Source organism: Schistocerca cancellata, chromosome 1, assembly GCF_023864275.1.
Source record: "Schistocerca cancellata isolate TAMUIC-IGC-003103 chromosome 1, iqSchCanc2.1, whole genome shotgun sequence".
Lineage (NCBI taxonomy): Eukaryota > Metazoa > Arthropoda > Insecta > Orthoptera > Acrididae > Schistocerca > Schistocerca cancellata.
Window position 1 is genome coordinate 824,384,378 of NC_064626.1, and position 560,689 is coordinate 824,945,066.

Here is a 560,689-nt window from a genome sequence, read left to right on the forward strand (position 1 = left end):
CGAGGACATTTTCCGCCGATGTTCAATGTATATTGTAGAACGCAAACTACGAGGAGTTCAGACACGGAAGGCACCAGTAATGTTCTGTCAAGTCACCTACTCCCGCCGAAACTTCGCGCCATCACAGACTGCAGCCCCAGGCACGCTAGCTGCTAGCGTTTGAGGCGTCACGGCTGTTCCACATCGTAACTATTGGCTTCCTGTTTTCATCCGCCTATTCCCGAAATGGATTCTTCTGAGAGAACATGATTAGTCAGACAGAGAGTGGACTCAACTACCGCTCTCGCACACTTATTTTTTGCAGACTGCAGATAGTGCTGGAATTGATATGCTGGAATCAAAATTTAGCAGACTGACGCGGGTTCAGAATGAGTTTGAACCATCTCAAAGGCAGCTGGAAATCCGCTGATCACAGAAAGGACAGGGAGGAATTCGAGGATTCCTGGAACTTCATCGAATCCACTATCAAGGGTTTAATGAAGAGACTCCTACGAAATCAATCCAACAATCAGGGTCAGTACTTTGAAACTAACTGCTATTAAAATGCTAAATCTCGATGGGGTCTGTAATGTCACAATTTAATATGAACAATTTTAGTGGTGAAATGACTGTTTGACAGTGTGCAATGTATGTAGGAATCAAAGACGCGGTATCCTTGCAGACAGATATGAACAATACTATCACTTCTGATTTATATATAATTTTTGTTGTTATCTGGAATGTTTATTATCCTGACTTTTGTTGTTCTGACTATTGTTCTCGTTAAGATTATCATGAAATTACTACAGCTCTATAGATATATTGTATTGTATCAGAAGAACTAAAAGAGCTCATTCTAAACTGATTAATAGTCGAGACTTGAAATTAATTATTCTTGTACAATTATATTCTCATAAATATCTAGAGAGTTCCAGGTATCTACGTTGACGTGGATTTGGACAATCACAGAGCGATTCCTTACAGACTCAAGAACTCGCAGTTAAATGGCGTGAACAGCGCTTTACCAACATTTCGTCACAGTACAAACCAAAATCTCGCCCAAATAATATCCCAACACAACATAAAACACCACAACAAGTAAAATACAATAACAGGACTACCTTAAGTGGTTGTCCTACAGAGATGCCTTCTTGAGTGTCATTACGAATAATGATTCAGTTGATGACGTCCAAAAATTTCATTACCTAAATTTTTCTTTGCGAGGTAAAGTGAAGAACCTAATGAAACATATACCTGCCACATCAGAAAAGTTCTCCGTTGTTTCGGGGACGTATTATGCAGAGGTACAACAATCCAAAAATAATTGCCGCCAGAGATGAAAAGGCTTTATTGGCCTCATCCACAGTTGGCCATGCCACAGCGACGGATTACAGGCAGTCAATTAACCATTTGAAGGCCTCAGAGGCTCTAAACCTAACGTCCCAATTCATGCAGCGATCTTTTCGGAAGCAATTCTGGCTGGTTTGCGACCCATAACTCGTCATGATTTGGCGATAGAAATGTCTGGGTTCACATTCAACACATTAAATTAACTTATGAATTTTTTGGAAACAAAATGTCAAGCTCTCGAATTGGTTCAATTCAGGGACATCACTTCAGAACAGATCCAGTACTATAAGTCAAATGAAACATGTGAGGAAGGCACACCTGGCTTAGGCTGATAAAAAAGAAAATTGTAAATCTTGTAACCAACATCATTTTGTCACCAAATGCAAAGGATTTCAAGCAATAGATATCAACGATCGACAGGCATTTGTCACGAGAACAAGCTGTTGTTTTTGTGCATCTGCGCTGATGACATCGCTGGTAAGTACAAGGCTCCATCTTGGATCTGTAATGGAATGCACAATACATAGCTCAACAAGTCAGCCGATTCAATGTGTAGCCAGATTGATGACTCGAGAAGCTGGTCCTTGTTCCATCAGGTTACTAATGGGAGACCGCATTGTAAAGTATTGTTGACAACAACTGTGGTCAGTGTTAAAGACAGCACGAGCAGACAGTAATCTTGCATGGCGCTCTGAAACAGTGCGAGCCAACGGCATGGCCGAGAAACTGAAATTGCAACTGAGAAACCAATCATTTCCAGTGAGTAGCATAAACAATAGCTGTGTCACGAACTTGTAACGTCGATATGTCTTCCATGATTAATGATTCTCACATTATTACCACTTGCGCTGTTGTGAACAGTGTCAACAGTGAGTTTCTATCTAGTTACATAGACACAACAGGTTAGAACATACCGTTTGGTTTGCCTCCATCTGATCCCGACTTCTAACCTGTTAGAATAGATACGGTTCTGGGAGCAGATGTTTTCTTCGATATCTTGGCAAGGGAAACCTAGAGAAGCCAAACCATCCCGAACTGATTAACACAAATTTTGATTGGGTTTGGCCAAGTAGGAGTCCTCCAACTCCACGCGAGGCTGAGTGCAAGCAAATCAAATCGTGTGAGGCACACATTCAGCAAAATACAGCTCTTGATGGAAATCGGATATTTTTAGGCTTGTTTGGTGAATCGCGACAAGCCTCTCGATGAATGGACTTTCGGAGATTTAATGGAGGTACCCTCCTTCTGCCTGTCCTGAACCATCTTCTATCCTTGAGATTCCTGCCAATAATCTGTACAAATAGTAACTTGTACAACCAACAACCAGCTCATCAATCCTTTTGGTTCACTGAGTATCTACATCAGTTGTAGCAATGTATTAAATGGACACTCGAAGCACCATGGCAGCCCCAGATCGGCTATCATATCCTTGTCAAGGAGGATAACTTGCCTCCCTTTGTGTGGAGGCTGGTATGCTCCCTCTTATTTGTCACACAATGAAAGCTCATCGCTAAACTTCTGTTTACAGCAACAAAATTTTAATTCATATGCTTATTAAAAAATGTGCACTATATACTTCATCTTGCACGGATGCTGGAAGTTTTTTAAAGCAGGTTTTCGAATGTTTTCTTTCGACAGCACTGTAACTAAGATGACATAAGTCCTTGTCTCCATTACATTAAGGGTAGATGTGGCAACATTGCACTGATGATGTCACCACCCCCACTCGTCCCCCATTCCCATCTCATCCCCCTCTACCTCTCCCCCACTACCCCTCTGCCAATAACTAATCCCCCCCACTTTCCCCCTCCCCTCCTCCACTTCCCTCTTCACCCCCATTTCACCCCTCATCTCCCCCACTTCCCCCTAACCTCCTCCATTTTTGCATTCACCTCCTCCACTTCCCCCTCACCTCACCCATTTAAAACCTCGCCTTCCCCACTTTGTGCATCATTTCCTCTACTTCCCCTTCCCCACTTGTGAATTGGGGAGAAAAAGCCTCAGTCTGTGTTAAGCTGTTGGAGAAGAAGAATGTAGGATACTGTCTTGGGAATTGTGTTCATTTATTTATATGTCTATTATCTTGTTGGAAGAATTTCCTTAATTATGGTGAGGAAGCTGAACTGACAATTATACTACAGCCTTGCTGCTTGAAATTCAAATAAACACAACTGCTTAAAGTTGATAGGATGATGGAAAAACGTTCTTGTGGAAAAAAATCGTTCACACAAAGAAAAATGCCCAAAAATCTATAACTGAAACAAAACCATTATCTCGCCTACACATAGAAAACACTTGTATCGTGAAAAACTTCAAACTACATTTAAAAAATAGACGAAAAACGTCGATGAAAAAAGCTCCTATTCCAATAACGCACTGCTTGCTACACGTATAAGAACTTCTGTACACGTATAAAATCTCTCACATCAATGAAATGGTAACACAACAAAACTGCATAACATGAGAAAAAACGTCGATGAAAATTGTCTTAATTAAGCAGTGCTAAAAACGATAATGAAACAAAACCATAAACTGGTCTTCATGTACGAAACACCATGTTGTGAAAAAAAGCTCCTCACTCATAAATTGTCGTACCATGAAAAACAACAGTAAATAACTTCGATAAGATTCCTCTAATGCAATGCACGAAACAGCTGCCATCTGTGAATCCAAACAAATCATGCATCACCACTACAAGTGTCCCCATGCACCTACCACCACCATATCTGTCATTCAACTGATGGTGCTGTGACGGCTGATACACCGCCTTTGGTGGGCTGCTGCAGCTAGTACCTGAACTAGCGCCAGGCTATTGCACAGGTCCACTGCAACCCGTAATGCAGTACCAGATGGAGCCTTTGTCTCGCTACCTGCTTGAACAGCCTACATTATCCCGGTTCGAGCGAGTGAACATGTGCATGCACGCACATGGGTATGTGTGTGTGTGTGTGTGGAAAGGGGGGAGGGGGGCGTATGATGTGTAACGACCTGTATGGACTCGACTCTGTCTGTTCTCCATGTTGTAAACAAGAGTTTCTCTCAGAACGATTGGGTGACCTTAACAATACACAACTCACCAGGGTGCTCCTGAATATGTTTTAGAGTATACCAGGAAAACTGTAGCTTTGTCCAAAATAGAACAAAATATTTCGCTGTCAAAATCGATAGCGGCTCCTTCCAGGAATGGTATGTTTCCCCTTGCAAAGGAGTCTGGACCAGCCCAGGAGAGGAAGCAGGCAGTTACTGGATACAGTGCAATTTATCTCGTTGTCAGAGGCGACAGCAATCTACAGGCTCCTTGTAAGGGGCTTTGCTCACAACGGTTTCCAGACCACCCTATAGAAGTTGGCAGGTCTCTGTGTGCCAGAAAAACTGGACCCATAGCTTTGTTCTTAACAGAAAAGAATATTTCACTGTCAAAGGCGATACTGACTCCTTCCAGGAAGGGCGATGTTCTGCCTCTCACAAAGGAGTCTGAACCACCCCAGGAGAAGAAGTAGGTAGTTACTTCGTCTATAGTAACGTTGTCTAAAACATGGCAAATTAACCTCGACAGTGATCTACCGTCTCCATCTAAGAAGGAGAACAGCAGTAGAACCTGGCAGGTGTCTGCCTGTCAAAGACAAGAGGAATACATACATATAGGCAGGAAAAAGGCTCTCGGCCTAACATGTTGAGATAGGTAGACTGGCGGACTTGCTCCAGCTTGTTGGGCAGAGTACCTGCAATCCTATTGGTTGTCACCAAAATAGGGTTCGAGTTCGATTCCCGCTGGGGTCAGGGATTTTCTCTGCTCGTGATGACTGGGTGTTGTGTGATGTCCTTAGGTTAGTTAGGTTTAAGTAGTTCTAAGTTCTAGGGGACTGATGACCTGAGATGTTAAGTCCCATAGTGCTCAGAGCCATTTGAAACATTTTGAACCAAAATAGGGGCAGGAGGTTGAGGTTATATAAACCCTACTCCCTCCACAGTCATCTTCATTCTGCCTTAGTCTGCAGCTGTGATTGTCTGCCTCTCCTTGATCGCCATGAAGTATTCCTCATCCTCCGGCAATGCCTGTAGCAATCGCCTGTGTTGGATGAAGAAAAATTGCCGTGTAAGTGCATAAATCGTCTTCGGATTTCGTTAAAACCGTGTATCTGTGTGTCTGTGTACAAGTTCCTCAACAGCTATACACTTGTAGATCGGGAGGAGGCTATTCATCCTACACTTCAGTGGTAGTTTTCTGTCCTGTACCTTCTTGTGACGAATGTATATGTGCGTACAAATTCCTCAGCAGCTGTTTCATTTGTAGATTGCTAGGAGGCTACTCTTCCTGTACTTAAGTGATAGCTTTCTGTCCTATTCCTTCATACCATGTATCTGTGTACAAACAAGTTCCTCAGCAGCTATGCACTTGTAGATCGGAAGGAGGCAACGCTACCTACACTTCAGTGGTAGTTTGCTGCCCTGTCCCTTCATACCGCATATCTGTGTGTGTGTGCGTGTGTGTTTGAGAGAGAAAGAGAGCTCTGATTTTGTAGTATATTTTCGTAGTTTATCTTCAGATTTCGTAGTATATTTGTATTACAAAAAATTACAGCATTCATTAATCAAATTCAGAAGGATTTAATTTCGGAGCTGGAGGCTGAAAAAGGGTCGGTTGATGGGGGAATGAGTCCCCCTAGACCATTGAACAACTTCCAGCTGCGATTCCACCAGCACATCAACCGTGTAACTATTTACTTTAGTGTTCAGATTTCGTAGTACATATTTACATTAGAAGTTTATGGGTTTTTTTTTCTTGGTACAGCACATGATCTTGCTGAGACTGATCGTATGAATGTTGTAGAGATGCCTCTATCCGCAGTCTTCCTCACAACAGGGTGGTTGAAATGACACTAGAGCGGGGTATTGCGAAACCCACTCCCCTCTGTCCCAGAGCTCATGCCAGACCTTAACTACAATGCGATTGAGGACGTTTTTGATGAGCGAATCTCATTCTCCCGAATTGAGAACGTAACAGGTAGGCACAAAGACGCTTTAGGGTTTCTGAAAGCATGCCTTCCCCTGCAGGAGAGAGAGCTCACTCACCCTGATCTGAAACGCAAGTATTTTGAATGTCCAAGCAGCAGAGGTTATAATAGCCCACATACGTCTGCTTTCAGTCAGTAACACTGGGTATTCGAAAAGCTCCCATGAATGGAAAGTTAATGGTGAAAATACACCAGCATTCAGAACTTTGAAAGCTTCAAATGCTGCTCATCTGATACAGTGATGTGTGATATTTTCCATATTATTTTGTTGATGGTGATCTCGTTCTCCTCTTAAGCTCCTTGAATGTACGAGCTATTATCTGTTACACTCTGTACCAGAATAAGTTCCTGTTTAGCACTAATAACAATTCGTCGCATGAGTTCAAAGTATCCCATAAGTAGTTTTGGACGTACAAATGCAGTGAATCTCCTGTACTCTTCCACTTCCTACCCACTGACTCGTCTATGGACAGCCCAGCATTTTTTAAATAGTTCAGATCTGCGGGAGAAGCAGAGACACATGTTTTAAGAGTTGATGTTACGCCTACATTGCTTGTGTGGTCAATCTCGCCCTCTTAAGTCCATGTTGTATCTCATTAAACAGAAACGCTAAAGCATTATGTATAAGGTTTGATGACACTGCAGCAGTACCATCCCTCTTTGTAAATGTCCATCAAGATACATAGGAAACTCTTGCATGGGATGGGTAAAAGCGTCTTGGTGTTGGATGATAATTCTAATTTCACCATTTTTGTTAAATTTGGTTGAAGCATAAGGTTTATGTGAGAAGTGTTTCTGACGTATAATAGGATCATCACATTCTACCGAGTTAGTCATATCGAACGATGTCATTGCAAGATTTCGGACCTACTGATTTAAGAAACTCGAAGTTCGCACATTGTAGCACCTTGCTGTCCTGTTGTGAAGTGTTGCACTGTGAGTTGTGTGCGGTAGTTTTATACCTTAATCCAATCCTGTCTTCGTTAAAGATACATTGACGCTGGGCAGCTGGAGGCTACTGTGAGTCCTGACAGGTTGAAGGTCACCACTGATTCTAGTCCCGACTGGTTGATAGTCGCTGCCGACGCTGACAAGTCTCTGTATGTTCGAGGTCATGCCTGTCCTGCTTTAGATGTAGTCGTACAATAATTTCCTCTCCATGATTGATTATTCTGGTCCACTATATGCAGCTGCAGATAGTCAAATGTCTGGACTGTTACTGGGAGATATATAGCGTTGATACAGGTTTCAGTAATCTTATACCGAGTTCCAATTGATGGAAAGAATCTGTAAATTGTATGAATCAATCTATTGTTGAGATAAGAGTTTCTTGTAATGTTGTACTCGTCGTGAATTGTACTGACAGGAAGTATATCCACTGGCTGGTCATATCTGTAAAATTTATTATAGCCCTTCTTCAAAACTTGTCCCTTTGAAACCCCAGTAGTCGTTCTATTGAACCTTTCTGGTTAAATACAATCGTTGCATTCGCTGTCTTTATTTCAGATTTAAGTATATTGATGTTTACATATAACACAACCCCTTTTACAGACCGTTTTTAAAGATCGTTTAAATCGTCAATATCGTATGCACCAGGTTCATTTACACAATTTCTTTTCTACCATTAATTTCAAGATGAAGTTTATTGTTAGCCTCTGTGATATTCGGAATGCTGTTGTATATCTCCAGTCCAAACAGCGTAATACAACAATTTCCATCAATCAATGGGAAGTAATTTGCGCGTAATACTGACGATTGTTCTGTTAAAGTAAGGGTATACAAAATTGCATCTAAACCTCAACTGATAAGTTAATGTTTAATGCGCCTCCTTAAAAATGCTTCTTCATAAATGTTAGGAGGCACATGATGCGCAGATACCCACACAGGTGAGTATTACGTCTTTGTAGCGATGAAAATTGCGTAACACACGTCTTCTTTCGGTGAAGTAGCGTTGTAACTCTTCTGGTGTCTGCAGGTCTCCAAATGAGTCGAAATAGTAGACATTATTTATATTTTTCTTAACATACGACACCCAGTGGGTTCTTCGTCTCCTAGAAACATCTAAATTCACAATTCCATACTCTCTGGATTTACACATAGTCTTCGGTAATGTTTCCCGCATAAACACACGGCGGAACCTTGGAATGTTGAATTTTTTCTAACAGACTTGAGCAGTTCCGTATTTCTAAGCAGTCTGCCAGGTAGGATAGCTAATGGGCTCTTTTTCAGTTATGAAGAGACCTAGGCCTTTCTTGTGTGGTTTCAGGTATAGTCCTTTTCCGATGGCTGCTACTTCCATCACGCGGTTATGTCTCCTTGCCTCTTGTAACTACTCCTGGGAGTTCTGTGCGTTCTTGACTGTTCTGGCAATAGCTGCAGCACCACGAGCCAGTGAACCCATTGCTGAGAGATCTGCAAGGGAGGGAATGAGGAAGGGGATAATTGCGTCTGATATCTTTTGTATCAGCAGAACCCTGGATGCTTTAACCTGCCTTTTATGCTTCAATGTGCTTTTAACTGCGTACATCGCGTCTGGCTACAGTTTTCTAAACAGCCCTGCCTCAGCTTCTTCTTCATTGTCTTCTTCTTCAGTGCACGATGTGCGGCGTTCATAACCTGCTTGATATTCATACCCAAACCCAACTTAATTTTACCATGCATGATTTTATCAACTACAAATGCTGCAATGCACTACCCTATACCAATATCCTTTCTCACACATATTGCCTTGGCTTTATCAGCTAAAATTAGATCTGCAGCGTGAGGTCCTCGGAGATCTTTATGTTTTGCATATGCAATGCTATGTTCGAAACACACCTCGTCGAGCAGGTTAATCCCCTCTCTTTAGTAGACCTGTCGCACCTTTTAAGTGTTCTGCCAGTGAATCGCATTCTTTGATTTGCGTTACCCACAACATTATCTATGTGATCGTTCAAGTTTAGGTTATCTGTAATTGTAATCCCTAAGTATTTAGTTGAATTTACAGCCTTCAGGTTTGTGTAACTTACCGCATAATCGAAATTAAGCTGATTTCTTTTAGTACTCATGTTAATAGCTTCAAGCTTTTCTTTATTCAGCGTCAATTGCCACTTTTCGCACCATACAGATACCGTATCTAAATCATTTTGCAATTCGTTTTGGTCATCTGATGACTTTACAGCCGATAAATGACAGTACCCGCTACAAGAAATCTAAGAGGGCTACTCAGATTGTCTCCTACGTCGTTAATATAGGTCAGGAACAACACAGGGTCTATAACACTTCCTTGGGGAACGCCGGGTATTACTTCTGTTTTATTTGATGACTTTCCGTCTATTACTACGAACTGTGACCTTTCTGACAGGAAATCACGAATCCAGTGGCACAACTGAGGCAATATTCCAAAGGCAGGCAGTTTGATTAGAAGACGCTTGTGAGGAACGGTGTCGCGAGCCTCCTGGAAACCTAAAAACATGGAATCAATTTGACATCCCCTGTCGATAGCACTCATTACTTCACGAGTATAAAGTGCTAGTTGTGTTTCACGAGAACGTTATTTTCTGAATCCGTACTGACTACGTGTTGTAAAAAAGGAAAAATGTTTTCAACGTTCAATGTAGTATTCCTTGGTATTTTCATGAAGTATGTTTTGTGTATATAGAATCTCCTTGAAGTTCGTTTTTTTTTCAGTTAGGTGCCAAATCTGTATCCTAAAGAAATATACCGTTTTAAATTAAACTATTTTGTTCATACTTAACAATTTGCAACAGGTTATGGGCCGAGGCTACGTGAAACTGAACAAAATACAGTTTTTTTAAAAGTTTGATTCAATTCAGTGTGTGCTGGTAGAAGCTATCTGTTGTTGAATCGAGCTGTACGGTAATAATATGGCTACAAACGAAGACTATAAAATGATTATCGATAAACTCGAAGGGCCTGAAGATTGGGCAAAACGGAAATGGCATATCTCTATGGTACTCCGTTCATATGAACTGGAATCGGTACGCACGAACCCACGGTGCTGCCTCGGGAACCAACAAGTGAACAGAAGGCAGCGTACGCAAAATGGCAAAAGAATGACGCGAAAGCGGCAAGTTTGATAGCATGTGCGCTAAGCAAACCAGTAGCTGAACTTGCATTGACGTGCAGAAACGCTGAAGAAATATGGGCCAAACTACATGCGAGATTTGAACGTAGTAGCACGCAACGCTTGAACATGTTAATTGAAAAATTCTCCCGTGTCAAACGTGACGAAGCAGAAGACATTAGCTCACTTGTTGCTAAGCTACAGACATTGTTTGTAGATTTAAATGATGAATTAACGAAACATAAAGAGAATATGTTATCTGAAAGAATATTAAATGGTCGAATTTTATCTATGCTGGGAAAGGAATATGATAATTTTAAAGATCTCTGGGATACAATACCGGCTGAAAACCAGAATTTGAACTTACTTATTGAGAAACTTTGTGCTATTGAACTGCGTGAACAAAGTACAACGGATATAACTGCATTGGTTGCTTATAACTCACGAAAAAAGATGTCAAAAGAGCGAGCAAAACAAAAATTTCAGTGTAACAAAAGTAAAGAACAAGGACACTGGACAGCGGAGTGTCCACAGAACCCTCGTGTCTGCAATAACGAGCGGCAAGAAGAGAAGGTGAGTGAAAACGCTGTGTTTACTTCTCGTGCCATGGGTGCGTCTACTGTAAATTATATTGACGTAAATAAATGGTATTGTGATAGTGGTGCTACGAAGCACATCACCCCGAATAAACAATACTTCGTCTTGTACAGCGAATTTGAGTTCCTGAAGTGGTTACATTAGGAAGACAAGGTACTAACATGCATGCACTTGGTAAAGGCACAGTTTACATCAAAATAAGACGAAACAATGAATGGTACAGGGCCAGGTTGGAAAATGTTTTGTATGTGCCCGATGCAAGCGCACATTTGTTCTCTTCCAGAGCAGCTGCAGGTAACGGCTACAGTATAACATTTGATTATAAAAGTGTTGTGATTTTAAAAAAAATCAGCGGCGACATCGTCATGGCAGGCTATGTGGAAGATGGTCTGTACGTGTTGAATATGCGTGTTGTCAGTCCAGAAAACAGTGATCAAGTAAATATAGCGACATCTGAAACACTACAAATGTACCATGAAAGATTCGGTCATCAAAATAAGCAACATACTAAGAACATTTTGAAGAAACTTAACATCAGTGTAGAAGGTTGTAATGATGAATTTTGTGACGGTTGCGCATTAGGAAAGATGCATAGGATATGGGAGGTGGGGGAATTACACGCATGTAGGTAATCAAAAATGGCTCTGAGCGCTATGGGACTTAACTTCTAAGGTCATCAGTCCCCTAGAACTTAGAACTACTTAAACCTAACTAACCTAAGGACATCACACATATGCATGCCCGAGGCAGGATTCGAACCTGCGATCGTAGCGGTAGCGCGGTTCCAGACTGCAGCGCCTAGAACCGCTCGGCAACCTTGGCCGGCGTAGGTAATCCCACGCAGGCCGATTTACGCAGTTTGAATGGCGCAAGCTGTTCCCAGTTGGTGCTTCACCCTGCCGGCAGGTGTAACAACATTGTTGGAGCAGTGAACTATTGTTTATTTTCGGCGTGTCTCATGTAATTTTGGTCAGCTGTATTTTGCAAGGTAAGTGCTACTATAAGTTGCTTTGATGTGATTCTTGCGTTCAACTACTAATCCTAGATGAAACCTTTAATTTAATTGTAGATTTGTCCCGCTATTTGAATTAGATTCCGAGTTATGCTTAGGTTAGTGACCGAACTTACTGTGGGGTAATGCCACGCAGCTGTTGAAGTGCGTGGTGTTCCCCCTTGCAGGTTATATTTTCAGTACTAATGAGGGTTTTTTTTTAAATTTCAGGTGGGTAGATATTATGAAAGAAAAACCCAGAAAGCAAAATGGACGCAAGAGGAACTTTGTAAGGCCTTTGAAGCCATTAAATCTGGTAGAAAAATAAGAGAAGTATCAAGAGCTTTCAGGATTCATGAAGCGACTCTGCGAATGAGAATGAACGTTAAAAATACCGAGGGTCCAAAACTTGGAAGAAACCCAACCTTTTTGACAGAACAGGAAAGTGAGATTAGGGATCATGTTATTGCAATAACCAAGCTGTTCTATGGCATTACATGCATCCAGCTGCGAAAGATTGCATTTGAGTATGCAGAGGCTAACAACATTGCAAACAATTTTGTTAAGTCATCTAGGTTAGCTGGAGAGGATTGGCTAGCTCTATTTTTAAAAAAGACACCCAAGTATTAGCATGAGAAAACCTGAAGCAACTAGCATTAACAGAATACAGGCATTTAATGAAGAAGAGGTTAACGCATATTTTAAAAACTTAGAACATGTCTTTGAAAAATATAAATTTAAAGAGGGGTGAGTGTTCAACGTCGATGAAATGGGCATAAATACTGTACAAAAGCCCGAGAGAATTTTGGCTCCTAAAGGTGTTAAACTAATAGGTGGGGCCACGTCTTGGGAAAAGGGGAAAAACATGACTGTGATATGTTGTTTCAGTGCTGCTGGTACCTATATCCCCCCCTATGTTTATCCTCCCCAGGAAGAGGATGTCAAATCTATTAAGTAAAGGTGGACCAGTTGGAGCAATATATGGTTGTTCGGTCAATGGCTGGTCCAATGAGTCATTATTTTTCGAATGGATCCAACATATTCAGAATAATATAAAATTAACTATTGATGACCCTGTGCTGCTGATTTTAGATAATCACAGCAGCCAGATTTCACTTGATATTTTTGAATTTTGTAAAAAACATTCTATTGTCATGTTAACCATACCTCCACACACTTCTCACAAGCTTCAACCACTAGATAATACTTTCTTTTCTTCTTTGAAAAAAGTGAATGTGACATGTATATGAAGTCACAGGTGAATCACAAAATTACATCATATGAGTTAGCAGAACTTTTTAATGAGGCATTTTTAAGGTCGCTACTATGGACAAAGGGCAGTCAGGGTTTAAGGCATGTGGGATTTGCCCTTTCAATCCAAATAAATTTCAGCATGACAACTTACAACAATGTGAGATCTTCACAGATGTTGTCCTTGAAGATGAGGAGGTTCCAAATGCAACAAATTGAAATGAAGTGGTTGCGTCTACAAACGAGCCACATAACCACAAAAGGAGTCAAGAACAGATTCCTGGATCTTCAGCAGAAGATATTCCACTTCTAGTAGGCCTAGAGACGTCACAACAACATCAACTAAAAGTGTGTGTGTCAAGCACGTTCGTGTATTTGACATATCTCTTGTTCCAAAACAAAAACAAGTTCTTCCTAAGACGAAACAAGCCAAGGGAAAGCCTAAGGGAAAGTCAGTGATCCTTACAGAAACTCCAGAGAAGAATAAATTGCTAATGGAGTTATCAATAAAGAAACAAAAAGAAGCCATGAAAAATAAAGCTGAAGGACACAAGAAAAGAAATCTTAAGGATAAATCAGATAAGTGCAGAAATCTGCAACTTAAAAAAGTCTCGAAGAAGAATCAGACATTATATAAGAAGAAACTCCACCAAGTAGCAGCGAGGATGACCTAAATCTGGACTTGCAGAACATTTGTGATGACGATGAAATGGATGATATTGATCCATTGGCGATTTCAGAAGATGTCTGTTCAGTTTGTGGAGAGTTTGGGAAAGATGGAGAACTATGCTACCGATGTATTTCTTGTAGCAGATGGAGTCATGAAGAAAGTAGTGGCTGGAACACTCCAAAAGGTTACAAGTGCGATCTTTGCTGTATGAGAAAATGAACTCTTTTCACACCAATAAAAACGTAAAAAACGAAAATTATAAGAGACGTTTAAGAATTACATTATTTCGTTCTTAAATATACTGTTTACTATTTGTAGTAACTAATAAGCAAATAAAAATAGCAAGTATTGTACATTTTTATGGTTTGTTGTTACTTTGCGTGTCATTACCCCCAGGAGTGGAGAATACCACGCATTTGCACTTTTTTTTATTTTAATGTTCAAAATTAAGGTACTGTTTATAACTATTTACAGACGATTGGAATATGTGGAGAAATGTCCATTGTATGGTATGTACTTATTTTCGTAGGTTTTAATGACGTAACGAATGGTTCACATCGATTTTTCCTTAGGTGCGTGTATTTCCCCCACTCTCCCTACCATTCAAACAACAAACAAACCGCTCCACAATTACTGGCGAATTAATTCACGCAGATGTCAATGGACCAATGAGTACAGAGTCGTTTGGAGGTGCTCGATATTATGTATGTTTTAAAGACGATTTCAGTAAATTTCGTCGAATTTTCTTTCTTAAGCACAAACATGAAGTATACAATATGCTTAAGCAGTTTTTAAATGAAGCACAAACCAGAGGACATGTTGTTAAACAATTTCGATGTGATGGAGGCAAGGAATTTAACAACAACATGATTAAGAAATTACTCATGGATAAAGGAATAGAATTACTGACTTCTCCACCGTATACTCCTGAACAAAACGGTGTGGCCGAACGTGAAAACAGAACAACTGTTGAAGCTGCACTTTCGATGCCAAACACAAAAGTTACCAAGAGGACTGTGGGCAGAAGCATGCAATACAGCAGTCTATATTTTAAATCGTACTGGAAGGTCTTCGGTCCCAGACAAATTTCCATATGAGCTGTGGTACAGCCGATCAGTGGGAAAACTTGATCATCTCAGAATTTTTGGCACAGGTTGCTACGTTCATATAAGCAAACAATTCCGTTCAAAATTTGATGACAAGGCTGTTTTTGGACAACTCGTTGGGTATGTCAATGACAAAGATGGATTTAGGGTCTAGGTTCCTTCCAAAAGGGAAGTTGTCATGAGTCATGAAATAAAATTTAAACAAGAGATAGTGTGTAGCTCCCACAGTGATCACATTACCTTAGACATTCCTCGGCAGTCTGCTTCTGGAGGAAGTCAAAGTGAAGAAAACTTTAACGGACTTGAATCTGGAGGAAGTCAGGAATCAGATGGCAATAACAAAAAATCAGCAGAATTCCTGAAAGCCAAAGCATCAGAATCTTCTAACGTAGATGAACTGGAGAGCAGAAGACTACGAAGGAAACCAGCCTGGATAGAAAGTGGTGAGTTCTTGATGTTTTCAAAACTTACTGCTGGCGAACAAAAAGATCCAAACTGTTTTTCTTATGTATGACAGTCGAATGAGAAAGAAAATTGGATGCGAGCTATCAATGAAGAACTAGAATCACTAAAGAGAAACAATACTTGGGTGTTAGCTGAACGTCCTATGAATGCCAAAGTATTACAAAATCGCCGGCCGTAGTGGCCGAGCGGTTCTAGGCGCCACAGTCTGGGGCCGCGCGACCGCTACGGTCGCAGGTTCGAATCGTGCCTCGGGCATGGATGTGTGTGATGTCCTTAGGTTAGTTAGGTTTACGTAGTACTAAGTTCTAGGGGACTGATGATCTCAGAAGTTAAGTCCCGTAGTGCTCAGAGCCATTTGAACCATTATAAAATCGTTGTGTTCTCCATCGAAAAGTTTCAGCTGATGGAAACACTCGCGTCAAAGCCCGGTTAGTTGCTAAAGGATACATTCAGCAAGCAGGAATAGATTATGAAGATACTTTTAGTCCTGTTGCACGTTATGACACCATTAGAGTTTTGCTAGCGGTAGCTGCTTCAAAAAAACTGGTGTTGAAACAATTTGATGTGAATATGGCATTTTTGAATGGAATACTTCAAGATAAAGTAAGTATACGTGGAACAACCAGAAGGCTTTGAAGATAGTACGCATCGAGTGTGTCTCCTGAAACGGAGTCTCTATGGACTAAAACAAGCACCACGCTGCTGGAACAAACGGTTTATGGGAGTTATGGAGAAAGCAGGTTTTGGGAACAGTGCTGCAGATCCTTGTTTGTTTTTTCGCAAATGCAATGAAAAAAGACTTCATGTAGCTATTTACGTTGATGACGGCCTAATTGTTGGCAGTGACGAAGAAGAATAACAGCATTTCTGAACACTTTACAATGTGAATTTGATATAACATTGGGGACCCTTGACAGTTTTCTTGACATAAAAATAAAACAAAATGAGACTGGAGCAATTATGATAAGTCAAGAAAAGTGCACGAAAGAAATACTGGAAAGATTTCGAATGACAGAATCTAACATGAATTCAACTCCCATTGGATATGAAGAAAATGATCAGAATGAAACAGAAGCAATTTCGTCCTCCGTTCCCTATAGCAAGGCAATTGGATGTCTTATGTATCTCTCAATAGCAACTCGTCCAGACATAAGTTTTGCAGTCAGTAAAGCTGCTCGAGCTATGACAAAACCAACTGCTTCAGACTGGAACCGATTTAAACGCATATTTCGGTACCTGAAAGGTACATTAAATTATGGCATTAGCTATGATAGAGAAGAAAATCTGAGAATTTACAGTGATGCTGATTCTGCTGGAGACAAACAGACAAGACGTTCAACAATTGGTATTGTGGCAAAGTACCATGGAGGGGCAATATCATGGACAACTCAGTTGCAGAAGGTAGTGCCTACATCTACAACTGAAGCAGTAATCATTTCAGCAAGTGAAGGAGCCAAAGAATTAATTTGGTTAAGCGTTTACTAAGTGACTTGGTTGAAATGCCGGAACAACCTCCAACACTTTATATTGACAATGCCAGTGCATTAAAATTGGAAAAAAACTCTGAATATAATCGTCTGTCAAAACACTTAGAGCTCCGACACTTCTATGTTCGTGAAAGATCTCTGAATGGTGAAATTTTAGTAGAACGTATAGATGGAGAAAAACAGTTAGCTGCTCTGCTGAAAAAGCCACTTGAGCGAGTTGATTTAATTTGCTGCGTGCAGAGATTGGTGTGAAGGAAGTCAAACAGTAACTCTTTTGTTTTCATATGAATGTTTTATTTATCCTTTTGGAGGAAGTGTTGTAAAAAAGGAAATATGTTTTTAACGTTCAATGTAGTATTCCTTGGTATTTTCATGAAGTATATATTGTGTATATAGGATCTCCTTGAAGTTCGTTTTTTTTTTTGTTTTATTTAAGTGCCAAATCTGTATCCTAAAGAAATATACGGTTTTAAATGAAACTGTTTTGTTCAAACTTAATAATTTGCAACACTACGTGACAATAAATCGTTTTCTTCGATGTTTGAACACATAATATGTTCCAAAACCCTACTGTAAATCGACGTTAGTGATATGGGCCTGTAATTCAGCGGATTACTCCTATTTCCCTTTTAGGTTATGGACCGGGGGCCTTGCCTTTATGAAGTGATTTGAGCTGCTTTGCTACATCGTCGAGGGTATCTACTTCTATGTTTCTGTTCTTGGCGGTAATTCTTGATTGGAATTTAGGAATATTTACTTCGTCTTCTGTGGTGAAGGAGTTTCGGAAAACCGTGTTTAATAACTGCTTTTGTGGCACTGTCGTCAGTGACTTCACCGTTGCTATCGCGCAGTGAAGGTATTGATTGCGTCTTGCCACTGGTGTGCTTTATGTATGACCAGAATCTCTTTGGGTTTTCCACCAGATTTCTAGACAGAGTTTCGTCGTGGAAATTATTATATGACCGAGCGAGGTGGCGCAGTGGTTAGCACACTGAACTCGCATTCGGGAGGACTACGGTTCAATCCCGCGTCCGGCCATCCCGATTTAGATTTTCCGTGATTTCCCTAAATCGCTCCAGGCAAATGCCGGAATGGTTCCTTTGAAAGGGCACGGCCGTCTTCCTTCCCCGTTCTTCCTTAATCTGATGAGACCCATGACCTCGCAATTTGGTCTCTTCCCCCAGAACAACCCAACCCCCAAATTATTATAAGCATCTCATATTGAAGAACGCACCAGCATTCGAACTTCAGCAAAACGTTGCCAGTTTTGAGAATTCTGCGTTCTTTTAAATTTGGCATGTTTTTTCCGTTGCTTCTGCAACAACCATCTGACCCGTTTTGTGTACCATGGGGGATCGGTGCCATTACTTCTTAATTTGTGTGTGTCGATACTATCTCTTTGAAACATTCCACATTTTTCTACGCTTACATGATCAGAACGGAAGGAGTGGACACTGTCTATTAAAAAGGCATTAAGAGAATTTTATCAGCTTTTTTTTTTAAATAGATGTACTTTGCGTTTCTTTTTTTATGGTTGAGGGTGTTATGGTATTCAGCCTGGCAGCAACTGCCTTGTGGTCGCTAATCCCTGTAAACGCCTGATACTCCCTATTTGTCCAGGATTATTTGTTGCTAAGAGGTCAAGTATGCTTTCGCAGCCATTTAAGCTTCGAGTGGGCTCATGTACTAATTGTTCAGAACAATTTCCTGACAACGCATTGAGTACAATTTCGGATGACGTTTTATGCCTCCCACCGGCTTTAAATGTATAACTTTTCCAACATATCCTTGCCAGGTAAAAATATTTTTTTGGAGTCTAATGGTTGGCACTATCTTACATTTCACTTGATTTTGTAATAGACGAATATTTTCGTAAATATAATCACTTTGTGTAAATGTAATGTCTGTTGCATCAAAAACGACTGTGGTGAACATTCTTGCTATTTGTGGCTCATACCCCACAGGGTCCTATTATATTAACTATGTTATAAATCAATACGAACGACAGAATTTGCTCACATCCGATATCACATTCAGAAGGTGTCATTTGCTGGCCGTTTGGCATAACTACCAGCTGTGACGAGTATCTTAAGAAAAATGATGCACTTGAATCACCGCAGCTGATGTTGATAAGAAAATCGAAACTGTCAGGTGTGCAAGACAGCAGATCTGAGGTCGTTTTGCCATGATATTGTTGTGAAAGTTGAGCGTTCTTTCCTCCAAACTAAAGTTTGATGAAATGAATTAAACTGGGGAGCGAGCCATAACACAAAGGTTGAAAAATATTTGGTATAACTCGAAGCAAGGTGCCGTACGCTTGGCACTAACATGCTCAGAAAACAGCAAGACCATCTTCCAATACAAAGCCTACAAATATTCTTCAACCACACACATTTCCATCCCGTGGACATAATGCAAATTAAATTAGGTTTTGCATTGCAATACCTCTTCACATATTATTTTATTTCAGTTATTTTATTCGATGTTGCTATTAATTGATTTTAACGGGATTTATTTTGAACGTAAGAAGATCACATCTACAAACCAACGTGAAGTGCGCGGCAGAAGATGTGCTCCATAGTGCCGGTTATTAGGGTTACTTTCCCTTCCACTCACGCAAGGAGCGCTGGAAGAATGACTGAATGCCTCTGTGTGTGATGTAATTATTCTAATCTTTTCCCCACGACTCCCAAGTGAGCGAAACGTAGGGGTTGCAGAATATTCCCAGAGTCATCATTTAAAGCTGCTTCCAGAAACTCTGTTAGTATACTTTCTCGGGATAGCCCCCCCCCCCCCCCCCCCCCCAGTATCCTAGCAATCGGCCGAAGTCTGCTATCTGCTTAACCCATGGCTGAGGCTATGTGATCACTCCATTTCATATCCCTGCAAAGTGTTATTCCCAGCTGCAGTAAAACTTTATTAAATCGGAATGTTTATAACGCAGAAATCTGCCCAAACCGTACAAGTATTTCAGACTCGACGCATGCAATACACTTTTATATGCTAATATTTTGTTTAAGGCGGAACGTGCTTAACGCGGAAATGGGATGCAAATTTTAAGACTTAATTGATAATTCACTGTATAATGCGGAAAAAGAGTTTATACAGTACTACTGTTAAGTGACACAAAACCAAGAAAAGGAGTTCGGCTCAGCTAAGCGCTGCAGATGTGGACATCAAACCGCACCGTTCGGTGCAACAACGAGCAAGTTGATCGCAGTGTTGGTACATCAAAGGAATTGGTTAGTCCATGAGCGCTCTGTTTGTTGGTGTTTCTCTTTTTCCATTGTTAATGGCGCGTGTGATTGCACACTGGAACATCGTAGCGCACCTACGAACACTGCTGCTATCTGCGCAGTGAATGAGGTGAGTTTAAACAATTTTTTTACACACTAGAGTCCGCGCAGGGTTCCGTGGCCTATGCATATTGACCAGTTTTCGTCCAAAGCTCTGGGCAAATTCATTCGTGTGTTCGGAAGGGGAGTCCGGCACTGTTTGCCACCTTTTAACCTGTCGACGATGACAGAACCGAGGCGCTGGCCCTGTAGTCTTTCTCACATTATTTTACAGAAACTATTTGGTAAAAAAAACTTCATTTTTGCTTTACTTGTACCTTTATATGTCAGGTTCATTATGATGTGCCCATCACTTCGTTAATAGTCACAGTTATTGTGATATTTATATGGATGTAAGACACTGCGGGAAATTCTAAAAAGTTTGCAATGAAAAATAGGTGTCGCAATGATTTTGCGTGTGGTGCATATTACATAACATATTGCTAAAAATGAAATTTATCTAACGTACTGAATTTTTCTTTAGACTTGGGTGGAAATCTGTATCTGTCACCAACCTCGAGAAAACTGATCTGAGGCAGCACACTCTTTTGCGATCTCCCCGCGCCAGCAATAAAACCTGGTTGAAGTATTCACAACATTCCTCATATTTCATAAACGGTTTGAGATATCGAAATAAGATTTTGGCAAATGATAGCATGCAGAAAGGAGAGTGTTTTGCATTTTGCAGTATGGTTATTAGGCAAAACTTCATTATCCACCGTATTATTCCACTAATTACAAATTTTCTAGAAAAAAACCTTCCAAATTCCCCCGAGAATATCTTAAGAACAGATCGTAAAAATTTCGACGATATGCCATGAATGTAAATTACATAAGAGGTGCCGGCCGCTGTGGCCTAGCGGTTCTAGCCCTTTCAGATGCCCACCCAAACTTGAAATGAAAATTTGGAAATAAATGCATTTTTGTAACTAAAAAAGATATAGAATCGTGGACCAATGGCTTAGAAAATTTTATTTTTTAATTTTGATACAAATTTTGAACCCACACAGTTGTGTGGGTCGGGATTATCTTACATATTTATGTCATTTCTTGCAGTGATATTCACGAAAGCAATTACTGTCTTTTGACAAACACAAATAAATATTACACTTCAGACATCTTGTTCTCGTCCTCTTCTTGCAATCTTTTTACCTGCAGCAACGAGCTGAAGGCAAATCATCAAGAGTTGGCCAGTGATGATATCCGTCTAGCCGCTTCTCATCACATAGTGTGTTTGCTGGTTTGTACATTTTATTTGGCGACTCTTCATCGGATTCACTTTCATGTTCCTGTCCTGAAGAAGAATAAATTAGCGCTTCCCCAATCACTTGTCGGAATCCAAGAAGATCTAAAGTGTTTTTCTTTTGTACTTTATTGGCTTCGCATTTAACTTTGTATTGTAACCAGGAATTGACGCAAGCCAAATCAAGTAAATGAATCAAAACTTAAAGTCCACTTTTTGTCTTCAAGAAAGTCTTGCAGGTCTCCATCATTTGATCGTAGAGGTCCATTCCTCCCATACACAGGTTATACTTCACTACGACTGGCACTAAGATGTAATTCTTTTCTGGTTTACTCCATCTCTCAACATTGCTTACAGGTTCACATCCTATACAAGTAGAGGCCAGGGTCAAGCTTTTGTATCTTTCCACTGGACAATGACTATTTTATCATCGTCCCTGCAGAATTCTTCCATATCTCCTCTATTCAGTCTTTTTTCTTCTGTCAGGTGAACTGGTTTCACTCTGTTTTTCATTATGGTTCCTATTCCTTCCAGCCCTAGGTCAAGTAACTGTTGCAATAATGGCAAAGCTGTAAAATATCTGTCAAAATATAGTCTTGCACCTTGAGGTAATGTTTGAGCAAGGTGAAGTATTACAGATGGCGCAAGACCAAGTCCAACATCTGGCAGAGGAGTTGATTTACCTTGATAAAAATCAAAATCAAGTACTGAACCTTTCGTTGTTGCCAAAACAAAGTTTTTAATTCCCAAAGGGAACATACTGAGACAATGTGCAGTGTCCAGTAAAAGGTGCCATTTGCTCATCAATAGAATAATCATTTTCGGAGGGGCGTGGAAGCCTCAAACAAGCACTGCGTACAACATTAACGGCAGGTTGTACTTTCCACAATCTATTAGTTTCTGATTCACGTGGAATGTTAGTGTCCACAACATGCAGTGCTGTTCTGAGAGTGAAGAACCTGTCTCTAGGCATACAATCTGCAATAGTTGGCATACACAATGACTTCTGCCAGTACATATGTGTACGAGGATATCTAATGCATCCCATAAGTACATGCTTTGCCATAGAGATTTTTTATCTCTTGAGGATTTATATGAAGTAACTTCCCTTTCTTCGAACAGTAGTAATTGTTAGTGCAGTCAGATATTAACTGAAAAAAATCTTCTGGGTAGTACTCGCTGAAACAGCTCATTGGAGTTTTAATTTCCTGTCCTACCTCACTCTCTGAGTGCGCAAAAATTTTGGAGATGAATGATCTTTTTCTCCAAGTGGACAAACGACGATGTGTTTCCACTGGTTTTTTTAGAATTCTTTCTACTGTGTTGACTGGGAAAATTGTCCTAAACTTCTGGAGCAACTGGTAGTATTGTTGCAGAAGCATTGTAACAATTTTCCTCCTCGTCAGAAGATTCAGAGCTTTCTCCAAGTCTAGGCTTGATTGTTGGAAGAGTCCAAGTTGTATCTAACAATTCGTCATCACTACTGAAGACTTCCACTTCAGAGTCATCTAATATGGCTAGAATTTCCTCGACAGTAAGCCATAAACGAAACAAACAGACGAACTGTGAAAATAATGGGTAAATACAATAGTAAAATGACTTATCTATTCCGTAATCTGTTCCAAATAGTAACCACAAACATCGACCGAAAATGACCATACGCCGGTAAAATAGTCCCAACACGCACAATTGTGCATGTGGATGTTACAGTCATTGTAGCTATGAAAGTATTCAAATAATTGTGGCGGACATATTTTTATTTACTTCTGTACACCTATCGGAATCTCAAACACGTTTTTCCAAATGTCAAAACGCAAGAAATAAAGCGCAATAAACATTTACCTCGACAGACCCGCCATCTTGAAAATTACCAAAGATTAAGACACAATATCTCGCGTCTGTAACGAGATATCGATATAAATCGAGTTGTATATGAAACAGCGATTCCTGCACACTCGTGTGCACACTGCATAGCGGATTAATATGATGCTGCAACGCAAATAAACCGCACCCACACAATTGTGCGTATCGGGTCTGAAAGAGCTAGGTGCATCAGTCCGGAATCGCGCTGCTGCTACGGCCGCAGGTTCGAATCCTGCCTCGGGCATGGATGTGTGTCATGTCCTTAGGTTAGTTAGGTTTATGTAGTTCTAAGTCTAGGGGACTGCTGACCTTAGATGTTAAGTCCCATAGTGCTTAGAGCCATTTGAACCTGTTTCTGAACGTAAAGGTCATCCACTCAATCGGTATTTTTCATTCGAAAAAATTTTGGTTTTTTGAGGTTTTCTCAGGAACTGACTCCTAAGACACCAAAGGTCCACCATAGACCACACCCAATGCAAAAGTATCAATCAATTCGCTCAATTGGAGTGGGCTGGAGTAAGTTTGTAATGTTTCAATTTTGATCCTATACTGTAGAATAGATATAGTACGTCCATTCTTTCGATATGAATACAATAAGACGGATTTGCTTTATCGCTGTTTTGCCCGTAGAGTTCATATCCTCAGTTCCATCAGTACAGTACGCCAAAATTTACTTTTCTTGAAGCTGTGTATCATTTTGGTCATAAATAATGCGTAGCAGCAAGTATGAAATTTTAAAACGTTGTGTTGGGTCTAGTCTGAGATCACCTAGTTCCATTGACGATTAGTCCGTTCTGGACAATATATCGACGACAATCTCTCCAGCAATATGGTCTGAAATCGATTGCTTTCATCAATTCCGTCGCACTTGAGCTACACTAGACTCTTGCTAAAACAGCCATTCCTCGCACACATTGGTGCCAGATTAGCGGAAGTGCCAGATTGTTGAGAGTGTCTAAAATTTTGTATTAACACTTCAGGATTGTACTTCATAAATCAAAAGATACATTCATTTTTACAGAAAACTAGTTCTTGAGTGTGTACATGCATATTAGTATCACTCACATTCGTTATGAAACATGTCCCAAAGTTTTAGTTGTCACCATGATGATAGGCGACGGTAGTAAGCTTTATCACACAACGGCCTTACAAGCACTTCATAGGTCCTGCCATGTTTCTGATTGTTGCATAATGTACTCCAGGAAGAAGTCTCCAACTTCAGCACCAGCCTCATGTTCTCTCCTCCTATGTCCTCTTCTTCATCAGTTTCGTCGTAAGTTTCCTGTGAGCTTATGATTACCTCTTTTCTGTTGAAGTTTGGTCTTAAATAGTTGTTCGTCCAACACTGTTGCCAGCAATTACGGTTTTCTGCGAACCTCAGTTCAGTTTACATCTAATTTCGAGTTTCTGCTTGAGGTGTAGCATAAGGTGTTTCTCTTTAGAAGCCATGATAATGATCCGTAAGGAAAGCCACAATTTCAAAGTGTACAGGAATGTTGAACATTATAATTAACTAACAAAATCGTTGCAGACGAAATTTCATTATTTTAAGCTTCATTTCAGGTTGAACGACTAGAGGTTGGATGTGTGGATTACTGAGAGGCCGGACTACTGAGGGCCGTACTAGCGAGAGTTTAGTGTATGTACTAAGAAATTTAAAATGCCACAGTGTCGGGAGGATCTGCTGAGAAAAAAGCAATGCCATGTTCAGCAGGAGTGGTTGATAATTGGCATATGTCGACTAATAATCGTAAAATAAGAGAGAAAGAGAATGTTACACCGACGAATTGTTCGGAGATAAATTATCCCTGCTTAACTATAAACCCCCCCATGAACCATGGACCTTGCCGCTGGTGGGGAGGCTTGCGTGCCTCAGCGATACAGATGGCCGTACCGTAGGTGCAACCACAACGGAGGGGTATCTGTTGAGAGGCCAGACAAACGTGTGGTTGCCTGAAGAGGGGCAGTGGCCTTTTCAGTAGTTGCAGGGGCAACAGTCTGGATGATTGACTGATCTGGCCTTGTAACACTAACAAAACAGCCTTGCTGTGCTGGTACTGCAAACTGCTGAAACCAAGGGGAAACTACAGCCATAATTTTTCCCGAGGCCATGCAGTTTTACTGTATGATTAAATGATGATAACGTCCTCTTGGGTAAAATATTCCAGAGGTAAAATAGTCCCCCATTTGGATCTCCAGGCATGCATTACTCAAGAGACCGTCGTTATCAGGAGAAAGAAAACTGGTGTTCTATGGATCGGAGCGTGGAATGTCAGATCCCTTAATCGGGCAGGCAGATTATAAAATTTAAAAAGGGAAATTGATAGGTTAAAGTTGGATATAGTGGGAATTAGTGAAGTTCAGTGGCAGGAGGAACAAGACTTTTGGTCAGGTGAATACAGGGTTATAAATACAAAATCAAATAGGGCTAATGCAGGAGTAGGTTTAATAATTAATAAAAAAAATAGGAGTGCAGGTAAGCTACTACAAACAGCATAGTGAACGCATGATTGTGGCCAAGCTAGACACGAACCCCGCACCTACTACAGTAGTACAAGTTTATATGCCAACCAGCTCTGCAGATGATGAAGAGATTGATGAAATGTATGATGAGATAAAAGAAATTATTTAGGTAGTGAATGGAGACGAAAATTTAATAGTCATGGATGACTGGAATTCGATAGTAGGAAAAGAGAGAGAAGGAAACATAGTAGGTGAATATGGATTGGGGGTAAGAAATGAAAGAGGAAGCCGCCTGGTAGAATTTTGCACAGAGCATAACTTAATCATAGCTAACACTTGGTTCAAGAATCATAAAAGAAGGTTGTATACATGGAAGAAGCCTGGAGATACTAGAAGGTATCAGATAGATTATAGATTATATAATGGTAAGACAGTTCCCCCCCCCCCCCCCCAAGTAGCTGAGTGGCCAGTGTGACAGAATATCAATCCTAAGGGTCCGGGTTCGATTCCCAGCTGGGTCGGAGATTTTCTCCGCTCACGGACTGGGTGTTGTATTGTCCTAATCATCAACATTTCATCCCTGTCAACGCGCAAGTCGCCGAAGTGGCATCAAATCGAAAGACTTGCACCAGGCGAACAGTCTGCCCGGCGGGAGGCCCTAGTCACTTGACATTTTTTTTATTTATGGTAAGACAGAGATTTAGGAACCAGATTTTAAATTGTAAGACATTTCCAGGAGCAGATGTGGACTCTGACCACAATCTGTTGGTTATGAACTGTAGATTAAAACCGAAGAAACTTAAGGAGATGGGACCTGGATTAACTGACTAAACCAGAGGTTGTACAGACTTTCACGGAGAGCATAAGGGAACAATTGACAGGAATGGGGAAAGAAATACAGTAAAGGAAGAATGGGTAGCTTTGAGGGATGAAGTAGTGAAGGCAGAAGAGGATCAAGTAGGTAAAAAGACAAGGGCTAGTAGAAACCCTTGGGTAACAGAAGAAATATTGAATTTAATTGATGAAAGGAGAAAATATAAATATGCAGTAAATGAAGCAGGCAAAAAGGAATACAAATGTCTCAAAAATGAGATCGACAGAAAGTGCAAAATGGCTAAGCAGGAATGGCTAGAGGACAAATGTAAGGATGTAGAGGCTTATCTCACTAGGAGTTAGATACTGCCTACAGGAAAATTAAAGAGACCTCTGGAGAAAAGAGAACCACTTGTATGAATATCAAGAGCTCAGATGGAAACCCAGTTCTAAGCAAAGAAGGGAAAGCAGAAAGGTGAAAGGAGTATAAAGAGGGTTTATACAAGGGCGATGTACTTGAGGACAATATTATGGAAATGGAAGAGGATGTATATGAAGATGACATGGGATATATGATACTGCGTGAAGTGTTTGATGCAGCACTGAAAGACCTAAGTTGAAACAAGGCTCTGGGAGTAGACAACATTCCATTAGAACTATTGACAGCCTTGGTAGAGCCAGTCCTGACGAAACTCTACCATCTGGTGAGCAAGATGTATGAGACAGGAGAAATACCATCAGACTTCAAGAAGAATATAATAACTCCAATCCCAAAGAAAGCAGGTGTTGACAGATGTGAAAATTACCGACTATAAGTTTAATAAGTCACAGCTGCAAAATACTAATGCGAATTCTTTACTGACGAATGTAAAAACTGGTAGAAGCCAACCTCGGGGAAGATCAGTTTGGATTTCGTAGAAATATTGGAACATGTGAAGCAATACTGACCTTACGACTTATCTTAGAAGAAAGATTAAGGAAAGGCAAACCTACATTCCTAGCATTTGTAGACTTAGAGAAAGCTTTCGACAATGTTGGCTGGAATACTCTCTTTCAAATTCTAAAGGTGGCAGGGGTAAAATACAGGGAGTGAAAGGCTATTTACAATTTGTACAGAAACCAGATGGCAGGGCATGAAAGGGAAGCAGTGGTTGGGAAGGGAGTGAGACAGGGTTGTAGCCTCTCCCCAATGTTATTCAATCTGTATATTGAGCAAGCAGTAAAGGAAACAAAAGAAAAATTTGGAGTAGGTATTAAAATCCATGGAAAAGAAATAAAAACTTTGAGGTTCGCTGATGACATTGTAATTCTGTCAGAGACAGCAAAGGACTTGGAAGAGCAGTTGAACAGAGTGGACAGTGTCTTGAAAGGAGGATATGAGATGAACATCAACAAAAGCAAAAACGAAGATAATGGAATGTAGTCGAATTAAGTGGGTGATGCTGAGGGAATTAGATTAGAAAATAAGAAACTTAAAGTAGTAAAGGAGTTTTGCTATTTGGGGAGCAAAGTAACTGATGATGGTCAGAGTAGAGAGGATATAAAATGTAGTCTGGAAATGGCAAGGAAAGCGTTTCTGAAAAAGAGAAATTTGTTAACATTGAGTATAGATTTAAGTGTCAGGAAGTCGTTTCTGAAAGTTTTGTATGGAGTGTAGCCATGTATCGAAGTGAAACATGGACGATAAATAGTTTAGACAAGAAGAGAATAGAAGCTTTCGAAATGTGGTGCTACAGAAAAATGCTGAAGATTAGGTGGGTAGAACACATACACTAATGAGGAGGTACTGAATAGAATTTGGGAGAATAGGAATTTGTGGCGCAACTTGACAAGAAGAAGGGATCGGTTGGTACGACATGTTCTGAGGCATCAAGGGATCACCAATTTAGTATTGGAGGGCAGCGTGGAGAGTAAAAATCGTAGAGGGAGACCAAGAGATGAATACACTAAGCAGATTCAGAAGGATGTAGGTTGCAGTAGGTACTGGAAGATGAAGAAGCTTGCACAGGATGGAGTAGCATGGAGAGCTGCATCAAACCAGCCTCAGGACTGAAGACCACAACAACAACAACCCATAAAAGCATATTGAAACTGTCTACAGTTCTTTGTTGTCCTTCGAAAGAAAAATTATGAAGAGGATCTTTGGGCCTGTCAAGAAGGAGAGTATAATATCCTTTGGCCCATGCTAGCTGTAGGAAGTGAGCTGATTGGACGAATGCGATCAGCGCCAGGCACCCGCTCCATGGGGATATCAGTGTTTGCTAGGTTCTGTGGCACGAGTTGTTAAACCTAATTTGCATTTCATCGTTTCCTACCTTACTCTTTGGGAGTGGGCGGTGAACTACAGAGCTTATGGGCTTGGTCTGACCCTTTTACATACATGCATATGTGCATTTAACGCTAAAATAAAGCGGAAATAAAAATTATTCTCACACTGTATCTGAGACCGTGATGTCAATGATCTTACCATGAGACAAGACATTCGGGAGCCGTACACTATTGACTGCTCAGTGCAAAGATGTTAAGTCTATGTTTCAGTGCTTTAAAAAGATTATCAGTGCCACTTAGGAACTGTCTGATTTTCATAAATTATAGAAACCAGAAGAGCTTCTCAGACTCTGTTGCCTACTTTCTGTGATTTTTCATTTGAAGTTAACCATGCTCAAATATATTTACAGTTTCTTGGCTTCAGCTTTAGGATGTACATTACTACAATGATAGATCTAAAGCTCGTTTTGAAAGACAAAAGAAATTATTTTCAAAGGATACATGTAATGAGATGGGCATTTCTGTGGAAAAAACTGAACTATCAGAAAGAAGAAAATGGCCCCTGATTGCAAGGCTGTAGACGAGATGGATTTGAGGTGCTCAAGGTCAGAGCATATCGACTAATCAACATGTTTCTACAAAAAATCGATAATATTCCAAACCATGGAAAATAATTTGCTGATTTAGTGCCCAGAACTCTCGTTAAAGCCTCAGAAACTAAACTTGCTATAACTATAAAAGGTTTAGTTGATGGTTATGATGAGATTCATGAACATGTTGTCTCTACAAAACTTCCACGCCTAAGAAGACTCCTGAAAGCTGCCAAATTCCAAAATAAGAGTATCTTTTTTGGACAGCTTTAAGATTCTTACAATTCATAGTTCAGTATGAATTTTCCGAATCTGTTCCCAACCTCATTTGGGCATTAAGATTTTTCTTACCTTTCTGTGTTTCAGTAGCGTCATGTAAAAGGGGTTTTTCAAAACTCAACCTAATTACAAATTATATTAGGTCTGCTGCGAGTCAAGCATGATAGATACATCTAAAGCTCGTTTTGAAAGATGAGAGAAATTATTTTCAAAGGATACATGTGATGAGATGGGCATTTCTGTGGAAAAAACTGAACTATCAGAAAGAAGAAAATGACCCTTGATTGCTTCGGCAATTTTGTCAGTGGAAAATAGTTTAGCTAAAGGTACCAATTTTGCTGTACTGTAATTTGCAAATCTGCAGCACAGAAAGTTAGAAGGAAGAGATAGCTGTATGTTAAGGTAACCTACAGCCAAAGTTACGTATTGGGCCCCTCCTGATATCTTGGTTTTGATGACAGACTGCTCTGTAGCACTGCCTGTGAGGTCTAGGTTAGGCTGGAAGCTGACAATTTGGTTGTGATAGTAGAAAATCTGGTTACAGTAATCAGCTGACCAGTACCAAAGCCCAGTGTTTACACACATGTCATATTAAAAAAATGGAAGTAACATTGACCATCAACTATCACTAACAAGATTTTTGGTTATTTGTGCTGTTTCAGTAACAGTTTATGAAACAGTGTTATTTACCTACAAAATACTTGTTTCTACTCAAAAAACTGTTAAGAAATAGCTATCATTATGCTTTGCTTACTTAACCACTTGCGTCAAGAAATTGCTACACCTAAAAAATAAAATAAAAAAGTGTTTTTGAGGGATTGGTGGGCGTGGAGGAGATGACAACTTAAAATCCCACACGAGATGCCAAATTACTTATAGTCAAGGTGGCATAAGAAGAATCCTGTCATCTCATAACACTGTTGCCAGCTTCCAACTGCAAATGAAGAATGGCTGCAGGCAAAAACAGTAGCCATCTACAGAGCCGTGACAAAGAGGCATTGCCATAGAGACATTTACAAAATCGTGTTACATTCTTGGTTGAGGTATGCCTGTGAAGCTACAATGCCCAGCCTTCTGGAACTGATTCAACTACAACTACACCAGTGCCTGCTGGTAGAAAAGAAGGTGGGGAGTATTGTGAATTTGTGTTATCGGTATATAAGCAGTAACAGCAGAATGGTTGGTCAGGAGAGCTCAGTGACTTCAAACAGTGATTAGTCATTGGATGTTATCTGGTTAATAAGTCCACCATGGGTATTTCAACCCTCCTGAAGCTGCCCAAGACAGCTGCTGGTGATGTGATTGAGGAATGGAAATGTGAAGGAACATTCAAAGCTAAACCAAGGCCAAGCACACCTCATATACTGATGGACAGAGACTGTTAAGCAATGCAGAGGGTGGCTGTGCAAAATAGTGTGAAATCAGTGGAAAGAATCACTCATGAATTCCAAAGTACTTGTAGTTGACCTAACACAATGTCTGTGCATAGGGAGATGAAGACAGAGAGGTACATTGACTGAGGAGCTCACATATTTCAGGAGTCGATGCTAAGCTTCTCTTGAGGTAATGCAGAGAGCAATGCCACTGGACAGCAGATAACTAGAAATGAGGGTTTGCAGTGATGAATCACACTATAACCGGTAGCAATATGGTGTAAGAGTATGGGCCTGGCAAACACCTGCATAACATTACCTGCCATCATGTGTAATGCCATAAGTGAAATACAGAGGAGGTGAAATATACACTCCTGGAAATTGAAATAAGAACACCGTGAATTCATTGTCCCAGGAAGGGGAAACTTTATTGACACATTCCTGGGGTCAGATACATCACATGATCACACTGACAGAACCACAGGCACATAGACACAGGCAACAGAGCATGCACAATGTCGGCACTAGTACAGTGTATATCCACCTTTCGCAGCAATGCAGGCTGCTATTCTCCCATGGAGACGATAGTAGAGATGCTGGATGTAGTCCTGTGGAATGGCTTGCCATGCCATTTCCACCTGGCGCCTCAGTTGGACCAGCGTTCGTGCTGGACGTGCAGACCGCGTGAGACGTCGCTTCATCCAGTCCCAAACATGCTCAATGGGGGACAGATCCGGAGATCTTGCTGACCAGGGTAGTTGACTTACACCTTCTAGAGCACGTTGGGTGGCACGGGATACATGCGGACGTGCATTGTCCTGTTGGAACAGCAAGTTCCCTTGCCGGTCTAGGAATGGTAGAACGATGGGTTCGATGACGGTTTGGATGTACCGTGCACTATTCAGTGTCCCCTCGATGATCACCAGTGGTGTACGGCCAGTGTAGGAGATCGCTCCCCACACCATGATGCCGGGTGTTGGCCCTGTGTGCCTTGGTCGTATGCAGTCCTGATTGTGGCGCTCACCTGCACGGCGCCAAACACACATACGACCATCATTGGCACCAAGGCAGAAGCGACTCTCATCGCTGAAGACGAGACGTCTCCATTTGTCCCTCCATTCACGCCTGTCGCGACACCACTGGAGGCGGGCTGCACGATATTGGGGCGTGAGCGGAAGACGGCCTAACGGTGTGCGGGACCGTAGCCCAGCTTCATGGAGACGGTTGCGAATGGTCCTCGCCGATACCCCAGGAGCAACAGTGTCCCGAATTTGCTGGGAAGTGGCGGTGCGGTCCCCTACGGCACTGCGTAGGATCCTACGGTCTTGGCGTGCATCCGTGCGTCGCTGCGGTCCGGTCCCAGGTCGACGGGCACGTGCACCTTCCGCCGACCACTGGCGACAACATCGATGTACTGTGGAGATCTCATGCCCCACGTGTTGAGCAATTCGGCGGTACGTCCACCCGGCCTCCCGCATGCCCACTATACGCCCTCGATCAAAGTCCGTCAACTGCACATACGGTTCACGTCCACGCTGTCGCGGCATGCTACCAGTGTTAAAGACTGCGATGGAGCTCCGTATGCCATGGCAAACTGGCTGACACTGATGGCGGCGGTGCACAAATGCTGCGCAGCTAGCGCCATTCTACGGCCAACACCGCGGTTCCTGGTGTGTCCGCTGTGCCGTGCGTGTGATCATTGCTTGTACAGCCCTCTCGCAGTGTCCGGAGCAAGTATGGTGGGTCTGACACACCGGTGTCAATGTGTTCTTTTTTCCATTTCCAGGAGTGTAGGAAGGCAAATTTTTTTTTTAGGTAAGTTGTGGTCCCCTTATAGTGCTTAAGAAAACAGCAAATGCAGAAGGTTATGAAAGTGTTCTACAGCATTGTGTACTGTGTTTAGTATAAGAACTGTTTATAAATGATTATTATTTGTATGAGCATGACAATGCACCCTGTCCTAAAGCAGCATCTGTAAGGCAATCATTTGTGGACAATAACATTCCTGAAGTAGACTGGTCTGGCCATAGTTACAACTAGAATGCAGCAGAATGCTACTGGGCTGAGTTAGAACATTGACTTTGCTCCAGATACCAGCGTCCAACATCACTACCTTCTCTGGTTTCAGTTCTTGAGGATTAATGGGTTGCCATTCCTCCAAAGAAATTCAGACACCTATATGAAAGAGTTCCCAGTAGAGTTCAAACTATCATATAGGTGAAGGGTGGACACACCCCACAATAATATCCACTAGTAGGTGTCCACATAGTTTTGATCATATACCGGTCATGTACGTCTGGTGTCACACTGTTGCTACCCAGATTATGCGAATAAAAACAGGCAACAGCAATCTTTTTTCCCAACTGATGACACATAGCAGGAATGGGAAAAATGTATTGTTTAACAGATTACAAAATACATACTCACATCAAAATATATAATTACAAAACAGATTTACAATACACTCTTGTATTCAGCTAGCATGATTCATCATAGAAGTCACTGTAATAGTCTTCTTCAAATAATCTGAATTAATATCCCTGTTAGTATAAAATTGTACAGTTTTTTCTGGAACAACCATAAGAAAGCCATTTTCTGAGAAATGCCCAAAGACATTTGGGACTTCTAACCACACAAACAGAGATATGCTGTCAGTAGAGATTTTCACTTCAAAAGTATAGTTAAAATTGTTCTGCTGTTGGATAGGACCGTGCACCTCAGTCACCTGCAGACATAGAAACATAGCTGTAGATTCTGTGTGGTGTGAGAGAGAGCAGCATAGATTCTATAGCAATATTCAACAATAAGCACATGAGAAAGTAGTAGTACAAAAATGTTTCTACAAAAGGCAGGAAGCATACTATAGATACAAGCAGCTGAGACAAGAGTCAACCCATATAATTTATTTAGATGACAATATTCTACTTTTTGGCAGAGTATAGTTTGCAATGAGCATTTGTAACAAGTTAAGGACTGCCACTTAATCTGCAATCTCTTGTCTTTAGCGGGCAGTGTGCAACCAGTTCTTGTATCTGGACACACTTCAGAGACTGACTCAAAAGTTTCAGTTTATGACTTGCTGACTCAGCTGCAGATGTTCAGTTAATAACTGGCCAGTCTAAAACAATGCACAACATAATTAATGCAAGGAAAGTTCCCTCCATTTACACTTTATGGTCTGCCACAGTTGGAGACCCTCCACAATGACCTACATTTAGTCTTTAGGGTTGTATCCTGTAAGATATGTGACCTGAATTAGGTTAACACAAACTGAAAAACATTATCGATTAACTAATATATTAGAGACAGACTACAATCACATATTGGCAGAGGTTATGGCAGATATTGGCTATGTACTTATTAAGAAAGCACCTCTTCATCTCAGGTAATTTAGTATACAACAGTGTACCTACATCTGTAAGACCCTAAAGGGAGTTCAACCCTATTCCTTTTCCACATAGTTTTTCGAAGCATATGAGATGTAATGAAAACAATCCATTTCTGTTGCAGACTGAGTACAGTGAGTGAACCACATGTTAAAAGTTTGAAAATGACTTGCATTTTTTGGGAGAGAAGCTAGATTAATTAGTGTGCTAACAGTTAAACTGCAATAAGTATTATTTGTTTGATAGAGAGAAGTTGTGGTAGAAATTTAAAAAAATACCATATTTACTATTACTATTATTATTATTATTGTGCTTTCTCAGATGATCAGGAACACAGAAGGAATAACTAAACAGTATTTTTATGGTTCAGTATGACAAGGCTATGTTGCCACAGTGCACAGATAATTTAAATAAAAACCATCACTATGTGAGCTTAAATTATTGTCGTCTCATTTTTGTGGAGTACTAAAAGCTAATAGAAAGAAGAACATAACATGCTTAAAGGGGATATGCACAGAAGCTAGGGTATCTACAGGCTATCCATTTCTTATCATTTTGATTTGAATGAGGCACCAAAATAATGTGGCTTTTGGAGGTGATCCTATAAGAACAGGTAACACCAATGAAGATATTTTGTAAATGTATTGTCAAGCAGTTCAAGATTATGTGTAAGCATTAAAGTCTCAAAGAAAACAATGCAAAAATGTAAACTGTCAAAGGACCAGTACTCATACAAAAGAGAATAGCAATCCTTAGACCATAGGTAGTTATTGCCTGTGTTCATCTCTATCTCTACCATCCTGACCTTTGAAACCAACATCAGACTCATGTGGCAGGTGGACTATGGGCAAGTCAATGTCATTTCATGCTGTGGATAGTGGAGCCATTGATTTCATTGTTTATAGCTGAAATCAGGCACTGCTTTTAATAACTGAGCTACCTACTGTATTAGTATTGCATATGTGACACTAGTATAAGTAATGTTATTTCGGTGAAATTTTCAGTTTTAATGTAACGGTTATTGTTTTACATTAAGTCAGATAAAACCACAGGAAACACTTTTTAACATCATATCTGCATTTTTTCTACACATACTTTTTACAAGTTTCAGACTTGCATGTCTCTTTGGTGAATTCCTCTCTTTTTGCTTCTGTTCACCATCTGCTTTACTATTCACAAAAGACTGGAAGATAATGTATTATTTTAGGAGCAAGCATTTCATTATTAGATGAAACCTCAAAACGGAGATGGCCCTAGTCTACACATCGGTGGGGTGTGAACGCTACCATGACATCACAAGCTGAGGTTTAAGTTCAGCTTACCAGCTAATATTTCGTAACTGTTACTAAATGCAGTAAGTTACTAAGACATTATTATGACAAGAAGCAAAACACTGGAAATGATTACCGAGAAAATTCTTGAAATGAATCAGATAATAATAACAACATTTTCTTGCTATGCATACATTATAAATACAAATTAACAAAGTTTTGCTACTAGCAACTACAAATATACAGTATTCTTTTCAGTCTGCTATCAAAGTCTTGGTTTGGCTTTCTTCTAACACCAGAGGCCATAGCGTACAATAATTCAAGCAAAAAATGTTTAAAGAATTTAAAAAATCTTTTGCCATACAAACGTTTCCTTTTCAGGATAAGGATCAAAATATTCCTTCCTTCATACTTCAGTAGAAAAACTGTATTGAAGATTATGTAAAAAATATTTATGTAGTTTGTCATATGGAAAAAAGAAAATTAAGTCAATGTTTAATAAGTTTCTGCATGTGTTTGTATGGGACCAATATATAATATACATAGATCATACACATCTTCTTCATAACAATGTCATTTCTCTGCTTCAGCCTCTAATTTAATACCTTAATTTCAAGAAAATAAGTTAGTGAAAGTTTGGTTTTTTAAAAGAACTTGCTTTCCAAACAATATATACTTTGTTTTATTATAATCTACTACATAATAAAATGCTGCAAAAGACATCATCAATGTAATGAAAAGTCTTGGCTGAAAACACTAAAATAAAGTTGGCATTTGGTCCACTAGCTGCCTGCAAATGCTAACACCCATCAGCTGATCAAGAGGTTTTTTTCATAAAATGATATCATGTACTGTTTAACTCTTCAATAGTCTAAGAACTTACTGTTAGCAACACGTCACAGGGCAATAACAGAATAAATCACTGTTAAATGTAATGAGAACCGTTGACAGTTTAGAGAAGCACTGTTAAATGTAATAACAACCGTTGACAGTTTAGAGTTTGTACTTGTTATATTGCCAATCACTGCCAAGAAAGGGCAAGGTAACAGACATTGTATTCTTGGTGATACAGTGTGCATATGCACCACAGGGACATAACGATGGGGCAAATACATAAACTGAAATTCTCTATCTCTATTGCGACCATGCTGCCACTGCCACCCCCCCCCCCCTCCCCCGCCCCCCACACACACACACACACATACACTACACCATTTTTGAACACCGTCCTTCAACCTAAGTCAAAAAGTAAAATAGATGATAAAAACATAAACAAACAGTATATTTCATTTTTAATACCATAGTTAAGTGAAATATGATCCTAACAATATTTTCTTTGGTTTATCACTACATGATACAGATATTCATCACATCATCATTGCACATAACAAATACCAAACACTAACAAATATATTTTAACTAAATACAAAATCAAATTGTTTCTTACAAGAATCCATATTTAAATAGGAAGATAACCTTCTTACATTTGAAATAAAGACATTAAAAGCATAATATCAACACAGAGCAAAATTTTTAAAAAAATGAAATAATATCTAATGCAATATCGCAAGACAAAGCATGAACAAATAGATAACTTCAAAGAAATACTTAAGTATGAATATCCATGATTAGATAAAAAGCTTTGTTCACCTGAATTTGTGGAAAATTGGCATTACGCTTTATCTGCATGGAAAAAAAAGAAGATACTGAATTCGTTCATAACTTTGATAGTTTGTACTGATTCTTTCACAAACTCAGTGTTACTGCAATCTTGTAAATGACTGCATGAGTGCAGATTTCATTTGTTGTACAGCTGTTTATTGTTTCCAGTGCATACAGTGGTAGAAATACTGAAACATTTGATGGCATCTGTTGCTTCTGCCCATGATGATGTCAAAACGGAAGACCTAAGCAACTCATTTAAAGCCAATACACCAATGATGCAATCACAATGAACACATAACAATATCAGTTTCCTCATAAAAAATATAACTGAAATAATCTAAAACCCAATATGTAACTAAGAAGACAGTTACAGGAGTTTTGGGGGTTCTGAGTGGAACAATCCAGAGGCACATTCTTCTCTGTGAGAGACAGTCTTAGGCTGGGGCAATGCCACTGGGCTGCAGGACAAGGGGCACCATGGAGTCCAAAAGAGAGAAATGGAAAAACCAAAATATGATATCATCGATATCTATGCCTGTATTATGTTGGTGGTGGACATGTGTCTTCCAGAATGAGTTAATTTGTGGACTCTACCAGAGATAATGATATGTAAATCATTTACTTTGTTTACTCATGATGAAGATAAATCTGCATTAGAAGTCAAACATCAAATAGTCGAAGCTATATAACAAAAGGGAGTAGAGCTGAGCAGATGTTATGGTGAAGATGATGATAAAGCATTTCTCATTAGTGTTGAAAAAAATTGTGTTCAAAAATTAATCTAGAAAACAAACTCTCATGCATCTTCTTCCACTGTTGCTAGTCACAATTTAAAGTCAGTCTTTAAAGACACAGTTCAGACTCATTAAGAATATGTTTTCAACAGTTGACAATTTCTACCAATTTTAGACCACAGCATGGTAGGATTTAAATATTTGCTTGGTAAGTGCCTTCAAGGTAATGCTTAAGCCACTAAGGCCTATGTGTTAGTCTGCGTGGTACAATGCCATCTATGTAATATCAGGAAGATTCATTGGCATTCTTGAAGTTCTCATAAATGCAATTTTTCCATGTAGGAAATGCAATGAATGAAGTGTAGCACTAGTCGTGGCCAATAAGAAATCTGAATCCTATAGCTATGTTAAATCACTTAAGCACCAAGTTATTTAAATATGAGATTATGAATGTTGCAGCTGCAAGTAACCTCTAAGGAGCAATACAACTGTTGATGACATGTACCACCCTTAACCATGATCTTAAAATTGAAGCACCGAAGTTGACAATGATATTCATTGATGATGATGCTCCTCTCTTTCCACCTCAGATGATGAGATAAGAACTACTATTAAACTATACAGTCTGATGTACAAAACATATCAGTGATGTTATTAGGAAAATATATGGTAGATGGTTGGTATCCAGATATCCTGATACATACAAAGCAGTCCTAATGTATCTAGTAATAGTAGTAGTAGTAGTAGTAGGAGGAGGAGGAGGAAGAAGTTGCCTGCTACTGATGGAAAAACTCACCATTCTTTTTCCAAGCTTTAAATGATTAAAAAAACCTGTTTCCATTCTACAGAGAGTCAGGAATGCATATCTGTTTTGGCTATACTATTAACAAAAATGAAAGACCATGAAATATTGCTTTTCCTGAACTAAAGAGACAATTTTGCTGTTATGATAACAAGAAAAACTGATTTAAGTCACATGAAATTTTAAGTAAGCATATTTCATTATCAATTTATATTTTAAAATGGATATTCATACAATACTCATACTTCTCTCTAATTAAATTTTAATTTAAATTTTGTCTTACAAGAACCAGTATTACTTCACTCTTTTATTGTACTAAAATTTTTTGCAATTAATTAATTTTGGTGTTTATTTGTGTAAATACAGATCAGATTTTCATTTAAAAAAATTGTGGGTCCTTTCACAGTCCCTGCCAGGAGCTCTCCAAAAACCTACACAATAGTTGGCACCTACTGATTAGAATGTCTTTCCCCACACTACCACAATCTGACTACTGGGGCTTCCATTCAGAATTCCCTTCAGTGTACAAAAGCAAAAGTACTCCACTTTTTGTGCATGAACCAGTGCTTCCAATGAGGACCTGAGCATGGCATGATCACTATCAAGGACAAATTTGGCAAGACAATCTTGTACATCACTTAGTAAAAGATAGTGTACAGCTGCCACAGCTTTCTGAGCAGGATGTCACGTCCATGCAGTTTATGGCTCGCATGCCACATCCTCTTCAGCATTTCTGAGTCACTCAGGAAAGCCCACCTTCCAGTTATAGAGGCCATTAATTTCACGTGCAGCAACACACATAAGCACTCTGTTCACTGTATTGCTTCATCCAGTACCAAGCATCTGCTTGGAGCATCCCACTTAGTTCCCATATGGTTCTAAAACTTCCTTCACACATGACAGCATCCAGTCACTGTATCACTCTTATTTTTTTCACTGTTTCCCACAGTCTCTAAAAGTAATCAACTTTTAGTGTTAATGTTGAATTTTTTAATGCGTGTTAATATTAGTGAAGATTTCCACCTATGAATTTGTGTGTTTGTGTCTGTGCCAAAACTGATCAAACAAGCTCTGATCCTTTTTCTCCAAATGCTTTTGTTGAAATAATGAGTAGTAGTTTGTATTACCTAATAAATATGTTGTGTTCCAAAAAAATTGTCTCAACACCTTTTCGTTGCTTCACTGGAACATGCATTCCATATCATTTCACGTCTTCTCCTAGCATTTCCCTTAAGTTTCCTCCCTCAATAGCAGTAATGTGCATTGTGCAGTGATAAACTCTGCACAGCATTTCCACACTGGTGACCAGACTTCACCCTCCTTAAATCATTCCCATTCCTTGGATGTTCCACGCAAAGCACCTTCCCCAGTAGGCTAGTGTGTCTTTATGTTGCATCACAAGCTCTGCACAGTGTTTAGTCACTGTTTCAGCCCCAGGGCTGCACACTCATGAGTATCAAGTATAATTTTTTTCTCTCTCTCCCTCTCAGTCAGATGTATCCTGCACTCATGCCCGAGATGCAGCTTATGTCAGGAAGTGGTCCCAATGAGCAGACTCCTGAAATGTCATCGATGAAGAGTATTTCACCTGGTCACATACCTGCACCTAGTCCATTCGACCTTCTGGCACAGGCGGCCAGTTTAAATCAGTTCATTGTTTGCACAACTCATGAGCACCGCTGCACCTCAAGCACAGGTCTCATTACCAACCCATTAGTCGAGTAGAGCTTCTGTCCACCTCTCAGCACTTGAAACCCATGGCTCATGCTTATGGTTGTCCTTCACTGGCTACAGAATTATGGGTGACACCATTGATAAACTTGAACCTAGTGTCACAATGGAGGATCGCGACATCATCACCAACCCTCCGCAATCCAGCAGCTACTGTAAATTAAAAGGGCACCTAATAACAGGATTGGTGTTGGTTGAAATGCTGCACTCCCGCACACTATTTTCTGCAGAAGAGTGTTCTGAAATGAGGCCCACCCAGCTCCTGCAATATCTCCATGCCTTAGCCGAACCCCATATCTTCCTGGTGAAGCTTTTATTCCACAATTTTAATTCTCATTTCCCTGCTGTAATGTGTATGGCACTCCCCACACAGGTCCATACCGACATCAAAGCAGAATGGGTGTTTGAGTCCCTTGACCCCGACCAGCCACATCCACTGCCCAGTCTCCTTACCCTTTCTGCCCCCCCCCCAAAAAAAAAAATCAGCCACAGCCGCTGTCTGGTCCTCTTAATCCTTTCCCCCTGCCCTGGCTCCCTTCTGCCACTGTGGATACAAGTGCCCCAGCCACATGGCGAGTCCAAGCAACTTAACTACCACCTCTGCTTGTTCGCACCCAACCAGTTCAGCACCCCTGTCCCCTACAACACACCCACATGGGCCAATGTTTATTAATGTGCCCCTTCCCTCCCCCCCCCCCTCCCACAGCAACTGATAGCATGCACACCCTCATAAGCACATTACCCTCTATCCGTCTGCTGGGGGACCCCCATGATACCATGTGTCAGTGCTGCTATCATGAGTGCTTCGCCAGTGGTGCTGCCAAATGCAGGCCATCACGCACTTGGCAATAGGCACACCCAGTTGTTCAGCAATTTCCTCACACCTGTTCTCACTTGACCACCATATCCCGAACTCACTCATTTCCTACCTCACTGACACTGGCATGGACCTGTCCATCTTTCTGCACAGACTCCTGCCCTTGTCTGGCCCCAATCTCCCTTCCTCCTCACTTGTCATGTTGGACCTTCACCATGGCTGATGTCACTAAGCCAACTCTCAGTGCAGATTTTATCTTCAATTTCAATCTTTTCCCTGACCTGTGCAGCATCGCCTGGTCAACGTTGCATTTGGTCACTCCACACCATTCACTTCCCATCCCACCATATACATAGCCATCATACTCCAGTCATTTTGCTTACCTCCTTTTCCAATTTCTGCTCTCCACCCAATCATCTGGCACCCTCCATGAGATGTACCATGACACAGTGCACCATATCTTGATTACTTCAGGTCTACCAGTTCATTGCTGCATCAATTCTCTTCTGCCAGACAAGCACAAGTTTTCAGGGGTGTGAGACCTCCATTGCTACCAGAATCCTCTGCCCATCCAAAAACGCTTGGTCCTCCACACTTCGTTTAGTACCTAAGAAGGGCAGGACATGGCGCGCCTGGAGTGATTATTGGCAGCTCAATGCGAGAAACATTCCCACATGTTAAACTGTCCCACTCTTACACAGCTATAGTGAAAACGTTTCTGGCTACACAATTTTTAGTAAGATAGGTTGCACTAAGACTTTTACGCAGATGATGCTCACAGAGGAAGAAGTTGATAATATGGCCATCATTACAATTTTCAGCCTCTTTAAAAGCCCCTTCACAACCTTTGGTCTCTGTAACAACATGTAAACTTGCCAACATTCCCTAGATGGGTCCTCTGTGGCACATGGGCTGTTTTGTGTACCTGAATGACACTCCAGGAATATTGCTGAACACTGTGAGCAACTCTGGGAGATTTCTGCCCACCTGAAAAGAGTAGGGGTCATTCTAAACCTACAAGAATGCATTTTCTGGGTAGCTGAGATTAAATTCTTAGGGCACACCATTTCCACATCTAGCTAGCAAACCTCTGCCTGATGAAGTCTGCATGATCTCCAAATTTTCACATCCCAAAATGCATAAGGAGCTTCACGGATTCCTGGACATGGATAATTTTTTTCATCACATCCCTAAAAATGTGATCTCTGTTCAGGTACCTATCACTGCCACAATTCAAGGCGACTGAATGAAGGGTAACAAACTGATGCCATGGAGCCTGCCTATGTTGGCTAGTTTCAAGAGCACAAAACGCTGTCCTTCTGCCACACCCTCCCTTCTCCAACTTCCCCACTACCATGGCTGATGCGAGTCAATCTGTGAACAATGCAGTCTATCAACAGCACATCAGGAATACTTGGTAACCACTTGCTTCTTTTTGGTTACACTATGAGAACCCAGCACAAATGAGCCATGTATGATCAGGATTTACTCGCTGTCTACGAGGCAGTGAGGTACTTTTATCCTCCCATTGAGGGATGCCCTTTCATCATTTTCAGTGACCATAATCCACTTACAACAGAGTTCTACCAGAAAGATAGCATCCAAAAGTTTGCCCCAGCAGTTCTGCCAGCAGGAGTATGTATCTCAGTTTTCTACCGATATATGCCATTTAGCCAGCACTGATAACATTGTCACTGGCTACCTCAGCTGCTGCTGTACTCTCAGCACTATATTAAATTATGAGGCCCTTACTAAAGTGAAGTCCACTGACCCCAAATAGCTCAGTTATGTCAGGACCTGAATTCCGACCTCATCCACAGCTCCACCAGATCCCTGACACACAGCTCCACCAGATTCCTGCAGGATTTTTGTGATACTCTTTCTGACCCTGCACACACCAACAACTACAAAGACCCATATACCCTAATACTCCAAAAACCATGTCTACCCCTATCTTGCCCCTCCCCCCTTCCACAAACTAGTTTTCTATTGCCTGCACAGCTTATCACACCCCTTCATCCATTGCCCTTGTACAGGATCGTTTCTTCTGCCCATCATCCAACAGGACTGTCACACTTGGGTTCATGCCTGTATCCTGTGCCAGCACACTAAATTGGGCCATCATGTTTACATGCCTGTTGCCTTATTTCCCCCTGTCAGGCACCAGTTCTCCCATGTTCACGTTGATATTGTTGGCCGCCTGCCATCCTCAGATGATTTCCTCTGCTTCTCACAGTGACAGTCCAGGTAAGACACTGGCTGGAAAACATCTCCATCCTGGACATTTTGGCTGAAGTGGTTGCTGCGGCACTCATCAGTGCCTGCATTTCATATTATGGCTGCCCTTGCCCCGCACATAACATCAGACTGCAGGCACCAATTCACTTCCTGTTTATACAGAACCCTGTCTCAGACTTGTGGCACCCTCAATCATTTTACAACTAACTACAATGCTGCAGCCAGTGGCATGCATAAAAATCTGCCCGTACCTGCTATGATGTAAAATGGTTTTCCATCCTACCACTGGTCCTGTTAGGCTTGCAAATGCCCCACAAGGCCGAACTGGAGGCACTTGCCACCACCTAGTATGAAGGCAGTCCTTAGCCCTTCCAGGCAACTTTATTGAGCCACAGCAGCTTCAAGAGCACTGGCTACACTGGCTATAACCAGTGCCTCCATTGTACCATTTCAATCACAGGATAATAACAACACAGGCAGAGAAGTACGCTGTAGGGATTTGCAGTGGAGCATAATAATCATACATAACAAAGAGTTCCAGATGGATGAGTCTGTGACCCATCAGGAACAAGAACAAGAAGAATATACACTCCTGGAAATTGAAATAAGAACACCGTGAATTCATTGTCCCAGGAAGGGGAAACTTTATTGACACATTCCTGGGGTCAGATACATCACATGATCACACTGACAGAACCACAGGCACATAGACACAGGCAACAGAGCATGCACAATGTCGGCACTAGTACAGTGTATATCCACCTTTCGCAGCAATGCAGGCTGCTATTCTGCCATGGAGACGATCGTAGAGATGCTGGATGTAGTGCTGTGGAATGGCTTGCCATGCCATTTCCACCTGGCACCTCAGTTGGACCAGCGTTCGTGCTGGACGTGCAGACTGCGTAAGACGACGCTTCATCCAGTCCCAAACATGCTCAATGGGGGACAGATCTGGAGATCTTGCTGGCCAGGGTAGTTGACTTACACCTTCTAGAGCACGTTGGGTGGCACGGGATACATGCGGACGTGCATTGTCCTGTTGGAACAGCAAGTTCCCTTGCCAGTCTAGGAATGGTAGAACGATGGGTTCGATGACGGTTTGGATGTACCGTGCACTATTCAGTGTCCCCTCGACGATCACCAGTGGTGTACGGCCAGTGTAGGAGATCGTTCCCCACACCATGATGCCGGGTGTTGGCCCTGTGTGCCTCGGTCGTATGCAGTCCTGATTGTGGCACTCACCTGCACGGCGCCAAACACGCATACGACCATCATTGGCACCAAGGCAGAAGTGACTCTCATCGCTGAAGACGACACGTCTCCATTCGTCCCTCCATTCATGCCTGTCGCGACACCACTGGAGGCGGGCTGCACGATGTTGGGGCGTGAGCGGAAGACGGCCTAACGGTGTGCGGGACCGTAGCCCAGCTTCATGGAGACGGTTGCGAATGGTCCTCGCCGATACCCCAGGAGCAACAGTGTCCCTAATTTGCTGGGAAGTGGCGGTGCGGTCCCCTACGGCACTGCATAGGATCCTACGGTCTTGGCGTGCATCCGTGCGTCGCTGCGGTCTGGTCCCAGGTCGATGGGCATGTGCACCTTCTGCCGACCACTGGCGACAACATCGATGTACTGTGGAGACCTCACGCCCCACATGTTGAGCAATTCGGCGGTACGTCCACCCGGCCTCCCGCATGCCCACTATACGCCCTCGCTCAAAGTCCGTCAACTGCACATACGGTTCACGTCCACGCTGTCGCGGCATGCTACCAGTGTTAAAGACTGCAATGGAGCTCCGTATGCCACGGCAAACTGGCTGACACTGACGGTGGCGGTGCACAAATGCTGCACAGCTAGCGCCATTCGATGGCCAACACCGCGGTTCCTGGTGTGTCCGCTGTGCCGTGCGTGTGATCATTGCTTGTACAGCCCTCTCGCAGTGTCCGGAGCAAGTATGGTGGGTCTGACACACCGGTGTCAGTGTGTTCTTTTTTCCATTTCCAGGAGTGTAGGATAATTTGAAGTGGTAAGGATAAGGGGGGTAACTAATCCAGGAAAAATAAGTGATGGTGAACTTTGGAATATGATAAAAATGGTAGGGGTTGTATGTGTTAGGATGTGATGTATCTTTCCTTTTATCCACATACATTTTACAGTATTTTAAAGATATAAACTTCATGATCATTACTGTCTTTTATATACTTCATAGGTTTCAATTACTCTTGTAAGAATGATTTCGGTTTCTTGATAGTGGACTCATACGCACTTATGGCAACACTTGCTTTATGAGTCTATAGCTTATTACAAAACAGAAATTAATTTCAAACTAAAAACACACATTTCTGAATATATTGTGCTGGCTTAATAATATGTAGTGCCCTGCTCCCTATGCCTCTCCAGTAACTAAGCTAACTGCAGTAGTTACAGTAACTGAGTAAAGTTTGGTACAATGTTGGCTCAAATACCAGTACAGTTTTTTGATAATTTCTTATCAAGGTTTTTCCTAAGTAACATTAGGAGAATGCCATGCAGCCTGTGATATATCAACAAAGCTGTGATTGAATGCCACCATCAAACTCTGACCTCTTGTTCTGCTGCTAATAATACTGCACACCCATAATACCCACAAACATTTCTTCTTTCTGTCTTTAACTAACCTACAGTAGAGCTTGGCCACATATTTACATACATACATAGTTCATACTTGCACACACATATTGTAGAAGTCATGGATAAACAAGTGGTCTATGAAAATAAAGGATCTGAACTTAAAACTGTAAATCACAAAACAACTATGTCACTTCATATTGCATGCTGGTAGCAAATTAATACCTTCTAATTAGGGACAGTTATTGTTCATTTCATGGCACCATATACTTTTATGTTGTTGGCATGGAATGACATGTCCTCATTACACTTACCAAAATATTTGGAACTTGCAATCCAACAGCCTCTTTAAATGATGATGGAAAGACAAAATTATCTGGACTAATCTTGTTCTCACTTTCATCAGACAATGTTAGGTACAAAAAACACATTTTTCTTGAAAGTGAAGTGGCACATCCAGCATTTTCAAGGAAGGTATCCAAATCTTGTTCAAAGACACTGTCTGAATGTTGACCCTTCTGTAAAGAGGAAATAGCACTTAAAATAAATATGTAAAAGATAAGCCATAGTATCTTAACTTATCACAATACTTACTGTAAATACAGAATCATAAAATGTAAAGCAAGTTACCAAAGTAGTTTTTATTAGTTTCTGTTGTGAACAGTAAAGTAATATTCTGTTACATATGTTTCCTGTGTACTTTATACTAAAAGAAGTTGTAATATTAATAATAACATAAACCCATGTTCAAAATAAGTGTTTTGTTAAGAAAACACACAATATTATAAATACTTCTACATTTTGTGACATGGATGCAGTAGCTCCAACTGACCACAAATGTTTGATGACATATTAACATCTGTAAGTCCTTACATAGAATATTTTTGCAACTCAATAACACAGATTTTGTATACTCTTACTGGAGAGCTCATGAAGTCTAATACTCCAATGATGGAACTATGACATTATTTTATACAAGAGCTTTAGAGTTTCTTGCTTTTTATCCAACTCTTTACAATACTATATAGTTTCTTCTTTCTGTTACTTAATTTACAGGGTGTTTCAGATATGATGGTCAATAATTCACACATGGAAAGTACAGGCCAATAGTAGCTAAAAAGCTCCAATAAAAATGTGTCCGCAAACCAACCATTGCTGAGTTACCACATTAATTTGAGTTGGGAGCCAACTGTAAACTCCCCTGGTGCGATATTTATGCTGAAAGCTCAATGTGTGGGATCAACTATCTGTTTGTGCAAGTGCCCAGTGCAATTCCACTGGCACATGATTGGTCAGCAGCCGGAATCTGATAGCGGTCCAGCAGCTACAAAGGTGCACAACAGACAGCATCCCGACACTTCGCCTGAAGATGATGAATACGCAGTCCACTGAAACAATGTGACTAGAAGACGACACCACTTGGCTGATAACCCGTGAAGATTTCACAGTTGTTTGTCAATGCTTGCATTGAGGTCGATGGCCGTCAGGTTCAGCACATTTTGTAAGATATAGTACAAATGGTACATTCATTGTGTCAGCGATGGTATCTGCAGTTAACTAACGTAAGTAAAAAAGTACACAGTAACGTGATTTTATTCCTGTTGTCTCCTTAAGAGGACTTTTCCAATCCCAGGTTCCCTACCTCAAACTGTTCAGTGGAGCATCCTCTATATCCTGTTAAATTTTTGCACACTCTTATGGAAACACACTGCATAATAATTTTTGGCACCAAATACATTAGAATCATCAGAGCCATGTTGTAGACTGTAGTAGTCTTTTGTGTGCTGCACAGTTTGTGTGTTTTGTTAATGATGCTTGCATTTATGTTAATACTGCTCTCATCTGAACACGTGACAGTAATACAAGCTTACATCGCCAAATTGTCCAAGAGAGAGGCATCATAAACAAACTTTTTGTAAAAATTAATATTTACTAATGACTAACATTTTTATTTACTTTAGGAGAATGAAAATCAGCTGAGAAGCTAAGGAATACAGCTTTCTATTTAACCTGCAAACTCTTACTACAGATTACATTTCAACATTATTCTGTCTGACTTTTAATCTTGAATACCTCATTATTTTATTTTTATGGATCCTTCATGTGAGTGTATCACTACGATGTAGAATGTGTCAGAGTATTACAGTAATAACCATATGTAAATGGCCATGAAGCTTACAATTTAAATCATATGATACATAAGGTTCAAGTATTCAAATAACAACACAGATGGTTCTCAGACAAATTATAATGCTTACATTCTAATTCATATGAAAAGCATTCTGTCAGCAATTGCTATACCAGTGCTATTTAGTCATTTTTATAGGGATTCTCAAACACATTTGACTAATTATTACGCACTGTCAAAAAATTCCTGTAAAGAATAGAAAGAACTGTTCAAAAGATAAAGTTTTAGCTGTTTTTTTTATTTAATCTTATCCCCAATTATTTGTTCAAGAACATTAACCTATTGCCACCTATATTAGTCATAGTAAAGGCTTTGTTAGGATGAGAATGGACTTTTAAATAAGTGATCACTGCCGGATTAATCAAGAAACAGAAATGCATTCAATATTAGTCATAGTAAAAGCTTTATTACCATACGAATGGACTTTTAAAATAAGTGATCATTGCAGGACTAATGAGCTGATTTGAAGCACATCTGTACAAGATAAGTGTATCAGCATTATATGTTATTCCAAATGTTCCCTCTCTTTCTTTGCTTCATATTGTGAAGGTATTTGGTGACACAATGTGGGATAAGAATTTTTTGGTAGAGAAAATAGTGCAATATACTATAACAATTTCTTATGTCAGCTGCACAATGGGAAGTCCAGGTTGGAACATCAACAATATTATGAAAAGGATAGCTTGCTACTTACCATAAAGATGACATGTTGAGTAGCAGGCAGAGCAGCATAACAAAAACTGATACACTGGGAGATTTTGGCCAAAGCCTTCTTCAAAAAGAAAACACACACACCCACATTCAGACAAGCACACATCTCCTGCACACATGTATTTTGGCTGAGAGTGGTGCACAATGAGGGTGAGGGAATGTGAATTGGGAAGAGGTGACAGGACAGGGGATGGAAACTGTTGGATGGAGACTATGGAGACAGTAGGTTACAATAGGTTGAGAATGGGATAGCTCTGGAAGGGGAGACTGTATTGTAAGGATAACTCCCATCTGTGCAATGGGGATAGGGTAAACCTGAGTCTGGGCTGGAATAGGAAATTCTGGGTGGGTGGATTGGACAAGTCTTGCATTTATGTCTTACTCAAGGATATGATCCATGTGAGGTTGGGAGTGGTATAGGGATGTATGGGATGTTGTGGAGGTTGGTTGGGTGATGGAACACCAGTTTAGGAGGGATAGGAAAGATCTTGGGTAGGATGTCACTCATGTCAGGGCTTGATGATAGATTGTCAAAGCCCTGACAAAGGCTGTGGTTCAGTCGTTCCAGTCCAAGGTGGTATCTGGTGACAAAGGGAGATGCTCATTTGTACCTGGTTCTTAGGGATGGTTGGAGGAATGGGGGTGATGGGAGGATTGGAGGTGTGTGGGTATATGGCATGGGAAATCTGTTTATGGACTAGGTCTGAGGGAGAGTGCTGATCTGTGAAGGCCTTGGTTAGACCATCAGCATACTGTGCAAGGAATTCTTGTCACTGCAGATAAGCCACCCCAGGTAACCAGGCTGTATTGGACCAAGTTCCTGGTGTGGAAGGAATGGCAGCTGTCAAAATGTAGGTACTGTTGGTGGTCAGTTGGTGTTATGTCTACCATAAACCAAACAACCACCAACAATACCTGCATTTCAACAGCTGCCATCCCTTCCACACCAAAAAATCCCTCCCATACAGTCTAGACACCCGGGGACAGCATATCTGTAGTGACAATAACTCCATCGCCCATTATGCTGATGGTATCAGCAAGGTCCTCACAAAAAGGCATTATCCCCCAGAACTGGTCAGTCCGCAAAAACAGTTTTCCCATGCCATATCCCCAAATACATCCAGTCCTTCCAACACCTCCAAGAACTGGGAGTACCCCCTCCATCACTCAATGCCACCCTGAACTGGAATAAATGAACCACATCCTTAGTCTAGGCTTTGACTATCTATCATCATACATGGAAATGAGGGACATCTTACCCAAGCTCCTTCCCACCCCTCCTAAAATGGTATTCCATTGCTCTCCCAAACTCCACAATATCCTAGTCCAACCCCATGCCATTCCTAGCCCAAGCCCTTTGCCACAAGGATCTTGTCCCTGTGGAAGATCCAGGTGCAAGACCTGCCCAATCCACCCACTGAGTACTCCCAGTTCCAGTCTTCTCATAGGTTATTTTAGATCTAGGCCAGCTCATCTGTGAAAGAAATGATGTCATACACCAGCTCTGATGCAGTCTCTATACAGCTGTTTGTATTGTTATGACTACCAAACAGCTGTCCATCAGGATGAAGGGCCACTACAGAACTGTGACCAAGAGCAAGGATGATGACCCTGCAGTACAACCTGCAGCTAAAAATAACATAGTTGGTTTTAGAAGCTGCTTCAAAATCTGTCCCATCTGGATCCTCCACCCCACCACCAACTTTTCTGAACTGCGCACATGGTAGTTATGCCTACAACACATTCTTCACTCTCCAAATTATCCCCCAGCCTCAACCTATAGTACCCTACTGCCTGACACCTTTCCCTGCTCCTCTACTTTTCTGGCTACCTTGCCCCCCCCCCCCCCCCCAAGCCTCCTGACTATGTACCTGGCAGCCTCATTGTAATGCTATCTAGTACCTACACCCCCCCACCAGGCAGTGCTCTTTTCTCTCCCTCCATCCATATCATGCTATACCTCCCCCTTCCCTGCCCCACTCTGGACTGCCACTTTTGTTCAATGCAAGAGTTGCAGTCTGAGTGCAGCAACCAGAGATAGTGGTCATGTGCGCATGAGGTGTGAGATAAGATGATGTGACTTACCAAACGAAAGCGCTGGCAGGTCAATAGACACACAAACAAACACAAACATACACACAAAATTAAAGCTTTCGCAACCAACGGTTGCTTCATCAGGAAAGAGGGAAGGAGAGGGAAAGACGAAAGGATGTGGTTTTTAAGGGAGAGGGTAAGGAGTCATTCCAATCCCGGGAGCGGAAAGACTTACCTTAGGGGGAAAAAAGGACAGGTATACACTCGCACACACACCCATATCCAACCGCACATAGACAGACACAAGCAGACAAATGTCTGTTTGGTATATATACCAAACAGACATTTGTCTGCTTGTGTCTGTGTATGTGCGGTTGGATATGGGTGTGTGTGCGAGTGTATACCTGTCCTTTTGGTATATATACCAAACAGACATTTGTCTGCTTGTGTCTGTGTATGTGCGGTTGGATATGGGTGTGTGTGCGAGTGTATACCTGTCCTTTTGGTATATATACCAAACAGACATTTGTCTGCTTGTGTCTGTGTATGTGCGGTTGGATATGGGTGTGTGTGCGAGTGTATACCAGTCCTTTTTTCCCCCTAAGGTAAGTCTTTCTGCTCCCGGGATTGGAATGACTCCTTACCCTCTCCCTTAAAACCCACATCCTTTCGTCTTTCCCTCTCCTTCCCTCTTTCCTGATGAAGCAACCGTTGGTTGTGAAACCTCGAATTTTGTTTGTGTGTTTGTGTTTGTGTGTCTATCAACATGCCAATGCTTTTGTTATGTGGATATATATATATATATATATATATATATATAAAAACAAAGATGATGAGACTTACCAAACAAAAGCGCTGGCAGGTCAATAGACACACAAACAAACACAAACATACACACAAAATTCAAGCTTTTGCAACAAACAGTTGCTTCGTCAGGAAAGAGGGAAGGAGAGGGAAAGACGAAAGGATTATTTATTTATGTATAAATGTTTTTTGGTGCTGTATTAATTTGGGTTTGGGTATATGTCATATTTGTACGAATTTACAATTCTCTAGAAAACAAACACATCAGAGAAAGTGAGTGGTTATTATATGTATAATCATAAGTAAATATAGAAAGATCAAAAAAGACAATTAATGCCTATATTAGTTGAAAAATAAGACATTTACATACCACAGAACAGTTTGTTGAAACAGTGCTCAAAGGTGTGAAATTACTCCATCGATATGTATGTATACTTAGGAATGCAGTGTCAATGTCTTCCAGTTTATCTGAAGTGACACTTACAGAAACTGCTCCAGAACTTGTCACATATGCTGACACTAAGATATCAGAGAAAAAATCCCTTGCATAGTAGTGTAACATTTTCCATTTGTCTAAGAAATCTGTTAAACATTTAATACGATAGATCAGCACAATTTCAGTATTTTCATGAATGTAAAAAAATCAAGCAATGTCTATTGACCAATAAACTACAATTACAAGTAGACAGCATTTGCCTCACCAATGGATGACCAAGATGGTGCTTCCCATACATCATTTAACTGCCAGTATAGAGCTCCCATTGTGTATCCTTCCCCAGACTCCTTTAAAGAGCTGCGCCATCTTCTGTAATGTTCTGTTTGTACTTTTGTTGACATTGCTTGATTTATCTGTAAAGATAACCCATTATACAAGTCATTATCATGAAATACTGCTTGTAATTCAATAAGAAACTACATCTCATTAATAAGGAAACAAACCTGGCTAAAGTAAATATAAGTGTGAAAGTTTTCTTCAGTGCTGTAATTAACAGGTAATGGGAGGTGTTTATTCATCTCTATTACCATCTCTTGGTAGCCTCCTAAGTGATGCTGGCGGTTCTGCATTAAATCACTATCCACACTCCAATCTGTTGGTTCAGACACTGACATTATTGTGTAAAATGATGGGAGTGACTGGAAACCATATTCAGATGCAAACCGTGGAACTGGGTAGATGTTTGGATCCCATCCATCCAGCATGTAATTATAATAGTGCACTGAAACAAATAATTGTGGTTAGCTATCACTGAAAAAGTAAGAATCTTTTGAAAAATTGTTGTCTTAAAAAGCTTAATATTTCAGAATTTAGAAATACTGCAGTACAAATGGGAATATATCCTTGACTACATTTTCGAATTAAAATGTCATGATTATTTTCCAGTCTACCCTAATCACAGGAGGACAACTTCCAGTGATTTGTAGTTTCTTTAAATACATAATCAAGAGCCAGTTACTGTATGAGCCCATGATGCCTGATGCTGAGAGACAAGCAATCTTGAGAGCACTGGAAGAGATGAAAGAAGTTCAAGTAACAATATACCTCATTTATTTCAACTATATGAGTGCACTTCAATCCAACCAGTGCGTGTACCCAGCTGAGACAGCAGCCCAGAACTCCTTTCCTTACCTTCAGCAGTTAGGATGAGATGTAATATTCTGATGAGTACCTGAACATGCGTGAAATTGGAACACTGGACAGGAGCATGCTGCAGCCAGGGGAGCTTGCAACAACCTGCTGTGGTACACTGTTCCCATACATGTACTACTCAGGGCCACATGTCTTTAGATGAAAAAGTGTTGTAAATGAGACACAATAAGTTTCAACCGATGGATCTTACTACCATCAGTACCACAACTCCTCCCAGCCACTAAGAAACCATGAAATCTTGTTAACATGCCTCTGCATTGGACAATGGTCCCTAGAATGTGAATCCTTCTCCAGTGGATGATCCTAAAGTGTGCTACGCTTGTTGCAAGTAACTACTTGTACACCAAATTTTGAGAGAGTTCAATCATAGGTTATGAACTGTAGTTTAAAACTGAAGTAATTACAAAAAGGCAGAAAATTAAGGAGATAGGACCTGACTAAGTAGAAAGAAGCAGAGTAAGCGCAGATTCAGAGGGATCATTAAGCAAAGATTGACTAAAATGGGGAAAAGAATACAATAGAAAACAAATGGGTAGGTCTGAGAGATGAAATAGTGAAGTGAGCAGAGGATCAAATAGGTAAAATGTGGAAATCTTTGGATATCACAGGAGATATTGATGAAATGAGAAAATATAAAGCAGGCAAAAGAGAATAATACGTTTAAAACATGAGATTAACAGGAAGTCAATCTAAGAAGGAAAAGCTAGAGGACAAATGTAAGATTATATAAGCATATACAACTAAGAGAAACATAGATACGACTTACAGGAAAATTAAAGAGTCCTTGGAGAAAAAAATAGAAGCAGCTGTATGAATATTAAGAGCTCAGATGGGAAACTAGAATAAGTAAAGAAGTGAAAGTTGAAAAGTGGAAGGAGTATATACAGGGGCTATACAAGGGAAATGGACCTGAAGGCAATATTATGAAAAGAGAAGAGGACACAGACATGCTTGGAGTCCATGACTCATCACAGCCATTGTGGGACAATCAGAAATTGCAACAATAAGACATGCTTGTTGCAACTTTAACCTTGGTTCTAAACTATATATTTTAAAAGTTATAAAGTTTTTAACCATAATAGTTCATAAAACTTAATAACAGATGAACCAATTGCACAATATGCACTTATGATACACCATATGTATGCATACTAATGCTAACAATATTAGTAATAGCAACAACACGTTAAGTTTACAATTAAGTGCATATGGACTTTAGTGTGTGTGATATATATATATATTTCTTTGTCTTTAAATATGTCTGCTTGTGTCTGTATTTGTGTGGATGGATATGTGTGTGTGTGCGTGTGTATACCCATCCCTTTTTCCCCCTAAGGTAAGTCTTTCCGCTCCCGGGACTGGAATGACTCCTTACCCTCTCCCTTAAAACCCACATCCTTTCGTCTTTCCCTCTCCTTCCCTCTTTCCTGATGAGGCAACAGTTTGTTGCGAAAGCTTGAATTTTGTGTGTATGTTTGTGTTCGTTTGTGTGTCTGTCGACCTGCCAGCACTTTCATTTGGTAAGTCACATCATATATATATATATATATATATAATAGAGGGAAACATTCCACGTGGGAAAAATATATTTAAAAAGAAAGATGATGAGACTTACCGAACAAAAGCGCTGGCAGGTCGATAGACACACAAACAAACACAAACATACACACAAAATTCTAGCTTTCGCAACCAACGGTTGCCTCGTCAGGAAAGAGGGAAGGAGAAGGAAAGACAAAAGGATATGGGTTTTAAGTTTGTCTTTCCTTCTCCTTCCCTCTTTCCTGACGAGGCAACCGTTGGTTGCGAAAGCTAGAATTTTGTGTGTATGTTTGTCTTTGTTTGTGTGTCTATCGACCTGCCAGTGCTTTTGTTCAACATATATATATATATATATATATATGAATATAATAGAGGGAAACATTCCACGTGGGAAAAATATAATTAAAAAGAAAGATGATGAGACTTACCAAACAAAAGCGCTGGCAGGTCGATAGACACACAAACAAACACAAACATACACACAAAAATCTAGCTTTCGCAACCAACGGTTGCCTCGTCAGGAAAGAGGGAAGGAGAAGGAAAGACAAAAGGATTGGGTTTTAAGGGAGAGGGTAAGGAGTCATTCCAATCCCGGGAGCGGAAAGACTTACCTTAGGGGGAAAAAAGGACAGGCACACACCCGCGCGCACACACACACACATCCATCCATCCATACAAGACACAAGCAGACACTTGTAAAGGCAAAGAGTTTGCCTTTACAAACGTCCGCCCGCGTCCCGCATGGACGGATGGACATGCGTGTGTGCGCGCGCGAGTGTACACCCGTCCCTTCCTCCCCCCAAGGCAAGTCCTTCCGCTCCCGGGACCGGAACGACTCCCCACCCCCTCCCCCAAAACCCAATCCCTCCGTCCTTCCCTCTCCCTCCCTCCCCCCCGACGAGGCAACCGTTGGTCGCGAAAGCCAGACTCCGCGTGCATGTTTGTGTCCGCCTGCGCGTCCATCGACCCGCCAGCGCCTCCGCCTGGTAAGTCTCATCATCCTTCCCTCCAAATATATATATATATATATATATATATATATATATATATATATATATAATTAAAAAGAAAGATGATGAGACCCACCAAACAAAAGCGCTGGCAGGCCGACAGACACACAAACAAACACAAACACACACACAAAAATCCAGCTTTCGCAACCAACGGCCGCCCCGCCAGGAAAGAGGGAAGGAGAAGGAAAGACAAAAGGATATGGGTTTCAAGGGAGAGGGCAAGGAGCCACTCCAATCCCGGGAGCGGAAAGACCCACCCTAAGGGGAAAAAAGGACAGGTATACACTCGCACACACACACATATCCATCCATACATACAAGACACAAGCAGACATTTGTAAAGGCGAAGAGTTTGGGCAGAGATGTCAGTCGGGACGGAAGTACAGAGGCAAAGATGATGTTGAAAGACAGGTGAGGTATGAGAGGCGGCAGATTGAAATTAGAAATTAGCGGAGATTGAGGCCTGGCGGATAGCGAGATGAGAGGATATGCTGAAGGGCAAGTTCCCATCTCCGGAGTTCAGACAGGTTGGTGTTAGTGGGAAGTATCCAGATAACCCGGACGGTGTAACACTGTGCCAAGATGTGCTGGCCGTGCACCAAGGCATGTTTAGCCACAGGGTGATCCTCATTGCCAACAAACACTGTCTGCCTGTGTCCATTCATGCGAATGGACAGTTTGTTGCTGGTCATTCCCACATAGAACGCTTCACAGTGTAGGCAGGTCAGTTGGTAAATCACGTGGGTGCTTTCACACGTGGCTCTGCCTTTGATCGTGTACACCTTCCGGGTTACAGGACTGGAATAGGTGGTGGTGGGAGGGTGCATGGGACAGGTTTTACACCGGGGGCGGTTACAGGGGTAGGAGCCAGAGGGTAGGGAAGGTGGTTTGGGGATTTCATAGGGATGAACTAAGAGGTTACGAAGGTTAGGTGGACGGCGGAAAGACACTCTTGGTGGAGTGGGGAGGATTTCATGAAGGATGGATCTCATTTCAGGGCAGGATTTGAGGAAGTCGTATCCCTGCTGGAGAGTCACATTCAGAATCTGATCCAGTCCCGGAAAGTACCCTGTCACAAGTGGGGCACTTCTGGGGTTCTTCTGTGGAAGGTTCCGGGTTTGAGGAGATGAGGAAGTGGCTCTGGTTATTTGCTTCTGTACCAGGTCGGGAGGGTAGTTACGGGATGCAAAAGCTGTTTTCAGGTTGTTGGTGTAATGATTCAAGGATTCCGGACTGGAGCAGATTCGTTTGCCACGAAGACCTAGGCTGTAGGGAAGGGACCGTTTGATGTGGAATGGGTGGCAGCTGTCATAATGGAGGTACTGTTGCTTGTTGGTGGGTTTGATGTGGACGGACGTGTGAAGCTGGCCATTGGACAGGTGGAGGTCAACGTCAAGGAAAGTGGCATGGGATTTAGAGTAGGACCAGGTGAATCTGATGGAACCAAAGGAGTTGAGGTTGGAGAGGAAATTCTGGAGTTCTTCTTCACTGTGAGTCCAGATCATGAAGATGTCATCAATAAATCTGTACCAAACTTTGGGTTGGCAGGCCTGGGTAACCAAGAAGGCTTCCTCTAAGCGACCCATGAATAGGTTGGCGTACGAGGGGGCCATCCTGGTACCCATGGCTGTTCCCTTTAATTGTTGGTATGTCTGGCCTTCAAAAGTGAAGAAGTTGTGGGTCAGGATGAAGCTGGCTAAGGTAATGAGGAAAGAGGTTTTAGGTAGGGCGGCAGGTGATCGGCGTGAAAGGAAGTGCTCCATCGCAGCGAGGCCCTGGACATGTGGAATATTTGTGTATAAGGAAGTGGCATCAATGGTTACAAGGATGGTTTCCGGGGGTAACAGACTGGGTAGGGATTCCAGGCGTTCGAGAAAGTGGTTGGTGTCTTTGATGAAGGATGGGAGACTGCATGTAATGGGTTGAAGGTGTTGATCTACGTAGGCAGAGATGCGTTCTGTGGGGGCTTGGTAACCAGCTACAATGGGACGGCCGGGATGATTGGGTTTGTGAATTTTGGGAAGAAGGTAGAAGGTAGGGGTGCGGGGTGTTGGTGGGGTCAGGAGGTTGATGGAGTCAGGTGAAAGGTTTTGTAGGGGGCCTAAGGTTCTGAGGATTCCTTGAAGCTCCGCCTGGACATCAGGAATGGGATTACCATGGCAAACTTTGTAAGTAGTGTTGTCTGAAAGCTGACGCAGTCCCTCAGCCACGTACTCCCGACGATCAAGTACCACAGTCGTGGAACCCTTGTCCGCCGGAAGAATGACGATGGATTGGTCAGCCTTCAGATCACGGATAGCCTGGGCTTCAGCAGTGGTGATGTTGGGAGTAGGATTAAGGTTTTTTAAGAAGGATTGAGAGGCAAGGCTGGAAGTCAGAAATTCCTGGAAGGTTAGGAGAGGGTGATTTTGAGGAAGAGGAGGTGGGTCTCGCTGTGACGGAGGACGGAACTGTTCCAGGCATGGTTCAATTTGGATAGTATCTTGGGGAGTTGGATCATTAGGAGTAGGATTAGGATCATTTTTCTTCGTGGCAAAGTGATATTTCCAGCAGAGAGTACGGGTGTAGGACAGTAAATCTTTGACAAGGGCTGTTTGGTTAAATCTGGGAGTGGGGCTGAAGGTGAGGCCTTTGGATAGGACAGAGGTTTCGGACTGGGAGAGAGGTTTGGAGGAGAGGTTAACTACTGAATTGGGGTGTTGTGGTTCCAGATTGTGTTGATTGGAATTTTGAGGTTTTGGAGGGAGTGGAGCTGGAAGTGGGAGATTGAGTAGATGGGAGAGACTGGGTTTGTGTGCAATGAGAGGAGGTTGAGGTTTGCTGGAATGGTTGTGAAGGGTGAGTGAGTTGCCTTTCCGGAGGTGGGAAACCAGGAGATTGGATAGTTTTTTAAGGTGGAGGGTGGCATGCTGTTCTAATTTGCGGTTGGCCTGTAGGAGGATGCTCTGAACAACCGGTGTGGATGTGGGAGAGGAAAGATTGAGGACTTTTATTAGGGACAGGAGTTGATGGGTGTGTTGATTGGCTGAGTGGATGTGTAGGTGAAGGATTAGGTGGGTGAGGGCAATGGATTGTTCGGTTTGGAACTGGTATAGGGACTGATGGAAAGAAGGGTTGCAGCCAGAGATGGGAACTTTAAGTGTGAGGCCTTTGGGGGTGATGCCAAATGTCAGACAAGCCTGAGAAAATAAAATATGGGAGTGTAATCTGGCTAGGGCGAAGGCATGTTTGCGGAGGGAATGTAAATAAAACTTAATGGGGTCGTTGTGGAGGTGTTGTGAGGGTGACATGGTACTAGAAGGTGGAAAGTGGAAACGAGGCTGAAAAAAAAAAAAAAAAAAAAAAAAAAAAAAAAAAAAAAAAAAAAAAAATATGGGGAGAGATAAAGGTAAAACTAGAAATCATATGGAGATCTGGTGTGAAAAAAGGCGAAAAAGCGTTGGTTAGAGCTGGGCTATGTTGATCCTATGGTGAACTTGTGTAGGTAGATAATGATGTGCATAAAGGTTAGGTGGTTGTGTTGCCGCCAAAACACGTTAAAGGGTGGAGAAATGCGGGAAAATTTCGAAAAAACTACGTGAGGATGTATTAAAAGGGTGGTTTGGTGGTGGCAAATTATGGAAATGAAGCTAACAATTGTCTGATGAAGAAATAATGACGTTAAAACCTGTGGGAAGCGGCTAAAAATGATCGATGATGTGAGAAAAACGGAAATAAAGCAAAAGATATTAAAACTGGCCGAAAAGGTTGTTTAATAGCTGAAAGGAACTGTTTGTGAACTGGAAACGGCGGATTTTATAGCAGCGGTAGTGTTGAAAGCGGAAAAAAAAATTTTTGGTTATGGTTTGGAAGTGGGTTACGTATTATTACGTATAATTGAGTATATATCGGCGGGATAAAATTGTATACTGGATTACGGCAAAAAAGGAGAAGGTGAATAGAAAGTAAAACTGCTGGCAAAAACAGAAGGAGGAAATAAGATGACAGAAAAGACTACGAAATGTAACAGTGACAATAACAATAACAATAACAAACGTGATTGTTGGGTTCAAATTAATGATATGAATATAATAGAGGGAAACATTCCACGTGGGAAAAATATAATTAAAAAGAAAGATGATGAGACCCACCAAACAAAAGCGCTGGCAGGTCGACAGACACACAAACAAACACAAACATACACACAAAAATCTAGCTTTCGCAACCAACGGTTGCCTCGTCAGGAAAGAGGGAAGGAGAAGGAAAGACAAAAGGATTGGGTTTTAAGGGAGAGGGTAAGGAGTCATTCCAATCCCGGGAGCGGAAAGACTTACCTTAGGGGGAAAAAAGGACAGGCACACACCCGCGCGCACACACACACACATCCATCCATCCATACAAGACACAAGCAGACACTTGTAAAGGCAAAGAGTTTGCCTTTACAAACGTCCGCCCGCGTCCCGCATGGACGGATGGACATGCGTGTGTGCGCGCGCGAGTGTACACCCGTCCCTTCCTCCCCCCAAGGCAAGTCCTTCCGCTCCCGGGACCGGAACGACTCCCCACCCCCTCCCCCAAAAAACCCAATCCCTCCGTCCTTCCCTCTCCCTCCCTCCCCCCCGACGAGGCAACCGTTGGTCGCGAAAGCCAGACTCCGCGTGCATGTTTGTGTCCGCCTGCGCGTCCATCGACCCGCCAGCGCCTCCGCCTGGTAAGTCTCATCATCCTTCCCTCCAATATATATATATATATATATATATATATATATATATATATATATATAATTAAAAAGAAAGATGATGAGACCCACCAAACAAAAGCGCTGGCAGGCCGACAGACACACAAACAAACACAAACACACACACAAAAATCCAGCTTTCGCAACCAACGGCCGCCCCGCCAGGAAAGAGGGAAGGAGAAGGAAAGACAAAAGGATATGGGTTTCAAGGGAGAGGGCAAGGAGCCACTCCAATCCCGGGAGCGGAAAGACCCACCCTAAGGGGAAAAAAGGACAGGTATACACTCGCACACACACACATATCCATCCATACATACAAGACACAAGCAGACATTTGTAAAGGCGAAGAGTTTGGGCAGAGATGTCAGTCGGGACGGAAGTACAGAGGCAAAGATGATGTTGAAAGACAGGTGAGGTATGAGAGGCGGCAGATTGAAATTAGAAATTAGCGGAGATTGAGGCCTGGCGGATAGCGAGATGAGAGGATATGCTGAAGGGCAAGTTCCCATCTCCGGAGTTCAGACAGGTTGGTGTTAGTGGGAAGTATCCAGATAACCCGGACGGTGTAACACTGTGCCAAGATGTGCTGGCCGTGCACCAAGGCATGTTTAGCCACAGGGTGATCCTCATTGCCAACAAACACTGTCTGCCTGTGTCCATTCATGCGAATGGACAGTTTGTTGCTGGTCATTCCCACATAGAACGCTTCACAGTGTAGGCAGGTCAGTTGGTAAATCACGTGGGTGCTTTCACACGTGGCTCTGCCTTTGATCGTGTACACCTTCCGGGTTACAGGACTGGAATAGGTGGTGGTGGGAGGGTGCATGGGACAGGTTTTACACCGGGGGCGGTTACAGGGGTAGGAGCCAGAGGGTAGGGAAGGTGGTTTGGGGATTTCATAGGGATGAACTAAGAGGTTACGAAGGTTAGGTGGACGGCGGAAAGACACTCTTGGTGGAGTGGGGAGGATTTCATGAAGGATGGATCTCATTTCAGGGCAGGATTTGAGGAAGTCGTATCCCTGCTGGAGAGTCACATTCAGAATCTGATCCAGTCCCGGAAAGTACCCTGTCACAAGTGGGGCACTTCTGGGGTTCTTCTGTGGAAGGTTCCGGGTTTGAGGAGATGAGGAAGTGGCTCTGGTTATTTGCTTCTGTACCAGGTCGGGAGGGTAGTTACGGGATGCAAAAGCTGTTTTCAGGTTGTTGGTGTAATGATTCAAGGATTCCGGACTGGAGCAGATTCGTTTGCCACGAAGACCTAGGCTGTAGGGAAGGGACCGTTTGATGTGGAATGGGTGGCAGCTGTCATAATGGAGGTACTGTTGCTTGTTGGTGGGTTTGATGTGGACGGACGTGTGAAGCTGGCCATTGGACAGGTGGAGGTCAACGTCAAGGAAAGTGGCATGGGATTTAGAGTAGGACCAGGTGAATCTGATGGAACCAAAGGAGTTGAGGTTGGAGAGGAAATTCTGGAGTTCTTCTTCACTGTGAGTCCAGATCATGAAGATGTCATCAATAAATCTGTACCAAACTTTGGGTTGGCAGGCCTGGGTAACCAAGAAGGCTTCCTCTAAGCGACCCATGAATAGGTTGGCGTACGAGGGGGCCATCCTGGTACCCATGGCTGTTCCCTTTAATTGTTGGTATGTCTGGCCTTCAAAAGTGAAGAAGTTGTGGGTCAGGATGAAGCTGGCTAAGGTAATGAGGAAAGAGGTTTTAGGTAGGGCGGCAGGTGATCGGCGTGAAAGGAAGTGCTCCATCGCAGCGAGGCCCTGGACATGTGGAATATTTGTGTATAAGGAAGTGGCATCAATGGTTACAAGGATGGTTTCCGGGGGTAACAGACTGGGTAGGGATTCCAGGCGTTCGAGAAAGTGGTTGGTGTCTTTGATGAAGGATGGGAGACTGCATGTAATGGGTTGAAGGTGTTGATCTACGTAGGCAGAGATGCGTTCTGTGGGGGCTTGGTAACCAGCTACAATGGGACGGCCGGGATGATTGGGTTTGTGAATTTTGGGAAGAAGGTAGAAGGTAGGGGTGCGGGGTGTTGGTGGGGTCAGGAGGTTGATGGAGTCAGGTGAAAGGTTTTGTAGGGGGCCTAAGGTTCTGAGGATTCCTTGAAGCTCCGCCTGGACATCAGGAATGGGATTACCATGGCAAACTTTGTAAGTAGTGTTGTCTGAAAGCTGACGCAGTCCCTCAGCCACGTACTCCCGACGATCAAGTACCACAGTCGTGGAACCCTTGTCCGCTGGAAGAATGACGATGGATTGGTCAGCCTTCAGATCACGGATAGCCTGGGCTTCAGCAGTGGTGATGTTGGGAGTAGGATTAAGGTTTTTTAAGAAGGATTGAGAGGCAAGGCTGGAAGTCAGAAATTCCTGGAAGGTTAGGAGAGGGTGATTTTGAGGAAGAGGAGGTGGGTCTCGCTGTGACGGAGGACGGAACTGTTCCAGGCATGGTTCAATTTGGATAGTATCTTGGGGAGTTGGATCATTAGGAGTAGGATTAGGATCATTTTTCTTCGTGGCAAAGTGATATTTCCAGCAGAGAGTACGGGTGTAGGACAGTAAATCTTTGACAAGGGCTGTTTGGTTAAATCTGGGAGTGGGGCTGAAGGTGAGGCCTTTGGATAGGACAGAGGTTTCGGACTGGGAGAGAGGTTTGGAGGAGAGGTTAACTACTGAATTGGGGTGTTGTGGTTCCAGATTGTGTTGATTGGAATTTTGAGGTTTTGGAGGGAGTGGAGCTGGAAGTGGGAGATTGAGTAGATGGGAGAGACTGGGTTTGTGTGCAATGAGAGGAGGTTGAGGTTTGCTGGAATGGTTGTGAAGGGTGAGTGAGTTGCCTTTCCGGAGGTGGGAAACCAGGAGATTGGATAGTTTTTTAAGGTGGAGGGTGGCATGCTGTTCTAATTTGCGGTTGGCCTGTAGGAGGATGCTCTGAACAACCGGTGTGGATGTGGGAGAGGAAAGATTGAGGACTTTTATTAGGGACAGGAGTTGATGGGTGTGTTGATTGGCTGAGTGGATGTGTAGGTGAAGGATTAGGTGGGTGAGGGCAATGGATTGTTCGGTTTGGAACTGGTATAGGGACTGATGGAAAGAAGGGTTGCAGCCAGAGATGGGAACTTTAAGTGTGAGGCCTTTGGGGGTGATGCCAAATGTCAGACAAGCCTGAGAAAATAAAATATGGGAGTGTAATCTGGCTAGGGCGAAGGCATGTTTGCGGAGGGAATGTAAATAAAACTTAATGGGGTCGTTGTGGAGGTGTTGTGAGGGTGACATGGTACTAGAAGGTGGAAAGTGGAAACGAGGCTGAAAAAAAAAAAAAAAAAAAAAAAAAAAAAAAAAAAAAAAAAAAAATATGGGGAGAGATAAAGGTAAAACTAGAAATCATATGGAGATCTGGTGTGAAAAAAGGCGAAAAAGCGTTGGTTAGAGCTGGGCTATGTTGATCCTATGGTGAACTTGTGTAGGTAGATAATGATGTGCATAAAGGTTAGGTGGTTGTGTTGCCGCCAAAACACGTTAAAGGGTGGAGAAATGCGGGAAAATTTCGAAAAAACTACGTGAGGATGTATTAAAAGGGTGGTTTGGTGGTGGCAAATTATGGAAATGAAGCTAACAATTGTCTGATGAAGAAATAATGACGTTAAAACCTGTGGGAAGCGGCTAAAAATGATCGATGATGTGAGAAAAACGGAAATAAAGCAAAAGATATTAAAACTGGCCGAAAAGGTTGTTTAATAGCTGAAAGGAACTGTTTGTGAACTGGAAACGGCGGATTTTATAGCAGCGGTAGTGTTGAAAGCGGAAAAAAAAATTTTTGGTTATGGTTTGGAAGTGGGTTACGTATTATTACGTATAATTGAGTATATATCGGCGGGATAAAATTGTATACTGGATTACGGCAAAAAAGGAGAAGGTGAATAGAAAGTAAAACTGCTGGCAAAAACAGAAGGAGGAAATAAGATGACAGAAAAGACTACGAAATGTAACAGTGACAATAACAATAACAATAACAAACGTGATTGTTGGGTTCAAATTAATGATATGAATATAATAGAGGGAAACATTCCACGTGGGAAAAATATAATTAAAAAGAAAGATGATGAGACCCACCAAACAAAAGCGCTGGCAGGTCGACAGACACACAAACAAACACAAACATACACACAAAAATCTAGCCCTCGCAACCAACGGCCGCCCCGTCAGGAAAGAGGGAAGGAGAAGGAAAGACAAAAGGATTGGGTTTCAAGGGAGAGGGCAAGGAGCCATTCCAATCCCGGGAGCGGAAAGACTCACCTTAGGGGGAAAAAAGGACAGGCACACACCCGCGCGCACACACACACACATCCATCCATCCATACAAGACACAAGCAGACACTTGTAAAGGCAAAGAGTTTGCCTTTACAAACGTCCGCCCGCGTCCCGCATGGACGGACGGACATGCGTGTGTGCGCGCGCGAGTGCACACCCGTCCCTTCCCCCCCCCAAGGCAAGTCCCCCCGCTCCCGGGACCGGAACGACTCCCCACCCCCTCCCCCAAAACCCAATCCCCCCGTCCTTCCCTCTCCCTCCCTCCCCCCCGACGAGGCAACCGTTGGCCGCGAAAGCCAGACTCCGCGTGCATGCTTGTGTCCGCCTGCGCGTCCATCGACCCGCCAGCGCCCCCGCCCGGCAAGTCTCATCATCCTTCCCTCCAAATATATATATATATATATATATATTTTCAGCCTCGTTTCCACTTTCCACCTTCTAGTACCATGTCACCCTCACAACACCTCCACAACGACCCCATTAAGTTTTATTTACATTCCCTCCGCAAACATGCCTTCGCCCTAGCCAGATTACACTCCCATATTTTATTTTCTCAGGCTTGTCTGACATTTGGCATCACCCCCAAAGGCCTCACACTTAAAGTTCCCATCTCTGGCTGCAACCCTTCTTTCCATCAGTCCCTATACCAGTTCCAAACCGAACAATCCATTGCCCTCACCCACCTAATCCTTCACCTACACATCCACTCAGCCAATCAACACACCCATCAACTCCTGTCCCTAATAAAAGTCCTCAATCTTTCCTCTCCCACATCCACACCGGTTGTTCAGAGCATCCTCCTACAGGCCAACCGCAAATTAGAACAGCATGCCACCCTCCACCTTAAAAAACTATCCAATCTCCTGGTTTCCCACCTCCGGAAAGGCAACTCACTCACCCTTCACAACCATTCCAGCAAACCTCAACCTCCTCTCATTGCACACAAACCCAGTCTCTCCCATCTACTCAATCTCCCACTTCCAGCTCCACTCCCTCCAAAACCTCAAAATTCCAATCAACACAATCTGGAACCACAACACCCCAATTCAGTAGTTAACCTCTCCTCCAAACCTCTCTCCCAGTCCGAAACCTCTGTCCTATCCAAAGGCCTCACCTTCAGCCCCACTCCCAGATTTAACCAAACAGCCCTTGTCAAAGATTTACTGTCCTACACCCGTACTCTCTGCTGGAAATATCACTTTGCCACGAAGAAAAATGATCCTAATCCTACTCCTAATGATCCAACTCCCCAAGATACTATCCAAATTGAACCATGCCTGGAACAGTTCCGTCCTCCGTCACAGCGAGACCCACCTCCTCTTCCTCAAAATCACCCTCTCCTAACCTTCCAGGAATTTCTGACTTCCAGCCTTGCCTCTCAATCCTTCTTAAAAAACCTTAATCCTACTCCCAACATCACCACTGCTGAAGCCCAGGCTATCCGTGATCTGAAGGCTGACCAATCCATCGTCATTCTTCCGGCGGACAAGGGTTCCACGACTGTGGTACTTGATCGTCGGGAGTACGTGGCTGAGGGACTGCGTCAGCTTTCAGACAACACTACTTACAAAGTTTGCCATGGTAATCCCATTCCTGATGTCCAGGCGGAGCTTCAAGGAATCCTCAGAACCTTAGGCCCCCTACAAAACCTTTCACCTGACTCCATCAACCTCCTGACCCCACCAACACCCCGCACCCCTACCTTCTACCTTCTTCCCAAAATTCACAAACCCAATCATCCCGGCCGTCCCATTGTAGCTGGTTACCAAGCCCCCACAGAACGCATCTCTGCCTACGTAGATCAACACCTTCAACCCATTACATGCAGTCTCCCATCCTTCATCAAAGACACCAACCACTTTCTCGAACGCCTGGAATCCCTACCCAGTCTGTTACCCCCGGAAACCATCCTTGTAACCATTGATGCCACTTCCTTATACACAAATATTCCACATGTCCAGGGCCTCGCTGCGATGGAGCACTTCCTTTCACGCCGATCACCTGCCGCCCTACCTAAAACCTCTTTCCTCATTACCTTAGCCAGCTTCATCCTGACCCACAACTTCTTCACTTTTGAAGGCCAGACATACCAACAATTAAAGGGAACAGCCATGGGTACCAGGATGGCCCCCTCGTACGCCAACCTATTCATGGGTCGCTTAGAGGAAGCCTTCTTGGTTACCCAGGCCTGCCAACCCAAAGTTTGGTACAGATTTATTGATGACATCTTCATGATCTGGACTCACAGTGAAGAAGAACTCCAGAATTTCCTCTCCAACCTCAACTCCTTTGGTTCCATCAGATTCACCTGGTCCTACTCTAAATCCCATGCCACTTTCCTTGACGTTGACCTCCACCTGTCCAATGGCCAGCTTCACACGTCCGTCCACATCAAACCCACCAACAAGCAACAGTACCTCCATTATGACAGCTGCCACCCATTCCACATCAAACGGTCCCTTCCCTACAGCCTAGGTCTTCGTGGCAAACGAATCTGCTCCAGTCCGGAATCCTTGAATCATTACACCAACAACCTGAAAACAGCTTTTGCATCCCGTAACTACCCTCCCGACCTGGTACAGAAGCAAATAACCAGAGCCACTTCCTCATCTCCTCAAACCCGGAACCTTCCACAGAAGAACCCCAGAAGTGCCCCACTTGTGACAGGGTACTTTCCGGGACTGGATCAGATTCTGAATGTGACTCTCCAGCAGGGATACGACTTCCTCAAATCCTGCCCTGAAATGAGATCCATCCTTCATGAAATCCTCCCCACTCCACCAAGAGTGTCTTTCCGCCGTCCACCTAACCTTCGTAACCTCTTAGTTCATCCCTATGAAATCCCCAAACCACCTTCCCTACCCTCTGGCTCCTACCCCTGTAACCGCCCCCGGTGTAAAACCTGTCCCATGCACCCTCCCACCACCACCTATTCCAGTCCTGTAACCCGGAAGGTGTACACGATCAAAGGCAGAGCCACGTGTGAAAGCACCCACGTGATTTACCAACTGACCTGCCTACACTGTGAAGCGTTCTATGTGGGAATGACCAGCAACAAACTGTCCATTCGCATGAATGGACACAGGCAGACAGTGTTTGTTGGCAATGAGGATCACCCTGTGGCTAAACATGCCTTGGTGCACGGCCAGCACATCTTGGCACAGTGTTACACCGTCCGGGTTATCTGGATACTTCCCACTAACACCAACCTGTCTGAACTCCGGAGATGGGAACTTGCCCTTCAGCATATCCTCTCATCTCGCTATCCGCCAGGCCTCAATCTCCGCTAATTTCTAATTTCAATCTGCCGCCTCTCATACCTCACCTGTCTTTCAACATCATCTTTGCCTCTGTACTTCCGTCCCGACTGACATCTCTGCCCAAACTCTTCGCCTTTACAAATGTCTGCTTGTGTCTTGTATGTATGGATGGATATGTGTGTGTGTGCGAGTGTATACCTGTCCTTTTTTCCCCTTAGGGTGGGTCTTTCCGCTCCCGGGATTGGAGTGGCTCCTTGCCCTCTCCCTTGAAACCCATATCCTTTTGTCTTTCCTTCTCCTTCCCTCTTTCCTGGCGGGGCGGCCGTTGGTTGCGAAAGCTGGATTTTTGTGTGTGTGTTTGTGTTTGTTTGTGTGTCTGTCGGCCTGCCAGCGCTTTTGTTTGGTGGGTCTCATCATCTTTCTTTTTAATTATATATATATATATATATATATATATATATATTTGGAGGGAAGGATGATGAGACTTACCAGGCGGAGGCGCTGGCGGGTCGATGGACGCGCAGGCGGACACAAACATGCACGCGGAGTCTGGCTTTCGCGACCAACGGTTGCCTCGTCGGGGGGGAGGGAGGGAGAGGGAAGGACGGAGGGATTGGGTTTTTTGGGGGAGGGGGTGGGGAGTCGTTCCGGTCCCGGGAGCGGAAGGACTTGCCTTGGGGGGAGGAAGGGACGGGTGTACACTCGCGCGCGCACACACGCATGTCCATCCGTCCATGCGGGACGCGGGCGGACGTTTGTAAAGGCAAACTCTTTGCCTTTACAAGTGTCTGCTTGTGTCTTGTATGGATGGATGGATGTGTGTGTGTGTGCGCGCGGGTGTGTGCCTGTCCTTTTTTCCCCCTAAGGTAAGTCTTTCCGCTCCCGGGATTGGAATGACTCCTTACCCTCTCCCTTAAAACCCAATCCTTTTGTCTTTCCTTCTCCTTCCCTCTTTCCTGACGAGGCAACCGTTGGTTGCGAAAGCTAGATTTTTGTGTGTATGTTTGTGTTTGTTTGTGTGTCTATCGACCTGCCAGCGCTTTTGTTTGGTAAGTCTCATCATCTTTCTTTTTAATTATATATATATATATATATATATATATATATATATATATATATATATATGGTTATAATAGAAGGAAACACTCCACGAAGGAAAAATATACCTAAAAACAAAGATGATATGTGTGGATGGATATGTGTGTGTGCGAGTGTATACCCGTCCTTTTTTCCCCATAAGGTAAGTCTTTCCACTCCCGAGACTGGAATGACTCCTTACCCTCTCCCTTAAAACCCACATCCTTTCGTCTTTCCCTCTCCTTCCCTCTTTCCTGGTGAGGCAACAGTTTGTTGCGAAAGCTTGAATTTTGTGTGTATGTTTGTGTTCTTTTGTGTGTCTGTCGACCTGCCAGCACTTTCATTTGGTAAGTCACATCATCTTTGTTTTTAGGTATATTTTTCCTTCATGGAATGTTTCCTTCTATTATAACCATATATATATATATATATATATATATATATATATATATATATATATATATATATATAAACCTTCAACCCATTACATGCAGTCTCCCATCCTTCATCAAAGACACCAACCACTTTCTCGAACGCCTGGAATCCTTACCCAATCTGTTACCCCCGGAAACTATTCTTGTAACCATTGATGCCACTTCCTTATACACAAATATTCCACACGTCCAGGGCCTCGCTGCGATGGAGCACTTCCTTTCACACCAATCACCTGCCACCCTACCTAAAACCTCTTTCCTCATTACCTTAGCCAGCTTCATCCTGACCCACAACTTCTTCACTTTCGAAGGCCAGACATACCAACAATTAAAGGGAACAGCCATGGGTACCAGGATGGCCCCCTCGTACACCAACCTATTCATGGGTTGCTTAGAGGAAGCCTTCTTGGTTACCCAGGCCTGCCAACCCAAAGTTTAGTACAGATATATTGATGACATCTTCATGATCTGGACTCACAGTGAAGAAGAACTCCAGAATTTCCTCTCCAACCTCAATTCCTTTGGTTCCATCAGATTCACCTTGTCCTACTCCAGATCCCATGCCACTTTCCTTGACATTGACCTCCATCTGTCCAATGGCCAGCTTCACATGTCCGTCCACATCAAACCTACCAACAAGCAACAGTACCTCCATTATGACAGCTGCCACCCATTCCACATCAAACGGTCCCTTCCCTACAGCCTAGGTCTTCATGGCAAACGAATCTGCTCCAGCCCTGAACCATTACACCAACAACCTGAAAACAATTTTCGCATCCTGCAACTACCCTCCCGACCTGGTACAGAAGCAAATTACCAGAGCCACTTCCTCATCCCCTCAAACCCAGAACCTCCAACAGAAGAACCACAAAAGTGCCCCACTTGTGACAGGATACTTTCCGGGACTGGATCAGACTCTGAATGTGGCTCTCCAGCAGGGATACGACTTCCTCAAATCCTGTCCTGAAATGAGATCCATCCTTCATGAAATCCTCCCCACTCCAGCAAGAGTGTCTTTCCACTGTCCACCTAACCTTCGTAACCTCTTAGTTCATCCCTATGAAATCCCCAAACCACCTTCCCTACCCTCTGGCTCCTACCCTTGTAACCACCCCCCGTGTAAAAACTGTCCCATGCACCCTCCCACCACCACCTACTCCAGTCCTGTAACCCGGAAGGTGTACACGATCAAAGGCAGAGCCACGTGTGAAAGCACCCACGTGATTTACCAACTGACCTGCCTACACTGTGAAGCTTTCTATGTGGGAATGACCAGCAACAAACTGTCCATTCACATGAATGGACACAGGCAGACAGTGTTTGTTGGTAATGAGGATCACCCTGTGGCTAAACATGCCTTGGTGCACGGCCAGCACATCTTGGCACAGTGTTACACCATCCGGGTTATCTGGATACTTCCCACTAACACCAACCTGTCAGAACTCCGCCGCTCATACCTCAAGGATATCCATACGAGTTTTGGATTTAGGACTCTAATTTATTAGTTGGAGTTCATTAATTTATGATAATCTATAATAATTTTTATAAATTTTAACAATCCATCCTGGATTTGCATTGTTTTGTTATAAATTTTAAATAGGTATCAACCAAGTGGTTGCAGCAACATTGGTGGCAATGGAGCCGGTTAGTCCACATAACGTGAAGAAGTTCTGCAGTTCTGGCAAAATAAAATTTTAAAATTAACTGATAAATTTAAGAACATAGGCAGTCATAAATTTTGCCTAGAACAGCATATGGAAGCATGTGCAACAGAAGTAGAATTTCATAAAAAATCCATCATATTAAGTATATATTGAGCACCTGCAGGTAACTTTAATCTGTTCATAAACCACCTTGAAGCTGTAATGGCCCATTTAACAACCAAAAACAAAGAAACAGTGGTTGCTGGTGACTTAAATGTAGATTTCCTGAAAGACTCTCCCAATAAGAACTTATATGAGTTAATTCCCACTGTAAAGTTCCCAAATAAGGTAGCCAATTGCTCACAGATATTGGTAATATCTTTATAGAAAAGTTCACTGAACAAAATTATATTACTCCATAGAGGAATTTTTAGATATAAATTTAAAAAAAATATTAATAAAAAAAATAAAAAATAAAAATAAAAAAACACAAAAAATGAAAAAGTTGTTATATTAACTTAAGTATGTTGTTAAATTAACTTAATTATGTCTTGTATTGGAAAATTTGACTCGTTCCACATCATTACGAAATATCGTATTCATGATCCATGGAATTAGTATTAATCTAATCTAATCTAATCTAATCTAATCTCTAATCTAATCTTACAAAACCAATAGTCAATAGCCTCTCAGACCATGACATGCAGGTTTCTTCTGTTAAATGTTAATACTGAACAGGATAAAAAGCTGTTAAATCTGAACTCAAGAGGGTAGCAATAAGCCAAAAATTGATTATTTTAGGACACTCCTCAAAGACATTCACTGGAGTGATGTTTACAGTGCTCGTGGTATGAATGAAAAATATAACACTTTTACTAATAAAGAGCTTACCTTATTTGAACACTGTTTTCCCCAAAATTAACCACGGTTAGAGCAAAGTCTACAAAGAACCCAATAATTACTCAAGGAATAGAGGTATCTTGTAAAACAAAAATAAAAATGTATCTGTCAATCTGATACAGTTCTGATGTTGATGCTATAGCACATTACAAGAAATACTGCAAAAATATTAAAGACTGTAACATGGACTTCAAAGCATATATATTACAAGGAAAAGATAATCATATCAGATAGCAAAATAAAGACAATATGGGGTATAGTGAAGGAGGAAACCAGTAGAACCAGACAAGAAGAGGGGCAAACAGCATTAAGAGTTAATGGTACATTGGTGACAGATGGGTGTAGTGTTGCAGAACTTTTTAACAAACATTTTATAACTGTTACTGAAAAGATGGGGTTGTGAGGTTCTGTAGATGCTGCAATGGGAAACCTCAGACCAGACATTTCAAGTAACTTCCATAATATGAATTTGACCCTCACTACCCTAGCAGAAGTAATGTCCATCATAACATCTTTCAATTCAAAAACATCTAGTGGGCATGATAAAATATCAACAAAGTTAATTAAAGAATGTGATTTGAGTTATGTAACATATTAAGCTATCTGTGTAACCAGTTGTTTATCAGTAGAATATTTCCTGAATGGTTGCATTATGCTGGAGTTAAGCCACTGATTAGGAAGGGATATAAAGAAATAGTGCCAAATTTCCATCCAATTTCACTTTTGCTAGCATTCTCAAAAATCTTAGAAAAGGTAATGTAGAATCGGCTTTATAACCATCTTGTCACAAATAACATACTGTCAAAGTCACAGTTCGGATTACTGCTTTACCTACAATTGAGAGTATATTATCATTCCATTCATATCCCCACAGGTAAACCCACGTATCTGTATGAAATGGCTGATTCAAATTGTGATTCAATGAAATGGTAGTGATAATTATATTTCATACACCCACCGATTGTTACATGCAGGTATCTGTATGAGTATGCTGATTCCATTTGTGACTTAGTGGTATAGAAGTCATACAAGGACATGATTTTAAACTTTTTAATATTTTACACAAATTGGCAATGTGTGCACCACTTTAATATACAGTATTATCAAAATCTGACTGAATATCTGTGCAGATTTTTTCAAATAGTACTTCACTATAGACAAACGCATTGTCTGCAAAAAGTTTGAGGTTACTATATTGTCTGTGAGGCCATTGATATACAGCATGAACAGTAACAGTCCCAACACACATCTGTCGGTGACTTCTGAAGTTACTTCTACATGTGTCAGTTACTCTGCATTCATGATAACATTCTATGTCCTCTGTACTAAGAAATCCTCACTTTGGACACAAATTCTGCTTTATTCATTTATTTATTTATTTATTCCATGTGATCTGATGGTACACAGTGTGTTGCAGATGTCGGAAAATATCATTTAACATTGTTAACATGTATTAACGTAAGCCTATAGTATCCTAATGTATTATATTGCTCAATGTTTTCAATTTAACACAAACAGCAAGATTATTGTTCTAAGTATTCATTTACAGAGTAAAAACAGTGACACAACAAATATGACTTCACGGCTTTGCTAAATTTTATGTTGTCTTCGATGGACTTAATACTAGTGGGAAGATTGTTGAACAGCTGGAGGCCCATGTGGAAAACTCCCTTCTTACACAGTTGAGTCTTTGTACGTATAACATGCAGTTTTGCATTTTTCCTGGTGTTGTGTTCATGTATTTCACTATTTTTTACGACTCTGGGGTCAGTTGGCACTATGTGTTTTCTGAAGAATTTTAGAGTCTCCAGAATGTAGAGGCAAGGCAGTGTAAGAATTTCCAACTTTCTGAAGATGGGTTTGCAGGAGTCTCTGGGTTTGCTCCCAGTAATAATCCTCATTGCTCTCTTCTGGATTCTGAATTTGCTCAGAGCAGTTGGAGCATTTCCCCAGAATATTACACCATATTTTAGGTGGGCTTGTATATAAGCGTAGTATGCACTGGTTAATGTTTTCAGGCTTGCCTGATTCTCCAATGAATGTATTTTCTATAATAACCATATATGTGGCACAGAGTCGAAAGCTTTTCTGTAGTTCAAAAATATTGTATCTGCTTTGATTTATGTTAAATGTAACAAGAGGGTATTACTTGATCTGCTATAATTCTAATCTTTTAAAGAACTAATTGCTATTCTTGTCTGTGAACTATTCCTCTTATAGGTGAAACACATTTACCGTGGTTACACTAAATTACGTGAAACTCTGCCAGAACAGTCTATAAAGGCCCAACAGTACTGACTGGCTGCTGTATCATTCTTAGCCCGTAGACATCACTGGAGGTGGATATGGAGGAGCATGTGGCCAGCACACTGCTGTCCCAGCCATATGTCAGTTTACAAGGCTGGTGGCACTACTTTTCAATCAAGTAGCTCCTCAGTTTTCCTCACAAGGGCTGAGTGCACCTTGCTTGCCAGCAGAGCTTGGTAGACTGGATGATCACCCATCCAAATGCTAGCCCAGTACGACAGCTCTTAACTTCGGTGATCTGATGGGAACCGGTGTTACCACAGTGGCAAGGCCATTGACACCATGGTTAAACAATATTGCAAAATTATAATTTGTCCAGTATTTTATGCAATCTTATTATGCCCATTATTATTTACAATCTGCTGATTCTAATGTTATATTTAGTTTTCCTTAAAACCTTGTTAATTAAGAGAAATTGAGAACTGAAGTTGTTCAAACAACATGTAATCATAAAAACTGTATGAGCTAATAACTGTTTATTCAGGAAAAAAAGAGAATACTCATTAGAAAGCCCTAACTTTGCACTTTCCTATGACTGGTATACTTTCTTTGAGAAATTTATTAACTTATAAGTTATTCATAATTAAAATTTTGACACACCCAAAAATACTTTCACCATCTGAGCCTTTAAGATTGGTTATTTCCCAGATTTGACATTATACTTTTGTGGTCCTAATTTTTTTTTTTAATTGTTTGGTACACTTGGGTAAGCAAACAAGTCACTAATTAAGAAATTGCATAAATTAGAGAAATTACAAACCTGAGTATCTTACATGAAAACCACTAGTTCACTGCATAGGTACACAGTGTATCATGAAATAGTACAACAAACTTTAATATTTTTCTAATCATCTAATATACTGTTAAACAAGATTATTGCTGGGCTAAATAAGTTGACACTGCTGGTAAGTCTGGCCCTTATATTATTATAAACTAAAATGTAATTACTAATTTCACAACATATTTATATGCTGTCTTTGTTACCCCCTCCATACAAAGAACCTCAGTTCGTGTGTAGAATTCAGTTGAGCAACATATTGATGTCGCTCCTCTTATTAAGAACATGCAGTTTCTGTCTGATTGAGAGCCTGCAACCGAAAATCATCATGATAACATTTATGTGTAAAGCATCCCTGGCTAGAATCCACTTGATTAACATATAGTTGTCAAAGTCTACATCTGTATGTATATTTGCACTCAGTTTGGAACCTGCCAATGTCTCTGTGTTACTTATCTCGAAAGTGTGGAATTAGTTATGAACACTTGGATATCTCTGTGTAAGAATCTTTCACTTTGTTGTGTCTTTTTGTGCCTGTGATTACTTGTCTAACCACTAGCTCACAAATAACTATGAGTAAATACCAGGAGGGCTGTAATTATCACATGGCAGCAAAACTTGGTAGATATTGTAATACATTAATGCAGAATCTGTTTATGCTGGAAACTAACTAAACAGCAACACCCAATAGTGGACAGACATGTAAGAGATGGCTTATAGCATTGCATCTAATGATGTAACCAAAAAAGATATCTGACATCCTCTTCTTCACCACATTCCCATGGTGGGGATTCAACCAGACATTATGATGTAGATGCTTCATGTAACAGTTGTGGTTAAATGTGAGATGCCTTATAGCATTTGTGGCTCTCCTGGAGCATTGATTTTTCTTGTGCCAGAAGGTGTGAATCAGTATCAGCCTTCCTTTGGCATTATCTTTGCCTTTGTATTTGGAAGTCTCTTACCATTCTGCATTCCACTTCTCCCTGATTAGTAAATCAACAGTGTTTGAAAGACTTGTAGCTGCTAATTCCATGTGTCTCCTCACTAGGTCACAGATAAATGCTTTCACTAGCTTGTCTAATATTTTATTGTCAGGTATGCCACATACACTTTTACCCAGTATGCTTCCTATTTATGATCTGTAAAATCAGATTCATGATGTCATATGCAATTGGATAGGTGGATCTTCTGCTATGCAGATATCTCAATAGTTCCAGTGCTGACCTAGAATCAGAAAGGATAATAAACTCGGAACCCAACTGCTTCTTGGGGTACTGAAGCACTTGAAGAACAGCCAAAAACATGGCTGTCATATTTATGAGTTACTTATGGAGCTTGCATCTCATTCCAATATGAAAATTGCCAGCACAGTAAGCACAATCACATCCATCTTTATCCTTTGAAGTGTCAGTGTAAATGAATCTTGCATCATTATGTTTGGAGAGGTACTCCATCAAAATGCAATTATTTGAATAGCCACAACCAAAGTTCAGATCAAAAACAACTTGTGGTTCGATTACACTGGTCTGGTTATCTGCTTCAAAGCAAATAATTGTTCTGCAGACAAGCTTTGTTTGAGAAATGGAGTATCCATGTATGCAGCAACAAGAGGACAACAACTTCCATTCATACAGTATTTGGATGTATAGCACAGTCCTGTAATGTATAGATGTCTTATAATATCTGGCCTTGTGTGGACTGCAACTGTTCGAGTAAAAATTTTATACTCAGATATTCATGATGTAGATGCAGGGAAGGCTCATTTGCTTCAAGTAAAAGAACATTACTCCATGCAGACTGCATTGCCCGCAGGCACACTCTAAGTGCTTTGTAATGACATTTATATCTAATCATCTTAGATATGTGTCTGACCCAAAATAAAGGCAAGCATAACCCATGTACAGATGTACCAAAGCATTACACAGTGTTTGTCCAATGTCTGCATCTGCTCACCAGCTCACACCCAAGAGAGTTTGCAGCAGCGCACTTTTTGCAGTTGCACCAGCTTCTGTAATATGGGTCTTCCATTGAAGTTTGTGGTCGATATGGAGTCCATGGTATTTGACTACTGTCTTGACTGATAGTTTGTAAGGCCCAAACTTCAGTGTCCCTATAAGAGGACCCCTGCTTCTGGCGAAGAGCAGAACAAAAGACTTGCTAGGCAATACATCAAAACCATTCTTCACCATATATGTGTGTAGACTACACATAGCTTAATCCATCTTCTGCAGGTCACTGGCTTAGTGATCTTATAGGTGACTTTCATGGTGTCATGTAAGAGAAGTGTGAGTTTGATTTTGTGTGATTCATGTTTTTGGATTCCATGCTGCTTGATATAGAAGAAGTCATTCTGTTAGAGGTAAATGGTTATATTTTGAGACCAAAACATATTCTAAAATTCTACAACAGATAGATGTCAAAGACACTGGATGGTAGTTTTATAGATAATTTCTGCTACCCTTCTTGTAGATGCATTGTGTCCTGTGCTCTTCCAACCACTGGGAACAGTTTTTTGTTAAAAGGATCTACAATATATTATGGTTGGGATAGCTCAGCCACATATTCTGTACACAGGATATCCCAAGAGAAATGGGCAATAATCAGGGATATAACAAGATCACTCAGTTGAAGCAAAATACTTCACTTGGACACATTCCCTATTTTTAATGATTTCCAAGATAGAAAATGCTTAATTTACAATTGTTTTTGGTTAGTGACGTTCACATATGTGTCTTACCTTCCCAACCTATTTGACATTTTATTCTACCCCAACCTACCTCATTGCTTTCAGTCTCTTTGCTCGGAATGTCTTCCTGCCATTAAACTTGCCCATTGAATTTGCATTTGTCCATGGTGTGTTGTGATTGAGGCAGTGTGACAGACTGAAAGTGTATCAGAGAGAAGTGTAGAAGCATCAGTTAACTGTATTTGTAGATGAGCTGGCTAAAATGCCACACATCTACACTAATGAATACTATGCAGATATAGTGTATGTTTAAAGCACCTGCAATGGTTGTGTTCCTACTGCTGTTGATGAATACTGTCAGCACATTCTGATACATCAAATTCCTGATCATACAGAGTTCACCAGGGTTCTCAGCACATTTTTCAATTGATACTTTGTTTAATGCAACTTGTTATGTTTACTACCTGCTGTATGTGTTAAACCAGACAATGTACTGAATCATGTAGAAAATAAATAACAATGTACATTATCTTTGAACCCATTCAGAATACGGCATATGTCAATATGCAGTTTTTTGCTCCAAATGAGCATCCCCATGATATCCCCGAATAATGACCATTCCTCCTGGGACAGCCAGTAGAATCCAACAGGGATCCATCCATTTTAGCAATTTAATTGACACCAACATTTGTATCACTCATCTTTTCAATGATGTGAGAATTTAACTGTGTAAAGGAGCTTCTGAAAATGGGAGTTCAAAATTTCTGCTTTGACTTTGCTACTCTCAATTTTATTTCCTGTGTCATCCATGTGTGTCTGGACACTAAATTTGATATCACTAAAAGCCTTTACACATAACCAGAATTTCCTTGTTTTTTGTGAGAGATCTTTTGATCAGATTCTGCCTATGATAGTCACTGAAGCCTCAAGCATCCCCCTTTTGACACCTAAATGCATTTCATTTAGCATTGCTCTAATTAGCACCCTATGCTATGTTTTACACCTAAAGAGCAATAGTTGCTGCTCCTTTAAAAGTTTCCTTACAGACACCATATAGCATGGAGGGTTCCTCCCATCATACAGTGTCCTACCAGGTACTAGTAACTGTCATTTCCATATGCTGTTTCTACACATTCAAAATCTATGCATCTGTATTGAAATGCACTGTAAGAAGTGTACTTGTCACCACTTTTCTGGTGTATTCAGCAGACAAAACTAGAGAACATGGTGAAGAAAGCAGAGCTGCAGATGTCCACAAGTACTGAAGCAATAATAGATTTGCACAAATTCATTTTGAAAAGACAGAACTGCAGAGAACAGGAAACTGACACAAGTAAGCAGCTTCTTCTTCCAAAATATTGAACGAACTGAGAACTGATCATAGTTAAACATGGCATCCAAGGAATTTTAAGGTAAAACAAGAATCCAAGACCAAATTCCATAGTGTAAACAAAGCGAACCAGATTGTTTACAGATACTGAAACATTTCTCACTGAAAGGTTCATACACAACAATGAAGTGTTTGTTGGAGGAAACCTCAAATGTCGTCCATCATAAGAATAAGTCTGATGTAAACATTACACCATGTATTCTTCTGCATTTGCTTGAATCTCATTGGATTCTATTTCACATGAAGCAGATGTCAAGTTGTGTCCAGTACAGTCAAGCACGATCATGAGGATACATTTTACGCCATGTATGCATAGACTGAGTGATAATGCAGGACAACAGTATTACCCATGCATTTAACTTGGACAGCACTGGCCAGTCAGTTAGTCCAACTCAACTAACTTGCATTGATGTGAGCAGTTGTAGTTAAAGTGTGAAAAGAGACAAGCAGAGAAATAATATAGCTTCAAATGTCATTTAACTTTCAAAGAGACTGCAATAATACTCAACAAAACTCCAGCACAATCGCACACTTCTTAGGTGACCAGATGGAAAACATAAAATGCTCTCATTCTCACCTAACATAGTATTATAATTACAAACAAGAGTGTTGAAAATTTCTAACTTGAACACAGGTTAATTTTTCTGTGCGAGCTGTGTGATGCAAAAACCACACTGTAGGGATTTCACTGTACTGTTGAATACTGAAACTGCTGAAGGTATTAATTACCGTCAGTCATCTGGAAATCTCTTAGCTCCTTCCTTATCCAAATCCAAGAAATACATTTCAGACCTGCAACTGTCATTTGCTGTGTTGATAATGAGTCAGTTAACAACAGAATCCACAAAGCTACCCAGTTGCTGCATTTTCTCCTCTTCTTGTATGATGTGCCATTCTATATCCTACCAGCATTTGGCAGTGACATGAGAAAAAGCTGAGTGAATTAGTTCCAGTACACCTGGCAGCTTAACAGTCTTGTTATTTCTTGTGATGGATCCCTTGACTTGGCTTCAGATCAGATCTGTTAACTCCATATTGTAATGGTACAGTAGCAAACGTAAAAATGCAGCATTTTTGTATGGTGTGCTCGGTGCCATGAAAATGATCGTTTTTTTATGTTTCTATATTTATCACTCTGGTTCATGTGAGACTACATCTGTGGTATAAGCTACTGGACACAGTCCAAATAAAGAGTATTTGGTTATTCATTGTTGTCCTAAAAATTAAACTGTTATTTTTTTAATGTATGCAATCATTATTAACAATATTTTATAAAATATTGATAATTAAGTATTTATATCTGAAATGAAAACAGGAGTTTTATATGCAATATGTAATTAGAAACAGTAGATATGCATTATTCATAAAAATGATAATGAATTTTACAATTACGAGATGTAGGTATTTCAAATTGAATTAAAAAAAAAGGATGACTAAAGTGAGACTTGAACCAGCCATGCCTGACTGCACCAGACTATCAGTCTTCTATGCTACCAATTCATCTGTGTATACTACCGAGTTGTTGCATGAGTGTGTGTGTGTGTATGTGTGTATGTGTGTGTGTGTGTGTGTGTGTGTGTGTGTGTGTGCGTGTCTGTGTGTTGTTGACAAAGGCCTTAATGGCCAAAAGCTTTAATTGTGAGGGTCTCTTTGTTGTGCCTATCTGCGACTCAGCATCTTCCCTGCATGGTGACTATCAACTTTTCTTCTCATAATATTGTTACATTCCAACCTGGATTTTCCACTGTTTGATGCTACTGATTCCGCAATACATCCAGCATGTATTTGTATCTCAACTGTATCAAATACAGTCCCTCGGAAAGCTTTTCTGTTAATTTATGAAAAACATTAGGAACAATCTATTTCTTGGCACTTTTACTGTTAAAACAGTTAAAACACAGTTAGTTCCACAGGGGTGTTTCACTATAGAGCAGGAAGCAGCTGCAGCCATTTTCATACTGGGTATTAATAGTGCGACAGTCAGAGCACAACAGTACAGAGACTGTGACTGTAAACAATTTTTAAAATAAAAATGTCATAGCTAATGTGTGATTAAGGAAAATCTTGATGGCTGTTAATAGATTTGAATGTCTCAATGTTTCATTTAACATAACTTAGTAATAAAATAACAAATACGTATGAGGGGCATTTGAAAAGTCCATGCAAAGTCCAAGAGATGGCACCACTGGCACGTATCAAGGTCATGTTTTGTTAGTAGCATCTTTGGAAAGAATGCACGCCATGTTTCAGCCATATTGGTCTGTTTCTTTGTGTTTGGCATTCGTGTGAATCAAGGAAGTCAAATGATTGTCAAAAAATGGATGAAGAAGAATTTTGTGTGGTGGTTAAACATTAGTTTATGAAAAGCAAAATGCCTCAGAAGTCTAAAGAGAAGCTTGATAAACATTACGATGACTCTGCACCTTCAATTAGAACAGTTTATAAGTGGTTTCAAAATTTTCAGAGTGGCCATGTGGGCACAAGTGATGCTGAACATTCTGGACACCCTGTGGAGGTTATGACTCCAGAAGTCATTGATAAAATCCATGATATGATTATGGACAACAGAAGAGATTTCTAGTGCTGTGGGCATCTCGAATTAATGGCTACATAATATTTCAATTAATGGCTACATAATATTTCGCAAAAACATTTGGACATGAGAAAGCTATCGCCAAGCTGGGTTCTGCAATTGCTCACGCTTGACCAAAAACAGCATCATGTGAAGTGTTGCAAGGATTGTTTGCAGCTGTTCAGGAAAAATCCACAGGACTTTAAGCATTGTTTTGTCACTGTGGATGAAACGTGGATACATTACTATACTCCTGAGACCAAACAACAATCTAAACAATGGGTTACCAATGGAGAATCTGCACCAAAAAAGGCGAAGACCATTCCTTTGGCCAGAAAGATTATGGCGACTGTCTTTTGGGATTCGCAAGGGACAATCCTCATCAACTATATGGAAAAGGGTAAAACTATTACAAGTGCATATTATTCATCAGTATTGGATTGTTTGAAAACAGAGCTGCAAGAAAAGCGCAAGTAACAAATTCATTCTGGGGCAGAAAAATAAAACAAGGGCAGTATGGTCTATAGCTATGTCTGAATTAGGTGTCCAAAATCACAAACAAGACATTTCAGAAATCAAACTTAAAGAAAAATTTGTTCTAAGTCCAGCACATATATCTGAGTGGTTCAATGAGTACTTCATAAATGTAGCAAAATCTGATTTAGACACAGCAAATTATGAGCAGAAAGTAAATAAAAGCGAATACCAGTGAATGTCTTAAAAAATTCAACACAGCCTCAGCAAAATTTGTTGAAAATGTCATACTCTCTGTAAAAGACAAAAACTCTGCTGGGATGGGAGACCCACCAAAATAATTAAAAAATGTAGAACATAATAGTGCATCCTCTCTCTCTCATAATAAATAAATCCTTTGAAGAAGGTTGCTTTCCTGTTGTCTTGAAATATGTGGAAGTAAAACCAGTGTCTAAAAGTGGTTCAAAAGATGATATGGGAAATTATCGCCTCATCTCTATACTCCCTGTCATATCAAAAATATATGAAAAAATTGTTGCTTTACAGATACAAAGCTTCATCACACGGAATGAAATCATTTCACATAACTAATTTGGCTTCCAACAAGGCAAAGAAAAAATTACTTCATGACTAGATAGGAAAGCTAATGTCGCAGGAATATTCTGTGATCTTAGAAAAACATTTGACTCTGTAAACCGTGCCCTGATGCTTTTCAAACTCAGCAGGTAAGGAATATTGCTTTGAAATGGTTTGAATCATATCTCTTGCAGAGGAAACAAAGGGTAGTAATCACATCAAATGGCGCAGATAACTTCTCAGAATGGAAAACTGTGTCACAAGGTGTTCTTAAAGACTCAATCCTTGGACCCATTTTATTCCTGTTCTCTGTAAATGACTTGCCTCTCAATATAAATACTCATTTAACTTTGTTTGCAGATGATACTTCTGCCCTAATTGAAAATGAAAATTCTAACAATATACCACAGAGTGTCATGAATATATAAAGTAATTTGGTAATATGGTTTAGTCTAAATGGCTTAAGGCTAAACATTTCAAAAACCCATATGATGAGTTTTAAAATGAAACATTCAAAAACTGAAGAAGTCTGTGTTACTCACAACAACCAAAAAATCAGAGAACTTGATTCAGTCAGGTTCCTGGTAATAAACTTAGACAGAACTTTGAATTGGAATTCTCATATAGAATATCTAGCAAATAAATTGAACAGCCTTGCATTTGCAATGGAAATTTTAGCCTGTGCCACTGATATGGCCACCAGGAAAATAGCATATTATAGCTACTTTGAATCTGTTATTTGATATGGCATAATTTTTTGGGAAACTCAAGAAATGTTACACGAATATTAAAGTTGCAAAAAAAGAATCATTCACAACATATGCTCAGCACAGCCGAGGGCATCATATTAACCATTATTATAGACCTAAAAATATTAACTGTTCCCTGTTTATACATCTTTGGGGTGGTTCTTTTCCTACACAGCAAAGCTGACCTATTCAAAAAAAATCATTTTGAACACTCATATGACACAAGGCATAAAGAAAACTTTATGCTCGCCTCTCACTGCTTAAAACTGTGTGCTCAGACTCCTCAGTATATAGCCATGAAAATTCACAACACAATAAAAGGGTGTGACAAAGAATATGAAGATAAATATTTTAAAAAGCAAGTTACATGATTTTCTAATTGAAGGATGCTACTACTCTGTGGAAGATTTCATGAAGGACGAAGTTATACTTTGAGCTGGATCCCTAAAATAGAATAAAAATTTATGATAGTTATAGTAGATGTAAATACTGTAAGTCTGACAAATTTCAAGTAAGTAAACTCTCCACAAAGTATTATTGTAAGTGTGACAAAATTTTAAATAAGCAAACTGTAACCTTGACTTGTCTCCTGTATATCAGACATGTGTTTTGAAATTGTGTACGTTATGAGATGAATAAATCATATTTCACACATTTCAAACTAAAGCTGAGTTTTGGTTGATATTTTATTGACATACAATGTTTGGTGCCCTCTGAAAATCAATAAAGATGGCATCAATCTGGATGCAACTGTCTACTTTCTTGTGGGTCTTATAGACAATAGACTGAATTGAGCTTAACAAAACTGCTGTTTACAGAAACCATGTTTATTCCTTTAGAGCAGATTTCCAATCTCTGAAAATGTCATAATGCTTAGAATAAAATATGTTCCTCGATTTTAGAACAGATTATGTCCACAATAGAGATGTGTGACTATGCAAATATGTTCAATGGTTCTTCTTGGTAACAGGAATGCTAAGCATCTTCTGCCACTCAATCCACACACTTCATTGTTGCAACAACCTAAGAGCTACTGCTAGAGGGCTAGCAAGTTCTTTCTCATAATCTATAATGACTCAAACAAGCATCCCATCAAGTCCAACCTGTGTTAAGTAATTTCAGTTGGTCTTCTATAGTGCAATCACTTATTTCAAGTTCTGACATTTCAAAATTTGTGCGGCAATTGAATGAAGAAACCAAAATACAGTCTTCCTTAGCAAAACAAGTTTGGAAGATAGAATTCAGTATTTCAGCCTTTTCAGAGTTACCTCTCCATTTTTAGTTCCAGTATGATCACTGAATGTCTCACTAGATAGCTTTGATTCATTTAGTGACTTGACATAAGAGCTTAATTTCTTAAGATCAACAGGTAGAATTTTACTTGCAAATCAATGATTAATGGTATATACTGCATAGCTGTCCTTATGCTCATGAGGAGAGCAGCAAAAGTACTGGGTCATCAACAGACACACAAAGAATAGAATGAAAAATTTTTTAGTTCTCAGAAGAAATCCTTTGATGGGCAAGAGTGACCTTCCCTTACTAGTTATCCTTACGTTCATTTTGTCTTTGTACAACATTTGTTAGTCAATAAAGCTTTTTTTTTATTTAAATCTGTAGTAAAGGTCACTTTGATTTTGTAAAAACTTCCTAATATTAATACTGATCTGTGACAGGTCTTTCCAATTTTTCATAGACTTGTGCAACCCATACATGACCACAAAGTATTGTAGAATGCTCTCGAATTTTGTCTGTTGATGCTCCACATTTTATCTCAAAGATTAAAGTTTGATATTGACTGCTCAGGTAATTTGCAACTTTGCTTCTTGTCACCCTTCCTAAATGGAATTATTGGCATGCCATTAATATATTTGTCTTAAAATCTGTAGTAAATGGTGCTGTAACACCTTTATGCCTATTGATGCCCTCCTCCACAGTAATTACATATAGAAGTTTGGGTTTGTTTATTACCAAGAAATATAGTACTGTCATGAGTCGTTTATCTAACTGCTCAAGGTAATATTCAGATAAGGCATGTATTCCAATATCACAAGAATTACTGTCCACGCCTATCCTGTTCTGAAAGCTTAAAGCTGATTTAGCAGTAACACAGACAGAATTAGAAAGGTTGGGAGATGCAGCTGACAGCAGTAAGGTTAGCAGCAGTATATATGACTGGATTGTGGTCAAACCTGCCAGATTAGGCAAGAAGTTCAACAGTTGCCGCAGTCTGCTAATTTTTGTCTAGATTTCTTCCAACAGCTTTACTCCTATGGAGATCATGGACAGAAGTGTGCATACACTCCAAAGAATTCAGGAACACAATGAGAAGACAGGAGAAGTAGTTCAAGCTGAGGTTAGTTGTATTTAATGTTTTGAAAAGATTACAAAGTCCTTCTGCTAGAGAGTAGTCATAGGAGTGAAATTTCTGAGCAAGTAAAGAACTCCCTGGGTAGTGAGTACTAGGTAAGTGGCATTTTTAAGCAAAGCTCAGGGCTCAGTGATGACCCTATGATTTAGACTCTCTGGGTAAATAATTTGGAAAAGAATATCATGTAATGGTTATTGCTGGTGCTGGGAACAGTATGTACTGTAACACCAACTATGCCATTGAGGATGACGTCATGCACAATGCTCCTCAGACAAATGTGAAGATTGTGTCACTGGATGAAGAGTTTTGTTGGAAATGTAAAGCTTCAAGAATCAACTCAGTAAGCTTTCACCCAATCAACTGCATCAATTCTTGTAGTTGTGCATTTCTGATTTATCGCCCCTCATTTCATCACACCACAAACACCATTGCCTACAGCTGCATGTACCTGGTGACAGGTAATTTGCATGACTAATTTCCATTCAGTGTCATTAAAACACTGTCTGTCCAAAATTTGTGAATTTCAAATATTTACCCTCAGTCTATTTTAGGGTAAATGTTTCTGAAAAACAGAGCTGCTTAACAATTATAAACACAGTTGCAATGTGTCGTAATTTGTGCAGGCGCAAATGACGTTGGCAGAGATAAAGGTAAAATACTTATCACAGTTCTCAACAGTGTGCTGCCCTAATTAAACAAAACAAATGTAAAGGTGGTAAATCAACCCCATAGGTATGACTTACTGCCCTGGTCATGTGTAAACAAACTGATAGAAAGAGTGAACATTGAGATAAATGAACTGTGCAAAAAATATCCTTATGTGAATCTAATAGATGTCAGTACATTAAACAGAGACATGCATACCAGTCACAGCCTACATTTGAATTACTATTGGAAACAGTTCTTGGCTGAAGAAATCTGCCGTCTTGTAAACAAGAGTGACAAGAAGCACAAAAAGATTGCAGGTCAGAGTACCTTGGAGAAATGGATCACTAGGGAAGACTCATCTCGCCCAACTAGAAGAAATATCAGGCAGCCTCCTCATCCGAATGATTTTTTACTGCCTAAGCAATAAAGTAGAAGAACTAAATATTTTATTAATGCATGAACCAGAGGATATTTCCGTAATGTGTCTTTCAGAACACTGGCCTGACGACAACTTAATTAAATCTGTCTGCCTACACAATTTCACTCTGGCTGAGTACTATTGTAGACCTAGTGGTCACAATGGAGGTGTAGCCATATATGTAAAAGATAATATAGAATTTACTAAAATAGATAATGTCACCTCCCTAAGTTGTGAAAAATACTTTTAGATGACAATGATAAAAATTCCAAAATTAGGTTTGATAATAGCTACAGTGTACCGCTCTCCAACGGGAAAGTTTGAGGTACTTTTAGAAAAAATGGAAATTTTCTTAAATAAGCTGCATAAAACAAGGTGTGATGTTGTAGTACGTGGTGACTTTAACATAGATTTTCTTAGTAAATGTAAACAGAAAACCACCCTTGGCAATCTCATTAAAACACATAACCTTACAGCCACAGTTAAAGTTGCAACGAGAATAACATCAACCAGTCAGACAGGTTTAGATCAAATCCTGATTGATAAAGAGAAATTGGAGTGGTCAGTAAAAGTGTTTAACACAGGATACAGTGACCACAAAGCTCAAATACTTACCACCACAAAGGAAGGAATACCGGTTAAGAATAACTAAATAAAGGTCAAGAGAAGGATCTACAGGCAGAAAAGCATTGACCACTTTAACTCACTATTGCATACTGAAGACTGATCTGATGTCTATGAAAAGCAAAATCTAAATTCGAAATTCAATATTTTTCTAGAAAAAATGGTAAAGCATTTTGATACAGCCTTCCCTCATAAAGTGGTATATATAAGAGAGAAGACAAGAGGAAAGGGCTGGATTACTAAGGGAATCACAACTTATTGCCAGATAAAAAGGGAGCTCCACATAATGTGCAAAGAAAATAATGCCACGGAGGAAATGCATACTCACTACAAAACATACACTAAAATCTTACAAAAGGTCACTAAACAGGCAAAAAGAATGTACAATGATTACCACATAAATAATTCTACAAATAAAGTGAAAGCTATGTGGGACATCATTAAAAGAGAAACTGACAAAAATAAGAGAACTGAGGAGAACATTGTCTTGATACACAGTAATAAAAAGATTTTACAGATTACAGAAACAGCAAACATATTCAACAAATACTTCACTGAGATAGCTGAAAATTTAATAAAAACTAATTTCAGTTCAACTCAGCACCAAGTGGTAAACAAGTGCAACAGTAATAAATTTTCAATGTTTGTGGACCATGTAAGCAGGGAGGAGACATTGAAGGCTGTCAGAGAACTAAAGACAACATACTAAGCAGGAATTGATGGTATACTGAATAGAATCCTAAAACTCTGTATCCAAAATATAATTTACCCCCTTACTCACTTATGCAACTGTTCCCTAGAGTCAGGCATCTTTCCAGATCAACTAAAAAACATCAAAAGTCATCCATATTTTCAAAGCTGGTGAGAAAGATGAAGTAATAAACTATTGTCCCATTACATTAACATCCTGTTTCTCAAAAGCACGAATAATCACAGAATATGTATCAGCAGAAAACCCAATCACTTACGGGGTACTGCAAGGCTCGGTACTGGGACCCCTACTTTTCTTGTTATATATCAATGATTTGGATATACATATTGATTCCCACAAAGTAATACTGTTTGCTGATGACACAACAATACTGGTAAAAGCAGCAAAAAATGAAGATATACAAGAAGAAGTAAACACAGTTACAAAACATCTAAGTAATTGGACATCAGAAAATCAGTTGATAATAAACTACAACAAAACAGTAGCCTTAAATTTCCATAACCACCAAAACACCACATTGATATATCCAGAAATAAAAATCAATCAACACCCTATTGCAAATGATAGGCTACAAAATTTCTCGGCATCTGGATACAAAGAGACTTAAAATGGGATGAACACATAGAACAAATTAATGCCAAGCTGAGCACGGGCTGTTATCTTCTTAGGGTTCTCAAACAATGCATAAATGAACAGGCACTATTGTGTGCCTATTATGCGTACTTCAATGCCCATCTCAAGTATGGACTCATATTCTGGGGAAATTCCCCAGCAGCTCAAGGGACTTTCATAATACAAAAAAGAGCCATTATGATTATGGCAGGGAGTGGTGCTCGACAGTCCTGCAAACCAATATTTAAAGCACTGAATATAATACCTCTCCGTGTATGTTTATTGTTGACACACTAATGTGCGTAAAAAAGTATATGATTGGAAATGATGATAATACTTTAAAAAACAAAGATATACATGATTATAATACTCGAATAAAATATAACTTGCATGTACCCCCAGCCAGTACCAGTTTGTATCAGAAAGGTACATGCTACCTGGGTATTAAACTCTATAATAGACTATCAAATAGCATAAAATGCTTACAAAATATTAGTGCTTTTGAAAGATCTGTCAGAGAATATCTACAGTACCACTGTTTCTACTCAGTAAAGGAATACTTGGACCAGAATAACTGTTAAGAACTAAAGCTACTGTAATTTGTAACATTGTATCATTGTAAGAACTACAACTATTGAAATTGGTAGCATGTTGAAAAATGATTATTTAAATATGTATCATTTTGAACTTAGTAATAAGTCCAATATCATCCTGTACACTGTACTACATATGATCAAAGGACTCAATAAATAAATAAAATAAATAAATGGGTAAAGAAAAAATTGTATACCTTGTACAATACAGAAAAAATTGTATACCTTGTACAATACACAGGTTAACAATCGTAATACATCAGGAGCTTTCCATAAAAACAAAAGAAGCTTATCCAATAGGAGAAGTCAGCTTCTCTTATCAATATAGGCACTCGTCTGCAGGCCAAAAGTGGCCCATTTGGACCATCTGACCGCTGTGTCATCCTCAGCTGAGGATGTGGATAGGAGGGGCGTGTGGTCACCACACCGCTCTCCCAGCCATTATGATGGTTTTCTTTGACCGGAGCCACTACTATTCAGTAAAGTAGATCCTCAATTGGCATCACGAGGCTGAGTGCACCCTGAAAAATGGCAACAGTTCATGGCAGCCTGGATGGTCACCCATCCAAGTGCCGGCTATGCCCTACAGTGCTTAACTCTGGCGATCTGACAGGAACTAGTGTAACCACTGTGGCAAGGTAGTTGCCTCTTATTGATACAGAACATTGAAAAATCTAAAGATACTTCTACAAAAAATGCTACACATAATGTATCATCAGGAAGTCACAGAACTTCAACAAACACAGACAGATGTATCACATTACTATAGGTGCTATCAGTGCTTATTTTGTGATGGGACACACTGATACACTGTACTAGTACCTCTAATGTGAGCTTGTTTTTTTTAATAATGTTTAAAACTGGATAAAGATACAGCAAGAGACATAATATGTAGTGGTAACTGAAAATCATTACTATTTAATTTTCCCTGTTCTCTGAATTTACGAGTGTGATGGTAGGTTGTAACTGCTGTGGTTTTCTCATTTAAAGTCATTAAATCTCTAAATCAGAACTGAAAGGAAAAGTGAGTTTTTGTAGTTTTATCACACAAGATTGATATATGGGAGAAAATGAGTCAAATTTCATTCTTTTGTACTGTCATACAATTTCCAATATTTTGTCATTGCCATTCAAGTAAATATAATTCAAAAAATGGGTGACTAATTCATATCTTATGACCTGGACATTGACTAAATCAATATTAGACAAACATACAGATGCATAAGTGAAGTGCATGGTAAATGTTAACACCAGAAGATGAATTGTAATACCTAAGATAAGAAGTCAGTGAACTGAATCTAATAACTGCACTACTTTTGGTACAAAGAAACTTAGAGACAGTAGTTTATTATTGTTGAATCATGCCATGACTCTGCAAACATACCATCACCAAAAAGAGAACTCCCAGGATTTTTAGCTATGTAACCTTCAGCTTCTGATTGTAGCCCATTTGTTGGGCTGGATATTATGAATGGCCTCTCAGAATCCAGTAATTTTGCTGTTTGTCGCACAGTATCCACATACAACTGGACATATTCTGTTTGGTACAGTGTGAAATTTGAATAGGTTCCATACCTGGAACAAAATTTCCGTGGAAATAGCCACTTGTAATATTGAAATAACAATACATGAAATGTTTGTTGTTCTACAAGGTGTGACAGTGATCCTGAAGGTATACAAATTTATTTATTTATTTTCATTAAATGATCACAAAATATTGTTCCTACTCTATCAATGTCTAGTTATTTAAAGTAAGTACTTTATGATCACAGAATGAGAATTAATAAAGGAATTCATAATTTCTATTGTACTGTTACTTTGTTTAGCAGAACACTTACTCAACATCAGACTCACAACTTACAAAGTTTATTGAATGAAGTTACTGTGTTTCAATCTGAAATATCTACAAGGGTGGTTTGAAAATTCTCAGAACGGAATAGAAAAAAGTACTTACAGCAGTGAAACTTTTTTTATTTTTAAATGTAGTCTCCTTGTAGATTAATGACCTTGGTCCAATGATGTTTCAGTGTCTTAGTTTGAAGTGAACCTTCGTCCATCAAGAAACATTTCCAGTTTTGGGAAGAGCTGGAAGTCTGACAGAACCATATTATGTGAATAAGGTGGGTGTGGCAACAATTCAATAGTTCATGTAATTCTGCTATGGTGACAGCACATGTTGAGGGTGTGAATTGTCTTGATGGAAGATGACTTTCTTCCTTGCTAAACCTGGCCTTTTTCATGTATCTTTTGTTGCATTTTGTGCAGGAGGTTAGCACAGTATTCTCCAGTAATTGTTTGCCCAGTGGGGAGATAATCTATAAACAGAATCCCCTTTGCATCCCAGAACACTGATGACTGATGCCAAGATCTTTCCCACCAAAGGAACTGTCTTTGCTTTCTTTGGTGGCAGACACTCAGCATGTTTCCACTGCTTTGAGTGTTGTTTTGTCTCTGGGGTATAGTAGCGTGCCAAAGTTTCATCTGTGGTCAAAAACCGGTGCAAAAAATCTTGTTCATTTCTACTAAAAAAAGTCAAACATTGTACCGATATGTCCATTCTTATGCGTTTTTGATCCAGCATCAAGAGCCGCAGCACCCATCTTGCAGATATTTTTTTCATTTCTAATTCTTCAGTTAAAATGTGATATACCCTTTCAGATGATATCTGGCAAGCATGAGCAATTTCACACACTTTCAATCAGCTATCCTCCATGACCATTTTGTGCACTTTTGCACTGATTTTTGGAGGAGTGACACATCTTGGCCTACCACTGCACAGATCATCGTCTAAGCTCTCCCAACCAAATTTAAATTCATTTGTCCACTTAGAAACAGTTGAATATGAAGGAGCAGAGCCGCTCAGTGTATTCTGGTAATCAGGATGAATGTCCTTTGCTTTTGTACCTTTCTTTACACAGTACTTGATCACTGCTCGAATCTCGTTTTTTTTCCACCTTCGCAAATCACTACACTGGAACAACAACAGAACCATGTCACTGCCACAGCTCTCTTCCAAGAGCACTGACATGGCACGTGTTTACAGGCAATGATCCAATGAATATCATGTGAACAACTTGTTGTGCTAGTGCTGACCTCTTGTGGTGATTCCGAGAACTTTTCAAACCACCCTCGTAGGCTAAAAAGTCAAATATGCTTTTTATAATTTTAAAATACAGCTGAACATAAGTTTGAAAATACTTAGAAGGTAACATTAGTTTCATTTAAAGAAAATTACAGACAGCTTCCATAACTTAGAGCCTCACATTTCTTTTGCAAAATGAGCTGTATCAAAGCATCTTACAGCTCCAAGATATATGTTTAATCATTAAATGTGACTAAATACATGTAAATCAATATGGTCATTTTGTGAATTGTACTGCATACTGCAGTAAAAGCCTCAGGAAGAATAAACTGTGACATTAGGGAGAGGCTTGTATCTTGAGCCAACACGTATCTTGAGCCAGACTTATATAGTGTTTACTCTCTAACATCAGTCTTTCTCACACCACAGTTTGCCCACTATGATAGGGCTGTAGCCAGCCGCTGTTGCTGAAGCTAGGAGCAATTACACCAGTTTCTTACACTGTTTACATACAAGTTTATATACAATATATATACAATATATATATACCAGTTTATATACAAGTAAGTTCTTAATTCAAAGTTATTCCAACTCTATATGCACAAATAAAATTAAAGTTAATAATCGTATCTTGAGCCCATTGGTGATATTGGTAATAGAGATTAATAATATAGAAATGCTACATATGCTTAAAAATAAAAGTAATTAGTTGCTTTTAAATGTTTATTAACATAAGTTTTAGGACAAATGTGTTAACCTGAAAAATTTCATTTGTGTGTGTTTATTTGGGTGTTCGAGTTATTAGCCCTGTGTTTAACATAAAGTCCATTCACAATACACTGAGCTGACAACAGTCATGGGATACCTCCTAATATTGTGCTGGGCCTCTTTTTGCCTGGTGTAGTGCAGCAACTCGACGTGGCATGGACTCAACAAGTTGTCGGAAGTCCCTTACAGAAATAATAACCATGCTGCCTCTATAGCCATCCATAATTACAAAGGTGTTGCTAGTGCAGGATTTTGGTCACTAACTGACATCACAGTTATGTCCCATAAATGTTCATTATGGTTCGTGTCAGGTGATCTGGATAGCCAAATCATTTGTTTGAAATGTCCAAAATGTTCTTCAAACCAATCATGAAAACTGTGGTTCAGTCACATGGCACAATGTCATCCATAAAAGTTTCATCATTATTTGGGAACATAAAATCCATGAGTGGCTGGAAATGGTCTACAAATAGCCAAACATAACCAGGGTCCAATCCATTCCATGTAAACACAGCCCACACCATTATGGAGCTTGCACAGTGCAATGTTGAGAACTTGGGTCCATGCCTTATTGGTTCTGCACCACACTCAAACCCTCCCATCAGCTCTTACCAACTGAAATCAGGATGCATCTGATCAGACCATTGTTTTCCAGTCATCTAGGGTCCAACTAATACAGCCTCAAGTCCAGGGGAGGCACTGCAAGTAATATCATAGAATTATCATCGGTCATCTACAGCTATAGCTCATTAATTCCAAATTTTTTCACAGTGTCCTAATGGATATATTTGTCATGTGTCCCACATCAATTTCTGTAGTTATTTCATGTAGTGTTGCTTGTGCGTTAGCACTGACAACTCTACGTGAATGTCTCTGCAATCAATAGTTAAGTGAGGGCCATCAGCCACAGCTTTGTTTGTGGTTTGTGATGAAAGGTAACGTCTGAAATCAATTATTATCAGCACACTCTTTACACTGTGTATCTCAGAATAATGAATTCCCTAACAATTTCTAAAACTGAATGTCCCAAGCATCTGTCTCCAACTACCACGCTGTGTTCAGAGTGTGTTAATGCCCATCATGCAGCCATAATCACGTTGGAAACCTTTTCACATGAATCACCTGGGTACAAATGACAGCCCCACCAATGCACTGCCCTTTTACACCTTGTGTACATGATGCTACTTTGATCTGTATATGTACATATCACTATCTCATGACCTTTGTCACCTCACTGTATGCAATTTGTCACTTACTTTAAACTGTGGCTCACGGTACAAGACCAGATTGTACCTTGAACTGAATATAATATTTTGAAACATTATCTTTACATTACAGTCTTTTAATAAATTGTTTATGTACTGTGATTCATTTGATGGGAAATAAGACAAGTACTGAAATGGTAGAATAAGCACATTGGAAACCCAACTATTGTGTCTGCTATGATGATCCATAAAACATGTCCAAAGTACATATTCTTCTCCTATATTATAAATTCTGATACTTAGGAAATAGATGAAAAGAAGTATCAAGTTGTTATGGGAACTAGAGCATCTCAGAGAATTTGGTACCAAAATGTTCTTTATATGTGCATATTCATCTTCACTTTGCAAGGACCTGGGATGTCATTTACAAAATAAGCGAGAAGAGGTCTGGATTGCAAGGGGGAAAAAAGAATCATCTACCACCAGAACAGTACATCTACTCACAGAAGTACTTCAGTTGTGAGCAAACACAGGAATTGGAAGTTCTGCCTTCCACTTCAAAATGGTTTGCGGGGTGTGGATGTAGGCACAAATTGGTGGCTCATCCAACATGTTCACCGTATTTGATACCCTCTGAGACCCACCTAGTTCAGCATATAAAGAAATTTGAGGTTGGAAAATGATAAGGGTGCAGTAGTCATCATGGATGAAAATCTTTCATGTAATATGGAATCATACTTCAGAGATGGAATCAACTCACTGGAATAATTTTGCTGACCTGAAATAGGATTACAGAAAGGAGACAGTTTATCTAAAAAAACATTATGTCAGTGTCACTTGTAGAACATTTCACACTACCATTATATTAATGAATGACTGGTAATCAGTAGCTTGAAGTTGGAAGTTAAGTACTCAAAAGACATAACACAATATAAAGAAATGAGAATTAATGGTAAGGGAGGGTTATGTGAATCAAAATAATAATAAGCTTACAGATAGACCCATTACAAGTGAACTGATTAGCTGCATTTTCACATATATGTGACTTAAAAAGTCCAGTGCTGCTATTTGTTAACAGTACATGGAAGTTAGCACATCTCAACGATTATCTTCTGTTGTGTTTGTCATTATATGAATCATCAGTTCAGGTCGATAAAGCTGTGAAGCTGCATGTTGTGTAAAAGGAAAGACAGGGTGGCTGTCAAGGGAATGAAGCTTGTGCAGAGGCTGTATTCAGTAGAAACAAAGTTAGAAGTTTTGGATCACAGTGGACTTTGTGAATCCACTGTAAGAACTATTCGTGACAATACAGAATCAGTTCAAAAACTGATTAATTTTCAACTAACTTAAGTGTGGCTAGAGTGACCAGACCTTCATTGGAAGCAATGGAAAAATTGCTTAGCCATTGGATTGAGCACCACAACCAACAGTTCATGCCTCTCTCTGGAGCTCCCATTCAGGCTAAAGCCAAGATGTTGTATGCAGATTAAACAAAAGAAGAAGATGGTTTCTCAGCCAGCTCAGGTAGGTCTGATCACTTCAAGCATCATTCTGGCCTCCACAACATTAAAATGACAGGAGAGGCAGCTGTGACAGATGAAACTGGAGCTAAGGAATTCAGAGTGATATTCAAAGAAATTGTAACAGAAAAAGACTATACTGTGAAACAATGGATTTCTATTGAAGAAAAATAGCACCAGGATTTAAGGCTTCTGAAGACTGAGACATAGAAAAATATGATTTGAGTGATGAACTTACTATCAAGATTTCCGGGTGACAGTTTAAGATTAAGGTGGTGACTGATGTTATTAGATACACTTAGACTGACATCACTCAGAAATGTATGGCGGGTGTATAGAGGAAACTCTGCACCAATGCCATGCCAGTGCTAGAAGATGAAGTGATCACTGATATGCACATTGTAACAAGATAAATTGTGGGGCATGGTAGACTGGATTTACTGATGTCGATGAAGAGAATATGTGTGCCAGCCTAAATTCTCGTTCTGAGGATATGAGAAATGAAGATTTAATAGTTTTCAATGAGATCAGTAATAAAGAAGAAACAGAAGTCAAGGAAATTCAGCTTGTTATAAAGCTGATAATAAAGAAAATGGCCAAGTCCTTCAGAATGATCAACGCTGTGATGACAACTTTTTAGGAATGTGATCCTGAAGAAGTAAGGAGGGTAACAGTGATGAGAGAAGTTGAGCATACTCTTAAATATTACAAAGAGTTGTATAATCTACTGTTAAAGAAGACTACACAGTTAACAGTCAAACATTTTGCAAAACATTGTACCACACCAAATGAGTGTCAAAATGTCAAGTGGCTAGTGAGTACAATGCAGTTACAAAGGATCTGCTCGTAATGAAATCCATCGCAGAAACTAAACTGACTGTAACACCATCAAATTTTTCTCATGTGGATGATCCAGAGGGTATTTAGCTTGTAGACTCAGTGAACATGATTTAGTGTATTATTGTTTGTTTTATTGTTAAATTTTTAAGTTTATAAACTTTGCATTAAAATGCATTTTAGAAATATGACGATAATGGCTATAATTGGTAAAAATAATAAGAAACTCTGCTATTTTAAACTAAATATACCTCATATTGTACATACAAAATGACTCTCATTTTATGTTAATTTGACATGAGCTGTCATTTCATGGAATGTAACTGTTGTGTATAAGAAGAAATGATGAAACTAAAAATATTGAAAAGAGAATATATTCTGCTTAAGGGTTAGATAAAATAATGATGTGACATGTAAACTAGAAAAGTTGAAGTAGTGCTAGAGATGAGAAAAATTGAGTTAGTAATGACTTGAATAAACTAAGACTGAATAGGCAGTTGACAAAGACTATGTGCACGATAAAGAATAAGTCATACATCAACAAATGCATATGGAAGGGTCCCAATGAGAGCCTGCGTCACCTCTCAAGCACCAGTCTGAAAATACTTGAACAGCTGCATGAAATGGAGACAAAGTTTAGTGGATGTAATGATGGAGGCAGATGAACTAGCGTGGATAGCACAACAGAATAGTGTGGAAACAGGATGCATGCAATGCTTAGTATGGGCAGACCCACTGACAGCTGTTCAGCTCTGGGCGGCAGTAAGCTGGGCAGGCCAGTGCTTACACCGAGCTCACCCACCACAGACCTAGCCTTGCACATAGTGCTGATTGTTTTTGCTGAGTGCTCAGTTGTTAGCCGTCCATGCCAGGCTGCATGCTGAATTTATTCCCAGCACAGCTCTATGTGATTTTGGACTCTCTGCTTTCTGTAGTTTGATTCACACAATAAGTTTCATTTTCTCTCAGAGGGTTCTGTTCCCTGGTTATTATTGAGCCACTGTTGGTCTTTGAAGTATCTTCACTGACAGTGTAATGTAGCAGTGTTGTCACACATGTGCAGAAACTAAAGTGGCTCTGAAGGACGTTCTTACATGTATGAAACCACTAATTTTTGTTTCCTTTTCCCTAGTGTTAATTTTGGGCCACCATGGACCCAGAATTTCTGCAATGCTGGCAGGAACTGTTGCCACTACTGAAGGAATACCAGCAGTAAGCAATCCAGAATCCAACTTCTTAGATGGAATCAACTCACTAGAGGTGCCGATGAAACAGAATGTGGATTTGCTCAGCATTCTTGCCCTGCCAGCAGGGGGATAAGTGCCAGTTGTGCAGTTGTGCCTGCCCCTCTGCCCCTGATGCTACATGCCACTTTTGACAATTCTGCAGAAAGGGGGGAGAATTACCTGTGCCAATTCTTGCTGCACTGCTAGGTGAGGTACACTGCTAGATGAGGTACATCATCAATCCAGCTGATAAGGCCACCTTGTTGTTGTCCAGCAGTGCAGGGTTACACACAGCTGTCAAAAATTTTAAGCTTTCACTGGGTCCAAGAAATACTTCTTTGATGAGCTTTGTCAGTTGTTGACACAGTATTTTTGATACCAAACCCATGTGGCGGAGGCATGGTTGCAGTTTAACCAGTACCGCAAGTGCCGTGGGCACTCTTGTGTGACCTGTGTCACTGATTTGCAGTGCCTCTAAAGCAGTTGTCATATTGAGTGCTCCAATTGTGCTACCTCTTACGCAGACTCTCAAGTTTGGGATATCATTGTTCATTTAGCACCTGATCCCAAGGTTATGACCAGGGCATGGCCTTGTCTGACTTTTCCTTCACTGATGCTGTCCAGATTGTGGAATCATAACAGCTGATAGTGGCAGCAAGGGACATCCTTTATGATAATTGGCAAGTTGCTCAATAAATTGTGTGTGGTAAACAGACCCAGAGCCTTGCTGGTTACTCCAGGCAGCTATGCTTCTTACCAAGTTGCCATGTGTTGATGCTGTAGACAATTCCAGTGCCATGGCATCACAGTGATGCACATCTTGTTCCTTAGATGGGGTTCACATTGCATTGATTGTAATGTCAGAGTTGCCACCTGCAGTGATTTTTGGGTCCTTGGAACCATTTTTCTTCCACTTTCTGGGCAAGCAAGTAGACCTGCCCGGGCTGTCACTTGTTTCATGTTCAACAAGACTGGGTGCACATGGAGACCAAGTGTGGAGTATGCCATAGGATGAGCCATCTAGCAACTGTCTGCGACAGGCAGCTAGCCGCGAGTTTGTCATCAGATGTTCCTGTGTTTTCACCAGACTCTTAGGATATCCCTGGTGCCCTACACATGTAACCCCAGCGTATTTTGGACCCTCTTGCTTGCCACAGAGGAGCAATGCTGTTGAGTGGTCATTGCCCAGCATCGCATCCTAGCATACTCCAGTTGCTGCATGCATCGCACTGGGGTATGACTCCTATGTAGGTGTTGGTGCAATGTCACGTCTACTGACCAGTGATCAGTCATGATATTGGTGTGCACATCGGGGGGCTGTGCCTAGAACCAAGTTGCACTGCTGCACGAGTTCTCTCCTTGGACAGTCTCAGATCACACTTGGGACAGGGTGCACATTGATTTCACTGGTCCGTTTTTGGGCAGAACGTGGTTGTTGATGGTCAATTCATTGTCTACTTTCCTGTATATGGCCAAGATGTCCTTCACATCATCAATGGCCATTGTTCATAGAGTGTCAGTTATTTTTGCCATTGAGGGATCCCACAGGACCCTCATGTACAATAATGATAGGCAATTTGTATCGTGGAAATTTGACTTGGCAAATATTGCAGTGGAGGCAGATTTGGTGTGAGTTGCATAATGGAATAGGGTGTAATGGGTGGTGCATGTCATGCTTAGTATGAGTAAACATGCTGACAAATGTGATTACCTGCTGGCGGCAGTATACCAAGCAGGCCAGTGCTTACACTCAAATCAGTGACTACAGACCTCGCCTTGTGCATCATGTCAAGCGTTGTCACTGAGTGCCCAGTCTTTAGTCATCCTGCACCACCTAAGTGCTGAATTTATTCCCATGCACATCCCTACATTGTTTCAGACTCTCTGCCTCCTGCAGACCGACTTGCATGGTGAGTTTCATTTTCTCTTTTGGGTTCTGTTCCGCAGTGTCATCACCATTTGCCCATGAAGTACCTGAGCTGACACTGTAGTATGGTGGTATTGTTATGCTTGTGTAGATACTAAACAGAGCTTCTTGGGCTGAACAGAACTAAAATTGTATCATACATGCAGGCAGGAAACTGTGTCTTCATTGGCATGGTGTATGGTGGCACAGTAACAAGGAGATTCCTATATAAATATACATAAAATTTAATCACATGTTTGATAGCCAGTAACTGAACTTTTTTCTGGGAATAATTTTCATGTATCTGAAAGAAAGCCTCAAAAACAAAAGTGTAAAGGTCTTCCATGCCATTTGGAATCATTACACAAAGACAGTCCCAACCCTATGTTGTGAAATCACTGGCCTGAATTAGAATGAAAGTATCACCATTTATTAAGACAAAATCTCTTTCAAGTTGCAAGGTGACTATACACTGTTTTTCTGAACTGTTTCTAATCTATGTTTGACTACACATTATTTCATTCCACATTCCATAGATTTTATTCACAATCAATGTTACAATGTTGAATGTGTCAACTGAACAAACAATTACAGACACAAATAGAAATAACTTCAACCTACATTTGAAAACACTTCTGTTGTGTGTCAGTTTATGTCCTTGGACAGATTGTCAAAATGTTGTGTATAACTATAAATCTAACTAATGTCTGTGCTAAATAAAGTGTATCAATTTTCTTTCTTATATCATATTTGTAAAGAGCATTACTCTCAAACAGCAATGAGCTGCTGGCAGCAAATTTCATCAGTGAATAAATGTACTGCGAGGCCATAGTTAACATTCCCAATTTCTTGAACAGATATTTGTATTGTGTTTCAAACCCCACATACAATTCTAATTATTTTCTTTTGTACAACAAAGACTTTTGCCTGAGCAAGGAGTTGGCACCAGAACATTATAATGTAGGACATCAGTGAATGAAAACATGCAAAATGTTAATTCATTTATTTTCCATGCCCTCAAAATTGGCAATTAATCTTATGGCAAAAGCAGCTGTATCTACATTGTTTAATAGGTCTGTCATGTGGTTTTTCCAGTTTAAGTTTTCACCATTATACACACCCAAGAACTTAACTGTCTACTCTTTATTTTTGTTTGTACACTTAATTAAGAGGAGATAGGGTATTTTTGAGAATGAGAAACAGGATGATCTACGACAAGATTATTAAAAGAATAGATTGCTACTCACCATATAGTGGAGATATTGAGTCACAGACAGGTACACCAAAAAAAACTGCTAAACAAGTAAGCTTTTGGTCAAAAGGCTTTCTTCTGAATTTAGACAACACACTTCCACGCATTCATGCAAATGCAACTCACACAAATGTGTGGGTATGTGTGTGTTGCATGACCGAAAGCTTACTTGTCTAGCAGTCTTTTCGTTGTGTTGTTTCCAACCTGAATGTCTCCACTACATGGTGAGTAGCAATCATTCATTTTCAAAATATTGTCATTATTCCATCCTAGATTTCTGCAGTATGATCTATGTTTTTTCAAAGTTTAAAGTCAGCGTGATGGTTGGAAACCATTTAATAACTTTAACAAAATGGCCATTTAGTATTTTCTTGATTGATACATCTTCTTTTGGCTTGACAATATCGCTAGAATCACATGCAAAAATGACTAATACTGTACTTTGATTCAAATGAAATGGTAAATCATTAATATAGAGCGTGGACAGTAATTTACCTATGAATGAACCTTGAGGAATGCTCATTGTTATTTTTCAGTAATGTGCTGTCCCATCTTACGTTCAACAGGCAAGTGTAACTTTCTGTATTCTGTTTCTTAACCCTTTTGTGGCCTGTGGGGGATATACTTCCCACTAAATGTATTTCTTTACAGCATTTAAGAGAATACATGTTACCACTTCTGTATACTCCTGGCATCTAGTGGCAGTCTGCTGTACCAGCACCAGCAGTTTGTGTTTGTTGTCAAGTATAGCCTTCAGGACTATGGGAAGCATATATCCCTCCAAACAAGGCAGTTTTAATTGTTCTTGGGAAATATGGTTATCATCAAAGTTGTTCCTGGAAGGGGCTTGGAAAGTCTACTTCCCACGGAATTAATCTGTCATTTGTGGTCCTTGGGAAGTATACTTACCATCAACATATGGGTACCCCAAAGCTTTTGGGAATATATCTTACCACCTCTGTCTATTCCTGACATCTTGTGGTAGTACATTCACCAGGTGTATGAAAACTGCTATAACAATCCATTTCTGTTTGTCGTGGGATCACTACAGTTGCTTCTGCAATATACGTTATTGTGACCTGTATCAGCTCATACCTTATTGCATGTTGAAGATTCTGAGATTGTTTTCATATTGTGGTAAGTAAAGTTTAATATTGATTTTTAAAATAAAGGTAAAGAAAACATAAAATAAAAACAGAAAACACTGTTGATTATTTTTTTACATGTAATGGAAACACATAACAGTTCACAAAAGGAAAGAGGGAAAGCCATTTATCACCATAGCTTTAATACCTCAAAAAGGTGCCATGGTGATATTGTCGCAGAAGATGCTGGGTAGTGCAGTTGCTGTAGTGTAGTGGTTATGATACTACATTGTTGCATGGAGCGTTGTGAGTTCAAAACTCACCTGAACTAAAAAAAATTTTAATTTTTATATTCGGTCTGAGTACATTCTAGAGGTATCCACAAAAGGCAAGAATCATTGTACCAGAATGTTCTGTAGCTGTATATATATGGTATGTGTTATGGCCAGAGGCAGTTCGCTCCACACTCTTGACTCTTGTATGTGCAAGTGCTGAATACACCTTCATTAAGTGAAGTTAGTGTTCATCATTCATCTATTTATACCTTCCTCTACATGACATTATTCTGGTGGAGGTGCTGGGTATTGGAACTTGTGATACCGCACATTATTGATGACACAGTGGCTCCCATCAAGCTACGACAGAGCCGCCGTTTACGTGGCGAGAAACCCAAGTTCGAGCCATATTCAACAGATCGCAATCTATCGGAGACAGAAGAAGAAGAGGACGTTATGATGACAGCAACTGTGTACCACCACATGAGACATCTTTCTGGGTGCTCTGGTGACTAAAGGTATATGAGCATATAGCCAAATTTAAGAAATGGGATGACACCATGTGTTTTGCTAACATATTTTTCTACTTGGAGGGCACTGCCAAGCAATGGTATGAGAATAATGAGGAGAAGTTTAGAAGCTGGGAAGTATTCCAGGCAGAACTGAGCAAGTATTTCGGCGACACATAATGACAGAAGTGCAAGGCTGAAGATAAATTAAAGTGCAGGGCACAGCATCCAAGAGAAACCACAGCATCCTAATTTCAAGACACCTTGGAGCTGTGTAAACTAGTGGATCCTCAAATGAAGGAGGAAGATAAGGTTGCACATCTCATGAAAGGGTTTGCTGAGGATATGTATCAAGCCCTACTCCTGAAGGAGGTTTCGACAGCAGACAACTTCATAAAATGGTGCCAGTATATAGAGACAATGCATCAAAAAAGAATTACACGCAAGAAATTTGAGCAGCTTCCAAACAGTGTATCGATGTTTGTGATGGAGGAAGAACTGATGTCACAAGAGTTCTTCGTCAGAAGGCACTTGGATTGAACAGCGAGCAAAATACTGAGACACTTCAAGAGATCATAAGGGAGGAAGTGAAACAGACATTGAACCCAATCTCTCGTCCTTCATTTCCCTATAAAATGGTAAAAAAGTCGAGACCCAGGCGAATTTATGTTCCTACAATGCCGCATGAGGAACCTGTTTGGGCACCAAGGAAGACTGATGTCTGGAAGGATCCAGGATAACCAACCAGTATGTTTCCACTGCGGATGACCAGGACATGTGGTGTGCTTTTGTTGAGAAAGGTGGTGGATATTTGATGACACTCGCGCCAGAAGACAGCAGGCTGATCTTAGCCAACGCCAACTGCGGGACAACAAAGATGAACAAGAAGATGTGGGTGCAGGATGACGTAGGTCACCACCACCTCAAGCTAGCTGCTGGAGAGGACACTCCCCAACACTCCGATCAAGGTCTCAATTGCCGTTTAGAAGCTCCAGCCAATCACCTAGCCACCGCAACCTGGAAAACTAAAGGGTGCAACCTTCCTTGGAGGTGAGGCTGCCAAAGACAAAAATCCTCCGCTATTGAACACTACAAAAATAATAGGAAATTATGTTGATATCCTCATGAATGGCTGACCAGCCCAAGCTCTTGTGGACTCTGGAGCATCATATTTAGTCATTTCGGAGAAGTACCGTCGCCAGTTGTGGAAAACCGAATTCATCGACAACAAAACATCTTTGCTGAAGGTGGCTAATGGGAAATATGTAAAAACTACAGGAAGATGTGCCATTGGTGTGAGTATAACTGGCCATACACAACCCTTAGTATTCATCATCTTACGAGAGTGTAGTCATGACGTCATTCTCGGATGGGACGTTTTGCAAGCTTCTCAAACAATTATAGGTTGTGGTCGCTTGAAGATTATGCTAGATGAGATGAGATACTGTGGACAGGAAGACGCACATTCCTGGTTCAGTTCAAATTTAACTCTTTGGTGGGCAGATTTTTTGTAACAACTCAGAGGAGATAATTTTTTTGCTGTCCTATTAGGATTGTGATCAACTGATTATTTTTTGGTAACTTTGTTTTTGTGATTTAGGACCAAAAATGATGGTGGTGCATATTTTGTCACGTAGAGGAGACTATGTGTGCTGGATGAAGTGATCATTCCTGCAGTCAGTGCTAAAAAGGTAGCTGTCATTTGTCATGCCATGCATCAGCCCATGGATCTTGTAATGGAATGTAAGAGAAGCATACCACTGAAGAATAACTTGGTCATCCCAGCCTCTGTCATCTCATTTAAGAATGGATTTAGTGAATTGTGGATAGTTAACTGTCACCGAGAACCGCAGATCCTTCCAAGATGCATGTGCATAGCAAATGCTGAGCTGTTAATTGAAGAACAGCTGAGCGTCATAGAAACCTTCGATGCTGAATCTGTTGGCGAAATTAGTGCTACCACTATGAGACAAGATCTTCTAGCTTGACTATCACTAGATCTCACTAAGGAACAACAGAAGAAGCTACTTGCCATTCTTCAAGAGTTCTCTGAATGCTTCAATCCACAGGTGAAGAACAAATTAGACAAATCAATGGTGAAGCACCAGATTAACACTAGAGACCATCAATCAATAAGCCAGAGAGCATACCATGTGTCAGCAATGGAACATCGAATAATTCATGACGAGGTAGAGAAAATGATGAAGAATGACATCATTCAGCCTTCACAGAGGCCATGGTCATCACCAGTGGTTCTCGTCAGGAAGAAGAATGGCAGTTGGCGCTTTTGTGCTGATTACAGGAAGCTTAATAAGATAACTAAAAGGGACGTTTACCCCTCCCATGAATTGACGATACACTAGATTGTCTGAAGGGGGCTAAGTTTTTCTCAACCACAAACATGTACTCAGGATACTGGCAAATCAAAGTAGATGAGGCAGATTGTGAGAAAACTGCATTCATCATCGCTGAGGGCCTGTATTGGTTTAAGGTAATGCCATTTGGTTTGTGTAATGCACCAGCAACTTTTGAACAAATTATGGATAATCTTCTAAGTCACGTGAAGTGGATGATGTGTCTTTGTTATTTAGATGACATTATAGTGTTCTCAGAGGCATTTGATGAACACATAAAAAGACTGAGAGCCATACTTAAGTGTCTCCAAAAACCTGGACTGAAACTAAATCCAAGAAAGTGTCTCTTTGGAGCAAAAGAAATCAAAATACTTGGGCACCTTGTGTCAAACAAAGGTGTGCAGCCAGACCCAGAAAAGAAGAGCTATAAAAGAATTTCCTATTCCTAAAAGTATTAGAGATGTGAGAAGCTTCCTCGGATTGTGTTCTTATTGCCGTCATTTTATCAAAGACTTTTGTATCAAAGCCAAGCCACTCCAAGAGTTGTTAAAATCTGGTGCTAAATTTATCTGGGATGGTGCTCAACAAGATTCTTTCAATGTGCTGTAAAAAGCTCTGACGACTGACCCTGTACTTGGTCTGTATGATGAGAGAGCACCTACAGAACTACACCCAGATGCCAGTGGGTATGGGATCGATGCTGTTCTGGTGCAGATTTTGGATGGAAAAGAGAAGGTTATAGCCTATGCTTCTAGGACACTTACAAAAGCCAAGAGAAACTATTCAACTACAGAAAGAGAATGTCTTGCTGTGATCTGGGTCATGTGCAAATTTTGACAGTATCTCTATGGAAGGCCATGCACATTTGTTACAGACCATCATTCACTTTGTTGGTTGACAGGTCTTAAGGGTCCAACAGGATGACTCGCCAGGTGGGTGCTAAATCTTGAAGAGTATGACATTACCATAGCGTAAAAAAAATGGAAGAAAACACCAAGATGCCGACTGTCTCCAAGAAACCCTGTGCAAGACCATCAAGACTTTGATGAAAATATTGACTGTCTTGCTGCACTCCAGGATCTCAGGATCTCTCTGCTGAGCAGAAGGATACCAAGATATCTCAAATATGCTTGCCTTAAATCAGTCAGAGGATGTGAAAGGATAATTTAAGGTCGTTAATGGATTATTTTGCAAGAAAAACTTTGATCCACCTGGAAAGAGGGGGCTACACATCCACTTAGATATCCTACAGAAATTCCATGGCATACCTGAGGCGCCGGACATGTAGGATTTATTAAGACACATGATAGGATTCACAGGAGATTTTTCTGGTCAGGTTTATTTAGGAGTGTGCATCACTATTTGTCACACTGTCAAGAGTGGCAGAGGAGAAAGGCATTTCCTCAGAAACCACCTGGCCGACTCATACCAATTCCACCAGCAGAAACACCTTTCCAGCCTATTGGGATTGACCTCCTCAGACGATTTCCAATGTCTGCTAGTGGCAGTAGATGGATTATTGTTTGCACTGATTATCTGATGTGCTATGCCATTAGAAAAGCCGTGAAAACAGCCGAAGCATTCAACGTAGCCAAATCCATTGTAGAAGACATTGTATTAAAACACGGTGCCCCAAGGTCATTAATTATGGATCAAGGGAAAATTTTTCAATGGAATCTTGTGACAGAGATAAACCGTCGGTGAAACATTACTTATCACATGATGACTGCCTACCATCCGCAAACTAATGGGCTTACTGAACACCTTAATAAGACCTTGGCCAACATGCTATCAATGTTCGTCAATGTTGAGTATCAATGTTGAGCATAGCAACTGGGATGAGGTGCTACCTTTCGTTGACGTTTGCCTACAACACCACCAGGCAAGACACCGCAGGATTTACACCATTTTTCCTGGTGCAAGGGCGTGAGGTGACGACAGTGATGGGCACTGTGTTTCCCTTACAGCCTGATGACGTGGATGATGACTACATCGGCCAGGTGTTAACCAGAGCTGAGGAAGCTCAGCAGTTAGCTCAACTCTGCACGCTGCAGGCTCAAGAAAATGATCACTGAAGGTATAACACAAGCCACTGCCCTGTTGTCTGCCAGCCTGGTGACCTTGTGTGAATCTTCACTGCTGTTCAGAAGGTTGGTCTTTCTGAGAAGCTCCTCAGGAGTGACTTTGGACCTTGTAAGATTATAAGACAGTTGTCTGATGTTACTTGTGAAAGTGAAGATTTTGACCCTGACACAAGACAATGAAAGATCTGAGATACAGTCCACGTCCTTCGAATGAAGCCCAATAAGGATCCTACAACCCAGGATAAATTCGAAGCTCCAACAACAGGTAACAATTGGAAAGGTAATGAAGGGCGTAGTGGCAAGGGAAGTTCTAAGAAGATCAATGCCAGGGCGAACATCAGTCAACGGGAGTCAGAGCATGCAGGACCGATGACTCGTTCCCAGACTAGGAGGACGCAACACTGAGACGCTGTTCTCTTAACGAGGGAGCAATGTCGCAGAAGATGCCGAGTAGAGCAGTTGCTGTAGTGTAGTGGCTATGATACTTGATTGTTGCATGGAGGGCCATTTCTGTACTCGGTTTGAGTACATCCTAGAAGTATCCACAAATGGCAAGAATCATCATACTGGAATGTTCTGTACCTGTATATATACTGTATGTGTTCTGGCCGGAGGCAGTTCACTCCACACTCTTGTATGTGCAAGTGCGGAATAAACCTTCATTAAGTGAAGTTAGTGTTCATCATTCATCTACTTACACCTTCCTCTATGTGACAATATATGCACCACCATCGTTTTTGGTCCTAAATCACAAAAACAAAGTTACCAAAAAATAAATATAGTCAGTTGATCATAATCCTAACAGGACAGCAAAAAAATTATCTCCTCTGAGTTGTTACAAAAAATGTGCCCACCAAAGAGTTAAATTGGAACTGAACCAGGAATGTGCTGTACTTACTTTCCTTAGTAGAAATTTTTCCTTTCCAAAGCAACTGGTTACAAATAATTTCAGAATGAAAACAGTCTTGGTTGTGAAGTTATTACATATCTATAACACATTTCACTGTTTTGGGGCTTTTCTTTTCCACTGTGGCAGGGCACTAAAGCTACTGGTTTCAAATAATTTCATAATAAAAACAGTGTTTGTTGTGAAGTTATTAAATGTAAATAACACATTCACTGGTTTGGAGATCATCAGATTGTCTATAAAAACATGAAACCAATCCATTAGAAACAAACAGAAGATGTACAGTCCTATCTTGTACGATGACACAGGCAAAATGAACTGCTGTGGTGAAGTGAGCTGATGCACTCAAGGTAGCATGCAATAGTCATTGTCAAGGTAACACACATTTTTCTGCCACCTTCTTCTACCTACTAGAAAATATACTGGTGGTTTTCTTTTCTTTTGCCTAGGTTTATTTTACATTTTATATGTTTTTATGACAGATGTATTACATATGTAGTTACTTTTGCATCCACTTTCCATTTTATATGCGATGGATGGGCTACATATCCAACTGCTTTTATGTATCCCTTTAGTTCATTTTACCTGCATAGCAATACAAGACAGGACTGTGCCCCTTCCTCCACTTGTTTCTAATTGACTGGTTTCTTGTTTTTATAGATAATCTGATGATGCCCCAAAAGAATGAAACACATTCCAGTAGAATGCCAATTTTACATTCTCTGATTTTTAATTTTTTACAATTCTACACCATACATTCGTAGCCCCTGTGAGAAACCCATAAGATCAATGCTAATAGTTCTCCAATTTTACATTTCTTCCTAAGTAAGGTTTACTTCGATTCTAAGTTCTTACTTGATGTCTCACTTGACTTCATCCCATTTTATTCCTATTGATATCTGATGTGACTGAACAAGTTATAAGTGGCACAAAAGACTGATGGTTTGCACCATGGGTGGTGGTGGAGTTAAGGGAACATTTTAAGCCACTGTGGAGAGGGGAAACAAGAGAGAGAGAAAATGCTGATGTAATCCATGATCAGTGTTGCCAACACAATTTGCCACATTTAGCTTCACTGCACAATTATGATACAACTACTGCTAGGTTGCAGCGGTAATGGAAAAACAAGACAGCTGACGCAAAGTGATCTGGACTGAGCGAATACATGATGAAGGGGAGTAGCCACCACCTATTCTTGTGCCACTTATAATTCAGTCTCATCTCTTTGCATGTATTTCTGGTGTACTGTATTCAGCAAAAATAGAACAAGGTTTTTGCGATAGCACATTTTAAAAACTTTTATGTTCAAATCTGACTCGCTACAATTGCAACAACTACATACACTACCAGCGATACAGGGCATGAAGCAAAATTGTAGCACTTGGAGCTTTCTTTCAATTTATATTTTACGCAGTGTACAAAAATTCACTGACCCGACTTCTAATAAGCTTGTAACATCAATTGAAGAACATCATATTTTCACATCTCTGTTTCTCTCATCAAGCCTAAATAACAATTAATGGTGAAGAACATATGAAGAGTAGCTCGTAAAAAATGCATTAAACTGTAACAGCAATGGTGACAAAGTTTCTCATTACCGAAAGCAGATGTCCACACTTATGCTTATAGTTTAACCACTTAGCTGCTATGATGTTTTTGGTTTAATACAACATATTCATCAATTTTTGCTTTTTTTCTGGATGATCATGAAAGCTGATCTCTCAAAAACATATGTTTTAAACATATAATTCATGGTGATACCAAAATATCTTGATTTCCTTGTACCCAGATACCAATTTCAATTCTTTGATTAGTTTTTACTTTCTGTTACACATCTGTGATTTTTTAAGAACTGATGAAATTCATTACCACAAATTGTTGTATAAACATTCTATTGTACATTTAATTTACTCCACTTAGGGGTGAGGATTTCAATTTTTAATCATATATGCCAATTACATGTGTTTATGTTCATATTTTGGGAGGTTTTAACATTTTCCTCTTCAGTTTCCTCTATTTTGCATTTTTTATGTCTGGGCCAAATGAAAACATAAAATAGGGGTTTCACTGTATTGATAACGTCACAGCCAAGATTGTTTTATTAAGACATATTTTATGATTTATAGCTTTTACTATGCAGTTGATGACAGTATAAATAGGTGCTTCAGGGGAGCAGCCCTTTTCAAATCTAAACAATGAGTGACTAAGTATTCCATTATTGCAACATAGGTGAAACTATGAAGTCTGTTACCTTTTCAAAACTTTTGGAAAACAATGTAGGCCCTAAGGAGTTATACTGTCTGGCAGCACTTCTGTTGAGTCACCTTTCTTATAGACAGGCCTAACAATAGCATATTTTAAACTGTCTAGCAAAATACCTTTATTTTAATTCTGATGCTCTTGGACAATCACATATATATTAACAATCACAAACAAAAAATTATAAATCCTTCGACAACACAAGAGATATTGAATTTAACTGATGCAAGGAGAACATTTACAAATGCTGCAAATGAAGCAGATGAAAGGGAATACAAATGTCTAAAAAATGAAACCAACAGAAAGTGCAAAATTGCTAATCAGGAATGGCTAGAGGACAAATGTAAGGATTTAGAAGCATTTTCACTACGGGAAAGATAGGTACCACCTATAGGAAAATTAAAGAGGTCTTTGGGAAAAAGAGAAGCCATTGCATCAATATCAAGAGCTCAGATGATAAACGAGTCCTAAGCAAAGAAGGCAAAGCTGAGAGGTGGAGGGAGTATATAGCGTCTACGCAAGGGAGGTGAACTTCAAAGCAATATTATAGACAGGGAGTGGATGTAGATGTAGATGAGTTGGGAGATACAAAACTGCAAAAAGAATTTGACAAAACTCTGAAAAATCTAAGTCAAAACAAGGCAAAAGGCAAAAGTTACCAAACGATCAGTTTAATAAAATGTGGTTGCAAGATATTTTACAGAAGAATGGAAAAACAGATAGAAGCAGATTTGGGGAAGATGTGTTTGGTTTCCAGAGAAATGTAGAAACATGCAAGGCAGTACTGACCCTATGACTTACCTTAGAAAATATGTCAAGAAAAGGCAAACCTACACTAACAGCATTTGTAGACTTAAAAAAAAGCTTTTGACAATGTAGACAGGAATGCACTCTTTGAAGTCCTGAAGGTGCAGTGGTAAAATACAGGGAGCAAAATGCTATTTACAACCATAGGGCAGTAATAAGAGTCGAGGGGCATGAAAGAAAAGCAGTGGCTGAGAAGGGAGTGAGACAGGATTGTAGCCTATCCCAATGTGATACAATCTGTACACTGAACAAGCAGTAAAGGAAACCAAAGAAAAATTTGGAGTAGAAATTAAAGATCAGGGAAAAGAAATAAAAGCTTAGAGGTTTGCTGATGACATTGCAATTCTGTCAGAGACAGCAAAGGACTTGCAAGAACTGTTGAACGAAATGGATAGTGCTTTGAAAGGAAAATATAAAACGAATGTCAACGAAAGCAAAACAAGATTAATGGAACATAGTTGAAATAAAGTAGATGACGCCAAGGGAATCATATCAGGAAATGAGACACTTAAAGTAGTAGATGAATTTTGCTATTTGGGTAGCAAAATAACTGACGCAGAGAGGATATAAAATGTAGACTGCAAATGGCAAGAAATGAATTTCTGAAGAAGAGAAACCTGTTAACATTGAAAATAGATTTAAGATATTTGTCTAGAGTGTGGCCATGTATGGAAGTGAAACATGGATGATAAACAGTTTAGATAGAAAGAGAATAGAAGGTTTTGAAACATGGTGCTACAGAAGAATGCTGAAGATTAGATGGGTCTATCATGTAACTAATGAGGAAATACTGAATAGAATTGGGGGAGATGAGAAATTTGTGTTATAACTTGAGCAAAAGAAGGGGTTGGTTGAATCTGAGACATCAAGGGATCAACAATTTAGTATTGGAGGGAAGTGTGGGGCGTAAAAATCATAGAGGGAGACCAAGAATTGAATATGCATATCTGGAAATATGTAGGTTTCAGCAGTAATTTGGAGATGAAGAGGCTTGCACAGGATAGAGTAGCAATGAGAGCTGCATCAAACCAGTCTTTGGATTGGAGACCACAACAACAACAACCCTTAATTAATGATTGAGTACACTTTTACTTCTGAAACATCATGATTATTTTCCTTATTCCGGATGAGCATATGTGAAAAATGTTCAAATTACTAAGTTTTCTCTCTACTGATTCTACAGCATACTGTTCTTCTTTCTCTTTTGAGCTTCTTGAATCAAGTTTTTCACTTACCATTAAAAATGTATTCCTAAAACTTACTTTACTGTCTGATATGGCAATTTCTCACAAGATCTGCCTAAAAAATATATTCCTGTATTTTTATAACTTTTCTTAAAATGTTATATTACACTTTATATTATGAAACTGCTTACTTTTTCCAGCCCTTTAGTAAATTTACAATTTTAGTTCTGATGATAACCTGATAGCTGTACTGATCCAAGGTTTCTTTGAAGGCTTTCTCACGTTTCATTCATTACTTTGAAAAATTGGTTTTAAATTTCATTACCAATCAAAATTTTCAAGAAATATGTGTAACTTACAGTTTATGTTAGGCTCATTGTAAACATCAAACCACTCACAGCTTTCTCTAAAATTTTACATTTTTTGTCTTTAATCATGCTCACTGCCTTCTTTGATTGTAGATTTGAATGTAGCGAAGTTTTATAATCTAACTGCATCATTTTCTGGGAAATCACTCACTACTGGACAAGGATGTTGAATGAAGATATAACGTATCACAATATTACTGTCTTGAGCTGCTCAAGTAGGAAAATTTATGACTGATACTAAATTACAAGCAGCTAATAGCATCTCTTGATCAATTTTCTTGTCAAGTTCCTTTGAGGACAGACAGTAGAGTGATGATTCAAACTTCCAGTTACCCAGTTAGGGGCCTGTATACTGTAACAACTTCAACTATTATACTGTCCAATATTAACTCACAAGCACATGCTTCAGTAGGCAGATATACTCTGCCACAAAAAAATAAATAAATAAAAAATAAAATAATAAAAAAAAAATAAAAAAGGGAGAGAGAGAGAAGTTGTTGTACCCCCACCTGTGGCAAGCTAGCCTGCAAACATTGCATTGTAACTGGTCCTCAATATACTATATACTGGCATTGGGATGGAGTTGACATCTGAGCTGGTTCCACACATATTCTATTGAGAACAGAGATGGGAATCTTATTGGCCATAGAAGTACTTCAACATCATGCAGATAGTTCATAGAATCAAAAAGAAATATGTGGACCAGCACTGTCCTGTTGGAAAACTGGCACCACCATAACTCTGCCTGAGCAGTGATACATGTTGACACAAGATGACCATGACATACTGTTGTGTAATCAGAGTTCTCTTAATAACTACCATCCATGACCTGAAGTCATACCTGATGGTTCCCCACACCATAATGCCAGGAGTAACATCGCTTTGGCTCTCCAATGACACAAAAGAATGGGGTCTCTAGTTAGATTGCCACCATAGTGGTGTGGTGCAAAAACCAAGATTCATAGCTGAACACAAAGCGAAATCATTCATCAGCAGTCCATGCTTCCTACATAGCATCACTTCAAATTCACCTCTTTGTGTGGTGGTGTTAACAACAACGTACATATGGGATGGTAATTTCCCAATCCAGCTACTGTTAGTCTCTGACCAATGGTGTTGGATGACACATGGAAACCTGACAATGAATATGTCTGCCCTCTCTCATTCCCATGCAGTCCACAATGGGCCACTGTCATATCCATATGCCTCACAAATCTGGATATTTTATTTTATTTATCCATCTGTAGACAAAAAATATTGTATGGATGTTGTCCAAATGGAGCCGTATATTTATGCGAAACCACAAATGTTGCGATGAACTTTGAGGAGTTTAGAGAGTGTCTTGATGAACAAATCGAGGGTAGGAACCAGTGTGCCAAAAAGTCATCCAATGACGCTACAGATAATCAAAGATACAGGTGATGGTGCCAGCCACTAGGTCACCCCTTTGGCAGCAAACATGTTTGTGTACTGACAGACTGTGGGCGGTACATCTTGCTGTGTTGTTTGTTATTAGTGATCATGACTGATTGCCACAACTGCTAGTGGAGAAGATGGAGCTAGCAGCTGTGTAGAAAGGCCTTGTTTCCTGTGAATGTGATGGTCTGCTGCCTCGGTAGATTAAAGTTTCAGGCATAGGTTTCCATCCACACTTTTTCTCCTGGAACCCTCTAAAATCCCCAATGCTTTTTAGTATACAGGAAAAAAATAAACTACAGAGGGAAACCAGTGTCCTAAACCATCATTCATCAAGGCAACAGAACATCGCATTCATGGGAGATGCGGCCTGTCTACGCACCAGTTAACTCGATCTTCTCCAATGGCAATTGTGGCAATCAGCTGTGAGCACCGAATAACAAACAACACAGTGAGACATTCCACCTACATTGCAATGATGTACAAATTCACATTTGCTGCCAAACGGGTGGCCCAGTGGCAGGGCCCGGCACCTGTAACTTTGATGCTCTGTAGCATCATTGGATACTTCCAGACACAGGTTCTTATCCTTGATTTGTTCCTCAAGAGACCCACTACAGCTCCTCAAAGTTTGGTGCAACATTTCTGGCACACTTTGTATACATAAAATAATACCACATCATACAACTTTATATACATGTTTGCTAATGCTATTTTAAATTCAAGGTCTATTTTTCACAGGGATTTACTTTTGTCCTCTCTAAAAAGCCAGTTCTCATACAATAACTCAGTAAAGATTTTACGCCATACAACAGCTGTCCAATACATAGGCGAATATAATGAAACTTTTAGGAGTGTATTTTCAGTTTTTCCTTAATATAAACATCACCAGAATATGTTATTGGTCTGCATAGTCACTTGCTGCGTAAAAACATTGGCTGAATAATTTTTTTAAAAAATTCGACTATAAATTTACCCACATCATCTAACTTTCTGATGCTGACTGGCAGTTGTTGTAAAAGTGAGTACCAATGTGACTTGCATGCCTTGGTGTGTTTGTTCTTTTGGTGCACTGAGTATGTAGTACTATGCTATTTTGGGTATTGTAGTTATGATAGTTGGCATTTGCCCCAAAATCTGCTGTGAGTCCTGACATACATAACACATTTGTGTACATAGGGTGCCCTAGTCCCTTGTAGTTTATATTACATTTTCTACATTTTTGAGTATGCTGTTATGGTCTTCACATATCTTCCCTGTTTCAGTCTTCACAATACCTCATAGCTTTTGATTTGTTTTCAGACTGTGTAATTAAGCTGTCCTTATTCAAATATTGGACAATTTGACCAGCCAGCCAAATAGAGACACACAATCAGGTCCCTTTCAATTGCTGTCAGGAGCTTGTAACATTCTCTTACGTAAGTATTTGGCATCTCCATTTACTTCATAGTAATCTCTCAACATCTGATGCTGTTCATGCCCCTTATACACCCTATTATACCTGGTAAAAACACTAAACATGCACAACATTAATGAACTCCATTCGCTGTTCTACCTGTCACAGAGAATTGTAACTCTCAAAGCGAGAGCAGTCTGAAAAGTTCTCTGCCTGATAGTGGAAATGACACTAATACTTTCAAAGAAGTTTTATTTTTCAACATAATCTCCTCTGATATCAAAACTTTTCACCCAGCAGTGTTCCAATGTCATCATCCCCTCCATGTACGGTTCCTCTGGAAATATTGCAAAGTACCCATCTACAGCTGCAATCGGTTCTTAATTGGATGAAAAGCCCTCACCAGTCTTGAGAACAGATGGAAGTCCAAGGGAGTCAAATATGGGGAATAGGGTCAACATTCCAGCACTTTATAGTACAAATGTCTCAATTTCCCCACTGCCAAGACAGTTTTGTGGACACGAGCACTGTCCTAATGGAAGATGATTTCTTTTTCTTCTTTAAGCCTGGTCTGTTTCCAAAAATGCTTGCATCCAATTTTGTTAGAAGCTGAGAGTAGTACTCTGCAGTTATGGTTGTACCTTTTTCAAGATAGTCAATCAAAAAATCCATTCACATCCCAAAATATTGATGGCAAATCTTTCCCGCTATGGTACCACCTTTGTCTTCTTTGGAGCCGAAGAACTGGCTTCCATCCACCATATAGACTAAGTGCTTGGACTGTGTACTGGTGAATACATGTTTCATCCACTATCATGTATTGATGTACAACGTCACTTCTGTTTGTCTTGAAATGCACCAAGGACTTTTCAGATAGTGTTGTGCATATGCTTTTGTGATTCAGAGTGAGCACACACAGCACCCCTATTGTATAAATCTTCATCATGTTGAGTTCCTGATGCAACCACATTCCTTTGATATCACTAGATCATTAGCAAATTTCATGCACCTTTATATGTCGATCTTCCAAAATCATATCATGCACTTTGTCGATAACTTCTGGTGTGCTTACACTTTTTGGATGTTCTTCATGGTGATCAACTTGGACACTTTCACAGCCATGTTTAAACTTGGCTGCTCATTTCTTCATATTGGAAACTGAAGGTGAAGAGCCACCATATGCATTTACAAGTCACAAATGAATTTTGGTTTGTGTGAAATTCTCTTTTGCAAAAGATTTAATCGCTGCACGATAATCTATTTTTTACCATTTTCAACACCAGGCACACCATAACTGCTTCAAATGACTATGTGCAGTCAACTGCTGCCTGGAATGAGTTGCAATTTTATGTGGTGTCTACTAACATGTGTATCAACATAAGGGGAAAAAAATCATGCGGTGGTGCTGCTGTCTCTGGGCAACACCAAGAACTCTTCAGAGAGATGTCGTAAATATCTGCTGATGGTGTGAACACGTATGAAGTTATATTGAGATCTGACCATGTCTTCTGGGACCTTCATTTGTTTGTCAGGCAGTGTATACATAATTTACTTGTCACCATATTTTTTTAAATTTATATTCTTTTTTATGGATGTAACAACTTGTTTTTCATCCATATTATGTCTACATGAATATGCAGCTAATTTATAGTCACCCACTTTAAGATTTTCTTTCAGAGTGTTTATTTGGTGCTCAGTCAGACAAGAAACATCAATTTATTCCCAACTATAAATATTTTCCAATCAAACTAACAACTCACTTATTTTATTTTTTACGTGTCTGTTTCTACAATATCCTAGGCAACGAAGCTGACTTCCTCCTTTCTTAGGTGTTGAATTAGAAGTCTGTCGATTTAAATATCTGTGATACTGTCTGTCTGAATTCAGCCTAAAGTAAATATTTCACCTGACTGTAATAACTACAGGGACTTGCCTTTGTGTGCTGTTGGACCCTCCTGTGCTAGGACAGCAAAAAGCAGCACATATTGTCAAGAAGGTAGCAAAAATTAAAAACAGAACACAACTTCAAGCAATATGGGCCACAGGAATTGCGACACTGAAGGTCACGGCTACTTGTTATCTACCATCCTGATACTGCTCCAAGTGCTGCATTAACTGCTCCACAGTGATCTGCCCCTTCCACACAGCTATCTGACTTACTGCATGAACTAGGCTTGATTCCCAGGTATTGTTCAAAAGGGAAGGTTTCACTTAGGCAGCAATACTAAAACTCTAAGGGCTCATCTAGCTAATATAGCTACATATGTGTTATATTTAACAGAGTATCTCCTAGCATCGTAGCTAGTAAATGACTAGTTTGGCCCATAATATCACACCTAATTCTGTTTATCAAGAAGCCACTGCTTCCTAGTTCTAAGTGTCCAGCGAGCTTCCCTTGCTCATAGCAAATTGCTTGTACTACTATGTTGTCGTACACTGAATGCATACAATATAGCCCTGCTCACTGGAAGTATGGTTTTGGTTCCATCACCTCTTTACAGCATGAACAAGCCTCTGCCTTCCTCCTGAACAATTGCATGGCTCTAGTATTTCCTCCCACTTGAATCTCATGAGTAGAACATATAGTAACCTTCCTCTTCTGGCATTGCTGCAACTCTCCTTCAGTCACTGCCACATACCATTCCCCATCTTCCACTGTTAGTAACACCACATCCCCTTTAATTTGTGTAAACTTCCCCACTGTTTCTAGCCTCACTGGGTAGGTGTGCACTGTGTAACACTTGAACAATGTGTGCTTGTTCACAACCAATACTTTCACCAATATGTACAACTGTGCATTATCAGTTCAAACTAACAGCAAACTGAAGACAGGGCTCTGTTGTCTCCCCTCCCCTTAGAAGCAGGCTGTCTCTCACCAGCAACCTTCATATAATAACTACACACAATTCCTACCCAAACCTACACATATAACCAGACCCATAATTATCTAACAACCTATAATGCACACAAACAAAATAACCAAAATTGGAAGAATCATAACAAAACACAATACATATTAACTACTGCCTCAATCTTAATGCATACAGTGTATGAGGTATATGGATCTCGTCCTCCTGTTATTCATTCTTCTTCTTTCTGACTTTCCTCCTCTGTTCCACTAACGTCCTGTAGGGATTGCTGTTGGTGTACCTGTGAATGGTTGTAGTTGTCTGACATGTACAGTTTTTGACCTTGTTGGCAATTGTAGCTTTACATTCACAGGTGATGTGGTTTCAATCATGTGATACACGCCATGTGACCATGTTATGAACATTTTTGTCTTTCCTTTTGGAGTTTACAGACTTGACAATGTTACCAAATGGTCTACTTTGTACCAAGGTAAAAACCCCTTATGTTTTACTATCTCCTCTTGCCTTTCCAATGCCTGTGTGTTTTTGCTGAACCTTCTTCCAAACAGCTCTCACTGTTCTCACAAATTCCCAGACTGACTCTCAGTTCCTGCTCCATTTCTGCTTAAGCATATCACATGGTGATTGCATCTTCTTCCCATATACCACCTTGAATGGTGAAAATTTGTGCTAGATATGTATTTTTTAATTATATGTACTCACCACAATAGATAGATATGTGTCCCAATCTATCTGCTGGGAGTTTATGAAATACCCAGCATCCTCCCAATCATCCAATGAGCTCGATCCATCCTTCTATTGACTGAGGAAGAAGTGGACTGGTCCTTAATATCATCACTTTTAACAACTGACAGAATTCCTTCACCAGGTCTGGTGTTAAGTTCATGCCTTGATCAGATATTACTGTTTCTGGCACCCCAAACTTCAATACTCATCTATTCACCAATACTTGCATTACTGTGACTACCTGCTCATCCAGCATCAGCACAATCTTGATATGAGAAAAATTATCTATGAAGGTTAACACAAAACCGTTTATTGCTGTTATTCAGCTGAATGGTCCTAATACATCCACCCCACATAAAACTAAAAGGTTCCATTTCTTCTGGCAACCTACATTTACATCTACTTCTAGAAGAATATTCTGCAAATCATATGGAAGTGCCTGGCAGAGGGTTCATCAAACCACCTTTACAATTCTCTATTACAGTGCATGGATAGAACTAACACCTATATTGTTTTTCCCTATGTAGGTCAGCTTCAACAAAATATTTTCGCATTCAGAGGAGAAAGTTGGTGATTGGAACTTTGTGAGAAGATTCCTCTGCAGCAAAAAACACCTTTTTTTTAATGATGTCCATCTCAAAACCTGTATCATTTCAGTGACACTCTCTCCCCTATTTCATAATAATACAAAACGTGCTGTCCTGCTTTGAACTATTTCGATGTACTCCATCAACCTATCTGGGAAGGATTCCACATCCCACAACAGTATTCAAAAAGAGGACAGACAAGCATAGCGTAGGCAGTTTCCTTAGTAGATGTATTACATTTTTAAGTGTTCTGCCAATAAAAGGCAGTTTTTGGTTAGCCTTCCCCACATCATTTTCTATGTGTTCCTTCCAATTTAAGTTGTTCGTAACTGTAATTGTAATTCCTAGGCATTTAGTTGAATTTAAGGCCTTTAGATTTGACTGATTTATCATGCAACCAAAGTTTAACAGATTCCTTTTAGCACTCATGTGGATAACCTCACACTTTCCATTATTTAGAGCCAACTGCCAATTTTTACACCATACATATATCTTTTCTAAATCATTTTTCAATTTGTTTTGATTATCTGATGACTTTACTAGTCGATAAATGACAGCATCATCTGTAAACAAGCTAAGACAGTTGCTCAGATTGTCTCCCAAATTGTTTACATTTATGAGGAACAGCAAAGGGCCTATAACACTACCTTGGGGAAAGCCAGAAGTCACTTCTGTTTCACTCAATGATTTTCCATCAGTTACTAATAACTGTGATCTCTGACAGGAAATCATGAATCCAGTCACATAACTGAGATGATATTTCATAAGCATGCAATTTCACTACAAGCTGCTTGTGTGGTACAGTGTCAAAAGCCTTCCGGAAATCCAGAAATATGGGATCAATTTCAAATTCCTTGTCAATAGTACTGAACACTTCATACGAGTAATGAGCTAGTTGTGTTTCGCACGACTGATGTTTTCTAAATTTGTGTTGCCCTTGTCTCAATAGACCGTTTTCTTCAAGGTAATTCATAATGTTCAAACACAATATACATTCCAAAATCCTGCTGCATATTGACATTAATGATAGGGGCCTGTAATTTAGTGGATTACTCCTACTACCTTGCTTGAATATTGATGTGACCTGTGCACTTTTCCAGTCTTTGGGTACAGATCTTTCGTCAAACAAACAGTTGTAAATGATTGTTATGTATGGAGCTATTGCATCAGTATACTCTGAAAGGAACCTAATTGGTATACAGTCTGGACCAGAAGACTTGCTTTTATTAAGTGATTTAAGTTGCTTCACTACTCTGAGGATATTTACTTCTATGTTACTCATGTTGGCAGCTGTTCTTGATTTGAATTCTGGAATATTTACCTTGTCTTCTTTTCTGAAGGCATTTCAAAAGACTGTGTTTAGCACCTCTGCTTTGGCACCACTGTCTTTGATAGTATCTCCATTGCTATCATGCAGAGAAGGCACTGATTATGTCTTGCCACTAGCATACTTCACATACGACCAGAATCTCTTTTGATTTTCTGCCAGATTTTGAGACAAAGTTTGAGCTATTATAAGCATCTCACATTGAAGTCTGCAGCAAATTTCAAGCTTCTGTAAAAGATTGCCAATCTTGGAGATTTTGTGTCTGTTTAAATTTGGCATTTTTTTTTTCAGTGTTTCTGGAACAGTGTTCTGACCTGTTTTGTGTACCAAGGAGGATCATCTCCACTGTTTGTTAATTTATTTAGTATAAATCTCTCAATTGCTGCTGACACTATTTCTTTGAATTCAAGCCATGTCTGGTCTACACTTATACGAGGTCTGTCTAAAAAGTATCTGACCTTTAATTTTTCTGTGGAAAATAGAGACGATAGCACAGTGTCACTGTACACAGTAAAGGAAGAGACATTTATGCATATGCGTGAATTTTGTTCCCACCTTCCTGCACGTCAGTCACTACCTGTCAGTCACTGAGTGAAGTGTTACACAATGTGTTCGTCAGATTACCGATTCTCTCAAGTTGACTGAATGTGTTGAGCAAAGATACTGCATCAAATTTTGTCAAAAGCTTGGTGATTCTCAAAGCAAACCAATTCATAAGATTCAGCAGTTGTTTGGAGAAGATGCAATGTGTGTAACGCAAATTAAGGAGTGGTTCAACCAATTCAAAAATGGCCGCACATCAGCGGAGAGTGACCAGAGTGCTGGCAGGTCCTAAACTGCTCGGAGTGCAGCTGTTGTTGAATAGCGTGTCATGTCTATACGCCAGAAGGTCAAACAGTGACAAAGGAGTACTACCAAGATGTTCTCCGGCAACTCCATAATGCAGTTCAGTGCAAAAGACCAGACATGTGGATGGCGAAAAACTGACAACTGCATCATGATAATACCCCTGCACATTCATCCCACTTGATCCAAAATTTCTTGACCAAACATGGAATTACAGCCATTTGCCAACCTCTCTACTCTCCAGACATGGCTCCTTGTGGCTTCTGGTTGTTGGGAAAGGAACCTGTTTTGAGAGTAGAGAAGAGATAATATGGAACACGATGACAGAGCTGAACACCATTCCAAAAGAAGACTTCCAGAGGTGTTCCAGCAGTAGAAGGAACAGTGGGATAAGTGAGTGCAAGCACAAGGGGCCTACTTTGAAGGGGATTAGGGTCCCAACCCCATCAGGTATTCTAAATATTTTTTCTGGCCAAAGGTCAGATACTTTTTAGACAGGCCTCGTATTGTTAATTTGGAAGGAGTGGAGACTATCTACTTCAATTTCACAACAAGATAAACTACTTCTAATAGCAACAAACATGCCACCACCAACCGTGTTTATATACTTTCAGAACACAGTTAGGTTCTTCGCAAAAATTTCAGATGAGCTTATCTCTGGCTCTATGCAAAAACACCTGTTTCTGACTCAAATCTGCACACTGTACACAATTCCTGAAAAGCTGATTGATCTCATTTTTTGATCCTCTCCACCAGTTCTCCATTATCCTCCAGTATGTTGTTCTGCATCCTCCATGGCCAGATAAAATTTGATCATGCATTTCCCTCAGTACTTCTTCTCTCAGCGTTGCTGGTACATACACTCAGTCCTAATTTTGTCTTCCTACACAATAATCTGTCATTGACCAATTCAAAGCAGCATGATCTGACACTATTTTAAACTTCTTTCTGTAATGGTAATACCAAAATTATATTACTCTGTACACCTCTTTCTCCATCGTAGAATAATTTCCCTACACTCTTGATGTAAAAGGAATCAGATGTTCCCCTTCATAGACCCCCTGGCTCAAAACACAGATGAGATCATGGTTTGACACATCATAATATAAATTCCTTACAAAAATCTGGGAAAACCAATACTAGGCTCGGTGTTAGTACCCCCTTTAATTTGACAAACCCTCTCTGACACATTCTAGTCTACATGAACTAGATACCTATTTTTAATAACTGTGTAGGTGGCCATGTTATATCCACAACTTCTCTCACAAATTTCCTATAATAATTCCCAAGGCCCAGAAAAGACTGTAACTCCTTGCATGGTCCTCATACTGGAAAATATCACACCACCTGTATCAATCTTGGATCAGTCCTTACACCATGTTTACTAACTATGTGATCCAAACAATTTAATTCTTGCAACACATAGTGACATTTTTCCATACCCAGTGCTAGACATACAGCTTGTAACCACTTGAACACCTCCTTCAGTCATTTTCTATGTTCCTACACATACCTTGAAAAAACAAATATGTTATCCAGATACACTAGACACTCTTAAGGATTCAGCCCTTACAATGGAATGTCATTGGTGTATATTTAAACCAAATGGATTTCTTCTATTCTAATAATCCCAAGGTGCTGAAAACAGAGTCTTGGCTCCATCCTCTGGCACTACTTCTAACTGATGGTACGAACTCTTCAAGTCTACTGTTGAGGAGTATTGGCACTGCCCAAGGTTATCAATCATCTCCTTGAGGTGGGAATCAGGTAGGCATCTGTCATAGCCTTACTATTCAAATAATGTTAATGGCAACTGAACTGATATTTCTTCCAACTGTCCACAGACTTCTTTAGCACAAGTACAATGGCACTTCATTCCTTGTCAGAATTCAGTGTTGTGTCATGGGTGTTGCAGACAACAGCCCTCTCGAAAAAAAATTCTAACCCAAACTCTTCCCTTCTACTGCTTCATCTTTTGAGAAAATGCAGTCTTAGCAACATCCTGTGCCCTCTTGTAGTCTACACCTTTTGTGTAGCAATCCTCCACTGGAATTTCTAACATCACCACCAATGTTCCCTTTAACAACTTAACCTCCTCGGCACTAAAATTATCCACATTGACAGGTACTACCTTACCTCTGTCCTTCTCCTGTACACATATGATTTTTCCCTGTACCAAACAACACACTGCATACAATTTATGGCTATCTTCCTGTGGATCCACTGAACACAACGTACCTACAGTTAAGTCAGACTCTACAGTCACTCACAGTGAATTCCCCATGCTGCTCAACACACAGCCATATGACTAAAGCCTTAATATCATAGTGGTTTAACTGGACTGCTTTGTACCACAGACACTCCTCGCAACACATTAACACTGATGACAGCTTCCCCCATCTGGAATGTCTTCTCACTAAGCTACACTACACATTGTCAAAGGTCAATTATGGCATGATGCTGACACAGAACGTCTAACCCTAGGATCCTGCTGTAATCCTCACTTACATGAGAGACTATTTCCACACACTGCCTAAACTTCATTGCCTCCTACAGAAAATTCATCATTATCAAACCTAGTGATCATGTATCACTATCTCTTTCCCCACACAATTTATAACATGGTTGTTACCACTGCCTCTTACCCACTAACTCTCTCGAAGTTACCGACACATGGAGCCATGTCCAACAAAAACTTACACTCTTTGCCACATGTTACACCTATTATGGCACATTCCACCTCTGAATTCTTTTTACAGCATTTACGTTTACTTGTAAGGTCTTTCAGGGATTCGGGGTTCCCTTTTAAATTTAATGGGTGCTTATTATGATCCACACCACCTCTACCATTATTCCTATAATACTGTCGCTCATATGTACCACCCCTACTATTATTCCCACAAAACTGCTTATAGTTCATACCTCCCCTTTTATTACATGGCTGGTGGCACTGTCTGTGTATGTTCCATACCTCCACAGTTAAAAGATCTTGTATTTGCTGTGAATACTCTTTGATTATCTCTTATCCCTCTCACAACATCGATCTCATCAAATTCCAGTGCCAAACTAACTGCTGCATGAAGATCTCTTGGTACACCAGTGTGCACCATCTCTCATGACAAACCCTTCAGAAAAGCATTGAGTACTCAGCTTCCTGCAGTAACACCTTATTTACCTCCTGACTAACACAAGGTCTGTTCAAAAAATTCCAGAACATTCATAATTTTGTGCCAATAGTGTGTTGGAACAAAATTCCGCTGGCGTTCCTGCACATTCCTGTGTTTAATTTGTAGCTGCTAGAGGTTTCATTGTTGTATGTCTGTTAGTTATTGAGTTATTGTTCAGTGCTGTATTGAGTAGAATCTTGTGCCACACAGTTTGTGAATCTCAAGATGGCATAGTTAGAGGTGGAATGCGTCTGCATTAAATTTTGCATGAAACTCAAGAAACCTTTACAGAGATACACCAAATGATGCACATAGCCTACGGTGATGAGTGCTTTAGCCATACTTGTTGTTAGGAATGGTTTAAAACTGGCCAGATGGAAGTTAAAGATGACCCTCTTTCAGGATGTCCTTCGATGTCTATCATTAGAATGAGATGTTCCTTAAGAGAATCAGGCTGGTGATGAGACATAGGCCTACAGACGTGATGTTGTGACCAAGGTTCAATCTTCACAATGGGTTGGGAAAGGTTCTCCACGACCAAAAAAGCTTGGCAGGTCAGGTCAAATGTCAAAGCCATGCTGGTAGTTTTCTTTGACTTTGAAGGATTAGTTCATCATGAATTTGTGCCACAGGAACAAATTGTTAATCAATGTTACTATCAGGACATGTTGTGATGCCTGCGATAAAATGTGAGATGGAAACTGCCTGAAATGTGGTGAGACCATTCAGGGCTCTAGCATCACAATAATGCATCCACACATTCATCACTCTTGGTGTGTGACTATTGGACAAAAAACGACATCACTGTGCTGCCTCATCCTCTGTACTCACCAGACCTGGCACCTGCAGAATTATTTTTTTATTTCCAAAGTTCAAAACCCCATTGAAAGGATGAAGATTGCTGTGATAGATGAGCTAACAGAAAATTTGCAGACAGTGCTCTGCATGATCCAGAAAGAGGCAAACCAAGATTTCTTCCAGAAGAGGAAACAACATTGGGAGTGATGTATTAATTTTGAAGGAAACCATGCACAATTAGTCAAAGGTAAGTGTAGAAAAAATTTTTGGACAGAGTTCCAGAATTTTTTTAAACAGACTTTGTATGTACATTAAGCTTTCTAATTCTGTCCAAAAAATCCTCCATATTGTTCACAGAAAAACAGCATGCTATTTTGCTTGCTGTATCTCTCTACCAATTCCTGCTTGAGTTGCTCAAAAGTTTCTGCATTGTCCAGAGCCTCCATGCAATAAACAAGACTTCACTTCTCCTGATAGGTGTGACCTTGTTATCTATAACTAATGATTATTCAACCAATCCCTATGTCTGCAGATAAAAGGAGATCCTCAGATGGCATGCTGGGAAAGGGAGAAACAGGGTTTACAACAGCTGGATGTAGCCCTAGAGTCTGTGATTTCAACAAACCTAATTCTTCATTCTTCTCAGCTAATTTATTATTTACAAACTTAATTCTGCCCTCAACTGCATTAAAAGATTAATTAAGGATTGCCTAGCCTCCCCTACAGTGACTTCTTGGGTCTGACTTTGCTGCTGCATCTTTATTACTGATATTCACTACTCATAAGTAAGAACTCAAAAATAATACAAACAACATACTAATCAGTTGTTAACAGTACCATGCACACTTCATCTGTTTAATCATGAGCCACCTGGACTCCCTACACTATGCGATCATATGACCAAAATGGTGACACTTGAAACAAACAACTGACCACAGACTTGGTACAAGGTGCAAAACGCGCAAGTAAATTTCACTGCAAGCTTCACACAGCATCTAGCCATCCTAGAATTACATTTAAACTGAGAGATATCCAGCAGTATTGCTGGCCCCATAAAAGTAACTATATAGTTGTCACAACCCTTAACTTTTGACCCCATGAGCACCACCACAAAAAAATAAGTCTCACTCATGTCACAATGAAGATTTCATAGGATGCAGTTCAGACAACGTGCCGCAGGAGGTGGTACACCGTCTGCCATTCACTGTGATGATGTCTGCTCTCCTGACATCCCTGACATCGCTGATGAGTCACAATGGTGCTCAGTAGGGTGAGTGGTGGAGGTGACAGGCTGGTGGGTCCTAGTAGATACACTGATGACTAAGAAACAATACTCTATAAGCTCCTGATCCACATAACATCATTAGAAACGTGAGGCAGACACAGCCCACTTCAGTGACCCAGGCTGGCAAAGGCTCACAGGTAGCGACTTGTGTCCTGGCAAGTAGGAACAGTGACAGTGTCCTGCAATGCTGATGTCAGGCAGAGTGATGGCCAATGACCTGGCAGTGTGATCCGTGTGTTGCACTGCAAAGGCATTCCACAGTGGTGGATGCCTATGCCTAGGTGATCCAGGCCCAGTGATGCCCACTGTGGAGGTGGAGGAAGGCTGCTATGCATATGACAAACCTGCTGCCCTCTGGCAGTAGTCAGTTGGTGGTTGGCGCAGATGACTGTGGCACCAAGTCCTGCAAGGAGGGCGGGTGGCATGGACCTGTCATCATGGTGGTGCTGCTGGACTCAAAATGCCTTGGCCTTGAAATTTTCTATTTTTATGGCTCCAGTGAACATTTGTTACACTAAAGGCCTGCATCTAGTCACATAGCTCATAACAAGTCATCTCCTGATGTGGCAAAACAATCCTGCCCACTCCGACTACACTCCTGGAAATGGAAAAAAGAACACATTGACACCGGTGTGTCAGACCCACCATACTTGCTCCGGACACTGCGAGAGGGCTGTACAAGCAATGATCACACGCACGGCACAGCGGACACACCAGGAACCACGGTGTTGGCCGTCGAATGGCGCTAGCTGCGCAGCATTTGTGCACCGCCGCCGTCAGTGTCGGCCAGTTTGCCGTGGCATACGGAGCTCCATCGCAGTCTTTAACACTGGTAGCATGCCGCGACAGCGTGGACGTGAACCGTATGTGCAGTTGACGGACTTTGAGCGAGGGCGTATAGTGGGCATGCGGGAGGCCGGGTGGACGTACCGCTGAATTGCTCAACACGTGGGGCGTGAGGTCTCCACAGTACATCGATGTTGTCGCCAGTGGTCGGCGGAAGGTGCACGTGCCCATCGACCTGGGACCAGACTGCAGCGACGCACGGATGCACGCCAAGACTGTAGGATCCTACGCAGTGCCGTAGGGGACCGCACCGCCACTTCCCAGCAAATTAGGGACACTGTTGCTCCTGGGGTATTGGTGAGGACCATTCGCAACCGTCTCCATGAAGCTGGGCTACGGTCCCGCACACCGTTAGGCCGTCTTCCGCTCACGCCCCAACATCGTGCAGCCCGCCTCCAGTGATGTCGCGACAGGCATGAATGGAGGGACGAATGGAGACGTGTCGTCTTCAGCGATGAGAGTCGCTTCTGCCTTGGTGCCAATGATGGTCGTATGCGTGTTTGGCGCCATGCAGGTGAGCGCCACAATCAGGACCGCATACGACTGAGGCACACAGGGCCAACACCCGGCATCATGGTGTGGGGAGCGATCTCCTACACTGGCCGTACACCACTGGTGATCGTCGAGGGGACACTGAATAGTGCACGGTACATCCAAACCATCATCGAACCCATCGTTCTACCATTCCTAGACCGGCAAGGAAACTTGCTGTTCCAACAGGACAATGCCCGTCCGCATGTATCCCGTGCCACCCAACGTGCTCTAGAAGGTGTAAGTCAACTACCCTGGCCAGCAAGATCTCCGGATCTGTCCCCCATTGAGCATGTTTGGGACTGGATGAAGCATCGTCTCACGCAGTCTGCACGTCCAGCACAAACGCTGGTCCAACTGAGGTGCCAGGTGGAAATGGCATGGCAAGCCTTTCCACAGGACTACATCCAGCATCTCTACGATCGTCTCCATGGGAGAATAGCAGCCTGCATTGCTGCGAAAGGTGGATATACACTGTACTAGTGCCGACATTGTGCATGCTCTGTTGCCTGTGTCTATGTGCCTGTGGTTCTGTCAGTGTGATCATGTGATGTATCTGACCCCAGGAATGTGTCAATAAAGTTTCCCCTTCCTGGGACAATGAATTCACGGTGTTCTTATTTCAATTTCCAGGAGTGTATTACCACTGTGTGGTGCAGTTTACTGCTAAATGTGGCTAGTTGGTTTCATAATCCTTTTGTGTGAACATGTTGCTATGACCCATATCATTCCACACTATGCTTACTGCCCAGCAGTAGTTTGGCACAATGCTACACCACCATTCCTTACAAATTATTCCAAGTTCTACTATAACTAGATAGTGACACCACAGGTGGAAATGAAAAATGTCATTTCTGTATAGCTGTTTCTTCTTATTCTTTCTAGAATATCAGAGTTTTTCAACTTTGTTATATTTATATAAGAAGTCTTTTACTAACCAATTATCTCGAAGAGCCCCTTCATTTTCATTGTTGGCAGACCATATGGCAATACTTGGATGATGACTCAGACGCTTCACTTGATATTCAACCTCTTTTCTGACATTTGTTAGAAATTCTTCACTTGCAGGATACATGCTGCATGCAAACATGAAGTCTTGCCAGATCAATATTCCTAGCTCATCAGCAACCTGCCAAAAGGAAACACTGACATTTTATGGTTCCTTTTGTAAGCAACCATACTTAAAAAACAAAACCTTAATGTACCAAAGTTTTGGCTAATTCATCTTCTCTAAAATTTAGTAGTAATGGTGCTCAGAAAAAAAGATGAAATTATAAATAGCTAAAAATATCAACAGTATATTACACATTAGGAACAATTGTTGTACATTTTCCAAAGAGTCTGAGGGTAACGAACATTTTTCACCCAAAATATTAAACTAAAAGTTCCTTCCAAAAACTTTGATAAGTGCTGTGTAGTGAAACACAATTTCTTAAGTTATTGCATGCCTTTAGTGCCATGCCATAGCACAAATCTGCTGCCATGATATGTGCTGTAGTTTCATTTGAAAACATGGTGCACTCTTCAAATAGGTGTCTTGCCATAAGTGGCAAACACTGAAGTGTCATCTAATTGCAGAAGGTATTATGTATCAGGGAGAAGTTCCCAATCTAGGAATGAGTTAAGAGCATTTCGCCACATCTTTGTGACTGGAAGTAAATGTGCCTTGGCTTGGTAGTAGCAATTACAGACTGCAGCCAAACAGCCCCTCACTTCAAGGCACTCCTCCTAACAGTGATGCAAGACTACAAACATACCCAGTGAAGAGCAGTTGCCCTCTCCCCCTCATTCTCCTAGATAAAGAAAAGCTATGATACTAGTATCCTGTTCATCACACAGACAAATGTATCAATTCAATATTAAACAATGGAAAGTTCAGATTGGTACATCAATAATATTATGAAAAGGTTAGATTGCTTTTCACCACAAAGGTGAGATGCTTAGTTGTATACAGGCACAAGAAAAAGACTGTTATGCACTGAGCTTTCAGTGAAAGCCTTTGTCAGAAAAGAAGTAAAACACATATCAACACAAGAAGTCACACTTCACAGGCACACATGACCATGATCTCCAGCCACATGATCAGAAAGCATTTCTCATGCTGAACAAAAGCAGCAATTCAGAGTGGTATGGGGAATGGAGTGGGATACCAGGGTGTAGTGTCAGCAGCCTTTGGAGGAGGGAGGGGCTTTGAGTGGGAAATGAGAGGGGTAAATTAGAGGAAAGACCAGCGAATGTGTTGCCAGGGAGTGACACGTAATGAAGGTGAGGGGCTTGCTTGAGTTGGGAGTAGATGATAGAACAAAGAGGGTGGAAACTGTTGGTTGGGAGCTGTGGGGACAGTACATTACTATAGGCTGAGGCTGGGACAATTTTGGGAGTGGAAAACGTATTGTAAGGATAACTCCCATCAGCACAGTTCAAAAAATTTTGTGGCAGAGGGGAGTATCTAGATGATATGGGTTGTGAAGCAGCCATTGAAATCAAGCATGCTTTGTTCGGATGCTAGTTGTGCCACAGGATAGTCCTCTTTATGTCTTGGTCACAGCTTGGCAGTGGCCATTGACCCTAGGACAGCTGATTGGTAGTCTTAACAATATAAAAAGTTGTGCAATGATTGCAGCAGAGCCAGTATATGACACGGCTCCTGTAACAGGTGACTGGCCTCTGACATAGGATAAGCCTGTGACAGGAGTGCAATAGGAGTTACTTGGTGGGTGGATTAGACAGGCCTTGCATCTGAGTCTAGCACAGGGATATGATCCGGAATGGCAGAACACCACATTAGGAGGAGTCGGAAGGAACTTGGGTAGGCTATCCCTCATATCAGGGCATGATGAGATAATCAAAGTCATGACAGAGGATGTGATTCAGTTGTTCCAGTCCAGGATGGTATTGAGTGGCAAAGGTGTGCTCCTTTGTAGCTGGTTCTTAGGGATGGTGGGAGGACAGGGAATTTTTGGGGAATGGCATGGGCAATCCGTTTTCTACTAGGTCTGGGGGATGTTGCCTATCTGTGAAGGCCTTTGTGAAGTTCTCAGCATAGAGGGCAAGGGAGTTCTTGTCACTGCAGGTATGCCATCTCCAGGTAGGCTGTATGGAATGGATGTTTTGGTGTGAAAGGGTGGCAGTTGTTGGTATCCAGGTACTGTTGGTGGTTGATTGGTTTAATATGGACAGAGGTGTGGATGGAGTGGAGGAGATCCATGTCCAGAAAGGTGCCATGCTGTGTTCAGGATAACCAGGTGAAGTGGATGGGGGAGAAGGTGTTGGGGTTGTGAAGGAATGAGTATAAGGTCTCTTGGCCCTGAGTCCAGATAATGAAGATATCATCAGTGAACATGAACCAGACCAGGAGTTTGGGAGGCTATGAAGGTTTCCTCTATTTGGCCCACAAACAGGTTTGTGTAGGAGGGTCTGTGCATATACCCATCACAGCGCCACAGGTTTGTTTATATACCTTCCCCTCAAAAGAGTAGTTGTGCATTGGGGTAAAGCTGTTAAGATGTATGAGAAGAAGGCAATGGGTCTGGGAGTCTGAAGGACTTTGGAAGAAGTAGTGTTCAATAGCAGCAATGATCACGGGTGTGAGGGATGTTGGTGTATAGGGCAGTGGCATCAACAGCAATGAGTAGGGATACAGGAGGTAAAGGTTTGGGAATAACGAAGAGTTGATGAAGGAGGTGGTAAGTTTCTTTGATGTTGGAAGCTAGATTTTGGCCAGTTGGTTTGAAGTGTAGGTCAATGAGGGCCAAAATTCTTTCAGTGAGGGTACAACAACAAGCTGGAATGAGGGTTCTAGGATTGTAGAGTTTATGGATTTTGGGGAGCATGTAGAAGGTGAGTGTGCAGTGTGTCATAGATGTGAGGAGATAAATGTATTTAGGGTAGAGGGAATGGAAAATGCTGGGTGTAGGGTGTGGGGACAGTATGTTTCCATAGGTTGAAGTCAGGATAATTACAGGAGTGGAGAATATGTTGTAAGGATAACTCCCATATGTGTTGTTCAGTAGAGCAGGTGGTTTAGGGGAAGATCCAAACGGCCTGGGTAGAAAGAAGCCATCAAAATCAGGCAAGTTACATTTAGCAACATGTTGTGCCACAGGATGGTCCACTTTACTCTTGGCCACATATTGGCGGTACCATTCATCCTGGCAATCAGAATCACCTCTGCAGATACTGCTACTATGCAATACCTACAACATACATCACAGCTGTAAAACTGAATTGCTTGTTCTCCAGCACCTGGAAGTGCATTCCACACATCACCTTCATAAGTTATACAACCTACTGACGTCCTGGTACCAGCTTGTGGCACCACGATCACAACCCCTATCCTACCCACAGTGTTCCTCCTCATTTACCATTTGTAGCACCCAGACACTGTCTAGCTGATCCACTTGCCACATCCCAAAAAACTATGTACGAACACTCCGCTAAATATAGAGGTAATACAGACCTGGAATTCTTTTCTTAACCTTTCCACCAAAATCCTCAACTCATATAAGTTTCAGCCCTATAGAGACACTTTACCTTCAACCCTACACTCAAATTTAAAAATGTTAGACTTGTCAAAGACCTGGTCTCCTTCTCCTGATCCCTGCAATGGAAGAGTGATGCCTAGGACTGGAAAAACAGAACCACATCTTCATCTGAGCTTTGATAATCTATTGTCATATCCTGATATGAGTGACATCTTGGTGTAGATCTTTCCCACCCCTTCGTAAACTGGTGTTCTTGCACTACCCAACCCATAAAACATCCTAGTCCATCACTATACCACTCCCAATCCCACATCTTACCACAAGGCTCATATCCTTGTGGACCCAAGCACAAGACCTACCCAATCCACCCATCCAGCAGTTCCTATTCCAGTTTTGTCAAGTCTTATCCTGCCCCACCAGAGGCTGGGCTACCTGTGAAAGCACGAGTGTCATATAACAGCTCTGCTGCACGAGTGTCATATAACAGCTCTGCTGAAATCATTGCACTGCTTGTTATATTGGTATGACTACCAACCAGTTGCCCAACAGGATGAATGGATACTATTGAACTGTGGCCAAGAGCAAAGTGGACCACCCTGTGGCACAACAAACAGCTGAACACAACATGCTCAGTTTCAATGGCTGCTTTACAATCTGGACCATTTGGGTCCTCCCTTCTGTCACAAGCTTTTCTGAACTGTGCAGGTGGGGTTATCCTCACAACAAATTCTCCATTCCTGAAATTTTCCAGCCTGAACCTATAGTAATGCACTGCCCCACACCCTCCACCCATAAATTTCTGCCCCCTTTGTCCATCACCTTCTACTAATTAAGTTTCTTCACTGATCTTTCCCCTTCTCCGCTCCTCTTCTTTTATGCTCTTCCCTCCCTCCTTGATCCCCCATAGCCTCCCAATGCTGCATCTGGCACCCTTGTCCTGCTGTCATCTAATCCCTGAATGCTCCATTACACAGCACTCTTCTCCTCCTCATCATTCCCTCCACCAGTCTCTGCTATCCCTCCCTCTCTCCATCCCCCTTACCCCCTCCCCCTTCCCCCACTCTGTATTTCTGCTTTTGCTCAATGCAGGAGTTGTTTTCTGGCTGCACTGGCAAGTTGAAGTGGTCATATGTGCATGATGTGTGCCTGCTTCTGTTTATGTGTGTGTTTTATTTCAAGAAGATGGCTGTGACCAAAAGATCAATGCATAATAGTCTTTTGGTTGCCGCTTTCTGCAAGTCATCATCTTTATGGTCAGCCGCAATATATATTTTTCAGTCAATACTAATTAAAAGAAAGCCAGCTTATGTAATCAATATTGTCTGTTCTCTACTTCATAGTGATTTACTTCTGGATTTCTTACCTCACAAATACGAAGATTAATCATTAACAGTGATTTATGATGTAACCAATAAAAGTACAAACTTTACAAACTTTTTCCTCCTCTGAAAGATCCTCAGCAGTAAGCTCAAATGTAATGTTTTGTATTTGATATTATTGCAATGAAACATTTGGTCAGAAATCAACAAAATCCCATCAGTAAATGGAGAAGGGTTATATCTTTAGGCAGCGCAGTAGAGATTGTTCATGGAAGTATGACCTGACTTGTGTTACTCCTCAATGTTGACACTTCCTCAAAATATTTGGAAAAGTAATTTTTCTCTTAAATTGTTCCAAGTATGTTGCTGACATTTCAATCAAAATATAATATTCACAAACAAATTTAAATTGATATTCTCATAATTCTAGTGAGGCACAACACACCAACATTCATTATTTGATGTAATGATAGGTGGAGCTCAAAGCTAGAGGTCAATCATTATGAAATGAATATTTGTAACTAGTGAAGCTGGTGCCACTTGTCGTGAATAAAAATTTCAGTTTTGACTGCAACTCTTTGTGAATAAAATATTTCAGTTTCGACTGCAACTCTTCTTAAAACTGAAAATGCCAGGTGTTTATGGACAGTGAAAGCTGCCACTTGTATTGTTCCTTCAATTGTTGATCTTTTTCCTCATGTTACTAGCCAATGTTTAAAACTGTTAAAATGGTAATACAGAAAATATATGTATGTTTCCTGCTTGACAGTAAGATAATATGTACAAATCCCATACAAGCTAGATTCTCTCAGTTAGATACATTGTAGGTAACAGGTACATGTTATAAAGTGCTAGTATTAGTGTGCTTGGTGATTAATAAACAGAATTTCAATACTTTTGAGTTTTATTTTGAAGAAATTGTGTTTTGTTCCCTGTATCACTCTCTCTTCTTCAAAACTAATATTATTGTCCGATCATTGCTCAGATCCTGAGTATGTTGTTGTTGTTGTGGTCTTCAGTCCTGAGACTGGTTTGATGCAGCTCTCCATGCTACTCTATCCTGTGCAAGCTTCTTCATCTCCCAGTATCTACTGCAACCTACATCCTTCTGAATCTGCTTAGTGTATTCATCTCTTGGTCTCCCTCTACGATTTTTACCCTCCACACTGCCCTCCAAAGCTAAATTTGTGATCCCTTGATGCCTCAAAACATGTCCTACCAACCGATTCCTTCTTCTAGTCAAGTTGTGCCACAAACTTCTCTTCTCCCCAGTCCTATTCAATACCTCCTCATTAGTTACGTGATCTACCCACCTTATCTTCAGCATTCTTCTGTAGCACCACATTTCGAAAGCTTCTATTCTCTTCTTGTCCAAACTAGTTATCGTCCATGTTTCACTTCCATACATGGCTACACTCCATACAAATACTTTCAGAAACGACTTCCTGACACTTAAATCTATACTCGATGTTAACAAAGTCCTCTTCTTGAGAAACGCTTTCCTTGCCATTGCCAGTCTACATTTTATATCCTCTCTACTTCGACCATCTTCGGTTATTTTACTCCCTAAATAGCAAAACTCCTTTACTACTTTAAGTGTCTCATTTCCTAATCTAATTCCCTCAGCATCACCCGACTTAATTTGACTACATTCCATTATCCTCCTTTTGCTTTTGTTGATGTTCATCTTATATCCTCCTTTCAAGACACTGTCCATTCCGTTCAACTGCTCTTCCAAGTCCTTTGCTGTCTCTGACAGAATTACAATGTCATCGGCGAACCTCAAAATTTTTACTTCTTCTCCATGAATTTTAATACCTATTCCGAATTTTTCTTTTGTTTCCTTTACTGCTTGCTCAATATACAGATTGAATAACATCGGGGAGAGGTTACAACCCTGTCTTACTCCTTTCCCAACCACTGCTTCCCTTTCATGCCCCTCGACTCTTATAACTGCCATCTGGTTTCTGTACAAACTGTAAATAGCCTTTCGCTCCCTGTATTTTACCCCTGCCACCTTCAGAATTTGAAAGAGAGTATTCCAGTTAACATTGTCAAAAGCTTTCTCTAAGTCTACAAATGCTAGAAATGTAGGTTTGCCTTTTCTTAATCTTTCTTCTAAGATAAGTCGTAAGGTCAGTATTGCCTCACGTGTTCCAACATTTCTACGGAATCCAAACTGATCTTCCCCGAGGTCGGCTTCTACCAGTTTTTCCATTCGTCTGTAAAGAATTCACGTTAGTATTTTGCAGCTGTGACTTATTAAACTGATAGTTCGGTAATTTTCACATCTGTCAACACCTGCTTTCTTTGGGATTGGAATTATTATATTCTTCTTGAAGTCTGAGGGTATTTCGCCTGTCTCATACATCGTGCTCACCAGATGGTAGAGTTTTGTCATGACTGGCTCTCCCGAGGCCATCAGTAGTTCAAATGGAATGTTGTCTACTCCCGGGGCCTTGTTTTGACTCAGGTCTTTCAGTGCTCTGTCAAACTCTTCACGCAGTATCTTATCTCCCATTTCGTCTTCATCTACATTCTCTTCCATTTCCATAATATTGTCCTCAAGTACATCGCCCTTGTATAAACCCTCTATATACTCCTTCCACCTTTCTGCATTCCCTTCTTTGCTTAGAACTGGGTTGCCATCTGAGCTCTTGATATTCATACATGTGGTTCTCTTCTCTCCAAAGGTCTCTTTAATTTTCCTGTAGGCAGTATCTATCTTACCCCTAGTGAGACAAGCCTCTACATCCTTACATTTGTCCTCTAGCCATCCCTGCTTAGCTATCTTGCACTTCCTGTCGATATCATTTTTGAGACGTTTGTATTCCTTTTTGCCTGCTTCATTTACTGCATTTTTATATTTTCTCCTTTCATCAATTAAATTCAATATTTCTTCTGTTACCCAAGGATTTCTATTAGCCCTCGTCTTTTTACCTACTTGATCCTCTGCTGCCTTCACTACTTCATCCCTCAAAGCTACCCATTCTTCTTCTACTGTATTTCTTTCCCCCATTCCTGTCAATTGTTCCCTTATGCTCTCCCTGAAACTCTGTACAACCTCTGGTTCTTTCAGTTTATCCAGGTCCCATCTCCTTAAATTCCCACCTTTTTGCAGTTTCTTCAGTTTCAATCTGCAGTTCATAACCAATAGATTGTGGTCAGAATCCACATCTGCCCCAGGAAATGTCTTACAATTTAAAACCTGGTTCCTAAATCTCTGTCTTACCATTATATAATCTATCTGATACCTTTTAGTATCTCCAGGATTCTTCCAGGTATACAACCTTCTTTTATGATTCTTGAACCAAGTGTTGGCTATGATTAAGTTATGCTCTGCGCAAAATTCTACAAGGCGGCTTCCTCTTTCATTCCTTCCCCCCAATCCATATTCACCTACTATGTTTCCTTCTCTCCCTTTTCCTACTGACGAATTCCAGTCACCCATGACTATTAAATTTTCGTCTCCCTTCACTACCTGAATAATTTCTTTTATCTCGTCATACATTTCATCTATTTCTTCGTCATCTGCAGAGGTAGTTGGCATATAAACTTGTACTACTGTAGTAGGCATGGGCTTTGTGTCTATCTTGGCCACAATAATGCGTTCGCTATGCTGTTTGTAGTAGCTAACCCGCACTCCTATTTTTTTATTCATTATTAAACCTACTCCTGCATTACCCCTATTTGATTTTGTATTTATAACCCTGTAATCACCTGACCAAAAGTCTTGTTCCTCCTGCCACCGAACTTCGCTAATTCCCACTATATCTAACTTTAACCTATCCATTTCCCTTTTTAAATTTTCTAACCTACCTGCCCGATTAAGGGATCTGACATTCCACGCTCCGATCCGTAGAACGCCAGTTTTCTTTCTCCTGATAATGACGTCCTCCTGAGTAGTCCCCGCCTGGAGATCCGAATGGGGGACTATTTTACCTCCGGAATATTTTACCCAAGAGGACGCCATCATCACTTAATCATACAGTAGAGCTGCATGTCCTCGGGAAAAATTACGGCTGTAGTTTCCCCTTGCTTTCAGCCGTTCGCAGTACCAGCACAGCAAGGCCGTTTTGGTTAATGTTACAAGGCCAGATCAGTCAATCATCCAGACTGTTGCCCCTGCAACTACTGAAAAGGCTGCTGCCCCTCTTCAGGAACCACATGTTTGTCTGGCCTCTCAACAGATACCCCTCTGTTGTGGTTGCACCTACGGTACGGCCATCTGTATCGCTGAGGCACGCAAGCCTCCCCACCAACGGCAAGGTCCATGGTTCATGGGGGGAGGCTGAGTATGTTCTTCCACAATAATAGAACCCCTGTATGTAGAAAAAAAGAGGGGGGATGGTGTTTACCCAGCACTTCCAAAAGTATTGTTTCTCAGTTGGTTAATCCACCAATACAGTGCCACAAATTCCTACAAGTCTCAGTACTCAGTAGGATGTCATCTCTTTCCCTAACTTTGTAAGCAAAAATTGGAGTCATTTCTTTGCAGGATACACATATGGAATGGCTTGAAGAGCACCCAAGGAATTGGAGTAGATGTCCCATCTACACCAGTGTTCTCCAAATTGTATATATCTCTACATCATACATACTCCTCAGTAAGTAGGTCTTGAGGATAATATCAAGATAAACCAATAAGCAGCCAAGGCTGCTCCTAGAAATTACTCCAGATAATCTGAAACACCTTCTTACAATGTAGTAGCTGTAGCTCTTTAATATCCATGGTGGCAAAGGTTTGCTTTGCACCTTTCTCAAAATGCTTTGCAGCTCATATGCCTGTTGCTGAAATTCATTAGCATGACTGGGATGATCAACCAGCTGAAACTTTGAAGACTTTATATCAGAAAAAGACTCTTGTGCCACAAAGACTCATTACTGGATGGACAGTGTGAAATAAACCAGCCATTTTTGTTTTGTTTTACATTTCTGTTTTGAAAGTTCTGCAATTCCTATGGTATCTAATAAGTGACTTCGTGTAATATATTAAATCTCATAAAATTTGTGATTCCATTTGTGTACTGGTAGGTCAAGCTTGTCCAATATATGTTCACAATATTTTGCATTTACAAATGAAGCCATAATGAAGAAAATATGGGCTACCATTGTTATCTTTCAGTATTTTATATAATATGATGTATATCCTATGTAAAAGTCTTTTTTTATTATTATTGTATATGCCAGTGTCACAGCATAAAATAAGCGAGGTTTTGTGGATAGTTACTAATAAAATTGTTAAACTTTTAATTGTTAATTTAATAAATTTGCACTTTAGCTTTGTTGACTTGATTGTTAAGAAACATATACATAGTAGGAGCACAAGGCTCAAGGGGGTCAGTTGGACACAGTTTTGAGATGCAACCACTGTATTGTACATATGTGCAATAATCTAATGGTTGTAATACAGTATTGTGACTATGTAGCCTGTTACGTGGAGTGGGCTCCCACTAAGAAGAAGTGGTGCAGTTTGTCATAAATAAACCAATTTAAAACGATTTGGTACCTGGATTATTTCATGGAATTTGCACAACTTGATCCAGTTAGCAGATGAACTGGACCAAGGCAATGACTATTTCAACAGCAACAATAGCAGCGGCCGCAGGAAGCAGATTAGTCCAAGTTACACTGAACTAAGATACATATAAGAAATCAACTGAACTATATATGTGTCACTGCAGAACTAATTACTAAAGTGTAATGTTTTGAAAACTGTTCTAGCAGTAAACATTTACATTTGTCTCAAAGTAAGTCTTTGAGTGGTTGAGGCCAATGTGATCAGTAAGAAACACCCCCATGATTACAGGTGTCTTGAATGTCTATGGAACACAAGAATAATTTTTGAGGTTTTTATGGTTAAATCAAATAATCTCTTTTCAATGTTAAAAATATTGCCCCAGCAAAATTTCACTGCCTCCCCATGTAACGTAACAAAGAAGTTTCATTACAAGTGAAAGCACATAGAGGCTATCTGTAGAGCAGGCATTTGACAGAAACTCTCATGGTGGACAGTTCCAATGTCAATTACATTTACAGGTGTTGCTAATACATATAACTGATGCCCATTATAAACATCCAAATATATGCTGCTAGACTGCTTAATGATGTTCATTCCCTTCATGGACAGTACTGAACCAGAAGGATGTAACCTCCTGAACAGTGAAGGTCACATGTAATCCATACTCTGGAGAGACATAAAAACTTCCCCAAAATAGTCATGAAGGATATCAGACCATTGCTCACATTTATAGTCCTCTTTTCATCAAGTAATGTAAAGTCCATGTCTACTACTGAAGAGCATGTTTCTGTGCATATACTAAAAAAATATACTTCCTTAAAATGTGGCATAATGAAGCAGTTTTGTTATAAGGTCATATTGTGGAAAGTACTCCAGCCTTAGTAAAGAGTTACAAAATCCACTGCCAACCAAAAAGAAGTGAGGTACCTAGGAGATATGGCCAAATGCCAATAGAACTTTTTACATATGCACACCATCAGCAGGTATGCAAATGATTTGAGGTACAATCTCTGTGATACAGTATCGCCAGAAGCTGTCAGGATTTGAAAGGACCTCACTGTGGGTCTGCATTTGGGCAGCTGATTGAATAGTGCAATACACAGTTTCGTGGGGCAGTTTGATGTGACAGTGGCTCAGTGTTGGACTGTATGGTGGTGAGCACAGGCATACTTTGTGACATGACAGCCTGTATTTGACTGTGGGTGTTGGTTTTGGCCATGAGCAGCATTCAGTTTGCACACATTCCACGATGCAGACTCTGTGCAAGCACGCCTCTGGCCAAGGTTGGGTGGCATACAGCAGCTCTCAGTGTCATGTAATTCAGTGGTGGGGACAGCACACATTGGCTTCTGTCAGATTCAAATGAGTGGATTTTAAGTCAGTTCTGCCACCAGCACACCCAAAGGGTTATTTTAAATTGTTTGTATTTGCACACCTAAAGCAGAAACCGTAACTGATATAGCAAATGACAATATGTCAAATCAAACAGGAGATCGACACAATTTTGCCAGTATGCAGATATGATTTGTAATTAATATATGTGAGAATATACAGCATAAAGATGATTTTATTACTGAAATGCAGCAAATCTCTAATAACTTTTATAATACTTATGGTACGATAGAGATCAAACACTCAAATTGTAGCTCTTAGTAATGCACATTGACTGAACTACTCACATGTGTCACATCATAATTAATTAAGCTTGAACTTTAATTAAAAATTCTGCAAATAATTTATTACAAGACACATACACAGTCAGCAAGGCAGTATACATTGGCGCACATTCTTACACACCACATCCAACATTTAATTTATAAGATTTTATATTTTATTGTGTTTTTGATCAATTGTTTATAAAGTTGCATAGTTTCATGCATGACTTAAATACTATTACACTTATCATTATTGTGATTAATTCAATGACAAGAGAGATTATAAACTGATTTTTAGCACTGCAATAAAACTTTTCATTTGTTTAACTTTAAATTTTGTGCAAACTAATTAAGTGTAATGTATCACTCTTGTTTAAAATTTTAGCATGCAGCTAGTGATGCATTCAGAATTTTGATATCATTAACTTATAAAAAGTTTTGAAGCAGGCTGCTGAAAGTTCAAAATCATTAAGTGACACAGATGCAGGGTGTTTGTATGGAGGGGAGCTCCATGGCATTAAAAGGGTGGCGCCCATCTTGCAGCCATGGTTTGGTACGAGTTTGAAGAGGCAAGACCTGAGAGGTGATTTACTCATGCACATTTCCAGTGATAGGAATTTTTTGCATCAATAGTCGTGACTCTTAGGAATATATCACATGGGTTTCTTGAGGTCTTGGAATTTTTCTGTAGTTGTCAAGACTCTGATTTTTTTCCTGCCAGAAGTTCAGCAGGAATTGTATTTTTGTGAGTGAAGTTGATTAGGACTCTGAATTTGGACACTCCATCTGGACTGTAACTCATTTTGCCAGTGTGGGACTTTGAATATTTTCTGCTACTAAACAACACTTAGGTTTAGTGCATCGTGTGTTGATTAGACTTCTATTAAGTTGTGTTAGTGTAGAGTTTAGCTTAATTTTAGCTGTGAACACTGTCTTACTTGTATTTCATTTAATTTTTTTTTATTTATTATGTTATATAGCTAGTTTACTAACCATTATACGTGGGGGGTGAGCTATTCTCAAATCACTTAATTCATAGTCATTTCCACCAGCCTGTGAAATAATGTGTGAATTTTAAAGGCAATTAACTTGCAATGTTTGAACTATAGACCATCATAGTTGAGGTACATTATTTAATGTCAGTTGCATCTATGTTCAATCTAGTAATTATTTGTCTGATTAATACATCAGAGTCAAAGTTATTAGTTTATTTTGTATAAGAGCACATAATAACTAGGCAAGACCTTACGTTATTCTTGGAATTAGATAGTGAGAGGTGTTAATGTCATTCTGATAATGGAGGATCACAGAACTGTGCACCAAGCACATCATAACCCTCTCACATCTGCACCAACCATCTGAGAACAATTAACAGTCTCCCTGCAACATCCTGTGTAATCCCACACCATTGGTCAGAGACAGCAGCAGTTGGTTTAAGAAATTACCACCCCACACTTAGGCTGCCGTTAGCACTACAACATAACACAAACTGCTGCATCTGGATTGGTACCATGACTGGGATGACTGAATGGCACCACTATGAGTTTAGTGATGAACTGCAGTTTTGCACTACCCTGGATGACTATCACCAGTAAGTATGACAGTGACCTGGGTAGAGGTTCCATACTTCCAGTGTTTTGAGGAAGCACAATGGTGTTGCTCCTAGTGCCATAGCATGGCAAGCCGTTGGATATGACTTCAGATCATGTTCGATAGTTGTAATGTAACTGGCAAGTGACCTCATTTTTGTCAGTAGTTGGTGTACTTGGCACACACAAATACTCAGAGTAAACATTACACTCGGACAATCAGATTGCCCGAAACACAAAAATACTTCACAAATCATATAAATTTTGATTTTCTATGGTATGATTAAATCATTTATAGAACATTAATTCACTTAGGTGCAAATATACTAAAATATATATTTCGGAATGTGAAATGTTGTATTCACTTTAAGGTTGAGGGAAACTTTTGCAGTGATTGAAATCTATCATTAACACTATTTAATTAAATATTACATTTTAATTTAAACAATTTCTGCAGACTAAATGTCATGAAATACTACTGACTTATAAACTGCACCTTTTGATGTAAACAGTTGATATGTAGTTGTAGCATCTTTGAGTTGTGATGCTACATTAGCATCCCTTGCCACTTTGTATCTGAGTTGATTTTCAGCATGTGTTAATGTTGGCCAGTAATCTGGACTCTGTTTTGTTCTGTTGTAAGAAGTAGCATGTTCTGGTATTACTTGTGAATCATGATCAGAAATAAACATATGTGGGATATCTACAGCTTTTAATTCAAATATAATATGCACCACAGATAGGAAACATTTTTATCCTACTGTAACCAAAAGCAAGGAATTATATCTCTTAAACTATTGAGCCTACTTGCAGAAGAAGAAACTACATTGAATTATGACACAAGAGTTAACGATCTTAACAGACTGGAAAGATAGGGCATGGGAGATTTGTTTTTGTGCAAAGTTGGGAGGATAATTATGGTCTCTGAAGGCTTCAGTGAGACCCTCAGTATATTTCGTGAGGGACCACTCATCACTGCAGATGCGATGGCTGTGGTTGGCTAGGCTGTATGGAAAGGACTTCTTGGTATGGAATGGGTGGCAGCTGTCGAAGTGGGGGTGTTGCTGGTGGCTAGTAGGTTTGATATGGATTGAGGTACTGATGTAGCCATTTTTGGGGTGAAGGTCAACATCTAGGAAGGTGGCTTGTTGGGTTAAGTAGGACCGGATGAAGCAAATGGGGGAGAAGTTGTTGAGGTTCTGGAGGAATGTGGATAGGGTGTCCTCACCCTCAGTCCAGATCGCAAAGATGTCACCAATGAATCTGAACCAGGTGAGGGTTTAGGATCCTGGGTGTTTAGGAAGGGTTCCTCTAGATGGCCTATGAATAGGTTGGCAAAGGATGGTGCCATTTTGGTGCTCATAGCCGTACTTTGGACTTGTTTGTAGGTATTGCCTTCAAAGGAGAAGTAATTGGGGGTAGGATAGACACACATCAAAGAAAATTTTGCATCACCCCGGTTCCCAGAACTCCTGAAGATAGATGTTGACTGTGGATATTGTATCACAGACACAGTCCCTTTGACTGTTCAGAGATGTCACTAAACCTGCCCAACCATGCATGAGCAGCGCCTATTAGACAGAGGTTGTCTGACAGATGATCAGTTCCAGTCATTCCACCACGAAGGAGGTACATGGCTCGTGCTGTCTGTAGTTCAACCATTCCTAGATGATCAACACAGCGGTTTGATCATGTCTGCATTGTTACTTTGTGCCAGGAAGGGCTCTCAATAAGCGAAGTATCCAGGTGTCTTGGAGTGAACCAAAGCGATGTTGTTCAGACATGGAGGAGATACAGAGAGACAGGAACTGTCGATGACGTGCCTCGCTCAGGCTGCCCAAGGTCTACTACTGCAGTGGATGAGTGCTACCTACGAATTATAGCTCAGAGGAACCCTCACAGCAACGCCACCATGTTGAATAATGCTTTTTGTGCAGCCTCAGGACGTCATGTTATGACTCAAACTGTGCGCAATAGGCTGCATGATGCGCAAATTCACTACTGACGTCCTTGGCAAGGTCCATCTTTGCAAAAATGACACCATGCAGAGCAGTACAGATGGGCCCAGCAACATGCCAAACCGACCGCTCAGGACTGGCATCTTGTTCTCTTCACCAATGAGTGTTGCATATGCCTTCAACCAGACAATCGTTGGAGACATGTTTGGAAGCAACCCGGTCAGGCTGAACACCTTAGATACACTGTCCAGTGAGTGCAGCAAGGTTCCCTGTTGTTTTGGGCTGGCATTATGTGGGGCCGACGTATGACACTGGTGGTCATGGAAGGCGCCGTAATGGCTGTACGATATGTGAATGCCATCCTTCCAGCACAACCATATCGACAGCATATTGGTGAGGCATTCGTCTTCATGGATGACAATTTGCACCCCCCATCGTGCACATCTTGTGAATGACTTCCTTCAGGATCACAGAATCACTCGACTAGAGTGGCCAGCATGTTCTCCAGACATAAACCCTATCAAACATGCCTGGAATAGATTGAAAAGGGCTCGTTATGGATGACATGACCCACCAACCACTCTGAGGGATCTACGCCAAATCGCCATTGAGGAGTGGGACAATTTGGACCAACAGTGCCTTGATGAACTTAACAAATACAGGCATGCGTCAATGCAAGAGGATGTGCCACTGGGTATTAGAGGTACCAGTGTGTACAGCAATCTGGACCACCACCTCTGAAGGTCTCGCTGTATGGTGGTACAACATGCAATGTGTGATTTTCATTAGCATTAAAAAAGGCAGAAATGATGTTTATGGTGATCTCTTTTCCAATTTTCTGCATAGGTTCCGGAACTCTTGGGAACCTTTTTTGATGTGTGTAGTTGGTCATGGCAACCAGGAAGGAGGTCGCTGGTTTGGAATCTGCCCAGTGTTGGGAGAGGTAGTGTTCAATAGTGGTAAGGCCATGGGCATTAGGGATGTTAGTTTCATAATATCGTTACAATTATCTATCATGTAATATTATTGCAACAAATTATTATAATATGTATTTGTAAATGACTCCTGGTGATCTTTGTTCACACCATCAACAGGTGAATCAGGACTGTACAAAAAAAAAAAAAACCAGAGGGGGAAATGTTAATTATTAAAGGGAAAATGAAGTGGTATCATAGCACAGTAAAATACAGAGGTTGAATACTGTCGGTAACTCAAAAAGCGGGACAGGATAAAAAGTAAGTCTCTCAAGGCTAACGGGTTATCAGTTTGGAATCATATCATACTTAATTGAATAACCAGCATCTAGGCACAAGTTCTCATTAACTGCATGGTGAGTTTTTCATATAACAGTTTACATGAGTACAGTAGGTTCTATACCAACATAAAGTCAACCGTCACATTTTGTATCACTCACTCAGTAATTTGCAGAGCAGATACACCAGCTTGTTAATGTACGCAGAGGTGCCTCATTTCCAAGAACAGTCTATTACCATTTACTGCAGGAAATACTTTGGGGAAAATGTGCCCTGCAGGACATGCCTCATCACACAGAGTATGAGTGCTGCAAGGAGTAGAAGAGTTAATTATAAGTGGGAAAGCCAATGATTTGGTCTTCTCCAATGAAACTTTGTTTAGTATTGTTGCAAATAAAAGGTAGAACAAAGTTTGGCACAACCTGACTTAAGAATTCCCTGCATTGCAGGCAGAACATTTGTAAAATTTTCACTGTTAAGACTTCCAATCACCTTATTTAAAGTATGAGGATTGCATACTAGAATACTGAGGATGTTTCACAGCCTTATTTTCTGCAATTTCTGCATGACATTCTCAATGTTATTTACCATAATAATGCATATTCTAATATAATACATTATACAAAGGAAAGCTCTGTGTGGTGTGGACATTGTTTCTTTTCTTGAATGATCCTCATACTTATCACAACTTGTACCAACTTTGAATTTGGATTTCTATCATGGAGCACTAGTCCACATACTTGTTTTCCACATGTGATAGCACAAGAAATATGAATATATGTACTCAGTACCAAATATGGGACCTATATGAAGAGGGCCATCTTGCAACACTAAACATATCACAAAGAAACAGCATCATACCCTACACTTAATTAGTATTTTGTGCACTCTGTTCCTCACATTGTAATAAGGCTACTGTGATCTCAGATTGTAGTGAGTCTACTGGGTACTGTGACATTACAGTCATAATTTACATTTCCCCATTTCTATTATATGTATCTTTCATCTGGTTCATAATGAATATATCCTTCAAGGAGCAATTTCCATGCCCTGTAGTGTAAATGCTTCCCTTAATTTTGTGAATGAAAGAGAATGTTTTAAATCTTTTTATGTCACATTTGCTGGTTAGTTTTCAAGTGAATTTGAACTCACAGAGAAATTAACAAAGTTCATCAAAAGCCTGATTTATTTGACTGCTTATATTACTTTCTTGGACAACAGCAACAGAGAACACTATCTTTACTGTTTATACGTAGAGGTACTACATACTTTAAATCCTAAAGTTCATTTCATATTTTTTCATTGTTTCCCATACTTCAGACCTTTCATCAAGTCTCTCAAATTTCTTTAAAAACTTTATGAATACACTAGTGAATTTCTTTTGTCAATGATCTTGACACACCATGAAGATAGTATTATATGGAGTATCCTTCTATCAAGTAATATCATTGCAGCAAATTACTATAAAATGTATTTGTGAGTGACTGTTGGTGATCTCTGTAGTTTGTGTGGTATATAGTTATGGCTTTTCTTATTACAACCAAATAAAAATGACTTTACAATAATACAATGTGTATTTTGCAGAAGCTAACCTATGATGCATTCTTCAGGAATATAAACTGAATTAAATTGTGTATAGATCTGAGAATTAATGTCTGTTTGACTACAAGTGAAATTATTTAAAAAGGAAAAATACAACATGTTGAGTGACATCAACACAATGATAATTTAATGCTACCATTTTGCTCACCTGTAATTGTTTATTGATCTGATGAAATTACAATTTCCATGAGACATAAGAGTCACAAATTATCTTTGATAATGATAGAAATTGAAGAAATTAGTAAAAATTTGTGTCACAGACTGAATATGAACCCAGGCCTTCTGCTCAGTAGGCAGATGTGTTAACAATTACACAACTGTAGCAGTATGGTTACACAGCCACATGGTCTACCTTAAGTAGTAGGGTATTAGAATCTGCATTCAGCATGGCAACAGAGCAGACATGCTAGCATTTTTCATGTGTGGAGTGAGAGCTCACCTTTCTGACAGCCACTGCTTATGTGCTGGCTTAGCGTCTATGATACATAGCAAACCATTACCATAAATCTTCACTCCAAGTTACTTTCTGCTATGACTATGCCTGACCTAAAGCACTTGAGGTTGAACATTTTCTGTGAGATGAAGTCAAAATCCCGGCAACCAACATTATAGGAGTACACTTGCCAATCTTGAATAGCATGGTCTTATGTTAAAACTATTAACAATGCAACATGTGGATTTATCTTATACAAGACCAAACAGTGCTCCACTTCTCTCATGCTGATGGCAATATCGGGACAGTGACCACTGATCACACAGACTTAGGCATGAGTATGACACATTTTCGAATTGCAATTCAAACTTCCACCAGAGGAAGCTGTTGCGGCACAGTACATGGCCATTCTGTGAAGGATAGGACACAGTTTTGGGAATATGCTCTAAATAGTATGCAACAGGTCACCATGGATCTCTGAAACCATGTCCTGTTCTATCAACAGATTGGCATATGCAGTCCAATAATTAAGTATGACGGTCAGACTTGCACCCATTCCAGGTGTGGCAAATAAGGCCACCTTAGATCTAAATCCCTACAACAGTGCATTAAGCAACTTCCAGTGACCAGAAAACCATCTGCACTGCAAACAATGGTACTACTGGTGACCTATGCCACTGTTGTCACTTCTGATGCCTCATGATGACACACATAGGCCACAATTGAGCCGCATCATAGCCCAATGGAGGGCCCCTTGGATGGCCCACCACCTCATCTGGCTGTTGACTACCCTCCGACGGTATCAACATTGCTGCCCACTGACCCAACCCATGACAATAAGATTGAGATCAACCCACTCATCATCCATTTTGTGGCCTTCTTGTCAGATTGACATGACTCCTTGCCGTTGTTGGACATGAAAGGTCGCACAAGGAAACAAGGTTCTCTGAAATGTCACAAGAGAAGGCACTGAGCCATCTCCTGCCAACAAGAGACATTGTAGGCCAAAGATGAAGCCACCACCTACTGGAACAATGCTCACAAAATTACCACCGCCGAAGGATACAATGTGAGCACAGTGACATCCACTGATGTGGTTATACTCAACCCCTACAGCACCGTAATGGTGCCAAAGCATTAAATGGACATAGCGCATCTGGAACTAGACCAAGAACCACTACTTCATCTTTTGAGGACAAAATGGATGATACACTGATGCTCTCCTCTGCAGCATGACACAAAGAGGTAAGTATAGATGTCTCTGTCATATAAAGAAGTTTTATTGTTGATTCAAGTTAGACAGTGTTATCCTAGTTACTCATTGGGAAAGTTAGGAAAGACACTGTGATAGACAACAAGTTTTGATGGGAACGGGTAATTTGCATGTTGATTTGTTTAAATGGAAGAGTGAGAAACTTTAATATGACTACAAGTATATTCTGAAGTTGTGTAATAATACAATACTAGGTGGTCTTAAAAAGTTCCATATGAGACAATACTATTTTCAGCACAATTAAGGTCAGTCTTTTAATCAAGTCTTTTCAATACAATATTGCTACACAAAAACTGAAACATGTACTTCATCAAAAAACATGAAAACTAGGTAAAATGAAAGTTTATGCATAAATACATTTTTAATCAAGAAAAAATACTTACATCATAAAATGTATCAGATTCATATAAGCCTCCACCCCAGACACGTAGCATGTTCATGTTTGCTTCCTTTGCTGAGTTAAGCAAGTATTTGATCTTTGTCTCATTGTAGCTCATTTCAGATAGAATGTTGGATGGGATCCAGTTTGATCCTTTTGCAAATATTGGTACACCATTTATAAGAAAATAAAAAGTCAACCCTGTGGCAATATAACATAATAATTATTGAGTCTGCCAGCGAGCCCATGTCAAGCTGTCAAATAAAACAACACTTTAAAACATCAAAATTGTAATTTATGGGCACAGTTCTACATGTGTGTGTGAATGGATAAAAGGCTAAGCAACTGCTTGTGATAAGCACGAGATCTGGACTTGAGTCCTAGTCCTGCAAAAATTTTCATTTCTCATGACATATTCATAAAAACACACAAGAATGGATTTTAGCAACTAATGTACGTTAAAAATTAAGATCTGAGAGTCTTCTATTATACATAACTAGACACATATACAATTTTTTAGCCATAAGAAAACTGTATCTTGTGATACATTATAAATGCAACATGTAAAATATAACTAGGCAGGAAACAGCTTTAACAACAGAAATAAATCTAAAAATTAAGAAAAAAAATCATGGTCCAAAAACTCTACATTATTGTACCTGACGTGTTCACCTTGATGATTGGTTCTTGGATAATCATGACACTCCTGAAGCCAATTTTCTTTGTTACTTGACTTTGTATTTTGTGGTTTCCATATGTAACTATTAACTCGTACAGTGGCTGTTGACCATATCCAGCTGGCCACCAGGTTTCAACATAATCCTGCAAATAATAGTTGAAAATTAAAATAAAATTAAGATAATGAAGCATAGGTGTTAATTTTGTCTCTATGTATTAAACAGGTCCATAACATTTATCAGAAAACAGTAAATTTTTATACTATGCTTTAGTAACTCGCATCAAAAGAAATTGTCTTGGGAGATATTAGCACATCTGCTTCTTTCCAAAGCCCAAAGACTTTTCAAAGAAGCTGTATGTAACACAGTAACACACATGGTGTTACAAAAAGGTATGGCCAGACTTTCAGGAAACATTCCTCACACACAAATAAAGAAAAGATGTTATGTGGATATGTGTCCGGAAACACTTAATTTCCATGTTAGAGCTCATTTAAGTTTCGTCAGTATGTACTGTACTTCCTCGATTCACCACCAGTTGGCCCAATTGAAGGAAGGTAATGTTGACTTTGGTGCTTCTGTTGACATGCGACTCATTGCTCTACAGTACTAGCATCAAGCACATCAGTACGTAGCATCAACAGGTTAGTGTTCATCACGAACGTGGTTTTGCAGTCAGTGCAATGTTTACAAGTGCGGAGTTGGCAGATGCCCATTTGATGTATGGATTAGCACGGGGCAATAGCCATGGTGCGGTATGTTTGTATCGAGACAGATTTCCAGAACAAAGGTGACCAGACAGGAAGACGTTCGAAGCAATTGATCGGCGTCTTAGGGAGCACGGAACATTCCAGCCTATGACTTGTGACTGGGGAAGACCTAGAACGACGAGGACACCTGCAATGGACGAGGCAATTCTTCGTGCAGTTGATGATAACCCTAATGTCAGCGTCAGAGAAGTTGCTGCTATACAAGGTAACGTTGACCACGTCACTGTATGGAGAGTGCTACAGGAGAACCAGTTGTTTCCGTACCATGTGCAGCGTGTGCAGGCACTATCAGAAGCTGATTGGCCTCCACGGGTACACTTCTGTGAATGGTTCATCCAACAATGTGTCAATCCTCATTTCAGTGCAAATGTTCTCTTTACAGATGAGGCTTCATTCCAACGTGATCAAATTGTAAATTTTCACAATCAACATGTGTGGGCTGACGAGAATCTGCACGCAATTGTGCAATCACATCGTCCACACAGATTTTCTGTGAACGTTTGGGCAGGCATTGTTGGTGATGGCTTGACTGGGCCCCATGTTCTTCCACCTACACTCAATGGAGCACGTTATCATGATTTCATATGGGATACTCTACCTGTGCTGCTACAACATGTGCCTTTACAAGTACGACACAACATGTGGTTCATGCATGATGGAGCTCCTGCACATTTCAGTCAAAGTGTTCCTACGCTTCTCAACAACAGATTCGGTGACCGATGGATTGGTAGAGGTGGACCAATTCCATGGCCTCCACGCTCTCTTGTCCTCAACCCTCTTGACTTTCATTTATGGGGGCATTTGAAAGCTCTTGTCTACGCAACCCTGGTACCAAATGTAGAGACTCTTCATGCTCGTATTGTGGATGGCTGTGATACAATACACCATTCTCCAGGGCTGCATCAGCGCATCAGGGATTCCATGCGACGGAGGGTGGATGCATGTATCCTCGCTAACGGAGGACATTTTGAACATTTCCTGTAACAAAGTGTTTGAAGTCATGCTGGTACATTCTGTTGCTGTGTGTTTCCATTCCATGATTAATGTGATTTGAAGAGAAGTAATAAAATGAGCTCTAACATGGAAAGTAAGTGTTTCCGGACACATGTCCACATAACATATTTTCTTTCTTTGTGTGTGAGGAATGTTTGCTGAAAGTTTGGCCATACCATTTTGTAACAGCCTGTATAATAACTAAGTAGATAAAAATTCAGTAATATGCAAGTTCAGTAAATCTCCTTTAATTGATTCAACTGTGCTTTCTTGGGAAAAACTGCATACTAAACAAAACACTTTTCTACCTCCTTTTACAAAATTTTATTAATTTTATATGACCTAACATTTGGGCTGTAATTCCAATTCCAATACACAAATGATTTTAAAGATGCAATCCAGCAAAGCTAAACATGTCAGCTTCTTCATCCTTCAGTTCTCATTGTACATTATAAAAGTTATCTCTTCTGACTATTTTGACACAGTTGCATTTGTACTGTACAACCAGATGAAATTCATTAAGACAGTATTTACCTAACTAATAAACATACATTGGAGTAGAGCTTTGTGGACAGGAATGGGTATTTCTGTGATTACCTGTTTACGAATGAAGACACCATGTTTCACCTCCTTTAGAAGTTGCATTGTCTAAAAGGGGTGAATAACCAAAATGTGTCTGCTCACTCAATAATTAATGTCAGATAAACACAGCTGTTTTCTTTTTTATTTATAATATTTATAATTTAGTGCATCTTCGCCCCTTTGTCAACTGCTCTTAGGGCTTCTACATTTATTACATATTTGTCGTTCTGGTTTTTGCAGTGTTCAGCATTGGATGAATCTGTCTTCTTTAGTCTCCAGTTTCTATTGTGTACTATTCATGATGGCAGTTGTTTATCTTTTGAACTGAACAAACTTCTTCCTAATGTCTCTGACACATACAAGAATGTGAAGCAACCCTTTGCCTTTAAAATGTTCTTATCCTTTTAGAAATTTTAGTTATGGAAGGTAACTACACAATTTCTTTTTTGGTGTATCTATTTTATTCACTGGGTATGGTAGAGATCTGGCTTGCTTCTTCAGTTTTTATTGGGGATGCAGTGACTATGTTCAGCTGCTCTTCTGGACAACATTCTGTAAACACAATAACTGCAACTCAATATATATACAACCTTTCACAGAAATGCTTGAGAATATGCTGTATACATCAAAAGAGACTAATTCTGAATTTTTTGAAATTCATATCTGTTAACTTGTTTACCAAAGTGATATTAATGCTGTATTTCCCTTCGAAGTTCAGTTTTTTCTTCATGATGTCACTGATCCTTTTGGCAATATTGTGCATTGGTGTCTGTATTGAAGATACCATTGATTGGATTGGTACTTCTGGTTTGTAGAGTTTGGATTAGCCATATAGCCAAGGAAATCTACAATTCATTTGAGGAATCTTCTTACAAACATGTTTAGAAAAGATATTGGAGCACTTATTTATTAACTGCTTAGCTTGCATCATATTGCAGACAAGGAACTTAAAACTAAGACTGAAAGCAGTAATGATTGTGACTAAAGGAAATGAAGGAGGAGCTATAGTACAGTTAAATAAAGCAGATTATATAAACAAAGTGGAAGAATTTTTCCAGTCAGCAAAGCTACAAAAAGTGCAGAAAGATCCAACAGCTTAATACAATGATCATGCTAAGCAGTTAGTAAATTAGTATTCCAATGCTTTTTTAGAATATGTTGTAAGAGTATTTTCAAATGAATTCTAGAGCTCAACAGCACTATGGCTTATCCAGACTTCATAAGAGGAAGTGCCAATCTGACCACTGGTATCAGCAATACAGTCACCAGTGCTCAAGATGCCATGAGTATTAGCAACACAATGAAGAAAAAAGTGAACTGCAAAGGGAAATATTGCATTAAGAACAGTTAAAATTTAGTAAACAAGTTAACAGAGATGAAGATTTCAGAAAATGCAAAATACATAGCTAAATAAATATATAAATAGCTTGTTCTCAAGCTTGCCTTTGAAAACTGTGTAGCTATTTTGTCACAGTTATTGTATTTACATAAAATTAAACCAGAAGAACAGATGAGAATAGTCAATATAACAGAATTTTATTTAAACTGAAATTATTTCTGCTTTTATAACAAATAAATTTAGACAAAATAGCCTATGGAGGAAAGTGACCTGACGCTATATTTGAGTTAAAATGAACAGTCAGCATCACAATAATATTTGTTTATTACCCGTGTTGTGTAAAAGCCATCTTCAGAATTTTTGGCCACTATGGCTGGTGTGGGTGGCTCTTCGGTTTTCTTGTGATACCATGATACAAGCATGAGAAAACTAAAGAGCTGCCAGTACCAGCCACAGGGGGCCAAAAATTCTGGAGATTGCTTTTACATAAGTCAAGACTGGTTAATAAACAAATATTATTGATATCGTGACTATTCATTTTGACTTAAATATTACAAATGAGCAAATGGTCTGGCAATGGGATTACTTTTAGCCCCCTTACTTGCAGATAAGTTCATGGAAAAGTGGTAGACCATGTTTTTTTTAAAAAAAAGAAAGAAAAAGAAAGTGAACCACTGGCAAAACATATACTGTACTGGAAAATCCAGATGCAGTCAGAGACAGTGGCCATATGTGTGAGAGTTACATTTGTGTGAGTGTGAGTGAGCGAGTGTGTGTGTGTGTGTGTGTGTGTGTGTGTGTGTGTGTGTATTGTCTAATTCACATACGAAAGCTTTTTGGTTGAAAGTTTATTTGTTTAGCAGTCTCTTGTTTTGCCTGTCTGAGACTCAACATTTACGCTATATGGTGAGTACTAATCTATCCTCTCATAATATTGCCATAGACTATACTGATACAGATACGTTGATGATATTCTTTGTGTGTGGAAGGGTTTCAACAGACAACTCCAGAGTTTCTTGGATAATATGAACCAAGGGCATACTAACATAAATGTCAGTGTGCAATTAGTGGGTTCCACTTTTAATTTCCTTGACATCAACTTACAGTTACACCCAATGGATAACAAACATGCAGCATTCCATCACATGATCGACCATCTCTTTTCTATTCCCATGCCACTGGCTGGAAGACTATGAACAGGAATAATGAAAACAATAGCCGCACCTAATGAATTTAAATCCAACATTATTTATGACATCGCAAACAAAAGAGATAGACCAAAAAAGAAATGGTGCGGTTGCCTTTCATAGCTAAAATTTCTAATAGGATAAACAGCTTCTTAAAGCCAAAGGGTTTATCTGTATTTTTCTATGTCTCACAGACATTGGGTAGAAGTTTATTCAGTGCAAAGGATAAACAGCGTGCCATCATTAATAGTTGAGTTTATAACATCATCTACCAAGAGTGTCAGTCCCACTCAATATGACAGGCTGGGTGGTCAATCCATGCTGGGCTCAAAATACACCACAGAAATTAGAGAAAAGAGGATGGATGCATTGTTTACTGAGCATTGCTTAAATGGCAAAATGGCTCAAATGGCTCTGAGCACTATGGGACTTAACTACTGAGGTCATCAGTCCCCTAGAACTTAGAACTACTTAAACCTAACTAACCTAAGGACATCACACACATCCATGCCTGAGGCAGGATTCGAACCTGCGACCGTAGCGGTCACGCGGTTCCAAACTGACGTGCTTAGAACCGCACGGCCACACCGGCCGGCATTGCTTAAATTAGAACCACAAATATCTAATAGATATAGAAGTCCTACACATAGTGTGGAAAGTGGGAAAAACTCATTCCATTAGAAATATTAGAAATTAAGAAACAATGGTATGTATATATTCCCCACATTTATTGTTGAATGACAAAACTCAGTTCAATTATTCACCCCTTTTAGATAATGTTACAACTTCCACATATGAGGGGAAGCTTGATACTTTTGTTCATAAATAGGTAGTCATAGAAACACATGACTACTCCAATGTATGTCTATTCATAGTTAGAGTAAATACTGTCCTACAGAATGTCATCACATTGTAGAATACAAATGTAACTATGTCAAAATAGTAATAAGTGGTAACTTTTGTAGTTTAAGTTGAGAACTGAAAGTTTAGGAAGGTTTCCATCTTTGAAATCGGTTGTGTACTGGAAACCGGGTTTACAGCCTGAAATTTGGTTAATATAAAAATAATAAAGTTTTGTGAAACAATGCATAGAAGTGTTTTGTATACTAAATGCAATGTGTAACTCTCTTTCCCTCTTAAGCAGTGAAATGGAAGAAAGCCTGATTGAAAAAATATAGACAAGATAATTGATCTTGAAGACATGGTCAACAAAGATAATGTCAGAATCTGAATTGTAAAGGTAATATCTCTTTATCTAAATTACATCAAAGACAGCTATGTGCAACTATTCTTCCTTTCTTTAGTCTTCTGTTAGATTTTACATTTAATCATTTAACTAAGTATACAGTTCATGCTCATATATTGTAGTTAAAGTTGAACTAAAATTTTCAGTACTGCTTGGTCTTGTTTTTAATTATTTGTCCAGCTGATCTTGATAACAAAGCACTGGATTTAACAGATACTTGGGACTTTAATAAAATCATTATACTGGGTGTAAAACGTACTACAACAAACTGGACATCTGCTTATCATTGTTAGTATTTTTCTGACAATGTTACCATATTTTATTAATGTCCATGAGTATACACTATTTCTCTCAGAGTATATGTAAGCAGAAAGATGATGTATCATCTGTCATGCAGAATATATAAGCTCACAGAACACATAAAACTACAATTCACCTAGATCATATAAGAAAGCCCTCCAACAGACAAATGCACACACAGACACACATATAAGTCAACAGCTTTTCAAAATTGGCAAGCAACACATCACAAGACATGTCTCTGAAGCAGTTATTTATTTTCATCAAAGTTATTTGAGTATGCTCTTTCTTTAATAAAAGGAATAAAATATTACCTTAGGGATGGATAAAGATGCTATGTAACAGTTGTTTATCTGTGTATCCTTTTCCATTTCTACAGATGATATGTTGACAGATTCAACATGTGCCCTGAGAGGGAAAGGCAGTGTCTGAAACTTTCCACCCATGAATGCCTTTACTTGAACAAGCCACTGATCTCTAGCATCAAATATTATTGCTGTTACATCCTCAATGTAAGGCTCAGAATATATTATTACTTCCACACTTTTCCTGTGAAGCAATGATTAGTTTTAATACTAGCAAATCAATTTTTCTGTTCACCAGAAAAGAATTATTTACAATGTGCAGTTTAACAGCTGAAGTGAAGCAGGCCTACTGCAGTCATGAAATCAGAAAAGTCGATACTACATAAGTCATAAACCAGTTTAGTCAAGAAGATAATGTAATTATTGCTAGTATTCCTGAACAGAATAGTTGATCAGAGGTTGACAACATTACATCCATCATAATGAGGTTTTATAAATTACAATAGACTGCAACTTACCAAACAGAGGAGGCACTGAGGACTAAAACGGACATGTTCAAAAGTAGTTGGATATTATGAAGTTATTGGATGAAATCTTTAATCAGAAGTAAACACACACACACACACATACACACACATTCATGTACAACTCACAGGCACATGGCTACTATCATCTCTGAGCTCTGAGGCTCAACTGCAGTGAGTGGTGATCTCGACTAGTTTGCTTAGTGGGGGTACAGAATATACATGAGGCAGGGACAGAAATAACAGGGTAAGGATCGGTATAGTTACTGTAGTGCTGCCTGCCTGTCGAAGTGGACACTGACACGATGGTTGATTGCCAGGTGGAGAATTGGGAGGTTGTGTTGGAGGAAAGGGGAGGGTGAGAAGGAGAGAGGAGAAATCCAGTGAAGAGGAAAGGGCTATGGGCTATGCAGATTCACTGGGGGGAGGGGGGGACAGAATAGTAGGTACTGGGGGGAGGGGGGGGACAGAATAATAGGAGTGTGTGGTTTGGGCTTTTCTGAATTGCAGATGTGGAAACTCTTCCCTGCAAAACATTCATTGTACCATTAACACCCCTGGCTTCAACTTCTGGTAGTCAATGTCCTCCACCTGCCTGTATCCCCAATTACAGCCTGCAGATGTTCTGATGTTGCTCACAGCAGCCCACATTCTGTCCATGCACACTCCCATAGGCAACACTGCAGCATCTTTCCCCATCCCTACCCTATGATCCTCCCCCCCCCCCCTCCCCCCCCCCCAACTGATGAGTAGGACTCTATCCTAATTCATATTGCTAATAACAAAACTTTAATATAAAATTTAAAACAGTTGTTAAACTGATATAATAGAACAACAACGAGGGTAAAAACAAAATAAACATATTAACATACCTAAGTCCACACTGTCAACAGTTTACAGTATAGTGGGGAAGTCATCCAAACAGTAACATTACACTGTTGTTGTTGTTGTTGTCTTCAGTCCTGAGACTGGTTTGATGCAGCTCTCCATGCTACTCTATCCTGTGCAAGCTTCTTCATCTCCAAGTACTTACTGCAACCTACATCCTTCTGAATCTGCTTAGTTTATTCATCTCTTGGTCTCCCTCTACAATTTTTACTCTCCACGCTGCCCTCCAATGCTAAATTTGTGATCCATTGATGCCTCAGAATATGTCCTACCAACCGGTCCCTTCTTCTTGTCAAGTTGTGCTACAAACTCATCTTCTCCCCAATTCTATTCAATACCTCCTCATTAGTTATGTGATCTACCCATCTAATCTTCAGCATTCTTCTGTAGCACCACATTTCGAAAGCTTCTATTCTCTTCTTGTCCAAACTATTTACCGTCCATGTTTCACTTCCATACATGGCTACACTCCATACAAATACTTTCAGAAACGCCTTCCTGACACTTAAGTCTATACTCAATGTTAACAAATTTCTCTTCTTCAGAAACGCTTTCCTTGCCATTGCCAGTCTACATTTTATATCCTCTCTACTTCAACCATCATCAGTTATTTTGCTCCCAAAATAGCAAAACTCCTTTACTACTTTAAGTGTCTCATTTCCTAATCTAATTCCCTCAGTATCACCCGACTCAATTCGACTACATTCCATTATCCTCATTTTGCTTTTGTTGATGTTCATCTTATATCCTCCTTTCAAGACACTGTCCATTCCATTCAACTGCTCTTCCAAGTCCTTTGCTGTCTCTGACAGAATTACAATGTCATTGGCGAACCTCAAAGTTTTTATTTCTTCTCCATGGACTTTAATACCTACTCCAAATTTTTCTTTTGTTTCCTTTACTGCTTGCTCAATATACAGATTGAATAACATCGGGGAGAGGCTACAACCCTGTCTCACTCCCTTCCCAACCGCTGCTTCCCTTTCATGCCCCTCGACTCTTATAACTGCCATCTGGTTTCTGTACAACTTGTAAATAGCCTTTTGCTCCCTGTATTTTACCCCTGCCACCTTTAGAATTTGAAAGAATGTATTCCAGTCAACATTGTCAAAAGCTTTCTCTAAGTCTACAAATGCTAGAAATGTAGGCTTGCCTTTCCTTAATCTATTTTCTAAGATAAGTGGTAGGGTCAGTATTGCAATTACAATAGCTGGCTGAATTTGGTTTTGTGACTGATGGGAAGATAATGTGTAGCATAAAATAAATGAAGGCACTGTCACAATATTTAACGAAAATTTATCATTAAAAAAACAAAAAAACCATTGCAGAGGTTTGCAAACAAAAACTGCAGAAAGGAAAACGCTGGGATCAAATATCAAATTGACAGGAAGGCATTATGTTATATATTTCAAAGAGCTATTCACAATCAAGAACTAAGGCTGCACTGTAATCTGCTGCTTTCTCAGTTCAAAAGAGAACACACAAGTGATGAGAAGCAAAGATTAGTAGAGATTCATGTGCCTGTGATAAGATACATGCGTGAAGCATACATCAACTACCAACGTCACACCTTAGCAAAAGATCTGGCAGAGAACCTAAGAAAATTCTGGTCCTATGCAAAATTGCTAAGCGGGTCTAAGGCTTCCATTCAGGCCCTAGTTGACCAGTCTGGTGTGGCAGTTGAAGATAGCAAAAATAAAGCTGAAGTTTTAAAATGTCACATTCAAGAAATCGTTCACAGAGGAGAATCATACAAACATACCGTAATTTGACCATCAGATTTACTCCAGTATGGATGACATAGTAATAAGCATCCTGCCATAGAGAAACAACTGAAAGATTTGAAACGAAATAAATCACCATGTCCAGATGGAATCCCAATTCAGTACAAAGAGTGCTCTATGGCATTAGTCCCTGACCTAGCCTGCATTTATAATGAATCTCTCGCCCTGAGCAAAGTTCTAAGTGACTGTAAAATAGCACTGGTGACTCCAGTACATAAGAAGGGCAGAACAATGGATACATAAGAAGGGCAGAACAATGGACCTGCAAAATTACAGACCAATATTGCCAACTTCAGTTTGCTGCAGAATCCTTGAACATCTTCTCAGTTCAAATATAATAAACTTTCTTGAAACTGAGAAGCTTATGTCTATGAATCAGCATGGTTTTAGAAAGGATCACTGATGTGAAACTCAACTTGCCCTTTTCTCACATGATATACTGCAAACTATGGATGAAGAGCAACAGGCAGATGCGCTGTATTTCTAGATTTCTGGAAGGCAGTTGACACCACGCCCCATTTCAGCTGTTAATGGAGGTACAAACATAGGGAATAAGTTCACAGATAGGTGAGCGATTTGAAGATTTCTTACGCAATAGAACCCAATTGTTGCCCACAATGGCAAGGGTTCATCAGAGACAAGGGTATCATCAGGAGTGCTCCAAGAAAGTGTGACAGGACTACTATTGTTCTGTATATACATAATTGATTTGACAGACGGGGTGGGCAGCAATCTGCATTTGTTTGCTGATGACACTGTGGTGTGTGGTATGGTGTCAAAGTTGATTGACAGTAGGAAGATACAAGATGACTGAGACAACATTTCTACTTTTTGTTATGAATGGCAGCTAGCTCTAAATGTGGAAAAATGTAAGTTGATGCAGATGGAAAGGAAGAACAAACCTGTAATGTTTATATACAGTATTACTGGGGTCCAGTTTTACAAATCAAGTTGTTTAAATATCTAGGTGTAATGCTGTAAAGAGATATGAAATGGAACAAGCATGCAAAAACTGTGGTACGGAAAGTGAATGGTTGACTTCAGTTTATTGTGAGAATTTTAGGAAACAGTAGTTCACCTGTAAAGGAGACTGCATACAGGACCCTGGTGTGACCCATTTTTGAGTACTGCTCAAATGTTTGGGATCCATACCACGTCGGATTGAAGGAAGACAGTGAAGCATTTCAAAGGAGAGATGGTATATTTGTTACCAGTATGTTTAAACACCACGAAGTGTAATGGAGATGCTTCGATAACTCAAATGGGAATTCCTGGAGTCAAGGCAATGTTCATTTTGAGAAATACTACTGAGAAAATTTACAGAAACAGCATTTGAAGCTGACTGCTGATCAATTCTACTACTGCCAACATACACTGCATTTAAGGACCAACGTACACTGTGCCTAAGGACAGTGAAGATAAGATATGACGATGGAGGCATGTAGATGGTCATTTGTCTCTCACTCTATTTGCAAGTGGAACAGGAAAAGAAACAGCAGTGGTACAAGGTACCGTCCGCCATGCTCCATACGGTGGTTTGTGGAGTATGTATGTAGATGTAGATGTAGATTATAAAATTCCTCTATGTGTCATACTGACAGCAAACAGCAAGCACTCTGCACCAGAATAAAGAAACACCATGAATTAAGCAAACACTATCAGAAACATGATTAAACAAACAAAAAAAGAAAACAGTATGTATAATAAAATTCAGTTCCCTGGACACTGCAGTTAAAGTCTACGGAATTCACTAAATTCTCTTTTACAGTGTCAGAAAGCAAAGTGACTAAAAATGAACAATTAAATATAGTTGAATTTGTGGTATCATTAATTGATACTACCCCACAGGCAACAGAATTGCAAGTTTCTGTTAGACGCTGCTAACGGTCATGTGGAATCTGACAGGCCCAATGGTGCATGCTCACTGAACCACATTTACAGTGGCTCTGGACTACAAGCACTCTCTGCTGCTGCAATACTGGATGACCAGTGGCAGCCACTCACCCCCATTCGCACTTGGAGCCTTTTCACTATGTGATGCTACGCAGACACCTCCTAGTCGTGGCTCAGACACCATCATTCATAACGTAGTGCAGGGAGCTTCTTCCTTGTTGACACTGGGAGCTGTACTCTTTAATTCTTGCCCCATTATTTGTATAGAGTCTTCATACGTTAAGAGAAATACAAGTTAAGTAAATATTCTGTTTGTTGTATTAACTTGTTCGTTAATCATTTCTGCTCCTGTCCAGCTTTCCTACGACAAAACTTGCTGCATCAATCTGTAGCCCACTTCTCCTTATCACAGTGTATGAAATCATACACAAGATACCTGGTGACAAGCCATTGCATTTATGTAAGGTATTCTTCCAGTTAATTTATACCTGTTCTGTTATCTTTTTGAATGGTTTCTGACATTCTTGCTTGTCTTTTGGGTACCCAGTGTTTGCCTTGCTTGTACTCTTTATGTTCTAGGTTCTGCAGGTGCTGCTTATGCTCCCCTTTTTGCTGTCTCTGTGGTATTTTTGCTTTTTGCTGTTTGTATTTGTGAATCGCTTAATAAATCATAGCTATTATGCTGCAATTGACTGCTGAGTCACCTGCAGTTGATCTAATTCAGTTTATTCAATTTCTGAGGCAACAAATGGCCCAACTGCTTGAAGTAATGAATCATTTCATAATGGTGCAGATGGTTTCACACAAGAAGCCGACCCAACAACAGTGCCACAACTGGTGCCACTTGCATATGTGTCGCCACTTCTTAAGTTTGATGAGGCAAAGGAAGACTGGACAGAGTGCCTTGCACAATTCAACATGCACATCACATCACACCCTGTAGAAAGTACTGACTAACCTTCTTACTTCTTGGCCACAGCGAGAGTGACCATTTATTAGCTGTGCGCAAAGTAGTTTCCCATATCCTGCCCTGAATTAGTACAACACAAAGGCCTATTCCAGGTGCTTGCAAAGTATTATGAGGACAGGGTGCAAGTAACGGCTGTGCATTACAAATTCCTTAAGTTGTGTAAGCAACAAGGACAGACATACCTTCAGTTGGTGACTGATTTTCAAGGCCTTACTAGACAGTGTAGATTCAAATGTGACTGTGTCAAATATTATAGTGATGCCATCATGCACAGTGTAGCTGAGCCTCAAATTCAGGAACAGATTCTTTAACACTCATATCTTTCCTTGCAACAGGTTTTGCAGATTCTAGACTATCAGGCTTCCTTCAAAAGACAGTTTTGGTAAAACAACAGAGTAATAGCCACCCAGGAATGGCTCCCAACTCATCTACAGTGCTACATGAGGGCAATAAACCTTTTGTGTCTTTTACTTTTGTTGGGAAATCAGTCTGCAACTTGATACTGGAGCTTCAGTGACTTGGCTCAACCATAGCACTTACAAACTGCTTGGCAATGCTAAGTTGTGCACATCACACCATCAGCTGACAGTGTTTAGTGGCCAAGACATTCCTGTCTTGGGCACTTGTAGTCTTCCTGCAACTTTCAAGAATCTGTTGAAGGCAGTGACATTTACAGTGCTTTCCTGCTGAGACAGTGCTAATATTTTTGGTCTAGACACTTTTGATTTGTTTGGGTTAAGCATTCAGGACAATGTACTTCCTGCTTCTTCCTTTGATCCTCAGGCAGTGCTGCTGTGCTATGTGCAGAATTTCAGGATTTGTTTTCAGAGGATATGGCAAAGCTAACAACTTCGTGGCCCATGTCACAATGAAGGACAATGCTCACCCAGTTTTTCTTAGAGCTCATCCTATTCCTCAAGCTCTTCGAGAACAGGTGGCTAAGGCCCTTACTGCTTTGCATGACAATGGGATCATAGCACCCATTACTGTCAGCCAGTGGGTGTCCCCTCTTGTTATAATAAAGAAGCCATCTGGCAAACTCCAGTTGTGCACCAATTTTAAGAAAACTGTGATTCCATAACAGTCATTGACAGTTATTCCTTGCCACACACAGAAGGGTTGATGGACAAATTCGGTGCTGATTGTTACTTTTCGTGGTCTTGTGGTAGCGTTCTCGTTTCTCGCGCACGGGGTCCCTGGTTCAATTCCCGGCGGGGTCACGGATTTTCTCGGCCTCAAGATGACTGGGTGTTGTGTGTCCTTCATCATCATTTCATCATCATTGACTCTCAAGTCACCAAAGTGGCGTCAGCTAAAAAGGACTTGCGCTTTCGGTGGCCGAACACCCCGCATGGGGTCTCCTGGCCAACAGGGCCGTACGATCATTTCATTTCACTGGAATATACATTGACTCAAAGTCGTTGATGCTTTGAGCAAATTCCCCTTTGTTGTTCCAATGCATTCTGCTACGGCTCATTCCACAGTCCAGGTGCTGTCATCAATCTTTTGCATTGAGGGATTTCCAGAAATGATTGTGACTGACAACAGATCTCAATTTGTTGCTGCCAAGTTTGAACAGTTCTGCATCACCTCCAGCATCAACCACATCATGAGTGCGACATTCCACCTGCAGTTTAACAGTGAAGCTGAATGCTTTGTATGAACATTTAAGCAACAGATGCCTCCCACACAGAGGATCATGCTTTGTTGCTATTCTTCTCTTCCTACTGCTCTCAGCCATGTGACGGACCGTCACTGATGGAGCTGTTACATAAGCTGATGCCACTGCATCTTGCTTCAGTTGCTGCACCCACCACAGTGGGCAGTGTTCCCTCTGCTCAGACAGGCAAAGTATCAAACTAATGAATAGGTCTTTTACAAATTGTATGACACACAGAGGTGCTGGGAGCAAAGTGCCATTGTATGCCTTCTTGGATGAACTCTTTTTACAGCAGGGACCAAGAGAATTGCTGAGACGCCACCGAATCAAATTCATCCATGTGAATTGCATGATCCTATTGCAGGCTTTGTGCATCAAGATTTAGTGCCTGCCTAGACTCAGTGGCCCTTGCTGCAACTGGCTCTTGTGGGTCCTGCGCCATCAGTGCCAGTCCCGGAGCCAACGGAAGCCGATGCGCTTTCACAGTCATCGCCGTCTCAATAGCTACCATTGTCTTGGAATTGGCCCCTCTTCTGGCTGCTGTTCTACATGCCACCTAGGGTCCCTCTGCAGTCATCAAGATGCTTCCATCTTTGTTTGCTGCTCTGCATTTGGATATGGGTGTGCACCTTCTACCTGGTTTCTCAGTTGGAGTTTCCAGGCAGGCTCAGGACAGGAGCTTGGCAGCTACCTTAGTTTCGGTTCTCATTTCCTCATTGTCACCTGCATCCAGCCATCTCCCCATCACTAATCCCCACTACACAACAACAGTGAAGAGGTTTGAGTGGGAGGGATGTGGTATCATGTATCAATATCACCATATGGGCATCAGACAGTTGGTAATGTAATTGCAAGTTTCCAACCAAACACTGATAGCAATCACGTGGGATCTGGTGGGCCCAATGGTACATGCCTACTGAGCTACACCTGCAACAGCTCTTGAATGTATGCACACCCTACTGCCACAATATAGGATGGCCAGTGGCAGCCACTCATCCCCTCTCATGCTTGGAGACTCTTCGCTATATGATTCTGTGCAGATGCTTCCTAGTCACAGCTCTGACACTATCATTCATGCTGTAGTGCCAGAAGCCTCTTTCTTGTTGACACCGAGGGCTGGACTCTAGTTCTTGCTGCATTATTTGTAATGAGTCTTTGTATGCTTAGAGAAATATAAGTTTAATAAATCCCCTGTTTGTTGTTTAACTTGTTCACTGATCATTTCTGCTCCTGTCCAGCTTTCCTATGATGACAGTTGCTGCATCACTCCACAGCCCACCTCTCCTTAATACTGTGTAGGAAGTTTTACACAACAGAATTCATCTTGATCAGATAGATATTGTAGGTGTTGAAAAGGGACAACATTTCAATTAAACCACCACTAAAGAGATTACAAAATGATTAACAAAGTACACCAAGTATCAAAATTTACTAGCTTTAAGTGATTGCCTTTTCAATGTCTTGTAGTCAATGAATAAAGGTGTATTTCCTAAAACAATAACTTATGCAATAATGACACCTACAAGAGTGTAAATTACAAAATAATGGGCGTTCAATAAGTAATGAAACACATTTTTTTCTTGTCCAATTTTGGTTGAAAGAATGCAGAATTTGTCATGGGACATCATGGAATATTCCAACTTCGGCCCACATAGCTTCATGAAGTTCCGACAGGTGACGACACAATACATAACTTCCAAAATGTTGTCTGTAATGGATGTGCATTCCAAGCACATAGCCGTCATCGAGTTTCTTCTGGCAAAAAGCCAGAGCATCACAGATATTCATATGTGCTTTCAGAATGTCCACAAAGACCTTACAGTGAACAAAGGTATGGTGAGTCATTGGGCAAAGCATCTATCATCATTGCAACAAGGTTGTGTAAATGGGTCTGATCTCCTGCATGCTGGAAGGCTGCACACAGCTGTGGCTCCTACAATGTTGGAACATGCAGTCACTCTCATTTGAGGTGACAGATAGGAATCACCTCACTGCACAACTGGACATTTCTGTTGGTAGTCCTGACACATTTGTCCACCAGTTGGGGTACTCAAAACTGTGTTTCCACTGGGTTCCTTGCTGCCTCACAGAACATAAAGAGCAATGAAAGACCATCATTGTGGAATTTTGTGCACATTACAAAGTTGATCAAGACAATTTTTTGTTAAAAATCATCAAAGGTGACAAAAAAATACAAAAAGACAAATGAATTTCTTCTCCATGAGAATGAAAGACCTCACACAAGCCTGCGCATCCGTTAGTAGCTCATCTTCAGGCTGCTACCTTGGGTTTTAGTGGTGGCAGAGAACCTGGAGCATCACATGGGACACCTCAGGAGTTGCTTGTTTTGCTCTTGGGCTATGCTGCCAAGACAGCTCATAGCATACCCAACATGGTGAATCCACCCTCAATGCACAGTGAGTGGAGGATGATAATGCACTCACATTGCTTGAGGCTGAGGGCCAATGTGAAAACTGAGAAAATTCTGGTCCTATGCAAAACTGCTAAGAGGGTCTAAGGTTTCCATTCAGCCCCTTGTTGACCAGCCTTGTGTGGCAGTTGAAGATAGAAAACAAAACACAAAGTTTTAAATTTCACATTCAAGAAATTGTTCACACAGGAGAATCGTACAAATATACTGTCATTTGACCATCAGACAGATTCCCTTAATAGAAGACATAGTAAGAACATCCCTGTCATAGAGAAACAATTGAAAGATGTGAGAGAAAATTAATCACCATGCCTGGATGGAAACCCAATTCAGTTTTACAAAGAGTACTCTGTGGCATTGGCACCTCACTAAGCCTGCATTTATCATGATCTCTCACTCTGAGCAAAGTGCCAAGCAACTAGAAAAAAGCACTGGTGACTCCAGTATATAAGAAGGCTAGAACAATGGACTCACAAAATTACAGACCAATAACCATAACTTTGCTTTTCTGCAGAATCCTTGAACATATTCTCAGTTTGAATATAATAAATTTTTCTGAGACTGAGAAGCTTATGACCATGAATCAGCATGGTTTTAGAAAGCATTGCTTGTGCAAAACTCAGCTTTCCTATAACATTGCTTTTTTTTATACATGTATATATGAAAGGTGTACAACTTTGATTCCGCCATTTTTTCTCCAGCACTTGAAGCTTTAATGAAACAAATTGGTTACACATATGTCATTCAAAGTATTTTCCATCGCTGGCCACTACTTTCTCCCATCTTTCGGGCACTGTATGAATCCCGCGTTGAAAAAATTATTCATCTTTTGAAGCAATCCACGAATCAATCGAACTTGTGACTTCATGAGATCGGAAGTGTTGGTCAGCCAGGCCATGCACCATTGATCTAAACAGGTGATAGTCAGAAGGAGAAATGTCTGCAGAATACAGCAGGTGGTGTAGGACTTCCCATTTTAAAGTTTCCGAGTACATTTTGACCTCTTTTGCAACTTAAGGTCGAGCACTGTCGTGTTGCAAAATCACTTTATCGTACCTCTTGCTGTATTGCAGGCGTTTGTCTTTTAATGCTCTGCTCAAACACATTAACTGCATTTGATAATGAGCACCTGTGATTGTTTCACTTGGTTTTAACACCTCATTGTACATGATGCCGAGCTGGTCCCACCAAATGCAGAGCAAGATCTTGGAGCCATGAATATTTGGTCTGGCCGTTGACGTGGAAGCATGGCCGGGATATCCCCACAATTTTTTGCATTTAGGGTTATCATAATGAACCCATTTTTCATCACCGGTCACAATGTGATGCAGAAATCCCTTCTGTTTTTGCCTCTGAAGCAACTGTTCACAAACACACAAACGCTGTTCAATATCACTTGGTTTCAGCTCACATGGGACCAAGTTCCTTCTTTCTGAATCTTGCCCATAGCCTTGAGATGTTTTGAAATGACTTGCTGTGTCACTCAAACTAATCATGCCAATTCTTCTTGAGTTTGATGCAAGTCTTCACTCAGCAATGTCTCCAATTCTGCATCTTCAGAAACATTCTCCCTTCCACCACTATGCCGGTCTACAAAGTTAAAATCACTGTTCTTGAAATGTTGAAACCACACACAACACATTCTTTCTCTAATAGCATCCTTACCATATGTACTTGAGAGCATTCAATGAGACTCAGCCACTGTTTTCTTCATACTGAAACAAAACAGTAACACCTCTCGAAAACGATGAGAATTAGGCTCGTAAACTGACATTTTCAATCAAGAACAACTTCATGATGCAGACACAAATCGACTAATGTTTGAATGAGGTTATGTTGACTGAGGTCCAAGCTAACTGCCTGACATCTGTGATCTGTTTCTTTCGACCGCTACTTACTGTTGTTGCCACCTATTGGCAAATGGCGGGAGCAAAGTTGTACACATTGTAGAAGTAGCCAATACCAGGATTAATGCAGAATCTGGTACAGGTGAACATTCTCGGCTGCTTAACTGAATGAACATTATATGACTTTGTATATGATGTGTTATGTTTGGGGCTAAAATATGTAAAAAGAAATTAATTTGTTAGCACTCTATACATACAGTTAAAATTGTTCTTTTTTTAAAAATATTTGCAATTAAGGAATTTCTGGCACATTTAAAATTCATATTATTAATTGTACAATCTAACACTAATCATTAAATTTATTTCTGGATTCATTTACAAAATAATGATATTTTATAGTTAAGATTCTTATTTGGTAAAGAAAGTTTGTAAACTCTTTTACTTTGCAAACTCTTTGGAACATTGTGAGTACCGCAGAACATTAGGAGTAGTAGGCATGCCTCTGATGAAAATGCACGTGTATTTCTAACTTTGTCAACAACAATGTGAATTAGTATTCTGAAATGGAGATTGTGAAGTCATTATGATTTAGAAGAATGGGATAAAATAAAATTATAGCAACAGATAATTCTTCATCAGTTATGTAATCATCAAAAACCCACAACATTAAATCAAAATTTCAGCAAGAAGAATGTACCCCTAGACACAATAAGTGGAGCCAACAACAACAAGAGGAGAAAATGAAGATAAGTAAAAAGTTTTTCTTATACCTACGGAAGCTTTCAAAACTTTTATAGACAGAGAATTTTAATATTGATGTGTGGGAGGGATTCAGGCAGATTCCATATTTCTAAATTTCCAGAAGCCATTTGACAAGGTGCTCAAGGTGCTCCATTACAGGCTGTTAATGAAGGTATGAGCACATGGAATAAGTTCACAGATATGTGAGTGGCTTGATGACTTCTTAAGTAATAGAACCTAGTATGTTATCCTCAATAGCAGGTGTTCGTCAGAGACAAGGGTATCATTAGGAGTACCTCAGGGAAGTGTGACAGGACTGCTGTTGTTCTCTATAGACATAAATGATTTGCTGGATGGGCTGGGCAGCAAACTGCAGTTGTTTGCTGATGATGCTGTGGTGTTTGGTAGACATTGAAGTTTAGTGACTGTAGGAAGATACAAGGGGGCTTAGACAAAATTTCTACTTGGTGTGATGAATGGCACCTAGCTCTGAATGTAGGAAAATCTAAGTTCATGCAGATGAGTAGGAAGAACAAGCCTATAATGTTCAGATACAGAATTAGCAGTGTACTGCTTGACACAGTCTTGTCATTTAAATATCTGGGCATAATGTTGTAAAGCAATATGAAATGAAATGAGCGTGTTAGGACTGTGGTAGCGAAGGTAAATGGTCAGCTCCAGCTTATTGGGAGAGTTTTGCGAAAGTGTGGTTGATCTGTAAAGAAGACCACATATAGGATGTTGGTATGCTCTATTCCTGAATACTGTTCGAGTGTTTGGGATCTGTACCAAGTCAGATTGAAGGAGCAATTCACAGGTGAGCTGTTAGATTTGTTACTAGTAGGTTCAATCAAGATTTAAGGGTTACAGAGATGCTTCAGAAACTCAAATGGGAATTCCTGGAGGGATGACATTGTTCTTTTTGAAGAACACTACTGAGAAAGTTTAGAGAATCGGCATTTGAAGCTGACTGCCGAATGACTCTACTGCTGCCAACATACATTGCACGTAAGGACCACAAAGATAAGATATGATAAATTAGGGCTGATATGGAGGCATATAGACAGTTATTTTTCCCTCACTCTATTTGAGAGTGGAACGGGAAAGGAAATGACCAGTAGTCGTACAGGGTACTCTCCGCCAAGCACCATAAGGTGGTTTGCGGAGTATTTGTGTAGACGTAGATGTGGAAAACTTCATTGGACTGTTCTTCTGCATCCACCCTACAGCCTAAATATTGCGCCTTCCAACTCCCATCTGTCTGCCCCAATGAAGGGTGCACTCCAAAGGATGCAGTACATGAATACTGCGAAGGTTATTGATGCAGCAAGACAATGGCTCCTACATCGACCAGTAGATTTGCACCACATAGCCATACATGCTGCCCCAGAAAGGTGGCATCAGGCCATTGCACTGAATTGAGATTATGTTAAAAAATAAGATTTTGTATCCAAAAGAATGGGGAATAATGTGGTGCATTAGACTTCTGAATAAAACCAACTTGCTTACATTACTTATTATATGTCCCTTGTACATACTCATTTTACACCATACAGTCTATTTAAAAATGTTTTGAAAATGTGGTTTACAACCAATAATTGGCAGTCAGATCAACAGACAGCCCATAAAGATCTCATAATGGATGTATATAAAATAAGGCATCTCTCGTGCACAATATTAGATCTACTTCAGTTCTTGCCACATGCAAATGATAACCTACAACATGATGTAATAACAGTCTGAACTACACTAACACTTGTGGAAATGAAAATAAACTCAAGTTGGCTCAAAAATCAGTGTGATAATCTTCAGTGTGGTTCATAGTATGAGAGCTCAGAATCATCAACTGATTGAGAAAGTAATAAATCCACTCTGGCTCTCACTCTCAAATAAACCTAAATTGTGAGCAATTACTAAAAGTGGGTAGAAACAAATACTGGTATTAGCAACATACATACCGGGAATACAGAAATATTTATTAATCAGTCAGAAACACCACTTAATATTGTATTTTCTCAAAGAGACACTATAATTGCATATGGGAGACTTCAGTACAAATCTTATGAACGAATGTAGACTGAAAGAACAGTTTTTAAACTTCTTATTAAACCTCAATGTACACTGATGGGAAAAAAACTGCAGCACCAAGGAGGAGTTAAGCGACACAAAAGTTGGAAGATGTGTTTCTATGTCTGAAAGATTATGTCTATCAAAAGTCCATGCCAGTTGCAAAAGAGTGATGCTACTAGTACCACTATGAGGATAGAAATCAGGGTTGCTTTAAATACATGCAGTAACAGTCATGGGCATTAGTTATCTTTGAGATTGGATGTGGTGACTTGATGTTAGTCAAGAATAACAAGACACCATTATCAACACCTCACCAAGTTTGAACAAGTTCATGTAATAGGGCTACAAGAAGCTAGACGTTCCTTCTGCAATATTGCAGAAAGACTTGGAGGAATGTAGCCACTGTATATTACTGCTCACAGCAGTGGTCATGAGAATGTACAGTAGCAAGAACACTGGGCTCCAGACCACAACATGGCACTACCGAGAGCGAAGACCCTAATTTTCGGTGTATGGCTCTGGTACATCATAATGCATCTGCAGCAGCACTTTGATTGGCGGTTGGCACCACTGTGGCATGACAAAGTGTTACCAATCAGTTACTTCAAGGACTGCTCTGAGCCAAACACCCTGTAGCATGCATTTTATTGACACCAAACAAATGCCATTTGTAACTTGAGTGGTGTCAAGTGAGAGTTCACTGGAGGGCAAGTGGAGGTCTGTTGTGTTTCCTGATGAAAGCTGTTTTTGACTCACTGGCAGTGGTGGCTGTATGTTGGTTAGAGGAGGCAAACTGAGAGCCTGCAGCCAACCTGTCTCCGTGCTAGACACACTGGACCTACACCTAGAGTTATGGTCTGCGGTGCCATTTCATATGACATCAGGAGCATTCTCATAGTTATTACACACACCATGACTGCAAATTTGTATGTCAGTCTGGTGATTTGACCCGTTATGCTGCCATTTATGAACAGCATTCCAGAGGCTATTTATCGATAGGTTAATGCTCACTGACATACCTCTGCTTTAACCCAACATGCTCTACAGAGTGTTGACATGTCACCTTGGCATGTTCGATCACCAAATCTGTCTCCAATGAAGCATATATCGGACATCATTGGATGACAACTCCAGCATCATCCACAGAGAGCATTAATCATCCCTGTATTGACCAACCAAATGTAACAGACATGGAACTACATCCCACAGACTGACATCCAGCAGCTGTAAAACACAATGCATGCACATTTGCATACTTGAATTCAATATCCTGTCAGCTACACCTTTTACTAATGCACCAGAATTTCACATTTTTAGAGGCTTATCTCTCACTTACATTGATCTTGCAATAGTAATCACATAAATATGTTACCTAGACAAATGTATTCCCAAAATTTCATCACTCTACATTAATTATTTTTTGGTATTGTGACTTTTTCTGTTAGTTTCTTTCCCCATATATATATAAATCTACAAGAATAACAAGTAGCACAAACAGTTTTATAGATAATGTATTTCCAAATGTATGAACTACAGAAGTAGAAATAAGAAATAGTGATTTAGTTAATATAACAATGAAAATAATCAATTTTTGACAATATAATGTAAGTATATGGATAAGAAAAGCTACTCACCTAAAAGTGAGCTGAATTAATCATATCTTTTTAATGAATAAGAACAGGCATGTTGCCTAGACCATGAAGTGCAGAAGGAGTTTTAAATAGCACGTCATTGTAATAATATCAACAGTTTCAGGATGAGTGATGTTAAGGTGGGCAGAGGTAGAGGTGGTTGTGGGGCAGGGGCTAGCAGAAATTGAGGCTAGCAGTGTTGTGAGGGTGAAGGATGTGTTGAAGGACAATTCTATACTTCTGTAGGTCTAAATCCTCACTAACCCCTTCCCCACACTCATCACCACTCTTGCCCTATGACCTTAACCCTAACATAAGTCATTTTGCATTCACACCCTCCTCTCCGCAGTTTCCCCCTACCTTTTTCTATCTCTTTTGTAAGTGGTCCGTAATCCCAATAGTACCACTGGTAAGGTTGAAATCCAGCTCTCAGTATGGTACATCAAGGCAACCTTCAAGGTCCTGTGCCAACAGTCAAACATGTGATTACTTTCAGGGTGGTAGGCTGTCATGTGGTGGTGCCGGGATCCACACTACTTTGCCAGCTCTAAAAGTAAGGTTGATTCAAATTGGCAGCACTGACATGTGGTCACATGTAGGAGGCAACCTAAACGAGCAATCCAAGTCACCAAAAACACTCACGCCACTGTCTCAGCCAACATAACTGCTTCCATCCATCATGTGAACCAATCTACAGGAGTAAACAAATAACAGTACCCTTTTGAGGGAAGCCCGCCTGGTTAGCCATGCGGTCTAAAGCACTGCTTTCTGAGTGGGAAGGTGTGCCGGTCCCCGGCACGAATCCACCCAGTGGATTAGTGTCAAGGTCTGGTGTGGCAGCCAGACTGTGGATGGTTTTGAAGGCAGTTTTCCATCTACCTCAGTGAATGCAGGCTGGTTCCCCTTAATCCGCCTTAGTTACACTACGTCAGTGATTGCTACGCAAACAGTTTCCATGTACGCATACACCATAATTACTCTACCATGCAAACATTGGGGCTACACTCATCTGGTGTGAGACATTCCCGGGGGGTATGCTGTGGACCGAACCACACAATAACTCTCGGTTCGGTGTGAGGCAGCGGTGGGGTGAATGGACTGCTGTAGCCTGTTGTGGGGTTGTGTATCACTGATGGCTATGGCAGGGACAAAGCCTCTCCATCATTTCTAGGTCCCCAGTTCAATACAATACCATACCCTCCTGAGGGTGGAAACAATCCAACGATGTCTAGGTGTATATGTGCAAATTGCTCTGTAGATGGTGGAAATTCTCCTACTGGTTTGTGCACATGTCACCTGACCTTGCATTTTTGGCAGACCATGCATGTTTTTGCCCACCTATGGCAATCTTTCTTAATGCTTGGGCACACAAAATGGTCCATCAGCAATTTTACAGCACTGTTTGCACTGGGGTGCACCAGTCCATGGATGCTAGCACCTTCAGCAACTTTTAAAAAACAATAGGTCGAGGTTTGTTGCGTGACATGTCAAACAAGATGGTAACCTTCGTCCCTGCCAGCCTCACTTGATGGACATTTAGTCCCAGTAGTGACGTCCTGCTGGTAATCTTGTAGCTGGCGGTCTGTGGCCTGGAAGGCTGCCAAATATTCATAATCGGTTGTCTGCAAGATAGTACTGTTCCTTGACCAGAAATCTGTCACAACATTTTCTGCTCCCTTAATATGATGCAGATCTGTTGTGAACTGTCCAATGAACTCTAGTTGTTTGGCTTCTTGTGAAGAGCAGTCAGCACTAGATTTGTTGAATGCAAACATAATAGATTTGTGGTCCATATAAATAGTGAATGCTCTGGCCTCAATGCAGGGACAATAATACTGTACAGCTTTGTACACTCCCAGAAGTTCTCTGTTGCATGCACTCCATTTGACCTGCACTGCTGTGAGTCTCTATGAAAAGAAACCCAGAGGCTGCCAGAGGTTTTCTGCAAACTGATGGAGGGATCCTCCTACTGCCTGTTGACTTGTGTTGACTACTATAGCCAGTGGTGCATGCAGTGCTGGGTGTGACAAGAGAACCGCTTTCTTCAGATCTGCTTTCACTTGGTGGAATGCCTTTTGCATGTCTGGGGTCCACTTTATGGGCCACATGCCAGTTATGTTTTTTCCCGCCAGTGGCCCTGTCAATGGTGCCTGAACCTCAGCTACCCATGGCAAGTGTTGACGGTATAAATTTACTGTCCCTAAAAGTCTTCTATGTTCTTGGTAATCGGGTGGTTGAAGTTTTTCTTCAATAATGGCTATTTTATCCATCAGGGGGTATATTCCATTTGCTGAACATGTGACCCAAAATGTCACTTGCTCCAGTCAGAAGGTGCATTTCTCCTAATTGATAACTATGCCACATTGCTTAATTCTTTCAAAAATGGACCTGAGGTGCTCTTCATGTAACTCTTTTGTCTCTGAGCATACCAGAATACGTCTGTGCCATGTTCTTACGGCTCAAAGGCATCCAGATGTACTCAAAGAAACTGAAAGGTATTGTGATTGCCATCTTTGGTATATTCGCCTCTGTGAATGGTATCTGATGGTATGCCTTTCTACAGTCAATCATGCTAAAGACTGTAGATCCTGTGAGGACATTAGTTTCTGAGTAATGGCCTGGAGCTGTGTGGGTGTTTCACTTATGATAGTCATCACTAGGTCTCCGAGTACCATCCTCTTTTTTTTTTTACTGACCGTAACAGCAATGCCCATGAGCTATCGGAATTATGTAGCACACCTGCTTTTAACAAACCCTCGAATTCGACCTTTGTTGTTATAAAGCGATCTGGGGCTAACCCTCTTGTTCATTGTGATATTGGCTGACCAGGCATGCACTGTTGTTATGTGCCCTTGTTGGCTGAAGTTCCCTTGTGCTGCCATTTTCGCCCTGTGCCACCTCTTTGTGCATGGAGGCTGTGGTGTGACATGTGTCTTTTCCAAGTGCACCTATCAATACTTCATCATCTCTTTTAATCTTGTAATGCTGATCTTTATCTCAATTCTTGTATTACATAGGAAGTTGGTGCCTAATATGGCCTCTGACAACTCTACTAGCACAAAGTTCTAACAGCAACTCTGTCTAAATCCTAAATCCACCTCCATTTTGTAGGTGCCATAAGTCATTATCATTGACGCATTTACAGTTGTGAGATGCACCTGTGACATTGTGGTGCTAGTCTGATAATCCTGGTATGGCAGTGCACTGACATCTGACCTTGAGTCAGTCAGATAGTAATGACAGAACATATAACCTCTCTGAAGGAGTAGATAACATTGACAAATTACTCACCATCCTGAGTCCCTCATCATGCTCATGTCCCTGATGAATGCATTTCTTTTGGTTCTTGTGGCCTGCCACACCTATTCCTGGCAGCTGTCACTGTTTGGATATGCACATGATCTTGTACATCTTGTTGCCTTGTCACTGTACAGCCAGTGGTACCAACACATCTTCTCCTTACAGCTACCACTGCTAGTCCCATTGTTGTCTTTCCTTTGACCAGGCGAGCTCTTCCTGTACTGTAACAACTGTGACACTTCTCATTGTAACATAGCTGTCTGGCCAGATCCCCCTGCTGGCTCTTCTGTATCGCTGCAGTCTCTTGTTGCTCGCAACCTTCCGCAACCAGGGTCATACATGCTGTATGCATATTGTCCATTGTCATGTACACTTTGCCTGCCATTGTTATCAATGTCTGGACACCATCTTTCACACAGGTAACTAATGCTGCCTTTACTTCACTGGGCATCTGTGCCAGTCAAACGTGCTGCAGTGTCATGTCTGGTAAGTCTTCTTCTCTGACGCTGCTCAGCAGATGTTGCCAATACTTGGAGGAGGTCCTGTCAGCCATCTGTTCATTCTTCACCACCTGTTGTATGTGTTGTTCAAGTGGTTTAGAGTTCTGTCAATCAATAACATCTTTAAAAATGTATACTGCCATTCTGTCATGGGCCAAAATATGACGTCTGCAACTATAGTTGCAGCTTTAGTGTCTAAGGCACTCACAGCCCACCACAGACCTCATGTGTGCATCAGTTATTTCATTTTGCTCAAATGCCAGTTCAAGCATCACAAACCAATGTTCTGTTTTTTTTGGCAGGAACTGCATCATTGATACTTTCATCTGTGGCTTGGTTGCATTGCACATCTGCCCCTAACTGCTGTCTGTGGACTCTTCACTGGACTATTTTGCTCTGCTATTGCTGGTTGCAAACCCCTAATTTGTCTCCGTAGCTTGTCTTGAATGCCTAATAACTGTTCTTGCCTATGTGTTCGTATCATCCTTGGACCTGATGATATCAACCAACTCTGTATTTTCACTTGTATGTTTCCGCTTGTTTGAGGGTCACCAGTTCATAGCACTCCTCAGCATCCATGTAATTAATTTAGACAAGTACTGTTTCAGGAAAGTTAAAGCTTTACTTGCAAAAGGCTGAATCAGTCCCATGCTAGGAGCAAAGTTTTTTAAAAGGAAAGAACACAAATAAAACAAAAATACACAACAGTCTACATTTTCTTTCACGGAATAAACAACAACATGCACAGTGTGCTCAATCTGGCAATGGCGAGTCCCACAAATGTACCAGCACATTTGCAATGGCTTATCTCATGCTTACATTAACCTGTGATCTTGCAGTGTTAATCACTTAAAAATGTTACCTAGAAAAGTGTGTTCTTGAAATTTCAGTACCTAACACTAATTATTTTTTGTTGTTGGAATTTTTCTCTCTCTTTGTAGTTAAAGGAATTTTACACAGGAACACACATCAGTCACTCAGACACTTCCCTGATTCACACCCTATGTTCAAAACTACACACTGAGTTCCACTGAAAAGGATGTCTATTATCCAATCTGATATTGAATTAAATTAGCTGTAGGAGTGTACCTTACTGACATGCTGATGGTATGGAACTTAATTAAAAGCCTTCAAAAGGCATAAAAATATTGCATCAACATTATAGACTTGTACCTCAAGAATAAATAGAACAAGCTGGATTTCCCATTATTAGTGCTTCTTATATGTACAAAGATTTCTACAGAAGAGCTGATTAGGTAATCATTCATGAGCTCAACACATGTTTTAAATATGTAGAAGTGTAGTTTGCCCTCCTGCTTAGGAGAACGTCATATACTTGCATCTCAAAAAATTAATGAATTGTCTCTTTACAATGTGTAGCACCATGACTTACGTAGTAACTGCCTCAAACATATGTCCAAATATAAACAGCTATATCATTTTGAACAGGGCAGAACAGGAAATTCAGTTGCTAGCGAAGTCAGCAATAGATGAGAACAGGGATATGGCCAGCAATGGCAGTGAAGAACACAGGGAGGATGGGAGAAAAATAGAGAGAGAGTTAGAGAGGGAGAGAGACAACTAATATATCATGGAGGTTATGAAGAAAGATTCAAATACAAAATAAATCATTAAATTGATCACAGACAGCTTATGAATACTTTTTAACTAGAAATTGTCATTTAAAGCTGTATGTGACATAGGATTATTGACACACATGGAAAAAATTATGTAGTTTATAATGTAATAGAACAACAAATAAATATTAACAAATTCAATTGTAATGAAGCAAATTATTGGATAATATCTATTCAAAAAGAAGACAAATGTGGGAGACAGCAGGTTACACATCATATGCAGTAGGCCTACACTGAGTTCAGTTTTAGATTATCTTGTGAACTAAAGAATATTACAGCTTTGTAGCAAGACTGCTATCAGTACTTGACAATGAAGTGCTAAAAGTTAAGGACATGACAAGAATAGTCATCAATTCTGCAATTTCTCACATTACTAATAATTACTTCCAATGTACTAAATTACAGTAAGAACATATAATTCTCACCAAATAGCAGCAGAAGGAAAAGCAGGACCCCAGTCCCATGCAAATGATGCCTGCATTTTACGCAAGTGATTAACATGACATTCTCCATGGTAATAGGATGGGACACATTTAGGTGGAACAATATGCTTTGCTGCCTGTTTTTCATAGCTAGAATTTGCTGCTACCACTGCTGATCTGATCTTTACTTCCAGGGTATTGTTACCAGCCTGTAAATAAACACACAAGTTTAAGTCCAGCTTCAAGAAAAGAAAAAAAAGAGAAAACATACACACACATATCCACACCAGACTTATTAGTAACAACTGCCATCTGTTGAATGGATGATACTATAAAGGTGTTCAGTGGAAACAGTGCATTTTTTGGAGTATATGCATGAAATACTTTCTTACTAATACATAGCATTTAGCAATATAGTGACAGTCTATTGTTAATGAAGTATACAGGTTAAGATTCTCACATTAGTCCCAGCAATACCAGTGCATTTTCCATAACATGGTATACCAAGAGGGGAAGGGAAAAATAAAAAAGAACAAATATCATTAATTGTTGTTAACTTTTATTAACCACATACTTTTTAAATAGATACTAACATTTACATAGGGTCCAGAACATGTAAATATCTTTTAGGACAATCTTACCTGTGCCACGTATGGTAGGCGTACTTTATGACTACCAGAAAAATTTCTAAGAAATACAAATTTCATTAATTGTAACTGACTTTTATACAGAACATACTTTTTAAAGATATATAGATGTTTTTTTTTCAAAATTTTAAATTATAAAGCACATGAGTAATTTCAATATTTTCAACATGTGGGTGGAAAGTCACCCCCACCCCCTGCCGCCCTTGGTATTGTGAAGGTTAATGCATACTTTGACTCATTCCACTTCTTTGAATCCCTGAAAGTTCTCCTTCATGATGAGATCTATCAAAAATAATGAATGAATAAATGAATTAATTAACTGTCTTGTTAACAAGCTCAGTTATAAAAACAGAGATGGAATTCTGGAAATAACAAAATTGTTCAGGATGTTACAGTCCTAAACTACTTCAGAATGTCAAGTAATCGTAGTCTACATAGAAACAGACTCATCATGCAAGAAGTCAGAAATGTAAATTATGAGAACTTATTCATAAAGAGGACATTATACAAGATTAAATCCTGAACAAGTTCAATATCATAGAAAATAAATGTTAAACATGCAGAGACAAGAGACACAATTGTTTAACAAAGACACCCATGCTATCAGCATAAGATGTTGTAGTAGAAAGAGAACAAAAGAATGGTAAGTCTCAAATGGAATGAGGCAATTACTAATGGGGAAATATGAGTTTGAAGTAAATGTTAATAGGGCCATAAAAGAAAATGCTGACTTAAACAAAGCTATTCAGAAATGTCTTTGAGGGGATCCAAGAAGATACAATGAAAATCTGGAAACAAAAATAACTGAAAACAACAAATATGGAGAAAGCAAAACACAAAATTATGTTGGGTAGCACCACATTTCAACAGTTAAGATTGCAGATGGCATAGTAAATAAGAAAAGAGAGAGATCTAGGGGTTCTGTACAGGGGAAGAGCCTGTTAACTGTCAGCAATTCAAATGTATGGCAAATACTGGTAAAGATGGGAAAGATCATCTACACACTCAGTGTTTATGCTTGTGAGCTCTCATTCAATATACCAATGAGGCTTTTGCGGTACCCAGTGAGGGTGTAGTCAGATGAAAGTTGTGGCACAAGCTGAAACAAGTGACTCCTGTCACCTGGGTTCTGGTGCCATACTTGTTCCACTCCAGGACTGGCAGAGGAAGTAGGGAAGACTAGCCTTGGACAAAGAGTTACAATGAAATTCACAGTCTGTAGCATTGTTCCCAGAACTGATTGTGGCTGTTTCTGAACCAAGTAGAAAGCTTAAATTAGAGACTTCAAAGGTTCTGGGACAAGCTAGGCTGCAGTTTCCTGAATTTGTACCAAAACACAGAGAACTTTACAGCCCTATAAATGGGTCTGCAGTACACTGCACATCAGTGGCTGCTACCCAAGTGTCTGACTGTGAATAGAGTGCATGTGAGATTTTTTCAGACTGATTGAATCTCCATCCAGTCCAGATAATGATACACACAGAAGACCCTCAAAGAAATGCCCCCCACAAATGAGCTCATTAAAATCCTAGTGATCTACTAGCAAAGCATTTGCAGCAAAGTCCTAGAGTTTGAAGCACTCCTAAAAGTAATGGAGCTCATCTAATACTAGATACAGAAGGCTAGCTAAACCTCAGATAGAAAGCAGTGAAATTTGTGGACTAAATGTAAGTGTATATTGAAATGATAAGTTAACAGGAAATAAGGAGGTGAATTTGTTGCAATAGACAAGAAACTCAGATTCGCAGAGATATGCATGATTACTTGGGTGAGACTCAGTATCAAGGGTGAAAATAAACTTGTAATTACATGCTACTGGTGAAGAGACTAGTATCAAATTTCAACTGAAAACAGGAGAAACGGTCAGCTTGCTAATTCATGTGTTCCTCAATCATACTGCTATATCTGGAGGCGACTTTATTTATCCAACAACAGACCGAGGTAGTTACACATTAGTAAGTTGAGATTATGCAAGACATCCTGCAAAATCTAATTCAGACAATTAGTTCAGAAGCCCACTCATGATGTAAATACATTAAACTTAATGGCAACAAAAAGATATGACCTCTTTGAGGAAGTCCACATTGAAACTGGTATCAGTGCCCATAAGAAAGTTGTAGCAACAGTGACTGTTAAAGTGCATAGAGCAAGTAAAACATGAAGAAATATATACATGTTCTGCAAACTGTATAACAAGGTAGCAGTGTCATACCTCAGAGACAATTTGCTTGTTGGTGAGTTTAAGCTGCACTAGTTGTAATACATTTTCAGGCATAATGACAAACAGGTTGCTAAATAAACTGCTTTAACTAGTAAAAATCAGCAAAACATGCCTTGAAGGCTGATATCAAGTTACCAAGTTTTCCATTGTATCTTCTCTTAAAGTTGTCATTTAACTTTTCATAAACTTTCCTGTAATTAGGACAATACATGTAATTACCTCAATTCAGTTTGGTTTAAACAATTTTTTAAACAGATTTGGCTTTCATTTAAAAGAAAAAAATATGGCCACAAAGTTGAGTAAGCAATTCATATTTGCCTTGCAGTCACATATTGACATTTTTAACTGATCAGTAATTTAATTTTATCCATTGCTGTCAGTGTTTCTTCTGCGACTTTATTACTTTTTAAAAATAAAGAACAACTGCATTTAGTCACATTCATGATGTTATTTCAATGCACGAATCATTTTGTGCCCTGGGGGCTCAATTTCTGGTGCTTTGAAGTCTATATAATTTTTTCCCCAGATTTAGGTTAATTCTGGTCTGTTTTCAGTGGTTTTGAAGCATGGTATTAGTAAACATGTTCATGTACAAGTATACAATTTTCATCTATGGCACATATTGTAAACACTAGTCAAAACTAGTCAAAGAATTTCCAGTTTACAATTCTCTGACTTGTGTTTACAAAGTGTGCCATAGAATGAAAAGTGTATATTTGTACACAAACAAGTTTACTCATACTGTGCTTCGAAACCATGTCTCCACCACTGGGAACAGACATGCTTTAACCAAAATCTGTCAAAGCACCAGAAGATGAGCCCCCAGGCCTTGAAATGCATCATGCAATAAAATTAAATCACAATTGTGACTAGTAATATCAAACAGAAATGCTAAGTCACACAATTAATCCACTTTTTTTTTTTAATCTAGTGTGACTTCTATTCTTTTCAGTCAAGAAAATCACAGTTTCATCAGTTAATTATTTTATCATGGCTTAGCCATGTTCATTCAGTACAAAAAACCAAATCACTGTATTTGCTGTCAGCATCTTCAGGAAACATTTTGAACTGTATATGAGTTAGGACATGAGATTTTTATGAATTTAACCAGTAAAACCACAACTTCCATGACATATTCAAAGCCTCCTTTCTTTGACTACAAAGTCTCCTGGTGCATTATACAGTGAAATTTTATCAAATCATTGACATGTATTCCTAAATGCTTTTTCAATAATCCAAATTAACTCCTAGCACGTAAAGTACTCCACTCATAGCCCTTCTACATAAAACTAGCAGTATCAAAGTAGATCAAAGGCATGTAACGCCCATAATACCTAATGAGATCAAGAGCACAATCAAAGGGATAAAAGTAAAAAATTCTTCTGGGCTAGATAATATTCATAGAAGGATACTTAGGCACTGTCATTAATGTATAAGTGCAGTGCTGTATTATATATTTTTAACAGATCCCTACATCAAGGCATTGTTTCACTGAAATTAAAACATGTACCTGTGAAACCAGTTTTCAAGCAGGGTGAAAACCTGATCCAACTAAATACCACCCAATATCCTTGTTAACAAATTTTACTAAGGTCCTAATGAAACTGGTGGTCAGAAGTATTGCTAATCATCTGCATAACCAAAACATTCTATTTGGTTTCCAGCATGGCCTATCGATAGATGATGCTATTTTCTTCTTCACCAGTCAAATTCTACAACAGTTTAACAGCAAGTTGCCATAAATCAAAATCCTATGTGATTTATCGAATGCTTTTGACTCTGAGAACCATGAAATTCTGCTTAATGAAACAGAATTCTGTGAGTTAAGCAAAATAATGCAGACCTGGATAGCATCTTATTTAACAGACAGGCAGCAGAAAGTAACAATTACAAACAGTAATGGAATCCCAGCTTTATGTAAGTGGAGCACAGTAAACACTGGAGTGCCATCAAGTTCGGTGCTGGATCCCTTCCCGTTTGTTATGTTTACAAAAGACCACCCTCTCTGTTCCACTACAGTAAACAAATTCACCATCTTTGCATATGATATTTCTCTCCTAGTGAATAAAACAGCAGGGAAACCTGGAAGCCTCTGCTAACTGTGTATTTTTTGTTTGTTTATTTACAACATGCTTCATTACACACTACTTGTAATACTACATGGTATTGTGTGTGTGTGGTGTGTGTGTGTGTGTGTGTGTGTGTGTGTGTGTGTGTGTGTTTTATGATGATGATTTTGAGAGAAGGGAGAGGGTGAAACACGGTGCCAGCAGAAAGCCTACTCCTCGCAAATAGCATCAAAGGGGCTGCCAAGCCTAATGTCCCCATCTGACTAACAGATCACCATCAACAGTGTCACATGCCTTTCACTTCATGAGACACTGTGGAGAGGTTTGGTATTTAAATCAGGATGATGGCACAGAAGTCTGGTGATTATGAACTTTCCTTTGTGCCATTACTTCTCCTCTTGCCAGCCAAATACGGGAAGAGAAAATTTTTTTCACAATCAGGATTCAAAGCAACTTACCCCACAGGTCGAGCGCCACCACATAAGTGGTGGTAGGGAACTTGGCAATGGAGATGGGCTAACAGTGTATTTGATGATATCCTTAACTGGTTCATCTGTAACTGACTCTCCCTAAATGACAAAAAACTCATTATGTACAATTTCATGTGACAAAGAAAGAACAAGATGATATAAATATAAAATGTAATGGACAAACAATACACAAAATGGGCTCTGATAAGTTCTTGGGTATGTGCATTGATAGCAAATTTAATTGGTTCTGCCACATCTTAGATCTTCCAAAAAAAGACTTCATTCTACACGTAATTGCATCTTCTACATGTAAGGATCCCATCTGTGCTGCTTACTTTGGATATTTTCATGCACTGTTATCTTATAGAATCATCATTTGGGATAATCAGCCTCTGGCAAAAAACATTTTTACTGCTCAGAAGAGCATCACTAGCTGTTACCCACAGCTGCACTCACAAATTAGTAGTTTTGTTACGATGAGAGACAGTGAGTAAGTAAGCTACTGCATGTGCAGTAACATCAGCTGTCCTCACCTGTCCACCTGTTTGAGCAAGAATAGCTCATGAACTGCATCTCACTCTGTCCCTCTCAAGCCGTCCCAGTGCATGAAGCATTAGCATGTGAAGTGTTGTTGTCAAGTAGTGCATACAGAGGAGCTTGGGCAAGAGCACACATCTACACATTATGCTATTCAAGTAGCTATATGTTATACAATGTGCACATTATACAACAAATAGTTGGAAGTATGGATTAAATACAGTAAAGATTGTATTAGCATTGTATTAATTGCTTTGAATCATATCACATATCAACCAATAAATGTATTTTCACAAATATGATAAAGATCAAATGTCAAAAGTGTAAACATTTTCCCTACTTCATGTAATATTCTTCAGATCAATAAGTATCTTGTACTAAACACTTTCTATAAGTATCTTGTACTATACACTTTCTAAAGTAGCCTGTTCTTCCTCAGCATTCAAGCTACCTTCATACCAAATTTCATCGAGATCAGTTCAGTGGGTCAGTCGTGAAAGCATAACAGCACAATTACTTTCACATTTATGACATTAGTATGGCTAACACCTTCAATTACAAAATAATTTTTCCTTGCTCTGATTTTGATGTGGTGCTCCAAGCTATGCTCAAATTATCTGTGAAAACCTCACGAACATTTGTCTGGTAGTTTTGTAGATTGATGTTTTCAAGCAGAGAAACAGACAGATATCTCAAAGATAAAACTTTAAATAATGATATAGTTTTTCTGTGACTGAGTATTGATGATATAAGCCTGTATGGCGCCTCAAGCTATACTCAAGTCCTGTGAAAACCCCATGAAAATTTGTCTAGTAGTTTTGAAGATTCATGAGCAAACAGAAAGCAGAAGGACAAGCTGGATTCAGTAGAACTTCAAGTCACAATCTTTCTTTCTTTCTTTTTTTTATTTTTTTGATGATCCAATTTTGACAAAATAAAGCCTATACAGAACGTCAAGCCATATTCAGCTTACCTGTGAAAACCCATCAATAATTTGTGCAGTAGTTTTAGAAATTATATCAATCAAAAAAACCAATTTTTGAAAATATAAGTATTGGATACCAGACGGTAGAGTTTTGTCAGGACTGGTTCTCTGTAGTTATAATGGAATAATGTTGTCTACTCCTTGTTTCGACTTAGGTCTTTTGTGCTCTGTCAAACTCTTCATGCAGTATCATATCTCCCATTTCATCTTCATCTACATCTTCTTTCATTTCCATAATATTGTCCTCAAGTACATTGCAATTGTATAGACCCTGTATATACTCCTTCCACCTTTCTGCTTTCCCCTCTTTGCTCAGAACTGGGTTTCCATCTGAGCTCTAGATATTCATACAAGTGGTTCTCTTTTCTCCAAAGGTCTCTTTAATTTTCCTGTAGGCAATATCTATCTTACCCCTAATGATATATGTCTCTACATCCTTACATTTGTCCTCTAGCTATCCCTGCTTAGCCATTTTGCACCTTCTGTCGATCTCATTTTTGAGACGTTTGTATTTCTTTTTTCATGCTTCGCTTACTGCATTTTTGTATTTTCTCCTTTCATCAATTAAATTCAGTATCTCTTCTGTTACCCAAGGATTTCTACTAGCCCTTGTCTTTTTACCTACTTGATCCTCTGCTGCCTTCACTCTTTCATTCCTCAAAGCTAACCATTCTTCTTCTACTGTATTTCTTTCCCCCATCCCTGTCAATTATTCCCTTATGCTCTCCCTGAAACTCTGTACAACCTCTGGTTCTTTCAGTTTATCCAGGTCCCATCTCCTTAAATTCCCACCTTTTTGCAGTTTCTTCAGTTTTAATCTACAGTTCAAAACCAATAGATTGTGGTCAGAGTCCACATCTGCCCCTGGAAATGTCTTACAATTTAAAATCTGGTTCCTAAATCTCTCTATTACCATTATATAATCTATCTGAAACCTTCCAGTATCTCCAGGTTTCTTCCATATATACAACCTTCTTTTATGATTCTTGAACCAAGTGTTAGCTATGATTAAGTTATGCTCTGTGCAAAATTCTACCAGGCAGCTTCCTCTTTCATTTCTTACCCCCAATCCATATTCACCCACTACATTTCCTTCTCTTCCTTTTCCTACTGTCAAATTCCAGTCACCCATGACTATTACATTTTTGTCTCCCTTCACTATCTGAATAATTTCTTTTATGGCATCATATATTTCATCAATCTCTTCATCATCTGCAGAGCTAGTTGGCATATAAACTTGTACTACTGTAGTAGGCATGGGCTTTGTGTCTATTTTGGCCACAATAATGCGTTCACTATGCTGTTTGTAGTAGCTTACCCACACTCCTATTTTTTTTATTCATTATTAAACGTACTCCAGCATTTCCTCTATTTGATTTTGTATTTATAACCCTGTGTTCACCTGACCAGAAGTCTCATTCCTCCTGCCACCGAACTTCACTAATTCCTACTATATCTAATTTTAATCTGTCCATTTCCCTTTTTAAATTTTCTAACCTACCTGCCTGATTAAGGGATCTGACATTCCATACTCCAATCCGTAGAATGCCAGTTTTCTTTCTCCTAATAATGACGTCCTGTTGAGTAGTCCCCACCCGGAGATCCAAATGGGGGACTATTTTACCTCCGGAATATTTTACCCAAGAGGACACCATCATCATTTAACCATACAGTGAAACTGCATGCCCTTGGGAAAAATTGTGGCTGTAGTTTCCCCTTGCTTTCAGCCGTTCGCAGTACCAGCACAGCAAGGCAGTTTTGATTAGTGTTACAAGGCCAGATCAGTCAATCATCCAGACTGTTGCCCCTGCAACTACAGAAAAGGCTGCTGCCCCTCTTCAGGAACCACACATTTTTCTGGCCTCTCAACAGATACCCCTCCATTGTGGTTGCACCTATGGTACGGCTATTTGTATCGCTGAGGCACTCATAGTTATTCAGTTTAAAAAGTTTTGTTGATTCTGAATAAATCTTTTTAGTAGCTATCTTGAAGCAATTTTTGACACAATCTCTGTCCGTGAAGAGAGAGCAACTTTTTGCTAAATTGCAGTACATTTTTACACTTATTTATCTTGCAATTTCTGATACTTTACATGATTTTAACCATCATTTAATGGCATGCCAATTCTTGTTTCAAACACAAAATTTTCTCCTTGCGACAATTCTGACAATACAGAATGTGGACTTTCTGAGTGCTCCATTTTATATTCCTCAGGGACGGCTATGACACTTTTTCAAATTGCATTGTTCTGAACCCTATTATTCAGTGTACAGTTTACAGCCTGCTGATAACAACAGTTGAAGCCATTGGGCTCTAGGATCCTGAGACAATGGCCATGTAAGTGTGAGAGTTGCGCTTGTTTGAATGTGTGTGTGATTTCTACTGTAAAAGAAGGACTTTGCTCAAAAGCTTTAATATTTTGGCAGTCTTTTTCATTGTGCCTGTCTGTGACTCAATGCTTCCTCTATAAGGTGAGTAGCAATCTATCCTTTCCATATTGTTGTTATTCCAACTTTATACATAATTTGCCATGAGATGAGTTCGAGGAAACAACAGTGATGGGGGCCACCCACAGAGCAGTGGTGCACCACAATCAGTTTACAGGTCATTGTCTGTTCATCATTGACACAGAGCAACTGTGGCTTATGTTTAAAAGAACAGATGACCAAGCACTGGACAGATACACACCTCATAGTTCGGTTCATGATGGGCGAGACTCTTCATGGTACACAGTCACTGTAAAGCAACTCTCAAGAAACAGCAACTATTGCATAACAGATATAAAAGGTCTACAGCTATAATGATGCTGAAAGAAACATGTTGCCTGCCAAAAGTGCAATCCACAAAGCATTTAATTGTCCACTAAGCATTTAATTGTCTGCTTTAGGATTAAAATGAGAGTCAGATGCTGTGACCTCTATAGTTGCCATATTGCTAAACTTTTGCTGGTCATGCCTCCCTTGCTCAGATTGTCCCATCTCTTGTGCTGGACCATGCAGCAGTGCTAATCATTCACTGCTGGAGTGCTGATTACTTCTCAAATTTTGTTGTATAATACATGTTGTTAAATATTGCACTAGACTAATTTTGGACCACCCTTTCAATTGCACACATAAAATTCCACTTTAAAAACATTTTGTCTGTAACAAATAACAAATGGACTTCTTCCAGTAATACTGGGCATTGCATGACTCATATTATGAGCTGTATTTGATTGAGCTAATTCCATTCATATATTACAAAAACAAAATTGCAAACATCTCCTGAAACACAAGAGAAAATGTACTTGACAACTGTTAGAAGAGGCATACAGTATATATCAGTACATCACAGTCCTGTTTTGTGCAGAGATTGATAGTCATAAGATATGTGTTGACTATTACTTGAAAAAGACTGTTGTTACAAACCTGTACAACTTCAGTGATTGGAAAAGAGTAACGAAGAAACATGTTTTCTGTAGAGCCAATATGAATTTCATTCAAAAATATATCAGATACAGTGTCTATCCCATGAAACACCAAACTGATATTCTTGTTGGTTGTGCCTTTCACTGTAAAAAATAAAAGAAATAGAACAGCTAGGAAATGAGTATTTTGTTTTGAGGAATACATATGTGAAACAAAAAAAGCATGCACTGTGCAATAGTGTGAAACATACCATAGAATGTTGTTGAATATGTCCAATTGTCATAGGACACCCATCGTAGATTTAAATCATTGAAACGGTAATGGATGTCAGTTGTAATAACTCCAGCTGCCCTGAGGTCTGACAAGATTCCACCAGGTACACGGCCTGGTATCTTAATACCTGTAAAGAGGTAATTTTCATGGTATTAGTACAATACTGTTCATAACAATTTTTTTTTTGCCCTGTTGTGTTGTCCTTTTAACTGAGCTGGATACAAAATTTTTCTTCTTGGTTACTTTTGATTAATTACCACAACTGTCAATATTAGTCAATAAAAATGAAATCTGATGGAGAAATGGAAATAGATGTCACATAGGCTCTAGTACTGATCCTCACAAGCAGCTTCTAATCAAATTGTGGATCTACGGAGCGTCATTTCAATTGTGCAATTGAATTCATATTTCCTGTCAGAGAGGACCCAATCTGTACTAACAGACAGAAAGTCATTGAGTAAAACTAGTGTGATATTTGGTATTCACCAAGTATTATGGGTCCTCTGCTGTTTCTAATCTATATAAATGTTTTAGGAGACAATCTGAACAGCTGTCTTAGATCGTTTAAAGATGATGCTGTCATGTGCCACCTAGTAGAGTATTCAAAAGATCAAAACAATTGCAAAGTCCTATGACATGATGTGGCAGTTGACCCAAGATTATGAAAAGTGTATGTCATGCATATGAGTACTACAAGAAATCCATTACATTTTGGTTACACACAAATCTAAAGGCTTTTAATTCAACTAAATACCTACAAATTGCAATTACAAACAACTTAAACTGGAACAAACACTTAGATAAAGTTGTGGGGAGAGCAAACTAAAGACTGCATTTTATTGGCAGAGCACTTAGATAATACAACAGGTCTACTAAAGAGACAGCCTACACCACATTTGCACATCAGCTACTAGAGTATTATTGTGCAGTATGGGATCCTTACCAGATAGAACAGAGAATATCTAAGAAGTTGAAAGAAGGTCACCGTGTTTTGTATTACTGTGAAATGAGGGAGAGAATGTCACAGATGTGATACACAAGCTAGGGCAGCAATCATTAAAACAAAGGCATTTCTCATTGTGGAGAGATCTTTTCACAAAATTCCAATCTCCAATGTTCTCCTATGTACGCAAAAATGATTTTTTGACACCCACCCACACAAGGAGAAATGACCACTGTAATAAAATAAAAGGAATCAGAGCTTAGACAGAAGGATTTAAGTACTCATTTTTCCAGTGCCCTGTTTGAATGTGAAATGGTAGAAAAATAGGGTGAAAGTGCCACGCATTGAAGTGTGAACTACAGAGTAGTCATGTAGATGTTAATGTAGATATCGCATAAATGGTTCCCAAGGACAAGCTGAAGGCTCTTCAGTTACAGCCTACATGATTTAACAATATAATGACATAAATGGTCTGAACAATTGTGGGGCCTGCCAACTGACTGTAAAAGACAGTCGACAAAGTCTGCATCATTGTAGACTAAATTCACACCATCCTGCATTGTAACATAATCATGTTTCATTTCAATGTGGTCCATAAAACTGATCACTCAACATAAATACTGAAGTGGAAAGTCATCTTGAGATGTGGCAACTGTACGAATGGTACTGGTTTACCATTGGCTCAATGATTCGATCTAAGTTGTGGTCGAGTGCTAAGTCTTTAAACCAAGCATAATCTGGTTCAAAGGAAATATGTCAGTGAAAAAGAAATATCAAATCAGAGCTGGGATGAAGACATTGTTATAGGAAAGTCATATATCTATGACACTCCATCCAGAAAGATACCTCCATAATGAGTGTAGCCTAAGAAGTCAAAAACATACATAAACCCAAAATATAAAACATGATCACAACAGCACTAATGAATAAAATGTTCCATCTTCATCACTGTTATTTACATTAACAATACAATTGTATGCATTTGGCTACATAACAACAAGGGAATCACATTTAGAAGATCATTCACACATAGAACCTTGTCAAGTTTTTGTGTACAAACATGTTCCAAATAGCTTTATCATGACAATGGATGTCACAATTAGTCTGAACAAGATATTTATCATTTGAATTTACAACATCACACAATATACTGCACTGAATTGCAAATGAAAACATCCAAAGTGACTTGTCAATAGGTTTTACATGTGCTGCAGTATCTCTGCAAGAAAAGTTAAATGGAAATGTGTGTGTGTGTGTGTGTGTGTGTGTGTGTGTGTGTGTGTGTGTGTATTTTCTTTTTCTTTTATGTTGTCTTGTTGTCTATCCCAAGATGGGCTCTCATATTTTTTTCCTTTCATCCATTTCTCTAAATTTTGAAAAAGAGGCCGTATGTTTCAAAATGTCCATTCCCATTATCATCTTTTGATTATGACTGTTTTGACTGTGGCTGTCTTGAATGGTTTATAAATAAAGAAGATTAATTGTATGTCACTTTTTATTTACTTCTGACACATTGCAAAAAATGCAGACAAATAATGATAGTTATTATCAAAAGTCGGTCACTATGAACACCAAACATAACATCAAAAAGTAAAATATATTTATAAACTATAAAAACTTACTGTTGTTCTGGTTTCTAACTGTCCATGTACCATCTAGTTGTTGACTGTTTAATGACATGTGCTGAATGTAAGCTGTTGCACTTGACAGGAGAATTGTAACAGTTAAGACTTCCAGTTCCAGTAGCCTCATTATCTTTGATCTGTGGATGAAATAAATTTATGTTATAATTCTATTGTTTTTAGAATACAAACAACACACTTTCAATACTCCACATATTTTAATTGTTTACATAATTTTCATTTACTCTTAACAATATAAATCTGACTTGACTGATCAAAGGTAAGGAATTGTCACCAGTCAGTTTAACACAGTGTTTAATGTATCGCCGGCCGAAGTGGCCATGCTGTTAAAGGCGCTGCAGTCTGGAACCGCAAGACCGCTACTGTCGCAGGTTCGAATCCTGCCTCGGGCATGGATGCTTGGGATGTCCTTAGGTTAGTTAGGTTTAACTAGTTCTAAGTTCTAGGGGACTAATGACCTCAGCAGTTGAGTCCCATAGTGCTCAGAGCCATTTGAACTATTTTTTAATGTCTCTCTTATGAATATATTCTTTAATATATTGCACAAATAAAGTAAATTATTACAATAAAAGACAGCATTACTGGCCAAATATGTAAAACTACTGACAGACACACATAAAAGTAAGAATGATATGAAACTTCCTGGCAGATTAAAACTGTGTGCCGGACCGAGACTCAAACTCGAGACCTTTGCCTTTCGCAGGCAAGTGCTCTACTGACTGAGCTACCCAAGCACAACTCACGCCCCATCCTCACAGCTTTACTTCTGCCAGTACCTCGTCTCCTACCTTCCAAACTTTACAGAAGCTCTCCTGCAAACCTTGCAGAACTAGCACTCCTGAAAGAAAGGATATTGTGGAGACATGGCTTAGCCACAGCCTGGGGGATGTTTCCAGAATGAGATTTTCACTCTGCAGCGGAGTGTGCACTGATATGAAACTTCCTGGCAGATTAAAACTGTGTGTCGGACCGAGACTCGAACTCGGGACCTTTGCCTTTCGCGGGCAAGTGCTCTGCCGACTGAGCTACCCAAGCACGACTCATGCCCCATCCTCACAGGAGTCACGCTTTGGGGCGTGAGTTGCGCTTGGGTAGGTCAGTCGGTAGAGCACTTGCCCACGAAAGGCAAAGGTCCCGAGTTTGAGTCTCGGTTCGGCACACAGTTTTAATCTGCCAGGAAGTTTCATATCAGCACACACTCCGCTGCAGAGTGAAAAATCTCATTCAAGAATGATATGCTTCCTAGCTTTCAGAACTATAGCTCCTTCCTCAGGGAAGACAGTGATAGGTTGGGGAAGATTTAAAAGATTCGAACCTGCGACCATAGCAGCAGCGCGGTTCCGGACTGAAGTGCTTAGAACTGCTCAGCTGCCAGACTAGTGAATTACCCTCCTATGCATAGGCTGCCATTAACATTACAACATAAATGGCTGCTTTTGGAGTGTTGCCATGACCAGAAAGCATGAACTATGTTCGGTAATGAATCGCATTTCTGCACTACTCTGGATGACATTGAGAGTGTCAGCAACCTCCTGGAAGGTCCCATTAATCCATTGTTTTGAAGCGGTATGGCAGTGTTGCTCCAGGTGTCACAGTGTGGCAAACGATCGTGTATGACTTCAGATCATAAGTAGTGTTGATTTAGGGAACTCTGATGGCATAATGGTATGTAATGGACAACCTGTGTCCTGATGTGATGGATTATACCAGAGAGAGATGATCCAGGACTTCACTTGAGAAATTCATAGTCTTGGCAGAGTGAAGTATTGAGGCATTCAAGATCTGTGTGGTTGTTTAGAAGAAATGCCTCAAGCATGGATGTGTGTGATGTCCTTAGGTTAGTTAGGTTTAAGTAGTTCTAATTTTAGGGGACTGATGACCTCAGATGTTAAGTCCCATAGTGCTTAGAGCCATTTGAACCATTTTTTTTAATCTTCCTTGAATCTGATGTAATGGTATCTGTGACATGATGGAGGTCGCTTGTCTGAAACTATTTGTCTGTATATATTACAGCACCTTTTGGTGGTTTTGTGTTGCCATCCTATAAATACAGTGAAGCTCTCCTGCACCGTTAACAGAAAATATAAAATTTAGTCTCAAAACTGATAAAATCATTTATATCAAAAACAGTAATGTTAGAGTCTTGGCCCCTGTCCCTGGAAAAACTTCTGTGAACGCCCATGACCAATGACTGGGTTATGTAATCAAAACATGTAGCTAATTGGCTACTGTATTATTTGGGCTATCAGTGAACAGGTCTTTTGTGTGCTTTGATACTGTGAGAGAAATTTGTGTGAGTAGGAAAGAATCTGTGGTCATCTGTTGTAACAAGAGGTCATATAGTCCAGAGATCTGGATACACTCCAAGACACACACACACACACACACACACACACACACACACACACACACACACACACACACACAAAAAAAAGCACCATGCAGCAATTATCTGAACAGGGCGGAAATCGGCTTGACAGAGTTGTTGGATGTCCTCCTGAGGGACATAGTGCTAACTTCTGTCCAACTCGTGCCTTAGATGGTCAAAATCCTGAGCTGGTTGGATGGCCCTGCCAATAACACTCCGAAGTTCTCAATTGGGAGAGATTTGCCAAAGTAGAAGCTTGGTAAGTAGGAAGACGAGCGGTAGAAACTCTCACAGTGTGCTGGAATGTAGGTCCAGGATGGCTTGCCATGAAATGCAACAAAACGGTGCGCAGAATATTGTCGACGTGCAGCTGTGCTGTAAAGGTGTCGCAGATGACAGCCAAAGGGGTCCCGCTATAACATGAAATGGTACCCAAATCACTCTCCTAGTTGTCAGGCCGTATGGCAGGCGATAGTCAGGTCACCGCTGTCCACGGCGTCTCCAGACACGTCTTTGGCCTGAAATCTCAGACACGTCTTTGGCCTGAAATCTTAGTGACTGGAGTAGCACAGACTTCAGTGACGAGTCCCGCTTCGAACTGAGCCTCTATGACCAGCGAAGATGTATCTGGAGACGTCCTAGACCTTTGTGGTATACCAACATTACGAGAGGTTTTTTTTTTTTTTTTTTGCAGATTTAGTGCGCATTTTCCCAAAACAGCCATTTTTTTCCTTACCACTGTTTACAGGCGAGGTTTTCCATTGTTTCTGGCATACTGTTTCAAACATTACACGACTTGCCTTTAGGAGGAAAAACAAACTCAAATGTTGTTTTTGATGATTTATTGCAGCTTGAGAACAGTAAGGAGACGAAATATTCAGAGACTTTCTGAAAGTAACCCTACAAATTTACCTATATTTCTCATAGAACCCAAAAACATTGAGATTCTGAAACAGACTGTACAGTTTTATGTTGTACATTATTGTACGTGTTGTTTGTGAGCAGGCATAAATTGTATTTTCCACACAAGAAAAATCATGTTAAAACTTGTGGTAGTGATTCATAAGTGCAAAATGTAGGAGTGTTATTTATACGAAATTTTTAATGGCAGGAAAACCATTAACCGAGAGAACATTACGGCGGTACAAAGAGAAAAGAACGCAAATGGCGGGAGAACCTAAAATCTGATAACGGAGAAACAGATTTTACGATAATTATCCTGCCAGTTTGTTTATTTTTACAATGTTGGCCAGGTACTAAGATGCACTGTAGAAACGATTAAGAAATAAGAATGAGCAGATAACGATGTTCTCAAAATTTCTAAATCATGTGCATGGCAGTAGGTTACCAAAGACGATTCCTGCTGAGTAAACAATGTTATCTCAAGCAGACTCGCCAAGGCAATTGCGTCACCTGAAATAAAAATTGCGGTAACCCCATCTTCAGCGCCCCTCCCCTCCCCTTCCTTCTGGACCAACAAGGATCAAGCACCCCTTCCACACCGTCGTCTTTCATTACTTGGACACTTGAATGGTAGGGAACCAATCTGCAGGATTAGATTAGATTAGTTTTTCGTTCCATAGATCCATGCTGAGGAGATCGTCGTGGATGTGGAACACGTCAATATATATATTTTTTAAGCTGAAATAACAATTCTTGAATATATACAATACATCATTCGTTTCTATTAAAAAAATTCGTCAATAGAGTAGATGGAGTAGGCCACTAGTAAGTCTTTCAGGCTCCTTTTAAACTGATCTTTATTTGTAACTAAATTTTTTATGTTTTCTGGCAAATTATTGAAGATGAGTGTTCCTGAGTAGTGAACCCCTTTTTGAACTAAAGTAAGTGCTTTTAAGTCTTTGTGCAGATCATTTTTGTTCCTGGTATTGTATGTATGAACTGAGCTGTTTGATGGAAAAAGAGATATATTATTTAGGACAAATTTCATTAAGCTGTAAATATACTGAGAGGCAGTAGTTAGTATACCCAGTTCTTTGAAGAGGTTTCTGCAGGATGTCTGTGAGTTTACTCCACAAATAATACGTATTACACGCTTTTGGACTCTGAAAACTTTTGTTTGACTTGAAGAGTTACCCCAAAATATTATACCATATTACATTATGGAATGAAAGTAGGCGAAGTACGCAAGCTTTTTCATTTTTATGTCGCCTATGCCAGCTAACACTCTAATTGCAAATACAGATTTGTTAAGCCGTTTCTGCAGTTCTGTGGTGTGCTTCTCCCAACTGAATTTATTATCAAGTTTTAATCCCAGGAATTTAAGACTGTCAACTTCTTCTATCAGCTCTTCTTCAAACTTTATGCATATGCTGGGTGGAAACCTCTTACAGGTTCTGAACTGCATATAGTGAGTCTTTTCAATTTTAAATGTCAGTGAGTTGGCTTTAGACCATTTATTAATATCCATAAAAATATCATTAGTAGGTCTTTCTAGAACGTCACTCGACATACTATTTGCTTCTGGCAGTGTAACTGATGAGAGATCATTAATGTACACAAGAAGAAGCAATGGCCCTAAGAAGGATCGTTGTGGGACACCACATGTAATTTCTTCCAATTCTGATGATGACTGGTGACTTAATTCACTAGTCCCTTGCACTGACACCCTTTGTTTCCTGTTAGCGAGGTATGACTTGAACCATTTTGCAGCACTGCCCATGACACCATAGAATTCTAAATTATTTAAAAGGATGTTGTGGTTCACACAATCAAATGCCTTTGACAAATCCCAGAAAATACTTGTTGTTTGTAATTTGTTATTTAATGAATTAAGTACATTTTCATTGTAGGTGTAAATAGCCTTCTCGATATCAGAACCCTTCAGAAATCCAAACTGTGTTCTTGATAATATGTTTTTTGTGGTCAGATGGTTGAGAAGCTGCCTGTACATTACTTTTTCTAAAATTTTTGAGAATGCTGGCAAAAGTGAAATCGGTCTGTAGTTTGATGGTCTCTCTTTGTCCCCTATCTTGAATAGAGGTTTAACATCTGCATATTTTAGTCAGTCAGGAAATGTCCCAGTTATAATTGACTGGTTACACAAGTAACTTAGAATTGCACTAAACTTACAAGAACATGCCGCAATTAACTTTGTTGATATTTCATTGTAACCTCTAGAATGCTTTGTTTTTAAAAGATTTTATTAGAGAAGTTATTTCTTTTGGTGAAGTGAGTGACATATGCATGTACCTGAAGCAATTTGTAAAGGCTAGGTTCAGATATTCAAGGGCATTATTTACTGATCCTGACAATCTCATTCTATCAGTGACGGATATAAAGTACTTGTTAAATAGATTTGCCACACTATGCCCATCAGCTACTAATGTGTCATCTACTCTTAATGCTATTTGCTCCTGTTCCTTTCTGGTTCTACCAGTCTCCTCTTTCACTATATCCCATATTGTTTTTATTTTGTTCCCTGACATTGCTATCTTCTTCTCGTAGTGCATTTGTTTAGATGTCTGAATTACTTTTTTTAATATTTTACAGTATTCCTTGTATTTAGCTTAATCATCAGCATTGTAGCTATTCTTGGTCGACAGATACATTTTCCTTTATGTCTTATAGGAAAACTTTATTCCTTGTGTAATCCATGGTTTTATTATAGACTTCTGTTTAATTTGAGTAATTTTTAGAGGAAAACAGTTTTCAAACATGGTACTGACATTGTTCATGAATGTGTTATATTTTTCATTCATGTCACGAGCACTATAAACATCTTTCCAGTTCATATTTTTGAGCAGTTTTGTAAAACACTCAATTTTTGATTGATTGACTACTCGCCTGTACTCAGATTTAGCAGTCTTGGTAATCTGCTTAGTATTTACATCTAAAACAAGGAGCTGCATGTCATGATCTGATAGTCCATTTATTACAGGTTTTATGATATGGTTTTGTTCCTTTGATTTGTCTACAAAAATGTTATCAATGGCTGTCCTTGAGGATTTAGTGATCCTAGTTGGAAAGTTTACAGAGTCAGTTACATTGAAAGACAACATTACTAACTGCAATAAATGTTTACTGGAAGATTGCATTAGAAAATATGTATTAAAGTCACCAGCAATCAAAATTTCTTTGTTTCTTCCTGTTAAATAACCCAAAAGAGCTTCTAGATGATTTATGAATAGATTATAATTTCCTGCAGGTTCTCGGTAAATAGTTACTATTACATAGGATCTGTTATGGAACTCTACTTCTGTTGCAAACGCTTCTAGATGCTGCTCTAAACAGAATTTCCTAATGTCAATGTTCTTGAATTTATGGCAGTTTTTAATAAATGTGGCAACTCCTCCTCCATCCATATCTACTTTGCAGAAGTAGGAAGCTAGCTTAAATCCTGAAATGTCTAATATATCTATACCAGTGGTCACTTGATGTTCAGAGAGGCAGATTATGTCAATTTGGTTAAATGAATTCATTTCATCAATACAAATAAGTAGTTCACCAACTTTATTTCTGAGTCCCAGAATGTTCTGGTGTAATAAAGATAACTGATACTGCATACTAATGGGATTATAACTGCTTGGGCAAAGATGAACTGGCAGTTTCTGATTACTTTCTGTTAAACATTGTTTAAATGGAGGCTGTATGCTAAAATCTGACTCCTGTTCATCTGTTTTCTCAAACTGAGTGTGTCTGCCAATCTCTCTTAAAACTCGTTTTCTTTCCCACTTCCCTATCCTATAAAAGGCATCCTTCTGACACCCGTGACCACTGGTATTTTACCACTTGTGACGGTGTCTCCCCTTAATTTTTCTGCAATCAACCCAGACTGTTTTCCCTTCCCTTTCCTATGGAGGTGAAGGTCATGCCTAGTGTAGTCCCACCTATCGATAGCATCACAGGAATCAAACCAATATGGGACCCTATATCCATCCCAAGCAGCCACTCCAACTCCAAGTTCACCCTCCCGACAGAAGAGTTCAAATGAGGCCGATCATGGAGTCTCAACACAGACACCAATCCCACACTCGTATGCTTCGTTGCTGATGCTATCTTCACCAGGTCAGTTTCTATGGAATATTCAGAGTCCCTGTCAATGCTATTTCCCGGACCAACCACTATAACCACGGCATCCTCCTTTATGAAATCCTTGCATAAAGAACCTACATCCTCTTGTTACCTGACCCAGATCTGCACTAGGCTTGAAAAAGTTTGTGACCTGGTACTCTGGACCTAGATTTTCCTGCAGTCGTTGGCCAACACTTCTACCATGGGAGCTACCTAACAACAGAACTTTCTTTCTCTTTACAAATTTCCCTACCTTTTTCAAGTCCTTGAAAGCTTGTTGTGCCTTTTCTACAGCTTCAGCTACATGAGGCTCATCCGATTCGGACTGAGGCAACAGGTCAAAGCTATTTTTCAGATGAGCAGCATAGGAAGAGTATTAGATTGTGTCTATTTGTTAATAACAGATTACATTAAGTGACGTCACTTGAATTCCGTCATTTGACGCACCAGAAGAGACCAGACCAAGGCAGATATGTAAGTACTCTCATTTTTCCACATTTCTCGTATTTTATCAAATTATGCAGCATCTGTCCCACTGTTCCCAACATCTCGTTGAGGTCGTGATCCACTCAGTTATCACTGCTATTGAAGCCCACATCCCAACTCCATCTTTCATCACTGGGACACCTGAGTGGGCAACACCGAAAAGTTTGAAGGTTGTGTCTATTTGTTAATAAGAAACTACATCACCTGAAGTCTGTTTGTTAGTAACAAATTAATATTTCGACATTAGAGGCACCAGCAAACACCACACCCAGACAGATATGTAATTACTATCATTTTTCCATGTTTTCTGCAATTATATACTTTTCTCCCCATTAGTGTGAACTGTTATTTGCCGATATCAAAATCATGTTCAACTGCATCATGATGTTGCATCAATGTCGCATTAGTATCATAATGCTCTCAGCCAACCACAAGTAACAAGATCCCAATTTATGTATCATTGCTGAGGTATCACTCCATCTCTTCCATTTGTGACATCAGTGTTAGCAATTGTTAGCAGAAATGGTAGCGTCATGTCAATGACATCATAGCAGGTTCTGTAAGCACTACTAATTTCTAACCAAAGATATTGTATGTACAAGAATTACCACACTACATTACTAGGTTGTGTGATGTCAAGGTAAAATTCTGATGCTGCCGACCAAAAATACTGTATGGATGTAGCATAGCGCTACAGAATATAGACATAGGGATAGAGCCAACCAGTAACTGAAACCATCTCAGTGAAAACCATGTAGCCTATAGGTTAGAATACCCCTTGGTCTTTGACATATGGGTGCATGGTCGCGCACACCAATACTTGAAATATGATCGCAGATAGAATACTACTCAACCCAGCAATTGCTAAGAAAGTTCTGGCATAACTATTTCGAGCCTGATGGCTGATACTGCCGTTATATCAGTTGTGAGCAAGGGCCTACCCACACGGTAATTACAGCAAACAAATGCCAATATGATTGTGTAAATATCAAAGACTGATACAGATACAACTAAATTACGAGGAACTACTCACCCCACAAATTCCCTAGAGAGAAGAGATTGAACAAAGGCAGCAGTGCAGCACAAATAAAATCTTCCTACAATTATATCAACGAATCACTTAGGTTCATAATACTTATCTCGCTGTTCGATAAAAAATTCCACCTTAGAGACTGAGCATCGTCTGTCGATAAGCATATTCTCCAAACTCCAAAGACTATATAACCTACCACCAATGTAATTCAAATTACACACTACATAGGCACAATGACTGCTGGGAAAAAATGGGTTGTGCATACCTTTTAACAGCAGGATCATTCCTGTTTCTTTATGATTCGTGCTACTTCCAAGACTTCAGGCAGCTGAGATTTGTAGTCAGTGTGTTACTCTAGGCATACCGGTAAAAGAAACGTCTAGTCCTGGAGCCCACAGCCTCAAAGCAAGGGCGTAACCGTGAAAAAATGGTCTACGCAAACTGATAAAGAGGAGAATCACCGTAGCTGCATGGTTTGTATGCATCGTCTGTCGATTAATCGATTCTCCAAAGACCAACTAAGCTACCACCAATGTGACTGAAACTGTGCATACAAACAATGACCACTGGAAAAACAGGCTGCATATGCCAGGTAACAGTGCAGTCACTGTGATATTTATGATGAGATGATATGCGTGTCTATCAATACTATCGACCCAGGGCCACGAGCGGTGACTCCTGCGGAAGACAGAACTGTAACACAAACTGCCAGTGACCTCACCCGCTAGTCCCAGAGAAAGAGCCATCTCATTCGCTCCAAGTAACAGTGGCAAAAATCATCCAAGACAAACATAACTGAAGGGAGTGTGTGTGTTATCGTGTGTGTGTGTGTGTGTGTGTGTGTGTGTGTGTGTGTGTGTGTGTGTGTGTGTAGCAGTAACGATCCAGAATTCATTCCAACAGCTCGCAACAACTGTCGTCAAATGATTTGTGCCACCTTTAAAGACGATCGCACTGCAAACGTTAAGAAACGATATCTGAGCAGTGCCTACACTAGCGATTGGTTCGCCCCCGGTAGCTGAGTGGTCGCCGGCGCAGTAGCTCAGCGTTTTCGGTCAGAGGGTTAGTTGCTCTCTGTAATAAAAAAACTGAGTTAATGGATCAACGACGAACTGAAACGGGTGTCTTGCAACGTCCGCCCTGAGCAGATGCAACGAACTAAAACGAACAAAAAAAAAAAAAAATCGCCGGCAAGGTAACACAGCGTGTTCGGTCAGAGGGTTAGCTGCCCTCTGTAATAAAAAAACTTGAGTTAATGGATCAACAACGAACTGAAACGGCTGTCTTGCGACGTCCGCACCGAACAGATGAAACAAATGAAAACGAACAAAATGAGATTAAAAAAAAAAAAGTGGTCAGAGCGACAGAATGTCAGCCCTAAGGGCCGGGGTTCGATTCCCGGCTGGGTCAGAGATTTTCTCCGCTCAGGGACTGGGTGTTGTGTTGTCCGGGACTAGTGCAGCAGGGGATACAACCCGTCGGCTTTGAACAATGACGTCACAAGTCGCCAGAGAGCATGTATTACAGAGATGAAAGAGCTGAGGAGAATGTTGAGAAACAAAGGAATGCGAGGGAGATAAACATTGATCTTGTCAAAAGCATAAGTGTTTTTTGACTTTAAAAAAAAAAAAAATCTCACGAGATAGAATAAACTGATCCTACTTTATTAAGCAATATCTTGTCAAAAGCCGAGAAGCGATTGTTCTTAATGTTCTAGCTCCCTTCAGTACGTAATAAGTGTTTTTTGACTTTTTTTAAAAAAAAATCTCACGAGATAGAATAAACTGATCCTATTTTATTAAGCAGCTCCCTTCAGTACCTAATAAGTGTTTTTTGGCTTTAAAAAAAAATCTCACGAGATAGAATAAACTGATCCTACTTTATTAAGCAATATCTTGTCAAAAGCCGAGAAGCGATTCTTCTTAGTGTTCTAGCTCCCTTCAGTACGTAATAAGAGATTTTTGGCTTTTTAAAAAAAAAAAATCTCACGAGATAGAATAAAATGATCCTACTTCATTAAGCAATCAGTAAAGAAACCATTTTTTGACTTTAAAAAAAAAATCTCACGAGATAGAATAAACTGATCCTACTTTATTAAGCAGCTCCCTTCAGTACCTAATAAAAATCTCACGAGATAGAATAAACTGATCCTACTTTATTAAGCAATATCTTGTCAAAAGCCGAGAAGCGATTCTTCTTAGTGTTCTAGCTCCCTTCAGTACGTAATAAGAGTCTTTTGGCTTAAAAAAAAAAAAAAAATCTCACGAGATAGAATAAACTGATCCTACTTCATTAAGCAATCAGTAAAATGATGCACCCAATATCAAGCGATCGCTTTTAGATTTACATTCAATTATTTTAATGATAGTGCTTATTATCTATGCCTCGAAGTGAAGACATTACGATCTATGACTAAGGAATGACGTCATTGTTCAAAGCCGACGGGTTGTATCCCCTGCTGCACTAGACCCCAGAACTATTAGGCTCTGATCTTGACTCCGATATTTCGTAGCTGATTTGCGCTTCGTCATTTACAACAGTGACAAATACGGTTATGTTTTCGGAGCTTTAACCATAAATGGAAACCGGGCGATTGGTGGCTTTGTGATAAAATCTTAACGTAAACACTAGACAGATCATGATATTTTTGGGGTCTAGAGCAGCAGGGGATACAACCCGTCGGCTTTGAACAATGACGTCATTCCTTAGTCATAGATCGTAATGTCTTCACTTCGAGGCATAGATAATAGCGATCGCTTGATATTCGGTACATCATTAAACGTGTGATTTAATTAACTTAATTGTTTGTTTTTTATTCGGCCGGTACTTAATATTTTTCGTAATGATATTGAGGTAATGTGGATTGTGTTTTTTGGCTTTTAAAAAAAAAAATCTCACGAGATAGAATAAACTGATCCTACTTTATTAAGCAAACAATAAAAAAACTAAACTAAAACATAACAGCTTTTGCTGTTATGTTTCAATTTAGTTTTTTTACTGATTGCTTAATAAAGTAGGATCAGTTTATTCTATCTCGTGAGATTTTTTTTTTTAAAAAGCCAAAAAACTCTTATTACGTACTGAAGGGAGCTAGAACACTAAGAAGAATCGGTTCTCGGCTTTTGACAAGATATTGCTTAATAAAGTAGGATCAGTTTATTCTATCTCGTGAGATTTTTTTTTTAAAAAAGTCAAAAAACACTTTTGCTTTTGACAAGATCAATGTTTATCTCTCTCGCATTCATTTGTTTCTCAACATTCTCCTCAGCTCTTTCATCTCTGTAATACATGCTCTCTGGCGACTTGTGACGTCATTGTTCAAAGCCGACGGGTTGTATCCCCTGCTGCACTAGTCCCTAGTTCTGGGAGGCAGGGTAGCAGAGCTTACCTGCAGAGCGAGATTTTATCAAGTCGATTGTATTAAGTGAAAAGTAAAAAATGAAAGAACCGTTCTGAGACAAACATGCAACAACTTGTGTCATGTTTGCCGTCGCTATGGTAACCCTTAGAAATGGGTTCTGGCAATGAACATAGTGTTAAAGTACTATTACAGGAAGATTCATACACCATTTCCTCGGAAGAAGAAGAAAGGAGTTATGATCAACCCATGCGTTTTATTAGGCTGCTGACCACACTTCGTAGAGTGAATAAAGTACTATCACAGGCAGATTCATACACCATTTCCTCGGAAGAAGAAGAAAGGAGTTATGATCAACCCATGTGTTTTATTAGGCTGATGACCACACTTCGTAGAGTGAATCTTCTTGTTGCTTGCGGAAGTGCTGCAACAAGTCGCTTATCCATCTCCAAAGACGGGTCAACAGAAACCTTCGATCTTACTCGTCGGCTTTGACCCGTGACGTAAGCGTGTTGTGGTGTGTGACGTCATTACGGCGCGGAGTTTGTTTTGCGATTGTGGCGTGTTTGTAGATGTCTTGTTTTTGTTTGTGGTGCTCTCTGGTGGTGTGTTCATGGTTTTCGTTTGTTTTTAATTTAATGCTCATTGCTGTACGTCGGGTGAGTTTGTTATTGAGTGTATTTGGTTGTGGTTTTTTGTTTAGGAATGGATATGAAAGACCGCCTTAATAGTGTTCGGTTGAGGGCGATGATGGGCGACACAGCGTTAGAACTTATCAAGTTCTTACAACTATTCGGTTTAATCGCCGAAGTTGTTAAGTGTTCTCTTTGCCTTGAGGCGATGAAATTGGTTAAAGTTCCGGCCTCTCGGACCAGCGACGGATACATGTGGTGTTGCCGGAAAGATGGCGTATGGCGTTCTATAAGGCGTGGTACCTGGTTCGAGAAGTCTAGATTGGGCATGCGTGAGATTGTGCTTATTACATATTATTTTTGTTATAGATGCCCACAGAGTTTTTGCGCGTTTGAGACTGGTGTGAGTGAGAGGACTGTTTTAGACTGGTATTCCTTTTGTCGTGAAGTGTGTTCGGAATTTATTAAGTACAGGGGTAAGTTGGGTGGGCATGGGGTGCTTGTGGAGGTGGACGAGTCGCAGTTTGGTAAAAGGAAGTATGGGAGGGGGAAGTCTGTGGCTGGTCTTTGGGTGTGGGGGGCTGTTGTTCACGGGGGTGGGGGTACTGAATGTGTTTTTAGGGTTGTGGAGGGGAGGTCGAAGGCTGAATTAGTGGGGTTAATTGAGGAGTATGTAGAGCCCGGGTCCACAATAGTTTCTGATGCTTTTTCTTCTTATAGGGGGTTGGGTGACAGGGGATTTAATCATTTAGTAGTGAACCACAGTCTAGAATTTAAGAATTATGATACTGGGGCTTGCACTAACACAATTGAGGGGATGTGGGGGGCGGTTAAGTCAGTTCTTGGGAGGGGGAAGAGGCGCTCTTCCAACCTTCAGTCTCATTTAGATGAGTACTGTTGGCGGAAGAGTGTCCCAGAGGCCTATTGCATTTTTCGGGTTTTTTTAAGGGCTGTGGGTAAAATGTATAGGCCGAAAGTGGTTAGTTAGGGTGCATTTGTGTTTGATTGTGGTGGCCAATCTAGTTTCTGGGGCTGGAACTTTTTTGAGGTAAGTTCCGTTTTTTTTGTTTTTGATGTATGTTTTGTGTCAACAGACATATCTGATCTCACGCGTCGGCTTTGACCCGTGACGTTAGGGACCTACACATTGATCTGTAGCGTAGCACTGAATACGAGGTTAGGTTGGGAGTTTTTTTTTTGGCGGGGGGGGGGGGGGGTCAGGGGGGGGCGCAGCCCCCCCCTGCCTGGCCTCAAGTACCACTTGTTTATTATTATCTTTGTTTGCTATCAATGTTAGCAGATTGTTCTTGTGAAACCTTTGTGTCGTTTATGGTCAGGTCAACGGAATTGTTCGATCGTAATTTATGTGATCGCAAGCTGTTGTAGATGTATGTAGGTGTAAGGGAAGTGTTGGTTTTTTAGGTTGGTGTTGGGGGATGTGATCGGTAGGTTCTGTTGAGCTATATAGGTCAATGGAAGTGTTCGATCGTAATTTATGTGATCGGGAGCTGTTGTAGATGTATGTAGGTGTAAGGGAAGTGTTGGTTTTTAAGTTTTGTATTGGGGGATGTGATCGGTAGGTTGTGTTGAGCTACATAGGTCAACGGAAGTGTTCGATCGTAATTTATGTGATCGGGAGCTGGTGTAGATGTATGTAGGTGTAAGGGAAGTGTTGGTTTTTTAGTTTTGTATTGGGGGATGTGATCGGTAGGTTCTGTTGAGCTATATAGGTCAAGGGAAGTGTCCGATTCTGGATAGGAATGTGTTTTTTTGTATTTGGTCAGTTTTGTATTGTTGATTTATTTCGTTGTATTGCGTGGTTTTGTATGGCGGTCGGTGGCTACATTTGTGTATATTTAGTTTGTCCCCACCCAAAAACCCCTAATTTCCCACGCTTGTCCCGTTAGAGTCATTAGGCTTTTTGTGAAACTTGTGTATTTCAGTGTTTATAATACGTATGCGATGTTTTTATATCCGCCATATTGGAATTGTTGTTTATGGTCGTTTCCGCTACATTTGTGACGTCACGGGTCAAAGCCGACGGGTAAGATCGGACGCTTCTGTATTTCCCCAAAGACCGATGATGCTGCACTGCTATACTACTGATAGGATCAAACAACACACAATTACGTGAACTCAAATTGGTCAACGCTTCTTTTCATGGACAAAATACTGAGAACCGACATTCGCAATCTACGTTAAGGCCCCCTTCACATGGAGCCACCGAGGCACAGGCGAGGCACGGCACGCCGCGAATCTCGTTATGGCTCAGCGGCTGCTGTGAGTTGCTCTGATGCTGCCGCTACTGCTATTGCCGCCTGAGTTTCGTCCTGAAGTCAGACGAAGAGGACCCCTTTCTTTTACTTCTCTTACTGACCAAGAAATCCATTAACAGGAAATTCTGGGTGTATCCATTTCTAGAATGTTTGTTTCATACATTGTACAACCTTCAACAGGATGACGGAAAGTTTTTTCTGTGTTTCCGAATGTGGTGTGGGTCCTTCGGCGAACTCTTTTCCATGTCACACAGGGAAAAAGAACCAACATGCGACCTTGAATTCCAGCAGATGAGAAGCCTGCACTCACATTAAGGTAAAACACTTATACTCATATCCACTCAAACATTTATTTTCTTACAGATTACAAATCATCTTATTCAAATTATTCTAAATTTATTTCTGAGGCCGTACTTGAATCTAATGTATTGGATGTCAGTCTGTAACGCTGTTGATATTCTACGTGCATGTCTGTGTGGTGTTAAAAGTGACTGAACTGGTATGAGGAAAGTGTGGGAAATTTCCATGTTGCACATGACGCTGGATGTAGTACCCTTCATGCTGAAAATATGGGACTGACAAGGGAAAACCCCAATGCACCCCCGGCAGATTTAGTGGTAAGAGGGCCCAGTGGACAGCCCGTCAGAAACTGAACACAGATCAAGCATGAAAACACGAAGAAGGTGGACTGGACCGTGAAAAAAAAGCAAAATAGAAACAGTGAACGGTCCAAGAACAACTGCAATATAGAGCAACGGTGTACAGATACGGCGTTGTGGTTAAGTGGTGCAGGCACGGTAGCTCAGCGTGTTCGGTCAGAGGGTTAGCTGCCCTCTGTAACAAAAAACTGAGTCAATGATTCAGCACTGACCGTGAACGGGTGTGCTGGGACATCCGCACCGAACAAATGCAACGAACAAAATCAAACAAAATGAGAAAAAAATGGTTGCGGTGCCTGAGTGCCATGCGGGCGAACCGTGTTCGAAACCTCTCTCGTGCCGTTTTTTTCCGCTGTTCGCTTTATTCAAATTGGTGTCTGTGTCGTGATGTAACGTCCTTTTGCAACAGCGAGGCGTAAGGTAGGGACCTATAATGACAGTTTATTTTGCACAACTACTCTATTAGCAGCCAAAAGAAAGTGGCTTTCGAATGGGAACCACAAACGTTTGATGACAAGGTGACAAGTCAACTGAATCCTCCACCGGAAAACGCGTCTGGCGTGTCAACACGGCATTAGTGGCAGTGCATGTGTCATGTGACAGGAATGTCTTATCGACGCACCTAATTTGTGCGACTGGTAAGTGAGGGAGATAGGCCTACGTGTGCGATACAGATGTTTGTATGAATGTGACCACTCCCAAGGAAATGATGAAAACACATAAGCTGCAACAATTGAACCCATCTGTTTCACAATCATACAGTTTCTCCGTGCTCTGTCAAAATATATTTTTTTAGTGATTTTGAAGTTGCGTTCCGTGTTGGAAGTCTTGACCCTTGAATTCCTTGTAAAATAGTAACATTGTAATATTGTTCACACCAATAACACAGTTCACACCAGTTTATTTGTTGTTTCGATTTCTGTGAGACCACTATGTGGTACCTCGCATGCTCTCAGTATTCACCACATTTATAGTAACGGATTCTTACCATGTGACTAATATTCTATAACCAATGTGTAGTATGACAACTGGCAAGACTACAGAAAGAAAACAAACGCGTCAATGACCGAACGGACAGTTCACAATGTTATGGGAAAAAGTGGTACGAGGGAGTTCTGAACGCGGCTCGCTCGTTTGGTAGCCCAACATGATGACCACTTACCCATGACGCCTTTGCTGTTGCAGCCTGCTTTTTATTGCACTTCTTATTCTTGGACCGTCCACTTTTTCTATTTTGCTTATTTCACAGTTCAGTACACCTTCTTCCTGTTTTCATGCTTGATCTGCGCCATCTTACCACTAAATTTGAGGGGGGTGCGATGGGGAGTTTACCTCGTGAGCAATGTGAGGTGTAAGATATAGAGCTACAAGCTACTGAGAAACTTTGGTTCCTTGTCTTTCTTAAAACATTTAAAGTTTCCGCCTTTGAGTCTAATTTTGCAACTTCGGGAAGTTTTTTAAGTCCAGACACTAAAGATAACATAAACAATGTTTCGTCATCTTTCTGTTCACATGATGTTCTATGGCAGTTTCCATAAACTCATCTGTTTCTGTAGGCTCCTTTGTACGTTTCTTCCTTTTATTATGAGTGGGACCCACATGCTCTTAAGTCCCTTCAATTTGTGACCCGCAATAGCCCCTAGTTGGCGTTCGAATGTGGATCAGCCGCTGTTATATCTGGAGAGGTGTTGAGATGCGGATCCACAATATGCCGCGCATGGGATAGGGTTTGATGGTGGATCTGCCAACGAAGTGGTGTTGGAATGCAGATCCACAATATACCACATCCGAGTTGGCGTTCGAGTGTGGATCTGCCGCGGACTATATATCTGGACCTATGTTCGGAGGCGGATCCACCACACGTCACATCTGCAATAGGGTTCGCGGGTGCACCAACCACGCGTTACGTCCGGACACGTATTCTGTATTCGAAGTTTGTTCCACCATCGGAGGGGAGTGGGTCCTGGGAGCCGTCCGCGAGGTGTGCATATACATAGACATTGAGAATACAGAGCAAACGCTCTCAGAATGTGGAGGTGACTGGATACAGTCGAGTACAGTGCTATATTACACCTCCCGAACAGTGCATTTGGGCTAGGTGTTGGCAGCTGTGCTACATTTACACGCAATTATAGAACACAGAACGAGATGTTATGTCATGAAAGCATGGATAGATCTGACATAAAATCGATAGAATTGCGAAAAATAACAAGGGAATAGGTATAAATTGACAGAATATACATCGAAATGCGGAGAAATTGAGGAAGTACTTGCTTATCTTCTGGTTCATTAGTGCACGTTAGTACACGTTAGTGCACGCTAATACACGCTAGCACACATTTATGTACGTTAATGCATGTGACATTTTGTCTAGAGAAATAAAAAAAACCCAAATACAAATTTAAGTTTGTACATATATTTATTTATTCGGTGGGAATAGATATACATTGACCGTATATACACCGAAATGCAAGGAAATTGAGGAAGTACTTGCGTATCTTCTGGTTCGCGACGAACAATTTGTACATGGGAACAAGTATGTGGCAACAGGAGGAATCCGAGAAAACGTCGACATCGAAAAGTAGGAATCAGGGAGGCAGTCAATTCTTTACCGTCGAGGCAGTATTATACGGTATGTCTATTGAGGCACCAGTGATGCATGCGAGTTGACTACTGTATTTGATGCTTTTCAGGATGACAGAACGATTCAACCTTACACTAACTTGCAACTGTGTTAAGGGATAACAGAGAGTGGACGGTATGATCAATTGAGATATAGCTGTAACGAGGTATGATTTAATGCTTGGCTGATACATTCTCGAGAAGGACAAGTTGCTGCAAGTCAATTTTTTTCCAGTGTTATATCCGGATGCAACAGTCACGTGTCATAGCTTGCGTTCTACTCGTATAAGCCACGTGTTCTGTATGTGGTTTAAAGCACTGTCTATTTGCGATCGTTAATGGTAAACCTGTCGGTCTTCAGATGACTTCCATCTCGTGTGTGATGAAACTTGCACATTCCTTTAAACAAACTTTGACTTTTGCGATCCCCCCTGTCGCATCTTGGGTGTAAAATCGAGACTTCAGCAGCGTCATAGCTAAGTTAGCGATAGGAGCTTGTGAGGCGCTGCAATTCCTATGAACCCATTTCCTCTACAGATGTGCTGTTTACAGAGTTAGTGACAGAATGGCCTGTAATTTTCACGTGTCGGAGGCTGCTGCTATGCGTTTATTTGTTTCCTTGTAGGCGGTATCCCCCACTACTAACGTTAATTTAATATAGGTCTGATACAGGCATAGTACAATTTCTGAACCGTGTTCAAATGTGAACATTGGACACTGTACGTCTCCGGAAAGCTATATTGTGCTCGTATCACGCAGAGCAAATGTTTTACGGAAGTAGTTTTTTCGTTTTACGAATTGATGACAGTTTATCGCAGAGAAACCGGGAAGAAAGATGTATGTCATGCGCTTGAAATATATTTCTTACATTAGAATATTAACAGTGCAACATTCCACACGACTGATAGGTTGGAGACGCAGGCTATCTAACATTATAGCCCGTTTTAAGTGCATAACGCTGTAACCTTAGGAGTGCGTGTGTTTGTGTTCTCTCTTACCGATACCTTCCAGATACCGATCCTAGACTCTAGAACAATACTTTAGAGTTGATAGCTTGCATGATTTACGTAAAAATGCGTCGAACTCCAGCCATCTCGTTTTCCATCACGCATAAAAATCAGTCGTTTATTGTTGTTCTGAACCGTCTGCTATTACATCACGACACTTTGAAATCTGTTACTATACATTGATAATGAGTACTAAGCTCCTCGACAAGGGCGCATCTCGAGAAATCTCATGTGCTTGGATCGGCGAGGACTCAGAAAGATCAATTCATTCAAGAGACATGGAGTGTAGCAGTCTTCTTCTGGATGGTTGCAGATTAATTCGGCAACGGTGCTGCATGGCTGGTTGGTCAGTGATATTGGACGGAGGGTCCTTCACTCTCTAATTTTATCCTAAGACAGCGAGAATGCTCTGTGACTCTAATACACAGAGAGATAGATCGTAAATTAATCACTATGCTCGAGGTATTAGAAATATGTGGAGTGCTATCTGATATACTTTGATGATTTATGTGTTTGAGAATTAACACTGGATGGATGTACTGCACAGTCATCTATGCACATTCACAATGATACTCACAGAGTGGAGAAGGGTTGGTTTAGCTATGATATTGAAATTGGGGCGACATGCTGTCACATCATTGGCCGGTGCTGAAGTTACTGTAAAATTGGTAAAATTGTTCGCGCTGTCAACTGTGATGCTTATTATTATGGTACATCGGTAGTGTCTTTTCCATCCCATCCATGCATTGGCGCGCTGTTGGTTACCACATAATGATTGACTGACAGCACTTGCCTGAGTTGGGGAAAGAGTTTTGTGGATGGGTGACACCTTCTTAGGGCTGCTAACAGCGAAACAGTGCTCGCGTACATGACTGCAATATGAGGAATCAGTCGAAAGGCAACATAGAGTTAACAGCTATTCCGCCAGTGTTAGAAATGAGTCTAAATGTAGAACATGTGAATGACCTTACGATTGTAGTTTGGGGACTCTGCACAAAGCGAGCAAGCTCTTCCGGTTTCCTTATGTTGTAAGTGTCTTTCATTTAAAATCAGATGATGTGTGGCATGCTATGGTATCCGCCATAAGACACAGGAGGCAGTAGCAGCAGCAGTTTGAGCTGTAAATTCGGAGAGGGACTGTGTATACCGTTAGGAATGCTTGGATGGCTGCACACTGCACTATTCTGGGGAATATTGCAAAATTTCTTTCTCCGCGCTGGAGCCCCACTGCAGCATTGCATCATCGCAAGAGCAATGGCGCCTAGGTGACTTCTATATCAGATGAAGTTAGTGGAACTTCTATAGTTCTTAATTTCTCTTTGTTTATGGGTAAAGAATAACGATGATAGCATGTTGGGGGTGATATATTTGAATGGACGCGGATCTGTAGTACTTGTATGTAGTTTGGGAATGCACTACAATGCGCGCATTTCCATCGAATGTTCAAAACATGCTCCTGTCGCACTAACTCAGGTCGCTCTTGTTTCTACACGGGTTGCAGAAGGTGGTGGGTAGGTTTTCTCCAACTTCTTCTCAGTTCCAACTTAAAATGGAGCGAACAAATGCGCGAAGCTGTAAAAATGGGCGCAGCTGCAGGTTGTGTAAGGACTGGCTAAAATCAGTTTATAATTTTACTGTAGCAGGCAGGTTCAAGGAAGGTGAATCGTTGCGAGATATGAGAGTGCCGGAAACATGACTGAGTAGTGGTTTGTAATCATTAAAGGAATTGTCAATAGGATCCAACGCAGGTATGTGCTTAAATGGAAAGAGCTGTTTCCAAATCCCAGACATCATTTCTAGCGGATAGCGTAACACTAGAGATCTGAGAAGCTAGTGTACATTTTCTTATGACCTCAGTCGGCACATCATCTACTACTACTGTTTGTGTTCCTTCTCAATCAGTCATCGCCTATAACTCACTGGGTATATTGCGGAACCTCTGATATGGTCTCGAGACAGAATGCACTGCAAATACTATAGAATTATCGGTTTGAGGGAGTGGCAAATACCGCTTACATATCACATTCCTTTCAAAATGCGGTAATTTTATCACGGGGTTGCATCGTGGTCTGATAATACACATTCCTATGATCACCGTCACGGTATTTGTCCTGAAAAAACCACCTCATTCAGAGGTAATGTCATACCACGATTCGTAAAGCGGGTATTGCTTTTAACATGGATACTTGTGTGCACTTGTAGAACCAAGATCACTTGTGACAGTAACTTGCAGTAGTTGTTGCGATTGGGTTTTTTTAACATCTGGCCGATTAAGTTTCTCTTTCTAAGACACAGTAGTAGCACTGGCAGGAAGAAATCTAAGAGACATCCACACCCATCGCTGATTTTCGGTCAGTATTATTTTGTGTCGTAGGCAATCAGTTATTGACGAAGTATTATACTTAGTAGTAGTGGTGGGTGTGTGATATGTTCGCATTTGAGTATCAGGTTTATAAAGTATGTGTTTGTGGAATGGAAATGACCTAATGCTTAGTATGTGTTGGGCGGCTTTCGTAATCAAGTGGAAATTTGAGAAGATTGTGTATGGAGGTGCGTTTGCGCTGGATCGTTATTCCCTCCCATGTAAATTGTTCAGTTGACTGCCTCTGCGCATTTTGCACCTTTCTTTAGTTGAGAGAAGATCGATCGTGGGGTGTGCATCTAGCATGTGGAAGACACATTTGCCGGTTCTCTAGATATGAGAAACACCTTAGTTGACCTTGTAAGTTATAGGGATGATTTCGAATTTGTTACATCACCAAGACTGGTATTTGTGGGTGGAAATATCATTTTTCGTCTGTTTGTTTTTAGTTACTCAGCTGTCTAGACCACATTCCACCATGGTAAAGTTTCGGGCTTGTATATAAATAATTCCCAGTCCGCATCTTTGGAATTATGTTGCATGAGCGATCGGTAGAATACTGCTGTGTGTGCAAACTATGCGAAAATATATTGGTTATTGTAATCCCATGGTCTGGAGATGGGTGTAGAAAAAAGCAAGCAGGGAAGCAGGTTCAGGACAGAAACAGTAACGTGTTTGTGTCTACGGGGAAATGGGCCAGTCTTTGTACAACAGTTCTGAGAGTGACTTTGATCCACTGATGGCATTCTGATGTAAAAGGGATGATTTTGTATGGTGGAGGATATGAATTGTATGTTTACTACATCGACACGGTATGCAGTGATACATTGCTGAGTTGGAGATCGATTTCACACACTATTATTCAGGCTCCTGGCCCTAGTGGGAGAACAGTGTAATTGAGGACATGTCTTTCCATATTTGACGATATGTATGGCACTTTGCGAGGTTTAGATGTCGATGCAATATGGCGATCAGTGTAAAATAGGTTTTTTGCCGCTGAATGTCACGTCTGTAGAAAGAAAGAAAAGGCAGACGGTGCTTCCCGAGGACTGAGGAGCATCATGACATAGTCGCTGTGAGTGTAGGCATACAATAATTTTTTGGGTGTTGTACAGATATAAAAGATAATTGAACTGTTTGTGTAAAATGTGTATATCTTGCATTGTAAAGTTACTGTTGTTTAAGTTGTGGTATGACTAGAGAGGATGACTGTGTGTCCTATCGTGAGGGACGTAAAAGATTCAGCACATTGATAACAGCGAGAGATTTTTTACGTGGAAAATTATGTGCACTATAGATATTGAGATTCATTCCACAAGCACAGCCGTCAAGAGGAGACATTACCTGTACATCGATTGGTGTCAGACTGTAGCAGCAATCATAATATTTAATTGTAGTTACACTGGTAAATATGTTCCTGGCTTCCGATATCCTTGTGAGTCTCGTATGTATTTGATAATCTGTAAACAACTTTGCAGGTTTAACTGTCTATAGAATTTAGTGATCTGTGAAAAATAATTTTACCGCTGAATGCCCTAGAAAGAAAAGATGGATGATGCTTCGATACCGACGATAAATTCGATAAGAGCCAGTCATAATGCTCGATTCATTCACATCCTTTGTGCTGGGATATAGTAGCCTCTATATAGCGCTGAGAACATTTGCGTATGTTTAGAGCAGGAAGGGTAGTATGTGGAGTGGGTACCATGTTAGGTCCGCGAGGAAGACTGCTTCGACGTTACTCTGTGTTATTTTCGTAAACAGGTTCTGTTAGGACAGGAATTTTCGTGCATACAAGCTGAGACATCAAGAAAGTGAGCGTGGTCGACCCAGTTCTTGTTTTTTACATAATCACGTGACATGAGTATAAGATGAGAACATTGTTAGATGGGTTTGCGAAGGTTTGTAAATACTCTGTCATGAATGGTAAAGACAAGTGCTGTCCGGAGGTGTCTCACATATAAGGGGGCTGGGCCTTGGGGTTCTGTGACGTCAGTATAACAGTGGCTGTATACCTGAAAATAGATGCAACATTCACGTGTGTTCGGCAGTGGCTCATGGCTGCACTCCCGCCAGATCATGTCGGCACCTGTGTCTAGCTGATCACATATTTGGATAGGAATTTCTCAGAAATCAAGTATGAAAGGAATGTTCCCACCTCATGCGTGCGGGCATTTGTGTGTGGTTTGACAGCTGACGACCACGTCACTTCACAGTCCAGTGCAGAGGGTGCGTAGGGGGAGAGGGGGGGGGGGTGCCAAGCGATATTTGGACAGTTTACGAGTACTGAGCGTGTCTACACATCACTGTGCTGCATTATTTAGGAGCAGTTTGCAGGTCTGTACTGAAATTATTTCGGAAAATTAGGAGTTGTTTGCGTGTCTGGAGACTGTGTTTTGTGACCCTGCCGGCTGCCGTGAATGAGCGGTTCCAGATGCTTCAGTCCAGAACCGCACTGCTGCTGCGGTCGCAGGTTCGAATCCTGCCTTGGCCATGGATGTGTGTGATTTCCTTAGGTTAGTTAGGTTTAAGTGGTTCTAAGTCTAGGGGACTGATGACCTCAGATGTTAAGTCCCATAGTGCTTAGAGCCATTTGAACCATTTTTGTGACCCCAAGCACATCAAGGGGAGTGTATTGTGTCAGTGTGATAAATATACTCCATCCCTAAATAAAATGTTCCAAAACAAATAGGGCGCACTCCTTCCTTACTAGCCGGCCAGTATGGCCGAGCGGTTCTAGGCACTTCAGTCTGGAACTACGTGACTGCTACGGTTGCAGGTTCGAATCCTGCCTCGGGCATGGATGTGTGTGATGTCCTTAGGTTAGTTAGGTTTACGTAGTTCTAAGAGGGGACTGATGACCTCAGATGTTAAGTCCCATAGTGCTCAGAGCCATTTGAACCATTTGAACCTTCCTTACTCTCCCCAGCAGCCCAGCACTGTCTGAGTCAATTTCGCGCCATTTTCCCCCTACAGACCACCATCTGGGATTAGGTCACAGGAGGGATGACAGTATCCTCTGGTGGCAGTAATGTGTACTAGGCCAGTTGGAGCCTAGATCTCGTGGTGGTGTCATTGCTTGCAAAATAAAAACTTATGTCCATCATAGGCAGAGTCGTTTTCCCGCCATTTCCCCCCACCGTCATGGATGACATCATGCACTGTGCACATTAGTACACATTAGTGGATGTTAGTACACTTAAGTACACGTTACTGCATGTTAGTAAGGGGACGTGGCGGTTGGTTGAGGATCATGGGGGAGACTTTAACTATTTCCTTCTAAGTCCATGTGGGTGTGGCATTCGCGAAAATTCATTCAAAGTCCACTCTCTGGTGATGTCAATATGTACTAGGCCTCGTGGTGAACACAATGTATGCCACCACCTTGAATAACAGTAGTCGGGTCATCAGATGGCATCATGGATAACAGCGCCCTCTGGTGCCGGTATTGTGTACTAAGTTAGTTGGAGTCTGGAAATCATGGTGAACACACTGGATGGCCGTACTGCATGAAAATGATTAAATAAAGACTTATGTCTAAGTCCTTTCCTCACAAATCCTTAGAAGGAGGTGGCAGTCGGGTGACTGAGGTTATTACAAGTGTCCTTTCTTTCGCGCCATTTTATTAGCTTAGCAGAGATATGCAAATTGACCTTCGTTTAGCACCAAAATTCAAACTTGGTGCCAGTTCATAGGAAAAAGTGGCTGTTGGGTGACCTAGGTTAGTGGAGATAGGCCAAGTGACCTATCTTCCCACGATTCTCTTAGTTTAGTAGAGATAACTGTGGTTTGATGAATTATCCTGTTGGAATTTGAACTTCCCGCCATTTTTCTGGGGGAGGTGGCGTTCAGGTGGCTGAGGTTAGCACAAATGTGCTTTCTTTCGCGCAATTTTCTTATGTTGGTAGCCAAACACAAAGTGACCTTTGTTTACCACAAAAATTCAAACTTGGCACCAGTTCATAAGAGGAAGTGGCGGTCGGGTGACTCAGATTAGTGGAGGTAGGCCAAGTGGCCTATCTTCCCGCGATTTTCTTTGCTTAGTAGAGATAACCGTTGTGTGTTGCATTCTCCTGCTGGAATTTGAACTTCCTGCCATTTTTCTGGGGGAGAGGAGGGGGTTAGGTTAGTGGAGGTAGTACAATTCACCTTCTTCCCGCCAAAATTGAAACTTTCCGCCAAAATCCGCCATCTTGAATAATGTCATGGCTGCCTTCTTGGATGACGCCATGTGCTGTTACCAAGTATACACGCTGCCATCTTGGATGACGTCATCGCCGACATCTTGGATACATATGGCAGCAATGCAGAGTGTCCTCGTATGAATGTTTGCCCAATACTGCTGCTTGCTTCTCACATTTTTTCACAGGCGTCGCAACACATCCCGATAGTACCATAGATTAACAGTTTTTCCCGGTGGCACGGATTCGTGATGAACTAATCTTTCAAAGTCAAAGAAAACTATCAGCATGGCTTTGTCATTTGAACTGAACTGACGAGCTTTTTTTTTTTGGTCTTGGAGAACCTTTCCTGACCCATTGTGAAGAATGATCTCAGCATCATAACCGTAGACCCACGTCTCATAACCAGTTATGATCTCCTAAGAAACATCTCGTTCTGATCTGCGCGATCCGAAAGCTCTTCACAGATTACAAGACGAAGTTCTTTCCGGTCTTGACTCATGAGCCGTGGGACGAACTTGGCGACAACACGATTCATTCAAAGATGCTGCGTCAGGATTTCATGACACGATACAACCGAAATGATACATTCTTCTAACGTCTCTCGGACAGTCATTCTTCGATTGGCATGCACAATTTCATTGACGTTCCTGATATGAGCTCGCCATAGCAAAGCAAGTAAGTGGCACTTGTCATCGCTTTAGGGAGTAACTGAAAAATATTTGTGGAAATTAAGTTATATAGGGATTTAGATTAGTGACAGAAATGAAGATTCTCTGACAGTGTTTATAGGACAATTATCCAGCAAGATCCCAAGCCTGAGGTGCCAAGGTCTGACTTATTGCCTCCCACACTACATCCTGGCTTTTCTGAACAGCAGACATGGTAAGTGAATTCGCTAATGTTTCTAGTAAACCGTATTTTGCGGCGCTGTTAAAAAGTTGTCCATGTAATGCACTAATGTTAACTTAATCAACTGCGATCAACGTCCTCCTCCCACTTGGTCAAAGTATGGTAAGGTTAGTGGCATGACTAAAATTATAAGCGTGTGTGCGGCAGTTTGATTAGCTAATTCGACTGCTATGTAAAAACGAGGCACTTACATAATATCTTGCGTGAAAACGACGGGGTTCAGCTATTAGTTGGTTCAAATGGCTCTGAGCACTATGGGACTTAGATGCTGTGGTCATCAGTCCCCTAGAACTTAGAACTACTTAAGCCTAACTAATCAAAGGACATACATACATCCATGCCCGAGACAGGATTCGAACCTGCGACTCTAGCGCGGTTCCAGACTGTAGCGCCTAGAACCGCTCGGCCACTCCGGCCGGTAGCTATTAGTTGAAGTATTTTTAAACTTTTGATGCATAGAAAATGAAACTGAGGGTTAGCTATGTACACTGAAGCGCTGAAGAAACAGGTATCGGCATGCGTATTCAAATACAGCGGCACTGCGGTCGGCAACACCTGTGTAAGACAACAGGTGTCTGGCGCACTTGTTAGATCGGTTACTGCTGCTACAAAGGCAGGTTATCAGGATTTAAGTGATTCTGAACGTGGTGTTATAGTCGGCGCACGAGCGAAGGGACACAGCATATCCGAGGTAGCCATGAAGTGGGAATTTTCCCGTACGACCATTTACGAGTCTACCCTGAATATCAGGAATCCCCTGATACGTCTATATACGACTCTCACAGATGACACGTACGTAAGCATCCCATCTGATCGCCTGCATCCATTCATATCTATGGTGCATTCTGACGGACTTGGGCAATTCCAGGAGGACAATGCGAAACCCCACACATCCATTGCTACAGATTGGCTCCAGGAACATTCTTATGAGTTTAAACACTTCTGAATGGTCGCCAAACTCTCCGACATGACTATAATTGAGCATATCTGGCATGCCTTGCAACGTGCCATTCCGAAGAGAGCTGCACCCCCTCGTACTCTTACGGATTTATGGACAGCCTTGCAGGATTTATGGTGTCAATTCCACCCAGCACTACTTCAGACATTAGTCGAGTCCATGCCATGTCGTGTTGCGGCACTTTCGCGTGCTCGAGTGGGCCCTACACGACATTAGGAAGGTGGACCAGTTTCTTTGGCTCTTGTAGATCTTGTTTATTTGTCAAAACTTTTCTCTGAGGCAACTTAGGAAACTGCGTGCTCATTTCGAACATTTACTATGACAGAAAACTTCAAAAACAAGTTACACTTCGTGCTTATTTTTGGATGTTTCGATTCTATAGAAGCTTGAATTTTTTTAAAGCCAGGTGTGTCTGTTTAAAATCTAGAGATGTTAAAGAATGTAACAATACAATGAAGGCTTTCACGACCGGATGTTTCAGCTGCTGAGAATTTTTCTGGGTTGTATGGCCGTGGTCCATGGAACTCTTCAATCACACTTTGACGTTTCGTCCAAGGCTACGTTGGACATCTTCGGAGGTGCTCCTGGTTGTGCTGAGTCTTGCCGACTGACGAGTCGAACGTCGAAGAGCGGTCTAAATACCGTGGGCGTTGTCTGGATTTCACGTGACTCACCACAACCAGGAGCACCTCCGAAGATGTCCAACGTAGCCTTGGACGAAACGTCAGGGACTGAAGAGTTCCATAGACCATGGCCACACAACCCGGAAAAATTATCAGCAATGTAACAATAACTTTCTAGCAACGTTGTTGTTGTGGTCTTCAGTCCTGAGACTGGTTCGATGCAGCTCTCCATGCTACTCTATCCTGTGCAAGCTTCTTCATCTCCCAGTACCTACTGCAACCTACATCCTTCTGAATCTGCTTAGTGTATTCATCTCTTGGTCTCCCCTACGATTTTTACCCTCCACGCTGCCCACCAATGCAAAATTTGTGATCCCTCGATGCCTCATGACATGTTCTACCAACCGATCCCTTCTTCTGGTCAAGTTGTGCCACAAACTTCTCTTCTCCCCAATTCTATTCAATACCTCCTCATTAGTTATACGATCTACCCATCTAATCCTCAGCATTCTTCTATAGCACCACATTTCGAAAGCTTCTATTCTCTTCTTGTCCAAACTAGTTATCGTCCATGTTTCACTTCCATACATGGCTACACTCCGTACAAATACTTTCAGAAACGACTTCCTGACACCTAAATCCATACTCGATGTTAACAAATTTCTGTTCCTCAGAAACGCTTTCCTTGCCATTGCCAGTCTACATTTTATATCCTCTCTACTTCGACCATCATCAGTTATTTTGCTCCCCAAATAGCAAAACTCCTTTACTACTTTAAGTGTCTCATTTCCTAATCTGATTCCCTCAGCATCACCCGACTTAATTCGACTACATTCCATTATCCTCGTTTTGGTTTTGTTGATGTTCATATTATATCCTCCTTTCAAGACACTATCCATTCCGTTCAACTGCTCTTCTAAGTCCTTTGCTGTCTCTGACAGAATTACAATGTCATCGGCGAACCTCAAAGTTTTTATTTCTTCTCCATGGATTTTAATACCTATTCCGAATTTTTCTTTTGTTTCCTTCACTGTTTGCTCAATATACAGATTGAATAACATCGGGGAGAGGCTACAACCCTGTCTCACTCCCTTCCCAACCACTACTTCCCTTTCATGTCCCTCGACTCTTATAACTGCCATCTGGTTTCTGTACAAATTGTAAATAGCCTTTCGCTCCCTGTATTTTACCCCTGCCACCTTCAGAATTTGAAAGAGATTATTCCAGTCAACATTGTCAAAAGATTTCTCTAAGTCTACAAATGCTAGAAACGTAGGTTTGCCTTTCCTTAATCTAGCTTCTAAGATAAGTCGTAGGGTCAGTATTGCCTCACGTGTTCCTATATTTCTACGGAAACCAAACTGATCTTCCCCGAGGTCGGCTTCTACCAGTTTTTCCATTCCTCTGTAAAGAATTCGCGTTAGTATTTTGCATCCGTGACTTATTAAACTGATTGTTCGGTAATTTTCACATCTGTCAGCACCTGCTTTCTTTGGGATTGGAATTATTATATTCTTCTTGAAGTCTGAGGATTTTTCGCCTGTTTCATATATCTTGCTCACCAGGTGGTAGAGTTTTGTCAGGACTGGCTCTCCCAAGGCCGTCAGTAGTTCTAATGGAATGTTGTCTACTCCTGAGGCCTTGTTTCGACTCAGGTCTTTCAGTGCTCTGTCAAACTCTTCACGCAGTATCGTATCTCCCATCTCATCTTCATTTACAGCCTCTTCCATTTCCATGATATTGTCCTCAAGTACATCACCCTTGTATAGACCCTCTATACACTCCTTCCACCTTTCTGCTTTCCCTTCTTTCCTTAGAACTGGGTTTACATCTGAGCTCTTGATGTTCATGCAAGTGATTCTCTTTTCTCCAAAGGTCTCTTTAAATTTACTGTAGGCATTATCTATCTTACCCCTAGTGAGATAAGCCTCTACATCCTTACATTTGTCCTCTAGACGTCCCTGCTTAGCCATTTTGCACTCGTGTCGATCTCATTTTTGAGACCTTTGTATTTACTGCATTTTCATTTTTTCTCCTTTCATCAATTAAATTCAATATTTCTTCTGTTACCCAAGCATTTCTACTAGCCCTCGTCTTTTTACCTACTTGATCCTCTGCTGCCTTCACTACGTCATCTCTCAAAGCTACCCACTCTTCTTCTACAGTATTTCTTTCCCCCATTCCTGTCAATTGTTCCCTTATGCTCTCCCTGAAACTCTGTACCACCTCTGGTATAGTCAGTTCATCCAGATCCCATCTCCTTAAATTCCCACCTTTTTGCACTTTCTTCAGTTTTAATGTACAGTTCATAACCAATAGATTGTGGTCAGAGTCCACATCTGCCCCTGGAAATGTCTTACAATTTAAAACCTGGTTCCTAAATCTCTGTCTTACCATTATATAATCTATCTGAAACCTGTCAGTATCTCCAGGCTTCTTCCATGTGCTTTCTAGTACGAGATAGCAATTTTCATTTCATTATTCCAGTAGGGACTAGAACATGCCACAAATGTATCACATAAATGCGCAGCCCACTTGCTGTAGCGCCGTTACCGAGGCGGACGCCGTTCCTTAGCGACGTCATGTGAACCAAATGGCATCGCAGAACGCTTACTGCCCAACCTTATTTTCCTACGGACCTTGATTTCTACTCAAGAGATTCATATGAAGAGGTTTCGGACGTGATTATGGCCACAAGACGGGAATTAACGGACTTTGAACGTGGAATGGTAGCTGGAGCCAGAAACATGGGGCATTCCATTTTGGAAATCGTTAAGGAATTCAACATTCCGAGATTCACAGTGTCAGAAGTGCGCCGAGAATACCAAAATTCATGCATTACGTCTCACCGCGGACAACGCAGTGGCCGACGGTCTTCACTTAACGATCGAGAGCATCGGTGTCAGTGTAGAGATGTCAGTGCTAACAGACAAGCAACACTGCATGAAATAACGGCATAAATTAATGTAGGGCTTAAGACGAAAGTATCTGTTAGTTCAGTGCGGCGAAATCTGACGTTAATGGCCTATAGCAGCAGACGGCCGACGCGAGTGCCAATGCTAACAGCATGAGATCGTGTGCAACGCATCTCCTGGGCTCGTGACCATATCAGTTGGACCCTAGACGACTGCAAAACAATGGCCTCGTCAGACGAGTCTCACATTCGGTTCGTATGGTCTGGTGGTAGGGTTCGAGTGCGGCGCAGATCCTACGAAGCCATGGACCCTACTTGTCAACAAGGCACCATGGAAGCTGGTGGTGACTCCTTAGTGGTGTGCGCTGTGTTTACGAGGAATGGACTGGGGCCTCTGGTCCGAATGAACCGATCATTGACTGTAAATAGTTATGTTCGGCTGCTTGGAGACTAATTGCTGCCGTACATGTATTTCATGTTCTCAAATAACAACGGAAATTTTATGGATAATAATGCGCCACGTCACTGAGCTACTATTTTTCGCAATTGGGTTGAAGGAATACTGCATAATTCGAACGAATGATTTAGCCACCCAGATCGCCCGACATGAATCCCACCGAACATTTATGCGACATAATCGAGAGGTCAGTTCGTGTACAAAATTCTGCACCGGCAAAATTTTCGCAATTACGGGCGGTTGTAGATGCAGTGCGGCTCAATGTTTCTGCAGGGGACTTCCAAAAACTTACTGAGTCCATGCCATTGTGTTGCTACACTACCCCGGGCAAAAGGAGGTCCGAGACGATGTTAGGTGGTACCTTACGACTTTTGTCACTTCAGGGTACAACCACTGAGGCGTTTACACCTGTACGATTTTCTGTGCGCTCTAGGCGCATGCGGCCGTTTCACGAAGAGTCAAGGAGGTGTATGCACCGGGGCAAGTCGCACATGCCTCTGAATTGTGCGCACGTGGCACTGTGCGAAGGCGCGGGTCCCCCATACCAGCAGTGGAGACACGTGCCTCTACTTGTATTGGGGCAAGCACTGCCGCTCGGCGACTAGTCCCAAGGCGCACAGGTGTCAACGCACCTTAATAGTACGAAAAATAAGCAGTACTGAATGAAAGCTTGAGGACGAAGAGTAAAATCGGCACTACCGTTGCAAACAGCGAGAACCTTGAGTCAACACAACTGATTTGTTTCCATGCAAGACAAAGAGGGCATTCCATCGTCATCTGCACAGTTTTTCAGATATTTTTTTAATGCAATACACATTCAAAGATAACTGAGGTAAGAAATACAATTACACTGTAATGAGCCATCAGAGACGAATGGTCTCTTATACCAAAATACTCAAAAAAATATTCTTGAACATCCTGCGAAATTCTGTCGATGCAGCTCGGTTTCGTCCATTAAATATCGGAAGTCAAAATAATATCAAAAGTATTTCATCGTTCATGACGACACTAACATACTTTGCCCCTCCCCCCGCCCCCCCCCTCCACCTCCCCTATCCTCCCCTTTCCCTCTGCTGAGGTCCTTGGTACGCTCTTGGTTACTGTGATGACTATTAACAGGACGTGCGAGAATGAGCTGATGAAGTGCACGCACTTCTATCTTTAATTTTATTGTCTATACATAAGAAGGAAAGGTACACCACTGGTGTAAACACTTCAATTGCTTCCATACTCCGGTTGTCCAAATCTGCGGCACCAGCCACGCGAATGCGACACACTTGTGTTCGAGACCTACAGTGAAATATACTGTATTTAAAGATCTCAAGACTGGCGTTCGTGTACGCCATAGAGTGGGTCAGCCTTTTCAAATGCAACTGCCAGGGAATCTGGATGTTGCCGCAGTTGGAACAGCTTTATCTCGTAGAAAGATGGTTGGCACTGAGCACTATGGGACTTAACTTCTGAGGTCATCAGTCCCCTAGAACTCAGAACTACTTAAACCTAACTAACCTAAGGACATCACACACACCCATGCCCGAGGCAGGATTCGAACCTGCGACCGTAGCGGTCGCGCGGTTCCAGACAGTGGCCCCTAGAACCGCTCGGCCACTCCGGCCAGCGAAAGATGGTTCCCAGTGGCAACTGTCTCACGACGTAATTTTCCTGCTAATCGCGGCACGGTGGTGAACGCTTCCTACCTCTATTCTCCTTCAACTAAACTAATTCTGCTATGTCGACGAGATATTAAATTCCTTTCTACTTTCCCTCCTTTTTAATTGTAATGTACACATCACTGTGTGTTCTATCAAGAACAATGTTCAGTGACCTTGGAATTCATCCGACTGTAACACATACGTACCTTCGGGCTGCCAACTTCGTACGCTAAGAAGGATTGTGGGTTTCCATTGTACAGAACTAAGTAACTGTACCAGAACAATTGGCACAGACGTAAAATTACGCCTCCTCTGGGAAGAAATCCTACTTAAGCTAATCTCAAAAGACCGCAACATCAGCTCAGTTGATTGTTGGTTCACCATCTAGCGTAATAATCAGTGAAATATACTGTATTTAAAGATCTCAAGACTGGCGTTCGTGTACGCCATAGAGTGGGTCAGCCTTTTCAAATTGTTGCAATGTTGCACAACTCCCAGCTTCAAATGTCCCTCTTTCTTTTGTTTAGGAAGCCTAGTATATCTCATGAAATGTGTTACAATCAACTACCTTTGGTCATTCAACGGACAGCGCGACCTGTACGTAGCAGCATGCTCGCGATATCCACCAGGAGTGGGCTCCGGCATGCTCACCAGTAACGTCACAAGATGCAGTTAGACATAAAAGATGTATGTTAAATATTTTTTCGCCGTATTCGTTTCTGTGGTTGCTTTGAATTGGCCTTAAGGGTTCATGACGAAAATAAATCGTCATCAAACGCTGGTATTTTCAGAGGGCTCATTAATTTTAGCGCTGAACTGGATATAGCACTAATAGATCACTACTAAAAGGCAACTGTTTTCAAATGAATCCAAAACAATTCAGTACTATTTTAGTTTTACTAGAAATACAGCTAATTACGTAATGGTAATAGTTTTTCTAGATAGTCGATAAATCGTAGCATGCACTCTGCCACACATATTTTTCTGTCATAGATATATCTGTAACTTTTCGCAGGATCATAAATTGGGTTTAACAAACTGCATTTTGTGACCTTCATACACCACGAATTCTAGGGGTGTTTACATCATAACGAATGACGGGAAGCCAGGCCAGGAAATTTTCTCCCTTGAAATCGTCTCATACAAAAATGCAACATTGAAACTTTGGTGCAACGCACAACTTCAGATACCACTGGCCGCCACTAAAGTAACATGAAGCACTTGCAACTTTTTACACCATAGACGCAAGTGTTAGTATAATATTATGAAACGTGATTTTCTCGTAGTCAGCACAAGTGGCCAACAGTGATCAACAGCAAGCTCAGTGCAACCGTAACGCGTCTTAATTGGCGCACCTTTTAATTAACGAATTTGTATGAACTTCTTATTAATGATCCACGCGCAGGATTGACATTATTCTAAGAACAGCAATTTATACCTCCTGTTTGTCGGATCTGCTGATCCCTGTACACTTAACAACTGCAAGAGTGATTTGTACCTACGGTCAGTCTGACAAAGATGTAGACCACTTGTGACCACTTTATTTCAGTTGGTTACAATACACATTGCTCTTTCTCTTCAACAGAAATCTTCTCACTTTGTACTTATCTCGACTCGACTGAAATCTACGTTGCATTCAGTCTTAATCTCGTACGAACATATCTGCATCCTGTCAGTGCTACAAACCAACGAAACCAGTTGAGTTCTTTTCAGTTACGTGAAACTCAACATACCTGGAGAGCTACGACTTGTGAGCCCTTGTTTCTGATGATCTCATTCTTGGATACCCAGTGAATTTACTGCGAACAGTAGATCCTGTTCTCAGTCATCTGTAATGCACACTGTAGTTTTTGAAGTTCTTACTCCTCCCTTTTTCCTGTTACTTAATACTCTGACTAGGATTGTTTAAAAAGGTTTCCCATTGGCTTTTTCCCTACTTCCGATGATGATTATGCTCATTTTTTCCATTAAAGTCTGCTAGATTAGCTTCAACCTTTCCGTTTAGTTTCTGACAACGGCATCTAATGCCACCTTTCAGTGAAAGACTATAGCCTCACCCCTTCATCAGTCCTACTCGATCTCATTCGTTAGGGGTGAGTGTACAGCCTTCTTGACATGTTTTTCGTGACTTCCTTACATCGCTTACGCGGAATACGGGAATGAGTCCTTTGTAAACGAATAGCTGATTTGCTTCCACATACTTGTCTTGGGCTAACCTATGTTTGTCTCTAATCAAATGGTCGTTCCCAGGAGGTTAAACCCTTGTCTTTCTTCCTTTTTCATTCTACTCATATCCTAGACATCTCGTTTCAGAAATCTGGGCCTTATCTCTTGGTCGTGTTCTAACACTAGGAGGTATACACTACTAGCCATTAAAATTGCTACACCGCGAAGATGACGTGCTAAAGACGCGAAATTTAACCGACAGGAAGAAGATGCTGTGATATGCAAATGATTAGCCTGTCAGAGCATTCACACAAGGTTGGCGCTGGTGGCGACACCTACAACGTGTTGACATGAGGAAAGTTTCCAACCGATTTCTCACACACAAACAGCAGTTGACCGGCGTTGCCCGGTGAAACGTTGTTGTGATGCCTCGTTTAAGGAGGAGAAAGGCGTACCATCACGTTTACGACTTTGATAAAGGTCGGATTGTAGACTATCGCGATTGCGGTTTGCCGCGCGGGATTAGCCGAGCGGTCTTGGGCGCTGCAGTCATGGACTGTGCGGCTGGTCCAGGCGGAGGTTCGAGTCCTCCCTCGGGCATAGGTGTGTGTGTTTGTCCTTAGGATAATTTAGGTTAAGTAGTGTGTAAGCTTAAGGACTTATGACCTTAGCTGTTAAGTCCCATAAGATTTCACACACATTTGAACATTTTTGATTGCGGTTTATCGTATCGCGACATTGCTGCTCGCGTTGGTCGAGATACGATGACTGTTAGCAGAGTATGGAATCGGTGGGTTCAGGAGGGTAATACGGAACGCCGTGCTGGATCCCAACGGCCTCGTATCACTAGCAGTCGAGGTGAGAGGCATCTTATCCGCACGTCTGTAACGGATCGTGCAGCCACGTCCCGATGCCTGAGTCGACAGATGGAGACGTTTGCAAGACAACAACCATCTGCACGAACAGTTCGACGACGTTTGCTGCAGTATGGACTATCAGCTCGGAGGCCATGGCTGCGGTTACCCTTGACGCTGCATCACAGACAGGAGCGCCTGCGATGGTGTACTCAATGACGAACCTGGGTGCACGAATGGCAAAACGTCATTTTATCGGATGAATCCAGGTTCTGTTGACAGCATCATGATGGTCGCACCGTGTTTGGCGACATAGCGGTGAACGCACATTGGAAGCGTGTATTCGTCATCGCCATACTGGCGTATCACCCGGCGTGATGGTATAGGGTGCCATTGGTTACACGTCTGGGTCACCTCTTGTTCGCATTGACGGCACTTTGAACAGTGGATGGTTCAAATGGCTCTGAGCACTATGGGACTTAACATCGGAGGTCATCAGTCCCCTAGAACTTGGAACTACTTAAACCTAACTAACCTAAGGAAATCACACACACCCATGCCCGAGGCAGGATTTGAGCCTGCGACCGTAGCAGTCGCGCGGTTTCCGACTGAAGCGCCTAGACACGCTCAGCCACCACGGCCGGCTTGAACAGTGGAAGTTACATTTCAGATGTGTTACGACCCGTGGCTCTACCCTTCATTCGATCCCTGCGAAACCCTACATTTCAGCAGGATAATGCACGACCGCATGTTGCAGGTCTTGTACGGGCCTTTCTGAATACAGAAAATGTTCGCCTGCTGCCCTGGCCAGCACATTCTCCAGATCTCTTACCAATTGCAACCGTCTGGTCAATGGCGGCCGAGCAACTGGCTCGTCACAATACGCCAGTCACTACTATTGATGAACTGTGGTATCGTGTTGAAGCTGCATGGGCAGCTGTACCTGTACACGCCATCCAAGCTCTGTTTGACTCAATGCCCAGGCGTATCGAGGCCGTTATTACGGCCAGAGGTGGTTGTTCTGGGTACTGATTACTCAGGATCTACGCACCCAAATTGTGTGAAAATGTAATCACATGTCAGTTCTAGTATAATATATTTGTCCCATGAATAACCGTTTATCATCTGTATTTTTCCTCTTGGTGTAGCAATTTTAATGGCCAGTAGTGTATTTTGTTTTTATAACTCCCAAGCTTTGAGAATTCTGCGGACATTACTCCTTGCTGGCGAGTCTCATCAGCCATTTAGCTGATACGCATCAGGCAGCCACCGGCATTCCCGGAGCTGCTACTAACTTTCTGCTCGAATGTGTTAATTCTTTTATACATATACAGCGTATACTCCACCGACAAACTTTCAGAGGTGGTAATATGGACCAAGGCAAAAATGTCTATAGTCCAAATTAAATTACTTGATAGTTGACACTCCGCGAGTTGCAACTGGTTTCTTCCAATCAGAGCGCTCAACGTCACGGCCGAACAGTTTGCCGTTACCATACTGCCACAACAATTAGTTCACTTCCAATTCCTTGTCTGGCTTCATTTCTTGAAATGCTTGGATCCCGAATCCTGGGCCTGGCCCTTTAATTTCGTACTTCATCACACGTAATAACCACACTAAAAACCACATAAACACACAAACACACACACACACACACACACACACACACACACAATGATAACGAAATACGCACGTTTCATACACGGCACTAACCAAACACTACTGGATCCTTCCGCACAAGACATAATTAAACCTCATTTTTACAGTTATTATAATCACAGATCTAGATGTATACTCTGCAAACCACCTTGAGGTGCATGGCAGAGGATACGCCCATTGTACCAGTTATTAGGATTTCTTCCTGTTCCATTCACGTACAGAGAACAGGAAGAGTGAGTGTTTGAATGCCTCTGTGCATGCAGTAATTACTCTAATCCTATCCCCACAATCCCTATACGAGCGATACGTAGCCGGTACTCGAAGAGATTCGCGAGGAGCTGAATCAACTGCATGAAGACGGGCATGGCACCGACCCCCACCTGTACGGGGGTAGACGCGGCAACACAAACGACCGCCTCCCTGGCCGACGCGGCAACGCAAGTTGCTAGGGAGGTGGTCATACAGTTGGGGAAGACCACCGACAACAAGGAGACGGCCCCCTCGGAAGCAGTCGTCACTCCTGTCTCTGCGGAAACGCAGACGACACAGGAAGTGCCGATGGAGACCGAGGGAGAAGAAGAAGACGAGCCGTTCGAGTGCCTCCCCCTCCCCAACAAGAACTGTGTGAGGGAGGTGCTCACCAAGATCGCCAACTCCCTGCGAGACGGTAGCTACCCCCATCATGATCATCCTTACCCTTTCACGGTAGATAACATCCCTCCCCTTCCTCACAAACCTTATGATTTCCACTGGGGGTGCGAACCCTTAAACCAGAAGCTGCGCGAGAGGGAAATCGTCAGACGTGGAGATCTGGAGCTCATAAACAAGCACCCGATCTTCACGGACGAGGACTGGAAATACATGACTGAGGAAGCAGTCAAGTATATCCGGACACAGACGCCGCCAGAGGACCACTCCCGCCTGAAGAAAATAGAATTCGGGCAGCCAGGAAGCAGTAAGAAGAAGAAGAACAAGAAGCCGCCGGAAACAGCCGGCAGATAAGCTGCTGCATCCACAGAAACCAGAGGACAGACCAACACGCGAAGAAAAACCATTCCAAATCGAGAGGACTTCAGGAGGAACATCTCAAAACAGCTTAAACTCCGCTACCTCGGGCCAAGGCAGGTCCGTCATTACAGTGAGTGAGTGAGTGAGTGAGCCTAGCAGCCAGTCGCCGACTCACCTCAGATGTTGCCCGCAGCCGGCAACGAAACGACAGGAAGGAGAAGTTTTATACATAGACCACGGCAATTCAGCCCGGAAGTTTTAATTAATGAGCTTCAATTTCTACCTCGGAGGATTTGGGTTTCTTGTCAACTGCAACAAATACGCTACCTCCATTTCCCGTTTGCGTTAGATGGACTTGCATTAGATAAGCTTCGCACGACATTGCATGAAGCCGAATTTTTTATGGCTGTCAATTAATCGTTCCGACAGAGGCAGAGACACCAAAGTCATAACCAAAGGAGTATTTTGCAGTGTAATGGCATAGTGTACTAGTTAGCATATTAAGCTGACGTATGGAAGGTAGAAGGTTCTAATATCGCTAAACACAGTGAAATCTTTTTATTTTTCTAAATCTAGTCAAGTGTCTGATTGTCATTTTTATTCAATGATTAGTTTAACTTTATTTTTTAAAAATTTCTGATACTTCGCGCATCATCGTATTGACTTTTCTTATTTTTCTTCCAGTCATTCTTTTTTCCTTTGGAATCTACTTTCGTCCCCTATAATCTGCAACCAAGTGACAACCAGGACTGCTCATCGGTTGGTAATGCGGCATTACATGTAGCAAGTTTGTGGATAGTTTCAGGTAACAAATGACAGCGAGAAATAACAGATGTCTATATAAACAAATTATAAAACTGCCATGCCCCTATTGAGTTTGCTCGTAGAGGTTAGCCTTACACTCCGTGAACAAACCAATCGTGATTTTAGTTCTGCCGCAGACTGCCGGTCGCCTTTTTCTGGGATACATTCACCTACCGGTGCCATAGTTATGTTAGGACATGAGTTTAAATTCAGGGCTAAAAAAAACCGTCGTCTGCCGCATTTCAGTCATCGGTCACTCAAAATAAGCTGTCAACAGAACATTTCCCATTTCCGTCCCATCTCGTGCGGCCGTTTCCAACACTGGTCTGCGTTGCACATTACCAGCGTTTGTGAAGTGACCCCACTGTAGCAGCAAGTGACAGACCTCAATTATCAAGCAATTTTAATCGGACTTTAATAAACATGGGCCCTAAACATAGGCGTCCGCAAGGAATCTGCATAAAGATTCTTTATTCACTACGGAATTCTCTCGAATTTATAGCAATGGTTTCCTGCGACTCCACAGAATAGCAGTTTTAACATTGTCGACCACGACGAGAAATATTTTAGCTTTAGCATTCACTATATTTCTTGGGTTTTCTTAATGGTCACTCTGTTCACTGGAATCTATGCCAGTTGCTTGGAGCTGCTGCGGTTCCTTTGATGATCGACAGTCAAGATGTATACTAAGTTTTACATCACTGTGCTGAAGTATGGCCTTCAGTCTTTTCCTGTTGCTTGCTCGTTCTACATTTACCAAACTGCAGAAAGGACTCGGTCTAACATCCTTAGAGCAAGGATCCCATAGCCGATTCCCAAAAAATATGTTCAAATGTGTGTGAAATCTTATGGGACTTAACTGCTAAGGTTATCAGTCCCTAAGCTTACACACTATTTAACCTAAATTATCCTAAGGACAAACACACACACCCATGCCCGAGGGAGGACTCGAACCTCCGCCGGGACCAGCCGCACAGTCCATGACTGCAGCGCCCAAGACCGCTCGGCTAATCACGCGCGGTGCCGATTTCCAACGCAATAAACATGGTAGCAGTATACATGCCAGTCGCCTGTCCCCAGTTTCCGTAAGGACGCCCACTTCACTTCATGCACAACGAAATCATACCAGTAGCTTTTACAGTTTCCACGAGGAAAAAGAAAAGCCATGATTTGACATTTTAGCCGGCCGCGGTGGCCGAGCGGTTCTATGCGCTTCAGTCCGGAACCGTGCGACTGCTACGGTCGCAGGTTCGAATCCTGCCTCGGGCATGGATGTGTGCGATGTCCTTAGGTTAGTTCGGTTTAAGTAGTTCTAAGTTCTAGGGGACTGATGACCTCAGATGTTAAGTCCCGCAGTGCTCAGAGCCATTTGACATTTTGTTCAACTTCAGTTACGCCAACGGTACTAAAGAAAAATGTAAATTTTGAAAGTAATGCAAAAATCCATTAACGTGAACCGTTGTTAAGATCAAAATGGTTCAAATGGCTCTGAGCACTATGGGACTTAACTTCTGAGGTCATTAGTCCCCTAGAACTTAGAACTAGTTAAACCTAACTAACCTAAGGTCATCACACACATCCATGCCCGAGGCAGGATTGGAACCTGCGACCGTAGCTGTCTCGAGGTTCCAGACTGCAGCGCCTAGAACCGCACGGCCACTTCGGCCGGCCGTTGTTAAGTATTATAAGCAAACAGGTTGTTACTGATGGTGTCAGAGAGGAATAAGCGTTTTTCAATGTTTATTTCCTGCTTCTCCCCTTCGAGAAGTACTGATATGACTTTTTTTGTTGGTATCTAGCAGGATATTCTCAGACATAATGGCTTTCTTTCTATTTCTGATTTTTAATTTTCAGTTTCATTCTAACAACATAGGAATGTCAATCAATTATTTTTGTGAAGATTTTCTAGCTTTATGTCATAACTCTTTGTATATCCTCAATTTAATCACTCGAGGGTGTAATATCAGGTCGAATACAACATCCATATTCATGTCAATAACACAAAAGATGTACTTTGCATATGCTACTGAAACATCCTTACCGTTTAGATAACAAAGTAATCTACTTCAAAAATACGAAGTGGACAGCTATCAGTCTTCTGACACACGATTAGTTTCGTGTACGCCTTGGCAAATTTAGTTTTTGGGGCACAACACAATTTCATCCAGTCACTCACACCAAACCGTGCAAGTTTTGAAACCTGCTCCTCCTGAATAAACTTCTGCGGTTCTAAGATGCTTACCTTATGAGCTCTGACCACTCGTCCATCTTCTACACTGTGAAACACATCTTTTCTGCTACAAGCCCTTTGCTTTCCATGTTTTGGGAGGAGGTAGTATGGATCAAAACAAGAAAAAAATGTCCACTGAACATGGGCTCTAAAACGCTTACCTGAATTCCTGCTTGTTCAGTAGAAGCTGTGCGTCTCACGCTAGCGATGATGAACAAGTGCGCATAGCTCTTAAGGTAAGCGTTTTAGAGCCCATGTTTGCTAGACTTATTTTTCTTGTTTCGGTCATTATAACGGTCCATAATTACCACCTCTGAAACTTTGTCGGTGGAGTTCTGATTCACCTTCCATTTCAGTTTCCTTTCTCTTCGCTATTGCAATATAATCGACGAACCTGAATGTCTTCGTTCTCTCTTAAAGTATATATATATATATATATATATATATATATATATATATATATATATATATATATATATATTCGAACAGGAAACTTAAAGTGGAAAAGAGCTTGTAACCAGTAAAACACACGAAGGCAACTTTCTACTTATCAGCCAATGGTATATATCTTGTAACCAATAAAGCACACGAAGGCAACTGGCTTTATATATATATATATATATATATATATATATATATATATATATATATATATATATATTCCATTGGCTGATAATTAGAAAGTTGCCTTCGTGTGCTTTACTGGTTACAAGCTCTTTTCCCCTTTAAGTTTCCTGTTCGAATGTTTACATCGTATTTACTTTCCGATAACCCACCGGGACATTTGAATAGGGACTGGTTTATCTCCGTAATATTCTGGCAGGAAGTTATCGTGAAACAAGCGGACATTGTATCTGAATATACTTCGTTGGTCTAACCACTTGCGCTTGTTTGTGACAGGACGTTGAGCGAGCGCGGATAACACCAGCGTACTTACTTAACGACCGCAGATGTGGCGCATGCGTGCTTGTGATTTATTGTCCCGGCTATCCATCCGTTTTAAGAGATCCGCTAGCTGGTTGTTCATTGTACCAACACGCAAACGGTTTCAAACTTGTTTAAACAGGAAAACTTGTAGGAGAAAGACTGTTAAGTACACTAAAGGATGGTGAACATGAGATAATTCCACAGATGACTTGTTGCATTGAAAATTCGGCCCGATAATGTAAAACTTTCGAATTTCATCTGAGCGTAAATGTGAACTTATAAAAAAGCTGCAGTGTAACAGGCAAACAGACCAGTACACAACGTGGTACTTTCCATCGTCTTCCATATTTTTATTTTTACTTTCATTGGCAGAAATCCAACGGAAATTTCAGCCGGCCGGGTTGGCCAAGCGGTTCTAGGCGCTACAGTCTGGAACCGCGCGACCGCTACGGTCGCAGGTTCGAATACTGCCTCGGGCATGGGTGTGTGTGATGTCCTTAGGTCAGTTAGGGTTAAGTAGTTCTAAGTTCTATGGGACTGATGACCTCAGAATTTAAGTCCTATAATACTCAGAGCCAACGGAAATTTCAGACGATGGATTGACTCTTATCGTTACTTCGGCTCTCTTAGAAATCTTTATCCTGGAAGATATTCGACAACCAAAGCCTGCATGGTGACAACAGACAAAGCGTCTTGTAGGAAGTCAGAGCTTCATTATGCGAACACGAGAAGATTCGTACCTAATTAACATACGCACGGCATTAGCGAACGGTTTACATTTCCAAAGATAGTATGTAAATTTGAATGCTATCCGATCTTGTCCACAAAAGTGCTACCTAAATGGAAATCCATTGGATGCCTGTGAGCACGGCGGCCGCTGAATGCTCAGATTTAAAGAAGGACAGCAGTCAAACGCAAAAATCCGTAACTTATTGCAGATATAGATTTCGACTATACCATAGTCATCATCGGTGCGTTACCAAAAGACTAATACAGGTCAACATTTCAGAACATAAACTTGTGACCAAATGCCATGTAAAGGCTAGCGTCTTTTGCCACAAGTTTATGGCTATTACATGTTGGTACATGGCATTTTTAAGCATGTAAAGTCTAAAATCTTTTGTCACAAGTTTATGCTCTGAAATGTTGCTACCTGTATGACTCTTCTGATAATTCACCGTTGATGACTATGTGATGTTCGAAATGCAGATCTGTAATAAACTAAGAATTTTTAAGACTGACTGCTGTCCTTCATTAAATCTGAAAACTGTTACTCACTAACATGTCTCTGCGAGAACACTGAGTTCTGAATCTCATAGTCATATATATCACCGTCAAAACAAGAAAAAGCTTCAATCTACGCATAATGGACATCACGTTAACGCTAAGGAGCTATCAAACGAGAATTTTTTTTTAAAATGTTGGTAAGCTTTTAGCGTTGGATGTCTCTCAGGTGCAAGAATACTATCAATTTTTCCAACTAGAATCCTGCCTCCAGAATCAATCTTTCACTCTCTCATGGGTTGTGCAATATGCTGAATCTTCCTGCCAAGATTAACACTCATGAGGAGAACACAAGTGCCATAACCCGATTTCCCAGAAACTTCGCTGAGCGACAGAGTAATAGTAAAATTACAACTGGATTTCACAATAGGTGTCAGACATTTATTGCTGGTACATTATATATATACACTCCTGGAAATTGAAATAAGAACACCGTGAATTCATTGTCCCAGGAAGGGGAAACTTTATTGACACATTCCTGGGGTCAGATACATCACATGATCACACTGACAGAACCACAGGCACATAGACACAGGCAACAGAGCATGCACATTGTCGGCACTAGTACAGTGTATATCCACCTTTCGCAGCAATGCAGGCTGCTATTCTCCCATGGAGACGATCGTAGAGATGCTGGATGTAGTCCTGTGGAACGGCTTGCCATGCCATTTCCACCTGGCGCCTCAGTTGGACCAGCGTTCGTGCTGGACGTGCAGACCGCGTGAGACGACGCTTCATCCAGTCCCAAATATGCTCAATGGGGGACAGATCCAGAGATCTTGCTGGCCAGGGTAGTTGACTTACACCTTCTAGAGCACGTTGGGTGGCACGGGATGCATGCGGACGTGCATTGTCCTGTTGGAACAGCAAGTTCCCTTGCCGGTCTAGGAATGGTAGAACGATGGGTTCGATGACGGTTTGGATGTACCGTGCACTATTCAGTGTCCCCTCGACGATCACCAGTGGTGTACGGCCAGTGTAGGAGATCGCTCCCCACACCATGATGCCGGGTGTTGGCCCTGTGTGCCTCGGTCGTATGCAGTCCTGATTGTGGCGCTCACCTGCACGGCGCCAAACACGCATACGACCATCATTGGCACCAAGGCAGAAGCGACTCTCATCGCTGAAGACGACACGTCTCCATTCGTCCCTCCATTCACGCCTGTCGCGACACCACTGGAGGCGGGCTGCACGATGTTGGGGCGTGAGCGGAAGACGGCCTAACGGTGTGCGGGACCGTAGCCCAGCTTCATGGAGACGGTTGCGAATGGTCCTCGCCGATACCCCAGGAGCAACAGTGTCCCTAATTTGCTTGGAAGTGGCGGTGCGGTCCCCTACGGCACTGCGTAGGATCCTACGGTCTTGGCGTGCATCCGTGCGTCGCTGCGGTCCGGTCCCAGGTCGACGGGCACGTGCACCTTCCGCCGACCACTGGCGACAACATCGATGTACTGTGGAGACCTCACGCCCCACGTGTTGAGCAATTCGGCGGTACGTCGACCCGGCCTCCCGCATGCCCACTATACGCCCTCGCTCAAAGTCCGTCAACTGCACATACGGTTCACGTCCACGCTGTCGCGGCATGGTACCAGTGTTAGAGACTGCGATGGAGCTCCGTATGCCACGGCAAACTGGCTGACACTGACGGCGGCGGTGCACAAATGCTGCGCAGCTAGCGCCATTCGACGGCCAACACCGCGGTTCCTGGTGTGTCCGCTGTGCCGTGCGTGTGATCATTGCTTGTACAGCCCTCTCGCAGTGTCCGGAGCAAGTATGGTGGGTCTGACACACCGGTGTCAATGTGTTCTTTTTTCCATTTCCAGGAGTGTATATACCGGGAGATGCTCTTAACTAACTGAGCTCTCCTGTCTGCCGTACAACAGACTTGCTCGCACAGCTAAATAAAGTCTGCAGTATTTTACTTTTTGTCACACCTAATCACATACTTTTGTGCGGTTTTCGAGTACTACACACAAGCGAGCTTTTGGGGAACGGAATTTTACATTCTGAAAAATTATAGTATCTTTGTAGCAAGTGAATTTTCACGTAAAACTAAATTCCAGGCTTTCAACTTGCACCAAAAAATTTCCCTCGATAAGTGCAAAAAGGAAAGTTACATAATTGCCATTCAGTGTAGGGATCTACGGTTTTCTTTATCGCCACTCAGAACACATTCGATTTTAATTTATTGTCCTGAAATTCTTCCTCTCAATGAATCTCCTCTAGCTGAACTGTAATCACTGTCTACTGTAATATCGTCGCCTTTTTCGTCTATTTCTTGATTTGTATGAGGGGCATCTTCCTCCATCTACCGCCGGCCGAGGTGGCCGAGCGGTTCTAGGCGCTACAGTCTGGAACCGCGCGACCGCTACGGTCGCAGGTTCGAATCCTGCCTCGGGTATGGATGTGTGTGATGTCCTTACGTTAGTTAAGTTTAAGTAGTTCTAAGTTCCAAGGGACTGATGACCTCAGAAGTTGAGTCCCATAGTGCTCAGAGCCATTTGAACCATTTGAACCTCCATCTACCGAGTAGCAGTTTCATCAAACTTAGGATCGTTCTATTTATATCAACAAGTTTATGCTGATAAGGTTGTCTCACGGATGGCGTTGCACGTTGCGCATACTTTACCGACGATACAACCCTCTTTTAGACTCTAGATCTACCGTCATCATTCGAGAGAATACCAGACTTCTCAAGTAGCGCCAAGCGGAAGAATTGGGTAGTGCCCATTCGAATAGCGATCTGATAAAGATGATTCTTTCTAAACGTAATCAGCGTTGCCAAGTTGACGGATTTCCCGTCAAATTTGACAGAATTTCATGTTGTGTGACGGGTAAAATTTAGTTTGACTGTTGACGGATTTCTGGCTGCATTTAATTTTGAAAAAAAAAACATATTTTATTTGATAAAACTATTACGAATGCAAATCTTTGTGTACCTGCAAGACAGTGCCATGGATGTATTGCACTAGAACACTCAGTATGTTGCAGAAACGGGCTGCATTTCTGATTTGTTCATTCAAATTAAATACATGTAGGATATAACCGAAAACTGAACTGCAATTAACTCCTTGGATATCCTTCCTATTGAGCAATATGCAACGGCTATTTTTTAGCTAACAGTATCAAACATCTCTGATGACTGGCAAACACAGCAAAGCAAACATAATGCTGCGGCAAAATGGTTCAAATGGCTCTGAGCACTATGGGACTTAACTTCTGAGGTCATCAGTCCCCTAGAACGTAGATCTACTTAAACCTAACTAACCTAAGAGCATCACACGCATCCATGCCCAAGGCAGGATTCGAACTTGCGACCGTAGCGGTCGCGCGGTTCGAGACTGAAGCGCCTAGAACCGCTCGGCCACATCGGCGCGGTTTGGTTGTGGCAAATGGCTATAATTTCATTTGTAAGCAAAGACACAATCGTGAGTAAGTGTCCCATACTCATGAACTGAGAGTAGGGAGCAGAAGTAGGAATCCTGAAACGCCATCCTTGGAAGGATCCGAATGGAGTTGGTTTGCCATTACCCTCCTCCGACCTGTTACGAAGTGTCGAGCGTGTTTTGATACATAGGGGAGGACTGTGGTTAGTGCTGGTACTGTGTGGTATCGTGTTTGTGTTTTTATAGATGAGGAAAGAGAGGTTGAAACTCGGTGCTGGCACATAGTGTAATTCTCTCGAAAGGCATCAAGGAAGCCGCCGAGCTTAACATCCCCATCCGACGGACGAAACACCATCAACAGTGTCACATGCCCTTTCTTCATGAGAGAGTGTGTAGAAGTTTGGAATTTAATCCAGGAGATTGGCACAAAAACTGGCCGGCCAAATACTGGCAGCAGAAGTATCATCCACCACTAGGATTCGAACTGGTATTAAATATACGATACCTACCTCTAGCACTAGCAGCACACAGACAAAAATATGCTTTGCTCTATGAGTTAATGCCGCGAATTCTGGATAGTGAGCGCAATACATTAGAGTAGGATACTTCTCGCGAATTGTAACTTAGCATCTGTCGAGCGGAATTTGCGGGCAGAGGAGAGAGCGGACAAGCTACGCTGTGTTGAGTGGGTTGCGAGGGGAGGAGGGGGGGGGGAGGAGAACAAACTTTACCTCCATGTATTGTAAGCACCCAGTACAGGCAACAGAAACTTGTGTTTTGAGTTTACATGAGCTCCTTATAACCGGCTTTCTTTTCCAAAATGGAGCAGAAGACAGCCCTCGTGATGAGCCAACAAGCGCATCACTCATTTTCGTACAAATCACAATGAGTACAGCGACAGACAGTTCAGATCAGCAACAAGAAGACGACAATGCAGTCAACACCGGCTAATGGTACGCTGCGTTCTTGGCAATGAACATCTGCCAATCACGAGGTCACGAATTCCCCCGGCCGCTGCCGACTGCTACCCATCATAACTGAGGAGCTGTGTACCAGGTTGTAGACTGTAGTGTTGTAGTGGGTTATTGTGTGTTTAACAACTAGCGTCTAGTGCTCTTTTTGTTTGTTTTTACAACTGACTGAACATGTTTGAAAAAGAATGTCAAGCGGTATGTACGACTTTTACAAAAGAGTGGTCAAGTGATAATTAAAGGAATGTTTGTTAGAGGTGCCCGGGCAACCTAGTAGTGCGCCGTGTAAATGTTTCCAATGCAAACTTGAATGTGGGTTTGTAAGATTTATTAAGTGAGAAACGTTTAAAAGCAGCTGAACCTTTTTCATCTTCACGACTGTCAATATTTCCATTTCAGTCTATCAAACATACGTACGAACTTGCAGCTGCCGCAGCTGCTCTTACATTGTTTGTAGTTAATCACTGTGCAACTAGATTCGTTGATCATCTTTCAGTTGATCATCTTTCAGATCCAACTAAGAGATTTTTTGAAAGCGCTGATCATGCATCTCTTTGACGGCTACACAGTAAGAAGAGCAGTACTTTGATCAGGAACATTCTCTTCCAGCACTTTAAATCAGAACTGCAGAACGATGTTGGTAATTGACATTTCAGTGTTCTTATAGATGAATCTACAGACATTTCTGTCACCAAAGTGTTGGCTGTATGCATTGTATATTTTTCAAAACAACAAAGCACAGATATTTCCACTTTTTCAGAAATTGTTGAATAAGAACAGGGGAATACTGAATGTATTGTTACTGCAGTAATGTCGTTACTTTCAGATCATGGTCTAAACATTAAACAAGTGAGAGGAATTGGTACGGATAATGTCTCAGTAATGGTGGGTATTAATAATTCGATTTACCAGAAACTGAAATGTGAGGTCCCTAAACTTGTATTGATCCCCTGTGTTTGCCATTCAGTTCAGTTAGCAGTGTCCTCTGCGGCCCAAATGCTATCACGAAATCTTGTGTTCTTAATTTGTAAAACCCATTCTAGCTTTTCTAAATCTTCTTCGGAGTTGATAAAAGCAATAAATCATGGAGCCGCACCCCTTACAATTATACACGAGGTGGTTATCGATCGAAGTTGCTGTTAATCGCGTTTTAAGTCAGTGGCTTGAACTACAGACACATTTTGAAATATCCAGACATCAGACTAAGTGCTACACATCTACTCTGATGCCCTCAATAAGCTTTACCTTCTGTTTCTTAGACCAACTCTAGAAGAATGTCAAAAGCTCAATAAATAATTCCAATCAAGTACAGCAGACCGTTCAAAGCTACTGCAAGACTTAGTTCTTCTTATTGTAGGTCTTACGAGGCGTATTGTTGTCCCCGATTATAAGGGGGATTTGCTAACGGTAGACGTTAGAAAATTCAAATCCCCTAATATTTATCTTGGCCATGAAGTAAAGGTTTCATTGGTAAATATGATGAAAGAACATAAAATTGACGTAGAAAGTGAAAAAGTTTTTCACAGTCGATGCGAAAATTTTCTGCTTTGCTTAGCAGAGGAGCTCCAGAAGAGCAACTGCTGAAAAATGTCAAGGTTTTGCAAAAAGTGTTCCTAATTGCTGCAGAACAGTGTTCGAGGGTAGTGAAAGAAAGTATAATCCCGTTAGGTCAGGAATTTCAATTACCTGACACAGAAACAACAAAAATTGACTTTGAGTGATCAAAATTAACTACTGTTTGAAAAAAATATCAAAAGCATGGAGAAGAATGAAGCCACGATAATTGAAATAGGAAATATATTAATTGACACCCAGAGGTGTCTGAATGAAAGGAAAACTGCCGATTTTATTCGCATGAAAACCAAGTTGATTTGGAGAAAGTAAAGAATGAGAACCATAACCAAGAAATAATTAATCTGATTTCGAAATTTGAGGAAGAGACAATGGCTTTCTATGCCATAGCATTTGATTACTTAGAGACAGAGGACTATTTCTTTTAATAAATATCAAGTATTTAACAGGATGATGCTATCTGAAACTCCAGATTGGGTGATGACTGAAAATACTATTATATAGACTGACTTTTTCCAGCGTGTACGAAATCTAGGGGTTGATCGATGAAAGGAAACGGAACAAAAAAGGTCTAATGAACCTATGTCCGGAAATGCATGACTTCCATGCTAGAGGCCATTCATTCAGTCATACATTGTTACAGAGACTGCTGTCTAATACACGCTGTACCATACAGCCCCAGTTACAATATGCGTTAAAGTTATTTCCATATGACTCAACGCGTGCGTGTACGCGCTGTTGCATGTTCTTTCTCACATGTTCAGATAGACCAGGCTGCATCCGAGCAGTGTCAGAGGCAGCATGAATATTCTGCCCCAGTGTCTCCATCCATAAACGATGCTTTTGAGGTGGTTCCATAACCAGAAACCGCAGAGTTGAGATCCGGTGAACGAGCGGGCCATGCAACAAGACTTCCTTGTCCGATCCATCAACCAGGGAAGACACAACTGAGATGCGACCGGACGTTAACGGCGAAGTGGGCTGAAGCACCATCATGTAGCAGCCACATAACCCTTCGAATCATCAATGGCACTTCTTCCAGCAGCGGACGCAAAGTCACCCCAGGCGACGTGGAAGGAAGACTGGCCCCAAAATATGGTCGCCATTTATACCGGCTCTCACATTCCAGCTGCACCGATGCTCATGATTCGCTGTCACCATACTATGGGCGTTCTGCACACTATACCATAGATTACTATTATGAAAGTTGAAGATATCACTCTGCATAAAGGTTGCCTTATCCGTGAATCGGGTGCTGATGGCCCCGTAGTTGAGAGCCCCACAAACCAAATATCATCATCCGTGAACAGGATTCATGACACAAATCCCAGAATCGTGGTTGCCTGGTGAAGAAACCAGTGACAAAACTGGTCCCGATGTGAAATGTCTGTCGCTAATAAGCCTTGCACACGCTCTAAGCGATAAGGATAGTAACAATTGTCGTGGAGAATGTTCCACAGAGTCGTCTGACTTACCCTGTACTGGCGGGCCAATTGACGGGTACTGACACTGCGTTCGCCTTCCACAGAGTTAATAACATTTTCCTCCACGTCTGGTGTCCGACATTTCGAGTACGTCCTTTATGATTTCCTGCTTCCTGAAACGAACTTGTCTCAGACAAACGGTGACACACTGTAGCAAACACTGAATGTTGTGCGGTTGTTGCCGGCGCGTATAATGTAGGTCTCCTGATACAACCTTGTTGCTGGCAACCATTGCCATTTGCCTTTCCCTGAGTAAACACCACGTCGGTAAGCTCTCGATTCGAATACGGGACCATTGTCCACAACGCTGTATCACAGCTACTACAAGGTCAGCCAGCAAGAGAAATGAATCGGACACATTACCAATTCGTTCGTTTTAGTAGCAGCTCTGTGTGTCTCCAAGCTCGTGTTGCTTCTGACATACTGCCACCAGCTGATAGAACTTTACGTGGATCCACTTAGTTATGCTGTAGACCTATAGATCTATGGTAGTGTCCAATCGCGACGTTATTATGATCCATAGGAGAAAATAGCTTGCTTTATGAAATAAAGAAAATTTGGAACCGGACTGGAGCTCCACAGGAAAACAATGTAATGATGGTAATTAAAAATCACGCTGTTTTTTTCTTTTTTCTTTTTTAGGCTGGAAAGTGAAACATTCTTCTCTCTAAATTAGATAGCTTGGGAAAGAGACTACGATTTTACCTCATAAATAGATAGCCTGGGAAAGAGACTACGATTTTACGTCACAAATTGATCACTGTCCATTCGAGTTAAGTAAAAGCCAAACTCATCGGTATGACATTGTTCACAGGTTAGTCACTCCGAAAAGAGAGACTTCATTACTGCTGAGAGCGGCTGAGCTCTCAACGGCCCTAAATAAATATTTACAGACATAACAAAGACAAGTAAGATATTACTGCCACTTTATAATTTTGTTCCAGCTTATCGATAATTTGGCCCACAGCATTTAACGTCTCATCTCTATGAGACACAAACTATTGTGCGCAACGTCCGAATTTTGACTTCCTTGTCTATGAGAAGTGACAGCGCTCTTTCAGAGCTCGTAGTATCTACAGTTAATTGATGATAATACGACACTTGTACTGAACTGACAAAATAACGGTGACAATGAAACTGGGAACGCAGCGTGTATTAAACAAGATAACTGCGTCTCAGTAATTTAAATGTACCTCCGTATGTTCGGGCCCTGTGTTAGAATGACTTTCCAGTTTGTGCACCCGTAACAAAACAAACTGAACTGTTTGAATTTAACCGGCCGGAGTGGCAGAGCGGTTCTAGGCGCTACAGTCTGGAACCGCGCGACCTCTACGGTCGCAGGTTCGAATCCTGCCTCGGGCATGGATGTGTGTGGTGTCCTTAGGTTAGTTAGGTTTAAGTAGTTCTAAGTTCTAGGGGACTGATGACCTCAGATGTAAAGTCCTATAGTGCCCAGAGCCATTTGAACCATTTTGTTGGAACTTCTCATCTTCCTCTACTACTACATCTCTGAATGGCTCTAAAAATGTCACGAGGTTTTTTGCAGTGTTGTTGTCGTGACTAGTAAGTTCTTCAGAGACGCCTCTCTCCAGAACTATTTCCATGACTTTGTCATACTGCCTAACTACAGACAGTAGCATTCTAAACAAGCTGTTCCACCTACGCTCCGTGTCGTTTCACGCTTGCCCGTATCGAATTCACATCACCAGTTTTCTTGTCCGCCCCGATAGCTGCGTGGTCAGTGTGACGGATTGCCGTCCTACGCGCCCGGGTTCGATTGGTGACTGGGTCGGGGATTTTCGTCGCTCAGGGACTGGGTGTTGTGTTGTCTTCATCTTCATGTCATCCCCATCCGGAGCGCAGGGCGCCCCATTTACCAGTTTTCTTCATGAAACAGTCAGTATCTTTGGCAGAATAAGTCGTAAAATATACCACTGCAACCCAGTTTATCAAATAACCATCATCGAACGTGTCTTTCAGGACTGTATTCAAAACACCTATTTACGCCTAGGTGAATGACAAATGAAATGTTATTGAAATGTCGCGGATTTACTCTCAACAATTTGAATAATTTTTCCTCAGTGTAGTTGTTGATCTATTCCTCAGATTTTTTTTCTCCTCAGAAAAGATCGTTGTCATCAATATCATATTTCACAGTGCCTAACCTTGATAAACAAAGTGCGCAATAATAGATATGGAACAACTTTCCGATATGTATCGGCCCACATACCCGCTGAAAATCCACATGCACTCACATCTATGGCCTGGATAATGCTGGGCATTATACTCGCCCCTATTTCATTGGTTTGCCTTTCAGTGTTTCGTGATACTCCCGTAGGAAGAGGCAAAATGTTGGAGACGTCTACGTGTCCCAATTATGAACCGACGTTTAAAAGCTTCTGGCAAATCACGAAATCCTACACCTAATATTAATGGAAATGGACGATGACCTCGGGCACACATTTCTCCACAGCTTTTTAACTACCGTAGCTTTCAGTGACATTGTAAATTCGTCAGAACTTACACTTTGTCGTGCTCTGCAGATGTGTGATGGCGGATCCGTAAGGAGAACACTTGCTACAGTACATGTAGTCGACATCCTCTCCGAAACATTGTTACGACCATCGTCGGTAATTGTAGTAGACGCTCAGCAAATTCGAACGTGAGTCGCTCCCAAGAGTTTCGAGAAGTCGAATGTAGTTGCACCCCCAGTTCAATGCCGCTGTATCGACATCTGCCAGGCTTAAGTGGAATTACATGCACCGAGCAATTCGAGCGGGCATAAATGTAAGATGCAAATCTCTGCTGTGATCTGGGGTAGGGTACAGCCAGGTGCCTGACTGCCCGCGCATAGGCTGTTTGCCCACCCCTGCTCGCAGGAAAGGTACTGGACCTGGAACAGCCTACTTTGAAGCATATCAATGGTGCACTGGAAAGACGGAAAAGTAGCCCATCAGCCAGCAGCGCGGGCGAACGACGTCCCAGGTTATTGATTTGTAACATTGTTGGGCCAACACCTGAGTCTATAGAGTATGAACTACAAGTCAAGGATATATGGCACCGTGTACATTTTCTTATCAACAGATCTCCAGCGTTGAACTTTTATATTCGAAAGCTTTCAGCAGTAACTTATAGAAGGTTGGTTTCTGAGAATAAGAAGGTAAGAAGTTTGGATGACAGTCACAGTTAGCTGGCAAAATTCAGACAGTCGCGTTTTATTTAAAACTTATGTATGGAATTAGAAAGAGTACAGACTACAGACTATCCTAAGCTATGCACCATAACAGTATGCTTTGTAAAATATGTTGTAATGATAAAATAGGTCTAATATATCATCGACGGACAAAGACGCTTCGATGGCAGACATCATGAATATGGGAAGTTTAGTGGCTCTGTCACAAGTGTTGGTAAATATGACACGTGACCACCGCCCAAGGAAATCGGCCTCCTGGGGAACTATGAATATGACAATGTAACAGTGCCACAGGGCGGCTGGAAGTCATTTTTCTTAGGGCAGCCACCTCAGGCAGAACACAGGCAACCCCTGTTTTCTCACCGCCACTGCTACTAGATTCTTGAGTTGACATCGCTCCGCTTAGCTGAGATTGCCGACTGTTCCATCTCGCCCTCTGTAGGACCCCCTGAACCTGCTCGCGATATTATCAAGCGGCAGATGACGACCTTCTGGAATTTCATGTGTCAGTTCCTTCTACTTCGTTTATTTAATAGTGAACTTTAATGATTCCCGGATATTAGTATTTGACGGCTAGTAAATACATGTTAATTTATTGGTGTAGATGACGCCAATAAGTTTCTTATAGAGTAAGGGGGCTAAGACACTGTTGATAGATCCATCAGATGGATATATTCAGTAACATTTTCCCACCCTCTGCAGTTTTAGGGAATAGTAGGCTAAGTCCTATCACATTCACTTTCACCCTTACTTCATTTTTAAACTCATCCATATTAACAGTGACACAATTTTGTAAACATCGCTCTTTGCAGTCATCTAAGTCACATTTCTGACATGGAATCCATGTATCAAAGAAAACCAACCATACTGTTACGCAACAAAATGGCACGTAGGATTCCCGAGCTGATCGTAATGCTCCGCAGCATTTATGGAATTCCACATGTGTTCACCGAATATTTGCGGTGAGTTTGGGCTGAAGAAGCCCTTAGGTACCACCCAATTTTAATAAAAGTGTCTTTCGATGAGAACGCAAATGTAAGATTTGATTTACTTGAAATGGTTTTCATTCATCACCTGTGGTATAGACACCAATCGCGCACAACTGCAAAATAGATAATAATTTAAAAAATAACAAGTTTGCAGACCTGGGCTGCAGTATAAAGAAATGAATATAGCATGAGTTGTTTTTATCAGATGTGCTTGACGACACAAGAAATTACTTTTAAATACAATAGTTTATGCATTACAATCACAGTTCTGTTGTGGCGGCACCATTTATCTCACCAAGCTGGCAGGCAGGTTCATGATATCTGACCCAAAGTGTCACTTGCGATTCATGAACAAATAACTATAGTGTTACGTGTTCAATGTGTATCAACACACTTCCGAATTAAATTTTTAAAGTTCCACCATGGACTCATACACTGACGAATTTTAAGTCGCGATGTGAAATGGACTCTTGAAATAATTCAAGTTTGCACTAGGCACCTACTTGCCGACCAGAAAACATGTTAAACTCAAACTTTAGCACCTCTCTCTCTGTCGAATCTAAAACACCAGGTGGAATTACATTCTCATGGAGACATAAGAGTCATCTTCGATAATGACAGAATCTGAAGCAATTAATTAAAATTTTTGCCCCAGCTATGACTTTAATCCAGATTTCCTGCTTACTGAGTAGATGTGCTAGCACAGAGTACCCTAGTCCAATGCCCTCCCTAATACAAACTTCAGTTCACACCTTCTGTCCATTTTCCCTGATGATTTAAGAAGGAGAAAATGGGCTGACAGAGTGAATTGAAGTTTATGTTAGGGAGGGCATTGGACTAGGCTACTCTGTGCAGTTGTAACCACAACGGCCGGCCGGAGTGGCCGAGCGGTTCTAGGCGCTTCAGTCTGGATCCGCGCGACCGCTACGGTCGCAGGTTCGAATCCTGCCTCGGGCATGGATGTATGTGTTGTCCTTAGGTTAGTTAGGTTTAAGTAGTTCTAAGTCTAGGGGTTGGTTCAAATGGCTCTGAGCACTATGGGACTTAATATCTATGGTCATCAGTCCCCTAGAACTTAGAACTACTTAAATCTAACTAACGTAAGAACATCACACAACACGAAGTCATCACGAGGCAGATAAAATCCCTGACCCCGCCGGGAATCGAACCCGGGCGCGGGAAGCGACAACGCTACCGCACGACTACGAGCTGCAGACCTAAGTCTAGGGGACTGATGACCTCAGATGTTTAGTCCCATAGTGCTCAGAGCCATTTAAACCATTTTTAACGACAATGCTACAGTGATGTAGTGGTCAGCAAACCTGCCTACTAAGCAAGAGACCCATGTTCCAAGTCCTGGCTGTGACACAAACAATAATTCATTGCTTCAGCATCTATCGTTGAACGTCAAGTCTCTCCGCGTTCTGCTCCCTCTGAAAGTCCAGCTTACCATGCTTTCCCCCATTACTTGTGTCAGCTGGCTTCCCACTGAGAATCGCTGTCGTCTATTCTCTGCTACGCTGCGCCTTCCTGGCGACGTGTATTGCATTACAGTTTAATGATACAGCTACTGAACCAATAGGCCGACATTAATAAAAGCATTTTCGTAGAAAATCGCGCTCAAACACAGCTGTCTTGCCTTACCCCCCACTCCCCCGCCCTCCACACTGTATGAGTTCTAAAAATGTCGTTGCTTCTTGTATCTTTTAGAGATATAGAAAATAAACCCAAAAATCAAAAGAAAGATTATAATACTGGAAGCACAGATGTTTTAACAGAAACTGATACTGTAAAACACAGACACAAATTTAAAATTATTTTAACGCCATTCTGATATACCACAAATTTGAATGTGGCTTCAATGAAGAAAAATCGAAGTTATTAACATATCCTTGTAGCAAAAACTAATGTGAATGTGAAATCCCAGGCCAACAACTTCAACTTTGTAAACGGCGTCTTCATATATTCCATCGTTGAAAAGACTCGGTTGTCTGTGAGAAAGTGTTGGTTGGTTGGTTGTTTGGGGGAAGAGACCAAACAGGGAGGTTATCGGTCTCATAGGGTTAGGGAAGGATGGGGAAGGAAGTCGGCCATGCCCTTTCAAAGGAACCATCCCGGTATTTGCCTGGAGCGATTTAGGGAAATCACGGAAAACCTAAATCAGGATGGCCGGACGCGGGATTGAACCGTCGTCCTTCCGCATGCGAGTGAGAAAGTGTATCTTGACAAAATATCAGACTGGCACAATGGCTGCAACTATCTCTTAATATTTGGAAATAAAAGTGTACGAACTTCACGAAATGATAGCTTTGACAAGACACTATCACAGTTTGATCGGACGCACAAAACTACAGTTCAATGTCGCTGTCATCTGCATGTTGAAGTATCGCAGAGCATATTCTTAGCGTAAACATTACGTCGTTTCCGGAAGAGAATAAATATCGATTCGGAGAAAAACAGCTTCCTTCATCCATATGCGACATATTGCAAACCATAGAAGCAGATGAACAGGTAGATTCCTTCTTCCCAGATTTCCGAAAGGCGTTCGACACTGAACCACATGGTCGATTACTAACCAAGGCTCGGGCATACGGAACGTCTGCGCTAACATGTGATTAGTTCGAGGCACATTTGACTAATAGAACGTTGTACTTTATACTGCACAGTCTATTTTCCACCGAAAAGATAGTAAAATCGCCCAAGACAGCGTAACGTTTTCAGCAGCACTTCTAGATTGTTCGCTTACGATGCTGTTGTCTACAGGAATGTATCATCGTTGGACGATCGTAAGGAATTGCAGCAAGACTTGGACAATACTGCATGGTGTAATGAATGGCAGCTCTCTTTAAATGTGGATAAGTGTAAGACAATGGCGATAACAACGAGAAAGAACCAGGTAGTATCTGACTCTTAAGATAAGTGGTTAGCATTGACGATGGGTCAATACTTTTCCTCCTCTGATCATTTTCTAGGTGAACTTGTGCTTCGCCTAGAGGGATAGTGAAGTCGACAGGGCCTGCGGTTTTATTATTCTGCAATCGGTGTGGGCAATGTAGGACCTATTTCTTTCTCGGCTTGACTCGTGATATCTGAGAGGTCGGTCGTGCACCGTGGCCTTAAAGCCCGTACATTTAACACAGAGCTGATCCTTAAACCATTTTTAATACACAAAAATATTAGCAAAACAAAATTATAAATAAGTGACAAAGTTATCTTCGATGAAATGCTGCAATGTCTGCAGCAGCCGTTACGTAACAGACTAGAAGCTTGTATTGCCGCTGCCAGTGGTCGTTGGGAACAAAACCTATGACGTTCGGTTGTCTCGTTACTGGTCAGAATCTACATAACAAGGGTGTGCACTTGTGGTGTTCTTTAGTGTGTGCTATTACAGGTATTGTACAGCTTTCAGTGTGAGAACTTTTCAAAATACGATGTGTCATAAGCAACTCGCACAAGAATCCTGCAACAGACACCACTGACATTCTAATTTTCCCTGCTTTTAGTTTGTTAACGTCTATAGACATTCCTTCATTTAAAAAGTGTGTGTTTGCACAAAAAATACACTTTTTAAGTATTATTATGTAATCTGTTGATTGGCAAACAATACAAACCCCTGACGACCAATCAATTCTGTGAAAACCACGCATCAGTAGCACTTTCCAGTTACGCAATATTTGCAATGCAAATACTAGGTGAATCGCCTTATATAATCGTGCGTACAGTTGTTGTTTAAATTGAATGAGTAAATCAGATGGGATAATTAGTATACAGGGTATGAGAGAGACCACTCTAGCTGCTGGATCTGTGAATACGGTAGCGTCAGTAACATTATTTCGCATAGTTTTAATCTACAAACAGGTAGTTTTAGACAATTGAAACTGCATAGTAGTATCTAATTGTAAGCCAATAAGCTATAAATACTAGTTTTCTAAGCCGGCCGAGCGGTTCTAGGCGCTACAGTCTGGAACCGCGCGACCGCTACGGTCGCAGGTTCGAATCCTGCCTCGGGCATGGATGTGTGTGATGTCCTTAGGTTAGTTAGGTTTAAGTAGTTCTAAGTTCTAGGGGACTGATGACCTCAGAAGTTTAGTCCCATAGTGCTCAGAGCCATTTGAACTAGTTTTATAATGCATATACACTCCTGGAAATGGAAAAAAGAACACATTGACACCGGTGTGTCAGACCCACCATACTTGTTCCGGACACTGCGAGAGGGCTGTACAAGCAATGATCACACGCACGGCACAGCGGACACACCAGGAACCACGGTGTTGGCCGTCGAATGCCGCTAGCTGCGCAGCATTTGTGCACCGCCGCCGTCAGTGTCAGCCAGTTTGCCGTGGCATACGGAGCTCCATCGCAGTCTTTAACACTGGTAGCATGCCGCGACAGCGTGGACGTGAACCGTATGTGCAGTTGACGGACTCTGAGCGAGGGCTTATAGTGGGCATGCGGGAGGCCGGGTGGACGTACCGCCGAATTGCTCAACACGTGGGGCGTGAGGTCTCCACAGTACATCGATGTTGTCGCCAGTGGTCGGCGGAAGGTGCACGTGCCCGTCGACCTGGGACCGGACCGCAGCGACGCACGGATGCACGCCAAGACCGTAGGATCCTACGCAGTGCCGTAGGGGACCGCACCGCCACTTCCCAGCAAATTAGGGACACCGTTGCTCCTGGGGTATCGGCGAGGACCATTCGCAACCGTCTCCATGAAGCTGGGCTATGGTCCCGCACACCGTTAGGCCGTCTTCCGCTCACGCCCCAACATCGTGCAGCCCGCCTCCAGTGGTGTCGCGACAGGCGTGAATGGAGGGACGAATGGAGACGTGTCGTCTTCAGCGATGAGAGTCGCTTCTGCCTTGGTGCCAATGATGGTCGTATGCGTGTTTGGCGCCGTGCAGGTGAGCGCCACAATCAGGACTGCATACGACCGAGGCACACAGGGCCAACACCCGGCATCATGGTGTGGGGAGCGATCTCCTACACTGGCCGTACACCACTGGTGATCGTCGAGGGGACACTGAATAGTGCACGGTACATCCAAACCGTAATCGAACCCATCGTTCTACCATTCCTAGACCGGCAAGGGAACTTGCTGTTCCAACAGGACAATGCACGTCCGCATGTATCCCGTGCCACCCAACGTGCTCTAGAAGGTGTACGTCAACTACCCTGGCCAGCAAGATCTCCGGATCTGTCCCCCATTGAGCATATTTGGGACTGGATGAAGCGTCGTCTCACGCGGTCTGCACGTCCAGCACGAACGCTGGTCCAACTGAGGCGCCAGGTGGAAATGGCATGGCAAGCCGTTCCACAGGACTACATCCAGCATCTCTACGATCGTCTCCATGGGAGAATAGCAGCCTGCATTGCTGCGAAAGGTGGATATACACTGTACTAGTGCCGACATTGTGCATGCTCTGTTGCCTGTGTCTATGTGCCTGTGGTTCTGTCAGTGTGATCATGTGATGTATCTAACCCCAGGAATGTGTCAATAAAGTTTCCCCTTCCTGGGACAATGAATTCACGGTGTTCTTATTTCAATTTCCAGGAGTGTATTTTCTGTTAAAACCGACTGTGAGGAAGAAAACAAAACAGCACATTGTTGTGTGTACAATGCTCGTTTAAAATTATATATACAGACAAACAGTATGTAGGAGAAACAATATGACTAACAATTTAAATGCCCTGCTACGGCTTTTAAAACGACTGCGAGAGAGAAAATGTAACCGCCCATTTAGACAACACAGCGTTTCCTTTCTTGCAGTTGGTTTTAAGAGAGTACGCCGCTGTTTAAAAAAATACATGTGCGTCCTAATGTTTTTAGAGTATCGTGTAAAAATTTTACGTAAACCGGGCAGAAACTTTATGCGATTCTTTATATATATTAGTAACGAAGATGAAGATTACTGAGTTAGACAGTAAATATACTATCTATCAAAAACTAATCAGAAATATATAGAAAAAAAGAAGCGAATGGCATGTGCGTGTGTGACAGAAGCCGCTATTAATAAAAATGAACTGAATTTTACTTTCATATTGGGATCTACACTGTGCAACAAAATTACAGTGTAATTGTCTCCAATCCTGATACAGAACTTCGAAATTTGACTCATTGCTTCCTGCATCCTTCCTCTGTAATGTTGAAAAAGAGAGTGACGTCCTGCTATGTCACCCTCGGGCTCGGGGACGGTTCAAACCGCAAGGTGTCGACACGTGTGGAAAAAGGCCACAGCTCAGAAGTTCATGTGAAGTGTAAATGATCTCATAGTGGCAACAAATTTCACTTCAGGACAGCCGGACGCCATCGTGAACGTCTCACGCGATGGGAAGGTCGTCGCACCCCCTCTTACTTACTCTATGTGATCAAAAGTGTCCTGACACCCCCAAAAGCATACGTTTTCCATGCCAGGTGCATTGTGCTGCCACCTACTGCCAGTACTCCATATCAGCAACCTCAGTAGTCATTAGACATCGCGAGAGAGCAGAATGAGGCCCTCCGCGGAACTCACGGACTTCGAACGTGGCCGGGTGATTGGGTGTCACTTGTGTCATACGTCTGTATGCAACATTTCCACACTCCTAAACATCCCTAGATCCACTGTTTCCGACGTGATAGTGAAGTGGAAACGTGAAGGGACACCTACAGCACAAAAGCGTACAGGCCGACCTCGTCTGATGACTGACAGAGACCGCCGACATTTGAAGAGGGTCGTAATGTGTAATAGGCAGACGTCTATCCAGACTATCACACAGGAATTCCAAACAGCATCAGGATCCACTGCAAGTACTATGACAGGCGGGAAGCGAGCGGCTGCTCATAAGCCACACATCACGCCGCTAATGTCGGACGACGCCTCGCTTGGTGTAAGCAGCATAAACATTGGACAATTGAATAGTGGAAAACCGTTGTGTGGAGTGACGAATCACGGTACACGAGGTGGTGGTCCGATGGCAGGGTGTGGGCACATGGCGAATCCCCGGTGAACGTCATCTGCCAGTGTGTGTAGTGTCAACGGTACAATTCGGAGGTGCTGGTGTTATGGTGTGGTCGTGGTTTTCATGGAGGGGCCTCACACCCCTTGTTGTTCTGCGCGTCACTATGACAGCACAGGCCTACACTGATGTTTTAAGCACCTTCTTGCATCCCACTATTGAAGAGCAATTCGGGGATGGCGATTGCATCTTTCAACACGATCGAGTACCTGTTCGTAATGCACGGTTTGTGGTGGAGTGGTTACACAACAATAACATCCCTGTAATGGACTGGCTTGCGCAGAGTCCTGACCTGAATACTATAGAACACCTTTGGGATGTTTTGGAACGCCGACTTCGTGCCACGCCTCACCGACCGACATCGACACCTCTCCTCAGTGCAACACTCCGTGAAGAATGGGCTGCCATTTCCCAAGAAACCTCTCAGCACCTGATTGAACGTATGGCTACGAGATTGGAAGCTGTCATCAAGGCTAATGGTGGACAACCACCATATTGAATTCCAGCATTATCGACGGAGGGCGCCACGAACTTGTAAGTCATTTCCAACCAGGTGTCCGCATATTTTTGATCACATAGTGTACATTTCACCCTTCTTTTAACCTCTCTACGATTGAAACCAAAACAGCGACGCCTAGCGTTGGAATTGCAGGGTTCTCCTGTGGATGGCCGAGGAAAACTTTTCAGGGATTAAATGTGGGTAAGAGGGGGTGTGACGACCTTCCCATCGTGTGACACGTCCAAGGCAGCGTGGGCAGAATTATGGTCAAATTTGGTGCCACTATGTCATCATCAACCCACCTTACATCTCACGTGAACTTCTGACGATGAGCTCTGGCCTTTTTATCGCGTGTGTCGACACCTTGCCGTTTGAAGCGTCGCCAAGCCCAAGAGTGAGGTCGCAGGGCGCCACGCTTTTGCACCATTATGGAGGAATTGTCAGTGTCAACCAGATTCACCAACAGTTGTGTAACTTAAGAAGTTATTTTATTTTATTTTGAAAGCTACGAGTTTCAGCATTTCATTGAGCCATCTTCAGGCCCCTGCATAATAAGAGTCTACGTGCAGTGTATATCAGGATGTACAAAGCACGCTTACAGAAAATGACGGGTAACCATAATGGCGCTTAAATCTTAAAAATGAAAGTAGTGGCGTTAAAACAAATATTTGTGTACATCCAACTTACAGAAAATGACGGGTAACCATAATGGAGTTTAAAGCTTAAATATGAAAGTAGCGGCGTTAAAACAAATATTTGTGTACATCCAACACGATAGACTAAAACATGTGTACATATTTGTTAGTAGCGTTAAACCAAATCTCTGTGTACATCCAGCACAATAGACTGAAACATTTGTACAAATGTGTGTGAATTCCTAAGGGACCAAACTGCTTATGTCATCGATCCCTAGGCTTACACACTACTTAAAATAACGTACGCTAAAGACAATACACGCACCCATGCCCGAGGGAGGACTCGAATCTCCAGCGCAATTCGTGACATGGCGCCTCTCACTGCGCGGCCTCTTCGCGCGGCATGTGTACATATTTGTTAGTCATAAGACTACTTAACACCACAGATTTGCAAGAGAACATGCAAGAAAACATTAAAAAGATCAGAACTAGTGAAATGTCACACAGTAATCTATGAAGTACAACAGTATGCATATTTACAGCCTGCCGCGCGCGGTCTAAGGCGCCTTCTCACGGTCCGTGCGGCTGCCCCCGTCAGAGGTTCCAGTCCTCCCTTGTGTTGCTCATAACGTAAGTTAGATTAAGTAATGTGTAGCCTTAGGGACCGATGACCTCTGCAGTTTGGTCCCGTAAGACCATACCACAAATTTCCAAATTTACAGCCTAGGTAATATCACAGCTGAAGACATAATTATTTGTCACAGTATCAAAAAACAAACTGACGTAAAACCCAATGGCACTCGACGTATTAAGAGAAAAAGAGCATGCAAACAGCACGCTAGGTTATACAGCAAATCGAAATAAAAAGATATCATGTGGCTTTCTTTACATCGGCATTATTTATTTATTTATTTAGCTTATGGCATGTAACTCATCATATAAAAAAAGACATAAAAATCATAAGACACAGAAATAAAGAGTAGTCACAGTGTATAACATATAGTTGTAGATATAAAAGTGTTTAAAATAGTGTATATAACAAACAAAAGTTCACAAACAAACATCCAGATTTGTGACATAGTCTATTGCACTTTCAGTCGCGGTCAGAAACTCATTGGGGTCTCCTGCAAAACGTCTCAGAGGGCAATCTTCTACGATGTGACGAATCGTCTGCCGGTCCGCACCGCAGTCACATCTCGGGGTGGTGATTTTACCCCACCTGTGGAGGCTGTCTGCACATCTGCCGTTATTTGTCCGAATTCGATTCAAGGTCGTCCAAGTTTTCCTTGGCAAATTGAATCCTGGTGGTTGGACATTGATACATGGCATATTCTGCAGGTTTTGGGGCACAGATTCTCTCCACCGCGTTTTCCAGAGGTTGCCGTAATCCGGGTTGAGAGGATGCGTATTTATTGCCTTTTTTAAAGAGGGGTGTCTGGAGCGCAATTTGTTCATCTCCAGGGCAGGAACATCCTTATGGATTGGCAGTTTCTCGTTGTTCAGCACTTTTCCATACTCGCGTAAGAGAGCGTTCTCTCTGCGCAGGTCCGGTGGGGGAATGTTGCTCAGTATAGGTAGCCAGTGTAAAGGCGTTGGCTTTATCGTTCCTGATATCATCCTCATTGTGTAGTTTAGTTGAGCATCGATCAAGCCTTTGTGTTTACTGTTTAGCCATACCGGTGCGGCATATTCTGCTGTTGTGTAGACAAGTCCCAGAGCCGAAGATTTCAGTACAGCCGCGGAAGAGCCCCACGTAGTCCCACATAGCTTCTGTATGATATTATTTCGAGTTTTAAGTTTTGCGGCTGTATTACGTAGGTGTTCCTTGAATGTTAGGGTTCTATCAAAGGTGACGCCTAGATATCTGGGGTAATTATTATGGTTTAGCACCCTGTTTTCGAAATGAACGCTGAGCTTTCTTTTTGCTTTGGCATTGTCGAGGTGAAAGCATGTCACCTCCGTTTTTGTCGCGTTTGGCCGTAATCTCCACCTTCGGAAGTAATCTCCCAGCTTTGTTAGATCCGCAGTTAATGTGTTTTCCGTTGCCTCCATTGATCTGCCTCTTGCAGCTATTGCCCAGTCGTCGGCATATCCGAATTTTTGAGAAGTGGTTTCAGGTAAGTAAGATATGTAGAGGTTAAACATCAATGGCGCCAGAACGGAGCCTTGTGGTAAACCATTGTTGAGCTTCATTTGGTCACTTTTTAAGTCGCCCATTATGACTCTGAAACTTCTATCTGTGAGCATGTTATCAATGAGGTTGGCCAGCTTGTTACATGGTATGACCCGCAGCAACTTAAATATCAGACCTTGTCGCCAAACGGTATCATAAGCGGCTGATAGGTCAATAAAGGCTACTGATGTTTTGAGTTTTTTCTGAAAGCTCGCCTCTATGTGAGTTGCTAGGGAGAGGATCTGGTCGCTGCAACTGCGGTTGGGTCGAGAACCTGCCTGTTCAATCGGTACCACTTCAAGAATTTTTCCGCTTATTCTGTTGTAGATGATACGTTCCAGCAGCTTATAGACACAGTTCAGCAGAGCGATAGGGCGGTAGTTTTGGGGCATGTCGTTAGGTTTGCCTGGCTTAAGTATCGCTATAATCTTTGCTCGTTTAAGCTGGTGTGGGATATTACCCGATTCTAAAATATCTGTTAAGAAGTTTGCGAGCCATGTTCTAGTATATTTTCCACAGTGAAGTAGGAATTCCGGGTGGATGCCATCGAAGCCGGGAGTCTTACCACAATTAAACAAACCAACAAGGGGAGTCCAAGTTCTCGGCCGACAATGTCATACTATTTCCCTGGGATTGTAAGGAAATGCCTTAACGACCTATCTATAGGTGATGAACCAATCTAAATAATAAGACATAGCAAGTTGCGTCGCGTTAAGGAACGTGGGTATGGCAAAAGAAAAGGTAAATGAGTGTGCAAAGACCACCGTATCATCAAAGTTGAAACCCACAAAGTGAGTAAAATAAAATAACATCTTAAGATACACGGCTGTTGGTGAATTTCATTGACACATAATTACTTAACCAGTCGATGTACCCTGTCCATGAAAGAACAGCAGAGATTACAGAGGAAGATTGCAGGTACTTTTGAATCAAATATGTAGAGTTCTTATAAACTTCCTTTTAGCACTGGTCCTGTGTACGACCCTCTGTGTATACATCATGTCACGTGATACACTACCCAAAATCAGCTTCTATTTGTTTGAAGCCCTGTTACCATACATTCACGACACCAAAGCATTCCATCTCTCATTAACGATATTCTTATACTCTTCTGTGGCGATTTTAATTCAAACGAGATTACCATTACAGATTTCTATCTTTTCATAAAATAAATACAGGGTGTCCGAGGCGAAACACCTTGAATGTAACCGCAATTAATATAATAAACAACCCAGAAAGTTTCGTTAGGTATTAGATGGTGCACTGAAGCGCCAAAGAAGCTAGAATAGGCATGGGTATTCAAATACAGAGATATGTAAACAAGCAGAACACGGCGCTGGTCGGCAACGCCAATATAAGACAACAAGTGTCTGGCGCAGTTGTTAGATCGGTTACTGCTGCTAAAATGGCAGGTTATTAAGATTTAAGTGAGTTTGAACGTGGTGTTATAGTCGGCACATGAGCGATGGGACACAGCATCTCCGTGGTTTTCAATTCCTGAATTAAAAAACGGATAAAAATAAAAATGAAGTTCATTTAAAATTACAGATAATAAAATTCCACAGCTGATTTACACTGAAGAGCCAAAGAAACTGGTACACCTGCCTAATATCGTCTATGGCACCCGCGACCACGCAGAAGTGCCAAAACACGACGTGGTGTGGACTCGACTAATGTCTTGAAGCAGTGCTGGAGGGAATTGATACCATGAATCCTGTAGTACTGTAAACAAAATTGTAAGAGTGCGAGAGATCTCTTCTGCACAGCACTTTGCAAGGCATCCCAGATATGCCCAATAATGTTCATGTCTGAGGAGTTTGATGGCTAGTGGAAGTGTTATACTCAGAAGAATGTTCCCGAGCCCACTTTGTAGCAGTTCTGGACGTGTAGGGTGTCGCATGGTCCTGATGGAATTGTCCAAGTCCGTCGGATGCACAATAGACATAAATGGATGCAGATGATCAAACAAGATGCTTACGTACGTGTCACCTGTCAGAGCCGTATCTAGACATATCAGGGGTCCCATGTCACTCCAACTGCACACGCCCTACACCATTACAGAGGCTCCACCAGCTTCAACTGACCCTTGCTGACATACGGGGTCCATGGATTCATGAGTTTGTCTCCATACCCGTACATGTCAATCTGCACGACACAATTTGAAACGAGACTCGTCCGACCAAGCGACATGTTTCCAATCATCACAATCATCAGCAGTCCAATGTCGGCGTTGACGGGCCCAGGCGAGGCGTTAAGGTTTGTGTAATGCAGTCATCAAGGCTACACGAGTGGGCCTTTGGTTCCGAAAGCCTGTATCGATGATATTCCGTTGAATGGAACGCACGCTGACACTTGTTGATGGCTCAGAATTGAAATCAGCAGCAGTTTGCGGAGAGGTTGCACTTCTATTACGTTGAACGATTCTCATCAGTCGTCGTCGTCGTTTGTCCCGTTCTCGCAGGATCTTTTTCCGGCCGCGGCGGTGTTGGAGATTTGATGTTTTACCGGATTTCTGATATTCACGGTACACTCGTCAAATAGTCGCACGGGAAAATTCCTACTTTATCACTGTCTCGAAGATGCTGTGTCCCATCGCTCGTGGGCCGACTATAAAACACCACGTTCAAACTCGCTTAAATGTTGATAACGTGCCATTGTAACAGCAGTAACAGATCTAACAACTGCGCCAGACACTTGTGTTATATAGGCGTTGCCGATCGCAGAGTCGTATTCTGCCTGTTTACATATCTCAGGCCACGTCACTGCTGTTCGCTGCTGAGTGTTTAATTTAATCTGCGTGAATTTGTGTTTAAAACATAATTGCGTGTTGTAGGATAAGAATTTCTATTTGAAACTATGTTTTTATTCGACTTGCTCCTATGAATAGCACTGTCTAGCCACAGGCGAAACTTTGAGCAAGGAAAGGAAGATCCTGTTACAGAACAAGAGGAGGAGACGGTATAATCAACACATAAAAAAGTGGTAAAACTGATGTCAGTGTCAGCTTACAGAGCAAGTAGAAAAGCTTAACTCCAATTTCAGATCGAACTGACGGAATATCAACCCAGGGCCAACAACTGAACTCAAGGGTAGAAAAAGTAAATAATTTGTCCACGGGGCTTGGTCAAGAAATGAACGTTTGAGAAACATGAAGAATGGAAATGAAACCCTTCTCTAAATCCATAAGTAACTAGCGAAGTTCTAATTCATGCTAGAATCCTCTTTCTACAATATAAGTGAAAACATGTAATCTGTCAAACATTCTGTATTGGCTTCTAAAACCAGTTTCCTCTTTGCCATCGTGAAAGTCTTCATTTATGTTCAAAACTTGTAGCTAAATTTTCGCTGAAAACTATTTACAAAAGACTAATAGATTTATAGTTTATTATTCGTTGTCTATTACTTTGCGAATTACAACAAGTAATATGTTGTAAATATCAGATACCTCTATTTTCTTATACTGACATCCCGCAAAAAATCCTCCAACAGTTCTGGAAATATTCCAGCAAGTATTCACCAACCTTTTACGTTTTCCCAAGGGGTGCAATATAATCAGCAGGCACAGTGGATATAGTGGCAACCGCAAAGGTACAACATTAATTTTATGTGCAATTTGTTAACACAGGGCAATTCGGTTATCTTTGTAGTTAATAAAATACTCAGCATCACCGCCAATTTGCCGCTAAAAGTGCTTAGGGTCCTAAAACGCTTTTGGAATTAAATGTATCGGATTCACAAATAGATATTTATACACACCTACTGCAAATCACAAAAAATTTACTCGAATCCCAATATGTCCCGTGTGGCCTTGTCCAATTATAATTTGAATAACAGACAATGTCCAAAGACGTGTCGTGGTCTACGGCCCTTGCTGATCAAATAATGAGTCCAGGATGAGTATCCCATATTGCCAACACAGCCACCAACAATCGAGTTTTCACACCAAGATGAGAAGGTGACATTTCATTATATTCTCCTTGGCCACATCACACCTTTTCCGCTAATAGCAGTGAGCTTTTCAGTAAGATATGAAAGAATGAACTCAGATTAACGAGCCGATTAACAGACGGCAGAAGTCGCGCGATGTGCAGTTTATGCACTGATTTCCGGGTCCACATTTTTTTCCGTACATCAGTTACCTGTATCTCCTAATTGTGGAGCCCTGATCTGGGACAAATTCAACCTAGTTATGTAATCATATTAGCAATCTGTCACCCGAGTTTCTGATTCGTTTGGCGCTTGATAAGATATCACCGATTTAATTTTCCTCTAAAGCAGGAAAGGAATCATCACGCAGCAAAGGCTACATTTGATGCTTAAAATTATAGTTTCTGCTAGAATTTGCCTTCACTGTAGAGACAGCTAAAATTTTTGCTGGAAGCACAATTTGCTCCTTCCTTTGCCCTATAAAGTTCTCTCAAATAGCGTAATTTATTGGATTGTATGTTTTCACAAATTTCTGATTCTCCCTTAAGAATAAATGGCGAAGATTTTAGTTAGCAACAATCGCAAAAACGGGATAGCACACTGGAGGAAGAGTCTGTGAGAAGGATCTGGAGGGCAACAAATATTTGAAACACCGTTTGCAAAATAAAAATGAAAGGAGTCACCACGGTCTAAGAATGCCGACGTAGATAAATATTATCCTCGATCCCAAGTGCGATCTCAGCCTCTGCTTAAATTTTGAATAAAAATAATCAGCATACGTCCGAAGATTTTCAGAACAAAGGGTCAAAGAGGCCGAAATATCGGCTTCAGGACACCCCCATATGTGTGGGAAACTGCCCCTAACGACGTAACAATCAGGTATGGTTAACGGCATGAGTATGTAGACAGCAATGGAAACTACTACGTGAAAGATGCTTAATGTGTATCCACAGCACATATGGCATGTAACTGAAAAATTGTCACGTTGATCAATTGGCCATAAAATATGGATTAGTGCCGCATTCCATTCTCTGGGAGAGGAATGCCAAAGGGGAAGTGACCACGAAAAAAGATTTAAAAACCAACGAAACGGTAACATTTTATTTGTTGGAATGTGGAAGGTCAGAAATCTGAATGCAGTGGGGAAATTGAGATATCTGAAAAGAGAAATGGAAAGACTCAATCTAAATATGAAGGGCTTATTTCAATAGTGGTATAAGTCTATTTTTGTTCATTTTGAGATACAGAGCGCTGAAAAATCTGCAGTTGAGATACCAGAAATATTCAAACATATTGCTTCTTGCTAGAGATGAACCTTTCTTTCTGTTTGTTTGTATCATTAATTTCAGAAGCATTACAGGCAGAAAAGTGGAGGTAATGGACTTGTAGCACTATTGAAATAAGCCCTTCATATACATAGTAGGAGGAAATAGAAATATGCTAAAAGGATTTCTGGTCAGATGAATATCATTTAATAAATTGGTGTAAAGGGTATCGAACACTCAGGAAAGTAGTACAATCAGTGAGTTATTGTGAACAGTTCACTAATCGGATTATTATCATCAGAATCGTTAGCAAACCAACGCCAACAACAATACAACAGGCATTCATCCAATATCACAAGCCGAAAATGATGAGATAGAGTATGTGTTAACATGGAATGAGCAGCTCGGCTTGTTAAGACAGATAAAAAGCTAATTATTGTGGAGAACTGGAACACTGCAGAAGGAGAAGAAACAGAAGACAGCGTTACATGATATTGCGGGCTAGGTAGTAGGAATGAAGGAGGAGGAAGCCTTACTGAGCTCTGCAATAAATTTCAACTACTAGTAGTAAGTACACTGTTCAAGAATCAGCACAGAAGGCTGTAGACTTGGCAAAGCGTGGAGATATGAGAAGTCATCTGAATAACATCGCGGTGGGAGAAAGTTTCCGAAAAGAGATATTGGATTGTAAGGCGTAAACAGGCGCAGATATAGGCTCAGATAACGATTTAGTAGTGAAGAAGAGTTTAAAAGAAACGCCAGCAGAATCGACGAGCAAGGGAGAGGAATACTGAAGCTTTGAGGAATGACGATGTGCATCCGAAGTTCTTTGAGGCTGTAGATTCAGCAATTAATGAATGCCACAGTTGGCAGTTCAATTGAAGAGGGCTGGACATCACTAATAAATGTAGTCACAGAAGTTGATTAGGTAAATACAGGTACAAAGAATGTAACTAAGGAGAAACCTCGGATGAAAAAAGGAAATACAAAAATGTTTGGGGGAATGAAGGAACACAGCCACATAACCACTTAGGAATGAAATAAATAGGTGGTACTGGAGAGCTAAATCGAAATAGGCGCAGAAAAGTGATCGAGAATGATGTGATCATCGAAAGAACACATTCAACACATAGAAAAGTCAAAATAATTTCAGATGAAATTAAAAGCAAATGCGTCAACTTCAACACTGCTAAAGGAGTTACGCTGTCAAAGGCAGAAGATGGTTCAAATGGCTCTGAGCACTATGGGACTCAACTGCTGTGGTCATAAGTCCCCTAGAACTTAGAACTACTTAAACCTAACTAACCTAAGGACATCACACACATCCATGCCCGAGGCAGGATTCGAACCTGCGACCGTAGCGGTCGTGCGGTTCCAGACTGTAGCGCCTTTAACCGCTCGGCCACTCTGGCCGGCAAAGGCAGAAGAGAGAGCGGTTGGGTGGAAAGGGTATCCTGAGGATTTCTACGAGGAGGAGTAACTATCTGCTGACGAGACAGAAGAAGAAACGGGAGTCGATATGAAAGACGTAGCGGATCCTGTATTAGAGCAGCTGCGTTCCGGGAACAGGCGGGCAATGTATTACTTCCTCCCACATAAGCGTCGCGAAATGATCGCAACGAGAAGATTCGAGAAACTAGAACTAATACGTATGTCTACAATCATTCTTCCCACAACCCACTGTCGAACGGAACAGGGAAGAGAGGGACAGACAGTGATATCAGAAGTACCCTCCGCTGCACACCGGATGCTGGTTTGCGGAGTATAGATGTAAATGTAGAAAGTCAGTGTTTAACTGAGCTTTTGAAGACTTGCGGTCAAACAAACCAAAATGGAAATTCCTAAAATCATTGGAGGAGGGACGCGCAGGGTAGCAGCCAAACGACTATTCAAGTTAATGTGTAGAACAGTGGTTCACCGAGCGGGGTGGCGCAGTGGTTAGACACTGGACTCGCATTCGGGAGGACGACGGTTCAATCCCGCCTCCGGCCATCCTGATTTAGGTTTTCCGTGATTTCCCTAAATCACTGCAGGCAAATGCCGGGATGGTTCCTCTGAAAGGGCACGGCCGACTTCCTTCCCAATCCTTCCCTAATCCGATGAGACCGATGACCACGCTGTCTGGTCTCCTTCCCCAAACCAACCAACCAACCAACAGTGGTTCACAACCTGGCGGTAATTACCACTGAGGGATAAAATTAAATTTTCTGTGGAGTAAAAACAAAAGTGTTCGACTGTGTTTCGGTAATGAAACTAAATTATATTTAAAATATAATAACTATTCTCACTGTTCCATAAGATTGTAAAACTTATTACGTAGGTTATACCAATAATTACGGTTTTTCAAACGGTAGGGTCCGCAGCTCGTAGTCTTGCGGTTGCGTTCTCGCTTCTCGTGCTCGGGGTCCCGGGTTCGATTCCCGGCGGGGTCAGGGATTTTTCCTACCTCGAGATGACTGGGTGTTGTTGTGTCGTCTTCATCATCATCATTCATCCCTATTAAGGTCGGAGGACGGCACTGGCTAACCACCTCCGCTAGGACCTTGCCTAGTACGCCGGTGCGGGTCTCCCGCATCGTCCCCTACGCTTCTCGGAGTATGGGACCACATCATCATCATCAAACACTAGGATTAACGCGTGGAACTATGAGGTGGACATTACATCTTGTGAAACGAAGGCCGCGCTTAATGTATCACATTGCAAATTTTAATTTTATCTTAATTTTACATAAACGAAATTTTATGGTTTTTTTTTCGATCGTGTGATAGACGCTCACTTACTGGGCTGCATTGATACTTGTTTTGGGCGCATGCGGCCTGTGGGTCGCGCGTTGGGCACGCCTGCTGTAGAGCCTATATAGTATTCTTGTCATTGTTAGTGCCAGAGATCTGCCGCAAATCACTAGCAGTCTGATATACTCCAATTTCTGCCAGTTCAGTACTAAGCAGTTCACCCGATGAAGAGACAAGTAGAGTGCATAAATTTTAATTTGATCGATTCTAAGTCGGATAAGTATGAAGGACGTCTCGCCATTGTAGAGGAGTGGTGCATAGTGGTGTATAGTTGGCTTGCTTTTCTGAGAATGTGCACTCGCCAACCCAAAAGATAATAATCAACCGTCATGAAAATTGGGATGCATAAGACCATACGTCAATCGGTACTAGGCTCAAATAACACCATAGAAGCTGGAGATTAAAGAGCCAGATTCACCCTTTGCTGAACATCGCTTAACTAAAACCACAAATACGTAATAGACGTACAGGGTGGGGCAAATAAAAGTGGCCCAGAGAACAGAATTCCAGGGTACAAAGAAACAGATGTTGACAGTGGCCACCATTCATCTCTTGGCAATTCTAAGTCCTGCTCAGCAAGTTGTTCAAGGAGGATCGATGCTACACTGCTGGAATTGCTGCAGTCTCATCGGAAATGTTCTGCTGCGGTTCTTCAAGACTACGAGGGTTTTTACGTTACACCTTAGACTTGAGGACTCCCCGTACAAAGTAATCGCACACTAACAGATCAGGTGACCTGGGTGGCCAGCTATGGCCGCGACCAGACTGACCTCTACTAACAACTCTGTCAGACGTGAGGATTGTGTAAATGTGCTCCAAGGTTCGACCGGCTGTATGGGCAATTTCTCCATCCTGTTGGGGTGTGGTTATATGCATACACCCACGTCCAATCGTATCCACTCGCCCGGGCCACTTTTATTTGGCCCACTCTGTAGAAGTCCTACACATACAAAGTTTGCAATGCTCACTCAATTACAGATATTAGAAATTAAGAAACTGATGTGTGTAACACCACATTTATTACTGAATGAGCAAGCTCAGTTCAATTATTCACCCCTTTTAGACAATATTACAAGCAAAGAACCTTGGTATCTTCATTCACAAACAGGACGTCATCATCACCCTTTTATACATGAAAGATGGTGGCCAATCACACAATCGTTTTGACATTCTTTCTCCATTTTTTCCAGTCTTCTGCATCTCGGAGCAGCAGGCCGCTTGTTTTGTGTGTCTTCTCCTTTATCTGGTTCATCAATCATCTCGGTGGTCTTCCCTTTGACTTTGCTTTGGATGATCATCTTTTCCAAGTTTCCTCTTCTCATCAAACTGTGCGACCAAAGAACTGCAGGATTCGCTGGAAACAAATAGTGAAGAACCTATTCTCCATTCTGAGTTCTTGAAGGGTTGATTTGTTGATCCGTTTGTTCGTCCATGATATTCTCAGCATCAGTTCTTTTGCACTCCCCGTCAGTTATTATCATTGTTTCAGCGCCATAAAGGAAGACTGGAAACACCAGAGATTTCAGCACTCTCAATTTAGTAGGTCTGGTTAGGGCTCGGTACGTCCAAATCACTGTCGGCTTCGAAGCAGCGTCCCTTTATCTCGAGACATGGCAGAAAATCCGAAGAAATTCTGGTCGTATGTTAAGTATGTTAGTGATAAGACACGGTTAATGCCTACTCTACGCGATATCAATGGAAATACTATCGACAACAGTTGTACGAAAGCAGAGTTACTAAACACAGCCTTCCGAAACTCTTTCACCAAAGAAGACGAAGCAAATATTCCAGGAATAGAACCAAGAACAGCTGCCAACATGAGTACCTCAGAAGAGATACTGTGGGAGTAGTGAAGCAACTTAAATCACCTAATAAAAGCAAGTCTTATGGTCGAGACTGTATACCAATTAGGTTTCTTTCAGTGTGTGCTGATGCAATAGCTCCATGCTTAACAATCATATACAACGCCTCTCTCGACGAAAGATCCATACCCAAAGACTGGAAAGTGCACACGTCACACAAATATTCAAGAAAGATAGTACGAGTAACCCACTAAATTACAGGCCCATATTGTTTATGTCGATACGCAGCATGGTTTGGGAACATATGTTGTGTTCTAACATATGAATTATCTCGAAGAGAACGGTCTACTGACACACAGTCAGCACGAATTTAGTTAAACACAACCCTTTACACACACGAAGTGTTGAGTGCTGTTGACAAGTGATTTCAAACTGATTTCGTATTTCTACGATTTCCAAAACGCCTTTGACATTGTACCACACAAGCGAGTTGTAGTGAAATTGCGTGCTTGTGCAATACCGTCTCAGAGCCACTGGATTCGTGATTTCCTGGATCACCGTTCGTAGTAATTGACGGAGAGTCATTGAGTAAAACAGAAGCGATTTCTGGGGTTCCCCAAGTAATGTTATAGGCCCTTTGCTGTTCTTTATCTATATATACGATTTAGGAGACAATCTGAGCAGCTGTCTTAGGTTGTTTGCAGATGATGCTGTGGTTTGTCGGCTAATAAACTCATCGGAATATCAAAACCGACAACAAAACGATTTAGAAAAGATATCTAAATGGCGCGAAAATTGGCAATTAACCCTAAATGTTGAAAAGTGTGAGATCATCCACACGAGTGCTAAAAGGATTCCATTAAACTTCGATTACACGATAAATCAGTCTAATCTAAAGGCAGTAAATTCAACTAAACACCAAGGAATAACAATTACGAACAATTTAAATTGGGAAGAACACGGAAAAAATGTTGTGGGCAAGGCAAAGCATAGACTGCGTTTTATTGGCAGAACACTTAGAAAATGTAACAGATCTACTAAAGAGACTGCCTGCACTACGCTTGTCCGTGCTCTTTTGGATTACCACAGCGCGATCTGTGATCCGTACATCGAGTACATCGAGAAAGTTCAAAGAAGAGCAGCGCATTTTGTGTTGTCGCGAAACAGGAGAGAGAGTGTCATGGACATGATACAGAATTTGGGTTGGGCACCATTAAAACAAAGGCGTTCTTCGTTGCGACGGGATCATCTCACGAAATTTCAATCACCAGCTTTCTCCTCCGAATGCGAAAATATTTTATTCACGCCGACCTATAGAGGGAGAAACGATCATCATAAAACAAGGGAAATCAGAGCTCGCAACGGAAAGATATAGGTGTTCGTTTTTTCCTCGCGCTTTTCGAGAGTGGAATAATAGAGAATTATTGTAAAGATGCTTCAATGAACCCTCTGCCAGGCACTTAAGTTTGATTTTCAGATTATCTTTGTAGGTGGAGATAATTCTAGCCATATTTTCTGTGTAGAGCCACTCTCTTTCTGAACCACTGAGCACTGGTAAGTAAAGTAATCAACTTCTTCATACTCTGATAGTACGTCAGTAGCTGGTAGTGACTCACCTCTATCAACACTCATGATCTTGGGCTTTTTCTTTTTAATTGACAATCAAATGTTCTCACTTTCTCTTTTAACTCTATCCAGTAGTTCCTTTATTTCCACTTGTGATTCTGCTCACAATGTGGTGTCATCAGCAAATTTTAAATTACTGATTCTTCGTCCTCCAATTCGGATTCCATAAGTCCAGCCATGAAGACTTTTTCTCATAACATATTCTTCATAGATCTTAAATATAACTGGTGATAGAATGCACCCATCGCTAACTCCTTTACAACGTTCCAAAGGACTTGAAATATTCTTTTCTAGTTTGATTACTGCCTTGCTACCAGAATAGAGGTTTTTGGTAACGCCCATTTCTGCTGGCACACTCCACAGTTTTTTCCATCGAACACAGTCGAAAGCCTTGCTGTAGTCCAAGAAACAAAGAACTATAGGGGTATTGGATGCTCTACATTTTTAGACAATGAGAATCTCTTCTTGTTCCTTGTTCCAATGGTATTTCTTTTAGTAGGTTCTCAGGCGTTCATGGATGACATTTAGAAGAATCTTGCTTGCATATGAAATCAACGAAATGGTTCTGTAGTTCTCACAACACTGGGGGTTTCCTTTCTTTGAAACTGAATCGTTACCGACATGATCCAGTCTTCTATTCATATTCTGTTATTCCATATGCTGTTAAATATTGATTGCGTGATTTCCGAACCCATATCCCCAGATGCTTTGATCATTTTAGCAGTAATAACATCAGGTACAGGTGCTTTATTATTTTATCAATTTAGCTATGGTTTTTAGGATTTCTTCTTTTGAGATGTTAGCTTTCTTCTCTACTGGAATGTTTGCATGACCAAGTTTTCCATTTTTATCTGCGACCAACTTGTTGCAGTATGATCTCCACCGATCAACAGGTATACTAGTTAGAGGCGTGCCGTCTTTATCTTCTATAACCGCTGTTCTTGGTTTGAAGGGTCTTGTCTGAGTCTTTAGTTCACCGAACACGCACCTGGTCTCATTGCATCTCAGAATTTCTGAATTCTCTCGCATGTTTTACTGGCGTGATTATTCTTGTCTCTTCCGTATCTTCTCTGTTTTAACGCTGATAACTTGCGGTACTGCTGAATTCCTCTCATCTTCAGTTCTTCTTTTGTCTTCAATGATAAGTATGGTTTCGTTAGTTAGCTAGTTTATTTTTTGCTATCCTTAACTGCTTCCTCAGCTGTTTTAACTAATGTCTGCTTCAAGATGTTCCATTTCTATGCAGATGTCACTTTAAAGTGTTTATTGGTCTCGATATCTAAAATTTTCAATTTCAGCCTTTTGCTCTAGCAGTCTTCTTGCTTAAAAGGTGCTCGTTTACATTTCGCCAGTTGCATTCTCAGTCCAAGGCAAAGAAGCTGATGATTAGAACCACAGTCAGCACCAGGTATGTTTTCAACGGACGATCTCCAGCTTAAGCCAGTCAAAGAATACGATATTGCAGTACCTGTGTTATTCAGCAGCACGATGCAATGTTCCTTCGGACGTGGATCCATGCACGAAGGAGCAGGCACTGCGCCGTCTACAGCCTTTATGAAATACATGAAATGTATTCGCAGTTGCGAATGTGGACAACTATCAGCTGTATAATGAAGTGATGAATACATTTCATGTAATCAAAGAATAGCCATCTGATTACGTTAAGTACCAACTGGTGAACTCCAGGTGGAAAGCCTCCTTGGATGGTGCTGGAAACAGATGTTGGTAATAACAAACTTATTTTCCTGACAGAACTGGATCAGTCGATCTCCACAATCATTTGCTTAAACCATGACAGCCAAGAATTTGCTTTGACGAGTCCCACTTCCATGTCTTAGCATTAAAATCTCCTTGCATCATGGTAACTTTCTTTTTGGGTTCTGAGTCGAGGCACTATGAAAGATACTCATAAAATCTTTTAACTCTCCATCATCAGCTTGTGAAGTTGGTGCATACGTCTGTACAACATTTAATTAGCCTGCTACTAATGGAATTATTTGATCTATCAGACATATACTGTACTAGCGAAACTGGCAATAGTCTGCAATTACCAAATACGTATTGAAATTGGATATACGTAAAAATCTCCTCCCACCGCCCTCTCTCACTCTCCATCTCCTCCTACCCCATCTCTTTGTTCATCTCCTCCTCCTCCTCCTCCTCCTCTTCCTCCCCCTCTCTCTGCCCATTTCCTCTTCACCCTCTCTATATTTCCATTTCCTCCTCTGCCTCCCTGACCATCTCCTCTACTCTCTCTTTCCGATTCTAAGCCTAGTTTATTGTTATTGAAAACAAAACGTTGATTGGGAACTGAAGTGGCTTAAAGGGAGTTGGTAAATCGGTAGGGACCATTGATATATGGGGTATGGCAAAGACCTCTCCAACTGCTGGATCTGTGTGTATAGTAGCTTCAATGACAGTATTTCACATAGTTTAATGTATGAACGGGTAGGATTACAAAGTTTCAGTCGATTCGGAGTCCGTAGTAGTATTCTAATCATAAGCTGATATGCGCAAATATAACTTCCTGTTTTCTGTTAAAACGGATACCAGATAAGAAAACAAAACATCACATTGTTGTACATAAAATTTTAAGTAAAATTAGATGTAAGGAGAAAAAAATATATAAGCGAAAAACAACGTATCTGATGGTTTTAATCCCCTGCTCTCATAGATAAAGTTGACTGCGAGAAAGAAAATTAAACCACACATTTTCGCAGCACGACGAAGTACAGCACAGCATTTTCTTTTTTGCAGTCTTTTTTGCAAAAAAACCTGTTTAAAAAAAATTATAGCCTACGTCCATCTGAATGTTTATTAGTGTATTGTGTAAAAAATTGAAGTTAACAGCAAGAAGTTTCCGAGAGTTTTTTTCTAATAACGTTTCCCCGTTATATGTTCTATATATATTTAAATATTATTTTTATTACAAAATATGTCGCATATGTCTGTCCGAATGTTTATTAGAGTATATTGTCAAAATTTTAAGTAAATTTGACAACAGCTTTCCCAGATTCTTGTTAACAATGTTTCCCTATATATATATATATATATATATATATATATATATATATATATATTAGAAAAAGTATAACATATATCTGTTGATTAGAGAATAGTGTAAAAATCTGTAGCGAAAAGGTCAAGAACATTTTGAGCTTTTTGCTAACAGTATTTCCCCTTCATATATTAAGAAATATGTAGGTTACGTCCATCCGAAAGTTTATTACAGTGTCATGTAAAAATATGAAATAAGTTAGTCAAGATCTTTACGAGAGTTTTGCTAACAATGTTTCCCATACACACACACACACACACACACACACACACACACACACACACACGCACATTACCCCCCCAGGGTAGCCGAGGGTGCTAATGCACTGCTGCCTGGGCTTGGGTAGGTATGCCGGCCCCAGATCGAATCTGCCCAGCGAATTAACGACGAAGGCCAGTGTGCCAGGCAGCCTGGGTGTGGTTTTCCACATCCTACTGGGTGAATACCAGGGTGGTCCTCACGTACTGCCTCAGTTACATGACTCGTATACAACTGAAACATGTTCACCCTATTCCATAACTTACACTAGACGCAGACCGCTGGAATACATTAATTCCGTCCCGGGGGTTCGGGGTGGCAGCGGGAAGAGCATCCAGCCACCCTCTGCAACTAACACTGCCAAACCAATAGTAACAAGGCTGACACCGCATTGTAGCAGGAATAAGGCCTCAACATGATATATATATATATATATATATATATATATATATATATACACACATTAAAAAAAGTTTCGCATCACCCCAGTTGCCAGAACTCCTGAAGATAGACGTTGACTGTGAATATTGTATCACAGTCACAGTCCCTTTGACTGTTTGCAGATGTCACTAAACCCGCCCAAAGATGTAAACAAGCATGCATGAGTAGCGTCTATTAGATGGAGGGGGTCCAACAGTCGATCAGCTCCAGTCATTCCACCAGGAAGGAGGTACACAGCCCGTGTTGTCTGTAGTTCAACCATGCCTAGACGCTCAATACCGTGGTTCGATCACGTCCGCATTGTTACTTTTACCAGGAAGGGCTCTCGACAAAGAAAGTGTCCAGGCATCTCAGAGTGAACCAAGGCGATGTTGTTTGGACATGGAGGAGACACAGAGAGACAGGAACTGTCGATGACATGCCTTGCTCAGGCCGCCCTAGGGCTACTACTGCAGTGGATGACTGCTACCTACAAATTATGGCTTAGAGGAACCCTGACAGCAACGCCACCTTATTGAATAATGCTTTTCATGCAGCCACAGGACATTGTGTTACAACTCAAACTGTGCACAATAGGCTGCATGGTGTGCAACTTCACTCCCGACGTCCATGGCGTGGTCCATCTTTGCAACTGTGACACCATGCAGCGCGGTACAGATGGGCCCAACAACATGTCGAATGGACCACTCATGATTGACATCATGTTCTCTTCATTGATGAGTGTCGTATATGCCTTCAAGCAGACAATTGGCGGAGACGTGTTTGGAGGCAACCCGGTCAGGCTGAACGCCTTAGACACACTGTCCAGCGAGTGCAACAAGATTGAGGTTCCCTGCTATTTTGGGGTGGCATTATGTGGGGTGGACGTATGCCGCTGGTTGTCATGAAAGGCGCCGTAATGACTGTACGGTTCGTGAATGCCATCCTCCGACCGATAGTGCAGCCATGCAGGCAGCATATTGGCGAGGCATTTGTCTTCATGGACGACAATTCGCGTCACCATCGTGCACATCTTGTGAATGGCTTCCTTCAAGATAACGATACCGCTCGACTAGAGTGGCCAGCATGTTCTCCAGGCATGAACCCTATCGTACATGCCTGGGATAGATTGAAGAGGGCTGTTTATGGACGATGTCGCCCACCAACCATTCTGGGGGATCTACGCCAAATCGCCGTTGAGGAGTGGGACAATCTGGACCAACAGTGCCTTGATGAACTTCCGGATTGTATGCCACGATGAATACAGGCATGCATCAATACAAGAGGACATGCTACTAGGTATTAGTGGTACCGGTGGGTACAGCAATCTGGACCACCACCTCTGAAGGTCTCGCTGTATGGTGGTACAACATGCAATTTGTGGTTTTCATGAGCAATAAAAAGGGCGGAAATAATGTTTATGTTGATCTCTATTGCAATTTTCTGTACGTGTTCCGGTACTCTCGGAACCGAGCGTTTTTTGATGTGTGTTTATATACATATATCCTATGTCTCATTGAATGTTTATTAGTGCATTTTGTAAATATTTGAAGTAAACCGGTCAACAACTTACCGAGCCTTTTGGTAACAGCGTTTCTCCCATTTATTGTCTATGTCCATCCAAGTGTAAAAATTTGAAGTAAATCGTCAAGAACTTGTCAAGGTTTTCGTAACATCATCTTCCTTTACATATTATATACTGGGTTGTTATAATTAAACATTCCTTATTTAACACAGAAACAAATTACTGTATGAGTACCAAACTTGGTACCATTAATGTCAAGGATACGGGGAAAAGAAATAATGCGAAATCAATTTAACTGAAACACTTATAATGTGCTGCTACGGTACATCATACCATTAAATATTGGTACCATTACTGCTACAAAAGGGGCTGGCGCCCATCAGTGTCCAGAAGAGTCTAAAAGCGCATGACTGCATTCTGCTCAGCAGAACGAAGCATGTCCATAGTTTTGCTGGATACCTCTCTTGATATGCTGTGCTTCAGATCAGCACATGTGTGAATGTTCCCCTGGTAAACCCTATCCTTCAGGTAGACCCACAACCAGATATAATAGGGAGTGAGATCAGGTGATTGTGCCGGCCAAGCATTTAGAAACGATCAGCTGACGTTTCCAAATGTTTTTCGGAGAAGCAGGTGAACTTCACGAGCAATGTGTGGTGGGGCCCCATCTTGCACGAAAACTGTTGAGTTCAGTAAGTCTCTTTCCTGTAGGGCAGGTATGAGATGCTGGTGGAGCATATCGCAGTAACTCTGGTCAGTCACACTGCATGTCTTTGGTGCTTGAGCGCCAACCTGTTGAAAAAAGAATGAGCCAATGATGAACGTAGCCATGAAGCCACACCATACAGTATGACACATTCACCACACAGAGGAACTTCATGCACATTGACTGGAGGTGAAGATCCCCACACTCGGCAATTCTGTGTGTTCACCTCACCTGTCAGAGAAAAATGAGCTTCGTTTGTCTATAGGATGGTCCAGGACCAGTCCTGGTCAACTTCAGTCCTTGCGAGAACTGGAAACCGAAGTCAACACGTTGTTGTGCGTCCTGTGCTGCAAGCTGTGTACAATATTGGTTTTCTCTGGATACCATTTGAGAACAGTTCGAAGCACCTTCCGTACAGTGGACTATGGGATGTTCAACTGTAGTGACACAGCACTGCCTGATGATGATCAGGAATTGCGGGCAGCGTTGTCTGTCATAGCAACAGCGATTTCATCATCCACCTGGTCCACAGCTCATGGTCTAGTGATTTGCATTGCAGCCTCTAGGTCACGGGGTCCTGGGTGCACTACCTGGCAGGGTTAGGGATTTTCTCTACCCGAGAACTGGGTGTTTGTGTTGTCATCATCATTCGTGAAAGTGGCTAGATTGGACTGTGTAAAGATTGGGACTTTGTACAGCCGCTGATGGCTGAGCAATTGAGCACCCCATAAACCAAACATCGTCATTATCAACCTAGTATGGTGCAACCGGTCGTCGGCCACTTCCCAGAGCGACGCCCCAGTTCTCTAGTTGATTCAAACTTCTTCATCATGCTTTGCACAGCAGGTGGAGAAAGAGGACCCTTCTGTTAGCCTTTCAGCCGGCGTTGTTCTTGATGTGTAGCTGCAGCATTACAGTTGTTTTGATAATAGAGCTTCACCAATAATGTCCGTCTCCTTTTGTCCAAGTTCAGGTTGACACGTCAATAAGTGCACTGCAACTGGTCAGGTGAATGAGACTATGAATCACGATGACTGATCATGGCACCTGGTGGCCATAGTTAGAACTGGACAGTGGCCCTGTGACACATGGAAATCATGCATCCCATACTCTGGACATAAATGCTACCAAGTTTGGTACTCGTATGGTAATTAGTTTCCGTGTTATAACATGTTAAACAGGGAAAGTTTAATTGTAACCACGTGGTATATTTATATACTGTATATGGAAAAAATATAGCCTGTGTCCATCCAAGTGTTTATTAAACTATCAAGTACAAATCTGAAGGAAATCGGTCAAGAACTTTTCGAGATGTTTGATAACAATGTTAAATAGTGTCTTGTCTGTATACAGTAGTGCAGATTGCGATAAGCTGTTTTGAAGTGCTCACTGCCTCTCCAGTGATGCTTTGCTAATCCTAATATTCCGATTTTGGTTTGCTGGTGTTCCCATTCCACAATATGTAATTTTCCAATTTGGCATAATCCTTGTTCATTACAACAAGTCACAGTCTTGTGAACATTCCTTTGGATATCCATAGTCTTGCATGCAGCTACTCCCCCCCCCCCCCCCCATGGGGGACTGCTTATATCTCCAGACTGTTTAACAGCAAGCAAATCCATGATGGATTTTCGTGGTAACAATACATGGGATGGTTTCCCGTGGCTTTCCCCTGTCAGATGGAAATAAAGGACTAAGTGGGTGTGGTTAGGATCAGTGGTAAGGTAGTGTTTCATCCTCGATGAGGGGTTAAGGGGAACTAAGAGCTCACGTAGACAGAGTTGCTAAATGGCTCTGAGCACTATGGGACTCAACATCTTAGGTCATAAGTCCCCTAGAACTTAGAACTACTTAAACCTAACTAACTTAAGGACATTACACACAACCATGCCCGAGGCAGGATTCGAACCTGCGACCGTAGCAGTCCCGCGGTTCCGGACTGCAGCGCCAGAACCGCTAGACCACCGCGGCCGGCCAGAGTTGCTAAATCTCTGAAATAGATAATGACACAAATTCCCATTCCTGTGCACATACCTCTACTCTAGTTTATGTTAATTCATAATTACTGTAAATGCTTTCCTAATGAATGTTGTAGCATACAAATGTAACTGTCAAAATTGTCAGCAGTGATTACTTGAAACGTTTAAGTCAAGAGTTGATAAATTAAGGAGCTGATGTTTTTACCTTTATGTAGGTGCAATCTTTGGAATCATTTGTGTAGACTACTAAAAAATGCGCTTGTTAATTAGAAACCTAGGGTATGCACTAATATTGAATCTTGTGAAACAAGGTAAAAAAGTGTTTAGTTAATAGAACATACATGGGATTTTCAGAAAAATATCATCCACACAATACATAAGATATCAATGTCCGCCCCCAGTAGCTGAATGGTCAGCGTGACGGATTGTCAATCCTCTGGTCCCGGGTTCGATTCCTGCCTGGGTCGGGGCATTTTCTCCGCCCAGGGACTGGGTGCTGTGCTGTCCTCATCATCATCCTATCATTCTCATCGACTACAGGTAGCCGAAGTGGCGTCAAAGTGAAAGACCAGCACCTGGCGAACAGCCTGGCCCTAACCATACGATTAAATAAATAAGTAAATATCAAAGGCAATTTGTCGATTTTCAAAAAGCGTTTGACAATGTGAAATGATGCAATATGTTTAAATTCCTCAGAAAAAATAGAAGCTATTGGGAAAGATGGTTGACAATATATAGGCCCGCTGTACCTGGAGGATATTTTACCTAGGCATACATGATGTTCCTCGTTGGCGTTTCAGTCTAGTTACTGATTTTTAGAATCAATGAATGAATGCACTCTACAAATTACCATGAGCAATTTACAGCATTTTCTACAGCTTTTGTTGCAGTGAGACAGGAGCTTGTGTTTCGTGCGGCGTTCTAAACAATACAAGTTCTAGATATTTAAGTATAGTGAATTACATTGACATTATTGTCATGTATCAGTATGTTATACTACTTCATTTTTGCCATCACTTCATGCTTAATTTTATTTAGAGTGCATTGAACACATTTGCTAGGAGGAAAACTTTGTGTTTCCTACTTGGAAAAGAGTTTCCTGGTGTGGTCTCTGGGCCCTCTTTGTCGGCAGGAGGTGGTCAGTGAATCTCATTATAGAGGGCTAAGGCCCCTTGGAGTTGGGCAGTTTTTGCGGAAGTAAGGCTGCGACCTGCTTTGTGCTTTTGTCGACAGAGACGGTGCTTTCCTAGCCCTCACCACTACCATCCCCAGAGAATAACTGAGCACCTCATGTTTCCCTCCTTTGTTCGGACATTAAAGGGTGAGACAGCGAGATGCCTTCCGATCAGCACGTGAGAATTACTTACAACGTTCCTCTCCTTTTTTCGTAAAATAAGCAATATTCTTGTTCACCACATGGGCAACAGCATTGAGTCGTCACCTCAATATAGGGTTTTTTGAAAGTAGTGAGTTGCGGATGGAGAACTTAGTTTTGTGGTCATTTGATCACTGGCTGCCGTGAGGGTCACTCGTCTCTCAGCCGCCGTTTGGTGCTGATGGGCACACACTTTGCTGATTTTGGGTAAATGTAAGTGTCGCACTTGTGGGAACCCAGTCTATATTCTGAGCAGCTCGCTACTTGCTTATTTTGCCACGCGACATTTTACTTAATTTGTGGCATATTATTGTATAGCTAACTTGTTTTACAAGCTGCCCAGAATAACAGCTCTTGTGCTTCATCCATTCATTCTTTTACATTTTTTTTGCGATTTTTGCCAGTTATTAGAACACATAAATATCAGTTAATCTCCGTCCTGACTTAAATTCCAAGATTCTTTGCATGGTCCTACAATGTTTCCGTGGTTAGGAGAGCCACTGGTAACAAATATAGCCCAGTGCACACGTAAGCTATTTATTTTCACTTTGATGAAGTTATCGTTGTGCACAGTGGCCACAGTCAACAATAAGTTATATTAAAAATGCAGAGAAAAGATCGAGCACTGCACTTGGTCATCCTGTATGATCAACGATTTGTTTCATAATATTCAGTGCACTTACGCTTCGCGACTCTATCTCAGAACTGGGACGCAACTTTCATGCTATTTTGAGGATATTGTCAATTCTTCAATTACAGAGTTTTATGGCGCTTAAAATTTTGTATATTTTTAAAAGTAGTTACATAACATGTGGACGGCTAAGCCATACTTCTTCACACGTGCACCATCTTGTACGTTGAAATGGATGACTTCAACCATGGAACATCCCAACAATTTCCCTGTCTTGACAACGGAAATTCGTGTTAGTTGCCAGTAACTTATGTTTCAAAACGTTTTTAATTTGTAACTGGGTGCTGATAGTATTTCTCCTTAATTTGATTTCACTTACTGTTTATTGGTTTGTAGTAGTAATAAAGTAGCGCACACAGACTATAAAATACAGTATTGACAAGATTTTTTCTACTGTAACACTTTTAATTTCGAGCAGAATATTTGTTCCTAGTATCATGACCATGTTGTACCTTGGAACAGTTTTTCACGTTTGTAAAAACTTTATTTTTCTGGAGTAATTTTTGTAATTTAAGAAAAAGATTGCAGACCACATGAATTGAATGCAGTCGTTTCAAAATGCAATAAGAAAATATACTTCTACTGTAGGACTGGCTAGTGGCGACAGTCTGAAAAGCATTGCAAGGTACGACTCTCTCCCCTACTTAAACAAAAAGGGAAGATGGAGAGAAACGTTTGGATTAAACAGGGCGAAAGGCAAGGATGCTGTCATTCTCCCCAGATATTCAGCGTGTACGTCATTCTCCTCTACTACTCAATTTGTACATCGAAGAAGTAATGACGGAAATGAAAGAAAAGTTCAGTAGTGCTATTAAAATTCAGGGTGAAAGGATGCCAATGATAAGAGTAGCAGATGGCATTTCTGTCCTCAATGAAAGCGAGAGAGGATTGCAAGCGCTGTTTTATGGAAGGAACGATCTGATTAGCTCAGAACATTGATTGAGTGTAGACCAAATAAAGGCGAATGTAATGAAGAGTTGGTTCAAATGGCTCTGAGCACTATGGACTTAACATCTGTGGTCATCAGTCCCCTAGAACTTAGAACTACTTAAACCTAACTAACCTAACGACACCACACACATCCATGCCCGAGGCAGGATTCGAACCTGCGACCGTAGCGGTCACGCGGTTCCAGACTGAAGCGCCTAGAACCGCACGGCCGCATCGGCCGGCGATGAGGAGTTGCATAAATGAGATTAGCGATACATCAAATTTGAGAACGCATAGTAGACTACGTTATAAGCAAAGTAACACATGATGTACGAAGCAGAGCTCCACATTGTGTGAAAGTGAATCGTGGATTGTCGGAAGACCGAAAAGGAACAGAATCTTAAGTGTTTGAGATGAGGCGTTACAGGAGAAACCAGAAAATTAAGTGGACCTATAAAATAATAAATGGAGAGGCTCTCAGCTGCATAGGAAGGGAATATGTAAGAACACTAACTGGAAGAAGGTACACGATTATAAACTTTCACATTACTAATGGGAGCCGCAGAGAGCAAAAACTGTGGGGGAGGGAAGGAATTGGAATCAGGGCCGTGCCGAGAATGTTGCGAAACAGACCCCCACAATGGGCGCAAGCGCAGAGAGCAATGCAAAAATTTACCGAAAAAAAAAACAACATGAAAGTAGATCGGTTTAAATATGAACCAGGAGAGGTACTTTACTTCTCCTAACCCTCGAGTTCCTATTTTCTGTCTACGCGAAGAAGCTTCTTCGGCCCGCGACTGCGATAATAAAAGAGAAACGACTATTATCAAACAGACGTCTATCTCATGTGGCAACAATGCGCTCACAGACTTAATAAAATAACTAGACCACTCACTAGCTTTAGAGTAGCGTTTGTAGACATGATGTCAAAGGACTCTGTATCCCTGTTTTAAACAGGCCAGGGAATGAAATGCCTGATTCATGTTATATTGGAAATCACAGCAAGACAGCGGAGAAGATGTGTAAGGAAACATTATATACGAACTAAAAGTGGAAAACATAGCGAATGTAAAAATAAGGTTATCTCAGTATCTACAACTTCCTAATTTTCATGCAACTTTCTTCAATTGATCACTCACAGCATTTTCGTCCCTACATGTCAGAAAGAGACACTACATTCTTGAGCATGTGTCTGTAACTTCTTGTCTTTTGATGTCGACCTCATACAAAAAATTGTAAATTACAATCATTTAAGAATAATTTTAAGGAAGACTTGATTACTCAGTAGACGTGAAGTAGAAATCCTTTTCTTTTTTTCTTCAGTTTCCTTTTGATGTCTCTCGTGCCCTTCAAATCACTGGTTCAGTATTTATAGTCGTTCCTGCAAATGGCCGTTTCTGCTGGGAACAGCTGAATCGTTTCTCCGCTGTGGTACGCGTAACGTCCTGCGTGCGCTTCGGTTCAAACAGCTACCGCCTACACAGCTCAATCAAGTTCAACGAAGGTAGGTGAGAGGGTAATGAAGCAAATTGGGGTACTGAAGCAAAGTATGTTACTTGGCCGAAGACTTCCGATTTTTGACGACGAGGACGAGCGAGGTGCGACGGTGGAGGAAGAAATCAAAAACGATAAATGGGATTTGCTGCTCGCAAATCTCGGTTGGTACGATATGCCGTGCAAACTAAAAAAGAATTCAAGAAAATGCCTTCTGTAACTGATTATTTATATTACAGGAGGAATAATGCTTCATTGAATCCTACTTACAAAACTGTAAAATCCTAAAAGCATTTGTAATTTAAAGTGTATTTCGGCTATGATGCAGTTAAATTCAGACTATTCTCTAGCATACAGGTACTGCGAAAAAAACCTGACACAACAAGGTAGTCTTTGGGAGGATCGGAGGGCGGGGGGATGGGCAGTTGTAGCACTTCTGTCATGGACGCAGGATTACAGCGTTACGGCTATGACTCGTATATATTCAACAATCGGGGATGTTGAGTGTACATTCTACTTTAGGATGGAGAGTATGGCACATGAGAGAACGTCGTAGCAGCTGCCACCATCAAACAAGCGAGAAGACTGATGACCAAAAAATAAATAAAATAAAACTATGTGAATATGTGTACGAGACTGCGAGTCACATTCTGTAATTGTGCTATACAGTAAAATTGTAAATTACAAAACCACTAAACCCAAAGTGTGGCACCATGTGATTAAACTATTAACATCTGATACCAAAGAACGAAATCCTAAAAGCATTTGTAATTTAAAGTGTATTTCGGCTATGATGCAGTTACAGTCAGACTATTCTCTCGCATATAGGTACTGCTTTAGTACTCAGGTTATACGTAATTCACATCCTCATGCTGATAAAAGTAAAGTAAGAAAACTTAATCTACAGCCAGATACTGAAATTGCGTATTACGTAGTGAGCCTAACAGGTAAGTACTTATTTCGCAATTATCTTCAATCGAGTACATACAGTACACAGGTGTCTGCGATGCACTTCACAATGGCTTGCTGAGTATAGATGCAGATAATGATAATGGAATTGCTCGTATTTAACGCTTCGCATAACACAATAAAGAAACACATCAATAGAAAGAATAAATGCAAACAAACGATAACGGATCGATAAATAAGCAACTTGAGACAACAGCACTTGCAAATTCGTTGTCGATAGATGAGAATTACTCACAAGCAATTTTGTTAAAAATTACGTTGCTATCAACGTATTCTGAGTAATATCAACAGACATATGTCGTCTTAGAAACCAATCTAAATGGCGTTTGCACCAGCGGATCTTTCTCCGGTCTTACGTCACAAACTTCGAATGCGATGTGTTCTGCTCTGAGATTGCAGAACATTACTGCAACTCAAAGGTTTTACATACGTCACAATTAATTTTAACCAGAATGCAATTGCCTTATTCGATTTACAACGCACAACTCACTTCTTATTGACTATTATGTTTTACTATTTCGCGATACTTATACTTTCATGAAGCTTTCAAACGACTAAAAACAACTCATCTTTTCCAGCCCACTGTCACTTAATTTCACATAGACGTCTCTCGACAGATACTATTTCAGCTTCAAGGAATTTGTGATTTCATTTTCTGCAATGAAAAGGAATACAATGAATTTAATTTTTTCTTCGCGTAGCTAGTTAAAGACCCAAGTAAAAACCGATCTACACAGAAAGAGGTGTAGTCGTTGGTCTGAGTGTTTCACACGATCATCCTCTCTGAAGCTGTAACAATGAGTTCACGTAGTTACACAATAGCTAGCATGAAAATCATGTGTAATTTTATTCTGTATCTGATGCGCCCTCGATCTTTTAACTGGATGATAGTCATAATGATTTGTTATGCTAATTTCTGTAGACGAAAATGCGAATGGTTCGCCTTTAAGGCCAACATTTTAAAGCTCGTGATCGTCACGTCGAGTTCCGACTTGCGTTGGCATAGTTATGCCTTTCTTTTGCGTAACTTACATAACATATTCATACCGTTATGTTATTATAAGTTTTAATATGATTGAATTGTTTGTTATGATTCAGATTAATTGCTTTTATCTCAGGTATTCCCTGCTATCCGCGTGTGTAGAGAACTTCGAGGTATTTCGGAAAAACAAAACAATCTTTTATAATACTGGCGTGACGTAAGTACGCCTAATTGGCAACGAGGATTTTAGTCATGCTAGTGTTTAGCGTGTCGGTACTCAGCGAAAGAAGTTGTTTGTGTTTTGTTTTCCTTTTCCCGAGTTATAGGTTACGAGTTACGCATAGCTCTAAAGCAACCATTACTATGAAATGAAATTGTAAGTTAGTGCAATCTGCCGATACCTTATGAAGCCGATCCTGAAGGGTCTGCGAAGAACTCTGCCTGTCACAACAGTATCGATCAAGTGATCGCCGTTATTATCTCCTTCCAACGATATGACCACTGCCCTTGCAGTAGCCTACGCATGCGCGCGAGGGGCACCGGCGGGGTATTTAAAATACATCATTCGCCAAGGCCTGTGATTATTGAAATAAAAACATAAAATTATGATCGGTACCGTTACTCGAACATGTATTTGTCCTTAGGTCAACAATTGAGCCAACAATTGAGCAATCTATGCATGCCTGACGTACAAAACTGAAAGGTTGAACATATCGTTCTGTAAGACATACTCAAATAGAGCTATTTTTCGCGTACTGCCCACAGAAGGTAAAAATCCGGGTTTCAGATCCAGTCTGCCACGCAGCTTTGTTTTGTTCTGGCGTGGTTTTCATCGCAACGTGTACTCCACCATTGAACAGAAAAAACATTTCCAGAATTAACAACAGTTTTAATAAGCGCCGGTTTTCTGCAAAACAGAAGCCTCTGGACATGCTTAGAAAATAGATTTAGATTGCTATGATTTGACAAACAGCTGTGTAAAAAATGAAGATGCAGAAACCACAAGACAAAGAACTTGTCTCCATATACACTAAATAAAAACTATGCTCTGTAAAAATGAAGTTCTGCATCTTGGAGAAAAGATATTTAGAAAATTACTGAATAACATACAGTTAGTAAACAGCATTGCAGTATTCAAAGCTGCAAGGAAGGCATATGTAACTGACCATGGCTTCTATAGCCGGAAAGAGTTCTTTGGTAAATAATGATGTACCAATCATAATGCACTAGTATTATGCATTGAAACCATAGTAGTATTGTTGCCACTGAAACTATACTAATAATAGTAATATATCAATACTCTCTATTGTACCCTTAAATAATTACTGATGTTTTATAATGATAGAGCAGTATCGTATTTAATGATGTTCAACAACTTACTGTAAATTACGTGTACCCACAGGAGTTCACAGAAAAATAAAATAAATATATAAATTATTGTGTTGTGCACATTGCTTTGCTTCATTTTATGAGAATAACATACAACAAATATGAAAATAATCATTAATGAGAGTGTTGCAGTTTCTCAGCTCAATAGGAAGATGTTTTATTTGAACATTTTCCTTCATATGACATTTTGAAAAATCAGATTATTTTCAGTGCCAAGTATGACTTTTGGACAATCCCTAGAAAATTGGAAATTTGTGGTAAGGTCTTACAGGACCAAACTGCTGAGGTCATCGGTCCCTAAGCTTACACACTACTAAATCTAATTAAACTAAGGACAACACACACACCCAAGCCCGAGGGAGTACCCAAACCTGACAGGGAGAACTGTGCGAACTGTGACAAGGCGTCTCACACCGCTTGGCTACCCCGTGCAGCGACAATCCCAAGAATTATCCACTGAGAAGATGGGAATATGTAACATGGCTGCTTGCAACAACGCAAGAGACCAATCACACTATCTCCTGTAGTTGTTTGCAGGAGCATGACATGGGTTTAAATGAAATGACTGGAACAAACTGTCCCGTGACACTTTGTATAAATGTTGATAATAGTGGCATGAAGAGGATCTAATGGTGATTTGAAGATCACAGTACTTTACTAATCATAGCCTTCTTGGATACGATATATCAATCCTCTCAAACATTACTCGTAACAGTGTTTGGTTGAGAGAATGTTTCATATGATACAGAAACCATTATACAAATCTCTGCGCACAAACAGATTTGTCAAAAGGAACATTCATAAGGAGGCTCAAGGAAAAATCTAGCACCATCTGAGAATTAAGCTCCTACACTAACCTCCTCTAACTGAGGTGGTAGTTCGCACAAGGAGAAAAATCTGAAATTCCCATTAATTTCAAGTGGCATAAGAAAGGTATTGATTACAGTAAATCAATACTTTCTCCTTTCCTACACCAAAATGCTCCAGCTCATACTTTAACTGGGAAGCAAGAATTCTTACAAAATCAAATATAGATATTGATTCTATAAATGGAAAACAGTTTCTCCTGGGATCACATTAGATAGAGCATCTATCCCCTGTCAGTCTCACTCTTGTTCATAATCCGCCATTTGACTTTGATGTTCTATGAGTTTTCTTTGCAGATGACATTTAGTTTCTAATAGGTCGTGAAATCACTGAAAAATAAAACTTTGTGTGTTATAAATCCCAGCTAATTTTAAATGAAGTAAACTGAGGATATGAGAGATTCAGGTGCTGTAGTCTTGTGTCTGCTCACTTTATGCCATCAATTGAACTTGAAGATCATGTACTGAACTCACAGTCTATTCTCAGTACCTGGGTTGCTTTTTGCATTCTGTTGCCTTAGTGTTATAATAAATCATCACAAATATTAAAATCATTCACACTAATCAGGGCATAAGACAAAATGGTTGTGTACAGATCATACAAATATTCAAACTGGAATGCATACTTAGACAAAATTAAAATGCTTCTCAGGTAACTGTGCATTATCTTGTCATTGTAAACCTGCCATTGGGGATTTTAATTCGTGTTTAGGCCCAGTGTAGGTATTTGTATTATTGTGCCTGATGGAAAGAATCAGCTTGCAAATTGGCATGGAATGTCAAACTCACTGAAAGAATAGAATTCACAAAAAATCTATAGAAGCAGTTAGCCATTACTTCAGAACAGGATGCATGCATTGGTATGAACAGCTGGAAGTATTCTTTAAAACTTCTCTGAAGGATTCTTCTTAATTAAGTACTTTGCATAACTAATTTTGTTCAGTTTCTTTTTTTATTCCTCATTCCTGCAGCCTGCTTTGGAGATTTAATAGACCAGTCTTCTACATGTGTATAATTACAGAAAAGAACTCCATGTGAGAAATTATAAACCTGTTGGACACTGTTCATATTAAATGAGACAGACCTCATCATTGACACACGACAGAAATTAACAAGGCAGTGATTTCAGAACACAAATATAATTGTCATGCGAACATTTACTACATGCAGGTTGTGTTAAAACAGTGAATAATGTAATTAAATTGTCATTGATTTAAATATAGATAAATTAATATGTATTGTCATTGTTGTTGTTGTGGTCTTCAGTCCAGAGACTGGTTTGATGCAGCTCTCCATGCTAGTCTATCCTGTGCAAGCTCCAACTAAGAGTAACTACCTACATCCCTCTGAATCTGCTTAGTGTATTTGTTTCTTGGTCTCCCTCTATGATTTTTGCCCTCCACACTTCCCTCCATCACTAAATTGGTGATCCCTTGATGCTGCAGAACGTGTCCTACTATCCAATCCCTTATTCTAGTCAAGTTGTGCCACAAATTCCTCTTCTCCCCAATTCTATTCAGTACCTTCTCATTAGTAGATACATGATCTACCCATCTAATCTTCAGCATTCTTCTGTAGCACAACATTTCTCAGTTCTCTTCTCGTCTAAACTATTTATCATCCATGTTTCACTTTCATACATGGCTACACTCCATACAAATACTTTCAGAAAGGACTTTCTGACAGTTAAATCAGTACTCAGGGTTAACAATTTTCTCTTCTTCAGAAACACTTTCCATGCAATTGACAGCCTACATTTTATCCTCTCTACTTCACCCATCATCAGTTATTTTGCTCCCCAAATAGCAAAACTCATCTACTACTTTAAGTGTCTCATTTCCTAATCTAATTCCCTGAGTATCACCTGATTTAATTCAACTGTGTTCCATTATACTCATTTTGCTTTTGTTGATGTTCATCTTATAGCCTCCTTTCAAGAAACTGCCCTTCATGTTCAACTGCTTTTCGAAGTCCTTTGCTCTCTCTGAGAGAATTACAATGTCATCGGCAAGCCTCATACTTTTTATTTCTTCTCCATAGATCTTAATTCCTACTTCAGATTTTTCTTTTGTTTCCTTTACTGCTTGCTCAATATACAGTTTGAATAACATCGGGGATAAGCTACAACCCTGTCTCACCCCTTCTCAACCACTGTTTACCTTTCATGCCCCTTGACTCTTATAGCTACCATCTTGTCTGTGTACAAATTGTAAATAGTCTTTCGCTCCCTGCATTTGACCCCAGCCACCTTGAGAATTTGAAAGAGAGTATTCCAGTCAAGATTGTCAAAAGCTTTCTCTAAGTCCACAAATGCTAGAAACGTAGGTTTGCCTTTCCTTAATCTTTCTTCTAAGGTACGTTGTAGGGTCAGTATTGCCTCATGTGTTCCAGCATTTCTACGGAATCGAAACTGATCTTCCCCAAGGTCGTCTTCTACCAGTTTAATCATTCGTCTGTGAAGAATTCATGTTAGTATTTTGCAGCCATGACTTATTAAACTGATAGTTTGTCAACACCTGCTTTCTTTGGGATTGGAATTATTATATTCTTCTTGAAGTCTGAGGGTATTTTGCCTGTCTCATACATCTTGGTCACCAGATGGTAGAGTTTTGTCAGGACTGGCTCTCCCAAGGCTGTCAGTAGTTCTAATGGAATGTTGTCTAGTCCCAGGGCCTTGTTTCGACTCAGGTTTCATTTACTGCATTTTTATATTTTCTCCTTTCATCAATTAAATTCAGTATCTCTTGTGTTAACCAAGGATTTATACTAGCCCTCATCTTTTTACCTACTTGATCCTCTGATGCCTTCACTATTTCATCTCTCAAAGCTACCAGTTCTTCTTCCATTGTATTTCTTTCCCCCGTTCTTGTCAATTGTTCCCTAATGCTCTCTCTGAAACAGTCTACAGCCTCTTTTATTTTCAGTTTATCCAGGCCCCATCTCATTAAATCCCCACATTTTTGCAGTTTCTTCAGTTTTAGTCTACGGTTCATAACCCATAAATTGCAGTCAGAGTCCACATCTGCCCCTGGAAATGTCTTACAGTTTAAACCTAGTTCCTAAATCTCTGTCTTACCATTATATGATTTGTCTTAAACCTTCCAGTGTCTTCAGGCTTCTTCCACGTGTGCAACGTTCTTTCATGATTCTTAAACCAATTGTTAGCTTGATTTAGTTATGTTCTGCTCAAAATTCTACCAGGCAGCTTTCTCTTTCATTCCTTACCCCCATTCCATATTCACTTACTACTTTTCCTTCTCTTCCCTTTCCTACTATCAAACTCCAGTTCCCTATGATTATTATATTTTCGTCTTCCTTAACTATCTGAATAATTTCTTTTATCGCATCATACATTCCTTAAATCTCTTCATCGTCTGCAGAGCTAGTTGGTATATAAACTTGCATTACTGTGATAGGCATGGGCTTCATGTCTATCTTGGCTACAATAAAGCATTCACTACGCTGTTCATTGCATCTTACCCATGCTCTTATTTTTTTATTCATTATTAAACCTACTCCTGAATTACCACTATTTGATTTTGTATTGATAACCCTGTATTCATCTGCCCAGAAGTCTTGTTCCTCCTGCCACCAAACATCACTAATTCCCACTATATCTAACTTCAATCTATCCATTTCCCTTTTTAATTTTTCTAACCTACCTGCCCGATTAAGGGACCTGAAATTCCATGCTCCGATCTGTAGAACGTCAGTTTTCTTTCTCCTGATATAGCGTCCTGAGTAGTCCCCACCCAGAGATCCGAATAGGGGACTGTTTTACCTCCAGAATATGTTACCCAAGAGGACACCATCATCATTTAACTGTACAGTAAAGCTGCATGCCATCATCAAAAATTATAGTTGTAGTTTCCCCTTGCTTTCAGCCATTCACAGTACCAGCATAGCAAGGCTGTTTTGGTTGAGGTTACAAGGTCAGATCAGCCAAGACACTAAAATTATCATTTTTTATATAAATGAGTTGGTCAGTTTTGGGATGTGTCATACCACAAAACAAAATTTTGTAGGGGACACATGAAAACTTATCAAATCCCACAGAATTAATAGTTATCCATGTGCAAAAGGATCTATTCAATGACAAGTAAAAACTCTGTACTCCATATTCAATGGGAAAAAGGTGTCCATATCTCTCCTGTTGTTGCACTGCATTGTCAGCCATCCCAAGTGAAAGATGTGCTTTGTTGAGGCTCCACAATTTTCATAATTTTGACTGTGATAAACCAAAGCTCCAGTCTTCATCTTTCATATGCTAGTTAGAAGTTGCCACAAATTCATCTAAGTAAAAAAATCCATACATTTCACATGTTTATTTAGACATCTGTGATGATTTCCATATTATCCTTTGTGTGAGACTGTGTGTGCCAGAAAGGTCAAATTTGAAGTTCTAGATTCTAATTGTGGGTTTTTCCATGTTGATGAGTAGACAAAATAAGATGCACATACTGAACCCACGAAATGTCACCACAGTATTGACCCTGAATGATCACAAGACATGAGACACATGCATTAGCACAGGTAATCCAAAATAAGCTGGACAAAGATCAAGAATAAAACAAAAACCATCACATAATATTTTTAGGGCTTGACTTTGTTTGCTCATATCAACCTCTGTACATCGATGTCACCACAGAGCCCCCACCCCCCCCCCCACCCCCCACCCCCCACCCCCCACCCCCTCCAGTGTAGAACACAAGAGGTGAGATAGGTAAAGGTGTCACTATCCTGAACATACTCTTGCAGGAAAGTGGGTGGTCCATAGTCTTCGGCCACAGTGAGAAAGGGGAGGTGCACTATTGTTTTTACTTGATGGTGTTGAGGCATCGTGTTCCTCACTGAAAGAAAAGCAGTTAGTACAAAACTCATGCTGGTTGAAGCAGAGGTAGATGTAGAATCATCCAGCCTATGGTGTCCTACATCTGTAATGATGGGTGGCCACCAAATCTCACGATGTATGGATGTCGTTTCATCTTGGTTTGGTCATGAGTTGAAGATACTAACCACAGCACTCCTCAAACACCCAACAAACCATGCTGCTTCCGAATGCTCATGCTGAGCCTCTGGGCCACTACAACCTGCCCTTGGTCAAACTCAGATAGATTGGCACCTTTTCCATTCTACACAGGGGCAACATGCTAACTGTTACCTAGTGCACCGTGCATGTGTGTGACTAGGAGTCATTCCTCACTGATGATGCTCCTATAACCTGGATGGGTTTTCTATTGATAAGAGATTAGTGGTCATAATGTTGTGGCTGATCATTGTATTAGTTTATTTATTATTCCTGCTGGAAAATATATCTTTCTAGAAAATTCTCATCAAACTTTTGGAATCTCTGTGCACATTTTCTCATAAAGTAGTACCTATTACTACGTGCTTTTAAAATTATGCAGCTTTCGGTTAATCAAGTTTTCTTCATCACCTGTTACATCTTTGTGACTTCTTTTTCTGTCTTTTATGTTAATATCAAAATCTAATAGTCCTGTATTTTACCATTTTGTAATTCCTGTAATATGTGCGTATGTTAATATCATGTTACACACCATAAGTCAGTCATGGATGAGTTTTCGGTCATCACAGTTATTATGTCAGTCAGACAGACAGCCAAAATGTATAAATCTATACTGAGTTGATATTTAGACACTTGTGAACTTTTTGAAATCTCTGCTAATTGCTATAGCTTACTGATCATCTTAAAATATTGGTGCTCATAAAATCTACAAAGTTGATCATCAAAACTGAACTTAGTGCTAATAAGTGTTAAAAAACCAAAAAGTAAATAATGCATTGTTGTGTACATTATTTAATACCTATTCGTCATATCCAAAAACCACAGGGAGATTATTATACAAGAAATTCCATGAGACTTATAAGATAAAAGCTAGGATGATAGTACTTCAAGTGATCTGTCAAATTCTTCTTGCAGTAGCATATCAGTCTACTCATCTTTTTAAACTTCCTTTTCACTTTTTATAATACTGCCTTCAAGTTCATTTTCTTTGCACAGATCTTCTGTATATTCTTTCCACCTTCACTTTCTCTTCCTTGCTTCTGCCATCTGAAATCTTAATATTCATATGGTTGCTTCTCTTTTCTCCAACGGTCTCTCTGATTTTCCTGCTGGTGTCATCCATCTTTGTGCATGGTTCGACATCCTTGTATTTCACATCCAGCCATTCTTGCTTTGCCATATTGCATTTCCTGTCAAGCTCACATTTCTGATGCCTGTGTTCCCTTTTGCCTTTTGCTTCACTTGGTGCATTTTCATATTTCCTCCTTTCATCAATGAGGGACAATATCTCAGGTATTATCCAATGATTTGTACTGTGCCATTTTGCTTATCTGACCTTCTGCTGTCTTCAACTTATCCAGGTGCCATCTTTTCAATTTTCTACCTTTCTGTAATTTCTCCAGTTTTAATCTGCAGTTCATAACTAACAGATTATGGTCAGAGTCCACATCTGTATCTGAAAAAGGAGCTGTACATTTTCACTGCTGCAGCCACTGTAGGCAACACCATAGCTGTGTTGATAAGTACGAGGGTCACTCCAAAAGAAATGCACACTATTTTCGTAAAAATACACTTTTCATTCTGCATGTGTGAAAGTTTTACAGTGTGTAGCTACATTCTTCTTGCATGTGTTCAAACTTAGTACAACCTGTTCCCGTGAGTGGCACCATCACAGCATGTCTTCAAGATGGCTGCTACACTTGACGTTCGTCAGTAGCAATGTGCTGTCATAGAATTCCTGTAATGTGAAAACGAGACAGTGGGAAACATCCACAAGAGGTTGAAAAAGATGTATGGAGATGCTGCTGTCGATCACAGTACAGTTAGTCGGTGGGCAAGCAGGTTAGGTGATGAAAGTGGGCATGGCAATATTGAGGATTGTCCTTGCAGTGGCAGGCCTCGTACTGCACACATTCCAGACAATGTGCAGAGAGTTAATGAATTGATGACTGCTGACAGACGCGTCACAGTGAACAAATTGTCATGCTACTTTGGAATAGGGGAAGGAAGTGTTTGCAGAATACTGAAAGTGTTGGTGTTAAAAAAGGTTTGTGCCAGGTGGGTTCCCAGAATGTTGACAGTGGCTTACAAAGAAACAAGAAAAACGGTTTGCAGCGAACTTTTGGAACAGTACAAGAATGGTGGAGATGAATTTCTTGGAAGAATTGTGACAGGTGATGAAAGATGGCTCCATCATTTTTCACCAGAGATGAAGAGGCAATCAATGGAGTGGCATCATGCAAATTCACCCAAGAAAAAAAAAATTCAAAACCACACCTTCTGCTGGAAAAGTTATGGCTACAGTGTTTTTTTGATTCTGAAGGACTCTTACTTGTGGACATCATGCCAAGTGGAACCACCATAAATTCTGATGCATATGTGATGACACTGAAGAAACTTCAAGCTCGACTGAGTCGTGTTCAACCACATCACAAAAGCAGGATGTTTTGCTGTTGCACAACAATGCACAGTCACATGTCAGTCAAAAAACCATGTAAGCGATCACAAAACTCGGAGGGACAACACTGAAACACCCGCCTTACAGTCCTGACCTGGCTCCATGTGACTATCATCTCTTTGGGAAACTGAAAGACTCTCTTCGTGAAACAAGGTTTGAAGATGATGACTCCCTTGTGCATGCTACCAAACAGTGGCTCCAACAGGTTGGTCCAGAATTTTACCATGCGGATATACAGGCCCTGGTTCCAATATGGCATAAGGTAGTTGAGAGAGATGGAAATTATGTGGAGAAATGAAAATATTGTTCCTAAAGGATGTATCTACACACTGTAAAACTTTCAAACAGGTAGAATAAAAGATGGATTTTTTTATCCATCTTTTATTCTACCTGTTTGAAAGTTTTACAGTGTGTAGATACATTTGCATTTCTTTTGGAGCGATCCTCATACCTTCCACTAGATAATAGCCATGTATTCTTTCTCTTTTTTTTAAAAAAGATCTTCTGCGGCAGCATGGGTTTCCTGTAGAAGCACCACATTAGTGTTACTGTTAAGAAGGAAGTTTGCAAGATAATCAGATTTACAGCTCCCAAATCTTTCTATATTTAATTGGCAGATGTGGAATGAAGATCTAATTCTCTTGTTCATGTGGTTCTCAAAAGAGCCCCTGTTTTTCATTTGCATTTCTTATTTGCTAGGAAATCCCATTGATAGTTTGACAGCCAAATTTGTAGACTATTTTGCCATGATATAAACTATCACATTGTCTGGAGTGTACCACATTGAGGCTGGTCTACTTGGCACTTTAAGAGCACTGAGAAAAAAATTCTCCAGTTGAGTTAAACTTCTCCAGATCATTCTCTGTAGAAAAAGTCAACAACACAGTTAAAAATATGAAATAAGGCAAAGCCCCTGGCTTTGATGGTATTCACCTGGTATTCCTTGCTCATGTTGGAGATAATAAGGTTAAATGGCTCCCACCACACTTTTCTGATGTAATGGTAACTTATCATAACCCCAAGGTGTTCAAAAAGTTGAAAATTGTCACCCTGTTGAAACCACAATAATGAGCCAAACACCCTCAAAGTGACATACTAATAGTGTTGCTTTGCTGCATGTATAAGCTTTTTGAATGCCTTTTCATAAGAGGCTCTAAGTTGCTATCATAGAACAACAGGATGCATACCAGGCTATAGTCTCTGTGGATAAGTTCTGGCACTAATGTCTTTTATAGAAAGCGATTTTCAACAAACCCAAAAACATGCATGGTATTCCCAGACCTCACAGCAACATACGACACAATGTGAGGAAAGGAGTCATTTATAAACTGCTAAGAGTTATATCCTGTCAAACAATGGCAGAACATGTTCAGTAATAGATAAGTTATAGTTGATGGAAATACTAGCAACATCAGGATTGTTAGTAATGAACTACAACAAAGGTCAGTCTTGGTTTCCCTCCTGTTCAACCTGTATATAGCCTGTCTTCCCGCCATGTAGGGGATAATGTTTTGCTATATGGGTGATATAGCCTTGCCCACTAAAGTCAAATCTCTTGCTGCCACAGAAATAGTTCTTGACAAAGATCTTACTGTATTGAATACGAACTTCAAGCAATGGAAACTTAAACCTAACCCATTTAAAACCAAGGTCTCAACATTCCATTTTGAATAATAATCTGGTAGATGTAAACAAGTATGCAGCTTGAAAGTGTTGCCTTGAATCACAATAAGCATCCCAAGTGTTGAGGAATAACACTTGGCCCCACCCTTATATACAGTAAACACCTTAAGAATACCACAACAAAAATATCAACTCAAAAAATACAATTCTGAAACTGCTGACACTCTTTGCCTGTCATCATTTGCTCTAGTATTCACAGCAGCTGAATGTTGTGGCATGATTGGTAAACAGTTGAACACCACCATGAGATTGATCTCTGGCACTATCACATCTGCATCTAGATATTGTCTTCTAATGTTGTATAACTTTTTACCTACAGAGAGGCATAAAAGAGAAACTTTCCTATGCCAATCTGGAAAAACTGTTGAAAATATAGGACTACCAACCCATGAAGAGCTCCCAAAATTCCACTACAGATGAAACTTCCTGGCAGATTAAAACAGTGTGCCAGACCGAGACTCGAACCTCGGGACCTTTGCCTTTCGCTGGCAAGTGCTCTACCACTGAGCTACCCAAGCACGACTCACGCCCCGTCCTCACAGCTTTAATTCCACCAGTACCTCGTCTCCTACCTTCCAAACCTAAAGTCCTGACTACTGTTGCTTTGTTTGGCTGAATGTTGTAATTCTTACATGTGCAGTGCGTATTGACATATATGTGTGGGTGGGCAGTTGAATTAAAACACACACATTGTCACTTTTTGTAAATGTATTACAGAAAACACACAAATACAGTACACAGAAGGGCACTACCATCACACGATGTTCTTTTCACAGAGATGTTTTTTGTGTCCTACTGAAACTGAGCCAAAGAAGCACATACAGAGAAAAGAAGCTACATTGGAAACCCATGGCTTCTGAGTACTCTGGGAATGGCACTGAATTTGAATGATGGTCACTGCTTTAAATAAACCTAATTACAACACTTCCCTTTGGTGGGCATCATAAGATAATATCTTACCAGTTTCACATTGAAAAAGTACATTATTAAACATAAGAACAGAAATGAGACAAAATTTAACAGGTAACTAGTCCAACATGAAATAATACTTATTTTAATCCTAACATGTCTCTGAATCTCTCAGTTTTAATATCACCAAGACCTCTACTTGAAACATCTGCAGCATTATCATCAGTTGATGCAGACTTAAACTTAAGGAAACCATGCAAAGATAGTCTGCCTGATTTTATCATAGCACACCCTGAAATATTTGGTTCTTTCTTATACACCCTTTTTATTGATAATCTCAATGGTACCTGCGTTGTCGGCATGACCTGCAGGGGTAGTCTAACAAATTCAGAACACTTAATTTCATTTGAAAAATCTACAAACCATTCCAACTCCTTACATGTCTCAAACATTACAATGTGTTCATCTTCTATGTGGAGGTGACTGCAATGGATTGCCTTTTACTCTTCCAGCTGATTGCTACTCCAGCTAACAAAACTATCTTCCCTGTTATGGATTTACTATCAGCTGGGTCATTTGCCCAGTCAGCATCACTGAATACACTAGGATCAGAACAAATTTCATTGAAACATAGCTCAAATCTTTAGTTTGTTGCAGCTAACAAAATACCCTTTCTGCTCTTTTCCAGTGAGAATTGGTGTAAAATTGAACTGCCTCAACCTTCCTGCAATAAAGGCAATATCAGGTCAAGTACATCTGGATATATACAACAAACAACCCGCCATCTTTTGGTACATGTTTTTGTCAAATGGCTTGTCATTTTCATCTTCACCAACATGGTTGCCCTTGCAGTCACACATTTTAAACTCTCTGTTTCTGCTGAATGTAAATAGTTTGGTTTAATTTTGCTTTCCCTTCAGACTGCTCAATTTTGAGTCCTAAAATAAACAACATGTCGTTATTTCTATAATGCTAATGTGAGATTTCAAAATGTTCTTGATTTTTTTTTAATTATCTCTTTCTCACCTATTACAACAACATTATCAGCATGAACCAGAGTGATTAAATGATTAGAGTATAATACACAAGGATGCTTTTTGGATTTTTTCAAACCTAATTTTGTCATCACAAAGCAGAAAAAAAGCATTCCAGTCCTTACTTCATGAAGCTCATACAAACTCTTATTCACACTTTATTCCCCACACTAAACAATTTTGGTTGCTCCTTGAAAACAATGCCATTTATGGAGCTATTGAGATAAGCAGTTTCTACATCACTGTGTTCGATTTTCCATCCCCTAAGTTCTATAATTGCTATCATCTAATTACTGGGCTATAGCTTTCCCAGTCTACTCCAAATATCTGGCTGTATCCCAGAACTACTAACCTTGCTTTAAATTGAACCATCTCACCTTCTCCACTTCTCTTTGTGGTAAACACCTCATTACTTCCTACAACACAATCAGCTTTTGATCTGTCAACAAGTTTCCATATATTGTAGCATTTTAGGCTACTCATCTCTGACGCTATGGCTGTACACCATTTGTCCTTGTGAACTGAGGCTAAAGCTTCTCCTACTGATGTTGGATCAGATGGATTCACTTGACACATGGTAGAAAAAAAACATGCAAATAGATGTGAATCACACTTTTTTGATTTTGCCAGAGATGAAAATCATTGTAATCCTGCTTCACTATTTGTACTAGAAATCTCAGTTTCCAACATGGTACTGCACTCCTTACACACGTCAATATTTCCAATGCTGGTAACTACACTGCCTTCAGTGTTGTATCCATCGTCTTCTCTGACCCTGGATTGGCACCCATCTCCTCAAACAGCTGTTGACTCAACTGCATAATCTGCTACCGGTTCTGCACTCCTCACTGGTGTGCTGTCGCCACCTGTTCCTTAATAGGTCGGGAAAGCTCAACCACACCATATTGGTGTCATCTGCTGTCACCTCATTCCTGTGTGGACCAGCTGTTTCCATCTGCTTTGTGATTACATCATCTAGAAGACATAGTTCTTTATTTATGGTAGCCTTTAGGGGGAATTCTCTCTCAACAAAGATAACATTTCTTCTCAAAAGGATTTTTCTTTGTCCAAGGCTCCATAGATGTTATGCTTTTGAATCTTTTCTACAACAAGATAAACACATTCTTCTGCCCAGTCCCAAGTTTGTCAGATGTTAATGTGCTTGACTAGGCTCTGCACCCAAACACTTCAAGTATTATCAGCTCTTCTTTAATACATTTTTTCTGCTTCCAGACTTGTACAGGATTTTTTACCAAGGGATCTTGTTGGGATCTATTTCAGATGTAGCAGGCCAACACCAGAGCTTCTCTCCAAAAGTTGTGGGGCAAACCACCTTGGAATAGTAGACAAATCACAATGGATATAAGTGTTTGATTCAGGTGCTTGGCTTTTCTGTTGGATGGGGGAGAGTAAACTGTGCTTTTCCAGTGCAATATGCCCTCTTCCTTAAACAACTGTTCAACTTTGCTGTTAATGTACTCAATCCCATTGTCTGATTGCAAACTTTGCAGTCTTCTCTCTGTTTCACAGTCTGTACACCCTTTAAACTCCACAAAGGGGTCACACTCATCACTTTTCTTGACTGATCATCCAGGTAAGTAGCATAGTAATGTGCTCTATCTAAGAAGGTCTATTTAATACAGCCCACATCACTATGTACCAATTCTAGAACATTTTCAGTAGTAGTTTGGCTTGGTTTGAAAGGCTGTCTTGTCATTTTTCCTTGCACACACAATTCACATTTTTCTTCATACTTAGTGACTCTACATACTTTGAATAAAGCTTCTCTGTGTCCAAGCCTTTGGTGCCACAAAACTTCTGCTCGTCTGGCTGCTGCTTTATTTTGCACTGGTTGAGGTGTTTTGTAGTTGTGGGGCATCACTATACTGTTAATCACTTTGTAATATTCACAGTGCATTAAATAGACACCACTGCCTTATGATCTTCCTCTCACCAACAGACACATAAACATCATCATTTTTGAATCTAATGCACATGCCTTTCTTGTCCATTTGTTTAACAGACAACAAGTTTCTATACAGTTCTTTCACTGGAAGCATTCTGTTAATTGGACTGATTTTCCTCCATATGACTTTTCTGCTTTCTTGACAACACTTACCTTGCCAGTCACTAAGTAACTTTCCCATCAGCCAGTTTCACTTCTCCAAAGATACCCATCCTAAGTCCTTTAATATCTCTTGGTGACTAGTCATATGATATGGTACTCCTTAATCCAGAACTCAGACCTTTCCATCAGCAACTCCTCCACTTTTGGTCACTGTCATGGCCACTATTCCATCATCTTCCTTTTCAAGTAACCTCTATGCTGATTTCTTGGGAATATTCTTCTTGCTTCATGCACTCCCTTCTTGTTTCGCATGGAAATGTGGCCACTCCTTGGCAATGTGATCTGCTTCACCACAGGGGAACATAGTCTGTTTCTGTTGGCTGTATTGTTCTCATCTTCTTGATTTTGTTTATGATGTTTATAGTCCCTCCAGCAAAGCTTGTGTTGCTTATGATCTCCACCTTGTGCTGAATATGTTTTGGCTTCTTCTCAGTTCTTGGTGGACTTCAGATCTGGCTCCAGGCACTTCTCTTCTAATTCTATTCTGTTAATAACAAGGTCTGCCGTCAATCCGTCTTTGTCTCTTTCTAAACTTGTAATGAGGCCTTCATACTTTTTCTAGAGGCAGTATTAGAAGCACAAAGCCTGCAACAGTTTTGTCTTCAAAGATAAAGCCTTCTTGCTTCACTAATCTATTGGTAACCAGTATCGTTGTTACACAGTCATCCGTAGTCAAATCGTCTTCTTTCTTCATATTTGCTAAGTGCCTCATCTTGGATATAGTGTTAGGAAGACCATTGTTGCAGTGTATTTTTTCCAGTTTCTCCCACACTTCCTTCACTAGTTTTGTCTCTAGGTAGCGATCTTCAACCAGCATTAGAATGATGGACAAGACCTTCTCATTTTTCTTCTTTTTCGATGCATCTAACTGATTGTAACATTTTCCAAATCTGGATTCTGTAGCATCCTGTGCCTCGCGATGGTGTATCATTGAATGAACATGAATTGACCACATGAAATAGTTATTGCTGCATAGGCGATCAATCTTCACTGATGGCTCTGTCATTCAAATTGTGCGTGACACCTGTGCAACCATTTCGGAATTTTTCAATCCATTCGTAGACACTCCATTGTGGCAAAACACTGTTCCCGTAGTGTACCAAAAGTTTTAGATGAATTTCGGCCCTGATACATCTTCTCACGACAAAAAATGGATCACTGAATGTTGCTCTTCTTGGTGCAAATACACAGTGGAGCAGCCATGATTAACAGCATAGCAGCAATAACAAAACTAACCTAGCAGCTTGGAGATTGCAACGATATAACAACAAATAAACAAAGCATGTGTCATCAATGTAAAACAACAGTACTACCAAAATAAACAAAAATATAACTAAATTGCAAATAATAATTGACTTACCGTCGTATTTGTAGTGTTCTCAGGTGTCCAATCAGGTGCAGTCATATCTGTAACTCCAGACAGTGTTTCTTGTTGTCATCTTCAGATGACACCTATAGAATGAATATCTTCCCAAGATGTAGTGAAGATATTCATTCTACAGGTGTCACCTGAAGGTGATGGATAGGTACACTGTTGAAATATCATCTTATGAAGACGACTGGACACAGCTGCACACCACAGAACAGTGTATACAGTCGACTTGCTGGGAAAGCTTCAGATCACACATTGATGTTACTAATTATACCAAAGTATTTACAGTTGTTGCTCTGAATGATTGACTGATCTGGCATTGTAACATTAACCAACATGGCCGTGCTGTGCAGGAACTGCAAACATTTGAAAGCAGGAGGACACTATAGCCTTTTTTCCCTGAGGGTATGTAACTCTCTTTCATGGTTTAATGAATATGACATCTTCTTGTGTAAAATATTCCAGAGGTAATTGGTCCTCAATTCAGGGAAGTGTCATCATGAGGAAAAACACAACTGGCATTCTATAGTTGGAGCATGGACTGTCAGATCCTTTAACCGTGCAGGCAAGTTAGAGAATTTAAAAAGGGAAATGGATAGATTGAAGTTTGGTGTAGTTGGGATTAGTGAAGTGCAGTGGTGGGAAGAACAGAACTTCTGGTCAGGTCAATTACGAACAGCGTAGTGAAACTGTTATCATAACCAAGACAGACATGAAGCAACACCGACCATAGTATGCAAGTTTATATGACAACTAGTTCCACAGATAAAGAAATTGACAAAATATGGCGACATAAATGAAGTTATTCAGGCAGTAATGGGAGATGAAAATTTAATCATGAGGGGTGACCAAAATTTGACAGTAGCAAAAGGAAGAGAAAGAAAAGTGGTAGGAGAAAGTGGATTGGGGGAAAAAAACAAATGAGGAAGCTGTCTAGTAGAATTTTGCACAGAGTATAGTTTAATCAGCACTAACACTTGAATTAAGAATGATGAAAGATGGTTGTCTATGTGGAAGAGACCCAGTGCAGCAAAAGCTTTCAGACTGACAGACAGAGACTTCAATAGCAGATTTTAAATTGCAAAACATTTCCAGGGGCAGTTTAATGATTATGAACTGCAGACTGAAGCTGAATAAATTGCAAAGAGTTAGAAATTTAAGGAGATGGGACTCAAGACATGTTGAAAGACATGCAACCAGAAATAATTTTGATAGTGTAACAAATGGCATCTAATTTATTTGTAATGTATTTTGCATGTTGGATCCATCTTAGATCTTCTTGGATCCATATTCCAAGAAATTTTGTAGAGCTTACATTTCCAAGGGTTCTGGTAAACAGCACTATGTCTGGTGGTAGTGAGCATTTATTTTGCACTGTGTGTAAGTGCAATGTAACTGTTTTTTGTGTTTATTACTAAATTATTTCCTGAAAACCAGACTGTAATGTGGGTGGTACACGTTTCAGTCTCATGCAGTAATTCTTCTCCAGTCCTCGCTTTCATTATCACATTTGCGTCATCTGTGAATTTTATGTAATTATGGCATGTACTTGTCGGTCCCAAATCATTTACAAAGAATAGAAACAGAATTGGTCCTAGAATGGAGCCTTGTGGTACACTGTACTTAATGCTATGCTTTTCTGAGCAGTAGGACTTTATCTTGTTCCCTTCTTGGGCAGCAAGCTCAACTACTCGCTCTCTATTTTGGACATATGATTTGATCCATTCATTGGCTGAGCCCCTAATATCTACAGATTCAAGTTTCTTAAGCAAGATGTTATGATTGATGACATCAAGAGCTTTAGAGAGATCTAGAAATATGGCTGATATATGCTCTTTGCTGTCTATTGCATTTAAGACTTGATTTAGGAATGCAAAAATAGCAGCCTCAGTACATTTAGATTTTTGGAAACCATTTTGTTTGTATTTGGGAGGTAATTATTTTTTTCTATGAAACTGATTAGTCTTTTATAATGGAGTTTTTCAATTATTTTGGAAAAACCAGGAAGTTGCAAAATAGGCCTGTAGTTTGATACTTCTGTTTCTGTCCCTTTCTTGAACAGAGGTTTTACTTTTACTGTCTTCAATTTGTCTGGGAACACCCCATCTGATAGAGAACAGTCACAGATGTCAAACAAGTGGCCTGTCCATGAGGGGAGCACATTTCTTCAAGATGTAGTCAGGCATATTGTCAGTACCAAAGAGAATTTGGGCTTCAGTTCCTTGATTATAGCAAGTATTTCCTTTTCGTTGCTAGGGTAGAGAAAAATAGATTTATTATTTATAGCACATCTGGATTGATTTCTGGGAATACACTGTAAATTTTGATTTTTAAGATGCTCAGCTATCTGTGTAAAGTAGGAATTAAACTTATTTGCAATTTTTGTAGGTTCAGCTATCACAGTTGACTTCTCCATTAGGCAGTTAATATTTTGGAAATCTGTTTGTTCTGCTGCAGTTTCCTTCCTTACAATATTCCACATGGCTTTCATCTTATTGGTGAAATTTTTTATGTATGTGTCATTTGCCTTTAGTTTTGCTTGTTTGATGACTTTTTTAAGATCTTTTTACAGATTTTGTAATAAGTATCAAATTCAGGTGAAGTGAGCTGCTGGGAAGCACAATTCAAAATAGTAGGAAAAATTACTGATAAAGTTATTATATTCTCCATCTTTGTGTTTGCAGTAAAAAATCTCTTTCCCATTTTCTTTGCTCAAGTAACGGAGAAAGTGATTTATATTTTCACTACTGTAGTTTCTACTGGTGGTAGTTAGGCAGTGTTCAAGTTGCAGCTCAGTTTCTGATCTCAGAGAGAGTTTTTAAGCCATGTGATCCCCTAAGCCCGTGTTTAGTGTTTCTATTTTATAGTTCATTTCTACATTTAGAAATATCTGATCATTGGTGGTAGATGAAGTCTTTGTCATACGAATTGCTGTTTCTACAGTAGATTTCATGTTAAGTGTTTGCAAGAGATTCGGTAATTCATTCTTTTCTTTGGTGTCCTTTGCAAAGTCAATATTAAAATCTCCACTCTTCTGTTTCTTTGTGTTAGCCTGTTAAGTGAATATTCTAAACTTTTTAGGAAAGTATTTCTTTCATCAGCTGGCGCTCTGTATAAACAAAAAATGGTTACTTTAGTGTCCATTATCTCAACTCCTAATAGCTCTACATCTTTTTTCTTCATTATTTCAACAGGAAATTTTATATTTACAAAGTTTATATTATTTCTTCAGAATATACAACTGTCACCATGTTTAAAAAATTCTCTACAGAAATAACCACCTAGCACAAAATTAGGTAGGGACACAATATGTAACTTGTACTCATCAAGCCAATATTCTGTGAGACACAATAATGCGGTAATTTTTAATTCATTTTCTAAGAGGATTTGGATTTCACTTATTTGGGTGACACACATGTATTTTGCCTTTGGCTCCTCCTTAAGCTGTTCTGTACTACTGCTCCAGCTGTTGGTTCTGCTACTGCTACTGTTGTTGTTGTTGCTGCTGCTGTTGTTGTTCCTGCTGCTGCTGCTGCTGTTGTTGCTACTGCTTCTGATGATGGTGTTGCTGGTGTTTCACTTATTGCTGGTGTTTGCTCTTTCATAACTACTGCACTGTTCTGTGAGCTGCTTGTATTTGGGGTGTTCACTTGTGTTAAGAAAATCTCACATTTGTCTTGGAGGTTTGTGGTGTCACTGACAGCAGATTTCCTATTTGAGTCTGCAGGTAACACAAACTTCCTGTCCATGAGAGATATGAGTCCTGTATCATCACACTACACAGTTGAGATTTTATTTACTACATCTAAATTTTTTTCCTTACTCATTGATGTAGCATCACTGAATTTTGCTCCTGGCTTTATTAGGAAATTAAAATTCTGACTGCTTCTCTGTCCAAATTTGGTGGCTATATTTTGCCCTTGGCTGTCTGCATACAGTTAAATTTTACATGTACTTGCTGTTTGGAGCATACCAATTTTTTGCCTATCTTTGCTGTGCACGATGACTTGTTTGGCACTATTTATTTTGTCTTTTTTGCTAACATAGGGTGGTAATGTTTCAGCAAACACCTTATTGGTGGCTAATTTTTTGAGAGCACTTTTGCATATGATCTTTCAGTTAACTGAGGCTGAAATATTCCATGTTCCACCTCATTCACAAAATTGTTTTGTTTTCCAAGTGGTACACTCGAATTCTTTACAACACTATCACATTCCATTGTAGAAAGCTCTTGAAAGGGATTTTCGTCCACTATATTTGTGTTCCCTTCACAGTTTCCTATAACCTGTATTACCTGTTTGCATCTTTTGAGCTTTGTTTCCATCCAGTTCTCCGATGAAGTTGAACTTCCATGCCGCGATTTTGTTGTATTTGGTACACTTTTTTCTTCTTTAAGTTCCTTGACATCCATTAACAACAAACTGATAATAAATTGTAAACTTGACACACATTCTTTGAACTTTGTTATTTTGTCCTTACAACTGTCACTGTTTTTCTTTTTAACAGTATGATTAACATTATTTCATGGAATCATATGTCGAATTTTTACACTAGCCACCATCTTCACCTCACAGACACCTCGATAGAATCTGGCATGGACCCTAAAACAGTGGATATTATCAAGCAGACCCTAATACAAATACATCTACATCTACATCTACATCCATACTCCGCAAGCCACCTGACGGTGTGTGGCGGAGGGTACCTTGAGTACTTCTATCGGTTCTCCCTTCTATTCCAGTCTCGAATTGTTCGTGGAAAGAAGGATTGTCGGTATGCTTCTGTGTGGGCTCTAATCTCTCTGATTTTATCCTCATGGTCTCTTCACGAGATATACGTAGGAGGGAGCAATATACTGCTTGACTCTTCGGTGAAGGTATGTTCTCGAAACTTTGACAAAAGCCCGTACAGAGCTACTGACCGTCTCTCCTGCAGAGTCTTCCACTGGAGTTTATCTATCATCTCCGTAATGCTTTCGCGATTACTGAATGATCCTATAACGAAGCGCGCTGCTCTCCGTTGGATCTTCTCTATATCTTCTATCAAACCTATCTGGTACGGATCCCACACTGCTGAGCAGTATTCAAGCAGTGGGCCAACAAGCGGACTGTAACCTACTTCCTTTGTTTTCGGATTGCATTTCCTTAGGATTCTTCCAATGAATCTCAGTCTGGCATCTGCTTTACCGACGATCAACATTATATGATCATTCCATTTTAAATCACTCCTAATGCGTACTCCCAGATAATTTATGGTATTAACTGCTTCCAGTTGCTGACCTGCTATTTTGTAGCTAAATGATAAAGGATCTATCTTTCTGTGTATTCGCAGCACATTACACTTGTCTATATTGAGATTCAATTGCCATTCCCTGCACCATGCGTCAATTCGCTGCAGATCCTCCTGCATTTCAGTACAATTTTCCATTGTTACAACCTCTCGATACACCACAGCATCATCTGCAAAAAGCCTCAGTGAACTTCCGATGTCATCCACCAGGTCATTTATGTATATTGTGAATAGCAATGGTCCTATGACACTCCCCTGCGGCACACCTGAAATCACTCTTACTTCGGAGGACTTCTCTCCATTGAGAATGACATGCTGCGTCCTGTTATCTAGGAACTCCTCAATCCAATCACACAATTGGTCTGATAGTCCATATGCTCTTACTTTGTTCATTAAACGACTGTGGGGAACTGTATCGAACGCCTTGCGGAAGTCAAGAAACACGGCATCTACCTGTGAACCCGTGTCTATGGCCCTCTGAGTCTCGTGGACGAATAGCGCGAGCTGGGTTTCACATGACCGTCTTTTTCGAAACCCATGCTGATTCCTACAGAGTAGTTTTCTAGTCTCCAGAAAAGTCATTATACTCGAACACAATACGTGTTCCAAAATTCTACAACTGATCAACGTTAGAGATATAGGTCTATAGTTCTGCACATCTGTTCGACGTCCCTTCTTGAAAACGGGGATGACCTGTGCCCTTTTCCAATCCTTTGGAACGCTACGCTCTTCTAGAGACCTACGGTACACCGCTGCAAGAAGGGGGGCATGTTCCTTCGCGTACTCTGTGTAAAATTGAACTGGTATCCCATCAGGTCCAGAGGCCTTTCCTCTTTTGAGCGATTTTAATTGTTTCTCTATCCCTCTGTCGTCTATTTCGATATCTACCATTTTGTCATCTGTGCGACAATCTAGAGAAGGAACTACAGTGCAATCTTCCTCTGTGAAACAACTTTGGAAAAAGACATTTAGTATTTCGGCCTTTAGTCCGTCATCCTCTGTTTCAGTACCATCTTGGTCACAGAGTGTCTGGACATTTTGTTTTGATCCACCTACCGCTTTGACATAAGACCAAAATTTCTTAGGATTTTCTGCCAAGTCAGTACATAGAACTTTATTTTCGAATTCATTGAACGCCTCTCGCATAGCCCTCCTCACACTACATTTTGCTTCGCGTAATTTTTGTTTGTCTGCAAGGCTTTGGCTATGTTTATGTTTGCTGTGAAGTTCCCTTTGCTTCTGCAGCAGTTTTCTAACTCAGTTGTTGTACCACATTCAATGGTAAAATTAATGGGAGAACTCTTCAAAGAGGTTTTAATTTAAGTTGATTCCAACAGGGTTAAGGACTGTAGCAGTTCTCTTCAAAAGTGTGGTAGAGGATGGGGAGAGGGATTAGCTGAGAAAGAGCTACTGATCAAAATTCACATGGTGGATCAAAGAACACTGTTTGAGTCAATTGCCTTGCTTTTGCTGAGGAGCTGGTAAACATGCCAAGAAACATGGAGGCAACCATGGAACAGTTAAACATGCTGAACGAATAGGCAGAAGAAGTTGGCCTCCAAATTTGTAGTAGTATTAGTAGTAGTAGATTTACTCATCCGTAGATCTCTTTTTACAAGGATATAGGACAGGTCAATGTATTTACAAGTTTAGATCAATTTAAAATAAGCTAATACATACACACATATATTTACAGACTTCTAGTTAGAGACAATCATTAGATTTACTCCTTGTATGTAATACAGTTTTTTTACAAATAACTTATTAAATAATGTAATGCCACACTGTTCACTCATATCTCACTATCAGTCACTGCAAACACTAAACACACATTGTTTCATAACACTTCACTCACTACACACACAAACACAAACACACACACACACACACACACACACACACACACACACACACTGGTGATCTCTTGGTCATTTTCTGTACGTCAGCTTCCCATTTGCTATCCTGTAAAACTGAGTCAGCATCCCTCCATAATGAGTGAGATGTTGAGCTCAGAAAGAGGAAGACGTGTTAGTATTGAGTTACGCATAGCTTGGGGTTAAGTATTTCTAGAAAGGAAAAAAGAAGCAAAAAACATAAAAGTTAAGGTGGTATGTGGAATGTTGGATGTTTTATAATCATTATTATTATTATTTATTTGTATAACATTTTTTTTATCAAACCCCCTACTCTGTTTTATCCACGTAATCCCTCAATGTGTAAAATGTATTGTATAACAGGTACTTCTTAGCTGCCTTTTTAAATAAGTGTATTTTTGCAACTTCTTTATTCTCTTTTGGTAATTTATTGTACAATTTTATTCCTTGGTAGAAAATGTTGTTTTGAGTTTTATGTTTATTTTTCTTGGTAAATGTAACTTGAGTCTATCTCTTATTACATGGTCATGGACAGAGCTGTTGGTGCGGTAATTACACACATTATTTTTGATGTGTACAACTGACTGGTAAATGTATTCACTTGGAGCAGTTAAAATCCCCAGTGTTTTGAACAAATCTTTACAATGAGCACAATTATTCGTATGTCTCTTTTCATATTTTGTGCATTTGTTCCCCAAAAATGAATGCCATAGCTAAGAATTGAGTGTACATATGAGTAATGTAGTTGTTGTGGTCTTCAGTCCAGAGACTGGTTTGATAGAGCTCTCCATGCTACTCTATCCTGTGCAAGTTACTTCATCTCCTAGTATCTACTGCAACCTAGGCCTACATCCTTCTGAATCTGCTTAGTGTATTCACCTCTTGGTCTCCCTCTACGATTTTTACCCTCCACGCTGCCCTCCAATACTAAATTGGTGATCCCTTGATGCCTCAGAATATGCCCTACCAACCAATCTCTTTTTCTAGTCAAGTTGTGCCACAAATTTCTCTTCTGTCCAATTCTATTCAATACCTCCTCATTAGTTATGTGATCTACGCATCTAATCTTCAGCATTCTTCTGTAGCACCACATTTCAAAAGCTTCTATTCTCTTCTTTTCCAACTATTTATCATCCATGTTTCACTTCCATACATGGCTATTCCCCATACAAATACTTTCAGAAAAGACTTCCTGACACTTAAATCTATACTCGATGTTAACAAATTTCTCTTCTTCAAAAACGTTTTCCTTGCCATTGCCAGTCTACATTTTATATCCTCTCTACTTCGACCATCGTCAGTTATTTTGCTCCCCAAATAGCAAAACTCATTTACTACTTTAAGCCTCTCATTTCCTAATCTAATTCCCACAGCATCACCCGATTTCATTCGACTACATTCCATTACCCTCGTTTTGCTTTTGTTGATGTTCATCTCATATCCTTCTTTGAAGACACTGTCCATTCCATTCAGCTGCTCTTCCAGGTCCTTTGCTGTCTCTGACAGAATTACAATGTCATCGGCGAACCTCAAAGTTTTTATTTCTTCTCCATGGATTTTAATACCTACTCCAAATTTTTCATTTGTTTCCTTTACTGTATGCTCAATATACAGACTGAATAATATCGGGGAAAGGCTACAACCCTGTCTCACTCCCTTCCCAACCACTGCTTCCCTTACATCCCCTTGACTCTTATAACTGCCATCTGGTTTTGTACAGACTGTAAATAGCCTTTCGCTCCCTGTATTTGACCCCTGCCACCTTCAGAATTTGAAAGAGAGTATTCCAGTCAATGGTGTCAAGAGCTTTCTCTAAGTCTACAAATGCTAGAAACATAGGTTTGCCTTTCTTTAATCTATTTTCTAAGATAAGTCGTAGGGTCAGTACTGCCTCATGTGTTCCAACATATGAATAATATGTAACTAAAAGACACTGCATGTTACACACTGATGATAGTATTCTTAGGGCATAACATGCTGATGACATTCTATTTGCAAGTACCTTTGTGTGTTCACAACACTGCAACTGAGACTCAATATTCATGCCTAGAAATTTTGCATTTGTTACACATTCTATAGAGGTGCCATCTACATTTAATTGAACATGGTCATCTTTCCTCTTCAAATTGAAATTGCAACTTCTTTATTCTCTTTTGGTAATTTATTGTACAATTTTATTCCTTGGTAGAAAATGTTGTTTTGAGTTTTATGTTTATTTTTCTTGGTAAATGTAACTTGTCACTTTATTGCTTATCGACCCATCATAAACTTCCTTGAGAGTTTCATTTGCTTTCTTGGCAAGGAGTTCTCTTGTTTGCTCAATGGCTATAATATTGCTGTCATCAGTGAAGAGAATTTTTTCACCATGAGCAACACTACTGGGAAAGTCATTGATGTGTATCAGAAATAGTATTGGACCTAATATGCTACCTTCAGGAACCTCTATATTAATGTATTTTGGTTCTGATAAGTGTTTTATTAAACATTTAAATCTATTTGAAGTATGTGTTATCTTTACTCTTTGTACACTATCTGCTAGGTATAATCGAAACAAGTCATAAGCTATCCTTCTTATTCCTAATGCTTCTGATTTATTTAATAGAATCTTGTGGTCAACTGTATGAAATGCATCAGAAAGATCCAAAAATATGCCTGTGACACACTCGTCTTTATCAAGAGCATCAAGTACAACCTTTGTGAATTCTACTATGGCTGATTTCGTATTTTTGCCACTTCGGATACCAAACTGTGATTCACTTAAATGATTGTATTTATTCAGGTAATGCATTAATCTGTCTTTCATAATTGCTTCCATTATTTTTGAGAATGCTGACAGCAGGGAAATGGGCCGGTAATTTTCTGTCTTCTGCATTACCTTTCTTAAGCAAAGGTACAACTCTTGCCTGTTTTAACTGCTCTGGAAATGTCCCTGATTTGAAGGATTCATTTACATTTGTTAAAGGGCCATGTATAATCTCTAAGCATTGTTTCAGTATGCACATAGGTACTTCATCTAAGCCTACCGACTTTTTAGTTTTTGAACAGTTTTATTGGCTTCATTCTCTGTAGTTGGAAGTAACATCATTGTATTTGGTGCAACATTATTTACAGGTGTTATATTTGTTTTGAGGAATTTTTGCTGTAGCTTCTCTGCAATACTTGAAAAATGCTCGTTTACGTAGTTTGCTTCTCTGCAATACTTGAAAAATGCTCGTTTACGTACCGTATTTACTCGAATCTAAGCCGCACTTTTTTTCCGGTTTTCATAATCCAAAAAACCGCCTGCGGCTTAGAATCGAGTGCAAAGCTAGCGAAAGTTATGAAAAATGTTCGTACGTGCCGCCACAACTAACTTCTGCCGGCGAATACATGTAGCGCTATGCAAGCATACTTTGTAGGCACAAAGATAAATACTGGCACCAAAACCTCTGTGTCAGTAAATAATTTTTTTTAAAAAAAGTGGAAGACGAGATTTTTCTTCTCCGCCGCGAGTTTCGACCACTGCATTTTCATACATTATCCAACGAAGTAAATACAAATTCCGTATTGTTCATCTTCGAATGTAGCACAATTTCAGTGTACTACGAAAATCTGACTGGCAAGACTGTTTGGGATGTTTGTCAATATGGCCAACTCTACGTTCTGAATTTTTTCCTATCTGTGAGAAGAGATGGTTGCTAATAGGAACCTGATGAAATTTGAATCACATACAGTATTCTCTTCACCATAAGAATAATATGAATATAAACATTTTGCCATGTATTCTTTCGTGTTTGCTGCTATCTCATTTAAATCCTGTCTGCCTAATAAACTACGAAACTATAGAGTGAGACAACAGCAAACGTGGAAGAATATACATATCATGCCATGTTTATATTCGTATTATTCTTATGTCTAATAGTGATACAGTCAGAAATGAAGCACGGCAAGTGACTAGATTTTTAAATCTAAGATGACTGTAATTTCTGTGCAGAATTTGATGTAATAAAGAAGCGGCCGCAAAGATTTTCAAACGGAGAAAAATTTTCACAAACTCTCGTTCAGAACATGTTCTATCATACGCAGTCTATTATTTGATTCTTGTTGATCATTATTAAAGAAAGCAGCAGTGTAAGTAACAACAAATAGCAGTCTCTTGCCATTGTTTCGCTAATGAGACAATTCCCCCCCCCCCTCTCTCTCAATTTTTTTTTTTTTTTTTTTTTTTTTTTTTTTTTTTTTTTTTTTTTTTTTTTTTTTACGCGGCGGTAGCGCGCACAAAAGCAAGCCATGCCGCGAGCCGCGACTGGCCGTAAACACGCACTATCAGAATGCGACAAACAATGCATTTTCAGCTTAAGAGTGACGCAAACACCTATAACAAAGAAAACGGCATTTATCAGATCAAAGCAAAATAAGCAATCGATTCAAAAGAGACGAAGCACGTGAAAAAGGAAGGGTATCCGTATAAATACGGACGGAGCGCCTGACACATAGCAATGGCTACGTGGTAAAGCTTAACTGCTAAGCTTACAACTCGAACCAAACTACTGTAGCTGTATCGTCATTCATTCGGCCTAAATTGTCTATCATATTACAATGGACCAACTTTGTTTCGATTTGGAGATGCGGCCTAAAACTTTTCTCTCCCCTTGAATTTCGAGTCTCAAATTTCAGGTGCGGCTTAGATTCGGGAAAATTTTTTTTCCTTTATTTCGAGTCTCATTTTTCAGGTGCGGCTTAGATTCGAGTGTGGCTTAGATTCGAGTAAATACGGTAGTTTGCTAAGTGTTGTGGATCATTTATTACCTTTTCCCCCTCCCTTAGCACTATGTTATTCTGCGTTTGTTTGCCTCTCTCCGTTTCCTTTTCCCAGACTGCTTTGCTTTTATGCACTGCATTATATATTATTTTGTCATTAAATGACTTTTTTGCAGCAATCAGCACCTTCCTATAAAGCTTTTTGTATCTATGATAGAAATTTAAGAATTCTGGATCATTGCAAATCTTTCTCATGGAACTGAGGTGTTCAAGTATTTGGGAGGCCTTCTTAATACCTGTTGTCATCCATCTGTTTTTGTGAGATGTTGATACAGACATGCATACTTTTGGAAATGTCTTTTCAATGTTCAATTTAAACAATGTGGAGAATTTAGAGAATTTCATATTCACATTGTTTTCCTTATACACTTCATCTCAGCTTTGTTTTTCCAGTTCTTTTGAAAAATCTTTTATTTTGATTTCTGATAGATGTCGTTTGTAGGCTTGTAGTTTAGGGAATGATTCAATGCCTGATTTTACTGTTGTTCTTTGACAGAGATGATAACTAGTTCAAGATCTTTTACAGCTACATCACATTTTTCCCTGTCAATATTTGTGTCCTCATGATCACTTACTGATGCAGTCATTGTAGTAACCCTTGTTGAACTATTGACCAATAGGGAGATGCTAAAACTTTGAAGGATGTTTATGAAGCTGCTGCTGGATTCATTTATGATATTAGTGTTGGTGTTAATGCCCATCTGGAACATCTGTTAATTTATTGAAAATGTGCCCACATTACCACTGGGAGATGTATACACACACAAAATGATTAATTTCTTGGTGATATCAAGCCCTGTTGATTCAGTAGCTGATATTTCAAAATATTTGCCTTTACTTACTGTACTGAGGTCATTTCTTGATTTGAACTGTGTTCCTTTTCTGATATAAATGCATGATCCTCCACCCCTTGAAGTAGTTCTGCAGTAAGAGTTTGCCCTTTCATACAATGATAATACTACAAGTTGGATTGCTGTGTCTCTACACCAGTGCTCAGTAATCCAAACTACTGTGCAGTTCAAAGATTAGAGCTCAACTTCTAATAGTTGTATTTTATTTTTTATTGATTGCATGTTTTGATGGAGGATTGTTAAGCCCCATGTTACTCTTTCCAATGGTTTGTTTTTCTTTGTGACATCTGTTATGTGTGATATTTGAAGTGTTAAAATTTGTCTTGTGAGTGATTGTTTCAGTAATTTTTAAACTGCTGAAGATACTCTTGAGGCAGGGGAACTTGTTGTCTGGATTTATCCTAAAAAAGACCTACTTTTCCTACCAATGACAGCAGGTATTTGACCATGTGTGGCCCAAGATCCACCCCCTGTACTTTCATGAATCAGCTGTACCAATCTTCCCTTCCCAGTCCTGTTTAGGTGTAGGCCATGCCTAATGAAACCCCATCTGTTGATAGTCCCAATGGGCACCAGAGAAACATGAGCAGAGTTGGCTGTCCTCAGAGCCATCCCTAAACCCACATTGATTCGCCTCACAGCTCCATCAAGATGTGGTCAATCATGATGCCAGAACAGCTCAACAAAGTGTAGGTTGGTGCCATGAGTCAGGGAAGCTATCTTGTCCAGGTCATATGCCCCATCCCTATCCAAACTGTTTCCTGCCCCACCCACAGTTACTATATGGTCCTCTATCACATGACTTAGCCCTGCATTGGCTTGAAGATACTGGTGGCCTGGTATGCTGCCCCTAAACTTTCATGTAAGTGAGGGACTACACTTCCCCCATGGCTACTACCTAGCAGCAGCACTTTCTTCTTCCTAACACTTTGTACATTCCTAGGCTTCTTCGCCTTGGTTAAAGTGTGCTGCACATTTCCTGCTCCTTGTTCTATGAGGGCAATCCCAAGAGTAAGGTCTCTAATTTTTTTATAAGTACATAGACCTGTTTATTTCTACAATGGTTTACAACAGTTTACAGCTTGAACATTTAGCTATTTTTCGACATAATCACCTTTTCTGCCAATGCAATTTTTTAGATGCTGTGGCATTTTTTGTATGTCCATGTTATACCAGCTCGCTGCCATACTGTTCAGAAACTTATGAACCTCTTCTTTCACCTCGTTGTCAGAGCTCAATCGCTTTCTGGCCAAATGTTCTTTTAACCTAGGGAACAGGTAATAGTCACTGGGTGCCACGTCAGGACTATAGGGTGGGTGGGTGATTATGTTCCACTGAAAATGTTGCAGGAGAGTAACAGCCTGCCGAACAATGTGTGGGCCACCATTGTCATGGAAAATATGTATGCCCTCGCTCATCATTCCTCATCTCTGGTTCTGAATTCCCTGTTTGAGTTTTTTCAGAGTATCACAGTACCTGTCAGCATTAATTGTGGTCCCAGCAATTCAGCTCCAACAACAATGTGAAAGAAGAAGTTCATAACTTTCTAAACAGCATGGCGGCAAGCTGGTATGACTTGGGCATACAAAAACTGCCACAGCGTCTACAAAAATGTATCAAGAGAAATGGTGATTATGTTGAAAAATAGCTAAATATTCAAGCTGTAAACTGATGTAAACCATTGTAGAAATAAACTGGTCCATGTACTTATAAAAAAATAGGAGACCTTAGTTTTGGGATTACCCTCATAACTGAGGCTCTTCTCCACTTAATTTTGGCAGTGGTAGATACATGTTTTTGGTCTTGATGATAAAACTGTCAGATTGCATTCTCCTTCTTCCTATCCTCCTACCAGCTGCCAGTTACCAACCACCCTCCTCCCCCCTATATGCCTTGATCCTAATGAGTTCCTTCATTGCTTCCTCCAACCGTGCCTGAAGGGCACAGATTTTCCTTTCCTGTTCCCCAATCAAAATATTCCTACTGCTTACTTTGCAGTTCCAGGAGAGAGCCTCTTCTGTTCTCCCAACTGCATCACCCCCCCCCCCCCTCCCCCCTCCCGTGAAAATATTTCCTACAAGATTGGCAACAAATCCCTCTATTCACCGACCTATAACAGCTCCCACATTTCTCACTCATGGTCAGTTTCGAAAGGATAATTAAGTTTAAAGAATGTTTCAAATTTAAGGATGCAAGATTGGTTGCGTGTAAACAAGAAACGACGCAAAGGTCTTACGTGTGGTGGTTGTTGTTTTTGTAATGATTTAGAGATACAAGGGTTGTTTTTTAAGTAAGGGCTGTTCGCGCATATAGTCCCGTAGTTCGCGCGGTTGCTGCAACAAGCCACTGCGCCACTTGCCAGCATCCTTCCCGTTCACACTGATGCAAATTGCAGCTCTGTAGCTAACGTGTATGCATCGCTGTGCTACTTTATAATGTTTACGATTATTGAATCGCCCGCCGTGTGTGAGATACGGTCAGTGATGCGTTTTTTGACTGCGAGAAGCCTACCAGCTGCAGAAATTCATCATCAGTTAACAGAAGTTTATGGCTTGAATGCAATGAGTGAAGGTAAAGTGCGCCAATGGGTTAGAGAGTTTAAAAATGGCCGTCAAAATGTCCATGATGAAGAACGCTCAGGCCGGCCTTCTGTGATCACTGAAGATTTGGTGGCTGCAGTCAAAACAAAGATTTGTAAGGACAGAAGATTCACAGTTTCCACTCTTTCTTTGGAATTTCCACAAGTTTCAAGATTGGTTTTGTACAAAATTGTGTCTGAAAACCTAAACTTTAAGAAACTGTGTTCTCGGTGGGTACCCAGACTCCTCACAGAGGACCACAAAGGGAAGAGATTTGCCACTTCATTGGACTTTTTGATTCGTTACGAGGAAGAAGGGGATGACATGTTGAGTCAAATTGTCACTGAAGATAAAACATGGGTATCCCATATCACTCCCGAAAGCAAGCGACAATTGATGGAATGGCGACACACAATCTCACGCGTCAAGGTCAAAGCCAAACAGACGCTGTCAAAGCGCAAGATTATGGCAACTGTGTTCTGGGACCAGCGCGGTGTTTTGCTAGTGGACTTTATGCCATGAGGAATGACAATCAACTCAGATGCCTACTGTGCAACTGTAAAGAAGCTCCGCAGAGCAATTCAAAGCAAAAGGTGCGGCATGCTGACAAAAGGAGTTTTGCTCCTGCACGATAACGCTAGGCCTCACACCTCTCAAAAGACTCGGAATTTGATTGATTCTTTTGGCTGGGAAGTTTTGGACCATGCACCATACAGCCCTGCCCTTGCTCCTAGCGATTTTTGCCTTTTCCGGTACCTGAAACACCATCTTGGCGGGCAGCGCTTCAATGATGACGATGAAGTGAAAGCGGCAGTGAACTCTTGGCTGTCGGAGCAGGCGGCCGAATTCTTTGAAGAGGGAATTAAAAACTTAGTTGTACGGTATGACAAGTGCTTAAATAAACAAGGCAACTATGTAGAAAAATAGGTAAAAGTGTGTAGAATCAGAAAATAAAGGTTTTTTTACAAAAGTATTTGTATCTTTTTTTAAAAATAAAAACGGCACTTACTTAAAAAACAACCCTCGAACAATGACAGAAGAATGAATTCGTAATTACTTTGCTTTTAGAGAATTTACATTATCAGGCGTGTTTGGTCAGGTTTTTAAACGTTTACAACTGGGAAAATTTAGGCCTTGATCGCGTCTATCTAATAACTAGAAAACAATACGAAATGTGTTAGTTAAATGATTTAGAAACATTTAATTACACTTTTATTTTGCGACAATAGACACTGATGAAACTGGTAGTTGCGTTTTTTAAACGAATTTTGCACTATCAAGAAAACTTGAATAGAATTTTTTGTGCTTGTCAGCAAAATTTTGGGTTATGTCGCGATTATCGGGACTTTTCGCTAAAGAACAATTTTTTTCAAGAAGAAGCTCTGCTGGGACGCTAATATTCAGTTGTGTGTCAAGAACAGACACTGCAGCATGTATTCAAAACAAAGAAAATTTTAATTTGACACTATTTCCTCTTAAATAAGTTCTTTTAATGGATGAAGACAATACCTGTGATCTAACTCGGCAGCCACCATTTTTCTTTCAAGGAAACAAAGTACATAACCAACTTTTGAAAAGCACCCCACCACCTGACAACAGAATATGATAAAATGACAATATTATGAAAAGAACATATTGCTAGTCACCATATACTGGAGATGTAGAGTTGCAGACAGGCGCAACAAAAAGACAGTTCAACATGTGAGGTTTTGGCCAAAAGGCCTCTTTTAAAGCACACACCATACACATATTCATGCTGACACAACTTGTCTCAGTAGGAGACTTTTCAGCTAAAAGCTCATACATTTAGCTGCATTTTTGTTGTACCTGTCTAAGACTCAACTTCTCTTCTATACGGTGAGTAGCAATCTATCCTTTTCATAATATTGTCATAATTCCATCATGATTTAACAGAGCATGGTAAAATAGAAAAGAAATGAGCTGTTTCAGGTACCATGGTGAGAGAGTGCAGGTGAAAACTAACAAAAGAAGCCGATAACAGCATGCAAGAGAAGGTCATCACTGCTTTTAGGAAGAATCATGCCCCATACAAGAAAAGCTTAACTCAGGCTTTATTTATTTATTTCTTTATTGAGTCCTTTGATCATATGTAGTACAGTGTACAGGATGATATTGGACTTATTACTAAGTTCAAAATGATACATATTGAAATAATCATTTTTCAACGTGCTACCAATTTCAATAGTTGTAGTTCTTACAATGATACACTGTTACAAATTACAGTAGCTTTAGTTCTTAACAGTTATTCTGGTCCAAGTATTCCTTTATTGAGTAGAAACGGTTGTACTGTAGATATTCTCTGATAGATCTATCAAAAGCACAAATATTTTGTAAGCATTTTATACTATTTGATAGTCTATTATAGAGTTTAATACCCAGATAGCATGTACCTTTCTGATACAAACTGGTACTGGCTGGGGGTACATGCAAGTTATATTTTATTCGAGTATTATAATCACGTATATCTTTGTTTTTTAAAGTATTATCATCATTTCTAATAATATACTGTTTTACGTACATTAGTGTGTCGACAATAAACATACACGGTAGAGGTAGTATATTCAGTACTTTAAATATTGGTTTGCAGGACTGTCAAGCACCACTCTCTGTCATAATCCTAATGGCTCTTTTTTGTATTCTGAAAGTCCCTTGAGCTGCTGGGGAATTTCCCCAGAATATGAGTCCATACTTGAGATGGGCATTGAAGTACGCATAATAGGCACACAATAGTGCCTGTTCATTTATGCATCGTTTGAGAACCCTAAGAAGATATAAAACAGTGATCAAAATCAAATGTCTGTATGCAAGTGAATGCCTCAGAATGACAGGAAAGATTTGACTGAGATAAGCCAAGAAGTTTGAGTGCAAGATCCTTCATACAATAATGAGTTCTAGAGTGATAGACAAACAATATAGACTTCCAGGAAGAGATGATTTTTACAGGGGTAATGGACAGCTAATGGAATAAACAGAGAAATGACAATTGAAGTTCTGTGGTTATCTGTTCAGGATGGATGCAATTCAATCAGTGAAGCAAATTTTTAAAATATTTGACAACAAACCTAAAGTCACTAACATATTGTCCAAAGAAGTAAGGAAGAACCTCAAGAGCATCAAAATGCAAATGAGGAAGATGGAGTGCCCAGAGATAACAGTCATGTGTGTGTAATGTGTGCTTGCCTGTGTGAATGTGTGTTTTCTTCACTTTTCTGAAGAAGGCTCTGGCCAAAACCTAAATGTGTAACAGTCTTTACGTTGCATCTATCTGCAACTCAGTGTGTCACCTTTATGGTGAGTAGTCCTCTATTGTTCTCATAATATTGTTGATGTTCCTACCTGGATCTTCCACTGTTTGATCAAAGTAGATATCTTTGATCAGCAACTTTTAGAGCTTCCATGATGAGCAAAAACAGAACAGGGGCTATGCAGAAGAGAGAAAACCGGTGGGCTGAGAAGGAATGTACTATATCTGAGCTACAAAACTGGCTTCTGGAAATGCCTTATTGCTACTTGACTTGGCCTCCAATGTCTATAAACATGAAAACACAATAAAGGAGTAGACCTGTAGCAACCGTAGCCATTTCACCAGAAGTTAATGGTGTCTCAGGTCTATATTATTTATTACTTGTAGTGTAGGGACTTTCCATGTAACATAACAAAACACCAACTTCAAGTTATTTATTTTTTTGATGATATTACTCTGCATAATGCTGAAAACAGCAGAGACGAGATATGAAGTATATCAAAACACTGATATAGTTGTAATCCTATGTAATGAAAACTTTCTCAGTATGAATCAAACCAAAAGAAATTATATACATATTGTATAGAATCAACATGCTATGGAACTGAACTTAACTGCTGTTAAACTTTTTGGGATAATAAGAGGCTCCAGACTCTCTTGAGATAATTGCATGAATATGATATGCAATTTTATTGTGAATTCCTGTGTTCAAAGTATTTTTTTTACATCTTGACACATAGTCATATAGCTCATGCAACTGTGATGCCACCAAAAGATTGCAACCAATGTTTCAAGTTACAAAAGAAGGCATGAAAATAATGGGCAACATAGCGTCCAGAGATTATAGTATGTTCAACTTCATAAAACTGGAAATTTCAACCTGCAGTCACTATATGTTATGCAGTGCATGACGCTCATCAAGGGGAACTATTGCAGTTGACAACAGTGTGACTAATTTCATAAGTACAAAATCAGAACTGAAGATGACCAAATATCATTCCACTTACAAAAAAAGTGGTTAAACTCATCAGTGTCGTAGCTCAGCATTTCAGGGAGGAATTGAACAATTATAAAGATATATCGAATTATTTATATCAAAATTGTATATTTATGAAGTAAATGAGTTTTCAACTGAGACAAAGAAAATTGTATGATTAGAATGATATGTATTACTGAATATTTGACAATTGTATACTTGTTGTACAGTAGGCCATATGTTTGTATTTTAATATTACTAATCTAACTGTATGTTAAAGTTCCTTGGGGATGCTCTGAAGTCTCGTGTCTGGAAAATACGTTAATTGGTGATTTTCCAGTTCAGTAACAGACACACTTCCACTGATTTGAAGTTGATGCAATGGCACAATTATTTTGCTTAAATCAAATTTCAGCAGTGACCAGTATGTGTTACACCACTGTTTATCTTTCACAAACACCAGGTTAGGGCGTATGCTTTATGACCATTATCAGTGGCAAGGCATTTCATTAACAGCCCAGTAACAGACTTAACACACTTGTCCATTTATAAATTAAACTTCTGCAGATCACACCTCATAAGACGATAGATAATTAGCTACAGTTCTAACAGTGAATCACAAATATATTGAAAACAGTATTGACTTTTACAGACCCTTTGAGCAAGAGATGTTAACTGAGTGCATTCTAGCCACAAACTTTCACATAGATGCTGATTGACAGAGTGCTAGGCATGAAATTTGATACACATTACATGCCAATTGCCAGGCATTAATTTTTATACACATTACATGACATGCTCATAGTTAATGTTAACCACAGACTTTCTACGTATTCTTCAACAGAAAGGCCCAAACTTTCATAGAGATGTTTATAATAAGCTTTTCTATGTAGACTGAGGATTTGCAGTAGGTATAGAATATGTAAAGACTAGCCTAATGATATTCTGTGGTTTTGGTAATTGCATAATAGTTCAATTACTACATAGGAAATATTTAATAGTGTTGTTGATCTGTGAATTCTGACAATAATTTGGTTTAATTGTATGTTAACTGATTAAAAAATGTTAAATTTCAAGCTACTATTTGAATGCTACAATGTATACCTATGCAGTGGACTTCCAAATTTTATGTAAATCTTAATGTTTATGATATTACTAATTCACTAAGTTTCTTAATTAGTAACTTAATTTGATTACCAAGGGAAGTATCAGGTTTAGAAAAGTTAGGGCAACAGAAGTCTAATGTCAAATCTTGAAGACAAAGAAGCTAAATGGCTCAAATGACAAAAGTATTTTAGGCTGTGCCTGAACTTTAATTAATGATATTTTCTAAATGAATAAGTTTCTGTAAAAATGAAACTGGTAACCGAAAGGTGCAAAATTATGGTTATCCACTGACTTAGAGCTTTTTATACAGAAACTGCTACTAACTCAAACTCTTTGACAATTACATGCTGTTGAGGATAACTTCAGTTATTAATTAATATCAAATAAAAATGTTCTACAGAAAACTAAACATGCTATTGCAATCTGCAGGTTGAATATTATGACATAAATAATAAGGTTACCAGTACATACAGTATTATATAAACAAGAATTTAGATATTTTGCATTGACACTACGTACACATTTTGTGCATAAATAGGGTACAATCAGTTGAAAGATGAGAGAAAAAATTAGTTATTTAAAAGGAGTCAAATAGTAGCAAATGGAGTAAGTCAATTTGCTAGGTTTCAATATCGTCAATGCACTGACTTTATTGCATAGATATGTATATTTCTGTTGATGATATAATAATGAGACCACAGAGGTCTCTACCGTAACAAATATTCTTTTATCCAATCATTAATTTCATCTTTGTTGCCTCGAAATGGTTAGCATATTATTTTGCAATTACATTGATTTAAAATATAAATGATTTGTTTCTACCACTGTTATTTTTTGTATGACAAGTTTGATCATTTTTTGTATGACAAGTTTGATCTTTTTTGCACATTTTTCTGTGCAGAGAATTTCCCACAAATTCTTCGTAGCAAAAGAAATTTTGTAATTATGATAGTGCATTGGAAAGTGTATGTTATTTGCAAAACAATATTTATTCTCATGCACACCAACAAACTCTGCTTATTTATTTCCATCACTATTAGTTTTGTGCAAAAAATGTTTGTTTTTCTTATAATTCCTTCTAGGTAGCTACTGCAGTTTTGTAAACAAAACTGTAAATGTGGAGGCTCATTTTGTTCACAAAGTAACTGACAAACACATAAAAAATATAAATTACTAGTAGCCTTTAAAGAATACTGAGTAATGAGATGCTAATCAAGAGACATTTCTGTTCAACATGCAACTGAGAACTTTTTTTCCCTGTATTTGTAGCAGCTCAAAGTTATCCTGTGTCTGATTTGTAAATAAAAATGCCTACTCTTGCTGCACTCATTATCATGTGTCTCCTTTGAGTTCCCTATAAATCATTACAATATGTTGGTATTGTCAGATGATAGCACAATATCCCATGATTTATAAGGCCATCAGCAGTGCACTATCAACAGCACAGATTTATGAAAGGTGATAAAAGAAATTATTAAAGTGATGTATTGAATGCTGATAAGAAGGGAGTGAAATCTGTATTACCCTCAACCTGAGATTTTCCAGAATATTGTGATTGTATTGGAGATTAAGTTTATGACTCTTACGTAGTATATAAGTGTCTTTAACATTAGAATCAGCCATTTTTAGGCATTCTGTAGAGCAATGAAACCTTCAATTTTGTAACACAGGTATTGTGCTGTTTTTTCTTTTATTTCCTTTGCATTTCTGTGAAAATAATAAAACTGTATTTTGTACTGGTATGTTTAGTAACATATCAAGTAAAACATTGTGAAGAAAATTATGTGGTGTGTGGTTGTATAAGTGATTTTATTGTGTTAGAATAGTTTGTTATATCAAATGATTACAACTTAAAAATCGATACAGCAGTATTATCTAATTAGTAGCATTATTTAAGACAATGGAAAGTCCAGACTTGAATAACAACAGTATGGAAACAATAGATTGCTACTTATCACATGAAGTATTGCTAGAGTAATACTAGAAATATTTAAGCTTTTGGACAAAGTCCTTCCTCAGAAGTAGAACACTCACACATTCACAAAACATAAGCTCAGACACACACATGCTACTGTCTCTAGTGCTAAGGTCCAATTGCTACTTCTGAGGAAGGACTTTGCCTACAAGGTAAAATATATCTAATATTCTTTTCGTTATGCCTCTCCACAACTCAATTTCTTTCTTTGTGGTGAGTAGCAATCTATCCTTTCAGTATTATTGCTAATAGTGTTGTTTGGTAATTTAGTGATTAAGCACTAAATTCAAAGGTCTGAGGTTCAATCCCCAGTTAGTCCCAGATATTTTCTGTTTCTTACCACTTCCTTCACTTTGAAATAGGAGTAAAAATTGTGAAAAATGGCAAGTTCAGTGTCATTTGGAGCGTATAAGAAACTATACGCCTCCCTACAAGTAGTTGGCCAAGATGGTTAGTTCGAAGTTCAACAGAAGCCGATGGCATACCATCTCTAGTACAACCACTCCTACTAAAGCACTGTGGTTTTCAAACCAACCTATGGGTTTAAGATGGCATCACTTTCCTGGAATTTTATCTGGTTATTTTAAGTTCAACAAATGCTTTTACATATCATGGACTTGATGGAAATCTTCCAAACCTCCAGTTTCCTATATGATGATTGGGAGTAACAATAATACAAGAATATTCTGTTTTTCTTGTTGCTATTATTATTTTTTTATTCATCCTTTGAATCATTCTTTGTACATATTATTATTATTATTATTATTATTATTGCCAGGCCTGTACCTTCATTGATTCTCTGAATTATTTTTGTACATGATATGCATATTGCTTTTATAATACTGGACAAGTAGTATTATCTCTCTCTCTCTCTCTCTCTCTCTCTCTCTCTCTCTCTCTCTCTCTCTCTCTCTCACACACACACACACACACACACACACACACACACACACACACACACACACACACACACACACCAACAAAGTAGCACATGACATACAAAGTTGTAGATGGTAATCATAAGTAGATAGATTTTGCATTATAGCATTTTTTTTTACAAAAATTATTCTAGTATTTCATGTTATATGCAAAAAAACATAGACAATTAAGAATAAACATGAAAGTAATAAAGATTTCAGATCAATATTTAACAAGGACAGAGAAGAAGTTTTTTATATATATAATGAAAGTGCTGGCCGGTCGATAGACACACAAACAAACACAAACATACACACAAAATTCAAGTTTTCACAACCAACGGTTGCTTCATCAGGAAAGACGGAAGGAGAGGGAAAGACGAAAGGATGTGGGTTTTAAGGGAGAGGGTAAGGAGTCATTCCAATCCCGGGAGTGGAAAGACTTACCTTAGGGGGAAAAAAGGACAGCTATACACTCGCGCAACTGTTGGTTGCGAAAGCTTGAATTCTGTGTGTATGTTTGTGTGTCTATCAACCTGCCAGCGCTTTCGTTTGGTAAGTCACATCAGCCGGCCGCGGTGGCCGTGCGGTTCTAGGTGCTCCAGTCTGGAGCCGCGCTGCTACTATGGTCGCAGGTTCGAATTCTGCCTCGGGCATGGGTGTGTGTGTGATGTCCTTAGGTTAGTTAGGTTTAAGTAGTTCTAAGTTCTAGGGGACTAATGACCACAGCAGTTGAGTCCCATAGTGCTCAGAGCCATTTTTTTTTGTAATGTGATACCATACTGGATTATACTGTGATAATTGGTGTAGAATACACCATGAATATCCCCTGACCTTGCACAGTCTGTCTCAGGTGGACATTCAAGAATGTTCTATTTTTAATGTTGATTATCAGGTTATATCTGCAATACTAATTACTTGTCTTTCTTGCCCCATAATTAATAATCCCTTGGAATTCAAAATAATTTGAGATACTAAACAGGATATCCCACTTCCATCATCTGCAAAGAATGTGTTGTTGTTGTGGTCTTCAGTCCTGAGACTGGTTTGATGCAGCTCTCCATGCTACCCTATCCTGTGCAAGCTTCTTCATCTCCCAGTACTTACTGCAACCTACATCCTTCTGAATCTGATTAGTGTATTCATCTCTTGGTCTCCCTCTACGATTTTTACCCTCCACGTGCCCTCCAATGCGAAATTTGTGATCCCTTGATGCCTCAGAACATGTCCTACTAACCGGTCCCTTCTTTTTGTCAAGTTGTGCCACAAACTCCTCTTCTCCCCAATTCTGTTCAATATTTCATCATTAGTTATGTGATCTACCCATCTAATCTTCAGCATTCTTCTGTAGCACCACATTTCGAATGCTTCTATTCTCTTCTTGTCCAAACTATTTATTGTCCATGTTTCACTTCCATACATGGCTACACTCCATACAAATACTTTCATAAATGACTTGCTGACACTTAAATCTATACTCAATGTTAACAAATTTCTTTTCTTCAGGAGTGCTTTCCTTGCCATTGCCAGTCTACATTTTATATCTTCTCTACTTTGACCATCATCAGTTATTTTGCTCCCCAAATAGCAAAACTCTTTAACTACTTTAAGTGTCTCATTTCCTAATCTAATTCCCTCAGCATCACCCAACTTAATTCGACTACATTCCATTATTCTCGTTTTGGTTTTGTTGATGTTCATCTTATATCCTCCTTTCAAGACACTGTCCATTCCGTTCAACTGCTCCTCCAAGTCCTTTGCTGTCTCTGATAGAATTACAATGTCATCGGCGAACCTCAAAGTTTTTATTTCTTCTCCATGGATTTTAGTACCTACTCTGAATTTTTCTCTTGTTTCCTTTACTGCTTGCTCAATATAGAGATTGAATAACATCGGGGAGAGGCTACAACCCTGTCTCACTCCCTTCCCAACCACTGCTTCCCTTTCATACCCCTCGACTCTTATAACTGCCATCTGGTTTCTGTACAAATTGTAAATAGCCTTCGCTCCCTGTATTTTACCCCTGCCACCTTTAGAATTTGAAAGAGAGTATTCCAGTCAACATTGTCAAAAGCTTTCTCTAAGTCTACAAATACTAGAATCGTAGGTATGCCTTTCCTTAATCTATCTTCTAATATAAGTCATAAGGTTAGTATTGCCTCACGTGTTCCAATATTTCTATGGAATCCAAACTGATCTTCCCCGAGGTCGGCTTCTACCAGTTTTTTCCATTTGTCTGTAAAGAATTCGTGTTAGTATTTTGCAGCTGTGACTTATTAAACTGATAGTTCGGTAATTTTCACATCTGTCAACACCTGCTTTCTTTGGGTTTGGAATTATTATATTCTTCTTGAAGTCTGAGGGTATTTCGCCTGTCTCATACATCTTGCTCACCAGATGGTAGAGTTTTGTCAGGACTGGCTCTCCCAAGGCCATCAGTAGTTCTAATGGAATGTTGTCTAGTCCCAGGGCCTTGTTTCGACTCAGGTCTTTCAGTGCTCTGTCAAACTCTTCACACAGTATCGTATCTCCCATTTCATCTTCATCTACATCCTCTTCCATTTCCATAATATTGTCCTCAAGTACATCGCCCTTGTATAGACCCTCTATATACTTCTTCCACCTTTCTGCTTTCCCTTCTTTGCTTAGGACTGGGTTTCCATCTGACTTCTTGATATTCATACAAGTGGTTCTGTTTTCTCCAAAGGTCTCTTTAATTTACTGTAGGCAGTATCTATCTTACCCCTGGTGATATAAGCCTCTACATCCTTACATTCGTCCTCCAGCCATCCCTGCTTAGCCGTTTTGCACTTCCTGTCGATCTCATTTTTGAGACGTTTGTATTCCTTTTTGCCTGCTTCATTTACTGCATTTTTATATTTTCTCCTTTCATCAATTAAATTCAATATTTCTTCTGTTACCCAAGGATTTCTACTAGCCCTCGTCTTTTTACCTACTTGATCCTCTGCTGCCTTCACCACTTCATCCCGCAAAGCTGCCATTCTTCTTCTACTGTATTTCTTTCCCCCATTCTTGTCAATTGTTTCCTTATGCTCTCCCTGAAACTGTGTACAGCCTCTGGTTTAGTCAGTTTATCCAGGTCCCATCTCCTTAAATTCCCACCTTTTTGCAGTTTCTTCAGTTTTAATCTACAATTCATAACCAATAGATTGTGGTCAGAGTCCACATCTGCCCCTGGAAATGTCTTACAATTTAAAACCTGGTTCCTAAATCTCTGTCTTACCATTATATAATCTATCTGAAACCTGTCAGTATCTCCAGGCTTCTTCCATGTATACAATCTTCTTTTATGATCCTTGAACCTAGTGTTAGCTATGATTAGGTTGTGCTCTGTACAAAATTCTACCAGGTGGCTTCTTCTTTCATTTCTTACCCCCAATCCATATTCACCTACCACGTTTCCTTTTCTCCCTTTTCCTACTCTCGAATACCAGTCACCCATGACTATTAAATTTTCATCTCCGTTCACTATCTGAATAATTTCATTTATTTCATCATACATTTCATCTATTTCTTCATCGTCTGCAGAGGTAGTTGGCATATAAACTTGTACTACTGTGGTAGGCGTGGGCTTCGTATCTATATTGGCCACAATAATGTGTTCACTATGCTGTTTGTAGTAGCTTACCTGCACTCCTATTTTCTTTACTCATTATTAAACCTACTCCTGCATTACCCCTATTTGATTTTGGATTTATAACTCTGTATTCACCTGACCAGAAGTCTTGTTCCTCCTGCCTCCGAACTTCACTAATTCCGACTATATCTAACTTTAACCAATCCATTTCCCTTCTTAAATTGTCTAACCTACCTGCCCGATTAAGGGATCTGACATTCCACACTCCGATCCGTAGAACGCCAGTTTTCTTTCTCCTGATAATGACATCCTCTCGAGTAGTCCCCACCCGGAGGTCCAAATGGGGGACTATTTTACTTCTGGAATGTTTTATCCAAGAGGATGCCATCAGCATTTAACCATACAGTAAAGGTGCATGCCCTCGGGAAAAATTATGGCCGTAGTTTCCCCTTTCTTTCAGCCGTTCGCAGTACCAGCACAGCAAGGCCGTTTTGGTTAGTGTTACAAGGCCAGATCAGTCAATTATACAGACTGTTGCCCTTGCAACTACTGAAAAGGCTGCTGCCTCTCTTCAGGAACCACATGCTTGTCTGGCCTCTCAACAGATACCCCTCTGTTGTGGTTGCACCTATGGTACGGCTATCTGTATCGCTGAGGCACACGAGCCTCCCCACCAACGGCAAGGTCCATGGTTCATGGGGGTAGGGTTTCTTGGGATACATAACATATTTTACCCAGCTCAGATTTCCAGTTTATACCTTCATGAATTCACCCATTGAGTAATAACATTTCAGTGTCTGTCCCCTCATATAGCTTTATTTTTAGGGGACCTAAATTATTCTGCATTAAGTTGTTCCCTTTTAATTTATTATAAAATTTTATTCCCATGTATTGAGGTCCCTGTGCATGCAGTTTGAGGGGACAGGTGTGTAGCATGAAATTTTCTTTGTTTCTTGTAACATGTAAATGTACAAAGTGGCTTCTCTCAAATAATTCCTGTCTGGCATCCCATACATAAATAGGGAATTCAGAGTTAATATTTTAAGTTTTCTAAATAATGGGCAACATGGCTTTTTATGATTTACAGTGTACATATTTTGATTGATTTTTTTCCTCTACTTTTAGTGTCCGCACAATGTTATCCCAAAAACCAGTATCATACCTAAAATGGATCCAATTTAGCTTATATATGCTACTTTTGATGTGTCCATGTCAGTTACAGTCGAGAGTATATACACTTCAAATGCAAAGCTACTCAGTTTGTTTGCTAGGTTCTCAGTGTTGCCTGACAGCTCAAATTTGTATCCAGATTTAAGCCTAAGAATTCAACTGAATGAACTTTTTCTATATCTTGCTTGTTGTGAATAATCTTAATCTGCTCACATTTTGACTGTTTGGTTTTGAGTTGCATCAAGTGAGTCTTAGGTATATTTAGATTCAAACCATTTAGCTGAAACCAAGTTTGTAAGGTACTGAGGGTACTGATCACCGATTTGGGAATTTTTTCTGAATTCTAATTTTCAACTAATACAGAAGTATCATCTGCCAGCAGAACTGACAGAGAACTGATATTTAATGGTGAGTCATAAACATAGTAGAGAAATAGGACTGGGTCTAGTATGGAGCCCTGTGGAACATGCTGATGTGTATCCACTCAGAATAATAATTTTTCACATTTAAAGAAACACTGTCTGTTTGCTTTCTGTTTGATAAGTAGGATTTAAGCTATTGTAGGGCACTGTACCTGTAAATAAGCCATTCACAGTTTAGAGAATCAAACATCTTCGTTGACCTGCTGTTGGGATTCTATGTATTGGGGTGACTATCACATTAATCGGTAAGTCCATTATTTCTACACAACAGCTCACAAACATGCATTCTTCATTAAAATAATTTAAACAATTTCTGGTTTCATAATTTATCTCACTATGCAGAAATATACATGAGCCTCCACGTGACTTGATTCTTCTGCAAAAGCTACTTGCTAACTTGTAATAAGCTATTTTGTTTAAAATTTTAATTTTGTCCTCATTAAACCAAGTTCATTTAAACAAAAAACTCTAGTATTTGCACTTTCTGACAGAATGATTTCCAATTCATCTATTTTGGAGCTTTTGTTGTTTGAAACGTCAGTAATTAAACCATTTACATTCCATTGCATAACTTATCTACTTTGGCTATTAGTTACAGGCTTTAAAATCAACAGATGTAGAAATAACTTTGGCTGTATCCCAGGGAAGTTTGTTGGGTCCCTTGTTCATGTTTTATGTTAGTTATCTTGCAGATAATGTAAGTAGTAACCTCAGACTTTTTACAGATGATGCAGTTGTCTACATTGAAGTACAGTCTGAATGAAGCTGTACAAATTTTCAGTTAGGCCTTGATAAGATTTCAAAGTGGTGCAGTGACTGGCAGTTTGCTTTTAATGTTACAAAATGTAAAATTGTACATTTACAAAATGAAAAACATAGTACCTTATGGATATAATGTTAGTAAGTATTGTGTATATCAATGACCTTTCATCAGTACCATTACCAGATGCCAAGTTTGTTTTATTTGCCGATGATACAAACATTGCAATAAATAGCAAATCAAGTGTAGTCTTAGAAAGATCAGCCAATAAAATATTTGTGGACATTAATCACTGGTTCCTAGCCAATTCTTTGTCACTAAACTTTGAAAAAACACACTACATGCAGTTCAGAACTTGTAAGGGGTGTCCCAAGAGTATATGTCTAACATATGATGACAAGAAGATAGAAGAAGTGGACAGTGTTAAATTCTTGGGGTTACAGCTTGATAATAAATTCAACTGGGAGGAGCACACCACAGAACTGCTGAAGTGTCTTAACAAATCTCTGTTTGCAATGCGAATTTTGTCAGACATAGCGGATATAAAAATGAAAAAGCTGGCATACTATGCTTACTTTCATTCCATAATGTCATATGGGATTATTTTTTGGGGTAATTCATCAAGCCAAGCTAAAGTTTTCCAGGCACAAAAACGTGCAGTAAGAATTATATCTGGTGTGAACTCAAGAACATCCTGCAGAAGCCTGTTTAGGGAACTAGGGATACTAACTACAGATTCCCAATATATTTATTCCTTAATGAAATTTGTCATTAAAAATATATCACTTTTTCAAACCAACATCTCAATTCATGGAATCAATACTAGAAATAAGAATAATCTTCACAAGGATTTAAAGTCACTTAGTCTTGCACAAAAAGGTGTGCATTATTCAGGAACACACATTTTCAATAACTTGCCAGCAGCCATAAAAAGCTTAACAACCAATGAAATTCAGTTTAAGAGAAGCCTAAAGGATTTATTGGTGGCCAACTCCTTCTACTCCATTGATGAATTTCTTAGTAAAACCAACTGATTTGTATATAAGTACAACATAACTTCTGCACAATTTCAGTGCAGTAATGTGTTCACTGAAAATTTGTGTGTATGTGTCTGTCTGTGTGTGTGTGTGTGTGTGTGTGTGTGTGTGTGTGTGTGTAAGTATAATCTAACTTCTGCACCATTACAGTGCAGTAATGTGTTTATTGTAAATAAGTATTACAGTAGTTGTATTACATGTTTATTACCTTATAAATAAATAAAAAACTTTTTTATTTTTAATTCAGTGCATTAGTATTTGTAAAATGACTCTTAATGTTCATTAAAAAATGACGATCATTCCACTTGGGACCTGTGGAATGGTACATTAGCTTATTTGTTTTAGTTGTAAATATTTGTCATGTATTGTTGTTCCTCTGACATGTTCCACATCCTGGAGGACCTCCTCACTACGGATCAATTGGAATGAAAGTAAATCTAATCTAAAAAAAAGTCACAGCTGGAATCTTATAAACTCATACAAACACTTGGGTTTCACACATAGTAGGAACATTCATGTATGTTCATTCATGGGTAAAGGAGGTAGCAGACTTTGGTTTATTGGTAGTATACTAGAGAAAAGCAATCAGTCTCCAAATGAGGTTGCTTACAAATCACTCATGTGACCCATCCTATAATATTGCTCAGGTGTGTTGAAGCTGTACCAAATAGGACTTCAGGGGATATTGAATGTATACAGAGAAGGGTACCATCGATATCACAGGTTTGTTTGATCCACAGGAGAGTGTCACTAAGATGTTGAAAGAACTGAACTGGCATGCTCTTGAAGACTGATGGAAATTATACTGAGAAAGTATACTAACGAAGTTTCAGGAACTGTTATTAATTGATGACTCAAGGAATTCACTATGACTCCCTACATATCACTCCCACAGGGACTGTGTGGATAAGATTAAATTAATTAAACCATGCACTGAGGCATGGCATATGTGAATGGAATGGGAAAAAGCCCTATTACCAGAATGAGACTTTCACTTTGCAGCAGAGTGTGCACTGATATGAAACTTCCTGACAGATTAAAACTGTGTAGGAGACGAGGTACAGGCAGAATTGAAGCTGTGAGGAGCGGTTGTGAGTCTTGCTTGGGTAGCTCAGTTGGTAGAGCACTTGCCCGCGAAAGCAAAGGTCTCGAGTTCAAGTCTCGGTCTGGCACACAGTTTTAATCTGTCAGGAAATTTCAAAAGCCTTATTAATTGGTACAGTGGGACCTACCCTCTGCTGTGTATTTCACAGTGGTTCACAGAGTATAGATGTAGATGTAGAAATGTAAATACTTTATTAGTAAAGCAGACCACTTGCCGTACAGTATAAGTGTTGTATTTAAAATGTAACAAGGCTTGATGGCTAAAAATATGTTTACTTAACTTCTCAATTTTTGCTGACATTAAAATAGGGTGAGTATCTCTTAAATGTATTAATATTCACCTGTAAGAAAGACTGAGCTCTTCGCATATCAGGAGCTACTGTCCAAGCTAATCAAATTAAAATTATGTGTCCAAAAGAGCTAAATGATTTCAAAAATCTTATTGTTGCACCACAGAGGTGACTTAACATTGACCCTAGCTACCCCATGGCTACTGCCTCTGTTCCTTTTATATATTTTAACAATCATGATATGAGAACATACAATGTTTCAGACAGATATTTTTAAGTTTACAATTAAAATTTGATTAGTTTTCCAAGCCATGTTACAAAATTTGGTTCTACTATTTCTTACAAAAATTGTCGCTTAGTTAATGTGCTAAAATATCAAGATCAATATGGACAAATTACACGAAAAACCTTTCCACAATAATGTGTGAATTATATATTTTAATAACTTTATAAATACAGGTTTGATTCAAACACTAGCATGAATCTTGTGTATTCATAATTAGTTGAATAATGATTAATATCACTTTTCTATGTATGAATTTTTTAGATCATAATTTGGACATTTGTTTACAATGGATTTTACATATTTTCAGTTGTCAATTAGATATCATGACATATTAATTATATTTCATCTTTGATACATTCCAGATTACTGAACTTCTTTAATACAGTCAACAAATATCGTTACAGTGTTTGTTCATTCATTCACATATCTTCATGTAAACTTCGAAAAATGGTGTTGCATGCTTCAGTTGACTATTAATCACAGCTTCCATTAAGTGGTCTGATATTCTGCTACTTCACCAGTTGTCAACTGACACACAAGAAAGGATGAATAAGCTTGTGTGTGTGTGTGTGTGTGTGTGTGTGTGTGTGTGTGAGAGAGAGAGAGAGAGAGAGAGAGAGAGAGAGAGAGTGTGTGTGTGTGTGTGTGTGGATTTGTCTGAAATCTAGCAAGTTTTCAATAATTTTTGTGTGGCTGTTGACCAGTCAATACTTCTACTATTTGGTGAACAGCCTCCTTTACTCCTAAAGTGAAATGTATATATGTGCCATTGGAGGTGTAACTGGAGTAACATTTATATTCAGATTAGAACTAACTAGAAGTTGCATTGTCAGTATCTTCTCTTTATTTACAATTATCTTAGTCGCAGTAAGGTAAGTCAAGACAGTATTGTAATTGACTTCCCTGCTATTGACAGCAGTTTGCAACACCACCCCAGCCAGCATTGGATACGTGTTCTGCATAGTCTACAACCTAGCAGTTTTGCGCTTCAGTTAAATAATTTACATTCTCAAGGAACAGAAAATGCTCTAACATACTTCCTTGAGGTGTGCCACAATGAAGTATCCCATAGGTTGACTTAGTTGTTAGCAACTGTTCATTTGTTTTATCTGTTAGCTTAAAACACAGTTTCCTGTCTTTTAAATAAGGGGAAAGTAGTTGTAAGGCAACTCCTCCCATCCATATTGCTTCCAGTTTATACAATAAAATGATTTGATCCACAGTATCAAAGGCTTTAGGCCTACTCATATCTAGGAAAGAGCCTGTTGCCTTGTTTCCTTTACCCAGATTGTTTAATATTTCATGTATAAAAGTTGCTACTGCTGTTACCATAGAACTTCCTTTGCTAAAACCATGCTGTAGATTATTGACTATGTTATGTCTGATCAAATATGACTCATCATGATTTAATATTACTTCCTCCAGCAGCCTCACAAGTTCTGAAGATAATGACATTGGTCTTTAGGTTTTTAATATCAGTTTTTATCCCCTTCTTGTACACTGATAGAATTTAAGTGATTTTCAAGAGGTCAGGGAATTCTCCATGGCTATATGAAATATTTATTAGGAGATATTTATTAGGTGTGTCAGAGGTTTAACTAATTCTCTTCTGCATCCCTTTAGCAACTTAGGTGAAATTTCATCCCAGCTGCGTGACATTTTATCTTCAAGTTTTGAGATGATTGCTAGGCGGTCCATCTCAGCAATGTAGTGGATGAAAAAAGGTTGGCTAGTGTTTCTAACATTAAAGTTGTGTGATCAGTCACATATGTCATTTGTGTCTATTTTGGTGTACTTTTGTATAAATTTCTTATACATTTATTTTCTGTAGTTTATAATTTGCTCATTTTATTTTAACTGTATGGTGTTGTTTTCATGATACTGATATTTCCCTCACACTTTATGCATTATTTCCCAGGCTGCTTTACTAGCACAACTGGAGTTGCTTATTTGACAGCCATGTTTCTCAACTTTAAGGTTGGGCGGTGCCTCTATATCGTTCTAAACTTGTTCATATTTTGTTAAGAATGTTGTCATTTATTATCTCTGAAGTATATTTAACACCGTTTGTACCTTACTTACATGAATCTAATGCACACTTTCTTTCACCATGTGCAGTATTTAAAATTGTGGTGCACATAAGACTGGATAACATTTAAGTACAAACTTGAATGCATCATTCACCAGCAACATCAATGAAATTTCTGTTTCTTACATCACAATAAATAGCTGTAATTCTCAGCTTTGTTACATTATTGTTCGCCTATTACTGTATAATGCAGATTTGTATTAAGTATCCATGAAATGAAGGCCAGTAGAGAAGAACATTGTGTGATGCTACTTTAAAGTGTCAAGTAATTCCTTATGCTGACAAATATGGTAACACACGAGCAGGACAAGAGCTCTGTGTAGCTGAGAGTAACATTCACTTGTGGAAGAAACTGAAAATGGCATTATTTGCAGCTACCACTGCTAGAAATAAATTCTCTGGGCCTTGCAGAGGATGAAATCTTGACACTGAAGTAAAAGTTTTGTTATTTGTCCATGAAAGGAGGAGGAATGGGCAACCTGTGACTAGTGACACCATAAGAAACAAAAGAAAAGAAGAGGCTCCAATTCTTAATAAAGCAAGGCAAGAGTTGAAGGTTAGCCATGGATGGGTTGATCTCTTTGTGAAATATATGGGCTTATCTCCACAATGCCATACTACAACTTGCCAAAAACTTCTACAGGATTTTGTGAAAAAACATCAAGAATTTTAGTCATATGTCATCACACTTTGTAAAGAGAAGAGTTTTTGGATGGGCCAAATAGACAGTGCTGATGAGATGCCAACTTGGTTTGATATACTATGTAATTAAATGATTGACGAGAACTGGAGAAAATAATTTACCATTAAAACATCAGGGTGTAACCTTATTGTTATTCCCAGAGAAATGACTTGTTTGCTTCATCCCCTGGACATTAATATAAATAAACCTTTCAACATTTACATTCAGGAACAGTACGAAAAATAGATTTGTGAAACAAACCACATTACTGCACATTGGGATCCGGCTGTGTGGAAAAGCATTGAAGCACCAATGATCATAAAGTCCTTCCAGAAATGTTGTATTTCAAATCATTTGGATGGCAGTGAAGATGATGTGCTCTGGAATGACACCAAGGTTGATGGACAAAGAGGAAATGATTCTGTTTCTTATGTAGACTACTCTGAGGATACCAGTATTGATGACATAGTGAATAATGATGAGTACAGTCTGTAATTAATGGTATGTTTGTTTGCATGTCATTTAGGTGATCAAGTTAGGCATTTTTTAAATAATAACTGTGTCACTTAACAATGGAATTCCAAGGCAGAAACAATGGGCCACTTAAGAAGCATTTTTCTTTTATAGTTAATGTGTACATCCATTTTTGTATAAAAAAAATTTAGTCTACCAGTGGTGCAATAATGATTTTTTTTTAATTTTAATTTTTAATAGGAATGTGCATTACATTCTATGGCCATCAGATTCACATAAGTGTGGTAACTTAGTTTTGTTCTTTTACTACAGGACATGTATTGTTTAAAGTTCTATTGAATAGCTTATAAAAATGGTCCCATTTATCATTTACATCAGTTTTATTGTGTACTGTTTTCCATTTTCCTTTCCCTAATCTCTTCTTAGGTTTTTCATAATTAAATTTCCTATTCTATATATAAATTTGCCAAGGTCAGAATTAATGTGATTAAGTGTACTTTCTCATCTGTTATGTTTGTGAGAATGTGATCAATGCAAGGCTGTGTAGTTTTGTAGTAATTGTTGCACCTGTTGAGTTTATGGAGTTACAGTTATAACACTGTATTAAGTTGACATAATGCATATAATTGATCCTGTTGTTTAATGAGCCTACATTGATGTCTTCAACAAACAACATATGATTTTATACATTGATGTTTTCTCCAGTAAGTCCGCTAGACAATTAAAAATTACTTCAATGCTGCTTCAAGGGGCTCTATGTAGGGCTGCTATAAACAGGTTGTTTTTCCTTAGTTTCAAATTTATTACTGCAATCTCAAATACCATTTTGGCACTCAGCTCATCAGTCTTTTTGACTTTTAACATTCTATATCATTTTCTGCTATAAATGTCTACCTCACCACTTTTATGTGACTGTCTACAAAACATGAGAACAATAGAAAATCCAGGACAGAATGTAACAATATTGTGAAAAGGATAGTTGTTACTCACCATATCATCGTGTGAGGATCAGAGGAATGTAACTCCATTGTAGCTACTTTACAGGAGGTTAAAAAAACAATATTTTAAGAAGTACATTTCGTTTTTTAGTGACTAACACAAACTTTATTGAAAAATTTCTACACTACACATAAATACACTTAAAAATCTGTCAGATGACAAAATATTTATAAAAATGGTTCTTACTGGACTACCACTATTAATTTTTAATATGGTGCTAAGGAGATACATCTTTATGATCCTAAGAGAATAAAAATAAATAGAGGTTTTACACTTTGGAGGTACACATTTGGTTTGCCAAAATATAACTTACAAAGGTAATTTACTCATTAAAAACATGTTTATTTAATAAAATTGCAGCCAAATAACCATATACAGTTACTTTGCTTAACATTTTACATTTACATATTACATTTTTGCATATTCATTTATCGATTTCACTCTTTTACTGCACAGTTCTATGTGATATCGTTCACAGGCATCGTTACACAGTTCACATACACATGTTGCGGTTGGGTCGTGATAAGTTTTGTTTTTGCAGATTAGATGATGAAAGCCGTGAGTAGAAAGTCTAGTTACAACATGTCGCTGTTCGAAGTTTGGTGCTGTCCATGAGCGGTTCGTCATTGCTTCGGTGCCGTAAAACTCCGGCCATATTTTTTCTCGTTTGTCCTCCATGATCTTCAGTTGCTTTCTGGAAGCCCTGGTGTGTGGCATCATATATCGAAGTCTGATGTCTTCAATTAGGAATGTCTCTCTCGCTAGCAGGTACACTAGTCTAGATCTTGTTGTCTTTGAGAGACCTAGTGCTTTTTTAGATAGGTCGATTTTACTTTTTCTAGTGTTTCTAGATTTTTTTTTTGTCAGGTGGTCCCATATAACCTCCATCTCATAGGCCAGGATTGGCAAGATTTTTGCATTGAATAATTTCATGGCTGTTTCTAGACTGAGTAGGCGGATGTTTTTGATGTCCTGTATTGCTATTATTGCTTGGGCTGCACGTTCTGTTGTATGTTTTGTGAAGCATTTGGCTGTTGGTTGCAATGTCACTCCTAGGTATTTAAAGTCTGATGAGATTTTTATTTTTTGTCCTCTGATACTGATTTCCACATTCTTGGGTGTTTTGCCTCCTTTTCTGAAAATTACCATTTCTGTCTTTGCTATGTTTATGTGTAGTTTGTGTTCACTGCACCATCTGTCTATTTTCTCAATGATTCTCTGCAGCTTCTGTATATCTGTTGAACCTACGGCTATGTCGTCAGCGTATGCATATACATACACATCTTCTTCATTTTCTCCAATTTGGAGTTCTTCTTCAGTGGCTAGAACGTATAGCAAAGGGCTCATTGGGTCACCCTGTAAGACTCCGTTCGATTGCAGAATGGGGTTCGAACAAGAGAGGTTGTCTGATATTGTAATTAAATTGTATTCGAGGATTGATTTGATTATTCTTGCCCATACGCTATCTTCTCCCATTGTGTTTTCCAGTTTTCAGACTATGAGCTCTCTTTCCAATAGGTCAAAGGCTTTGGTAAAGTCTATGAACACTGTGTAGAACATTTGTTTCTTTTGTAGCGCATCATCGATGTTGTTTAGAAGAAGCATGTAGGATACAGTAAAAGTATAAACATATGAGCAGAATTTGTACCTACATCACCAATGAATGTTCACTTTCTAGCTAACTTCATCACAACTGTTGCCACCACAGTATGAATCTCCAGCTATTTCTTCTTGAAGAGTCTTGTAAAATGCGTGGTACTGTTCCCTGATAATGCCACTGTGGCATAGATCCAGGAGGTCTTTTACCTTCTCTTCCTGAAGTTTCAGTGCTCCATGGTATTTCGGTTCCAACTGGAAGACTGTATCGGAATTTTGGGATTTTTTGGAAACTGGCAAACTTCTGAATTGTTGATTATGGAAATGCTTGAAAAAGATGTGATTAACATCACTTTTGCGATATTGAAGTTGCGTCACTTTAAGCCATTGTACTTGATTTCCTTCACTGTCAATTTTAGTATTATTAAACTTTTCCTTCTGCATAGCACCAAAATCCAAAAAGTTCTTCTGGTCCATTTCAATGACTTCATACAGTCTTTGTTTTGTAGCAGTTTGAACAACAGTATACCACTCCGAAGGGTCATAAATATTAACATTTTTTGCAGCCCTCTCTATACGGGTATGGACTGAATCACACTCAATTAAAGAGTGGCCAGGCTCAGAGAAGCACTGCTGTATCACTGGGATGTTCAGTGTTTGGACAGCATGAAGGAACATGGTACTCATGTTGACATTTCGGTTCTGTCCACCACAAGTGTTGGAGAACAAAACAACTGGATGGCCATCTGCAATCTTCTGGAGTTCTTGAAATACACATGATGCTACTTTAATTGAGCTGTGTTTAGCCACACCTTCATGCCAGATGTAATTTCTAGCTTCCCTGGTAACAGTATTGTATACTGTGAGGTTATATACTGCCAGTCTTCTTTTGTAAAAAATGGCTTTAGCTGCTATGTGTGGACCATATCTCACAGCTTCTAGGTCAAACTCCAGTAAATGACATTCTCCTGCTTTGGCCCACTCCTTCAATTCATTTTTTAGTATCCTAACAGCCTCCTTTCTTTTTAGGTGTTCTAAGTGCTGGTCTTTCTCTGCCTCTTGATTTTCTTCAGAGAGATTCTGAAAGCGATAACAGTGGTCACATACATCTTTTCTTGGTACATGAAAGCCTAAGTTAAACTCTGTATTGAGTATTTCTCTGTAAAGCCAATATTTTTCAGCAGTAACCTGTTCCTCTTCACAACGTTTCTTATATAGTTCAAGCATTATTTGTACATTCAAATCTCCTGGTAAGAACTGTCGCACAGTGCTCTGTCGGCAGTATGCATGGAATGGTAGGAAATGATTTTATATGGTTCCTTATTCTCTCCCTTTCGTCGGATCTCCTTATACCTGGACGATGATGACCCCTCTTGTTAGCAGACAGAATCATATTGCTGCTGTCCCTTTCCTTCTGTATATATCACATAAATGTTTCTGATATATTAAAAATGCTAAGGAAAACTAGATACACTTGAACTTCACTACCATTTTTCAGGAGAACTTACTTCTTTGTGACATTTCTTCAAGACTGCGCATTTGCAGAACATTACCTTGCTTTAGGTACCACCTTAATAAGTGGATCTAAATAGTGTTGCTGCTTTTCTAAATCTTTCATCATCCAGAATCCTTGGAACATCTGTCTCCCTTCAGTCTCGCTGATGTTCTCACTACACTTTCTCAGGCATTTGGAACAATCCTTGTACTTAAATGTTCTGGCTGGTACTTCTTTATTAGCAGTTGATTTGTACGCCTTTCTTGACTGCCTATTCATTTTTCTTATGTTCTTTTTCCACTTGTTAGTGTTCTTACTTCTTTTTCTTGTTTTATTTTCCTTACCAACTTCATTTCCTCCATCAGATTGCCCATGTTCTTGATCATTAGACTCAACGGTCACTGGAATAACTTCTGCCTGCTGCATGTTCATTAACATCACAAAACCTTTGCCCACACAAATTGAAGAATCAGGACTGAATAGCTGATTTGTCGGTGAACGTGGATTTCCATATTGTATCTCCTTTGTGACATTGCCTGGAAAGGAGAAAATTACATTACTGATGTTAGTGCCTTATGTAGCATAATATACCACATTAATCAACTATGAATCTTACAGTCCCATTGTATTTTAAAAATTATGACATGCAATAATTATGACAAAATGTACCACTTCACCCAAAGACAATAAATGAGGCACTAGCTCTATTGAAATGCACATATGTTATTATTTTAGTAATATCGCAGTTAGGAGAAGAAATAAATCAGAATGTAATTAAGGACCACTAAGAAAATGCGTACACACAACCATATTCAAACGATAGTCCCAGTATATGTATTTTGTTTGTCAAATAATTTGTGATTAAGAAATTAGTATTTGAAATGTTAAACAAGACCCATGGATTATTATTTTGCTTACCGAGGTTTTCTAAAGATAGTTGCAGTTCCTGTTGAACTGCAGCTCTCCCTTTCTTTGGCCTCAGAGATGATGATGATGATGATGATGATGAAGAATCCATGCTGTTTTCGGGTATGTAATCATCTGATGAACCCAAACTAAGCACTTTGAAATCATTTCAATCTTCTTCAGTTAACTCTTGCAGTCGTTTCACTTCGGAACAGTTTTGTATTGCAGCCGAGGTTTCACCATTCTTTTCTTCTGCTTCTGTAATTTCTAAAATACAGTATACAAACAATGAATGGGAATCAAGTCAATCAAACTAACAATCTGTATCTCCGTGGATGATTAGCTCATAGATAAAATTAATAATAATTCATCTTACCTTCATTGGATGTAGAATTACTTTCACTGCGGTAATTTTGCATCACTAGCTCAACCATTCCCCTTCCTCGTGAAGTCATTTTTTATCTAACAGAGAGTGCACACTAACAACAACCTCTTCACAGTGAATACCACATGAAACTAAACAGAATTTGATGTGATAATGACAGCAACGTGACTGCATTGACAATGCTTACAAAGGGCACTCATTGTTTAGCGTTTCTCCGCTTGTTGATTCTTGCAAGGGAAATACAATGGCTTGAAACCTCATACGTAAAGTGTTTCGAGAACTGATGAACAGATGAATGATTCAGCAGGGAGGTGTCATGCTAAGTTTCTATTTGGCGTCGCAAGCTTCTGCTAGACAACATATAATACTCTTTCAGCACACAGGAAAATAGTGCACAAATGCAGCAAAATTTTATTATACAAAACAAGCAGATAATGGTATCTGCTGAATAAAAATGTATTTCCAAATTTACTTCATTAAGTAAGCAGTCAGAAGAATGTAAGTGCCCATATGTTTTGCTGATCCGAAAATAGATATGCACTGACTCGAGACAGAAGAACGTAAGAGCCAATGCGTTTATCTGTCTCTAAATTAAGCTCACAACTTGGAGATATGCAGCAGCTTATTCTCGCAATGAGAAGAGATAGGGATACGCCGTTTTGACATAACAAGGACCTGATTACCGTGAGGACATATGTTAAAAAAACCGAAAATCGTATTTTTGGACACACGTTCCTCTGAGTCTCACACGACGATATAGCAGAGATGTTGGGTCGCAGATAGGCACAACAAAAAGACTGTCACAAAATAAGCTTCCAACCAACAAGGCCTTTGTCAGAAATAGATCTCCTCACACACACACACACACACACACACACACACACACACACACACACACACACACACACACACACACACAGGACCACAGTCTGCCGCAGCTAAAGCCACACTCAATGTGACTTCATTTGCCATAGACTGTGATCATGTGTGTGACAGTTATGCTTGCATGAGTGTGTGATGCATGTGTCTGTCATCTATTTTTGACTAAGGCCTTGTTGGGTGAAAGCTTATTCCATGACAGTCTTTTTGTTGTGACTATCTGCGACTCAGGATCTACACAATATGCTTACGATTTTGCAATTATGTAGTCTGTATCCATATGCTCCATCTTCCTTGAAGCTCAATTCACATATTATGAAGAAATGTCATTTAGTTTCATTTAAGTACAGGCTCAAAAGGATTGTTTTCAGTGCGTTATGTTGAACAGTCTGTTGTTGTTATTGTTGTAGTCTTCAGTCCAGAGACTGATTTGATGTAGCTCTCCATGCTACTCTATCCTGTGATCCTGTGCAAGCTTCTTCATCTCTGAGTAACTACTGCAACCTACATCCTGCTGAATCTGCTTAGTGTATTCGTCTCTTGGTCTCCTTCTATGATTTTTACCCTCCACGTTTCCCTCCATCACTAAACTGGTGATCCCTTGATGATGCAGAATGTGTCCTACTATGCAATCCCTTCTTCTGGTCAAGTTGCGCCAAAAATTCCTCTTCTCCCTGATTCTATTCAGCACCTTCTCATTAGTTATGTGATCTATCCATCTAATCTTCAGCATTCTTCTGCAGAACCATATTGTGAAAGCTTCTATTCTCTTCTTGTTTAAACTATTTATCGTCCATGTTTCACATCCATACATGGCTACACTCCATACAAATACTTTTAGAGAAGACTTCTAGACACTTAAATCCATACTTGATTTTAACAAATTTCTCTTCTTCAGAAATGCTTTTCTTGCCATTGCTAGTCTACATTTCATATCCTCTCTACTTCGAGAATCATCAGTTATTTTGCTCCCCAAATATCAGAACTCATCTACTACTTCAAGGGCCTCATTTCCTAATTTAATTCTCTTAGCATCACCTGATTTAATTAGACTACATTCCATTATCCTCATTTTGTTTTTGTTGATGTTCATCTTATATCCGCCTTTCAAGACACTGTCCATTCCATTGAACTGCTCTTCCAGGTCCTTTGCTGTTTTTGACAGAAGTACATTGTCATTGGAAAACCTCAAAGCTTTTATTTCTTCTCCATGGATTTTAATTCCTACTCCAAATTTTTCTTTTGTTTCCTTTGAAGCGGGAACGTGTGGTATCTCTGCTTACAGTCACTCACGTGCAGTGAACTGGCTTTATCGCCGCGCCCACGCACTATGCTCAAGGGAGAGGCTTGGTGACGAAAAACGACTGGAGAAGTTTCGGGACAGGACACATTTTTTCTTCCTACCGTTCTAATAAATGACAAACAACATTCGTTGCTAATGTCCATCCATACAGGTGCGTTGCACTGGCCAGTGATGAGTCGTGGCGCAACCGCGTGGACCGAGCGAGACAAAAGGCCATGTCACAGAATGTTCTGCTCCTGGCGCGACCAGAGATGCCGTAACGTCTGCAAAGGAGCGAAAGACACTTTAACGGCGACTGCGTTTACGACTGCGCATATGCATTTACGGCGGAGTCACGTTGACTTGACGCACGTGGTCTGTGGCGGGAGAACTGAGAGATGTGTGTCGCGTCGTGTCAACTAGCTTGCACTGTCCGCCTGCTTTTGTCCCCGTGCGGTCTGGTGTGCCAAGCACCGTTGCCGGAATTCGGCGTAACGGTACAGCTGCCCCTACTTGTGTTGGCAGTGCCGTGGTTCAGCCCTTCGTGCGTTGGATGGTGCTGCCACCACACCTTTACTGCTTGCTCAGTACACATATTGAATAACATTGGGGATAGGCTATAACCCTGTCTCACACCCTTTCCTACCATTGCTTCCCTTTCATTCCACTAAATTCTTATAACTGCCATCTGGTTCTTGTACAAATTGTTAATAGCCTTTTGCTCCCTGTATTTGACCCCTGCCACCTTCAGAATTTGAAAGAGAGTATTCCAGTCAAGCTTGTCAAAAGCTTTCTGTAGGTTTTGGAGCCGTGACTTATTAAACTGATAGTTAGGTAATTTTCACACCTGTCAACACCTGCTTTCTTTGGGATTGGAATTATTATATTCTTCTTGAAGTCTGAGGATATTTCACCTGTCTCATACATCTTGTTCACCAGATGGTAGAGGTTTGTCACAGCTGGCTCTCTCAAGGCTATCAGTAGTTCTAATGGGATGTTTTCTACTCCTGGGGCCTTGTTTTGACTTAGGTCTTTCAGTGCTCTGTCAAATTCTTCTTGCAGTATCACATCTACCATTTCATCTTCACTTACATCCTCTTCCATTTCCATAACATTGCCCTCAAGTACATCGCCCTTGTATAGACCCTCTGTATACTCCTTCCACGTTTCTGCTTTCCCTTCTTTGCTTATAACTGGTTTTCCATCTGAGCTCTTTTCTCCAAAGGTCTCTTTAATTTTCCCTAGTGATATATGCCTCTACATCCTTACATTTGTCCTCTAGCCATCCCTGGTTAGCCATTTGGCACTTCCTGTCAATCTCATTTTTGAGACGTTTGTAATCCTTTTTGCCTGCTTCATTTACTGCATTTTTATATTTTCTCCTTTTATCAGTTAAATTCAATATCTCTTCCATTACCCAATGATTTCTACTAGCCCTTGGCTTTTTACCTACTTGATCCTCTGCTGCCTTCACTATTTCATCTCTCAAAGCTACTCATTCTTCTTCTACCGTATTTCTTTCCCCTGTTCCTGTCAATCATTCCCTAATGCTCTCTCTGAAACTCTCTACAACCTCTGGTGCTTTCAGTTTATCCATGTTCCATCTTCTTAAATTCCCACCTCTTTGCAGTTTCTTCAGTTTTACTCTACAGTTCATAACCAATAGATTGTGGTCAGAGTCCACATCTGCCCCTGGAAATGTCTTACAATTTAAAACCTGGTTCCTAAATCTCTGTCTTACCATTATATAATCTATCTGAAACCTTCCAGTGTCTCCAGGCCTCTTCCATGTATACAACCTTCTTTCATGATTGTTAAACCAAGTGTTAGCTATGATCAAGTTATGCTCTGTGCAAAATTCTACCAGGTGACTTCCTCTTTCATTCCTTATCCCAATTCCGTGTTCACCTACTACTTTTCCTTCTCTTCCTTTTCCTACTACCGAATTCCATTCCCCCATGACTATTAAATTTTCACCTCTCTTCACTATCGGAATAATTTCTTTATCTCATCACACATTTCTTCAATCTCTTCATCATCTGTGGAGCTAGTTGGCATAGAAACTTGTACTACTGTTGTAGGCTTGGGCTTCATGTCTATCTTGGCCACAATAATTTATTTATTTATTTATTTATTCTTTGCCCATGGACTCCAGCTGAAAATCCAGCTGAGAGTATTGGGTGTGTCATACAATAGCCTATTAACCTCAAACTTGATTTCATATGCTGTTTGTAGTAGCTGAACCACACTCCTATTTCTTTATTCATTATTAAACTTACTCCAGCATTACCCATATTTGATTATGTATTTACAACCCTGTATTCACCTGGCCAGAAGTCTTGTTCCTCCTGCCACTGAACTTCACTAATTCCCACTATATCTAACTTTAACCTATCCACTTCTCTTTTAAATTTTCTAACCTACCTGCCCGATTAAGGGATCTGACATTCCACACTCCGATCCGTAGAACGCCAGTTTTCTTTCTCCTCATAATGACATCCTCCTAAGTAGCCCTCACCCAGAGATCTGAATGGGGGACTATTTTACCTCCAGAATATTTTACGCAAGAGGACACCGTCACCATTTAACCATACAGTAAAGCTGCATGCCCTCGGGAAAAATTATAGCTGTAGTTTCCCCTTGCTTTCAGCCATTCGCAGTACCAGCACAGCAAGACCGTTTTGGTTAATGTTACAAGGCCAGGTCAGTCCATCATCCAGACTGTTGCCTCTGCAACTACTGAAAAGGCTGCTGCCCCTCTTCAGGAACGACATGTTTCTCTGTCTCTCAACAGATATCCCTCCGTTATGGTTGTGCCTATGGTACAGCTGTCTGTATCCCTCCCCACCAATGACAATGTCCATGGTTCATGAGGGGCAGCAGGGAAATGAATATATTAAAGTTAGATACAGTGGGAATTAGTGCCTCAATGGTGCAAATTTAATAGTAATGTGGGAATGGAATTCAATTGTAGGAAAAGGAAGAGAATGGAAAGTAGTAGGTGAATATGGAATGGGGGTAAGGAATGAAAGAGGGAGCCACCTGGTAAAATTTTGCACAGAGTTAACTTAATCATAGCTAACACTTGGTATCTCTGACACAATAGGGTTGCAGTTTTCCTTGTAAAATCTTGTGGTTTATAACATCAAATGATTTTGGTAGGTCTAGAAAGAGCACAACTGCCTTTTGTTGAGAGTATCTAGAGTGCAGTGCAATTCTCACACACTCATACAGCAGTGATTACAGATTTATTCTCCCTGGCATCAAAGAGAATATAGTGTGTAGGTACAGATCTGTTACTTATACTGTTATTGATGGTAAAATCAGGGAAATTGTCAGTACTAGAATACAATTTATTTATTGGACTCTTTGTATGAGATATAACTTGACTAGCATTAGTTTCACAGAAATATACAAACACAAAGGAATTTCATTTTTCTTTGAGAACTGTGTGAATGTTTGAAGTAAGTTTACAAAACTTGCATAGTAATCATTGATTACATTTGCAACTAATTGTGATTCAGTGACTCTCATATTGTTGTATATTACAGTTATACTCTCATGCTCTGGGGACAGTAGACTGATTTTGTATATGTGGCATCTGTTCTTCCTGATATGCCTTTTTGTCTGAAAAAACTAACCCAACATATGTGATTAAGGTGATGATGGCCAATGATCCCTTCAGTGCAGATGCACACCAATCTTGAATTCTTATGAGGATTTGTGATATGCCATGAGTAATCAGGCTAATGAACAGGGACACTACGTCAGTAGTGTGTGGTATAAGTTGAGGATTTGGGTCTGATGGGAGGCTTGCTAAGGTAGCCCGTGCAATTGTGGTGCTCACTGTGCCTGGATGGCGTAGTGGTGAGCACATCTGCTGAATAAGAATGAGACCAACACTCAAAGCCTGGTCTGGCGCAAATTTTCCACTTGCCCATTGATATGAATTAATGCCCACTAGCAGCTAATGTCTTTAAACCCTTTCTTTCTTGATTCATAGTGGCTGCAGGATCAAAAATGGTGTATGTTTCATTCGGATATGACCAAAAGAACAGACACCACATATTCACATATAATTAAGGCAATGATGGTCAGTGATCTCTTCGGTGCAGATGAACACCAAACTTGAACTCTTATGGGAATCAGTGAGATGCCGCGAGTATTGGGGCTAACGAGCAGGGGCACTACATCAGCAACGTGTGCTATTGACTGAGAGTTTGGGTCTGATGGAAGATATACTAGAGTAGCCCGTGTGGTTGTGGTAATTACTGTGTCCAGATGGTGTAGTGGTCAGCACATGTACCTGGTAAGCAGGAGACCTGGGTTCAAATCCCTGTCTGAGACAAATTTTCAACTTTCCCCATTGATATAAATCAATACCCACTGGCAGCTTATGTCTTTAATTCCTTTGTGTCTTGACAATGTATTCTCTTAGTCTGCAGATTTTGGCATATAATTGTCATTTGCCATTATTATTCATGTAACTCACCATACATAATGCCCTTTCTCTATAAATCCATATGCCTGTGACTTTAATGTATTCCAAATTTGAAGGAAAAGCAACCAGTGTAGAGCAATGTTTTTAAGAAAGATGTAATTTTCAGTCAGTATCATCTGCTTCATAAATGTTGCTCCATTTGGTTTTTGCTAGTAAATAGTTGAAGAATTTTACCCTTTCATAGCTGAGGGAAGAACATTGGAAAAGGAGATGAGATCAGCACAGTAGCTATAATCACCTGTATGTGCACGAATTGTGGACTAGAAGGAAGTGCTTGTATATGTACTGTCTAAAGTTGTTTTGGAATGGTTTTACATATTATGTTGAATGTCACTATACCTGACTTATCTCTTGAGCTTCAGTATGCATTTCTTCTATATTTTGGGATTTTTTACAATGGCGATTCCTTCATATATGTGACTTATTCTGCATTAATGTCATTGTTGTGTATAGTGAAGTATGCTAATGATGCAAGTGTAGTCTGATTTGAGACAGAGTCCAGTAATGTAGAGGACATTTACATTGCTCAGTTCAGTCATAAATAGCATTTCAATATTTATGTGTTTATTGATATATTATTATGGTTTGCATAAAGTTTTTTCTTGTACTTTCCTAGTAAGCATAGCTGTTTGCATTTTTGCATAAGATACCTTATGTTGACCCTACTATATCTGACATATCTGTACATAAAAGATCATAATATTTGGAAGGTGGTGTTTTCTTCTTTAATATGGAGCCTTGAACTTTCTCTAATGTAAGCAATATGTGCTGGTCGTAAGACATATTTTGATTCTGGGGCAAACCAGTTGTGGTCAGAAAAACATTCATTCTATAAAGTGTACAATAAAAATACTACATCAAGCTGATAACCAAAAATTTTGCAGAGGGTTTTTTTAGAGACTTTGGGATTCTTACATTTACATGCAATATATTTACTGCCTAATGGTATTTGTGATAGTTAATAGGATTCAGTTTAGGATACTCTGCAAAATACACAGCCACAATACTATCATGCCATAACCACAGTCAAACCAAACCTGAAAGCAGGATTGACAATGAATTACAACACTTAGCACAGAAAGCACTTTTATTATGAACACCAACCTACAGACAGAACAGAAGTGATCTCCTGGGTAGAGACTGCTGCCTTTTATATGAACATCATAAATTCCAGTATATGCTAACAATACAGACATAAGAAGTTTTGAGAAACCTTCCAGAAATCATATACGCTAAATAACAAGTAACCACTCATGGTCGGTTTGAACTGGTGTTATGCAGCACACTAGCCAGCAATGGTAACTGCTATGCTGTATTGCATGTAGCATAACTTGCAGCAATATTATATGTCAAAATAATTTCTATTCATTGTATGTGTCTCTGACTAGGGTTCAGAGCGGAGTTTTATATTCTGGTGCCAAATCTTTAACAGCTTCCTGGAAAACATCAGGCTAGATTTTATAAATCCCCAGATATTTGAAGAAAAAAAATAAAAGAATCCCTTACTAGCCCCCCCCCCCTTTTCTATAAATTATATGAATGTTTAAACTTGGGGAAGCAAATTCTAGTTAACACTGATGTTCTTATTTTAAAAGAGTTTTATCTGTTTACTATATTCACTGCTTTTAGTGGTATCTGAAGTCAGTAAAGTTACATAAGTGCTTAATATGGAGTACTAGATAAAAACAGCAGTTGAGTAGTGCAAGAGGAACAGCAGTGTCTGTTCTAAAATTGACTGTTCTTCTCCTAGTACATTAATTTTAAAATAACTGCCATTACTATCAGTATGAGTATATTATCATTACCCTAAAGTATTTGTTAGTATACAGTATTTACTCAAATCTAAGCCACACTTAAAAAGAAGCACCTGTGGCTTGGAATCGAGTGTAAAGTAAGTGGAAGTTCTGAAAAATGTTGGTAGGTGCCGCCACAACTAACTTCTGCCTTTGAATGCATGTAGTGCTACACAGGCATGCTTTGCAAGCACAAAGATAAGTACTGGTGCCAAAACCTCTGCGTCAGTAAATTAATTTAAAAAAAAATAGAAGAATGTAAACATTATGCCATGTATTCTTTCATGTTTGCTGCTATTTCATTTAAATCCTGTCTGCCTAATAAACTACGAAACTAGAGTCAGACAACAGCAAACGCAGAAGAATATACATCACGTTATGTTTATATTTGTATTATTCTTATGTTGAATAGTGATACAGTCAGAAATGAAGCACGGTAACTGACTAGATTTTTAAATCTAAGATGACTAATTTCTGTGCAGAATGTATTGTACTAAAGAGGTGTCTGCAAAGATTTTAAAATGGAGAAAAATTTTTGCTAAACTCTTGTGCAGAACATCTTCTATCATACGCAGTCTATTATTTGGTTCTTGTTGATCATTATCAAAGAAAGCAGCAGTGTAGCTAACAACAAATAGCAGTCTCTTGACATTGTTTCGCTTATGAGACAATTCCTCTCTCATTTTTATTCTAAGCCGCGGTAGTGCACACAAAAGCAAGCCATGCCGTGAGTGGCGACAGGTTGTAAACACTCATTATCAGAATGCGACAGACAATGCATGACACAGTACAATAATGCACTTATCAGATCAAAACAAAATAAGCAATCGATTCAAACCAGACGAAGCACATGAAAAAGGAAGGGTACCCGTATAGAAACAGACGGAGCGCCTGACACATAGCAATGGCTACTTGGTAAAGCTTAACTGTTACACTTACGACTTGAACCAAACTACTGTAGCTGTATCTTCATCCATTCAACCTAAATTGCTTCTCATGTTACAATGGACCAACTTCATTTTGATATGGAGGTGTGGTCTAAAACTTTTCTCTCCCCTTGAATTTCGAGTCTCAAATTTCAGGTGTGGCTTAGATTCAGGTTTTTTTTTTTTTCCCTTGATTTCGAGTCTCATTTTTTAGGTATGGCTTAGATTAGAGTAAATACGGTACTTCACAGAAGTGGCCTGCAATGGCTGTTTCTGTATGTTGATGTATAACTTCACTCATTCCAAATCTCTGAGGGTCTCCTTCATGATAGGCTACTTGCATCGAAGTCACTGGGAGCTGTATTTTTGGTTACATGAGCTTCTCTCTTATGGTCTCTCAGGAATTTCTATTTTTGAATGCTGGTAGTTGCTTTCAATTGCAGTAATGGCAGCATATCATATTTCCCCTTTTCCTTGGTAATCCTTGTGTATTTCACAGTACATTTTGAGCAGTTAATATAACAAAATATATGCACCTTTGAAATCCTTAGAGGTTTTTTTTGTTTATTTTTTTATTTTTAAATTCCCTATTAGTTATCCTGGTTTCCAGGTGCACAAAGGATGACTCAGTGAGGTCATATATTTTTGAAATGCTTGTAACGTAGATTTCTAAAACTTCCCTTAATTTGTATATTGCACCTTTTACTTCATTAAGGTAACATTGTTTGTTCCTCTCACTACTAAGCATTCAGTATCTAAATATACATTACTGTCAATTGAAAAATCATAAAGAGTATTATTGGTTTTCATTACTGCAGCAATGGATGACATTCTTTGTTCATTAGTGAGAATATTTGTTGGCCATCTTCCATGACTATTAGCAGGCAAATATGTTGTTGTTGTGGTCTTCAGTCCTGAGACTGGTTTGATGTAGCTCTCCATGCTACTCTATCCTGTGCAAGCTTCTTCATCTCCCAGTATCTACTGCAACCTACATCCTTCTGAATCTGCTTAGTGTATTCATCTCTTGGTCTCCCTCTACGATTTTTACCCTCCACACTGCCCTCCAATGCTAAATTTGTGATCCCTTGATGCCTCAAAACATGTCCTACCAACCAATCCCTTCTTCTAGTCAAGTTTTGCCACAAACTTCTCTTCTCCCCAATCCTATTCAATACCTCTTCATTAGTTACGTGATCTACCCACCTTATCTTCAGCATTCTTCTGTAGCACCACATTTCGAAAGCTTCTATTCTCTTCTTGTCCAAACTAGTTATCGTCCATGTTTCACTTCCATACATGGCTACACTCCATACAAATACTTTCAGAAATGACTTCCTGACACCTAAATCTATGCTTGATGTTAACAAATTCCTCTTCTTGAGAAACGCTTTCCTTGCCATTGCCAGTCTACATTTTATATCCTCTCTACTTCGACCATCATCGGTTATTTTACTCCCTAAATAGCAAAACTCCTTTACTACTTTAAGTGTCTCATTTCCTAATCTAATTCCCTCAGCATCACCCGACTTAATTTGACTACATTCCATTATCCTCGTTTTGCTTTTGTTGATGTTCATCTTATATCCTCCTTTCAAGACACTGTCCATTCCGTTCAACTGCTCTTCCAAGTCCTTTGCTGTCTCTGACAGAATTACAATGTCATTGGCAAACCTCAAAGTTTTTACTTCTTCTCCATGAATTTTAATACCTACTCCGAATTTTTCTTTTGTTTCCTTTACTGCTTGCTCAATATACAGATTGAATAACATCGGGGAGAGGCTACAACCCTGTCTTACTCCTTTCCCAACCACTGCTTCCCTTTCATGCCCCTCGACTCTTATAACTGCCATCTGGTTTCTGTACAAACTGTAAATAGCCTTTCGCTCCCTGTATTTTACCCCTGCCACCTTCAGAATTTGAAAGAGGGTATTCCAGTTAACATTGTCAAAAGCTTTCTCTAAGTCTACAAATGCTAGAAACATAGGTCTGCCTTTTCTTAATCTTTCTTCTAAGATAAGTCGTAAGGTCAGTATTGCCTCACGTGTTCCAACATTTCTACGGAATCCAAACTGATCTTCCCCGAGGTCGGCTTCTACCAGTTTTTCCATTCGTCTGTAAAGAATTCGCGTAAGTATTTTGCAGCTGTGACTTATTAAACTGATAGTTCGGTAATTTTCACATCTGTCAACACCTGCTTTCTTTGGGATTGGAATTATTATATTCTTCTTGAAGTCTGAGGGTATTTCGCCTGTCTCATACATCGTGCTCACCAGATGGTAGAGTTTTTTCATGACTGGCTCTCCCGAGGCCATCAGTAGTTCAAATGGAATGTTGTCTACTCCCGGGGCCTTGTTTCGACTCAGGTCTTTCAGTGCTTTGTCTAACTCTTCACGCAGTATCTTATCTCCCATTTCGTCTTCATCTACATCCTCTTCCATTTCCATAATATTGTCCTCAAGTACATCGCCCTTGTATAAACCCTCTATATACTCCTTCCACCTTTCTGCCTTCCCTTCTTTGCTTAGAACTGGGTTGCCATCTGAGCTCTTGATATTCATACAAGTGGTTCTCTTCTCTCCAAAGGTCTCTTTGATTATCCTGTAGGCAGTATCTATCTTACCCCTAGTGAGACAAGCCTCTACATCCTTGCATTTGTCCTCTAGCCATCCCTGCTTAGCCATTTTGCACTTCCTGTCGATATCATTTTTGAGACGTTTGTATTCCTTTTTGCCTGCTTCATTTACTGCATTTTTATATTTTCTCCTTTCATCAATTAAATTCAATATTTCTTCTGTTACCCAAGGATTTCTATTAGCCCTCGTCTTTTTACCTACTTGATCCTCTGCTGCCTTCACTACTTCATCCCTCAGAGCTACCCATTCTTCTTCTACTGTATTTCTTTCCCCCATTCCTGTCAATTGTTCCCTTATGCTCTCCCTGAAACTCTCTACAACCTCTGGTTCTTTCAGTTTATCCAGGTCCCATCTCCTTAAATTCCCACCTTTTTGCAGTTTCTTCAGTTTCAATCTGCAGTTCATAACCAATAGATTGTGGTCAGAATCCACATCTGCCCCAGGAAATGTCTTACAATTTAAAACCTGGTTCCTAAATCTCTGTCTTACCATTATATAATCTATCTGATACCTTTTAGTATCTCCAGGATTCTTCCAGGTATACAACCTTCTTTTATGATTCTTGAACCAAGTGTTGGCTATGATTAAGTTATGCTCTGTGCAAAATTCTACAAGGCGGCTTCCTCTTTCATTCCTTCCCCCCAATCCATATTCACCTACTATGTTTCCTTCTCTCCCTTTTCCTACTGACGAATTCCAGTCACCCATGACTATTAAATTTTCGTCTCCCTTCACTACCTGAATAATTTCTTTTATCTCGTCATACATTTCATCTATTTCTTCATCGTCTGCAGAGGTAGTTGGCATATAAACTTGTACTACTGTAGTAGGCATGGGCTTTGTGTCTATCTTAGCCACCATAATGCGTTCACTATGCTGTTTGTAGTAGCTAACCCGCACTCCTATTTTTTTATTCATTATTAAACCTACTCCTGCATTACCCCTATTTGATTTTGTATTTATAACCCTGTAATCACCTGACCAAAAGTCTTGTTCCTCCTGCCACCGAACTTCACTAATTCCCACTATATCTAACTTTAACCTATCCATTTCCCTTTTTAAATTTTCTAACCTACCTGCCCGATTAAGGGATCTGACATTCCACGCTCCGATCCGTAGAACGCCAGTTTTCTTTCTCCTGATAACGACGTCCTCCTGAGTAGTCCCCGCCCGGAGATCCGAATGGGGGACTATTTTACCTCCGGAATATTTTACCCAAGAGGACGCCATCATCATTTAATCATACAGTAGAGCTGCATGTCCTCAGGAAAATTACGGCCGTAGTTTCCCCTTGCTTTCAGCCGTTCGCAGTACCAGCACAGCAAGGCCGTTTTGGTTAATGTTACAAGGCCAGATCAGTCAATCATCCAGACTGTTGCCCCTGCAACTACTGAAAAGGCTGCTGCCCCTCTTCAGGAACCACATGTTTGTCTGGCCTCTCAACAGATACCCCTCCGTTGTGGTTGCACCTACGGTACGGCCATCTGTATCGCTGAGGCACGCAAGCCTCCCCACCAACGGCAAGGTCAAATATATGTTATATATATTTTTGGGTGTATCAACTTTTGCAAATTTACCAGACTTTATCTTCTTTCATCACTTATGTTTTTAACGACTTTCAAGGTGCTGGTGGTCTCCCTGCTCACACATAACCACTTTTTATATGTCTTCATATTCTTGTATACAAGTAGTTCCATTTTTTCCCACACTTTTCTCATTTTCATCAAATGTAACAATGTTGCTATTTGCCCATTGATTTACGTGAACTGGACAACATGAAAGTCATTTTGCCCCATTGAATGGGCACGTTTGATAAGAGTTTTTGAAAGTAATCATTGATTTGATTTCTTGAACCTCAATTGTCCAACCTCACTGCATTTTCTTTCACTGATAAGCTCTTGCTGTACACAGTTCAGTATCAGTGATGGATCATGACTAAGACATGGGGGCTGGGAGGTTCACATGCAAATTGAAAATTATACATACATCTGAAAATCATTGCACAGTTTATATGAAACACACTTTTAATACAAAACATAACAACATGCAAAATAAACCAGTGTGCAATATCATCAGTATCATCTGCACATCACAGAAGTGTAATTTTTTACAATGTCCACTCTTCTGTCTTTCTTTTGAGAAACATGTCAGTAACTTTTTCATTGATATTAAATATGTTTTGAATCATATGCTTTTCCATGGAGAGAACTGCTAATAGACTCCATCTAGTTTGATCCTTTTGCTTCTTAGCCTCTCATGCCAGGAACATGATTAGATAGTCACATGCTGTGATTCTCTGCACTTGTGGTTACTGACCAAGTACTCAGTTGTTGAGTCTTGCAGGTAGAACTGTAGTGCTCCAAAACCTGTTTATGTTAGGCAGTGCTACATAGCTATATGTAGAGATTTCTGTGCTGACATCCCATCAAGATCTTTGTCAGGAAGTGAATGAGTTTTTGTGTATTTATCCCTGTACACACTGGATGTAATAGAAGTAGTCCACCTATAAGGAACAATGTGAACTTTATAGTCTGAATAAACTTTATACATGAAAGCACAAGTGTACACTGCAACAAGATATAGGTCTCATAGAGTGGAGCAGTGGTCAGATGGTATTGGAAGACAGGCCCCCAAGGGTGACACATTTGGACCATTTCTTGATGACTGAGGAAGGTTGGAGGTGCAAATGTTGGAGATCATGTGGTCTCTTAACCTGCCGGATGAGCACAGGTGGCAGCCCACATGGGAAAGAGGGATCTCCAGTATGTGCATGTGATCATTTTGATGTGCAGTTAGAGGAAAAATAATCATGAGAATGCTGTATCCGTCAATGGCAACCACGACGTTGTTCTCATTGGCATCACTCTGCAATTGAAATGAGTCAAGAAGGGTGATGTGAGTGGTTGGTGAGTCTTTGGGAGACTGAGGAGAAGTGACAGACATTAAGACCACTCTGTCATGAAGTTGAAGAGATAGATCTTTGACACAGAAGTCAGACACATCGATGGTGAAGACCACAGCACTAGGAGGAGAGAGGGCTATGAAAAGACAGAACAGCCATGTATCCTAACACTAGTGTCAGGGGATACGTTGTGGGGGGGATAGAGCACTGGGTGGAGTTATTGTTACCTACAATGAGGGTATTGTTTGTTGGTACCGCATCTGCATCTGTTGTTGTAGAAGGTTCCTCACATAATGGCCAAGCAGGTTTGTCCCTGTTTTAGAAAATCTGATGCTGCCCATTAAAAACAATGTCCACTGTGTTATCTACATGGCTAAGGACCCTATGAAGAGCAGAATATGGTGGTTGAAGAGACACACAAACTATGTCATCATGTAGCATCACAAAATTCACATCATGCCACATTGCTGTGTATGAACACTTATGGTGTGGTGTGAGGATGTTGTGCTAATATACATGTACTTGTGATGGGTGAACAAACATGCTCGACTAGAGTAGGGAGCGCATCCTGAGGTGAGAGCTTAGTGTCCTTGATGAACTCAGCAGGTAGAGGTAAGGGCTCAGCATAGAGGATATCAGCATGCAAAGAGTTCAGGTCATCTTTGTGAGCTAAATGAATGCTGAGTAAAACCCATGGAAGGTCCTCCCACCAGGAACCACTGTGGCAGATGAGAGCTGCTTTAATGGTCTGATGCCAACATTCAGCTAGTCTGTTGCTCTGCAAGTTGTACACAGTTGCATGGAATCTGTCCAATTTGGCAAAGAGTAGGAACTCAAAATGACACCCCTGGTCAGTGTTGATAGATGTGCGGCATTTGAACTGGGAAATCCACCCAGAAGCAAAAGCATGCAACAGAATCGGCCATGATATCTGAAAGAAATATGATCTCCACCCATCTGGTTACCTGATCAGTGGCCAAAAGGATACATGTTATTCCATAGGAAGGAAGTAGGAGGTTCACGATGCCAATGGGCATATGATAGATGCATCCCTTCAGTATATCAGAGTTTCCCAGACAAGTTTGAGTGTGATGTCCAATGTTATTCTGTTGACATGGTATTCATGCATGTGTTCAAGAGTGGCAGTTGGTCTCCATGCCAGGAAATACAAAATGCTCTGTTATGAGGCATGTTCTAGCTCTAATGCCTGGATGTGTGAGATCATGGATAGCCAAGAAAACTGTTCATTGTAGCAGAGCAGGAAGAAGTGGTGGAGGTTACCAGTCAAAAGTCACATCAGTATCAAATGTCAGTGATATACTGACTACTAATGTCCATGTGTTGGATTCCCCATGGTGGGAGGTCCTGTCGAGAGATGCAATAGTGTCCACAAGAGGCTTAAGTGGCTTATGGTCAGTAAAAATCGCGACCTCGCATCCTTCAAATTCCTCACAGTTGTATCCCATGGCTTCATAAACTGCAAGAAGTTCACTGTTGAATGCTGCCCATTTGCATTGAAGAGCAGTGAATTTCCTCTAGAAGAACTGGACAGTTGTGTAGTGCTGCTAACATGTTGCTGTAGGAGTGCAGCAAGCAATGTATCACTTGCATCAACTGTGATGGAGATATGTGCATCAGGCAGCAGGTGTACATGTGTGACAGCCTCCAAAAGTGCAGTCTTAATTGCATGAAACACTTGGATCATTTTTCATCCAACCACAGTATCTTGCATGTCCTAGAGATGTTTTTACCAGCCAGAACATCTACCAGAGGGGCCTGGAGAGAGGTAGCATATGGCAAATGTCTTCAAAAAAAGTTAACCACTTCCACAGAATGGAACAAATTGTGGTCGATTGTGGATAATGAGATGTCACAGGTAAAAGCAAAGTGATCAGACATTGGATGGATACCCTTGATGGTGACAGTGTGGCCAAGGAAGGTAACAGTTCGGTGGCTGAAATGTGATTTTTGGTTAACTTGCACGCTGTTATTGGTGAGAGTAGACAGAACTTGGGCTAGGTATTTTTCATCCTCTTCATCAGAGAAGGAATAGATTAGGATATTGAAGATGTAGGAATAAGCTAAGGTAAACAAAATGGCTCACAGAACCTTTGCCAAGTTTGAGATAAGTCATAAAGCAGTACTCGAATAAGCTGAATGGCATAATTATTGCTGTTTTATGGATGTCATCTTTGCACATTGGGATCTGCTTTTATGCCTTGCCACAGTCAACAACAATGAATGCACTTGCTCCATTAAGTAGCTGGACAATGTCCTGAATGTGGTGGTTAGTATAATTGTCCATAAAGGTATAGTTGTGAGTTTCTGACAATCACCACACAACTGGAGCGAATCATCATTCTTAGGGACAAGATGTTTGAGAGAAGACCAGTTACTGTCTGAAGGATGCACAATGCTCACATTTTTTTTCCTCCATTTTGTTCGTTGTTGATCATTGTGTTTGTTGATTGCAGATGTCACATGACATCCAGTTAAGTTCGTTTGTTGATCATTTCACTCAGTTTTTTTATTACAGAGGCCAACCAGCTCTCTGACCAAAAACGCTGAGCTACCGTGCTGGCACTGCATCAACTAGAGAACTCACATTTAAAAGTTCACTAATACTGTTTTGTGGCATGCAGTTTCTTAGGAGTGAGATGTGTGCCTTGTAGCACATGGAATGACCCTCTGTCATTGTTATCCTATGGCATGTGCTGTTCATAATTGTTCCGAAGTATACTGCCTGTACAGGTGGAGTAGACACATGCAAGTCATCCCATGCACAGGTGCCACAATCAGACAATACACTAGGAGGAGGAATGATGCTAACTTTAGCTTGTGTATATGAAGTCCTCAACAGGTGTGGGGCTGCTCTGGTTGGCATGTCTGCAACATGAGTTCGCCATGAACTGATGAGGATGTTAATAGTATGGTGAGCATGTGACAGTTCACCTGATGCACTGTAAATCAGGTGTTGAAGTTCTGAGTTGTACATCCATAGGATATTGATCTCCAAGTATTGGCTACTTAGACCAGTGATTTGGTGAGATGAGCAGTCAACAAGGAGCACCTGGAGAGAGCAGCTAGTAGTGGATCACTTATCAGCAAAGCTGCTGAGGCAGCCTGGATTGTATACTCCCATTACATGGTATATCAGTGACACTGAAGGGTAGGTCTAGAGAAAGGCCCAATTTCTTGTTGCAATGATGTCACTTCCCACCTCATGCCACTACTGTCGTCTATGTCCAATAAGCTTATCTCTTTCACAATTGTGGGCTAGATTCCCAAACTTTAGAAACTGGCCTTCCAAGGGTACCTGAAGGCCACCAATTGCTTCTGCATTACAAGAAGTTTGTTTCAACATAGACCCAGCTTCCCTTATCAGGCTACATTATTGGTATATCACTGCCATTCTTTTGGGAACCGTAAGTTATCTCTTTGCAAAGTTTTTGGCTGACAATGAAACATAATCCTCTTGACTTTATTCAGGCATATTTTGTACTCACATACACTGTAGGGAAAAAATGCAACACCAAGAAGGAGTTGTGTTACATAAATGAAAGATGCTAGGCATGTTTCTACTTCTGAAAGATGATGTCTGTTCAGATTTTGCACCAGTGGCATAAGAGTGGCAATAGTAGTGGCACTATGATGATGCAAATCAAGTTTGCTTTAAATGCATGCTGTATCAGTCATGAGCATTAGTTGCCTTTGATGTTAGTCACGAATGCCTTTAAGATTATAAAGGTGCCATTATCAGCAACTCTCTGAGTTTGAATGAGGTTGTGTAATAGGGCTATGAGAAGTTGGGTGTTCCTTCTGTGATACTGCAGAAAGTCTAGGCAGGAATGTAGCCACTGTAAGTGATTGCTTGCAGTGATGGTCACAAAAATGTAGTCACAAGAGGATTGGGCTGTGGATGGCCATGTGGCACTACCAAGAGGAAAGGCATTTTGTTTGGCATATGGCTGTAGCATATTGTACTGCATCTGCAGCAGCAATTTGAGCAGCAGTTGGCACCACAGTGACACAACAAACTATTACAAATCAATAAGAGAAGGAGCTAAAGTAATTAATTATAATTTGTGCCAAAGCCAGGCCTTGAATCCTGATCTCCTGCTTACTATGCAGATGTGATGGCACTGTGGCTCACACAGCTAGGTGGACTACCATAGGCTGATGTCCTCCCTAACACAAACTTCAGTTCACGTCTACAGCCCATTTTTCTCTTCTTAAATTGTCAGTATTGCCAAGGCACTCTGATATTGGAATAGCACCTCAGATACTGTACATAAAGGGGAAATGCTGGGGTGCTGTTCCAATGTCGGGGAGCCTGGGCAATACTGACAATATGAGTAGGGGAAAACAGGTAGAAGGCATCAATTAAGGTTTGTGTTAGGAAGTTCATAAGACTAGGGTTGTCTGTGGATCTCTGTCAGCCATATTGCCATGGTTGTAGTGGTTAGCACATCTGCCTTGTAAGGAGGAGACCCAGGTTCAAGTCTCACATTTGGCACAAATTCTGATTCATTACTTCAGCTTCTATCCTTATCGAAGATAAAGTTGAGATTTATATGTCTCCAGGAAAAAATGTTACAAATTGGTTACTTCAAGGACAGCTCTGAGCCGGATGCCTCATAGTGTGCACTCCACTGATCCCAAACCACCACCATTTGTGACTTCAGTGGTGTCATTCAAGAGCTCATTGAGGGCAGTGTGAGCACCTGTTGTGTTTTCTGATGAACGCTGGTTCTGCCTCTGTGCCAGTGATAGCTGTGTGTTGGTTAGAAGAGGCCAGCTGCGAGAGCTCGTTGAGGGCAGGGTGAGCACCTGTTGCGTTTTCTGATGGAAGCTGGTTCTGCCTCTGTGTCAGAGATAGCTGTGTGTTGGTTACAAGAGGCCAGCTGAGGGTCTGTCTACCATATTTACTCAAATCTAAGCTGCACTTTTTTTCCGGTTTTTGTAATCCAAAAAACCACCTGCGGCTTAGAATCGAGTGCAAAGCAAGCGGAAGTTATGAAAAATGTTGGTACATGCCACCACAACTAACTTCTGCCGTCGAATATATGTAGCGCTACGCATGCATGCTTTCTAGGCACAAAGATAAATACTGGCGCCAAAACCTCTGCGTCAGTAAATAAATTTAAAAAAAAAGTTGAAGACGAGCTTTTTTTTCTCCACCGCGAGTTTCGACCTCTGCATTTTCATACATTATCCAAAGAAGTAAATACAAATTCCGTATTGTTCATCTTCGAATGTAACACAATTTCAGTGCACTACGAAAATCTGACTGGCAAGACTGTTTGGGATGTTTGTCAACTATCTGTGCGAAGAGATGGTTGCTAATAGGAACCTGATGAAATTTGAATCACATACAGTATTCTCTTCACCATAAGAATAATACAAATATAAACATTTTGCCATGTATTCTTTCATGTTTGCTGCTATCTCATTTAAATCCTGTCTGCCAAATAAACTACGAAACTAGAGTAGAGTGAGACAACAGCAAACGCGGAAGAATGTACGTATCGTGTCATGTTTATATTCGTATTATTCTTATGCCTAATAGTGATACAGTCAGAAATGAAGCACGGCAAGTGACTAGATTTTTAAATCTAAGATGACTGGAATTTCTGTGCAGAATTTGATGTAATAAAGAAGCGGCCGCAAAGCTTTTCAAATGGAGAAAAATTTCCACCCAACTCTCGTTCAGAACATGTTCTATCATACGCAGTCTATTATTTGATTCTTGTTGATCATTATCAAAGAAAGCAGCAGTGTAAGTAACAACAAATAGCAGTCTCTTGCCATTGTTTCGCTAATGAGACGATTCCTCTCTCTCTCTTTTTTTTTTAGTTGTACGCGGCGGTAGCGTGCACAAAAGCAAGCCATGCCGCGAGCCGCGACAGGCCGTAAACACGCACTATCAGAATGCGACAAACAATGCATGACACAGTGCAGTAATGCATTTTCAGCTTAAGAGTGACGCAAACACCTATAACAAAGAAAACGGCACTTATCAGATCAAAGCAAAATAAGCAATCGATTCAAACCAGACGAAGCACGTGAAAAAGGAAGGGCACCCATATAAATACGGACGGAGCGCCTGACGCATAGCAATAGCTACGTGGTAAAGCTTAACTGCTAAGCTTACAACTCGAACCAAACTACTGTAGCTGTATCGTCATTCATTCGACCTAAATTGTGTCTCATATTACAATGGACCAACTTTGTTTCGATTTGGAGGTGCGGCCTACAACTTTTCTCTCCCCTTGAATTTCGAGTCTCAAATTTCAGGTGCAGCTTAGATTCGGGAAATTTTTTTTTCCTTTATTTCGAGTCTCATTTTTCAGGTGCGGCTTAGATTCGAGTGTGGCTTAGATTCGAGTAAATACGGTATGTGCTAGACACACTGAACCTACACTGGGAGTTATGATCTGGGGTGCAATTTTGTGGACAGCAGGAGCACTCTCATGGTTATCCCACACACCCTGACTGCAGATTTGTATGTCAGTGTAATGGTTTGATCTTTTGTCCTGCCATTCATGAACACTTTCCAGGGGGTGTTTTCCAACAGAATAACACTCACCCACATATTGTTGTTATAACACAATATGCTCAACGGAATGTCAATATGTCCCTTGGCCAGCTTGATTACCAGATCTGTTGCCAATCAAGCACATTGTGGCAAATGTACACATAAATCAAAGATCAATGATGAACTTGTATACCATGCTGGATGCATCACTATGGACATTCGTAATCTCTTTGGTTCTAGATATTCTAATCTGCTTATGTTGGTATGTATATAACTGTGAATAATAAAATTGCTGACCTGAGAAAATATATGTTAGAGGATCATTGAATATTGTTCTCCAAAGTGATGACCCCATACTGAACAGATTTTCCTCGTTTTCTCCATCATGCTACACTCCATTCATAAATGAATCCTGCTGATGTGAAGATGGAAGATCCAGTCTCACCATCCACTTCTGGTGTTGTACAGGTGTATGCTGTTCCTGCATACATTGACAACAGTACCAATGGTAACAGATTTTCAAATATTAAAATTCTGCTCTTCTGGCCCACATGAGCTCAACTTTGGCTTGCAAATGTGGAAGCCATTTTCAGGCTGCATGGCATTGCGTTGGATACTAACAGATTTACTTTGATTATTTCTCAACTGGATTTGAATGTTATTGAACAACTGGACAATATATCGATCCATCAGTTGTATGCATTGTTTAGCTAAACTGTGCTGCAGTGTTTCCTTTCACCAGCAGAGGCACAGTTGCAGCATATTGTAGATAATGAGGCTTGTGTTAGTGATTCCCCCTCCCACGTGCTCCATTTGTTGTGTGCATTGGTGGGAAATGAACTGTTGTTCGAATAATCATTATAGCTATTCTGGCTCTGAAGGTTTCCTCAAAATATATGGGCTGTCCTTTCTGCTTTCTATGACCTCTCTGTAGATGAACTCAGATGCAAACTTGATGATGTGGCAATTGCTTGTTCAGTTAATAATTCTTGTGCTATGATGAGTAAGGTTATGGACAGTGGCCCAGAACTGCACATGCTAGCATCGGCACCTGTCCCTGAACCCTGTATTTCACAATGTGAAGCCAATACCATGGCTCCAGAGCCATCTATGTACAAGCTGCTCAACAAATTGGCCAGGCTGAATGCACAGCTTGTGAGGAAGGATAGCAACCATAGCAACTCTCATGACTCCACCGCACACCATAATTATTGGTGTTGGTACCACAGGCATTTTGGAAAAGCTGCAAGAAAGCACCCATCCTTGCAACTACCCAAATGCTGTTGACGAGTGCCAGTAGGCATGCGCACTCATCCAGATTACTCACAGCACCTCCATCATACACCAAACTCTATGGTGTCAGCAGTAGACAGATCTGCAAGACTATTCATTACTGGAAGAACGTCGGAGATTCATTTTCTTGTGGATTCTGGTTTGGAGATTAGTGTTGTTCTGTGAGTGGGAGATGACTGCCAACAGTCCCCTGATCCATGCAGCTCCAATTTTGATGGCTGCAAATAATTTGCACATTAACATATTTGGCAAAAAGTCTTTAAAGTTGATGATGAGTGACCTAGACATTTGTGGTTGCTGATGTTTCAGGCCCAATATTAGGATCAGACTTTCTCAAGCACTTTTCTTTGGCACCTGATTTGGTACACTGCTGCCTGATGAATATACTTGTGTCTTCTGAGCTTGGAACTGTGCCGGGCCATGTATTGCACAATGCTGTCGATTTTGGCCATGTGAAGATTTCCGGGTCATCTGTGCCTACTGTGATGCATGATGCAGAGCCCACGCATGCTACACGAGAAGACACCACCCCCAGCACATGACAATTCCAAGCTTGCTGCATTACAGGTGGAATATGCTACACTAAATGCAAAAAATCTGTGAGATCAATGTCTTGTATGCCAAGGAGGTACAGAATGTTGCTATACTACATGAAGGAAACACTGATTTGAAACTGAAGATGGCAACACGGGAACAGCAGTTGGAGAATCATCTCATGGAGTTATGGCACCTGCATGATGTAGTCTCTTCCCCTTCCTCTGTACCCAACTTCTTGGACTCACCACCAGCAGAGAACAAATTCAGTCAGCTGCTTCTACAAGAGTTCCTGGCACTGACAGATCCTGCTGTGCCCCAGGGTAAAGGGAGGTGCTCTACTTCACACCATACAAGCACTACTCCTGGCCCACCTGTGGCTAGTAGGCTTAAGTGCTTACCTCCTGAAAAATCACATGCCACTAAAGATTTGTTTGATGAAATGATTTCTGATGGGATAGTGTCTAGATCATACAGTACTTGGGCATTGCTGTTGCAAATGATAAAAAAGAAAAACAGATCATGGTGCATTTGTGGGGATTCCAGGGGTCTCAATGATCGCACTATGCCTGATAAATACCCAGTTCCCAATGTGTCTGACTTTGACAATAATTTGAGTGGTGCTAGTTTCTCTAGTGTCATTGATTGCACCAAGCCTTTTGCACAGATTATGATGCCAGATCAGAACAAACATAAGACAGCTCTGACAACCCCATTTGGTCTTTTCCAACACATGTTATGCATTTCAGCCTTTGAAATGCAGCCTAAACTTGGCATTGTTTCTTGGGTGAAGCAGTGCATGGGGCTGCCTTTCATATCTGTAATTTTCTCACACAATGAGGGAGCACATCAGACATTTGTGTACATTACAATCAAAATTGGATGAGTTTGGTATCAAGATAAATATAGACAAGTGTGTCTTTGGAAGACAGAAGATTGAGTTCCTTGGTTACATTATCACACAGTATGGCATTTCTCCAAACCCAGTTAAGGTAGCAGATACCATGCAGATACCACTTCCTATAACCACCAATTTCTTGGAATGCTCAACTACTTCTGGCAAAATTTATGACATTTTGCTGAGACACAAGGCTCTATTAATGAACTGGTTAAGGGCAAGAACATGTCAGGTAGCAGGAAAGTCCCTTGGAATCTGGAGACCAATGAAGTTTATGAGGTTTTGAAAATAGCTTTGGCAGATGCCACACTGCTTGCTCACTCTGCCCCCTGGGTCCCCGATTGCCTTTATGGTAGATGTGAGTGAGGCCGCCATGGATGTCATGTACAGCAAATGGTTTCATCCACATCGCAGCCTTTGGCATATTTTCTGATAACCTGTCAGACAAACAGAAGTGTTGGAGTGCTTTCAACAGGCCACTCTTGGCCGTTTACTTGACAGTTAAACACTTTTGCCCATGGTTGGAGTTCAAGATTTACATAGATCACAAACCCCTGGTTGCTATTATCAAACATGCTACCAAGCTAAATCCACACCACCAGGAACGTAAAGCCAATCTTACCACCCAGTTCTCTATGGATATCCAACACATTCCAGGACAGCAGAATATGGCAGCTGGCTATCTCATAACTGCACAGCCATATCTGTTACTGATTGAGCAGCAGTGGCGGCTGAGCAAGAAGCTGACCTTTTTGTCGTGAATTGCTGATGAAATCATGCTTCCACTGTACTGCATCTTGAGCAAGTGCCACTATGGGGATCTGCACTCCACATCTGGTGTGACACATTAGGCAACAGGCCCATCGTTCATCCCACCAGGTTTGCATCATCCTATTTTCTATGCATTCCACAATTTATCATATCCAGGGATCAGGGCATCTGCAAAGTTGATATCAGAGAAAGTTGTGTGGCCTGAGGTGCAGAAAGATTGTTGTTGTTGTTGGGCACAAAGCTGCATTCAATGTCAGAAGTGTAAGATCTCCCAACAGTGTATTTGCCCTTGTTAAAGCTTTCCCTACACCGTCACGGACATTTTCTCACCTCCATGTGGATATTGTTGGTCCCCTACCTCCTTCAGAGATGGTTCAAATGGCTCTGAGCACTATGCGACTTAACTTCTGAGGTCATCAGTCGCCTAGAACTTAGAACTAATTAAACCTAACTAACCTAAGGACATCACACACACCCATGCCCGAGGCAGGATTCGAACCTGCGACTGTTACAGTCACGCGGTTCCAGACTGAAGCACCTAGAACCGCACGGCCACATTGGCTGGCTCCTTCAGAGAACTTCCATTCTTTAGTTACTATGGTGGACCAGTTCTCTTGATGGCTTGAGCCAGTTCCTGTTTCCGACACTTCAGCTGTTCCAGTCATGCATGCTATTGTTTCCTCTCCATTTTCCTGATTCGATATTCACCAGTTGATAATATCTGACAGAGGCAGGCAGTTTGCTGGTCAGCTGTTTGAGGAACTCTTGTGTTTGCACAGATGTAAGCATTTCAAAACTATGAGCTACCACCCAGCCACTTTAAAGACTGCTCTGTCTTGTCAGGCAGAGTCCTGGACTGCTGCACTCCCATTTGTGCTACTGAACATAAGGACTGTTGTTGAGGATGATTTGGGATGTTCCTCCACCCAGCTGATGTACAGCGAGGCTTTGAGAGCACTTAATGAATTTTTTCCCCTACCCCTCCTTCATGTTCATTGGTTGGAAAATATTCCAAGTTTCTGCAAAACTTCCAAACTCAAATGCATAGCCTTCAGCATATACATCCTATCCGACATGGTCCTAAGCCAGTTTTCTACCATAAGGACCTTTTTAATTGTAAATTCGTTTGGGTCAAAGATGATATGGTCAACCCACCACTTGCCCCCTAGTATGGAGGTCCTTCTTTTTGGGTGATTCATAGAAAAGGAAAAACTTTCAGCATTGATTGGAATAGAAAGTGGGATACAATATTGGTTCACCACCTTAAACTGGCATATGTTGAGGATGAACAGCCAGCCCTTGGGCACGAGTTTTTGTCTACCCATGGCCATAGGGATCCCTTGATTGAGTATTTCAACACTCTTTCCCCTTCACAGGCTACCCCACAAGTAGTGCAGACATGCTCCAGCAGGCCAGTGAAATGTATGTTTCCATGGATTTGGGTGCATCTGGTTTTTCACACCAAAATTAATGGACAAATCCATTTATGAACAAAGAATTTCTGTGTTTTCCTGCAGGCTGCATTGTTTGTTTCAGTGTGTGTTTTCTTGCATCAACTGTTCCTTGATCATTATGCTTTTGTCTGCTATTACCTTGCTCTCGTAATATGTTTATCTTTAGGGCAGCTCGTTTTGTATTATCATGTAATAGGGGAGAGAGTGTGGCAGATATGATACACAAGTTGGGATGGAAGTCATTAAAGCAAAGATGTTTTTTGTCGCGGCGAGATCTATTTACGAAATTTCAGTTGCCAACTTTCTCTTCTGAATGCGAAAATATTTTGTTGAGCCCAATCTACATAGGTAGGAATGATCATCAAAATAAAGTAAGAGAAATCAGAGCTCGAACAGAAAGGTTTAGGTGTTCGTTTTTCCCGCACACTGTTTGGTTATTATGATGATTATTAGTGTTTTAGGGTGCACAACAGTGAGGTTATCAGCGCCCGCGCAGTTCGGGAGTGGAATGGTAGAGAGATAGTAGAATTGTGGTTCGATGAACCCTCTGCCAAGCACTTAAATGTGAATTGCAGAGTAATCATGTAGATGTAGATGTAGATGTATTCTGCATTGTTTTGCATTTGTAGCACTTATTGCTCCCCAGCATTGTAATACTATGATATTGTTTTTTTGTGCCCACCATTATCAACATTTAGCAAATTCGACTGAGCTACAGCTCTCCCAAAAAGAGGGGGAGGGGGGCTGATGTGGCAGATGCATACATAAATTGAAGATCGATTGTGAACTTATGTAGCATGCTGGATGCACCAGTGTGGACAATTGTAATCTCTTTGGTTCTAGATATTCTAATGTTTGTTCACCAAAACTATTTGGAGATGTGCTCTGCATATGTGGATATATATATAACTGTGAATAATAAAGGTGCTCGCATCAGAAAGTGTATGTTAGAGGATCATTGAATATTGATCTCCAAAACATCATTGGACACCAACTCTGCTGTCATCCACACATGGCATTAACAGTCCCTGTACTGATTGACCAAATGCAACAGGCATGGAACTCCAGCCCACAAACTGACATCCAGCACATGTACAACACAATGCATACACATTTGCTTGGTTGCATTCAATATTCTGGTGGTTACACCAGTTAGTAATGCACCAGATTTAACATTTGCAATGGCCTATCTCGTGCTTACTTTAAACTGTGATCTTGCAATGTTCATCCCTTAAATATGTTACCAAGACTAATGTTTTCCCAAAACTTCATTACCCTACATTAATTATGTTCTGGTGCTACAATTTTCCTCCATCAGTGTATTTCTATCTACTAAATATCACACTTTTCTTTTTACAAACACTTTCACTTTATCTCCATATCTACACAGGTTTGCAAAACTTAATGATGAAATTAACTTCCACATGATGTGTTGCTGCCAAGTAACATAGGTTGGTGAAACTTGGACCATACATAGAAAGAAATGCTACAGTATAGTATGGAAGGTAACTGAAAGAAATACACAATGAGAGAAACAGAAATGATACTTTTATTCAAAGACAACAGTTACATTGAAGTCACTTCAATTTATGATGGTGCCTTGGACATTGTGAAACGTGGGTCATGGTTCTTTACAGGGTGTGTAATCATGGCAAACAACAGTGCATGCTCTATAACAAGCTCCCATACCGGCTACAAGGTTGATAAGCAGTCCTTGTGGCAGGGTGTTACTCCACCAGCATGGTTGACAATTACTGGATGGTTGCTGGTGCATGTGGATGTGCTGCAATATATCTCCCCAGTGCATTTGACATGTACTCTATGTGGTTTAAATCAGGGGAATGAGCAGACCAGTTCATTTGCCAAATATCCTCTTGTTCCAAGAGCTCCTTCACATGTGCTGTTCAATGCAGTCGCGTATTATCATCCATAGAAATGAAACCATGGTTGAACACACCCTTCAAAAGTTACAAATGGGGAACAAGTACAGTGTCACAATAATGTTGGCCGATGTGTGCACCGTGTTCACGTATTTAGAGGTTAGTGTACTCATGCTACGTTGTGTCTCCCTGCACCATAACACTTTCTGATGTTCGCCTGCTTTATTTCTTCATTCACAGTTATAGCCCTCAGTGTCATCATACTGCATTGTTATACTGGCTGAAAAATGGAGGGGGGGGGGGGAGGGGGGATGGAAGTTCAACACTGACTACTGTAAATTATGTAGCCAACAGTAGCACAGTTGTGTTTCACAGTTCTTTATTTTCATTGTTCACAACCCCCCAATATTACATAGTTATATGACCAGTTCACTATTGGTAAATGATAGATAAGCCTCATTAGTAGTTTGCAGGCAAACATCAGCATTCTGCTACTGCTACTGCTGCAATAGTTTCAAAAAATGTTCAAATGTGTGTGAAATCTTATGGGACTTAACTGCTAAGGTCATCAGTCCCTAAGCTTACACACTACTTAATCTAAATTATCCTAAGGACAAATACACACACCCATGCCCGAGGGAGGACTCGAACCTCCGCTGGGACCAGCTGCACAGTCCATGACTGCAGTGCTTTGGACCGCTCGGCTAATCCTGCACGACAACAATAGTTTGCTGTTGAATGATCTATGAGCAGTAAATATCTAACCACACAGTTCACTATATCTCAAATAAATTGAACAGATACTGTCATTGTTTTAACACACGGCCCATTTATGTTACACACTGTTCAATTGACGCATTACTCTAATTGATATAGATTTCCTGTCTGAAAACTGATCATGGACTGACTGTATCAGCACCAAAAATCAGGCCTTTGTATATTCTCACAATAACAGGCCCTGAAACTATACATTGTTCGATGTTTAATTTACAGAAATTACAATTAAAACATAACTCATTCAATTAGCTGAATATATCTAAAAATTCCTCCTCTTCAACAGTTCCTTCTATCACAAAGGTTAGGCCAAATTACTTGTTTAAATAATGAAATTAACAATATAGTTATACAAATAATACTTTTGACAAACCTGGTAATTATTTTGGAATTAATTAAGGGTTGGCTTTGCTAATATGTTTTTCGATAGAGCCAAATAAATACTTTAAGGATCCTGGTATATTTTCTTCCAGATGTTTATAATTAGTACAGAATTTATATTCGTTTATAAGTTAACAATAGTATTTAAGTCACGAAACAATTACTGATTTCACCCTATAGCAAAAGATATTAACTAGGAATAGTCATAATAAATTAGGAAATTGATTACATACACAAAACTAAGCACAAAATCATTGCCATAAATGTTAGAAAAATTAAGTAAAATTCATTTTCACTTTTTAAATATTACCAACATATATACACTGAAGTGCAAAGAAACTGGTATAGGCATTCGTGTTCAAATACAGAGATATGTAAACAGACAGAATACAGTGCTGCGGTCGGCAATGCCTATATAAGACAACGGTGTCTAGTGCAGTTGCTAGAGTGGTTACTGCTGCAACAATGGCAGGTTATCAAGATTTAAGCGAGTTTGAACACGGTGCTGCAGTCAGTGCACAAGCGATGTGACACAGCATCTGCAAGGTAACGATGAAGTGGGGATTCTCCCATATGAGTGCATGGTGAATATCAGGAATGAGGTAAAACATAAAATCTCTGGCCAGAAAAAGATTCTGCAAGACTGGGACCAATGACAACGGAAGAGAATCATTGAATGTGAGTGAAGTGCAACCCTTCTGCAAATTGTGCCACATAGAGTGACTGTGTGGTTTGAGGTGCCATGTCACGGACTGTGTGGCCCCTCCCACCGGGGGTTCGAGCCCTCCCTGGGACATGGCTGTGTGTGTTGTCCTTAGCATAAGTTAGTTTAAGCAGTGTGTAAGTTGTTTTTTTTTTCCTCAAATTGCTGCAGATTTCAGTGCTAGACTATCAACAAGTGTCAGCATGTGAGCCATTCAATGGAACATCATCAATATGGGCTTCTGGAGCCAAAGGTCCACTCGTGTACCCTTGATGACTGCACGACACAAAACTTTACGCCTTGCCTGGGTCTGTCAACATCAACATTGGACTGTTGATGACTGGAAACGTGTTGCCTGGTTGGACAAGTCTCGTTTCAGATTGTATTGAGCAGATGTGCATGTATGGGTTTGGAGACAACCTCATGAACCCATGGGTCCTGCACATCAGCAGGGGACTGTTAAAGCTGGTGCAGGCTCTCTAATGGTGTGGGGTGAGTGAAGTTGGAGTTATATGGGACCACTGATACATCAGATATGACTCTGACAGGTGGCATGTATGTAAGCATCCTGTCTGATCACCTGCATCCATTCATGTCCATTGTGCATTCCAACAGACAACATGTGAAATACACTCCTGGAAATTGAAATAAGAACACCGTGAATTCATTGTCCCAGGAAGGGGAAACTTTATTGACACATTCCTGGGGTCAGATACATCACATGATCACACTGACAGAACCACAGGCACATAGACACAGGCAACAGAGCATGCACAATGTCGGCACTAGTACAGTGTATATCCACCTTTCGCAGCAATGCAGGCTGCTATTCTCCCATGGAGACGATCGTAGAGATGCTGGATGTAGTCCTGTGGAACGGCTTGCCATGCCATTTCCACCTGGCGCCTCAGTTGGACCAGCATTCGTGCTGGACGTGCAGACCGCGTGAGACGACGCTTCATCCAGTCCCAAACATGCTCAATGGGGGACAGATCCGGAGATCTTGCTGGCCAGGGTAGTTGACTTACACCTCCTAGAGCACGTTGGGTGGCACGGGATACATGCGGACGTGCATTGTCCTGTTGGAACAGCACGTTCCCTTGCCGGTCTAGGAATGGTAGAACGATGGGTTCGATGACGGTTTGGATGTACCATGCACTATTCAGTGTCCCCTCGACGATCACCAGTGGTGTACAGCCAGTGTAGGAGATCGCTCCCCACACCATGATGCCGGGTGTTGGCCCTGTGTGCCTCGGTCGTATGCAGTCCTGATTGTGGCGCTCACCTGCACGGCGCCAAACACGCACACGACCATCATTGGCACCAAGGCAGAAGCGACTCTCATCGCTGAAGACGACATGTCTCCATTCGTCCCTCCATTCACGCCTGTCGCGACACCACTGGAGGCGGGCTGCACGATGTTGGGGCGTGAGCGGTAGACGGCCTAACGGTGTGCGGGACCGTAGCCCAGCTTCATGGAGACGGTTGCGAATGGTCCTCGCCGATACCCCAGGAGCAACAGTGTCCCTAATTTGCTGGGAAGTGGCGGTGCGGTCCCCTACGGCACTGCGTAGGATCCTACGGTCTTGGCGTGCATCCGTGCATCGCTGCGGTCCCGTCCCAGGTCGACAGGCATGTGCACCTTCCGCCGACCACTGGCAACAACATCGATGTACTGCGGAGACCTCACGCCCCACGTGTTGAGCAATTCGGCGGTACGTCCACCCGGCCTCCCGCATGCCCACTATACGCCCTCGCTCAAAGTCCGTCAACTGCACATACGGTTCACGTCCACGCTGTCGCGGCATGCTACCAGTGTTAAAGACTGCGATGGAGCTCCGTATGCCATGGCAAACTGGCTGACACTGACGGCGGCGGTGCACAAATGCTGCGCAGCTAGCGCCATTCGACGGCCAACACCGCGGTTCCTGGTGTGTCCGCTGTGCCGTGCGTGTGATCATTGCTTGTACAGCCCTCTCGCAGTGTCCGGAGCAAGTATGGTGCGTCTGACACACCGGTGTCAATGTGTTCTTTTTTCCATTTCCAGGAGTGTAGTATGGGTAGAGGTTATACCTGATAATCAGACTAAACTATTAATTGGATCGTTTTACCGACCCCCCGGCTCAGAAGACATAGTTGCTGAACAGTTCAAAGAAAACTTGAGTCTCATTTCAAATAAGTACCCTGCTGATCCAATTATAGTCGGTGGTGACTTCAATCTACCCTCGATATGCTGGAAAAATTATACGTTTAAAGCTGGTGGCAGGCATAAAACATCATCCAAAATTGTACTGAATGCTTTCTCAGAAAATTATTTTGAACAATTACTTCATGACCCCACTCAAAGCATAAATGGTTGCAAAAGCATACTTGACCTTTTAGCAAAAAATAATCCTGGACAAATAGTGGGTGTTGTGACAAATACAGGGTTTAGTGACCACAAGGCAGTTGCTGCTAGGCTGAACACCGTAACGCCTACAACCATCAAAAAGAAACGCAAAGTATATCTATTTAAAAAAGCTGATAAAAATGCTCTTAACACCTTTTTAAAAGACAGTCTTCACTCCTTCCCATCTGATCATGTAATTGTAGAAAAGTTGTGGAATGTTTTTAAAGAGATAGTATCAACAGCAATTGAGAGATATATACCACATAAATTAATAAGTGATGGTACTGATCCCCCATGGTACACAAAATGGGTCAGATTGTTGTTGCAGAAGCAACGAAAAAAGCATGCCAAATTTAAAAGAACGCGAAGTCCCCAAGATTGACAAAGTTTTACAGAAGTTTGAAATATGGTGCTTATTTCAACACAAGATGCTTTTAATCATTTCCACAGCTAAATTCTGTCTTGAAATCTGGCAGAAAACCCAAAGAGATTCTGGTCATGCATAAAGCACACCAGTGGCAAGACACAATCAATACCTTCAACTGTGCGATAACAATGGTGAAGTCACTGCTGACAGTGCCACTAAAGCAGAGTTATTAAACACGGTTTTCCAGAACTCCTTCACCAAAGAAGACAAAGTAAATATTCCTGAATTCCAATCAAGAACAACTGCCAAGATGAGAAACATAGAAGTAGGTATCCTTGGTGTAACAAAGCAGCTTAAATCACTTAATAAAGGCAAGGCCTCCAGTCCTGATTGTATACCAGTCAGGTTCCTCTCAGAGTATGCTGATAAAATAGCTCCATATTTAGCAATTATATACAACCATTCGCTCACAGAAAGATATGTACCTGAAGACTGGAAAATTGCTCAAGTCACACCAGTACCCAAAAAGTGAAGTAGGAGTAATGAATTACAGGCCTATATCACTAACTTCGATTTGCAGTAGGGCTTTAGAACATATACTGTATTTGAACATTATGAAGTACCTCAAAGAAAACGATTTATTGACATATAGTCAGCACGTATTCAGAAAATATCATTCTTGTGAAACACAACTAGCTCTTTATACTCATGAAGTAATAAGTGCTATCTACAGGGGATGTAAAATTGATTCCAAATTTTTAGATTTCCAGAAGGCTTTCGACACCATTCCTCACAAGTATCTTCTAATCAAACTGTGTGCCCACAGTTGTATGACTGGATTCTTGATTTCTTGTCAGAAAGGTCACAGTTCGTAGTAATAGATGGAAAGTCATCGAGTAAAACAGAAGTAATATCCGGTTTTCCCCAAGGAAGTGTTATAGGCCCTCTATTGTTCCTGATCTACATTAACGACATAGGAGACAACCTGAGTAGCCGTCTTAGATTGTTTGCAGATGATGCTGTGATTTACCGTCTTGTAAAGTCATCAGATGATCAAAACGACTTGCAAAATGATTTAGATAAGATATCTGTATGGTGCAAAAAGTGGCAATTGACCCTGAATAAAGAAAAGTGTGAAGTTATTGACATGAGTGCTAAAAGAAATCAGCTAAATTTCGATTATGCGATAAGTCACACAAATCTGAGGGCTGTAAATTCAACTAAATACTTAGGGATTACAATTACAAATAACCTAAATTGGAATGATCACATAAATAATATTGTGGGTAGAGCTAACCAAAGACTGTGATTCATTTGCAGAACACTTAGAAGGTGCAACAGGTCTACAAAAGAGACTGCTTACACTATGCTTGTCTGCCCTATTCTGGAGTACTGCTATGTGGTGTGGGATCTGCATCAGGTGGGACTGATGGATGACATCGAAAAAGTACAAAGAAGGGCAGCTCATTTTGTATTATCACGAAATAGGGAAGATAGTGTCACAGACATAGTAGGTGAATTGGAGTGGCAATAATTAAAACAAATTTCAATCACCAGTTTTCTCCTCTGATTACGAAAACATCCTGTTGGCACCCACCTACATAGCGAGAAATGATCATCATGATAAAATAAGAGAAATCAGGGTTCGCACGGAAAAATTTAAGTGCTCATTTTTCCCGCGTGCCGTTCGAGAGCAGAATGATAGAGAGATGGCATGAAGTTTGTTCATTGAATCCTCTGCCAGGCACTTTATTGTGAATAGCAGAGTAATCACGTAGATGTAGATGTCGATGTAGATGTAGATGTAGATGTAGATGTAGACAATTCCAGCAGGACAGTGTGATATCCAACATGTCCAGAATTGCTACAGAGTGGCTCCAGGAACACTCTTCTGAGTTTAAACATTTCTGCTGGCCACCAGACTCCATAGACATGAAAATTATTGAGCATATCTGTGATGACTCGCAATGTGCTGTCCAGAATAGATCTCCACCCCTTGATAGTCCTATGGATTTACGGTCAGCACTGCAGGATTCATGGTGGCAATTCCCTCCAGCACTACTTCAGACGTTAGTTGAGTCCATGCCATGTCATGTTGCGGAACTTCTGTGTGCATCCAGCGGCTCTACATGATATTAGGCAGATGTAGCAGTTCCTTTGGCTCTTCAGTTTATGAGTGAAACTTTCATTGGTCATCATTTTTATGCTACTACAAATATAAATTTTTGGAAGCCCAAATGACACAGTAATATACAGAATTTCAAAATTGGTCCATTTTTCAGTAAAATAAACAGTTTTAGCTTTATATAAGAAACTTAAATTTTTCAAATATATAATAGTGTTGCTTTTTCACTTTAAAGTACACAAAGAGTTCTTCTTACAGGGTAACTGCAATTACATATGTCCATTTTGTAAAATGAAGAAACCACATAACCAGTTGCTTAATCCACAGTCTTTTATTGTGTACATGACTGGTTTTTGAACACTTAAAGTCTGAACATCTGCTGTACACAGTAAGTATGAAAATATTGTGTTGTACAACAGTCAGAGAGAATCCTTAAGGCTGAAGGCTAAATAGAAAAGTACATGGCTAAAATTACTTAAATGAATTAAAAGAAATTAAAAGAGAGACAAAGAAATTACTTATAAATAAAATCACTTCATCATCTGCAGTCATTCCCACGCCAATGTTGTCATGGAACCAAATTCTCCTTATCAAATAGACAAAAGGGCCTACAAAAATGTGAAGAAATGATTCACAGCCCGACACCAAAAGTCACCAGAATCTTGAAACATGCGAAAAGGCATAAAAAAATTGGGGGGGGGGGGGGGGAGTAAGAAATCACATATTGCTTGGAATTACCTACATAAAGTCCATGAAAACCATTCCCTCATGCTTCATGACCAGGAACACAAACAGGAAAACTATGTAATAGTAAATACTAACTGTGAGTACTGAGACCATATGCAACCATAGTGCACACATGGTATGAAACAGATATGTGATTGTGAACTGTTTAAACTGGAAAAGCTGTCTGTCTGGCTGATGTATGTGCTGTTACACAACTGGTTTATATCACACTCAATATGATACACCCCCAGGATAGGAAAATGGACCCCACTATAGGTTGTGTGCGGCCTCAGTACCTATGGCTAGTATTTACTACTACACAGTTTTCCTGTGTGTGTTTTTGGTTATGTAGGATGGGAGAAGAGGTTTTATGGAACTTATGTAAGTAATTCCAAGCAATATGTGATTTCTCTTCCACCTTTTTTACAGAATTTTACATGTTGCAAGATTCTGGTGACTTCTGGAGTCTGGTTGTGATGCTCAGATGTTTTTAGACCCTTTCAACATGGAGCCTTTGGAGGATAACCTCAGATGGTTAACTGATTTTATTTGTAAGTAATATCCTGTTCTCTTTTTTAATTTATTTCAATTCATTTTAGTAATTTTAGACATATAGTTCCTTATCTGACATTTCAGACTTGAGGATCCCTTCTGATTGTCATGTAACACACTATTTTCATTATTACTACAGTTTTCACCATATGAAGGAACTTTAAGTGTTCTGAAATAGGTCATGTGGCAATAATATTTTGTGGATTAAGCAACTGTTGTGCCATTTCTTCATTTTCAAAAATCACTTTAAAATGTTTCTCCCACATACCAAATTTGAAGTAGTTCAGATTATTCCTTAGCTGTTGTCAGAAAAAGAACATCCTTCCTTATCTCAAGTGCTCTGTGCATCTCTCATACACTTTTCCAAGCACCCTTGTCCATAGCTATGGTAGTGTCCAGCCACCATTTCTCAATGTCCTTTGTCTATACGTAAGTCTTTTTTTTCTCAAATATATGACATTGAAGAAAAACAAACAACTCAAATTAGTATACACACACATTTTAATTATATCTGCAAGGAAAGAATTTTTTTTTTGGTACATACATATAACACTTTTTATATTTTTCAGTTTAGTAATACAAATTCTAACTTAAGTGGGTGAAAGATGTATGGAAAACCTAAATGGTCTCACTCAAAGCAAATTATTCATTTTTTAAAAATAAAATCGAATTTATGACTTTATTCTTGTTTGTTTCTGTCAGAATACCACATGTTCCATTCATTTCTTTGTTTGAGCTAGTTAATTATAAATATATTTTTCTGACATCATTGTTATTTGACGTTGCTTAATTGGAAACAAATGTATACTGAGAATTTATTTCAGACATATTCTAAACAATATATTAGGCAGAACCTAAATATTAAGCAGAAGTATGTAATCAGTTAACTGTTCAATGGGTCAGGTCATCATTCAACATTTTTACTCACAGAACCATACAAAATACAGATATTACTCAAATGTTGCCTCAAATCATACAGGCATCTTAGTGGAACAACATAAAATATTTGCCTGCGTGTAGATATATTTTGTTATTTGCTTCTGTCTATTACCTCATTAAATCCTTCCTTTACAACCTTGTTAACTGCATACACAAAAGAACTGCTGTCAAAAACAGGTTTGTCAGAGTGTGGCTTCAGCTACCAGAGGCTGCAGTTGTGTGTGTGTGTGTGTGTGTGTGTGTGTGTGTGTGTGTTTGTGTGTGTGTGTGTCAGAGTGTCATCTATTTTTGATAAGGGCCTTGATGGCCAGAACCTGATATTGTAACAGTTTTTTTTTTTTTTACCTACCTGCGACTCAGCATCTCCTCTATATGGTGAGCAGCATACTATTGTTACATTCCATTCTGGATTTTTGCATTGATTGACTTTAAATTTAGCTTTACAGTTGCTACATTACTGTCCTACTGCACCCTTAGTCAAGTGTTATTACTCTGAAAAAGATTTTTAAATTATTGGTACCAATCATTATTAAATCCAGACACAGATAAAATATTTATCAGAAAGTTTCGGCTGTTACAGTATTTAGACTTACGCTTCCATCCTCTTATTTTCTATCAGTAAGTAGTAATATACAAAATTCTAATTGTTGCCATACAGAACATTTGAAATACTGGTACAGCACATATTTACCGGCTGATCAAAACGTCAGTATAAATTTGAAATCTGAATAAATCGCGGATTAATGTAGATAGAGAGGCACAAATTGACACACATGCTTGGAATGACATGGGGTTTTATTATAACCAAAAAATAAAAGTTCAAAAAATGTCTGAAAGATGGCACTTCATCTGATCAGAATAGCAATAATTAGCATAACAAAGTAAGACAAAGCAAAGATGATGTTCTTTACAGGAAATGCTCAATATGTCCACCATCATTCCTCAACAATAGCTGTAGTCGAGGAATAATATTGTGAACAGCACTGTAAAGCATGTCCGGAGTTATGGTGGGGCATTGGCGTCGGAAGTTGTCTTTCAGCATCCCTAGAGATGTCGGTTGATCACGATACACTTGGGACATCAGGTGATCCCAAAGCCAATAATCGCACGGACTGAGGTCTGGGGACCTGGGAGGCCAAGCATGACAAAAGTGGCGGCTGAGCACACGATCATCACCAAACGACGTGCGCAAGAGATCTTTCACACGTCTAGCAATACTTTTTTTTTTTTCCTAATAAAACCCCATGTCATTCCAAGTATGTGTGTCAATTTTTACCTCTATATCTACATTATTCCTTGCTTTATTAAGTTTTCAAATTTATACTGACTTTTTGATAACCTGGTATATACTGCAATCTTGAATTGAATGTTGTAGAAGATAATTATCTTTTTCTCTTACAAACTATGGATAGAATATGAAATGACTCGAGAAAAAAATATGAACCCACTCAGCTTCTCCATCTAGTCTCATTACATTGAGAGAAATCCTACATTTACTTTTCAAAACATTTGCCAGTCCAAAGCAAACTATACCAATATCTGTGAACATTTTGTAATCAAACACAAATCCATTGAATATTATCTTCACATCAAAAGATACCTTCTGTAACTTTACACTGAAAATCTTTTCCTGCAAATTGTTCACTTTACTGTCAACTTCAAAAATTCTGTCTACATTCGGTGCTAGACACTTACCAATATCTTTGTTTACCTTAGACCTTTACCTTACCAAATTTCTGTCTCCTTAATTGCATACCTTCTCTCATGACATTATCTCATTCATCTCGCAACCATGTTCACAATTCTTAAATTCTTCTGTGACTTTGTCAGTCATATCATTTGCTGCCAGTAAACATACTGTATCACTATCAGTTGCATTAGATTCAAATAATGGCAAATTATTTATGTTACTATTAATCATTAAAGTTCTGCATTCTTTCTCAAGCTGGCATTCATCCATAATGTCGCCTACTTTATTGATAAGTTCATTCACTACTTGCATACAAATTGTTTCAATCATTTACTATATCAATATTTACATTAACAATTTTCTCAGCAGCCTTCCCCCCCCCCCCCGAATGTCAAAATATTATTTACTTGCTTTCTATCAAAAATCATATCATTTCCATCATTACCAGAACAAGTTTGCATTACTTCTGTTAATTCAGCCTGACAATAATAAACAACTTCTTTCAATTCCTTATTACATTTGTTTTCAATTTCAACTCCACTAGATCAGCTATCTTAAAACCAAGCATCTAACTTTGGCCCCACATTTTCTGTTACTTTGTCCTGTGGTGTAACCACCTTGCTGGTTGTAATAATTGAAAAATAAATAAATAAAGGTAAAGTGTTTATGAATATTAATCTTGAAGAAGGTAGCTGAAATAAAAATTCTTGAAGATGGATGGATGTAACTCAGATTACTCAAAAAAAGTGTTAGTGTGAACTTACGTCTTTTTCTTGCTCACTTGGTGATCCTCCCATGATACAATTTACATTCCTGAACATAACATAATGCTTTATGGTCTGATTAAAGTGTAACTTTATGACCATGTAAATAATTCCTGAATTTCTTGAGCCTCCAAACTATTGCTAAAAGTTCCTTTTCTGTGGTGATGTAATTCTTTTCATGTTTCTGTAAAGCTCTCCTGGCAAATACAATTGAATGATGTCTGCAGTCCCATACATTATTTTTCCCTGGAACTGGTGAACACCCAAGCCTGAATCACTGCTGTCAGTCATTAAATAGAATAGCAAAGAAAGATCTGGTCTATATAGAATTTCACTCTTCCTAAGTTGTTCTTTTATTTCATCAAAGGCAATTTGACACTCTTCATTCCATTCCCATATGGTATCCTTTTTCAACAAACTCAAACAATGGAAAATCCAGGCCTGAATGTAACAGCATTATGAAGAGGATAGTTGCTACTCACCATATAGCAGAAATGTTGAGTTGCAGACAACCAAAACAAAAATACTGTGACAAAATAAGCTTTCTATCACATGGTCTTTGTCAAAAATAGATGACACACACACACACAAAAAACAAAGATGCTTTAACTTACCAAATGAGAAAGCGCTGGTATGTTGATAGACACAATAAAATAAAAAACACACAAACACACACACAAATATTCAAGCTTTCGCAACCCTTGGTTGCTTCATCAGGAAAGAGGGAAGGAGAGGGAAAGACGAAAGGATGTGGGTTCTAAGGGAGAGGGTAAGGAGTCATTCCAATCCCAGGAGCAGAAAGACTTACCTTAGGGGGAAAAAAGGACAGGTATACACTCGCACAAACACACATCCATCCGCACATATACAGACACAGGCTGACATATGTAACATACACACATGACCACAGTCTCTGGCAGCTAGCAGTTGTAGTGTGGCTTCAGCTTTGTGTGTGTGTGTGTGTGTGTGTGTGTGTGTGTGTGTTTGTGTTTGTGTTTGTTTGTTTGTCTGTCTGTCATCTATTTTTGACAGTCTTGTTGGACGAAAGCTTACTTTGTGACAGTCTTTTTCTTGCGTCTATCTGCGACTCAGCATCTCCATCATGTGGCGAGTAGTAACTATTTTGTTCATAATATTCTTTTTCAACAGATTGTTTAAGCTAGGTGCATTTAAATCTTGAGTTCTGGCATAATTTCTGCACAAACCAACAAGACCAAAGAACAATTTTAGCCACCTCTTAGACTTAGGCTTATGATATTTTGCAGTGGCTTGGATTTTCTCATTACCTGCTAAATCCATCCTCTGTTATTTTGGGTCCAGGAAAATTAAGTTGTTTCACAGCAAATTTGCATTTCTGTAACATCAAAGTTGTACCTCATTGCCTCAATTTCTCTTCAATTTCCCCTAAAGTACACATATGATCCTTGCAGGCCTTAGTGGATAATATAATATCATCTACATAAATAGTTAATTTAGATAGAAGTTCCTGCCCTAAAACAAAATCCAACCTCCTAAACAATCAGCTACAGAACATTTAACCAAAATGGAATCACAGAGTGCTGAAAACACTTAATATTGTATAAAACAGCTGTATACTTTCTAGAGTTGTATTCTAATTCAGTTTGATGAAAACCAGATACAAAGTCAGGACTAGTCATGTATTATATGTTCTCATATTTATTCAATAACTCGTCTGTGTTTTTTGGATGATCTTTCTCTCTCTTTCCAAGTACTTGTACAGATGTCTGGAGTCCAGAATCAGCCAAACCCATTGTCTCATTTAGAAACTAACTCCAACAGGTTATTGTACTGACTATTATATTAACTACAACTCCAATTCACTATCCTCCACTTTTGTGTTTTCTGTAATTCCCTTTCACCTGAATTTCTCTAACAGTTGGGAATAAGATAAGGTTTAATAAAAAATGGGTTGTGATGTTTCAGCTTTAGTTTACACTGATAATTTTTCACTCCACATGGCCTCTTATTAATAAATGTCATTATATTCTCTTAAAAATTTTCTACTTCCTCTTTGTCCTATGCTTCAGCTTCTCCTATCTTTTCTGCAGCACGGTCACTGTAAGAATCCTTAGTCATTTCCCCATCACAAAATCCTTCATCTTCCTCATAGTCACTTTTAACATAAATGTCATTATCAATATGTCACAAGTTCTAACACATATAACTTTCGTAAACACTTGAGCTCTTTTCACTGTGCCAAAACTAGAATATGTCCTCACCCAGAAAGGCATCACATGAAATGTTGCCTACCTCCAAAGGCCATACTACACATATTTCTGCCTTGAAGAAAGTTCCTCAAATTACTGTAAACTAGTTGTCAGTCATTTCTCTAATAGTGTAAACAAGTCACTGGTTGAAAGTAAAGACATTAACTGAGTCACACAGATGCAGTGAGAGAATTCGTGATGGCAGTAGACTTCTCTACATGGTATTACATGTAGACTGATCAGTAGTAGACTCAGAACCTATTCTAACATAATACAGAATAGTTGTGGTCTACATAATAGTTATTGATATGATACTCTGGTGCTAACTGTCACAGAGATGTGGGCATGGTGATAGGTGACTCTTGGTCTCTTGTTGATTGTCCTCCACCTGTTAATGGGATTGACAAAACAGATGTTAAAGAGTGTACACCACACAACAATAACTGATTTCTGATCTCTTTATATTTTCATATTTGCACACAATATTTCCATGTCTGAACTAAGCACCATAGCACAGAGTTCTCGGGTGGCAAGCTAACACATTAATTCAAACTCTGGATATGGTCTGCACATTTAGATAGCGAAATACAGACTGCCTACATGATGTTAACATAATGGCTGCTGAACTGCAAATTACATTATGTTTACATTTTTATGTCTAGCCTTGGATTGACCTATAAGGTGATGTTTATGTTTTGGTAGCTTAACACAGACTTAGTAAATGTGCATTCTGATAGCCTGATGTAGACTGACTCACACTTATGACTAAATGATACTTACATTTTCTATCCAAGGCACTGACTATCTCCAAGACTTTGTCTGCAACGATTGCTTATAGGCACAGCTAATATCAGATATTACATTTTGTTGAAATATATGTTTATTACATGTAAAAAGGACATAAAAACAGGGAAATTAAAGGAGACAAAAACCCAATATACAGTTATGTAAGCTTGTTTAACTAAGATTGGTATTAGTAATAAATGGCAAAAATAAGAGGTACTACCTTGTGAGGTTGATTATAAGGTACAAGGGGATTTCTAATCCCAACAAAAAGCTGCAATAAAGTGAAATTTTCTGATTTGAATAATTAACTGACTACAAAGTTATTTTAAAGAAAGTAGGCATTTCTGTAATCAGAAAAATAAGGGCTACAAAACTATGACATCGAATTTTGGAAATAATCTCAGTTTAAGATTAGAACTTTCTAGACTACAGTATGAGTAGCTTTTGAAATATGGATTTTTTGAAAAAGTAAAATGTTTGTTGAAATGAGGAAAGTGAGGGCTTTCAAAAGAGTTACAGTAATTCAGAAAATTTCACCTTCATGCCATTTGCATGTATAGTAGATCCTGTGTATGTTTGTGAATGTGTGTACTTGTACTGGAAAAAAGAGTAAGAATTTAAAAGCTAGTGTGAATACTATTTTCTTTTATTTGTTTGTATGCTCCACACATCAGTCAACCATAGGTAAGTTGTTGCCTTTCCCTTATATTACAAAATGTGAATATTACTTTTTTAAAAAATGTTTCCATAAGGACCAAATGCGCTATTATCATCAATACAGTAATCTGAAAACTGACTTGTGGATAATAAACATTTAAAAAATGCAGCATGAATAAGAAATTAACTGTTTCACATAACTATCATATATGTACAACTAACAAAGAGAGATGAAATAAAGTAAATATTGTATTGATGTTAGGAGTGTTATAGGAAAAAGTAGAACAGTCCCATCTTTGTCTATTATTAGGTGCAAGGACCAGTTATTGAAAAATTTAAAAGAAATTGACATAGCAAGACATTAGTTCATGTTGTCTACTGCTTTAATGTACTATGACATAAATATGAATTGTAAAGGTTTAACATTCAGTTTCATGCATTCAAAACTAGTCTGGTATATTCCAAAGACAGTAAATTTCTGTGAAGTGAGACACACAGTAAAATAATTATGTTCTGTTTGTTTGTTACAGGTTTTCAGCTTACTTGGCTCTAATGGATGGATACTGGCATTTGCAGTATTTGCTGCCACTTGATAAAATAATTGTTAGCTTTGGAAAAAAACTGCATTTTAAGTGTTTTGTTGCTGAAACAAAAGCATTTTCTTCAAAAGGTTCAATACAAGAAGGCACATTTGGAACATGTCAGGAGATACAGAAAGACATTACATTACGCTTGAACAAGATATGTGAAACAAGGATTCAAAATATGAATTGTACCTAAGTACAAAAATTGTGATGAAGAGAGCCTAAATATCAAAAGAATAAACAAGAAATGTTATTCAGTGCTGTCAGATAAAATTGAAGTACCCAATGAGCTGAACATTCTATACTGCATGAAAACTCAGTCAACTTCACACTTTGCTGACTTCGTTTTATCTACCGAGCAGTCATTTCTTTTGAACTGTCTTCAGTTGGCACAGTTGGCATACCCAGTGCCTTGGAATCAGTGTAGCATTTCTCTGATGCCATGAAAAAATGGAGAGATGTGTGCCCTCTTGCAAAAGTTCTTGGTTTCAGAATACTAGGCACTTACAGCATTATCAGTGAGAGTGACAGAAATCATGTCAGATAGACCATTCATATAGTTCCAGAACATAATACAATAAAGAATCCTGAAACATGAATAGAAAATAAATGCTGCTTCATAAAAAATACCAGAATGTGTTTGATTGGACATATATCCCAGTGTACATTTTTCACTATTGGTAAATTGGTTTATGAACTAATAGTTACATTCCTCGTAGTGCATGGAAATGAGTACTTCATACTGAGATATTCCAAAGGAGCATGCTTAATAGTTTACATTTTCACATGAGAAGTGCCACTGTAACCTGTTTTGTAGGTGGGAAATTGACCATTGGTTGGTTACATTACATTTCAGTTCTTTGTCATATCCAATATGCCATGCTGAATTATACGACAACTGTTGAGCATAAACAACAGTGTCATTAAAGACAAAATATTTACTTGGATGGATAAGGATGATAAGGAAATCAGTTGCAGCTTCATTATAGAATCAGTACCAGCATTCATGTGAAACAGTTCAGAGGATATAAGGAAATACAAATATGGATGATCAGAATGGGATTTAAACCCTGCTTCTCATGAATACTGTTTTAATCATAGTGCCTTATTATTTGGAGCATAAATAGAAGAACCAGATCTTATTATACAATCATTTGCTTGGTCCCAACTAAGATGACGAAGGCAACAATCAAAAACTTCACATTCATTCAATTCTCTTGCAGCAGTGGAACTAATAACATTTTATGCAAAAACAATATCATGAAAAATTTGTAGCAGTATTGCAGTGTTAGGCATCTTTTATCTCTGTGCTGGTGTGCAAAGTAACACACAAGAAGAGATGGGAAAATTGATATTTTTGTGTAATTGTGAATCAGGCAGTACAAAATATAAAAGTGCAAAAGATATAACTGAGAGCTTGAATGAAATAAATTATCAAGAAAAATCAGGATATTGTACAACCATTTGTGAATCCAGAAAAAAAGTTTGTATGCTACAAAGTGAAATAAAACCATCTGTTCTTTCAGCATGGGAGATCGCATTTGTGAAGGGATGCACCCAGTTCCAGACAATATCTCAGTGTTGAAATAAAGCTGGTTGGCCTCAGTGTTGAAATAAAGCTGTAGTGTCCAGTTTTCTCTGCTTTAAAACCACTGTGGCAGTTCCTCTGACTGAAAGGTGGAATTATAAGTAAAAGTGATCACTTCAGTGCAAGCCATTAACCACTTTCCACTGAGGAGCAACTTCAAGGGCAGGAGAATAAGACATGAGGTCAATGATGGCAGATGACTTCATTGCAGTGGTAAAGTGTGTGTTACCACCCATAATGAGGTGACATAGATCTTTTACAAACTCGACCTTTGTGGCACATTGTTATAAATCCTGACACCACATTATGTACATTAAAATCTGTTATAAGAATAAATCAGTAGTGAAGCTGTGAAATAAGTCTAGGAAGATCCTCTACCATCCTAAACCTTATTAGTTGGCAAATAAATGCTTTACAATGTGATAACAACACTATGGAAAGGATAGATTGCCAGTCATCACATACAGGAGCTGTTGAGTCACAAATAGGCATAATGAAAAATAATGCTACAAATATTCAGCTTCTACATGAAGTTTTTAACCAGAACTGAAAAAAAGTGCACACATTCACACAAGTATGACTCACACACACATGGCCACTTTCATCACAATGGTGTTAGCCCTGACTCGATTGCCTGAGAGCCTAGCAGATATTTAGCTGATGTAGGTATTGGAGGGTATAGGAGAGAAATGAAGCAGGAGCAGTAGGGACAGTAGGGTAGGAGTGGAAGAAGGTGTTAGCACTGCCCGTGGGAGTATCATCACATACAGGAGCTGTTGAGTCATAGATAGGCATAATGAAAAATAATGCTACAAATATTCAGCTTCTACATGAAGTTTTTAACCAGAACTGATAAAAGTGCACACATTCACGCAAGTATGACACACACACACATGGACACTTTCATCACAATGGTGTTAGCTCTGACTCGATTGCCTGAGAGCCTAGCAGCAATTTAGCTGGTGTAGGTATTGGAGGGTATAGGAGAGAAATGAAGCAGGGATAGTAGGGTAGGAGTGGAAGAAGGTGTTAGCACTGCCCGTGGGAGTATGCAGGGACATGTTGGGATAAAATAGGACTGCTTGGTGCAGAATTGGGAAATTGTGCTGAGGGGGTGGGAGGTGATGGAGTGGGAAAGGAGAGAGAAGAAAAGTAGAGAAGGGGAAATGACTATGTAGGTGCATAGGCAGGATTGAAAGTGTGTGCAATGCTGGAATGGGAGGAGGGAAGGGGCAGGTATGTTGAGGACAGGGACTTGTGAAGACTGAGACTGGAGACAGGGGAGAGGGGGAAGGAGGTTGGGATGAAGGCTATGTTGCAGGGAGATTTCCCACCTGTGCAGTTTAAGAAAGATGGTGTTGATGGGAAGAATCCATAAGCAAAGGCTGTGAAGCAATTGTTAAAGTGAAACACATTGCATTGAGTGGCATGTTCAGCAACTGGATTGTCCAGCTGTCTCTTGGCTCTTGTTTGGCAATGGCCATTCATGCACACAGACACCTTTTTCATTTTTCATGTAAAATACAGTGTAGTGGTTACAACTGAGCTGCTAGATCAATGTATTGTTACATGTAAAGTGCACTTCTACAGAAACTCAATGAACAGCTGCTGGGAAAGGGACAAGAGGAAATGCTGTGTGTAATTCATGATGATGGATGCTCCATCTATAGGCATTTCCAAACTTATGCCATTCTTATGGTGGAGAATGTATTCCCTGAGTGTAGGGATCTGAGTTGGTTTACAAAGTGTCTCCTGTAAATACAAACACAGATTCTTCTCTGTGGTAAAAGCTTCAATTTCTCCAGATGTGATCTAAGCCCATTCACATTCCACTAGAGTTTAGTTAAAATAAAAGCAATTGCAAAAACATTTTCAGTAGTTCTCTATGAAAAGATGGTAGAGTCCACCAAAACCTAAGATGAAAACAGCAGACATGCCAAATAAAAGGACTTGGACATGAACGGTAGTGAGTTTGAAAGCATAGGAAGAGGGAGATGAAGAGTTGGAGCATTAGGAGGAGGACAAGGGAGAATAGAAAGAATTAGAGTTAAACATCTTAACAACACCATCATTATTTTGAAATTTTTTCTTCATGTTTGTATCTTACTGAATAATATTTCATATGCAAACTCGTGACAACTACAAGTAACTGGCTTGTTATCAATCTACAAGGGTGGTTTGAAAAGTTCTTGGAACGGAATGGAAAAAAAGTACTTACATCGCTGAAATGTATTTTTTTTATTTTTCAATGTAGTCTCATTGTAGATTAATGCACTTGGTCCAATGATGTTCCAGTACCTTGATCCCGTCTCGAAAATGAGTTTCTTCCAGGCCTGCAAAATAGTTGTCAACTCGGGCTATCAATTCTTCCTTTTGAAGTAAATCTTCGCCCATCAAGAAAAATTTTCAGTTTTGGGAAGAGATGGAAGTCTGACAGATCCATATCAGGTGAAAAAGCCAAGTGTGGCAACAATTCATACCTTAGTTTGTGTAATTTTGCCATGGCGATGGCACACATTTTCGATCCAGCATCATGAGTCACGGCACCCATGTTGCGGATAATTTTTTTTCATTTCAAATTCTTCAGTTAAGATGTGATATACCCTTTCAGATGATATCTGGCAAGTGTGAGCAATTTCAAGCACTTTCAACCGGAGATCCTCCATGACCATTTTGTGCACTTTTGCAATGATTTCTGGAGTATGGTACATCTTGTCTGACCACTACGTAGATCGTCATCTAAGCTCTCCTGACCAAATTTAAATTCATTTATCCATTTGTCAACAGTTGAATGTGAAGGAGCAGACTCCCCCCCCCCCCCCCCCCAGGTGTATTTTGGAAATCAGCATGAATGTCCTTTGCTTTCATACCTTTCTATACAAAGTACTTAATCACTGCTCGAATCTCGATTTCTTCCATCTTCACAAATCACTTCAAGGGAACAACAACAGAGCCATGTCACCGCCGTAGCTCTTTTTCAAGAGCACTAATGTGGCATATGTTTACAGGCAACAGTCCAATGAACATCATGTGAACAGCTCGTTGCGCTAGTGCTGACCTCTCATGGTGATTCTGAGAACTTTTCAAACCACCCTTGTGCAAGTCTGAAGACTATAAAAAGAAATTCTGCATTGTGTTATACTGAGATGACAAAGGTCTGGGGATAGTGAAATGCACATGTACAGATGGTGATGGTATCATGTACACAAGGCATAAAAGGGCACCGAACTGGCTGAGCTGTCATTATTACTCAGGTGATTCATTTGAAGAGGTTTCTGACATGATTGTGGCCACATCATGGGAATTAACAGAGTTTGAACACAGAATGGTGGTTGCAGCTAGATGCATGGGACATTTCATTTTGGAAATTGTTAGGGAACTCAATATTCCAAGATCCACAGTGTCAAGCGTGTGCCAACAATACCAAATTTCAGGCATTACCTCTCAAGAGCAGTGGCATTTATGTAGAGTTGTCAGCACTAACAGAAAAGCAACACTGCATGAAATAACCACAGAAGTCAATTGGGATGTATGATGAATGTTTATGTTACGACAGTGTGGCGAAATTTTGTGTTAGTGGCAGCATATGACTGATGCAAGTGCCAATGCTGACAGCATGATGTCACCTGCAGCACCTCTCCTGGGCTTGTGACCACATTGGTTGGACCCTAGATGACTGGAAAACTGTGGTCTGGTTGGATGAGTCCTGATTTCAGTCGGTGAGAGCTGATGGTAGCATTTGAGCGTGGTGCAGATCCCATGAAGCCATTGACCCACGTTATCAACAAGGCGATGTGCAAGCTGGTGGTGGCTTCATAATGGTGTGGGTTGTGTTTAAACGTAACTGAACTGATCATTGACTGGAAATAGGTTTGTTCAGCTACTTGGGGACTATTTGCAGCCATTCATGGATTTCATGTTCCCAAACAATGATGGAATTTTTTGTTCCCAAAGAATGATGGAATTTTTAAAGATAACAAATTGCTATGTTACCATGCCATAATTCTTTGTGATTAGTTTGAAGAACATTCTGGATAATTTGAGTGAACAATTTCGCCACCGAGATTGGCCACCATAATTCCAATTAAACATTTATGAGACATAATTGAGAGGTCAGTTTGTGCAGCATAAAAAACCTGTACTGGCAATACTTTTCCAATTATGGATGGCTATAAAGGCTGCATGGCTCAATATTTCTGCAGGGGAATTCCAACAGCTTGTTGAGCTCATGCCATGTTGAGTTGTTGTGTCTTGGTAACTGTTATCTGTGGACCATAAATCATCCAACAACTCGTAAATGTTTGTGGGAGCATTGCATTTAGCATTACTGATTTTCTTTATAGGTGACAGCTCCAATACTTCTTATCATACATTGTTTCATCAGCAATCTGAGCAGCATTTCTACCAAAGATCCAAGGAAATTTATATAGAATCTTCTTCTTCTTCCTCTTCTTCTTCTTTCTTTCTTTCTTTCTTTGAGTGTCAGGAATTTGCTTGCGTCATCCTCTTGTTCAGTGCCTCTTTTCTCTGTGATTAATTGCTAGTTGATCTCTGCATCTCTTTCTTGATCAACCTAGTGATCTTTTCCTTATTGATTGATAATTCATTATTATTTTAAGAATTCCATTTTCATTCATTCATGTGACATGATCTCTCCATTTATTTCTATACTCGTTAACCTGTTCATTTATGCTTTTAACTCCTAGTTATGGCATAACTGTTGTATTCCTTCTCATATCAAATAGTCTATAGCTAGCTGCTCTTCTTAAAACCTTATTTCCACATCTTGTATTGCCAAAGTCTCATTCCCATACAGTATAGATGGTATTGAAATGTTTTTTGGAGCCTTAATACTACTTTTTCGTAGCCTTTTCATTCAGTGTTCTGTGTATAACATGTTTAATATATATGAAATCTTCAGTTTTTTGCACATCTTTTTCTTTTTGTGAAGGGGATCAAATTTCTCAACAAGTGTAATTTATTCATTGCCTCTATTTTCTCTTTGTTTATTTTAGTTTTGCTGAGGACCTGGCATTGACCTTTAAAAGCCATGACTTTTGTTTTTTGGAGCTGAGATTGTTAAGTTATAGCTCTCAGCAGTGATATTTAATTTATTCATGGATTTTGAAAGGTTGTCTTTGCTGTCATCTGTAAGAAGTTTGTCATCATCAAAGTGTGTTGACAAAAGATGATTAAGTTAGTTACAGTTATGGCTGTAAAACTTTGTTTCTTTTAACCATTATCTGAACGTATCACCAACGTGGACATTAAAAAGTATCAGAGACAAGTTTCATCCTTGTTGTAATCCTAAATTTGTTGTTACTTCAACAGTCTCTTTTCCAGTAATTACAGTTCTGGAGTCCTGCCACATTTGTTGGATTACTCTTAGCAAGTGGCATGGTATGCCTCTTGTGTCTAGTATTTTCCACAAGAACAGTTTACAAATAACTTCTCACTAATTCTGGAAAAACGAATTTTATTTATCTGTATTATCCAATCCCCTGGAACTAGTATTGGATGAAACACTTAGCAAGTAAGAAGCTAAACATCAGTTTTTTATTTTTGTTTCTATTATATTTATGAAAATCATCTCACATACTTACTCTGTCATCAGCAATCTGCTCTGGTAACATTGTGTCTGAATTTTGATCAACGTTCTTGCGAAGTAAGAGCACTAAGAGAAATTTTCCACAACTTGTCATTAGACTCACTTTGTACATCTTGTGGTGGAATTATGCCCCTGGGACACATTTTCTTTCTAGTCTCTAGTTGCTGCTAAATTATATTGCTCAATCTAAATCTATTTTGTCCAGATATTCCTATGTTGAGAAGACATTGCACCACCTATGTCCAGAAATGTTTCTGATTCAAGGGTTGCTCAAAGAGTTTCTTCTTCAGTAGTATTTCCTTATAAAGAGTCCAAGAATTTCTGATTGAAAGCAAATGGTAAACCATCCAGAAATTGCTTTACTTCATCAGAATAATCTAAGTTTCTTCAAATTTCTTTTGTCCTTCAGTAAGGGAGAAGTTCCTTCTTTTCTAAGTACAATGGTTGGGTATTTTAGTTGTTTTGATAATGTAGGACACCATCTCATACATACAAAGTACATAGATGGAATAATAATGTAATAAACAGCATGACACACTTAAAGCAGTAGATGAGTTTTGCCATTCATGCAGAAAAATAACTGATGAAGCATTTCTGAAGAAGAGAAATTTGTTAACATTGAATACAAATTTAAATTTAAGAAGTCTTTTCTGAAAGTATTTGTATGGAGTGTAGCCATGAATGAAAGTGAAACATGGACAATAAACAGTTTAGACAAGAAAAGAATAGAATCTTTTGACATGTGATGTTATAGAAGAATGCTGAAGATTAGATGGATAGGTCATGTAGCTGATGAGGAGGTGCTGAGTAGAATTGGGGAGCAAAGGAATTTATGGTGCAAAGTAAGTAAAAGAAGAGATCAGTTGGCAGGACACATTCTGGGATATCAAGGGATCACCAGTTTAGTATTGGAGAGGAGTGTAGGGGTTAAAAATCATGGAGGGAGACCAAGAGATGTAGACAGTAAGCAGATACAGAATGATATAGGTTGCAGTAGATATGTAGAGATGAAGAAGCTTGCACTGGACAGAATAGCATGGAGAATTGCATAAAACCATTTTTCATACTGAAGACCACAATAGCAACAACAAGCTACACTTTATTGTGGACAGATACAAAAGACACACATGTACCCATTAGTGAATGAAACAGAACATATAGCAACAAAGAACGTGAGAAATTAAAGACATAGTGCACTTGCCATGTATTGATTCATTGATTATGTCACTCCAACATGTCCCCATACAGCCCTACTCTGCAATGCAATGCAGTGCTGCTGTTCTGACAAAACAAATTTCCCAGCAATTCACAGTCTTTATTCTTAATAACCATTGCTTTTTGTACAGAAAACCTTCTTGACCCTTTAAACTAACAGTCACTTCACAAAAGAAATCGATACACATCGCTAAGTGACAAATAGCATACTGACATCAACAGAGGAAATATCTCACATTCTGACTTCTTAAAGTGCCATATTTTCACTCAGTGGCAGAAAGTGGAACTATTATTGTTTTTAGCATACTCCATTAGTGCACGAATTAATGAACAGCCTGCACTGCAGCATTCGGAACACCACCAGTTTAATTATAACTACCTAGTACCTTTTAACACCATGTTCTCCTCATGTGACTGTTGCATAATACTGTTCCATGGTATTGAGGCCTTAATTCAAGTTCCTGTAGTAGGACTCCTAGTAACAACAATCTTCGATCGAGGTGGTACGATTTAAATTATCCATCCTGTGCATGATTTGTTTTGTGAAACGATCCTTTTCTCCAGATACAGTACATCTGTGTGTGTCAGTTAGTCATTTAGTAAACCCACTGTCAAAACAGCTTGCATGAGGAAATCGGTTAACACAAAAAATACTTACAGTTCTTGGGGAGACCAATGTCAGTCTTGTGACTGTGTCTGCGTATTACAGAATCATTATCTCCTGTTAAAGGGACCATACCGCATTGTTTTGCCTCTGTGTAGAAGATGGCTGGTAGTGTACTGATGTCCAGTCCCATATTGATTAAAATCACTAGGCTTGAACAGTGGTTGGTCATTAATAGCCTTTGTGTTGTAGTGTTGTGTGGTCATTTACTAGTTGGCAGTGTTGGTGTCATATCACAGCATGCAGTATGATGAGCAGTTGTATGGTGCCCTTTTGACATAGAGTGAAAACTGTTTCTAATGGTATGTGCTAATAGATGAATGGCATTCTGTGTTGCATCTGAATCAGGTAGTGTTTTGATGTTGGTGTGTGAACATCATTTGTTGTACTTCATAGAGAGAGGAAACAGCAAATATCTGCCAGAGTGGTCTTGTGGGTACATGGCTGTGGTGGAAAGGCATGAATGGCATGCATACTCTTGGCTTTTGCAGTCCATAGTTGCAATGTTTCCAACTGCTTAGCCAGCCTCTGATGGCATGGAGATTTTGTAAGTTCTTGGAAATGCTCAGTAGCCTTTGTATGGTGGCAATGGCATGTTAGGCTGGTCCTGGATAGTTTGGCTGTCTTTGGAGTGAATGGAAGTCATTGTAATGGCCACTGTGGTGTGTGAGTAGAGGAAGGTGTGTGCTCTATTAGTCACTTGAAGCAGCTTGCATAATGGCTGCTCTTCATGAGCAATTAAGGTTAACTTCACTTGGGATAGTAATCATTGTGCCAAATGTGTAACTGCTAAGTTTATGAAATGATCCTGGAATCAAGCATTCCATGCAAATGTCTCCATAATCTCGTCGCCATTCCTTTCATTGTACAGGATTGTGTGAATCTCTGGTCTGTTATTGTTGTGCAATGTAAAATTAGCACGATCTTGAGACTGTTGTAGGGAAAGGGGGGGCATAATCTAATATCTGATGCCACTGAAGTAACATGTTGGTCAAGAACTAAGTTGAACTGTTGAAAATCATCACTGATTTGCTGTTGAATGAAAATAAAAAAAAATTTTAAAAATCTGATTGCTTGGGTGCAAATGGTGGGGCCCAAATTTGCAAATGCAACACAGAAAGGGCATGAGAGTAAGTGAGCAGGAAGTTTGATGCTCTCACAAGTGGTGCCAATGTGGGTGAAAGGACAGGGAGCATGTTCATATCAGGTCTGATATCACTCGACACCATTGTAGGACTGGTGGTTGCATCACTGTGTCTGATATCATGACTGGCATGGTTGAAACCATGATATTCCAAGATGAAACGTTATGTGGCACAGAACCTTGTGGCTGAAGCACAGGAGATGGACACTATAGAACCTCGATCTCATTTATAATGTCTTGATGATGAGCATTAGGTTATGCATGATAGTCATAATTTATATGAATTGCAGCAGCACAATTTCTTCTCCAGTGTCATCAATTATGTAGAGACACTATTTCCTACATACAAAGTACATACATGGAATAGTGGTGTAATAAACTCCATTTTATTGTGCACAGATACAAAAGACACAAGTGTTCCCATTAGTGAACAAAACAGAAAAGGTAGCAGCAAATAATGAGAAATTAAAGACACACTGCACTTGTCACATATTGATTAGTTGCTTACATCACTCCCAAAATGCTTTTAAGTTCGCCATTATTGCGTGATTCCTTGTAAGTGCAGTCAACAGTTTTGCTGTTATTGTGATTAATTAGTTGTGCAACATAACTAGAAACATGTTCATTCTCAACCCTTTGTGGGGTTCTTGCAGAAAATTGTGATTACTCTACAGTTTCTGTTTTATCTTCTGCTGGGAAATCTTTTTCAGACCTGGTTTAACTACGTAATTCATTTGGATTTACTCTAGACTTATAATACTGCAGCCACCAAAGTCATTCAGCTCATCACCACTCCCACATGGTAAATCTGACAGCTGCCTTACATGCCCTGCAGCAGCACCTTTCTCCAGAAACCTCTGCGATTAAACAGTCAATACATAGCATAAAATTCAGTGTCAAATAATAATAATTAATTGTCATCGTAACAATGCCACCCTAAAAAATAACATCCAACTAAATGAGAATATTTATGCAGAAACTCTTTGAGCAACCCTTGAATAAGAAAAAAGAAAAGCAGGCCACCGAATGAGAATATTTTTGCAGAAATTGTGATAAGGCAAAATAAGCTGATCAGTGCCATGTCTCAGTATTCACACAGTGCTGCAAATGTGCAACATACACAAGCTGTCTTGCAAACCCAGTGTTGAATGATCTGCACAGCTTTTCTTGTTGAATATTATTCTGTGTAATTTGTATAGTTGGTGTGATATTATTAATCTTCCTAAATTGGCTGTCAATAAGGCAGACAAACTCTGGAAATAGTCAAAATTTGGATTCAACAACTTTCTCAAACCTCACCCAAAGATGTTACTAGAAGTCCACAGTGCAGCCAACTACTTCATGCTTAGTACCAGCCACACTCTCTTTAAAACTTGGATTAGTTCACTTGTTTCAGATATACAACACTATGCACTTAAGTGTTAACATAACTTGTGAAGTAATTTGAGACTGTCCCAACCAAAAATTATGTCACAAAGAGTACTTCATCAGACAAAAGAGATATGTAATTTTTTTAAACAGTTCTACTAAATGCCATAAAATTGGTATACTCAAGTAGAACAGATGAATGTTGTTGTGGCAAGCAGCATTTTTGTGGTTAGTTCATAATTCTCTTGTGACTGGCAAGTTACTGGGTGCCAGGAAGGTTTTTATTTCTACTTCTTAATTTAATGTGCCTCTTCCTGATATGCTCTCAAATGTATTGCAAGATTTTGGTTCGGTTGAAGCCCAAGGAAACACATTCATTTCTGTATAACTCAGTATATTTCATACAGATGTCTACAATACAACAAGTCATACAGTGAACTGAACAAGCAAGATGGTGCGGGCTGTTAGGTTAAAGAGTCAAAGAACTTGCAATTTCGGACATATGTCACTCGTATTTGTCAATGCCACACAGTCCACAGTGTGGAACATGGTTTGAGTGCAGTGGATGGTGGGGGGAGGGGGGGGGGGTGTCTGGTGGTGAAGTTGGTGATGGAGACAGCAGTGATGTGATGGGGATGTCCATCTCTGGAGGTTGTTGTGGCAGAGACCATGCTGGGAGGTCAATGTGGAACTCCTGAAGGGGGTGTGGGTGGATAAGGTGTTGGCCCGCACTTGAGGATGGAGCGGTGTGGGGAGGGACTGTGTCCCCCGCATGATCAGCTGGCAGCATTCAAACTGTAACCCTCCCCAGGGGGTTATCATAGCTCAGAGGAGTGTGTGGTCAATCCCACCCAGGAGCGGGCAGGAGCCAGCGATCGACTGATGAACTGGGTCCTCGGTCGGGTGGGGCGAGTTGTCTTGCAGCAGGATAAAGCTATGTTTGTCATCGATGAGGATGGTGATGTCCTTCACATGTTCAGGCCGGATGTCAGTTTGCAGAACCACTAGAGGGGGTAGGGAGGAGGAGATAGAGAGAGAGAGGGTGACAACCCAAGGATAGGCATTGGTGGTGATACAGACACATGTTCATGTGAGGGCTGTGGTGGCAGCTTTGAGGGATCATAGCCTGAGCACGAATCCTCAGCTCTGGGAGGCTGCATAAAGCTGTCAGGTGTGAAAGACAGCTGGGTCGAGGTGTGCCAGCTTCATGCAGTGGAGAGAAACAGTGAGTGGCGACCCTTTAACTAGGATGTCCATCATGTGAGCGGTGCGGTTTATGACTTCATATGGGCCTGAATATGGTGGGGTAAGTGGGGCCCAAACAGTGTCATTGCGGAGAAAAATGGACACTTGCATGAAAGGAGATCAGATGACACATAGGAGTGGCGGATGGGGGGGGGGGTCAGAGAAATGTTTGCAAAATGCGTCTGGATTGGCTTACAAAGTTGAAAGTTGGAAAGGGGGGTTGGATTGTTGGGGGAGGTAGGTTGTAACAGATCCCCAGGGAGGACAGGGTTTTCACCATAGATGAAGTCACTCATGGTGTCCTCGGTATCTGGTTTGTACAATGACCATAGGCCAAGGAGTACCCATGGGAGGGCCCCAGTCCAAAGACTGTCCATTTGCTTGGGGTGGTAGGCAGTTGTGCGACATTTGTTGACAGCTGGCAGAGTTTAGTGAAGAGTGCTGAGTCAGTCTGCCAGCCTTGGTCGGTGGTGATGGTAGTGGGGGGAGTCGAAGTGGTAAATCCAGGAAGAAACAAAAGCCTTAGCCACAGTGTCGGTGGTTATATTGGTGAGAGGTATGGCCTCTACCCACAGGCATAAACAATCTATGCAAGAAATAACATAACAAAAGCCCTCTGAGGGGGGGAAGGGGGTCGATGAGGTCCAGATGCAGATGGCGAAAGCAGGCAGGTGGAATACCTTCTGATGCGACTGAGATTTGGTGATAAGTGCGCTTGCAATCCAGTACACTGAACATTGTAGCACCCACAAGAAGGTGAGTGAAGCCGGAAATGTTCAGTATAGGATAATTGTCTGTCACAGTTCTAGCATTCAGGCATCTGTAATTGCCACACATACGAAAGGAGCCATCCTGTTTAGGGGTGAGGTGTATGGGTGACGACCAGTTACTATCGGAGGGCTGTACAATTCCCACCTCAAGAAGTTCCTGTATTTGCTGGTGACCCAAGCATAACATGGGTGGGTTAAGGAGGCAAGTCTTGTTGCAAATAGGTAGGTCCTCAGACGTGTTGAAGCAATGAAAAGTTCTGTTCATGACTGTGGGAACCGAATGTTCGATGACTGTGCGCAGGTGGGGCATTGTGTCTGTTGGTTTATTAGGGGTGCATGGCTTGGAAGACAAGCCTGAGGCAGGTGTGAGTGGTGTGCATAGAGACTGTCCATAGTGCCCGAGAGAGGCACACTCGGCGACACCGCTGGCGCATGTGAAACTATGAAGTAAGCCGTGCAAGGAGGTGAAAGAGGGGGGGAATGTTTATCAAGACACTAAGCAGGTGCGCGCATGGCGATGGGAGGCATGGTCGGAGCCTGGACAGCTGGATTGTCATGAGGCGTATGAGTGTTAGTTTGCAAAACAGGTTAGAGAGATGTTGAGCAGAACACGCTTGATGGGGGCAGGGGAGGCAGGGCTAACACTGTGTGATTGAAACTGGAGTGTGGTGTTGCTAACCTGTGTGCTATTGTCAGCAGAGCTGTCAGGGGCAGCATATGAAGGCTCAGGTGTCAGCACTGCCAAGCAGTGTGAATTGATGCAGGTGGTGATCGTGGCAAGCTCATCCTCGGCGCATGCAATGCAAGATTTCAAAACAGTGTTCTCACAGTGGAGGGCGCATGTATTGGCACTTTCCGCCAGGACGCGATTCACAGTTGCACAAGTCCTGCTCACAAGAGCTGTGCACTGATCCACTAAACAGTTAATGGCATTTACACTCAGAGCATGTGGCAGAGCACAGTCTCATGGGATCTGAGAGGTAGATGTGTGGTGAAACAGAGGACCTCCAACAACATTTGGAGACAGGTGGTGGTGTGATAAGAAGTCAATTTGCGGGATTAGTTCTGCGATGTCTACCACATGGAAGATCCAGAGAAGGGAGAGCCCATCAGTGAGGCAGAGTTGCAGCACGATGGAGCCACAAGGTCTGGAGTGTAGATGAGTTCACAGCTTGCAGGAGAGAGCATGTGCATGTGAGTGGGCGTGTGACCATCGATTTAGGTATAATTGAGACGTCAGCACCAGTGTTCAAGAGGAAGTTGCGACTCAAAGAATAGGCTTTGATGTAGAGAGCGGCTGTTCAACAGGATGGAGGTGTGGACAGATTGAAGTGTGTGTTGGCCCCCTGGTTAGACCTATATTTGTGGAACTTATTTCTTCTTCTTCTCCTCTTCAGGTATTTGGCAGGAATTTCCTGTTACAGTACACATCTCCGGCAGTGTCTTCCTCTGTCTCTTCTCTCATTGCACTTATAATTTCTTGCCTTTGCAGGAAGCCTCTCACTCTCCATTCTTTGTAGATGTTCATTCCATTTTCTTATGAAATCTTGGATTTTATCATTGAGGCTACAGATTTGCAGTTCTTCTCTAATATCTTGATTTCTTAGTCTGTCTCCTCTTGTGCAACCTTTAACACCTCTGAGGAATTTCATTTCTTGTGCCTGAATCTGGCTTTCTTGCTTCTTGGTAATCACCCAGGTCTATCTTCCATAGAGCAGTGTTGGAACTGCAGAAGTTTTATAAAATTTAATTTGAGTGCCTTTCCTGGTTTTGTTTTTTAGGTCTCTGTTTATTGTTTTACATACCTGGCTGAATTTATGAAGCTTAATTTCAATATCTCTGCTCCATTTTACATCTGAGGTAATTGAAATTGTTTACTTGCTCTAAAGTCTTCTGATCTATCTCTGTTTTGGTTCTGATTGGTTCATTCCTCATGAGGGCCATTGTCTTAATTTTTTTCTTTTGAAATTTCCATGTTAAATTTTGCACTTATTTGTTTTAGCAAGTTGATTCCTTTCTGTAGGTCATCTTCCTTATCTGCTAGGATCAATGCATCATCAGCATATAGTAAATTATTTAAAAGAATGTGCCCGTTTAGGTACATGCCTTTCTGGAATTCTGATTTCCATATATGCATTATTTCATTAATGTAGATGGTGAACGAAGTTGATGCAGCAGCCTTGTCATACCCCTTTGTTAGTTGGTATTTCATTAGTTGTTTTACCATTGAGATTTAAAGTGATATTTGTGTCTTGATAAAAACTTTTTATCACATTTACTAGATGCTTTGTATATCCACGATTTGTCATTATTTCCCAAAGTTTATGTCTATTGACATTGTCTAAGGCTTTTTTAAAGTCAACAAAAGCAATGTGTGTTTCTTTATTATACTCTCTCCAATTTTCTATAAAAACTGCATCTATTGTGGAGTGTTCTTTTCTAAAACCCATTTGTTCCTCATGCAGTACTGCTTCTGCTATGTTTTTAAATCTTGTATTTAAAATCTTGACATACACTTTGTAGGTGAGTCCAGTAAACTTATCCCTCTGTAATTACTGCATAGGCTTTTATCTCCCTAAAAAAATTGATATCACTCTAGCTGTTTTCCAGTCTTTGGGAATACTCTTCTTCTTCCAACATTCATTGAAGAGATGTAGCAATCGCTGGTGTAGCATCATTCCTCCATATTTTAATAATTCAGTATTAATGCCATCTTTTCCTGTTGCTTTCCTGTTCTTAAGTGATGTTAGTGCAGATGTTAATTCGTCAGACTGTATTTCATCTAATCCTTTCTTGTCTAGTTTTTCAGTTTCAGTTTCTTGTGCTGTATGATAATACCACAATTTGCTGTAATGATTGCTTCTAAGATGTGGCAGTAGGGTTTGTTGGCAGACCTGCACTGAAATTCTTGAGGTCTGATTGATTTCTCAAATATCAGTGCACATTTCCCAGAGTTTTGTTTCTGCAAACAGATATTGGCAGCCTGAGCAGACTCTGGGCATTGAAATCACTCCTTTGATTGTTGGAGAATAGAAAAGAGAAATGAAAGACACCCTCAGACCTCGAAACCTAATACCATTGGGGTCAAAAGAGTAAGATTTGGCCAAGGGAGGCTGATAGGAAAGAAAACAGAAGAACCTAACACAAATAAGTGGAAGTAATGTCAGACTTAGCTAAGGGCCCATGTGGTTGCCACTCACATACTCCCAAGACAGGAACCCTGAAGGGACTACTCTGTCTGGAATCTCACCAACTGAGCATAGCTCCCACCAGCATAGCTCAGTGGATCAATGATACACACAAACCTCCCCACCAACATTAAGGTGGTAGTCCTTGAGGAGGGGAGCTTATTTAAAATGTCATAAAATATTATATTAAAAACAAATGTGGGAGTGCAGTTTCTCCTGTACCCCACCAAATCTAAAATAATTCTGGGCCTCTACAGTAACCAGACTGGCAGTCAGTTCATCCCTGTATTTGGGTCTGTATGTGTCCCACACGAAGTGATTCTAGCCATACTGCATTCCGAGTTCAAATGACCTGGTTGCTCAGGGACAATTTGAGAAGAAGTGTTCCATAATTGGATGAACAATATTATGGTCTAATGGTCAAATAGGAACAGTGAGAATCTTATATGTTTGTCACATCACAATGAGTTTCACCGGATAGCGAGTGCTTGTTCACAAGACTCAGTATAGAGATTGGGTATGGGGCTGAATCTGTAAGCACCTATGGCCAGTCCAATCCTCTCATGGTGGATAGCGTCAATGATCTTCAGGTAAGAAGGTTTTGCTGATCAATAAAAACCAAATAAAACAGGAGCATACAGTGTCCATCTGCTCCAGATCTGTGGCTAAGGCAGTTTAAAATACTAAATGCTTTCTGGGTCCTAGGCTTCAGGTCTTTTAGGTGTGGTAACCATGACAGTTTGGAATCAGATATGAGATCCATAAATCTCAACGAATCTTGAAAATATAGAATGGTGTCCCTCATGTGTAAGTCAAGTAAATTAAAGATAAAACTGCAAAGTCATCCAAAAATAAAGTACATTGCTTGGGACTCCTCACTATGGACTATAGTGTGTAGGCCGGTATTACACTATCAAATTTCTTTGTCCAATATCTTTGTTAAATATCTCTGTGAAAGAAATTTGATGGTGTAATAGGGAACTTTGTCAAATGTTGTCAAATATTTGATGAAATCTAGGGCCTCGCTGTAGATTTGATCAAAGAAGTCGCTTGTCTTCTGTTCACTGCAATGTGACATGTTACAGTGTGGAACACTGGCATTGCTGCAGCTTTCTGTCATCTGTAGTGTTTTTTAAACATTGCCGGTAAATACAATGGGTGTGTACCGACAACTACAAAATTAATAGAGATGTGTAAAGCTGATGAGGCACTTTACAACGTGAAGCACCTTGAATACAAAAATAGATTAAGAAGATTGGAGACCTAACCAAACTCTCTCCTCTAGCAAGGAATCATAGTGTTACAGTGAGCCTGTCTTCTGCAGATGTAGCAGTTCTTAAGTGGATATTGTGCTTTGTGATATGAGGATACACTTTGCTGGGCACATACAGAAATGTATGCTCATCCATTCTTAAGTAATTGATGTACAACTTGACGTCCTCCACTATAAGCTCACATAACAAGTTTTGTTGAATACTTTTATCGTGTCGTCGTAAAACCCACAGCTTCACCCAAGTACGTTTCCTTTTTTTCCCCCTCTTCTCTTCCGCATATGCACACAGTGCAATTGTGGTACATGCAACTGCTGCAGTTAATAGCAAGTTGTTGTTATCGGTCATCTTGAACTTTGACAAAAATTATGATGACAATGTAATCCCCCTTCTAGCACTATGTCAAAGATCTTTGTCGAATATATTTGACGGAATATTTGATCACATCTTTGATCAAATCTTTGACAAAGAAATTTGATAGTGTAATACCAACCATAGCAGAGTCAGGTTGTTCACAGTGGATCAACATCTCTTGAATCCGCACTGAGAGTGGCTAAGGAGCTGCCTGGTCTGTAATACCCAGACCAGATGACAGCTGACCATTTGCTCCAAGCTCTTTCCCACACAATTCATTAAGGTGATAGTTTGGTAAGTACTGGGAGACAGTTGGTTCTTTCTAGTTTGAGAAGAGATATAAAAATTGCCTCCCTCTACAAATGGGAAATTGTCCTGTTTACCATACTGAATTAAAAAATTCTTAGAGGATTTCGTTTGGCAACATACTTTATTGGTTTTGGTCATGGCTCAGCACAGTATCAGAAGCCTCAGATGGCATCAAATCCATCTCCCACATGGAGGAAAAGCAGTTGTATGAATCAGAATTGTTGGAACTGAAGTTCAGCTCACCACTCTCCATGATCACACAGTAGCAACAGAATGCTGAATCCTAACTGGCAGTAGCAGTAATAATCACAGAATGCTCTGTTATTGTTTGGCCAACGTCTCTGGGTATTGTTTGGCAGCACCACTGCTATAGGTAATCAACTGCATTTTCCACAAATTCTTCTGGTGGCTTACCATACTTTCATAGAACAGGTGGAGAGGTTGATAAGGTCCAGGAATGTGTTCCATGACATATTCTGCTTTTCTTGATTATGTGTTGAGATTTGGCTTTCTCTACTTGAAAAGCTGTAAGATTTTGTGCTGTTGGGTAGCACCTAAACTGCCGCCGAGCCACATGCTTGTCCTGGATTGCTGAGCAGCATGTGTCAATCTGCTAAGGTACAGGCTGCCTTCTGAGATGACCTGATGACTTGGGGTTTGTGCAAAGATTGGAGGCTCAGACTAGATCATGGGTGGTTGCCCCAGGTAGATTTCATAATCCATATGTCTCCAGTGCCAAGTTAGTGGCATGGTAGATGACATGTGTGATGTGATGCACTCATTACTGGATGTCACCTCAATGTTCAGACAAATCCAGCTTGCTGAGCAGCATCCACTAGGCTCTCCTGATCATCCATCTTGGCAGCTTCCTTCCAAGGCTTGTTCCACCTGGTAGCTGAATCTATAATTGTAAGTGGTCACTGGAATGAAGATCATCAGTTGCTTCCCATTGAGCCCAATCTGTAAGGACTGAGGAGCAGAAAGAGAGGTCTTTGGCTGAGAATGGCCCAATAGCAGCAGTCATATGAGTGGGATTGCCCATGTTGAGGATATACAACTCCTTAGACATCATGAGGCTCTCTAAAACTCAGCCCCTAGTGTAAGTAGAGTTTGAGCACCATAATAAATTATCAACACTGAAGTTGTTGTATAAGATCTATGAGAGCCTCAGAATCTCACTTCTTGTGGTGGTAAGTACAGAGGACATAGTGATCCATTGACCTACATAACTTCAACTGCAATTGCTTGTGGGTTAGTAAATGGGAAAGAGCAGAGGAGTGATGTGTGTTATTGACGAACACAGCTACCCCTCCCTCGATCCTTCCCCCTGTCAGGTCAGCCTTACAGCGGAGATTGTAGCCCCATAGCACACAGGTGCCTGTAAGTTTAAAACATGTTCCTGTAAATGCAAAGGCAGGAGACTGTAATATGAGAGCCATTTATTAGAAACAGTTTTGGTGGGGTTTGTGCAAAGACTGGAGGCTCAGACTAGAACATGGATGGTTGCCCCAGGTAGATTTCATAATCCATATGTCTCCAATGCCAAATCAATAGAACCATCAGGCAGAATGAGATCTAAATGGCCTGAAATTGCAAGACCTGTCTTGTATAGTTCATGCTTTTCATTTGGTTTGTTTGGCAGAGGAGACTTCCCTGGGACATTCATGATAATGTTAATGGCAGTGCTGGCTTGTTTACTGGAGTCTACCTGTTGAGAGAGAGGTCAGAAGCTCTACGACGCCAGTACTTGAAACCATTTTCTAATGTTGGGGGGGGGGGGGGGGGCAAAGGGGGGGGGGGGGTATGGGCTTTGTAATAATTGTACCTTTCCAACTGGACTGACTAATGAAGGTAGTAGTCCTGACACAAGCAAGAGACACTAGCAGTGCTGGCCTTCTGCATGGGCATTTCAAGAGTTGAGGTGATCTAAGCACTGACAGTGGGAGGTTGTATGGTCTTATAGACATTTTTGGCCTCACTGGTGGGATACACTTCATTGTTTTTAGCTCCTGTATCTCCTTTCTCCAAGATAGACAAAATGAGTATTCACTGACTCCAGACAGACTGATCCCCAAAACAATTAACACAATTCAGTGGAAATGAACAAACAACTCCATGGTGGACAGCTTTATCACATTTGCCACAAGTAGCTTCTTCCTTAATGTAATAGTGGTGTGACCAAAACGTTGGCAATCGAAACAGCACACTGTGTTGTCAATATAAGGCCTTATGTTTAAGAGAATGAAATCTGACCTGATATGCTCAGGAAGTGCTGCACTATTCAGTGTGAGAATAAAAGCATCTGATTTTATCAGTTTGCCATTTACTCATTTCATTATTTTTGCCCGTGACACATTCTTGAGGCCATTCATCTTTCAGTTCCTCTTCAGGAATATCTATAACAGACCTGCATGATACAACACCTTTCATGTAGATCAAGGTGTTATGTAGCTCTGTTTATATGGCATATTCTCCTAAGCATTTAGCTGCCTGAAGGTTCATTGCTTATTGGGAAATAGCTGTTTCACTCAATGGTGTTCCATATTTAAGGTTGAATAACACATACACCATTTTTGTTCTACTGATCAGTAGAACAAAAATAGTGTACTTGTTATTTGACCTTAAATATGAAATTATTGTAGCAAAAAGTAACTGAAGAATCCATAAATAGGAAGAATGGTGTTCCATTTATCAGTCACTTTTTTAATTTTAAAGTGGTAACAAAAGCCATCTAAATCCTTTTAAATATAGAGAGGTGAGACTTTCCCAAAGCAGACCTCTTTCCTTTAACTATTAAAAATGCATTCTCTCTAGCAGCATGTATTGTGTTACTATAAGCAGATATACACACATCACAAAATGTTTTGCATTACCCTGGTTCCCAGAACGCCTGAAGATAGATGTTGACTGTGGATATTGTATCACAGACACTGTCCCTTTGACTGTTCTGAGATGTCACTAAACACACCCAAAGATGTAAACAACCATGCATGAGCAGCGTCTATTAGACGGAAGGGGTCCGACAGCAGGTTAGTTACAGTCATTCCACCAGAGAGGAGGTACAAGGCTCAAGTTGTCTGTAGTTCAACCATGCCTAGACCGTCAGTACCACAGTTCAATCACATCCATATTGTTACTTTGTGCCAGGAAGGGCTCTCAACAAGGGAAGTGAACCAAATCGATGTTGTTCAGCTATGGAGGAGATACAGAGAGACAGGAACTGTCGATGTCATGCCTTGCTCAGACTGCCCAAGGGCTACTACTGCAGTGGATAACCACTACATATGGATTATGGCTTGGAGGAACCCTGGCAGCAATGCCACCATGTTGAATAATGCCTTTTGTGCAGCCACAAGACGTTGTGTTATGACTCAAACTGTGTGCAATAGGCTGCATTATGCACAACTTCACTCTTGACATCCATAGCGAGGTCCATCTTTGCAACCACAACACCATGTAGCACGATACAGATGGGCACAACAACATGCCAAATGGACCGCTCAGGATTGGCATCATGTTCTCTTCACCAATCGTCAGAGATGTGTTTGGAGGCAACCTCGTCAGGCTGAACGCCTTAGACACATTGTCCAGTGAGTGCAGCAAGGTGGAGGTCCCCTGCTGTTTTGGGGTGGCATTATGTGGGGTGGATGTATGCCGCTGGTGGTCATGGAAGGCACCGTAACAGCTGCACAATACGTGAATGCTGTCCTCCGACCGATAGTGCAACCATATTGGCAGCATATTGGTGAGGCATTCATCTTCATGGATGACAATTCATGCCTCCATTGTGCACATCTTGTACATCTTGTGAATAATTTCCTTCAGGATAACAATGTTGCTTGACTAGAGTGGCCAGCATGTTCTTCAGACAAGAACCCTATCAAACATCCCTGGGATAGATTGAAAAGGGCTGTTTATGGACAACATGACCCACCAACCACTCTGAGGGACCTATGCCGAATCACCATTGAGGAGTGGGACAATCTGTACCAACAGTGCCTTGATGAACTTCCGGTTTGTATACCACGATTAATACAGGCATGCATCAATACAAGAGGACATGCTACTGGGTATTAGAGGTACCAGTGTGTACAGCAATCTGGACCACCACCTCTGCAGGTCTCACTGTATGGTGGTACAACATGCAATGTGTGGTTTTCATGAGAAATAAAAATGGCAGAAATGATGTTTATGTTGATCTCTATTCAAATTTTCTGTACAGGTTCCGGAACTCTCAGAACTGAGATGATGCAAAACTTTTTTTGATGTGTGTTCTTTGAATAATCCCCATATTTGGAAGAATGGCTACATGAACCCTCTTGTTAGGATAGGTACTAATACTCACTAGTGATACACTCATTTCACTGGGAGTTGAGAGGGATAAGTTTGATGGTTTCACCTTGGTCCCATGAGGAGCTAGTGAAAGAAAGATTCATCCACACAGAGCCCCACATGCCTGGGTAAGCCTTTTAACTGAAGTGTGGCAGGTTCTCCAGGGGTTTTCCAGTAATGGTAGGATAGGAAAATGAGTGGAAGGACTAATTTGGCAGGTAGAAAAATGTAGACACATTACATCAGATCTTTCAATAAAAAGAGATAAATCAGTCAGAAAGAAACCCCTTAGTGATAAACTGAAAATGAAGGAAATTAGAATTAGAGTTATATATTAATACCTTCAGCTGCTGACAAGCGTTGATATATATCAACAGAGATAGGTGAAAATTTGTGTCCCTACTAGGACTCTAACCACAGATCTCTTGCTTACATGGCAGTCACTCTATCCATCTGAGCCACTGAGGGCACAGAGGATAGTGCGACTGCAGGGCCTATCTTGTGCATGCCTCCTGCGAGACCCACATTCTCACCTTATATATCCACACACTACATTTGTAGTGTCCCTACCCAACACACTTATTACTCGTGGAAGACATTCTTACCAAGTCCCGTAAGAGTTCAGGTAATATATGTGCATCTGCACAGAAGAGGAAGGTCATGGCCAGTATTGCCAGAATTATATACTTATATGGATATGGTGTCTGTTCTTTCAGACATGTCCTACAGACTGAGGGGGACAAAATATCACAAGGCGTCTACATTAAAAAGTGACCAAGAAGAGACTGAAAATGACTGGAAACATGATTAAATGAGCAAATTTTCCAGAAAATCATCAATTTAATTGTTGTCAAATTATCAATTGCTCATCAACCAATGTTCCCAAGATTCATTCATTTGAATCATGTCTGTTCTTTTGGATATGGTCAAAAGAATGGACACTACACAGTCATGATTCCACAACCATAAGTGTGCTCTGCTTGAGGGTACTGAAATAATTCGGTGGTGCCAAGTGAAAATTTGTGCTGGACTGGAACTCAAACTTAGATTTCCTGCATTATGCAAACATCACCTTAACTGCTTTGGCTATCTGAACACACTTCCTGTCCAACCCAAATTCTCTACTTGTCATACACAACTTCCAAGCACCCCTCTGTCCATTTTTCCTGTTACTCACAGCATCTCACATGCTTCCCACAAGAGGTCAGATCTGGGGTGCATCCACACTGAAGATAACACAAAATGCCATTTAAGCTTAAATATTGATATTCTATGTGTGGTGTCTGGTCTTTGAGGAATCTGCATTTGAGTCCCCAGTCTGGCACAAATTTTAATTTGTTGCCATTAAATTATTTCAGTGCCCTCATGCAGCTGACATCAGTATTTCTCTTTTGTCACATTTATACACAGCCACAGAATCATGAATTACCATTATCTGTTCTTTCAGTCATGTTTGAAAGAACAGACTCCATATACACAGTAGTAATACCTAAACTGTGATAGCATTTTGTGATAGCTTCAGTGTGGATGCACCTTGGGTCTGACCTCTTGGAGGAATCATGCAAGATGCTGTGAGAAATGGGAAAAATGGATAGAGGGGAACTATGGAAGTATTTTCTTAAGTCTTGTAGATCATATATTTTGTACAGCAAAGCACATCATGATATAGGACAAGTCAATCTGAAAATTATGGTAAGACGGTGTATGATGAGAGGTGACAGTAGTCATACATAACTCACATAGCAGAACACTTATAGGCTATATAGACAAAATATTAAAAAAAAAAGGTGGCATGGGATTAGAGATGACAGTAGTGCGTGACAAGTTGGGAATTTGGTTTGGAAGGGAAGCATGCTCAGACAGCTGAAGCAGTTAAGGCAAACTCTCACACACTGATGCAAAATTTCACTTGTTGACACTGAATTGTTTCAGTGCCCTTGAGTGGTTGACATTGGTATCCCTCTTTCATCGTTTTCTTCTTGTTGGCTTGGTACCAGCTGAAATCCACTCCATATTTTTGTCTCCATTTCCTTTTGTGGTAAATTTTTCTGTTACTTTTCTTTATCATGGACCCAAATCAATTGTTCTTAAATGCTCATACTGTGTCTGTTCACCTGTAAGAAGGAAGTTAATGTCTTTATGATCACCATAAAACATATCTACCTCTTATTTTTTCTTCTAATAACTCCTATCAATGTGAATCTCATTCATACTCAGGCCCGGATCTAGTGGAGAGGGAGTGGGTGAGGGAGCTATATGCCCTGAGCAGCACTGTCAGGGGGCACCAAATTCATATTCTTGAAGAAAAAACCTTGTTTCATGAAGTGCCTGGCATCCAGCATACGTTGGTCTATGGATTATTCATATGATTTTGAAATGCATTTCTGTTGGTTTTTGAACACATTCTCAGTTGTTTCTGAATAAATCATAAGTTTATTTTTGAATGCATGTGTAGTGTATTTGATGTCTCTGTTAGGGGAGTCCTTGTTGCATCTGGAAATAAAAAATTTTCTGCAGACAAAAGGGGATGGGACTACACGAGGTAAGCTGAATAAACCCAAATGGGTGAATGCCAATCACTCTTTGCCTATGTGGTTTATTGGGCATGCAAATGATCAGCATTTCATAATTATTAGTGAAATCCATAGATTCAGACTATCAGAGTGGAAATAAATGACTAACATTAATAACGAGTAAGGAAGATTAAATACAGAATGTTTGAAAATGAACTCCCTAGTTTTAATGTGTCCTAGAATCTGTACAAAGCGACACACACTATTCTAGTTTGTGGTGTTTGATTCATCAACTCTCCAAGTTTGGTTCCCCTGCAGTTGGCAGGTCTGCTTGACCTTGAGATGGCACCTGTGCTGGTGTTTTCCACTGTTCCCTTAGTTCAGTCCAGGCGTGCATGCAGTGCAGTGCAGTGCACCATGTGTACTCTGCATGTCAGTGGAAAAGTTAATCATCATAACTGCAGAATTTGGGGGGCAGAACATCCACATCAAGTTATTCAGCATCAACGTGACCCTCCCAAAGTTAATGTCTGGTGCAGTTTGATGGAAGATCGTGTGATTGCGCCTTTGATTTTTGTAGAAAAAACAATAAACAGGGACATTTACTGTGACATGTTAACAGAGTACATCTTTCCCCAAATGGACGATATTGAGGCAGAAAAGTGGCTTGAGTTTTTCCAACAAGATGGCACCCTACCTCATTACAGTAACCATGTGCATGCGGCTCTTGACACTTGCTTTCCAGGAAGGTGGATAGGCAGGCCTGGCCCAATACCTTGGCCACCACGAAGCCCAGACTTAACCCCACTGGACTTTTTCTTTTGGGGCCACATAAAAAATGTTGTGTACAGTGAAAAGATCAGAGACAGCAATCATTTGCAGGAAAGAATAATTGCGGTGGTTGGAACAGATGGCGAGAAGTGGAACATTGTCTCAACGTGTGCAGGGCAACAAATGGATTCCACGTTGATGTCTACTAACATTGAACAAAACTTGAAGGAATTCTCTTTCATGATATGTGCTCATTGATGTAATTTTTCATTAATTTCCCCATTAAATTTATACTTAAAACTAGGGAGTTCTGTGTCAAACATCTCGTATTATCTTCTCAGTGTATCCAAGGAAATGAAATTTTGACAGAAAATTTTTGCCAGAAGGCTACACTACTAAGGGCCAGTTGTATGGTCAAAACAGCTGACTGGGAGCAAGAAAGGCACCACAGAAATTTCCATTGTCCTGGATATAGATTTGATGGCTTCCGTTACAAAACATACTCATTTGAATTCCGCAGGGTAAAATACAGTGATGTGAAAAGGTGTGGCACTGCACTTTGGCAAACAACATGTCTTACATTTCCTCAAACATATATGTTTCATATATCAAACTGTTCAGAAAGATGCATGCTACAAAATGAACTCTTTTTTTTTAAATGTCCTACCTGAAACATTCAGAGGGAGGGGGTGCCGCTATAAAGTTTTTGCCCTGGTTCGGAAATATTGTATATCTGATGCTGTTCATACTAGGCATATAAAAAATAATCAAATAACTTCCTGTGATTAAGTTAAGGTAAATATTTACATGAAAAACATTTAACAACTCTGAATATTTTGTTGGTATTAATATGAATCATAGTAGTGACTGATTATCACACAAAAATAAGTTCAGACTATAAACAGTCTCTTGCTACACATGAGACAATGAAACTATATATATAGTATTAGTAAATAATTTAGAAGTAAAGGTAAGCCGGACACAGTGGCCGAGCGGTTCTAGGCGCTTCAGTCTGGAACCGCGTGACCGCTATGGTCGCAGGTTCGAATCTTCGAATCTTGCCTCGGGCATGGATGTGTGTGATGTCCTTAGGTTGGTTAGGTTTAAGTAGTTCTAAGTTCTAGGGGATTGATGACCTCAGATGTTAAGTCCCATAGTACTCAGAGCCATTTTTTTTCTAATAAAGGTAACAACTCACTATATAGAAGAGGCACTGAGCCATTGAGAAGCACATAAACAGGACTGAAAACTTTGCGACTTTTCTAGTAAATCATTTTTCAAATCAGAGTATACATATTCTCACATCCATATCCCCCCCCCCCCCCCCCACACACATACACTGTAGTTCAACTACATTGTGCAAGCTAAATATACAATGCTTGAACTGCTGAACTGCAGTTAGACTAGGATGAGAGACGAGAGAGGTTGTCAGCGGATTTGATGCGCAGAGAAAGCAGGCTGGTAGCAGTAGATAGCTCATGGCTTGGAGAGATGCAGCACGTGTACAGGATATAAATGCAGGAACTCACCAGAACCAGTGTGTGGTATTCCTATTCCACAATGCCTCTCCTTCCCATAGTACTATCCCATATACATGCTACCTCCCTTTGAGCCATCAGCCACCCTTCCCTAATCGTCCTTTCTGCACCTCAACACCTCTTATACTGTTGTCTGCTCCACCTGACACAACCCCTTACCCCTCACCCCAGTCTACCTGCAGAATTGTACTCTGTTGCTGCATATTCAGCTTACACAAGGTAGCTGTACAGGTGTGTGTGTGGGTGGGTGGGGGGTGAGGCAGAGGAATGCACACGTGTGCTATCACAGATGTGTGCAATCATATATGTATGTGTGTATACTCTAGCTTGAAAAAGGATTCATCCAAAAGTCAATGAAGTTTTCAGTCTCGTTTGTATGCCTGTTGATGTATCAACATCTCTGCTAACTGTTGAGTCATTACTTTCACTCCTAAATTATTTACATTCTGACAGAACTTTTCATACCACATTTATAACTTCTATTAGTTGAACTGTTCTGCATATTTCTTTTACTCTCTTTTGGGAGTTACTTTTATAACTTTGTATGTTAGCAGAATATCATATTTTAAGCTTTTAATTTATTTTCCCTTTCTATATTTCTATCATTACAATTTCTTGTTTCCTGAACATAGATAGAACTCTCTGTGGGCTGTTTCTTATACTACCATGGGTACTCACAAACATACTACATTCCTAAAAAGGTTATTTAAACACTAAACAAAAATGAGAATAGGTCACAACTCACTAGCAACTGTTTGCATGCATGGCAAATATACAAAGGTAACAGATACAGAGAAATCCATAGCCATTTCAACTAGCTATGTTTAGAATGAAAAAGAGTGGTAGTTCAAAAGTTAATGCAGTTCTCTTCACAGTTATGAGTGGCTTTGTTCCATTTATCAGTCAGCTGTATCTGAGTAGAGGTCTAAACTCATTTCTGTTCATTATTTTGTCTTGAAAATGTCATTATCGTAGCAGCTATTTCAATACAGCTTTAAGTTTTTACATATAAATTTTACTATTAAGTTGAAAAAATCTATGTTTTAAGTATTTTATCCTCAAGGTATGGGCCTATATTTAAGAGCTAATTAAACCTAAGAAAAGTCAAACATTAAACATATCATCCAACATATATTGCATTACCGCAATGATTAGTTACATAGAAGAGCAGTGGCCTTTGAACTATAAAAATTTTATACTGTTCACATAAGTTATGTTCTGTGTTATTCTCTTGTTCTCATTGTGCATTCCTTAGGATAGTGTTTGAAATATTTATACTTCTATTTGCTACATTTTGAGTTCTTTTTTTTTCATCCTTGAATGTGACATACTGAAAACAGAATTCTTACTAGATCCAGTGCTTTAGAATCTCTTGCTGTTTCAGTATTTCCAAGTGTTTCTGGTTATACAACTACACATAGTTAAAGACATTAACTGTTTTCCATTTCTCCCAGACAGTTAATCCCATTCAGCAGTAAGAAACAAAAGGACAGATCATCTGTACACTGACAAACCCTTCAAATCAGAACAATGAAAGATTTCGTGCTGACTGGGTGTTCAGATTAGACTATAGCTGAGAGAAGGGAATAATGGACCTTCTGAGTCCTTAAATAAGTGAACATTGTTCCACAGTTAAAATGTTAAAAGAGAATCATCAACGAAAGGCTGTACATGTAGCAATGTGAAGGATTCAATAATTAACATTGAAAATATTATTCATATCTCTAAGTAAGTATTTTTATTTACAATTTTTAACTTTTTTTTTACTTGTGTGTTTCAGGTTATCATGTCATTAAAAGGAATCCTGCTTGCATCATAAAGTGTGTAGCACAGGGGAAACTCCATCCATCACAATGTCACTCATTATGCTGATCATTTATTTATTACAAGGTAATGGACTTCATGTGATTAAATGTAGTCCTATTTACAGAATGAGAGATACATAACAGTGAATAACAAGAACTAAATATATTAAATATTTGGATTGCATTGTAAGTTACTAGTAAGATTGACACAAATTTCATCTCTTACATGTTTACTAGTTACATAAAAAAACAATTGAGAATATTTTCTTCAAATCTGATAAACATAGATGAGCTCTGATAAAAACTCCCACACATCATTAACTGTACTGTAGATAAATGCACACCAAATAAGGTCATAAAATACACCAAAAACCCACCTTGGCTAGTAGCATAGTTTTGGGAAAAGAAAGAGAGAGAGAGATATATATATTGTTACACTCTCACTACAGAAGAGAATGTAGGGAAACAAATAGAGACAACTTAATGACAACTCATGATCTGCAAGAAGGGTGATGTTTGCAGCCAAAAGAATTTTCAGTCATATCCTGTTGGAAGCTGTATTAGCTGTTCCAAGGAAGTTCTGATCCTATGTAAAGCCAATGAGTGGATTCAAATCTCACATCCATTTCCTTGTAGATCAGTCTCTCATTTATATGTGATATGTTGAAAGAGAAGAGCAACAGACAGAAAGTTGAAACATTAAATCCTGCATTTAAAGTTTACAGTAGTGGTATCCAGGTATATGAATGAAATTTTAAATGCAGGATTTAATGTTTCAACTTTCTGTCTGTTGTCTTCTCTTTCAACATATCACAGATAAATGAGAGACTGATCTACAAGGAATTGGATGTAAGATTTGAACCTACTCGTTGGCTTTACACAGGGCCAGAACTTCCTTGGAACAGCTAATACAGTTTCCAGCAGGGTGCAGATACTCAATATCGCATGATATTGAAATAAGAACTCCAAATATTAAGAAACAATCAAGGATATTCAAAACAAACTGGGTACCAGTCATGATAGAATTCCTACTACACTTTAAATTGAATAAATTACAGAATTAGCTCCATTTTTAACTCATTTTCATCAAAAATATCTCAAATAAGTTCTGAATGACTGAGTGGAAAATATTCATAAATAAAAGACAGACTTACTTACTTAGACTTAGTTCCTCCAATGTTAAGTATCATATCGAGCAACAAGTTTCCTCCAGTGAGCTCAATGAACTGCCAGATTTTCAGCTTTCTCCAGTTCATGTCCATGCATTGAAGATCCTTTACAAAAGTTCATTTCCAGATGTTACAAGATCTTTCTCAAAATCTGTATCCATCCATTGATTTCCACATTCTGTACATGTTTAACATATCCCACAAGCTTTAGTTGCCTTTCAGCAACAGCTTTGTGCAAGCTGCATAAACCACTTCTTCTCAGCATTTCATCATCTGAAGCATGGTCATGATAACTGATGTCCAATTTCGCCCCAAGCATCATTGGTGAAAACCTTGAGCTAATCTGCTGATTTTACTGACATTTTCCAGGCCTCACATGTGTATATGCCAATTGGTAGGGTGATAATGGAGTACAGCCAAATCTTTGTGGACTTACTCACAGGGTCTAATTGCCATATGGATTGCATTCATTGGAAGAATGCAGAAGCTTTCCCAAATCTGTTGCTGATGTCTGCAGCTACACCCTGATTATTAAAGATAAGGATGCTGAGATATGGATATCAGTCAACATATTATAGAACCTTCTGTTGTGCTATAATTTGTGTAGATATATTTCCACTTTTATCCACATTCTGTATGTATTATCACCATCTATTTTTAGCTCCGCTGAACTTGCCATTCTGTCCAGCTTGACCATCATTAGTTGTAAACTTGGTGGTGTTTCTGCAAGAAGAGCAATGTCATCATAAAAATTCAGACCCATAATCCTAGACTGCTCATTCAAGCCTGTGCCCATGCTGGACTTTTTATCATTATGAAATGTCTGACTAATATGAAAAGGAATGATGGTAAAATGCATCCTAGTCTGATGCATGTCAGAATAATAAGGAAAAGTTTGTTTCGATCTTCTTTTCTCATGCAGCAGCTTGAGACTAGCTACAGTTTTCAGAAAACATCACTCAATATTAAACAATGATTCTTAGTGTATACTGTCAAAAGCTTTTTCAAAATCAGTGAAGTTTAAGTGACGTGGACAGTTGCATTCTATGCATTGTCCTGTTACATTTTGTAGAACAAATGTTTGTTCAGAGCTGGATCACACACTTTGAAAGCCAGCCCATTCTTCCCACTGTCAATAATTTGCTGCTTCTTGTATCCATTTTAGAAGAATGAGGAAAAGACTTTGTCTGGCAGTGAGAAAAATCTTTCTGATTTTTACATCTGGTTTCATTTCTTTTATTCAGCAATCTAAATATGATACCATACCTGCAGTCTGGAACTTATCTTGTTTGCCAACTGGTATTGCACAGTTTAGTCAACTGATGAATTAATCCTGGACTTGCATATTTTAGAATTTCTGCTAAGATTTCATCCAGACTGAATGCTTTATTTTTTTTTAAGTGTTGTGATTGATGGATGCACAAAATTACAGACAAATATCTGTTGCAGGGCCCAAGAGCATAGTCTACGGTCAAATATTATTACATTCCTGGAGAAAATGATATTTCTCTCAAAAAGATGGCACGGGTTTTGAAAGACAAAACACTTATGTGAACATAGGTAGATCACTGTTTTCACATATCACTTCTTGAAAACACTAAATGTTGGAGGATAAATTCTTTCTTCCCAGATTTTAAAAAGGAATTCAACACTGTGCCACCCTGTTAACTAATAATCAAGATATGGTGTATGTATGAGTAATGCCTTCACAAATATTTGATTAGCTTGAAGACAATATGAAAAAGATAGATGGCTACCCCATCATATAGTGCAGATGTCGAGTCACAGACAGGCACAACAAAAAGACTGCTAAACCAGTAAGCTCTTGGCCAAAATGCCTGCTTCTGAATTAGACAACATACACATACACATTCACACAAATGCAACTCACACACATGTGATCACTGTCTCTGGCTGCTGAGGCCAGACTGCAAGAAGATACAGTGGTCATGTGTGTGTGAGAGTTGCATTTGCATGAAAACATGCTCATGTTGTCTAATTCAGGAGAAGGCCTTTTGGCTGGAAGCTACTTGTTATCAGTCTTTCTTGTTGTGCCTGTGAGCGAGTCAACATCTCTACTAGATGGTGAGTACCAATCTCTCCTTTTCATAATATTGTCATTATTCCATCCTGCATTTTCCATTGTTTGATTAGTTTGAAGAATTTTTTACTCAAAGAGCAGTACACTATAGAGGGAAGGAGTGTTTATCAAGAGTGAAAATAGCATAAAATGTGCCACAGGTAGACAATATAGGACTACTAATGTTTTCAATGAAAATATAACAATATTACAAAAAGGATAGATTGCTACTTGCCACATAGAGGAGGCGTTGAGTCACAGACATGCATAATGAAAAGACTGCTAAACATTTAAGCGTTTGGCAAAAAGGTCTTCTTTGAAAATAGAAAATGCACACCCAAGCACAACTCCATACATATGGTCACCGTCTCCACCTGCAGTGACCTGACTGCAACAATGTCTGCCATGAGCAGCAGTCTGGGGTAGGTGTGGTGGGGACAAATGAGGAGCAGTCTTTTCATTGTGGCTGTCTTTGATTCAACACCTCACTTACTCACTTATGGGTGAGTAGCAATCTATTCTTTTCATGATATTATTGTTATTCCATCTTCCCAATGTAAATAAATTGTTAAGCAGATAAGCCAGCAACACTAGAGTGACAGTGCTGCTGTCTGTAGGTAAACATCTTAGCGAGATGACATAAGAAAGTACAAATTAACTTAGATAGTATTTACACTTGGTGCAAAAAATGTAGTTCTGAATGGAGATAAATGCAAGATAATACCTACGACAAAGAGAAAGAACCCTACAATAGCTAATGACAGGATCATTTTGTTTAAATGTCTAGGGCTAAATTATACGAAATGCGAAGAACACATGAAATCAGTATTAAGTGGAACAGTTCCATATTTTAAGTGAGATGTGGGAAAGTTCAATGCTCTCGTTAAAGACAGTACATAAGACTATTGCAACCAGTTGTGGAATACTGTATTGTGATAGCAAGCATTGCACATATTGGCAAAGTTGCTGCTAGTCTCATGACAGATGAGTACAACTCATACAACTTGAACAAAAATGTTACAGATGTGCCCAAATGTAGAACTCAAATGGGAACAACTGCCAGAAAAATGTGTTGAGCAAATTTAGAGAACCAATATTCAAGGAAGACTAGGCAATCCTTCTGCCACTTCCATTGCATATCTCTCATAATGACAGTGAGTATAAGACAAAAATATTAGTAAACATCATCTCAATGATGATCTACCAGTTGTCAGGCACAAGTGTTGCTATGCCTTCTGGAATTCCTGGTTCTTCTAGAACTCACTTTTCGTTATGGTGTTCAGCTCCATCAGCAATTCTGCTTTGGTTTCATCAGTGATGGCAAAACAACACCGTTTCATGGTTCTCTTCAGCCTCAGGAATAGAAAGAAGTTGCAGGGGACTGTGACAACCTAACTGTTTTGTTTCTTGCAAAAAAACAGCAAACAAGGATTGAGATGTGAGTGGGAGCATTATCATGATGTAATTTCCATGAGTGGTTTTGCCACAATTTTGGTTATTTTCTTCACATTGCTTAATGCAAACAGCACATAACTTCCTGGTAGTTTCCATTGGGATGATTGGGCCTCAGTTTCAATGTCTTACTTATGTTTCATCACCTGTTATAATGTCCGTCCCCGATATCTGAGTGGTCAGCATGACAGAATGTCAATCCTAAGGGCCCAGGTTAGATTCCCAGTTGGGTTGGAGATTTTCTCCACTCAGGGACTGGGTGTTGTGTTGTCCTAATCATCATCATTTCATCCCCATCGACACACAAGTCGCCGAAGTGGCATCAAATTGAAAGACTTGCACCCTGCAAATGGTCTACCCAACAGGAGGCCCTAGTCACATGACATTTACACTTACCTGTTATTATCTTCTTTAAAAGTTCTGGATTGTCAACTTCTTTCAGCAATTCCTGAGCAATGTTGTTTTTGACCAAAATTCAACATAATTTTGGAACAAACTTTGCCGCGTCACTTTTCATGCCTAAAACATCCAAAAAATTGCTTGGCATGAACCAAAGGATATGCCAACATAATCAGCAACCCCTGTGATGGTGATTTTCCACAATCATTTTCTTTACTTCTTCCACATTGTCTTCAGTAATTGAAATGCTAGGGCATCCATGGTGCTCATCATCTTCAATGTCTTCTCAACTGTCTTTGAAACATTTATACTGCTCATTAACTCTTATCTTATTCATAGTGCAGTCAGCAAAAAGCCATAGTCACTTTTTTGAATGCAGTGCTGCACCTTATTCCATTTTTCTAGCAAAAGTTAGTGCAAATTATTTGACCCACCTTTTTCAAATTAAAAATTCATTGAGCCCTCCCAGATATGTACAGCCTATTCAACTCTCTACAATAAATCAAATATTCAAAATAGCTGAAAATGCAGATGTATACCAGGAACATGTGTACCAACATATAAAAATTTGTAAATCGGATGCATAAAGCCTACAAAATTAAAAAAATACTCTTACTTTTTTATCACATCTCATAAGTGACCTTCCAATTACATTTAAGGTCAAGTCATGAAACTATTATATTTCCTGATGGCATAAGCATAGGTTCCAAACAACCATGCCAGACATGGCTCACAAGGCAACTAAATATACCCTCATGTTTCTCAACTAACTGTTTAAGTCTAAATCTCACAATTGTGTAACTTCAAACAAGCATAATGACCTTCTAGCACTAAAAGTAGACATCAGTGGTCATACACTAAATGAAATCTGCTGAGTAAAATGCCACAATGTCCAGCTGGATAACAAAGTAATATGGATTCAACATAAATATAAACCAATCAAGAATCTCAGTTTAGCATGTCGTGCCTTGGAAGCACCTCTCATTGTAATGATCTAAAGACTTATTTTGCATATTTTCCTTTCTGTTGTCTTACAGGATTACTTTCTGGGATGATGCACCTAGATTAATTGATTCAGCAGAAACTAATAGTGTGAATACTGCATAAAGTTGATAACTATACATTTTGCAGAAGCCTTCTTAAATATCTTGGAATACTTACACTCACTTCTCACTACCCACACATTTACTCCTTAATGGTTTTTGTTACTGAATATAAAAGTTAGTTTACCAGAACTGTTTTGTACACAATCACAATATAAGACACAAAATGAAAGTGCTCAACATGTTCCTGTCTAATATACATCAAACAAATGGGAATCCCTAACAGTTCAAAAGAAAATCAGTACATCATTGCCCACTTTTTCTACAAATTATTGAATACCTAGATTCAAGGACTGAAAACTACTGTCAGCTACTTGACAACTAGCAGTGTTCATTCTCAAACTCTCTGAAAAGTGGTAATGTACTATAAACATATACATGTATTTGCATATACAGGTAAATATTTTCTTTGAAATGTACAATGTAATCAAGTACCAGTAAATATTAAGCTACCAACAGCAGTTGTTTAATGTAACTGAGCTTGCAGAGAGAGAGAGAGAGAGAGAGAGAGAGAGAGAGAGAGAGAGAGAGAGAGAGAGAGAGAGAGTGTGTGTTTCATAAGTTTATTTATTAGCCGTTCAGCATGTTTACCACGCAATGGGCTTTGTCAAAATACATGTTACACATGTCATAAACGTATAGTTGTTACTAATTTTTACATTATACAGTATGCATGCATATACATACTTCTTTTTAGTAGTTAGTAATTTGTACAGTTTACTCACATCATCATTTTATATATACATATAAATACATAAACTGCTTACCAATCAGACAATTTCAGTAATATCATTATAAAGTTTACATGCAAGAATTAATTATAGGGTTTTACACATTTAGTTAATGATAGTTACATTATTTCATTGTATATATATTTATTTCAAATTACTTCCAAGATATTCTTCAATTGAGTAATATGCTTTATTTTTGAGCCTCCTTAAATTTAAAGTGGGTGAGGGTTTTCACAGATTGTGGCAGTTTATTATATAACTTTAGATTTAGGTGTTTGTGACTGTTGTGTGTCAGTTACAGCCTAGAATACGATATATCAAGCGTGCAGTTGTTTCAAGTGCTGTGCAAATTCTCTGTTTAAATTGTTGTATATTTTCTTTTTCGTATATTAAGCAGTTATACATATAGAGACTTGGGAGTATCATGATGTTGAATATACTGAAGTGCTCCTTATAGCTTTCTCTTGGACCCAATCCTTGTAAACAACTAATTGATTTCTTAGTTTATACAGCAGGAATATTATGCATGCAAGTTTGCCTGTCTGATAGCTTATATGGTCATCCCATGAGAGCCTTTGATCTATTTTTAGTCCCAGTAGTTTGACACTGTGATTCTCTGCTTTCCATACCTTCAGATTAAAATAAATTTCCTCTGCTTTTGTGTTGTTCATACATAACTCATTAGCAATATACGACACCCTACATTTTTCAAAAAGTTTGTTATTTTTGTTTACCGCCTCTTGCATACTCTCACCTGTGGAGATCATGGTCATATCATCAGCATATAAAACATTTCTGAAACTTAAACTTAACATAAATAATAAATAGGAAGGGTCCAAGAATGGAACCCTGTGAAATTCCTCTCTTAATTTTCATTAGGTCTGATCTTCCATTGTTCACATAAACATTTCTGCTAATGCATCCCTTGACTCATTATACATCCCTGAAGCTTCTCCTTCCTGAAGGGATCTACAGAACATGATGAATGACTGAAATGCTTCAGGACAGTCTACAGCTCATCCAGTTAAGTTTAGTATTTCCTAGATGACAAAAATCAGTTAACTAGATGCAGTGATGTCCAGAAGAGGCATCCTATGACTCAGACAGTTCAAAATCTGGTCTCCACATAAGACTGTAACCCTCAAAACTACAGAAACTGAAGTCTCAGTCTGCCCTTTCCACAAAATTCCCAACAGCATCTGAAAGACATAGTTTTGTACGAAGTGTATAATTTCAGAGAATTATGTTATAACTCACTAAGTAATGCCTCAGTATTTTGTACATAAATAGTCATGTTTTGTGTGCTTCTCAAAACTACATATTAATTTCCATACATCCATGGCACTAAATGATCACATAATTTAATCCAGTAATATCTGTCATGACTGCTTCTAGTTTCCTTGAATTATTTGTCATGCTTCAGACCTTTATGAGATGAATACTCTTGACGTTCTCTACAGTCAGTTTGTGATGTACCGTAAACTATAATATTCAAATATATTAACTGAATTATTAAGAACACTGTTTAATTTTCAGACATTTGTGATAAGTACAAAATATTAACATTGTTTTCTTAGTTTTGGTAGTTATATTTCAGAGTCTTAAACTGTGGAACAGTGCTGTGGCTATTATGTGCAGTGCACTTAGCACGCATAGTCTAAGCTCCTTATAATCACATACTGAGAGTCTAAACTATGTAGTAAACAGAGTTCCAGATGGAAATGATGGCTTCATATTGTTGCTGATGATACTTTGCAAACCTGTAATATTCAAAAGGCTACTAGATCTGGACTGAGCTGCAGTTGTCATTTACAAAATACCCCTAGCACTACAACCAGTGTCTATGGAGCACAGCCTGTTCTACTGACAACCATTTACTATTTTCTTTGGTGGAACTGCAGAATGGACATAACTGATTGGTTCCATGAGTAATGTGCTTACATCCATGGTATGCAGAGAGAAAATATTCCTCTTTCCAAGGATGTCAGCTACAGCGGGTGAGGTCTGTTGCACCTGGTGGCCAATGTGGTGCTGCTACTGTCATGCTGTGAGTCCTTGATTGTTGGTGGCTCAATTATTTCTGTTGCCATAGTTGGTAAATATAGTGGAAAATTAACTTTGGGCATGATGCAGTAGGTGTGATGGAGGGAGATTTTGCTGTTTCTGCAACTGTGGATCCAATGTACTACCATGTTGGTGCACATTTTGGGCTGTCACATGATCCACATTGTGATGTCAATGGGATTACTGCTTGCTGTCACTTGAGGAATTGGCTCATTTGTGCATAGAATGAGTGGAAGAACATCTGGATGGTGTGGTGGCCAACAACTGTTTATTTATCACCAAGTCTGTGTTATTCACCAGCTATGGCTGAATAGGCTGCACTAAAAATTACAAAACAGGTATATTACAATACCAATAATATGTAACATTACAAAAAATTTTAACAGATTTAGCATTTTACTATAGATACATTTTGTCTACCATAAAAATTTTAGCTATGTGTCAGATTCACTAGTTTTGGAGAAAATTCAGTAAATCCAGTTGCTTTCCTCAGTAAAAAATCCCTGGATAGAGTACAGCAGACATAGTTTTAAGTCTTGAAATTTTTTTTTGGACCCCTTCAGTGGCAGGACCTGCACTTCCATGTGTAGTGATCTGAACATTCTCAAGCCAATTGTCAGAAAGCTAGATGGTTTTGGATAGTTAACAGCCTGGCATGTTTGTGATCTCTTTATTGCGGGTGTTGTGGTCATGTGTGTCATGCTTCTTGCTCAAAGAATCTAGATTTCATTTAACATGAAGAAGGCACAAAAATACATAATAGCTGTAAACAGTCATTATTCCCAATTTTGTAAATAATGGCCTGCAATACTGCTGTCTCCTACTTCATGTAATAATTCTCACTGCCTTCTTTTGCTGTAACAGCACATCCTTGCAGCCTGTTGAATGACCCCAGAACTGTAATAAATAGGAAATACAGCTATGGCGTGATAATAAAGTTAGCAGGTATTGGTCTGTAATTACGTTTTTCAATCTCCTCAGAAGATATACTACATGTGACAGTTTCTTCCATACATGATCAGTGTATCCATTCCATCAAGTTTGCAATCTATTACAAAACTCAGCAGTTTCACAAAGGTTGCATAAGATATGCTCAGTTTTATTTGCATTTACTTTCATCCTATTTGCGTGAAGCATTCCTTGGCTTTTCTTAATAGCTCATCTGATTCCAGGACTGTTAGAGGTGGATTTTCCTCTTTGCAATAAGAGTTGTGAAATCAGCACACTGTAGTGTTTTACCATCATGGCTTAGGATCATTTACAAAACTGAGGGAGCCCAATTGATGCCCAGAGTTATTGCACTGAGCCTGACAGCTGGGTGCCAGGGATCCACTGATGCTGAGACCAATAGCTATGGATGAGGACTGGTTTCTGGTGCTGGAACATGTATGGAATCTTTGAAGGCTACAGCCTCCAGTTGTATGAGGTGAAGTACTGTATTCAAAGAGCACCCATGGAACAGTTCTAATAGATTGTTGCCATTTAACAGTATTATGTGTCTGTGCTTAGTAACTTCATCAGTGCTGCATCACAGCTTGCCTCGCAGAAAATGGGCATGTATGTCTCACATGTTTGAACAAGCCACTCAAGTCCACCATTAAAGAAAAAGACGCTGATAAAGATATATGAATATCACTGAGGGGACAGAAACTGGAAAAGGTATGTGATCCAAAATGTGGTCAAATGTCAGGAAAAGTAAACATTGTCACTCCTTCAGCAGTGAAAACATGTGGTTTGCCATCTGTGACAAGTTCAAAAGGGATCACAGGATTGTATTCACGAAATTTCTCGATGGCAAGTGCTTGTTTTCCAATTTTTAAGTATTTTTTCTAAGGCAAGATTTTTGAAGCACGAGCTATAGGGTGTTTTGATCCATCAGGTGCGTGGCACAACAGTGCAACTCTTAGGCAATAGAGGAATTACTGATTGTCAGAATGTTGCAATGCACCAGAAGTACCGTAGTTTTATGGTCTGTGAGCGTGACTCAATGGTCACAAACCACCACTGGTCCAAGTATTCAAGCTTGCAGTTGAAAAAAATGAAGTTTCTGTATGTTGCAGCAGAGGTCCATGCAGTATAAAGGATGAAAGAAGTTTTGGAGGGTGTTCCGATGGTGTGTTTGGTCGGCATCAGTGATAGTATTATGATCAAGATAATTTTAGCAATGTGGAAGGTCATGCAATAATTGCTCTAAGAAATACTAACTTATGGCATGTACGCTTGAAACTCATAAGGAAAACCAGAAATACTGATGTAATGCAATGTTGTTGTTGTGGTCTTCAGTCCTGAGACTGGTTTGATGCAGCTCTCCATGCTACTCTATCCTGTGCAAGCTTCTTCATCTCCCAGTACTTACTGCAACCTAGGCCTACATCCTTCTGAATCTGTTTAGTGTATTCACCTCTTGGTCTCCCTCTACGATTTTTACCCTCCACGCTGCCCTCCAATACCAAATTTGTGATCCCTCGATGTCTCAGAACATGTCCTTCCAACTGATCCCTTCTTCTAGTCAAGTTGTGCCACAAACTTCTCTTCTCCCCAATTCTATTCAATACCTCCTCATTAGTTACCGGTATGTGATCTACCTATCTAATCTTCAGCATTCTTCTGTAGCACCACATTTCAAAAGCTTCTATTCTCTTCTTGTCCAAACTATTTATCGTCCATGTTTCATTTCCATACATGGCTACACTCCATACAAATACTTTCAGAAACGACTTCCTGACACTTAAATCTATACTTGATGTTAACAAATTTCTCTTCTTCAGAAACTTTCCTTGCCATTGCCAGTCTACATTTTATTTCCTCTCTACTTCGAGTATCATCAGTTATTTTGCTCCCCAAACAGCAGAACTATGTAATGCAAATGAAGTATCAATTTAACTTAGTATTATGAAACTTTGTCAAGTGACAATAGAAAATACAGTTCCGTGAGGAACTGGCTGGAAAATTTGTGGTAAGGTCTTATGGAACCAGACTGCGGAGGTCATCAGTCCCTAAGCTTATGTACTCCTTAATCTAACTTAAACTAAAGGACAACATGCACACCCATGCCACCGAGGGAGGACTTGAACCCCCAATGGTGGATGGGGGGGGGGGAGGGGGGGGGGGAGCTGCGCGGACCCCATGCAGCTGCAAAGGTTGTTGAATGCTCAGTTTAAAAGAGAACACACAAATGATGACAAGCAAAGTTTAGTAGAGATTTGTGTATCTGTGGAAAGATCTTTGTGCAAAGCATACAACAACTACTGTCATCATATCTTACCAAAATAACTAGCCAAGAACCTAAGAAAATTAAGGACCTGCATAAAATCACTAAGCAGGTCTAAAGCTTCCATCCAATCGGGAATTGACCAGTGTGGCAGTAGAAGATAGCTGGTGGCAAAAACCAAAGAATATAGAAACATGTCATCATTTTACCATAACTCAGAGTTCCATATGGACAACATAGTAATAAGCATCTGTGGCACAGAGAAACAACTGAAAGAGCTGAAAACAAATAAGTCACCAGATCTGGTTGGAATCCCAGCTTGGTTTTACGAAGAGTACTTCATTGGCCTCTTACTTATCTTGTATTTATAGCAAATCTCTCACCAACTGCAAAGTCCCAAGTGACTGGAAAAAAGCACAGGTGACTCCTGTGTATGAGAAGGGTAAAATAACAAACCCACAAAATTACAGATGAATATCATAAACACCAATCTCCTGCAAAATTCTTGAACATATTCCGAGTTCAAATATAATCAATTTCTTAGAGACCAAAAAGCTTATGCCCATGCACCAACATGGTTTTAGAGAGCATCACTTGTGCAAATCTCAGCTTGCCATTTTCTCATATGATATACTGCAAACTATGGATGAAGAGCAACAGGCAGATTCCACATATGTAGAGTTCCAAAAAGCATTTGACATGGTGCCCCACGACAGATTATTGATGAAGGTATGAGCATATGGGATAGGTTCCCGCATATGGGAGTGGCTCAAAGACTTCTTTAGGAACAGAACCTAGTATTAAGTCCTCAAGGGCGAGTGTTTATCTGAGACAAGGATATCATCAGGAGAGCCCCATGGAAGTGCGATAGGACCACTATTATTTTCTATATACATAAATGATCTGGCAGGCAGGGTAGCAGCAATCTGTGGTTTTTTGCTGATGATGCTGTGGTGTAAGGGAAAGTGTCGAAGTTGAGTGACTGTAGGAGCATACAAGATGATTTAGACAAAATTTCTGGCTGGTGTGATGAATGGCAGGTAGCTCTAAATGTAAGAAAATGTAAGTTAGTGGTGCTGATGAGTAAGAATAACAAACCTGTAAGGTTTATGTACAACATTAGTAGTGTCCTGCTTGACACAGTCACATCATTTAAATACCAGAATGTAATGCTGCAAGGTGATATGAAATGAAATGAGCATGTGATAACTGCAATGTGGGAGCCAATTGGTCAGCTTCAATTGATTGAGAGAATTTTGGGAAAGTGTGGCTCATCTGGAAATGAGACCAAACATGTAGCTAGTGCCACCCATTCTTGAGTTATGCTTGAGTGCTTTGGATCTGCACCAGGTCAGATTAAAAGAAGACCGTTAGATTTGTTATCAGTGTGTTTGAACAACATGCACATATTATTAGAGCTGCTTCAGGAATTGGCATGGGAATCCCTGGAGGAGAGGCAATGTTCTTTCCAAGGAACATCATTAAGAAAATTTAGAGAACCAGCATTTGAAGCTGACTGCAGAAGTATTCTGCTGCCTCCAACATACATTCTGCATAAGGACCATAAAGATAAGATATGAGCAATTAGGGGTCATATGGAGGCGTATAGACAGTCATTTCCCCCTCGCTCTATTTGTGAGTGGAAGAGGAAAGGAATGACTACTAGTGGTACACAGTATCCTCTGCCACACATCTTACAGTGCCTTGTAGAATATGTATGTAGATGCAGAAATTATGTCAAAGTTGAAAAGAATTTTATTTTCAAAATTCAGAAACGAGTAAATTAAAAAGAAGGTAAGGAAATGTCATATGAATCCACATCCTCAAAAGAGGACTATCACAGTCATATCTAGCAATTAGGCTGAAAAGCCTGTCATGTGTTTGATTGAAAATCGCTACTTCATGATTAATATGATGTTTATTACCAAATTTCAACCAGCATCCCTGCAGAAAGGCACTGAACTCTCATTGAGAAGTTGAACTATGGAAACTGTTAGTATCAGTATTATGAGTAGAAAAGTTACTACTTACCATATAGCAGAGATCTGAGTCACAGATAAGCAGAAACTGTTACCCGAGCATAAAAATGATGGCAGTGTCTCCAAAAACATCAAAATTACATCTGTACTGGCACTTGCAGACCAAACTAGAGAGACAAGAGGAATTTTATAGTGATAATAAATTTGTTTTGATTTTTGTTTATTTATTCATTTTTTTTTTGACAAAGTTCAGGTGTAATAATGATCCAAGAAGTAACATCATTCAAATTTACCAAACCCAAAAAGTTCAAATGAACATAATATGTATGCAAAATCACACCAATTTTGTTCTAGGATCAAAGAGTGGTGTGCTGTTAAGCACTTTCAAAACTGAGAAGTGTAAATTGGAACTAATAACATGGAAAGTTGAAATATTGAGTTATTTTGATTTGCAAGAAAGCAATATAAGGAGATGAATTAGATTTGAATACACATGCCAGGTGAAACTGAGTGAGACTTTTATGTCATTTTCCATGCTTACTTATGCACTTTCCAGATTGGTTTCTCAGACCCGCCTCAGAAACATAGCACACAAACAGTAAATATGTGATTATACACAGAACAAAAGTTAACATAAACCGGAGATAGATTGCACATTACTTTCCTCCCTTAAGGTCGCAACAACAGTAGGTGCACATGTCTTCAGCTTTAAAATCAAATTACTGTCAAATTATTAATAAGAGATTCCCCATCATTAGTGGATCTACCATCACAGAAAAAAAAATGTTGAAAATTACAGAGAAGAAGAGTTAATTTTAGAGTTGTTGGGGAAATACAAAAAATACAAATGATCAGAATACTCAGTGCATTCACACAGTAGCAAATTTTTTATGTTTAATGACTGATAGTATCCAGTGCACCAAAACTCTGGTGTATGGAAACTCTGCAGCTTATACCATATTTTTATAAGTGATTATGTAATTTTAATTACAAACATGGAAGCAAACAAATAACAAATGGGTGCACTGAAATCAGTTTCCCAGTTTAAATTCTGAAACTACAGATCTTTTCTTTCAATAGTTTTTATGTGAGCAAGATTTAAAATTTGTTAATGATGTAATTTGAGGGATCTTGGCAACATTTTCAGTGTTCGGTTGGAGACATGTATAGTGCATCAACATTTTATTTGCAGATGAGGGTTGTATCGGGATATAAACGGCAAATGGAAACAATATTTTTTCCTGCTTCAGTGTGTAGCTCCATTCAGTATTTCTCACTTTGCATTCTATTGCAAACTTACAGCAGCATTTTATTTTACCTTGCTTTTTATACAAAAAAAGGTTTCCTGTTTACATTTTGAGGTATCAATATAAAGTAAAATTAAAGTTTTGACCTTTGCAACAGACAGCTGTTAAATTAACTGAGCTGTCAGTGACCAGTTTTACTTGTGAAACAAGATGCGAACTCTGCGTACCTAAAGGCTTTGGTTGATATGCAGATGTTTGATAGTGTACTGTACTTTAAAAAAATATGCTTCTTATAATGTCTCTCATTCATTTCAGCACAGAAGAGACTGAGGAGAGCAAGAGTTAATGTATGTCTTCACTACAACAAGCCTATAGAGTTGGTGCAGGAACAGTGGTGTAAACCATAAAAATGTAAATAAATGAATGTATGTTTAGTTTATTTGTGCAATAATAAACTATGTCCAATTGATTTACATGGTATTAGCTCTGTTTAACAGTTTTGATTTTTGACAAACATAAATTATAGCTATTTATAGTCTGGATAACACACAACTGAAAATAGGTATTTACCACTATATAGTACAAATATAAACATGTTAGTTCAATTTGAAACGGCATGAAGCACTGATGATTTGAATAACCACACAAGAAGAAGACTCTAAATTATATTTTTGTGAAAGCTATTAACCAGGTCTCCATATGTGCACCTGCTCTTCTTAGTGAATTAGTTGCATGTCTCATACATCATAGTTATAGTGAATATTATGATAAAGAACGTATCAACTGAACAAATAAGGTGGACACTACTACTTTACATATCTTCACATAGCTAGATGATGCCCATTATAGGTTTACAATTGACAGCTCATTTCTCAATAGTGTACAAGAAGTACACCAAAGTTAGTTTCTGTGGAGGGTAGCGACAACCATTTTTGTTATAGTTCTATGATGACATACATTGCTCACACACATCAATACATTATTAACAGCAAATAAATGTGTTGTACATCTGCTTTGTCAACAACACAGATTTTATTAAGAATGAACTACATACAAATAAATCACAGAAAGTAAGAACTCCTGACTCTTCTGGAAATAGAAACAATGAAAAATTCTGGAGGTGGATACCTCTTGGCCATTTCAGTACTCTGGAAGCTTGTTGAAAAACTCACATTTAGTGAAGGAGAACAATGTAGTTTGACTGGGAAGCACTCAATTGGTCTACCAATAAGCTGTCACTTTATTCACTTAAAACACAATCGTCGATTTAATGGTGAGGACAACAAATTCGAAGTTACAGTCCAGGAAGAAACAACATAGCTTACAGTTGTCAACAGATATCTTGTTGTGTATGTCACTTGGTTGCAACAAGTGATGCTGTGGCAGCCTGCAGCAGCTATTAAACCTGCTGGTGGCGTTTTTCCATGTGATCTAGAGTTGGTGGACATTTCCTTCTGTCCTGTGCCTCATGTCCTTGCCAGATATACATGTAACTGTATCGATCAATCCATCAAAACGTCCAGCCAGATTACAAGATTCCTCCCAATATGAATTTGCCAGGGTGAAAATCACCTGGGCCAGTGAAGAGGAGGTCAAGATGCCAACAGCACAGGTTGCTGAAAAGGCTGGGGTGTGGCTTTGGCCTATAGTAATGGAGCAGCCATTCCCTGATCCACCGGAAAAGAGACAAGAGGGAATGGTGGTCACTCTGAAGGCTTGCTGATGGTTCCGGAGAATGCTCTCTGTCTGATATCACATACAATATTGACTGGAGGCCTCCTAAATATCATCCAGGTCCAGATCCATAGGGGGGTGGTGGAGAATGACTGGAGAACTGGAAATGCTAGGTGGCCACCACTTGGGATGTCGTCCTGGAACTGTGTTGTGTGTCAGGTGAGGCAGCCAACCTCCAGCAGTGTTGCAGATCTGGATATGCAGTTTGCTCCAGGTGACCAGATGATGCAAATGGAGCTGGTTCTGTTGCTGGTAAAGAATGCCTCAAGCCGTAGCCGCCAGGGCCAGCTGGCAGCCTGGATGGGTGGTATCCTCCAAGGAACTACTGTTGTGATTTTTCCTGATGGCATGCAGCTTTACTGTATGGTTAAATGATGATGGCGTTCTCTTCGGTAAAATATTCCAGAAGTAAAATAGTCCCACATTCAGATCCCCAGGCGGGAACTACACAGGAAGACGTTGTTATCGGGAGAAACAAAACAGGTGTTCTGCGAATCAGAGTGCGGAATGTCAGATCCCTTAATTAGGCAGGTAGGTGGTGGTTGTTGTCATTGTTGTTGTTGCCACTGTTGTTGTGGTCTTCAGTCCAGAGACTGGTTTTTATTTTTATTTATTTATTTTCGAGTTCCGTGGATCCTTGATGCGGATGTATCGCTAGGATGTAGAAAGTGTCAGGTTATTACAGTAATAGCCACATGTAGATGATCATGAGGCAACCAGTTTAACATATATAAGCAGATACATGCAAAAGAACATCCACATGTCAAATAATTACACACAAAAATTCAGATAACAACACAGATAATAGTACAGTAATGACATAGATGATTACATAAACAAATTTAAATTAATTCATCTAAAAAATATTCTGCCAACAAGTGATACGCTAATCTACATAATCAGTTCTATTAGAAATGCACGAAATTAAACACATTATCAAAGAATTCCTGTAAAGAATAGAAAGAATTATCCAAAAGATAAAGTTTTAGCTCTGTTTTGAATTTAGTAAGATCACCAATGACTGATTTGATATGGACAGGAAGTTCATTGAACACTTTTATACATGAATAATGAACTCCTTTCTGTACCATGCTGAGATTTTTTAAATCTTTGTGAAGATCATGTTTACTTCTTGTACTGTGATAATGGTACGCACTATTCATTTTGTAAATTGCATAATTTTTGTTCACGAAGCACATTAGTGACAAGATGTATTGACAAGGCATGGTAAGGATCCCCAGCTGTTTGAATAAATATCTGCAAGAAGATCTAGCATGCACTCTACTCATAATCCTGATAACTCTCTTCTGTGCAACAAAGACTTTATTTTCTTGTGGTTAATTTCCCCAGAATATGATGCCATATGTCATAAGTGAATGGAAATAACCAACATATGCAGTTTTGATTGTTTCCATGTCACAAACAGATGCAATTGAGCGAATGGCAAATGCTGCTGAATTCAGTCTTTTACATAGGTCAGTGATGTGGACAGATCAGTTTAGTTTGTCATCAATATGTAAACCCAGAAATTTAGAAGATACAACTTCCACTATTTCTTCGTCTCCACATTTATTTCAACATTTTCCAATTTTTTGTTTACTGTTTGAAACTGAATGAAATGAGTCTTATTAACATTGAGGGACAGACCATTTGCAGTGAACCAATCTAGAACTTCTTAGAATATAGTGGTCGCAGTTGGGTACCTTGTCAATCATAATGGTTGTGTCATCTGCAAATAGGGTGAAGTGTGCTTCTTGGGTCACACACCATGGGAGATCATTTACAGAGATTAAGAAAAGTAAGGGACCAAGCCCTACGGCACTCCAAATTTTAATGTGCCCCAATCAGAGCTGGCAGGTGCCTTTGCATTTTATTCAAGGAGTTGGTTGACAAATGAGAAAATGGCTTTTTCAGTTGAAACACCTTTTGTGCACTCCAAACTGATTTTTATTAAGGATGTTCTATTTATTAAGGTGAGCCATGATTCTGTTGTACATAAGTTTCTCAAGGATTTTTGAAAGACTTGTTAACAATGAAATTGGGTGGTAGTTAGAAACCTCTTTATCACTCTTTTCAAAGAGTGGTTTAACAACTGCAAATTTTAGTCGATTAGGGACAGTACTTTGATTTAGAGATTCATTAAATATGTGACACAGAACTTTAAGAATATATTTGTGGCAATGTTTCAGTACTTTTATAGATATATTGTCCACACAAGCAGAATTATTATTATTATTATATATAATTTTTTTTTGCATATCACCTTCTCAGTCTCATCTGCAGTGATGTAGGGTACATACATCGGGCTAATTTTTCTCTCCACTGCTTTTTGTAGAAGCTTCATGGCTTCATCCGTAGACCCTTTACATCCAATTTGATCCACTGCTGTCAGAAAATGATTGTTGAAGATATTGGCAACTACTTCTCCTTCATCTACCATGCTTCCATTGTGACACACTTGGATACTGTCTGTATCCTCCGAAACTTTTCCGGTCTCCCTTTCTACCACCTTCCAGATTGTTTTTATTTTATTATTTGATCTGTCAATTTCAGATTTGATAAACATACTTTTGAATTTTTTAATAACATTCTTCAGTATGTTACAGTTCAATCTGTAGTGTTCCCTACCCTGAGGTTTATCAGAATTTCTGAGTGAAACATAAAGCATTCTCTTTTTTTCTACATGAAGTTTTTATTCCCTTATTGAGCCACTGTCTCCTAAAATCATTACAGTTTGTGCTTTTTGAAATTTTCTTAGGAAATACAGCTTCAAAGAGGGTAACAAATTCATTTAGGAAAAGGGTGAATTTATCATTTACATTTTTAGCCTGATGTACTGCCTCCCAATCTAACTGCTACAAATGCCTACTGAAGGTTTCCAGATTCTAGTGTTGATTAACCTGTATGGTCTACTGATAGAATTAACCTGTATAGTCTACTGATAGAACTGCTCTTGTTAGCAGGGCTTACATCGTGTATTACCAACAACCGCCCATCATGGTCAGACAGACCATTTAATATGTTTTTAAAAATATTTTTTCGATTCTATTATTACCTACAAACACATTGTCAATCATACTTGTACAGTTCTTAGTTACCCTAGTGGGAAAATCAACAACTGCCCTCAGATTGAAAGAATTCATTACATTCTCAAACTCTGTTCCATCATTGTTACAGGTAAGAAAATATACATTAAACTCACCAAGCATTATTATTTCTTTGGTTTTTGAATACAATTAACTTAAAAGTGATTCTACTTGCTTCAGGAATTCACTGATCTTTCCTGAGGGAGCTCTGTAGACAGCAATAACATAAATAGGCAATGTATTGACAAGGACTTCGATGCAATAAGCCTCAAAATGCTGGTCAACGCAATATTTTTTTACATCTATAGATTTGTACACTATATTATTTCTAACATTCGTTGTCACTCCTCCTTTGTCCATTTTACTTCTAATATAAAAAGTTGCTAAGGTATACTTGTCTAGTTGCACCATTTCAATCCTTTCCTTCCTACGACGTTCAGTAAAACATAAAATTTGGGCACTGTTTATTGCATCACTGTCATAAATGCAAACAGGCAACTGGTCCAGTTTGTTCCTTAGACCCATTATATTTTGGTGAAATAAGCAAAGTTTGTCCTTTCCTAAACTCTTTTATTCAATGGCACTTCTTCGTTGTGAACTGCAATTAAAGATTATAGCAGGTCTACCTGAAGGTATCTGCCTTATGTTAGTCTTGGAACTGAGACCAGGTACCAAAAATCCTGTAGAGTTGTATGTTTCCTTGTTCTTGTGCTGCTTCTGTTACTGCTGAAAAGTCTTTCACTGTTGAAGATTGAGAGGGGCCAATACTGATGAAAGGTCCTGAGCCACTGATGAAATATCAACAGCAGATGGAACTTTTGAATCTGCTGCTGATGAACATAGGGGGACAATTGCTGTTTCTGTTGCTAGTGAGTTTGGTCCCATACAAGGAACTGTTTGGTTCATTTTCTCTCTGCATTCAACAATTTTGTTTACCATTTTACATACAAAGTTCCTTCCTTCATAATTCAGATGCATCCCATGCCTGGAATGTTGGCATCTGTCCAATTTGCCTATATCAAGGACACTGCATTTTGCGAACAAAGAACACATTTGTTTTATTTTCATGTTGCTTTTTCGTATTTCTTTGTTGACACACAAGAGATACGTCAGGTCATATGTGTGTGGTAATGTTGACACAATAGTATTACATTGTTCATTTCGTTCTAGCAATTTCTTAATCTCCATTGGGCAGTTATCTGCTTCATTTTTTGCAACATAGTTTGAACCTGCAATACACACCACAAAGTCTTTTTTTCTTAGCAATTTTTCATGCAGATTGACGCCAATAATATTTTTTGTTGTCACTCCAGGCTTAACAATACTTGTTGCGTAGCATTTCCTGTCTTCTTTGAAAAGTTTTGTCACATTTTTGCTGTGGCTGTCGGTTATAAATAATACACTACTTTCATAAACGCGCTGTTTTACATTTTTGTTGATAGTGTTGTTCTCATTCATTTCATTTTTATGTGCAATGGATGGCCTACACACTTTTTCATTGTCCCTAATGCTGGATTTTGACTTTGTTTCAACTTTCTGTCGACACTCTTGGTTAAAGAATCCATTTTTACTTCCCGGTATTAATTCAGTTCCGACACTAACGGAAAGAACATGAAATTTGTTTTCAACTGCCAATTATCAGTGTTTTCAATCGCTCGTGATTTTTTAATGGTCGGATTTCTGTTTTTATACCAGATTTTCAACCACTCGTTTGAGTTTTTAGGTGGAAAAGAACTACACTTTAGTTTGGCTAATGGCACACGCTTTTCCTTTCTAAGTTGTGACATCTCACTACTCAGTGAGCTGATGATTAACTGCAGACTAGAGATACACACATTTAGCTTAACTATTTCATTCATACAACTAACACACACTTTACTTTTAGCATCATTATTTTTGTTTTTCGCTGGAGCACTCTTCACTTGAACACACAACACTTCCACCATCTTTTTATGCAGCTCTCCATGCTACCCTAACCTGTGCAATCTTCATCTCCAAGTACCTACTGCAATCTACATCCTTCTGAATTTGCTTAGTGTATTTATCTCTTGGTCTCCCTCTATGATTTTTACCCTCCACACTGCCCTCCAATACTAAATTGGTAATCCATTGATGCCTCAGAACATGTCCTACCAACCTGTCCCTCCTAGTCAAGCTGTGGCACAAATTCATCTCCTCCACAATTCTATTCAGTACCTCCTTATTAGTTACATGATATACCTATCTAATCTTCAGCATTCTTCTGTAGCAACACATTTCAAAAGCTTCTATTCTCTTCCTGTCTAAACTATTTATCATCCATGTTTCACTTCCATACATGGCTACACTTCATACAAATACTTTCAGAAAGAAGTTCCTGACACTTAAATCTATACTCGATGTTAAAAAATTTCTCTTTTTCAGAAACGCTTTCCTTGCCATTGCCAGTTTACATTTCATACCCTCTCTACTTCGACCATCATCAGTTATTTTGCTCCCCAAATAACAAAACTCATCTCCTACTTTAGGTGTCTAACTTCCTAATGTAATTCGCTCAGCATCACCTGTATTCCTTTATCTTTCAAGACACTGTCCATTCCGTTGAACTGCTCTTCCAGTTCCTTTGCTGTGTCTGGCAGAATTATAATGTCATCGGTAAACCTCAAAGTTTTTATTTCTTCTCCATAGAATTTAATTCCTACTCCAAATTTTTCTTTGTTTCCTTTACTGCTTGATCAATACACAAATTGAATAACATCGGGAATGGGCTACAACCCTGGCTCACTCCCTTCCCAACCACTGCTTCCCTTTCGAGCCCCTTGACTCATAACTGCCATCTGGTTTCTGTACAAATTGTAAATAGCCTTTCGCTCACTGTATTTGACCCCTGCAATCTTCAAAATTCGATAGAGTGTATTCCAGCCAACATTACCAAAAGCTTTCTCTAAGTCTACAAATGCTAGATATGTAGGTTTGCCTTTCCTTAATCTATCTGCTAAGATAAGTTGTAGGGTCAGTATTGCCTCATGTGTTCCAACATTTCTATGGAATCCAAACTGATCTTCCCAAAGGTCAGCTTCTATCAGTTTTTCCATTTCTCTGTAAACAATTCGTGTTAGTATTTTGCAACCGTGACTTATTAAACAGATAGTTTGATAATTTTCTCATCTGTCAACACCTGCTTTCTTTGGGATTGGAATTATTATATTCTTCTTGAAGTCTGAAGGTCTTTCGCCTGTCTCATACATCTTGCTCACCAGATGGTAGAGTTTTGTCATGGCTGGCACTCCTAAGTCTATCATTAGTTCTTATGGAAGGTTGTCTACTCCCAGGGCTTTGTTTCAACTCAGGTCTTTCGGTGCTCTGTCAAACTCTTCACGCATTATCATACCTCCCATTTCACCTTCATCTACATCCTCTTCTATGTCCAGAATATTGCCCTCCAGTACATTGCCCTTGTATAGACCCTCTATATACCCCTTCCACCTTTCTGCTTTCTCTTCTTTGCTTAGAACTGGTTTTGCATCAGAGCTCTTGATTCTCATACAAGTGGTTCCCTTTTCTCTAAAGGTCTCTCTAATTTTCCTGTAGGCAGTATCTATCTTCCCCCTAGTGATATATGCCTGTATATCCTTACATTTGTCTTCTAGCCATCCCTCCTTAGCCAGTTTACACTTCCTGTCGATCTCATTTTTGAGATGTTTGTATTCCTTCTTGCCTGCTTCATTTACTACGTTTTTGTATTTTCTCCTTTGATCAATTAAATTCAATATTTCTTTTGTTACCCAAGAATTTCTACTAGCCGTGTCTTTACCTACTTGATCCTCTGCTGCCTTCACTATTTAAACTCTCAAAGCTACCCATTCTTCTTCTTCTGTTATTTCTTTCCCCTGTTTTTATGAATCATTCCCTAATGCACTCGCTGAAACTCTCTACAACCTCTGGTTCTTTTAGTTTATCCAAGTCCCATCTCCTTAAATTCCTACCTTTTTGCAGTTTCTTCACATTTAGTCTATAGTTCATAACAAATAAATTGTGGTCAGTGTCCACATCTGCACCTGGAAATGTCTTGCAATTTAAAACTTGGTTCCAAAATCTTTGTCTTGCCATCATATAATCTATCTGAAACCTTCCAGTGTCTCCAGGCTACAATAATGCATTCACATGCATAGTAACTTGCCCATGCTTCTGTTTTTTATTCATTATTAAACCTACTCCTGCATCACCCCTATTTGATTTTGTGTTTATAACCTAGTATTCACCTGACCTGAAGTCGTGTATCTCCTGCCACCGAATTCCACTAATTCCCATTATATCTAACTATAACCTATCGATTTCTTTTAAAATTTCTAACCTTCCTTCCTGATAAAGGGATCTGACATTCCAGACTCCATTCTGTAGAACACCAGTTTTGTATCTCCTGATAACGACATCCATCTGAGTAGTCCCCACCCTGAGATCTGAATAGGGGACTATTTTACCTCCAGAATATTTTACCGAAGAGCACACCATCATCATTTAACCATACAGTAAAGCTGCATGCCATCAGAAAAAATTATGGCTGTAGTTTCTCCTAGCTTTCAGCCATTTTCAGTACCAGCACAGCAAGGCCGTTTTGGTTAATGTTGCAAGGCCAGATCAGTCTGATATCCTGAGTGTTGCTCCTGCAGCTACTGAAAAGGCTTCTGCCCCTTTCCAGGAACCACGTTTGTCTTCTCAATAGATGCCCCTACGGTACGTCTATCTGTATCGTTGAGACACGCAAGCCTCCCCACCAATGGCAAGGTCCATGTTCATGGAGAGCAGCAGGTAGGTTAGAAAATTCAAAAAGGGAAATGAATAAATTAAAGTTAGATGTATTGAAAATTAGTGAAGTTTGGCTGCAGGAGGAACAAGATTTCTGCTCAAGTGAGTACAGGGTTATAAATACAAAATCAAATAGAGGGGTAATGCAGGAGTAGGTTTAATAATGAATTTAAAAAAAAATTTTAAAAAATTTAAAAAATTTTAAAACATTTTTAAAAAAATTTTTAAACATTAAAAAAATTAAAACATTTTAAAAAAATTTAAAACATTTAAAAAATTTAAAACATTTAAAAAATTTAAAACATTTAAAAAATTTTTAAACATTTAAAAAAATTTAAAACATTTTTAAAAAAATTTTTTTTAAATTAAAAAAAAAAGACACGAGTGTGGGTAAGCTACTATGAACACCATAGTTAACGCATTATTGTCGCCAAGACAGACTAAGTCCATGCCTATCACAGTAGTACAAGTATATAAGATAACTAGCTCCGCACATGACACAGAGATTGAAGAAATGTATGATGAGAAACGTAGTTATTCAGATAGTGAGGGGAGAAGCAAATTTGATAGCCATGGGGGACTGGAATTCGATAGTAGGAAAAGGAAGAGAAGGTAAAGTAATAGGTGAATATGGAAAGGGGGTAAGGGATGAAAGAGGAAGCCGCCTGGTAGAATTTTGCACAGAGCATAACTTGATCAAAGCTAACACTTGGTTTAACAGTCATGAAAGAAGGTAGTGTGTGTGTGGAAGAAACCTGGAAACACTGGAAGGTTTCACATAGATTATATGATGGCAAGACAGAGACTTCAGAACCAAGTTTTAAATTGCAAGACATTTCCAGGTGCAGATGTGGATACTGACCACAATCTATTGGTTATGAACTGTAGGTTGAAACTGAAAAAACTTCAAAATGGCGGGAATTTAGGGAGATGAGACCAGGATAAACTGGATGAAGCAGAGCTTGTAGAGAGTTTCAGAGAGAGCATTGGGAACGATTGACAAAGACAGGGGAAAGAAATACAGTAGAAGAAGAATGCCTAGCTTTGAGAGATGAAATAATGAAGGCAGCAGAGGACTGTATAGGTAAAAAGACGAGGTCCAGAAGAAATACTTGGGTAACAAAAGAGATATTGAATTTAATTGAGCAAAGGAGAAAATATAATACAAAAATGCAGTAATTGAGGCAGGCAAAAAGGAATACAAATGTCTCAAAAATGAGATCGACAGGAAGTGCAAACTGGCTAAGGAGAGATGGCTAGAAGACAAATGTAAGGATATACAGGCATATATCACTAGGGGGAAAATATATACTTCCTACAGGAAAATTAAAAAGACCTTCGGAGAAAAGAGAACCACTTGTATGAATACAAGAGCTCTGATGGAAAACCAGTTCTATGCAAAGAAGGGAAGACAGAAAGGTGGAAGGAGTATATAGAGGGACTATACAAGGGCGATGTACTTGAGGACAATATTATGGAAATGGAAGAGGATGTAGATGAAGATGAAATGGGAGATATGATACTGCATGAAGAGTTTGACAGAGCACCGAAAGAAAGACCTGAGTCGAAACAAAGCCCTGGGAGTAGAAAACATTCCGTTAGAACTACTGATAGCCTTAGGAGAGCCAGCCATGACAGAACTCTTCCATCTGGTGAGCAAGATGTATGAGACAGGCGAAATACCTTCAGACTTCAAGAAGAATATAATAATTCCAATCCCAAAGAAAGCAAGTGTTGACAGATGTGAAAATTATCTAACTATCTGTTTAATAGGTGACGGCTGCAAAATACTAACACGAATTCTTTACAGACAAATGGAAAAACTGGTAGAAGTCGACCTTTTGGGAAGATCAGTTTGGATTCCATAGAAATGTTGGAACACTTGAGGCAACACTGACCCTACGACTTATCTTAGAAGATAGATTAGAAAAGCAAACCTATGTTTCTAGCATTTGTAGACTTAGAGAAATCTTTTGACAGTGTTGGCTGGAATACTCTCTTTCGAATTTTGAAGGTGGCAGGGGCCAAATACAGGGAGCGAAAGGCTATTTACAATTTGTACAGAAACCAGATGGCAGTTATAAGAGTCGAGGCACATGAAAGGGAAGCAGTGGTTGGGAAGGGAGTGAGACAGGGTTGTAGCCTATCCCCGATGTTATTCAAACTATATATTGAGCAAGCAGTAAAAGAAACAAAAGAAAAATCTAAAGTAGGCATTAAAGTCTATGGAGAAGAAATAAAAACTCTGAGGTTTGCCGATGACATTGTAATCCTGTCAGAGACAGCAAAGGACCTGGAAAAGCAGCTGAACGGAATGGACTATGCATTGAAAGGAGGATATAAGATGAACATCAACAAAAGCAAAATATGAATAATGGAACATAGTTGAGTTAAATCAGGTGATGCTGAGGGAATTAGGTTAGGGAATGAGACACTTAAAGTAGTTAAAGAGTTTTGCTATTTGGGGAGCAAAATAACTGATGATGGTCGAAGTAGAGAGGATATAAAATGTAGACTGGCAATGGCAAGGAAAGCATTTCTGAAGAAGAGAAATTTGTTAACATCAAGTATAGATTTAACTATCAGGAACTTCTTTCTGAAAGTATTTGTATAAAGTGTAGCCATGTATGGAAGTGAAACATGGATGATAAATAGTTTAGACAAGAAGAGAATAGAAGCTTTTGAAATGAGTTGCTACAGAAGAATGCTGAAGATTAGATAGGTATATCATGTAACTAATGAGCAGGTACTGAATAGAATTGTGGAGGAGATAAATTTGTGGCACAGCTTGACTAGAAGGAGTGACAGATTGGTAGGACATGTTCTGAGTCATCAAGTGATCACCAATTTAGTATTGGAAGGCAGTATGGAGGGTAAATAATCATAGACTGAGACCAAGAGGTGAATACACTAAGCAGATTCAAAAGGATGTAGGTTGCAGTAGGTACTTGGAAATGAAGCAGCTTGCACAGGATAGAGTAGCATGGGGAGCTGCATCAAACCTGTCTCTGGATTGAAGACCACAACAAAAACATGGTGTCAAGTGACCAGAACAAATCAATACCCCACAAATCAGTAATAATACAATCAACATAAATAAGACAAAAATTCTAACTGCCACTGCCTCTTTGACACTGAAACTTAACAGTCAAAGCAAAGCTCTGCCTTTCAGATGTTGATATGATGCGACACACTGCAATTCTCTATTTTAAAACAAGCTGCTAGTTGCTTGTAAGTCTGCACGTCTCAGTTTAGTTATGTGCAGTTCATAAAAGATTCCACTTTACTGCATTGTGCACTAAACATTGGCTAAGGGTATGACCTGCTTAATTGTTTGTGGGCCGTTTCAAACTAACAAGCCAAATGATGTGCACCATGTATGTTATGGCCCAAAATTCCACAAAATGAACTCTAGTCATTACCTCTCTCTATGCACTTCAGCAACCTAATCCATCACTGAAAGACCAGGGAACAACCCAGTTACCTTTTGGTGGGATGTAAGCCACTAACAATATGGCACAGCCCAAAAAACTGGATGTCTCTGATATCACCACAAAATTCAGTTGCTATCATCACATCAATACTTTGCTCCAGCTGTAGATTCCACAGCCTAAATTTACCAGAATTCACTTCAATCACATAGAGCACTAAAAATATAGGAAAAGATCACCCCTGCCAGGCTTTTACCAATTCAGTGGCTTAACTGCTAGTATTAAAACTCTCAAGAACCTAAATATTCCAAAATGGGCCGTGGGAGGAGGAGGTGGGGGCAGTGATGACATATCTCGAAGCTACAGCAATTCACTGCAGTCTCTTCTCAAAAATCTCCCTTTACGGCACCTGTAAGCCTGCTATACAGACAATCTGGTCACACCAGACAATTACTCCCTTGCATCCAAGCCTTGCCTTGCGAAGATCCAATTCACACTATGTCTGCATGTTGACAGACTAAGACCTACATCTGGACTCTCTGAGGCCTATATATGAGCTATCTGTGTCTCATGAAAATCGTGTGGGACCATTGAAGACAAACACACACTTAACACCACCTCGAACTTTGACAGTTAGTGCATCATCCTCACTGGCCTTTGGTAAAATTTAGCACCAGCTGCCTGCTTCATAGCACTATCATAGCAATGCTGACTTCTTTGACGGCCAGTGGTTGCTTTCCATCTATAACTGTATCAGCCTTCTGTCATCTTGGCGAGTACCATGCATCTAGAAAATTATTTTTACATATTGTCTCAGATATCGTACACGTCAAATTATAAATGTATAATGTATATGTTTTAATACACACATTTTAGGATGCCAAGCAATAGTATAGGTGAATGCACATCATGCATGTGACACAGCACAGGCTTCTTCTTCTAACAATGTAGGCTGCAACAGATCTAACATGTAATGGTGAGACCTCCATGGAGGAGTTCTGCCAGGCTTCGATCACGAATCAAGTGTCATCTGGTAAGACGATAAAAAGGAAAGCAGTGAAGAATCAACAGGCTTGGATGACAATAGTTTTTCCATTTGCAATTTAACATTTGCACAAACTGTTTGGTCATGCCACTAGAGGTAGGATGAAACACAGATGCAGCAATATGCTCAACTCCATTCTGGATGGCAAACCATTGAAATCCGGGAGATGCGAACTGCAGTCTATTACTGAGAAGAGCTTGTGGGATCCCTTTAATAGTTGTCTAATTGTTATCCATCCCATTCATTGTATTCTCCATTGCGGTATGTTGCATCTTAATGATGTAATGGGAAATGAGAATATATTTCTATTAAAATCCATCTCGGAGCCCATTGGAATGGGCCCTCAAAATCATCATGCATCCAGTCCCATGAGTGAATAGGTGTAAGCCCTGGCTGGCAAACTTGGGGTGATGCAGACTGTTGCAGCTGACATTCTTGGCACTGATGAGCCATGAGCTGAACATTCATCAACCCCTAGCCAGTACACATCACCAAGTCAGAGTTTTCATTCACGAAAAGCCCCAATGGGGACTGACACAGGAGAACCGAACCTCCAGAATTGCCTCTCAAAATGGATGATTATTTTGATGCAGCCATAGAATAGCCTTCAAACAATGAAGAGTATGACATTGTGAAATGAAACAAATTAGTTCTGCAGAGGCTGACAAAGGAAAGGCCTATTGTCAGCCAGCCAGCCTGTAAGAACTGGCAACCCTGTCCAAAGAGTGGCTCCTTGTGTATGCCTGTTGCTTAATATCTGGAAGTAACAGGAAATTCTTTTAACAACTGTTCCAATCAATGTGAAAGCAGTGTCTTGTTTATCAAATTTTTCATATGGCCCACGGAGAACTATTACAGCACATCTGTATTTGCGGGCTGACCCCAAATAAAATTTGTTTTCCTTATTTTTGTTACCTGAATATATGACATTTCTGTGTCTTTACATATTGTAATTGTTTTACTATTTGTATATATATATTTATGCATTTATGTCGATGTATAATTGGTTTGTTTCGTAAATATTATTGGTATTTTTACGCTGGGTCTTGCCTAGGGAAAACTGCTATCGAACGATTACATCGATAGGTCGTGTGAAGAATCAAAGTGTGTAGGATCTTTGGTAGTGTTAACTCTGTCGCGTGGAGCACGGGCAGAGAGAGGGTCTGGCTGGAGTAGCGAGTGGAGCAGGTGTGTTGTGTGAAGCTCCCGCGAGTTGCCGCGCTTTCGGGGTTTGGCAGCATGTAATTGCGCTCGACTTGCGATGATAGTTTCTGGCATGGTGTCGCGGACGGCAATCATTAGCTGGCGCACATCAAGAGCCCGTTTCGTCTGGTGACCGTGTCGAGAAGAAGGCACGCCAACATCCAGCTTCTGCAACAGCGACGGCCGACAATGAGTGACTGTCGCCACCTCCTCGATCGACGGCTTCAAACCTTCAATCAACCAACAAGGAAGACAGGAAGCACGTAAAGTTTTAGAACTGTATGGCAGACCTCAGCTTTTCAAACTTTTAAAATTGTTGCACCACAAAATTACAGCAATTTAGCATGAACGTTTGTTGCTCATTGTCCCAATTGCATTACCAAGCAGGGTCCCTTCCTTTTCCGGAATGAACCCGAGTGTCGTTGAAATTCAAACGCCAGCATCATTCCACTTCATTACTTTAATTTCAAAGTTCAGTTAAAGTATTCATAGCTGGCTACAATATTCAGATTACACAAGCACAAAATAAGAGTGCGAGTTTTGTTACCGTATTTTAGCTTACCTGTGACTGCAGCTCAGCTTGGTACGTACTAAATTTTACTATTGTTAATTGTTCAGAATCATTTAATTCAAGTTCAAAGTTAAATTTCTTATTTATAAATTGCGTAGATTCAAGTAGCTTTTGAAATGATTGTTGAGGTAGTCCAAGACTAACTGTATTTTACTGAATTTCGATGTGCTTCAGAAAGAAAGCTCACTATTAACTTCAGTCACTAAATTAACTTTCGATTTTCCGGTTTTATTAATTCTTTTGCTAAATTAAGTCAGAGTGTAGCGAAATTTATTACTTCTGACAAACTTTCAGTTTTCACACTACACTTGTCAACCTTCAGTTGCCACGCTTCTAGTGCTAATTATATGTGTAATAATCTTTCTTTTTCAGTTACTATAGTAATTGTCCTTAGGACTGGCGACCATGATTTCCCCCAAATCTCAAATATCTAATTAGCGCTAGTTGATTGTTAACGTAACGGCCGCACATTTACTTTCTTTATTAACTTTACCCCTTTTTCAAAATTAATTTCCACCAGTTTCATTAGCATTTTTCCTTTCATTTAGATGTAACCCTTTCCTCCCTCTTTACCAACAAATTAACCTCGGTGACAATTGCTCTTCCCAAATTTCCATTAGGTACACGCGGTTTAATTTTTCACTGTCATTAAGGTCGATAAGTGAGGGGGAGGTTACAAACAGCCCCTAACACCACATGATGACACTTCTGTGGCCAACATGAGAGATAAATGAAGCTGTTATATGATCAGGCAAGGAGAGTTTTGGAGACAATGCTTTATCTTAAGAAATGTTTGGTGACAATCCGCGAACCACTGGAAAGGGGCCCTTTTTCTCTGCAATCAACTCAATGGATGGATTACTACTACAATTTAGAGGATGAATTGATTGTTATGTGTAACCTTGCCCATAAAAACCTGCAGGCCTTCAAGCTTCTTTGGTGTAGAAATTTGGGAAATGACTGACACATTTTTGGATGTAAGTTAAAGGTCACCCTGGCTTAATGGAAGAGTAGAAGGAGCATTCCAGCGATACTCTTTGACCTGACTTGAGAAAGAACAGAAAACACTAGTAAGAGATTTGACATTTGCTCTTTCTGTATCTTTCCTGTAACCACTATATCGTCCATGTAACTGACGGATTATGGAATATTGGCAATATCTTTCTGAAAGATGTTATACTGATAGAGGCCATGAGATGGATTTAATATCAAAATGTCTTGGATTTAATATCAAAATGTCTTTGGAAGTTGAAAATAAGCTTTTGTGAGATTGATTTTACAGATGTACAGACCACTTGCCAATTTTGAAAATAATTCATGAGGATATGGAGCCGTAACAACCATCTGGATTGTGAACGACTAGTAAAGATGATGCCCCTCTTCTACAAGCTGCTGAGCATGATCCTTCTGGAGGTGGTACACCCTTGTCTTTCTCTGACTTCTCGAGGCACCCATCCAAATATTTGGGGATCTACAGATTAACCCGGACTCTGAACCATAACGGAACTCAGTATTTTGCACATAAAACCAACAGCCAATAGAAGAGGTAAGCAGGGGTGGACGAGGAGGAGGTGTAGGAGTAGGAGGAGGAGAAGAATGGAATAAAAATTCAAAAGCTGTGCCTCGAAAACTGTGTGGGGACTGAACTGTTAACCTTTAGAACCATAGTCCAGCATGTAACCACTTAACCAACCTTTGCTCAGGCATTCGCTAATAAATATTGCTTTGCTAATTGACTTTCATGTGGTTACTATTTTTTTTCATCAATTTGCATGTAGTTGTCTTAGCAATTTAAGTATGTGCTCAGTAATTAAAAATTTAATATGAATTGTGTAGTTACTGCCATTCAAACCTAGAGAGCGCGTTTTTCAGAGATGTTCAATCATTTTTTACTGCTGTCTGTTCACTGCAAATAGTTCGAAATTCCCTGTCTTACTCTGCTACTAAATGTCTCTGTAATGGCAATGAACTAATGTTGACTTCCACATGCATAGTGATGTTTCATAGTTTCAGGCATAGGGCTCTGCTGTAGCCATAAGCGGCCTTGTGGCAGTTACTGTGTTAATTATGTCACCTCCAGGAACTGTTGGGATCAATTATTATATGCACTCATTACTTACATCGCCAACAATTTAATTAACATCTTGACTGCTGTGAGTCCCTTGTTGGACACAGCAGGGGTTCATGGCTGACACAAATGGCCATGCAGTCCACTATTTTTAGTGCAGGATATAGTGCAGTGCTGTGCATTAATTTGTATTTCTTGACTGAGTTGATAACAGTGTACAGAAAATCAGAAACAATATTTTGTTTCTCCCAACTTTATACACCATCACAAGATACGTTGTACTAAACGGAGTGGAACGTGTGGCCACTGGTGGGCACATAGCACGAACATCTGCTGTGTCGGCCGGCAGACATGTGGCAGTCAACATAACACATTGAAGACATTGATTCCAACTTCAGTAGTGCTGGAATCATGAATTCACATACATACAAGCAATTTTTTATTTTACCAAGAACTTCTTTACTTACTTATCTTCAACTTTATTTGGACAAAACAAAATCCATTATTTTGTTATGTCACCAGGTTGTGAACTTATGACTGCAATTCAACTTGAATCGAGACATAAAATTTTGTTAGTCCACAATCCTAGTTCACAGAGATACAATATGAGATTAATGTTTATACAACATAAACGTTCAAGTTCAACTTGATCTGAGTTCATTGTGTAATTGTGGTAATAGAAAGTCCACTGCTTTATACAGTCATACTTTCCATCTCTTCATCATATACCTAATGAAATCAGTTTGTCTCTCACTTAATACTTTGTGGTAAAAGGACATTAATTCTGGAGAGTGACTAAATCATCATAAACTGTCTAATGAATAAAATTTTCTTGTTATATCTGCAATGTAATACCATTATCTAAATTAAACTTAAAAGTATTTGTGGTCTGCTGCTCATTTACCATATCCTGAAAGACTAGTTCTAAGCACTAATGCCCAGTGGTTACATTCTAACACTTCAGATGACAAGAAGCGATGCAGAGCTGGTTTGCAAACTTCCTACCTCTCACCTACAGGTTGACTTACTTGCTATGCACAGCCTATCTTCTTCTCTGGATAGCTGGCCACCTCAGTCTCCAAAAACTACTACTCCTAACAATAATGCTGGTTAAGGGAATTTATCAGAATCTCTCTCTACTCTTGAAATAATTTGGTACTTGAAGAATACTTTTCGTTCAGTCATGGAATATTTCAACTTCCACAAAAAACAAATTCACTAATTCTCTTATAAATATTTGAACTCATGAGAGTCAACCAAGTCATCAAACATTAGACTCTATTCAGATACATTTACAACAGGGTTGGTTTAATAACCACCATGAAATATGAACATGTCTTGCATCTACCATGTCCACCACATCAATTACTTAAAAGTCTAATCTCATTTCTTCATTTTTTCTTAACAATCATCACAGTCACTAAACCAGCGAAGAATAGCACAGGATCTTCTCTACACATACACTGAACTCTATGGGTCGTACAGTGGGTACTTGTCGGCTGCTGCTCGTCCGTCGCGTCCACAAAAATATTGTGGGTTTGAGACGGAGGAAGGCTAAGTGGTTCTAGAATTTACGCGAAAATTCTCGAAGCACTACATATTCCCCCCTTGGAAACCACGGAAACTAGAAGGGATTTCTGCAATAGAAGTAGATGAATATGGAAAGAGGGAAAAATAGATAGGTCCTCAAACGAGAAGTAAGAAAGGAAAAAGGTAGATGTGGTTGCTAAGATCGAAGAAGAGAAAGAAGACAGCCCCAAAGACAGGAAGCCCTTCCCACCCCCCTTCCCCAGGATCCCTACCTCATTGGTCCTTGAGTGAGAAGCCGGAGGAAGTATGGTGTTAAATCGTCTCCTACGGAACGGACATTCCCACTTTCACCCTAGGTCCCTGAGAAAATCTTAGCAACCCTATGGAAACGGCAAATGGTGAAGAATCAGGCACACTTGTTTGCAAGGGTCGTTTGAAAATTGTGATGTGAGTTTTGTGTGTCATGATTTATCTGTTAGTGTAAATCATGCTTTTACCTGCACTATCCACCCCCTTTCGACATCGATACAAATCCTCCTATCTATGTCACATCTCATAAAGGGTATAAGATATTTTGTACCAAGTATAAAATTATATATTCCATTATCACAAGCATTTAATTAGTCACACAATATTATATTTTCCAGAAATATAATATTCTATTCAGTTTATTAAGAAAAATATGCTTCAATTACCAACTCTATTATCTTACATTCAGTGTTAAGAATGGTATTCTCATGAATTCAGAAATTATTTTGAAAGTTATGTGCCAGGTATGGTTTTCCCTACTTACTTGGGGCACCTTTCAAGAAAACCAATTTTGGAATCATTGTGATTGTGACTGATAATAATAGAATATACTATTTTAATGACGTTGATTTCACCCAGACTTCTGCCCACAGATTTGCACAGAAAACTGGTGAAGAGATTATTTACAAGGACTAATTCAGGCAAAAATAAAACCTAACTATACGTGGAGACCGCATTGGCTGCTGTCGACATTACAATCAAAACCGCGTGAGAGAATGGCTGGCTAGGCAGATTTAATCTATCTTATTTCAGGGATAATATGCATACCAATTCCCACCTCATGTCACTGCCTAGTTAAGTCAGGATAAATTGGGGCGAGCCGGGACGAGTCATGAGGACAGGTAGGGGCACCCTGGAATAACCGAGGAAGACGCAATCAACATTCCTAGCGGGCACAAGCCTCTAACAACTGAGGACAACGTAGTCACATACCAGGAGAAATTTTGGGTGAAATAATCATAATTTCTTGCTGGTATGTTTCTCTAATGACCTCTAAGTGGGGGATGATAGAATAGCGTAAGAAGTTTGGGGAATTTGGTGCAGGAAAATTTTATTACAGAAGGAACACCGAAAACAACTGGGGATCCGACGGTCGTCACTTCACCTGTTAACACAGAACATTAACTTCCCTGGTGGATAGATAGATGACTCCGCCCAGATCCAATGGATCTGATATTAGCTTCACTAGAGCAAGCGCAGACCAGTACTTCTTGTTAAACTTTGTTTGAAAGTCTCCCCACTGCAAAACAATCCCCACTTCAGTAGGTAACACAACATAGGGTGGTGATAAACTTTTTTCTACTTTGTTTTGGATAAGCTTGAATTTTTTCCTCATGTCATCTATAGGCTTGCTAGTATCATTAAGTTTAGAAGAAGCAATAGTCGAAATGTTTTCGGAGATTATACTCTCGGTGACTTTTCGATCTATAATGCCTCCAAATTATTCCTCCAGAGTACTTATTTTCACTGTGTCAGAGTTAGCTATTCTCTCTTGCAAACTTCTTTCTAGATTTTCTACTCGTGTATTAACGCCTGTAATTTGCAATTGGATTATTGGTATTAATCCGTTATTCTTATCAACGCTCCCTTTTAAAGTACGCAGTCTCTGTTTTACAGCATCAAACTTAACATTACACACATTTTCAAATGATCCTAACCTTCCACAAAGTTCAGATCTTACATTATTACATTTATCTTCAATATCAGATTATAACTTCTTTGTCAAATCCTGAAATTTCTCATTCTGTCTCTGAGTAAATTCGGTGAACACTTGATTTACGTGACTCCTTAAAGAACTAGTTAGTCACCTTTCAAACCTATTTTAAAATTTTCTACTTTAGTAGTTAAAGCGTCAAAATCAGTTTTCAAATTTCCCATGGCTTCACATAAAAGGCTAAATTCCTCACTTTGTTCATCTACTTTAGCACTTAACAATCCTAAAGTTCATTCTGAACAGCCAATCACTGAATCTAATTTAAGACATTGAGCATTTAAAGCTGAATTTAGTTCCTTCCTTTAAGAAGCATTTTGGGCAGTTGAATCTGTCCTCTAGTCATCTATTTTATCATTTAAAGTTTTGATCAAATTCACTAATTCAAACCAGTCTGGCACCACCTTACTTTCATTGGCATGACTGGTTCTGAAGTTTCTTCGACTAACTGTATGTTTTCCTTAGTTTTACCAATTTTAGATCAAGTATAATAAATACACAAATACAGTCTATTGAATAGTTTCTTCAACTTTATACTCAAACGATTATTGTTTTACACTCACCCGGCATAGAGTTTTAGGATGCCTCGGTGAGCAGGTGTGGGTGTGGGTGTGGTATCAGCATTAGTGAACAGCAACTTGTGCCAGTGTCGTAGATTGCTGGTTTCCGCATCGGCATTGGTGCAGTGTAGAATCAGCACCAGTGAACAGCAACTGGTGCGGGTGGCGTCAATTGTTGATTTCCGCATTGGCATTGCCACGATGTGTGAGAGAGCTGTATACTCCCTACACTGGATCTTCTTAGTTTAATTATTCTCGTCGCATCTCTTCTTAGTCTAAATACGTCGAGGTCGTCTTTCTGTTCTTTTAGTGTTATTACTTCCTCACATCTTTCCCTTTGCTGCATTCACAAATTTTCTTTTTCCATTTGATTTCTGGGCTAAATCAAGTTTCTCATAACGGTTTTCTCATCTTGTTATACTTGGTTGCTATGGCAACATGCAATATCAACTTTTCTCATTTTCGTCTCTAATTCCCGTTTTTACAGGTCCTTTTTCACCAGTCGCCATGTTCTAATGCTTTGATGATAGAACATGTGGAGTAAATACACAAACTTTATGTTTTCACCAATTAATGATGTATTTGACTATGCAGAATAACTCTCTCCCATTCCACATGTAAATAGCTCCGTCTTCTTGTATTTCACTCGCTTTTCAAGCTTTAGAAACACATTTACTTACCTTTGTAAACTCGTTGGTTTAAGAATCACTCTTAATTTATGAACAGGTCTTGCTTCTAGCAAGTCCAACACATGAATTACTTAAAAGTCTAATCTCATTTCTTCATTTGTTCTTAACAATCATCACAGTCACTAAACCAGCAAAGAATAGCACAGGCTCTTCTCTACACATACACTGAAACACTATGGATCATACAGCAGGTACTTGCAGCTACCACGTCCACATTTTGCTCGTGACTGTTTTTAGACCAGCACACACAAACACGCAATGCGCAGTAGGTTGGATTCGTGTCTCTCACACTTCTATTTAAAATATCATGGGTTCGAGACAGAGGAAGGCCAAGTGGTTCTAGAATTTACGTGGAAATTCTCCTAGCACTACAGCAAGCCCAACTTTTAATTATATTTGACTTTGAGATATTTTAATTCCAATGAAACAACTGTGTTGTCTATACAGCTTCCTGTGACTTTTGCTTGTGGGTTTTTTATTTCAGAAGTTGTAACCTACTAACACTAAATTACTAGTGGGTGTAATAGCTAATATCCTCTACAAAGTCTATATTTTACTATATTTATTTTCAATCTGTACATTACATAATTCACGTTTTTATAATTTTACATCTGCATGGTTCCTCCACGCCTTTTAAGTTCATCTAATACATAATCAACATGGTCTTTGTATGATTTCCTAGTGGTTACACACTTTGATAGCAAAATATTGTTTGTATGGTTGCTAACACCATCTGTCAACAGAAAGTGTTTTCCTTATCATTACATTCTCGATGTACAGTCAGTTTGGCACCTGGCTACACATATGTAAGAGCTGTATTTTAAGTAACTTATGTGTCCACTTTTGTGTGGCTTGTTATATAAAATCTGCTTCCAAGGGCATTTATTTTCCTGAGATATCATTTTCATACAGCATTTCTTTGTTTTTACCACAGCTATCCCTGATGCACATCAAATTGATCTGTGACAAAGACCTTTAACAACTCACTGTGTGTCAATTTTGAACAGTTGGCTGCCTCATAGATGGAAGCATTTCTCTATCAACTGAAGACAAACAGAAATGACACTTATTCAAAGACAATTACACTGATGGCACAGCAATTTATGACGGTCACCTGGACACTGGAAAAGGTGGGACTTTTATATAACAGGGTGAGATGGAACCTCAGTCAGCACTGCATGCCCACGAGGTTCGTATGGAATTCTTGTGGTGACCTCTTCCGTTCTTCCACCATTGCAGTTGACTACAGCTAGATAGTCATCGGCACATGTGGAGGACATGCTGCAATTTATCTCCTCAATGGATCTCACACATGCTGGATGGTATTTAAGACAGAGGAACAGGCAGTCCTGCCTATTCGCAATACACCTCTTGTTCCAAGAGCTCTTCCACCTGCATGTCGTCTGTGAAAATGAAGTAGGGGCCAACTGTACCTCAGAAAAGACGCAGATGGGAAAGGAGTAGTGTCACATTAACTCGTGACTAGTGAGTATACAGTGAGATTCGGAGGTCAGTATATCCATGCAACATTATGCCTCCCCACACCGTAACACTTGGACCACCAAAAATGATCATGTTTGACAATGATCCTGGGTGCACTGTGTGTACCATCTCTCGCCATGTGCAGGTATGTCCAGAATCACTACTCAGGACTGAATTTGCTATCAGAGAAGAGCATGTGATCTCATTCCTCATTGCTCCAGTTCCTATGCTCTTTGCACCATCGCAAACAGTGCTGCCAACGTGCGAATGTTACGGGAACACAGTGTATTGGTTGTTGGGCGAAGAGACCACCCCCACACAGTCTCCATGCCACCGTGCATGTGAGATTGTAAGCATTGCACTCCTATTAAATGTGGTTGCAACTGTGCCTGCTGCTTGATGTTTGCTGCACAATGTACCGATCATCTTATGCTGTAATTGACTGGTCAGCCACCAATTCTCCTTCATACTGCTGTGCCTGTCATTTGAAATGCTCCCCATACATGTGAAATGATACTGTGAGCAACACTGAACTCCTGGACTACACCCACATTTTGTTCTTCCAGTTTCCTGATGGTTCTTGCACTTGTGCTGTTTAATATGTGTTTCAGGAGACTGAACATGTAAGTTCATCAGTCTCCTATTCATCACCAACGACAGACTCAGTGTACCTCATTTGTCTGTGTCTAGAGTAAGCGCTATGGGCAAGTATGAGAAAGTTTTCAAACTGTTTGGACTGCATGTATCTGCAGCAGGACTTGGGTACCAGCCTGGTATTCACCGAGTGGGATGCAGGAAACTGCCTGAAAAAATACAGGCTGGCTGGCACACAGGACCTTACTGTTAATCTGCAGGTGGATTCGAACTGGGGCCAGCACAGTAGGTGCTTTAACAAGCACAGCTATCTGGGTGGGTTTCTTTCCCATCTGAAGTGATCCAAATGTCTCCAGGTCACGTCACAATGAACACCACCAAAAAGCTCTGCAGCCAATCGAGGATTGACCCACATGCATTTACTCATTCTTTTAACTGCCTCATGCTGCAGAGCCATCCCCATCTAACACTATTGTCACACCGACCTTGTGCCACTCAACATCTAACTTTCTGTATACTGGAAGATCTCTGGCAACACACTCCTGCACTTTCATTCATTTCCACTGAGTAGTTAATATATTGTTATTTATTGGTCTCATCCTTAAGTTTTTCAGAGTAGTGTACAGAATACTGTCGCAGAAGAAGCTGAGTAGCACAGTACTTTGGTGTAGTGGTTATGATATTAGACTGTTGCATGGAGGGTTGCGAGTTCAAAACTCACCTGAACTTTAAAATTTTAATTTCTATATTTGGTTCGAGTACATTCGGAAAGTATACACAAATACCAGGAGTCATTGTACTGGAATGTTCTGTAACTGTATATATACCGTATGTGTTCTGGACAGAGGCAGTTCGCTCCACACTCTTGTATGTGCAAGTGCTGAATGAACCTTCATTAAGTGAAGATAATGTTCGTTATTCATCTAATTACACCTTCTTCTACATAACAATATAAAAGGCAGAACTAGGCATCAGGAAAGAAACATATTGACAATGTTATGTGACAGCATACAGCCTCAAGCAATTTAAAATGCAATAAATTCTCAAAAAAAAACATCACATATAGTACAATAAATTGAGTGATTATAAAAATGTTTATTCACAACATTGAAGTAAGGAGAGGAAAGATTGGAACGAAAAAAAATGAGAACATGGAAAATTGACTATGAACAGCCAGTAATTGTGGGATAGACTCAGTGTTGTAGGGTAAAGAAATTCGTTTAACATTTTTAACCATGTACCCCTGACAGTACGCAAATGGGGAAGCAGTACAGTGTCGTGCGCAAGCGAGTGTGCATGTGTCACACACAATACCAGATCTGCGAAGTCTATGAATTACTCGAGCATAAGGAATACCAGCTGCAAATGTTTGAATTGTTTTGTTGAATACACTTACCTTCCAAATCCACTGGAGACTTACTTCATTCTTACCACTGAATGAAGGCTTTCATGGCTGTTATCTGAGATGATGTTCATATACAAACAATAGTATACCCAGGTAGGAATATCAACAATGTAGGAAAAGATAGATTGCTACTTACCCTAAGTAAGACACGTCAAGTTGCACTCTGGCACAATTAAAGGACACTCACATGTAGCTTTTGGTCACAGCCTTTGTCAGTACACACACACACACACACACACACACACACACACACACACACACACAAAACCAACCACAAGCTCCAGCATCTCGGACTGGAATTCAGCATCACATGGGATGCAAGCCACAATCTGGATGGAGTGGGGAAGGGGAGAAGGAACAGTAGTGTGCAGGTGGGGAGAGAGACAAACATTGTCTGGTGGAGTGTGCAGGGACTATTCTCCAACAGGCACAGTGTCAGGTGGTTGTGGGGCAGATAGGTAGCGGAAAAAAGGATCAAAAAATTAGAGAAGCAGGGAAAGATAGGTGGCTGCATTGGCAGAGGGCTGCAAATAAACAGGGTGGGAGAGGAGATGATAGGACATAGGAGGTGGAAACTGTTGGGTGGAGAGGGTGGGGACAGTATGCTACCATAGGTTGAGGCCAGGGTAATTGCAGAAGCAAACAACTCCCATCTGCGCAGTTCAGAAAAGCTGGTGGTGGAGGAAAGGATCCAGATGGCTCAGGTAGTGAAGCAGCCATTGAAATCCAGTGTGTTATGTTCAGTTGCATGTTGTGCCCCAGGTTGGTCTACTTCCCTCTTGGCCAGTTTGGTGGTGGCCATTCATCCTGGTGGACAGCTGGTTGGTACTCATACCAATATAAAATGCTGTGCAGTGATTGCAGCAGAGCTGGTACATGACATGGCTGCTTTCACAGGTTTATCCTAACCCATCAGGGGCTGATCTACCTGTGAAAGCACCCATGTCATTTACCAGCTCTGCTACAATCACTGCACAGCTTTTTATATTAGTACGACTACCAACCAGCTGTCCACCAGGATGAACAGCCACCACACAACTGTGGCCAAGAGCAAAGTGCACCGCCCTGTGACACAACATGCAGCTGAACATGATTCCAATGGCTGCTTCACTACCCGAGCCATCTGGCTCTATCCCTCCACCACCAGTTTTTCCTAACTGCTTAGAGTTATCCTTCTCCGCTCCCACTCCTCACCTCATCCTATGATAACATACTGTCCCCTACCCTCCACTCAACAGTTTCCACCCCCCCCCCCCCCCCATGTCCTATCATCTTCTCCCATTCTCAACTCCCACCCTGTTTATTTGCAGCCCTCTGCCAATGCATTGACCCCTCCTGACACTGCACCTACTGGAGCCTAGTCCCTGCACACACCACCAGATAGCGTTTGTCTCTCCCCACCCATACACCTTCCCCACCTCCTCCAAACTGCTGCTTGCATCCCACGTGATGTTGCATTCCGGTGCAAGATTCTGGAGTTGGTTGTCGTGTGTGCGTGAGGGGTGTGTGTGTATGTGTCTTCTTCATGGTAAGTAGCAATCTATCTTTTCCTACATTGTTGACAATATTCATATTCGTTTCGCAAGCATTAGGCCATGATCCAAGAGAAAATTCTCTGCCTAACATTTTGTCTTCTAAAGCTGGAGACTATCAGAGGCTTTAATCCCTCAGAAAGCAGTTACAGTCTGAAGCAAGATCAACAAGCTGCACTGTTTATAAGTATTCACACAACCATCTGATCACGATGTCATCAGACCAATGCCTACGACTGCCTATGTTATGAAGATTGTTGTGGGAAGAGTTGGTGCTGTTTCCTGATTTATATAGCTCTAAGGCCCACAACTTATTTAATTTCAATTCTACTTTCCTGTTAAAGTTGTCTCTGTGCCTTTGAATTTCATGGCCTTCTGTACATCTTAGAATACTAATGATTAAATCTCACTAAAAAACAGTGTCCAAAGTGATTTTTTTTGTTGTTGTTCTTATGTACACTTGACCACAAGTGCAAGAAATCTCATGTACTCCTGCTGTGGCAAGCAGCAGGTGTAAGATTCTTTGCATATTGGTACAGTGTTAAAACCAATAAGAAAGTTTTGCCAATATTTGAGCATTGTAAAGGACCTACACCTTCCACTTGTCACAGGAAGAGTATATAAAATCCCTTGCATTTTTGGTCCAGTCTACATAAGAAAAACAAAAATAAGAATTAAAACCTGCATAAAGGAACGCAAGAACACCTATCACCTGGGCAGGACAGATGTATCAGCATTAGCAGATTGCGCGATAGGACCTACAGACCATAAAATTCTTTCCTGACACTGGCAGTTTAGCAATATCTAATCATTACAACACTAGAATGTATAAAGAGGCCTTCAGAAATTAAAAAGCACAAGAACAGCTTTAACAGAAAAGTGATTAGAATAAGACAAGCTGTCCACCTTAGTGCTAAATAAAACAAACAGCGTCCACTACAAGCACCATAACAGACAATGGTGCAACTCCGCAGTCTGAAGCAGAGGTCTGATGATGTCAAGAGCAGAACATTGCGTGGATACAAATGAACAGTTCGGCTTGTTGAGCTCCATTGAAACTAACTGTTTTCACAGTTCTTAAAAGCCTCTGATGACGTCTCCAACACTAGAAGACAAAACATTATGCTGAGAAATATGCTTCCAAGACTGGCCTAATGTCCATAAAACAAATATCAACAATTCATTAATTCAATCATGCCTGGTTCTTTAAAGGATTGAACTCCCATGTATAAAACAGCTTTAAACATATGATTACTTTACAAATTACAAAGCGTTAAATCTTTTAAATTAAACATGTAAGCAAGAAAAAGTTTAGAAATGGATGGAAATTATGTTTAAAGTTGCTAAGTACTCTCATTATGAAACACTGGATGAATATAGTTTGGATAGTTTGCGTTCCATTTCAAGGTAAAGCAAATTTTTCACACATCTCAATGTTTATGACAGATCTTTTGAACTGTGTTGTAAAATGATTTAATTCCACAAGTATATTCAGTGGTATATGTGGATATTGTCTGAAAACTGTGTTGTGAATATAGTTGCTAGTAAAGTAGTAATAAATAAAAGCATTACGTCTGATGATGAGGTTTTACTGCATGAACAGTGAAAATGTAATAGGCGAAAAGCTTTTCCCTTTCATCACTTTGTTGAGGGTATCACAAAAAGTTCCATAAAGGTTTTAAACTGTGTGTAAAGTTTGTTCGAAGTCATTAAGTGCTCTCATTCTCAAATACTGGACAAATGATGTCCAGGAATTTGCACATCATTAGTTACACTGCCATAATACTAAGAACTTCTGTTGTACTTGTCTTATTGTGCTAAAGTTTTAACATACGATTATACCTCTTAACAGGAAGGTTATGACAGCATTTTAAATTCAGTCAGTAACATGAAATATTGAAAATCAAATGTTCGTTGGCACTGCAAGCTATTCAATAAGCAACCTGCAACTGGAACCAAATTCCATGTCTGGGCTAAGCAGTCTATATTACTGTAGTGTATATTATGGAATGTATTTAAATAAATGTGTTTATCAGAAATGTTTCACTTATTTTCCTGGTGGATTTTCAATGTACATTGCTTTCTGTACATAGCAATGAATTGCAGTTTTCAATTCCCAAATGTGCAGTATCACTTAGTCTGCTTCCTACCCTTTCTTCACACTTTGTAAACTGTGTTTCCCATCTACCTCTGCAGGAAATGACTGAAGCCAATTAAATATTTTTGTAGGTTTCATCAAAATGTACATGCAATTTTGTGCAGTATTTAAGTAGATTATATTAATAAAAGTACTTCTCAACGTAAGAATACAGTTCTGAAACTTAACACATAAAAAGTACTTTGGTGCCTCTGAACAAAGAAAACTTCATGTTGTGCAAATATAGCTTAATGGGTACTGACTAACAGTTACAAAAATATTTAAATTCTATCATATTAAAGCCTTAACTATGTTAAAACATTTAGTATAACAACATGTTTTCCACACTTTCAATGAATGGTTAACTTATTCATACTCAGTCTTCTGAGAACTGCGGGAGGTCACTACAGGAAAACTGATTATGGACCAAGTTTTACATTGAGTGCATGAGGTGTGTATGTCCAGTCTTAAGTCTTCTGTACACAAGTAATTGCGGTGAATCTGCAGATCTTTTCATATAGATTCATTTGAAGTAGTTTATAATAAGGAGAGCCGCTGCAAAATTTGTCGATACTGGTTTTCCAATTCTTGGTATTCTCTGTCTAAATTTTCCATTCTTTGTTCATCTGTAAGGGGTACGATAGGTGAATGTTCATCATTATTCTCTGTATCATTGAAAAATTTCTGGATTTTCTTGTATTCATCCTGTCCTTTCTGAAATAAAAAAAATGATAAACAATTGATCTTTAAACTTTAATAATAGATAGAGATATATATAATTTTTATACCTGGTATGGGATGTTAAGTCTTCTTTTGACTTCCAGTCTGTACTGCTTGTACTCATCAGGATTTTTAACATTGGTGAAAAGCAACTTTAAAATTTCATATACCCTTCTCATTTGTTTCTGTGGAAAAATATGACATTTTTGAAAATACTTCACATTGCACATTAATGTGATGTAATTTCCCATCTCGTTCATAGTTCACATACCTTACTTAATTTCAGAGGACTTATTACACTGCAAAATTTTTGGTATCCTTCCTTTAATGCATCTGGTTGTGAATTTATTAACTTCACACAATTTCTAACATCAACAAAGTCTCTAAGGCGTTGAAATTCGTCCGATGGTCCTTCAACTAAAGGCAAGAACAATAAAACAATTTTAAAATGCCGGTTAGAGCCCAAGAACAAACCTAAGATCCTGAATTTTACTTACATTCCATTAATTACAAGTGAAAAAATGATTTTACGACATCTGTCCTCAATAAAGTTCAATATCATCCATTCTGTAATCTCACAATACCTTTTAGAAATACAACACAAAATCTAAAAATGAAAATATTATATCGAAAAATTTGTTATTTCTTCTAAATTTCAAAAACCCCACAGTATAAATTTTGTTACAACATAACTTCACTATTTTCAAAATGTAAGAGCTACTGGTGCCCTCTTGCTGAAAGTTTATCTGGGAGGGAAGAGGATGCTTCACTGAAATTTTGTGTAAATTATTGAGTGGGTTAATTTGACCTATGCTTTATTTCCACTCAGAATGGCAGAACAAAGACTATTTTGTCATAAATATCTTAACAATGAGCTGGCAGCTACGGTGAATAATCCATTAATGTCATCAGAGGTGGGTTAACCACACAGTCATAACATTCACTGTTTGTCATCAGTGTTCTTGTTTCTTTGTACAGGATTGACTAATTTCTTACCACGTGAAGTTATAAGAACATTGCAGGAATTTTAGAGAAATCAGATGCTGAATCTGAAATTGACTACTCTAATAACAGTGATTTTGTGGGAGGGATTAATGAGGAGAAGGATCACATCGTCAATACATGACATTTTCACGAACACCCCAATCATCGAAACAGGCTCAACCACATTCTTTCGAATTTATGGTCACTGAAGATAAATCATCACGCCATATTTCCACCATCACCAACACAGACATTTTGAAAAAGTGTCTGCTGTCAATTTCCTGAGAGAGAAAAGAAGACCCAGAGTTAACTCAAGAAATAACAGTATTTGTTGTTGTAGTTGTGGTCTTCAGTCCTGAGACTGGTTTGATGCAGCTCTCCATGCTACTCTATCCTGTGCAAGCTGCTTCATCTCCCAGTACCTACTGCAGCCTACATCCTTCTGAATCTGCTTAGTGTATTCATCTCTTGGTCTTCCTCTACGATTTTTTCCCTCCACGCTGCCCTCCAGTACTAAATTGGTGATCCCTTGATGCCTCAGAATATGTCCTACCAACCGATCCCTTCTTCTAGTCAAGTTGTGCCACAAATTCATCTCCTCCACAATTCTATTCAGTACCTCCTCATTAGCTACATGATATACCTATCTAATCTTCAGCATTCTTCTGTAGCAACACATTTCGAAAGCTTCTATTCTCCTCTTGTCTAAACAATATATCGTCCATTTTTCACTTCCATACATGGCTACACTCCATACAAATACTTTCAGAAACGACTTCCTGACACTTAAATCAATATTCAATGTTAACAAATTTCTCTTCTTCAGATATGCTTTCCTTGCCATTGCCAGTCTACATTTTATATCCTCTCTACTTCGACCATCATCAGTTATTTTGCTCCCCAAATAGCAAAACTCCTTTACTACTTTGTCTCATTTCCTAATCTAATTCCCACAGCATCACCCAATTTAATTCGACTACATTCCATTATCCTCGTTTTGCTTTTGTTGATGTTCATTTTATACCCTCCTTTCAAGACACTGTCCATTCCATTCAACTGCTCTTCCAAATCCTTTGCTGTCTCTGACAGAATTACAATGTCATTGGTGTGTGTGAGAGAGAGAGAGAGAGAGAGAGAGAGAGAGAGAGAGTACATTTAGCATCCACATTACATTGTCCACTATTGTTAATGCTGAATCTGATGATTTTATTAGAAGTTACCGCTTGTTAATTAGATGCTTAAAGAATGCTTCAATATCATGTGTATGTTATGTACTAATAAGTGACGAATTAAGTCCAAATTGTTGGTAAATGTCATTTAAAAATAAAATACTTATCATTTACACATTTAAAAATGCTGTTGCCAAGTATCTTCATTTAGTACAGAGTGATGGACTGACACCTAAGTGGAACAGAGAATTTAATAAAAATCTGATGCTGTCTATACTGTCAAAGATAAAGGCAAAAAATATTCAAAAAGGGAAAATCATTGAGAAGTATTGATCCCCAAAGACTGTCATTCACATTCTCTGATGCTGATGCTATAGCCCATTTCTAGATGTACTGAAAAACATGATCCAAACATCAAAGAAAACAAAATGATGACAGCATATTCTGAGTTTAGTAAAACATTAAATTATTTGTGTACCTAGTAATGTATCACTAACAATTCCAAATTTGTTGTAATACTGTAAACTGAAGCCTCTGTCTGAGAAAGGAAATAAATACAACTTACATCCAATTTACCTTTAGACAAAATTCTCAAAAATTTGAGAAGGATATATATACAAGCGGCCTCAATATTCTGAATACAAATAGTAAAGGGGTTTTCAAAAAGATTTATCTTATCTATTATATATTGTAACAACACAATCATCTACATGAGTGAAGAAAGCAACGAGGATGTAGGGTAAAATTTAACTTACACATACATTCTATTTTTTCATATACTACTTTGAGAGACTTTTTACAACAGTGTTTAAGATCATAGTTTCAATTTGCCTTCCACAAATGTTTGATGTAGCCTCCACTGGATGCACAACGAACATCCAGATAATTGCATCCTGTACTTTCTTTAACATGTATGGAGTTACTGTTATTGCCATGTATGGAGTTACAGTTATTGCCATGCAGTCCCACTTCACCCATAGTTGTTGAAAGGAGAGGCACAGAAACTTACTTCAGTTGCTTCTCCCTCTCCCTCCCCAAAAAATATCACACGTTGCAAAATCAGGCAACTTTTACAGACTAATGGTGCAATGCGATGTCTGTACAGCCTGATCCATCAGTGAGGCTGCTCACCGTTAGAAACGATCTTAATGTAAGTTCCAGTGATGTGGTGTTACATTCTACTTAAAAATGGAATTTTGGCATGTTTTTGCAATTGTGGAAAAGGCAGATTCTCAACATACCCAGGTATGTGATTCCTGTATCCATTTTTTATGCAAAAAGAACAGGCTGTCAAATTTCTCTCAGAAACATGTACACAACCCATCAGGCTTTGCAGGTTTCTCATGCTCCACTAAATCTGAAAACTCTTCTTGTCCAGCTACATGACCACAATTAATTAGACGTCTCTACATGATAATGTTCACCACCATTTTGAACACACTTGTAATAGCGAATCCTTGTGACTTGAAATGCAAATGTTGCCATAAAACTTGCCAGACATGAGGACTGTCTAAAGCTACTCTCAGAATTGGACGTGAAAGCAAATGTGGATGTGGGGATGAAAAAAATTATGTGATGTCGCAATGTGAAATTTCATGTTGTGGGGCATTTTTAAGTGTGAAAGATAGAAATGAGATCTTTGAGATTTTTGTATTGTGGAGAGGCATGAGGTCAATGAAGCTGAACTCAAGAGACACCATGCTGGATTACATCGTTTGCAGTTAAAGCCCACATTTTTTTATGTTTTTATTTTTTAACTTTGTTACATGATATATGCTGTTTCAAAGCATCACATTGAATATCCATCTTTTTTGTGTGATTTTTTACAATAAAATGATTTGCAAGAACAGAGTGGTTGTTAAACACTATCTGAACTTCATGATTTTCATATAACAACTTATATGCTGTGAAAATGGTATCTGAACTTCGTGATTTTCATGTAACAACTGACATGCTGTGAAAAAAATGTCTTTTCAAGGCACTGGCAGATTTTATGATTCATAAATATGCACTGTTTCAGGTACGATATGTTACAATTACATGTCACTGGTTGAACCCTCAGAGCATCATAAAGCATGCAAAATCAGAAACACTTGATTAAGGTTTATTTGGCATACACACAAATTAAGATGTGAAAGGTGGATGGTTTGCATCCTGCTTCCTTCAAATATTTTTTTGTCACCGTCATATTTTCTAGAAAATTCTCTACTTTATTATTAACATATGCGTAAATATTCAATGTTATGTACAAGCAAGAGCACTTCCATTTAAAGCAATCATTTTGTGAATATGGGCCAATGAATTTCAAGACAACTGTCTAAGTCAATAGTTGGTTTCTAGCAATTTTGTACAGTGTATTCTGCAGACTAGACACAGCTAGCACATAGACAAAGGAGCTGAGAAACATTTCTCATATGAGGACGTCTTAACTCTCAGATGGGCAACAAGTAATACTTCTGTGAACTACGTTTAAATTGTTGAAAATGGTCAACGTATTCAATGTGCACATGCACACCATCTACGGATTCCCCCCTTACATCAGCAACCAACTGTCAATGCCATCATCAAAGGCTTTGAGCAGCAGGAGAGGTAGTGCTGTACTCATGACAAGAATCAAGCCTCTGAATTATAAATGAGTTCCAAGTGTTGAAACAGAGAATGCAGAACACCCGTCATCCACTCAACACAAATTGAGCAATGAACAAGTGATTGAGTGAACCAGCAGCATCAGGCATATGCATACTGACAACTTACAATGGGCACCAATGTGAACTTTTAGTTTTGATGTGAAAGTTAAAATTCACATCAACTTTTATCTTGACTTATACGTACAAGATACAGTTTTGTGTAATCAGACCAACCTTTTGAAACCTGCTGTAAATTGGTAGTTAGGATTTCTAAAGAGTTCTAATATTGAGAAAGCTATTTCCACATACAGAATGGTTGTTTTTGTTTCTTTGCAGATAATGCAAACATTGTGGTAAGTGAATCCAGAAAGATCTGTCATAACAAACATTTATTAATGAATTGTTTAATTGTTTCTCACTGAACTTTGGGGAAGACTACATGCAGTTCAGATTTCCAAACAGTGTATGTTTAAAATCTGATGACAACCAGAGAGAGAAGAACTTAACTATGTTAAATTCTTGGGATTACATTTTATGGTAAATTCGACTGGGAGAAGCCACCACAGAACTACTGAAGCATTTACACAAATCTTCATTTGAAATGCGTTACCAGACATGGGCAATATACAAAGAACCTGGCTTACTTTCATTCCCTAATGTTATATGGGATCTCATTTTGAGGTGACTCATCAATCCAGAAGTGTGTAATACAAATTATTTGTGATATGAATTGTGGTGATGTTCATGGAACTGGGAATATACCAACTTCTATTTCCCAGTATTATCATTCCTTAATGAAATTTCACATAAATATCAGCTCTTTTTTTTGCACAAACAGTGCAGTGTAGGCAAAACAGTAATTAAGAATAAGCTACATTAAATAATCTCATCGCTTATTTTAGTCCAGAAAGATGTCAATTATTCAGCAACACACATTTTCGATAACTTGCCACTGGCCAAAGAAAGTTTAAGTTTACTTTAAATTATATTTCATTTGTAAATAAAGGCTTTGTTAGTGCCTAACATGTAGCCATTGATGAATACATTTTAATCTTACCAAATTATGAGTTACATAAAAACCCAGCTTTGCACATTTTGAGTCGATGACTGGACAGAGTGTTGCATAATTATTTTGTGAACTTTAGCATGTAGTCATTTACATGTACAGGATAAATTTGACATTACCTTTTACAAGAAAATGTGCAGCTTTGTACTTATTCCTATTCCTAGAATCTAATTCTACTTAGGATCTGTGGAAGGAACATAAGCACAGCTCTTTTGTAAATATGTATTGCACATTGTTTGTTAATGGCATGTTCTATATCCTTGAGGACCTCCTCAACATCGATTATGGAACAGAAAACTTAAACAATGGAAAATCCAGGATGTTATGTAACAATATTAGAGAAGTAAAGTTGCTACGCACCATATAGCGGAGATGCTGGGTCGTGATAGGTGCAACAAAAAGGTTCACACAATTATAGCTTTCGGTCATTAAGGCCTTTGTCAGCAAAACGTGCGTGCGTGCGCGCGCGCGCGCGCACGCACACACACACGCACACAACTTGCACACGCGTCTGCAATCTCAGACAACTCAGACTGCATACGTGTGTAAAAGGTTGCGTTTGCACAAGTGTGTGAGTGAGCGCGCGTGTGTATGTGTGCCTATTGCTGACAAAGGCCTTAATGACCAAAATCTATAATTGTGTGAATCTTTTTGTTGTGCCTATCACGACTCAGCATGTCCGCTATATGGTGAGTAGCAACTTTTCTTCTTTAATATTGGAACAGAAAGCATATTGCACATGTCAGCTGACATACAATGAGGATATTATCTACGACTTAAATTCTTTTCAATGAGTTGGTGCTTTGCGTGAGACAGCAGTACTGTCTGTTCACGGTAAATTGATGATGGGTGCAGTGCCTGTATGGAATGACCTTGCCCTCATTGTGGTTACTGAAGGGAGAAAAGTGGTGAGGGGAAGGCAGCATCAGCTGCTTGCAGCAATGCTGGCACCACCACCCACATTTTGTGCTACACAAAATCAGTGGAAGCACTTGCAGAAATATTGCTCAATTAAGTGACACTTCCAATGGATCAGAAACCACTTAAGTTTATGTATTCATGCACAGGAGTTTACCTAAAATTTATATATTATTCATTTATCTAAAAGCAGATGAATGCACAACTTACGACACTATGAACTGCAAGTCAAAAACTGATTTTTGAAGTCTGTTTGCACACTGCATTTACTAAACACAGCACAGCAGTAATGATTACAAAATGTAATTACAGGGTGTAAACACGGACAAGGAAAAAAAATTCCCGGATTTATCTCGGATTTCCCGGTTAAAAATACACTCTATCCAGGGTGAAAACACACTTTTTCCGTGTTTAGTGGCAGCATATTTTCCATGGAAAACTTATCAATCCTTTGAATGATTATGGGTTTATACACGGGCATTGAATTTCCTGGCACTTTAGAAAATTAAACTCAGGGAAAAAGACATGTTTTGGAAATATCTTTGATGTGCAGCAACATGTATGCTGCGTATTTTCGTATTGCGAAAGTATACGCATGTTACTTTCCGAATCATTGAAATCGAGACTGCGATGCGCTTTCGTAAGCCAGTCACAGCTCATGTCACGTGATCTCACCAGCCGATGGTAGCGGATATTCAGAGCATAGAACACGTGATGTGGTCAGCCAACAGCAACGCACTGGAGTGGCATGAACACACAAACGGGGAAAGTTAATAGTTTAGTATACATGGTGTCGCTACAAGAAAGGCAATGCATTCACGAATAATATTGGTCTCTATGGTTAATAAGCTACAAGAAAAGCTAAGCTTTCGCATATAATGTTGATCTTTTTGCGCGTGTTACACTTTAAGGTATATCACACAAATGTGCCAATAAAAGTTTTACTAATGACGTAAATGTCTGAAATTCAGGATTCAAAATTCTTCTAAATGGCTCGTTATCAAAGAGTTGATTTTTAAATGAGAGTCAAACGCCACGTAATTTAAGAAATTCATGGTACATTCTCGCACATCGTTCAACTTACGTAAAAGGATATTTACTTTTAAATTAACGCTTTTCAAACCGCCATTCACAGTATTTTCCCGGGACCTGTTAGAAATATGTTCATTTCAGCAGTTGCCAGAGAGCGCATATAACAGGCGACACCGCGCTTGCGCAGCTACCGAGACGTAGGAAGCCCGTATTTACGTACGTGTAAAACATTGAAAGATCATACCTCTCATATCAGAAAGCCGTCTGCTGTGGCCGAGCGGTTCTAGGCGTTTCAGTCCTGAGCCGCGCTGCTGCTACGGTCGCAGGTTCGAATCCTGCCCTGGATAATGGATGTGTGTGATGTCCGTAGGTTAATTAGGTTTAAGTAGTTCTAAGTCTAGGGGACTGATGACCTCAGATGTTAAGTCCCATAGTGCTTAGAGCCATTTGAACCATCATAAAAGAAACAAGACATTAGAGGATATTCCAAGAGCATCGGATATTTCGTGAACCATACTAAAATGTGCACATTTCAAATGCATACTTAAAGTGCATCCAGATCTCCAGTGAAGTAGACCTCGACCTGATATTAAGCTTTTCAGTGTGGTTTTCGGGATGTAAATTTTCTTGGCGCACCAGTACTGTATTATATCATATTTGGTTCTTTATTATGGTATAATGCCATATGTGCTAAAAGATGAAAGCGTGCACATGAAATGCAGTGAACAGATGAAACCAGCCAGTACTGTGTAATTAAACATTTCGTTTCAAATACATTGACTGCCTCTGCCGAAAAGGTTAATAAAAGTCAAATTTCCTTAGCAAACAGATAAAAATAACTTCATTGTTCTGCAAAGCGATTAATGCTTGACTGTCAAAAAGGCGAAAATAAAATAAAATCTGAAACTAATAACATATTTCAGACTTCTGTAATTATGTGAATATATTTTAATTCACTTGATAGAGCCCGGCCACAGATATCGGCTTTGTTTTCATTTGACTTGTGATTAAACGAAGGATTTTTTTTTTTTTTTGGTTGGGTTTAAGGGCACTCAACTGCTGAGGTCATTAGCGCCCAGTCACTGTTGTGAAAGCACATGGAATCTGGTAAAACTCAAGGGGATGGAGGGGACACCAGAAGGACCTGACAAAGATGCAGACAAAATAAGTAAAAAGATTAAATGTCTTTGGACAAGCCAGTTAAAGTTATAAAACGCAGAATACGAGCAGCTGCTCGAGCGTCATCAGCTAAAACATCCGGTAAAGTAGATGGCAGGGACAGGACAACACGAAATTGACTAAAACGGGGACACGACAATAAAACATGGTGCACTGTTAATGCCTGACCACAAGGGCACTGCGGGGCTGGGTCACCGGAGAGCAGGTAGCGGTGGCTAAACCGGCAATGCCCAATCCGCAACCTGGTCAGAAGGACCTCCTCGCGCCGAGATGGTCGGGAGGATGTTGTCCAAGCAGTTGGTAGCGGTTTTACTGCCTGGAGCTTGTTTCCTTGGAGGGATGACCAAGCATCCCACCACAACGACACAAGCCTCTTACATACATCCCCACGAACGTCGGATGACGGGACACAATGGGAGGCTGGCCGAGGCAGGAGGACTGCAGCCTTGGCTGCAGCATCCGCAGCCTCATTCCCAGGCACTCCTACATGTCCGGGAACCCACAGAAAGCTGACAGAACCACCGTTATCAGCGAAAGAATGGAGGGACTGCTGTATCCGTTGAATCAAGGGATGGACCGGATAGGGAGCTCCAAGGCTCTGAAGAGCACTGAGTGAGTCAGAGCAGAGTACATATGATGAATGGCGGTGGCGGCGGGCATACTGAACGGCCTGATGGAGAGCAAAAAGCTCGGCCGTAAAGCTGGAACATTGGTCGAGGAGCCGGTATTTAAATGTGGCGGCCCCGACGACAAAGGCACAGCCGACACCATCGACAGTTTTGGAGCCATCGGTGTAAATAAAGGTGTGACCGGCAAGTCGAGCACGAAGTTCGACAAACCGTGAGCAATACACTGCAGCCGGAGTACCCTCCTTCGGGAGTGAGCTGAGGTCGAGATAAATATGAACCGGAGCCTGGAGCCAAGGTGGTGTCGGGCTCTCACCCTCTCTGAAGGTGGTAGGGAGGGCAAAATCCAATTGTCGAAGCAGGCGACGGAAGCGGACTCCGGGGGGCAGCAGGGCAGACACATACGACCCGTACTGACGGTCGAGAGAATCGGCGAAGAAGGACTTGTAAGAGGGGTGGTCGGGCATAGACGACAGCCGGCAGGCATACCGACACAGCAGTACGTCGCGCCGGTAGGTCAACGGTAACTCGGCAGCTTCAGCATAAAGACTCTCGACAGGACTAGTGTAGAAGGCTCCGGTCGCAAGACGTATCCCCCGATGGTGGATGGAGTTGAGCCGGTGTAAGAGGGACGGCCGAGCGGACGAGTAGACGAAGCTCCCATAATCCAGCTTCGATCGGACTATGGACCGATACAAGCGAAGCAGGACAGTGCGATCCGCTCCCCAAGATGAACCGCTAAGAACTCTGAGGACATTAAGGGAACGTGTACAACGGGCCGCCAAATAAGAGACATGTGGAGACCAACACAGTTTCCTGTCCAACGTGAGCCCTAGAAACTTAGTTGTGTCCACGAATGGGAGAACAACGGGACCGAGATGTAAGGATGGCGGAAGGAACGCTTTATATCGCCAAAAGTTGATACAAACCGTCTTTTCTTCAGAGAACCGGAAGCCATTTGCCACGCTCCATGAGTAGAGGCTGTCTAGACAACGCTGAAGGCAGCGCTCCAGGAGGCATGTTCTCTGGGCACTGCAGTAGATCGCGAAGTCATCGACAAAGAGAGAGCCTGAGACATTAGGTGGAATGCAATCCATAATTGGATTGATCGCGATGGCAAAAAGGGCTACGCTCAAGACGGAGCCCTGAGGCACTCCGTTCTCCTGGAGGAAGACGTCGGACAATACGGAGCCCACACGTACCCTAAACTTTCGATCTGTTAAAAAGGAATCAATATAAAGGGGCAGGCGACCGCGTAGGCCCCACCTGTGCATAGTGCGGAGGATACCTCCTCTCCAACAGGTGTCATAAGCCTTCTCCAAGTCGAAGAACACGGCTACCGTTTGGCGCCTTCGCAAAAAGTTGTTCATGATGAATGTCGACAAGGTCACAAGGTGGTCAACAGCTGAGCGGCGGCGACGAAAGCCGCATTGGACATTAGTAAGTAGCCGTCGAGATTCAAGAATCCAGACTAACCGAGCATTAACCATGCGCTCCATCACCTTACAGACACAGCTTGTAAGAGAAATGGGGCGGTAACTAGAAGGAAGGTGTCTATCCTTCCCGGGTTTGGGTATAGGAACAACAACGGCGTCACGCAAACGCATGGGGACTTGACCTTCGGTCCAGACGCGATTGTAGGTATGAAGAAGGAAGCTTTTGCCCGCCGGAGAAAGGTGTGCCAGCATCTGAACGTGAATGGCATCTGGCCCCGGAGCAGAGGACCGGGACAGTGCAAGCGCACGTTCGAGTTCCCGCATAGTAAAGGGAGCATTATAGGTTTCCAGATTCAGCGAGTGGAAGGAAGGTCGCCGAGCCTCTTCTGCCTCTTTCCTGGGAAGGAAGGCAGTATGGTAATGGGCGGAGCTTGAAACCTCCTCGAAAAAGCGGCCAAAGGCGTTGGAGACAGCCACAGGATCAACAAGGACCGCATTACCTGCGGTCAGGCCAGGTACCAAGGAGTGGGCCTTAATGCCAGACAGCCGGCGCAGGCTACCCCAAACGACGGAAGAGGGAGTAAAACTGTTAAAGGAGCCAGTGAAAGAGGCCCAACAAGCTTTTTTGCTGTCTTTGATGACTCTACGGCATTGCGCTCGGAGTCGTTTGTATTCAATACAATTCGCCAATGTAGGATGGCGGCGAAAGGTGCGTAAAGCACGTCGTCGAGCACGGATAGCGTCCCGACAAGCCTCGTTCCACCAGGGGACGGAAACTCGACGTGAAGAAGTAGTACGAGGAATGGAACGTTCGGCAGCATGGATGATAACAGCCATGAGGTATTCGACCTGACTGTCACAACTGGGAAAATCGTGGTCCGGAAAGGTAGCCAGGGATGAGTAAAGTCCCCAGTCAGCTTTCAGTATGTTCCAGCTCAAAGGACGTGGGGATGGGGTGTGGTGCAGGAGACGAACGACACAGGGGAAGTGGTCGCTCGAATAGGTGTCAGAAAGGACATACCACTCGAACCGACGTGCAAGAGTGGTAGAACAGATCGAGAGGTCCAAGTGGGAGTAGGTATGAGTAGAGTCCGAGAGGAAAGTCGGGGCGCCGGTATTGAGGCAGACAAGATTGAGATGGTTGAAGACATCTGCCAAGAGTGAGCCTCTTGGACAGGATGCAGGAGAGCCCCAAAGGGGATGATGGGCATTGAAGTCGCCAAACAATAAAAACGGCGGGGGAAGCTGAACGATCAGGTGCATCATGTCAGCCCGACTAACAGCAGACGACGGTGGAGTGTAGATGGTACAAACTGAAAAAGTAAAAGCAGAAAGAGTAATGTGGACAGCTATTGCTTGGAGTGGGGTGGTCGATGGGATGGTAATAGACATCGTCCCGAATGAGCAACATGACCCCACCATGAGCTGGGATACCGTCCACAGGGGTGAGGTCATACCGCTCCGAGGTATAGTGAGTAAAGACAATACAGTCAGTCGGGCGCAACTTGGTTTCCTGCAGTCCAAGGACGAGCGGACAGTGCAGGCGGAGGAGCAGTTGTAATTCCTCCCGATGAGATCGAATACCTCTTATGTTCCAATGAAACAACGCCATTGCTAGTCAAAAAGTCGGGGGAACGAGACGGGGGAAGAGCTGGTCACCTCGACGGCCGCGGAGGGCCAGGTTGCGAGGGAACAATGCTACAACCGACGGGAGGCGGATCCGGTTCCATCGACTCGTCGCCAGCTGCGGCCGCTGTCCCTGGTTGTGTAGGAGGGGCAGCATCATTTGCCGACGAAAGGCCAGCTGAGCGCCTGGCAGCAGAGCGTCCCGGTGAAACTGAGGACGGCCGGGAGCAGCGACTCACGGATGGAGCGTCAGTCGAAACGCGCCGGGGTGGAGAGGGGGATAGAGACTACTTCTTGGAGGCCTTCTTGGAAGGCCGAGGAGGCACAGGGATGGTGGGCTGGACCCGAAGAAGGTCCTCACGCGCGGGGTCCGTTTTGGAACGCCGGACCTCGGAAGCCGGGGTCCGGAACGTTTCCCCGATGGATGCCTGAGAAGAGGATCGCTTCTCAGGTGGCGTGGGGGGAGAAGGAGGAGGAAGGGTGGCCCCTGGGGCAGAGGGGGTGGGGGCCACGGGGGAGGAGGATTTGGAAGGGAGGGATTTGGGAGGCGGAGGCAGAGCCCCCTGATGGGCGGAGGAGGCGGAGGGGGGACAGGAGACGGGTGAGGATACCGCGGAAGGAGTGGACACAATTGAGGCAAACGAAGTGGTCAATGGCACGGGATGGAGGCGGTCGTACTTCTTCCTGGCCTCAGAATAAGACAGCCGATCCAAAGTTTTGATTTCTTGTATCTTCTTCTCCTTCTGATATGCGGGGCAGTCTGAGGATCTAGGCGAGTGGACGCCAGGACAATTAACGCACCGAGGTGGTGGGGTGCATGTATGTTCCTCACGAAGAGGACGTCCACAATCGCCACAAAGGGGCTCAGCCTCACACCGTGACGACATGTGCCCAAAGCGCAAACACCTAAAACAGCGCATAGGAGGCGGGACGTAGGGTCGCACGTCACACCGGTAGCACATCACATCACCTTTACCTTCTCCGGGAGAACGTCCCCCTCGAAGGCGAGGATAAAGGCCCCGGTGTCGATGCGACGGTCTTTGGGGCCGCGCTGGACTCGCCGGACGAAATGCAAGCCTCGGCGCTCCAGGTTGGCCCTGAGCTCCTCATCAGATTGTAGCAGGAGGTCACGATGAAAAATAACCCCCTGCGTCCTATTTAGTGCCAGATGTGGGACAATGGAGACTGGGATGTCCCCTAGGCGGTCGCACGCCTGGAGCGCCGCCGACTGTGTGGCGGAGGTGGTCTTGATAAGAACGGACCCTGAACGCATCTTGCTGAGAGCCTCGATTTCCCCGAAGATGTCCTCAATGTGCTGAACAAAGAACATGAGCTTGGAGGTGGCGAATGTCCCCCCATCGGTTCGAGAACAGACCAAATAGCGAGGGAAGTACTTCGCTCCAATTTAGTCCTATTTAGTGCCAGATGTGGGACAATGGAGACTGGGATGTCCCCTAGGCGGTCGCACGCCTGGAGCGCTGCCGACTGTGTGGCGGAGGTGGTCTTGATAAGAACGGACCCTGAACGCATCTTGCTGAGAGCCTCGATTTCCCCGAAGATGTCCTCAATGTGCTGAACAAAGAACATGGGCTTGGAGGTGGCGAATGTCCCCCCATCGGTTCGAGAACAGACCAAATAGCGGGGGAAGTACTTCGCTCCAAGCCGGCGGGCCTGTCCCTCCTCCCATGGAGTGGCCAAGGGGGAAAGGGCAGGAGAACCAGAACTAGAAACGGTACGTTTTCTTTTGAAAGATTTGGCCGCAGAGTGACCTGATACGTGGTGACGTTTCATCTGCGAAACGTCCGCCCCGATACCACCCACTCCGACCAGGGGCTCTCCCCACGGGCGCCACCCAGCCGCAGCAAGGGCCACCTGGCAGGATGACCATTGCCGGGAGTCCTGATGCCCCAAGGAGACGGGCATCTACTCCTTGGTCGACGTGTGGAGGGTGCAGCTCAGGTATCGGCAGTACGATCCCTGTGTTGTCAGGGGGCTACAACCTAGAGGGTACATGACGACCCCACCACAACGGGCTGGCTACCGTGCTGGATTTCTGGTGCCATGGAAAGTCCATCATGATCGCTGGTGCAGATGGAGACGCACTATGGGCGTAACTTGGACAACCCAAAAGGCGTTTAGGCCCAATTTGAGTAATAGTGGGTATGGTTACAACGCCGGTGCAATGCTGAGTGCCAAGGTCTGAGTGCACTTAGGACCAGTGGTACACCACGTAAGGTGTCCTTCCCCAAAAGGCTCGTACTTCTGTAGAATTTTGAAAAATGGAGGTCAAACCCCAAGGGGGACCATCACATGGAAGGCCGAAACGGTTGAAACTCCTTTTAGTCGCCTCGTACGACAGGCAGGAATACCTCGGGCCTATTCTTACCCCGGACCCGCAGGGGGGGGGGTAAACGAAGGAGAAACAGCAAAATCACTAAATGTAAACACGGGTCACATGGAGACTGCCCACTGTAACTCAGACCGCTCTGCACATCAGCCCCGGATCTACGATATTTGCTTACCAGGTCAATACTAAAAAAAAAAAAAAAAATCGAATTTTCAAAAACATGTTCATCTTGTAGCGCACATCTTCCAGAAAAATCTTAAACATAAAACATATGTGTTCGAGGAAATGTAAGACATGTTGTTTGGTCTTAAGTGTGCCAAAGTGCAGTGCCACGCCTCCTCAGACAGCATTCTTCTATCATACGTCTCTGTATTTCGCTCCGTGGAATTTAAACGTGTATATTTTGTAATGGATGCCATCAAACTATATGCAGGACAGTGGAAATTGAAATGTCCTGTGGTGCCTCTCCTGCTCCCATTCAGCCGGTTCGACAGCCTGCCCCTCTCTAACCACAAAATCAGACGGCGATTGGCATTCATCCGTTCGGCTTTACTCCGCTCAGCTCGAGTAGCCCCGCCCCCTTTTGTCTGCGGAATGTTTATTTCTAGATGCGATGAGGATTCTCCTGACGAGAGATATTACGTACACTATGCACGCATTCAAAAATCAACTTATGATTCATTCAGAAATCAACTTAAAATGTGTACAAAAATGTTGAAAAACCAACAGGGGTGCATTTCAAAATCATATCAATAATCGATAGACCAACATGCGCTGGATGCTAAGCGCTTTGTGAAACAAGCTTTTTTTCCTCAAGAGTATGAATTTGGCGTCCCCTTTTGCCGGTAGAATCTAGCTGCTTGCTGCGACTGCTTGCACAGCCAACAGCCACATTGCTGTAGCCAGAAGCGGGAGAATCTACTGCTCAAACGCAACTCAACTGCGCATGCGCATGAGCCCGCTCATAACTGCTAAAACGAATGTAATGTAAATTGCCTCATGCTCATCGGAGGCAATTTGTTGTTATGAAGCACTGCATAGTCTTCCTAAAGCCTTTGACACATTTTGCTATTGGCACACGCTTGCATGAGCACTGCGTGTCGTCGTCGTATATGGCACATTTCCTTTGCCGTTTAAGTATTTTTGTTTTTTCTCTCGTTTATGTTTTATTGTTGAGGTGTTATTCTGTAGTCAGGGGATACAGTAATATCCTTTGTTAGAGTATCGATTCTTACCAGGCAAAATTACAAAAATTTAATAGAAAACTAAAAGACAGAAAAATTCCCGGAATTCTAAAAAATTCCCGGGTTTTTCCCGGATCTCCAGGTTGTCCCAGGTCGTAGACACCCTGAATTAACTATGCCTGAAACAATTGTCAAATGATCTTCACTGAAGATCAGTATCATTTATGTCTGACACCACCACCACCACCACCACCACCACCACCACCACTTGAGGGCATGGTGCCGATAACGTCATCGATGCCATTCCCATTATTCAATTTTGGATCTGATACTCTTACTCCAGCTGCTATACTTCCCTGCAGTAATCTTGCCAGTCCTGTGCAGTAACTGAAAGGAAAGCAGCAATTAACAAGATCCTGCTATATTTTCTTCAGCATGTCACCAGTGACGTTGCTCTCCTTGAAATTGTGTTTTTATTTTGGCCCATGCAAATTCTATGGCATTTGATAGCAATTGCAGGGCAGTAAACAGACTACTTTGTGGCCTTTGCTCTCAGCAATTTTATCCACACTGTACACTTTCACTTTCATGCCTGGTTTATTTTCCAATATTTTAGACAATAATTCAACCTTCCTCATTGAATCAATTCAGTTAATAGCCTGTCTCTTAACAACTCTACCATCGTGATCCTGAAAGCATATTTATTAGGCATTCTATCGAATTCTGCTGTGCTTTGACACATTATCCACACTATCACAGAACTGGGTGGAATGTTAGGAACCACCGTATCTCAACCCTCCTCCCCCTCCTGCTGACACCCACTAGTTTCGTCAACTTCAAGAAGTTTGCAAGTTAATCGAACCAATTTCTTGTATGAAGCTTCGTGACTGTGTCAGACTGGGTTGCCAAGTTCAGGTCCTGGTGCAGCACAGTTTTAATTTGTCAGGAAGTTTCAAATTAGTGCACATTTTACTGAAGGGTGAAAATTTAGTCTAGATTCTTGCATATTGATGTTAAGTACTTGCTAAATTTGTCATTTTGTGCCTGTTTTTCTCCCACTTACAGATGTGCATGTTCAGTACCAGTTCAAAAAAGTGTGTCAAAAAGGAGAATGACACGAAGACGGATGAACTGAAACAAATGCACCATTGGAACCCCTAAACACACACACACACACACACACACACACACACACACACACACACACACACACACAACCAGCACCAACACACACACACACACACACACACACACACACACCAACCACACAACCAGCACCAACAGTCAGGGAAGTGCAAAATGAGTTTACCAATCAATTTGTTTCACCACAAAGAAAATTAGAATGGCAGTACGGATGTCTTTACATTTTAGGTGATTTTTTAAGTTATGTTTGTGATAAAAGTAGTAAATACTGGTTGTAAAAATCTAAGAGTAATTAAAGGCAGTCCCCTGGTAAGATACCAAGCCGCATTTTTGTTTCCTGTTATCAAATATTTGACTATACAATAGACAAGAAATGTTCAAAAATCTGCATATGACATCCTCAAAGTTTTCAATCTAAGCAAAGATTCTGATTAACTACAGTATGTTTCTTGGTACACAACAGGTATTTGCAGCAAGTTCCTGAAATAAACTGATTCAAGTGACCCGAAGTAACTTGAGTAAGTTTTTGTTCTAATGTAAACACCTCAGCAAGTGTTTCCTTAAGTTACTTGCTAGTAGACACAAGCCTTTTGTAATACTTCACATCTAGAGGCAGCTTGACTTTGGCAGCACTCTGAGACAAACAAATATCTTTCAAGTAGTCCGATTTTCTATGTTTCTGGAAGCACTGCTGAAATCGTCAAGTTATCGTAACCAAACAGTATGTAGACGTAACAATGCAGGCCTGATGTTTTAAGTGTTGAAGTGACCCTACAATTTTTGTTTCAGTTTGTGTTTTATTACTCCCACAGCTATTTTAAGTGCTAAGAACCATGTCAATCTGTGAAACTACACCCTTTGGCACTATCCACAGAAACAGCTGTCGCAACAGCAACAGAAGGAAAAGATAGATTGCTACTCACTGTAAAGATAACACATTGAGATGCAGCCAGACACAACAAAGCGACACTTACACAATAGCTTTTGGGAAAAACTATGTCACAAAAGGAAGAAACATGCACACATATTCATGCAAACAAGCACATTTCATGGAGAAGGGCAGAAGGGGAAATAAGTGCAGGTGGTTTGGCACAGGATGGCAGACAAAAAGGATCTGAGATGTGAATAGAACAGAGGGGGTGGAAATGTGGGTGGAGGGTGTGGGGACAGTGAGTTACTGTAGATTGAGGCCGAGATAATTATGGGAGCAGAAAATGTGTTGTAAGGGTAACTTATGCCAGTGCAGTTTAGAAAAGCTGGTGGTGTAAGGGAAGATCCAGACGGTTCCAGTAGTGAACTAGCTACTGAAATCAAGTCTGTTATGTTCAGCTGCATTTTGTGCCACAGGGTGCTCTACTTGGCTCTTGGCCAAAGTTTGGGAGTGGCCACTCATCCTGGTGGACAGCTGGTTGATAGTGATACCAATATAAAAAGTTGTACCATGACTGCAGCAGAGCTGGTATATGACGCAGCTGCTTTCACAGGTGGACCAGCCTCCGATAGGGTAGGATAAGCCTGTGACAAGACTTTAACAGAAAGTGCTGAGTGGATGGATCAGACAGATCTTGCACCTGGATCTTGCCAAGACACCCTATCTTCATTCTTCTACAACCTCAACACCTTCTCTCCCGCTACTTCACCTGGATCTCCTCAAACCAGCATGATACCTTCCTGGATATTGACCACTTCATCTCTAATGGCTCCATCCACACCTCTGTCCACAAACCCACCAACCAGTAACAACCCACCAACAATACCTGCACATCAACAGCTGTAATCCCTTCCACATCAAAAAATCTCTCTCGTACAGCCTGGCCACCTGAGAATAGTGTATCTGCAGGAACAAGAACTCCATTGCCTAAATATGCTGAGGGTCTCTCTAATACCTTCGCAGACAGGCACTATCCCTCAGATCTAGTCCACAAATAGCTCTCCTGTGCCATTTCCCCACCTCCAATCACCCCACCACCCACAAGGACCAGCTACAAAGGATCAGCCATTACCACTCCAGACCGGAACAACTTTTACCACATCCTTCGTCAGGGCTTTGCTTACATATCATCATGTTATTTCATAAGTGTCCTATTCAAAATGCTTCCCACCTCTCCTCAAGCGGTGTTCCTTCACCCACTCTATCTCCATATCCTAGTCCAGCCCTGTGTCACTCTCAATCCCAACCGCTTGTCACAGGGATCACCTCCCTGCAGAAGACCTAGGTGCAAGACCTGTCCAATTACCCACCCAGCACTTCTACTCCTTTGATATGCTTATCCTATCCTATCAGAACCCAAGCCACTTGTGAAAGCAGTCATGGCATACACTGGCTGTGCTGCAATCATTGCACAGCTTTTTATATTGGTATGACTACCAACCACTTGTCCATCAGGACAAAAGGAAACCATGTAATTGTAGCCACGAGCAAAGTGGATCAACTTGTGGCACAACATGCAGCTAAACATAATATGCTCTATGTCAATGGCTGCTTCACTACCTGAGCCATCTAGATCCTCCCCTACATCACTAGCTTTTCTGAACTGTGCAGATGGGAGTTATCCTTACAACACATTCTCCACTCCTGAAATTAACCCAGCCTCAACCTACAGTAACCTACTGTCTCCGCAACCTCTGTCCTATTACTCCTCCCTATTATCATCTCCCACCTTTTTTGTGTACCATCCTCTGCCAATACATCTGCCTGTCTTTCTCCTTCCCAGCTCCTCTCCCTTTTCACTCCCTCTCCCCCTCCTTTTTCCACCTCCCTGCTCCACAGCCTCCCAACACTGTGCCTGTTGGCAGTCTAGTCCCTGCAAGCTCTAAAGACAGTCCTCTTCTCTTCCTCCACCTTTGTCCTGCTATCCCTTCCCCTTCCCCACCCTCCTCCAGATTTCTGCTTCTGATCTGCACGACAGTTTTACTTCAGTCCGAGCTGCAGGAGATCATGGTCACATGCGCGAGATGCGAGATGCGTGCTTGCTTGTGTGAATGAAAGTGTATGTATTTTCTTTTCTGATGAAGGCTTTGGCCGAAAGCTATCTGGAAGTGTCTTCATTGCACCAGTTTGCAACTCAACGTGTGATCTTTAAGGTAAGTAGCAATCTATCTTTTCCTTACATTGCATATATTCCAACCTGGAGTTTCTACTACTTGCTAAAATAAAGTAACTTATTTAAGGAACACAGAAGTCAATGAAACATATCTAGGAATTAAATAGGAAAATATAGCTGTCTTGCATGAAGTAGAACTTTCACAAATATTTTCTGTGGGTGTATAACAACCAAAAAGAATAAGAACATTAAAATGGTAAGAGGTTGACATTAAAAATTCATTACTCTAATAGCCTAAAGATTAAATAGTTGAAGTTTCTCATGGTACTTAGTATCAACATTATACTCTGAATACCAAAACCTATAAATTAGCATTACATTTTTTTTATCCGTATCCTATCTTACAACTCAAGCCACTGATCAGTTTCGATAAATAATGTGTGAAGGTGAAGCTTGAACATTGATAACAAATGTTTCAAATATTAATTCTGCTTAAAATAATTTGTTTCATATTCTGCAAGTTTACTTTCTGCTTTAACAGACAAAAGCAAGGGTAGCTGCTGTGAAACACTTTGGCATTACGTAAAAAATATTTTATAAAAAATGAGTTAACACATCAGAAATATTCCACCTCTCTTATATAAAACAGTTGTTACAACATTACCTGTAATGTCCACAACCTCTTGCATAGGTACATAATATTCATAAATACATTCCAATAAATGACTGCCAAGCCCGTGCCTTTGAAATGGTGGTAGTATCAACATCTGGCCAATACGAGGCCTGATGTTATTGGGGTAAGCATAGAATTCATACACAGTAGCAAACCCAGCAACAGCATACCTGGCACTGCCATCAATTTTATATTTTTCATAGCTGAAACAGTCATGCTTGTTTTTAGATAAGTACACAAATCCAAAATTATTCTGATACAACATTGAGGACAGCTGTACTCACACTACAAACATTCTCCAGTGATCATCATCAGTATCAATTAAACTAGCTGCATCAATGTACCACAATAAAAATGTTTGTAATCTTTCATGGTAATCCTGGTAACCTGGTACCAACACATCGCAAACGTATACCTCAAAAACTCTTTCAGATATTTCTTTATCTATAAAAAGAAAAACAATTATTTTATATAATACATACAACATGAAAAAGCAACTAGAGATTAAAAACATTCAATAAGCTTACTAATTGTGAAGGATTTCTTCAGTGTTCCCAAAGGTACAAATTCATAATCTTTTGTAATCTCTCTACAAAAATCATCTATATTTGTATAATATCCAGGAGGGATGGTTTTTGACATTTTCTCCAGTACATCATCAGCCTGGAAAGAAAACAGTCTGGATGATAAAAAGAATTATTCATTCCATATTTTTGATACAGATATGTACTTAATAGCATGACAGTTTCATACAACAGCAAAGCTTGTCGTGTAACACAGTATAAACAACAACAATATGAATTAGGATAATCGTTGAGTAACAAACAGGCACATTTAAAAATACACTATTTAAAAGTAGACTAAGCTCCCAAAGTCCTCCTCCAGATTTAAAAAAGCACACATTCATACACACACCATGTAAACTCATGCAGATGGTCACTTCATACCTGTGTTATAAGCACCTTGACTGAAGTGAATGGCGAACTTGTCTGAGATGGGTAGTGAGGTACGGCACTGGCGAGGAGTGGGGATGGGGAGATACATGGGAGGAAGGTTCTGCAGTTACGCGTGTATGAGCGTGCAGGGATGTGGCAGGAACAGGATAGTAGATTGTTAGGTGTAGTATGGGATAGCTGTGCTACAGGAGTGGAGTGTGTCAGGTATGGGGTAGAAGCGGAGAAGAGAAAAGGACTATGCAGGTGCACTGGGAAGAGGCAAGTTGTATGTGAGGCTGGAATGGGAGTAGGGAAGGTCATAGAGGCATTAGAGTGCAGACACTAGTAAAGTTTGAGTCTAGGGTGGTTACGTGAAAAAAGTATATATTGCAGGGAGAGTTCCAACTGCACAATTCAGGAAAGCTGGTGGTGGTGGAAAGCAAACAGATGGCAAAGGCTATGAAGCAGTAGTAATCAAGTGCACCGCATTGTGCGGCATGCTTGGCAACTACAGGGTGGCGCACAAAATGTGTTACCAATTGTTTCTTTCACAATTTATGACGCACATTAGATATCCAGCTGGGATCTCCACAGCAGTACCAGCAGAGCTTGGAAAAACAAATGAGTTATGAAATGTGTAATTCACGATACTGCCGCTAGGAGACTAGTAAGTAGCAATGGCTGGCAATGGAAGACTGACGACACAGCAACGATCGGCAATTGTGTTACTTTTTCATGAAACAAAAAGCCTTGTTGTGATGGTTGGTTGGTTGTTTTGGGGAAGGAGACCAGACAGCGAGGTCATCGGTCTCATCGGATTAGGGAAGGACGGGGAAGGAAGTCTGCCGTGCCCTTTGAAAGGAACCATCCTGGCATTTACCTGGAGCGATTTAGGGAAATCACGGAAAACCTAAATCAGGATGGCCGGACGTGGGATTGAACCATCGTCTTCCCGAATGCGAGAAGCCTTGTTTTGACTCACAGGCGTTTTCGACAACAGTTTAACACACGATGGGTCCCTTGCCAGAAGACGATCCACAGGTTATACGATAAATTTGCACAGGAAGGAACAGTATTGGAAGCAAAGCGACCTCAGCTTAAGCCTATTTGTTCGCCGGAGAACATTGAAGCAGTACGAGTTGCTGTACAGAGAAGTCCCGGGAAATCGTGTAGAAAGGCAGCAGTGCAACTGGGAACATCCAGACGCTCCATTCAACACATTCTTAAAAGTGACCTCCATATGTACCCATTCAAGATGACCTGTGCACAGAAACTAACTGAAAAACACAAGCAGCAGAGACTACTGTTTGCTCAGTGGGCAGAGGATAGGGAAGAAACACTCAACAACGTTTGGATTTCAGACGAGGCGCATTTTCGTTTAGACCATAACATTGAAGCAGTACGAGTTGCTGTACAGAGAAGTCCCGGGAAATCCTGTAGAAAGGCAGCAGTGCAACTGGGAATATCCAGACGCTCCATTCAACACATTCTTAAAAGTGACCTCCATATGTACCCATTCAAGATGACCTGTGCACAGAAGCTAACTGAAAAACACAAGCAGCAGAGACTACTGTTTGCTCAGTGGGCAGAGGATAGGGAAGAAACTCTCAACAACGTTTGGATTTCAGACGAGGCGCATTTTCGTTTAGACCATGAGCTTCCAAACTGGGGGGCGCGCCCCCCTGGGGGGGGCGTGATGATGTTGCAAGGGGGGGCGCGGGTGGAGTTAGTGGTCGAAACCTAATATTTCTTTTTAATATCGATATTTTAATAAAAATGAATGTGCGGGTATTAATGATAGATTATGGTGCTAAATGCAATCATTTTGCATCCCACTTCCCACAATCCTATCTCAATAACCTATCCTAGAACATACAGCTTTTGAAGATCACATTTAGAATGTCACACACAGAAACTCTCAAAATTACGAAGGCGATATGCATTAATTCTAATATATCAGATTTGTAAACAACTACTTCTGACAACTGGAAAACAGAAAAGTCAGGTATTAACTATTCCGTACATTTGAACACATGAACTGAACGTAATCATGTTATAACTTTTAGCCATAGTAGGCTATGTTCATCAGTGTAATAATCACTTATACTGCGTAACTGCAAAAATGCCATTTTATTACCCTGTCAACCCGCGGATCCCCATGTGATACGATTACAGTGACTTTAATAGACTGTATACGCTTCAAACGAACTGGCGGGTTCGTAATTTGGACGCCAGGGTTATGCCCTTTGTCACCAGAAAAATGTGCACGACATGAATGCAAAACTAGTACAAGTGTTCGTTCTGAGCAGGGTACTTCACGCTATTCTGGAAACATTGTCGTGACTACTAACAATGAAACATAACCCAGCTAGGTAAACAATGAAGTCCATCAGTGAGGCTATTTTTCTTTCTTTTTTTTTCTTTTTTTTCTACAGCTCTTTCATTTGGATTACTTATCTGACAAAACAGTTATTTTTTTCTGCCTTTTTGAAATATGGCATAATTTCGTTTGAAATTAGTGTACGTTCTTTGCTGCGACGATGGCTTCTTTTGGCACGAGTACAGAGAGAACTGCTTGGCACTGTGCACAGTTTCCAGCGATGTATGAGGTGTATCCATGACCTTACTTAATTACTGTGAAATTTGACAACCAATTCATTGATGTTATCTCAAAACTTACAATGTTTCATTTATAAGTAACGAAAGATAGGGGGCACGAAAACGATTTTCACATAAAACCCCAGGCTGCACTGCTCAGAACAGCACCACAGAACAGGTAGCAAATTCTTAGGGTGCCTGTGGGCTGCTTCCGCCCTAATCCGGGAAAAGCCCGTTTCTAACCAGCAAGAGCCCTGCTCGGCCAACAGGTTGCAGACAGACAGTGCACTGACTACCTGCGCTGTGGCTGGGCTTCCCCGTTCTTCACCCCACTCCTCACAGGCAGTCATCTGAGGTGCCAACAGACGACAGTAGCTTTCCTTTATTGCATCTTGCAGTTGTTGACACATCTGAAGTATTGGATTTTGCTGAAATCGCATTGAATCTTTCACAGCTGTGCCTCAGTAAAATCAGTGTTAGTGCGAAATTATACTGTTAACTTCTTGTTTTCTTTTTACTTCATCATGAGTGTCATGAAAAAATGTAAATATAATGATCATATCAAATACGGTTTTGCTTCTATACAAAAAAATGGTGTTGACCAGCCGCAATGTGTTATTTGCTATGAGGTATTGAGCGATGATTCCATGAGACCACCTCGTCTGGAACACGATTTGTGGGCAAAGCATGGTGCATTGAAAGAGAAGCTGAAGGTATTTTTTGCTGCAAAATGTGATAATTTGAAGCGAATGAAGTTGGACACTGCTGGATCCTTCGTTCAGACATCAGAAAAGGTACTGGAAGCCTCGTATGAGTTATTGCTACTTATTTCAAGGACCAAGAAAAGTCATTATCGGAGAGACACTAGTCAAATCCTGTTTGTTGAAAGCTGTTGATATTGTTCTTGGATCAGAAAGTAAACAAAAACTTTCACAAATACCGCTTTCTGACAATACTGTGAAACGTCGGATTGGTGATATGGCCGAAGACATACAAAATCAATTAGTTATGGCCGTCAAACAATCACAGTTTTTCGCAATATCATTAGACGAGAGTACCGATGTTGCAAATTGTTGCCAACTGCTAGCTTTCGTCCCCTATATAGAAAATGAAGCAATTAAAGAAGAGTTGCTGTTTTCTACAGAGTTAAAGTCAACTTCAAAAGCAATTCATATAATGGCAGCAGTCTCTGAATTCTTTTGTAAAAATGAGTTATCATGGCAGAAACTGATAGGCGTATGCACAGATGGTGCCCTATCAATGCTTGGATGTCACTCAGGATTCGTGCAGATGGTCAGAGAAAAAAAAACCCTGGTGTTACTGCTATCCACTGTGTAATACACCGTCAAGCATTGGCAGCTAAGACACTTCCAAAGGAACTCAATGATATCTTGAAACTGTGCATCAAAATGGTGAATTATATTAAAAAGAGTGCACTAAATTCCAGGTTATTTACGGCTCTTTATGAAGCCTTGAGAGCAGAGTATAAAACACTTATTTCGTACAGAAGTACACTGGCTCTCAAAAGGAAATATGCTAGGAAGCTTATTTGAACTTCGAGACAAGTGATGCAGTTTTTGAAAAATAAGAAACAAACTGAATTGTATATGGAATTTAGAAAGCACGGTGTTCATGTTGCATTGACTTATCTGTCAGATATTTTCGAATCTTTAAACACATTGAATTTGAAATTACAAGGTGAAGAGGCAAACAATTTTTCATCGGGATGCCATCAAAGCATTTACTGATAAGTTGCAACTATGGAAATGTAAAATTTTAGCCTGCAATTATTCCTGCTTTCCCAGATTGTTTGGAATCCTGGAAGAAGCCCGATTTCAAAACGATTTTAAGGATACTGATAATAAGAGTAAAATATCGAACCATTTGCAGCACCTCATTGATGAATTCGAACGATACTTCCGTAACAGTTGTGATGATGAAATTTATTTTAGGTTAGCAACGGATCCATTTCACGTTGACGTGGATGTGTTGCCAGACAGACTACAAGAGGAAGTCTTAGACATTAAAAATGATTCTGCAGCGAAGTATGACTGAGAAGATGGATAAGCCTTTATTTTGGGTGAAATATCTCACGGTGTATCCCAGCACAGCAGAACAAGCACTGAAACTGTATTTACTTATTTGTGCGAAAGAGCATTTTCAGCGCTAATGGCGATAAAAAATAAGCTTAATAGCAAACTCAGTATTGCCAATGATTTACGTTGCGCAGTTTCTACTATTCAGCCAAGAATTCAAAATCTTGTAAAAAATATGCAAGCTCATCCTTCACATTGATTTATTTGTTTGTATCTTGCCATATTTGTGTGGAAATAATATTTTTATAATAAATACGTCACATTATAAGAGAACTTGTTATTTTCCTCCTAACTCTCCTTACATGTAGGTAATACTGTAAAATTACAAAATACTATTTTGAAGAAACAATATAAAATGATCATAGTGAATCTGATTTAAATATAAATACTGCGTGTGATCCTTATGGATTCTGATGTTACGTGTGCTATGTTATTTCAACTAATAATAGTATTTCTTCTCGATGAAGACACAGCGAAAGTTTATCCTAGATATGGCAAGCGAAGGGTAGTCCTAAAATCGTATACTGGTGAAGAAGTGGTGTGCAGCAAGGGAATGTAATCAAGGTAAGGAAGTTGTTTTATTCATATTTTTTTAAAGTTCTGTGTAGTCTGCAAAATTATTTCGTAAAACTTATTTTTTTATTTTTTGTCTGGTTCTGGGAACTGGGCCTTTATCGCTGTTCGGTAACTGTCGTCGTTGACATAAATGGCAACCTATGCGCAATGACAATGGGGAGCGCTATAGGCGTACAAATCAGTAATGTTCGTTAACACCTTGACTGAGTGACTATTTTTGATAATGAGTGAAAGTAATAAGCTACACTCAACTTAAAATAATGGCCCGCATCCACTAATCTGCAAAGGTCGCAACTATTTTTCATTGTTTACAAAGGACTTTCTTTGCTTTAGGAGTGGCTTATCACTAGACTAGACTGATGACGTAATAACTGCGACCTGATACATTAACAGCCCACCATGTTACATGACGTCACAATTACAAATTTTTCAATAGTTTCTTGATAATTAATAAAAATCTCTATATTTTTTTGGGAGGAGGGGGGGCGGCACAGAAGTTTTCTTTTCGGCAGAAGGGGGGCGTGACAAACAAAAGTTTGGGAACCTCTGGTTTAGACGGTGTGATTAACAAACAAAATGTACGCTTTTGGGCCACTGAAAACCCACAAGTGCTTCATGAACGACAACATTATGCTCCGAGGATTACAGCGTGGGCAGCAACTTCCAGTCATGGACTTATTGGATCCTTTTTCTTTGAAGAAACTGAACAGCTAGCATTATTTGAGCATGCTTCGCAACAGCTTCATTCCACAGCTTCTTGCTGCTGCCTTGCCCTTCAACATGCAGTGGTTCATGCAAGATGGAGCAAGGCCACATACTGCAAACACTGTTGGAGTTTTTACACTAGCATTTCAACATGCGGATCATTTCACTCTGGTTTCCAGGTCGCTTCAATGACGGACAAAATTGGCCCCCCAATAGTCCAGACCTCAATCCACATGATTTAATGGAGTTCAAAGACTTATTCTTCAAGCTTGCAGTGAAATTACAGAAGATGTGCCGTAGTGTAATCACTAACTTCAGTGTTCGTTTGAAGGAAGTTAGGAAACGAAATGGTGGACATATTGAGCATGTGCTGAGTTAGAACAAATCTCCATGGACGGCTCTTCATTGTAGTACATGTTTCTTTCAGATTGTATTGACAATAAAGTTTATATTCAAAAACAAAATGGTAACACATTTCATGCGCCACCCTGTAGGTGGTCCAGCTGCCTCTTGGCCACTGTTCAGCAGTGGCCATTCATGTATACAGACAGCTTGTTGGTGGTCATACCAACTTAGAATGTCCTACAGTGTTTGTGGTTAAGTTGATAGATTGCATGGCTGTTTTCACAGGTGGGCCTGCCTTTGTCAGGGTAAGAGGTGGCTGAGACAGGCCTGGAGTAGGTAGTAGCTGCAGGATGTATGAGACACGTTCCATCTAGGTATTTTACAAGTACATGAGCCATGGAGCACAGGATTAGGAGCAGGGGTTGAAAAGGAGCAGACAGTGATACTGTTTAGTTGGGTGGGCAGCGATATACTACTGTGGGTAGGGTGGAGGAGGATATTTTTCATTTCAGTGCACAATGAGAGCTAGTCTAATGCCTGGTGGAGAACATGATTCACTTACTTCTGTCCTTGGTGATACTGAGTCACAAAGGAGGAAGGAGGGGGTTTGGTGCCACTTTTTTGTGTATTGCTGATCAGTGGGTATGTGAGAAATGGTAGGTGACTGGAGACAAGGCAAGGGAAATCTGTCTCTGGATGTATGTGGAGAAGTTAATTTTGATCCATGAAGGACTCAGTGAAACCCTTGGCATATTTGGAAAGGGGCTTTTTGTCACTGCAGATACAACAAGGGCAGCTAGGCAGTTTGGAAGGGACTACATGATGTGGAATGTGTAGCAGCAGTCAAAATGGTGAGTTCAATGTGATCAAGAGTGCTGATAGAGTCATCTTTGAGAGGTAGACGTTGAAATTGAGGTGATGAGGACCACCAGGTGAAGCAAATAGAGGAGAATGCATTGGGCTTTTGGGGAAATGTGGATAGGACATCCTCACCCTTGATCCAGATATGAATGATCTGTGCGAGAGGTTTGGGATTCTACATGGCTAGGAAGGTTTCCTCTACATGGCCCAAGAATATGTTGGTGTAGGATGGTGCCAGTGGGTGCCTGTGCCTGTACTGAGGAGTTGTTTGCAAGTGATTCCTTCAAGGGAGACATAATTTTGTGTGATATAGTTGGTCATGGGTGGTGGTCAGGAAGAAGGTTGTAGGTTTGAAGTCAATCAGTCACCTAGAAAGGTACTGTTCAATGACAGCAAGGCCATGGGCATTGGGAATGTTGCTGTAGAGGGAGGTGGCACTGACTCTACCGAGCATGGTACAGGGTGGTAAACAAACAGGAACTGTGAGCCAGAAGAGGAAATGGTTAGTGTTGCACACAGTACTTGTTACAATGGGGTGTCCTGTGTGTTGGGTTTATGCAGCTTAGAAAGCATACGGATGGTATGAATGCAGTGAGCAGCAAGGTTGAGGAGGACGATACGTCGCCGAGCAGAGATTCTGGATTTCATGAGGGGCTGGATTTGGGGAATGTGGTCACAGTGGCAGGGCTTGTAAGTGGACATGACAGAGATGGCAGAGCCCGTCACCCAGGTAATCTCTAAGCTTCATAGCACCAGTGGTGGATCCTTTCTCAGCAGATAAAAGTGTCAGGTGGGACTAGGTTTCAAGAAATGGATTGCAGTTCTTTCTTTCTGTAGATGTGTGAGGATTTCCATGTTGACGGAGATAGAGACTGATGGTAAGGCAGTCTAGATATAGAAATACTGAAAAAAAGTCAAGGAATCATTTTGTGTATGTGTGTGTGTGCGGGGGGGGGGGGGGGGGGGGTAGAAGATTACTGTTCGATAAGAGGTGTAAATTGAGGGGGACAGGGTTCATAATTGGTTTTACGTTCATTCTGATTGACAAGGAAGGTGGTGAAAAAGTGTTTACACTGTAGGGAAAGGGACAAGCAGAGTTCCGTAACAATTCCAGCTCGACTGAATTTGGGAATGAGGCACAAGGCAAGGCTTTTGGAAATGACTGAAGCTTTTGTAGGAAGGTTCGTAACTGTGTTGTAGATCTGTTTAAGCCATAGGTCCTGTAGAGTGGAGGGAGGAAATTCCTAATGGCATGGTCCCCCACTCATAACTTAGTGGCATCCAGGACTGAAGAAAATGAATCACATTCTCCAATGATGTTTTAAATTATGTCTCATTGTGCTGTGAAATGATAAATATCCTCCCCCCCCCCCCCCCAAAGTATTATTCCACCACACATCCATCCTGTACAATATCCTTGTCCGTCCCTATTTTACCCCTGCTCCTAACAATTTGCCCCACTGCTCAAATCCATGTGAAAGACCTAGATCCAACATCTGCCTCATACATCCTCCCATTAACATCTACCCTAGTGCTGTCACAGATATCGCCTATCCTGTTAAAGGCAAGGCTACCTGTGAAAGCAGCTATTTGGTCTACCAACTGAACTGAACTGAACTGCAAACACTATGGAGCATTCTATGCCAAACTGTGGCCTACACAGCCAGACCACCCAGTCGCAGAGCGTGTCAAATGACAATGATTGCTTTACAGCCTGTATATTCTGTATTTTTCCCGCCAACATCAGCTTTTCTGAATTACACAGGTAGGAACTGTCCCTGCAACATATCCTTCATTCACATAACCACCCTGGGCTCAATCTAGACTAGTCCCTGTTCCCACCAACCACTATGACCTTCCCTACTCTCTCTCCAGGCACGCAAGTACCTTCTGTCTTCCCAGCACACTTGCAAAGTTCTTTCCTCTACTGACACCCCTCCCCCCATGTCCCTGTACACTCCCCACAGGCAGCACTGCATCATTTTTCCCTGCCCCTACCCTGCTCTGTCTCCCCATACCCATAACTATTGTACCCCCACTATCCATCTCAGCCTAGATCACAACTCGCCACAGTCACGCCACAGTGGCCAGAGACAACAGTGGTCAAATATGTGTTAATTGTGCATGTATGAATGTGTTTTCATAAATCTGAAAGACTCTGTTTATTAATTTAGTCTACTTTTAAATGTGCCTGTCTGCCACTCTTTGCCTCCTCTATATGGTGAGAATCTAATCTAATTCATATCACTGTTACTCCACCCCAGATTTCCCACATACTTGGAATGTTCCCTAATTGTGTTCCAAAAGGTAGTGACTGAATGCTGCCACAATGGTCACTCTATGCACGGTCACTTGTCCAGTAGCAGCTCCATATGCCTTTACAATTGTTGGCGAAAAAAGAAAAACCAATATTCCAATATTTTCATTTTTGTTACAAACAGTATGGCACACTGGCAGCAACTGACACTATTTAACTTACAGAACTACACAAATGTGTGAAGTAACAAAATATTATTGAACAATAGTACTTCAACAAAAAGTAAAGAAACTGATCAAATTACAAACTATTTACTTACTAGGGAACTTTAATATGCAACTGAATTTTTATCTCTTGGAAGTGTTCTTTCTTGCTGACAAGTCTAATTGTGGCAAAGTGTTCCTCAAAACACAAAAATATGAAATTACTCAATATATTCTAATTTACAGCAAATTGTATGCAGATGAGCTACTTTATCAGAGCTGGTTTGAAACAGCTTTATTTTCTGCATATAAATATCAAATATGTAACTAGTTACTGGTACTGTGCATCACCTGATGAAGCCCAATTTGGAAAGATAATGGGCATAAGAAGATATTTGCAAAATAAAATGTATAAAAGCAACAACATATCAACACGCTAAGTGATCTGGTGCCATGTTAACTGTGGGCAGTTGAATGGTCTATTTAAGATACACACCATGTAATGCACCACAATACTCAGCTGTGGGATCTAGCAGTTAATAGCAAAGAAACACATACTTTTGTTTGTTAGCAAAAGCTCAAAAGATAATATAATGTGGGCACTAAATGTTGCAAATTAGGTTGTGGATGTTTCGAACTGTGGTTGCATCGAATACTGCTAGAAGTTGCACCTAAACTATGTTGTTAACAATACTCTGCTGACCTCAACAAGCAATTGCGTGGTGGCCATCCCTGAATGCTTTGTGTTATGCATTGCTCATTGTTTTGTTTTCTTACTTTGAAATAAGCAAAGTGAATAATCCTAGTCCATCACAGATTTCAATTATGACCCTTACAACACCATAAGATATTGGCAATCCCTGTGACGAAATGTCAGTTCTGCTGTAGGTTGCTGCCCAGCAAAAGGGAGGTGGGGTCTGTCTCCCCACACTGTTCCTCTCCCCTCTGGCAGTCAGAATTCTAGTTTGTTTCCGCTCACAGCCCTCTGCCACTGTACCCTAGAGTGCCCGCATTCTGCACTATAGCAATTGGAATACAAAATCTGTAACTTTTTGGAGTGTGCTAAAATTCTTCCCATAACATTAGAATAGAGTAGCCACACATTCAGTAGTTGTTCTGCATTCAGTGTCTTGACAGTCATACCTGAAGCATTGTCAAGCATGTGTCATACAGCTATGTATGCATATGAACGGTCAAAATTAGTAGTCTGCATATTTTGTAATCTGAAATTGGACAGGAAAAAACAGACAATGTCCAGAAAAACTACATCAGAGATGCAGTCAGTTCACTGGCAGGAAAACGCTGCTGCTAATCAACAGAACAATCTTTTTGAAAGCTTAAGTACAGTCAAACGAAGAAAAAGGCTATTTCTGAATACAAGGATACTGACATTTTTGCAAAAGTAAACATTCCATTCAAAAAGTTTCTAACTAGCACACTTTTTTAGCAGTCAACTTCAAAGAACTAATGCTTGCTTTGCCTTCGTGTAGTGTGACAACCTTTTAAATTTGTGCCTCTAATCATTTGCCAACAAAGAAAATAGATATGAATTTCGACAAAAATATATATGAACTTCACAAAAAATAGACGCGGATTTTGCCAAAAATATATGCTATATTTTCCAGTCCCCTACTAATTGTTTATCAGTTCAGATGGTCAGGCACAAATTAAGACTGATGTTGCAAATCTATGCCCTTACCAAACCTAAGATAAGAGATACCTTCATCCTTTTCATTTTTCACAGCATTCTCAGGTGACTCATTACAGATTTTTTCGGACATAAGTTCTGCAGATGTTTCTTTATAGGACTAGACTATCTCCATTGAATTCATTACAGTTTGTTCATTGTTCTAAATAATGGTTGCACCTCTGACATACTGTCGATCTATGTACTAAATTCACTAGTAACGAAATGTTAACCACATACTAAACCCATCAGGTCCCCTACTTATAAGTACATTTAATGTACTTACAAAAAATAATAAGATCTTACTACACTACAAGTTTCAGTGGTCAGACTTGGGCTGCTAACAATCTTAAAATGCAAAATAATTCTACTGACATTTATACTGGGTGACATTTAGCATATCGAGAAATTACTGTCATTCATTGGACTGATTATCGCTGCATCCTCACTCTCATCTCATTCAAATAAGATGGGTTGCGTGACAAAATATATGAAATGTAAAGTAGTTTCACCATAACTTTGGTCCATGCTTTCTGAAATGACTGATTATGTTTCTTTTTGGCTCTTTACCAACAGAAGGCATCCCACAGTCTGTCCAAGCCCTGACTCACAGGTAAATTCAGAAGTACTTTGTTGGTAAGTTATAGATGCAGAATGACACGTAGCTTTTTAATATATGTACTGATATTAGTGTAGTTTACATTGTATTCCTCTCTCACAACTACAACACATCCAGTTTTCAATAAGTCTGCATCACATTCCAAATTTTGCACTTTCTTTAAGAATAGAACCTGGCCAGTGTGGCATCATGGTAAAGTTTACACTGGAGAAACCAGGAGGGAAGGCAGTAAAAGCTTAGCCTCTGGTGTCCTTAGTAGTGTAGCACTGCCACACACTGCATATCCATATGGCAATGCCCTGCCTAACAATAATTAAATGTAAAATGGTGCTTTTCTTTGAAAATATTTCTCACACACTATGACTTTGCCAGCAGTTACCAAACAATGTTTATGAAGCCACATTTTGTCTACAACCAACGGCCACTTTCATTCTTGTGCCTCAATTTTCATAAAAATTTGACATGGTTTGCCTTTTTTGAAATTATATTGTCTTGTTCATGTATGACTTATTTATCCTGGTAGATGTGAAAACAAATTTCATAGAGAAAACAATTCTTCTAACAAGTGGAGGATGCAGCCTGGATGGGGAGTGGAGAAAGAATGATAACTTATGAAAGTGTGAGCTGTGTCTCATTCACATTGGTGGGCCACCATACAGGAGCTGCTTCCTACGTAACTGGATGATAATTTACCTACCATCCATTAAAACAGTTCTCACATTAGGAACTTTCAATTAAAGCTACTTTTTTGTTAGGCTCTGATCATGGTTCACTTTGAGATTTTTCTATCTCAAGCTACTATCTGTCTTCTTGTGATGCATACGTTTGGTTATTTTGGCACCATGTATTTAACAACAATCTTTGTCCCTAACCTTTTCAGGACTGCATACTGACCTTAGGGAACTGCTACCTTTATTTATAAGATGTCAGTATCTATTTGCAGCACAATGGTTTTTTCAACCTTAGCCTCCCCAAGTTTTAGAAACCTGATTTTATACAGGTTGTCTCTGGAGGAACGGCTAATATTCGGGATATGACAGGAATGACCACTAGAAGCAGAAGTGTCTAGTAAACATCAGCTCTAAAGTGTATACCTTCAATACTGTGAAACAAATCTTTTCTACTTCAAATCTTTTGCTTCCCGCATTTTGGAGCATGGATCAAAACAAGACAAAATTATGTAGTAAACATGAGCTCTAAAATGTATATCTTAAGAGCAACGAGTGCTTGTTCATTACAAAAGATGTGTTTCACATCATTAAAGATAAAAAAGTGACGACAGCTCTTAAACTATGCATTTTAGGGCCCATGTTTACTACACTTTTTCCTTCGAATGATTGTTTCATTCCTAGCATAGCTCTGAATACTGACCATTCCTCTTGGGACACTCTGTATAATTCCATTACATCTCAAATACCATTGGCAATGGTCAGCAGTTTAAGTGTGTATTATACCTCATTTTCTGCAAAAATAATTTGATGATAGCCATGACATTTAATGACATTTAATTAGACAAATGTTTATCACATAATAAAACATATAAGGTGATCAGCAAAATGAGATCTATAATATTTTTAATTTTACTTTTTTATTCTGTAAAAATTTGCTTCAAATTCTATCATTATCATACATTGTGTACGGTGCTTACACCAATGTCACATTTCCTCACTCAAAATATTATACAATTTCAAATGTCGACAGTTTTTTTTTCTCTCAATTCAACAACTGAAAGAAAGCTGAGGTGACTGATCACAACACCAGATGCTAATCAAGATATTTATTACTTTGATTCTTTGCATGTTTAAAGCCATTAGAGAGAGAGAGAGAGAGAGAGAGAGAGAGAGAGAGAAGGGGGAGGAAGAGGAGGGGAGGAGAAGTCCTGGCAATATGGAAAGAATTTTAAGTATAAATTGCAATAATGCATAATGTAACTTACACAAATTCCGTCACTCCTGCCTGGGTCAATCTTCTCCTTGTAAGTCATTCCCAAGTATGTTGTCAATTTTGAAGCTGTGTAATAAAGCTTTACTTTGAGATCTCTATATCCAAATATTGATTCACTATATGAAGGAAAAAACAAGTGTTAGTACCCGTCTGATTACTGCACTAGGTAACAAAGCATCATACAAACTTAAACATAAATCACAACAGGAAGCAAAACATATGAAACCAGTATAGCTTAGCCACCCATGATCATCACATCTACAGTGAGTAGTAATCCCTGATGATCTATGATTTATTATGGAGGGTACTGAACAGTTAGGTCATAAGCACCCTGGTAATAACAATACACCGAAGGTGATTGTGAAAATCTATGAAAGGAGAGCAATAAACTGGATAACTACATTTCATCCCACCACAAGAATTGTAATGCAATCCCAAGAAGGTGAGCTTCAGAGAAAAGGCCAGAATAAAATCCCAGTGAGACACAGTGGAATAACTAAAAATCATGGATAAAATACCTGTAAAGATGATGTTAAAAAAGGACAGATAACTGTGGCTGGATGGCGACCTAGAAATAGTGAGAGAGACAGTATTTTGAGGAGAGTTCCGGACACCACACAAAATCTTAAGACACAAACAACACTGGTCTCGTTATCAGTTAAAAGAGGGAAGATCCTGTGGGAGACCCAGTTCAACCTTCAGGTCCTCATATATAACACACTCAGTTAAAATATGTCATACTGACAGCTGTGTCCCACATCTCTGACATACTGGGGGCTCCTCCCGATGTAAGAGAAAGCCATGTACAAATGGACAATGTCCCACTAATCTGAGTAGGGGCTACTTCTTCACACCGTCGCAAGCAGAAGGTGGTGATCCAGGGTCGCACTGAAGCCTTAATGGAATGTAGTTTATTGTTCCTCACTTCCAGTCACCGAGACTCCGAGCAACATATGGCCTTCCTGATCACAAATGAAGTGACAGTCCACAGAGGTACTGAACAGTGAGCAGGAGGGGGAAGTGAGCAAGCCTTTTTAGCAGCAGCAGCAGCAGCAGCAGCAGCAGCAAGTTCATTTCCCTGGATGCCTATGTGCCCTCGAACCCAGCAAAAGATGATTTCCTTGTTTGGCCTTTGCAAGAGGAGGAGAGCATCCTACACCTGTTGCGCCATCAGATATGCTTGGTACATCTGTCCAACAGCAAGAAGGGCACTTTGAGAATCTGAGCAGATAAATTTTTTGTCACAATGCCGTCTCATCTGCTCCATTGCTCTCAGGGTAGCAAACAGTTCCACATAATAAACTAAAGACTGCTCTGGGAGCCCTATCCTGAGGACAATGTCAGGGAACCCAACAGAACAACCGAAAACAGGCGTTGAGAGGCAATATGATTTGGGAGTTGCCTTCGGGCTGGGCACTGTGAAAGCATTACTGGTCTCTTCCACCATAGCTGCCTAGATCGATATGTCTTTCACTTTGCTTTGGCACATGCAGGTGCAAGTACAGCTGCTATTGGTGGATAATGGCACGCTGGATGTTGTCAGAGTCGAAGTGTCAACCTTAGTAACAGGTTTCTGCACCAAGGAAGCATAAGAAGTGACAAAGACAGGGGGTCTCATTGCCTGATAGTCCTTTTTGGCTTCTGCTTAGGAGATCTGCTTGGTCACTTTGATTTCCCGAATTTTGCGTTCCTCTGCAAAAACAGGACAGGCTCGGCTCCAGACTGGGTGGCTCCCAGAGCAGTTAATGCAAACTGATGGAGATGGACAGTCAGTCCCTGCTTCATGGGCTGCCTTTCCACACTTCCCACAAGTCGCTTCGCCTCTGCAACTCAGCGTTGTATCGCCAAAATGCTGGCATTTGAAGCCTTGCATAGGGTTAGGTACATAGGGCCTAACACTAAGTCTGAGGAAACTTATGTTCAGGTAGCATCAGATAATTGAAGGTCACAATAAAGGTGGCAGTCTTCTCAATCTCTCCATCATTCTTGCATGTCCTTTGTTCCACATCTATTATCCCCTGTGGTGCCCATTCTTGGTTGAGTTCAGGAACGTCTATGCCCATAATATCATGGCAGGTTAACACACCTTTGTGGGACTTAAGGGAGTTATGCAAATCAACAATGATGTCGTACTCACCCAATTTCTGTGACTTCTTAAGTAGTTCCACCTGCTTTGCCCGTTTAGTCTCAACAAGCAAGGAACCATTTAGCAACCGCTTCATAGGCTTTGGGTGATAGCAAGCCCTTCTGAGCCTTTACAGCTATAGAAGGGGGACACTTTTTCAAATGTCCCCTCCTTCCTTTTGATCACTATAAAGATATTATGATTCGTGACTTTGTGTGTCCCATTACTGACAAGTTGATCCTCAGGACTACCCTCTGTCATTCTTTTTGATGTAGTGGTGAGAGTACTCCCAGGCAATACACCCTTCCCGCTGGGAGGAGAAGAAGATTTCGAGGGTTCCATCTCGGTCCCACAAGCAGCTAGGGACATAAGGGTCCACTCAGACAGAGCCCCGCATGCCTGCGCAGGCTTATACAACTGAGGTGCAGCAGGTTCCCCAAAGGTTGCCTGCTAATGACTGTTCCACCTCAACAGCCATGCATCTCATCAGCACACAGCAAATGTTGAGATATTCCATCCTCACAATCCAGGCGGTCAAGCCAAGATCCTTGTTCCCTGTGACACACAATATTCCACCGCTGCGTGGCACGGTGGTCACTGAAGCATGCCCAGAGCTTACAGTGGTAGAGGACTGACGGACTGACAGTGCTTACCAGTCCCAGTTCAGGAAACCCAGGATCATCAAGCCTGTACGCAGCAAACAAATGCCGAAACCCTTAGAGCGGGAAGCAGTCCCTCTCCAGGTATGGCAAAGGTATCGTAGAGTCCTTCACAGACCAAAGTTACATTCTTGTCCAGAAACAGATCTCTTTTAGTTCATTTTCCCAATCACTGGCCACCCCCCCCCCCATACCTGCTGACCAAGCTACAAAGGAGTACACCCTCCCCCCGCCCCTTAACTTGGTATCACCCAAGGACTGAGCATTCTCCAACAGGTTTCAGTTACCTTGTTGTGCACTGGAATTATAAATATTCTCTCCACTATAATCTCCATTCTTCCCACAGCGGTATACCACTGACCACCAAAACTATGGTATATCCTTATCTGTCCCTATTCCAACCTGCTCCCAACCCCTTGTTCCACGGCTCATACCCTTGCAACAGACCTAGGTGCACGACAAGTCCCATGTATATTCGCACTACCACCTACTCCAGTATGTCATAGGAAAGTGGAAACTCTCCCTGCAATGTATCCTTCATTTTTGTAACCTCCTGGCCTCAACCTACCTTCTCTCCACAGCCATGATTACAGTCACAAATAAACAGTCAATCTTAGGCTCCTTCTGCACATCTGGTGTGGTGCACGAACTGACTGACAGATCACACTAGTATAAAGATCGTTATTGTGCATACTTTAAACTTGATTATGAATTATTTAATTAATTATTCTCCATAAAAATGTTGCATTTGTTGCAAGCAATCAAGATTTCTGATGGTGGTAAGTGAAAAATACTTTTTAAATAAGAGTAAGACAATTTACGTATCACAAGGGGTGTTCAAAAAGTTTTGCACAGTCGTCTTATTTTTTTATTTTTTGCAGGAGGAGAATGAAATTTTTTGAGAACATACTTTGAACATTTAGCTATAAGTTGGTGTAGGTGAGCCATAATGGACTGTGAAGTGTATGTCAGGTCGTGACAACAGTCAGTGATAGAGTTCCTCTTCAAGAACGGCAATGACTCTGCCACATTGATTGTCAGGAAGTTGCACCCTGTTTATGGGGAGGACACAGTTGATCACAGCAGTATCCAGCAGTGGTTGCAGAGGTTTAAAGAAGGCAATTTCTCTCCACTGGACAATCCACGATGTGGTAGACCATCGACGACAGTGAGTGATGTGAATAAGGAGACCATTGAGTAAATCATCCAAAATGGCAAATGTGTGACGACACAACAGCTTGCTGAAATGACTCATTTGTCACTGGGTAGTGAGGTATCACTGGTACAGTCAGTAGAGTACAGAAAAATCTGTGCACGTTGGGTGCATAGATTACTGACAAGACAAATGAAAACGGTGAGGAAGAAAGTGCACGAGGGTCTCATGAAGACCTTTACTGAAAAGTGGAAACAGTGTTTTGACAGTGTCATTACCCAGGATGAAACATGGTTGTTTTTGTCTGAACCTGAGAGCAAAACCCAATTCCCTCAGAAGAAGAAACCAAGACTTTCACGAACAGCAGGCCGAAAGGTGATGACCTCCTCCTTCTGGGATCAGTGTGGTGTCATTTTCATTGACTTTTTGGAACCTGGTTCCACAATTAACTGGTACCATTACTGTTCGTCACTGAACAAGCTGCGATGTGCCATCAAGACCCACATACCACAGCTTCTGGGTCAGCTCATCAGACTACATAATAACAATGCTAAACACCATACAGCCCTTATGGTGCAGGAGAAAATCAGGAACATGGGTTGGAAAATTGTTCCTCATCCTCCCTACAGTCCGGACTTGCCTCCATCTGATTTTTAACTCTTGGGTCATCTGAACGCCCACCTGTGTAGTAAAACATTTGATAGTGAGAAAGACCTTATTTCCTGTGTCAAGTGATGGTGTAAAAGTCAATCCCCAGAATTTTACCAAAGTGCATTTACATCATGGGAAGAATGTCGGGCCAGATGTGTCACAGCTGATGGAGGCTACATTGAGTAGGCTCAATTGTATAGCTAAATGTTTCAAGTATGTTCACAAAAAATTTCATTCTGCTCTTGCAAAAAATAAAAAATTAGACGACCATGCAAAACTTTTTGAATGCCCTTTGTACATGCTTCCTTAAGATATTAAACAAATACAACTGATTATAGATGATGCCAGGTACTGCCAGTAATTGCAATATCTTTGCACACATGCTATAGCTTCTGTTAGGGACCAGAGACAGTAATTACTAACCTTGCCCATACTTGCACAGCCCATCTTCATTTATGACAGACTGCTATGCATACCCCAAAAGCCAGCCAATGCCAAACATAGCAAACTGACTACAGCATTTAGTTTTCAAACTGGGGCTTGTTTTAATAATTATTTAAAGCACTGTCCTAATGCATAAATGCAGTTCCAAAAATGTAAGCTGAACAATAAATTTTAGTCCACCTATTCTTTGTAAACTAAAACACACAGATCACCCACTGTGTCAAACGTCAAGCCAATTACACAAAATGATTACAATATTATAGCAACATCATTATGGAAAAAACTTCATTTCAGACACCACATCATGAATAATGACAGTTCAGTACCATGAATCAATAATAACACTTTTAAAGATATTACTAACTATTGGGCAGCTGCATACGTCTGTAGCATTTTTTCCTGAAGTTCATTAAACACAACTGATACATATAACAGAGACTTTACTCATGAATAATAAACTCTCTTTCACTATTTACAACAGTCTGCCAATGCTGGGGTAACTATGATTCCATAACTGTAGAAACTGTAGTTTTGAGACAAAGAACTTAACGCCAATGTTCGGAGCGCATTTTCAACTGGAAAGGAAGCTCCTTGAAGATTGTTCGATAGAGAGCAGCAGAAAAGGTGAAAACCTGATGATGCAAGATCAGGTGAATAAGTTGGTGTGGAATGATTTCCCAACAGAACTCTTGTATCATTTTTTTGTCTAGCAGAATGTGGGTAGGTTTTATTATGGAACAACATTACTACATGCAGTCTTCCCAGTCATCATTCTTGGAATATGTCTGCAAGATGTCTCAGTTGACAAATGTCAGCAGTGCTGATTACATCTTGCGGAAACAATTCTTAGTAAACCACACCATCACTGCTCCACCAGATGCGTATCATTATCTTTTGTGTATGCACGCAGATTTTTGTATGGGGAGTTGCTGCTTTCTTTGAGCTCAACCATTCCTTTTACTTCCTTATGTTAGCATAAAGATTGGTTGGTAGGTTGGTTTGGGGTATAAAGGGACCAAAACCACAGGGTCATCAGTACCTTTTTCCTGATGCAAGCAAGGCTCAAGGTACAAAAACACCCAACACCACACCTAAAGAGGAAAAGAATGGACTGAACAAAAAATGGGGAAAACATACACCACAAGGAAAAGTAGAAGGAGGTACTAATACCATAGAGCAGATGGTCTGGGTTGGCTGATCACAATAATAAAAGCGGATGAGCCAGCCACTCTGCAACACATTAAAATGTACGCCCCAAAAAGACAAGGTGAGATGAACACATGTAGGGAAAAGACAACCACTAAGACAAACAAATGCAAAGAAAGTGCAACGGAGTTAAAATGGAGGGAGGGTGGCAGCCTCAGAGAGAACGCTAAATACCCAACCTTAGATGATGCGATAAAAACACCCCACACGAATAAAAAGTAAAACTAAACCTGCTGCTGAGGTATTGTTGCCCAACAGCAAAGGTAGAGTGCTGGGTAGGTTAAACATTCGCTGCAGAGCAGCTAAAAGTGTGCAGTCCAGCAAGATGGGACGACAGTCATATGTGAGCCACAATGACACCGAGGTGGGTCCTCGCGACAGAGGAGGTAGCCATGTGTTAGCCACGTACGACCAATGCAAAGCCGGCAGACAACCAGAGTGTCCTTGCGAGAGGACCACATGGAGGTCTTCCACACATTCGTAATCTCCTTAAGGTCACACAGTTTGTTGTGCGTTCTGAGATTATGCCATTCCTTCTCCTAAAGCTGAAAAACCTTATGGCATAATGACGACTGCAGGTCAGTTACAGGGATACCAATAGTCAGAAGAAGTTTCCATGTAGCCTGTTTGGTCAGCCTGTCGGCAAGTTCATTTCCTGGGATTCCAACATAGCCCCTGGGGTCCACACAAACACCATAGAATGACTGGACCATTCCAGGGCACTGATGGATTCCTGGATGGTCGCTACCAAAGGATGACGGGGATAGCACTGGTCAATGGTTTGTAGGCTGCTCAAGGAGTCAGTACAAAGAGAAACGACTCGCCAAGGTATGAGCGGATGTGCTCAAGAGTGCGAGAAATGGCCACCAGCTCTGCAGTGAAAACACTGCAGCCATCGGGCAAGGAGTGCTGTTCAATATGTCCTCCATGAACATGCGCGAAGCCAATGTGAACATCAGCCATCAAGCCATCAGTGGAGAGCCGCGGGGTTAACAGAGTCCTTCGGATCATTGAACAGGCGAAGCTTCGGCGTAGGTGTATACCATGGAGGTGTACGTGAATGGACCTCGAGTATAGCTGGTAAAGGCAAGGGCTCCAGAAGAGATCGGACGTGAACCGCAATCTTAAGCCCTGACCTGGGCCTCCAATGAGGGAGATGAACCGCTGTAGATGGGAAAAGGAGACTAGACTGAACCTTCAATGGAGGGACTCTGGCCTCCACCAGGATGCTGGTCACCACACTCGTCCTAAAAGCTCCTGCTGCCAATGGAACACCACAGTGGTGCACTGGGTTGAGTAAATGCAATGTTGAGGGCACAACCAAACTATAAACCAGACTCCCATAGTCAAGGTGGGAGTGAACAATGGCTCCGTAGAGCTGTAGCCACGTAGAGCAATCTTCACCACAGTTGGCGTTGCTCAGGAAGCTGAAAGCATTGAGGTGCTGCCAGCACTTTCACTTCAGCTGACAAAGGTGAGGCAGCCACATCAATCGGGCGTCTAAAGCCAATCCTAAGAATTGATATGTCTCCACTACAGGGAGTGGATTGTCATTAAGGTAAAGTTCTGGTTCCGAATAAACAGTATAATGCCAAAAAAAGCGCATGACACACGACTTCATGGCTGGAAACTGGAAGCCGTGGGCTAGAGGCCATGAATGCGCCTTGTGGATGGCTCCCTGTAGGGGCCGCTCAGTAACATCAGTACTGGAGGATCAGTACGAAATGCAGAAGTCTGTGTACAGCGAAGGTGAGACCAACGGGTTCTCATGTGCTCTTCAATGGATAGATGGGAGGAGGCCAGGACAGAAAACCGAAAAATCAATGGCCGAATATGTGCCACGTGCCACACTGAAATGTGTGGGGGCACCTCTATTTAAGAGGCAGAGGTCGAGCTGCAACAGTAAATTTTCGACATCTCTGCCTCTGCCAGCAAGCACGGAGCCACCCCATAAGGGGTTATGAGCCTTAAAATCTCCCAAAAGTAGGAAAAGTTTAGGGACTTGATCAATCAGTGCAGCCAATGCATTCACGGGTACTGCACCATCTGGAGGAAGATATACATTGCAGACAGTTATTTCCTGTGTCATCCTTATCCTGATAGCCATAGCTTCAAGAGGGGTTTTAAGGGGCACAAGTTCACTGCATACTGAGTTCAGGACAGCCGCAAACTACACCTGACACACTATTATAGTCGCTATGGTTCCTGTAATATCCATTATACCCACAGAAAGCAGTGTTCTGCATTGCCACCAGGAACCGGGTTTCCTGGAGGGCAATGCAGAAAGCAAGTGTTGCCGTAGCTCAGCCAGGTGGTGGAAAAAACCGCCTCAATTCCATTGGAGGATGATGTGGTCATGAGGCTGGGAAGGCATGAAACATTCAATGAGGCACAGTTTATGTCCCAGGGTGACCTGCTGCCATGGATTTATTTCCTGAGCAGTCTGTATCCATAGTATTTGAGGGTGCGGCGAGATCTAGGTCCTCAGCGGACGCCATAATCTGCACCTTATCCTGAGAAGCAAAGCTTGTAGGTAGCAGTGATGTGGGTGCCACTGCAAGTCCCTTGGTCTTGGGGGACTTCTTTTTGGGTTTCTCTCGCAGCTCCTTGGGTTTTTCTGACTGGGAGAGCTTGACTGATTGAGTCTCGAGGACTGAGGATGATTAAGCCCTACGCTTCTCCAGCTGAGAAGTGGGGACTGGTGTCCCCGATGGTTGGGGGGGGGGGGGGGGGGGGACACAGTGCTCCCTAGGTAGGTGGTGTGGGAGCAACAAGAACAGAATTGCCCCTCACCATTATGGGGGTAGGTATAGAGGTATAGTCTTCCGGCTCAGAGCCGACCAGAATTAGAGAAACGGATGGGACTACAACTGTTTGCTCTCCGCAGCTGACACAGATGGGAGGCAGGGCACATGGAGTATTGGGATGTGATGGATGTCCACAATTTCGACATGTGACGCTGAAAGTACAGCAGGAAGACATATGACCGAACTTCCAGCAGTAAAAGCACCGCATAGGGGGAGGAATATACAGCTTTACATCACAGCAGTAGACTATCACCTTGACCTTCTTGGGCAATGTGCCACCCTCAGAGGCCAAGATGAAGGCACCGGTGGCAACCTGATTATCCCTCGGACCCCGATGGATGCACCGGACAAAATGAACTCCTCGTCGCTCTAAGTTGGCGCACAGCTCGTTGTCAGACTGCAGCTCTCCAAAAAAACTGTGGCTTCTTCGAAACAAAGGAGTCCCCATCAGTTCTTGTACATACGAGCTACCGAGTTGAATAAGGTTTGCTGCCATCCTTAGACCAGCGTTCCTCCCATGGTGTGGCCAGGGAGGGGAATGATTTAGGGTCTTACTTCCTTGCATTGTACTGAGACTTGGAATCCTTAGATACTGCTGGTGTTTGATCACCAGCAAGTGATGACGTGGTACGCTTCATTGCCACCCACATCGAACAGGGGTCCTCCTCACGGGTGCCACCCAGCTGCAGCAAAGGCCACCTGGCAGGATGGCTATTACCAGGAGTCCCGATGCCCCAGGGTGACAAGCAACTACTCCTTGACATACATGGGGAGTTAACAGTGCAGGCACCAGTAGAGAGATCCCTGTGTTGTCAGGGGGCTACAGCCAACAAAGTACATGGCGGCCCCGCCACAATGGACTGGCTACCGTGCTGGATATCAGGTGCAAACAAGTCCATGGTCATTGCCGGTGCAGAAAACGACACTGCGTAGTGCATGGTGGAAAACGCGCCCAGGAAGGTGTCCTCACCCAAGAGATGAAGAATTAGCGGGACTGCAATGTGACGAAGCAGAAGCAGGCTACAGATCTCAAGACACGACAGACATGGTGCACCATGGAAGACGCCCTTCCCAATTGGCTCACTCTTCGGATAAAGTTTGAAGAGTGGAGGTCAAACCCTACAGAGGACCATCACATAAAAGCCGAAATGTGAGAGACTCCCTTTAGTCACCTCTTACGACAGGCAGGAATACCTCTGGCCTATTCTTATCTCCAGACCCACAGGGGGAGATAGAAGATGAGAAGGAGATGTTACTTGTAGTCAGATGAGAGATGTTTGATCATCTGACTGTGGATCCGATCTGGCCCAGGAGCTGTGTCGGGGCAATGAGCAAGGACGCTGAGACGCTCCCACTCTGTAAATGGAGTATTATAGGGTTCACTGTGATGTTCAGTGAACAAAAGGTCTTTCTTTTCCATCTGCTGTTTGAGGGTGCGAAATGCTGGGTGATAATTCTCTGACACGGAGCCTCGAGCATAGTGCTCGGCAATTAAGTTTGCATCGGTAGATAACACACCATTGATGTTAATGCCAGTAACAACTGTCGAGGTCTGGTACCCACAAACACGTCTCATAGTCATCCAGACTTGGGAAGGTGACATATGGCACCCAAAGGCGAGACGTACCTCTCCCAACACTCCTGTTATCTGTCTTTTTATAAGTTGGCGACCGCAGGCATGGAGCCGTTTTAAAACTATTAGGTGCTCTAGGGAAGGGTGCCACTTATGTCACTGTAAAGCTCACCGATGCTCTTTAATGGCCTCGGTTATTTCTGGCAACCACCAAGGTACTGACTTTCACCGGGGGGCACCCTAAAGAACAAGGGGTCGTGTTTTCTGCCGCAGAAACAATCGTTCTGGTGACCACCTCAGCTACCACATTGATGGTACCATATGGGGAGATTAAACAGTGACAGCAGAGGTGAAAGCATCCCAGTCTGCCTTGTTTAAAGCCCGTCTTGGTAGATATCCAGGGGAATAGTGCTGGGGGAGTGACAGGAAGATAAGAAAGTTGTCACCACCACACAAGTCATCGGGGGCTTTCCAGTGGACAGATGGGAGAAGTCTTTGGGCTACAGAGGGGTACATCAAAGGCCGAGTAAGTGCCATGGGCCACACTGAACTGTGTGAGGGCCCCAGTATTTAAGAGGCATAGGTTGAGTTGAGACATCTATCCAATGGCATTATCCCCAAACACAGAACAAATGCTTCTGGCTGGATCCACTGTCGTGGCCCATCTATTGAACTCAAACAGAAGAATTTGTCTGAAACTCTTCCAATTTCTCCAACTGGCACTCCATTTTCTACCACCCACAGCTCCATTCACTATCTCCAGATCACAAAATTACTATATGTAAACACAAATAGCAACAGTGAACCAGAAATAAAAAATGGTAATTGATAAATAAACCCAGAGCAACATGCAAGACAAAAACACTATAAACTTATTCATCAATCCAATACACGGTTATTACTCCCTCAATCATCTCATAGTGATCTTAGAGATACAAGCCTTTTTTTCAGTAATAATACTACCATATGCATTACAATTAATACATTAATGATTAACTAATAAAACTGAAGCATCATCAACTTAAAAACAAGATTATCAAGTAAAAATTTAAAATTGTTATCTAATATATGAGGGTGTATCTATTATGCTCTAAGATCAGATACACAAAAGCATTTCATTGTCAGATTCAGGTAAGAACAGATTGGGTGGCACCTAAGGGCTAAACTGACAGCCAGAGGTTTCTTCACATGCCCCACTCAAGCCAACATTTAATGATATTGGCTTTCAATCTTGTCGTAGCATTCATTCCTCTTCTACAAAGAGTGTTGTATCACCCACTAGAAACCGTGGTAGCTATTTTTCTAGTTCCAGCTGATGTCATGTCATGTATGGTTGTGCCGTCATTGGGTATGTGACGGAAACATTGGAGCTGTTCGAACTGTAGATCAACAAAGCTGGTCAATCAGTTTACAGATAGTGAATGTTGAAAGGTGACAGGATAATTAAATGTACCCATCAACGACAAGTCACAGGATTTCTAATGCGGGAACAACAATTCCAGATTGTTGCCATAGTTTGAAGTTTATAAAGAGAAAGACATGGCAAACTTTGACTTGAAACATATATTTAAACGTTCAAACCAAAGCCATATATCAGGATTAGCCACAGCAAAACAAATTTCATGCGGGCCTAATGTGTGGGCCAAGGCACAGCCTGCCTCAACATTGCTCAGTATTCCTCGCGAATACCCAGCACAGCACAACATTTCATTTAGCATAGCAGTGTGGTGTTTTTCGTTCGGCACAACATTCTTCAAGTCATCACAATCACGGTGCCAGCAGTTTACCATTTGCTATTTGTTTGTGGTTTAAAGTTAGTTTACATGTGTAGTTGATGTTTGCACAAAAAGAAGCAATCTAATGATCATTTGTCACAAGCCTTTAAAAATGCACGAGAATAAGAGAAGATTGAGAATTTTTATTATATGTTATACAGTCACATAACTGATGGGTACTGCAAATTTGGTACTTAACATTGCATCACCATGCAGAAGGAATTTAAAGATCACGAACAGGCAAAAAATTACTATCAACAGACGGGATTCATTGTTCTGTACTTCAAGAAGCACTTTGTGCTAAAAATGCAGGGATGATGCAAGTGAGGAAACTGGTGGTATGATTAGTGAATTTTCTGAAGCCCTGCCCCTTATTACACTGAGTTGCAACAGCTGAATTGAAACTAAATTTTAGATCATTCTCTTTTGCTATCTTAAGGCATTTTGCTTCGAACAGCAATGCAAAGAGACAATGAATGGTTCAAATACAGCAGTAAGTGCAGGAAATGTTTCACAATGGAAAACACTGTGGTAGACAAACTCCAACCAACTGAATAAAAATCTGTTTCCCCTTACTTATCTCCAAACACCTGATGAGTCATCTCTGGTTTCATTGAAGCATCATCATCTTCCAAGTCTTCTGGGCTCCGAACTTAAAAACACAAATGTAACTGTATTACTGACAAGGAACAAGGTTTCATGAACAATAAATTATATTCAGTATAAACCTGTTGTGAAATAACTTACCAAGTTTCAGTTCCAGTGCATCATTACTGCTACAAACGAAAGGATTGAGTGGCTTCTCAAAGGAATTCATTTCTGGAAAAAATATCATTGCTAAAAAATTATTCAACATACATAGCAAATTGCACATGTAATATAACAATCTCAATCTCTAACAACATGTGTTTAAAGGCAAATAATTCACAAAGAATTAGCCTACACACAAAAATAAATGACTGGCGAGAGAGAGAGAGAGAGACGTATCCACAACTCTCCTGTCACAGTATCGAAAACTATGAGAGTTAATTCAACACCAGTGCATAAGTCAAGTACAGATTATGCAAAAATAGCAATTTAAGATTCAGAAGCTGTAGAAATTCCCTTGCGTGATGAAATAGAGTTCTAATAAGTTTTCTCTTATGCATTAATTATTCATCATTCGCACCTAATGAATATGATGGTAATGGTAGTAATGATAAGACAAACCTCTTAATGCCCCAATAATAATACTTACAACAGTAATCGAAAACATGAATGTTCTTAATTCAATATAAGAAAAAATTATTATTTGAGGAATTTCTTGTTTTGTTACTGCTAATTTATTCATCTTGATGCTGCTGTGACTTAACGATCAGAAATGAAATAGTGTGGCCCCAATTTTCAATAATCTATTATTGTTGATGGAATTCTCACTTCCTCCAAAATTTATATTTTATTTGAATTAACAAAATTGAAAACCACATTGTTGATGCTTTCACTTTAACAATGAAGTAAAATTTCAGTTATTGTATTTTTATTATTTGCTAATGGAAAATGAATTAGAATAAGTATACCTCTACTACTCCACCTCTACTCCTGGTTGATCATGAAAAAAGACAGTATTGATACCTCTCTCATGTATGGTTTGATCTAATTAGCTTTCGTTTTTAAAATATTACATTAAGCATACAGCACATATTAGATTCTTTAATTAAACCTTTGATAACATTCAATGAGGTAATTTTCTTTATTTACCATCTGAAGGTTTGACACACAGAAACAGCAAAAAAATTGTGACGGAAATAAAAAAGTATTTTCAGTTTTACTGAAGTAACTTGTTGAAAGAACCACAGAGCAGCTCAAAGATGGGGGAGGGGGCAGAGAGGAAAATTGTTTGGCTTATTGTTTCAGAGTACTGAATAACTATGCCCTTGGACACAATGGACAGATGTTGTAAAGAGTCCCTTTAAAGCCATTAAGATGCTGGATAGTACCACACAAACATTACATTAAAATCATTCTTAAAGATTATAGACAATAAAAAAGCCCAAAAACAAAAACATTTGGATGACCAATTGCTATCAAAAAAGAGAAACCAGTCACTAGCCTACTGCAACCATCAACATATCAGTTTAGCCCTGATTTATAATGCTACAAATTTATGACAATAGACTAATCACCTAAAATAGAAGGCATTTCACAGAGGTATTACCTTGAAAATTCATAAAATAAATAACATTTAAGATGGATACTGTCAGGCTGCCAACACCATCATCAATGACGAGTCTGCGCACCGTAGAGGAAAGTGATGCATTAGGGAACAGTGCTGTATTTTCATTGTCACTAAGATGAATTCTTTCCATCTGAGAAATCCGACATCCTTCAGCACAGGATTGTTAATTTTATGTCCTTTAAATTTTTGTTTGGTACTGTCACTCAGTTTCACAATTACACATGAACTTTCTTCTTAGTGGTGAGTGATCCCAAGAGATTATCATAAGATGCCCAAGTCCCTCCAGTCGTTGGTAGTTTATTTGTTACCCAGAGTTCTCACATGCTCTAATACCAAAAAATACCTGATCTCCTCATACATGGAAGAAAGCATTCTTGACATTCAACACCATTTCCTATGCTGCGACATATGCCTAACAGATATTCTGCAGAGCAGTCAGGCTATCCGGATAGATGATACTTATGCCTTCAGCCACTTCTGATATGCTCCAGAAGCTTTGGGTCGCATACATTCATGCAGTAAATTTGATTGTGAGACAAATCTCAACACAGAGAAACAGAATTTTATATGTATTTTAAACTCATCAGTATAAACTGTAAGGCCATAGCTCCTAGGCCTATCTAACATATTGTAACAATCAGAGATGAATGCTTAGATGTATGACTATAGGTGTGTGCTGTACTGAATCTACAAGCAGGGTAGTGGCTCACAGCCAAGCAATTTTTATGATCCAAGTATGGCTATGCAATACTTATCATGCACATAGATATCAGTGGTTGGTTGTTCTTTGTGTAAAATCAGGAAAAAATTTGATAATTTAACTCCGAGTCCTTTACTAACTGTAGCGTACTCTGTCAGTTTGAAAATTATCCAAGACCTAATTAATAACAGGATGCAGATTTACTGAAACTGCAATAAAACATTAAATTCAACATAACTGGTCTGGTAAATTGCCCCTTACTTCAAATTCTAATGGTATTCTTGCTCTTCTCTGACCCATGAAAATGCATTCAAATTAATCATTGAAAAATTACTGGAAAGCAATATAAACCACATTTTGAACAAATATCACCCCATAAGTGACTGATTTCGAAAGGGGTGGCTCACAGAGGCCTCTGCGCAGAGGCTTGGACCTGAACTCCTTCAGTAAGCCCACTGCCAACTACATACCAGCATAGTGGAATGTGAAGATAAGGGAGAGTTAGAGAGTTACAGCTTTGATTTTGTCCCCATACTTACATTTCCAGTGAGAATAAAAAGACGCAATGTAACAGCAATTATTTCTACATTTAACTGCATCTGATAAAATAGAAGTGAGTCCCATAATAAATTGTTCATCTAAATGTGATGGTCGAGCGGTAGCAAGACAGCATCTCCATCAGTCCAGGTTTTAAGCAAGAAGGGAGAAGTACTATTTCTCAGAATCCTAACTACTGATTTGGTCCACTATCCAAATAGAATTTACTTACGCAACAAAAGGAGATGACTAATTCTTTCCTAACAATATTCTTAGAACTATATGAATTCAGTTTCCTTTCACAGTGGGTGAAGGACAATTACAGTAGAAGCTGAGTGAAAGAGTAACATCTGGAATCAATGGTATATTGTGTGTTAAGATGATGAGGGGGAGGGGGCATTTAATACTATAATCAAGCCAAAGTGCACTAACAACAGTATTGCAACATTTTCCATTGTCGTCAAAATGGCTAAAACCATGCTGGCATGCACAAAATATCAGAACTCCAAGAACTAATTTGGAAATTTGGAGTATTATCACTACACAAGAAATGAATCAGCTCAGTATACTTAATAATATTCAGCTCCCTGATAGCATCAGCAGCAGCAAGATTAGTGATGTTAAATTCACATCACTGGTCACAGAATTCAATGAACTGTTCCCAACACTAGCTGAAAACTAACAAATTAGACCATCTAAAGCAGATATAGTCACTAATACAGGCACTTCATACTGTGCCACAAAACATGGGTCTTGCTAAATGTATTACTGAAGAGATCACAAGACTCATTACATCACTGAAAAGCAGTTATTTTTGTTATCATGGTATTTCAACCGAACTAGTACTGAAATCTGTACACGAGTAAACTTTACAATCAATCAATCAATGAGACAAGACATATTTCACGAAAGAATGAAGCATGCAACAATACCACTCATTTACAAAAAAGTGGATATAAGCAAGTTAACTATACCTACAGGGCTATTTCCCACCTACTCCTAGCTTATGGCAGAGAAGTGAAACACCTTACATATAAACTTTTAACAACAATCCAGTTTAGCCTCTGGCAAAAGATTTCTGCACACACAAAGCAGTAAATCTCTCTAACTCAGTTCTGGTAGACCTACACAACAAAATTACATGTTAGCATTTTCTGTAACCTTGTTTAGGCTTTTGATTTTATACATTGTACAATCATACTAGGGAAACTAAAATGTATGGTGTTAAAGGAATTTTCTCTGCACAGGTGGAGCCGTATTTCAACAACAGGAAATTAAGGAGCATGTTAACAAATGCCGCAAACTCGATGAAATTAAAAGCAAGGGTGGCAACATTAAAAAAACAAAGGGAATTCCACTGTTAAATGCAGAGGGGAGTAAGCAGGTGGAAAGAGTAATATGACGGCCTCTTATTAGGGGGAAGAACTGTCTGATGTGATAGAAGAATAGACAGGTGCCAATTTCGAAGAGATAGGGGATCCAGTATTAGAATCAGAATTTAAGAGAGCTTTGGAAGACTTCAAGATCAAATAAGACAGATAACATTTCATCAGAATTTCTAAAATCATTGGAGGAAGTGACATCAAAACAACTTTTCGCATTCCAGCTCTAGGAGACATACCCTGAGAATGAATAATAAAAGCAAGATGAAAGAAATAGGAAAGTCACTATGTGGGCATCTCAAAGGCTCTACATGCAACAGGTTATGTTCCACTCAATTGTTCCACCTCTGATCCATTACAGTTAAGAGCGCCCACTATTCAACACAGTTTGACACCCAGAATAGAAAACTGGGTGCAGCACAAAGGAAACAAACCAAATCAAAGTGATTAAAAAAGAGGGATGAGAGAGTGGCGCTGTCGAGGAGGTAGGGTTAGGGATCAGCCACACTTCGCATATGGCAGGAGACGCCCCATCCCCAACTACCCTGCCCCTGCTCCTGTACCTGAGGGAGGTTAAAACCTTATAACTGAGATTAAAAATCGCTTTCATGAAGAAATCTGAGAACCAGTTCAACCACTTGTGAATTGTACAGCAAAATTCCAGGCAATGAGTCTGGAAGTTGACACTTAACATGAACGGCCTAAAGGAGAGGGGCATTCCATCAAGATACAGCTAACAGGAAGCGAGTAAGCACTCCTCAAGCCAAACTGTAAGCAAATTCATTCCCCGGGATACCTATGTGACTTGGGAACCAGAGAAAGACAACTGAGCAGGCAGCACGGAAGTTAGCTAGGTGGTCATGAATGGGGGAGACCAAAGGGTGGCAAGAATACCATCAGTCAATAGCCAAGTGACTACTCACAGGGTCAGTAAATATTAAAACACAGATGAGGGAGGCCCATTTAAGAAAATGGGGGGCTTTGCTAACTGCTGTCAGGTCTCCCGTACACACACTACATGCTTCTGACAGCGAATGGCTTCTTTCGTTTTGTTTTAGGATGCCAGGTAATATGTCCATATCAAAACCTTAGAACACTAAGATGAAAAAGGAATTGACAGCGACTACACATTAAGCCCAATCAACAGAAAGAAAGATAGCTAAAAACAAGGACTTCCTCTTGGAGGAAGGTCCATAAAATACACTGTAGAAACGACAGAGATCCTAAACTAAATATTAGATGTTTTTCACCATATTTCTACTGTGGATAAAAAGTAAAACACTGTCAACAGCCCATGTTTCATTCATTGAAACAGCTAATAGCTCAGACGGCAAACATACATTAAAACATAAGTCATTAAAAAAAGGGTATCCGGTCAAGAAATGGTGAACAGTCGACAGTTGATCACAACGAGCAGAAAGCGGTGGGGGATCGCCACTTAAATGGCAATGGCTAAAACGACAGTGCCCAATACGCAATCCAGCTAAAATGATCTCGCGGCAAGAGGGCTGAAATGAGGTCAGCCAAGCAGCTGGGAGATGTTTAATTCCTCGGAACTTGCTCCCATGAAGAGAAGACCAGTGATGATTCCAAAGTGACACCATCTGCTGACAGATGGCAACACAGATCATAGGAAGAAATGGAAGAACTAGTGGGCCGAGGCAGAAGCGTTGCAGCCTTGGCAGCAGCATCAGCAACCTCGTCTCGCGTCAGAATGACGTGACTAGGGACCCACATAAACATTACAGTGGCTTCCTCAAGAGTGAGCAAGTTGAAGCTTTCTTGGACCCGTTGCACTAAGGGATAGACGGTGTACAGCGCACAGAGGCTCTGAAGGGCACCAAGACAATCAGAGCAGATGATGATTGATTGAGATGGGTTATGGGACCAAACGGTGAAGTCATCTGTCCTGCGATTCCTAAGTGAGTCGCAGAAGAAAGATGGTCTGCTAAAAGTGGACGGATCCAGTCAGAGGAGTCAAATTATAAAATAATTAACATTAAACACACACAGTACAGGCATAAAAGGTAAGACCAAATCTAAAAACTGGAAAAAAGGTAAGCGGTCATGGGGTCACAGACTGAGACGACTGTAAAAGAAGTCCCAATCACAACCAACCTGCTCCTGCTGCAAGACTAAAGTAGAACCTTATATCTGGAAATAAAACCACTTTCATGGAGGAAACCGAGGACCAGTTGAACCATCTGTGGATTGTCTGCTAATATTAAATTTAAGGAATCAGGAAGACTATACTTAACACGAAGGGCCCAAAGAAGGGGACATTCCACCAATATGTGAGATATCGCCAGTCTGGCTCCTCCACGACACAGTGGGGGCAGGTCATTACGTAGGAGGAAACAATGGGTGAGCTGGATATGACCAATGAATAAACGGCAAAAAACAGTGGATTCCTTCTAAGAAGAATGGAAGGGAGAGCGCCAAACTGCAGTAGACTCCTTGATTGTGTGGAGTTTATTACTATGAGCAGTAGCACTCCAGATCACATTCCACTTTTGGGCAAAGACAGATTTGACATAGATCCACATATCCGCAGCTGGAATCATGAAAGGAAATTGGGGTAAGTACCTGCTTCTTTAGCCAAACGGTCAGCCAGTTCATTCCCTGGGGTGCCCACATCTCTTGGCACCCAGAGAAAGACAACTGAACAGGCAGTACGTTCAAGGGCAGAGAGAAGGTCATGGATAGCAGAGACCAAAGGGTGACGAGAGTAGCATCGGTCGATAACCTGCAGGCTGCTCATGGAGTCTGAACAAATTAAAACACTGTGGAGGGAGACCTGAGAAACAAAAAGGTGGGCCCTGTGAATGGCTAGAAGCTCTGCTGTGAAGACACTACATGATCCCGGCAATAAATGGTGTTCGAAGCCAGTAGGAGACATGAAAATCTATTGTCTTAGAACCATCAGTGTAAAAGACGGTGGAACCCTAAAACTCCACAATGATGGCATATACAAGGCGCTGGAAAATCATAGGAGTGACAGACACCTTGGGGCCCTGGAATAGATTGGTCCTAATCCATGGTCTAGGCACCATCCAAAAAGGAGGGGGGGGGGGGGGGGAAGGGGGGATGGAAGGAAAGACAAGAGGTGCAGTCCAGTGAGTGGAGATGGAGATCCCGACGGAGGGAATTGAGAGGCTTGCCAACCAGCAATCCCAACCACGGCGGATATTAGGAGGGAGACATCCCTCGTTGGCAAAGAGCACAGGGTACACAGAATAGCCAGGGAATTGGCGAATGACAATTGCATAAGAAACAAAGAGTTGGCTCCGTCGGATGTGCAGAGGGGGAATCCCCGCTTCTGTGAGGAGACTATTAACAGGACTAGTGTAAAATGCACCAATAGCCAGAAGCAACCCACGATGATTGACAGAGTCAAGGAGTTCCAAAGTGGAAGGAGCTGCTAAGCCATAAACCTGACTACCATAATCTAGTCTGGACAACACCAGAACACCCCAAGATGTGTAGGCCAGGAGGCAGAGAGCATTAAGCTTCCACATACAGTTTTTAGGTGGCGAATGTGGAGTAGCCATGTCAGCTTATTATCAAAAATAAGGCTCAAGAAACAGGACTGTGCTGCAACATCGAGGAGCTGGTTGCCTAAATAAAAATCTGGATTGGTGTGTACTGTGGGTCAATGACAAAAATGCATAATCTGTGTTTTGGAGGGAGAAAACTGGAAGCCATGGGCGGTGGCCCATGCAGAGGCCTGTCGGATGCCACCTTTGAGCTGGTGCTCAGCAGATGCTACCAAGTGGGAGCTGCACCAGATGCAAAAATCGTCGACATACAATGACAGGGTAACGAGAGGCCCAACAGAGGTCACAAGCCCATTGATGGCAATGAGGAAGTGTGTGACACTTAGTAAAGAACCCTGTGGGATACCATTCTCCTGAATCTACGGGGGACTGAGTGAAGTACCAACTCGAACCCAGAAGAGCCGGTGAGATGAAAACTCGTGGTTAAAAATCTGAAGGGGACCATGGAAGCCCCAGTCACAAAGGGCAACTAAAATGTGATGGCAGAAAGCCATGTCATATGCCTTATTTAGGTCAAAGAAGACTGCGACAAGGTGCCAGCATTAAGTAAAAGCCTTTCGGGTGGCTGATTCCAACAGGAGTAATTGATCAGTTGGAGATCGCCCTGCCTAGAAGCCACATTGATACGGGGGACAAAAGGCCCCGAGATTTGAGTACCCAACATAATCTGAAGTTGACTATCCTTTCGAGCAGTTTACAAAGTATATTTGTCAGGCTAATTGGGCCATAGCTGTCTAGAGACATTTGGTTTTTCCTGGGCTTAAGGACAGGGATAACTATCCTGTCTCGCCATTGTGACAGAAAAGCAACCATGAGCCGAATTTGGTTGAAGACCCTGAGAAGCTGTTGCCTCTGGGGAATGTCCAAGTGTTGGATCATCTGGTTGTGGATGGAATCCACACATGGGGCTGTGTCTCAAAGAGCTACGAGCCTGCACCAATTCCCATTCAGTGAAGGGTGCATTATAGGGCTCAACGTGGTGTGGAATGAAACAGAGCAGGGTCTGTTTAACTCTACGTTTCTGTCGGAGAAAAGTAGTAAGGTAGGAAGAGGACACCGATGCTGTCACAAAGTGTCACAAGGTGTTCTGCGAGGACCAATGGATCAGTGCACAGAGCACTTTGGAGGTTCAGACCCTGGACAAAGTCGACTGTCGCTGGTGGCCCAGAAGGCTACAGAGCTTGGATCAAACCTGCGATGAAGAGGCATACATCCCCAGGGAGGCAAACAAGCACATGCAGCATTCCTTTTTACTGCGCTTAATAAGGTAACAAGCCATAGTGTGGAGACACTTAAAAGTGAGGTGGTTGGTCTGTGAAGGGTGTCAAATTGCTGCAGCATCTGTCAGCGGTCCTGGACAGCAATTGCAAAATCCTTGGTCCACCATAGTATAGGTCAATGATGAGGGGGGACCTGTGGATAGGGGGACAGCAGTGCCAGCAGCATGAAGAACTGTGGCAGATATGCCTTGTATGACTACATCAATGGAATTCAAGAGGGAGGTGTCAAAGTGCATACCAGACGTATATAAAGGCCAACTGGCCCTGCAAAATGCCGAAGTGGGGACCTGGAAGCAGCAGAGGAACGATAGACTCACTGAAAAGTGGTCACTGTCACAAAGGTCACATGGGATGACCAATGATAGGAAGCCATGAGGGCCGGGGAGGAGATCATTAGCAGATAATGTGCCATGAGTGGCACTGAAGTGGGTAGGTGAACCATCATTTGATCTTTGCCCAGACTTGGGAAGGTGACTTATACGAGGGCTATCCACAAAGTACATTATGTTTTGGAATTAAAAATAAATAAAGTATTGGAATTTTTTTTATTATATCCAGATGAAAGCCACACTTAAATACTACTTTTCTACATAGTTGAAATTTAAATCAAGGCACTTATCGTAGCGATGGACGAGCTTGGAAATTCCTTCGTCGTAAAATTCGGCCGCCTGCACCTTCAAGCACGTGGTTACCTCTTCTTGAAGCTGTGCGTCGTCATCAAAACGCTGCATGGCCAACCACTTCTTCATTGCTGGGAATAAGTGGAAGTCGCTCGGTGCCAGGTTGGGACTGTACAGCGGATGAGGAAACAACTCCCACTTAAAAGATTCGAGAACTTCACGAGTGGCATTTGCCATATGGGCCCAGGCGTTGTCATGAATCAGCAAGATCTTTGAGCCCAACTTTCCACTGCACTTGTTTTGTATTGCTCTTCTGAGGTTGTGCAGAGTTTGGCAATACCTTTGAGAGTTTATTGTAGTGCATCTTTCCAGGAAATCCACAAAAATCACACCTTTTCTGTCCCAAAAGACAGTCGCCATCACCTTCCTTGCCGGCATTGTCTGCATGCATTTCTTGGGTTTTTGGGGGGAATGTGTGTGCCCCCACTGCATCGACTGCAATTTTGTCTCGCAGTTCACATGCTTAACCCATGTTTCGTAACCAGTAACGATGTGATCGAGTAATGAGTCGCCATCTTTCTCGTAAGCGTCCAAAAACGTTAACGCTGCAGCCATTCGCTGATTTTTGTGAGTCTCCGTCAAGATTTTTGGTATCCATCTTGCACAAAACTTGTGGTAACCAAGCTTTTCGGTAATGATTTCGTGCAACAAACTTTGGGAAATTTGTGGAAAACTCAGAGAGAGTTCCGTTATTGTGAAATTACGGTTTTCACAGACTGCGGCATCGACTTTTTCAACAAGTTCGGCAGTCACTATGCTCGGTCTTCCATTTCGCTCTTCGTCGTGAACGTTAGTTCGGCCATTTTTAAATTTTATGACCCATTGACACACTCCACCTTCAGTGATTATGTTGTCTCCATACACTTCACAAAGCTGCCGATAGATTTCTATCGGTGTACAGTTTTTTTGCAGTCAGAAACCTTATTACAGCAAGCACTTCACACCATTTTCAATTAACGCTGACATTTCAAACTGTCAAAGAAACTCAACGGAGTACAGCACGAACCTCTCACTAGCACGGCAGGATGCCTACTGAGCGGCGGAATGCCATGACACCAAGATGGCCGTGCTAACCCCGCCCCAAACGGACACAAACGAAAACATAATGTACTTTGTGGATAGCCCTCGTAGCACCCAATGGTCAAGACGTATCTCTCCCAACACTCCTGTTTCCGTCACTTGATAAGCTGGCGAATGCAGGCACAGAGCCGTTTAAAGGTTATGATGTGCTCCAGGGAAGGGTGTTGCTTATGATGCTGTAGAGCTCGGCGACACTCCTTAATTGCCTCAGTGACTTATGGTGACCACAAAGGGACTGTCTTTCGCCGGGGGCACCCTAAAGAATGAGGGATCACATTTTCCACCACAGAAATGATCGTTCTAGTGACCTGCTCAACCATCACAGAACTGTTACCGTGTGGGGGAGATTCAACGGTGACAGCAGGTGTGAAAGTTTCCCAGTCCGCCTTGTTTAAAGCCCATCTAGGCAGGCGTCCGTGGGCCTGACGCCTGGGCAGTGACAGGAAGATGGGGAAGTGGTCACTACCACACAGATCGCCATGTTCTCTCCAGTGGATAGATGGGAGGAGGCCAGGACCGCAAACCTACAATGGCCAAATATGTACCATGTGCCACACTGAAATGAGTGGGGGCATCTGTTTTTAAGAGGCAGAGGTCAAGGTGTGAGAGTACATTTTCGACATCTCTGCCGCAGCCAGTAAGCATGGTGCCACCCCAGAAGGGGTGGTTGTTGTTGTTGTGGTCTTCAGTCCTGAGACTGGTTTGATGCAGCTCTCCATGCTACTCTATCCTGTGCAAGCTGCTTCATCTCCCAGTACCTACTGCAACCAACATCCTTCTGAATCTGCTTAGTGTATTCATCTCTTGGTCTCCCCCTACGATTTTTACCCTCCACACTGCCCTCCAATACTAAATTGGTGATCCCTTGATGCCTCAGAACATGTCCTCCCAACCAATCCCTTCTTCTGGTCAAGTTGTGCCACAAACTTCTCTTCTCCCCAATCCTATTCAATACTTCCTCATTAGTTATGTGATCTACCCATCTAATCTTCAGCATTCTTCTGTAGCACCACATTTCAAAAGCTTCTATTCTCTTCTTGTCCAAACTATTTACCGTCCATGTTTCACTTCCATACATGGCTACACTCCATACAAATACTTTCAGAAATGACTTCCTGACACTTAAATCTATACTCCATGTTAACAAATTTCTCTTCTTCAGAAACGCTTTCCTTGCCATTGCCAGTCTACATAGGGGGTTATGGGTGTTAAAATCTCCCAAAAGTAGGAAAGGTTTAGGGAGTTGATCAATCAGTACAGCCAATGTGTTCAGGGTTATTGCACCATCTGGAGGAAGATATACATTGCAGACAGTTATTTCCTGTGTCATCCTTATCCTGACAGCCACAGCTTCAAAGGGGGTCTGAAAAGGCACACGTTCACTGCTTACTGAGCACAGGACATGTACACAAACTCCACCTGACACTATTATAGTTACTACAGTTCTTGTAGTATCGCTTATAGCTGAAAAGGGCAGGGATCCACATTTACAGGAACCGGGTTTCCTGAAGGGCAATGCAGAAAGCAGGTGTAAAGCTTAAGAGTTACCATAGCTCAGCCAGGTGGTGGAAAAAACCTGTCTCAATTCCACTGGAGGATGACGTTATCGTGAGGCTGGGAAGGCATGACGCGCGCAAAAAAGCAGGTTATGCCTCAGGGTCACCTGCTGCCACCAATTGAGTATTTGTATCCATGAGGCATCTGTGAGATCCAGATCCACAGGGGATGGTAAGATCTCCACCGCACTCTCAGATGCAAAATTGATAGGGAGTGGTGGTGTTGGGGCCATCAGAGGGTCCTGTTTCTTAGCAGACTATTACTTAGTTTGCTTGCTCTCTCGCTTCTGTTTAGGGGTAGATTTCTCCGAAGCAGCTTCAGCACAGAGGAAGCCCATGAAGTCCTTTGTCCGGCAGCTTTTGGCTCCTTGAGCCACTGGCAAGTGTCCGCCATGGCATTAGTGGAGACCTTGGTAGAAAGGTCCTCAATGGACCACTTCTGCGTGAGAGGAGCTGGAGGAAGCTGTTGCTTCTCAGGCAGGGGGGAGTGGATCAACGTCCCCTGCATTTGGGGGGCCTTCTCCCGAAGTAGGTGCTTCGGGAGCAACGGAGGAAATTTGCCCCCTACCACCAAGGGGGCGGATGTATTCTGATGGCCCAGAGGGCCCACTGTTCATGGCACAGAGTGAGGAACCACTGGCACTTGGGACAGCGATGGTGACGTAGCTGCAGCGTATGTTGACGTCAATCGAATGGGGTGTAATCGTTCAAATTTACGTTTAGCCAATATGTAAGTCAACTGGTCCAGGGTCTTTTATTCCACAATTTTCCTCTCCTTTTGGAGTACTGGGTAGTCTGGTGAACAGGGGGAGTGGTGCTCTCCACAGTTGATGCAAGTGGGAGGTGGTGCACATGGAGCATCTGAGTGCAGTGGTCGTCCGCAGTCTCGACATGTGGCACTGGAAGCGCAGCGGAAAGACATGTGCCTGAACTTACAGCACTTAGAGCACCACTTAGGGGGAGGGACATATGGTTTAAGATCACAGCGGCAAACCATCACCTTCACCTTTTCAGGCAATGAATCATCCTCAAAGGCCAAGATGAAGTCATCGGTAGCAACCCTGTTGTCTTTGGGTCCTCTGTAAAAGTGCTGGATGAAATGAACACCACACGATTATAAATTGACGCAGAGCTTGTTGTCAGACGGCAAGAGGAGGTTGCGATGGAAAATGATCCTCTGGACCATGTTGAGGCTTTTATGGGGAGTGATAGAAACAGGAATATCACCCAGCTTGTCCAAACTTATCCTCGAGGTGTTCAACGAAAAATGAAGTTTCATAGGTAGAAAGGAGTCCCCATCAATTCTGCTAAAGACTAAACTCGCAGGCGAATATGGCTCCCTCCGTTCTGTAGCCCTAAGTTCCTTCCATGGTGTAGCAAGGGAGGGAAAAGATTTAGGTTCATACCTGTAGGCATTGTATTCCATCTTGCCCTTCTTAGAGACTGCTAGTGCCTTACAGTCACCAGCAAGAGATGACTTAGTCCACTTCATTGTGGGTCATCCGCTCTGATGCCACCCACTCCAATCAGGGGCTCTCCCCATGAGTGCCACCCAGCCACAGCAAAGGCCACCTGGCACGATGGCCGTTGCCGGGAGTCCTGATGCCCCAGCAAGAGAGGCATCTACTCCTTGGTATATGTGGGGAGTTTACAGCTCAGGCATCAGCAGTGTGATCCCCGTGTTGTCAGGGGGCTACCACCAAATGGGTACATGACAGCCCCACCACAATGGACTGGCTACTATGCTGTACATTGAGTGCAGAGAAATCCAATATTGTCATGGTGGCGAAAGAGGACAGGAGACAACGGAAGAAGATGACATACCCTGGAAAGTGTCTTCGCCCAAATAGTTGCAAAGCCGTGACACGAGGTTCAGGAGATCGAATCTAAGGGCACTATGGATAACTCTTACCACGTACGGTGTCCTTCCCCATATGACCCGCACTTCTGTGGAATTTTGAAAGTGTCAGGTCAAACCATATAATGGGACCTGAACTCATAGAGCAGAAAAGTGAGAGACTCCTTTTAGTCACCTCTTACGACATGCAGGAATATCTCGGGCCTCTTCTAACCTCGGAACCCACAGGGAGAAAGGGCGTCTAGGATGGGTGGCCGGACATGGCAGACAAACAGCATGCGTATCCGCTGAGGAGAACATTAATTCAGCAGTAGTTCAGCAGCTTCCGCATACAGACTCTCAACCGGGCTAATTTAATAGGCAACAGTGGCCAAATGGGTGCCAATAGGGTGGACTGTATTTAGACGGCATAAGACAGATGGACATACAGATGCATAAATGAAGCACCTATAGCCTAGTTTTGAATGGACAAGGAATCAGTGCAAATGGAGGTGGGTGGTCCGATCAGCTGAGGACACACAGCACAATGAGAAACTGGGCACAGCAGACGGCTAGGTAAGATACATGGGATGACCACGAGTTTCCTACGGAGTTTCTTCGCCTAAGCAAACAGAAGGGCAACAGACCCAAGATGTAACGAGAGTGGAAGAAACCCACTGCACCACCAGAAATTCATACACATGGTTTTGTCAGTGAAACAGAGAAAACCATTGCTGATGCTCCACGAGTACAGACGATCAAGACACTGCTGAAGGTGCCGCTCAAGGTGACAAATCAGTGGAAAACTGCAACAATTGTAAAATCGTCAACAGAAAGGGAGCTGGAGTTGCTCAGTGGGAGATAGGCCATAATAGGGTTAACTGCAAGAGCAAAGAGGACGATGCTCAGGACAGAGTCCCTAGGCACCCTGTATTTCTGGATAAATGTGTCCAACAAGGCAGAGCCCACATGTACCTCGAAAACATACAGGGCAGGGGGCTCAGAGCCACCAAGTGTGAGGAATACAGAAGATACCACTCATCCAGCAGGTGTCATAGGCATCCTTGAAATCAAGAAACCCAACCACAGTCTGGTATTTCTACAGAAAACCGTTCATGATGTGGGTTGACAAAGTGATGATATGGTCAACTACCAAATAGGGCACCTAAAATCCACAGTGATTAGTAAATTATGAAAGTCTAGCAACCATACCAGCTGGGCATCAATAACAAATTCCATTACCTTGCAAACAACATTGGTGAAAGAAATGGGTGCTGGCAATAAGGAAGGTGTTTGTGCTTACTGGGCTTAGATATGGGTATAACAGTGGCTTCACGCCAGCACCTGGAGAACATGCCATCTGTCCAGATGTGATTGTATGTATGAAGGAGATAGTGCCTGCCAACAAGAGAAAGGTGCTGCAACAACTGACTTAACATCGTCCGGTCCTGTGCAGGAAGATCAGGATGAAGTGAGAGTGTGATATAGCTCCCACATAGTGAAGGCGGCATTGTAGCATTCCCGATTCTGAGAGGAGGTATCACCCAAACCTTCTGCATTCATTTCTGGAGGAGGAACACAATGTGGTGATTGAAATCTCCGCAAAATAGCAGCCCATGTTGGAGATAGCAATGGGGTGCACAATGACATCTGCTACAGTCAAGACTGAAATTTGGGAATGGACCTCGGTCTCACAGAGTCGGAGGTTGGCCCACACGACAGTAGAAGGAATGGAACTGTTCAAAGAACTAATAAATGAAATCCAGCTAGCTTTTTTGCCATCCCAAAGAATGCGACAACACAGCACATGCAACTGTTTATAACAAACACAGTTCCCTTTTGTAGGATGGCGGTGAAAGACATGGAGAGCACGTCTCTGCACGCATACTTCGCTGCAGCATGCCTCAGTCCACCAGGGGACTGAGGCACATCGCAATAATGGTGAAGTCCAAGAAATGGGATGTTCTGCAGTGGTGAGGATAATGTTTGTATAGTATTCTACCTGGTCACCTCAACTGGGGAAGTGTTGCTCGTCGAAGGTTGCCAGGGAAGAGTTAAGCCTCCAGTCAGCCTTCGAAAGTTGCCTATTTGGTTTACACATGGATGTGGTAGGAGTCAGTAAATGGACAGCATACGGGAAATGGTCACTTCAGTTCGTGTCACAGAGAATGGACCTCTCAAAACAATGGGCAAGCTGGGCCGTGCAGAACGAGAGGTCCACGTGGGAATAGGTGTGTGTGTGTGTGTGTGTGTGTGTGTGTGTGTGTACTCAAAGTAACCTGGGTGCTCCCGTGCTAAGGCAAACGAGGTTGAGCTGATTGAGAAGGTGAGCCAAGGGGCACCTAAAGTCATCAAGCAGCAAAAGAGTCAGGGTGTTAGCCAATAGGCTGGAGGAAGTGTGCCTTAATGACACTGAATGACAGTGAAATGTAAACAGTACAAAGAGAAAAGGTGAAATGAGGAAGGAAAATGCGGACAGCAACAGCTTGCAGCAGGGTGTTCAGTAAGATGGATTTGACTATGAATGCCATCCTGGATGAGCAGCTTGACTCCCCTGTGAGATGGAATGCTATCCTCAGGAGAAAGATCAAAGCGGACAGGAAAGAAATGTGGGAGGTCAAAGCAGTCGCGAGGACGCAATTTTGTTTCCTGGAGACAGAAAATAAGTGGACACAGCAATTCCAACAGTAGTTGTAATTCCTCCTTGTTGGATCTAACACCACGAATGTTCCACTGGAGGACGGGGAAAGGGGAGGAGGGAAAAATAAGGGCTGTCACCTCGGTAGCTGCTGAGTGCCAGCCGTTGAAGACACTGCTACACGGCACAAAGGCTGGAGGATCCTGTTCCATGGGATCTACAAAGGCATCGACATTCTCACCGGGTTGGCCAGTGGATTCCAGTGCAAGAAATGGTTGGCGATGAGCAGCGGCAATGCAAGAGGTCAGCTGGGTTAAGGTATCACGTGACAACACAGCGGAAGAGGACCTCTGAGTCGGCGAAGGAGAAGACTGTTTGCCTTCGTTTCATTTCTTGCACCCTTTGTGGCTGGCAGAAGAAGACTCAGGTGTTTGTTGGATGGAGGGATATAAAAAGTCTTTGCAGAAGTATTCCTCGTCCTTTCAGGCCTGCCGGTTCTGTAGCAGGTGATTTCGCAGCTGGAGGCAAAAATTTGGTGGCTTGTTGCACAACTGGAGGAGGAGGAGGAGGAGGCAGGGATGTTACTGTGACACTGGGTGATTTTACAACTGAGGTGCTAAATTTGAGGTTACCAGTCAGCGTGGCCGTGTCCTACATGGAGCAATGTATAGTGAGAACAGTACTCTAAGTGCCAAATGGTAAAACGCAGGGGTTCTGACTAGCCAATAACTTTTCCTTCACCCGGATCTCTTGGATAGCCTGCTCAACAAGATACATGGGATATTTTCGGGATGATGCTCCATGGTCACCATTGCAATTGATACAAAGGGGAGGAGAAGGTGGGCAATCACTCTCATGAGCATCACTACCACAAATATATTTGTGTTGGTTTGGATGAGGTTGTAACATTGACTCTTGTGGCAGCGCATCAGGTTCAGAATGTATGGGCAGACTGTGATGACTTCATAGCCTGCTTTGATCTTTGACGGAATCACTACTCTATCACACATAAGAAAAAGAGTGCGTTTAGGCACGAAGGATGCATCAACCTTTGTCTTCACCCGATGGACTGCAGTGACACCCTGATCTAGGTAAATAACACCATGTGAAGAACTCAGTATTTGATGAGCCTTGATACGAACAGGACAGCCATGGAGGAGCAAAGCTGCAAAGCAGTTGTGCCCAAGATCCACAATTAGTCTCCAAAAGGAAAGTGCCATTAAATGAACGAGAGCAGGATTTCACAGGGCTGGCAACTGTATGTACACCTTTCTGAATAACAAATAGGTTAACTGCAACAAAGACCTGACTTCCTCCAGTACACACCACCACTAGGAACCAAGGTGCAGCTGGGAAAGTCTTGGAATCTTTACCCTCATTCTGTTTGCCTGTAGTCGACACAGTTGGTGATTCACTCACTGCGAGAAAATCTCCACACTTGCCAGCGTCTCCGATGGTGCACTCCTTCCAACTGGGGGTCCCCGCCCCCTCAGAGAGGGGCTCACCAGCCTTAGGTGATTGTTCACACCTCCCAAACTCCTGGCAGAGGGACCAATAGGTAATTTGGGAAGATAACAGCTCAGGCAGGAAAGACTATTCTGATGTCATGCTAATGAAAACACACCCCAGACACATTCCCCAAGGCAGGGGAAAATGTTTTGCAGGAAGACAGACAGGCAGCACGGAAGGGAAAAGGTGTTGCAAAGGCTGGTGACCCTGCATCTTTCAGCCAATCGCACACCTGCTCATAATGCATGACCTGTGAGAGTGGTTACATGACAATAACATCCCTATAATGGACTGGCCTGCACACAGTCCTGACCTGAATCCTGTGGAACACCTTTGGGCTGTTTTGGAACGCCGACTTCTTACCAGGCCTCACTGACTGACATCAATACCTCTCTTCTGTACAGCACTCCATGAAAAATGGGCTGCCATTCCCCAAGAAATATTCCAGCTTGTCACTGAATCAAGAGTGGCAGATGTCATCAAGGCTAAGGGTGGGCCAACACCATATTGAATTCCAGAATTACCGAAAGAGGACGCCACAAACTTTTAAGTCACTTCCAACCAGGTGTCCAGATACTTTTGATCACATAGTGTATGACGATTGCAATAAACTGCTGCTGAAACCAGTAATGTGCACAATGCAGGAATTGATTAATCTTGCTGTAGTAAATAGTTACAAACTTTTTGAGGCCCTTATTTGCACTAAACTTTTTTGTCACATGGGCTGGCCATCAAAACAGCTATTAGCAACAGCTGAACAAGTGTATTCTATAAATGAATCTGTGGCAGCTATGTCCACTACTGCTATGAACTCTTACAGAAGTACAGATACTATCATCTGTGAAAGGTATTTAAAGAGATGAGTGGGCCCTTGTTTTTGGGGTTGTGTCGATGCACAGAAGTCACAGACACCAAACACACGTACAATATCACAGTGCTGGAAGAAAATTTGCCACCTCCAGTACTCAGTGTGACAACACGTACACATGGACCTGGCATATACGATATGAACTTTATTAACATACGCTATGAGGAGGTGGTACAATGGATGGTGTGTGTATTTTTTTCTGGTCTTAATGACAAAATATAGTACTTTTGAACACTGCATACTGTACACTGTGTGGTTACAGTCTGGATTCAGTGTTTCTGAATGGCATGATAATACTGTTGTCCATGAGAACTGGACGGCTGCACCGTTTTGTTAGTCAATGAATTAGATTTGTACATCAGATTTGAACAGGAGAGTCCAGTTAACTTCTACAGGGTTAGTTGGAGCACTGATTGCATATAATACCAACACATCCAAAAATAACTATTCACCATATTCACTGAAAAATAACAACCTACCAATTAATGAGTTTTATAGAATGAACAGGGACTCCTACATGCAATTAGTTAAATGGCCACCGCTAGAATGGTTTGGTGGTTGGTTTATTTTGAGAGAAGGGACCAAACAGCATGGTCATCGGTTCCCACCGATGGAATGAACAGTAAGTTTCTAAAGAGGTTTGCTAACAGTTAACTTCGTCTGTCCATTACACAGCACTTAACTACAATTTGGTCAGTATGAAAGGCTACTGGCAAACTTTGAACATGCAAACAATTCCTTCAATGCGGCCGCAAATGTTACAGGCGTCATTATTCGCCACAAACACTGCGTCACTTCATATATATCAAAACTCAGAAGTAAGAATTGCAATCATAACTTAACAGTGTCGCGAAGACCATGTTTATTAGACATTTAAATCTTATATAATTCCCCAGGTAGTTCCGTTATATTCACCTCACAGTACCTATCAAGTTCGTATTCCCCTCTTAGACAACGTGTACCTTTACATGCATACAGCCTTTCGGGGGCCGGAAGATGTAGTGCGAAGTTTTTTTTTTTTTTTAAACAAATCTGTCAACTACGCTTTAACAGTTGAAAGAATTCAATGTTAGTTATGAAAACTAAAGAATATATTTCGGACGCACGAAGTACCTCCACTAGCTCCAAATTAAGGCATTTAACTATGCACCAAAATGTACATTGAATGGCTTGCTTGAAATCAGTAATTTATAGTGGCACAGAGGTAACCGTAATCTGTCAACAACTTTACATTTCACTATTCCCTCTAAATGCATACATGACATTTCAAGAAACGTCGCCAATAAAATTTTCTTAGGAGGATGTTGAATTAAAGGATGAAGTTGCTAGGCGCAATAAACATTCATCTAAATTTAATGTAATGACGAAAAGCATACTTTATATCATTGATGTCCCTTTACACTACTTCACCATTTCCAATTAAAAAAATTTAAAAAAAATTACAAAACACTCACCAATCTCACCACCTCTAACAGTTGCCAGTAAATGTCACGCAACTAACTCCCGCCAATAACATTACCAAAGATATGAAGAAAGAGACATATTACTACGCCAAACAATAAACACAAATTACATTAGTCTACATTCTGGGGAATTTTCTGTACATCTCCACGGCAAATAAATCAAAATATACACTTAGTCTACATTCTGGGGAATTTTCTGTACATCTCCACGCCAAATAAATCAAAATATACACTGTTTTCCTTCTAATCTAGTGAAAATAGATTCCAAAACTTTATTCAGATAATTTAATGGTCAATTTAGTCTTATTATGGTATAGTTGAATACCTCGTTATATCATTCTCAAAAACAATAGAAACATTCATAAAAGACAGACGAATGAATTACCTCAATAAGATAGCGAAAATACAGTACAACAGAGCTTACAAAAGTGATAGACCCTACTCGAAGCTCGCGACAATCATGAAAAGGGCCTGTATTTAAAGGTTTTATTCTCATATCACCTGAAAAAAGCTAATTAATACTCCAACGCCTAACATGTGCTACATCGAATCATCACAGAAGACGAAGGGGCTAAAGAGGACTTTATATATTATTTAAGTACATAAGTTAATGGAAAAAACAGGTTATACGTAAGCAGTTCATAATACATAATTACATATTCTCAACTTATCATTGCATTACATAAGGCAGAAGAGCCTGCTTCAAATAAGAGAAATGAATCATGAGATTCCTCTGATAATGTAGCTCTGTTTTGTATTCGACGAAGTAAATTACAATCTACAATGTATTGTGTTGCTTCCAAGTATACTCGATCCCATTTGTGTACATTATAATTAGTCAACCTGTTTATTTATTTGTAATAATTTTATGTTGCATGAACTCTTTAATGGAGAGAAAACTATTATTTGGGAAATGTTCTTTAGGATGTGTTTTAAATTTATAAAGTTTCTTTATATTTTTGATCTCATTTGGTAGTTTTTTACATAGAGATGTTGTTATATACCTCCAAGATTTATTATGTATCTTGATTCCTTTTTAAAATATGGTGGTTTGGGTCTTCACGCTTTTCATTCTAACCAGGTACAAGCAGTCGCTAAGTGTTTTTCTGCTCAAGTTCTCTTTAGTCCCTACGTCACATGTGATATATATGTGTGTGTGTGTGTGTGCGCGTGTGTGTGTGTGTGTGTGTGTGTGTGTGTGTGTGTGTGTAATGACGACATCTACATAAAGCAATATGCGTCTGGATGAATTAATAAATAAAAAACAAATAAAATAGATTTTCTGAATTAATACTAAAGGAAAACAATATGTGAATCTGAATAATAAATAAATTTATACACTGCCTGAAACAAAGATTGTTTATGTCACTTGTCTTTATAACTCAACAATGTGTCCGCATACTGAAGCATGAGTAGCAGCTCAGTTTACGTATTTCTGTAGTTCGGAAGGTATAAGAAACGCTGTCCACTCTGAAAGTAATACTGCATATGGTGCATCGCCCTCACATTGCCGGTTTGAGAATATGTGCACATGCCACTGCTGAGAACGAACTCAGACAGCCCTGACTTAAGTATCATCCAACAGTAGAGAGGTGTATTAAAGGAACAAGTTGGTGACGCCAGAGTCTATTTGTTTTTGTACTTATGAACTTAAGTTGCATGGTGTGTCCTTTGGATGTTTACGTTAAATTTACTTTACTGATATGCACATTTGAATCAACTGATGTTGACATTTTATATGATCACATTCTTATTTTTTAGTTACTGTTGTCTTCTTGGTGTGTTTTTTTTTTTAATTTGAGGCAAGCCATTATTAAAAAAAATAATATTTCCTTGAACACAAATATTCTGCAGCTCACATAACAGGCATCACTAGGAAGAAAAAGAAACAACAGAATCAACCATTAATTTTCTCTATTACAAGTAGTGCAGTAGACAGTTGTAATTTTGATTTGTGAGAGGCTTTGGTGTTTTCTAACATGCCATGAAATGTCTTTATAAACCCTACTTTTAAGGGCTTCTTGGAGAGTATTAGTGGCCACATTATACCAGATGGGTCAACAGAAAGCAAAAATTATTTGGAACAGGTCTGTGACAAGGCTATCAGTGATATTAAAACAGACATTGGTGGTCAATATATTTGGCTTTCAGTCGACGAGACCACTGGCTGTTGTGACATATTTATAGATAACGTTGTGGTGGGTAAATTAGATTCTGGTGCGCCAGGAAATCTCCAATTACACCTGTATAGAAAACATGAGAAGACGGATCGCAGTACTGCAGCTCTCATTCTCAGATGTGGCCTATACATCCTATGACCAGTAGAAGACAGAGATAAGATTTTTTTTTTTTTTTGCTTTTGGTGAGAGACTATGCTGTTATATGTTAAAAGCAGTAGCAACGCTGAAAGAATTCTATCCAGGTCTGATCCCCTGCACCTGCCTTGCCTGTGGCCTAATTGTCTAGCAAAGGAAGTTAGATGTAATTTTACAGATGTTAACAGTATCATTCCATCTGTTAACAAAGTAAGTATCAAAGCTCCTTCTCACATTCAGTCCTTCAAGGAAATAGCACCAAACATTCCCCTCGCACTTGAACCCATATTTACATGCTGGTGCACCTGGCTCTTGACAGCTTTATATAATACTGAATACTACTAAAAGGTCAGAGAGCTGGTAGACACATTTGACTTAGTGAATCAGCCTTTATTGAAAAAAACCAAGATGTCCTTTAAAAAGAACAACAATATGGCGCCTGTGGCATTTTTAAGAGCACACTTAAAAATATCTACATGTTACACGTCAACACTTACAGTCTGTATCTCTACTACTGAAAACTGGTGTAGACCTGGTCTCAGAGGTGGAAATACATGGATCAGTGCGTAGAGCATGCACCACTAAATTAAGTAATATTCTTCTGAGGAATCCTGGATATGAAGAAAGTGTCCACTATTATTCAGGGGGAGAAATCTGAAGTTGAATTGTATTGGAGGCCAAGAGCAACTGTGTCAAAGAAACATGCGCCATTGACCTCTTGTGCTGTGGCATTATCTTTCCTCCCAGAGCAATCTAAGGGACAATGGAAAACCTTCACAATTTGTCTACAGAAGCTTTTGACCTGATTTCCAACATGGACCTAGAGCTACAAACCCATTACGAACTTGAGATTGTGTTATCTGTATACAAAGGTATATATTTGTTGTAAACAGTAGTCTACATATCACATTCTTTCTTGAGATGACACATCTTCAAATACGTGAATAGTAAATGCCTCATTCAAAACAGATTTGTAATACTTTACATTGTGATACCATTCAAACGTGTTCTCATCTTCGTTTTGGCGACTGATTAGGTTTTTTGCTCCTGTTGTCGCCATTGCTTTAGCTCTGTCTAGCCTCAGCTAAATTTCTTCTATGTGGTACCAACATTTTTCTTGAACCAGAATCAGCGGTTTTTTCAACAACATCTAAATTTATCCAAGTTCTTTTACTGACCTGTGAAGATATGCATTTTTGTCCCAATATCTTTCAATGAAATCTTATATCGTTTTGTCTCTCCTTGGACGAAATTTTGTGACAGACATTTTTTTATCACTGGCATGTGAGGAGTCACGCTGCGAAGCCCGAGTGGGCGAATTTCGCTTCACCCTGTATTACAGTGACTTATCACATAATGCAAGATATGGAGAATAAAATTCGCTTTGCTGTAAGCAGAAATATTAATGCTGATTCACTCGTAACTTCAAGAGAACGGAACAGAATAACAGGTATCAGCACTGCCAAATAGTGTAGTTTTCACACTAGACAGAATGTCAACACGACCTCAGTTTTGGAACTCAGAACTGAATAGTGAAACAGAGCTTAAGAGCTACAATCAGTGATACTAAAAGTCGGAATATAATGTCACAATTAAGGCACTAACAGTGGGAAAGTTTAATAATGGATAAACATGGACTCCAAATAGAAGGCCATGTACCAAAGCAAGTTTTATAATCGGAATTCTTGCTCGATTTTGTATGGTAAACAACTCACAAATATAATAACATTTCAAAATATCGACATTTATTTCCTAGCAGAAATGTATAGGCGCAAGCAGGTTAAGCAGTATTTATAATGGAATATGTAGATCCTGTTCATCTTATCCATTGTGTTAGTAACAACCGTATTTTTCTCTTCTAATAGTGTTAACTTTTTCACTTACATAAAGGATCTTTAATGAAAAGTGATTCATCAGTTTATGTCCATCTTTATATACAGTGTGGGTGTCAGCTCTGTACAGTTACTGCAAGACACAAATAATTTTCTGCTTTCAGAATCTGGCCTCTTTTTTGGAAGAACAGCCAATATATAATCGATATTGAGTATTTACAAAATAACAAAATAAAGATTAAGAAGATACAAAAGCACGAAGTATGTTACCAAATGGCCCAGTCACATTAATGTGACCACAGTCTTGTTCGATGTCATTGTGCAATAACCACTCACAGACGGCAGAAGGCAGCACTAGCAAAACAGGGTATATAAAGCGTGTCGGGGAGACACAGAAAATAGTGTAGTAGCCATAATGCGGAAATGGAGTAATTTATCTGACATCCAACAGAGCATGATCATTGGCTTTTGGGCCAAGGGAGGAAGCGTTCCTCAAACCGCTAGCTTTGTAAACTGTTCGCATGCTGTTATGGATAAAGTATACTGTGCATGGCGAAATGACGTTATACAAATCTGACACCAAGCCAACTGTGGTGCACCACAAGCCATAGATAACAGGGTGAAGGGTGGTTCTGGAGGTGAGTACAGGTGAATAGAGATGTAACTGCTGAGCAACTAACTGCCCAAGTGATCCAAGGGACTACCAACAGTGTCTCCTCAACTGTCCATCTGGTTCATTATGACTATTGTTCATCAATGATGAAGTCTGGAATTTGCACGCCAGACCGCAATGGGATGGCCTTTTCAGGTCGCAATGGCCGCTGGCGTCTGCAGCGTGAAACTTCTGAAAGCAAACACTCTACACCAATCGTTGGAAGTAACCACGCTGGAGGAGAGAGCGTTAGGGTCTGGAGAATATTTTTATGGCATTCAAAGTGTGATCTCGTCGTTCTGGAAGGCACAGTGGATCAACACAAGTTTGCAGCTCGTTACCGCTTTCTGATTTCAGCCTGATGCCAGATTACCTCACGACTTTTAGTGACTCTTTATCGTAGGGACAGGGTAGCAAGATCCAGTAGGATTGCTTCGTTGTGGGTGAGCCTGTGTGAGGGCTAGTGTAGACATTTTTATCTTTGGTGTTCTGTGAGCACCGTGGTAGATATTACGAAAGCGGTTTGGAAACAATTTTCCAGAAAATGATTCCTGGAATAATATATTTTGTCACTGCAGTCATTTTTGTGAAATACGGGAAGGAAATTAAACTTGGTCTATATTTTCAATACGTGAATGCTCATGTTGCTGGCTTCTACTTCTGGACCATTCACATATTACAAAGATTCACATTTTTTTTTTTGTAATTTGTAGTATTCACCACAACCTGGGAAATAAACAGCAAAGTATTTCTGTCAAGCAAACTTGTTTCACCTGCGGCAATTTAAGCTATCATCTTATGTTACTGGAAATTGTGACATATTCCGAATAAATGCAAAGCACTCGCAACAAACGCGAATACAAGTATCATTGCTGGTCATATTACTTGCAAGGATCTCGCCATTCGTTTTTTGACCAGACTGAGGTCATAAAATCGAAGAAACTCGTTGCTAAGACACTACACTCCTGCATACAAATAACATCGAAAATTGAAGAACATATTTCTGTCACATGAATAAGAAGGAACCAGAAACTGTTACAAACGTGAAAATGAAAGAAAAAAGAAAATTGCATGTAGCAAGATGTGACCTACATCTTCCAACATCAAATCTTCCTGTCACTAATCACAAGACCACGCCATTCACATACAATCAGTGCATTAATATCGTTTATCTTAAGCTCTCCTAAAGACTTTCTAATGCTGATGTGTCATTAACTGACATTTAATTGTACAAAAGTACCAAGAGTGACGTTTGAAACAAATTTTCAATGTGCCAATGCCTTGAAACTACATACTGTCATAACGCACAAAAGCTGCTGCTGATCAGTTCATAGAAAACTTAAGTCTCATTTCAGATAGTTACCCCACTCATAGAACCATAGTTAGTGGCGACTTAAATGTATCCTCGTATCTTAGCGAAAATTCGTCTCATTCTGAAAATACATGTTTAAAGTCGGTGGCAGGCATAAAAAGTCCCTCAAAATCGTACTGAATGCTTTCTCAGAAAATGATTTTGAACGATTAGTTCAGGAGCCCACTCGGAGGGTAAATGGTTGCGAAAACATACATGACCTCTTAGCAACAAATAATCCTGAGCGAATAGGGTGCATTGTGACGAATATGGGGATTAGTAACCAAAAGTTTGTTGCAGTGAGACTGAAAACTATAACATCCAAATCCATCAAAAATAAACGCAAAATACACATATTTCAGAAAGCAGATAGAACTTTACTTGATGTCTTCCTATAACACAGTATCCGCTCCTTCTAATCTGTTTATGTAAGAATAGGCCAAATGTGTTTAAATTTAAAGAAATAATATGTCGACAGCAATTGAAAGATGTATACCGATTAAATTAATAAGAGAGGGTACTAACCCGCATGGCACACAAAACAGGTCAGTACACTGTTGCAGAAGCAACAAAAAAAAAGCATGCGAAGTTTAAAAAAACTCAAAAATCCCAAAATTGGCGAAGTCTTACAGAAACTCGAAATTTAGTGCAAATTTCAATGTGAGATGCCTGTAATACACTCCTGGAAATGGAAAAAAGAACACATTGACACCGGTGTGTCAGACCCACCATACTTGCTCCGGACACTGCGAGAGGGCTGTACAAGCAATGATCACACGCACGGCACAGCGGACACACCAGGAACCGCGGTGTTGGCCGTCGAATGGCGCTAGCTGCGCAGCATTTGTGCACCGCCGCCGTCAGTGTCAGCCAGTTTGCCGTGGCATACGGAGCTCCATCGCAGTCTTTAACACTGGTAGCATGCCGCGACAGCGTGGACGTGAACCGTATGTGCAGTTGACGGTTTTTGAGCGAGGGCGTATAGTGGGCATGCTGGAGGCCGGGTGGACGTACCGCCGAATTGCTCAACACGTGGGGCGTGAGGTCTCCACAGTACATCGATGTTGTCGCCAGTGGTCGGCGGAAGGTGCACGTGCCCGTCGACCTGGGGCCGGACCGCAGCGACGCACGGATGCACGCCAAGACCGTAGGATCCTACGCAGTGCCGTAGGGGACCGCACCGCCACTTCCCAGCAAATTAGGGACACTGTTGCTCCTGGGGTATCGGCGAGGACCATTCGCAACCGTCTCCATGAAGCTGGGCTACGGTCCCGCACACCGTTAGGCCGTCTTCCACTCACGCCCCAACATCGTGCAGCCCGCCTCCAGTGGTGTCGCGACAGGCGTGAATGGAGGGACGAATGGAGACGTGTCGTCTTCAGCGATGAGAGTCGCTTCTGCCTTGGTGCCAATGATGGTCGTATGCGTGTTTGGCGCCGTGCAGGTGAGCGCCACAATCAGGACTGCATACGACCGAGGCACACAGGGCCAACACCCGGCATCATGGTGTGGGGAGCGATCTCCTAAACTGGCCGTACACCACTGGTGATCGTCGAGGGGACACTGAATAGTGCACGGTACATCCAAACCGTCATCGAACCCATCGTTCTACCATTCCTAGACCGGCAAGGGAACTTGCTGTTCCAACAGGACAATGCACGTCCGCATGTATCCTGTGCCACCCAACGTGCTCTAGAAGGTGTAAGTCAACTACCCTGGCCAGCAAGATCTCCGGATCTGTCCCCCATTGAGCATGTTTGGGACTGGATGAAGCGTCGTCTCACGCGGTCTGCACGTCCAGCACGAACGCTAGTCCAACTGAGGCGCCAGGTGGAAATGGCATGGCAAGCCGTTCCACAGGACTACATCCAGCATCTCTACGATCGTCTCCATGGGAGAATAGCAGCCTGCATTGCTGCGAAAGGTGGATATACACTGTACTAGTGCCGACATTGTGCATGCTCTGTTGCCTGTGTCTATGTGCCTGTGGTTCTGTCAGTGTGATCATGTGATGTATCTGACCCCAGGAATGTGTCAATAAAGTTTCCCCTTCCTGGGACAATGAATTCACGGTGTTCTTATTTCAATTTCCAGGAGTGTAGTTACCGAAACGAAACTCTAGTAATATGTAAAGTACAGCAGTGGCAAGATGCAATCAGTACCTTAACTGTGTGATAACATTGGTGATGTTACCAACGATGGTGCCAATAAAACAAAGTTAATAAACACAATTTCTAAAATTCCTTCACCATGAATGACGATATAAAGATTCCAGAATTTGAATGAAGAACAAGTGCCACCATGGAAAATTTAGATGCAGTAAAGCAGCTGAAATCACTTAAAAAAGGCAAGATCTCCAGTTAGGTTGTACTGTATACAAGTCGATACAATAGCTCCATACCTAGCAGTCATATACGAATGCTCCCTCATTGAAAGATCCGTACCTAAAGATTAGAAAGGTGCACAAGGCACATGAATACCCAAGCAAGAAAACAGAAGTAATCCGATAATTACAGACCCATATCACTAACGTTTATTTGCGGTAGGATTTTGGAACATCTACTGTGCTCAAACATTATGAATCAACTCGAAGAAAGCTATTTATTTACAAACAGCCAACACAGATTCAGAAAATATCATTCTTGTGAAACACGACTAGCTCTTTATTCACAGGAAGGAATGAGTGCTATTGACAGGGGTTGTTTTTAGATTTCCAGAAGATTTTTTGACACCATTCCTCACAAGCGACTTCTAACCAAATTCCGTGCCTATGTACTACCATCTCAATTGTGTGACTGGATTCGAGATTTCCAGTCAAAAAGGTCACAGTTCGTAAAACAGAAGTAATATCTGGCATTGCCCAAGGAAGCTTTATAGGGCCTCTGGTGTTGCAGATGATGCTGCCATTTATTGTCTTGTAAAGTTATCAGATGACCAAAACCAACTGCCAAATCAGTTAGACAAGATGTCGGCGTGGTGCGAAAAGTGGTAACTGACTAATGTGCAAAGTCATTCACATGAGTACTAAATTTTGGCTATACAATAAATCACAGACACATCTCAAGGCTGAAGGTTCAACTAAGGATTTATAATTACAAGTAACTTAAATTGGAAGGCTCACACAGATAATGCCATGGGGGAAGCAAACAAAAGACTGCAATTTATTGGCCGAACACTTCAAAAATGCAACAGGTCTGCTAAAGAGACAGCTTACATTATGTTTGTCCACCCTCTTCTGAAGTAGTGTTGTATGTTATGTGATTACATTACATAGGACTGACAAAGGACATCGAAAAAGTTCAAAGGACATCTCGATTTGTTTTACCACAAAATAGAGGAGGCAGTGCCATGGTTCTGGTACGCAAGCTGGGTTGTCAATAGTTAAAAAAAAAAGAGACATTTCTCGTTGTGACAGGGTCTTCTCATGAAATTTCAATAACCAACATTCTCCTGAGAGTGTGAAAAGATTTTGTTAGCGGCAAATTACAAAGGAAAAAATGATCATAATAATGAAATAAGAGAAATCAGAGATCGCACAGTAAGGTTTAAGTGTTCATTTTATCTGTGTGCTGTTTGTGAGTGGAAAGGAAAGGAGGTAACTTGAAGGTGTTTCAATGAACCCTCTGCCATGCAATTAACTGTGAATTGCAGTGTAATCATGTATATGTAGCTGCAGATGAAGATGTAGGTGTTCTAATACAGAAACAACAAAATACGATGAAATCCAATATGGAGTCTCCAAAGAAGAAAACGAGGGACACAAGTGACCCTACTCGAAAGCGGTAAAATGCAATTGGTTATTTTTGTTTGGCGCCGAGCTGTCCCTGCCAACAAGTAAAAGGACGCCTTTAAAATCCTCTTTATCTTTGTATTTATGGTTTTGCAACAATTTTGAACAACAAAAATGTGACCAAAATGGACAAAACGTGCCGACTCTATAGAAACAGAAAATCTCAAACTTATATAAATGATGCAAAAAACCATGCAACCTTCTTTTCCAGCTGATGGAACAAGGGCTACACACCTGACCTATGCTTTGTCTCACAGTCTCCAAACATGCTCAATGAAATGCAATGCAGAGTGCTAACCAGATTCCTGCACAGTCAGCATCGTCCATTAATTCCCCAGACAGGATTGTTCATATCCATCAATCACTTCTGTCCAAAACCAAGATGAAACTTTAAAAAAAAGCGAACTGGTCTGAATTTTCTCAACACACAGATCTCAACATAAGATGGATAAACCCACCTTAACAACTAAGAAAGATACATTTGTGTATAGAAAAGCGTAGCAAAACGATGCAGATCAAGAGGTCATCCCAAAGAATACATTCATGGCTGGAATGAAAACTTCGAAATGCTCCTCAAAGAATTCGAAGACACTGGTGATCATGCTATCGCATCCCACTTTCTACAGTTACTAAATGAGAGCAGGTGCAGCAGATGGCAGGAAGCGATAGGTTCCTTGGATCACACTCAATCCAGAAAGAATGCTTGGTCCTTAACTGGAAAGCTGGACATAACAAACATCACCACCTGACAAAAATGTAACATAAATTTAGATGACATGGCTAACTATAGAATCTCTGTCTCCATGTCATAAGAAATAAACACAAAAGCGAAAAGATCAAGACATTTCTTAAAATTAGAGATACGATCAGCTCTACAAATATCTGAGTTTCCCGTCTCATTTCAATCTGAGGAGACCGTAGAAGCTGTAAGGAACATGAAACCAAGGAAGGCAGCACGTGTGGATGGTACGTACTGTGAGTTTCTGTTGCACTGTTGCTCTGCTACTGTCAAATGAATAAACACCTTATCAGATATGACCTTTCACCTTTTCTTCAAGAAAATGAAATTAAATGATCGTATGGCATTGTTGGCTGGGACGCCCGATGTTGACGCCACTTCGGCGACTTGCGTGCGTCAATGATGATGAAAAACACACAACACCCAGTCATCACGAGGCAGAGAAAATCCTCGACCCCGCCGGGAATCGAACCCAGGGCCCCGTGCGCGGGAACGAGAACGCTACTGCAAGACCATGAGCTGCTTCAAGAAAACTACGATCACTGCTGTACTAAAGCAGACTATCCAAAGTTGTGAACTTCCACCCCATTGCTGTCCTCAGTGTCATGTTCCAGCTCATGGAGATTCTCATTTATGATAGAATCTATCCAGCCATCAATAAACACTTTCCAGTAGAGTAAATTGGGCTTAGACCAGGAAAAGTATCTAAGGAACAGGTGACAGCAATAGTAACTCACATCGAAAACGACGTTAAGAAGAACAAGATAATGGTCTTTTTAGATATATGCAGCCTATGATACTGTATGGCATGAAATAATCTTGCTCAAATTAATCAGTGTCATTCAGCGTGGAAAATTAACGATTCTAATTGGCAATCTGGTAAACAATAATACTTTCAGGTGTTCTCAGAGATCCCCAAAAGCAAAGTTCACAAAGTAAGTGATAGTATTCGATAATGTTCTGTTTTGGCCACGCTCCATTTCAATTTGTATGCATACATCAGAACCCCAGCGACAGAGAGCTAGAAACCTTGGTGCCACACAGTAATCAACATGTAGGATCCTACGTTCAACATACAAGAAGCCTGGAACAATCAACAGCAGGAACAATCTTCCATGAAGCATCATCAATTAATCAAACCTCCCTGGGAGCGACCAGCAGTTTTTCATGTACCCTGACAACACTGGTGCATACTGAATCGAACCAGAATTGATCAGGAGAGATGTGGAGTTTGTGGCACCAGTGAGGATGGGAGTCCTCCCCTGAGTGTGACTGCAGTGAAGAGGAGCAACCAGTACATTACATAAAATTCCAATGTCCTCTCAGAGCAATCTTAGGGACAATGTAAAACCTTCACAATTTGTCTACAGAAGCTTTTGACTGGATTTCCAACTTGGACCTAGAGCTACAAACCCATTACGAATGTTAGATTGTGTTATCTGTATACAAAGGTACAGTATATATTTGTTGTAAATAGTAGTCTATATATCACATTCTTTCTTCAGATGACACATCTTCAAATACGTTAATAGTATATGCCTCATTCAAAACAGGTTTGAAATACTTTACATTGTGATACCATTCAAACGTGTTCTCATCTTCGTTTTGGCGACTGATTAGGTTTTTCGCTCCTGTTGTCGCCATTCTTCATTTATTGCTGTAGCTCTGTCTAGCCTCAGCTAAATTTCTTCTATGTGGTACCAATATTTTGCTTGAACGAGAATCAGCGTTTTTTTCAACAAAATCTCAATTTATCCAAGTTCTTTTATTGACCTGTGAAGATATGCATTTTTGTCCCAATATCTTTCAATGAAATCTTATATCGTTTTGTCTCTCCTTGTACAATTCTATAGTGTTAATAGCGCTGATTTAACCGACCATTGACGATTAAGGATCAATATTGGGAAAAATGGTGAGTTTTCTAAATCTTGATACTTTGTATGTTCTCCCATCACAGTAATGCTCCACACATGCACTTTGTCTTGGAGGTGGCCCATACTGATACTCATCTTCCTTTGTTGGTTCCACATTTTGTGGAAAGGATTGTGGAATTTCTTCATAAGGGCGAATAGCTTTATTCCATCAAATGGTTTAAATTCCTTAAGTTTTCTGGAGCTAAAATAGGTATAAAGGAGGATTACTGTTGTGTTGACAACGAATTTTTACTCGCCAGCTTCAAGCACTGGAAGTATCAGCCATAAAGGGTTCACTTTGGCTCTGCTGAATCCCAGAATACATTGACTTTTTTCTTCTAATGCTTTGCTTAACACTTTGATTAACAAATCTTTATTATTGTTGCATACGCTTTTAGTAGTCGCGATTTCACAGGAGTCAGTTATTTAGTGGAGTGCCTTTTGCTGTCTGTCTTCCCTTACTCAACTCCTTGTGGCCTCAAGAACAGTGTCAGATTTGTTGTTGACACTAGGTATGGTCTGTCTGTGAATGTGCGCCTTTTTCAGCGCAACAGCAGGTAAGTCTGTTCATTTTTTCCCATCCTATCATTCAATTGTTACGAAATTATTTTTCTATGATACATTACTTTGCATGATGTACACGCTTACAAAGACTATAATGAAAGAACTTTAGTACATTGTTTTTTAAAAAAAATTGGAATTCGCTTTCTGTACATCGTATTCTGTTAATTTGACTGGCAATATAAGTACCTGTAACATATGGTGTTTCGATTGCAGTGTGCAGACTCGAACTTTCTGTACCTGAGAACTTCATAACACATGCCAAAGAAGTGTATTATGTATCAAAGACATGACTCATGTACCTTAAAATACCTGGTAGGATACATTCATGTGCAAAATCAACATTTATTTGAGAAATACAGAATCAAAATGTCACTTTTTTGAGAATTTCACAGGTAGTCAAGATTGAGTCAGTGTAATTTAGCCATTACCTGAGTATTTCTCAACAATTTCGGAGGGTTTACATTCTCATCCCATATATCTTGAGTCAATCCGTTAAAACAATCCATCACAACTAACTTTTATTAGCCCGATTCATATAGCAATACAAAACCACTATATCAAAAAACAAACCATTAAATACTATCCAGTGTTTTGTGTCTCACTGCTGGGTTCAAATAATTTTTCATGAAGTGACAAACAATGCTCCGTGACGATTATCTCTGTAGATTTACTATGATAAACATATGTAAGCTAGTAGTAAATCACTGCTAGCCTGCCTGGCTAGCTGCCCAGGCTAACACACTGTTTCTTGAGTGGGAAGGTGTGCTGGTCGCCGGCACAAGTCCACCTGATGGATTAGTGTCGAGGTCCAGTGTGTCAGCCAGCCTGTGGATGGATTTTCATTTACCTTGGCGCCACCTCAGTTATACTATGTTGGTAATTGCTGCGCAAACACTGTATCCACATACGTGTGCACCATAATTACTCTACCACGCAAACATTTGGGGCTACACTCGTCTGGTAGGAGACGTTCCCAGGGGGGGCATCCACTGGCGGCCGCACAGCACAGTATCCCTGGGTGCAGTGAGCAGTGAGGGGTGGTGATGGGGTGGGTGGACTGCTGTGGCCTGTTGTATGCTAACCACTGAGGGCTATGGCAGGATGAAACCTCTCCATCATATCTAGGTTCCTGGTTTAAATACACAATACACACAAACCACAGCTACCACAGTACTTTTACATTCAACATTACCATGGAGAAACTCAAAGGATTTCAGTGTTCGTTACTATTTACTTTTGTCCTGGTATTCGTTGTATTTAATGTAGTATAATTTTTTTGCAAACCACATATTTACTGGATAACTTGCTGCAATAATATTGAACCAACTGGCAACAATATTATGGCACTACACGCATCTTTTAGCTACAGAACGTTACTCAGCGATCCTGGGCTTCTTTTGCACTATGATTAATAAACATGAAAATACACTCTAAGACAAAAACACCCATGAAGGAATTATCAGAATGCCATGGAAATCGGTAGATGCGATGACGTGTACAGAAAAACAAATGATTATAATTTAATAAAAACAGGATGATTTACTCAAGAGAAAGTGCTTCACAAACTAAGCACGTCAATAATGCGTTACCACCGCTGGCCCTTATGTAAGTCATTATTCAACTTGGCACTGATTGATACAATTGTTGTATGTTCTTGTGAGGAATATTGTGCCCAATTCTGTCTAAATGGCGCGTTAACTCCTCAAAATTCCAAGAGGGTTGGAGGACTCTGCCATGATGGTCCAAAGGTTTTCAATTGGGGAGAGGCCTGTAGACATTGCTGGCCCTGGTAGGGTTTGACAAGCACAAAGACAAGCAGTAGAAACTCTCGTCATGCAAGCAGGCACTATGTTGCTGAACTGTGAGCCCAGGATGACTTGTCATGAAAGGCAACATAATGGGGCATACAACATTGTCGACATTTTCACCGTGCTGTAAGGGTGCTGTGGATAACAAACAAAGGGGTCCTGCTGTGAAAAGAAATGGCACTCCATTCCATCACTCCTGGTTGTGTATAAAATGCATGTTTGTCCATCAGCTGCTTTATGTTAAACCCATATTGACCGGTTTCAGTCATGGACCATCGTCATGAATAAGGGTTAAAATGGTTTAAGTCACAACATTACATTTGTCGTTACTTAAATAATGTGTAGAGCAGGACTCAGTCCTGACCTTCTCTTCAGTACTGCTGTATATACACTTGGTATTAGTATGTTTACTTCTAAAAGTCCTGTGTCGTACACTGATATTCCTGACATGCTCTATACATTATTTAAGTAATGATGAATGTAATATTGTGGCTTAAACCATTTTAACCCGTATCTGTGAAGATGGTCCATGACTGAAACCAGTCGATATTGGGTTTTAAAGTAAAAGCGGCTGATGGTCAGACATTCATTTTATACATTACTTGACAGCTGTTGATAGTCACCTTTCCAAAACTCCTGGTTGTCTGGCCATATGGCACATGACAGTCAGTCGCTGCTATCCAGGGCGTCTGCAGACAAGTCTGCGGCCTGAAATCTCATTGACTGGAGTAGAATTGTCTTCAGTGATAGGACTCACTTCGAAATGAGCCCTGATAAGCAGTGAAGACGTGTCTGGAGACGCCCCCGACAGCAGTGGGATACCATCATGACTGTTGCACACCATGTGGCCTGTCAACCAGGAATAATGGTCTGTGGTGCCATTTCCTTTCGTACCAGGACCCCTTCGGTTGTTATCACTTCTACAATAGTGTTTGCACTGTTTTGTTGCCCTTCATAGCAAGCCATCCTAGGCTTACATTTCAGCAAGATAACGCCACTTGCACTCGAAGAGCGTTTCTACTGCTTGTCTTCACGCTTCCCAAACCATACCTTGGCCAATTCTGTCATCAATACCAAGACAAATAACTGCATGCATTATTGACTTGCAAACTCAGTTTTTGAAACTCTGTCTCTTGAATAAATCATCCAGGTTTTTCTGAAATTGTAACCATTTGTTTGTCTGTACATGCACATGACATTTCTCGATATCTGTCCCATTCGGATTCTCTCTTCATGGTTCATCACCTTTTTTTTGTCTTAGACAGTAATGTTGCTCTGAGCACTATGGGACTGAACTTCTGAGGTCATCAGTCCCCTAGAACTTAGAACTACTTAAACCTAACTAACCTAAGGACATCACACACATCCATGCCCGAGGCAGGATTCGAACCTGCGACCGTAGCGGTCACGCGGTTCTAGACTGTAGCGCCTAGAACCGCTTGGTCACTTCGGCCGGCGACAGTAATGCATGTAACTGAATTTACCAAGTTAAACTGCTTGGAATGCTGAAAATACTTTTGCTGTTATGACAAACATACCTCAGACAGCTAAGAACACGTTGTTTGCAGATGGCAGTAATGAACTAATGAGCGATGTTAAGTCCTCTTTTTACAAGAGCTGATCAAGTGCATAAGTGCATGCATCTGTGGTTCAGCGCTAACAGGTTGACCCTTAATGTGAAAAAAACAGCCAATCTGAAAAAAAAATCAGAGCCAAGTTCCTCAACAGGTACTCAGCAGTGAGGAACGGTGTGCAAAATCTATGTAGAAAGAATGTCTCTGTCCACCAAGACTTAAATTGGGAATGCTTTATAAGAAAATCTGCCAAAAACTCAGTTCGACATGTGTTACTCCTCAGAAGACACTAGAATGGTTTGTTCTGATTACATCGATTCCCTTTGCGACAGTGCGTCCTTTTAAACTGGATTTTCACAGACATGAATTTCTTACATGTGCATCCCCTCATAACTACCCTTACACACACGTTTGTGTTCCCACACGCGTAAATTGGAAAGGCTAATTACGTGACTTTCAAGTTGGCGACAACTGAAATTATTCATACAGACGGAGTAGAAATAGACTCGCAGATGATGAAAATGCAACTTCGCATCTTGTAGGAAACTTTAGGAAACATCAAATACCCTAATTAGGGAGTTATCTGACGAGGGCGATGTTTCCTTCTAAAGCCATTTTCGAATGTGTAAAATCCATTTTTAAATATTTTTGAGTCACATTTCTGGCTCTGTATAAAAGTCTAATACAGATATGCAACATCCCATGCCAGTTCGCAAGTAACAGTGAATATCTGGCAACTGGAGTCGTAGCAAGATATGTACTGCATTCTGGAAAACTTCTGTCTCTAAATTTTTATGTTATCTACAATACACTGAAGGTACAAGGGAAAGTAAGGTTTTGTGTCAACAGTTCAGCTTTTTTTTGTGGATTAGTCAGAGTTCCGATAGGTTACAGATGCTCTAAATATACCTTTCTTTACCTGTCTGGAACTTAAATTTATAACCAAACTTTGTACTATCATGCAGAACAGTCATTACTCAATGACAGCGCCAATACGAAAATTATTACATTTAAATAGAATTTTAATGAGGGTCAAGATTTTTTTTAAGTTTTAAAAGCCACAAATAAATATCCCTTTCATAGTAATACTGTAGTTACACTCAAAGCCTAAAGCAAAATATTATCATCATTATCCTCAAATCAAAAAATACCTTTATAGTATTGACTGTTCTACAGTAATATGAACCTCAGCAAGTCCACGTTCTCAGTTTCAATACCCTTTTTTAGTCATTTCAGTCATAATGTTTCACTCCATTACAGACAAGTTATTATAAGGAGTTACTGAATGTTAGAACGATATTCCTATCACATTGTTTAAGAACATTTTTCCATTTTACAAAGTATTTACAGGGCAACAGTTATTGAATCATATGGAAAAAATTGAATTAGTTACAAACAACGGCGTGCACACACTTTATTCAACATCTAAACGTCACTACAGACATTCGGATTTAGGTAATGACATGTTCGATATGCCTGCCATCACTGGCGACGATGTGGCGCAGACGAATAGCGAAATTCCACATGACCTACTGAAGTGTCAGAACATCGATGACCTCCTGAATGGCTATTTTCAGCTCAGCAATGGTTTTGGGGTTATTGCTGTACAGATTGTCTTTAACAGAGTCCCACAAAAAGGAGTCCCATGTGTTCAGATCCAGAGAATATGGCGGCCAATCGAGGCCCATGCCAATGGCCCTGGGTACCCCAGAGCCAGAATGTGATCCCTAAAGTGCTCCTGCAGGACATTAAACACTCTTCTGCTTCGATGGGGTCGAGCTCTGTCTTGCATGAACCACATCTTATCGAAATCAGGGTCACTTTGAATAAAAGGGATGAAATCATCTTCCAAAATCTTCACATACTGTTCAGCAGTCACTGTGCCTTCTAGGAATATTGCACCCATTGTTCCGAGACTGGACATTGCACACTACATATTCTCCCGTTGAGGGTAAAGAGACTTCTCGAACGCGAAATGCGGATTCTTGGTCCGCCAATTGCGTCAATTTTGCTTATTGACGAACCTATCCAAATGAAAGTGGACTTTGTCGCTAAATCAAGCTGTTACATGCCCATGGCCAATCGTGCTGTTTGGACGTCCTAATGCAAACCGTTAAGAATTTATGACGATTTTATTTCCTATAGTTAAAAAATAATTGTTACCCTGTACTTTCCGAGTTGAAGACTGGGCCCATTATTTTGTCATGAGACTAACTTTCCGCAAACGAACGACTACAGATCCTTGCTGTCAAATGAAACAGAGAAGAATGAGGGCAGCTCCACCTATTGGCAGTTGCTGAAGCTCCTAGGCGATGGTGGGGGAAGTGACATCATGTAAAACAGTAGAATGCCTTCCAACTTTCGTAACTTAAATGTAAGTTGGCATGACAGTGTGCAAGTAGGGTGTTTCCATGTGTAAGCTGACTTAAGCGACTGGTGGTTGGGGGATTGTTGGTTTTGAGGGGGAACCGATAGCAATGGCCATTGCCAGTGGATGAAGTGACTTTATTCTTTGGATAGACGGAAGACTTCAGCGCGTTCTGTGTCATGATTCAATGCGCACGTTACTGTATCACACTTTACAAATAAACCTTTTCTACATTCAACCATTCCGACTAAATTATTGGGGAGTTCCCCATCACATGACACAGAATATTATTTCAATCAGAAATATGGTCCACCCTGAAGTGAAGTATAATGTTCTCCAGCTGAGAAAATTGTAAAAAAGAGAACTTGCAGTACATACGTCAGCATGGTGCATATAGTTTAACTGCACACATGTAAAGTGAGTTAATTTCATTACATCTGGATAAAGCTACTACACGAAAACAAATTCTTGGTTGAAATGCCTGTCTTGTATTGTCACATTGGTTAAACAAGTTTTGATACCTATTTGGTCCTAACACACAGTTCCAGAAGTTAAATTATGAAAATGATCACTATTTGTATCAATCCTTTCACACTTACAGCACACACACTCAGTCTTTAAATAGCCGTCTTACGACTTAAGCTCACAAATGTTATGACAGAACTGCCCTTTTTGTAAGTTAATAAGCAGATTGCAAAGAGAAACGCACGGTGTTTAATAGTTTTGAATGGTCGCTCGAATACCCTCTAGTTCATCACGTTTAATTCACTGTTACAGCTGCACAGTACACCTACGGAATTTATTACCCCTCAAAATAAAGTCTCAGTTCTCACTATAAAGAACCTCACACTTCCGTCGCCATCAGCTGTGGCCGAGCGGTTCTAGGCGCTTCAGTCCGGAATCACGCTGCTGCTACAGTCGCAGGTTCGAATCCTGCCTCAGGCATAGATGTGCGTGTTGTCCTTAGGTTAGTTAGGTTTAAGTAGTTCTAAGTCTAGGGGACTGATGACCTCATATGTTAAGTCCCACAGTGGCTAGAGAAAAATGAAGCGAAAATCCGTATTTTAATTAGAAATAAGCGATTTAGTCGAAAATATGTTTCACTTACACTTTGTGTGTCTACCTCATAGAGTAGTAGTAAAGTGTGTGCCTGGAAACCGACAGATTTTTGTGACCATGCAAAGTAATATATTCGAGATATCTCAATCAAAAATTAAGATTAACTTCTCTTAGCTGGAATTCATAATCATGTAAAATTTTGTGAGACATCGTGGTCCCCTTTTAACTGTAAAATACAAGGACTATGGGTATCTGCTTTGAATGGTGTTGCTTCTTGCAACTGACGCAGAGTATGCTTTGAAGTCTTAAGTGACTACAGCATTCTTACTTGCAAGTTCTCAAACTGCAGCAGCAGTTAGTCAAACGTGTCGATGCGTTATTAACAAGTAAGCCTACTACAAACAATACATTTGAACAGAAATCAGTGTACTGCAATCATCCTCCCAATCCTATGAAAATTTAAAAGTGAATAATGCACACTGTCATGTTTTCATCATTGGAGCTACTCGTGAGTTCTGTACAACTACAGTTAACTAAATGCAGTAACGTTCAATAAGGTGGAGGTCCATTCACGCTATATTACACAATCCCATTTATAAATACGAACTTCAATGTAGAATATTTTTGCTGTAGAATAGTGCCTGGCATAATATAGTACATACCCTGTCACTAATACTACAAAGCATAATCAACCGTCCACACTGGACTTGCATTCAGGAGAATGACGGTTCAAACCTGCGTCCAGCTATTCATATTTAGATTTTCCGTGATTTCCCTAAATCGCTTCAGGTAAATGCCAGGAAGTTTGTAATTGAGTATGGTTGGATGGTTGATTCGGGGAAGGGGACCAAACAGCAAGGTCATTGGTTCCATTGGATTACGGAAGGATGGGAAAGGCAGTCAGCTGTGTCTTTTCATAGCCATTAGTCATAGTATGTGTGCGCGCAGATCTCAAACAGGAACAAATATATTCCTACACGTATGTGCTTAAACCATTGAACGTAGTTATCAGTGCTTACACGAAACATGTCAAGCCTACTAACGAGTGCCTGGCCTCACGCAATCGTCCGATCATCATGGTGACTCAAACGTCGAAACCGATAAGCACCTCACGTCTTCTCTGCATTAGCGGGCGTCAAACTATGACCCGCGGGCCGAATTCGAATATTCGCGCGGTCCTCGGTTCTCAGTCGCATTTTATAATAATATGCATATAGCAAGTAGCAGGCGAATCCAAAGACATCAACTAACTGTAAAAGCTTCTTAAGAGTGCAGTTTTCCTGCTCAGTAACAAACAAAAAAACTTACAGCCACAGCAATGTTTTAAAACTTACGTTGGTGCATTCGGCCGTGAATTGAGTGCAGTTGCCCAATTACCTCAGGTGCAGAGGTGTAAGTAACGCCACCACTACAGGGGTAGATAGTGCTGGGACAACCGACTAGTTTTAACAATCGCTTGGTCAACTGGCTATTTTTCATTCACTAGCTCTTTTTAGTAGAATGAAACAACCGAATAAAATCAGTCTCTACGGCCAAGTCAGCTGCATGAATCTCTTACATTAATTCTCTGCTTTGAGTGGTTTCACTCCATGTGAGACAACAGACTGCCCGACAAGTCTCCGACAATTATGGCAGTTATATTAATGTTTTCACTCAGTCTCCGGGTTTGAGTGATTTCACTGATATACTTTTTCAGTCTTTTTTGTTATACGTGAACCATCGCTAGGGTTGATAATTTTTTTAGAGACATATAACTTATCTTATTTCGAGGACAAGTGGATAAAAGTATATTTCTAAATATAAAGTATTTTCAAAATTTATGTACGTATGTATATATTTATTTACATTTGGATTTTTGGTTGTTTTTAGGGTTAATAACTGGCACTTATATATTGTTTCAATAAATACTTTTTAAATTAAATTTGTTGAAACTGTCTCTGTCTTCTGCTGATTTGCACGTGTCACCGATAATTCTCTTTCGATAATGCTGACAACACGGGAACAGGACGTAAATAAAATACATATTTTTTAATTGTTTAGTGACAACCACTTGCTTTTTAAGCATACACTGTCACTTGCCAGAGGTACTTTTCTCGTAAGAAATATTTATTATCATCTGAATCCTCTAATTGTCTTTGAATTTATTTAAACAACATACTTTCAGAATATGAATCATCCTTTCTGGTACACTATAGCGCGTTAAATTTATTTAGAGGATCAGGTTTTATCCAGTCGTATGATATCTTCCATTCCCAGCCAGCGCCGACTGAATCTATCGTTTTCATTTGATTGCTCCCACGGACTGTTTTCACCCAAAAGAAAGAATGAACGAATAATGCAACCGATATGTAAAACTAGAATCGGTTCTTTCCATCACTACAAGAGTCTAGTTTACTTACCTAGTAAGAAACAAAAATACTTAAGGTGACTGTAATATTTTAAGACAGGCTTAACATTAATTGATGTTGGTGAACTCTGCCATGATCGAAGCAAAGTTGGACACTTACACTAGGGGCAAAGGGGTAAGTGGAGTGACGATTGCAGGGTTGAAGTATACGAGAGGAGAAATGCATACGTTTTGCAGTATTCTCAATTCCGGCCGGCCGACTCATTCCAGTCAGCTGTTAGGGTATAGGCTACATTTCAAATGGAAGCAAAATGGATTTGTGAATGCACATTTAGAAAAGCACTCCGTCTCCAGGCCACAAGTGGCCCATCGGGGCCATCCGACTGCCGTGTCATCCTCAGCTGAGGATGCGGATAGGAGGGGCGTGTGGTCAGCACACCGCTCTCCCGATCGTTATCATGGTTTTCTTTGACCAGAGCCGCAACTATTCGGTCGGGTAGCTCCTCAATTGGCATCACGAGGCTGAGTGCACCCCGAAAAATGGCAACAGCGCATGGCAGCCCGGATGGTCACCCATCCAAGTGCCGGCCACGCTTAACTTCGGTGATCTGATGGGAACCGCTGTATCCACTGCGGCAAGGCCGTTGCCCAATGCACATAGAGAGACGGTCGTCAAATACAGGGCTTCTTTATAACAAGAAATATGAAATTAAATTAGGGCTGTTGAAATACTGCATAATGAGTACAAGAAAAATTACATTCAAAACCTTTACTAAACATTTGTGATCGTGTCACAATTTTGGAGTCGCTGAGGATGGCAGCAATCTGAAACAGAAATGTCGACACTAAGTGTTCCGAATGGTGTCAACTGTTAACTATCAGTTCTTGGTGGCTGGGAGCACAGTTACTGTGCCCTTTTTATTGCTAGTCTACTACGGGGGTCAAAACGTACTGATTTATGTAAATTAGCAATTAATAATAAGATCTGTACATATGCGGCCCAAAGTGCCGCTCCACAATGGCAGTACTTGTGTAGAAAAGTTTGACCACCACTGCTCTACATGGTCAAACTGGAAAATACTGATGCCCTCATGCCGCCAAAAGTATTTACGATCTGCTCCAACTTAAAAGTGAGAGGGGAGTCACAAAAATGGTTCAAATGGCTCTGAGCACTATGGGACTTAACATCTATGGTCATCAGTCCCCTAGAACTACTTAAACCTAACCTAAGGACAGCACACAACACCCAGCCATCACGAGGCAGAGAAAATCCCTGACCCCGCCGGGAATCGAACCCGGGAACCCGGGCGTGGGAAGCGAGAACGCTACCGCACGACCACGAGATGCGGGCGGGGAGTCACACAGAGCCCCAAATAATTCAGCACAATGTCACAATTGCCATCAGTTTTGTCATGACTTGCAGCAGTGAATTGGCCCCCACACTGCGTTATACGTGGCGCTGGACACAAAACTGCAGAAACCTTACTATGATTCCACCCAAATGCACGAACTGTGGTCAAATATTAGAAGTGCCCCGTCTATGATGACTTGTGTGAGCAAAATCAAACCCTACACCTGGAACAACAGCGATCAGCACTCCTTCAGGACCTGCTCAGTTTCCAGCTCTACTGATCTGCGACGTGCCATTTTCGAAATACAACCCATCAGCAACACAGAACCAACCATGCACCGTGTGGGCATCCAGCAAACCTTTCAGCTTAACAGCTACCAGCTGCTTCCTCACAGTCCACTGGCCTAGAGCACGACATGAAATTTCCTCTAGGTATGCTCTAATGAATCTACACATACAAATTTCCTGGACAGTGCAACAGACTGTTAATGGAACTCCGACAAGCACCAGATTTAAAAAAAAAAAACTTAGTACCATCTGACCTGCTACCATTAACATTTCCAATGGATTGGATTTATTACACAATGCCGTTTAAGATTGTGAATTGGAATACCAATGTTATTTCTCACAATACTAAATCCAAGAAGAATTCCCATTGTGCTTATGCTGCCCTATTGACAGAAACCCATGTCCTATCTCAAAAACAATTCTGGTTCAAAATGGTTCAAATGGCTCTGATCACTATGGGACTCAACTGCTGAGGTCATAAGTCCCCTAGAACTTAGAACTACTTAAACTTAACTAACCTAAGTACATCACACACATCCATGCCCGAGGCAGGATTCGAACCTGCGACCGTAGCGGTCGCACGGTTCCAGACTGTAGCGCCTATAACCGCTCGGCCACTTCGGCCGGCAAACAATTCTGCAACTGCAATTAGATAATCTGCAGGAAGGACAGGATTGATAACGCAAGAGGAGGTACTGTGGTACTGATTAAAAATCTACCTGCTCACATGGAACTTGCCCACCTAAACTTAACTAAGGTAAAGGTCACAACAGAATGCTCCAGAAAATTTAACTAGTGGACTCATAGTTGTTCCATAATTTTACCAGAATGTCAAAACATGTTTTCAAATATCTCATACAAGCAACTGGTCCAAGAGCTGCTAAGACTGATACAAATACAAGAGAATTGGCACCAATTACAACCTGATGGTGACGATTAATACGAAGTTTAATGTACCTCTTTAAAGTTCACTGGTCATAAAGTTTCATAGTAGTGGAAGTATGTAATGCTTTGGTAGAAAGACTGGAAGATTTCATTACAGGAATCTTAAAATAACAATGTAAATTTTATTTTATTTTTGCTCTCACACAACTGTTTATACTATCAATTCCTGCTTCTTGAGATAGGATCAAACATGTGACACAAATGAAAACCATGTAGCTGAAGATCCACCTGCACTTCCACTCTTCCTATGCAACATTTTTGCCTTGCATTTGGCATTAGTGTGTCAAAATAAGCAAAAACAAAACTATATTGTTTTCGTTCAGACACTTGACTGCAACACTAAAGTGAGAGAAGTAGGAGACAAAGGTGAGAGCAAGAGGTAAATGTTTACAGATGCGGACAGACAGATATTACCACAATACGAAATATTGCCCACCCTTGGTGAGCAAATCCTCGGCAATTACCTGCAACTTCAGCCATATTGCCCAGCCATATGGCAAAATTGCCTTCTATTGCAGCAATGTTGACAGCAACACTATTGTGGCCATAAATTGCCATAACACATATCATCTTAAAGCACATTTACAAGATTTAACAAATGTAACTGCCATGTCTTTGTTGTAAATACTTATGACTGACTGAAGAATGTCATCTCACAAGAAACTATAATTTAATATACTTGCATTGGTACATACACTCAGCTAAACATTTTGTGGAAAAAAATCCAGGAGATTCTGAACCAGATATCTCCTGCACCCACAACCTCAATTTTTTATGATCACAGTATCTTCACCAATAAAGGATTGTTTTCTTTATTTTACAACCTCAAATTTCTACTTATCACAAAATAATATAAGTACCATAATCTTCACTGCACAACCAAATTGTAAAAACAATTCGCTTACGACGAGCTATGTTAACAATGCCCCCTGCACAAACCCAAAAAATATATACAGGGTGTCTCCTAGGAGTCATCAGGCTCATTTTCTCTCTTCTTACAGCAGTTACAATTTCGTATTTACAGTTTGTAGGTGGAGTTGGTCCAAATGAATACTGCTCATTATATGTTTCATGAGACGTCCAGTGTCGAAGGAATTGATTTTCAATGCCGAATTTTATGTGCCCACTAGACAGGGTATTCCAAAATTAGTCTAGTGCGGTAGTTCTTAATTGACATGTATTGACACGAAGAGTAAAACTTGAACTTACCCAGACTTATGTACCGCCTTGCTCCTGTCTGCTACCACCATGTAGCAGAGCTACTCACTCGCTACTGCTTACTCTTCCTGTTTTATTGTCCCTGTTAATACATATCAATAAATATTTCACTAAACTAATTTGGGATTGTCCTATCGAATGGGCTTGTAGAATTCTGTCTCAAAAATAATTTTGTTTGTATTCAGAAACAGATAGGTTTTCTGTTGACATTAAGCATCACACGAAAGATGTGACGATTAGTATTTGTTTGGGCTGATTCGTTACACACTGCAAAAACAAAATTGCAAATATCTCATGTAACATGAGAGAACATGTTAGAAGAGACAGTGGTATATATCAAACTAAGATCATTGATATCGCAGTCTCACATATAGTGAGAATAATTTTTGTTTACACTGTATTTTGGTGGTAAAGTGTGGACATGCATGCAAAAGGTTCACCCCAGCCTCTAAGCACTCAAAATTGCCTGCCTGCTCCCATGTCGGGCATGAATCGACAGGGGAAAAAAGTACTTTTACATCTGATTCCACAAAACTTAGCAAATTTTTGTTACATCCACAGAGTTGATAACTCATGCAGACTTTAGGCCCTAGTATGCCTCTGTTACTAAATAAGAGGTAATAAGACTTCAAAATTTTTGGTATGGAGGGCTTACCATAGAGTCCTCCAATGGAATAGGAGCAAAGGATGGGATCTTTCAGTCACATAGAATGGAAAAAGAATAAAATAAAATGAATAATAATAAAAACTCAGACTTTGTGGCTTGATTGGAAGTGAAGGGTGGTTTTACATGACGAGGACAACCTGAGATCACTCTCTCTACTTGTGTGTTTAGTGACTGGAATACTGGAGAGAAATCAGATGAAAGTAGTTTAACTGAATGGGACACACAAGAGGAACCCAAAAACACCAATTGTTACACATTATATGAACAGAGAATGCAATTAACGGTTGTGGCCATCTGTCGAGACATGACCATAGATAAGGACAGCTCTTGCTCTTCTGTCCAACCCAATAACTTGTTGTACAAGTGAAGGACTGAAAAGGTTGTGTCATCTGGCTGTGTAGGTGACACTTTTTTTTTTTAACTGGAATGCCCGTGTCATTTCTGTAGCAGTGGGTAGTCTATACTTTTGTAGTGTCACTTATGTTAATTGACTATATGTATGATTGGCAGTGACATTACCAATACACCCAGATTTATTTTCGTGGGTCCTTGGAGGCCCAGCTGCTGACAGTTTTCAGGTGAGGAACAGTGGAAGGATATTGGTGGCTGGCAAAGTTTGTCAACATGAGAAATCAGAGCCAATTTTCAGGGAGTAGCGATCTCAGTAAACTGG

The 560,689-nt window shown here is 40.5% G+C and overlaps 3 protein-coding genes across 4 annotated transcripts; all 3 read right to left on the reverse strand.

The window, feature by feature from the left end:
• Positions 1–33,606: 33,606 nt before the first annotated feature.
• LOC126188487 (beta-mannosidase) lies at positions 33,607–286,686 on the reverse strand. 2 transcript variants are annotated; one of them, XM_049930094.1, is made up of 16 exons: positions 286,609–286,627; positions 203,229–203,362; positions 194,022–194,161; positions 191,434–191,583; positions 191,184–191,326; positions 180,850–181,055; positions 158,558–158,792; positions 151,809–151,971; positions 151,154–151,350; positions 130,622–130,812; positions 91,645–91,835; positions 53,132–53,409; positions 52,894–53,041; positions 52,563–52,774; positions 46,770–46,973; positions 33,607–33,929 (listed from the first exon to the last, which is right to left on the reverse strand). In XM_049930094.1, the coding sequence occupies exons 3-16, from the start codon at positions 194,149–194,151 to the stop codon at positions 33,678–33,680; spliced, it is 2,700 nt and encodes an 899-aa protein (XP_049786051.1). In that variant the 5' UTR covers positions 194,152–194,161; positions 203,229–203,362; positions 286,609–286,627; the 3' UTR covers positions 33,607–33,677. The 2 variants fall into 2 exon arrangements, with proteins under 2 accessions (XP_049786051.1, XP_049786057.1); XM_049930100.1 differs by lacking the exon at positions 203,229–203,362 and having other exon boundaries at positions 286,609–286,686.
• A 13,168-nt stretch (positions 286,687–299,854) lies between these two features.
• On the reverse strand, positions 299,855–301,289 carry LOC126106299 (uncharacterized). The gene is made up of 4 exons (XM_049912556.1): positions 301,214–301,289; positions 300,928–301,154; positions 300,404–300,578; positions 299,855–300,138 (listed from the first exon to the last, which is right to left on the reverse strand). The coding sequence occupies exons 1-4, from the start codon at positions 301,287–301,289 to the stop codon at positions 299,855–299,857; spliced, it is 762 nt and encodes a 253-aa protein (XP_049768513.1).
• A 161,155-nt stretch (positions 301,290–462,444) lies between these two features.
• LOC126188503 (histone acetyltransferase type B catalytic subunit) lies at positions 462,445–533,296 on the reverse strand. The gene is made up of 10 exons (XM_049930110.1): positions 533,227–533,296; positions 512,681–512,752; positions 512,510–512,585; positions 499,533–499,656; positions 485,242–485,377; positions 484,999–485,158; positions 484,706–484,917; positions 463,932–464,077; positions 463,729–463,845; positions 462,445–463,654 (listed from the first exon to the last, which is right to left on the reverse strand). Exons 2-10 carry the CDS (start codon positions 512,748–512,750, stop codon positions 463,478–463,480), a joined length of 1,218 nt encoding a protein of 405 aa, XP_049786067.1. The 5' UTR covers positions 512,751–512,752; positions 533,227–533,296; the 3' UTR covers positions 462,445–463,477.
• Positions 533,297–560,689: the final 27,393 nt, after the last annotated feature.

Coding starts and splice junctions, on each gene's coding strand:
- LOC126188487 (XM_049930100.1), bottom strand. CDS start 194,151: ATGAGGCTACTGGAACTGGAAGTCTTAACTGTTACAATTCTCCTGTCA. Junction 130,813..151,153: donor AATCTGATACATTTTATGAT/GTAAGTATTTTT, acceptor TCCTTTTGGCAG/GTTGCTGATGAGCTAGGAAT. Junction 53,042..53,131: donor CTTATATTTACTTTAGCCAG/GTTTGTTTCCTT, acceptor TTATCTTTACAG/ATAAATCAAGCAATGTCAAC.
- LOC126106299 (XM_049912556.1), bottom strand. CDS start 301,289: ATGACAAGACAGCCTTTCAAACCAAGCCAAACTACTACTGAAAATGTT. Junction 300,579..300,927: donor ATCAAACACTTATATCCATT/GTGATTTGTCTA, acceptor TTCCCCCTAAAG/GCTACCATAAATAAAGAACT. Junction 300,139..300,403: donor CAGTGAGGAGTGCAGAACCG/GTAGCAGATTAT, acceptor CCATGTGTCAAG/TGAATCCATCTGATCCAACA.
- LOC126188503 (XM_049930110.1), bottom strand. CDS start 512,750: ATGAATTCCTTTGAGAAGCCACTCAATCCTTTCGTTTGTAGCAGTAAT. Junction 463,846..463,931: donor GTCCTCTGAAATTAAGTAAG/GTATGTGAACTA, acceptor ATTTTTCCACAG/AAACAAATGAGAAGGGTATA. Junction 463,655..463,728: donor GACTTAACATCCCATACCAG/GTATAAAAATTA, acceptor TTTTTATTTCAG/AAAGGACAGGATGAATACAA.